Source organism: Ursus arctos, unplaced genomic scaffold (assembly GCF_023065955.2).
Source record: "Ursus arctos isolate Adak ecotype North America unplaced genomic scaffold, UrsArc2.0 scaffold_14, whole genome shotgun sequence".
In the NCBI taxonomy this organism is placed as follows: Eukaryota; Metazoa; Chordata; class Mammalia; order Carnivora; family Ursidae; genus Ursus; species Ursus arctos.
The window spans coordinates 38,880,640-39,318,968 of record NW_026622808.1 but is presented as its reverse complement, the minus strand read 5'-3'; the positions used below and the strand labels follow the sequence as shown (position 1 = coordinate 39,318,968).

Below are 438,329 nucleotides of genomic sequence, written 5' to 3'. Positions count from 1 at the left end.
ATTAAACAACACCTACTAAAGAATTCTTTGAGATGTTTCACACATATAATTCATTGAGATGTGTCCATATAATTTACAACAAAAGGACATATAATCTTGTAAATAGATTTGTTAATTATTAGCCTCCTAAAATTATATTTGATCTTCTCATAATTAGGTTTTTACGTGATACTCCTTGAAGTTCTGGTCTGTGGTCTATAATAAGAAAGAACCCAACAACCCAGATGATGCTGGTGCTTTACTTTTCAAAATTATCCCCATAGGTTAGTGGTTACCAAACTCATGCACACGCAAAAGTTATCTTGGGGCGGTTGTTAGGGTACAGATTCTTGAGCCCAGCTGGGAGTTTCTAATGCAGTAGGTCAGAGGTGGGGCTGGGAATCTCCCCAGATGAGTCCAAAGATTATCTTCAAAGCACATGTTGAAAATCTCTATCCAAAACAGAGAATAACCAGGGGCACCTGGATGGTTCTGTTGGTAGAGCACGTGACTCTTGATCTCAGGGTTGTGAGTTCAAGCCGCACATTGGACGTAGAGATCACTTAAAAATGAAATCTAGGGGTGCCCGGGTGACTCAGTCAGCTAAGCGTTCAACTCTTGATTTCAGATCAGGTCATGATCTCAGGGTCGTGAGATCAAGCCTCACATGGGGCTTGGTGCTGGGCAGTCTGTCTTCCTCTCCCTCTGTCCCTTCCCTCCTCTTTAAAAAACAAATAATAAATAAATAAATAAATAAATAAAACCTTTTTAAAAATGGAGAATAACCACTTCCCTTTCCCAAATAAGCTTGTATTTCAGAAAATGCAGAGTCATGTAAACATTTAGGAAAAGGGTTTTTGGTTCCAGTTGAGGATGGTGAGAGGGACACCATTTCCAGAATCACCTGAGAGCGCTTGGGGATCCTCCTACTCGCACATATCCCCTTAAAAACGCCACCAATCCGAAACAGAGGTATTCATATTCATAATGTATAATGCAAATAATTCTGGATCTGCCTAATAAATCACTCCTTAATGCGACCCACTTTAATAAATAACTCCGTTGTTTTCTAACATCCAGCTGAAATGAGTCAAATTCAAGAAATGAGTGCATTAATTGGTGTTTTGGGAACTTGAGTCCCTTCCACCTACTTTGAAACATTAGAATCAGCGGTAGAGTTGGGAGAAGGTTTGGACAATGGGAAGGTAGAATCAAAAGTTCTGAGTTGGGTGGGCAGCAAAGACCGCCTGATCTTCGTTGTGCTCCTGCACACGGCCCTCTGCCTTTGATCTTGATGTCAGTGTTGCTTTTGATCTTTGCCACAGCATCTCTTGAATGTAAATTTGTGGCCAAAACATGAATCCTTCGGCAAATTCTATAGCTTCTACTTTCTTAATCGTGAAAAGGATAAAATTTTATTTTTAGGATAATTGTACATGCCTTTATTTCCTTATGGTTGCCTTGATTCCTTTTTGGAAGATGAGGACGTTAATAAATCAATTTCTTTGACCAAGCCAAGAACTTTGAAACAAACAGCGTCGTTCACTTCTTTGGGAAGGTGGATAAAACCGTGGGCATGAGCTCATGGACATGGCATATGGAGCCAATCTAGCTGGCTTTGAATCCTGGCTGTACTTTTTACTAGTTCTGTGATTTTTGTCAAGGTATTCAACTTCTCTGTGTCTCCATTCCATCATGTGAAATACGGGGCTTAATATAGGGAAACTACGTGATAGGGTTGTAGAGATGATGATGAACTTTCAGAATAGTGCTGGGCACAATAAGCATTCAGTAAAAATGAGCTAAGTATCCTTTCCATTATTTACCGTTAAAAGTTTAGTTAAGTAATCTCTACAACCAACATGGGCCTTGAACTCACAACCCCGAGATTAAGAGTCACATGCTTGAGCCAGCCAGGCACCCCAAATATTAAATGTTTTAATGCCTTTTTAAAAGATGTGTTTATTTATTTCAGATAGAGAGTGTGCATGAGGGGGGAGGGCGCCCCGGGGAGGGCCCCCCTGGAGAGAGAAGCAGACTCCCTACTCCGGGCTCAATCTCACAATCCTGAGATCGTGACCTGAGTGGAAATCAAGAGTCGGAACCTTACCTGGCTGGGCCACCCAAGTGCCCTGCCCCTTTAATGCTTTTAAAGCAGCTTTCCTTTTCTTCATTTTTCCTCTTTATCATATCTAAAGAAACAATACTTTCTAAATCAGAAGACTGTGCTCATTATCCTAGAGAATCCAGATACTATTTTAAACAATATTCCCATTACCCTTGCTAGCATTTTTCACTTTGATTTAGGGGTTTTTGTGGCCAAAACAAAAAATTTTAAATCAACAAATATATATTGTGATTTTTCTGGAGAAATGGTGTAGGTACCAAAAAAGTAGAGGTTCTTACCCTGTTTTTATATTCTGGGGGTTTTGGGGGGGGAGTGGGGAAGGAGACATGCTAAGACTAAAAGACATCAGACCTTGATGACACTTTTAACCCCAAGGAATTCTGGGGAGCAACAGGCAAGTCAGAGAAGAGATTACTCTTAGAGAAGTCAGTGTGTCCCATGACTGGTTAATCATTAAAAATGTTTAATTTTCACAGAACCACAGAAGACAGTAAAAAAGAGTGTGAATTGATTAAGCCAGTACCGTTTATCCCAGGGCTAACTTTAAGTCTCAGGGTTAAATAGAAAGCACCTCCTTCCAAGAACACTAGGTGGTGCTCTGAATTTAGTTTTGGGACTCAAACTGCTTCAGGAAATGGCTGTCTTCGACCAGCTATTTATTAGGTAATGAACAAAATATTAAAAATCCCTGCCCTTGTGGAGCTACAATTTAGTGGGATGGTAGGAAGAAAAGCAGACAATAAAAAACAAACATAGTAAGTAGTATTAGGAGCACAGTATATTAGAAAGTGGTAAGTGCTGTGAAAAATAGAACAGCGAACATAGGGTGGGAGGCAGTTCTAATTTTAAACAGGCTCATCAGAGTGGGCTTCATTGAGAAAGTGAGATCGGAACAAAAACTTGAAGGAGTCACTGGAGTGAGTCACTGGGGAGAAAGTATTCCAGGAAGAGGAACCATCAGGGTAAGAGGCCTTAAGCCCTAAGGCAGAAGTGGCCCAGGCTGTTTTAAGAATTTCATAAAGCATCTTTTCATATGTCTGTTGGCCATCTGTATGCCTTCTTTGGGAAAATGTCCATTCAGATCCCCTGCCCATTTTGTATTTGGGCTTTCTGGGTTTTTTGGGTGTTAGGTGTGTAAGTTCTGTATATGTTTTGGATATTAACCCCTTAACAGAGAAATCACTTGCGGATATCTTCTCCCATTCTGTAGGTTGCCTTTCTGTTGTGTTGATGGTTTCCTTGGCTGTGCAAAGCTTTTTACTTTGGTGTGGAAGACATCCAGATGGCCAACAGACACATGAAAAGTTGCTCAACGTCAGTAATCATCAGGGACATGCAAATCAAAACCACAATGAGATATCTCCTCACACCTGTCAGAATGACTAGTTTCAAAAAGATAGCAAGTGTTGGTGAGGATGTAGAGAAAAGGGAACCCTCATGCACATTGGTGGGGATGTAAATTGGTGCAACCACTACACAAAACAGGATGGGGGTTCCTCAAAAAAATTAAAATTAATAAATACCATATGATCCAGTAATCACACTACTGGGACTCTAAGAAAGGTACATATGATAGCTATCTAAGATATCTAAGAAGGATATCAAAGAAAATAAAACACCAATTCAAAAAGATATATGCACCCCTATGTTCACTGCAGTATTATTTACAATAGCCAAGATATGGAAGCAACCTAAGTGTCCAATGATAGATGAATGGATAAAGAAGATGTGGTGTGTGTGTGTGTGTGTGTGTGTGTATAATAGTTAAAAAAGAATAAGCAATAAAAAAGAGTGGAGTCTTGCCATTTGTGACAACATAAATGGACTGAGAAGTTATAATGCTAAGTGAAATAACTTAGAGAAAGACCGATACCATATGATTTCATGATTTATTTATATATAGAATCTAAAAAAACAAACAGGGGCGCCTGGGTGGCACAGCGGTTGAGCGTCTGCCTTTGGCTCAGGGCGTGATCCCGGCGTTCTGGGATCGAGCCCCACGTCAGGCTCCTCCGCTATGAGCCTGCTTCTTCCTCTCCCACTCCCCCTGCTTGTGTTCCCTCTCTCGCTGGCTGTCTCTATCTCTGTCGAATAAATAAATAAAATCTTTAAAAAAAAAAAAATAAATAAAAAAATAAAAAATAAAAAAACAAACAAACAAGCAAAAAACCAAAACCCAGAAACAGACTCATAAATACAGAGAATAAACTGGAAGTTGCCAGAAGGGAGAAGGGTTGGGAGATGGGAGAAATAGGTGAAGGGGATTAAAAGATGCAAACTTTCAGTTATAAAATAAGTCACAGAGACGAAAAGTACAGCATAGGGAATACAGTCAATAATATTGTAATTACTTTGTATGGTGAGAGATGGTAACTACACTTTTTGTGATGAGCATCGTATAATGTATAGAATTGTCAAATCATTATGTTGTACACCTGAAATGAATATAACATTGTGTGCCACCCATACTTAATACAAATGAAAAAAAGAATTTCATAGAGACCAGGATGGCAGGACAGGAACAGCCTGGGGAGAGGGTTGAGGGGGAGGAAGGAGGAAGAGGAGGCCAGATCACATAAAGCCTTGTGGCTTATGTGAGGATTTTGACCGTTACCCTGATTTTGGATTAAAACACCTTTATACGGGTTGTGATTTGAAACAAATCACATTTGAAACAAATGTTGGGGAAACTGAATGAATTAGTGATATATCATAAATTATGCACAAATTAACATTGTCCTAAGTAAACTCCATATTTTTTGAGATATAGTGATTGAAAAGAAATTATATCAGTGATTTAGCTAAATCACATTCTGTATACAGGGTCAAAAGCAATGTCTTAATAACAGAAGACAGTGATTTCATGTAAAAACAACTATGATTTTTAACTCTTCCCTTCCTGAATAATTCAGTTCTCAAGCCGTTAGGTGGGGCCAAATGAAGTAGGAGTCTGGGCAAGGTAGGTGAGCTATAAGGGCCCCCAGAAGAGGGCGCCAGAGTCCAATCAGGGTAAGAAGGGCATCCCCCACAAAGGGGCACTCTTGTGTGGTGTGTCCAGAGCCTGTGCAAGGTGAGGAGTACATCTGTGTAGGTGGGTGTTAGAGCACAGGAGGGATAAAGAGGCTGTTTTGGTGGAGAGGCAGCTAGGGAAAGGACGTGAGGGCAAATGTGGGGTGAGGAGGGCATCTGCATGAGAGAGCAGTTTTGGAGTCCAGGTACGATGAGGAAGGCTTTTATGCAGGTTGGGAGCCTGGTGCAGGATTTCAGAAAGCAGGGAGCGAGGGGAATATCCATGGAGAAGGGCAGCTTCGTGCAGAGTCTCAGAGCCTGAGTGGGATGAAGAGAGCGCCCTCATAGAGAGTGGGTAAGTGTGGGGGGTCAGAACCCAAGCAGGGAGAGGGCCGCCTGGGTGGCGCAGTCGTTAAGCGCCTGCCTTCGGCTCAGGGCGTGATCCCAGCGTTCTGGGATCGAGCCCCACGTCAGGCTCTTCCGCTATGAGCCTGCCTCTTCCTCTCCCACTCCGCTGCTTGTGTTCCCTCTCTCGCTGGCTGTCTCTCTCTGTCAAATAAATAAATAAAATCTTTAAAAAAAAAAAAAAAAAAAAAACACCCAAGCAGGGAGAGAAGGGCTTTTGTGCATGAGGAAGTACCTAAGACAGGTTATGAGTGCTCTAGTGAAGTAAGGAAGGTCTCTATGTAGGAGGGCAGCCTGGCAGGAGATGTCAGAGGTCCCTCCCTCAGAGGGAGTAGGGCATCTCTTCAGAGAGTGGGTGATAACAGTGGAAGTTTGGTTACATAGGGGGATACATCAAATAAATATATTGAAGATAATGGAAACCAGGTTTCTCACTGTCGGAGAAGGGAATTACAAGTATGAAAAGGGAGAAAATTAGAATGAACTCTACGGTGCTAGTTTGGAATTACATGCATACCTTGATTTTTGTGCTTTGGTGTTTTTAAATTTAAATTCAATTAATTAACATATAGTATATTATTAGTTTCAGAGGCAGAGTTCAGTGATTCATCAGTCTTACATAACACCCAGTTCTCATTGCATCACATGTCCTTCTTAAAGCCTATCATCCAGTTACCCCATCCCCCCACCTTCCTCCTCTCCAGCAACCTTCAGTTTGTTTCCTATGATTAAGAGTCTCTTGTGGTTTGGGATGCCTGAGTGGCTCAGTTGGTTAAGTGCCTGCCTTCAGCTCAGGTCATGATCCTGGGGTCCTGAGATCAAGTCCCACATCCAGCTCTTTGCTCCGTGGGGAGCCTGTTTCTCCCTCTGCCTGCTCTGCCTGCTGCTCTCCCCTGCCCTTGTGTGTTCTCTCCCTCTAACAAATAAGTAAATAAAATCTTAAAAAAAATTTTTTTTAATTCTCTTATGGTTTATCTCCCTCTCTGATTTTGTCTTGTTTTATTTTTTCCTCTCTTCCCCTCTGATCCTCTGTTTTGTTTCCACCTATGAGTGAGATCATATGATAATTGTCTTTCTCTGATTGACTTATTTCGCTTAGCATAATACCCTTTAATTCCATCCATGTCGTTGCAAGTGGCAAGATTTCATTTTTTTGATGGCTGAGTAGTATTCCATTGCATATATGGACCACATCTTCTTTATCCATTCATCTGTCGATGGATATCTGGGGGTCCCTCCACAGTTCAGCTATTGTGGACATTGCTGCTATAAACATTCGGGGTGCCGGTGCCCCTTCAGATCACTACATTTGTATCTTTAGGGTAAATACCAGTAGTGCAATTGCTGGGTCGTAGGGTAGCTTTATTTTTAATGTTTTGAGAAATCTCCATACTGTGGGGAAGCATCTTGATCAAATACTCGAAGTTAAACATCACATGGGACAAATAAAAGTCATGTCTTGATAGCAAATAATGAAAAGAACTTAGCATCATTTCTGTGACATCCTGCCAAAGATGCTTAGCCTGAATCTAGTCACGAGGAAACACCAAACTAACCTTAAGTGAAGGACATTCCACAAAGTAGCTGACTAACCTTCCAAAGTGTCGAGGTCATGAAAAAGCAAGGAAATACTGAGCATCTTTTGCTGATTGAATGAGACAAAAGAGACACAACTGAAGGCAATGTGTGATTCTGAACTGTATCCTTTTACTGTAAAGTATGCTTTTTGGGACAATGGTGAAACCTGAATGGAGTTTGATGGTCAGATGATGGTGATAAATCAATGTTAATTTCCTGACTTAGATACTCTTCTTGTGCGTGTGTAGGAGAATGTCCTTGCTTGCAGGGAAAACACACTGAAGTATACAGGGGTGATAAAACATCACATCAGCCTCTACTGCCAACGAATGGAGAGAAAAAAGTTTGTACTGTACCTGCAACTTTTCTGTAGGTTTGAGATTGTTTCAAAATTAAATAGAAAATATTGAAAATGAAAAGTGGTAATGGTTATAATCATGAATAGACCAGTGACATGATGCATCACTAAATTGTTTATTTTTTTCCTTAAAATTTTTCAAATTCTAAAGAGAGATTATTAAGTAAATACATGTCACGGCTATAGAAGAGATTGTGGGTGAGGGATAAGACTGGGGACACTCAAAGTAAAATATCCCAGGGATCATTTCTGCTCTTTTCTGCCTCTGTCCCCCAAAGAGTATCTGCTTTAATGGGGACCCAAACACCTCTGCGAATTCTCAGGTAGTATCTATGTGGAAGGATTCATCAGTAACCTTGACAGCTACCTTGTTTGATTATAACCTTTGAGAAATATATATTTATTTTAAGACAATTCCACTAATATCTGAGTTGTTAAATTTCTGGAATAATGTTATTTCCGGTTGTCTTCTAGTACTAAAATTACCTCACTTATTTAGGTTATATACGTGACATATATAACAATAATGTTTACTATTATAGATAAAGTTAGCCCCTACAGTATTTTCATTTTATTTTTTTTAAAGATTTATTTATTTATTTGAGAGAGAGAGAGAGTGCTCACAAGCACGAGTTGGGAGAGGGGCAGAGAGAGAGGGAGAGAGAATTTCAAGCAGAATCCACACGGAGCACAGAACCCCAAGATCAATCCCACAACCCCAAGATCATGACCTGAGCCAAAATCAAGAGTTGGATGCTTAACTTGCTGTGCCACCTTGGGGCCCCTGTATTTTTAGAATGTTTATCACTTTACATTTCATGCTGCCAATTGTCATTAGTATTTTACCTTCTCATCCTGAGAACTGTATTTTAATTCTGAGATAGTTCAGTTCACTATATACTTGCTCATTTGTTTATATGATTAGAAATACAATTTGCAAGTTATAAACTCTCCTTCATCTATATTCCCTTCTTAGTTAATGGTGTCATTATCCAATTGGTCACCTAAGCTAGAAATATGGGAATCACATTAACTTCCTCCCTCCACCTCCCCTCAACACACAAAGACACACACACACACACACACACACGCAGACATCCCTACACCTGATTGGCCTTAAGTTCTGTTGCTTTTCCTGAAGCATCTCTGTCTCAAAACATTTCTGAAAAGCCTTCATAATAACTTTGATAATGGTAATAAATTACAGCAGTTTAATGTTTACTATGTATCAGGCCCTATTCCAAGGGCTTTGCAAGTTATCTCACTTGATCCTCAATTAGGTACTATAATTATCCCCATTTTACTATAGAGGAAACTGAGCACAGAGAAGCTAAATTACATGCCCAAGGTCACATAGCTAAAAAGAGGAGGTACTGGAATTTGGACCCATGTAGGCTGATATGAGAGCTGGGCCCTTACCCACTCTCAGTCCTGCTCAATCTAACACAAACAGATTTGGGAACTTTTCTGCTCTTGTGCATATATCTTTATTATATTATTATATTATATTATTATGTTGAAATCTTGTATTTATATATTGGTGTTCCTAGAAAACTAAGAATTTTATTATTTAGATTTGTAAAAGTAGAGAGGGGGGTGCCTGGCTGGCTCAGTCAGTAGAGCAAGCAACTCTTGATCTTAGGGTTGTGAGTTCAAGCCCCACATTGTGCGGAGAGATTATTTAAAAAAATAAAACTTTAAAAAAAAGCAAACAGTAGAGAGAATAATGAATCCATATTATTATATCTCTATTCATTAGACATAAATCCACATATACCCATCACTCCAATTCAACACTTAACCAACATCTTGCAACACTTGCTCTAATTTTCTCTTAGTTTTCTTGTTCTCCTGAAGTATCATAAAGCAAACCCCAGACATCTTGAAATTTTACCTATAAATACTAACGTAGAATCTTTTTTACAAGGATTTTTTTTTTATAGAACCATCTTCAGTCTCACACCTAACAAAGTTAATTAATTATCTTCTTGATCATCAGTTTCTTGAGGACAGAAACTATTTCAGCTCCTGGTTACCTAGTGTACCCTTGACATATGCCGGAGTTGAATAAATGCTTGTTGTGAGTCAAAAGGTCTTTTTTTTTTTTTTTAAGTTAATAAGAACCATGACATTCATGCTCCAGAAACAGTGATATAAGTAACCATGAGGTCTTCAGGTTCACCGACAGCTCTTACTTAATCTGCAGTGATTATTCACATTAAATGGCCCTAAACTGTTGACCTGAACCTCAGGGCCCTAAATCCAAAACTGTTTCATTTTTGAGTATTGTGTCTGGGGATAACCTGAGTCTGATTTAGCCAGCTCTGAGCTTTCTTTCCCACTGTCGATCTGGGGAGAACAGAAGGACAAGGACTAGACTGAGTGGGAGTGTTTATTGGTAAAGATTTCTTAGAAGGAAATATGGCAGCATCCACTAAAAAAATAATAGACTCTTCAAAGAAATTTTTCATGGAAATACTCCTGCATGTATGCTAAAATGTTAGTACAAGGTATTCATCGCTATAATGTTTATTATAGTTTAAAAAGTTGGAGACAATCCTAAGTGCCTATTATCAGGCATATAATTCAATAAATTATGGTTTATCCACCTGATGGAGTGCCGAGCAGCTGCTGGAGAATGAGGTAGAACTGTATGTGCTGACACTGTCACCGTCAATGTCAGGGAGACTCACTGCAGAATAATTCAGATGTCTGACTCCATGTGGATAAAAATATATGTGTGCACACTCGCCTATTGTATCAAGGTACTTCAAAAAGGCAGGAAGGAGGGGCGCCTGGGTGGCACAGCGGTTAAGCGTCTGCCTTCGGCTCAGGGCGTGATCCCAGCGTTCTGGGATCGAGCCCCACATCAGGCTCCTCTGCTGGGAGCCTGCTTCTTCCTCTCCCACTCCCCCTGCTTCTGTTCCCTCTCTCGCTGGCTGTCTCTATCTCTGTCAAATAAATAAATAAAATCTTAAAAAAAAAAAAAAAAGGCAGGAAGGAGAAGCATAAACAGTAGGTTGGGGAGTGAAAATGGGGTAGAATTGAAGGAGATAATCGTATCTTACTCTACGTACTGTCATATTGAATAGATCTTTGAAAAATAAAAATGCATTTGTGTTTCAGGTGACTTTATACGAAAATTTTAAAATCAAGGGCATGAGCTCAGCAGGGATTCCGCTTGAGATTCTCTCTCCCTCTGCCTCCCCTCCCTTCTCTCTTTTTCTCTTTCTAAAATAAATAAAATAAATAAATCTTTTAAAAAAAATAAAGTCAAGGGTGTGATATGTGCAAGGCACTATACTGAAAAGAATTTTAACTGATTTCAAAATGTAAAAAATAAGAAACTGTACTCTTTTGAGATTTGAGAACAAAGGCTGAGATATTTCTTCAATGTTATAAATGAAGTGAACATATTCAACAAACCTTTATTTAATATCTTCTGTGTGACAGGCACTGTGATGGGTGCTGGGAGAGAGAGAAATGTGTATGAAACCCTCCCAACTCTCCTGAAACACCGAGAAAGATATTATGTGACTCAAGTAACAACAGTGGCAGATGAGGGCCTTAGGAATGACCAGTGCCAGCTGTGAACTGTTTGCTCAACATGACTCAGGAGTGTTTTATTCTAAACTCACATTTTTAATTTTTCTTATTTAAGTAGAGTCGGTATACAATGTTATATTAGTTTCTGTGCACATAAGCTCTGATTTTTTTTTTTAAGATTTTATTTATTTATTTGACACAGAGAGAGACAGCCAGTGAGAGAGGGAACACAAGCAGGGGGAGTGGGAGAGGAAGAAGCAGGCTCCCAGCGGAGCAGGGAGCCTGACCAGGGCTCGATCCCAGGACCCTGGGATCATGCCCTGAGGTGAAGGCAGATGCTTAACGATTGAGCCACCAGGCACCCCATAAGCTCTGATTTTTAAAACAAATCCCCCATCTCCCTTCTTATTAAATTTTAGTCACGGAATGCCAAAACGTCTTCTAATTTGTGGATTACACTGGAGTGATACATAAGTAATTCATAAGAAACTGGGAGTACCTTAACACATTGAACAACAATAATCATAAACCCACAGCATTTACATTGCCTGTCCGGTTTACAAAGGTCACCTCTTCCTAGTCCCACCCATCCATCCACCTACCCATTTGTTCACTCATTCAACCAATATTTTATTGAATGTCTACTTTGTCACTGTGCTAGGAGACACTGAAGGTGTAAGAGCAAAAAATTATTTTATTTTAGAAAACATGTTTTAATGTTTAAAAAAATACAGCCTCAAATAGAACAGTATAATTCCTATGCAAAAGTAAGGGGCAAGCGTCATTAAAGCTTTGCTTATTGCATTTCACAGATCAGGGGCATAATAATTGTATGGCTGATCTGTAAAATTCTGCTAAAACACCTAAGACATTGAGCATTTTTCCTGATGTTAATGATTTGGGACTTAATTGAAATACACAATTCAAAAATAAATTGTTAGCAAATCCTGGGTAGATTTACAAATTACTAAAACAAAACAAAACATAAACCTCTCAATTTTTACTTCACCTCATACATATAGATGTTTAAAATGTAGACTATCCAATTTTGTGAGTCCTAGAGTCTTCTTTTCAATGTCAATGTGTCAGGCTTTTATTTCTTACATCAAAATAAGTGTTAAAAGATCCTGAGGATAGGGGCACCTGGGTGGTTCAGTCAGTTAAGTGTCTGACTCTTGATTTTGGCTCAGGTCATGATCTCACGGCTGTGAGATCAAGCCCTGCTTTGGGCTCTGTGCTGGGCATGGAGCCTGCTTAAGATTCTCTCTCTCCCTCTCCCTCTGCCGCTCCCCCCACCCCTTCTCTCTCTCTCTCTTACTCTTTCTCTCTCAAAAAAAAAAAAAAAAAAAAAAAACCACACACACACAAAAACAAAACAAAACAAAACTGATAGGGGTGCCTGAGTGGCTCAGTCCATTAAGCCTCTGTCTTACACTCAGGTCATGATCCCAGAGTCCCAGGATTGAGCCCCACACCAAGCTCCCTGCTCAGCAGGGAGTCTGCTTCTCACTCTGCCCCTCACCCTGCTCATGCTCTCTCTCTCTCTCAAATAAATAAATAAATAAATAAATAAATAAACAAATAAATAAATAACATATTTTTAAAAATAAATAAATAAATAAATAAATAAACAAAAAACTTGAGAGATATTGAGGATGTACCACATTCACTCAACCTTTTTCTTTATCAGTACCCTTTGATGTTTATATCATGAGATCGTTGATGAATGTATTATGGTGGTCATTAATTGATAAAACAGGGAATTCGGGGACAAAAATTTGAGTCAAGGGGCGCCTGGATGGCATAGCGGTTAAGCGTCTACCTTCGGCTCAGGGCGTGATCCTAGCGTTATGGGATCGAGCCCCACATCAGGCTCTTCCGCTATGAGCCTGCTTCTTCCTCTCCCACTCCCCCTGCTTGTGTTCCCTCTCTCGCTGGCTGTCTCTATCTCTGTCGAATAAATAAATAAAATCTTTAAAAAAAAAAAAAATTTGAGTCAAGGCTCTGCTGCTGGCTAGTTGGTGGCGATTTAAAACTGAACTCTCAGTTTCTTTTTTCTCAACCACAAAAGAGTAGAGGATTTGTGAGAAGATTAAATACAAATATTTTTAAATTCCTTAGAAGTTATAAAGCACTATAGATACTTTGTGTTTCTATTCATTATACCATTACTCTAAATAAAATAGCATTTATTAAAAACCAACAATAGACGTTATAGTAATGATGGAACACGGTTCTCCTGTCAGAAGCAAAACAAGGAAGTCTGTTTTCATCATCACTGTTTTCAGCATTGTTCTGTACTTCTAGACCAGTGTTGTCCAACAGAATTTTCTGCAGTGATGGAAAAGTTCTGTCTGTGCTGTCCAATATGGCAGCCACTGGCCACATGTGCCATCTAAATTTAAACAACTTACAATAAAATTAAATTTAAAATTCATTTCCTCAGTTGTACTAGTTACATTTCAAGTGCTCATTAGCCACACGTGTCTAGTAGCTACCATATTGCATAGCGCAGATACAGAACATTTACATCACCTTAGAAAATTCTACTGGATTAGAAATTATTTGGTCTACAATTATAATGTTTAATAACCACATATCCATCCACCAATTTATTTTATTTTTTAAGTAAATGCATTTTAAAGCAGATTGCAGACATATATATTTTGCCCCTAAATTCTTCATGCACATCATTAACTACAGTTCAATACTTATTTATGTTTTAATTAATAAAATTTTATATACAGTGAAGGGAACAAATCTTAGAGTACCAATCAATGAGTATTGACAAATGCCTACATCTGTGTAGCAAGATCTAGAACATTGCCATCACCCACCAAGTTTCCTGATTCTGGTTGCCATTTAGTCCCCACCTCCACCTCCACTTTCTGATTTTTTCAATACAAACTAATTTTGTCTCTTCTTAAACACCACATAAATGAAATCATACTGTAGATATTCTTTTGTATAAGGCTTCTTTGACTTAGCATAATGTGTTTACATTCCTCAAGGTCGTTTACATATATTGGTGAGTTATAAAGTCAATTGTACGGCTATTCATAGTTTGTTTACCCACTTTCCTGTTGATAGACACCTAGTTGCCAGTTTTGCATGTTATGAATAGAGTTTCTATGAATATTCTCATGCAAGTCTTTTTGTGGATGTATGTTTATATTTTTCTAAGAATGGAATCGCTGGGTCATAATAGGTATATGTTTAGTAGTTTGGGGCTAACATATGGAATTAAGTTGATTTTTGTGTATTTACCTTTATTCTATGGTTTTGCTAAATATATGATAAAATGTTGCTAATTTACTTGTTAGTTTTTTCTACCTTTACAAAGGACATTTCTGCCTCCATTTATGGTAATAACGAAGTAGCTGCTATTGCACCTACCCTCCCAAAGATACAAATTACAAACCCTGCATAAAATATCTTTAAAAAACTATCCAAAAGTACTGGAAAGTGGCCTCAAACAGGCATAAACTAAAGAAAAGAGGACATTTAGAAGAGATGAATAGCATTGGGTGAGTTTTCCATTTTTACGGCTTTATGTTGGAACGTAGACACCAGTCCACACCATGTGGGAGGATCCACAGTGCTGTTCAGGGCAAACACGGTAGCTAGGAAGTAACTTAAAATCCTAGGAAGGAAAGAGATAACAGAGAAAGGCCCCAAATGCCGCATATATATTCTGCCCAAATCTCTGGCTGATTTCTGAATTTGGCATGCATTTGGAAAGCACCAAACATCTCAGCTACTGAAATGATTGAACAAAAATTTCAACTGATGACTACCACAAAAGAGACAGAGTTTAGAAACGGTTTGAGCACAGCCTGATCAAACAAACAAACAAACAAACAAAAATCAACATTCTTCAGAAGACAAAATAGAATCCAGAGACTATAAATATCATTTACAGTGTCCAGGATACAATCCAAAATTACTAGACATACAACGAAACTGGAAAATGTGTCCCATATTCACAAGAAAATGCAATCAATGGAGACAGACCCAGGGGTGATAGAGATGTTGGAATTAGCTGACAAGTTTTTTTGTTTTTTGTTTTTAAAGACTTTATTTATTTATTTGACAGAGACAGCGAGAGAGGGAACACAAGCAAGGGGAGTAGGAGAGGGAGAAGCAGGCTTCCCGCCAAGCAGGGAGCCTGATGCAGGGCTCGATCCCAGGACCCTGGGATCATGACCTGAGCCAAAGGCAGACACCCAACAGCTGAGCCACCCAGGCGCCCCAGCTGACAAGTTTTGAAAGCAGTCAATGTAAATATGTTTGAGGACATACATAAAAATATGCTCATAATGAATGTACAGACAGTATACATCATTGGAGAAATAGTAACTACAAAAGAGAACCAAATGTAACTTCTATTGCTGAAAAATAAAATATCCGAAGTAAAAAATTCACTGGATAGGCCTAATAGTATATGGTATATAGAAGAGTCAGTGAACTTGCAGATATATCAACGAATATTATCTGATCTGAAGAACACACAGGAAAAAACATTAAAAATAAAATTAACAGACTCTTGGTAACCTGTAAGACAATATAAAAAAAAATCTGGCATGTGCGTAATTGGAATTTCAGAAGGAGAAATAGAAGATATGGTTAAAAAAAAAAAACCTTAAGATACTAGCACATAGAACATAGAAATATATAAAAAGGATAATACATTATGACTAAGTGAGGCTTTTCTCAGAAAGAAAAGGATTGTTTAACATTCAAATATCAATGTAATTCATCATTAATAGAAAAAAAAGAAGAAAATCATGTAATCACTTTAACATGCAGAAAAATACTCATTCGTGACTTTAAAAAATCAGCAAATTAGGTTTAGAAGAAACTTTCTCAATCTGATAGAAGGCATCTATAAAAACTGTCACTAACATCTTATTTATTTTTAAAGTTTATTTACTTAAATAATCTCTACACCCAATATATGAAAAACTCTTATTCTTAAAGAAACAACAATAGGGGCACCTGGGTGGCTCAGTAGGTTAAGTATCTGACTCTTGATTTTGGCTCAGGTCATGATCTCAGGGTTATGAGGTAGAGCCCTGCATAGGGCTCTGGCGCCACACTGGGCATGGAGTATGCTTAAGATTCTCTCCCTCTCCCTCTGCCCCTCCTCCCCTCCACTTGCGTGTGCCTGCACGCACTTTCTCTCTTTCTCAAAAACATGAAAGTAAAAAAAGAGACAACAACAAAATACCCTAATTTTAAAAAATGGGCTAAGGACATGATATGGTCTGAATGTGTGTGTCCCGCCAAAATTCCTATGTTGCAATCCTAATACCCTGTGTGATGGTATTAGGAGGTGAAGGCCTCTGGGAGATGATTAGGTCATGAGGGTGGAGCCCTCATGAATGGGATTAGTGTCTTATAAGAAATTCTGGAGAGTTCTCTAGCCCCTTCTGCCTTGTGAAGATAAGGAGAAGTCTGCCACCTGGAAGAGAGCCCTCACCCAACCATGCCAGTTCCCTGATCACAGACTTCCAGCCTCTAGAACTGTGAGAAATAAGTTTCTCTTGTTTACCAGCCCCTTAGTCTGTGGTATATTGTCAGAGCAGCCTGAACAGGCTAAGACAGACATAAACCATCATTCCACAAAAGATGGAACACATACTGGCCAATAAACATATAAAGAAATAAATTCCCAGCTTCACTTGAAGGAATGCAAAAAGAAACAATAAGATTCTTTCACCCAGTACGAACCAACCACTGTGTTTGGATGCTAGGGAGTGAACAAAACAGACATTATCCTACATGGAACACTACATCAAAAACTAGGGATGTACTGTATGGTGACTAACATAACGTAATAAAAAATTATTATTAAAAAAACAGACATTATCCTAGAGATAGGAAACAGACAAGAGAAAACAAACATAATAAACAGATATGTAATGCGGTAAGGCAAAAGGTAGTAAATGGAGAGGTTGACATTTTGTTTATCCCTCTCAGTGAGTTTATCACTCTCCGAAATCACCTTGTTCGTTACTGAGATCTAGCACTAGCATGGTGTCTGGCACAGAGTAAGTGCTCTATAAAATTTTGTTGAATGAATATATGAGAAAATGTTTCCCGACATTTGTAGAGAAATTCTTTCCTCCCTTTTGTTTTCATCTACCATCCATGTATATAATGGTATTATGTAAGTCCAGATAAAGTCAACTCAGACAGAGTAAAGCTATTGGAATGTCCTTTCTGATCAAGAAGAAATTGGGGGCTGGAATTGCGTCGGCATGCACCGTAGCATCATTGCCCCCTGCGCCTCGAAGCCCCCTGTGCCACTGATCTGTGGGGGTAAGGATCTCAGGATCTCCACCTCCTGCACTGATAAGCCAGCTTACCTGGCTCACCTATTTCCTTTTTTTCCCCATTCTTATCACCAGTGAACGTATGAGATAATTTACTCACTTATAATTACTGTTATAATTATTGTTTACTCCACACCCCCACCTCGCCCCATACCATTTTGAGTTTCATAAAGGCAAGGATCCTATTCCGTTATTTCTGGTACTGAGTAGATGTTCAACCAATAGTGGAAGGAAGGAAGGAAGGAAGGAAGGAAGGAAGGAAGGAAGGAAGGGAGGAAGGAAGGGAGGAAGGAAGGAATGAAAATCTCAAAGAGAGAAAGGGATCTGGGAAGGTCTTGAATTCTCACTTTTCCTCCAAATCTTCCCAGGGTAGGGTCGCCCCCTCCTTCGCACAGTCTGCATTCCAAGACACCAGAGGCAAAACCTCCCTGAGGCATAAATATGTACTAGTTTGCTCATTCTCAGAATGGCTTTACACCGATATTTACACACCCATCCTTCTGTGCGCCCGTTGTTGTTTTGTAGGTGAATCCTTTGTTCACTCCAGAGGTTGCTTAAGGAGGAACTTAGCTCCTATTTGTGACATCATGATAGGACAAAAGCAGATGAAGCCGAGCCCCACCCTGTAGAAGCTATTTCCTCTGTAAGTGGAGACTACTTTTCCTCTTCCCGGAAGAAAAATCTGGTAGTTGTTTAAAAACTGGATAAAGTTGAGCTCCTAAATTTATCATCAAGAAGGTACTGGGAAAAGGGGGCGGCAGAGAACAAGAGCAATGAAAAGTGTCACACGTTCTGAGGGAGAGTCTACTTCTAAATTTCCCCAGTTAGCAGCTATCTTTCTCTCCGACTTTCAAGTTTTCCTAGGGTGAGGAAATGAAAATATTCTGTTCCTGGTTATTTTTCACAAATCTTATTGTCTTCGTGAAAACTTCCCAGCCCCTCAAAAAATCAACAGAGGGAAAGCCTTCTTTCAAGAATACGGTAAATCATGTTCTTGTCTTTGAAACAACTGTGGTAGGAAGAGAAATTCTTCCCTTTAGTTTGAAGAGTCATGCGTTTAAGTTGCTTGGTGGTGGTTACATCTGATCTTCATATAGACTTGTATCGCTCTCATTTAAAAGAAAAGCTGAAAGAATGGAATTAGCTCATTAATTATTTAAAATACTTGGTGCAACTGTTCCTTATGAATTAATCCAGGCACTTGGAAGACAATTACACTCAGTGTTAATAACATGGCCAACCTTTTCCAGTATGCTGCACTCCAAATACTATTGTGTTTTCACTGACAACATTCACTATTACATATGCATATGAAAAACAGGCATTTTCATCGGAATTACCGTTAATAGCATTAAGAGATTATTATTTTTTCCAATTTCCTTGGAAGAAAATTCACTTAAATTAGATTATTTATTACTTGACTGCTCTCCTATCTAGCCTGTATGTTTTGGTAACTGGAGTCCATGAAAGTATAAACTTCAGAATAAAAGGCATGATTTTATACATTAATGATTTCAAATAAAAGAGGAGTGCTGGTTTGTGCATCACTTCTTTCGAGAAAGTTAAGTCTGTGTTCTGCTTAGGAGAGATAACACTTTTTGTCCCTGTAGGTGGCCCCCCTGGTGTAGCCATTAGTTGCTAATTACTTGCAAACAAATAAACAATTAACTCCTCAAGCTGCTGGCTGGGCGAGTGTTCATTGACATGCTAAAACTTTCTAAGACAGGATTTTAATTAGTGACGTTCTAAATCCAGCCCCCTTGTCTGCGGAGCTGTAAGGTGAACTGCAGGAAGATCCCAGCCCTGTACACATGGGGCAGAGCCAGCCAAGAGGCAGGGAGAGGCCAGAGCTGTCGTTCTGTGCAGCCCACTCGAGGATGGCCCCCAGTCTTCCGGAAGGTGCTCGGCTTGGGGAGAGCAAACCCTCGCCCTGCTCCTTTTCAATTGAGAGCATTTTAGGATTGGACCAGAAGAAAGACTGTGTTCCTTCAATGAAACCCCACAGGCCCTGGGCAGACCCCTGCGGCTCCTCAGGTACGCCACGACTTGGTTTTTTAAATTCTTTATTATTTTCATCGGCAGTGTTTATTTTGGCCTTTATTCCATGCTACACAGAGGTAGAGAAAAACAGCAATTTCATCGAATTATGTAACTGAAGTATTGGGGACTTTTAATGCCTCCAGCTGAGTTTTATAGGAAATAAAAAGAATATCAGCATTAGATCCAAGTAGGTATAAAGTTCATTCCCAGGAAATGCCAAGAACCTGCATTTATTTCACTAGGTCTCTTTTATCCGACACATCAGATATTCTGTGTTTTCGCTGAAAAATAAATGACATTCAGAGACCAAAATGTTCTCTAGCACCAAGGCAGCATCTTTATTTTTGTTAGCTTTTGAGTTTTTGGTTGATGAGAAGTCAGTTCTCTTGTGAAACCCCGAAGAATTCCACTAGGAAAATTAAAGACAAGTTCCTGGTATTACTTCTTCTAAAACTTTGTGAAATACAGGATTGGACACCTAAAATGGAGTTTATTTTTCTGTCGTTCGTTTGTTTTGTTTTGTTTTAGTCTCAGGAACTAATATATTTCTTCATTGCAGGGGTTTTCTAATTATTTTTCTGTTTTTAGGGAAAGATGTTAACCTATGTGTGCATATCCCGAGCCTTCCTAATGGGATCTCATTCCCTTGTACTGTGGATCACCCAATGCCAGAAGAAAGATTTTTGAAATGCGAAAATTACTTTTCAGCCTCAGAAAGACTGTCTTTGAAAAGAGAGCTGAGTTGGTATAGAGGCCGGAGACCCAGAACTGCTTTTACTCAAAACCAGGTGGGAAGTTTTTTCAACCAGTGATGATAATATAAAGGCTTTAACTGACACCCTATTGAGCGAAAGCCCAATCACTTTGGGATCTCAGTTTGGAAGCTTTGTTAATGAAATAATAGACTATATGGAATTGTTGTTTTTTTAAACAGTTTCTGGATAGTCGTTTTTTCAAAAGGCATACATTAATTGCCTAAGATCTAAATGCAATTATTTTGCTATATAGATTAAAGTCCATTTTATGATAACATACCAAATACCAACATTTTTTATAACTATTTCCTTATTCTTAGATTGAAGTGTTGGAAAATGTCTTTAGAGTTAACTGCTATCCTGGCATTGATATCAGAGAAGACTTAGCTCGAAAATTGAATCTAGAGGAAGACAGAATCCAGGTAATTTTCAAATTTAGTTGTTACTTGTGATGATTGAAATGTTAAGAATAATAAAATAATGTTTCTGAGATCTACTTTGTTTTTCCTTAATTTTAGATCTGGTTCCAAAATCGGCGTGCAAAGCTGAAAAGGTCCCATAGAGAATCACAGTTCCTAATGGCAAAAAAAAATTTCAACACAAATCTCCTGGAATAGATAGAAAATTAACACATGAGATGATCTTACAGGATATGAAGAATCAATAGAAATATCAAGTGTTAAAAATGTGGTGTTTTCTTTTCTGCATTTAATCTGTTGTCGTTTTTTTCCTAAAATATGTTGTAAATATTTACTGTTATAACACGGTACCTATTATACTTGGGCACTTTTAGTTACAATAAAGGCCTTTCCTATATATTTTAATAAAATTTTCAGAAAAAGCCAGCTATTTTTTAAGTGAGCAAATTTAACTTAATAAATTAGTTCTCTAAAATCAGCAAACCCATGACTGGGTGATTCCATAAGCTGGATTCCATTTACAAAATAATTCAAGTAATAATTTGAAGAATGGCACGAAGATATGATCTGTTTCAATTACTTTTCTTCAAGTGCATTTTGAAACATAATTATTAGTTTCTCTTGATTTCCGGCATAAAGCAGTGAAAATTTCTCGCCATCAATACAAATCCTTCTAGCATGCCAGTTTCAAGTTGTTGTTTTGTTTTGTTTAAGCAAAATCATTATGGCACAGTAGAGATAGAAAGACATCAATTGTCATATTCATTCTCCTGGTATTATATTGCAAAAAGATTCAAACTGCAAATAAATGCAAATTTTTAAAATATTTTCCTAGTTATTTAATGTTGTGCTTTACTTCCAGTCATTGCAGTAATAATGATCATCTGGCTTGTATCTATTTCTAGTTTAGTGATTTCCGATCAAGTGCATATTTTGTTATTACAATAAATCATTGACGCAGAAGGTAGGGTAAGTGACCTGCCCTTTGTACGGGCTGTGACATAGTTGCTGCGAATCATCAGCGTACTTTTTTGGGACAAGAACTATGTATTTTCCTTGCTTTTGCCATTGTACCTGCCAGTTAAAATGGGAACAGGTAAGATGCACAAGAAGGAAACCCTACCACTGGAAGTCTGGGTATTTGTTTTCTAGTTAATTAGTGGAACGCCCAAGTGGCTGTTCTTTTTGAAATGTTTGCTTGAGGACTTTGACTTGGTCTCCTGGAAACTGTATTTCAGCTGTGTGCATTGAGTTGAATTCTCCCTTCCCTTTTTTATCTTTCCTGTTCCTCTGTCCTCTTCTCTCCCAGTGAGGACCACAGTGGAAGGTTCTTACTGAATTATTGAATCTCTACCCACTTTCTACATTTTTGTTTGTTTGTTTGTGTGCATGAGAAAGATGAGAGGGAGTTTACATATTATCGCTGAGGATTAGCGACGTGACTCAGATATTAGAGCTTTTTAAAATCATTTAGGGAGAGAGAGCTCTGTGTCCCAGCCACTGGTCAGCAATAGATTGATTGTATTCTGTTCCACTATTGCTGAGATGGAGAGAGAGGAGGAAAAGAAAGACAGCAGGGCAGGAGCTGGAAAACCAGAGGCATTAAATGTTGTCCGAGGAAGTCTACTGTCAGACCGGGTCATTTTTCCAATATAAAGAGCTATGTCACAAATATAAAATTTGAAGCACTATTTATGAAATATATTAGTAAAAATTGGTCCACCAGGAGCTTTCTTTGCTCTTCATTAGTTGTCTGTGAAGTTAAGTTGGAGGACTGGAAGCCACCAGGAGCCGTTGGAGGGGAAAGTGTCACGTGATAGATAGGCTTTTTCACATAGTCTTTTATTTTTATCTCCAAGGTCATATTTACATATTGTGAACAATTCAAGTAGTATAGAAATAGAGGCAAGTCTCCCTCAAACCTCATCCTTCACGGAAAACCATCATTAAGCATTTTTATCGATGTTTTTGTATGTGAAAGCATGTACATGTGCACATGTATACCCACACGTGTATACGTTTGTTGGTTTTGATGTTATTTTCTTAAATGTCATCACATTTGACATCCTGTGCATCTTTCGGACATCTTGCCATGTCAGACATCTCGCTCTATTTCCTTCCTAACGTTTGCTTAGTTTAGGATAGGATTTTAGTCATGTACATAACAAGCTATTCTACAATATTAATATTTAAGTGTTTTTGAAGTAGTGCTTTTCACAAGTTTAGATTTTCAGAGAGGAATCATAGTTTATCTAGAATTTATCTGTAATTAAGCCTAACCTCTAAATTTCTGAGGAGTGGGAGGATTCTGTATAAAATGATAGACTTTGGGGAAAAAATGAAACAACATTACAAACACTGACCAACAACCAGTAATGCACTTAAATTTGTTTTTTAGTTATAAAAACTGATCATACCTATAAAAAGTATGGGGAGGAAAGAGGCATAGTAACTCTAGAATATCATTATCTTAGTATTTTCCAGGGACAATTTAACGTAACTGATTTATGCGAGTCTAAAATCCAATTTTATCTATAATTGAAATAAGTTGTGTTTACAACCGAAGTTATATATTTATAACTGAAATCATTTCTAATGGAAATGATGCATCTGTAACAACATTTTGAAGTCAGAAAAATTTAAATATACTAGAATTTGTAATATTAAAGAAGGAACTATCAAGGTAATATGCACATTCTTTTATATTTTCAACATAACGTCATTAAATATTGTAAAGTGAGTGTAATATATGAGAATATTCAAGAAACAAGATAATATTTAAGATCATTAGTGTATTTGCCCCAAAATCATTTCCAAAACTTAAAAGATAGAGGCTGATCTTGTCAAAGGAAATAACGAGCCAGTAACTTTTTTTTTTTTTTAAGCAATTACAACTGCTAGTAATTTGGAGTGAATATAATGATATTCAGGGGGAAAAACTGGACTTTAACTTTGAGGGAAAATCAAGCAAGATGGAATTGGAAATGAAAACCCAAGATAAAATTATCTTTCCCTCAAAACACACAGGCTCTAATCCACAGCTTATCTCTGCTCCTGGTAATTCCAAGCCTTTGTCTCCATTAATGCCCAGGACAAGGTGAACAGCAGTAACAAATCGAACTAATGCAGTCAAGCTAATACCTAGAGCGTCTCTATTATCTGACGACTGCCTAAATAAGGTTATTTGGTCTCCTGTAATGGCATTTGTCTCTTGTGAAGCCAGCCAGACAAAGCCCATGGCTAGAGAGTGCTGGTGGAAACAATGGCTGTGTGTGCTGGTGGTCAACTTTTGAGTTAATCAGTGTTAATAGCTGCTTTCACTCCCTGCATCTTATCACACATCACACAAATAGCATAAATCCCCCATTACCGAACCCAACACACAACATCAACCCGGGCCTTGTTTTTACTTCTAAAGGCAGGGAGCTGGGTGCTAGTCCCTTTCCTTGATGTGGAATACAAAGTATTGCTATCTTCATTTCACTGAGCCCCATGGGACTAAAAACCCTTTCTGTACCTTTGGCTAAATTTAAAGCTCATTTTAAATGTTCTTTCTCCTCCTGGGGCAACAGTCCACAGCAGCTGAGCCACCAAGGCAGCTCTGGATGGCTCCCACCACTCCACATCTCATTAGACTCACTCCTTCCCGCTTTCCTCTCTCTTGTTTTCTTATTCCCACCCTTTTCCCCAGCTAATGCCTTGGGCAACTTGTTGGTGTCAACAGACATTATTGAGTCCCACAGATGAAACTTCAGCCTAAACAGTTTATTGCTTACCTTCTGTCTGGTAAAGAGTTCCCAACATTTAGGAACGTCACATCTGTCTTCTTCCAGGCATCTTCGGATGGCCCACTGGTCATCTCCTCTATTTAGCATTTTATGACTGGGTGATTTCAGTGAAGCAAATGATACCATAGTTTATATCCTATTTGTCACAGTGTAAGCTTGCAAAGAACCATGCACCTATTATATCTGGCATTGGTCGAGAAATTGCCTAACACTGATTTGATAGGGCACAACCCCGATTTGATGGTGTGTGGAGACAGCAAACACTGCTCTCCTTGAGCTTTCTGGTTCAGTCAAATCAACAGTCAAAAAGTACTCATTGGAGGCGGCCTAGCAATGTAGTCAAGAGATTGGGCTAGAGTCTGGTCACCTGGATAAGGCTTAGACTAATGCCTGGCACCTATAAAACACTCATTATTATTATAATAATGTGCTGGGGAATATAGAAGTAAAGAAAGTTGCCTAGAACAGTGTTGTCATGTCTGGAACAACATGTGGCATATACTGGGTTCTCAATCAGCCGCCATAGAACAAACGAAAACAGTTCTTAGCTTCTCTAGAAGCTCACCCTATGGTGGAGGGAAAAGGCTGTTACCAGTTATTCAACAAATATTTGTTCAGTGTCTGCCATGAGCCAGTCACTCGGTGAGACTCTGGGGATGGAGTGGTGAACAAGTTAATCAAGGTTTCTGCTGTTTTGGGACTTACTATACCCAGTGTCTAGCAAAGTCATGGTAAATAGTTGACCTATAATAGATGGTGAATGAATGAATGAACGAGTGAGTGAATGAAATAGTAAGAAAATAACACACGGAAGCACACAATTAAGGTCTAAATTAATATGTGCAGATGGTTACGACTACTGTAAGCTATAGGAGAGGATAAATCAAAGACCAGCTCTCAACTTGTTGCCTCTACATGAATAGATCGGGGAAAAGGCTAAGCTTCATGTGGGCAGGAGCTGGGTGTTGGTAGGAAGGTGTTCCAGGGGAGGAACAACATGTGAGAAGACTCAGAAGGGGAAAGCCAGAATAGGAGACTCCCTATGGTGGTGGGTGCCTGTTGCAGGCCAAATTTGTGGGCATGCAACCCTGCAGCCACACAGGAGCCCTGGGCTCACACTGCTGCTGGCATTTTGAAATTCTTAATAATTTTTGACCAAGAGGCCCCACATTTTTAATTTAATTTAAGCCCCCCAAATTATGTAGCCAGACCTTCCTGTTAGGGGTGGTGGAAAACCTTTGACAAAGGCCAAGGAAGTAAAATGATGTGATGGGAAATAGCGAGCCATGTTTGACCAATAAAGTAGGGTTGCAGAATGGCTTAGGAAGACAGAAGCAGGATGCAGGGTCAAAGAAAAGCCTGGATTGAGGGGATCAACATACCTGCAGTTGTAGTATGTGTTTTTGACGTTGATGGCCTGGGTGAGGGTAGGGGCAAGGGAGATGGAAAGAAAAGTGGAGATTACTGAGACAGGAGGGAAATTTGGCAGGTTTTGGGGACTATGTGGGGAAAGGAGAGGACAGTGAATTAAAAGTGCTGCAAGCTTGGGGACATTTGAAAATTACTAAATATGCAAGAACTGGATTGTGTTTGGCCCCGCAACTTACACACTCAGGCAGGGGACTTTACTTACCTACTCCTATCTCTCTTCTGATGCTGTCATGAGGAAAGTTTTCCTTAGCAATTTGCAAGTTAATCCCTGCAGATAATAATTTTGCAAGTAGTAATCATCCTTACGAGTCATAACAGTAACCATGCTAACAAAATATTCTGATGGTCTACACGTCTTTGATTGCTAAATGGTTTTCCCACTTTGTTCTTTCAAATAGGGTTCCAAAGCTTTAAAACATTTGAAAATCGCTATCACTAGGAGATGTACATTAGAGAAAAACATTAGAACTATTTTAACAAGGCAGAGAATTTCTAAAAAATGGGATCCAAAATGATTATTCACATGTGTTTATGTTAGATGTAATAGACATATAAACTGAAATTTAGGGGAGATTTTAGTTTTTTGATGAATTATCTCAAAAATTCAAACCAGTGGTTGGGGTGCCTGGATGGCTCCATGGGTTGAGCATTGGACTCTTGATTTCCGCTCAGGTCATGATCTCAGGGTTATGATCTCAGGCTCATGAGATGGAGCCCCATGTTGGGCTCCGCATGGGGAGTGGAGCCTACTTAGGATTCTCTCTCTCTCCCTCGGCCCCTCCCCACCTCTAAAAAATTCAAAGCATGCTCAGGAAAATAAATAACAAAGCTTTTAAGTGCCTTTAAAGATGACATTGCTTTTTTGCACTATTACTACAAAAATGAAAATCTTTTCTTTTTCTATTTTTTTAAAAGATTTTATTTATTTATTTGAGAGAGAGAGCTCACACAAGTGGGGGGGGGCAGGGGCAGAGGGAGAAGCAGACTTCCCACTGAGCAGGGAGCCTGACATGTGGGGCTCAATCCCAGGATCCTGAGATCATGACCCAAGCCAAAGTCAGACTCTTACCCAAATGAGACACCCAGGCACCCCCAAAACGAAAATCTCTTTTTTTTTTTTTTTTAAGATTTTATTTATTTATTTGACAGAGATAGAGACAGCCAGCGAGAGAGGGAACACAAGCAGGGGGAGTAGGGGAGGAAGAAGCAGGCTTATAGCAGAGGAGCCTGATGTGGGGCTCGATCCCATAACGCCGGGATCACGCCCTGAGCCGAAGGCAGACGCTTAACCGCTGTGCCACCCAGGTGCCCCCAAAACGAAAATCTCTTAATCATTGCTTGTTTTACCTCATCCTGAGTAAAATCATTTTTAAAAATACTTTTGCTAATTTTGTAGATGAAAATTGGTTTCTCATTATTTCAACTTGATTTTTAAGATTTAACTTCTGGCATGTTAATTGATAACCTTATCTTCTCATTTGGTCAATCCTACTTCACCTATTTCTTTCTTGGCAGCCTGTGGTATGTCGAGTCATTGTTCACAACTTTTGTGCCCTCCGTATTTTAAAATCATACATCCATGTCCTTTGCCCTGTGGCTTTGCCGTACCACTCATTATTGAGGGCAGAGTATATCTGCCCATTCCACTGATGTTGGGTTTGGTCATGTGATTTCCTTAGCCAATAGAATGTGGACAGAAGTATGCTGTACCAGTTCCAGGAGGAGACCTCAAGGGACATTACATCCTTCCCCGTGCTTACATACGCTTCTGCTATTGCCAGAAGAACATACCCTGAATACCTACTGCCCCTTTAGGCTGGGCTCCAAAAATTGAGAAACATGAAACAGACCTGAACCCAAACAGCGGTCTGGAGCCAAGCCCAGCCAAACCTGCCTACGTTCTTCCAAATCCCAGGCCTGTGAGAGAATTTTTAACCACTGAGTTTGAAGGGTTATAAAAACAGCACCACTGGGGCTCCTGGGTAGGTCAGATGGTTAAGTGTCTGATTCTTGGTTTCAGCTCAGGTCATGATCTCAGGGTCATGGGGTTGAGCCCTGCATCAGGCTCTGTGCTTAGTGTGGAGTCTGTTGGAGATTATCTCCCTTTCTTTCTCCCTCTCCATCTGCTCCTCCCCCTGCTCACACTCTCTCTCCCTCTCAAATAAATAAATAAAAATATATTTTTAAAAGATTTTTATTTATTTATTTGACAGAGACAGCGAGAGAGGGCACACAAGCAGGGTGAGTAGGAGAGGGAGAAGCAGGCTTCCTGATGAGCAGGAAGCCCGACGTGGGGCTCGATCCCAGGACTCTGGGACCATGACCTGAGCTGAAGGCAGACACCTAGCGACCGAGCCACCCAGGCACCCCTAAAAAAAAAAACCCAACCCCATTGTAGCAATATAATCTTATAGTTTTTCTTATCGATTTGTATCAGTTCCTTATATGGTAAACATTTGATTATTATAGTTTGACTCAAAATTTCTTAACATTTATCTTTTAATTTTATGATTTTTGCATATAGAAATTAAAATTTTTACAGAAGGGGGAATGAACCACCAGAGACTATGGACTCTGGGAAACAAACTGAGGGCTTCAGAGGGGAGGGAGGTGGGGGATTGGGATAGGCCAGTGATGGGTATTAAGGAGGGCATGTATTGCATGGTGCACTGGGTATTATATGCAAACAATGAATCATGGAACACTACATCCAAAACTAAGGATGTACTGTATGGTGACTAACATAACATAATAAAAAAATTTTTTTTAATAAAATAAATTTTAAAAATTTAAAAAACACTATAGACAAATGGATGTATAACAATAAAAAAAAGAAATTAAAATTTTTAGACAGATCTCAATCTTTCCTTTATGGTTTTTTCTCCTGCTTCATCTGACAGCTTCCCATTCCTATGATCACCTATTATATATGTATAGTGTATTAATAGTTATTTCTATGATTTACAGATATTTATGACATTTTTTAGCCCATCAGTATCCTTTTGCATAATGAATAGAATGAATTGAATGAGCCTCCTCACTGAAGTCATAAAGATAAAAGATGATGCTACTAATAAAAACCGTAATTAATATCACCATTTATTAGGTACCTATCATGAGCTAAACGATATGACACCTCACATGAATTATCTCATTTAATTTTCACAACAGCTCTGCAAGTTGGATATAGCCAACCCACTTTAAGGGTAAGAAAACCTAATAAAAATTTTTATTTTTTTATAATGATGATTTATTATCCCCATTTTATAGATGAGTAAATTGAGGGATACAGAAAGACTAAAGAACTTGGTCAGGGCCACACAGCTAGGAATTACCTCAGCTATGGTTCAGGTCCAATTCCAGAATTGCCTTTTCCCACTAAGCCTTCCAGAAGACATAGCTACCAGTTCTAATGAAAATATCTAAAAGAGTACCCTGAACTTTTCTTTCCTTCTTTTCTTTTTTTTTTTTTTGAGGTAAAGGAGGTAAGAGTCTGAGTGTTTGATAACTAAAGTAATCAGTATCTCTTAAGTTCCAAGAATTCCTTAGAAATAACATTCTCTAAATATAAGTGGTATTTAGGCTAGGGAATATGTACATTCTTGTTTATACGAATATTAAACCTTACAATTAAGATTTAAGAAAATCACTAGATTTAAGTCTGTTACCCCTAAAATAGCGATCAGAAATTTGTAGAAGAAATCCAGATGTACTCATTCATCTAGAAGATGCCATTATTCCACTTACAATAATTCTTTTTTACACAACACTTGCTTATAGACTTTTTTTTTTAAAGATTCCATTTATTTATTCAACAGAGAGAGAGAGGCAGCCAGCGAGAGAGGGAACACAAGCAGGGGGAGTGGGAGAGGAAGAAGCAGGCTCCCAGCAGAGAAGCCTGATGTGGGTGGGATCACGCCCTGAACAGAAGGCAGACGCTTAACAACTGCGCCACCCAGGCGCCCCATGCTTATAGACTTTTAAAAATAATAGAATATTGAGTAAAACAGAAGCAAATTACAGAATATGCATCTTATGGCATCATTTATGTAAAAAACGAAAGTAAACTACGATGACCCTAAGCATGCTTAAATGCAGGGACAAGGATATATAATAAATTGTTGAAGCTGTAGCAAGTGGTTACTATGATATTAAGAGGAGGGTAAAGGAGGATTTTTACTTTTTGCTCTTTATGTGCTATATGTTGTAGAATAGTGCTGAAGAGTAGGGGCTTTATAGGCACATTGGGTTAAAATCGCCACCAGAAAGAGAAAGTCCAGAAAATGAAAATCAAACCACAATAAAATATCACCACACAACCACTAGGATAGATATAATTATAAAAAGATGGAAAATAACAAGTATTGACAAGGATGCAGAGAAATGGAAACCCTTAAATGTTGCCGGTGGAAATGCAAAATGAGACAGTCATATTGGATATCATTTGTCAGATACTCAAAAAATTAAACACAAAATTACCATATGACTCAGAAATTCTACTCATGGGTATAGACTCAACCGAAAACGTATGTCCATACAAAAACTTGTGCGTGAGTGTTTACAGCAACATTATTCATAATGCTAAAAAGTGGAAATAACCTAAATGATCATCAACTAATGAATGAACAAAATGTGGCACAGCCCTATAATGAACTATTATTTTTTTAACGATTTTATTTATTTATTTGACAGAGAGAGAGACAGCCAGCGAGAGAGGGAACACAAGCAGGGGGAGTGGGAGAGGAAGCAGCAGGCTCCCAGTGGAGGAGCCCGATGTGGGGCTCGATCCCATAACGCCGGGATCACACCCTGAGCCAAAGGCAGACGCTCAACCGCTGTGCCACCCAGGTGCCCCTATAATGAACTATTATTCAGCCATAAAAAAGAATGAAGGGTTGATACATTCTACAATATGGATGGGCCTTGAAAACAGCATGGTAAGTGAGATTGTATGATTCCAATTATACGAAATGTCCACAATAGGCAAAATCATAGAGACACAAAGTAGATTCGTGGTTACTAGGGGCTGGGTGCAGGGTTGAACAATGCTAATGGGAATGGGGTCTTCAGGGGGGTGAAGAAAATGTTCTGGAATTAGATGTGATACTGGTTGCACAACCTTGTGAATATACTAAAAACCACTGAATTGTACCCACTTTTAAAAAATGACTTTATAGTATGTGAATTGTATCTCAAATGTTTTTTTTTTAAGATTTTATTTATTTATTTGACAGAGATAGAGACAGCCAGCGAGAGAGGGAACACAAGCAGGTGGAGTGGGAGAGGAAGAAGCAGGCTCATAGTGGAGGAGCCTGATGTGGGGCTCGATCCCGCAATGCTGGGATCACGCCCTGAGCCGAAGGCAGACGCTTAACCGCTGTGCCACCTAGGCGCCCCTCAAATGTTTTTAAATAGGGAAAATCCACTTATGAGCGTGGAAAGAGTCTTGGTACATCAAAGCTGGATAGGGTACATCCCTATCCAGGGAAGGGACCAAAATATGTAGATGAGGAGCCGTTGGAAAGGCAATGCTCTTGGGAGAGAAGAGGGTAAAAAAGGAAGGAGAGGAGACTGTAAAAAGGAGCAGAAGGAAGAAACTTAAGGATTCTGCAGGACAATAGAAAAACAAGAACATCTATGTTAATTATGTTAATTTCCTTATTTCTGTGCCTGTAGTGTGGTTATATAAGAAAAAATATCTGTATGAAGGAAATACATGCTAAATGTTTGAGGTGATTAGGGTTACAAGTTGGCAACTTACTCTTTTTTTTTTTTTTTTTAAAGATTTTTTATTTATTTATTTGACAGAGATAGAGACAGCCAGCGAGAGAGGGAACACAAGCAGGGGGAGTGGGAGAGGAAGAAGCAGGCTCATAGCGGAGGAGCCTGATGTGGGGCTCGATCCCAGAACGCCGGGATCACGCCCTGAGCCGAAGGCAGACGCTTAACCGCTGTGCCACCCAGGCGCCCCGGCAACTTACTCTTAAATGACTCAGGGAAAAATGATTTTTGGACTATACTTGCAAATTTTCTGTAAATTTTATATTGTTTAAATAAGAAAAGAATCTTTGACCTGGAAATTTTTTAAGTTTCTATTAACTCTTGGTTGGAAAGGGGAAAGACAACCAAAATTACAGAATCTCTAAAGAATGATAATGAAACTATGTATCAGAGTCAATGAAATATATATAAAGCCCTCATGAGAGGAAAATCCATATTCCTACCCATATAAATCAATAAAAATGAAAGATTGCTAATAAATTAAATTCCAAACTCAAGAAATCAGAAAATAATTTCAGGGGGCGCCTGGGTGGCAGAGCGGTTAAGCGTCTGCCTTCGGCTCAGGGCGTGATCCCGGCGTTATGGGATCGAGCCCCACATCAGGCTCCTCCGCTGAAAGCCTACTTCTTCCTTTCCCACCCCCCCCGCCTGTGTTCCCTCTCTCGCTGGCTGTCTCTATCTCTGTCAAATAAATAAATAAAATATTTTTTAAAAAAAGAAAGAAAGAAAATAATTTCAGAATAAACAAACAATAACAACAAAGTACAGACATGGAAACAACGAAGTTTGGATAAAATCAGAAATTAATGGGTAGAGAACAGAAAAATTGTATGTTTGAATCAATCAAAAGCCTGATTTGTTTTCGGGAAAAAAATTAAGACAAGCCACTTGCTAACTTGAGCAAAAGAGGAAAAACACAAATATGCAAAATAAGAAATGAGAAGAGGAAATAGTAATGGTAATTTAAACAGAAGAACATTTAAATATCACAAGAGACTATTTGATAGACCTTTAAGCAAATACATTTAAAAACCTAGAAAAAATGGTGAATTAAAAAAACAACAGGGTTTACCAAATTTGATTCCTTTAAAGATAGAAATCTTAAATATATCAATTTCTGTAGAAGAAACAGAACATTATTCCACAGAAGAGAACCAATTCCAGATAGTTTCACGGCGGAATTCTACTAAACCTTCAAACACCAGGTAGTCACAATGCTACATAAATTATTGCAGAATGTAGCAAATGAAAGAAAATTTCCAAGTTATTTTTATACAGCAAGTACAACAGTGATACCTAAATCAAGTGAAGTTCATTTTTTTTAAAGATTTTTTTTTTTTAATTTGAGAGAGAGAGAAAGAGAGTGAGAGAGAGCAGGGGAAGGGGCAGAGGGAGAGAGAGAATCTTCAAGTAGACTCCTCACTGAGCCCCGATGTGGGGCTCGATCCTAGGACCCTGAGATCATGACCTGAGCCAAAATCAAGAGTCACTGCTTAACCAACTGAGCTACCCAGGCATCCCTGAAATTTATTTTTAAAAGATAATAAAAGAACGGGCCTCTGGGTGAGCTCAGTTGGTTAAGTGTCCAACTCAGGTCACGATCTCAGGGTCGTGAGATTGAGCCCCGTGGCTCTAAAAAACACAAATAAATAAAAAATAAAATAAAATGCCTTTTAAAAGATAAAAGAAAAGAAAATCACAAAACTATTACTGCTTATGAATATTAATACAAAAATATTAAATGAAACATTAGCAAACAGGATCCAACACCACATGAAGAAAATAATACACCATGACCAAGTAGGATTTATTCCAGGAATAAAAGATTGATTCAATCTTAGGAAATCTAATAATATAATACATCATATTAATAGATCTCAGAAGGAAAATCATAGGATTATCTCCATAGATCCTAAAAGGGCCTTTGTCAAAATTTCACATCTATTTAAAAAAAAGAAACACTCAAGAAAATAGAAATTGATGGATTTTTTTTTTTTAGAGCAAGAGAGAGAGAGATCGTGTGCAAGTGGGGGGGAGGGGCAGAGGGGGAGGGAGAGAGGGAATCTGAAGCAGGCCCCACACCCAGCACAGAGCCCCATGTGGGGCTCTATCTCACAACCCTGAGATCATGACCTGAGTCAAATTCAAGTGGCAGAGGCTTAACCAATCAAGCCACCCAAGCGCCTCATTGATGGGTGCTTTTTGAACATATTTTGTTTCACTGGGAAAAACTAAGACATTTCCACAAAGATGAGGGACAAGGCAAATGGATCCTTATCTGCACTCTCAAAAACACCAACAAGGTTCTTTGTGGAGCTAGAAAGTTAATGCTAAAGTATGTATGGAAAAATTAAAATGAACAATAGCAAGGGAAACACCGTAAGAGGAAATCTGCAAGAGCCCAACCAGACCTTAAGATAGTCTACAAAAACTGTGATTTAAAAAGTATATGGGGCCAGGCGCGTGGGTGGCTCAGTCAGCTGGGTGTCCCACTCTTGTTTCGGCTCAGGTTGTGATCTTAAAGGTATGAGGTCGAGCCCAGCATCCGGCTCCAAGTTCAGCAGGGAGTCTGCTTGAGATTCTCTCTCCCTCTGCCCCCCACCCTGCCCACTCTCTCTCTTTCCGTCTCTCAAAATAAATTAAATAAAATTTTTAAAAATTTTTTAAAATTTCTGATCCCAGGATATTGGGATGAGACCCACATCAGGCTTTCTGCTCAGCGGGGAGCCTGATTCTCCCTCTCCCTCTGCCTGCTGCTCCCCCTGCTTGTGCGCTCTCTCTCTCTGTCAAATATATAAATAAAACCTTAAAGAAAAGAAAATAAAAAATAAAAACTTTGTTCATGGTTAAAAAAATAAGCAAAGTACAAGATGAAAAACTAGGAGAAAGTATTTCCAGCATATATAATAAATGGCTAATAACCCTTAAATATTTGAAGATAAAAAAGACCAAAAATCTAGTAGGAAAAAAAATAAGCAAAAGATATGAACAAGAAATTAATCAAACAGACATTTTAAGGGGCACCTGGGTGGCTCAGTCAGTTTAGTGTCCAACTCTTGATTTCAGCTCAGGTCATGATCTTGGGGTCACAAGATTGAGCCCTGTGTTGGCTCTTCAGTGGGCATGGAGCCTACTTAGGTTTCTCTCTCTCCCTCTCCTGCCTCTCTCTCTTAAAAAAAAACAAAACATGCAAATTAAAATCACACCAAGAGCCCTCCACTTCCAGTTAAGATGGAGTGAGCACACTCTATTCTGTCTTCATTATCACAGTGAAAATAAGCCTTTACTCTGACCAGAGGAACCATGGTTCAAAGAGCACAGAGGGAATCTTCATTTCTTTTCTCTAATCTCCCTTTCTTCCCACTGCTTGGCTGCAGAAGCAGTGACAGCCATAGGAAGTACACAGCAAAGAGGAGACTAAAGCCCTGGCTGGCCAGAGGACTAGCAAAGGGATCCCCTATGAACTGGAGAATGTTGGGGAGATCATAGAAAGAAGGCTTCAGGAGGTAATCTCACAAACTTATGAACAAACTCCTGGACTTTCCCTGTGCTGCGTGTGCATCAGAAATCCTAAACCCAACACCAAAGCCTTTGAGAACTGAACAGGATGGGCAACGGTCTACATACCTGCTGGCCTGTGGGTGGCACACAGGCGAGGTAGATCTAAATAGCGCTGCAAGGGCAATGAAAATTAAGTTGACATTGGACACGCAGCCCACAGAAGGCAGATCAGAACTTGCAGTCTGTACCTAACCAGGTCAATTGCCTGGCTTAAAGAAAAAATTGTCCTTGGGGCGCCTGGGTGGCTCAGTCAGTTGGGCGTCCAACTCTTCATATCAGCTCAGGTGGTGACCTCAGGGTTGTAGGATCGAGTCCCGAGCTAGGCTCGGTGTGGCACATGGAGCCGGCTTGAGATTCTCTCTCCCTCTCACTCCGCCCCTCCCCCCTTAAAAAATTGTCCATGGGAATTAAACAAGACTCAGAGTATCATCACATAATATACAAATGGCCAGGATGCAGTCCAAAATTACTTGACATATAAAGAACCACAAAAGTCTGACCCATCATCATGGGTAAAGAAAATCAAAAAATACCAGCCCCAAGATGACTCAGATATTAGAAATACCTTACAGAATTCCCCCCCTTTTAAAAAAAATTGAGATATAATTGACATATAACATCATATTAATTTCAGACATACAGCATAATGATTCAATATATACATATTGTGAAATGATCACCACAATAAGTCTGGTTAATATCCACCACCGCATATAGCTGCAAATTATTTTTTTTCTCATGATGATAACTTTTAATATTTACTCTCAACAACTTTCAAATATGCAATAAAATATTAACAGCAGTCACCATGCTGTACATTACATCTGCAGGACATATTTTTTTTTATAGCTGGAAGTTTGTACCTTTTCACCATTTTCACCCATTTTGCCCACTTCCTACCCCTGCCTCTGGCAACCACCAATCTGTTCTCTGTATCTATGAGTTCAGTTCTTTTTTAAGATTCCACACATAAGTGAGACCCTTTGGTATTTGTCTTTCTCTGTCTGACTTATTCTACTTAGCATAATGCCTTCAAGGGCATTCTGCATTGTTGCAAATTTCCATCTTTTTTATGGATGAATAATATTCCATCGTATTTATAGTCCATATTTTCTTTGCCCATTCATCCATTGATAGACACTTAAGTGACTTCCATGTTTTGGCTATTGTAAGTAATGTTACAATGAACATGTGAGTGCATATATCTTTTAGAGTTAGTGTTTTTATTTCCTTTGGTCAAATACTCAGAAGTAGAATTGCTAGATCATATGATAGTTCTATTTTAAATTTTTGAGTAACCTCCATACTGTTTTCCCTGCTGCACCAATTCATATATCCACCAATAGTGCACAAGGGTTCCTTTTTCTCCACATCCTTGCCAACACCTGTTATTTCTTATCTTTTTGATAATAGCTATTATACCATGTATGAGGTGTGGTTTTGGTTTTGATGATTAGTGATGTTGAGCATCTTTTCATGTACCTGCTGGCCATCTGCATGTCTTTTTTGGAAAAATGTCTATTTAATTCCTTTGCCCATTTTTTAAAAAGATTTTATTTTTTAAAGTAATCTCATGGGGTTTGAATTTACATCTCCAAGATCAAGAGTCAGATCCTCCACCAACTGAGCCAGTCAGGCACCCCGTCTGCCCATTTTAAAATCATTGTTTTTTGCTATTGAGTTGTATGAGTTCTTTCTATATTTTGGGTATTAACCCTTTTAAAATATGTGATTTGCAAATATTTTCTCCCATGCAATAAATTGCCTTCACGTTTGTTGATGGTTTCCTTTGCTATGCAGAAGCTTTTTGGTATGATGTAGTCCCACTTGTTTATTTTTGCTTTTGTTGCCTTTTTTGGTGTCAAATCTAAAAATTCATCCCCAAGACTGATGTCAAGGAGCTTACCACCTATGTTTTCTTCTAGGAGTTTTATGGTTTCGGTTTCTTATAAAGTTAAATGTATATTTACCAAGTGACTCCGCAATCCCACTTCTAAGTATTTATCTATAAAACTGTACACAGAGGGACACCTGGGTGGCTCACTTGGTTGAGCGCCTGCCTTCAGCTCAGGTCGTGATCCTGGGGTCCTGGGATCAAGCTGAGTTGGGCTCCCTGCTCAGTGGGGAGTCTGCTTTTTGCTCTCCCTCTGCCCTTCCCCCTGCTTGTGCTCTCTCTCTGTCAAATAAATATAGGACCTTAAAAAAAAAAAAACTGTACGCAGATATTTGTAAAAAAAAATTTTTTTTAAGAAAGAGCAAGAGAGCACAGGAGAAGCAGACTCCCTGCTGAGTGGAGAGCCTGACACTGGGCTTAATAGATCCCAGGACCCTGAGATCATGACCCAAGCCAAAGTCAGACGCTTAACCAACTGAGCCACCCAGGTGCCCCAGAAGTTTTATTCATAATCAGCAAAAACCAAAAACAATCCAAATGTCTTTCATTAGATGAACAGATAAACAAACTGAGGGGCGTCCATACAGAGCAGTGCTGCCGGGACGTATAAAGAAACAAGCTACTGGTGCACACAACAATGTGAATGACTCTCAAAGCTAGTATGCTAGGGGAAAAACATCAATCTCAGAAGGTTCCACTGATACTACACTGGACAAGTCACAGTTATAGGAGTGGAATATGCATCAAGGGTGACTAGGGCTTATGGGTGAGGAAAGTGACTAAGAAGGGGCCACATACTTGGGAGTCATGGATATGTTCCAATCTTTACTGTGGTTACAAGAATCCTTACTGTGGTTACAAGAATTTAAAGTCATAGAACTGCACACCAAAATGATTTTATTATGTAGAAAATTTTGGGGGGGGGTGCCTGGCTGGCTCAATTGGAAGAGCTTGTGACTCTTAAAGACACATTTTCAGGGACACCTGGCTGGCTCAGTCGGTTGCACTTCAGACTCTTGATTTCTGTTCGGGTCATGATCTTGGGGTGCTGGGATCGAGCTCTGTGTCAGGCTCTGTGCTCAGTGGGGAGTCTGCTTGGGACTCTCTCCCCCTCTCCCTCTGCCACTCCTCCTGCTCGCTCTCTTGCGGGCTCTCTCTCTCTCAAATAAATAAACAAATCTTTAAACAAATTAAAAATAAAGACACATTTTCAGGGGCATCTGGCTGGCTCCATGGATAGGGAATGTAACTCTTGATCTCAGGGTTTTGAGTTTGAGCCCCACATTGGGAATACAGTTTACTTAAAAACATTTTTTTTGACACCACAAAAATCCTTATGCATAAGATTATTCACTGAAGCACTATTTGTAATTGCAAAATATTGAAAACAACCTCAATGCTCATACACAGGAAAGTGGTTTCGTAAACCACAGTACATGTACAAAGTGGAATACTACGCTACTGTAAAAAAAGACTGAACAGATAGGAGTTAAGATGGCGGAGGAGTAGGGGACCCCTTTTTCAGCCGGTCCCCTGAGTCGAGCTGGATAGGTACCAGACCAGCCTATATAACCACGGAATCAGCCTGAGACGCAGGATGATACATCTGGATCTCTACAAATGAACATCTCCAGCGCTGAGTATTGAGGTACCAAGAGGGGAGCTGTAAACCGTGCACGGATATCGGAAGATAAACGGAAGGGGGAGGGAGCCGCCGCGTTTGGGCGCCGGGAAGCGGCAGCCACCTGCACGGGGGAGCGGGCGGACACACAGAGGGCACCCGCGAGAGAGTGGACTGAGACCGGTGAGCCGTGAACGCGCGCCACCAGGCATCTCCCGGAACACCGGAATCCCGGTGTGCTCACGGGATCCAGACTGAGACCGGGAACTCCCGGAGCGCGCGCGGGGCGGCTGGCGGCTGGCGGGCCACCTGCACGGGGGAGCGGGCGGACTCGCGGTCGGCACCCGCGAAACAGCAGGCTGAGACCCTGAACCGGGTGCGCACGCCACCAGGCTTCTCACGAAACTCCGGAATCGATGTGTGCTCACCGGGCATAGACTGAGACCCGGAGACCCGGGAGCGCGCGGGGTGGCAGGTGGCTGGCGGCATTAGAAACACAAAGGACAGAGACAGGGCGGCCGGTGGCTGGCGGCATTAGAAACACAAAGGACAGAGACGCGCTGGCCCTGGAAGTGAGGGCAGGGTCGCCGAGTTGGTGCGCACATCCCGGGATGCCGCAGGGTTGAGCAGCACCAACAGTAACAGAGTTAAAGTGGCCAGAACATCAGTGGAGAACGGGCCGCAATCCCTCTGTTCTGCGACAATGCAGCCTCTGCTGCTCTGACCCTCAGAAGAGGCATAGCCGGCCGCCAGGGAAAGCCGCCAGAGAACAAAAGCCTGGAAATACCGGCTCAGAGAGTGCCCATCCCCATCCTCCCTCGCAGGGGACACGGAGACTCTACCCAAACAGGGTTGCCTGAGTATCGGCGCGGCAGGCCCCTCCCCCAGAACACAGAAGGCAGGCTGAAAAATCAAGAAGCCCACAACCGGAGGTGCCTGGGTGGCGCAGTCATTGAGCTCCTGTCTCCGGCTTAGGGCGTGATCCCGGCGTTCTGGAAAGGAGTCCTTCATCGGGCTCCTCCGCTGGGAGCCTGCTTCTTCCTCTCTCACTCCCCTGCTTCTGTTCCATTCTTGCTGTCTGTCTCCCTCTCTCAGATAAGTAAATAAATAAAATCTTTAAAGAAGAAGCCCACATCTCTAAGATCCCTATAAAACAAGGGGCACGGCCTGGGACCCAGTCAATAATTTTGGGCTCTGGAAACCCCGCAACCTCTCTTCATCAGAATGACAAGAAGGAGAAGCCCCCCCCAGCAAAGAAAAGACAGTGAGTCAGTGGCCTCTGCCACAGAAGTAACGGATATGGATGTAACCAAATTATCAGAAATGGAATTCAGAGTAACAATGGTCAAGATAATGAGTAGACTTGAGAAAAGTATTCAGGAAAATATTACTGAGAATATAGAATCCCTAAGGGCGGAAATGAGAGCGAATTTGACAGAAATTAAAAATTCTATGAGCCAAATGCAGGCAAAACTAGAGGCTCTGACGGCCAGGGTCACGGAAGCGGAGGAAAGGGTTAGTGAATTGGAGGATGGGTTAATAGAGGAAAAAATAAAAATAGAAGATGGTCTTAAAAAAATCCACGCCCACGAATGTTGGCTACGGGAGATTACTGACTCAACGAAACGATCCAATGTTAGAATCATCGGCATCCCCGAGGGGGTGGAGAAAAACAGAGGTCTAGAAGAGATATTTGAACAAATTGTAGCTGAAAACTTCCCTAATCTAGCAAGGGAAACAAAAATTCGTGTCCAAGAGGCAGAGAGGACCCCTCCCAAGCTCAACCATGACAGACCTACACCACGTCACGTCATAGTGCAATTCGCAAATATGAGATCCAAGGAAACAGTATTGAAAGCGGCCAGGGCAAAGAAATTTCTCACGTACCAAGGCAAAGGCATCAGAATTACATCAGACCTGTCTACACAGACCTGGAATGAGAGAAAGGGTTGGGGGAGCATTTTTAAAGCTCTTTCAGAGAAAAACATGCAGCCAAGGATCCTTTATCCAGCAAGGCTGTCATTCAGAATTGATGGAGAAATAAAGACATTTCAGAATCGACAGTCACTAGCCAATTTCGTAACCACGAAACCAGCCCTACAGGAGGTATTACGGGGGGTTCTATAAGAGTAAAAAGGCCCCAAGAGTGATACAAAACAGAAAGTCACAGCCAATACAAACAAAGACTTTACTGACAACATGGCAGAATTAAAAGCATATCTCTCAGTACTCAGCCTTAACATTAATGGTTTAAATTCTGGTTTCAAACGCCACAGGGTTGCAGATTGGATAAAAAGAAATGACCCATCCATTTGCTGTCTACAAGAGACTCATTTCGAACCCAAAGATGCATTCAGACTGAGAGTAAGGGGATGGAGTACCATCTTTCACGCAAATGGACCTCAAAAGAAAGCTGGGGTAGCAATTCTCATATCAGATAAATTGGATTTCAAACTACAGACTATAGTTAGAGATGCAGAAGGGCACTATATTATTCTTAAAGGAAGTATTCAACAAGTGGATATGACAATTATAAATATATATGCCCCCAACAGGGGAGCAGCAAGATACACAAGCCAACTCTTAACCAGAATAAAGAGACATATAAATAAAAATACATTAATAGTAGGGGACCTCAACACTCCACTCTCAGAAATAGACAGAACACCCTGGCAAAAACTAAGCAAAGAATCAAAGGCTTTGAATGCCATACTCGACGAGTTGGACCTCTTAGATATATATAGAACACTACACCCCAGAACCAAAGAATACTCATTCTATTCTAATGCCCATGGAACATTTTCAAGAATAGACCATGTTCTGGGACACAAAACAGGTCTCAGCCGATACCAAAAGATTGAAATTATCCCCTGCATATTCTCAGACCACAACGCTCTGAAATTGGAACTCAACCACAAGGAAAAATTTGGAAGAAACTCAAACACTTGGAGACTAAGAACCATCCTGCTCAGGAATGACTCGATAAACCAGGAAATCAAAAATCAAATTAAACAATTTATGGAGACCAATGAGAATGAAAATACAACAGTCCAAAACCTATGGGATACTGCAAAGGCAGTCCTAAGGGGGAAATACATAGCCATCCAAGCCTCACTCAAAAGAATAGAAAAATCTAAAATGCAGTTTTTATATTCTCACCTCAAGAAGCTGGAACAGCAACAGAGGGACAGGCCTAATCCACGCACAAGGAAGCAGTTGACCAAAATTAAAGCTGAAATCAATCAAGCAGAAACCAGAAGTACAGTAGAGCAGATCAACAGGACTAGAAGCTGGTTCTTGGAGAGAATCAATAAAATTGACAGACCACTGGCAAGACTTATCCAAAAGAAAAGAGAAAGGACCCAGATTATTAAAATTATGAATGAAAAAGGAGAGGTCACGACGAACACCATTGAAATTGGAAGGATTATTAGAAATTTTTATCAACAGCTATATGCCAATAAACTAAGCAATCTGGAAGAGATGGAATCCTTCCTGGAAACCTATAAACTACCAAGATTGAAAAAGGAAGAAATTGATTTCTTAAACAGGCCAATTAATTATGAAGAAATTGAGTCAGTGATAAACAACCTTCCAAATAACAAAACTCCAGGCCCGGACGGTTTTCCTGGGGAATTCTACCAAACATTCAAAGAAGAAATAATACCTATTCTCCTAAAGCTATTTCAAAAAATAGAAACAGAAGGAAAGCTACCAAACTCATTCTATGAGGCCAATATTACCTTGATCCCCAAACCAGGCAAAGACCCCCTCAAAAAGGAGAATTACAGACCGATTTCCCTAATGAATATGGACGCCAAAATCCTCAACAAGATACTTGCTAATAGAATCCAACAGTTCATTAAAAGGATTATCCACCACGATCAAGTGGGATTCATACCTGGGATGCAAGCGTGGTTCAATATTCGCAAATCAATCAGCGTGATACATCATATCAACAAGAAAAGACTCAAGAACCATATGATCCTCTCAATCGATGCCGAAAAAGCATTTGACAAAATACAGCATCCTTTCCTGATTAAAACCCTTCAGAGTGTAGGAATAGAAGGTACATTTCTCAATCTCATAAAAGCCATCTATGAAAAACCTACTGCAAATATTATTCTCAATGGGGAAAAGCTGGAAGCCTTTCCCTTAAGATCAGGAACACGACAAGGATGCCCACTCTCGCCACTATTATTCAACATAGTACTAGAAGTCCTTGCAACAGCAATCAGACAACAAAAAGGGATCAAAGGTATTCAAATCGGCAAAGAAGAAGTCAAAATGTCTCTCTTCGCAGACGACATGATACTCTATATGGAAAACCCAAAAGAAGCCACTCCCAAACTATTAGAAGTTATAGAGCAATTCAGTAACGTGGCGGGATACAAAATCAATGCTCAGAAATCAGTTGCATTTCTGTACACGAATAACGAGAACGAAGAAAGAGAAATCAGGGAATCCATCCCATTTACAATAGCACCAAAAACCATACGTTACCTTGGAATTAACTTAACCAGAGACGTAAAGGACCTTTATTCTAGAAACTATAAATCACTCTTAAAAGACATTGAGGAAGACATAAAAAGATGGAAAGATATTCCATGCTCATGGATCGGAAGAATTAACATAGTTAAAATGTCCATGCTACCCAGAGCAATCTACACTTTCAATGCTATCCCGATCAAAATACCGAGAACGTTTTTCAAAGAACTGGAACAAATAGTCCTTAAATTTGTATGGAACCAGAAAAGACCCCGAATCTCCAAGGAACTGTTGAAAAGGAAAAACAAAGCTGGGGGCATCACAATGCCGGATTTCGAGCTGTACTACAAAGCTGTGATCACAAAGACAGCATGGTACTGGCACAAAAACAGACACATAGACCAATGGAACAGAATAGAGAGCCCGGAAATGGACCCTCAGCTCTTTGGGCAACTAATATTTGATAAAGCAGGAAAAAACATCCGGTGGGAAAAAGACAGTCTCTTCAATAAATGGTGCTGGGAAAATTGGACAGCTACATGCAAAAGAATGAAACTTGACCACTATCTCACACCATACACAAAAATAAACTCCAAATGGATGAAAGACCTCGATGTGAGACAGGAATCCATCAAAATTCTAGAGGAGAACATAGGCAGCAACCTCTACGACATCGGCCAAAGCAACCTTTTTCATGACACATCCCCAAAGGCAAGAGAAACAAAAGATAAAATGAATTTATGGGACTTCATCAAGATTAAAAGTTTCTGCACATCCAAGGAAACAGTCAGAAAAACTAAGAGGCAGCCCACAGAATGGGAGAATATATTTGCAAATGACACTACAGATAAAGGACTGGTATCCAAGATCTACAAAGAACTTCTCAAACTCAATACACGAGAAACAAATAAACAAATCAAAAAATGGGCAGAAGATATGAACAGACACTTTTCCAATGAAGACATACAAATGGCTAACAGACACATGAAAAAATGTTCAAAATCATTAGCCATCAAGGAAATTCAAATCAAAACCACACTGAGATACCACCTTACGCCAGTTAGAATGGCAAAAATAGACAAGGCAAGAAACAACAATTGTTGGAGAGGATGTGGAGAAAGGGGATCCCTCCTACATTGTTGGTGGGAATGCAAGTTGGTACAGCCACTCTGGAAAACCGTGTGGAGGTCCCTTAAAAAGTTAAAAATTGAGCTACCCTATGATCCAGCCATTGCACTACTGGGTGTTTACCCCAAAGATACAGACGTAGTGAAGAGAAGAGCCATATGCACCCCAATGTTCATAGCAGCATTGTCCACAATAGCTAAATCGTGGAAGGAGCCGAGATGCCCTTCAACAGATGACTGGATTAAGAAGTTGTGGTCCATATATACAATGGAATATTACTCAGCAATCAGAAAGAATGAGTTCTCAACATTTGCTACAACATGGACGGCACTGGAGGAGATAATGCTTAGTGAAATAAGTCAAGCAGAGAAAGACAACTATCATATGATTTCTCTCATCTATGGAACATAAGAACTAGAATGATCAGTAGGGGAAGAAAGGGATAAAGAAAGGGGGGGTAATCAGAAGGGGGAATGAAACATGAGAGACTATGGACTATGAGAAACAAACTGGGGGCTACAGAGGGGAGGGGGGTGGGGGAATGGGATAGACCGGTGATGGGTAGTAAGGAGGGCACATATTGCATGGTGCACTGGGTGTTATACACAACTAATGAATCATCGAGCCTTACATCGAAAACCGGGGATGTACTGTATGGTGACTAACATAATATAATAAAAAATCATTATTAATAAAAAAAAAAAAAAAAAAAAAAAAAGACTGAACAACTCTATGAACTGATAAGAAGTGATGTCCGAGGTATATATTATTAAGGGAACAAAGAATAGTGCTAAAGAGTGTCTGTAGTGTGGGGGCACCTGGGTGGCACAGCGGTTAAGCATCTGCCTTTGGCTCAGGGCGTGATCCCGGCGTTATGGGATCGAGCCCCACATCAGGCTCCTCTGCTGGGAGCCTGCTTCTTCCTCTCCCACTCCCCCTGCTTGTGTTCCCTCTCTCGCTGGCTGTCTCTATCTCTGTCAAATAAATAAATAAAATCTTAAAAAAAAAAAAAAAGAGTGTCTGTAGTGTGGAATGAAGGAAAAATCAGAAAACATAGATGTCTCCACGTGTTTTTGAAAAGAGAAACACAGGAAGGATAAGCTAGGAAATGAGATTGGTTACCTTCAGGGGATAGGGGTGGGTGGAGGGGACAGAAAGCATAGGAACAGGGAGGAAGAGGTAGGAGTAGGGGTTACACTTTTCTGAGTATACATTACTCATAGTTTGCTTTCAGAACTGTATTCATGGTTTACATACTCAAATATTAATATCAACAAGGATGGAAGAAAGAAAATCCCTTAAATTTAAATAGAAGCAGAAACAATGAACTTCGTGTTATTTCAAATGAATAACATAAACATGGTGAAACAGGGAAAGGGTAACTTGCACACTGTGTTTTGATTATATCCCCTCAGACTAATGACAAAGAACTATAAACAAATACTGAACTCGAGTTAGCAGGCTTGCTTTTGTAGCGGTACAGATTCGCAATTCCGAAACTATCCTCTATGCATTGTAGGTTTGAGCAAGTCAGTAAGTATGCTGAGTTATAATGGGAGGCAGGTTTCTCACTGATGGGAAAGGGAGTTACAAATATGGGAAGGAGGGAGGCTGGAATGAACCCTGTGGCGTGGGACTAGACTTGGAAGTCATAGTGTGGATTCGTGGTGTGTGAGAGAAGAGCATTTGGTGGTAAGAGACTGTGACACTCCTGCCCACAAGAACAGCTTCTGAGAACCCTGAATGGTAGGACTGTGCCTGGCCCGTATTTATAGAAGCCCCACACCCTGTATGATTGTAACACTGCCCATCTACATTATGAGATTGGCCTCACTATTACATGACAAAGAGGATTTTCTGCCAATTGCACATTTTTTATTTGGAGACTTGGAATAATAATGGAAGGAACAGTCTAAGGCCCGTGCATTCGTCAGGTCTCTATCTGTTGCAAGAGAAGAAACTGAGCTCAAACAAATTGAAGCAATGAGGGGATTTATTAGCAACTATTGTGGAAAGATTAGGAGTGGGTCTAGCTTCAGGTCTGTCTGGATCTAGGAGCTTGAATGATGTCATTGGGGCTCTCTCTTTCTCTTTGTCACTCAGGCTCTCTCTGCTGGGTGGGCATGATGAAACTGGACAGCACGAGGCTCATCTCTGGCCAGCTCAGCAAGCCCAACAGAAAGAACACCTGCCCCCTAGATTCCGGCAAGAAGTCCCAGGGAGGACTGTGATTGGCCCAGCTCCTGGGGTGAGAGAGATGGGGCCACCTTGACTGGCAGCTCCCCAGAACCACGGGGAGCGAGGGAGGGGTTCCTGAAAGGAAACCTGGGAGAAGCCAACAAAAATTAATGACTCTCTATTGCTTTTCCTGCCACAGCCTCCTTGTAAAGTTCTGACTTCTGTTTATGCCCACCAGGTGGGACTAGGTAAATTCCTCAAAAACAATAAAAACAAAAGTACCTTAACCACTTTGTACCATGACAAGCTTCTCTGAGGGACCACAAGCCCTTGTGGGCAGGCGGGGCAGACCTGGGTGTATCTTCTTGTGGTGTCCTCCCCCACCTACCTATGCCTAACACACGAGCTTGCCCTAAGCATAAACTCCAAGAATGTTTGCTTAATGTTTCCAGAACCTTCCAAGCCCCCCCCTGTCGCCGCCCCCCTCCCACCCCGGCTACCTCATGTTTGTCCTACAGAGCCCTCCAGACTGCACCAGTTCTCAGGTAGTAAATGTCCAAGACAGAAGCCTGAATATAACTGCTTCGGAATTCTTCCTGGGTCAGTCTCCAAACTCCATGTCAGAGGAAGGGCTAATTTGATGTAGGTATTTTATGCTTAATTTACCAATAGATGAATAAGTAACAATCACCACTAAAAAATCTTAGCTAAAATTTTAGCCATCAGTACCTTTGGTAGAGGAACTTTTAGACACTAACATCCCATCCTTCTGTGAGCTGACACACCTAGGTCCTTTTTTTTTCTTAAAGATTTATTTTAGAGAGAGAGAGAGAGCATGCACATGAGGGTGCAGAGGGAGAGGGAGAGAATCTCAAGCAGAATCCCTGCTGAGCGTGGAGCCCAATGTGGGGCTCGATCTCACGACCCTGAGATCATGACCTGAGTCAAAAGACGCTCAACCAACTGAGCCCCCCAGGCACCCCCACACCTAGGTTCTTTTTGAAAAACATCTCAGCCCAGAGGATCCATGTGGCCTCACAGAGGTCTAAGAGAGAATAACTCCAGTTATCAGAAGCTTGTTCCTGAACTCTCTGCGCCCCTTGTCCCCCACCCTTGAATACTCATCAAAAGAACCAGTGCTTTAAAATAGGATCTCTCAAACATGAGTTTGCATGAGGATCACATAAAGTGCGTATTTAAAACACAGATTCCTGGCCCCTACCCCTGGAGACTCTGAGGAGCAAGGGCTGATGAGGAGCTGAGGGAAGATTTATCTGAACACAAGGAAAAACAAGTGCAAAGGCCCTGAGGCAGGAAAGAGGAGCGCTCCAGGAAATATCAACAAAGGGGGCAAAAGGTAAAGGGGTGGAAGAAGAACAAGCAAAGACCGCAACAGGCAGGGCCTTGAGGTTGAGACAAGGAGATTAGGTTTTTATCTCAGTGAGACTAGGAGCCCCTGAAGGTTTTAAATGGGTGGAAATACAGATCAGATCGTCACTTTAAGAAAATCGCTCTGACTCTTCTGTACAGAACGGATGATTAAAAGGCAAGAAGGAAGACAGGAGGACCAGACAGGAGGCTTCTGGAGGGCTGCAGTCCAGAAGGGATGATGGCATGGCAGGGGGTTGAATATGGAGCCAGACAGCAAGTGAGATGTGAGGATTCGGAATGCGAACCTCAGTCCTGGAGCATTTTATTGTTCCTGTTTGCATTTCCTTCTGTTCCAGTTATTTTATCCCTTCCTCACCTTTTGTTGTGGTCTCAAGATCAAAATGTTCTTTTTGTTATGAGAATGATACAGTCTCAATATTTAAAATGCAAACAATATAGGAAAGTAGAAAGAAGAAATCACTCATCAACAATCTCTCCCCCATGACAGGCTACTGTCCTTCCAGACATTCTGTACTTGAGAACACATACATTTTGCCCAGGTAGTATCACCTATGCACGCTGCTTTATAATATGCTGTGTCCACTGTATAAAGGATGTTTCCAGGTGTGTATGATATGCATTCGATGAGGGGAAGTTGAATCTCACTAAACCAGACTTCTTTGCTGTTTGTGCAAATTTCCTCAAAGAGAGACTTTCAAAAAGGTATAACTTTCAAGTCTATAAAATTAGAAAACACAAGTAATTTTCCTAAAAAGCAGGAGAGGGCCTAGGGGATTTAAAAATTAAAAACCAGAAAACATACTCCAAACAGAGGAGCTACAAAACAAGAGGAGTAATTTCCTCCCAGAAGGGAATATGACACCTAGACAAAATTACGTTGTTTATTTTGCATGGTCTTAACAGAAACTACACAAAAAACCGAGAGTGGTGGCAGGAAGTGCCTTTTTGTGTCTCTGGTGGGGATGGGGCTCCCCAAGTGAAGCCTCTGGATATCTCAGGATTAAGCCAAGAATCCTCAGAGCAGCTTGCCCAAACACTATTGTATTTGTGTCTCCTTCTTTGATTAGTGGCTTAGTCAGCTTTCTGGCTCATTATCATGGTAATCTTTTATTATTATTATTATTATTATTAAAGTAAGAAGGCTAAGGCTTTAGTTTTTTTATTTTCCCCCAGAGGAAAATAATTTAAATACAAGCTTGAAGGTATTATATATATACTCTTTGTCTTTCATAATATATTCAACAACCTTGATGTGGGAATGTTAATTTTTTTCTATCTCAGTCATCAAATGGTTTAAACAGAAAGCAAAAGCCTTGGGATACCTGGACTCTGTCCTTAGCCATTAGTTGCTTTCCTTGGGTTGAATATCCATCCTACAGCTCAGCAAAGAAAAAAATCAAAGTAGACAGTGTATATTGGGGTTTACGTTCAGTGATGTAATGTATTAGAGCAGAACTGGTCAAATATTAACTGCACGGGGCAGGGAGTGGGTATATGGTGTTCACTGTAAACCCAGGTCTTTAAGTTACGGTGTTACTTATATTACTTGCTTTTGTTAACAGACAGCAAGACTTCGCAGCAGACAACATTTAGGAAAGGATTCTTACATTTAATAGGAGAGGGAGAGGTGGAGACTGTCATTTCTGAAATTTTCTCTAGGAAGGACTGATACTGAGTGTTTGAGGGTGTCACCTGTCTCCCCCATAGGTTGTAGTCACTTTCTGAGGATTTTGAGACTTAATTAATGCAGTCAATGTTTTGTTTGTTCATTTTAGTTTTAAAATATATTACATAAATAACACATGAATACTGAAAAAGCAAACACACTGAAGATAAAAATTCCTTTTGAAACCCGCCCCCACCCCAAATCTCCAGTCTCCTCTGCCCCAGCCAGCCCCAGCCAAATGAAATCACTTTTTCAGTTTGATATACATTCTTCCAAACCTTTTCTTACAGATATATATATATATAAAATATGTGGTAGTGTTTTATTTCTTGATTTTTCATAAGTTGCATTATTCCATATTTATCATTCTATAACTAGCTTTCTCCCCACCCACTCGTCAACATGTCTTAGAGCTTTTATTCTAAGCTTCTCATAACTCGACCTTATTAAAACAAACAACCCTGCTGAATTGTATAGGGTGCCTGGTTAGCTATTCTGTGTATGTTTTTAGTTATTTCTCTATTGATAGACATTTGGGTTGTTTCTGATTATTTTTTTCTTTTCACCATTAAAAACAACACGACAGAAAACAAGTTTGTCCATATCAACCTATGTGCAAATATGACTTTTTTCTTGAGGTTAAATATTCGGTGGAATGGCCATGCAGAAGAAATTAGAAATTATTCATGTTTTGTTTTAATAGACATGACCAGTTTTCCCTACAACATGACTCTCAGTGGTCAACTCCAGCAAATACTTCTTTTTATTAAGCTTTGGAATGGGCTCATCCCAGGCTCCAAACAGAGCAGAGACAGGAAGGCTATGAGCCTGAGTCTTTGCCTTCTAAGACTCGTCTATGGGGGAGGAGAGTGCCTGGGTGACTTAGTCGGTTAAGCATCTGCCTTCTGCTTGGGTCCTGGTCTCAGCGTCCTGGGATCAAGCTCTGCGTTGGGCACCTTGCTCTCTTTCTCTCAGATAAATAAGATCTTTAAAAAATAAAAGCAAAACTCATCTATGGGCCCCCATATATCAACTGGCAAAAGAAAGGTTAAATCAGAAGCTAACAAAGATTAGTTATTTATGAAGGTGGATGGACAGAAATGGGACATAAAGAAGGAGGGAATGGGAACAGGTAGTAGGAACGAGGTGGCCACAACACTCCTCTGAGTATATGTAAGCCCCTTGATGCAGCTGTAACTCTTAGAACCAGTGTAATGGTTTACATACTCCCAGAATAAATAAATCATTCAAATCAACCAGGATGAGAAGAGAACCCAACATGGAACACCAAAAATAAGGAATCTAAGTGTATTACAAATAAAGAATATAACCACCCTGGCAGGGATAGGGAAGAAAACACCTAACCTAAGTAACTGAAAAAAATGACATTTTGGATACTATAAGACTAACTATGCTCTTTTCCTCCCTGGCTGCCATCATGAATGACACAATCACTATCTGGACCAGGAAGTTCATGACCAACTGACCCCTTGAGCGGAAACAGATAGTCATTGATGTCCTTCACCCCGGAAAGGCAACAGTACCTAAGACAGAAATTTGGGAAACTAGCCAAAATGTACAAGACCACACCAGATGCCATATTTGGATTTGGATTCAGAAGCCATTTTGGTGGTGGCTTTGGCATGATTTATGATTCCTTGGATTATGCAAAGAAAAATGAACCCAAACACAGACTTGCAAGACATGGCCGGTATGAGAAGAAAAAGACGTCAAGAAAACAGCAAAAGGAATGCAAGAACAGAATGAAGAAAGTCAGGGGGACTGCAAAAGCCACTGTTGGTGCTGGCAAAAAGCGAGCTGAAGATTGGACCCCAGAAGGAGTAAAGATGCTGCAGTGGTTTTATCTGTGGTGATCGTGCAGATTTTTCATGAGAGGATTAAGAAACTAAGAATGTTAATGTGTCTGGTTGAGAAAAAAAAGACGACTAACCATGGAAGGACTGTACACAGAGATTGTAGTTTAGTCAGTAAATTTGTTCCTCTCTGTGGGTCTCACAGGGGAATGAGTTAGCAATTCTGAAACTGTTTTATGTGCAGACTAGTCTGGGTCCAATTAGGAGACAGAAACCACAGTCATTTGAACAGGGAAAGTTTAATAAAAAGAATTGTAACTATAACAAGGGATCGGAGAAATGAGTGATTGGCTAGTAAGACTAAAGAATATAGGAATAGCGTATCTAAGGAGCAGCCACTGCCTAGGACTGAGAGACAACCCAAGGGAAAGACTCCCTCCTCCGGGGCAGAGATCTAGACCGAGTTGGAGAGGGCACGGCCATGGCTCACTGAATAGCAGAGAAGTCACTGCAGTGCCATACTATCAGAACTTGCCAGAAATCCACTCCCTAGGGTTCCAGGAAAACTGTTCACAGGGAGGTATCTCACTGGAGGCACTCTACTATGTAACTGCCTGAAAAGGCTGCCAGGGAAAGCGGCCAGGCACTGGTTCTCGGGTGCTGTGTACTGCAGGAGCCAGCAGCTAGAATCTGGTATCGGGGAAGCTGTCTACACTGCAGATGCTGGAGGAGTAGCCATCGTGCAGGAGCCTGCCTACCAGAAGGAACACACCAGACCAGGCTTCCTCCTTTCTCCTGCAATGATTCTCCATTGCCCTCTACTGACAAAATTCAACATGGCGCGAGCTGACTAAGGAAAATATTTAAATGAACCAGCTTTACTTTTGCATACCGGATAACGAAGGATGAATTTGGATTTGAGGGACAATAAACGGATCACTGGCAGAGTCCAACCCTTTGTCTACTTGCCTTCCATAGGCTCCCTTTTACACACGTTTGAACTCTCATATAACAAAACCTCTCTATAATTCCACCTAACAAGATACAGCTTTTTTTTTTTTTTTTAAAGATTTTATTTATTTATTTGACAGAGATAGAGACAGCCAGCGAGAGAGGGAACACAAGCAGAGGGAGTGGGAGAGGAAGAAGCAGGCTCATAGCAGAGGAGCCTGATGTGGGGCTCGATCCCATAACGCCGGGATCACGCCCTGAGCCGAAGGCAGATGCTTAACCGCTGTGCCACCCAGGCGCCCCAAGATACAGCTTTTTATCTTAGAAACGAAGACATTTTCATGCCCTCTGCCAAATGAGGAGGAAACAGTCCCACCGAGAGTTATTGTATCCATCACTGACTATGTTAATTAACCCTTAAATTCTGTCATAGTCCCACTGAATAGTCTGTTACCTAAAATCTAAGCTGTAAAGTTAGCTTCAGCAATTTGTATGCAAAATAAAAATGGGAAGAAGGAGAAAGAAGAAGAAAATGGTTAGCATTACAAATAAACACATATGTATGACAAGCAAATAAAATGTTTCTATAATTGGTCATAAGGCTGTAACTGATAGCTACGACTTTCTTCTTCACTACACAGTCATTATTTCCCTCACTCTCAGGCAAAACCTCAGCTCATTGGGGTGACCCAAGCCTTCATTCCCAGTGACTCTAGGTACTTAATTGTACCTGCTTTTCTTGGTTGCTTTAATTTTCCATTATCCTTTACTATTAGGCATGGAAGTCCTAAGAGGTGCCCTAGAGAACCCCTGAGTATATATGGATAAAGAAATAAATTTAGGTGTATGTATATATGTGTGCTAGTATACACGGAATGTATTTCCCAGCCCTGTTTGATGAGAGTGCCTAGACACAATGATGCCCCAGCGGCACACTGAGTGTTCAGATCTGGGTTTCAAAAGATGATTCTCCAATAAAAAGAACCAGAAATCCTTGAAGAAATTATTGAGTCTAGCTAGCACTAGGACAGAGAAAATACAAGATGAACCCACAAAATAAATATTAATTCGCCCATGTTTGTGAATTAAATAACTGAATAAATAAATTAATGGGGGAGAGGGGCCGGAGGATTTCAATTAACAAATGTAGAAGGAATAAGGGAAATAGAAAAATCAGGACGAGAACATCACAGTAATGATTGTTGCATGCAAGATCCACTCATGGATGCTAAAATTAGCTAGCAAAAGTTTGAGGGTAACAAGATATTTGCATCATCTAAAAGTATCCCCACTGGGCACCTGAGTGGCTAAGTCAGTTAAGCGTCTGCCTTCAGCTCAGGTCATGATCCCAGGATCCTAGGATCAAGCCCCACATTGGGCTCCCTGCTCAGCGGGAAGCCCACTTCACCCTCTCCCTTTGCCCCCCACTCATGCATGCTTTCTCTCTCTCGAGTGCTCTCTGTCTCAAATAAATAAATAAATAAATAAATAAATAAATAAAATCTTTTAAAAAATAAAAAAATAAAAGTATCACCACCAAGAAATTACAAAGAGAAGATAGTAACTTCACAGTGGAGACACCTGGCAGACACCATCTTAACCACGTGATCAAAAGTAAAGTAAGAGGGGCACCTGGTTGGCTCAGTCAGTACAGCATGTGATTCTGGCTCTCGGGGTCCTGAGTTCAGGCCCCACGTTGGGTGTAGAGCTTACCTAAAAAAAAGTAGGGACTCCTGGCTGGCTCATTCAGTTAAGCAGCTGCCTTCGGCTCTGGTCGTGATCCCAGGGTCCTCAAATTGAGTCCGATATAGGGCTCCTTGCTCAGCGGGGAGTCTGCTTCTCCCTCTGCCTGCTGCTCCCCCTGCTGTGCTCTCTCGCTCTCTCTCTCTCCATCAAATAAATAAAATCTTAAAAAAAAAAAAAAGTAAAATAAGACATAGTGACACCATGTACCCCCGAGATGATACACAACATCATTTCTCTGGCATTCTTACCAAAATCTCATAACTTGAATCCATTCTTGAAAAAACATCAGACAAATCCAGATTAAGGGACATTTTTGAATACTCTCCAAGTGTGTTAAGGTCATGAAAGACTGAAGAACTTTCAGAGATTAGAGACTAAGGAGACACGACAACTAAATAATGTAGGATTCTGGATGGATCCTGGACCAGAAATAGGACATTAGTGGACCAATGGTACAATGTGACAAGAAGGACACTGCAACTCTGTGGTCTTCCTCTCAAAAACCCATAACCCCATCTAGTCAGGAGAAAGACATCAGATTGCAATTGAGGAGCATCCTACAAAACACCCGATCAGTGCTCAAAACTGCCAAGGTCATCAAAACCAACAAAAGTCTGAGAAAAGAAAGGTCCCAGCCCAGAGGCTCCTCAGGAGGTGACACCAAAATAGAATGTGGTATCTTGGATGGGATCCTGGAACAGAGAAGTGGCATTACAGAAAAAAAGAAAGACATCTGACTAAAGTATGGGCTTTAGTTAATAATAATATATCAATATGGATTCATTTATTGTGGCAAATATACCATACTAATATAAAATGTTAACAGAAGGGGAAACTGGGTAGGTGTACATACACGCTCAGGATTATCTTTTCAGTTTTTCTGTGAATTTCAGACAATTCTAAAATCTAAACATTTATTTTTAAAAAAGGGACATTATCAGTAGGGAGAATGGTAAAATTCCAATAACGTCCGTAGATTACTCAGTAGTATTATATTAATGTCGTTTCTGGTTTCTATAATGCGGCTCTGGTTATGTAAGAGGTTACATAAGAGGTTAGGGGATGTTGGGTAGAGCGTATACAGGTCCTCTTTGAACTATTTTTGCTACTTTTCTGTAAATTTAAAAATATTTCAAAAACACTTTTTTTTTTTAAACGAGCTTGAAAAGCTGCCACTTTTTAAAAAAGGGACTCCAATCTATGGCCTTGCACACACTCTCAACGTTGGCCTCGCCACAGTATATGCATACTTTTAAAGGTACAAACTATGTCGAGAGTAGCCAATGTACATATGGCTCAATTTTATGGAAAGCAGTTTGGAAGTCATGAACAAAGCTGGAAGTACAACCAAGGCAATAAATAAGACCGCCTGGAGAGTCCCAGGGAAACATTGTGAGACATTACATAATGGCAGCCAACAGCAATGGAAGAATTTATTTTAGGTTTCCAGTTTAAATATATATATTTATGTGCACTGGGGAAGACCAGTGGAAGTCATCGTCTGACCTCTCCAGAGAACGGAGGGTGCACCATTGTCCCCAGACACTGGCTACCCCTGCCCCCCACACTCCCAGCCTATGCTAACCTGAAGGGATTTCCACCTCTGGGGCGGGGCTACGAAGCTGCTGCCTGGGAGAAGGAAGAGGTCTGTCCCGGTGGGTGCTTGCAGGCCCCTCAGGGCCTGTATGGCTTTGTTGCGGATGTGAGGCTGACTTCTCTTGCTCATGAACTTGGCTCGATGCCTTGCTCTGTGTCTGTTTTTGCAATCTGTCACTCCCTTGCTCCATCTCTATCGAAATTTAGCTCTAGAATTTCCTGCTTGAGGGCCTCAGGTTGGGAGACTAGAGTCAGGGCATACTGTGCTTTTTTTTTCCAACTGAGAGGCACTGGTTGGCCCATCCCTGCAGTGAGGGCATGCCCTACATGGCTCTGACACATGGGGTTGCTGCCTGCTGCTTCTAGGGGTGCAAGTTATTCAACTGTGAGGATCTTTCCCCACTGGCATTCATTCCAGAGGAGTAGAGAAGATATGTCTGCAACTGGAAAATGAGTGTCATGTGTTTCTTCCTTCCCTTCTGTCCTGTTTCCCCCAAGTGCCTTGGCAGCCCCTGCTCCCCCACCATTTGCCCTGAACTAGTTTCTGCTAAAATATAAACTGGGGAAGCTAGGGCCTGAGCAAATACTTTGAAACTCTTTTTCCCCTTGGCTTCTGTGATGGTTAGTTTTCTGTGTCAACTTAACTGGGTTAAGGGTTGCCCAGATAGCTGGTAAAACATTGTTTCTGGATATGTCTGTGAAGGTGTTTCCAGAAAAAAATAGCATTTTAATTGACCAAAGCAGATGGCCCTCCCCAGTGCAGGTGGGCATTACCCAACTGGTTGAGGCCCTAGTAGACCACAAAGGCAGAGGAAAGGCCAATTCTCTCTCTCTCTCTCTCTCTCTCTTTCTCTCTCTGCTTGAGCTGACACATCCATCTTCTCTTGCCCTCGGACCCTGGCAATCCCAGTCTCAGACTTTCTGATTCAATTTGGGACTTACATCATCAGCCCCCATTTCTCAGGCCTTTGGACTTGGACTGAATTACACCACCAGCTTTCCTGATTCTCCAGCTGGCAGACAGCAAACTGTGGGACTTCTTAGCCTCCATGACTGCATGAACCAATTCCCATAATAAATCTCCTCTTATATAAATCTCTATATATCCTATCGGTTCTGTTTCTCTGGAGAAGCCTAAGACCACTCCCTCTTAGTTCGCTTCCTGTCCCTCTGAACCCTCTTTTCATGGTTCATTATCTCTAGCTTCTTCTTATACCCCAGCCTTTAAAACAGAGTTGGAAGGGGAAGATTGGGGTTCATGATGCAGCATAGTCTCCAAATAGCTGTGTGTCATTCCGGCAAACCGGGAAACTTTTGTGAGCCTCAGATCCTTTACCTGTTAAGTGGAGCTCTCAGTGGCTGCCTGAAAGGCTCAGGAGGCTCAGCTAAGTGTGAGGTACTGCCCGGGAAAATGAGTTCCTTGAGGGCAGGGACCTCATGACCTTGAGCATGTTCTATTCCTATGCCTTGCACAGTGCCTGGCATATAGTAGGTACTCGATAAATGCTTGCTTAATAAACAGTTGAATCTAAACACGCTGGTCATTATGATTATTCATTTGTATATGTCACAAGCCATATATCATTTATGTTCAAGATGGTACTGGAAAAAATAAAAAGAAAAACAACAAATCTGATAGAAGAAGGTAAATGGAGAGCTAAAAAGTATAGGTGTAATAATTTGAGAAATAAAATGGCTGAGTTGCATGGTTGCTCCAGGTTGTTTATTGACCCTGTCTCATTGAGTGGCTTAGTGGGGGTCTCTTTCCTCTTGACATATGTGACCTGTCTGGGATCTTTCTAGACATTGATTACCCAGTTTGAATCCTAACCTGCTGACATAGTGTGCCCATTTCCTTAAGAATAATTTTAGGGGTGCCCGGGTGGCTCAGTACGTTAAGCGTCTGCCTTCAGTTCAGGTTATGATCTCAGGGTCCTGGGATCAAGCCCCACGTCGGGTCTCTCCACTTAGTGGGAAGCCTGCTTCTCCCTCTCCCTCTGCTCCCCCCCATCCCCATCCCCCTACTGCCTGCCCCCCACCCCTGCTCGCTGCTCCTGCTTTCTTTCCTCTGTCTCTCAAATCAATCAATCAATCAATCAATAAAATCTTTTAAAAAGAGAGAGAATAATTTTAGAGAAGTCTGGAAAAGCTAATTCCATTTTAAAATTTCACAAATTCATAAAAGGCATTTAGGAAAAAAGAAAAACTTGAGTAAAACTATTCCTTAGAGAGATAAGAGAAGGAATTACTTCCTTTAAGCAAGAATAGGATATTCTGCAAAAAGGACAATCACTAAATAGGAAAGAGCTGCTCTTGGGTATTAAGAAATATAATAATCAAAATAAAAATTATTTGATTTTGAAGATCTTGTTGAAGAAATGTTCTAAAGCATGGAATGAAGTGACTAGAGGTGGAAAATAGTCAATAATAACAAGAAAATTGAAGGATAAACTTAGCATACCTGTCATCCAACTCAGGATTTTCATAAAGAGTAAGCAGGGAGTGGAGGTGCTTGGGTGCCTCAGTCTGTTAAGCGTCTGCCTTTGGCTTGGGTCATGATCCCAGGGTCCTGGGATCAAGCCCCACATCGGGCTCCTTGCTCGTTGGGGAGCCTGCTTCTCGCTCCGCCTTCGCCTGCTGCTCCCCCTGCTTGTGCTCTCTCTCTGTCAAATAAATAAATAAATACAATCTTTAAAAAAAAAAAAAGATAGAGAGAGAGAAAGCAGAGGAAAAGGGGGGGGGGATAAAAAAGATATATGGAGGACATGTGTCTCCAAAGTAAAAGGCCAAGATGAAGGAAGAGACTCATCCCTGTGAACTTCCAGGACAACAGGAATGAAGAGAGCAGCTTAAAAGCTGAAAGAGAGAGAGAGAGGGAAGAGAGACTGACAAAGGACCAGAAATAGAAATACCATCAGCCTACTAAACCACAACCTCAGAGCTGAGAGATAGAAGAGCAATGTCTTCAACATTCCTGCAGAAAATCACATTCAACATAAAATTCACTACCTAGTCAAATTATCAATCTACTGTGATGTTTAATGAAGATATTTTTTAGACATTCAAGGTCTCACAAAATTTACCTTCAGACCTTTTCTCAAGAAGCTAATGAAGGATATGCCCCACTAAGTGAGTGAGAAACCCGGGGCACGTGGGTGGCTCAGGAGGTTAAGTAAGCATCCAACTCTTGATTTCAGCTGAGGTCATGACCTCAAGATCATGAGATCGAGACCCAGCTCTGACTCTGTTCCCTCTGTGAGGAGGTTGCTTGAGGTTCTCTCTCCCTCTGCCCCTCGCCCAGCTCGTGCATGCGCACTCTCTTTCTTTGTCTAAATAAATAAAATCTAAAAAAAACACAAAAAACCCAAACAAACAAAATGAGTGAGAAACTCCCAAAGATCCAGAAAATAGGATTCTAATGCCAGAGAAAGGGAAAGGGAAGGACAGCTGGGCAGCAGACCTCAAGAACATCCAACCCTGACTGGAGCAGGAGCCTGAGGACTCCAGGAGGACTTCTCCTGAAAAAAAAATCCTAAGAGAAAAGCTAATGCCTCTGACCATGTGGAGAGTTGTATGGGAAAATTTAACAAGGGTTATATTAAAAAAGTAAATACTAACTACACACACATACACACAAACCAAAAAAAGTTGGAACAAGAAAGGAAATATTATCATAAAACACTACTTGCCTTTAAGGTGAATAATGTTTCATAATTATTATCACAATAACATAAACACTGAATATTGGTTTAACCCAAATTGTAATTTATTAGTCAGGATTCCAAAAAATGAAACAACTCTCAAATGGGGTAATTTGAGGAGAATTTCTCACAAGAGACTTTGTGGGCAGGGCTGAAAAGAAACCACAAAGGAAGGTATGGTACCAGTATGAGGGGCTATTACCCACCCTCTCTCTCCCCTCAACACACAGACCTGAGGAGGCAAGGGGGTGGGAGCAGTTCTCAGAAACTGGAGAGAGTGCCTGACAGCAGAGACACGCAGCCCCCACCGCAACCTAACGGTGGTAATCGAGCGCAGAAATACCTTTACTCTCTCCCTCCCCGTTAACTGCCTGCCTGTGCCCCACGTTGACCCACCCCAGGCTGAAGACTGAGGGGCAGAAAGCATTGATGGGGTCTGTAAGGTTAGAAGCATTCTGGAAGGCAGAGGAAGACATCAGGACAAACCTTAGTGGTTGGATAGAGGAAGGGAATGAAAGATAACACAATTCTCTTGTGTTCTATCTTATCTATCACCTCTCATAAAGAGCAGGAAGTTAGGGGCGCCTGGGTGGCACAGCAGTTAAGCGCGTCTGCCTTCGGCTCAGGGCGTGATCCCTGTGTTATGGGATCGAGCCCCACATCAGGCTCCTCCGCTATGAGCCTGCTTCTTCCTCTCCCACTCCCCCTGCTTGTGTTCCCTCTCTCGCTGGCTGTCTCTATCTCTGTTGGAAAAAAAAAAAAAAAAAAAAAGGCAGGAAGTTAGGAGCTAGTGTCTAAATCGGTCAGTCCAGAAAGGCAAGATCAACATATGATTTAGAAATACGGCAGCAAATGTCAGAAAACAGCAAAGAGAGTTGAAACAGGGTGCTCTGGGGAGTGAGAGTGACAAGGGACAGGTCAGAGGACTACTGTTTTCTTTTCTTTTTTTTAAAGATTTTATTTATTTATTTGACAGAGAGACAGCCAGCGAGAGAGGGAACACAAGCAGGGGGAGTGGGAGAGGAAGAAGCAGGCTCCCAGCAGAGGAGCCTGATGTGGGGCTCGATCCCGGAATGCCAGGATCACACCCTGAGCCGAAGGCAGACGCTTATCGACTGAGCCACCCAGGTGCCCCTGCTGTTTTCTTTTTACATCTATTAGAACTAACAAGACTTTCAAAACTTTATATATGTATAACTTTGATTAAAGTCAAAAAATAATAATATCCAGTCTAATCGTGAGAAAAACATCAGACAAATCCCAACAGAGCGGCATCCTACAAAGTACCTAGGGGATGCTCTTCAAAATTGTCAGGGTCATCAAATACAAGGGAAGTTTGAGAACCATCAAAGCCAAAAGGACCCTGAGACATGGCAACCAAAGTTTATGTGGTATCCTGGATGGGATGCTGGAACGAAAAAAAGATATGAGGTAAAAACTAAAGAAACCTGAATAAAGTTTGGACTTTTGTGATGATAATGTATTAATATTGGTTTATTAATTGGAACAAATGTACTATGCTACTAATATAATATGTTAATAATAAAGGAAACTAGGGACGGGGTATATGGGAACACTATTATCTTCTCAATTTTTCTGTAAATCTTCTAAAAATAGTCTATTAAAAATAATAAGGGACTTTACAGTAGAAATAACCTTAAAAGACAAGAAAACTTTATGCATTTTATTCGCATTTAGAATTTTAGTAGGGTTAGATGTTTTTCCGGGCTTTTTAATGAGTTTTTGCATTCAAGACATTAAATCCCAGAATTTCAACAGTGTTCCTAGTTATTTATTCATTCGACAAGCGTCAAATGCCAGCTACACACAGGGTAGTACCCTGTGCTCAGCACTTGGGATACAAGGACCTTCTCAAAAAACCATCCTGCCATCTCTCAGAAGCTGCTAGGTACTCTTAGATGCAAACCAGAGCACAAAGTCCTACCCTCCTACCCCTGCAGGCCTCTTGGGCTCACCTTGTACCATGCCTCCACACCTCACTGCTCTCCAATCACACTGGCCTCTTTTGGTTCCTTGGTTCCCAATCCCCTCAGGACCTTTGCATATGCTACTCCCTCTGACTAGAAGACTCTTCTTGTCTTTGCTCCCCTCCCCTTTGCCCAGGTATCTCAGCTCAGATATCACTTCCTTAGAGACTTGTAATTATTCCCGGTCATGTAGTTGAGTAATGCCAGTGTCCTCCATGGAATGTTTGCTTGTTGGTTCTATGACAGCTGGGACAATGTTTTGTTGTGGACAGTATCTGTTCATACTGGTCCCCAGCTTCTAGCATAATGCCTGATGTCATGCAAGGACTGCATAGGTACTTGTTGAATGAATGAGTGAGTGAACGCACTAGCCGTCCTGTCTAGTGCAGATCCAAACCAGGATGTTAGCTCCTGAAGGAGGTAGAGTGCCCATCTCGCCTAGCTACTGACTGGGTTCCAGCTGCCCCTGGGCCTGGCTGCATCAACTCCTGGTCTACTGCTTGCAATAGTAACGTGCATAGCCATTTGCTTACTTCAGATACACAAAAACTCACTGAAGTCTGCATCCCATCATTCCTGTGTGGCCACCGAAAAAAACTGACATTCAGAGAGGCTAAGTGAATTGCTCAAAGCCACACGGTTATTGAAAGCCCATATTTGTTGCTGAAAGCCCAATTTCACCTAGTTTTCTTACCTCCTCCTGAACTCTACTTACTCTGGTAACAGCAAGCCCTTGCACCTGCACCGGGGGTTTTGTCCCAGGATGATGTGCTCTCCGGGCGGCGCCATCCGAGATTGTTCGAGCGTCTCCGACCTAGACCACGCGCGCCCCCTAGCGGTTACCGTGGAGCCTGGGCGCCCCGGTCCTCCTCTCCCCGGGGAAAAAATCGGAAGTGGCGGTGCACTCCTGAATTCGGTTTTGTGGCCGCAGAGCGCACCGCCCCCGGCAGTTTGGGGTGCGGCTCCGTGGATTCCGGGGCGTGGGGTTCGGTCATCCTCTCCAGGTCTAAAGCCCGCCCTCGTTCTGAGCCTCTGGGCAGTCTGGAAGGGGTCAAGACCTGTTTGGGAAGGCTGCGGGTCGCCCCAAGCAGAGACTGTGTAGGGGGGGAGGTGGGGGTTCCGGGGGGGGTGGGGGGGTGGGGAGTGTCAGATGAGTCTAGGGCTAAGTCTTGGCTTCCCGACTGTGAAGTGGACATCTACTTCGTGGGAGCCAAGACCTCCCGTGGCCAGACTGGCATCCCAGCAGACTTAGAGGGCTCTGACAGAGGCTGGGGGCTCTCAGGACCATGGTGCTCCCCCAGAGCTTTGGGAAAATTGCACCTCTCAGCCTGCTGGGAGCCTGGCGGGGGGGGGGGGGGCGGGCGGACACCCTTTGCTTTTAATGTCTTGATTAGTATATAAAACATACTACTTGAGCGTAATACCAAAAATAAATTAGAATTTTGGCCCACTGCTTCTAACCACTGCTTATTAAAATGGTCTTTAGCTCTTCTCTGCTAAAAAATATTTCAGGATACAAATTATTTCCATCATCATTTTATCCTTTCTTATGTTTCCAGGGATAATTTGACTCCTAACAAAATCCAGTCTTTTTTTTTTTTTTTAAAGATTTTATTTATTTATTATTAGAGAGAGGGACAGCCAGAGAGAGAGGGAACACAAGCAGGGGGAGTGGGAGAGGAAGAAGCAGGCTCCCAGCAGAGGAACCTGATATGGGGCTCGATCCCAGAACGCTGGGATCACGCCCTGAGCTGAAGGCAGACACTTAAGGACTGAGCCACCCCCAAAATCCAGTCTTTGTGTTAAGGGTTTTTCTTATCTGGTTAGATTCTACGTAAATTGGGGAAGTATATTTGCATTTTATCAACAGCTTATTTAAAGGTGATTTAATCTGTTTAATCCCCAGCTTCATTCCAGACAGGAATGGGGGCAGCAGCAGTTTCTTGCCCACTGATGTGTGCCAGGAAGAGAGCCAGGCACTGGGGGCAGAAAGGTGAATCAGTCAGGGATTGTGAGGGGGGCTGAAGTTGTGCCTGGGGCACAGGCAGTCTTGGCTGTGGTAGGTGAGCCCATGTATTGTATTTGAGGACGGCCTCATCCTCCTGTCACCTGGGCTCAGCCAGGGTCTGGAGCAAGGTGTGGTCTATGGAGGCCATGTAGGGGCCTGGCCCCCTCATTTTATCTCAGCTCTCAGTACAGAGGTTCACTTCCTACAGCTTCACAGATAATCTGAAGGGTCCAGGATAAAAAGAGGGGATGAGAGGCAAAGAATCAATGGAGAAGACCAGAATGGGGAGAATGTTGCCAAATGTCAGTTAATTACCTTTGACCAAATTTGACATCAAAGGTATGTGGTCCTCTCCCCAACACAACAGCCCCCCACCCCAACACACATGCTTAAGACCTCCTTAGAAGGTAAATAGGAGGGCCTCTCAGTCCCTGGTCCTGAGGGATGTGAGTCTCACAAGTTTTAGAATGGACACTTAGGTCTCTTCTTTCTTGTGTTCTCTGTAGTGCTTTGGTTGGAGCACTCTGAGCTCTGAAGCAGGTTTTCAGAGGCTGTCGCTTGCCAGGTTGGGCAGTGAGCTGTGTGGATGGGTGTGGAGACTGGAAAGGGAACAGGAGTGTTGCTCTGTCTTCCCTGGTCACTCAGTCACATGGTGATGTGAGGAAAACCCAAGAAGAAATGCTCTCCTTGCCAGCGCCCTCCTTAAGGCTCTCCCTTGGCCATAAACTCTAAGAACTGTTCCTTTTCTGAGAGTCCAGTACTGGAACAAAGAAGAAATGCAAATGGCCACTAAATACATGAGAACATGGTCCACCTCATTTTTAACCAGAAAAGCCAATTAAGGGGTGCCTGGGTGGCTCAGTTGGTTAAGTGACTGCTTTCGGCTCAGGTCATGATCCTGGAGTCCCAGGATCCAGCGAGTCCCCTTTCCAGCTCTCTGCTCAGCAGGGAGTCTGCTGCTCCCTCTGACCCTCCCCCCCCCATGCTCGCTCTCTCTCATTCTCTCTCTCTCAAAAAAAAAAAAAAAAGCCAATTAAAATTGCAGTAGATGGGGTGCCTGGCTAGTTCAGTTGGTGGAGCGTGATTCTTGATCTCAGGGTTGTGAGTTCAACCCCCTTGGTGGGTGTGGATCCTACTTAAAAAATATATATCATATATATAATATTTTAATATATTATTTAATTTAATATATATATATAATATATATATTAGAATGCAGTAATATTGAGAAGTTTGGCGATTTTAAATGTGTATATAATCCAACAATTCTGATTCTAGGAATATATCTTAAGAAAATAGTTGAATGGATGCATCAAGATAAATGTGTGAGGATATTTTTGAATCACTGATTATAAGAGAAGTCCCTCAGCAGGTGATTGGTTGGTAGATTATGAACCATATCTAGGCTGGAATGTCATATAGATTAAGGAGCTTAAAGAGCAGGCAGCTTTATATGGTTTCCATGGTGTTTCATCAACACCCATGTGGTCCTGGCCTTGTCTCAGCCCCTGGCACCCCTGATATTCATAGCCAAATCCCTAAGATCCCCTGCTATGGGAGTTGGGAATGATCCAGAGAGGAGCACCAAGAGTGCCAGGGAGGTGGGCGGAAGCCTGAATAGGAGCAGAGCATTGAACCAACAGCTTCCCAGCGGGGCAACATGCTGAGTGAGGTCTTTTCAGAGAAGGCTACTCTACAGGCAACTTTTGTGGATCCTGGTTCTTCTGGATGACCAAGGAAGTTGTGGTGCTTGCCCTCCCCGGGTCTGGCTGAATTCCTGAATATCCCGGCAGTGAGATGAAAAATAAAACATTTCTGTCCTGTGGTGCACATGGACGAACATCTTAGCATCTCGGTTTTGTGGTGGACACTGTTGTTTGGTGAACCCAGTATCCATCTCGCTTTCTCTGGCAACAAGGCCAGTGTTCTTTGGACAACTGTTATCTTCCACTTCCAGCCCCTGGGGTTCAGATGAATCTGGCTCTGCTCCCTGGTTCCAAAGTGGTCTTGTCAGAGCCCGTCTCCAGGACTTCTGTTAGCTTTACTGAGAAGAGTCTTCATTCTCCAGGGGGGTAGCATGAGAAACTGGATCCACCTCTACCTCTGCAGAGAGTTTAAGAACGAGGTATGGCCAGGGTCTGTGGAGTCATGAGGGAAAGTACAGGAACCCAGTGGTAGCAGCAGCTGAACTGTCACACACTTAGGCCTGGCAGACAAGGACCCTAGAAGGAGAGAGTCATGTAGAGGAAGATGCCTTGTTGGACAGAGAGTCTCCAAAGTTTACTGAGACAAGAAGAACAAGATGTGGTTGAGTGGGCAGTTCCACACAATCAAGTGGTGAAGGCAGAGTGGGAAGAGAGAATGTGGGGGGAGGAGGGGCCAGTATGGATTTTACTATAAAGGTCCGCTGAAAAAATTCCACCGCAGAGGATTTTCAATCAGAAGTCAGTGACCTGATTTACCTTTCTGGAGATCTCTCTGAATTCAAGTGGAGAGAAATGCATCGTATATTGGGACGAAAGCGGAAGGAGGCAATTCAGCTCTTAGGAAGCCTTTGAGGAGGACGGGGTAGCAGAGATGAGGGGCGGGGCCGAGGACAGTGAAATGGTGGGATTCAGGTGCACAGATACAAGTCAAAGTGGGAAGGGGCTCGTGCTGAAGTCATATGACCTTGGCTACTTGACTTCTCCGAGCCTCAGCTTCCTATCCATTGCACAATGTAAATCTGACAAGTGTACTGGTTAAGAGTACTGTTTTTGTCAGATCTGGATTTGAATCTCAGTAGGTACCAGCTGGATGACTTATGCAAGTAGCTTAATTATACAATGTAGCTTTTATTGAGCACTTGCTATGTGCTAACCAGTAGAATCCTCCCCAGACCAGCATACTTTTGTTTTTCCAGTTTACAGGGGGCAGGAACAGTAATATGGAGAGAATAAGTTACTTGTCGGAGGTCTCAGCCAGGATTTTTTCTAACCACCAAATTACCCTCACTTTTCTGCGCCGGAAATTGGGAGAATAATACTGACACTTCCCTGTGCGGTTGGGAAGATTCAAGAAGAGGCCTGGCAAGTAGTAGGTGTTGGTTAAATTATTTTTAAAACCATTATTATTATATTCTTTGTGTTTTCCTGAATTTTTCGCTGGGAGCAGGCATCACTTGGACAAATCCCTTGGATTAAAAAAAAGACCTGTCAGGTGAAGGGAAAAAAAACTGCAGCTCCCGGTTCCTCAGTGGAGATTCGGGGTGTGGCCATAGTTGGGGGGATGAGGGGGTGGGTTACAGGGCGGGGCGGGGCCAAGACGTATGGCTGGGCTGGAGGGGCGGGGCCAGAGCGCTAAAGTCGGGGCTGGGGGCGGGGCCCGGAGAGAAGGGGCAGGGCGCGGGCCGGCAGCGCATGCTCAGTGGTGCGGCCAGCTCCGCCGCCGCCGCCGCCGGCGCCACCGCCCACTTGGGGCTGGCCAGAGGCAGGCAGTCGGGGTGCAGAGTAGGGTAGGGCTGGGCGAGCGCACGGCCATGGCCCCGTGGCTGCAGCTCTGCTCCGTCTTTTTCACGGTCAACGCTTGCCTCAACGGCTCGCAGCTGGCCGTGGCCGCGGGCGGCTCCAGCAGAGCGCGGGGCGCGGACACCTGCGGCTGGAGGGTAAGGAGAAACTTCTTTTCGTCCCCAAAAGCGCGGCGGGCGCGGTGCGCACAGGTGCTTGCGGGCAGCCGAGCGGGTGCCGACGTGCCTGCCCTACGCGGAGTCTGCGGCAGGGCTGGGATCCCCGCTGCTCCCGCCCTTCTTCCCTCCCGGGGCGCGCGTCCGCCATCCCCGGCCGGGATGAAAGGGGCCGCCCGACCCCCGGCTTTGTGTTGCTAATGAGGCGCGGCCACTGGCCGGGGTCCGGCTCCCAGAGGGCGGGCGAGAGGGGCGTCCCGCGGCGGGCGGGAGAAGGGCGCCCCACCCTTTGTTTCCGGACCTGTACCTCCTTCGCCCCAAGGCTGGGATGCTCAGAGCTGTCCGAACTGGGGGCGCTTTGGAGCAGGAGTGGCCCTGTAGTCCACTCCTCCAGTCCACAACTCTGCAGAGTCCCGGGACTGCCGGAGTGGGGACCCGGAGCGCTGGGGAGGGATGCGCCCCCTCTCGTGGCTGCATTGTTCCTTCTAGGCTGGGCCGTCTTACCCCACTTTCACCCCACCCCCGATTCCTGACTTGCTGGGAAATTTTGCTCCCCGTTCAGCCCTTCGTCTGGCAAATGGTCTCGCGGATGACCTACACCCCCTCTCCCTGGCCCCAGCTTGACTTGCCGGTATTTTTCTAGGCCAAAGGCAGGCATGAGTTTGTCACCTCGGTCAGATGCTCCAGAGGAGACTGGAGAGGTGCACAGACTTAGCCTTGTGTTTGGAGCCTTCTCCCAGTAAACGAGCACTTTGATGCTGTCCGGGCGTAGGGTGGAGGGGGGGGGCGGTGTGCGCGGGGATGCTGCGGTCCCCAGTCCCCACCAGGGTTCCTGGGCTTGGGCGGCCCCAGGACCCGGAGACTGCATCTGTCTGCCGCGCACCTCCCACCCAAGCGGGAGGGTGGCCAGGCGTCAGAGCATTCAAGGCCTTTAGACTTGTGGAGGGCTTTGTGAGGGCTTTGCACTCAAGCAGCCACGGACGTGACCTTGGCTCTGCTCCTGGGCTCCAGTTTCTCCACCTGAAAAATGGGAATAAATGGGGATTTCCTAGTTATCCCAGCACTGTTGCGCTGAGAATTGGGTCCTTTACTTGGAATAAGGTTGACTCACCTCTTCTGGGATGTTCTGAATGGCCTCAGCACAGTCAAGGCCTAGGACCTGGCACCCTTTTAGAGTCGCAGGCTGGTGCTTTCAGCTCCCTTGTCCCACATTCAGAGAAACACAGTGCAGAAAACCAGGTATGAGCCAGGCAGCTGGGTTATCTTCAAACCTAATAGCCGCACTATAGAGAGCTATAACACACCCTCCCACCACCAATCCCATAGTGAATATAACTATTCCTGTTGGAGTAAAACATCACATTTTCTTACCCTGTCCCATTTTAGTAAAATACCACAATTACTATTTTTTAAGATACCAAGTTTTTCCCAGTTTTTAGATCAAAAAGTTTACCTTAAGGCTATCTCCTATTGACTTATTAATCTTGCTAAACTTTTTGGATCTAAGTGGATGTTTTGGCTTTTGAATAAAGAGCATCACATGCATTTTATTCTGAGTTTACATATGACAGCAAAGGTGGATCGGTCCAAGTTGCTATTTTTCTGCAGGTGGCTTCACGTATCAGTTCACAAAGCTTGTGAAGTTTTAATGCTTCAGGTATAATAGTGGCCCAAAGGAGCCAAGCTGATGGTTTTGTTCTCTATGCCTGTGGGAATGTGTTCATTTCCCCTGACTGTGCACCCCTACTCCGAATTAATGATGGCCCCTGCCCCAGAAGCCTCACACTCAGGCTGACCTCTTTTCTCCCACCACAACTCCTAGTTGGGGGTGACCTTCTCAACAGCTTTTACCTTGGTCTAACTAATTCTCTCCTTGGGTCCCTTCTTTGAATGAGCATGGAAGCCTCTGGGCCATCTCCCAGATTCTACATTCTTCCCAACCTGCTGCATGGCTCCTTCCCTCCTGGACTTCTTTTTGGTGCATCTGATGGAGCCATCCCCAACCCCTCTTGCCCACCTGCCTTGCGTACCTACCTTTCCAGCCTGTCCCTAACTTTGGTGCCCTCTGTGCTGTTGAGGCATGCTTTCTCTGCTCCTATGATGCCTTTTCCTTCCCCTGAGAACCTTGTGCTTTTCCTAAGACTCAGCTCAGGTGATACCACCTCCAGGAAGCCCTCCCTGAATGCCATTCCCTTTGCTTTGCCTTCTCACACAGGTCCTTGCGCTTTAGTTCTCACCACACTACGCTGTTAATATTTGCTCACAACTATGTCTTAGGACAGTTTTCTTTAGCCAGGCACTTAACCTCATCTTGGTGGCCTCAGAGCCTGTAAATCTTGACTGAGCCCAATTAGACCCTGTAGCCTTCCTACTAAGTCCTGTATTAGGTAATGATTTTAGTAAGTGGGTGGAGAGATGAGAGCACTGGTGTCCACTCCACAGCAGGCTTTTGCACATGCTGTTCCTGTCTGTGTTCCTTTTCTTTACACCTCAGCCTCCCTTCTCTGCTCCAGCAGCACTTCCTGCAGGAGGCCTTCCCTGCCAGCACTTCCCTACATTGGGTCTTCCAAATGTTGCTCTGTCAGAGGACTGGCCAGTGAGTGCTGGTGTACAGTGATTTGGGCCTTTGATTCATGTCAGAGTCCCCTACCAGGTGGTGGGTAGTCAGCTCATAGATGTTGGTCTCAGTTCTGAGGTTGCTTACAGTCTAGTTGGGGCCATGCAGACATGAAAGAAGGGTTGATTATGTGTGACTCAAACAGGAGACGCCTTCCCGTGGGTCTTGGTCACATGGAACCTGAGAGGGGGACAGCAGGGTGGAGACGTGAGCCCTGCAGGATTTGGGTGCTGCGGAGGAACTGAGCAAATGACCCCCTTGATCTCCAGGGAGCATTTGTTCCAGGAACTCTTGCCCCTGCAGCAGTGTGTGTTTTCCCAGGACTTGCAAGGTGACTGCAGCCAGCTAACCTTCAGCAGCTTTTCTAACACACCCTTTGGGGAGGCTCTCTGAGGAGCTGGCCTGGTTTAAGTGGTCAGATTTCACAACCTTCCTATTATTAGTGGGGCAATTAAGGGGCCGATACCATCTTGAACACAGCTCAGTGTTTTAGAAATGAGTTGTGGGCACACTTCCTTGACTACTTAAAAACAAAAATCTCTTAGGGCCCTTGCCAGGTAAAGTTGCTCTTGGAGTAATAAATACAGTTTTCCCAAAGAAATAACAATTTCTAAAGCTGGCATCCTCATTTACACTGGATCTCAACTGTTGCTTCTTGATAGTGGGATGGTTGTTTGTGATGGGTAACTTTCTATCAACTGCGCTGAGGTTTTTTCCCCTCTATAAATTGCACTGAGGTTTTTTTCCGTCATCTTGCTGTTTGTCCGAAATACACTGATGGAACAAAGAATTAGGCATCGGCTCCCACAGGTTTTTATTTTGTGGCGTTTCCTGCAGTGGAGAAGGACAGAACAAGAAACGCCTTCCTCCCTAAACGGGGTTCAGCTTCTCTGGTCTTTTATCTCTGAAACAAATGTCTACCCTGCAAAAAAAGCCTGCTCCTTCAGGAATTCAGGAAGCCAGAATGCTGGCATCGTCTTTACAATGAAGTGCAAGTTTCCCATTTAAGGCAAATACTTCATCTCAAAAGGTAGGAAGGAATAGGGTGGTACTTGGAAAAGAAGAAGTTCCAGCTGGTTGAAATTTAGGTCCTGATAAAAGTCCAATCCAAGAACTCTCCTTGGCTGTGGGCCCAGGCATGTTTATTTGATTCTGAATTGGATGCGTTTTCATTCACTTGCAGCTTATGGCTCCCTAGCCTGCATCTGGTTTGCCTGTCTTGTGGCCATGTCTTCCATGTTATATATGCTCTCGTGTCTCTTACAGAATTCTTGGTTAAAAAGTGACTCAGCCCTGGTTGACACATTTTTCAGAGAGACATTTTTATAAGAACCGTGGTGCTTTCCTCCAGCCTGTTTTGCCGTATTAATTGGGAATCCTTCTGGCCCGGGTCCATCTCTCTTGAACAGCCCTCCCTTCTCTCCCCTCCCCCATCCATCTCACTGACTCCCCGCCCCCCCCCCCCCCAGCCCCTGCAGTGCCTGGGGCATTGTGCTAGTTGTATTAACAAGGGGATACAGCTGGGTGAATGAGACCAGCAAGAAAGTACCGTCTGTGGACCCTTTCCCTCTGAACACAATTTCTCAAAGTAAAGTCTAGGGGCTTCCAGTATCAGGATTGTCTTGGGAGCTCGTTAAAATGCAGATTCAAGGCTAATGCGACCAGAATGGGAGTGAGATGGGGGTTCAGCAACTGGCATTTTAACAAATTCCTCTGATGCTCTCTCAGTGATGAGAGCCATTGCTTTAGGAGACAGGACTTCCCCCAGGCCAGAGAAGGGGGAGAGAAACCACACTCTAAGCATTTAAAATCAGAGTTTGACTTTAAATTACTTCCCTGTATTTAGAAAGGAAGTGGAGACTTTGTCAGAGCCCTGAACAGTGAAAGGGGTCAGGCTGGCTGAGGGGGATCCAAGGGAGCCAGCTGGGCAGGGCACCCTGATTTGGGAGGATGACTTTAGCCTGGGGTTGAAGGGGAGGCCAGGAGTAAAGGCGACCCTGACGCTTCCATGGGTTCCTCCCCAGAACAGCTGGGCTTGTCTGGAAAACAGTCTCAGGAAAGAGCAGGGAAGGATCCAAATCATATTCTCCGCAGTTCAAACCTTACCAGTGTCCCTACAAAGGAAAGAACTGCTAATGCTTTTGTAAGTCTTTATTTTAAGTTGAGTATTTTTCATGCTTCATTTGGCCTAAAATGTGTGTGTGTTTAAGCTTTTAGACCCTCTTTTCCCCTCATTGGTCCCTGAGCTTTTTCACATACCATGCCCAGCAGATGTCTGCTGCTGCTGAGGCCACCCCATCAGCAATTAATTCTACCTTTTCGTTTCTCACTGCCTCTTGTGTCTGCCTCTGATGGATGGGCTTTTAGGCTTCTGGAGGCTTGCCCCCCCCCCCATTTGTAAGAGTGTGGGGCTGAGGCTGGGGGCTCAGGTACCCCTAGAAGCTTGATAGCCTGGGGTGGGGAGACAGTGCCCTTGGAGGAGACCTTTCTCTTGCACTCTGCCCTGCCAGCTGAGACCTTTTATGTCTCATATCTCCCCCAAATTTGGAGGTCCCCTGCCCTCTGCAATCTCAGGGGGCCTGTCTGTGCTGGTGCCACAGGCCCCGTCTCCCAGTGGCTTGACTTGCTCGTCCGGTGGGAGGCAATGTCCTCCCGGGCAGTGTTTGTCTTGGCTGCTGGGACATTCTGAATGGTCCTGACACACGATTAGGTGACTGATGGCCCCACAACACATTGTCTTCTCCAGGGCCCGGGGCCCTTTGAAGCTCTTCCCTGTGGGAAGTAAAGAGACTATTTGCTCTATTAAAATGCCTTGGAATTTCCTCTGTTTAACCACAGGCCACTTCCTCTCTGCCACTCTAAACCCGGCAGGGCCACTGGCTGATTGAAAAGACACAAGCCCAGGAGAGAGCACATCCTATTGAAACAGATCGTCTTACTGCAAATTAAAGCTGGCAAATCTCTAAGAATAAACCAAATCTAAGGGGGGAAATCCTAGAGATGGCTCGTTATCTTGCTCAAAATTTAGCAGGTAGATGTAATTCACACTTGAAGTCCTGAGTGCATCATAGATTACTTCTTTAAAATTTTTTAAGAAGGGAAGTCGACATTATAACCAAATCAGTGTGTTCTGTCTACACTGGCAGGTTAAAGTCCTGCAATCAAGTGGATTTTTCATCGTGTGAGTTGGAAAGTCTTTATTATCTGGGAAGAGCGTGATATCTATTCATAGAAAACCATAACAGGCTTATTCTCTCCTTGCAGATTCTGTCTGCTGGTTTTATGGGCTCAGAAATCCCAAGTAAGAAGTGTGCAGCCTAAATAAAACCGAGAATATCTCTGGGGAGACTGTCCCTCACCCTTTCCCAAGCAGTAACTGGGAAAGTTTAATTAACAACAGCCAGGCGTGAAACTAAAAATTACCTAAGTAACAAACACCAAACATTTAAACCCTGTGTGTACCCTCTTTTTGTGATGGGGCCTAAAAAAGGAATAACTAGCTGGTTTCTAATGGAGACTAGTATTTTAACATTTACAACTTCATTGTTCAAAGCATCTGTGATAAAAAGGGCTTCCCTTTGCTTTGGTTCCTTGTTTGGAAATGTTGGGGGAAGGTGGATGTAGCTAATTAAGGCTACAACATTTAAAGGGGGGACTTAATAGGTACCAGCTGTCCTCAGCAAATCACTGGGTGGATGACAAAATAAAGATGTGATGTGAACACGCATGTAATTCTCTTCTAAAACGGAAGTTGGCCTATAAATTGTCTGATTTAATAGCATGAATGGAAACGACCTCCATTTCAAAAACTGTGCACTTTTAAGAAGCATTGGATTTATAGTGAACCTAATGGTAAAATGTCTTATTTACATAAAGCTAGTACCTTTAGAGTTGAAAGGGCAGTAGATAGCAAGTATTGTTGGACATTTAATAAATTGTAATTTCATTGTATGTTACTTCATTCCAAAACTGAACATTAATCACGAGGGTTTTTCATTAAAATTGCTACATTGTAGGGAAGGTTGCTTGAACTTATCAGGAATGTCCTATAAAATTGAAGCGGCAACTTTGAAAGGGAATGGAAATTGATAGCATTAATTAAATGTTTGGATGGATATTTACATTTCACACATTAAATGAATACTTCAGATGAATCCTTTTGAAATCATGAAGGATTAGGCTTTAAATATAATCTTTTTAGATTTAAAAATTTTATTTCCTTAAAAACTAGGAGTTTTTCCAAGTGTTCTGTTTTGTCAGTTTTGTAGAATGACACCCCTCCCCCCAACCCCCCCCCCATTGAATGGTAACCCTTTAAAATATGCTGGCTGCGGCCCCAGACTTCTGTTCTGAGATGGGGTAGAGGGAGGGTTTCCTTGGAACGAAGAAGTGCATTTTCCTGAGACAGGCCATATGGTTTAAAAACTCTTTGTGATTTTATTCTGTCCAGGTGATTTCTGGTTTCTCCTCTCCTGAAATGGCCCCCGTTTTACCAGAGGGAAATGCAATGTAATCCAGACCGATGCACAAGCAGTCAGCACTAACAAGTGTGAGCCCTGCTGAGTGACAGTTTGTCGCTGCCTTTCTCTGGAGTGGGCACGTTGGCTCTGGGTGGGGCACAGGCACTCACATGGTCAGGATTTATCGTGACTGCTCAAGATCTGAAGTTCGAGAAGACTAGTCTGGAGTGAGGACGTAAGACATGGTTTTTTGGGCAGTGACACTGTGTCAAGTCTTGGTGTGGTTTTGTAGTTTACTTTCCAGGGAAAAGACAAAGACGGTAGGACCAGGCCCTCTCCCCTGTCTGCAGTGGCTCCCCACCCAGCTGGGGCTGCAAGAAAAAGGCCCAGAGTCAGGGAGGTGCAGGAAGGATTCCAAGGTACAAGGAACTCTCTGTCCTCTCTCTACACCTCCCCACTCCTTCCAGAGAAACACGAACCACATTCCTGCTGCTCCTCAAACTAGAACATTCTGCCTATGCAGTTGCCAGTGTGAGAAGCAGCGTAATGATGTACCAGTGCCTGAGGTGCTGCTTGACACCTTTGGAAAGCTGGCTTTTTAGCCCTTGTCCCCACTGGTTCCCAGTAATTCTGGCTTCCTGGTCTGCCTTAGTTTCCCCTGCTTTGGAGGAGGCTCACCTTTCTCTATGAGGCTTCTCCACATCGTGCTCCCCCTCTCCTGGCCTCCCCATGTGAATTTCACCTGTGCCAGAAAGCCTGCATGCAGTAAAGTCAGACCCACCCCATCATGCCTCCAGATTTAGTGAGAATGCATCCAGCCTTTTGCAGTGATGATTGAAGAAGAGGAAACTTGATTCGTTTATGAAGAAGAAACTTAACTCGGATGGTTCAGAGGAAGCTTAGAAGAAGGGGTTGAATGGCCGAAGAAGGCGGCTCCCCTCTGTAGGTGGAACCAGGAGGTGGAGGGATCCTTTGAAAGAAAAGTGTGACACAAAGAATGAAGTGGCAAAGCTGAGGGAGGGTGGTTCTTTGCACGGGGTGGGGACAGAAGGCCGAGGATGTAGGTTGGGTTGTAGGTAGGCCTTGAATTTTGTCTGCGTGCACCTGTCACGAAGCATGAGGCTTGACGGGTCTCTCCAGCAGATGAATCGTTTGATAAGAGTGACCCTCAGTGGCCATTTCTCCATTCAGTGTGAATTTGGTGCTTTCTCTGTGCTGGGCCTGATTTCTGGAGCTTCAATTAAACATGGAGACAAGTTGGACGATGTAATAGCAACATGACCACCCTGTTTGAAATAGCAACCTGCCCTCTTTACCTCACTTTGTTTTTCTCCACAGACCTTTTCACCGTGAGACACCCATGGTGTTTTCTTTTTTTTTTTTTTTTTTTTTTTTTATTAATAATGATTTTTTATTATATTATGTTAGTCACCATACAGTACATCCCCGGTTTTCGATGTAAGGCTCGATGATTCATTAGTTGTGTATAACACCCAGTGCACCATGCAATATGTGCCCTCCTTACTACCCATCACCGGTCTATCCCATTCCCCCACCCCCCCCCATGGTGTTTTCTTGTCTATCTCTCGTCTGTTTCCCCCACTGCAGTGTCCACGGCCTGAGGCCAGAGCCCGTATCTATTTTGTTTCCTGCTGCATCAGGAGATCAGGGGTGGGCATATAGTAGGTTCTCCCTGAATGTTCCTTGAATGACCAAGTGCCCTGCAGGAAATCACAGTCAGTGATGAGAATGATGGTGGCACATATGGATGATCTCAGGGGTTCTCTCTGCTGAGGTGACCTGGAAGGTGAGCAGCTGTCATACAGATATCCTCTGAAGTCCTGTGGTTTCTTACATTTTCTTGACATTCGTGCATCACGTGGCATTAGGTGCTCCGAGTTAGCATAAAATATGTTCCACCTCGTCACATCATGGATTACTGGCACCAGTAAACTGCCGGGCTGCAGGATGGTCCAGGGGATGACTGAGGTGGTGATCGGGCCGGGATTGGATGGGGACCGCACCTTGTAAAGTGTTGGTTGCTTCAAGAGGAGCTGTCTGGACTGTGCAATTTACGCTGCACCGTGGATAAAAAAAATGTACAAAGTTACTATCCAGTGCTAACTGTGCTTCCTGGTTTTGGACTTGATGAAATGTCTCGTTTTGTTTCATCCCCTCTGGTTGTGAGCACGTTCCGTTTTCTGAAGTCACTAGATGGTCCATCCAGAATCAAAAATGCTCTCTGCCTTCTTTCCAGGGCTGTGGGTTTGCTGGCCAGCTGTAGTAATGAGTTTTTGCCCGGCTTTGATTTCCATGGCTTGCCTCCCTGTGGGAGGAACTAGATATTTCTGATCTTACCTCTGCTCATATTCAGATCCAGCCAAGCAGTCAGTGACTTCCCGGGCTTTTTTGTGGAAGACTGTGGGAAAGGTCCTGGTTGGCTGGCTATGAATTAATGAAATCCTTAGAAGGCTTCACTAAAGATAGCTCCTGTGGTTTAAAAAAAAATAGCATTGCCTTTTTAATTTGAGAAAGAGGTCATGGAGTTTTACCGAAATTAAGCAGAGAAAATGCAACATCTGGTTGTGCTGTCCAAAGGCTGCTTCAGGGCGGTGGGAGCCGTGGGTTCCCAGTGTCTGACTTGCCCAAGGTGACAGTCACCCAGGTCCCTCCTAAGGCTGCTTTGGACACACTGCCTCTCTCATTGTTCTCCTCCCTGGGTTTTGAAGTCCTCAAGAGACAGAAATTCTACCCCCACATCTTTACACTTGAGCACATTTCCCATTTACTGAGCTTTCTTCCTTTTACTTAAAGGGTCACATGTTTTTTTTTTGTTTTTTTTTTTTTTTTAAGTGCATAGTTTCGAGTTGGTCAAGACTAGTGTAATTATTGCTTTTATCTCATTAAAGAAAGATGAGGGTGGATAATGGGGGGAGACTTTGGGCGGAAGGCAGGGGGGTTTTAAAGAGCTGTTCTAAAAAGTTTTTAAATTAGTAGGCTTTCTGACATGAGAAAGAGAATGATAAATTGCAGGAGAAGAGTTTTAGGGAAAGGCGTGAAGCGGCTTTTCAAGGACCTATGACTTTTTAAAATCAGAAACACGAATGTCTTAAATGTCTGCTGTGTGCACATTCCCAACCCCCTTGCCCAGTTAGGTGAATAATGTCATATTATTATGTTTTTTACATCTTATTTTTATTCTAGACCTATGCTGTATTAAGACTTATGTAATTTTCCTTTAAAAAACACTAATAATATTTTGGGCATATATTTTCTGAAACTAAACAGGGAGGTGAAATTATTGCTGCGTAGCACACCCTGCCCCCCACCAGCCCAACAGGTGGCTGGTCCCTGGTACCTGGGCTTATCTTTACTATACTTTCTTGCCCATATTTTGGATTCTGAAAATTTTCAAGCCTATAGAAAAGTTGAAAGCACTGTAAAATGAGCACCTGTTTCCCCTTTGCTGGGAGTCACCAATTGCTTGCCCTGCCCACCTCAGTTGTCCTGCAGTACTTCGTGATTTCTTTCTGAATCACGTTCCAGGATTCAGACAAGGATCATTCTTAAATAGATCACTTTCTTTTTTTTTTTAAGATTTTATTTATTTATTTGAGAGAGAGCGAGCTCAAGCAGGGGAACAGCAGAGGGAGCTGCAGAGGGAGAGGGAGAAGCTGACTCCCTGCTGAGCAGGGAGCCCGATGCGGGGCTCCATCCCAGGACCCTGAGATCATGACCTGAGCCAAAGCAGACATTTAACCGACTGAGCCACCCAGGTGCCCTTTAAATAGATCACTTCTACAGAGACATCCTGTCTCTTTGGTCTCCTTTAAATGAGGACGGTCCTTCCACCCATTTCTTTGGTCCTTTATAAATACACATTCTGAAGATTCAGGGTCACTTGTGGTGTAGACGGTCCCACAATCTAGATTTCTGCTCGTTTCCTCACAACAAGGGTTAATATTTTGGCCAGATCCCTCCAAAGATGATATTGTGACGTTGTGTGTTAGGTATCAGTAGGTAACAAATATGAATACAGTTTCAGCGCTGAGCAAAATTTGGTTTTTCTACTTGAAACTGTTGCACATGGAGACCTTTCCAGTGGTTTCATCCAGTTCAGTCTTGTGTTGTCTTATTTAAAAAGGAGATGCTTTACATGAAGGCTTCCCTTTTACTTTACTGAGAATCCAAAGCACAGGGTGTCATGTGTGCTAGGCTGTAATATATCCTCTTCCCTTAAAGACTATTTGAAATCAGTTGTGCTCTCAACATTAGGACTGTGGTGTCTCAAGAATGTATAAGGTTTTTGCTATTCACATGAGCCTGTCGCAAGGCCTCTTAGGTGTCGCCCTCCACGACTGGGAACGAGTTCCTATTAAAACCTCTATTTGGCCCAGGCAGGTTTCCGGTTGAATGCATCCTCACACCAAAATTCAGTCATTACTTTCCTTTGTGCTAAGAAAACATTGAACTTTATTTCCAGGAAAGGCCACTTCACTCAAAACATGTCCTCGAAGTCAGTTGCCAGCCTTTTGGTTCTGTGATTGCCTGTTGCCTAAATTATTTTATTAGAGTCCCTTCCAGACAGACAGTTGCGTTAGCTTAACCTGAATTCCTGTCTTCTACCTAATTACGTGGCTTTTCTCTCCTTTGTCCTTACCCCCGATGTAAGGGCAGGTACAGTTAAAGACCTGTGAAGTGCATATGGATTATTTTTCAGAGTTAAGATAAAATGTCAGAAAGCAGCCCGCTGTTATTCTTACAGGGTACCAGGAAAATGGCCGAGACAAACCGTCCATCTTTTATTCATAAGTGCGGGGAGACAGGGAGGGCACAGGCGGGCCTCTGCGCCCGGCATTTGTTCAGCTTTCAGGGCTGGGCCCCCTCCCCTGCTGGCCGTGAAATGTCATGCCGAGATGTAATAGTGGGACATTCAGCATGCAGAGAATGGGCTGCAGAGGTTCACCTTTGCTTCTCATTTTCTTTTCTGGCACTGGGTCCCTGGTCCCCTCCTTGGCCTGACAGTGAAAGGCCAGAAAGCAGCAGTCTGGAGGCTGGCAGGGATGTGGGGCAGCCCAGCCCAGCCCAGCAGCCGGCTCCTCTGCTGGAATGTGCCGGACACAAAGGCCTGGCCCGGGTGTGCCTGGGGGGTGGTGGGGTGGTGGCGGGTTGCCTTTGCTTAGGCTGGTTTGCTCTGGTCGAGGGGGAGAGAGTTCTCGTTTCCATGGCTGTGCGGTTTCGGTGGGAGAGGAGGTGCAGAGTGCTTTTGATTTTCAGAAATCACTTGGGGCTCCCCATTTCTGTGCAGAGGGAGGCCCTGGGGCTGAGAGCTGCGGCTGCGAGACTCCTCGGGCTCTGACATGGTCTTTGGAGAAAGAGAAATCAGGCAGCATTTGCTAAGCAGGCCTAGAATTTGATTCAGAGCAATAGTTCTCAATTGGGGGTGATTTGTGGAATCCCTGGAGACATTTTTGGTTGTCACAACTGGGAAGGGGTTTGCTACTGGCGTTTTGTGGTTAGGGGCCAGGGATACTGCCAAACACCCTGAAATGCGAAAGCCAGCCCTCCCCAGTAAAGACTTATCTGGCCCAAAGTGTCAATAGTGCTGAGGTTGACAGACCCAGATTTAGGGGTCCCATTTTAGCATTTGAATTTCTCAGCTAACTTAGCCTCATAACACTTTTCAACTCCCTTTCTGTTTAACAGAAGCTGTTGGTTCTAGAAATCTGCATTCAGGAGGAATTTCCATTAAACTCTCCAAGACATATGATTAAACTATTGTGGTGCTCCTTGAAGATATGCCCTGAATGCAACTACTATTTTAAATGCAAAAGATGATTTTTTTTTTGCCATAATTTGATCAAAGTAGCATAACCTGTCCCTCTGTTTTTGTTACTCACTGATGGTCTGTGGATAACATTACATTTTTTCAGCATGAAACCCAACACTTCAAATCCCTAAAGCAGTCTCAAATTTATGGTTAATAAAAGCATTTATTGTACTGGATGTCATCTGTTATATCACTCTGGGGCTAGAAACTGGCAAGCAGTGGACAGGAAATATTTTCATTTCAAATCGCTTCAATCTTATGGTCTAGGGGCAAAAGTGTCTGATTTCAGGAAAGCCACGGTGAATAGCATAGTAATGAATGCATTTTTAGTTGATTAAGCAGGCATTCTCTCCCTTTCAAACAGTCTTCTCTCTTTGGCTTGGTGGGGCTAAATAAACACGTGATGTTACATGATAGCATTTCTTGTGTTGGCCATACTTTTCCTTTGATCATCTTAAACTTTTCAAAGTGTTTTCCAGGAATCCTCAGCAGAGCTGAAGAAGCTGGAAAGAATGGCTAAACTCAAGCGTTGACCCTCTTTGTAATTGTTTACTTTCTGAGCAGAGGCAAGGTTTTCTGAGATGATGTTGGCTCTTTCGAATTCCCCTTTAAAAATGGAATTTGGTACCTTGCCCTTGGGATCATGCATTTAGGAGGGAAACACGTTTTTTTTATTTATTTATTTATTTATTTATTTATTTATTTATTTATTTATTTATTTATTTAATGGCTGCAATGTTATTGTACTTTGAGTCCTGATATCCCACATCCATCAGGTAAACAGGGTGAGGAGAGTTCCATCCACAGGCAGCCCTGCATGGTGATGTTGTATCCAGCACGGGGGGCGGGGGTGGGGGTACCTTTCATCCTGGCTGCTCAGTGCCTTTGAAAGTATTCTCTAAATCATCACTTCCCAGTGAGCCTTGGAAGTAGGCAATTATTTCTGATGTGGTTCCTTTTTTGCCAGATGAGGATTCCATGGCACAAAGAGCCAGGAAGGGATTAGGATGGCAGGCCACATGATTCAGAGAGGCCTCTCTGTGCCAGAAACCAGAGTCACAGAGTTCTTACCCTACCAGTGCCCCCAGCAGCCGAGCCTGCCCAGCCTTCCGATCACCCACCCTGCGATGGACGTCTGCCATGTGCAGCAGAGCAGCTAATGGGGGTGGGAAGAGAGCAAGCCTAGATACCAGAGAGCACTTTGCAGATAATTAAATTAAACTAGGATTCGGCATTTACCCTCAGAAGTTCCCAAACCTGGCTGCATATCAGAATCACCTGAAGAACATGGCGGCTGTTGAGGGGGGAGGGGTATGTGGATTCCAGGCCTCCTCCCAGACCTGCTTAAGTGAGATTTCCAGGGGAAGGCCAGGAATCTGAGTTTTTTTTAGAAAGTTGCCAGATCAGTGGTTGCCAGGATTTTTGGGGTAGTTGCAGGGTTTGACTACAAAGGGGGGCAGTACAAGGGAATTTTGGGGAGATGGTGGAACTGTTTTGTATGCTGATTGTGGTAGTGGATACACAAATGTAGACATTGATACATGTATAAACTCATGGAAGTGTTCGTTTTACTGTGTCTTAAAAAAAATGCTGCCCAGGTGAAACTGAGCTGTCATCTTGGGGTCAGATGAGGTGACAGATGGTGCCTGGTGACAGCTGGGAAGATTGTCCAGCTGTGAGAGAATGTCACCTGGAATTGCAGAGGCAGGTGGGTAGGTGCTGAAACCTCTCGGCTCAGTGCTATCTAGTAGAACTTTCTGTGATGATGGACATGTTCTTCTCTGCACTGTGCTGTTCAGGAACTATTAACCACTTGTGGCTACTGAGCCCTTGAAATGTGGCTAGTGTAACTGAGGAACTGAATTTTAAATTTTACTCAAATTACATTTAAATAACTACACATGACTGGAGGCTACCATGTTGAACAGCTTGCTATTAGAGGCAGACCTTACCATACTGGGGGGCTTTGGCTCTGTGCCAGTTATACATGGAGCCCAGTGGTTCTTTATGTTTGAGGGACGAGAGTAAGTCATTCCAAGTGTAGGGCAAAACAGGAACGTGGACAGGATGTGTAGGTTGGTAAGGACAGAGAAAAGGAACCTTGCAATGAAGACTGATGTGGGATCTGCCCAGACAGAGGCCACTCTTGCTGAACGGAGGAATCTGCTTTTCTTTCTCTAGTGCAGATCAGATAGCACCGACCTGGGCCTAGTTCCTCCCAGGACTTCCCAAACTTGTTCTTGAAAGATGCAGCAGTTAGTTTGGACGCTCTTTAATTGTGCCTCTGTTCCCCTGAGATGATCAGTTATACAGGAAGCCATTGGAGGGCCCGAGGGAGCGATGTGTCAGCAAGTATCTGTGGCCTGGCTGGGGGTGTGCTGAGCCTCCCGGCCAACCCCGAGAGAGTGTGATGAAGAACCCTTGTGGGCATATCCTGCTCCTTTTCAGGGAATAGAGTCTATAAATCTGCATTTGGAGCATAAACCTGCATTTTTTTTTAAGATTTTATTTATTTGTTGGACAGAAAGAGACGCAGCAAGAGAGGGAACAGAAGGAGGGGGAGTGGGAGAGGAAGAAGCAGGCTCCAAGCAGAGCAGGGAGTGCAATGCGGGGCTCGATCCCAGGACCCCAGGATCACGCCCTGAGCCGAAGGCAGACGCTTAACGACTGAGCCACCCAGACGCCCCATAAACCTGCATATTGACTTATGTTCAGACACTCTTAAACTTCCCTCCTTTGTGGCCCATGTTATCTTAAATAGTGTTACATATTCAAATGTGTTATCAAAGAGCAAGATTCTGAGAGTGGCCTCTTATTAGTGCAAACCAAATGGTGACAGAAATAATGTTCCAATTTGTAGACAGATTAGGTTTTAAATAAATGTACTAAATGGCTAACAAATTTGATGAAGTATGGGCTTATAACTCAGGAGGTTTTGTTAATCTGATTTGAAAATAGGAATGCCTAGTGTGTCAACTGTACTTTGATTAAAAAAAAAAGTGCCTAAACCACGGAGGGCGAGGGGCTTAAAAATTAGTGGAGCTATTCCTTTATTTTTGTATGAAAACTTCACTTCTTTGGATCTAGAAGAGGAGGACATTCTGAATCATAGCATCTTGAAGCAGGGTTTCCTTGTGTTGCCTTTACGAATTGGTAACTTCAAGCTAATGCAAAAGAAAGGGGTGGGGCTGCTTAATGAACATTAAATGTGGTTCTTCCACTCTTGAACACACACGTGCATCTTGCTACAGGGTTGTAATCTCTGAATTTATTTTTTATGGTTATTTTTTTTGCTTCAATTTGTTTTCTTGTTTTTAGTTTCAGGTGTAAAATTTAGTGATCACCCAGTGCTCATCATGACCAGTACCCTCCTTCATCCCCATCACCTATTTCACCCATCCCCCCACCCACCTCCTCTCTGATAACCATCAGTTGTCTATCGCTAAGAGTCTATTTCTTGGTTTGCCTCGCCCCCCCACCATGTTTGATTGTTTTCCTAAATTCCACGTGAGTGAAATCATACGGTATTTTGTCTTTTTCTGACTTATTTCACTTAGCATTATACTCTAGCTCCATCCATGTCTTTGCAAATGGCAAGATTTCATTCTTTTTGATGGCTGAGTAATATTCCATCACACACACACACACACACACGTGCGCGCGCACACACACACACACACACAACACATCATCTTTATCCATTCATTAGTCGATGGACATTTGGGCTGTTTCCATAATTTGGCTATTGTTAATGCTGCTATAAACATTGTGTGCATGTATCCCTTCGAATTAGTTAAATTTGTTTTCTAGAGATATTTCTATGTATTGACATAGTTCACAGACATGCCACTTTTACTGGCCATATAATATTTTCATGTTTTGTATACCCCCTTTCTTGGCCCTTAAGGCCCATTGATGAAGCATTTGGGCTGTTTCCAACATATTGCTGTTATAAAGCTGCTTGAATATCTTCATGCAGATTGGTTTCCTGCCTGCCCCCTTTGCCATTTTGGTTTGTTGGCTTGGCACATATTCCCCCAAATGGGCTTACTGTGGCAAAAGTTTTGTAGGTCTTACTGCGTGTTTGTTTGCCAGTTCGCTCTATGTAATGATGAAGAATTGTGTTTTGGGAAGAGGGCAAATTTGGTCTTCAAATCCCAGCTCTCCTGTCTGCTCTCATTTACTATGACCTCGGGTAAATTTCTTCATCTGTAAAATGGGTTCATAAGAGTTTATCCTCCAGGATTGTTTTGAGACTTAAATAAGATACTGTCTTTAAAACATTTTGCTTTGCACCTGGCCACATAGCAAGTGCTTAGTCATTGGTGCTAGTCTATTATCAGAGGAATAAGTGAGCCCATTTTTCCACATCCTAGGACATATTGACATTTGTAATCCTTATTTATTCTTTGTTATTTTGGTTGTACCTTATACTTGTCTTATTCTGCATTTATTAGAGAAGGACTGAATCTTTCCACTTGATTTACCTTCTGAGTAAGTTGTATTGCGTTTAAGTCTGTTAGTTTTAAAGTGAGGTATGGATGAGATGTTGCTTAGTAGAGAGTATTAGGGAAGATGTTTCAGTAAATAAATGAGGGTTTTAAAATAAGAGTATTGATTCTTTTGGACTTAATAGCATAGTATGAAAATAGTTGAATTTAAGTATTATGGTGGAAATTCTATTTGTATCAGTAATTTGGCTAGTAAATCTTTTCTTCATTTATATATTTTCCAAGGTCAATTTTGGATCGATCACACATTTCCTCATAAAAAAATATATAAATTAATCCTGTTTTACTGGAGTTCTCACAAATTCTGATCTTGGGCTAGAAGCCACTGTTAGACTGTCCCATTTACGTCAGTGTGACCTGCAAGATGAGGGCATCCCAGGCCAGCTGAGTATGATTTGGAAGGGCACGTGACCCTGCTGACTCTGTTTACTTCCCTGTAAAATAGGACAGTCAGACTAGAACTCTTAAGAATCAGACGGTTATTTCTATTGAGATAACGTGAACCTTTCATTCAGAGGGAGTAGTTTCTCTATCCCATTCTATCTCCTTACTGAGCTTGGTTACTTTGGTTTCCACCTGGACTCCTGCCTCGTTCGCAGCCTGGTGTCTGCTTTTGATCTCTCTAGAGAAAAAGACACCACCCCTGTGGCCATGGTTGCCGATCTTTCTCTAATAACATGAACTAATTGTCTTTCACATAGGTTTTGAATTTTTAAAAAATTCTGACATAGGGCACTTGTGATGAGCCCCAGGCGTTGTATGAAGGGTTGAATCATTCTATCGTACACGTGAAACTAATATGACACTCCACTGTATGTTAACTAACTGGAATTTAAATAAAAACTTTAAAAAAAAAGAGCGGCAAACAAAAAAAGAAGAAGAAGAAGAAAATTCACACACAGATGACTTTATTTTTTACAAAATGTGCCGCATCAGCTCTGCTTGGTCATTGTCAGTTTGCCTGTGGGCTTTATCAGAGGTGCCCAAGGGGTGTCCATCTGCTTTCACCCTCTGCATTTCCCGTGCACTTGTCCGGCTTGTTCACATGGCCAGAGGCCCCTTTGCATCACTTGTTTTTTAACATTACACTACCGTTAATGATTGATTTCAACCCATTTAGTCTTCTGGGCCAGGAGCTTTTAGGGCCTAATCAATCACTGAATCCATAAACAAGGGCACTGCCTCAGACTCCCCATGAGCTCTGAATTACATCGGGGTGTTGACAGTCCTAGAGGCCTAGACCACTCTGTCAGTGACTGTCGGGGAAGGAGAGGATTTGTGGTAAGTGCTAGGTAGTAGCGGGGGCAGGGGAAAGGCAGCTGCAGATAAGAATTGATAAGAAATAGTTTATTTGGCAGATAATCTGCATGTGAGTAATTGCAGAGCTGAGAGATTAACTTTTTTTGTTGTTGTTTCCCTTGCACCCCCATTTGCACCAGGCTGTCTTATTAAGAGCACTAAAGAGGTTAGAATTTGTGACACATAGACACCCTAGCTCCTCACCCAGGGGTTGCTGTCCCCTGGGTTTCACTTGGGGTCCCGGAGCTGTCATCCTAGTGATTGTCATCTGCCCAGGTTGACTTGGTGTTGCTTTAGTGGGTCCCAGGTGAGGGTCCCCTGGATACTCCAAGAACATTTCTGGAAGAGCTCCATAAAAGCGGCCCCTTCTTCTCCACATAGGTGAGTCTGGGCCACCCTCCACAGAGGAGAGGACCTGGACTTACAATATATGGGTAGAGAGAGAAGATAAAGGCAGGGAGTGCTTTCAGAAGATAAGGTGAAGGCTCGCACTGGTGTCCTCTAATGTGCAGGAGAGGAGACAGGAATGCCCAACTGGCTGTCCAGAAGACTGGCACCTGCAGAGGGGACTGTGACACAGGCCAGACGAGTAAGGGACCGTGAGAGGCTGGGGAAGAGGTCCCCCATTCAGAGACCAGCAGGGCCTGTGGCTTGTGCGTACTAAGAAGGCTGACGGGATAAAGAGTCCTCTCTCAGGGGCCACATCCTCTAAAGTCCTGAGCTTAGATAGGAGTGATGACAGGTTGCTCTGGGAAGGGACGAAGTGTTTTTTTGTTTTGTTTTATTTTTAAGATATTTATTAGAGAGAGAGAGAAAGAGAGCACGAGCAGGCAGAGGGGCAGAGGCAGAGGCAGAGGGAGAAACAGACTCACTGCCCTGAGCAGGGAGCCAAATGCAGGGTCCGATCCCAGGACCCCAAGATCCTGACCTGAGCGGAAGGCAGATGCTTAACCTACTGAGCCCGGGGACTGGGTGGTTTTAAACCATCTGCAACAGGAGCAGAGCAAACAGTGTCTTCATCCTCCCTGGGAAGGTCTGAGATGTGCATGGTGCATGCAGCTTGTCCCCCTAAGTACCCTCACCCAGAGAAAGCTTGGTGGTGAACACCTTCCCCGAACCTTTGCCAACACCCCATGAATGGTGGTTCCTTTTCTGTGGCCTGTGGTTTGTGGTGCTCTGCCAGAGGAACGATGGGCACGGTGACCATTCTTTTGTGCTTGCAAGATCATTTGAGGGTCTCCCCAGGGCCACCAGCTGGTCATTCACTGAGGGTACTCCTGTGCTTCAGCAGCACAAGCCACACCACTGAGGTGAGGCTGAGAGGGGGCGAGGGGGGAGGTGGCCTCCTTGGAGTTCATTCTTTGCTGGGGCTCTTCCCTTTGTTCGCCCGGGATTGGCTGAAGCTTCAAGCTTGGCAGAAAGCTCTTGGCGGGGTGAACACATCTTGAAATGGGCTTCGTATCCAAATTGAAAAGGAGATAAACGGCAGGGACCATTTCTGCCGTTCTCATGTCCCTCCTGCCTCTGTGGGTACAGACGTATTTAACTCCAAGTAAGTGGCTGGAGAGGTGACACTGTTCTCATTTGGAAACACGACCCTGGCTACTTCCGAGAGGTGCCCCTTCACCCAGTCTTCACATAGTTAACCCAGGGGTGTCACTTCTGCCTGAATGTCACTTCCCCGGGCCCTCGGCCCCCATCTCAGTCACTGTTAGACCCTTCCTCACAGCCTAGCCCTGCCCTCCACACATTCTAGGGGCTCTATGAATAAGGGCTGGATTCCTCTGCCGAGTGCAGATACTCAGCTTACACACGGGAAGGCTCTTGGCTAAAGGGGTTTATGTGGGGGCGGCATTTTTGGGAGTGTGTGATGCCTGGAGGGTCTTCATGACTTGGCAGGTCTGCATGTAAGCACAGCCTGCAGCCTCCCGGCCTCCCTCCCGTAAGGTTCCTGGCAGCCTCCAGGGACGAAGACTGTTCATCCGGAACGTGTTCTTTGGACTTCTGGGGGGCAATAGGAGGGCGTCCCCAGGGCTGCCTCTCTGAGGGGGGGTCACCATTTTCACCCTCAGGGGGACTGAGGAGGGTGACTTGGCCTTTGCCAAGATTGCCCAGGAACAGTGGAGATGAGGTCTTTCCAGTCCTGAGACAGTTCCATGTCTTTGCAAACAAAACGCTTCAAGAAAGGGTGCCGCCTCCACCCCCACCCTGGTGGAAGGTGGCGGAAGGAAGCGGTGGTTGACAGCTGAGTTAAACAAACTTGAAGGTAGGTCACATTTCTGACATACCATCTTCCCCCGCCGTACCAGCAGCTGCCCTCTACTTTGAAAGGGGGCTTAGCTGCTCATATAAACTTTGGTTCGTGATAATGTAAACTATTATTAGGATTATCTTTTTATTCACAATATATGCCTGCCTCTCTGTCTCCCTTATTTATGCTCTTTTTGAAACACTCCTTTACCTTCAGTAGCCAGTGCCAGCATCAACAGCTCTGGGGAAAGCACAGGAACGCCTCAGAACAGACTGCCTCCTTCAATCTCTCTGGGTTGAAAAGGACTCTGGGAAGGAATCACTGAGCAGAGGAAGCTTCAAATCTCAGCAAAGCTTCCGGGTTAAAACTGGGATGTGGTGTTGACAAAACATTTCAGTTAAGAAAGAATTTTTTTTTTCTCTTTTTGGGGGGTGGGGGTGAAGATTTGTCCCAAGGGTGATGGTTTTATGTTTTAATACAAAAGTGCTTGATTCCTTTGGCTTTCTTTCGCTTTCAGAGGTTCTTTGGCTTTCAGAGTCTGTCCCCCGTTTCATCATCACCCGGTAGAACAATTTGCCATGCAGGACGTGCTGGAGGTGAGAGAAGGTCCAGAGGCTCTCACTGCCGCCAGCCGTGCCTGCCTCCCTGCAGCTTTGCGGGAGGCCACAGAGGTCCTGCCTCAGGTGCCCCTGTGTGGTTTGTCAGTGGAGGGCAGGTTAGGGTGTGAGCCAAGAAAAACTAATAACCTTTTCAATTTTTAATAAAATGTCTCTCCCACCCTTTGTTTTTCCCTTCACTCTTCCCTAAAAGAAAGAACAGGCTGACTTTTTAAGCACATCTGGACACTTTTTGTAAAGCTTTTACCCTGAATTCCCAGAAGGAATGTATGGGCTCCCATTTTTCTAAGCAAAAACTGAAATGCCTTCTTTGTTTATAAGTACTGTGCTTGCATATTTTAATAAAACTATAAAAAAAGAAATTGCTCTGATTTAAGGGTCCTTAGCTAGGGCAACACATTCTCCTTTATGCTTCTCTTGAAGTCTTTGAGAGGTGCTAAAAGTTTATGGCTGGTTATTTTTGGTGGGGGTGGGGAAGGGAGGAGTAGGGGATCCATGTGTCCCTTTTGAAATTACTTTTTCTTCTTTCTGTGGCTCTGCTGGGGGTAGGGGGCAAGGATGTTCATAGCCCCGGTCCGTCTGTTCTGTTCTACCCATGCATTGCCCTCATGGTGAATACCATATAGATACAATCAGATTATAACGTTCCAGATCTGAGAGCCCAAAGGTCTGCAATGGAACCCATCTTCCCTTCATCAGATAGCGTTTGTTTTCTTCTAAAAGAAGGAAATCTTCTAGAAGCTTGTTGTTGCTGAGAAAACGAGGCTAATCTTTCATTAATATTAGTCTATTAGATGTTGGCATGGGGTTCTTCTAGTAAGGGGAGAACTTCAAAAGAGCTTGAATGAGTATCAAACTTCTAAACACAGGATAAAGAGGCATTTGCCATGTTGGGGAACTTATAAGATGACATGGCTCTTTTCAAACTGGTGGTTGCAGGAGTTATTTTGTATGCCTTTAAAAATTATGTTTATGAAATGAGGTTGTACCTTCAGAAACATAGGAGTGTAGTGTGGTTAAGTTATGAGGGTTATGGCTCAGTTACCACCCAATAAATGTTCATTAGTGATAAGCATTTAAGTGGTGTGGTAGTTACTGCTTCTTAGAATATGATTTTCTCTAGACCTGTTCGGAGTATCGGGAAATAAACTGTAGAGGTGAAATCCTCTTCTCAGAGATGAAGCAAATTCCGACCGCACTTTGGCTTTATTCCTTTACTTTCAGGGAAGAAGGTTGTTAGCCCCGGAAGCCAAAATCGATCTACAAAGCCTGTCAATGCTAGTGGATATACGTCTGTCAAATGGCTACAAGTGTTGAATAATGTCCAAAACAGAACAGTCTGAAAATTAATATTTGTATATGTGGCTTTGTGGAAAAATTCACCATTTTCATGAGCTTTGGACAAATAGGGTTTGCCTGAACTGAAATTTAACTCGATAGCTTTGAGTCTTACCGATAATGTCCTAGCTTATCTTTTCAATTTTTTCTCTTTGAGTTCTGGGAAATTGTCGGTGATTTGGAATGCTGGCTATTAAACTAGTTGGTTGGTTGGAGTATTTGGTTAAAAAAAAATGACCTGATTTAGAACTAGTGGTTAATTGAGTGTTAGTCGCCTCTATATTTTTCAGATAGTATTGTTTTAAAACTTGCAAAAACATTTTACAAATTTAACCATGGCTGAAACTATAAAGCACTGAGCAGATCTTGGGAGGCACGGTGACTTGGGGTCCTATGTTCTCCCTCACGTGAGAGATTGGAGGCTTGTCCTGGGAGGATCCTGATGCTTTCTACTTTTATAGGAAACCAGGGGCTGAGTTGGGATAGCAGCAAAAGACTTGGGAATTGATGTGGAGGAGTGATTCTAAATGATCCATCAATATGAGGATTTTCTCGGGGATTTGTATCATCAGCAAGGTGGATTTTGTGTTGAAAATATCCATTTTGATATTTTTTTTACATGTAATCTATTCGATATTCTTTATTTTAATTCTGTTTCATTCTTCACTGCCTGATGGCTCTTCCGGGCCCCTCTACTTGACCAGTCTCACTTCTTCTATTGTTTCTTCCTTGTCATGTGCCCTGTGGGTAGTCCCAAAAAGCCCAGTTCCCGACCTTTTGCTTTTCTTTATTCCTTCTACTAATTAGCCCATCTGTCCTTAAGGTTCTGTGACATGACTTCACATATGACTTTCTGTCTTCTAATCCTACATTTCCAAAAAAAATGTGGTATTAAAAGAGACTCTCTAGTCACCTCACCTTCACTAAGTTTTTTTCCACATCCCCCTTAAAAAAGGAAAGGCTCTTCCTTTGCAGTGCTTTCGTTATTGCTCCAAAAATCACCAGTCTCCCAAATTCCCCAAATAGGAGCCCTCAAGGTACCTTGGACTATCCCGTCATCACCTTTGTAACACATTTGTGCCGAAGTCCCCCCCATTTGTCCTTTTTTTTTTTTTTTTAAAGATTTTATTTATTTGACAGAGAGGGAACACAAGCAAGGAGAGTGTGAGAGGGAGAAGCAGGCTTCCCGCTGAGCAGGGAGCCTGAGGCGGGACTCGATCCCAGGACCCTGGGATCATGGCCTGAGCGGAAGGCAGACGCTTAACGGCTGAGCCACCCAGGCGCCCCTCCCCCCCATCTGTTCTTAAAAATGCTCCTCAGACCCGATCTCTATCATCTTCCCCCCCATTGCCTCACATCTGGGCACCTGCCGTGGCTGCCTCTAGCGCCTACCCAGCTCAGCTCCAACTGGCCACCTTCCTAGTTCTTCCCGCCAATGTGCTATAGCAGTGTCTTATTACTGTTACTTTCCTCCTCAAAATGGTGCTCAAAAACGTGGTAAAAGAGACACAAGATAAAATTTTTAAGTGTTGGGGCGCCTGGGTGGCTCAGTCGTTAAGTGTCTGCCTTCGGCTCAGGCCGTGATCCCGGCGTTCTGGGATCGAGCCCCACATCAGGCTCCTCCGCTATGAGCCTGCTTCTTCCTCTCCCACTCCCCCTGCTTGTGTTCCCTCTCTCGCTGGCTGTCTCTCTCTCTGTCGAATGAATTAAAAAAAAAACAACAATTTTTTTTAAGTGTTAATTCAGTGGCATTAGGTACATTCACATTGTTGGGCAACCATCACTACCCTCCATCTCCAGAACTTTGACCTTCCTAACCTGCAACTCTGTGCCCGTTAAAGAGTAACCCCGCATTCTCCCCGCCCCCACCCACCCCTGCAGCCTCCAGATTCCATTTTTTGTCTCTGTGAATTTGACCACTCTAGGAACCTCATATCAGAGGAATCCTACAGTATCGGTCCTTTTGTGCCAATGCCATATTTTTCAAGATTGTATTTAGTGATTCTGGTCTTTAGAAATTTCGTTGAAGAGTTGGCAAAAGCCTTTGTTTCAGTCTTCTTCTCTCCTATGTAGTGAATGCTACCTGGGAGCATGGCACTGGTTTACCCCAGGTGTAGACAGAGTTGAGATGTGTGGGAGGGACTAGGGAAGATGAGAGGGGTTGCTGATGGAGACTCCCAGCTTAAGCCTCCACTCACCAAAAGTTAGTGACATTTTTTGTCATGGAGGGAAGATGGGGTGAAAATTGGAAGTGGATGGTGACCAGGCCTCCCCTTGCTCCTTCCTGAATGTCTTCCATCTGTATCAGGGGCAGGGAATCAGGCCCATCTTGGGTGTAATGAGACCCCACTTTGGTCTTCTCTGTTTTGTCCCCGGTGCCTCTGGTCTGCAGGCCCTGGGGTTTGCCTCGTCCCTCTGATGAAACTCTCTGGTCCTTTTGGTTTATCCTTTGAAGCTGCTGTTTTACTGCCTCTTTCTCCTCTACCTGGAGCCTAGCCCATTCCCACCTTGGCTTGGATCAGAGGCCCTTCCCCTGAACTCCTGCCTGCCAAATCAGGCTGGTGCTCACCTCCGTAAGGACCACGTTGTTCTGGTCTCTCCTGACTGCAGGATGCACCACATGCAAAAGCGAGCCCCAGCCCCTCTGGGGCCCGTTCTTTCAGGCCCATTGGGGTATTTCAGATAGAAGCCTGAGGGTATCTGTCACCTCCAGAACTGCTAGAGTAGTTGTTCTAAGGAGCAAGGTTCCACAGCTGCCTTGCGGTGTAGTGGCCATTTACTGAATGTTTGCCATGGGGGCGGTGTAGTTGGTTACATGTGCATTTGTGCGTGTTTGCTTGAAATAGTCTCCCCATTCACCACCTCAAAGCTCCCAGTGCCCTAGGGTCCAGCTAGGGACCTGTCTACTCTGTGAAGACACTTCTCTAGGGAGCCCCCTCTTCTCTGAAATTCTCTTACACTTGGAGCTCAATTGCATAACTAACTTAGCACATTCATTCTCTAAGGTATAACATCATTGTCTCCAATTTCATACCCGTTAGCTTTGTTTTCCAAAAGGTACTGTAAACTTTTGGAGGGGCCTTATTCTCAATCACTCGTAATGGCCTTCCCAGTGTAAAGTACGTTTCTAGCCTTTAAAACATCTGTTGATAAATTCTAGGGCATTATCTAAGGTTTTTCGTGAATAAGTGGGGAAGAGAGAACCTTGGGGTACTGTTCAGCATTGCTTTTAGATCGGGCAAAGTTTTTGAGGCAGAGATCATTCTTCTTCGATGCCCAGGCTACACATGTGTTATGATTTTAATCGCAAAATAGAATTTACAATTTTAGCCAATGAACGGTTTCATCTCCTCAGCTTTCTCTAGAATCTCCCCACGCTGGTGTTCTTCCAGCTGCCTTCCTCCGAAAAGTTGAGCTCTTAGGTTTTTATGCAGCTGTAATGTGATTACTGTGGAGCCCAGAGGATGTTGTCAGCCCTCATCTTGGGTTCGCCAGGGTTTCCTTTTTCATTTTACACAATTCTGTTATTTACATGAGACTAGCCAAGTAATCATAAAATCCCCTAAGTTCATGTAATTTTCAAGAACCTTCAGGATACGTTATAGTAATTTGGTTACCCAACAGAACAGTATTAAAGCACTCAGGATACCCACGTCAGCAGGCAGCTTACTGATGTATCACCAGGGACGCACTACACCGGGGTGCCTTCTAGATGCGTCTGTCCTGTTGCCTTTTCCATGTGTGCTACCAGTTGCAGAACAGGGGAAAGGGCCTTACTCCTTTTTAACAGGTGCTTTCCCTCGGTAGAGAATGATGGATAATTAGAGCCGGCAGGACCCTTAGAAAGAATTTGGCTCAGTGGTCCTAATTCTTACCTCATGAGGATCTTTTGTTATGTCTTCCATTGGCCCCACGTGCTTCTCCCAAAAGGCACTGCATTCATTATTAGCTGGTGAAGATTTATCAGAACAAGTGTTCTCTATATTAGGATCTAACTTCTGTCAAGCCATAGTGCATGTGATGCATGCAATAGAGTCCAGAAGAGTCTTCAAAGTGATGGAGAAGGAAGCATGTTGGCGGAGGGTTTTCTTTTTGTTTTCAATGGAGATATAATTAACATATAACAGTGTGTACGTTTAGGGTATATGATATGTTGATTTGATTACATTAAATGTATCAGTATGATTATCACTGAGCTTTAGTCAACACCTCTGTCAAGTTACATAATTATCATTTCTTCATTTAAGAACTACTCCCTTAGCAATTTCGAAGTATATAGTATTGTTGATGTTGACTGGGGAGGATTTTCATATTGTCTGTACTTAAATTTCCTTTGCCTTGAATTTGTTGTAGTTACAAAAGTAATAAAGCCCTAGAAAAGCCTACACTTTTTCCTAGAAACTTGAAAACCCACTCTTGGGGTTCTCTATTTGAGAACCAGGGAATGAATATCGCATCCCTCCAGGCAGACGGGAGCGTGGCAGATGCGTGACAGTGTCCGCCCAAGGCTCCTGCCCACCACGCCCTGGGCAGCCGTGCTGTCTGGGGCTTTTCCTCCTCAGCAGTCCTGTGAATTCACTGGCTCTGTGCCCCACGAAACAGGGCTACGCGCCTGAAGCCTGGCCTTGTGTCGACCCAGCTCCTTCTTAGATTGAAGTCATTTTAGCCAGAAACTTTGACCTCCCTTTTTTATTTTTGAAATAGTCACTGCTTTGATTTTTTTTTTTTTCTGGTAAGTCTGTGTTTCACCATAACCTCATGACAAAATGTTACAAGCTTCTAATTTATTTCCCCCGTGTTGCTTTGATGTTGTAAACATCTCTCCATGGGAAGCCTAGTGAAGGGGACAGGGTGCATTGATTTCTTCTATTGCCTGACCGAGAAAGTGCTGTGTGCCACTTAGCTTGTGTCAGCCGCGTTGGGGAGGAGCTGGAACCCAGCACCAGGACCACTTCATCAGGAAGTGTGCTCCTAACTGCTGTTCCATTGCCTTGTCTGTCTCACATGAATCTGCTTTCTCATTTCCCCCTCTATACCAATCCATGCCAGGAATCTTCAGAGAGGTATTATAGGGAGGCCTTCATTCCTGGGAAGTCTGTACTGCCTCCTTCACCCACGGGAAAGTTTATCTAAGTCTGAAATCAACCAAGACAGTGATTCTTCATTTTTACATCATTCTTCGCCCTCCTTCTCAGGATGACATTTTAGCTGTTCAAGGAATTTAAAACAAAGCTGATTATTTCTTGGCAAACACAATTATTTCCTGGCCTAAATCACCCAGTGATTTAATTGGTATGTCATTGTGTATGTGTGTGCTTTAAATGGGAATTCCATGTGGTATCATTGGGAAATTAGAGTCTTCTAGATTTATTGCTTATAGTTTAAGGGCAGACTGCTGGCTTCCATCCAATAAGCGGGGAGACATAAAAGTTGCAAAGACCATTAGTGTCTGAGTATATTCTTCCGATTGCCTGCTATTTTGAAATTAGCTTGGCAAAAGGTAAAAATCAGAACCAGTAGTGAAATACTTTCCTCTTTTGAAACTTGTAAAGTTCATCAAAATAAACTTGTGAGGGACTTGGCATCACAGAAGTGCTCATGTCCTTTCTGTCTTCCAACATCTTTTTGAAGATTTGAAGGAGTTTTGGTATGTCTAGAGTAGAAGTCAAAGCCATAGATTATTCTTCATTTAAAAAAATGGAGGCTTAGATATCCTCCACTGCAGCTCTTGGGAAATATTTGAAAACATATCCAAAACCTAACCCAATTTGTGTGTTGACCACAAACACCATAGACCACAAAGGCAACTGAGCAGGAGTGGGGGAAATCAGCTGTTCTCTCGATCTTCTGGATACCATGAGTATGGTTAAAAAAAAAAAAAGATATAGCCACATTTTTTAAATTTTTTAACTTGATTCGGTGAAACTGACTTGACTGCAGACATAACTGTTGTCACTTGGGGTCTGAAAGGTGCTCTGTGAGTCCCACTTAATGGGCTCCTGTGCATAACGGCAGAAATAGTTGTCTTTGACATTGCTACTTTATAAAGTTCGTGAGCCCCAACATCCTGAACAAAGTGTTCAGTTACTGAGTTGTAACAAATACTGCCCGTGAAGGATTATCGTTGAGGCATCAATACAGAGTCCTATTTAAAATTGAGGTCTTACTCCCAACCACCTCCCTCTGCCATTTGAATTTTGCTTTTAATCACCAATTTTGCTTTTTAATCACCAGTTTCCCTTGGATCACTGAACCACTCAGGGTGTCCTTCTACAGACCTGATGTTAAGCTGTTGAGCTATGGGTAAGGCAGGCTCAGGGGGGTCCCTGAGTGGATTGCATGGGTCCAGAAGGTTCTTGAAATACTGCGTGCACACTTGTGTTTGCTCACGTGGGCCACAGCTCTCACCAAATTCTCAGAGACCTCCGTGTCCCCACATAAGAAGCTGAGACCCTCTGTGAGATGGATGGAGGAGTAAATGAGAGGATTTTAGCAATGTTTGTCCTGGTGGTGAAAGTATTGCTGAGAGAGGGATGGTGACAGTGGTGTTGTATCTGTGTAGCCGCTCATGCTTTCTCCCCGGTTTCAGATGTGATCAGTGTTTGAAAGCTTGGGAATATCACTCAAACCTTCAGCGTACTCTTGCATTTTGAGACCATCTTGCACCTCAGCCCATGAGCACGTGTGAAGGAGTCCCCTGTGCTGACAGGGGTGCTGGACTGGGTGTTGCATGGCCTGGGACTCATGTCTGAGCACCTTCATCTTTGTTCCATGTTCACCTAGTTAATGCCAGGCAAGTGACACAGACCTGGTAAGCAGCAGGCCCTGTGGGAATGGCATGTTTGTAGGGGAGCGGCTATAGGAAATCATATTTGTCGACCTTTTGTGCAGAAAGGAAGCTCCGCTCACTCAACACAGAGGCTTGATACTGCTCTCAAGTAACCCAGATTCCCACCAGTCGGGCAGAACCAAAGCTGTTGAGATTTCAGTGTTTGGTGGGCTGGAGGAGTGGCTGAGGTGGGGAGGGGATGTGGAGAGGGGTAGAGGGGGCGGGAGGGGGGAGGAGAGGCTTGTTCACATGCTTGTTAACATTTGAGGGTCTTTGACAAAGGAAGTCTAATGCCCTGCCCCGGTCAGCCGGCGATTGCCCCCCCCCCCCCCGGGAGGCCCCGTTGTGCACAGGAAGTCAGACACTAATGATGTTAGCGAGGGGACAAAGGCACCCGGCCCGGGAAGGGCCTAATTGCTGTGTCCGGCTCCCAGGCAGCCGGCCGCAAGCTGGAGGGGGCTGGGCAGGATGCTCTAAGTGTTAACACCTGGAGCCGAGCTGCTGACTTTCTGGTGCTTTCTTTTTTTCTTCTTCTCTGTGGCTGGGTGCGCACACAAACAGACACACACACATTCACAAATCCCGGCTGCATCCCAGGGGGACATTTTGGGATGTGGTCTCAAAGAGACTAGATGGAAGTGGTTCAGGCTGGAGGTCACATTGAACCGGAGCTGTGCTGAGAACCGGTTTCGCACGAGCCCCCTTGATTTGTGCACGGGGTTTGGTGACTGCTGCTTCACATCCGCGCTGGCCGATTCCTTCCCTTACCCCCAGGAAATCGGGGAAAGGCCAGACCTTGCAGAAAGGCAGATACGTATTGAAAGAGGCACTGTTGCTTTGGCTTGAGACATTCTAGTTAGAACTGATGGGAGAATGTTCCTGGGGGAGAGATGAGGGTATTGACCATTGTTTTGAGCCACCTGGGGTCCTAGGGAGGTAGGACAGTGGCAGGATGAGGAGTGATTGGGAACACCTGCCAGCACCCAAGGGGGTTTGCATTTCTAGTAGTGTACAAAGCCACACCTGGAGGGGTTGGTTGGAGGAGCTGCACTCCAGGGAAGTGAAGGAACTCAGATGTACCCCCTCCTAAGTGGGGTCTCTAGATTCTTCATGTCTACACATGGCTTTGGACCTGGGACCTGTGAAGCCCTCAGTTTTCTCTGGAGTTCAGGGAATGCCCCCAAATTATGTAAGAATGTTTCTGGGGGAAATTGGGTAAGGAATCTTTCTCACGGGATTCTTCTTGGGTTCTAGAAACCTTTTCCCCTTAACGACAATTAAAAGTGAAGACCCCCTGCCTTGGCCAGTAGCCCTGCCGGGATGGCATTAGTGGCTCACTTGCTGCGATGGCAAGCGACAGAGCGGGAGCCTGGGGTCCCTCCAATAAGCCAGCGATGGGAGGCAGCTGTGTGTACAGGTTGACCCACTTGGATTTTTGCAGCTGGAGAAGGAGAGAGTTTAAAGGGGATGCTTGAAGCCTGTCTCCTTCCTAGAGGAAGGGGGAAAAGCCACAGATAACTTGAAAAGGGGTCTAATGTTGACTTGCTGCTTCCCAGTGTTATTTTAAGGAGGTTTTCCTCTCTGAGACCACCATGTGGACAGAAATAATAGGCTGACAGAAGGGGTCGTCTTGCTTTCGAGTGTAGCCTGTGATATTTCGATTAGCACTAAAACCTAAAAGGGCGGCCTTCCATAATTTCCAAATATGCGAAATCCACCTTGAAGGAAGCACATGTGTGGGGCACGCTGGGGACCTGCCTGGCTGGAGGAGGCTGGGTCCCCATGGCAACGTCACAATCCCCCATTTCTGCAGGCATTTGTGCTGCAAAAGCAGAATTCCAGATGTGATACAGTATTTGGAGACTCCGTCCCAGGACCTCAGAAACAGTATTTGAAGCGGTACAATTCAGTGCACGCTCTCTGTGTGGTCCTAAGGCTTTTTATTAGTAGTTTTGTTTTGATCCGAACATTTCCTCTGAGCTTAGGCATAACAATCATGTGTACAGCGTGAAGTTTTCCTCTATTGTCTAATCACTGTTTTGCTCTTGCAGGAAGATACTTTCTTGAGCTTCTGGAGTGACGTTTTTATAACTACCTTTAACAGCTAAGTGGGTGGAAGTTGGTAGCCGATTTGCTGGGTGGGTGTTTGGGTGGTTGGTTGCTTGCTTCCTCTTCGTACCCAGTAGTTACAGAAAACCAGTGAATCTGTGTCTGCGAAGTTGTCTGTGTGCTTTCGAAACTGCAGATGGGTTGACGGTTACCTTAAAGATGCCAGTTGTTTGCCATGCGGTTCTCATTTGAGTGGATGGGAGTGGTGTGTGCAGCCGAGGGGAAAGGTCTGGCTCTCTAGCCAGAGGCATGTTTTATAGCTTGCTTTTAACGTTTTGAGAATTGGAAAAATGGAACAATCCTGTCTATTTGTGAGTATCAGCCATGGGAGAACACACAGCCCAAGATCCTTAACAGACTTAATTGGAAAAAGTACTTGGGCTTTTGCTTTGTGAAAACCAAGAAGGCTGCAGAGCTTTGTTTTGTTTTGTTTTTAAACACAGGAGAAGAGTCAGCCGTGTGTATGTGTGTGTGTGTGTGTGTGTGTGTGTGTGTGTGTGTGTGTATCTCTAGGTTTTCACTGCATGTGTGTGTATATTCCAGTCTGAAGCAAGGAAAGGCATTTAAAAATATATTAAATTCACTCAGGCCAGTTAGAATAGTTGCTATTACAATATATAAGTATGTCAAATCTATACACTGTATACCTTAAACTTAGACAATGTTATATGTCAATTCTATCTCAATTTTTTTAAAAAGTTACTGTCTGAGAAACAGCTCCTATAAATGCCCTAACACATCTTTATCTTTAGTGAATGGGTTTTCTTGGGCATGAGGGTGGGGGAGTGGAGGAGGGGTAAAAAGGCGCTTAGATGGAAACTAGAGCTCTCAGTTTGATAAGCAGAACACATGGTAACTTGGCATAGGTTGGCTCCATGTTAGAACTCAGAAACAATTGTCCCTTCAGCTTTCCTTTGGGGAGCGTGAAATTAGGAACATGTGTGTGCTGATTAGCAACATGTCAGAGATGAATCATGATTACGGCTTTGGTCTAGTACACAGGCCATGCTTTGGAGTAGTGATTTCCTACCTCCTCGAGCAAATCTCTCTAATTAGCTTAAGATCTCTGGGTCTTTTTGGGCCGATGCAGTAATTGCTGGTGGGAACACACGGCTCTCCCCCAGAGCTTGTGTTCCCGACGAGGCATCCGAGCCCTCACCTCCCCAAATCAGACAGCTGGCACCCTTCGTTCCTGATGTTGGAAAGTGAGAGAGAACAGCTCCCGGGAATGTGGAGAAGAATATCTTGAATAGATCCAGACCAAGCCGGCTTTGTGATTTATTAGCCTTGTGTTTTGGGTTTGCCGGCATTCTCCTCAGCTTACATCACCTGGGGCTTCTCTGCTTTTTGCTGACTTCTTCCTCCCCACTCCATCCCCTCCACCTTTTTTTTTTTTTTTTTTTGAGTTAAAGGTTTGAACTGAAGTGGGATTGACTTCATTTATGAAACCATCTGAACCGAACCTGTGCAGAATAAATTGACCCCATGTTCTGCCTCTTGCCTTCACCTTGTCCACTGGTCAGAGACAAAAGTGTCAGTCCTGTTGTGCATTTTAAGCCTCACAGAGCTGTCTGCTATCTTTTACATCTCACTGACACACTGGAAACCCAAGGAGGAGGAAATGTTAGGGAAAACAGAAAGAGTATACTGGCCTTAGTTTTTTAAGTAGTTGCTCAATGTACCTTTAAACACCCGTTATCTCGGTTCTTTCCGATGGATGCTCTTGTTTAAATTTTCACCCAAACTCAGTTCACAAAAGCATTACTAGCTTTCTGAGAGGTCCTTCCTTAACTGATTTGGAAGCAGTCTTGTTTAGGCCTTACTGTTTGACCTGCCTTCCACTGGAAGGGGGGTACTATAATTAGCACAGTCCTTTTCAAAATGCATTTTTCCAAAATGGCAGCTAAGCTGTTTTGGAGCTGGATTGGAAATGTTGCTCTGGGAAGTTGGTGTCTTCAATGGGCTTAGAACCTCCAAAGGCCCCTCAGGAAATGGGCCTCGGATGGCTGCTCTTTGTGGGATCCCTGCCTGTGGCTGTCTTTGTGTCCAGGCCTTTGCTGCTTTGCCATATGGGTGGAGCATGGTATGGGTTTTGAATTTTATTCCTTTTGAGCACTTATGGGTTATCGTCCCCTCCCCCTTTCTGGAGTAAAAGATGTTTTCTCCATTATGTTCCCATTTGCTGCTTCCGTCCCTGCTCACCATAGAGTGTTCATTGCAGAGCCCCAGGCACCTGGGGCTTGCTTCGCGGCTAGCATTGGAACAAATTAAAAGCTGCCCGAAGTACAGCAAATGGGGGCGGTTAATTAACTAAGAATGTGACACCCTGAGGCCACAGCATTGGCATTTATAGATTTTAAGTAACAAGCAACAAACAAGTACTCTTAATTATAAGCTCATTAAATATCAAAATGGGTATAGTAGCTAAAAGCTTAGAATTGTTTACTGAAAAACAGCTTCCAAAGCCATTGACCAGCTTTGTAAGTTGCTTATCCATATTGTCTTAGTGTGAGTCCTGATTCCAAGCCATAAATCACCCTGTCACATGAAGCTAGGTCCTCTTGGGTTCTTGGTGTACATTACTTAACTTCATCATGAATTCATTTATTCAGTCAGGAAACTAATATTTATCAAAGGCTGACTATGGGCCAGGCCCAGGACTGTGGTGCAAGCTAGGGGGAGGATGAGGGCATAGGACGGCTACCCTGGTCCCTTTGACTTCAGTCTCTCCCCATCTGATCCCTCCTGAGCACTCACCAGAGATGGGGGTCACTGTTCCCACCAAGACTATTCCATGGTCTGGTGGTTAGTGCCCTTGTCACCTTGCCCTGACCTGTCCCTCCATCTGCCAGACCCCCCAGTTCTGGATGCTGACACCGATCAGATCTGGAGATGCCCCTTCCTGCGACCATTTCTACTTTACATCACCCCCACGCTGCACAGCTCTCTCCTTGCTTATTAGGGCAGGAATCTTCCCAGGAATGGTGCCATCACTCTTTCAGTGTGTCACGTGCTGTGCAGAGAGTTTGATATGTGTCATCTCACATAGTCCCACACTGAGCTTTTCCAGGAAGTTTTATTCAAACACTTTATAGAGCTCAGCGAAATGAGGCTCAGGAAAGTGTAGAAGCTTGTCTAAGGTCACACAGCTTGGGAGGGGGAGATTTGAACACACATCTGTACAGCTCCAAAGCCCATTCTGTTAACCACTCTTCTACTCCAGATATGTCCAAGGCTAGCCCACAGAAGCCTGTATCTTGGATGGCAGATTCTGCAGCAGCAGCTTTGATGGGTCAGTGTCCCATGTCTGCCTGCAGCCAGGGTGGGATAGAGCTGCAGTGACAAGTGATCAGTCAGTCTGCCCTGGGTGTGGGAAGGTGAAAGCGACAGTACATGGATGAGTGTGGCATAGATCCATTTCAACCACACTGCTACTGAAAGTATATGTATGTATTAGCTTTCAGTTGCTGCTGTAACACATTACCACGATTTAGTGACTGAGAACAGCACAAATTCACTATCTTGTAGTTGTTGAAGTCAGAATTTCAAAATGAGTCTTCTGTGAGGCTAAAATCAAGGTGTGGGCAGGGCTGGCTCCTTCCGGAGGCTCTAGGGGAGAACTGATTTTCCGCCTTTTCCAGCATCTAGAGACCAACTACATTCCTTGGCTCACTAGCCCCTTCTCTCTCCATCTTCAAATCCGGTAGTGTAGCATCTTTAAATCAGTGTTGGTCTCTCTGCCTTCTGCTTCTGTGGTCATTTCTCCCTCTCTGACCTTCCTGAATCCCACTTAGAAGGACCCTGGTGATTACATTGGGCTCATCAGGATAATCCAGAATAACTTCCCCATCTCAAGTTCCTTAAACTTAATCACATCTATGTAGTCCTTTTTGCTGTGTAAAGTAACACCGGTTCTGGGGATTGTGATGTGGACATGTTTTTTTTTGGGGGGGGGCTATTATTCTGTCTACCACACAGTGTAAAGAAAACAGTAGTGCTTTGTGGGCTAGCCTGGGCACACCATTTCCGATGGGGTTTCCGAGGGCTCGGAAGCAGCAGGTGCATTATTTGGGTGTGAACTGAGGACAGCCTGGTGGAGCATCTGTCCGATGCATGTGCTGAAGACCCGTGCACGGGACGACTTCCAAGAGTGAAAGGTCTTCCAGTGCACACGGGAGCTGGGCGTTGCCATGGAACTGAGCTCTGTGCTCTGTTGCCTCTGAGCTCAAGGACCAGGCTTGGTCACAGGGTCTTTTGGTCTCTGATTTTTTGTGGAATTAGAAGTACCATTTTGCATGTACATTGGCAGAAGTGCCATGCCGGTCAAGTTGTAGGGATGGACTATTATACCCCCTATCAAGTGAGTATGCAGGTGGGTCTTATGTGTCAGAAACACAGTGTGATGGAGCTACACTAAGCCGGAAAGCCTATGGAGGGAACAGGGCCTGGCTGATGGGAAGGGCATTCTGGGATATGGAAGTGCTCCAGAATACACACTGAGCAGTAATGCAGTGCCTGGAGGAGTCTGGCAGGTAGGGAGGGAAGTGCCTGAGAAGATAGGCAGGAGCCACATCAGGAATGTTCTACAATGGACAGGGAGCTGGGGATGGGCTTGGAACAGAGGAATGAGGGCAGATTTGCACATTAGGAGATCATCTTGGTGGCCAGAGCCCGTGAAGATTAGGACCCAAGTCTAGTTCACGGCCAACTGGCCAGCCTTGCAGGACCTGGGTGAAGGTGGAATGCTCTGTGGGTTGTGAATCAATGCTGTACACAAGCCTCACTGTCCTTTGAGGCCAGCTCACTGGACCCCCTTCTGAACAGCTCTGCATGCAGCATAGACCTTATTTGGAGGGATTTAGGTTCTTTTCTGCAGGAAAAGAACCTAAACCTAAACCTAAACCATGCACATGTCACTATGTTGGGCTTCTTTCCACAATACATTGCTCATTGCAAGTGCCCGGTAAATACCGGTTAAAAACATGCTGCTATGGGGCGCCTGGCTGGTTCGGTCTGAAGAGCCTATGACTTTTGATCTTGGGGTCGTGAGTTTGAGTCCCACATTAGGTGTAGAGTTTACTTAAAAATAAAAATCTTTAAAAGAAAAACATGCTGCAATAGAAATATAGGGAAAACAAGAACAAAGTGAAAAGCTGAGAGTCCTACAAGTAAGGTGACCGGTCACCCTGACTGGTCATTAGAGTCCTACATACTTGAGAGCGTGCTGTTTAAATGAAATGCATTTCCTTTTTGAAAAGCGCTCCCTCTACAGGGCTTCACGTGCTTCTCCTCAAACCCCTTTCCCAAGGGAAAGTTGTGCAAATTATCTTTTTAGGAAGATAATTGAGGAGGCTCGGACCATGTGGAGTGAAGCGACCACGCCCATGGTCACCAGCAGGAGGATGGAAGGATTAAGGTACTTACCTTGGCCTCCTTGCATTTTTTATTTCCTTCCACAAGCTCCCTTTTCTTCTCCCTTCTAGTCCAGTTATCCTTCCTTCTTTCAAGCTTCTGGGGTGTGCTGTCCTCCCCCTTGAGTCATCCTTTGTGAGGTGCTGCATGTGGCATTTCATAGGCTGTATGCTATCTTATGGCTGGCTCTTCACCCTAGCTACATACACCTTGGATGTCACACTGAGAGTTCTTGGAGGGTCAGGGTGTGATTTGAAATTCATCTATGTACTTTGCATGTGATCCACATACCCCGTTAGTCTCCTTTGAAGGAATGAGTTGCTTTGCTCCTGAGGACAGGGACTGTGGCTGTTTTGTTCACCACTCTACCTAGCATAATGTCTGGCTCATAATAGATGGTGAGTGATTTTATATCCTGGGGCTTTGTAAGGGAGGAGAAGGGTGTGATTTTGTGTGTCTTGGGCATTTCCTAGGGGTTGGGGGGAATGGCACTGTCTCCTGCTTGGTCATGTGACTCGGGTCTTGGCCTTCTGGTAGTTGGGCATCCTCTAGTGGCACACGAGAGGCCTTGTCCCTAAGGAATTATGGAGGCATTTAGGATTTTAATAAGAAAACCACCCTTTCCAAAGTGTTTCAGCTCAGGGGAGGAAATCCAGAATGAATCTTGTGTATGTGGGAAAGGGAGGATGGAAACAGGAAAGCTGGAGAAGGAAAGTGCATCAGGAAGAAGGGGAACCTCAGTAGATCATGGGCTAGTGCACCCTGTTGTTTTAGATTTCCTGTTAGGGCTTATTTCTCACTTGAATTAGAATTGGGGAGGGGGGTGTGCGTGCGCTCACGCGCACCCCTTTCTGCACAGCTGTGCCTTCCTAAGGTCCATGTTTATCTGAGCTCAGGGATACAGTTTCAGTGGGCATGCCTGGCGTCAGGACAAGAAGCGTGAACATGCCTCCAGCATATGGATGTGATGGGGTTGTGGCCCGAGACCCTGGGCTCTATCAGAAGTGTTCTGCACATTGTGTCTCAGTGTGACAATTGCCCATTAAATATCGGGCTGCCAGCATATGGTTTTCCCCAGCATCCCCTTTGTTGAGTGGAAACTTTAGCTGTGTGGTTAGAATATTTTCCCATCATTTAGCGTTTCAGAATTAACTGTTTTGGAGAATTTTGCAATTAATGCTGAATGGCACATTTGCAGATTATTACAGAAACAGTTAAACCAGAGTCGGCAGATCTGTAGCTGCTCTTTCCCATGATGGAAAAGTGGTGGGTTAGGAGAAGGCGGGGCAATGGGAGGATTCCGGTGCTCCCTCTGTGGATGCTGTAATTAAAGTGGGGAGTCTGGCGGAGTTGTTATCCCTGCTATTAAGAGTGCAGATGGCTAACGGCCACATCACCAAGAGTTAGAGTTAGCCCTTTTAAAGTCTTTTTTCTTTTTCTTTTATGACCCACCCTATATATTCCAAGCCATAGGTATGGATGCAGTGAAGAATTTTCTCATTAAAAGTAATGGCTTATTCCCACACTCATTCCCGGTCTTGGAATGAGAAACCTGTTTCCTTAGGCTTGAGGAATTGCCTATCTGTCGTGGCTTAATAGAGCTTTTGGACGAGAGTGTCTAGTAGGCGAATTTTATAACCAATCAGTGCTCAAAGCAGATCCAACTGGAAGGGCTCCAGCTGGCAGCTCATGGTCTCTCTCCCCATTTTACTGTTAATGAATTATTATTTAACCCCCAAACACAGAACAGCATGCTCCTATTGTCTTAGAGGAAGCGAGCGCTCATGATGCTCTTGGCCTGGCAGTTAGGAATCTCCTGGGCTGGAGGGAGGTTGGCAGCCAGTGGGGGAGAAGGGGCACAGGGCAGGTGGGAAGAGTGGTAGATATCGCTCAGCGACTGGCATGACCCTGGGTCTTTGCAATCTTGTGTGCATTTTGACTCTATGGGGATGTGCGCTGGAAAAGCAAAATTGGCTTCTCTCCTCATCATGTTCTCTTGTTTTCCCACAGGGAGTGGGGCCGGCCAGCAGGAACAGCGGGCTGCACAACATCACCTTCAGATATGACAGTAAGTAACTGGCTCCACCGCCAAAGAATGGAGCCCTTTCAGTGATCTAAACCTTACGTAGCCATGCTTCGTCAAGGACACTACAGATCCTGGGGTTGAGGAATTTTCTGAACCTGCTTGGGTTTATCAGTAGAGCTAAGGTGGCTCAGTCTCAATTAAGCTACTCAAGTATTTGGGAGCTTGAATAGGTCAAGTGTCCTCCATAGCGCTGGGAGAAGTTGTGTATGGAGACCTCCCCTGATGTCTTCAGGACATAACCATGTCCTTAAGAACAAAGGCAGATGCCTGTAGGGGCCCAGCAGGGGACCAATGAGGGAAGCTATTTAAGTGCAGGGATGCCAGGGAGCGGTAGGGACTGTGGACAGCCCAGACCACCCGGGTCTGGTCTGAAGGGAGCGCTGGCTTCTCCATTCCAGCTCCTCGTGGCCTTGCCCCTGAGTGTAGCCAGGTGTGATTTGCAAGAAGAAAGAGAAATTGGCTTTTTTTTTTTTTTTTTTTTTGGTTTGCACATTTTTTAATATTGGCATCTGTTTAAACATGTTCACAAGCACAGAGTGGGCCAAGCGAATGTGTGTCCCAGCTTGGCCTGGGGGTCTCCAGTTGGCCATCTCCGTGGGCCTGGGTTCCAACTCTGATGCCCTCCCTACCTGTCAGCCGTGAGCTGTGGTAGACCACTTGACTTCTCTAAACCTACGTTTTACGTCCTGTAAAAGAAAGATTAGTTTCTTCCTCAGCATCATGTTGAGGCTTAAATGAGGTAATGCTTTTAACTGCTCAACTCAGTTGGCCTGTGATGTGCACTCAGTAATTGATACCTGCCAATATTAGAAGTCATTCCAACCGAAATTGGAATACAGTGTCTTTCTGGCCCTTTCTCTCAAGGAAGTGTGGCTTTATCTGGCTGAATTGTTTCCTGAAGGCAGGGTGGGGTACTTTTTTATGATTAAGAATATAGAATTCCCCCTCAGCAGCTGCTTTCATGCTAAGAAGGTAATTATATAGAATTGTGAGCGTTTTAGCCTTATGAACCATAATTTATACGTAAAAATGTTAACAAGAGGGAGCTTGACTCCTGTTCGGTAACTCCTGACATTTGATTCATCTCTTGGAGAGGATTATGAATCCATGTCAGTAATAGGTGTGGGTCACAGGGAGGCCTCTGAAATGATTCCTGCTAAAGCAAGATTTTTGAGATCGTATATACAATCTAACAATTTTAAGATACAAATATGTGTGTCAAATTAATGCCCACAGTTGCTGACGTGAGTACCTTAAGTCAACCAATGGGGACTTAACATTTGAAACAGATATTTCATGTTAATGGTGTGTACACGCTCTGGGTAAATGTTACAATGCTAACGAAAGATTTGCAAGTCCAGGATACTTAATTCAGCTAAGTAAAGACATGTGTAAGAGATCTCTCTTTGAGCTACAGAGTTAATTTCTAATATATGCTCTTGGTCCTGGCAGATCTTGTATTACATTCAAGAGCTCAAAATTTTCTGGTCAGCTGCAAACAAGTATTTGCAGCTCTAATTTAATATGGGGTTTTGTGAAAGAGGATCTGTACCTGTAAAACTTAAAAGTATCTTATTGTTTTCTTCATGGAACTAAATATTTGGCCCACGTGCTTAATGCCTGTCTCTTAGTCATTATTTTCTTTCTTATTCTTCAGCATTTAATTAGAATTTAATTCGCAACTCGAATTGACTCCCGAGACATCTGAAGCTTGGTTGCATTTTGGCAGAATGTCATTTGGGCATAATTTTTTGGTAACCAGAATCCAAAATGTTAGAGTTCCTAATAATTGGATCCAGGTTTGTGTAAAAAAATTTATTCATTGTTTTCCATTGAAAAGGTATTTCTTTCTCTCTTCCACAAGGAAGTTTCTGTTGTTGCTCTGTTGACTGGTTACCAGTTCTGTTTGAAATAGCTAAGAACCAATTACCAAGTTGTCACCAAAAGCACGAAACTACAAAATCTTATTTTTCTACTCCTTTGCCATTTGATGTTACAAAGAAAGAAAATGTCTTGCCATTAAGTCAAAAGTGAATTTCATAGGTCTCCATGTCTCCTTTCGCGCTGCATTTCTCATTTCTTCCTCAGGCTCTGAGGGGGTAATGCCTGAGTAGGTTGTAATACATTTTCTTAATTCTTAGACTTTATATTTGCATAATTATATTTACAGAAACCGGGAGAATGCTAATTTTGGCATTAGAAATGAACAAAGGAGAAAAACCATGATTTGCTTTTATTCGCACATCTTTTCCTAAAAGCTATTTAAGTCAGAGGTTTCAATAAATGTTTGAACTTGGGGCACCTGGGTGGCTCAGTCGGTTAAGGGTATGACTTCGGCTTGGGTCATGACCTCAGGCTCCTGGGATCGAACCCCATGTCAGGCTTCCTGCTTAGTGGGGAGTCTGCTTCTCCCTTTACCCCTCCCCAGCTCATGCTCTCTCTCTCTCCAATAGATAAAGTCTAAAAAAAAAAAAAAGTTTGAACTTGACGAGTATGGTGGGATCTTGTCTTTTCTTTTTTTAAATTTTGGGAAGCTAGTTTCAGCCAGGATTTTCTGCGGGCTGACTACCTCTGATTCAGAACTTACTATAATCATCTCTGTGCTGAGGATGGAATGGCAAGAGCCATGCATGAGCTATCCAAGGCTGCTTTCTGTCTTGACCTGGGGCTGGTCAGCAGTGGAATCCGAAGCCACCCAGCTGGTCTCTTAGCTGCAAAACATTTCCTCATTTGTACAATGTGGGTGTCAAACCAGATGTTTAAAGAAAAATTTTTTTCTATCCTAAAATTCTCTTCTGCACCCAGAGAACACATGTTAAACGCTTTGAGAGTCAATTTTCATTAGAACTAGAATTTGGTTTTATTAATTATGAGCATCTTTTCAAAAGAAGTAGTGTTGAAATGTAGAGGTGGCTGCTTTTGGAGGAGATGGAGTTTATGGAACGGGGTCCCCCTTGTGCGGTGAAGGCAAGAAAGCTGGGCCCAAAGCAGTGTGGGAGCTGGGAGTTAGCAGAGTGGGAGGGGGGGCATTATAGTGCGTGTGTGTTGAACTTCAGTAAGAAATGTAAAAAGGAGGAATGTCATGTGCACATTAAAAGGCTTGCATGGATGTTTTTTACAAGTTGATAGTAGTTATCTCTGTGTGGTGGGAGGGCATGGATGACTTCTACATTTTTCTTATGTTCTTTTATAATTTTCAAATACCCAGGGAACGTTTTTAGTCATAAAAATGGGAAATGTGGGGGTACCTGGGTGGCACAGTTGATTAAGCATCTGCCTTCGGCTCAGGTCACGATCTTGGGTCCTGGGATGGAGCCCCACATCAGGCTCCCTGCTCAGTGGGGAGTCTGCTTCTCCCTCTCCCTCTGCCCCCCACCCCCACCCCTCATGCTCTCTCTCTCACACTCTCTCTCTCTCAAATAAATAAAATCTTAAAAAAAATGGGAAGTGTGTGGTGTGGTGTACAGCAGGAACAGTGCAGCAGACTCACTGAGTCTAGAAAATCCCCCTGACTGCTTCACCTTAAAGTAAAACACCCTGACTTCAGAGGCACCACGAGTCGGTTCGGACATCTGATGGAACTGAGGACTTTTTGCAGCAGATACCAATGAGAGTTTTCCATTTTAATCATTGAGAAATAAATGGAGATGAAGCAGTGTAAGAATCACGAGTTGGTATTTGCCAGGGACAGCTGGTGGTTCTCCCTGCATGAGAGGCCAGAACAGCCCCCGGCCTTTCTCTGGAGTCCTGTTCTGAGTCTGCCTGGAAGCTTCCGGTAGCTTTTTAGGATCCTGTAGACTTTGAAGGTGTCCTTAGCAATACCAGGTGTCACAGCTGCTCACGTGGTCGTGTCTGCATTGACAGCTGGCAGTTAATAATGTCCTCAGACAACATCAGAGAATTTGTCTTCATTTTTTGAGTAACGTGGAGCCCTTTTCATTAGGTTTGCATTGCGGGTGTCTTTGCTAACACATGGTGTTTGGGAACAGAAGTTTTACCTTTGAGTGAAGGTATTTGCTCATCACGAGGTCAGTAAGTCCCTTTTGTAGGTACTAATCCGATTGTTTAACAGTCTCGCTGTGAGCCACTCCCCGGTGATTCCCATCCTCATCCTGCTTCCTTTTCCTGCCTGCTCACCTGGCCTCCAGGTTTCTTCTAAAAGCAAGCCCCAGACTACTTAGCCATTTGTTTTGTTTCAGATCACTCTCTAATGCTGAAAACTGATTGAACTGATGTAAATAATTATTGATTTAGGTAAAGTGTCATAATAGTAAAACAGTCAATGCCAGACACACAGTCAGACTGTATATGTATGAACACGTACAGTCCCACAGTGCGTAATCCTCCTCGTGCTGTCCTAGCACTTAACTCGAAGGGTGGGCAGTGGGGTTGGTGCTATAAGTAAGTCCCTCTGCAGCATCTTACAGTTTTCCTGACAGTCAAACTTGGACGTCATATGTGGGCTTTTTCGGCACACGTCTTCAGACAGAATGGATTTGGCCACCTCCAGACGGCTCTGTGTGATTTGAGAAGATGAACCTGGACCTCAAAAAATAAATGTTTTAATCTAACTGTTCTTTGTTCTCCCAACCCTCTAGACTGTACCACCTACTTGAATCCAGTGGGGAAGCATGTGATTGCTGACGCCCAGAACATCACCATCAATCAGTACGCTTGCCATGACCAAGTGGCAGTCACCATTCTTTGGTCGCCAGGGGCTCTCGGTAAGTGGTCAAAATGGAGTCCACCATGTGGGCGGTGTGGGTAGTGACCAGTGCAGGGGTCCCAAGGTGACAACCTCCAGGAGCCAGGCAGGTCTTGACATAAGTGTAGCTTAGGTGTGCTTGGGCCCAGATACACCGCGTGCTTTGTTGCATTTACTTGCTGGGCGTGCAACAAGCTTGATGCTGGGCTTCATGGCTCATCTTTTATTCGCTTGGCTATTACTGAGAGAGAAGTGGGTTTGCAAAATAATAGTGTGTGGTGATAAATCACATTGAACCCTTGGCCCCTTGGTCTCAGCAATAGTCGGGGGATAGGTGACCTGTCCAAGGGTGTAATGGCCTCAGCATCCAGCATTGGCCATCTCTGCGCCCACAGGGATATCCTGGCACATGGTGTGAGTTTTCGGGAATATTCCAGTTTCCACAAAAACTCATAAAATCATTTTTTAAAAGAGTTTATTTACTTGTCAGAGAGAGAGCATGAGCAGGGGGAGGGTCAGAAGGAGACACAGACTCCCCACTGAGGGAGCCTGATGCAGGACTCGATCCCAGGACCCTGGGATCATGACCCGAGCCGAAGGCAGACTCTTAACTGACTGAGCCACCCAGGCGCCTCCATAAAATCAATTTTTAAATGTTGCCAACTCACTGAAGTTGTTTAAACAATGTGGGCTGAAAAAAGAAACAAAAGGAAGAAACAGAAAAAAGCAAACCCACATTATCTGGCCAGATTCAGGGTAGGGCAGAGTCTGCTTGTCCTCTTTAACAAGTTGATGACCTATCAGAGAGGATGGGATAACTGGATGTGGGACATGCGCAGGGCCCATTTGTTCAGATGGGCCTGGGTGTGAACCCAGATTCTACCTTTCACAAGAGGCTAGTCTAACTGTTGCTGGCCCGGCTTCCCCATCTGTAACATTCCCCCATCGGTAACATGCAGAGGACTGCCTCTTGGTTTATTATAAGATTTCCAGACACACACACACATGCAATATATTTCTAGAAGAGTTTTTTCCTTTTTTTAAGAATTTTTATTTAAGTAATCTCTACACCCAGTGTGGGGCTTGAACTCATGACCCTGAGATCAAGGGTTGCATGCTCCACTGACTAGGCCAGCCAGCTGCCCCTAGAAAGAGCTCTTAAAAAACAGTGGTGGCTATTGGGGCACCATGCTAGCTCAGTCAGTGGAGCATGTGACTCTTGATCTTGGGGTTGTAGGTTCAAGCCCCACATCGAGTATAGAGATTACTTTAAAATAAAATCTTTAAGAAAGAGCAAAACGGGGGAAAAAAAACAGTAGCTACTGTTATCATCATCAGAATCTGGTCCTAAACCTGCTCCTTTGACATTGCCACTGAATCTTAGAATTAAAAAAAAAAAAAAAAAAAAAAAAAAACCTGGCTAAGGGAAACCTACAATAAAAGCCTGGATTTCTTCATCTGAACAGGATAAATGTCAGAAAAATCAGACTGCAGGAGAGGTGAGTGCAGAGCGAGGGAGGATAGATCAGACCCGTGGGCCTGACTCACTTATCCATGTAAATACTGCTGGGTCTGAACACAGCAGGTTTTCCAAAAATAACATTATCTTAACATTTAAAGATAAAAACATTCTCTGTGGATGAACGGGAAGTGGTCATTCCATGTAAGGCTATACAGTGCAGGGGCTGGCCTGACAAATCGCAGTAAGGGATGTGAGCGTGTGGTTGCAAAACTAACAGGTGGACCAGTGAGGGCAGATTGTGGTGCTTTTCCTGCACGATGATTTGTGGGTGGACAGGTTCTGTCTGTTTCTGTGAGGTTCTTTCAGGTTCTATTAAGGAAACTCGTTGGAAGACAGAAAAACGTATGGGTTAAGAGCACAAGCTTACAGCCAGACGCTCCTGGGTTTGAATCGCACATCTGCTGTTTAATTCCTGTGTGATCCTGGGCAAGTCGGTCAGTGTCTCAATAGCTGTTTCCTCCTCTGTAAAATGGGGATGATATCTTCCTCCCGTGGGTGGTAGGAGGATTCATGAGTTGTAAATGATGGAAAGGAGCAAATACGTTGCATCATTGGAAGCTGTTCTATAAAGTTGCTACACATGTAACTACAAGGCTTTCAGAGTATTGTGATAAAGCTGTTACTGTGGTAGAAGATTTACACCTGCTGCTTCTACCCCACCCCCCGCCAGACTTGGCATAGTGATTTTTCAGGCTGGTCTTTTAAAAATAAGGACAGAACCACCCACTCCCACCTCAGCTGATGAATTTTTATGAAACTGTGAGATGTACAGCCTAAATCATATTAATCACCCAGCTTTTGTTAAACAGGAGCTCGAGGGACATGGCATGAATTAAATCTTAATATAAATAATATTTGTTCAACCTTTTTTTTTTTAGTCTCAGAAGGCACATTCCTGTGAGATCTGCTAACTGATCGCTGGTCAAAGACCTTCGATCTTATTAGCATGTCTGAATCTTGGGCTGTGGGTCAGCTGGCTCTCACCCCCACAGGAAGCTTTGTACTTGAAATGCAATGTGGCAGTCGTTGTCTGCCCATTCTACACTGTGACCCCTGAAAATGTGAAGCTCTCATTGTAACTCCTTTGCCCTGCTCACCGTGAAATATACATTTTTCATCAAATAATTACAGGATTGAAGACCTGTTCAAAGAAGATTTCCCTGTCCTTTGCTATCAATAATTTTCCCACCTGGTTAATTGCACTCTGTGTCATTACTTTTGCCCTGCGAGGGGAAGGGTTGAAATTGTCTCCTTGTGTAGTGTTCAGAAAGAATGTGAAATCGATACTGCGCCTGTTGAGGCCGGCTTTAGGGATCTCCAGCTGCAGTTGGACCGCTCCAGTTTCCATGGGATGCAGAGTGCTGGTACTGGCTCTTGTGATCAGCAGAGTTTAATCCTCAGGTGGCAGGAGGCTGGGCTGGTGCCTTTCAGCAGCGCGGTGGGCGTCTCGGGGCCTCTGAGGGCTGTATGAAGAGCACACACTGGGCAGCCCTTGGGTGTCTGCCTTTCAGCCCTGATTAGAGCAAGAACTGCTTTGTAATCACATAGGCATTCTAAACTATTTAATCTCAAGCCTAGGAACCCCTTGGGTGCAGACACACACTTTGTTGGGAATTTCGTGCATGACTCAGTGAACCATGCCAGCAAATATAGGACAAAAACTTAAAGCGGAAACATAGTTCGGGGGGAGTCCCTAGTCAGCTTTGGGAATTATCATCAGCTGAATACACCCTGTCGGAAGACCTAGAAATTATATATTCCACTGTAGACTTTTAGGCTCAATTGTGACTTGAGCCTAAATATTTGAACCCTAATGTCACAGAGGCAACAGGCATTTGTGAAATGGCTGGCTGGATTAGAGCTAATTAATTAGTCGTGATGGGACAGAGAAAATCACCTGGCCTGTCCCAGAGGAATGCAGGGCATGTGGTTTTTCCTTTCTGTAAAACTCGGATATTCTGGCCAAAGTTAGAATTCCTTTAACTCTTGTGTAGGTGGAAAGGACGGTAATCTTGCAGGAAGGAAAGTGTGTTCAAAGGTAATTAGGTCCCCTTTTCATAAAAGCTTTCTGCTTTGCTTAGGCATCGAATTCCTAAAAGGATTTCGAGTAATACTGGAGGAGCTGAAGTCGGAGGGAAGACGGTGCCAACAACTGATTCTAAAGGACCCAAAGCAGCTCAACAGTAGCTTCAAAAGAACTGTAAGTCACACGCAGAGAATGTGCTCCGGAAGACACGCCATTGTTCTGGGGGTCTGAATGGTCTATTGAATGTCTGTGAAAATGGAGAAGGAGGGGCTGTGGGGTCCACCCCTCCCACCAAGGTGGGCGAGAAATAGCTCGGCAACACCTCACACCCGCTCCACGTCCAGAGAATCCCTCCAGCACCTCTCACTGTGAACACACCTCTCGGGTTACACGTCCTGGAAGGTGGCTTTGTGCTCTCAGGGGTATGTGAGCTCTTCCCCACCAGCTTTGAGGTTCCGCGTCAACCAGCCTGGCTCCCTTGCCGAAGAGCAGGCAGCATTGCCGATCTGTTATTTCAGTTAAATGTGGTCCAGAAAATAGACCCCAGGTCTGGAAGAGTGTGTGGGGAGGACTGAAGGTCTGGTGTGTAGGTGGAGGGGTGGGTGATTTCTTCATGATATCGTGTCTGTTTTTATTCCCTTTTAGGGAATGGAATCTCAACCTTTCCTGAATATGAAATTTGAAACGGATTACTTCGTGAAGATTGTCCCTTTTCCTTCCATTAAAAATGAAAGCAATTACCACCCTTTTTTCTTCAGAACCCGTGGTGAGTATAGCCTGCTTGCCTGGTTCCCATGGGGAAACTGCTCCTGATTCTAGTGACTTTTCGAAGAAATGTATTCAAGAGTCCACCAAATACTGGTATGAAACCAGCATGGTGAGGAGAAAAGCAACCGGAAAAAGTATCCAGAAAAGCAATTCTTAGAATTAAGGTTTGGCCTAGGCAGAGTTCACCTAATCAGAGACACCCATACACCCATTGCCAACTTGTTCAAGAGTAGACATCATGCTTGATTTTTTTTTTTTTTTTTTTGGGTGCTGCTGCTGGCAGATATCCATATATTAAAACCATTTGAAAAAAAAAAAGGACTAAAAAGTAGGCAGAGCATGAAATAATTCCATCTTTTTCTACCTGTCATCAGGAAAGTGGCTTCTGTGATGGTCTATTTTCAGAATTACATTAAGACAGTTAATCAGTAACCCTGAGATTGCCTCTTTCTAGAAAGTTTTTTGTTTGTTTAACATCTATGTGTCAGGCCCTCTTCTAAATGCTTTCTAAATACCGAGTCAGTTTGCCCCCATACCAACCCTTCAAAGAATTTAATCTTCCCATCTCCACTTATTAGATGTGGAATCGCACACCCAGCAGTTAAAGAGTCTCTGGAGGGAGCTGGGATTTGAACCCAGAAGTCTGACTCTGGTGTCCACACTCTGCAGGCAACCGTGCTGAGTTCCCTTTGCCATCTGTTCTGCACGTGGTGTGGTGTGTCTTTCTTCAACCTGAATCCCTGCTTTCCGATTTGGTGCCCCGATATCTTGAAACCTGCAGCTGTTCCCTCTTGCCTTCCTGGTCAGGCTTTCCGTCTGGCATTCCGGGCCCCCAATGTGACAGCCCTTCCTACTCCTCGTTGCCGTCCTCCCCCTCTGTGATTTTTTTTCTCAACTCCAGAACTCATACTCTGGTTTTCTTTTTGCCTTTCTTTTCTTTCCTTCTCTCTCTTTTTTTTTTAATTGTATTTTCTGTGCAGCAAAGTTATTTTATAACAGTCTCATTTTCTTAATTAAAATACAATTCCATAGGGTAAAGACTATGTGCATTTTACGTCTCAATGCCTGACGCATACCAATTAGAGGATCCAAATATGTTTGTGAAAAGCTTGCCTTAATCAGAACTAGCGTAATTTAGGATTGATTTTTCCCAGCGGAATCAATGTGTCTCTTTGGGGGTGAGGCAGAGGCGGGAGACGCGGTTATCACTGTTTCGGTGCTCTGTGATCCTGATGCTGCCTTTGCTTTTCTTGGCGTTGTATGGACATTTGCCAGAGGGTTCTCCCTGGGCAAGCAGCGTGTTATCCTGGACTAGCTGTTTGGCCCCTCTCATTGTGGGTTTTTTTTTTTTTTTTTTAAGATTTTATTTATTTATTCGACAGAGACAGCCAGCGAGAGAGGGAACTCAAGCAGGGGAGTGGGAGAGGAAGAAGAGGGCTCCCAGCGGAGGAGCCTGATGTGGGGCTCGATCCTAGAACGCCGGGATCACGCCCTGAGCCTAAGGCAGACGCTCAACCGCTGTGCCACCCAGGCGCCCCTCTCATTGTGTTTTTATCACATTGAAGCTCTGCTTCAGTGGCTTCAATTGGCTTTGGTGCTACAACTTGGTAGATGTCTCGATGCCATTTTTAGACCCCATCCGAGGATTTGCTAGCAAAGGTCACAACAATCCCAAGACAGTTACCGGAATCACTCCAAAGTTCTCTTGTGCCTAAACAACCCTGTACAGTGGAGCAAGGGCTGGCTTTATTTCTGTTTACAGCTAAACCAGAGCCTCCATGTGGCAGTAGCCTGAACACGGTCCTGCTGGCCTTGGTTGCTGGCCTTGAAAACTCTGTCATGCTTGACAAGCTTCAAGAGTCTTCTTGACACTGTTTCCATTTATTTGGCATAAAATGAACTGCATTCGTATTTTTATATTGTACAATTTAAATGTTCATAAGATAGAACTACACTGCACGGAAAATCATTGCTGAATTGATGTATCTTACACTTTATACTACCCAGCACCGTGCATTTATATTTTATTGAACTAATGGATGAGGAAAATGTCCACCTGTACTAAAAGTAAAAATATGCGTCTTTCTTCATAGCCTGCGACCTGTTGCTACAGCCGGACAACCTGGCCTGTAAGCCCTGTAAGTATAGCTGTTCCTGTCTGTCAGGTCTTGCCCGCACGGTGGTGTCGGGGTGGCCTCTGGGTGCTCATCCTGGGTCCTTCCTCCTCGCAGTCTGGAAGCCTCGGAACCTGAACATCACTCAGCACGGTTTGGACATGCAGGTGTCTTTCGATCACGCGCCCCACACCTTCGGCTTCCGTTTCTTCTATCTTCACTATAAGCTCAAGCACGAAGGGCCTTTCAAGAGAAAGACCTGTAAACAGGTGAGCTGCTGTGTGTGCATTAAGGAATACTACACGTTTGTTTGTTAAGATTTTATGTATTTGAGATAGAGCACAGAGGGAGAGGGAGAGGGAGAAGTAGACTGCGTGCTGAGCAGAGAGCCCAATGTGGGGCTCCATTCCAGGACCCAGAGATCATGACCTGAGCCGAAGGCAGACGCTTAACCAACTGAGCCACCCATGTGCTCCTACTACATGTTTTAAAGTGACCCCTAGGCCCCTGGAATTTGGGTGGTTTGACATGAACACGAGGCTTTATCTCAGCAGTTGGTAGATATTCCAGAATGTTATGTCTCAGGGACAGCCCTCACTCTCCAGTTATCTAACTACACCCCAGCTATCCCAGTGGTGATGAAGCCTGGGAAGGGTATTACCAAGGAGCCAAAGAATTAAGTATTTCTAGTTCATTCTGCTCTGTTTTAAACTTGAATTGGGTGCTCACTGTGTGCCAGCCCCCAAGCTTTATGCTCATTGAATCCTTACAACTCTAAGCAACAGAGGCTGCTGTCACCCCACTTTACAGATGGGTGACCCGAGGCTCCATGAGGTCACCTGGCTCGCTCAAGGTCACACAGCTAGTCAGTGGAAAAACCACATCTAGGAGCCAAGCCACTAGGACTTCAGTGCCTTACTGATTGTACATATAGACCAAAAGTTAAGTAGAAACTCAGCAAGCAAGTTCTTAAATTGAGGGCAGTCAGCAAGAGGGGGAAATATCTTGTGGAAGTGCACAGGACTGCTAGGTGACCTCTAGAGAGCACCAAGAGAGGTTTTTGGTCATGATAGCAGAACCTAGCGCCTTCCTAGACATGCTTCTGTGTTGTTGAGTTGTGCTTTCCTGCGGGCTCTCACTTATGTCATTGACCTTCTGCTCAAATCAAAATTACGGCGCATAAAATATGCACAAACATGGGCATGTGATTTCTTTCCGCACCCTTTCAGTAAGTAAAGGGTATTCTAACTAGTTTCTTTGTCTGCAAATGAAATAGTCCTGCTGAGGGCACCACTAGCTATGTATAGACCATGATGGGGGTCCTGGGCTCTCCTGGGCGTTTTTATCGGGGTGAAGTTCAGAGCATGTGTAGCAGATAAACGTGGTTGCTTTCTGCTCTAATTGATGTATTCTGAACATGGTCAAGACTGGAGACAAGTCTCCTTCAGCTCTGGGGGGGAAAGAGAGGTCCAGATGACCCTTATCCAAGAAGAGAGTTTTAAAAGTGTTGTGGTGGTGTTTCTTTGCAGGAGCAAAATACAGAGACAACAAGCTGCCTCCTTCAAAATGTTTCTCCTGGGGATTATATAATTGAGGTATGTATAACTCAAGAAAGCCCTATTATTAATTCTACAGAATGAATCTATTTCATGAAGAATTCCAACTGTTTACAACACTAAAATTTCAAGCCATTGAGGGTGTGCACAGTTATATTTTTACATGGCCCTTAACATGCTTTTTAAAAAGTTTATATGTAATCAGTCTTTGATTTTTCTCATTCAGCATTTCAAATATTTCATATAAATATTTTTATGAAACCACATAGTCCACGTAACCATGATTTAGAATTCCTATGCAGTATTCCCTTGTAGGGGAGGAAGAAATTCTTTCCTCCCTGGGTTCTTCCAGCTGGTTTAGGAGTTAAATTGATATGAGAGCGATTAAGGGGAGAAAAAAAAACAGAGTCTTACTAAGGGTGCACAGAAGCCTAATAATGAAATTGGAACCCAAAGAAATGACAAAGGCAGGCACAATTTTTATGCTTTTTGGACAAAGAGATAATAAATTTGTGAGGAATTGATAGGATAAAGAAAATAGATGTTTGGGAGCTTTAATTAGTAAGGAATTCTAAGTGGAATTTAGGCTGAGATGATAAATTAGGAGCAAGGTTTTTTTCTACAAGATAATAAAAGGAACAAGGTTTGTTTCTACAGTTTTCTCGACTTTAAAGTCCCTATCTCAAAGGATGTCATTTTTACTTCTCAGGACAGTGAAGGGATTTGTCATAAGGGAGATCTATTTCCTGCTTTCAAGGGGACAGAGGGAGGGTCTGAGTGTCCTTGACACTACTTCTTTCTCCAGTAACTTCATTACAAAATATTTATCAGGCCATTGTAGTATGTACTGGGGCAAACTGCCCTGGTCCCCTACACTGTCCACAAAAATATGTTTTTAAAGATTTAGATTTAAAAACTTTTTATTTTTTTGAAGATTTTACTTATTTATTTGTCAGAGTGAGAGAGAGAGGCAGTCAGAGGGAGATGCAGGCTCCCCACTGAGCAAGGAGCCCAACTCGGGACTCGATCCCAGGACCCTGGGATCATTACCTGAGCCAAAGGCAGACCCTTAACAGACTGAGCCACCCAGGTGTCCCTAAAAACTTTTAGTAGTAAAACAGAAAGGAAAAGTTCTGCTTCTTATATCTGCCAATACTTCTCTAGGTCTCTGCTGACATTTTCTGTGTCAGTATCCATGAAGTTCTAAATACCACTGAAAACAAGCAAATGATATGTTTTTCTTCTATTATTTTAGATTATTTTTCCAGTATCAAACATACTACAAAAACAGGAATAAAATAAAAATAGAAAAGGAAATGAAAAATTTGTCCATAGCCCTGCTATTCAGAGACAATCAACGTGTCTTACCATTTTGGGAGAAACACTGGTTGTCTGATGTGGTAGCAGTATGTGGTTTTGAACGGACACAGCCTCCGAAAGCATTAATGGCGGCCAGTAAAATTAGTGGTAGGATGCCATTGTAACAGAAGATTGCTAGAATGTGGAACTCACTAGCTGAATTCATCAATGAATGAGCAATGTTTGATTCATAGAAGGTGATGAGGTTGAGACTTTTGAGTTGGTAAAGCAGAGATTTATCTGATTTACTGTCTAGTTTCAGCTCATAAATGATCATAGGCAGCAGCTCTCCTTCCTCTTACCCCCACTGTCCACAGATGGAAATATGAATGAAATCTGTTGAGATGTTATCACTTAAACAAAATAATGATACACCGTCCTCTGTTTTGCAGCTGCTGGATGACACTAATACAACCAGAAAAGTGATGCATTATGCCTTAAAGCCAGGTATGATTTTTTTTTTTTTTTTTCTGTGTGAAATGTTGGCTCTGGACTATAGCAAGCCGTGCTATTTGATACTTTCCGTCCTTCAAGGTTGACAAAATCAAAACACAGCATCTGAATTCCTCTCTTATAAAAGATGTTCCATCAGGGGCGCCTGGGTGGCTTTGTTGGTTGAGTACCCACTCTTGACTTCAGCTCCGGTCATGAACTCAGGGTCGTGAGATTGAGCCCTACATTGGGCTCTATGCCGAGCACAGGGAGTCTGCTTAAGATTCTCTATCTCCCCCTCCCCCTCACGGCCTCACTCTCTCTTTAAAAAAAAAATAAATGTTCCATCAAAGCTGACTTTTCCTCCATCCTAACGTTGATGCCTGGAAGACAGAGGCCACTGTGATTGGTGTGTGTGTGTGTGTGTGTGTGTAGCTGGGACTTAAATAATCACTTGTCCTGGGAAGAAAAGTGGAAGGTGAGGTTTCCTAGGGCAAAATTCTCCCTTACAAGTATCTACTGTCCCAGCGACTCTAACTGTTGCATTGTATTCTGCAACTCTCTAAAGGGAATCCTTTTATAATCACCAGGCCAGTACTAACTAGAGAAATGCAGTCAGGGGTCCCAGAACCTGTTACACAGCTTATGAGGGATGCCTGGCTGGCTCAGTCAGTGGAGTATGTGACTCTTGACCTTGGAGTTGTGAGTTCAAGCCCCACATTGGATGTAGAGATTACTTAAAAATAAAAAATCTTAAAAAAAGAAAAAAAGAAAAAAAAAAGGGAATTCTCTTTGAACTTGTGCTGCTTAAGTTTCAAGCCTTCTCTCTGACATTTCCCAGCGCATTCCCCGTGGGCTGGGCCCATCAGGGCTGTGGCCATCACCGTGCCGCTGGTTGTCATCTCGGCATTTGCGACCCTCTTCACCGTGATGTGCCGCAAGAAACAACAAGGTATCTCTTTGTGTGGTGTGTTCCCCCCAAGTTGGCAGGCCATGGGCCAACAGAGGGAGCCCTTGGGCCCTTGGTACCCCCCTCCCCCCGCCCGGAACCAAATGGGCATCTGAAAGGCCACATAGGTCCTCTAGTTCCTAGCATTAGGATGCTTGACTTTTAAACTCAGGAGCCATGAACATGAAGCCATATTCTATTCCCAAACTCAGGATAGTAAATTCACGAACATATATGAAGTCTAAAAGTACAAGTAAGGGTAGAGGTAGGGCTTGATTGCTTATAAAAGTTAGGTGTCAGGAGGGAACTTTCTGGGGAGCTTGGCAATGTTTTATATCTTGATCTGAGTGCTGGTTACACAGGTATATACTTAGGTAAACGCTTTACTGAGATGTACTCTCAAGATTTATGCACTTTACCTTTGTAAGTTATACCTCAATGAAAGGGTTTTCTTTTCTTTTTTTTTTTTTTTTTTCCTGAAGAAGGTCAGCTCTGTTAGTGCTTAATTGGTCTGGTAGGTACGCTTGGTTGCAAGACCTGCCTCTGGGGGCTCTCTGCTGCCCAGAGCGGTCCCAGCAGTTTTCTCGGCTTACCCGAGGTCACTTGCAGGTGAACAACCCATTTTGGCTATTTGTTGGTCCACTGGAGAAATCAGTTGTCCTGTTTCCAGTGGGGACCCAAGGGGCTGGGGACTGGGAGAATCAACAATTGTTTCTCGAAGATGGCATTAGGTCCTGAGTCTTAGGGCACAGGACAAAGCATTGCCCGTAGGCATCAACCCTATCTTCTTTTCCAATTTAGAAAATATATATTCACATTTAGATGAAGAGAGTTCTGAGTCCTCCTCGTACACCACGGCGCTCCCCAGGGAGAGGCTCCGGCCGAGGCCGAAGGTCTTCCTCTGCTATTCCAGCAAAGATGGCCAGAATCACATGAACGTTGTCCGGTGTTTTGCCTACTTCCTCCAGGACTTCTGCGGCTGTGAGGTGAGGAATCTGAAGTCTCTTCTCTTTCCCTGGGCAGGATATATGCTCCCGTGCTCTCACTGCTCTCTCCCTCCCTTCCAGGCCTCCTTGGGTGACACCTGCCCTCCCCCAGAGCCTAGCTCCCTTCCAAATTGGGGTCAGCCTCACACTCCTCCTTCAGTCTGTCCTGCCCATCCCCACCACTAAATGTTTCCTAACCCTGAGTCCTAACCCTGACACACTCCTGCTCAGAAGCCTTTCGTAGCCTACCTGGCAGGAAGTTTGATAAACATCAAGAGGTTGCATGGAGGGAAATGGCATGTGCCCTGGGAACATGCAATGGGAGTGGGGGCAGGTGGTCACTCAAGACATCTTGGTGAGCCTTGACGGGTCAAAGAGGGGATGGAAGATCAAGTGGGTTTAGACAATACTTTGGAGGAGTTTTGCTAAGAAGGGAGAACAATATGTCAAGGACTCAAATGGTCTGCTCTACTTTCTTGTCTGCTATCCTGAGTTAAGCTATGAATATGTAGCTTTTCTATAATGTCATAGTGCTAATTTTAGAGGGAAGTTTGAAGCTCTCCTGTAAGGTACAGTGTTTCCTACCAATGCAAGAACTGTACAGTGCCTGTGTAATGACTTACTCGTGCTTCGATACTGCCCGCTGGTAGACTTCTTAGTCTCTCCATGTGGCAAGGCTGCCCTCTAGTGTCTATAACACCTACTTACAAGGCTGACGCAGGAAGCTGGGGAGATGGGCAGATCCAAACGCACCCTGAAAAACCAACTGCGACCTCTAGCTGGTGTCACACAGTCTTCAGACACAGACGACCCGTGTGCTCTGCTTTGTAACTAACTAGCCTCGTGGGGAAAACGGCTTCCAATTTTGAGTGTAGCAGAAATCTTGGAAACAGAAAAAGATGACTCAAAAAATCTCACCCTGGAGAAAGAGGAACCACAGATAATATTTGGTGTATTTCCTTCCAGTTTTTTTACATCGATGAACTCATGCATATGGTTTTGCATTTGGGGTGGATTAGAATGATTTTTCTGTCTTGTCAGTTAATAACTTTTTACACTATTGAAAGTTCTATTTAAACTGCAGTTTTATTTTATTATTTTCTTAAGTTTTTGCTTAAGACCTGCCAGTTAACATACAGTATAATATTAGTTTCAGGTATACAATACGGTGATTCAACTTCCATACGTCACCCAGTATTCATCACGAGTGCGCTCCTTAATCCCCATCCCCTATTTCACCCTCCCCCCCCTCTGGTGACCATCAGTTTGTTCTCTATAGTTAAGAGTCTGTTTCTTGGTTTGCCTCTCCCCTTTTTCCCCCTAGGATAGTTTTTGTTTCTTAAATTCCACATATGAGTGAAATCATATGGTGTTTGTCTTTCTCTGACTGAGTTATTTTGCCTAGCATAATACTCTCTAGCTCCATCCATGTCATTGCAAATGGCAAGATTTCATTCTTTTTTTATAGCTGAATAATATTCCATTATATCTGCATACATACCACATCTTTATCCATTCATCTGTCAGTGGACATTTGGGCTCTTCCCATAATTTGACTATTGTTGATAATGCTGCTGTAAACATCAGGGTGATGTATCCCTTCCAATTAGTATTTTTGTATTCTTTGGTTAAATACCTAGTAATGCAATTGCTGGATTGTAGGGTAGTTCTGTTTTTAACTCTTTGAGGAACCTCCATACTGTTTTCCAGAGTGGCTACACCATGCAATTTTAGATAGCCACGGGAGCCATAATATCAATTCACTATAATTTAATTATTTCATATTGCTAACATCTCAGTAGTTCAGTTTTGCCTCATTTCTTATGATTTTCCAGAGCTAGAAGCCTGGAAATGGAATTTCTGGGTCAAAGATGGAAACATTTGAAAAATGCTTGGTATATACTCCCAGTTAGCCTTTAGAATGTATAATGCTAGTGAGAATTAAGGGAGTATAAGACAATTCAGGATTATTTTCAGCAAGTGGGTGGATCTTGGGGACCATCTTCCTTAGAGGCAAGAGGAAGACAAAGTCATTTCAGAACCCCCTTCCCCATAAAAGACTGTGGCTCCCATTCTGGCATAGCCACTGAGAATTCGTTTCTGAACTACAGAAGGAAAGAAGCTGATAAAACTGCCAAGAGACATTTTCAGCAGAATCAGATGAAAATGGTCTGAGAAGGTGAAGCCCTCTGAGGGGCACATGCATGCCCGGTTTTCTTCCGTTGTTGGTGGCCCTCCTTCCAACTCCCTCCCACCACCTCCTTGGGGTTAAAGGCCTTATATGGATACGACCCCCGTAGACTGCTGTGAGGTCACGGTGGGAGGTGCCGGTCACTCACAAGTGAGCTAACGGAGTGGCTGTGTTACTGCACTCCACCACCCTCCTCTCTGGTCATTGATGGACCAGTAAACAGCATGGCTGACCCTGGGGCTGTGAGAGTGGCCGAGGAGGTCTTCTTTGTCCACCACGTTCTCTGGATGTGAGTCAGCCAGCACTGCGGGCAACTCTGACATCCAGACCTCGGCCCCATTTCCTGCCTGCTTTGGTGTCCCTCACCCAAGCCCATCCATCATCACCTTCTAGCTTTGCCTTCAGGACCTGCTGCACTCATCACACAGACCGACCCCAGGGCGCCCATTTTCTCTGCTCACTAGCACACCCGGAGTCCCGTGAGGGCCTCACTGGGATATGCAGCTTCGGCAGGTTGCTAGAAGCTCTGTGCCTCCGTCTTTTCCCTCGTAGGGTGAGAGCGGTAATGGCTCCACATTAGCCTGAAACAAGGGCACGATGCAGAGGGTCTGGCGTGTGCCTGTCACCCACAGAACGCCAGCTGTTCCCAGATCCCGGCATCCCGGAGCCTGCATGCGGCAGTGCTGATAATGCTTAAAGGACATATGATGGGACTTTGTCCTAACACGCTTGTTTTTGTTACCCGACTCCCCAGGCTGTACAGGTGAGTGAGGTCCGTGTTGTCTTTCCAGGTGGCTCTGGACCTATGGGAGGACTTCAGCCTCTGCAGAGAAGGGCAGAGAGAATGGGTCATCCAGAAGATCCACGAGTCCCAGTTCATCATCGTGGTGTGTTCCAAAGGCATGAAGTACTTCGTGGACAAGAAGAACTATAAGCACAAAGGCGGCGGCCGGGGCTCGGGGAAAGGGGAGCTCTTCCTGGTGGCCGTGTCGGCCATCGCCGAAAAGCTCCGCCAGGCCAAGCAGAGCTCCTCGGCCCGGCTCAGCAAGTTCATCGCCGTGTACTTCGATTATTCCTGCGAGGGCGATGTTCCCGGCGTGCTGGACCTGAGCACGAAGTACAAGCTCATGGACAACCTTCCCCAGCTCTGCTCCCACCTACACTCCCGAGACCGCGGCCTCCCGGAGCCGGGGCAGTACCCCGGACAGGTGAGCAGAAGGAACTACTTCCGCAGCAAGTCAGGCCGGTCCCTTTACGTCGCTATTTGCAACATGCACCAGTTTATCGATGAGGAGCCCGACTGGTTTGAGAAGCAGTTCGTTCCCCTCCGTCCTCCCCCACTCCACTCCCGGGAGCCAGTGCTGGAGAAGTTTGACTCGGGCTTGGTGTTAAACGATGTCATGTGCAAACCAGGACCAGACGGCGATTTCGGCCTCAAGGCCGAGGCCGCGGTCCCGGGGGCGCTGGCTGACTCGCCCTTAGAGGGCACGCACTTGGGCCTGGACCAAGACGCAGAGGCAGGGCCTGGGCCGGGGGGCGGCTCGGTCCTGCGGCCCCTGCTGCACGCCGGGAAAGCCACCAGCCCCTCGGACATGCCTCGGGACTCGGGCATCTACGACTCGTCCGTGCCCTCCTCGGAGCTGTCCCTGCCCCTAATGGAAGGACTCTCGGCAGATCAGACAGAAACATCTTCGCTGACGGAGAGCGTGTCGTCCTCCTCCGGCCTGGGTAAGGCGCGGGGGGAGCCGAGAGTGCCTTTGGATTGGGTTCCTGATGCAGGCTGCAGCCTTTGTCCCTAATTCCCAAATCCATGAAAGTGTTTTTCTAATTTGGGTGCGGACTCATTGGCAATGAAGCTTGTGGGAAGTACCAAGACTCCATTGATAGTGTCGATTTATTCTAGGCAATGGGGATGTTCACATGTGTGAGCAGCAGGAATACTGAGGCTAAGTTAGGGTGAGCTGCCCGGCCCCCGCAAGGGGCGTTATGCAACAGGCAGTGAGTGCATTATATCACCTTCCTGAACTCCGCAGGCCTCTGGTTACCAAGACACAGCTTGCCCCAAGGATGAGGGTCTGTGGACCTAAATCTTTGTCGGGGTTGGTAGCGTCCGCCACCCCTCACCAATGCCAGTGCCTTAAAAGCCATATCTCTTAACGGTCCTGGGGTTGATGGACACAGTGTTCTCTCCATCCTAGCTCACTCAGCACAAGGCCAGGTGGGAGGGCTCTGGAGGGGAGCCCTGCTTCCCCCGGGGAGCCCCAGCAGGATGCCATCTGGGGCTGCTCCTTACACTGCCTGTGGCTAGCTGGAGTCATGCAAGCAAATGCTTGACCCTCAACTAAGGAAACCTGCCAAAAGGAGGAGAATGCTCTGTCTTGAGTTGGTTGGGAGGCCTGCCTCACTCGTAAAGCCCAGAGTCCAAACCCAGATTCAGCCACATTCTGGCCTGAGCCCCCAGCCTGGTGAAGCACAATGACGTGGGGCTCTGCCTGTCTTCTTTCCTTAGGTGAAGAGGACCCTCCTACCTTCCCCTCCAAGCTCCTCGCCTCTGGGGCATGCAAAGCAGAACCGGGTTGCTGCAGCTACACTGGTGAACTCCACGCGGTCGCCCCTTTGTAACAAAACGGAAGAAGAGTCTAAGCATTGCCACTTTAGCTGCCGCCTCTTTCTGGTCCCCCAGCTCTTCTCTCTGGTTGTGCAGTCCGCTTGGAGCTGAGGTTTCCGACAAGGATATTTGAAATGAAATTTGGGCCAGTACCTGCTCTCCTTGCCCCATCCCTCTACCTGGTATCTTGGCAAAGTCTCCAGTTTTCTAAAACCATGTGGATCTCTGAAAGCCGTGTCCATAAGGTCCGACAGCAGCTTGTCCCTTTACGTCAGACCTTGGATTAGAGCCAGTTCTGGGAGGTAGGGAGGAAACATGCACAGAGAAACAGGAACATACCTGCACTGATCATTCAGATTTTACGTATCTCTGCAAACTTTGCCTGTTTGCTGTTGGCTACTTTGATTTGAAATGCTTGGTGGGAGAAGCACTTTTAGTACCATTCTAGCCACAGAATTCAAGTGTCAGTCTATCTGGAATCCATGTTGTGACAGATGATGTTCTTATCCGGTTTGGGTGTAGAATTTACAGTGCTATGGATGTCAAAAAATCTCCAAGTCAAAGGTCAAGAAGGTAACTGAGTATATGATCACGTTTCATAAAATGAGTCTTTATGTGTTAGCAGGTGCCGTGGCTGGCTGAGGTGGGGGCTGCAGGGTCAGGTGACTATCCTGACAGGTTTTTTCTGACATAGGTTGGTCATTGTGCAGAAAGCACCAAAACTCAGGGCACAGGACCACCTCTTGGTTTGAGGAGGCATCGTGTGGGGCCCAGATCTGCCTGCCAGGTTTCCCTGGGTTCCATTTACTGTGGAATATCTCAGATGTTGCTGCCTGGAAGTTTATTTGTAAAAGACGAATACCCAACTGAGCTGTCTTACTGGAAGCTGGAGTCCATGCTTCAGTGGGCTTCTGAGCTAAAGCTGTGTCCAGAATATTAGGGGTGAGGATCAACTGAAATATGGCCGTGTGTGCAGGTGGCAGCCACTTAATTTGCTGAGCTGGTTTCGACTAATGATAAGTCTCATTTTAACAAGGCGAGAAGAAGGGAACTGTCACAAAGATGAGTGTGCTCTTCTTAGCACCTGAAGAAGACAGGAGACCTGAAATCATTGAATTCTTGAATCTTAAAGTACTCCTCTCCCCCTCCCCCCAACAACTCAGCCTGTGAATCACGTTTCACTGTGTGTTTCTGTTGTACTTACTCAATGAAAGGTTTGTCTCTTATGCTCTCTCCTACCAAAAATAGCTATTTAGAGCTTAGGGGGAAAGAATTTGCTTTAAAAAAGAAAAGGAAATGTTCTGTTTCTATGAATGATGTTTCTACAGAATTTCTGTTTCCAAAGGGAAATCAGTTGTTCAAATCCTGTTTGTCTATTAGGTATGTGGGTAACGATGCCTTGGTCTTCCTGTGGAAACCCTTTTCCCCATGTCCTTCAGGGGTTGTGAGCATCTTTCTCCACCTTTTCCATGGGTGCTGTTGGATTTTGGCACCCTGCTTTTACCCAGCACTCACACAGAGGACCCTGGGTTTCACTCCCTTAGAAGATAGAATCAATATTAAGGGAGCTACTCGGGAACATCTCAGGGAGGAGCGGGAGGTGGAATGGGGCATGACTTTTCCATCCAAGCACATGCTTTGCAGGTGGGGAAGGGAAGGTTTGCAGCCTTGCTGGAAAGAGATTTGTGTGCATTTCTGATGCACATGCCATGCTCCATGTTTGTAAAGGCAGCTGACCACTTCTTGGGAGAAGAACGTGCTTGTCTGTTCTCCGGCATCAAGTTTCCTGCAGCTGCTCTGAGAGGGAGACAAGTGAGCTGCAGAACTGTCTGCCCCATAAAACCAGGCATCTTGTTGGAGAAGAGATGTTCCATGTCACCGTGGAATCTGGGACACGTGCAGAGCTCCTGCCCACATGTGACTGTCCTGCCATTCTGCCGTCAGGATAAGTTCTGCAAGGGAGATTGGTCAGTCCATACTTGCTAACAGGAAGATTCACTTTGGAACATTATCAGAGAGTGAGGCCAAGAAATGGTGCATGCTCCAGAGGAACCACAAGGAGCCACTTTTAGAATATTCAGCTTTGCACATAAAATGAGGCATCTCTGAGAAAGCGACCCCCGGAACAGCATGGAGGACCGGGGCTGGGGGGAGCATTAACTGAGCTCCACTAGCGTGGGCAGACTACTTACTAAGTGAACTTGCTTCTTATGAAAATGCAAGGGAAAAAATGTGCTAGACCAAAAATCAGGTAAAGTTTTAGTTTGGATTTAGAGTTTGGATACCTATTTTTAAGTACTAATGTTTCTTATGTTCAACACAACAAATTCTAACACACCAAGTAGCAAAACCATAGTATGAATGCCTAAGTCAGACTAAGTTGAGATGCCCCACTTCATGGTTTTGCCTTGTTAGTTTCACTTTTTTTTTTTTTTTTTTTTGAACCCTCTCCATCTCGTGCTGGGAATGAGAACAGTTGCCTTGCGGATTAAAGCAAAACATCTGTTTTAAGCAGAGCTGCATTCTTTGACTGACATTGTCCCAGATAATGGAAACGATAAGACAATTCAGATAAAAGTTCTGCCTAATCACAGGCTTTTAGAAATTGGGGCTACAAGAATGAGAATACAGGGATGGTCTCCATGAAAAGCCATGATCCTGAGAATAAGGGGCTCATGTGGCTAAGTTAGCTGGTGTCTTCTGGGCAGGAGACCAGGGGTAGGTGCAAGGAACCAGGTAAGCAAGTCTTGAAGGTAGTTGAAGGTAGGGAACTAGTCGTTCATCTTAGCTCACCAGTGCCCTACAGAAAGGACTTAGCATCGGACATAGTCAGCTTTGCAGAGGGAGGGATCAGGGAGCTGGAAGCCCAGGTGAAGGCGTGCTTTTCTCCTCGAGGTTGGCCTCAGGCAACAAGAAGCACCTGGACAGACCCAGCCCAGCCACACTGGGGGCAGATCCTGGGCCTTGGAGGCACACATCTCCAGGAAGAATCAGAAGTCATTCAGGTCCAGGCCCAGGTGTCAGGTTGGGTGACCAACCAGGTAAGAGCATTTTGAGCCAAAAAGGAAATGGGGCCTTAAAGTCATGAGACAGGTTTTAGTTGACATATTAGTAATAACTGAAGACCGTCCCAGAGCACAAAGTTCAAAAATGTCTCTAGCAGCTATGACATCATTGGAATCCATGTGTAGTGATTTAAGTTCATGTATGTTTGTCCATCAGAGATTAGTCTTGCTACTTCATAGCTACAAATGTCTTTTTCTTTTTCTTTCTTTTTGTAACCAACCCCTCATCTCAGCTTCCCTGACTAAAGCACAATAAATAGGAAGACGGTCCTTCCAAAAATGCAGTTACATGATTTTCAGAACTTTCCCTTTTTTTGGAGTTGAGCATCTTTTAAAAGAAACAAAGGAAGAGAAAAGCTATGTTATTCCTGGAGAAGAAATGATACACCCTCCTCTTAAAGAAAACCCCACGATCCGCAACAGCCTCGACACTAATTTGGCTCTTCTAGGGGAGGAGTTAGTCTTTGTGTCCTCGTTGGAGAGAGGTGGACAATACCAGTGTGAAGGTTATTAGCCTCTTCTGTTTGCTGTTGTTTGTGAAGACTGCTGCTCTTATTTAACAGATGCCATGTCTTCAGCGGGTGCCAGTGCAGCAGGCCAGGAGTAATGATAAATAAGCCTTCTCAGCATCAGAGAGACCTTAGGGCGTTGTGGGGACTGTGGCAACCTGAAGTGCTTCCTGTCCCACCTGCAGGAAGGCTGCTATTCCAGTCAGTTATGGCCATGTAGCATTTACTGATTTTTCTATTTTTCAAGAGAAGCAGAGAATCTGGATTTTTTTTTTTTTTTTAATGTGGGGCTTGAACTCATGATCCCGAGATCAAGACCTGAGCTGATATCAAGAGTTAGATGCTTAACCCAACTGACCCACCCAGGCGTCCTGAGAATCTGGACTTTTATATGAAAAATTATAATTTTTTTAAGGTATTGACAACTAAGTAAATTTTTTTTTTCCAATTCAGGCTCAACAGAACACATGAGTGGGCCTGATTTGGCCCACTAGCTACCAGTCTGCCACCTCTGCCTTGTAAGATTTGAAGTGAAGAGCATTCATGGTAATTACAAATGCCTGGTATCACCAGAAAATGCTCTTGCTAAATGCAGCTGGTGGCTGGATTGCTTTTTCCCCACCTTGCTCCCCCAAAGAAGTTTGATATGATTGTGAATGTATTTGAAATGTTTTGATTGCTTCTTTGCGTTTCATGGTGCCTTAAGAGAAAAGCAAGCCCGTTACTAATTTTAAAATCAGATGTATAAGGGACACCTGACTAGCTCAGTTGGTAGAGCGTGCAAGTCTTGATCTCTAGGTTATAAGTTCAAGCCGCACGTTGGGTGTAGAGGTTACTTAAAAAATAAAACCTTAAGAAAACAAAAAGCAAAAAAAAATCAGATTTATGTTCTCCAATTTAAAAAACGTAGCACTTGCAACAGTTTTCATTTAAACTCCACAACCTGAAGGACGTATTTATAGTTTTAGTTCTTGGCTTAATAATTTTTTAAACGATGTACAATTCTGAGCTTAGGCCAAGACTTAATGAGAAAAGCAGGCATTGTGGGGAGTGAGGCAAGGAATCCCTGAGCGTCCACTAGCGCCAGGCCATTTGCATTGTCTTCTGTTCGAAATGATCTGTGAATCGACTCTGTTTTGGAGATGTGAAACAGTATATGGAGAAAAGCTTTTCCTGATACTGAGAGATGGGTTAGGAGTCCTCGTGGGGTGTTGGGTCATCCTTTCTATGTCACCTCCTTTCCAGGCTCGGTGGAAATAAACAAAAGGAAGTCTGACTGTAAGCCAATAGCTTAGATTCCAATTTCAGAGTTTGGGAGCTGGGAGAAAGTTTGGATTATCTAGCGTGTCTTCCCCCCGCTGGTGTCAGCCGGGGCTGAGGCTGACTTATTTCAGACATATGGCTATGGATGGGATTCTGGATTTTCAGGGAGGGAAATTCAGTAACCTACCCTGCTGATCAGATAGTTCTTTGTACGTCTTACAGAAATTCAAACCAGCCTTCTTTTGTTCTGCATGTCGTGGAAAAAGAACAGCTGGTTACCTTTCGTGTATTTGAAAACCACAGTGAAGTCATCTCCCTGGTGTTTTTATTTCAGTGGTAAATAATCCCACCTACTTAAACCATTCTTCATAGCTCTTGTTTTGCAAGGGCTTGATAATTTTCACTGCTGTTCTGTGTCTCGGCTTCACGCTCAGTTTGGTTGTGCAGACACAACATGGTGCCTTACTCGCATTGGTGCCTTGTGAAGGCCAAGCTCAGGATGGGGATGACAGGGAGATCCTCATGTGCCCGGCTTCTCTTACTACTTACAACTCTAATGGCACTTTTGGAAAGTGGTATATTGCCTGTATTCATTTCCAGGATCACTCCGCCACGTCCACCCCAGTCCCCAGCACCCAGCAATAGCCTGTTATGTTTTCCCCCCTCTTGCGGTCAGACACTTGGTGCTTATCCCTGACGTGTTTAATGTCATTCCTGAGCCTCTTCAAGATCCTCTTCAAGACCAGCTCTCACCTTCTGAGTGGCAGTTCCCCTCCCTCCCAATTTTAGATTCCATTTTTACATTTCTGTAGACATCACCTTTAATACATGACTCACAATATGATTAGATGGTTTGGACTTCAGTTTCACCACTGGCGAGATGGAGAGCAGTTGCTAAGGGCTAATTTGCAAAGAGAGCGAGGGAGGACCTCTTGGGAATTTTGGCCAGTTGCCTCCCCTCCTGTTCTTTGGTTCCTCCCTGAAAGTTGGCTGGGACCGCAGACTCCCCCAGGAGCTTTCCTGGGTTCTGCAGGGCTGGGGCCACGACTCTGAACTGACTCAGCACTGTGTTTTGCACAATCGGAAGTCTGACAGAAGCAAACCAGTTACGATCACGTCTGATGTTTATGTCAAAATTTCAGTCGAGAAGATTCAAAGAAGCATTCTTCTGTTTGTACACGATGCAAAGTCGGCTGCTCCATCCGTTAGACAAAAAAAATTACCGTCGGGTCACACTAATGTGTAACCGTTATTTAAAAGTTTTGGTTGTTTTTCCTCAAGAAAAAACATGGTGAGTCTGGACAGAGCAAAAACTTTTGTAAAAACCGCATGTGTTCATTTAGAGAGTAGGTAACTTCTATTTTCACTATTTTTTTTTTTTTTTAACTACAGAAGCTCCCTGTTCGTACGTTCTGGGGGGAAAGCCTGTGGAACATGAACGTGGTGGTGACTGTCATTGTCTTTGTTTCATCTTTAAGATCGTCCTCGGTGGGGTTTGGAGGAAGAGTGAGCACTGACAGACTGTAGCAGTGTGCTATATTTTTACATTGGAAACAATGTCTTATTTGATTTGTACATAACTGTAAATAGGGGACAGTAGGTCACAGCTGACATTTGCAAAATGTTGTTTTTGTACCTTAGGGATTTTCTGCACCAAATAAAATGTTTTAAGATTACAGCAGTTCATTATTTTGCATCATCTTTCCGTGTCCTGAGAGCTGGGTGCCTGGCACAGCTTTCTGAGGGCTCTGCGTCTGAGAGGACAGAGATTATCCAGGGTGAGGAGGCAAGGGTGGCCAGCGCGTCTTGCATGGGGAACCTGCTGTCGTGACCATTTGCCTTGCCGTCCGCCGGGCCGTTGTGTATTGCCTGTGCGGAGTCAGGAACAGGGATAGTCAGGAAAGTCGACTGTCAGAACAAATGGACCTTCTTCTCAGAAATTTGAAAAGAGGGGCACCTGAGTGGTTCCATCAATTGAGTGTCTGACTCTTGGTTTTGGCTCAGGTTGTGATCGCGGGGTCCTGGGATCGAGCCCCGAGGCGGGCTCCCTGCTCGGTGGGAAGCCTGCTTCTCCCTCTCCCTCCCCCTCCACCCTTCCCCCTGCCCCCTTTCTCTCTAAAATGAATAAATCTTAAAATTTGAAAAGAGCCACTGAAATGGGGGAGCCACAAATGTCCTGCCATCCAGTAAATTCCTTTTCATTCTTCTGATGGACATTCTCTCACCTCCTGCGTGCCAGTGTTCACAGTGCTTGGAGTCCGTTCTCAGCTCTGCTTCTGCTGCTGTGACCCTGCGGCTGCACTTCTGGGCCTCAGTTTCTCACCTCTAGAATGGACCAGGCAAAGGCCCTCCCTCACAGGGTGGTGAATGTAAAGTGCTTACTGGCACATAGTTAGGGCTCCAAACAGGGATCCAGGAGAGGACAGTGAGTGGTAAGAAACAGCAGGGACACAGAATACAGTCCTCCGGCCATTGCCCAGAAAGACTATGGTGGAAGTGCTGGGTCTTGGGAGCATTGGGTTTTCCTTGTTTGCTTCTCCTCTCCCCCTCTCCCCCCCCCGCCCGGAGTGGTTAAAAAACAGCTCTGAGTGAGGTGCTGCTGGCTGCCAAGAGGAGGAAATTCATGTTCTTGCTTCCAATCCTTGGCATAGCCATCATTTTCCTGTTCATATTCATTCAGGAGACTGCATGGTTTGCCCATTCGTTTCTTCTTTCTTGTGCTCTCTGCCATTTCTCCATATTTTTAAGAGCCAACCTTTGAGTGCCAAGTGCTTGACATGCCATTGTCCCACTTACTTTTATCTGCTATTCTGCTCTGTGGGTAATCTTACTGTCCCCATTTTACAGATGAGGACACTGAGGCTCAGAGAGGCTCTACCTTACTCCTGATCTCACAGCTCCGGGTAGCAAAGCTGGGATAGGAGCTGTGGCAAGCCCTGCCTAGGCTGCTCACATGTGCCCTTGGTAAAGGTCTGGCCATCCAGGTAGGTAGGGGTGGACTCGAAAGTGTCCATGTGGTCAAAGGCAATAGAGAGCTTTCCCATAACCGTGGTGGGTGGAAGGGAGGAAGTGAGGACAGACAACCATGGAATGCTCATTCCTGCTCTGAGTGCTTTTTGTGTCGTTCCTCACCACAACCCCACCCGCAAGGTACTATTAGCACCCCTATTTTTGAGATTCTGAGGCCTGGAAATCAGGTAGCTTTGCCAAGAGCACAAGCAAGCAATCGGCAGCGCGGAGATTCAGATGTCTGATGGGAGCATCTTCACTCCTAACAGTACGCTACACTGTCCCTCGATATAGTTTATAGGATGAAGAAAAGACCTGGGGTAGCAAGTTAGGGTGGCTTGGTTCCCTTATCAACCCAAATACTGAGAGCAGATTTGTTACACAGCTTAAGCAAACAGATCTAAACGGACTCGACTGGAAGGATATTAGGCAGATGCTGCAGTAAGTGTATTCTTTCCTATTAGTGGGGGGGGGGGATTCCTTTTTGGACAGCAGAGAAACCCTAATTTTTACCACACTGGTAGAAAACAGTCTGTTTTTACAGCTGCTTTGGGTTTTTGTTTGTCTTTTGTTATTTAGTTTTTTTTGTTTGTTTTTTTTTTAAATCTCTACACCCAACATGGGGCTCAAACTCATGGTCCCAAGATCCAGAGTTCATGCTCTACCAACCGAGCCAGGCGCTCCTGTTCAGGGTTCTCATAATTGCCAGCATCTGTGGGGCCTCGCCACTGGTTTTACTTTGTTTTAGAAATGCAAACTCGAAAGGTAGCAAAGACCAGCTTCTCTTGCAGGCTTTAATTAGAAGAATTTCATTTGCTTTAGTTGAATAAGAGACCACTGACGATAAGCTTAGCAGATGGAGGAGGGAGACGTAAAAATACATCTTTGCTGTCCTGGGCATCAGTGGGTCTTCAATAAATGTCTGTTTTCCACCCCTACCCCCAGCATACCCTGTCGTCACTGTCCATGGGAACAAAATCAGAAGTGGTCCGAGAATAGGGTAGGTAGAGGAGGCAGGGAAGGAGGGAAGGACACAAACATGAGGTAAGACCTTTTGCAATAAGATAAAATTCAAACAGAGTCTTTGGGATTAAGGGAAAGTAATGCAAGATCAGTGAGCTTGGCTCCGCAGCCTCTTTTTGGGGGATGTTGCACCAGTTTTCACATTTATAGATGACACAACCCTCTTACAACATCTCAGAGTCTAAAGTACGTAGTGGGGATACAGTAATGGGTAAGATGCAAACATGATCCCTTCCCTCCTGAGTCCACCTCTTTGTATATATGGGAGCGTGAGCAAGACACCTAATTGCTCAGAGCCTGTTTTTTCATCTGCAAGACAGGACTAATACCCACTGCATAGAGGCTCTTGTGAGGATCAAATGAGGTAGGGTTTATAAAGCATCCATGGCCATGCTTGGCAAGTGCCTGGCACTTGGTAAATAGTGACTTATTAATCATTCTGTGGAAGAGCAAGACTTGGGTTCTGTGGGGGTCAGATGGAGATGGGCGGGAGACAGTTTCCTGCTCATAGGAGCTTCAGCCCAGGGACTTTGTCAGGTGCTAAGATTAAGCATCTTATCCCCTAAGAGAAGAGAATGGATCCCTGCCTGGCTGTTTTGGTGTTAGTCCAGGAAGGAAGGGATGGGAGTGGGGGAGGAGCTCCTGGCAAAATTAGATTAAGACAGTAATGCTGGGGCTCTTGGTAGTTAAGCATAGGTAGCCTGTGCCGTCGGACTGAACTCTGAGATCTGCTCACGCTCCTTTCTTCTTGGTCACCTGTCAGCCCCAATAGAGACACATTTTCTAGACTTGTGGCTTCAAGGACCCTGTGCCAGGCAGATGGACACACCCTACTCTAGATGTGAACAAAAGCCGGGATTGTTTCTTTAACTATCGGTAAAAGGTTAGGGGAATTCTCTGCTTTTTAGCAGTTGATGGGGGCGGAGACAGAGAAGTGGTCCACCAGGATGGTTGGTCCTGCCTGGTGATTCCCCCTCTGGGTCAGAGACATTCCAGATAGTGGGCAGGTGTCAGTTTTCAGACAAACCATAGACGCTTCCCACCAGTCTGGGCAAGGAGAACTCACAGCAAAGAAGGGTGAGCACTCCCGGCTGCAGAATGCATACAGGCAGGTCCTGCCTTTGGTTTGTGAACCTGAAGTTAGATATACTTAATGACCCTGCCCATGTGTGTATAATTGTGCATTCTTATCGGCAAGAGTATTTTTTTTTATCATTGTGATTAAAATGGGGCTTTGATCTCAGGCACCCTGACCTTAGATCTGTGTGACCCTGGAAGGTGACTTGAGTTGGTTAAGACTTAGTTCCCACGTCTGGAAAACAGGTCATTGGTCGATACCTCCCAGGGCTGAATGTGAGGCCAAGTGGAGTTTGGGCACAGAGCCTGGCATGCGGTAAGCCCCTCTGCCTGGATGTTAACGGGGTGTGGCTATAAAAAGGGATCCTGTAAATGTCTCGCTCAGCCCTGGCTGGAGTGGCTGATGGGTAAATAACTTGTGAATTCCTATGTCTTGGAGGCCTTAGTTCCGAAGGGCGGCTGGCAATGGCCTCCATGAGAGATGCCTACTTGATCAGATGTCACTCCCTGCTTGAAACTGCCAGTGGCCTTGGAAGTGAACCCTGATGTTCTGACCTGGCCCTTTGCCAACCTCTTTTCTGTGTGTCCCTTATTTCTCTATGGCCATATCAGAATTTTTTGAGATCTCTCACTTCTGTGTTCCTGCCTTGGGGCCTTTGCTTACATCGTTTCTTCGGCCTGAAACAATCTCTCTCTCTGTCTTCACCCTCCTTTGCTGTCAAACCTTCCCTGACAGTCCTCCACCCCACTGTCCACTCTGGTCTAGGTCCTGACACCTGCTCTTAGGAGCACTTAGCTCAGCTTGTGTGATTATGTGATGGGCCCTCTTGCCCACAAGCATGGCTGCTCCTTGAGGGAGGGCTGTGTCATTTACAGAGTCCTTCCTTGGGGCCTGGGCTCAGATTCTACTTCTTGAGCCAGCTTGGGACCCCAGTCCTACCACTCAGCAGTCACTGGAGTTAAGACATTTCATCTTCCTGGGGCGCCTGGGTGGCACAGCGGTTAAGCGTCTGCCTTCGGCTCAGGGCGTGATCCCGGCGTTATGGGATCAAGCCCCACATCAGGCTCCTCCACTATGAGCCTGCTTCTTCCTCTCCCACTTCCCCTGCTTGTGTACCCTCTCTCGCTGGCTGTCTCTCTCTCTGTCAAATAAATAAAAAAATCTTAAAAAAAAAAAAAGACATTTCATCTTCCTGGTCCTCTATTTCCTCATCTGTTGGAGGGGGGTAAAGATGCATCTGCTTTATGGGGTTGTCGTGAGGATAAAAAGGGTAGAGGGCACAGCCTGGTGCCTGGCACATGCAGGTGCTCAAAACCATTAATATTTGTCTCTGATGTCATCATGAGTAAGTAAGCCCACTTCCCACTTGTAAATTTTAAATGGTTTCCTGGAGGAGTAAACCACATCTATTCCTTACTTTGCAAATTGAGATAAGGTCCCTGGTCATTTACCATGATCCCCAGGGCTGGGAGCCCCTTGAATGCCTTGCATTATCTCAAGGTTTCATTCCCCATGGGTACTAGATTCCCATAGACATGGGATTGGTCAGTGACATGGCATATATTAGAATCACCCTTGTGGGTTGGGTGACTGCGACTGTGCCAAGAACATGCCATTGCCTGACTACATGGCATCCCCCCAGTGGGGCTTTGGAGCTTAGGTGATGTCATTCATCCAGGCAGGACCCAGGTTAGATTTGAACTTGGGCATTTCCTACTCCAAAGCCGCTCTCTGTCTTTCCACGTGACTGCTCAGGCTTGCTTCTCCAGTTTTCCTCTAACCCAGATTATGAGGACAGAAAGGGTCTGTTTTCAAAGAACCCTTTTATTAGCCACTTGCAGAGCATTGCTTAGGTCTGAACAGTAAGACCAACACCTTAATCCTTCCACAGATGTCCCCATCTCCTGGGTGAGGACTGTACCAGGTTAGTGTTGCTTCATCAACTGGATACGCCATACCTTCCAAAGCCCTTCTCCCTCCCCAAGGGAGGGGGCATCTGTATGTCTGTAAGGTGCTGTTAGCAGAAGAGTTGAATGCCTTTCCCTGTAACTGCGCTTCCAGGTTTATCTTCAGGAAATAACCAGAAACGTGCGCCAAATGTATTGTGCACAGGTCTTCATGGCCAAGCATTATCTATCCTGGATACTGAGAAATGGGGGGCAGACCACGTACCAGTCAGACTGACTGTAAGAAGGCACGTTCATACAAGTGGCCCTTAACAATCGTGTTGCAGAAGAGTATTTCGTGACAAAGGGAAAAGACTCACAGTGGTGAAGGGAGAAATGAAGGACGCAGTTAACAGCGGTTGTCGCTCGGTGGTGTGCTTGTGGGTGCGTGTTATGCTAGTCTTTAAACCTGTCAGTATTTTCTACAGTTTTTAAGTTTCCTTTATTTATTTTTAGTAATCTCTACGCCCGATGTGCGGCTCCAATTCACCACCCTGAGCCAGCCAGGCGCCCCTCTACGTTGTTTTGCGATGACTGCTATTACATCATCAGAGTGTTTTCACTGTACAGTCACACACGACCGTCCGTGCTCACGGTACTGGGTGGGCCCTGGGAGGCCGGGGTGGTGGGGTGTCAGTGTCTCATCCTTGCCCTTGTCCTCCGTGGTGTCTCCACACATGGCCGCTTTCCCCAACTGTGCTACCCAGTGCCTCGCCGGGGCCCCCTGCTTTCCTGCCGTTGCCTGGCATTAGTCATATCACATCATCCGGCCTTTCTGCAGGCCGTGAGGGGCCCTCTTGCCGACACCTGGCTTTCCCAGTTGATGATTTAGTTGAGGTGACTTCCTTGGCCCCACTCCATCCTATTTTGCAGAGTTAGAGGAGATGGGGCTGAATTCAAGAACAGGCCCTCCTGAACTAACTATTTCAAGAAGAAAAATTGGCTCATCATCAATGTCTTCTGGCCTCTCGGCCAGTTTCCAAACTTGGTGGATCGAAACACACATTTCTTGCCATTCCTTCCCCACTCCACCCCCACACCAAAGGACTCCCTTTGGGTTTATCTTCTGTTCCTCCAAAGGCTCCTAAAGTAAGTGCAGGAGTCAGTTCTTTCCCCAGCCCCCCTCCACAGGGCCAAGCATGGTGGGGTGGGAGGGCATGGTTGCTGCCTATAAACCCTGTGGGATTACATTGATTTGTTTTCATCTACATATCCTACTTGCAGATCTGCTCTCGTTTCTGGAAACCTTGAATTATAAAACAGGACATCAAAGAGTTTAGTAATAATAATAATGCACATTGCCTTTGCTGTGTACAGGAGACTTTCCCTCACTACATCCGTTCCTCACTCAGCAGCAGTGGAATCCCATCACCTCTGCCTGAACCTTTCAATGGTCAAGGTCTGGTGTCTCACCCTGGCCATCAAGGCCTCTCTAGCCTTGTTCTTCCTGACCTGTTCCTCTCCATAGACTCCCAGAAGCATGCCCTGTGCTCTCCCACCTCTGGGCTTCCGCATTGCCTGTTCTCCCCCACCTCCTGCCTGGTTTCCCTGCCTGGTCAGGGCTCAGCTGAGGTCCACTTCCCACAGGAAGTCTCCCTCTGCCTGAATCTGGGCCAGCGCTTCCCCAGGTGTGTCTCTCTCCATATCCTGCTCCCTAACTGCCTGCTGAGGGGTCTGACTGTTCCTGCATCAGCTGTGAGCTCCATGGGGTCAGTGTGTCTTACTGAGATTCACTACTGCCCGCCAGAGCCCAGCAGTGTGTGGCATGTAGCAGATGCTCAAATAGGTGTTCAGTGGAATCTAATGGAAATAAAACTTTTATCTCTGACAAGGCTGCCTGGGTAGAACACCAGGTGTTGACTTGTGGGCCTGAAACTCCTGCTGAGCTCTGGGTTAATGGAGGCGTGGAAGTCCTTTATTATTACGTAATAAACATAGCTGGTAGAAATAGGGATCTTCTATAGTGTGGAGGAGGTAGGGGAGAGACCAGCAAAAGAGGTTTTGGGGAAAAGGCTGAGGATTAGGGGTCTGGATATAGGTTTTGCTCTCAGAAATGGAATACTGTGTAGGGTATGTGTTCCTTGAACAAGAAATGGGTGGGTCACGAGGCACTGGGTTTGGGGTCAAGTAGTCCCCTTCAACTTGTAGAGGAATGAAGTTGCAGCTGTTGAAATGAAAGTTGGTTTGCTCAAGATGCTTAGTTTCTGGCCCAAAAGGCAGGATGCAGGCCAGGAAGAGGCCACCCAGAACTAGGAGGCGTGTGCCTGCAACAAGACACGGGTTGCATGAAGAGTCTGAGCTATGCCAGATCAGTTCTGAACACCTCCTGCTGGTCATGGGGGCCTGGGCCGGGGAGATCTGCAACCCAGAGGCTGCTGTCAGGACAGGGGCCTCCCAAGGAGCCTCAACAGCCCCTGCTCCTGTGAATGTGGGGATGGTGGGGTGGTGGGGGATGGTGGGGTGGTGGTGGGGTGGTTTGCGGGGATGGGGGTGGTGGGGGTTGGAGACTGAAGAGGTCCACTTAGGCTGCTCTTGACTCTTACTGGAGGGTCAGCCTGGCAGGAGCCATAATTCTTGGGCTGATCCTCTTCCCTCCGACCTCAGGGCTGGCTTCACTTTTCCAGGCTTCAGTTTCTTTATCTGGGAAGTGGGCCCGCACAACTACACCTCACGAGGCTGTTGTGAGTGTTAAAAGTAGATCAGACACTTAAAACACACCCCCACGGGTGCCTGCGTGGTTCAGTCGGATTAGGATTAGCGTCTGCCTTTGGCTGGGACATGATCTCAGGGTCCTGGGATGGAACCCCAGGTAGGGCTCCCTGCTCGGCGGGAAGTCTGTTTGTCCCTCTCTCTCAAATAAATCAATAAAATCTTTTTAAAAAATGCACACTTGGCACTATGAAAGACACCACCAATGAATTTTCCATTTTCACCATCACGGTTTATACTTTCATAAGAGCCACACAGTGTAGGGCATTCTTTATTTCTGGTTGTATGGGGTCCTGAGGACCGTAGGCGTTTATCTGTTGAATGAATGAATGCAGAAAATAGTTTTATTTGGATTCGCATGTTTATTTCCGCACGATGACCCAGGCCACTGGCGGCCGCTGCTCTTTCAGGCTGGGCGTATGCTCACAAACCCGCGATTCCTGAGGATTTTCTGGGCGCGCGGGGATTCGTGCAGCTCACGTCTCGTCCTCATTTTCACCGCCACCGTCCAGGAAAGCGAGGCTTGGGCGAGACCCGACGCGCTGCAGGTCAGCCTAGGGCGGGGCGGGGCTCCACGCACAGGCTTCGGCCCTCGCGGGCTAGGGCAGTCCCTGCGTCGCCAGTCCCCTCCTGCTCCGATACTTGTCCCGCGAGCCTACCCCCGAGGGTTCGCAGCGCCTTCTCCGCGGCGAGAGCGGGGGCCGGGCTGAGCACCCCTTCCCCGGCCGGGTAAATTCTCTCCGCCAGAGTACGGATTGGGTAATAGGGGGATGCCCCGCGGCCCGGATCCTCTCCTCTGCGCTCCCTTCCTAGTCTTCCCAGGGACCCCGGCGGGGCGTGCGGAGGGGGAGTGCCCAGCAGCGGCCGGGCGTGACTGCGTCCGGGTCTCGCGCCACCCGGCTCAGGCGCCAGCGGGGGTCCCCCGCCCGCCTCACGCCCACGTGGCCGGCCCGGCCTCCCCGCCCCCGGCCCCGCCCCGCCCCGGGGAGCCGCCCCCGCAGCAGCCGCAGCCACGGCCGTAGCCGCGGTGCGCTCTCCAGCAGGCCGGGCCGAGCCAGCGCCGAGCGCCGAGGTGAGTGAGGGAGGCTGGCCGGGAAACCCGCCCCTCCACTAGACCCTCCCCGGCTGGACGCCCCCGCTAGACGCCCTGGGGCCCGGCACTTTCCGGGGCTGGCTTCTCCCCTGCCTTAACCTATTACCCGGAGCAGGACCCCTACCCCCCACCTCCGCGTCGCCCCCTCCCGTCCCGGTGCCCAAAGCGGGCTCTGCGCGTTCTCCGGCCCCGGGCATTTGGAGCGTACTTGGGCGCCTCGGCGCGAGCAGGTGGGCAGTGCCACCACCACCCCGGACCAGCCGCCGCTCGCGCCGGAGACCCTGACTTTGGTCCCTGGGAGCTCTTAAGCGAAAGTTCCCGGAGCCACTTCCGGGGAGGGAGGCGCCACCTGTCCTCTCCCTCGGTGTCTTCCCCAGCCTTGGTGGGGCGCCCACAGGTCAGCGTCGCGTCGGGCGCTGTTGGTAGTGGCTCGCAGGGCTGCCGGTCACTTCGCTGCGAGGAACCGGGCTTTGAGCGCGCAGGGCGGCGGCCGTGGTTCCGGGCCCGCCCGGGGCCCTTGTGCCGGCGGCTGCATCTTTTCAATTGCGCGGCTAGAGGATCTTGAGATAGAGGCGAGGGAGGCGGACCCCAGGGGGTTAGGGTGAATCTCGGTGCCTCAAAGCCAGAGACCGGTGAGCATTTTCTGAGTGTGGAAGTTGACCGAGCGGGGTGCAAATGGGTTCCTTTGGGCTTTGCCACGGGGAAGAGCTGCGCTTGCAGTCAGCCTCACCGTGGACTTGAACGTTGCTGAAACAGAGCAACTTGTTCCTGGAGGACCCTTTCTCCATTTAATGCCTGAACCAGGCTTGCTTCCAGCACTGGGCAGAGATGTGAGAACTGCCAAACGGTAGTTGTCCTGGACGCGCTGGCAGAAACTTATTTTAAAGCATTTCATGCTCAACACAAGGTTGGGGTGTGGAAGAGGAGAGCTTTTCTATGAATTTGTCTTAGCTGTCTAGTTTCAGGCAAGTTACTTCACCCATCTATGCCTCAGTTTTCTCCTCTGTAGAATGGGGGTGATAATAGTACAAATCCTAAAGGGTCGTGTAAGGTTAAAGTTCTTAAAATTGTGCCCGATACAGGGTAAGTTCTACTTATGTTAGTTGCTCTTGTTATTATTATGGCTGACATCTGTCTAACAGGGCATCTGCATGGCTAGCTCCCCAATGAGGTGGGTATTAGAAGACTCTTGCTCCTCCTTTTGCTAAGAACCCGAATTATTCACACAGTGGTCAGCACTGAAACAGGTGGGCTTGGCAGTAATGTTTCCTATGGTTAGGCAGCCTTTGCAAAATGTATCTCAGAATATAAGATTAGAGATGACCTTTGTCAAGGACATTGCTGGGAAATGGGGTCTCAGACCTTCTCTGGAAGCTCTGGGGTGTGACTGGATATTTGCCTCACTGAGGGGGAATTCCTCACTTGAATTCCTTCAGGCCTTGGGCCCCCTGATAGGCTGACACTGTCTCATTTCTGTGAGCGTGGGAGTGTAGTTAGGGGCCCAAAGTCCTGATCTTGTCCCCTCCTGTCACTAACCTCCAGGAGATTGTCCCCTCCATCAGTGGAGCCTGCACCAGTGTAGCTTCTTTCTTTTGGTGTTACTACCACAGGCAGGAGTTCTGAAACTCCAGGAAGCTCCTGAAATATATATGAGATTGGAAGTGTGGATGAGATATGCTTGGAGCATAGGTGGGTATTTTTCCAGAGTTCCCTTTTCATCATATTCTGCAGAGGGCCTGCGTGCCACAAAAGGGAACTCTGAACTGCTGGTGGGGAGATTCTTACCCCTTGTACAGGAGCAGGCCCAAGTTCCTATGGCGTTAAGATGCCAACATTACCTCTGTTGCCCAGAGGTGGAAGTGCACACATGCTGCTTTGTGCCCTTGCTCAGGGCACACCTTCCAGTGGAAAATTCAGGTCTGCCTTAACTTGAGAGAATCTGATCAAGAAGTCACTTGGGGAAAGGAGAAGGCAAGCTGAGGGAGTAGGGACTCTTGGCCTGTGGTGGGGCCATGAGGATGGGATGCAGTTCATGAAAATTTGAGCTCAGATTGTCAGGAGACTCCTCAGAGTCTTTGCACATGCTCTTCCTTCTGCTGAGCATACATTTCTGCCACTTCTTCTCAGGTCTGGCATGATCTTTCCCTTTAGCTTGGATGTCTCTTCTGTAGGAAAGATTCTCCTGACCACTCTGTCCAAAGCAGCCCCTCCCCCTATCGGTACCTGGCACACTCTCCTATTGTGGTTTATCCATGGAGCTTACCTGAGATGGCCATACTCGTCTGTCTGTTTATGGGTTTATTGTCTGCATCCACCCAGGAGAATGTAGACTTCAAGAGGGTAGAGATGTTGCCCTCTTTACCACTGAACTCTGGCCCCTTGCACACAGTAGTTCCTCAATAAATGTCCCTTAGTGACAGAATGAATGAGCATCCGCTGAGTGAAGTGTGGTGAGGCTGAAGAACTTTTTTTTCTCCGTAGTAAGTTCTACGCCCGACTCACAAGCCTGAGATGAAGAGTCGCATGCTGTACTGACTGAGCCAGCCAGGTGCCCTGGCCCTAGATATATTAAACAAAATTAATCCTTGGATACATTATCTTAATGGTTTGTGCAAATATCGTCTGATTCAGATCACTTTACACAGGTTGAACAGGTTGAAACTTGAGTGAAAATGAAATGCTTTTATATACGATTCTGATTAATTGAGTCAGTTCACGGTGCTGTGTGGGAGATCGCCAGTGCGGTGGGTGGAGTCGGGTCTGCTCTGGAGAGGTTTGGAGATAAGCTTTGCCTTTTTCCTCACTTGAGTGAACATTGTTGATTCGGTTACGAAAATGGGTATACTTTTTCTTAAAAAAAAAAAAAGAAGACTGTAGTTCTTTGGAGTCGTATCTCCACGTGTGCCTTCGCCCCTTAGCTCAGCTCATTTCCTCCATTTATTCAAGAATCACTTATGGAGAGAGGGCTCTGACAGTGGCTGCAGAGAAGTCAGGAAGACTGGCCGTGTTTGTGGCGTTTACATCCCCGTAGCAGAGATGGGTAATCGACAACTAGATCTGTAATGTGATATCGGGGAGTGTGGTCAGTGTAATGAGGAAGATGAAGCTGGGGAGGGGGATCCTGAGTGACTGCAATGGAGGCAGGATTGGTTTAGGTCAGGGATGGCTTCTCTGAGGAAACAGCATTCGAGCAGAAACCTAGATGAGTGAGGGATGAGGGTATCCGAGGGAAGACGGATCCATGCATGTGGACCCCAAGGTTGTGGTTGAATTCCTGGTTTGGCCAGTCGGCTCTTGAGCCCTGGACGTGGTCTGTTTCACTGGGGAAGGGGGAGGGAAAATGAGGCAGCGTGGGCAGAACCTCTCTCACCACCTCCTCAGATGCTAGCATGTGGCTGGAGTAAGATCTCGGCACTGTGTGTTCTCATGGTTGACCAGAAGGCTTGTGCCTTTCTTTCCAGAGGGACCTGGAGTGATGAAACTGCCACCCAGGCAAAGAGTAGAAGCCTCGGGGGTACTGCTGGAAGCATAACCCTACACATAGCAAGACTTGCTTCACCTCACCTGCCCTGGCCATGGGCCCCCTCCTCTTTTGTGTCATTTGGTTACAAGCACCTCATCACCGAGAGGGAACCACCTAGAGGGAAAGTAGTTACTTAGTGAAGCTTTGATGGAAAAAACTCAAGTGACGAAAATGTATAGGATCGTGGACCAGGAGATGCATGCTTCCCATTCTCTCCATTGAGGGGTTGATTGGTTGATCGTTTGACGTTACTTAACAAAGCATAAAGGAGGTATGACAGGGAGGCTTCTTGGAAAAAGTGACATCTAAGAAAAGAAAGGGATAGCTATAAGTCACTTCTGTTAGAGGGTGGGCGAGATGGAAGGAAGAAAGAACAGCATGTGCAAAGGTCCAGCTCTCAAATGATGCCAGATTCTCATCGGTTATAGCAGTGTGTGTGTGTGTGTGTGTGTGTAAGAGAGAGAGAGAGGGAGTGTGTGTTTGTGTGTGAGAGTGTGTGTGTGCGCGTGTGCATGCACGTGTCCATGTGTGCCCATGTATTGGAGTAGTCTGGAAAAGGAACTGATGTAGCAGCCCTCGGTAGGTGCCAGTTGATCTGAATGGCTGTGCCTTGTGCTACGGAGCTCTGCACTGACATCCTCATGTAGCATCTAGAACTGTCCTATGGCACAGGCCCTCTCACTACCCCCATTTTCCTGACCAAGAAAAGTGAGTGGGAAGTGGTGAATCACTTGCCAACTGTGTCTTTCCGGAGTTCTGTTCAGTTGTGTCAGGGAAGGTAGAGGGGAGAGGGATCTTCCCAGAAGATCGATTCAGTGATGTCAGGAGAGCTGGGTGCTTTTAAATGTCTCCGACAGGCCCCGCTTTGGTGTAGAGCCCCTGCGAATGTCCGCTCCGGGAGGACAGAGGCTGCTCCCCACCGACTGCTCAGTCCCTGGCACGGTGAGGATTTGTTGGGGGTTAAGTGGATGCTCCAGGGTCTCTGGTGGCCACGGAACAAGGCTGGAGGAGGCCATCGCCTTCTTTCCCAAGGTGTCTCCTGACTTTTCCAAGGTGGACCCGTGAGTCAGGGCAGAGCTGGACATGGGGCCCAAGTCAAATCAAATGCTCCAAGAAGAGAGGCTGGGGACCTTGGCCAGCGTTGAAGGACAAAGCAGATTGGTGCCTTGCCTGGCTCATCTACCTAAGACCAAACTAGTTATTGAACAGCTCAAGTTAGTTATTTGTCCCAACAGCCCCCCCTTTACTTCCGGCCAGCATATGATAACTTTATGGGTCAGGATTTGCTGCTCCTGGTGATAGACCCCCGAGCCCTAAATTCATCTTCGATTCTGAGCTCAATATTTTCCTGGAAGCTGGGCTGGTGAGCTAGTGTGGTGGCTGGCTTTAAGGCAAACTGATATGTCTGGAGGCGGTAGAAGGGGTGCTTGGGGTCCTGTGTTCCAGTCTCGGCTCCAGCATTGAGTTACTAGTGGAGTGACCTTGGGCAAAGTGCCTGACCTCTTCAAGCCTCAGTGTCCGTATCTTGCGTGGCGACAGTGCTTAACTGGACCTTATGGGTTTGCTGTAGAGATGAATGTGTGGAGTGTGTATCCCTGTCACAGCCCCTGTGCAGGAAGGGCTGGCTGTGGTCTTTATCTGGTGACCTAAAACGGACACAGGTCACTCTGTCACTGCATCGCGCTCAGAAAGGTTTGCTCAAACACACTGGGAGTTCTTTATTCGCGTTTGGAGACTTCACCAGGGGCGGGTGCTGTGCTTTTTGGAGACAATTGCATTCGGAGCCAAATCTGGATAATGGAATCGAGGGCAAGTGTATTGTGAGAAGGATGCCAGGTGTGAAATGGCATGAGACTCTCTGCCCACTGTGGTTCACCCTCCTGTGCCATGGCCTCTCCCAGGCCTCCCCTGCTACAATGGTGGCCTCTCTGTACCCGTGGCCCTCAGACCCTGGCTGCTTCAGTGGACTGTTCTGGTTCATCTTCCCCACACCAGACCCCGGGTCCCCTGCTGGACCCTCCAGTGGAGCTGAACCCAACAGCCCCCCAAGTACCCCAGAGGCTTTTCCACCTTCGCAGCGTTGTGCCTGCTGTTCCTACTACTTGGAACGCTCTTTCGCTCCTTGCAGAACCTCCCACACTCCCCAACTCCACTGGCCTCTTCCCTCTTTCCTTCCCTTTTGCCTAGAAAAAGAAATGCTCCTTTGCCCAAGAAACCTGCTTATATTCTTCACGTACACAAATGCAAACAAATCAGAAATTGTGGAGTAAAAACTGAACTTCCACCTCCCGCATCCCTGGCTTGCTTCCAGAGAGAACATTTATGATCAGTTAACTGTATCTTTCTGTTATGTTTTGATGTACAGGTGTGTGTACCTGTGACTGTCTTTAAAAACCAACAGAATGGGCTCATTTTTAAAAAGATTTTGTTTATTTGAGAGAGAGAGAGAGAGAGAGAGAGGGAGGAGGACCGGGGGGAGGGAGAAGGAGATCATCTCCAGCAGACTCTGTGCTGAATGTGGAGCCCCCTGCAGGGCTCGATCTCACGACCCTGAGATCATGACCTAAGCCAAAGCCAAGAGTCAGACGCCCAACCAACTGAGCCACCCAGGCACCTCTAACCGGCTCAGTTTGTATGTATTGTTCTCCAATGAATTTTTCCTCATTTAGCCCGATGTCCAGGGGTGCTTTCTCTGTCTATGCGCATCTCCCCTCTTTTTACACCCTCACCTCTCCCAAGGGAGGAGAGTACAAGTTTGTGTGGATGTATATTTTCAGTTCTCTCGGGTATATACCTACAGAGGGATTGCAGGTCGTACGGTGACTCTATACTTAACATTTTGAAGAACTGCCACACTGTTTCCAAAGTGGCAGTGCCACGTTGCAATCCCACCAGTAGTGTTTGAGAGTTTCAGTGATGCCACATCCTCACCAATGCTTGTTACTGGCCATCTTTTTATTATTGCTGTCCTAATGCGTGTGAAGCAGTAGCTTCTCGTGGTTTTGATTTTCATTTCCCTATGGCAGTGGTGTTGAACGTCTTTTTTTTTTTTAACATAATTTTTTTTAGTGCAGTTTTAGTTTTAGTTTTTCTTTTAATAATGAAATTGAGAAAGTACAGAGATTTCGTTTATACTTTCTGCTCCCACACATGCACAGCATCCCCCATTATCAGCATCACTCACCGGAATGGTACGTTGGGTACCAAGGATGAACCTACACGGACACATCGCGATCATCGGAGGCCCCTAGATTGCCTGAGGGTTCACTTCTGCTGTTGTGCCTTCAGTGGGTTTGAACAAATGTATAATGAGAGTTATACACACAATTGTAATATCATACAGAGTAGTTTCACCGCCCTGGGAATCCTCTGTGCCCTACCGATTCATCTCCGCCCTCTTGTCCCCTGCAACCACCATCTTTTTACTGTCTCCATAGTTTTGCCTTTTCCAGAATGTCATATAGTTAGGATCATACGGTACGTAGCAGTTGGTGTCTTTCACTTAGTAACATGCATTTGAAGTTCCTCTGTGTCTTTTCACAGCTTGATAGCTCTTTTTTTTTTTAAAGGTTTTATTTATTTATTTGTCAGAGAGAGGGCACAAGCAGAGGGAGGAGCAGAGGGAGAAGCAGACTCCCCGCTGAGCAAGGAGCCCGATGCGGGACTCGATTCCAGGACCCCGGGATCATGACCTGAGCCGAAGGCAGATGCTTAACTGACTGAGCCACCCAGGCGCCCCATAGCTCATTTCTTTTTAGTGCTGAGTAGTATTTGATTGTCTGGAGGTACCACAGTTTACCCAGTCACCTACTAAAGAACATTTCGGATGCTTCTAAGTTCTGGCAGTTACAAATAAAGCTGCTATAAACATCCATGTACAGGTTTTTGTGTGGACATAAGTTTTCATTTACTTAGGGTTAATACCAGGGAGTGTGATTGCTGGATTGTATGGTAAGAGTATGTTTAGTTTTGTGAGAAACCCATCAACCTGTCTTTCAAAGTGGCTGTACCATTTTGTATTCCCACCAGCAACAAATGAGAGAGTTTCTGTTGCTTTTTACATCCTTTGCTAGCGTTTGGTATGGTCAGTGTTATGGATTTTGGCCACTCTAATAGGCATGAGGTGGTATCCTATTGCTTTAATTTGCATTTCTCTGTTGACATATGATGTGGAGAATCTTTTCATATGTTTGCTTGTCATCTATATATCTTGTCCGGTGAAGTGTCTGTTAAGGTCTTTCCCATTTCCAATTCAGGTTGTTTACTTATTGTTGAGTTTTAAGAGCTCTTTATATGTTTTGGATAGCAGTTCTTTATCAAATGTATCTTTTGCAAGTATTTTTTTTTTTTTCTAGTCTCTGGTTCGTCTTCTAATTCTCTTAGAATTATCTATTACAGAGCAGAAGTTTTCAATTGTAGTGAAGTCCAGCTTATCAATTATTTCTTTCATAGATTGTGGGTTTGGTGTTATATCTAAAACGGCATCACCATACCCAAGGTTATCTAGGTTTTTTCCTATGTTATCTTCTAGGGGTTTTATTGTTTTGCATTTTATATTTATATATATTTGCAAAATATATTTATATTTTGAGATAATTTTTGTGATGAGTGTCAGGTCTGTGTTTAGATTCCTTATTTTGCATGTGGATGTCCAGTTGTTCCAGCCATTTGTTGATAAGATTGTCTTTGCTCCATTGTTTTGCCTTTGCTCCTTTGTCAGAGATCAGTTGATTGTATTCATGGGCGTCCATTTCTGGGCTCTCTGTTTTTTTTCCATTGATCTGTTTGTCTCTTATTTTGCTAATACCACACTGTCTTGATTATTGTAGCTTTGTAATAAGTCTTTTTTTTTTTTAAAGATTTTATTTATTTATTTGACAGAGTGAGAGAGCACAAGCAGGGGGAGCGGTAGAAGGAGGGGGAGAAGCAGGCTCCCTGCTGAGCAGGGTGCTCCATCCCAGGACCCTGGGATCATGACCTGAGCCGCAGGCAGACACTTAACCATCTGAGTCACCCAGGCACCCCTGCTTTGAAATAAGTCTTGAAGTCTGGTAGCAGCAGTCCTCCAACTTTGTTCTTCTTTAATATTGTGTTGGTTGAATATCTTTTCATGTGCTTATTGGCCATTTGTATATCTTCTTTGGAGAAGTATCTTTTCAGATCTTTTGCCAATTTTTAAAAATTGGGTTCTCTTTTTATTATTGATTTGTAAGGAAGGGTTCTTCATATATTCTAGATTCAGTCCCTTATGAGATATATGATTTTCAAATATTTCCTCCTATACTATGGGTTGTATTTTCATTTTCTTGGTTGTATTCTTTGAAGCCCAGGATTTTAAGTGTGATGAAGTCCAATTTATCTATTTTTTTTATGTTGCTTGTGCTTTTGGTATCATACTTAAAAAAAAATGTTTGCCTAATCCAAGCTTATGAAGATTTATGCCTCAATTTACTTCTAAGAGTTTTATAGTTTTCGTCCTTAGATTTAGGCCTTTGATCCATTTCGGGTTAATTTTTATATGTGGTGTGAGGTAGAGAGACAAGTTCATTCTTTTGCATGTAGATATCCTGTTGTCCCAGTTCCATTTGTTGAAAAGAATATTCTTCCCATTGAATTCTCTTGACAGCCTTGTTGAAAATCAACTAGCCATAAACATGCATGTTTATTCCTGCCTCTTAATTCTATTGCACTGATCTGTATTTCTATCTTTATGCCATGCTACTGTCTTGATTACTGTAGCTTTGTAGAAACTTCTGAAGTCGAGAAGTGTGAGTCTTCTAACTTTGTCCTTTTTCATGATTTTTTTGGCTGTTCTGGGTCCCCACATGAATTTTAGGATCAGCTTCTCAATTTTTGGCAAAAAAAGTAGCTGAGATTTTAATAGGGGCTGTGTTGAATCAGAAGGTCAGTGGGGAGTTTTGCTAGCTTAACAATAGTAAGTCCAGGTCCTGATGCATCACTTGCTCATTGATTGGCTGACCCTCAGCATTCCATCCTTCACCTTACAAAGACAAAAACCCAGGGACATCAGCGTCTCTTTTCCTTGTTGGAGAAAGTGACAAGTATAGTGTAGTGTCTAATCTAAGTCTGGAGACCTTGGATAAAACATTTAACTCCTGAATGTGCAAAATGGGAGTGCCTCTGGCACGGACTGAGCATAAGGCAGACCTGGCTTCTGTTTATCTGAGGGTATGATGGTGCTCCCTAGACATCCTCCCGTACTTCCCTGCCTCCATGCTTGAGAATCATGGTGAGAACTGCTCCCCCGCCCACAGCCCTGTAGGCACCAGGGAGTGGTGGAGGGTATTGAAGTGAGGGCTGCATTTTAACTTGTTTTATCTATTGAGCAGAGGTAGGATTTCATTTAAGGAAGAAGTGCTGCTGCTAACGCAATTTTTGCCTCCTTCCCCCAAACTGGCATCATGGTTTAAAGAATGGAATAAAAATAAGGAAGGAACACTATCCCATATTAGAAGATTAGTTTACACCTGTACCTGCACTTATGCGTTCCAGATGTCATGCTTTGGCGCAAGTCCACAATTGTATTCTTACAGAAGAAGAGATAAAAAGTGAAGCACCTACGTGTGTGTCAACGGGAATCTGGTTTTCCAAACTGAAGGAACAAGCCAGGGAACTACGTTGGGAAATGCAAATCCACTCTACCTCCGTGTGCTCCGCTGGGGCGAGGGGCTCCATTTTAAACAAAATGGTGCTACCGTGTGTGAGAGATAGGAGTTGTTGATCGCCGTTGTTCAAAAAAAAAAAAAAAAAAAAAAAAAAGCAATTTAAAAAAGTATTAATTTGGGCAGAGTTTCTAGTTTGTGTCTAGAGGGGAAAAATTGATATGCAATGGAAATTATTTTGACATCTTCAAAACCCAAGTTCCCGTGGTTTAGCAGGTTCCCTTCACCCAGTCTGTTAGATCCAGCAGTTCATAGGGATTTTATTTCCATTCTTTAGTGAGAGGGGTGTGTGCATGGACGTGCACATGGGAAGTTAGGGGAAAAACACAATGATATAACCCAGGCCCAGAACAAGGAAGCATGTTACGGAGCTGAAGTTCCAGTCTCAGAAGACCGAGCTTAGCTGCCCTTGTGTAACCTCTTTCTATGACACATCGCCCAAGGCAGTGCAGGGGATGGTTTCTCCCAGCATGGCTTTCATTTTACAAAAGTCCGGTGCAGTCTTGCAAACTCAAGTGGTTTTCTCAACAGATCACTCACATTTCATACGTCCTGGGCTGGGCAGGGCCTCACTAATCCTTGGCCAGCATTGTGAGTCAGAAAATGTTTAAATGACTGCCGAGGCCTTTGAGGAGAGAGAGTTGGCAAGTGAATTTGGGGAGGTGGAGTGACTCCGACACAGCACTGCGGTGTATGAGTGGCAGAGCTGATAGGAGGGCGAGCAACTCTGTTTTATTACACTAATAAAGTTATATTATCTTTCCGAATGAGATAATAATGATGATGCTACTAAATGCTATTGAGTACTTGCTATACGGTGGAGTCCGGCCTGTCCCGCCTGTGTTTGACTGTGACCCACTGTAGGAAATAAATCTAGATATCATCACCTGGTGTGTCCGTGTGTATGAGTTCAGGTGTGTGTGCACGCACGTGCATATCCGAAATGAAAGTTTGCTGAGACAATACTTACCTTATGTATCTTTAGTGTTCTCTGATCATTCTTTCCTACATTAGTGAATTTATGCTTTTTTTTTTTTTTAAATGATGGCTGTGAGACCCGCTAGGTTTATTTCACGAATAGGGCAAAACCTACTATTTGAAAAACACTGTGCTAGACAGTTTGCTGTGTGTTTTACATGTACTATTTCATTTAATCCTCACAAAAACCTCAGGGAGGGGGTATTATTATTCCCATTTTTGGATGGGGAAACAAAGGCACAGAGAGGTAACTTGCCCAGGGTCACACTATGAGTGAGTAATAGAGCTGGGATTGAACCCAGAAAAGCTAAGGCCTATTACAAGTTCATGTTGTGAACCCAGGTCATGTACCTGTCTCCTCTAAAATTAGGGAAGAAGGTATAACATACTATCCTTTAAAAACTATATATATTTATTTTTAAAGTAAACTCCACACACAGTGTGGGGCTTGAACTCACGACCCTGAGATCAAGAGTCACATACTACCAACTGAGCCAACCAGGTACCTCTTATTATCCCAATGAGTTGTTGCATATTGAAAAGGTAGCCACAAAATAGATACAAAATTAATACCACTTGTTTGACTTAAAGTTCCATTTAAAAACACATACATCTACCATGATGGCTTTGATCAATACATAGACAGATGTTATTCTTCCTTGGTTTCTGTATTTTGTGGGTTTTTTATTTTTTAAAAAGATTTAGTCACTTATTTTTAGAGAGAGAGAGAGAGACAGTGGGAGGGGCAGAGAGAGAGGGAGAGAGTGAGTCCCAAGCAGACTCCACACTGAGCAGGGAGTCCGACGGGGGGCTTGATCCCACAACCCTGAGATCATGACCTGAGCCGAAACCAAGAGTCAGACACTCAACCAACTGCACCACCCAGGCATCCCATGTAGGTTTTTTCTTTTTATCTTCTTAATCATCTGATGACTTGAAATTTCATGCAAGTACAGATAATAAGGGATAATTTCCGATGGAAAGTCAGTTGTTTTTGGAGGTGTATTAGTCAGGGATCTCCAGAGAAACAAAACCAACAAATTACAACAGGATATGTAATATATAAAATTATGTAATGCTTATTATATAATGTGTACATATATAATATATGAAATGTATGATGTTTAATGATATATGTTATATAATATGTATATTGTACAACAGCATGTATCCTCTCTCCTCTCTCTCTATATATGGAGAGAGAGAGAGAGAATATATATGTATATCACATATACCGAGCAAGAGAGGGAGAGAGAGATACATATTTATTTTAAGGAAGTGGCGATCCCCCTATGTGATTGTGGAGGCTTGGCAAGTTTAAAATCTGCAGAGCAGGCTGGCAGGCTAGAGACACAGAGAAGGCAGTTCAAGTCCAAGGGCAGTCTCGTGGCAGACTTCCTTCGTGCTAGGAGAGGTCAGTCTTTGTTCTATGAAGGCCTTTGGCTGATTAGATCAGGCCCACCCAAATTATGAAAAGCAATTTGTTTTACTCAAAGTCTACTGATTTAAATGTTAATGTCATCTAAAAAAAAAAATACCTGCACTTTCACAAAACTTCTAGAATAACGTTTGACCAAATATCTGGGCACTATGGTCTAGACAAGTTAACACAAAAAATTAAGCATAACAGGGAGTAAGATACTGTTTGGAGTTGTTCAGAAGAAAGGAAGAAGGCCGTGGAAAGCTTGAGTGTGATACTGTTACAAATAGGAGGACATTTCAGAAAGAACTCCCCCTCCCATGATTGATTGCCAAATAAGCCCGTCCCTGGTTCCCATGCAGTGAGAGGAGCACAGCATGGGTTGGCAGATGGGAGGGGGTGGCAGGTGCAGATTTTCTTGCTTTGAGTTGAATGGATTTTTCTTACATTTCTCTTTTAGACCAGAGACCTGGGAGTTCATGGCTCCAAGTCAATAGGGCCATTATGTGCAGCCAGCGGGGGCTTGTTCAGTGGGTTTCTCTGTAGGGGCTGTGTGCTGATGTAGCATTTGCAGCTCAGCCTAAACTTGGAGGACTCTGCTCCCTTCTCCTGTGCCACTGTGGGTCACTGGCCGCAGGAACTATCTGGGGCTGTTTGGGTGGGAACTCAGGTCGTCTACGAGAACATGGTAGCCAGACAATATTAAATTTATTATTTTTTTCATTTTCTCTAATTTTAATTCTCTATTTTTATTATTTCCCTATTTTTATTATTTATTTATAATTCACATACCACAAAACCGATTCTTTTGAAGTGTGTGACTTAGTAGTTTTTAGTATATTTGCAAGGTTGGACAGCCATGACAACTATCCAATTCCAAAACGTTTTCATCACCCCGAAATATAGCTTTCATTTTGGAAGTAATTTAAACGTTTGAGAACACTGCCTGCTGGATCATTTCTCCCAACGTAAAAAAAACACCACAATCAAAACCCTCTGTTCACCCTACTTCTCCCTCTAGTTATGCCCCCATTTCTCTTCAGTTTAGAGCAAAACTTCTTGAAAGAATTGTTTGGACTTGCTGACTCTACTTCTTTGCCTCCCTTCCCCTCTCACTTGTTAAAAAAAATTGTGGTAAAATACAGATAACATAAAGCTTACCATCATGACCGTTTTTAAGTGTCCAGTTCTAGTGTTAAGCATATTCACAATGTTACACAACAACCTCTGGAATTTCTTCGTCTTGCGTGATGGAAACTCTGTTCATGTCAACTCTCCATTTCTCCCTCCCCCCAGCTCCCGGTAACCACCACTCTGCTTTCTGTCTCTATGACTTTACCGACTCTAGATACCTCATACGAGTGGCATCAGTGCAAATAAGGCAGTGTTTGTCTTGTGTGTGTGCGTGGCTTATTTTGCCCCACATGATATCTTCAAGGTTCATGTATGTTGTAACAGGTGTCATTATTCCTTTCCTTTTTAAGGCTGAATTATGCTCTGTGGTACATGTATACCACGTTTTGTTTATCCATTCATCTGTTGAAGGACAGTTGGGTTGTCCCTGCCTTTCAGCTTTTGGAATAATGTCTCCTGTGCTCCTGGGAACCCATGATTCCCAGCCAGGTTTGGGTTTCCCTCACAAACATCTCTTGCTGATTGCTATGTTGTTCATCCCAATGGCATATTCTCTGGCCCTACCCCCACCCAGCCTGGCGACCAGCAGTGTTTGACACCGTTGGTCATTTTCTCTTCCTTGAAGCTCTTTCTGTACCTGACTTCCAGGGTACCTTACTCTCCTGGTCCCCTAACCACCTGCCAGTTAACAGCAACTCCATCCTTCTGATTGTTCAGACCCAAAGCCTGGGGTGTCATCTTTGACCCTTGTATCTCTTATCTCCACTCTTAATTTTTTTTTTTTAAGATTATTTATTTATTTATTTGACAGAGAGAGACAGTGAGAGAGGGAACACAAGCAAGGGGAATGGGAGGGGGAGAAGCAGGCTTCCCACCAAGCAGGTAGCCTGATGCGGGGCTCGATCCCAGGACCCTGGGATCATGACCTGAGCCGAAGGCAGACGCTTAACAGCTGAGCCACCCAGGCGCCCCCTTATCCCCACTCTTATCAGAAAATCCCACTGTGCATACTTTCAAAATATACCCAGAATGTGGCCAGTGTTCACCCATTGTCCAAGCTACACCCCCCTCTCATCTGAGTGACTATGGCGATCTCTTTGCTGGTCTCCCAGCCTCTGTCCTTACCTCCTTCCAGCTTGTTCTCAGTTCACAGCTAGAGGGACCCTTAGTGGGCAGATTACCATTCCTTTGCTCAAAACCCTCGAAGGGCTCCCATCTTAACAGCAGAAACTAATGTCCTCACAGTGGCCTACAGGACCCCCACAATCTGGCCGTGTTTCTTCTATTACCCCTTCCTTACTTTGCTCTTCCCCTCATTACCCCAGCCGGTCATCCTAGCCTCAATGCTCTCCTCTAATTGGACACCCCAGGACCTTTGCGCTTCCTGTTCCCTCTGCCGGGGATTTCTCTTCTCCTGACGTTGACATAATTTGGCCCTTCACTCCTTCAGCCTTTACTCAGATATCACCTTCCCTAACTGTCATGTCTAAACTACTGTCATTCTCCCCAATAACCCCCTCTCCCTTCCTTGATTTATTTTTGTCTCCTTACTCCTATCACTATCCCGCTTAGGGGATATTTTGCTTACTTATCTTGATTTTTGTCTGCTTCCCTCACTGGAATGTAAATTCCACGAGGACAGGGTTTCTTTCTGTTTTCTTCCCTGCCGTATCCCCAGCACCTCACCTGGCACCAAGTAGATACTCAGTAAATATTTATTGAACCAATAAATGAAAATCGGGAAAATAGAGATAAAAAGTCATTTATGATTCTTCTATTATGATACAACTCTTGCCTGTATTTTTTCTTGCATGAATTGTTCATATAAGTAAGTATATGTGTGTGTCTGTCTCCTGTCTTTTCCCACCGGGAATTCCTGTACAAACTTCTCCTTCTTCTTCTTCTTCTTTTTTTTTTTTTTAAGTTGCTAGGTAATCTTTAGGATTATTGCTTGTTAAACAGCTACAGAATGTTTCACTGAGTGGATGTATTTTATTTATTTAACCTTGTTTTGTTCAGTACTATTGGGCAGCTTCCAATCTGTTGCTATTGTAGATGACACCACAATGAACGTCTGTGTTGGGCGTTTGCCAAGCCTCCCTCCCTCTCCTTTGGAAGGAGTCTCCGTTCTCCTGAGCCTGGCTGGGGGCCATGGCCCAGGCTGGGCCCATCATGGTCTCCACCACCGACTGTGGTGACTGGCTTAGGGCCACATATAGGACCGGCCTGGCCAGGCCATGGGCTTCTCCCAGCTCACTCTAACTTGCTCAGAAGCGACAGAGAAGATTCTCAGAAGTACCCAGGTCCAGAGCAGTAAGGATAGGGCCCCAGAGTTGACGTGGTGACAGCGTGAGGGAAGGGTTGCTTGGGCACATTATCTTTGGATCCAGTCACTTGACTGAGCTGTTCCAGTCTCCTTCCAACGAATCTCCCTTTTCACCAGTCTAGATGGAGTTGGATTTCTCACTGCAAGGAGAGAGTCTAGACTAATTCAACCAGTGGAGTATCTCCCCCATTCCCTTTTTCAGTGGATCTTAGGCCAGAACAAGGACAGATGTTACAGACCTAAGTAAGGCATCGTTCAAGGCAGAAAAGGCATGTGGGCAGAGCAGCTCCATTTCTTTGTCATGACTGGAGAAACAGTGTAAAACTGTCATCTGTCTGGGTTCCGATGCTGGTACTGCCATCGGACAGGGGTAACCTCAGTTTCCTTGTCTGTAAAATGAGGATGAAAATAATCACACCCCACCTCAGGGAATTGTTTAGGGAGAAGGACTCAAACAGGTGCTTTGCACACCCCGTATTCATAGCATTATTCACAGTAGCTAAAAAGTGGAAACCGCCCCAGGTGTCTGTTGACAGAGGACTGGATAGACAGAATGTGGTGATTACGTACAATGGAGTATTACTAGCCATAGAAAGGGAGTTCTGACACCTGCTACAACAGGAGTGAAACTCGAACACATGCTGAGTGAAATAAGCCAGACACAAAAGAACAGATACTGTACGATTCCACTTATAAGAGATTCCTCGAATGACAGATTCTTGGAGACAGAAAATAGACCAAAGGTTACCAGGGCCAGGGGAGGGGAGAATGGGGAGCTGTTGTTCAGTGGGTGCAGAGCTTCTGCTTGGGATGATGAAAAAGTTTTGGCGGCAGATAGTGGTGATGGTTATTGTGAATGCGCTGAATGCCACTGAACTGTACACTTAAAAATGGCTAAAATGGTCAATTTTATGTTATGTATATTTTCCTATAATAAATTCAAAAAAGTGACGGAGGAGTTAGAGGGTATGAGATGGGTGTGAATATCACAGTGAGTCTCCTGGACTTTTTCTTCACAGGTTGAAGTTAAATCAAAATGGAGCACACAGCAAAAAAAAAACCAGCCACAGACCAAAAAGAGATGGTGGTGGTGAGGGGGTGGATAAACTACCCACAAGAGCCCAGAGGGTCCCTCTGAGATCTGCTGCTGCAGGCGGGGGTGTGGCCTGGCAGGAGCAGGTCACCCAGCCAGCCTGTGCACATGGAGTGTTCTTAGTGACTGCGGGCAGGCCAGCCCGGTCCCCGGGTCAGATGGGCCCAGGCCAGGACTGGAGCCCTTCTGAGTCACAGCTCAACCCCCAGAGAACAAAGGGATGTGGCAGGGAGCAGCTGGGCTGCGACTCAGAGGTCACCACTGCCCTGAGCCTCCTCCGGGTGCATGCCCTCCTGCAACTCCTTGATTCGGCTTCCCCCGGCGGGAGTGGAGGCAGGTGTACCCACTTCCCGTGCAGGCCAGTGGGAAGGCTCCCCAGCAGAAGCTAGAAGTTGTCCAGAGTAGTTTTGCAGCTCCTTTTGGGAAACACAAATCGCAGCAGCTGCACTGATGGAGCACTTGGTGTGTACCCGCCTGGCTCAGGGCTCTGCACACTTTGTCTCCTTTACGCCTCGGCCTCATCCCATCAGCTAGTCCTGTTGGCGCCGCTTGACAGAAGAGGCAGTGGGCTAATGGGGTGAAGCAGCTTGCCTAAGTTACCCCCGTCAGGCCGCAAAGGGCAGAGATTCAGGAGCCTGCGCTTGCAAGCGTGCCAGTACACATGTGCACACGTGCGCACACACACACACACACACACGCATGCACACACACTCATGGAAGGTTAGACTCCTACATGTGGGCTATCTCTAGGTCATAAGTCTAGTGAGAGAATTTTCATAATTTTTCCTTGTGCTTATGAAAAAAGAATACAGAGAATGTATTTTACAACAAAAAGGACATGGGAAACAATTGCCTTCTAGCATTTCAGGTCATTCTTACGGGTACCTTTGGGACGGAGAAAAGTAGATGATGTGAAGCCCTCACTGGGTACTGAGTGCCACTCACGGAGCCAGACTGGGACTATCGCAGTCACGACAGGTGTGTCCAGAGTTTGTAACACTGCATCGGCACTTCAAGAAGACCAGGCTCATTGGGAACAAGTTACCATAAATGTTACAATAGATAAAATAGGTGTAACATACATTGTCTGGAGAAGGAGCAAACTATGGTACTCATTTCCAAGGTGTGTAAAAGACATGCCTTGTTTTATGGAAAGAAATTTGCTCTTTTAAGATTTTTTTATGTGACAGAGATTATGGGAAGTATGTAACCATCCTTGTTTTACAGTCACTTCTTTTTTTTTTTTAGATTTTATTTATTTATTTGACAAAGAGAGAGACAGCCAGTGAGAGAGGGAACACAAGCAGGGGGAGTGGGAGAGGAAGAAGCAGGCTCCCAGCAGAGGAGCCTGACGTGGGCCTCGATCCCAGAACGCCGGGATCACGCCCTGAGCCAGAGGCAGACACTTAACGACTGTGCCACCCAGGCGCCCCTACAGTCACTTCTTGATGACAGCCCTGAAAAGTGAAAGACCGATGAACATGGGGAAAAGGAAATTCATTGTAGCCAGTAGGTTCAGTCTAGTCTCCTGAAATTTTATCAGAGTTGCTAACTTGGTGCCGAAACTGACTCATTTCCGTGGCCCCTCTCGATCTTTGCCTGGGAGGCCTGCGTTCATTCATTCGTCCGTGTGTGCATTGAGGAGTATGCTGGCTGGGGTTTACTTCACTGGGAGGGGTGTAGAGGAAAGAAGATTACGAATGAGTTCATCATTGAAGTTATATGATGGGTACACTTCTTTCTACTGCTGTATATGTTTGAACTTTGGCATTCAAAAAAGTTAAAATATATAATATTGAGCACTTATTTTGGGCCAGCCCATGTGCTAGGTGCTGGGGAAGCCTTGGTGGCCAAGACAAGCTCACACTGCCCTTCTGGAGTCAGTAGTGTCATTCAGGAAACAGATCTTAACCAAACTGTCACATGAATGCAAGTACAATTACAGCTGGTGTAAGTGCTGAGAAATCATGAGCAGAGACGCAAAAGTCTGCAGTGTAGACACCGTCCCACCCAGGGTTGGAGGAGGAACTGAGGGTCCTCAGCTTGAGATATCACCAAGGGGGCAGGGGTGTGTGTGTGTGTGCACACACGTGTGCACACGTATACCGGCATGTTCAAGGCTGAGAGCAGTCTGTGTGGGTCTTTGCCTGGCTGAACTGCAGTGTGATGGAAGGGTTTCAGAGCTGACTGAATGCGCTTCATCCTCTTAGAGAACTTGTGTGGTGCGTAGTCAAGGGCATAGCTGAGATGTAGCAAAATCCTCCAGTGGATTCCAGTTCTGCTTAGAAAAAAATCCAAACTTTTTCTTACCTTCACCTACACACTCTGCCACTCCCTGTCATGCCTTCTAGCAAGATCCTAATCTCTGTTCTTTCTCAGCCCTTGAATTTGCCATCCCTTCCATCCAGAATGCTCTGACGCCTTCTCCTCTCAGGGCCAGCTCCTTGGCAGACGTAGGTCTTGGCTCAGATGTTACAAGGGAGAACTCCCCTCAGTGCTTCTTCCTGTTTACTTTCTCTTCCCCCATGTTTTCTTGGTTCCTTCCCCAGGCCGAGAGCATGGCAATCACAGGGGCTATGTCTGGTCATATCCTGTGGCCTCCCTAACCTCCAGCCTGTAGATGCAGAGGGCGGGTGCCCAGCAGATCTGACAGCCAGGTGCTATCTGACATTGTCTTTATGCATGTTCCTACTTCACCATTTTGCATTTTGTTTTTTACCGTTTTGCTTTTTAGAAAGGATTTTGACCTACGTACAATTGTCAGAATGGACTGTGGGAATTTGTGGAAACTTCCCCTGAGATGTGAGTGCTTTGTATATGGTTTGTGTCCAGAAATTCTCTGAGACAATAGGGATGTGTACGTCTGAATTCTGTTGGGCTATAGGTGGCGAGATAGAATTAGATGCTTCTGCAGGATCCAGTAAAGGACAGGGCTGTCTGGGAAGCCACATATTCCTCTGGGGGTGACAACAATTGGTCCTTCTTGTGTCTGGTTTGTGGTCACAGCTGACGGAACTTAAAGTACATGCCAGCCTCCGCTGCCTCATACCATGTATATAAAAATAACTGGAGATGAGTTGAGGACCTAAATGTGGAAGACAAATCAGTGGAGCTTCTAGAAGATACTAGAGAAGAATGAAAATTAGGCTAGGCATAGATTTCTTGGACAACATCACAAAAAGCACCATCACAAAGGAAAGAAATTTATACATTAACCTTGATTAAAATTAAGAACTCTTTATCAAAAGACACTATGAGGAGAGTGAAGAAGAAATTGCAGTCTGGGAGATGTTTGAAATACTATGTCTGACAAAAGAGTCATCTCTAGAATAGAGAAAGAACTTCTGCCAACCAATAAGAAACAGACAATCCAATATAAAAGAGACAAAAGACTTGAGCAAACATGTCACCAAAAAGGATTCCAAATGACCAGTTAACATCGGGAAAGGTGCTTAACCTCAGGAGTCATCAGAAGAATTTAACCACAATGAGATACCACTGTGTATCCGCCCAGAAGGGCTAAATGAAAAAGACGGACAATGAAAGTGTGGTTAAAGATATGGAGTAGCTGGAAGCTTCAGACCCTGCTGGTAGGGATAGGAACTGGTACAGCCACGTTGGAAAACCATTTTGGCGGTGTCAACCACGGCTAGACATATGGCTCCCCGGGCCGCAGCTCTCCTAGATGTATACCCAAGAGAGATGAGTGCATGTGAATGCCCAAGGACTTGTACACAAATGATCATAGCAGCTTATTCGTAATTACCGAAACAGGGAAATAATCCAAATGTCCATGAGCAACCATACGGGTAAGCAAATCCTATATCCATGCAATGGAATATACCCTGCAATGAAAAAGAGCCTTTGGGTAGGGCATTGACGGGGAGGGGCGAGAGGAAACCTAGGGGGCTGGAAATGGTTTATATTTTGATTTGGTTGGTGATGACATGGGAGTATAAATATTCACAAACATGAGTGAGTTGTACACTGAAGATTTGTGTCATTTATGTATGTTGCAAACTATTTTATTTGTTGTTTGTCTGCAGACTAGTTTATTGATGTATACACTGGGGGGGAAATACATGATAGTCTTTGTCTAGAGTCTTCGGAGGAAGGCTGGGGAACTGAAACACTGCCAGAGGCCAGGGCAGGCTGGAGGGGGGCCTGGGTTCTCCCCGTGATGCTGCTTCTCCTGGGTATTTCTCCTCGTCCTCCCCCTCACGCTGCCGCAGGAGCGATACCCACCTCTGGTCCCTGGCATGAGCCTCACCTGGCAGGAAAGACCAGCGCTTGAGAGGGAAGGTGGGCCTCTCCTAATCGTGCTGCTTAAACGAGAGGTGCATTTTTCTGGTGCTCTCCTCAGAGTCCCTGTGCTGTCCCAACCTGGAAGAGGAGGGAACCTGCCCATAGGTTAGCTTTCCCCAAAGCCAAGGATTAAACAGTGATGGTGGCTGGTATTATAGGCTAGGTGGGAGAAGATCCAGTGAGGAAGCGGAACCTGCCCTTGTCTGCCGGGAACATCAGTCTGCACCCACACCCTGGGCTGATCCTTAGCGACAAATGAAAGTCTGTTCTGTCGATGACCTGGGGCAGCCCGGTGGCTGTGTTGGAACAGATCTCTGAGCTGAATGGCCCTCGGGGGCCCCAGGGCATGTGCTCTAGGGGGTCTGGCTCTGTGCTTGGGTGCTCTCACAGGTGTCTTTCTGACGGGAGAACATGCTTCATTTCCAGGCCTCCGGGCCAGCTGGTTGGGACAGCATAAGCCTCAGAAACCTGCATGCCTTTAAAAGTTTGGTGCAGGGGCACCTGGGTGGCACAGCGGTTAAGCGTCTGCCTTCGGCTCAGGGCGTGATCCCGGCGTTCTGGGATCGAGCCCCACATCAGGCTCTTCCGCTATGAGCCTGCTTCTTCCTCTCCCACTCCCCCTGCTTGTGTTTCCTCTCTCGCTGGCTGTCTCTATCTCTATCGAATAAATAAATAAAATCTTAAAAAAAAAAAAAAAGTTTGGTGCAAACTCATTTGATGACCAAACCTGACCCGAATGCATAGGAGGCTATGTATAGTATGTGGCAGAAATAGTCACGTGCACAGCTGCAGGGATATTTATGTCTTTGAATGTGACTTCTACACCTCACCCTGCTGGTTTTTCACATAACATAGTGTACACACTTCATATTCCCTTTCTGAGATGCAAATATTATGAATTCTAAACCACATCCAGCGGCAAGGGTGGGAAGAGGGATAGTGGACTCGCCTGCTGTAGTTTCTTCTTCAGTTGGCTGGTGGGGTCACTGTTTGTGTTTTGCTAGCATAGAAGGGTTACGGTGAGTATCCTTAATAGACTTGGGATTCCTGGATCAGTGGGCATGCATAGTTCACAGTTTGGTGGTTATCGGCAGATTGCCTTTCAAAGAGATGAGAGAAAATGACAACTCTACCAAGAGTGTGTGCATGCGAATTTGGTCGTATGACTCCCCTGCTTCCAAGAGCCTCTTCGGCTGCCCCCAGGCTTACGTCCTAGCTCCTTTCTGTGGTGTTCACAGCCTTCCTTTCCCAGTCTGGCCCTGGCCTGTCTGTCCAGTTGCTGATTGCCTGGCTTCTCTGCTACCACCACACCTGGGCCTCAGACCAGCTGCAGAGGCCCATGGCCCATCAGCAACACCCCCTTCCCCTACCACACACACCCCTACTGTGTCTGTAGGGGCTCAGCTGTGGGCAGGACAGAGCTGCCCCTGCTCTGTGGCCTTGCCTTTCTGGAGGAGGCTGGGGACCCGACTGAGTTCTGGTGTTCCTGGGAGGTTGGCTGAAGGCCTCTGAGCTGAAGGAGCTGGAATGAGAGGGATGGGAGGGGATACTCTGGAAGGCCCCGCGGCACACCTGGGAGGAAGATTTGTATCTCCACGCCCGTGAGGAGGCCTTGCAGAGGATTAAGCCAGGGAGTGACCTGGCTGATTGGGTTTGTATTTTAAATATCACAGGTCCTAGTGGAGGTGGTTCATGGTGTTAAAGGTCAAGTTCAAGAGAAGGGAGTAGAGGACAAAGGGCCAGGCCTGATTGTACATAAGGGGTAAGAAGAGAGAAAGGTCAAGGTCACCTCTCAGGTCTCTGGATTTACAGTGTGGGTGGACAGAGGTGTCCTTCGCTGAACCTGGGACTCAGGAGGGAGACGGAATGGTAATGAAAAGAGCAAGGGCTCTGGCTCCTGGAGTTCAAACCCCAACCCGGGCTTGCAGCGCCGGGACCTCGAGCAGGTCGTTGCCCCTGCTGCAAACCTTGTGCGGTCATCTGTCTGATGGGGATGAAGACAGCCCTCTTGCAGGGCTGTGGTGGATATTCACAGCGCTAACAGTAGTCAGGGGGCTGGTGTGCAGTGGGTGCTGGGGAAGATCTTCCCTCCCTTGTGCCATGAAGCCAAGTGCAGCCTCGCTCCTCGGTCAGAACCTCCTGCCTAGCTATCAATTTCCAGATCCTTCTCCGTGTCAGGCCTTGCTTTGGTTTTTCCACTGGATTTTGAGTCCCTCAGAATCCAGATCACAGGTGGTGGAGCCTGGTCAGCTCCATTTCTGAAAAGTTCCCCAGGTGAACCCAGCTGCTCCCCGAATGGCAGGAACTGTGTCTTACGGGTGACCCTGGGTAAATGCTCCTAGAGTCAACAGACGCATGAATGGATGAACCATCAACGAGATGGCCTTGACATCCAACAGTTAAACCCAGCAGTCTGGACTGATTCGGGGGCGGGGGTGGGGGCGTCCTTTAAAGTGCAGATTCCCAGGCCCAGCCTTGGAGACTGATTCAGAAGGCCTGAGCTCCGGCGAGCATGATTCTGTGAATGGACAATTCTATGCTTTGCTGAGTCAAGACACCTGTGGGTTCTGAGGGCTGTGGGTCCTCCTGGCTCTGACAGCCTATGACTCTATCATGGAAACGCAAGGCCCTTGTCCTCAGCCACATGCCCTGGCACATCCGGCCTGCTGGGTGAGGTGGATTTTCTGGGTGCCAGGTCACCAGGTGGAGTTTCTGGGTAGTGACAGCAGCTGCTCCCCTTCTACAATTAGTAGGAATTAAAACGTCCTGCTGTTTTGAATTCAAGTGTCCCTCTGCTGCCACCAAAACTTACATGAGGGCGAGCAAGTGTCTTTATTACAGCTGATGTCCCAACAACGTGGGAGCCTTTGCCTCCAGATTTGCTTAGGGCTGTGGTCTCATGCTCCCTTGCCAGCCCCTTGGGAGGGGAGTGATGGGGAACAGCTGTTCTCACCCCAGCAGAGAGCAGGGCTCAAATGCCAGGCTTTGCCCCCGGAAGCATCTGCCCCTTTCCTTTGTCCACTCCTCCCTGGACACAGGAGAGTGACTATCACCACATGGAAGGGTCTCCTTCATTCCTGTCTCCTTGCTGCCTGCAGATCTCCAGATGGGTTTTGTGGAAGGGGAAGTCTTATTCTTGACCTGTGTGAGGCTGCTGTGTGATAGAGGTCCCATTACAATGTCAGAGGGACCTTCCTGGTTCATTCTCGGCCGAGCAGTGAGTGAATGTTCGGTAGGCAGAGCCAGGCCACTGCTGGACATGTGACTTCGCTGGCCCGGCTCCAGGTTGCTCATTCCTGGCTGTCGTCTCTTGTGTGTGTTGTGGGTGTGTGCCTCTTGGAGGGGAAGGGTAGGGATCTGCAGTCCTGGAGGGGATCTTGCAAAGTCTGGGGGTCAGGGAGGACGGTGCTGGGTGGGCTGACCCTGTCTGGGCTGGCAGGAGGGGTGGAATGCTCCAAGGCTCCTCCATCCAGGGTGACCGTCACTCAGGTCACTGTCTTCTTTGTGACTGTGACTGAGGTGGCAATTTACTGCCTCCTGACATCTCCCTGCCTGTATAGTCTTGCCTTCTGGGTGGGTCTGGAATGGTTCCTCACCAGGTATTTTTATATTCTCTGGAAGGGCTTTCCCCCACTTCACTCCATCCTCCTGTTTGCTCAGCATCCCGGCTCCTGCAGCTGCATGTTCTGTCCCCTGGGCTCTTAGACCGAGCTGCCCTGGGCCACTTCATTCCAGCCAGGTCCCCTCCTGTACATCCGGCCCCCCAAGACCCACAGCACTGGCTGTGATGTGGGCTCTGGAGCTTACTCACCATGGGACCTCTGAAAAGTTGCTGACCTCTCCACGAGCCCCTCTGTTTTCTTGTCCTTTTGGTTTTTATGAAGGGGAAGGGCATGCTAAGCTTTGTGAAGCTCTGTGCTGAGCTTTTCCCTTGCACTGTTTCATTGAATCCCCACAAAGCCCCATGAGGTAGACACCATTATGACCCCTGTTTTACAGTTGGGGAAACTGAGGCACAGGAGTCCTTTCCAAGCTCTCATAGCTGCTAAGTGGCAAAGGTCAAATTACCCAAGGCTTCCGTTGGTTATCTATGTTGTGAATGTGTTTATAATTTGCAATACAGATGTTCTAGTAGTAAATGGGAGATCATGTTATTGCAGAATTATGGTATCGTGGAATCACATCTCTCTTGTGTTTAACTTATGGGAACTAAACTAGAAGCTCTTAGAAAAAAGAAACAAATGTTTAATCCTGCTGTTCCATTGAAGTGAGGGTATGTTCTGGAGCGTCGCCCAAACTGGCCCCACATCCCGCCTGCCCCAGCTCGCGTGGGGCAGCCCCATATGTGAGTCTGTCCTAACCACAGACTCAACTCGGAGTGCATTTGAACGCACGGCCACCTACTCTGGCTCTGGGCCATTCTGGGCTCCTTGAGGGAGGTGGAGCCCCTCTCCATAGGCACCTTCCTGAGGGGCTTTCCAGGGAAATTTTGGACTCTGCAGGATTTTCCCACTAACTTCAGAATTTTCCCTGCAGGGTTAGAAGGCTGCAATTAGTCCTCCCCTTTGCAGGGTTTTCTTAGCTGACACTTGGGGTCAGAGCACAGAGATGGAGCTAAGATTTAGCCAGAGAGTTTTATTTTATAGGGGAGTCGGGCTGCATATTTACTCAGGTGCCAGAGCCTCTGGGCTAATGGAAGTTTGGAGGCCTGGACCCAGGGGTGCACAGACCCAGCTGCTCAGTCCCTGTTGTTGCGTTCCACCTGCTGGAGCTTGACCCAGCTGCTGAAGCTGGAGTTCGTTTCCTGCTCTGTAACATGTGGATGCCAATGTGCATCTCATGGGGATCTTTTATGACTTAATGTGGGTACAGAGTAGGTCCTTGATAGGTCTTGTTCATCTCCTCCCCTAAATTAGAGCCCCATAGATTCCCATGAATCTTAAATTGGCTCCAAGTGGCTAGCTACGTACAATTCCATGAAACAGTATTTCTGGTTGGGCTTTTTTTTAAGAGAGCTCACCTTCCTTGCAGGTGTTTTGAAGCCCACTCTGGGCATGCTGTGTGCTGTACTGAGGCGTTTGTCCTTGTGGGTGATGAATGATGAGGCAAAGCGGACTGCTGTCCTCTGGCTGAGTTAGCAAGTGTGATGTGTGTCCGCTCTGTGAAGTTCATTTTAACAAATGCCCTGGTCGGCGAGGGAACAGGTCAGAAAATCTTCCCCTGCCCAAGGAATCCAGTTTTATCCCCAACTGGGAAAATTGCCCCAAGGCCTTTTTTGGGACCATTCTCTATGACTGTCATCTCCCATTTGGTCTTCTGTTTGGGAGAGGAAGGGCAGTGTGCGTGTGCCCTCATTTTCCCTTCCACTCACTAGCTCTGGGAGCCTGGCAAGTCACCTAAGCCCCTCTGTGTGTCCGTTTCTGCATCTGTGAGAAAGAGATAAGAGTCTTACAACATTTCTGGGAGGGTGAAATGGAATCAGAGCATTTGATGCCCTCTACGCAGTGCCCGGGACATAGGAAGACCACTGTCACTGTGGCCTGTGGTGAGGAGGACAGTGAGGGCCACGGTGACCCCTGGGCAGCCCATGCCTTCCTTCAGACGGCTCTGATGGGGCAGTGGCCAACCTCTATCAGGCGGCACGGACGGGAGACCCCGACTGCTCTGACCCCTGTGCCTTAGCCCTCCTACCGTTGGTCCTCCGTGAATGGCTATGCATACTCTCTGTCCATCAACGAAAATGTACCAAGTGTCCACTAAAGACATTATCGGAGAGACGTAGAGAGAGGCAGGCAGGTGGTAGAGGTTTTGTATGAAGCGAGGTTTTTCAAACTTTGTTGTTGTTGCGTTGGAACTATTTTATAGTATGACAACGTCCTCCGGCATAAGAATCCTATGGGAGAGGAGGTGCCCTGGTTGAAATCAGAACACCCTTTGGTCTAAGGACAGGCAGCCTGGACGGAACTTGACCACTGGTGGTATCCCCACGGAACCCTCGTTCTAGACCCTGGGATGTGATCTGGCACTGGGGAGACTGGAGGCTTGTGATGAGGCCCTGAGGATTGACCTCATCCCCTGTCCGCTCCTCCCGGAACAAGCTTGCCACGCCCACAAGCAGCCATGATCCAGACGGGGAGAACGGGAACGGTTACCTGCGGCGGTGGCGCGCTCAGCTCTGCCTCTCCGTGTAATTAAGGCACATGGAGAGCCAGCTGCCGAACCCGGAGGCCGCCTGGCACGAGGGCAAGAGTGGAGTTCAAATACTTGTTGGAGCAAGTATGAAAATGGCATCAGCCTCTGCCCCCGTTCATCGCTGGGGCACCTTGACTTTGTGTCTGGGGATGTGGCACCTGAGTCGCTGGGTCTCTAGGATACGCTTCCTTTGATAGAGTGACTTGAGGGCTTAGGTGAGTCCTGTGGGGTTTTTGCCTCTTGGAACCTCATTTTTCTGTGATCCTGGGGTGGCTGGCTCCCCATGATTATTTCCTCAGCTGTGTGGTGATGGCGTCCGTAATGTCCTGATTCTGCATCATCTTTCATTGGCGTGGAGGAGTGCGGTGAGCTGGCTTTGTGCGTTCGTTCAACAGCTGTTACACTTGTCACTGTGTTCGTGGTTGGGGTGTCGTGAAACCCAGCGTAGTTGGGGAGACACGTGCACACGTGGGTGGGAACTGGATGAGGGAGGAGTGTGGAGGGAGCTCTAGCGGGGCACTAGGGGGCTCTGGGAAAGCCTGAGGGCACACAAGTGGTTGAGTTTACAGAGTGTCTCTCAGTGGGTGGTTGTGGGGATCTCATTTGCAAATTCTTGCCCCAACAGCCCCCCCATGAGGTCCACAGAGTCTGGTCTCCAGCAAGGATGGAGTAGACCTATAAATAACAGTAGTTAATGCCAACCACTCATGAGTGCCTCTTCTTGGCTGAACCCTCAGCATAGATGACGTCATCTAACTTGGCAGTGCACAACCACCCGAGAAGAGGTGCTGTGGTGTTCTAGCCCTCCTCCTACTTCCCCCTACCCTCTTCTCACTCGTGAGACCTCAGTTTCCTCCCTGCCATTACTGACACTGTGCCCTTCACCCAGAGCAATCCTGGATTGTTGGCCTGGCAAGCTCTTATTCCTCCTTAAAAACTCAGCCCATGGGGCGCCTGGGTGGTGCAGTCGTTAAGCGTCTTCCTTCGGCTCAGGGCATGATCCCAGTGTTCTGGGATCGAGCCCCACATCAGGCTCCTCCGCTAGGAGCCTGCTTCTTCCTCTCCCACTCCCCCGCTTGTGTTCTCTCTGTCCCTGGCTGTCTCTCTCTGTCAAATAAATAAATAAAATCTTTAATTAAAAAAAAAAAAAACTCAGCCCAGGCAGTGCCTCCTCTGAGAAGACTTCCATGATTCCCTCAGGCTGATGTCGGTGCTGATCCGCTTGTAACTATACATCTCTCTATTACTGCAGTCTCACATTGTACTGTAATGATAAATTTTTTTTTATTAAAAGAAACTTTGAAAGAATTTTAATAACCCCCAAAATGCATAAACACTTTTTTTGTTTTTGTAAAAATGCGAGGGGTACCGATATACTGAAGCCCACCTTAACCTCCAGCCAGTCCCATGTTCCTCGTCAGAGGAAGCCATTTAAAAATAACGTCTTCTCAATAGTCTGCATGCTTCTGGGCACAGGCCCTTTCTTCTGTATCCACACAGACACTGGAGCCGATCTGTGAGAGGGCGAGGGTGAGTGGACGGCACTGGTGCCCCGCTTGGTACCTGACCATGGGGCGGGCCTTGAGGGGAGGGAGTGCTTGGGCTTGGGCCAGCCACGTGCTATTCAGGGGACCGCAGGGCGGCTCGTGTCATTATCTCTGGTTCCGTGTAGTGGCCTCAGCAGCCCTCCGGGGTGGTGGCCTTGGTACTAGCCAAGGCCTCTGGGTCACAATTCTTGGCCATCGAGGAGGTGAGGTCATCTAGGGCAGATGGCTTGGGACTTTGTGGTCACAGACTGAGTTTGTCCAATCATCCTTCAACTATGACGTTGGCTTTGACCTTGAGATTGGCAGGCACAAAAGCAAAAAAAGTATCCATCTGTCTCCCCATTCTGATAAAAGCCTAGAGGACAAATTCTGGCTGTTTTTTACCGATAAATGTTTATAAAGCCCCCTGAATGCCAAGCATGAGGCAGAGCAAGGAATATGCTAGCTTCTGCCAATCTCTCCAGAGGGTGTGTCCTCTTGAGATCTGAGGCTGAAAAGATCTTATTTGGTGAAGAGTCTTGATTTGTTATTTGTGTACTGGTGAAGGGTTTTATAACATATTAAAAAATATATATGTATGTATTTTTTGTGATCAAGCATGTCACAGTGCTTATTAAACACCAATAATACACCTAACTCTGGCTTTTGGGTGAGGCGTTAAGGAAGCAGAGTGGGATCTGGGTCAAAAGCATGGGCTCTGAAATCAGATTGGATGGGTTCAAATCCCTCCTTCCTGTGATGAGCTTTGGGACCCTCAGCAAGTTAAGTAGACATTCTGTGCCTCAGTTTCCTCCTATTCGAAAGAGGGATCATGATGGCACCCACTTCACTGGGTGGGAGAAGAGAAAATGAAATAATGCATGAGGAGCAGTGAACATGATATGAAGTATGGATATTAACAGCTCAACAAAGGCTGTTAATATTAATAGTAATTCTTAATTAGCATAAGAAGTTCATATCAGTAAGAATTGAACGTACAAGACCTGATTTCTGTTCTTGCGTTTGCAGTCTTTGGGGGGAGATTAGACTAAGGGACTCGATACTACTAACAGTTAGTATGTGACAGTAGCAAGTAAGTCCAAATGGTGTGGTTTGTATTGCAAGTCCTACAGGAGCTGGGGGGAGCCCCTGGGAGAAGATGGTGCTCCCCATGGACATATCAGAAGGGTAGAAGGATGGGGAAGGACCATGTGGCAGGTGTCAGGGAAACATTCCAGGCCAGTCAGGTGGGCAGTGATTGCCAGGGTAGGGGGTGTGGAGGGGCCAGCTGGGATCTGCTTCATCCAGAGTTGAAAGGACAGGTGCCTGTGGAGTGGAAATGGGATGAGAGAGGGAGAGAAGCTAATGCTTCTCTTCCTCGTCCTCCTTCTTAGTTATAAATGCATTTATTGTATTTTCATAACTATTGATCTGGAATTGTAGGATGCAAAGTTGGGGGATTTAGCATGGCTACATTGATGTATAGAAAACAAACTTGCAGCATCCTTATCTGTTGAGAGGATTACTGAGAACTTGGGTGGAGTGGGGGGAAACTTTAAGTAGATACAATTACTTGTTACAAAATTCCTAAAGCTTCTTTTTAAAGCATAACATACCCGCAGAAAAGGGCACAGATCATAATTTTGGCTTGATAGATTGTCACAAACTGAACACGCCTGTGTAAGCAGCACCTAGATTAAGAAACAGACCCTTGGTCAGCACCCCAGAAGCTGTACCCTCGTACCCTCCTCAGCCTCTGCTCCCCAACTACAACCGCTGTCCTGACTGCCAACAGCTTGGGGTAGTTTGACCTGGTTCTGGGCTTTCTGCAGATAGACTCATAGGGCAGACACTCTTCTGTTTGGTGTCTTGGGCTCAGTGTCTTCTCATGAAGAGCAGTCCTTGTTGCTGTAAGTAGCTATAGTTCATCTGTTCTCACTGCTGTGAATGACCACCCTCTATTTCCTTCATTCTACTGCTGATGAGCACTGGGGTCACTGCCAGTTTGGAGCTTGAGGTAGGTCAAGTAATGGCCCCTTGAAAGATGTCCATGACCTAATCCCCGGTCACAGGTAACATTCACTGGTAATACCTGTGGCTAAGTTACTCTACGTGGCAAAGAGACTTAGCAAATGTTAGTTAAGGATTGTGACACGGAGAGATGATCCCGAATTATCTGGATGGGACCATTGTAATAAGGATCCTTACAAGAGGGAAGAGGGAGGGTCAGGTTCAGAGAATGAGACATGGAAATCGAAGCAGAGGTGAGAGAAGAGATGCAAAGATGCTAGGTTGTTGGCTCTGAAATGGAGGAAGAGGCCATGAGCGGAGGAATGCAGGTGGTTTCCAGAAGCTGGAAAGGGCGAGGGAATGGATTGTCCTCTAGAGTTTCTAGAAGGAATGCAGCTCTGCTGACCCATTTTAGACCCATTTCTGACCTCCAGAGCTATAAGATGATAAATTTGTGTTGTTTTATGCCACTAAATTTGTGGTAATTTGTTATAACAGCAATAGGCACCTAAGAGATGGCTGTTATGCATAGTGCTACTGAGAACATTCTAGAAAATGTCTCTTGGTGCACATATGGATCTAGGAACAAGTGCAAGTATTCCTGTAGTCCTCAAAGGTGGTTAGACCCACTTGTGCTCCCACCAACAGCAGAGGTGAGAGCTGTGTTTGCTTTACGTCCTCACCAACGCTTGGTGCTTCCTGAGAAGAGAGATCTTCCAGTGAAGAATTAGCCAGGCTTGGTGTCTAAGGGACATAGTTGTGCCTTGCAGGAAGCTGGTGCTCAGCAAATGCTGGTCAATGCTGACCCAGCCAGCTGAGGAGAGGAATGAGGAAGTGGTGGTGCCAGAGTTTCTAGCTGGGGAGAAGTGGAATTCCTCTTCCATGGAAATGACTGGAATGGGAAATCCTGAGTCACCTTAGATTAATACAGAACTTTCCAGCTTCAGATATGAACACCACTTATCTTTGCAACTTTATGATCGAGCAAGGTGAGTGGCGGGTATCATGCAGTGGCGGAAAGCCTGTGCTGTTTAGCTGGCTGCTCAGAGTTTGAAAACTGCCCTCATGTAAGCGCTGTTCCTCAAGCTATTCACGTCCTTCAGAGCTCGGGTTTTGCCATCTGTTAAATGGGCCTGGTCCTGCCTTTCCTTTGGGGCCGTGGGTAGATGAGAAGCCTCTGTGTGTGAGCCCCGAGTTTGCTGCCTGCACACAGGTGCTGAATCAGAGGTATAACTGTGGTTATTAGGGACAATGGTATTAAGCTCATAAATTCCTTTTATAGAAGTTGGCAACCCTGGATTCAGAATGCTCAGAGTGTTCGGGGACTGAGTGACTGTCTTGGGGTGGGGGTTCTGAGAATATCACCCACTTGGTTGGCATCCAGGGTGGGTGAGGTCAGGCTCGTGGTCCACCCTCCTAGGGCTTTATAGAGACACCATCTCCCCACAGCCCCCCATTCCTGAAACTGCTTTAGAAACTATTCATTCATCATTTGTTCATTCATTCATTCAGCCGTCACCGAGCTTTACCATTCACATTATAATATACTGGTTAGGGGCACAGACTTCCAGATCAAATGCTTGGTTCAAGTATCGATTTTTAGCATTTTGTTGTCTGTATGGCATTTGACCAAATCTTAACTTCTTTGTGCCCAGTTTCCTGATTTGTAAAGTGAGGCAGTATCTGCCTTCCAGGGCTGATGTGAGAAATGGATTAAATAGTCCGTGACAGTGCCTGGCCTTGGGCATCTCTCAGGGCTGGGGTACAGAATAGGGTACTCTCAACCCTTGCCCCTTACCACAGGCAGAAGGTGGTGGTTTATTAGTGGTTGTCTACAGAGTACTTTCTCCGATACTGGGAGGGGAAACCTGGAACCCTGACCCGGAACTAGCTGGGGGTTCCTTTGAGGGCAGGCTCTGACCCCTCATAGTTGCTTGGGAAATGTGGCTTTGAGGAGAGTTGGCATAATTTGGGGCTGTAGGTGTCGAACCCCCTTGTAACAGTTACTGTGCTGTGGAAGGGCTTGTACACTGAGCAGATGTGGCTTCCAGGCTGAGCTGAGGTGAACTGAGGTGTTCACAGCTACAGAAGTGACTCTGGTGTGGGCTGCTTGCTTTCTCCCCTCTCCCTTCATAGTGGCAATGGTGGGGATGTGGTGGCCCCTCTGAGACTCCGAGACTGCGTCTCACTACCCTTCCATCTCTCCTCATTCCAGGATCCACATCTTCCCTTTTGCCCTATTCTGGGCCCCTCTGTAATGCACATGCCTTAGCTGATGAAGTTAGCTCTGATGGAAGCCAGAGCAGTGGTCCCAGACAGGGATCCAGATGCTAAAAATATCTCATGGTGTGCTCTTTGCAAGTTAAATAAAAGAGCAGCATTGGAGACTATGGCTGGGGATTCTCCCCAACACTGACTCTTTCCAGTGCCTTGGGGTACAGGAGTCCAAGGTATCCAGTCCTGCTCGCCTGGATTTGAGAGTTTATCCTAATGGTGCCTTTTTTAAAAAAGATTTTATTTTTTAAGTGATCTCTGCACCCAGAATGGTACTCGAGCTTACAACCCTGTGATCAATAGTTGCATGCTCTACCAAATGAGCCAGGCAGGTGCCCCCCTAATGGTGCTTTGATCCAGAAAAGGGCCAGACTCATGGTGGGGCAGATGGAGGAGAATAGGAGGGAGATTGGGCCAAGCAGATTTGGTCCTCAACAGGCTGATGCACCAGCATGGAAGATGATGGAAGATCATGGAAGATCAAAGGTATCCAAATTACCCTGCACCCTCTTTGCCTAGGAGGCACCATGTTGAAGACCAGTACTCCATCTCTCAATATGGTCTGCACAGCCAGTTGTTCCAGTGTTGAAACTGATGGCTGTTTCTTTCTTTGTTTGACACCCAATGAAGCAGCTGGTTTGGGTTTGGGACCATGCTGTAGAAAGAGAATCTGCTTTAATGCTAACCCCCCCCCCAAGTGGTGAGGAATGCAGTACCTGAGGCTGAGGACGGAAGCTCAGCGTCCCATCTCAGACTCACCTGGGGCAGAGGCTCAGGGGGTAGAAGAGAGAGTGGGCAGAATCCTCCACCCACTGAAATGTTCTCCTCTAGTTCTCTCTCTGTCTCATCCGTGTCTCTCCTAGTTTCTGTTGCTTTCAAGCGCATAGACTCCAATCCTTAAATGAAGGTATCATGTTCATTGGAATATTTTACCACTCCTGTAGTCATTTTGTGAAGCAAAGCCACAACTCACACTTGTGGATCCCAATGTTCCTCATTCTGCCAGGTGCCCTGCTCTTGACAGTCTTCACACTAGAAGGCACTCCATGCTCATTAACATCTTCGTCCATCTGACATTGACTGAGTACTCCTTAAATTACATGTGGTTTTACCAAAGTTGTGACCAAAATAGTTCGGCCTTACCTGTCTCCATAGACATAGTGCATCGTAAGCTCCAAGTAACCAAACTCACCCTCAAAAGGGCCCCAAAGGGAATATTTAATGATAGTGCCAACTGTGATGAGAGTTAACTAGACATAAAAATAGGATCAAATAAAAATAGTGACTTAAAGAAGAAAGCACTTTCTCTCTAAGGTAGTAGTTCCAAGGTGAGAGGGTGGTCATGCTCCACGCAGTCAATCACAGGCCCAGGTGCCTTCTATCTTGTTGCTCCATTATTTCCAAATGTGTGGTTATCATCTGCACAGTCCGAGCTGAGTTCTAGCCAGTGGGAGCCAGTGAGAAGGGTGGACAAGGTGTGCCAAGTCTTAAGGCCTAGATGGGGAAGTGGCACCTTTCCTCTCTCATTCCATTGGGAACTTAGATACCTGGCCACACCGACCTGCAAGGACACCGGGGAGACGTAGTCCCTGATAAAACTTGAATAACTATGGAAGAAAGGGAGAATGGATTTTAATGGACACTGGACTGCCTTTGACATTTTCCCCTTGTATGTATTTAATGCAACTGTTTGTGTGTTTATAACATAAATAGGCGCAGGTTATACATACTGGTTGTTTTGCTTTCAGAAAGAAGACCTAGCCAGCCATGCTGTATCTATGGACAGTTCCACAGTAATGAATCAGTGTGTCTTCAGAGGGATGGAAGAAAACAAGGAAAGGTAAAAATATCTTTAAAAAAGTAAAAATTCAAAAATTCTCACTTGTAACAATTAAATGCAATATAGGACTTCATCTAAGTCTGTATGCATCAGTGGAGGCCATCAAGAGTTGGAAATAGCAGAATTTCTTGTGTCCCCTTTTCCTCTCTTCAATTTCTGACACCAGAAGAGGATGCCTTTGTTAAGTAGATGAGATTTTTTTCTAAGACTTAGAAGGAAGAGTTGGTATAAATAGAACTAATGTGGTATAAAATTAAATATTTGATTCTAAAAGCTATGGATACTCATTCCTAGAAACTGTGGACACTTGCTCAGATGATTATGTCTACATGTGTTGGTGGCCAGTCCCTGAGAGAAGGCAAAGACAGCCCCTTAGCTTTTGGCAGCTACATCTTTCTTTTTCTTCCACCTCCTCTTTTTCTTCTTAAAAATAAATGTATTCATTTAATTTTATTATAATGCCCAAGAGATGCATAGATATATTTTTTCCTAGTTAAAAATAGGTGACACACCCTCCCCCAATTTCATTCCCAGCCTCCCCACTCCACACCTGCCTTTCCCAGAAGTAACTACTATGATCTACTTTTGTGCATTTCCTTCCAGAACTATTTCTAGGTGCTTCCATACAGAGAAAAAAAGCCATTCTTTCTTTCCTACTTTTTTTCCTTTCTGTTCTTTTGATACAGGCAGTCATACTATGCTTATTGCTCTATTTTGTAACCTTTTAAAAAAATTCAATGATATGTCTTAAAATGTTTTCAAGACAGTACATGAGAATCTTCCTTTTATCTGCTACAAAATGAATAGTGTATGCATGGTGTAAGAGTCCCACTGTTTATTGAGCCATGTTCTTGTAGGTGGTGGGTCCCATTGTTTGCCCTTACATAGTGCTGGGAGGCACTTTCTGGTATGTGCCTCCTGCACACATGGACAAATAGTTCTCTTAGGAAGTCACTAAGTAGTGGAATTGTTGTGTCATCCTGTGTATACATTTAAGATATTACTAAATATTGCCAAGTCATTCTCTAAAGAGCACTTGTCAACAGGGTGCCAAATCTCCTGTTAGCCTGCCCTCCAGCTGCACCTCAGCTCTTCATGCTCTTCCATTTTTGCTGGTCTGTTGGGTGGACAATGGTATCTCTCTATGGTTGTCATTTCCTCCCCCTTCTCTTTACTCTGGGGAAGTTCATCTCTTCAAGTCTTTCTGTTACCTAGTTTCATCTCCCAATGGCAGATGGTGAGCCTCTGTCCTCAGAGGGACCTAGGGACCTATCCCAAGGCCCAGGACATCTGGGCGGTCCTGGTCATATCTGGAAGTGGGCACCACTTCGTTGTCTCTTCTGAGAAGTATCCAAGCATGCTTCTCCAGGACAGTGTGTCACAGGATTACCTGCTTCCCTCTTGACTCCTGGTTTTGAAGAGCTTTTGGTTGGATTTTCCTACTTCAGGTGGTTCCATCCACCACCCGTCGTCACCAGCATCGTCACCATCATCAACGGAAACCATCTGAGAAGATGCTGTGTGTCAGGCTGTGTGGATCACGGGGCTGACGTATCTCATTTAATTCTCACATGGCCCTCTATGATAGGGAGTTGTGTTCTTACCCTCATTATGGCCATTAGGCAACATTAGGACAGAAGTTCTTCAAAACCAAGCCAAACAACAAAACCCTATCTTGCCTTGGAGCTCCAACTCCTAGCGTTGCTCTCACTTGCAGTGGCAAACAGACCCACATTGAGTTCTCCTTGAGGACGGAGCTGTGGGGCCATCACACCCATGTTTGCTGTTGCCTTGGCCACACTTGGTTGTTATTCCACATCCGTGGCCTAACCAGAGGAGAGGTGGGAGCTGAGAGTTCAGTTTTAGGTTTTGTCCCCAGGCGGCACGTGAACATAGGCCTCTGTGTATCATCAGCCCCTCTGTTCTGGGGTCCAGTTGGGGTGACCGCCTCAACTGAGTTTGTCCACAATGCTTCTCTGGAAAGGGGTTTTCTAGTGTGAGAAAACAAAATTCAACCAAGTAAATTTGAAGATCAAATTGACTTTTATTAAGCGATTCATCACCTGGGCAGGTAGAACCAAGCTCTGAGGAGATTTAGGGGTTAGGAAGGCTTTTATAGGAAGGAGGGTGGGGCAAGGAAGTTATTAGCAAAAGAAAAGATTGTTTCAGGCTAAGACACCTTTTTTGGGTTAGGGAGGGAAAGGCAGGGTTTTCATCTTGCAGATGATCTCATTAGTGCTGATGAGAAAATTTCAGGTTGACTTCGTAAAAGGTCACCTTCCTGGGTTAGGGTGAAACTGTAATGAAGTCTTGATTTGCTGTTGTGGGGGAGCAAATGACTCCAATTTGGGCTTGGTTTTTTTTTTTTTTTTTTTCTTTTTTTTTCCTTTTCTTTTCTTTTCTTTTCTTTTGTCTTAGAACTCACGACCCCAAGTTCGAGTCACACGACTGAGCCAGGCACCCCAGGCTTGTGTGTGTGTTTTTTTTGTTTTGTTTTGTTTTAACACCAGGTTGTGCATTATTTGTCATTGGAGTAAATCTGCTTTATTAGGATAAATACACCCACTGAGCTGTGGAAGGAAGTGTGTCACTTGCCCCCATAGGCCCAATCTACTCTAAAATGATAAGTTTAGATCTCATTGTAAAAGCAGGCAGTGTGCAATTCCAGAGGCCTTCCTGGAGTCCCCTCCCATGATGTTTCAGAGACGTGCAAATTTAGACCCAGATGATCCTAGGCTCATGATTATAATTTCTCGCTTCTTCATCAGTAGTTTTAAGCAGTCTGGCCTCGGGTGATGATGTGATTGTCCGAGTTCACACAGAGACAAGCCTCGGGCTCGGTCCCGGGTCTGGCTCTGGCTCTTTGTACGTACAATCACAGCTACCTCTTGTGTCGTTATTAGAACCCTAATCAGCGCATGTTCCAAAAATTGAGCTGATCAGCCAATAAGGCCTTGAAGGAAACGTACCCATTGATCCATCAGTTGATTATTCATTCAGTGGGCATTTATTGAATACTACCTGTGCGCCAGACACAGAAAGATGGGTAAGGTGAGTTCTTAGAGGATCCGGAGTCGGGGGTGGGGCAGGAGGTACACACTATGAGCAGTGGTTAGGTGGAAAAGTAATTCTTCATTGGTCAGTGGGGATAATAATAGGATCTCCTGCAGTGAGTTGTTGGGGCACGTCTTGAGTTAATCACAGTTAAGTATTTGTCATATAGTAAACACCCAATAAAGGTGGCTGTTTTCATGTTTATTTATTTTTATTCTTACATAGGGTGAGGAACCTAGGAAGATTTTTTATCAGGAAGCTGATAGGGCTAGACTTGTGTTTTATTTTCATTTTTAAAAAGATTTATTTATTTATTTATTTATTTATTTGAGAGCGAACGAGCAAGCAAGCACAAGTGCAGGGAGGGGCAGAGACAAAGGGAGAAGCAGACTCCCCACTGAGCAGGGAGCCTGAGGCGGGGCTCGGGCTCAATCCCAGGACCCTGAGGCTATGACCAACCGACTGAGCCACCCAGGCGCCCCGATTTGTGTTTTAGAAATGGTGATCAGTTGACACAAATTCTCATCCTCTGTTTATATTTTAGTGTCTGCCTCACTGACTGGGCTGTGAATTCTGGGGGGTCAGATCTTACCTGTTTTGCTCACTATCATTTCCCCAGGTGTGGCACACAGTAGGTGCTCACTAATGTTTCTGGACTGATGAGTGTAGGGGGTGGAGTAGTGACAACAGGTCGCTGAGGTGAGGTGATGTGACAAAGCCGGCCAGAGAGAAGGACTCAACTCTCCGGGGGCTCACCCTACTTTCCTGAGGAGAGTGGCTCCCTGGAGACCCTCCCCACAGACCACACTGCCCTCTGTGGGAACATGGTTTTGCTACAGTGCTTTGTGGGCGTTTTGTCTTTTAACCTTGTGACTTTACTGAGGAGACCGCTCCCTATAGCCTTTGTTGACTGAGCAGCCATGACTCACCACTTCTGGGTCTAGGGGCTGACTCACAAGAATGCAGGATTTCTAGAAGCTTAAGCCCCTGGGGAGTTCAGTTTTCTGCTGTCACCGGTGACTGTGGATGGGTATTGCTTCTCTGGGCCTCAGTTTCTCAGCTGTGCTGCAGTGGAGTTAGGCACGTGGAATTTCTGATGTTCAAAGAGGAAAATTTTGAGGGCAGAAGTCCTTACTCTTTTTGTAAATCCTTCCTGGAAATGGGCTGGTGACATGGGTGGATGGTTAGGACTTAGCCCATGCCAGAGAAATGGAAAGGTTTAAGTGTGTGTGTTTGTTTGTTCGTTCGTTCGTTCATTCATTCATTCATTCATTCATCCATTCATTCATCCACTCAGTCAGTCAGTCAGTCAGTCAGTTGGTGGGTCGGTCAGTCAGTATACCTTCACTGCTTAGCAGCCATAAGCACTTTGGAAAAATGCTCATATAAGGAATTATAAAGTCCTTTCACTCTCAGCTTGTACAAATGCATGTCTCTTTATGAAAATAAAGATCTTCCCTGGCTCACTCATGTATTTCAGTGTGTCTTGAGCATGTCCCTTGGGCCCGCTCTGCTTGACTTTACTCTCCTGGAAGGTGGGCCTTGCCTGGTGCAGGAATACCCACATCTGGCGCAGGGCCCAGCACACAGTAGGCTCTCAGCCCGTGAGCGGCTTTGGTGGCCTGAACTGGCCAGAAAACAGTAATTTGTAGATGGGGACATGAAGAACTGTATCCCCAACTGAGATTTGCCCCCAGAGTAGTGTTCGGTTTCGTGCTCAGGGGTAACTGATTTGTAGCATGGTTGAGAGCCCTCACCTGTAGACAGGTTAGGTTTGCTGCTTGTCGTTTGTCGTTCTCTTGATCCCCTTATCAGCTTCCATCTTGTCCTTAGGCTAGAGCTGTTTTGGTCACTGATTTTTATGAGCTCTTTGTTCACTGCCCACAGGCCTGTGTGGGGCCCGCTCCACTTCTCCACCCTCCAGAAATTCAGCTGCTGACCTTGAGAAGCTGGGAACCCAAAGGGAGAATGTAACCTCTCCTGACATGAGGCTCTAGCCTGAGCTCTTGGACTCACCAGCCCTGTGACTTTGGGCAAAGCACTTCACTCTCTTCATAGAGATCCTCTCAGTATTTCCCACAGTCTGCTCATTAGGATATGGTATCTTCCAAACATCAGTAGACTTTGCAGGGGAAAATGGGGCCTGTCGCCAAACTTGTTTGGGTATTTCTGACTTAAGCTCACTTAAATGTGGCCTTTCTCGCAGGATCCAACAGAGCCTATAAAAGGTCAGTGTGCATGGAGGGCCTCTCAGGAGAGGGTAGAGTGTGCGGCCCCCCACATTTGCTGTTGCATAGATCACACTGGGGACACGCTGGGCTGGGAAATCTCGAAGCTTCCTCCCAGAGCTTTAGTGATGTGCCAACATAGATGTTGGATTTGAATCGTTTAAGTGTTTTTTTTGGTTTGGTTTTTTGTTTGTTTTCATTAGGGACTTTAAAACAGTATGGGAGGCAAAAGGTGGAACGAGTCTTCCAATTCGTTTATAAGCCTTTTGGTGAGTGAGTTGAGAATAAGCGGTATCTTCTTAAGAATTTTATTCAGGCAGAAACTCTCCCGTGCAGACACTGTCCTCTTCCTGGCTGTGTGACCTTGGGTGTGTTTCTTTACTTCTCTCTCAGATTCCTCACTGGCTTCAAAGAAAGGGGTCGATTGATGGGTGAGTTTCCTTTCAAACCTAAAAATTTCCATATATTGTGTAAAACAACTGTTTAAAACCCCATGAGGGCGCATGGGGCCTGTGTGTCTTCTTCTCGCTGATTCCTCGGGGCAGGGCGTGGGATAAAGCAGTCATTAAATATTTGTTGAATAAATGTGAAAACAGAACAGGCTCCTTATTACATTCGTGTGCATAACCTCATAGACAGCTTACTGGGTTATTGTTAAAGTAATTTAATCGGTACACATGATCTTTTTTGAGACACATGAAGACCGCTTAAGGGAGATGATGTTATTTGACAGAGGAGGAACTGAGATTTTGAGAAACAAAGGGTTAGACCGTGGTCCTCTAGCAAGGACCGAAAAAGCCAGGACATAGACTCGAGTTCCTGAACCTCAAGTTCTGCTTTGTTACGGTTTTTTCACCAAACCAAGTGCTTATCTGTCCTTGTACTGGCCAAAGGCATTGATTAGGACAGGTCTTGGAAGATGGGCCATGAAGACACTGAAAAAGCCCCTCTGTTCTCTAGTGGCCCTGGCTAACCCTCTACATGGCAAATTATAACAATATCTGCTCATTCCTTAGGCACCCCTAAAAGGGCTTTTTATATACATTGGCTCCAGACATCACAGAGACTGAGCAAAAGACACATTGTTTGCCTCTATTTTGCAGATGAGGAAACAAGGTTTTAAGTACCTGACCTAACGTCACGGGTAATTATAGGGCTATAGGGCTCAGACTTAAACCTGTCTTTGACTGGCTCAGGGGAGAAAGCCTTTTCACCATCCCATCTGCTTCTCATATGATTGGGACCCTCGTCTTACCTTCTCTTTGCAGACAGGAACTCAGAGCCCCCCAACAGAGTGCTGTGGGGCTGGGAGGCACTGCTGTGTCTGCCCCAGGCATGGGACTGAGCTTCAGCCAGGACAGCCCATGAGGTGCAGAGGGTGGGCATTCTAATCATGGGAGCCCACTCAGACCGAAGGGCACTCGAATGGGCACAACACTCTGAGGTGGTACCGGGAAACCCAATTTATGGAAGTCATCCAACCCCCAGTCTATGGAAGGACGGGTCTTGGGTGAAAGGCAGCCTCGGTCCTGATGCTGAGCCCTTGCTGGTCGAGACCATGTGTGGCAGTCTCCCTCCTGGGGAATCAGATAGGCAGTTCCTTCCAGGCAAGAGTCTGGCCCTTTCCCTGGAGGTAAATCAACCTTTTCAACTCCAAGGGCGGAGAATCGAGTTTGGAGAGCCGGGGAGGCTGGGCGGGGTGTGTGTGTGTGTGTGTGTGTGTGTGTGTGTGTGTGTGGACCCCCAATGGTTGAAGTGCTCACCGGGCTCACAGAATTATCAAGATGCATTGACAAGGTACTGCTGTTGTCTGGGGTGTTCTGCTAGCACGTAGGTGGGGAGAGGCTTGAGGCGTTTGTTCTCTAGGTGGAAAGAGAGCATAGGACCTCAGGTGAAGACTTTCCCCAGGGCTGCGGCTGGGACTAGAGCTGAATGTGGCTTTTGTCCCACCTGTGTGCAGTCCAAGCACAAGCCAGCGTCTTCCGGGACAGGAACTGATGGAGGCTCGCTGTGTGCCCGGCGCTGTGCTGAGCTCGTGGGTGTCTACCGGGGACCAGCACAGGCAGGAGCCAGATCACCTCTAACAGAGTCCCTGCCCTGCGGTTCAGTTTAGGTTCTGTAAGGACAGGGAACGAAACAGGGAGCTGAAACAAGAGTGCGAGAAGGCATGTGTTTTAGAAAAATCACTTACGTTTTCTTGTTTTAGTTTTGTTTTGTTTTTTGTATATAGGAAAGCTATTGATTAATAATGTATTTTATTAATGTTGACTAATATAGTACAATTGTCTTACTGGTTCTAATAGTTTTTTAGAGCTTATTTAATTTTTTTGTGGGGAGGAATTTTTCTAGGCACATAATCACATCATCTGCAAGTTAATGGAATTTTGCTTCTTCCTTTCCAATTGGTAAAACTTTGTTTGTTTATTGGCCTGATTAGGATGGCAAATGTTTCCTGAATAATGTTTAACAATGGTGATATCTTGGGTCATTTTTACGTTATACTGACATCGGTAGGAGTCCTGGCTCTCAGTTTAAGCTGTCTATCTCTTAAGGAAGCTTCTCTCTATTCCTATTTTGTTAAGAGACTTTTTTTTTTTTTAAAGTCAAGAATAAATGTTGAAATTTAACAAGATTAGCATCTAAGGAGACATGTGTGTTTTTCCTCTTGATCCTGATAATGAGGTAAATTATATAAATAGATTTCCCTAATATTAACCCACCCTTACCTTCCTGGAGTGAGCCACATTTGGTTATGCTCTGTATCTCTTTTAATAAAAAAGTATTTCAAGCTACTTGCCATCATTTGAATTATTGCTCCGTGAAGAAGCAGTTGGTTTACCCTGCGGTTTAGAATAATGTCAACAGAGGATAGCTTTACTTCAGTTTGAGAAGTCAGAACTGGAGTGATGAACAAATCATTAATTTGTTAGGCCAGCAAACCGCTACTGAATGCTGATATGTGCAAAGCACTCTGGTTGGATGGCCTCCAGTGCCCCTTGTAGCTCAGAGTTCTTGAGATTCTATGCAACAGTTCCATTAGTCAGGATTTGTTGTTGTTGTTCCAAGTGACAGAAACGCAATTCAGCCTGGATTAAGGGGATATATGGTTCATATAAATGGACAGCCCAAGAGCAGCTAGCTTCAGGCATAGCTGGATCCAGGGGCTCAGTGTTATTAGGCCTTGCTCTTACTCTTTCCTTCTCTTGGCTCCATTTTCTTCTGTATTGGCTTCATTCCCAGGAAGGCTTCCTTTACATGATACTGCCCAGAAGCTCCAGGCTGACATTCTCCCACAGCCGTGGACTGGGAGTTTATCATTCCCACTTGTTCCAACAAGACTTTCCAAGTAGACTCATTTTTGTTCTGCTTGGGACACACGCTGTCTTCTGGACCTCGAGGGTTGGGGGATAAGATCAGCCTTATCTGAATCCTTGGACTGAGAGGGAGGATGACTGGGAAGGCCAAGTACTGTTACCCACAGACGGGCAATCAGATGCATGGTGGCAGAAACACCTGATGTCCGTGCCTTTGGGGCTGGCGATCCCCTTTCTTTTGTGGTCTTTGCTGTCCTTTTCCATAGGTAGGAGGGGAGGCTACAAGGGGCTGTGATTCCTGGTCTAACCCTAGGGCCCAGCAAGTCAGTGACAGAACCAGGATTCTAACTCCCTATCTGAAATTCTGGGCCTTCCTTGGTCCACTGAATTACACATAGAAACAGGAGTAGAGAGTTAAGGCAGCTGGGCACTTCGGGATTTGGTTGTTAAATGAAGGATTTCCCTGGGTCACCCTCACTGCTGACACACTCACCCTATGTCATCATTCTTCTTGGTGATTCTCTATTGTCCTCTTTCCAGAACAAACTTAGAAGGTGGACACTTTTTAAAGGGGTGTCCTTGATGGGATGTCAAGTATTTTATGTGGAGTGTGTATAGTAACAAAGTTTTAATTTGGCGAAGTCTTGCCCGGTCTGATTTGTCACCTCTTCAAATACTTTTTGTCTTTTAAGCTTTATTTTATATATGGTGTGTGTCAAATTAAGGGCAAAGCTCAGTGAGTTTCCTCAGCTCAGAGTACAGTACTTGTTCAAACATTCTTTACTAGCTTCTTCCCACCCTCCCTGCTTTGCCCCACCTCCTCCCTCTTCCCAGAAGAGCTGTGACTTTCTCACCACTGCCTGGCCTCAGGCTGTCCCTAAGAAAGAACTCTCTTCTGGGTGTACCGACCTGAGTCCAGGGACAGAGTTAGGAACCTGTTCCTGAAGACGTGTGCGAGGAGAGAGGAGGCAAGTGGAAGTTACCATCTATAGAGGACAAACACAGAGCCCTCCATGCTCTAGGTGGCTGCAAATGCATGCTGTCGATCGTGGTATTGGAAGTCCCTCTTGCTCTCTTGCTCCTCCTTCACAGACAAGGAAACTGAGGCCCCAAGAGAGGTAGGATCTGCCGAAGGTCATGGGCTGATGGAGGTTCAAGGCCAGACAGATGATCCATTGCTATAGGCCAGCCACCCACTGTGGTCTCACTCTCATTTCAGGATACTCTTGATTTTTTTTTCTTCCTGGAAAATCTTGAAACTCTGTGAAAGATGGTATATATAGTAAAAAGAATGTAGGTGCTAGTAACTGACATTCTTGGGTTCAAATCCCTGCTCTGTTTTATGACCTTGGGCAAGGGTGTTAATCTTCCTGAACCTCAGTGTCCTTATGTATAGATGGGGTCATATTAATACCAACCTCGTAGGGTAGCCCTGAGGTTTAAATGAGATGACAGGTGCTGTGTGCTCAGCACATTGTCCAGCACGTGTGATTTTTGTATATTTGAAAAGCCAGTTTGTAACATCTCTTGGGGGAGGGGAGGGTGAGAAGTGATGTAAAAGTAAGCTGACAAAATTATAACCTCCCCCCAAATATGAACACTCTAGCATGACTTTAATTTTACAGTTCTAAATTGGTTTAGTGATAATGATAGTGTGGTATTTAAGAACACAGGCTCTGGAGACGGACTGCTGGGATTCAAATCCTGACTGTTGTATGGTGTAACCTTGGGTACATTGCTTAACCTCTCTGGGCTGTAGTTTCCTTGAATGTAAAGGAAGGCAATAATAGGACCTGCCTTAGAGGGTAGCTCTGAGGACTGAATGAGATAATGGGTAAAACATACTTGCTTAGCCCAGTACCTTTGTTGATGTGCAGTAAATGTGACTTATTATTACTGCCAGTAAATTGATCTACATTTCTTTTTGGCCTTTAACACCTTGCTGGAAGTCGGCCTCGGTTTTCACAGTCTGCACTGTCTTTGTGCTGGCATGTCACCAAAAGCTCTCTCCTCACGTTTGTGTCAGTGGTAGAAGAGAAGAGTGACTGGGCGGTAGTAGCCTCTAGAAGTTACAGGAAGAGGTTGGCGCTTGCAGAAGAGTGAAGGGATCACTCTCCTGGGTTGAGCGTTTTTGTCTGTTGGGGACAATGTGTGGCTTTCACGGGTGACTCATCTGTGGGCAGAGTGACCACTCCATGGGAAATGCAGAATGGAGTTCAGCGGCACATGTGCTGGGAGGTGTCTGGGTCCGGAGCTGATGGGGGCAGGGGAGGGTTCATTTCTCTGAGGACCAAGGAGTCAACTCAGCGAGCCATGGGTCAGACTGAGCAACTGAAAGGATGGAAGAAAAGAAAAGGTGCTAGCTTGGCGGGCTCAGCTTTTTTTTTTAAATTTTGAAAAAATGTTCCTTTCAGCTCTGAATCGGCCCCTTGAGCTGCAAGGAGCAGTGGCAGTTAACCCACATTTAATTGGAAACTGGGTTAGGGGACATTGTCTCCCCCCCTCAGAGCATGTCCTGCATGTTGGACCCCTTCCAGTGGCTGGTACAGTAACAGCCATTGACACAGCCCTGGCTGCCTGGATGCTGGAATCAGCTGGGTGAATATACATCCCTCTCCTCCCACATCCGCCGACTCTCTCCTAATTGCATTTGCCAGCTCTGCAGAAAATGCAGACTTTCCCTTTGATTTTCTTAAAGATCCATCTCCTTTGTTTATCTTTGTCTATCTCTGCTGTTTGGAAAACACCTCAACACATCCTCATTGGTAGATTTTAATTTTCCTGTTCAGCGGAAGCTTTTCCTCTCCTGGGTGAAATTATGCAGGTTTCCTTTTGTCTGGTGACTCTCCCACAGTTCAGTGTGTGTTTGTGTGTGTGTGTGTGAGAGAGAGAGAGAGAGAGAGTGAGAGAGAGAAAGCTTCCCTCTCCCCCCCACCCCGCCCCCACCCCTGGGCCTCACTGTGCCTTGTTTTGGGGGCTGGGACCTGGTAGACAGTGATACAGTGACTCCCTTGTCTGCTGGGTTCCCACCAGCTGATGAGCAAGGTCATTTTCATACTCATGACACCTGCTTATCAAAACCGCCAGCTGCGCTCCACAAAGACGCCCCCTCCCCCACCCTGGAGAAAGAGGAGATAAGAATAGGCCAGGAAGAATAGGCCAGAGCTAGAAAGTGAAGGACACTGTCCCCTGACAGTTAAGGAGTGGATGGGCATTTGATTGGACAACTGGGCTCTGTAGGCTGTGGATTGACATAAATGTTCCACCATAACGGGTTGAATTGGAGGAAGTTTTTTAAATAAACAGTAAGATATTTGTGCACACGTTATGTGATTTGATCCCTTTTTTTGTTGTTCTGTGACCAACTTGACTTTTTAGAAGGCAGTGTTACATCATGCACCTGCCTCTTACCATTTGAAAGTGCTATGCTCTGTATCATGAAATACGTAAATTACATTGGCTAGCGGGGTTTCAGTGGAGGTAACAAATGGCTGAGAGACAGGATGTGGGAGCCAGTGTGTTACTCTTTTCCTGTCATGGGTGTGGGTGCCATCAGGGCTCCTCTGTCTGGATGGTCTGCTCTGAGCTTCCTGGTGGATCCTGAGGACTGGCCTCGGGCGGGAGATGGGGAGTTCCCTTCCCTGTGGTTTCTGGAGCTGTACATTGAAGGGTAGCTGCTTCGGTCTGTTGGAGTTGGCTATCTGGGGATTGGAAATCCAAAGAGCTCATCGTACCTAAAGCTGCTTGGGGATTGGTAGGACCAGACCTTTCTCATCACCGAACACGTTGCATCTTAAAAATGGAATAAGGGTGGTGAAATTTCTGGGGCTTTAGCTAGGGGTGGATCCAGGTTTCAGGAGTCTGAAACATAATCTGGCTTCTTCAAGAAAAATAATTCAAAAATATCCTTTTCCAAATTCTATTAAAGCGCAAGACTATATGGATACCTTTCTAAGAAGGGGCTTCTTCACCTATAGCATTAGCTCCCTGCTATATCCAGTTTGGGCTAAAGCAAAACAAGCAGAGACACATTGTGAGGAGAAACTGAAGTGGGACAGCAAGAGGTCCATCTTAGCCCAGACTGGAAAGGGGATGTAGTGTTTCCACGTGTCTGCCTACAGCTGTTCAACTCTTCCAAGTGGTGCTATAGTCATTTATGTGAATGAATGGGTGTGTCTGTTTCAATAAAACTTTATTTCCATAAACAGGCAGACCATAGTTTGTCAGCTTTTGGTCTAGACAATAATTCAAGGCTGTTTGGTAGATTTTTTTGCTAACGAAGTAATAAGTTAAAAATGCAAATTTTATACATTTTTGCTTTTGTTTTTTATTATTAACTATGTTGGTTCTAAAAACTTTGAAAAGTTTAGGAAAATATAAAGAGGAAATAAAATAGTCACGTGTAATTCTGCCACTCATCAATAAACACTGTTAATCAGTGAATATTGCAGGACATTTCCTTCTTGCATTAGTATGCATATGCATACGCGCTAATTATTTTAATTGAATTATTTAATTATTTGAATTCTTTAATTCAATTATTTAATTGAAATTATATTATCAGCTTGGTTTCTGGCTTTCTTCTAGAATATGGCAGTCCAGGTGGTGACGGAAGTGGTACAGTTTTGGAGGAGTATGCTGTTGTGCTTAAGGCTCTTACACACTGTGGCATCTGAGCTCTGGGTGTGAAAGCCAGTAATGTCTGAGCTGGGGGGCCTTGGGCAAATCACTTTAGTTCCTGTAAAATGGAGATATTCATCTTACCCACTTCCCATGATGGTTGTGAGGATTCAATAAGATCACCCACAAAGAGGGCTTAAGTCTTGACCAGGCATAGGTTGAGTGCTCAATAGATGTTGGACATTATTCTTATTACTGTTATGGTTGTGTTGTTGTAGGAATGGTAGAAGTTCCTGGGTTTTGAGGCAGGTCATGGAGCTGATGCCCTGCCCTGGAGACCCCAGCCCATCATCAACCCCTGGCATAGCATCAACCTACCTGGCATAGCTCGATAGGAGCAGTGACTGTCCCAGGCCCATCAAGTTCCCTTAGAATGCACTGTCACTCCAGCAAAGAGTCACATTCTCAGTGGGTCCACACGGGACTCAGGGGCAGTCTGTGCTCACCGCCCGAGACCCTGCCCCTCCCACCTAACCAGACTCCACTGCTTCTCCTTCTGCCCTGTCTCCTTTAGCCTCAGTGCGAGTCAGAGACTCCGCAAGCCTTGCAGGGGATGATGACGGAGCGAGACCTATGACCAAGCACTTGCCAAAAACAGGTCTCTTTAAGCTCCAGGAGAGCCCACTCAGGATTCGGGACTGATCATGCCCTTGTACAGGCGAGGGGACCAAAGTCCAAGGTCACACAGCAGGTAAATTCACGATCGTGTTGGGACACCGTTCTTCTTGACGTCAAACCTTCACCCGCCCCTTTGCTTTGGTTTGGATCCCGGTTTATCAGCCTCCGTACCACTGACATCGTGGACAGGACAGCTGTTCTGTACCTTGTAGGGTGTTCGGTGGTATCACCAGCCTGTACCCACTAGATGCCAGTAACACACCTTCCCCCAACTTGTGACAACCCAAAATACCTCCACACATTGCCGAATGTGGCCTGGGGGCAATGGAGGAGGCGCTGCTTGCTAGCATGTGGGTGGGGTCAGGAGTGCCTCAGTATCAAACGGGAACTGCTGCCGGGAGTGTGTCCAGGTGGGGACTCTTCAGGGAGTTCCCTTTTAAGGCAGGGAAAAGTGAGATTCCTGTTTGTGAGCTTGTGCTCAGAATCAGCGTGTCCATTAAGTTCCAGGTGGTTTAACTGTAACCTCCTGATGCCTCTATGACTCTTTTGTTCTGCTGCACTTGTGTTTCTTCATTCGGCGGCTGGCCTCCCTATTTTATTAAATATGGCACGCGGATCCCAGCGTCACCTTCCCTCGTTGACTTTCCGGGTTGCTTGCATGGTCATGACGGCTCCTGCACGTAGCAGTGCGCCCTGTCACCAGGGCTGGGGATAGAAACCTTGTCCCTGGTGCCGAATCCTGCTCTGAAGTTTCCTTTTGGTCACCTTCCTGGAGATCCTGTGTCCCCTGTTAGGACCCTCCTCGTTTGCTCATTTCCTTCTTCAAACTTTGCTGCTTCTCCTCTGTTCTTCCTAAGTTTGTTGGAGCGTGTGTAAATTAAGAGTGAGAGACAGTGAGCAAGGGCCCAAACATCTCTTCCTTGGAGTGAAGTATATTTTGTAAAACAGCCCATGTCTATTCCTCATGAGGACCCTTCCCATTATTCGGGCCTTTTCACAAATGCTGGGCTCCTTTGTTCCTCACGATGGTTGGGGCTCTTGGGAGTCAGGGCTCTGAGGGAACAGACCCTTTACTGTGAATGGGGCCAAAGACAAGGGGGGTAGTTTGGACACCTAAAGCTGGTGAGTAAGGTACAGATTGCAAATGGCCAAAATTAATCTTAAAAATCCTCCAAACTCCGCATAGCGAATAGCATGCATGGTTTTTGTGTCTAGCCCTCCACATTTCGATGTCAATATACATAGTTAGGACACAGCAAGGAGGGCACGCGCAAATAAATTCCACTGTGATATTTACCGTAAGACAGTACGGAGAGGAGCAGGTGTCACTGAATCCTGGGCATCGAAGCCTTGTGCTATGGTGCCCGCGCAGTGGACGAGCAGCAGGGAGCCCTGAGGGCAGAGGCTGGGCTCCGGAGACGGCTGCCTGGGACCTGGTTCCTCAGCTGCCCCTCGCTGCTGGTGATCTTATTCAAGTCTGTGGCCTTGGTGGCCTCAGTTTCCTCTCCTCCAAAGCAGTATGATAATAGCACCAGCACCTGGCAGAGAGGAAGAGCTTGCTAAGGGTTAGTTAGCTGTCATGCTGCTGCGATTGTCACTGTTGTTGTCATTACACCGCTGTTATTACCAATGAGATGTGATGGGTTTGAGAACAGAACTTGCATTCCCATTCCTCTTGGCTGAGGTGTTTCCTCTGAAGCGATGGGCCACCAAGTCCTCCCCCACTATGCCTGCCTTGCCTCATGCGGACACAACTGAGTTGGCCGAGCCTCTTCTCCCCGCACTCTCATCCTCCCGTCTTGTTGCAACGTGGCTCACTTGTTTGAACTCCTCCAGCAACTTGGCAGGCCCACAGGCAGCCCTGCACATGCTGGCCTGTCCAGAAGGATGACAAAATGCAGATGTGGTTCTGACCTCCTCAAAAACCCGCCCACCTCTGACCTCACTGTCCCAGCTCCCAAACATGTGTCCCTGGCTCCAGGGCTGAGGGACCTGGAGGAGGGGTAGGGGGCTCAACGAGACAGCCCACAAAGGTTAAAGGGTCAGAGGAGGACTTTTAAACCAGGTCTGGTAACGGTCAATTAGGAGAATTGCTGGCAGAGTGGGGCACAGGCCCCCCAACTTTGTGGATTTCCACTGAACGGATTATCTGTACTGATTATTTGTGAAATATTTTGACTTCGGAATTTATTCATGTGTCCTCCAGCTGAAATGAAAAGTGAGAAAGTTAAGCAATATGTTAAAGGGAAAGAAAATAAGCCAGACTTATGAACATGAGTCCCAAACGTAAATGTTCACAGGGCTGCCAGGGCTGACCATGAAAGCAGCGGCGTGGGCAGTTCGTTCCCTGTCCTGGGGACTGTTTCCTCTTTCCAGTTCCTGCCTCCTGTTGGGAATGCAAGCCCACTGTGACCAGATCTGCTGATTTCCCAAGAGAATCCAGGAATCAGGATCTTGATGTAAAATCTCCAGATTCTCATGAAAGCACTCCAGAGTTTGAAATGTTTGCAACTGATCAGCAAAACAATCTTTAAATTACATCTCTGGGCTGGAATTGAAGAGCCACCAGCTTGCAAGGGACTTAAGAAGTCATGCTGTGCTTTTGCCTGTGGGGTTTGCAGATGAGGAAACTGAGGTCCAGAGAGATGTGACTTATTCATGATTCCAGAGCTGGATTTGAATCCAGGTCTCTGGGGCTCCTATCCCAGGCCTCCCCCCCCAGTTTTACCCACACAGTGTAGTTTGGCTTCCATGAGGGCTGTTGGATGGAGTTTTATTGCAGGTGTCAGGGTCATCCAAACTGTGCTGGGGAGCTAGCAGAGTGGCGGCAGGAGGAAGGGGCCCCAGGAAGCATGAACGTGGTCTCCATTCTCCGTTGACTCCGGGACGCTTGCACGTATCCAGAAGAGGCTGTTCTTGGCAGAGCCACCTCCTCGGATTCATCATACTGAAAAGTGCATGGATTTAATTTTGCCGAAGTTTGAGCTGTTCTAGGAAAGTACATCCAGTGTGATTCAACAGAATTTTCTGCCCAAGAATCTATACAGTTTAAAATATTTTGGAGATCTTAGCCCAAAGCAGGCTAGGATAATCGCCATGATGTCAGGCCAAAGTCAGCCTTGTCCTTTGGCTAGAAAAGACCATGCTGCCTCTGGACCGTGGCACCAAACCCCAGCTGCCCTGCAGAGCAGCCCTGCTGGGATAAGGTGATGAGAAATTTGCATCTGTTAGATGGTTGGTGTGGCCAAATGACTGTCTGACCAAGGGGCTCAGAAATGAATGTTTCCTGTTCTGCAGGAGGGGAGGGGGCAGGATGGGAGAGAGGGTGGTGCATTGCCCGAGACTCAAGTGTGTACTCGTGTGCTGTTCAGTCTGCTCGTGAAAAGGAGAGTTTTATTTTTGCAAGTTACTGCAGCGTGAACCCCAAACACCAAAGCCAGTCTCTTGAAGGAAATTGATCAGGATCCAGGAGCAGCTGTCAGGCCGAGGGAGGGTGACTCACGAGCAGCAACGTTCCTGGAACACACCCGTCCCTGGCCAGCTAGGAAGAGGCTAAGCAAGGAGGTAAATGAGGGGTGGGGTGGGCGCTGTAGGCCTGGCCTCTATTTTCAAAAACAATGTGTGTTAAAGTCAAAGCATCCATCCCCTGTGACTGGCCAGGCTGTTTTAAAAATAGGAGTTTCTGCAGGCAGTGTTGGCTGCCTGCTTTTATCTGGAAGACCAAGGGGTCCCTTTCCAAGCCCGATCTTAGAATAAACAAACTTGGTTCTAGCTCGGGCTCAGCAGAAGGCGTGTGCCACTGCAGCTCTTTTGTGGCCGCCTTTCCTTAGGGCTATTGGAAGTGTTTCTGAAATCCGTCTGATCTGTGGCTCTCAGCAGCAGGAACAACTGGTTTTTCAGGCTGTTGAGAAAGATGGTCTGTGATTTATGTGGCTGAAGTATGGCGTAATTGACCCCCCACCTCCAGTCTCTAAAGTTCCAGAACAAACAGAATTCATGTGAATCAACAGTGTATTTATTAACTTTTGCAGATGATTAACATGCATGCAAAAGAGGCTGCACGTAACCCTATAGCTCTCTGGGTTTTCACACATGGAACACACCTTTGCATTCAGGTCAGGAAACACAGCAGGACCCGTGCCCCAGAATCATTGCCTGTGGCCGCCTCCCTGGGGGTGGGGGGCAGACCACGATCCTGACCTCTCACTTTGTGTGAATGGAACCCCCGGGATTGGGGTCAGTGGTTTTGAACTTCAGGTGTCCTAAGCAGGGTGGGTGATGCTGTGAAGCTGAGAGAACACTCAGCCAGGGAGGGTTGTTCTCTGAATGTCGGAAGGAAGATTCTTGTGGTGTTCATGGGCTGGGGTAAATGTGGGTTTGTTGGCTGGGGCAGAGATGGATGTGTGGGCGCCTCCTTGAGAGCAGGGGAGCACAAGAAGTTGCGACCACGTCTAGGTGGCCATCCAGGGTAGGCGGCACACTGAATTTGTGATTGCGTTGGTCATGTTGTGTGTGCCACCGATACGTGACTGTTTTCTTAAAGGCGTGATTGTTCAGGAAGTGTGAGACACCGAGAGCTGCCTGCTGGGGATGGAGTGGGGTCCTGAATGGGAGCCAGCGAGAAATGCCATGTGTCGTTACTGATAGAAATCTGATCATCCCCGGATGCCGCCTGTCAGCATGTGGGCTCCTGGCGCTCTTTTCTGATGGCCTGGATGGTGCCTGTTGGCAGTGGGGGCCGGAGGATGAGCTCCGCCTAATGAGTTCCTTGTCTCTTGGCCGAAGGTGTGGGGTTTCTTTGTGGGAAGCTGTGAGCCACTTTGATGGTTTGTGTAAAAACAAGAGAAAGCCGTCTTGTCCGTGTGGCTGTTCCACGTGTACTTCACACGGGGCCTTGACACCAACAGCTGGGAGCTCCCCCAGCAGGTGTGGACATAGCCGGGCTTCTCAGTGATTTGCGCTCACGTTACTTGAATGTGTTCCCCGGGGTGGTTTCTATATATACACTTGCTTTGTGAGGCTCAAGGCAGCAAAGAAAGCGGCAGATCCTATTAAGAGTGGTTCCTATTTATTCAGAATTCATTCAACATTTATTAAACACCAGCCATACACCAGGTGCTAGGGATGATTTTCTTGACAGTGACCGGGGTCCTTGGCCTTTACCGACGTACGGTGTTACAGGTAAGCGAGTGGTATATGTTGTGCATTTGTCTCTCCTGACGTGTGCTGCTGATGTCCTAACCAGGAATTTACCCCACACGAGATGATCTCTGTAAAGCATTTTGTGCACTAGAAAACGTTTGGCAAGTGAGCCCGAGGAGTTATTTTTATCCCACAGCCTTCCCTTTATGTGCCAAGTTACGGTATAAGGAGCAGGCCCTGTGCTGGGTACACTACTAACATTATTCTCGGCCTTTTACATATGAGGGAGCAGAGCCGTGTGGAGGTGAGGCCCTCATTCCTTTAAGGACTCAAGTTGCAGCTCCAGATCTTTACGCTTAGCTGCTGGACACGGACAAAGAAGGTCTTAGGCAGAGCTGATGGGACGGGAGGGGCAGACTGTCCAGCTCCTGGAATGCTCCATTGATTGGGAGACTTCCCCGTGACTCTGATTCATGCTAAGGCTTTTCTGTTGTGCAATAAACACAGTTCTCATTGGGAATGCTCCTTTTGCCCTTGTCCCATTTGACTGTGTGAAGGTGACAGGTGGCACTCAGGTGGGTTACAGCAGGCACTGACTGCTTAAGGTAGTGTTTGCTTCCCTGGGCCCTCATTCTGCTCTGCTGCTTCCTTTCTGTGGTCATGCCTCAATTTCCTCATCTGTCAAATGGGGGTGATGTTAGTCCCCATGACATGAGATTGTTACAATAATCAAGATGAAGTGCTTACCAGGTACTCACTGTCACTTCTCTTTAATTATTCCTGCATTTTCCCATCTCCCAAATTCTGAAGGCACCCTCAGCAAAAGTGAGTCTCTTTTGCCCAACAGTATAGCTTAAAATGTTGACTTTATATGGTCTACGTTTTGGGAAGGGCGGGGCTCCTTTATGGATTTTTTAAAAGATTTTATCTATCTATCTATATGGATTTTTAAAAAGATTTTATCTATCTATCTATCTATCTATCTATCAGAGAGAGAGCAAGTGAGCACACACGAGCCGGGGGGGGAGGAGCAGAGGGGGAAGGAGAGGGAGAGAGAATCTATCAAGCAGACTCTGCTGAGTGCAGAGCTGGATGCAGGGCTCGATCTCACGACCCCGAGATCATGACCTGAGCTGAAACCAAGAGTCGCATGCTCAACCGACCGAGCCATCCAGCCCCCCTCCTTTGTGGATTTGAAGAAGACATCCTGTAAGAGGGTGGTCCATTCCTTCTTTGTGCCCCCATTTATCCCAGGGACTGCGTGGACTGCACTATTACCTGGGTGCATGGTGAAGCCTCAGGTTCTCGGGCTGTCTGGGGTGAGATGTTGGGGAGGGTTGGTGCATGGAGGAGACAGTTCTTTGAAAGGGGATCTGTGGGTGGAAGATGATGCCGGCTCTTACATGAGAGTAGTTTGTTTACGTGCCTGGCCTTGGCCAGAGAAAGAGGACATGTCAGGCATCGGCTGTCTGATGGCACCGGGAGCCCAACCGAAGGGAATGGAAGCTAGACGCGGCTGGTAAATCCAGACGAGCCACTGCAGGGTTCCAGGGAGGAAGCTCGGAGGGTGTTGCCTTTCCCTTGCCAAGTTTTTGTCTCTTACAAATGCGGAAACATTATCAGGGTGGATCCATGAGAAAACGAGTCCCCTGACAAGTCCGTTAGTAAGCGGCTCCCGACTGTCATGATCTCCCTGGGTTTTGTAACCAGTTGTAGGTGACCAGGACATTCTTCTGGGATGGTCAGGGGCTCACATGTGTGGACCAAGCACTTTCCCCCAGTTCCCACAGCACTTTGTGGCCGGGGGTCTGTGGCCCTTACTCCGTCTAGTCTTTAAGAGCAGGTGGTGGCTTGTCTCTCTCTCTCTGGGTGAATGAACTTCTGGAGGGCACGGCCTGTGTGTGTGTGTGTGTGTGTGTGTGTGTGTACATGCGTGTGTCAGAGTTATCAACCGTGTTTGTCTGTTTCCTACAGCTGCTGTAACTCATGACCGCAGACGATGCTTTCAAACAACACACATTTACTGTTTTATAGTTCTGGAGGTCCAGGTCCAAAGTCTAAAATCCATCTCATTGGGCTCATGTCAAGGTGTCGGTAGGCCTGGATCCTTCTGGAGGCTCTGGGGCAGAATCTGTTTCTTTGCCTCTTCTGGTTTCTGGAGGCTGCAGCCTGCCCTCGTTGGATGATAGCTCCTTCCCTGTGTCTCCAACCTCTGATTCCCTCATGTCTCCTGCCTCCGCTCTGACCCTCCCCCTCCCTCTTAGGGGAGCCTGATGATGATGTCAGGCCCACCTGGATATTCCAGGATACTCTCCCCATCTCAAGTCCTTAACTTCATCACATCAGCAAAGTTCCTTGTGCCATGCAAGGTAATACACTCACAGGTCCTGGGAATTAGGACATGGGCATCTTTTGGGGGCCGTGTTTTAGCCTGCCACACTGACACATTCCCTGTAGTGCTAGGCTCACAAGTCCCAGCTCTGCCGCCCACCAGCTTTGTGATGTTGGCAAGTTACTGAACAGCTTGTGTGGCTCCCCATCTGATAATAGTACTTCGCCTTCTGAGACTTAATTGAAGTAATAGGTGTGAAGGGCTTAGAGGAGCGCCTGGCACAAAAGTAAATACATTCTGAGTATTTGCTGTTATCTTTGTTATTCTCTTATTCTTCTCAAGTACTCAGAAAGTGTTTGGGTACATGCTGTATTTTCCATTTTGGTTGTTCTGACTATCGACTCTTATAACTGAAAAATCTTGTCATTAGAGTAAATATATATTTATAAATATATACATATACGTGTATAGATATATTTATAATACATGTGTTATATAAATGCATATAAATATATATAAGTATATATTTAAGAATCTCACTTTGGGTTTTAGGATATAAGATTATAAGACTAACGCCTCTTGTGTGGGGGAATACTTTCTATTCCTTTATAGAATGATACATAAGTAGTACTGAGGGTAGGATGAGGTAATCTAGCACCTAATTAATCTGATTGGTTACAATTCAAGTCATTTATCACTTTGCTCTCCGCTTCGTGGGGCTTTTGTCCTTATGTTCCCACCATGGCTGCTCATCTCCTGCCCTCATGTCCATGTTCCAGCTGGGGAGGAAGAAGAAGGGAGGGCCAGCACTAAAGCAGGGAAGCCAAGGCCTTCGGGAATCCTCAGCAGATTTCTGTCTATATCTTTGACCAGAACCGAGGTGTGTGTCCTTCCATAGCTGCAGGGAGGTTTGGGAAGTTGAGAATGTTTAACTGCAGCGTGTTGGTTTCTTTTAGTAAGGACAAAGGGATGCATCAGCGTCTGTCATGATTCCCTAGAGAAACTCTGGCTGGTGGAGGTCCCCAAGAGCCAAACAAGAATGGTTGGGTGTTTATCACAACATTGTTTGTAACGGCAAAAAACTTTGAACACCGTAAATATCCATTAGTAGGAAAGTGCACAAATAAATTGCTATGATATCCATACAATCAAGTACTATAAAGCAGTTATGATCTGCATATATCAACATGGATAAGTCTCAAACATGTAAAATATCAAGCAGACAATTGCAGAAGGTTAAGTATAACACAGTATGATTCCACTTACATAAAGTTTACATGTAGAAAATAACTTGCTTCTAGTTACCCAGTAAGGAAAAAATATGCGCCAGGAGTGATCAGCATCACAGCCAGAAGGGAGGAAGTGGGGAGGAATGTTACCACGGAGGGGTGGTCAGTGAGCATCAGTTGTTACCTATGACCAGGGAAGGATCCAGGTTTTGTGGGGCCTGCCGCCTATACAATTGTGGGGGGATTCCCTTTTAAGAAAAAGAAAGCCCACCTTGGGCTTTACTGTAAATCAGCCTCAAACTGGCCTTTGCAAGAGTGTGGGTGGCTCAGTCAGTTAAGCATCTGCCTTCAGCTCTGGTCATGATCTCAGGGTCCCAGAATCGAGCCCCGTGTCGGGCTCTCTGCTCAGTGGGGAGTCTGTTTCTCCCTCTCCCTCTGCCTGCCACTCTGCCTACTTGTGCTCTGTCTCTCTGTCAAATAAATAAATAAAATCTTTTTTTTTTAAAGATTTTATTTATTTATTTGACAGAGATAGAGACAGCCAGTGAGAGAAGAAACACAAGCAGGGGGAGTGGGAGAGGAAGAAGCAGGCTCCCAGCAGAGGAGCCCGATGTGGGGCTCGATCCTATAACGCCGAGATAAAGCCCTGAGCCGAAGGCAGACGCTTAACCACTGTGCCACCCAGGCGCCCCTAAAATCTTAAAAAAAAGAAAAAGCATATGTGATACACCAAGCAGTCATTGCTAAGGTTATGTGGGAAGCTCTTTGTAGATGGACAATAATAACCTTCACAATCGCAAGAGCTGACATTTTTAGAGCCTTTATTATAGGCCAGGCCCTGCGCTAAGCATTTGGCAGGAATTTTTCCTTGACACTTCACAACCAGCTTATGATACAGATGCCACTTAACGGCCTCCTTTTATGGCCAAGAAAGCAGAGACTCAGAGGGGTTAAATCATTTGCCCAGTGCCACACAGCTAGTGCTTGGCAGAGTCGGGGTTCAAACTCATGGAGCAGAGCAGGACTTGCTTACTATGGACTGAACGTACCACACATAGTGATCTCTCCATTGTTGTTTATGCGTCTGTTGTGCTTCCTTCAGTAAAAACTCATTATTTTTAATTAAGTGGAGGAAGAGCAATGCGACCTGAAAATATTTCTTCCTATTACATGGAGGTTATTTTTGCAGTTAGTGTGTAATTGAGTAGTATTTCTCAAAGTAATTGATTTGATGAGTAGGCAAGGATGATTTGTAATAAGTTAAATGTCTTTGATTAAAAGACTTTTGATTAGGGCGCCTGGGTGGCTCAGTCGGTTAAGCATCTGCCCTCGGTTCAGGTCAGGATCTCAGGGTCCTGGGATCGAGTCCCTCCTAGGGCTCCCTGCTCAGTGGGGAGTCTGCTTCTCCCTCTCTCTCTCCCCCTCCCCCTGCTCATGCTCTCTCTCTCTCTCTCACGCTCTCTCTCTTCAATAAATAAAAATCTTTAAAGAAAAGACTTTGGATTTTTAAAAAAGCTCTTCAGAATCCTTATTGTACTTAATCTGTTGGCTGAGCTAATGGAAAGCACCAGGTGTAAATAATCAAGAAGTCAGTCCTAATGATTTCCTAGTAACAAAGCTGCATGAGAATCTCCCCATATGGCTGTACATTAGGCATCATGAGGCCCCAGACCCACATGCATAAACTGTATGTGGGTCTGTTTCATGGCATCTGCTAAGGATAGGACTCTGTGTGCTCATGGGCATAAACACGTGGATATAACTTCCGCTGGATCCCAGAATGATTAATCCCACAACGAGGAGGAAAGCATGAAGGCAAGCTGTGATCGAACTGGCCATTCCTTGAAAGAGTGTGAGTTAAAAGCCAAACCAAGAAAACCCACAGGACAGGCTCCCCAGTGCTCTGCTGGTATTTGGGGAAGAGGGCTTGAGGAAGGCCCTGGAAGGTCCCTGGGCCGCCGGGCTCGGCCTGGGGGTGTGGCTGTGGCTCCCCCAGTGGACTAGTAAGGCCATGAAAGAGCTTGTGGCCTCACAGAGCCCTCGACGTGGTCTTTGCTCCAGGGAGCCTCACAGCCAGGAAAGTGGGGAAGTGAACCAGCGTCCAGCCAGTGTTGCTCTTGGCTGCAGGGAGGGAAAGGAAAAAAGCCAGGATGACCAGGAGAGAAGGAGCTAAACGACCTTCCTGGTCACATTTAAGGGGTATTAATATTTGTATGTATTTGTAAATATTGAGTATACTGTTACCAAGTAACAGCCTTACCAAATGATTGAGTGGAAAGCCTCCTTCTGTTTGATTTCCCTGGTTTGGGCTTCATTTTTTTTGTGCAGAGAGTGTTTGGCCCCTTTTCTTTTGTTGTGGTTCTATGGGTTGAATAAAGGGGAGGTTGTTTTTCAATTGTCTGTGTGCAGGAAGCCTTGGCTGACTGTAAAAATTTGGCACTGAAAAGCGAGCTGCAGTTCGTGATGTTACTGATTAGGTGTTTGCATAAAGAACTCGAGAGCCCTAAGAACCACCCTGAGCACCATCCACTGTAGACCCAGGACATCAAAGGCAATGAAGACTTGCCCTCCTCATTTTGCAAATGGGGAAATAGAGGCCAGAAGAGCCTGCACGCCACATTGCTTACAACAGTTTGCAAGTTTGTCAGCAGCATGACTTTTTGAAAGCTGAAAGTTTGACAAGTTATAAGCGTCCTCTGGGAATTCTAGGTTGGAACATGGAGCCCCTGGATGGGTGAACATGTAAAACCCTTTGGGTTTCCTTATAATTGCAGGAGGAATGGCAAGTCAGGGCAGTGGAGTAAGGGGTGCAGAGGGGATACTGGGATCATTTATCCCTTGCTCCCCATCTCTTGCTGGGGCCGCTCATTTTACTCCCAGGCTGTCCCTCTCTGTTGAGCAGGGCAAAGGTATATGCGAATGGGGAAAAAGCCCCTGCAAACAGCTCCTGTGAGTTCTTGTGACAGCCTGTCCTGCTGGGTAGACTCTGGGTACTGCCAGCCCTGTTTATGGAGAGGCTGCCAAACCCCACTCTTGCCTGGTCCTTCTTGTTCAGACAAGTCTGCTGCTAGGCTGTCAGGGGGCAGAATTTGTTTTTGACATTTCTTCCCGCCCACCACGAGCTGCTCTTCCTCTGATAGCAGCCCCTTCCAAGAAGCCAGTGCCCCCAGCCCCATCCTCAAGGCCAGTTCTCTTCTAAGCCATGGATCAAGGAGAAATCACCAAACGGGGACCCTGTCCTTAAGGAACTCCCCCACAGGACATGCGGGTGGACTGAACTGAGAGTTGGGGGCTGAAGGGAGAGTGGTCTATCCTTAGGGAGGTCGTGGGGGTCAGGAAGTTTCTCAGAAAGGGTGGCATAGGGCTGGGTCTTCAGAGGCTCAGCTGGTTGGAGAGAACCAAGCATTACAGGCCTGGATGTTGCTAGTATGGGGGTGGGGGGGGCATCCTTCTGCAGGACTGGATGTGTGGTAGGGGGATGCTGGGGTGGGGATCCCAGGAACTAGGTCCAGGGGTAGGCGAGGTGGGGCGAGTGTAGTGGTTAGTCTACTGAGCTATACTTTTTATCTTGGATTTTATTTTCTAAGAGATATGAAACCTTTCAAAGATTTGGAATGGGATGCAGGGATGAGGAGGGACTGACCATATTTGAGATTTAACAGCTCCTTGATGGTCGAAGTGTGCAGGGGGAGCGAGGATGGGGGCTGGGTCAGGGAGGAAGGGTCTGAAACACAGTGGATGAAGAAATGGTGGCGGGGGTCTCTGGATTCCCTGGGGTCCAGAGTGGGTGTGGGGAAGATGGTGATGCCTTTCATTGTGAGTCTTTTCCTTACGTGGGGAGCCATAGTTCCTAGGGCACAGAACCGGGGCTAGGAACCACGATGAAGACAAAAGGTGCTCCCACTCGTGTATTCATAGAGGTCCCAGCATCTGCGTTCTCTCCTCTCATTCAAAATTCACTCAGCCTGAGCCCCATGCACCAGGGCCTTGCCCATTGCTAGCTCAGCTGATAAATTACTTCTCATCATGTGTGGGAGTTAATGGTTGGTGGGTATTAATATGTTACCCAGCCCTGGTAACCTATTTCCATTTTAAACAGGTCCTCAGAGCTCTTAGGTCAGCCCTGAAAGTTTCATCAGAATTTAACCAGAAAAAATTCAGATGTCCAATTTTAGCTTCAAGTGATGTATTCTTTTAAGTTTTCCTCTAGTGGAGTCTCAAATTGAGACTAGGTTTAAACAACAAAAAATTATATGCTAAGACATTTTACTCTCTTTTGCCCTCTAGTGGCAGACTCTTGAATGCCTCTTTTCAAGTCCAACCACTTCGGGATTCATTCATTCAAAAAATAATTATTGCATGTCTCGTATGGTCTAGATGTCTCAAAGATCCTCATGGTCTGATCTTATGATGGCCATTCAGTCTGTTCCTAAAGGATCAGCAAGGCATATGAAGTAAATTAAAATGAATTAATTACGTCTGGAAGATTTTATTTTATTTTTTTTAGCTTTTCACATTTCTCTTTGATACAGTGTATATAGTGTGTATCCAGGGGCTGAGAATTGATGCTGTGTGCGCCAGTCATATTTCCCGCTACATATCTCATTTTCTTTTATTATTCTGGCTTCAGAAGAATCTGGAATTACTGTGTGTTGTTACAGTTCTAATAAGAAAAATATTAAAAGTTTATCCATCAGTTGGCTCGGGTCATGATTTCAGGGTCCTGGGATTGAGCCCCATGTTGGGCTGCATGCTCAGAGCAGAGTCTGCTTGGGATTCTCTCTCTCTCTTCCTCTGCCCCTTCCCTGCTTGTGCTCTCTCTCTCTCTAAAATGAATCAATAAATCAATAAAATTTTTCTAAAAAAGATTACCCGTCAATGTTATTGGTAGTATCTTGAGACAAGTAGGGTACATAATACTGGGAACATGTGGACGCCTCTGTGAGGAGTGGTGAAAGGAATGGGGCTGATGAAGCTCTTTTCCCTTTCTGGCAAATAATTTTAGAGAAATACTCAGATTCCCCCACAAAGTAGAGTCTTTAAAAAAAAAAAAACCAAACATGTTGATGAATGAGCTGAAATCTTCTGTAAGTTACTGTTTGAATGCCTGAAGGGAAGCAGGTGAGTGCCCAGCACAGTGCCTGACATGACATCACTCCAGGAAGCGTGCCTGCCAGCCTTCATGACTAAAGCTCACAGAGTTATACCTTGCCTTCTAGCCGTGTTTTTGTCTGGTTGTTGTTTTGGCTTTACATTTTTATGCAGAAATTTTGCCCAAGCTTCACATCGCGTTGTATTGTTTAGTCAATAAAGCCTTGTGGTATTTTCAAAAATGGTGTCTGATAATCATAACAACTATGAAAATAACATGTTTATCTTGTGTCTTATAATCTGTAATGTGCTTTTATCCAAGATCATCGAGCCTTTTAATGAGATATGGATATTATCACATCCAGAGGAGGACCCTAGTCTCAGGCAGGTTAAGCAGCTTGTCCAAGGTCACGTAGGTAATTACCAGCCTCCAGCCAGGGTCTCTGCCCCCAGCGCTCGTGCCGTGTGCACTGTGAGAGAGAGAAACCCCTGTTCTCAGGAGGCTGATGTGAGACTTGAGTGTAGAGCGATGTTTTTGGTGACAATGTGCAGAGTTTACCATCCTATTACCATGTAGGCTTCTGTGAGCAGGTGTTTATGCCGCGTTGACTTGGTGAATGAGTGGACAGCGGAGGTGGACCAGGCCACAGAAGGCACTGGGATTGACAGAGGGCCTGGCACTGAGCTGTTGATGCCCAAAGGTCAAGATTTTTCTCTGTGCTGCATGATGAGGCTGGCGTCTGGGGGTGTCATCCCCCCAGAGAGGTCTTCTCCCCCTCGAGAATTGTGACTTTTCCAACTGTTTTTCTCCTGGCTCCTCTCTAGTTACTGGAGAAAGGTGACGTGGGGGTGCAATCACATAATCCAGGGAATGCAGTTTTCCATGTCCCACCCTAGGACGCCAATTCTGTGTTCCTAGGACACAGGTATTGCATGTGTCTGAGACAGACAGGAGGGACTCGACAGCCATGTCCTGATGTTGATAGAGCAGGTGTTGGTTGAAAGGTTCTGGTCACAGATGCTGGAGGCCACATACCTTTCTGTTTCTCCAGTGTGCCATACTCCCTACCACAGGGCCTCTGCACATGCTGTCACCTCTGCCTGGGATGCTTTTCCCCCTATCATTCTTCAGATCTCACAGATCTCATACAAAGGTCCACTTTTCTCTGAAAACCTTAACCATTGTACAAATAGATACTTAGCTTGGGTCAAGTATTGATTTAACTCACAAATGAGAAAACTAGAAGGATGAGGAAGAGATGACTGGTTTTAAGAAGTATTCAGGAGTGGGGTGCCTGGCGGGCTCAGGAGGTGGAGCATGCAACTCTCCATCTTGGGGTTGTGAGTTCAAGCCCCATGTTGGGTGTAGAGATGACTTAAAAATAAAATATTTTAAAAGAAAAGAAGTAATCAGGGAGATAGATGTGTGTAGACGTGTGTGTGTGTGTGTGTGTGTGTGTGTGTGTGTGTGTGTAATCATGGGAAAATGTGGAGAAAAGAATGTTGGGATAAGATGGCAAACTTAAAACTGGTTGAGGTCCCATAGGAAAATAACACTGTAACCTTTGGAATTCTCCCTTATACCTGACAGGAATTATTTGCAATTTATCAGTCTTGTACAAGTTAACATCCTAACTTTATAGAGTCTGGGCCCTCATCAGAAGTGAATAGTAAGTCAAACAGAATTACCTTCCTGGTAGGCAGGCTCAGGCTGTGGACTTTGAAAAGGCATGCTTTATTTCCTAGTTTTGGATAGTTATTTAAAATGGCGCTATATCTTGAGTGGCTAGCATAGTGCCTGACACAGAGGAGAAACCAGTGACTGTTGAATGAATGAACACATGGCGAGAAGGTTGGTTCCTCAGGCACACATGGGGCCAGGTGTTAAGTAGGGGGAATGCCATCCATTAGACGTTGAGTCTCCACCTTGCCACTGGAGAGTTTGGGGTCCGAATGCTAGCTGTGTGCAGATCTAGGGGAGGCTGGGGTAGTAGGGCAGTTACCCAAACAGGATTTGGGGCAATAAAAGGACATGTCAGAAATCCAGCAGTGAGAATAGGGTCTTAAGAACAAAGGAGAACTCAGAGATCAGGACAAAGGAAGGAAGGAAAGGAACTGGCACTTCTGGCATTATCTACACCATTCGATTCATTATAGGAAAGCCTTAGTCCATGTAGTCTGTCCCAAGTTTACCCCTCACCTGGCCTGTTAGGTGTTGTTATTATTCCTTTCTGGCCAAGGTCAGAGTGTCACACAAACAGCTGTGGAGTCAGGTGCACTTGGATTTGTATTCAGGCTCCACAGCTCATGAGCTGTGTAGACCATGGCAGGTTATTGACCTTCCCTCAGCCTGGTTTCCTTATTTATAACATTGGGACACAGTCTGAGCAAATACCAATGCCTCTGATACTCCAGACTTTGGGTTTTGTTGCATTCAGAGGTTTGAAGTCCATTAGCCAACAATCAAAATAGCTCTACTGTTTACTTGTGTCTTTCAAAGAAGATCCAAGGGGGATCCATTTTATACTCAAGAGCAGCCCTTTAAGGGACTCCTCTCTGTCCTCCTCATCCCTTTCTGTCTCCAGCTTACCCTTGCCTTGCAGACACCCTAAATCTTCCCCTCTGTTCCAGAAGACTTTTCTCTTCTTCCCCACTCCTGGTATTCCCTTTTCTCTCCATATACCTGCTTCTATGCCCTCTGATTAACTCAGTTTGCATAATGAAGGGAAGAAGATGGCAGATGGGGCAAAGTCCTTCCTTAACCGGTGGACAAGAAGCTGGGTAGCCTCCGCTTTTAAAGAGTTCTTGCCCTTGATTCGGAAAGAAGAGCACCTAATAGTGTGGTCATGAGGATTAATTTGAAAGGAGTATATGTCAAGCTTCTGGCAGTTAGTGGACCTTGAGTAAATGGCAGATGTATTGTTACAGACAAGGAAGCTCCTTGGCGAAGCTCACACAGCTGTGAAGTGATGAGCTGGGGTTGCAGCTCAGCCAGCGTGGCTCTGGTGCATAAAGTCCGAGTGAGCACCATGCCAGGTGGGTTAGAACTCACCCCTGGAGGTCAGGGTTGTTCCTAGGGAGTAGGGTGGGGACTGTGCTAGGGCTGGAGACCAAGGTCCGAAGAGTCCCAGCTGTCAGGCATAGCTTAGCGGAAAGCCAGATAAGCTGTGTTCTAGTCTTGAGTTGGGAGGGGTCTCGTGCCAAGTTTCCAAGATTGCAGAGCAGGCCATCAGAATTGGCTGGGTTTGGGGCGCCTGGGTGGCGCAGTTGTTAAGCGTCTGCCTTTGGCTCAGGGCGTGATCCCAGCCTTCTGGGTTCAAGCCCTGCATCAGGCTCCTCGGCTGGTAGCCTGCTTCTTCCTCTCCCACTTCCCCTGCTTGTGTTCCCTCTCTTGCTGGCTGTTTCTCTGTCAAATAAATAAATAAAATCTTTATTTAAAAAAAAAAAAAAGAATTGGCTGGGTTTGATCTAGATTGGCCCGTTCTCTTGGCTACCAGGATCTTGCTGTCCTTGTGTGCAGACCCACAGGGGTTTTCTGGGAGAAAGCAGACAGCTTTGACTCAGGGTGAGTGTGAAGTTTGGAGTCTGGTCAAGAGAATAGCCTCCGAGAATAGAAATGGGGCCGGTGCTGTGGGCCACCCGCAGACATTTGCTCAAGTTCCCCACGTTGCATGGATTCTCCGATGCAGAGCTCACGCTAAGCATTCCCAGGGCCACTTTTTAAGTGACATTCAAGTGCTCCAGCAAGAAAAACATAAGTGAGGAAGGAATGAAATGCTCTATGACCTTTCTCTTGGCTCTTCTTTTTTGAGGAAAAAAGCCTTTTTGTTTGCAGTTCAGATTAATTTTTTCAGGAAAGAACTACAGAAAATATTTGAGGCTTGCCTTAGGCATTGTTGCCCTCCCGGAGGCCTGGGAGGCAGATGAGATCGGCAGCTGAGCATTTCTCACGCCAGCCGGCAGAGGACACTCTTCACTCACATTCGGTGTTGTCCTTGGCAAGGTTCTCTTGTGGAGGCTGGAATCCTGCTCTCTGCTGGAAAAGTCAGTCTTGGGAAATGTTCACTGCCAGCTATTTCTAATTTAACTCTGAGTCCTCAAGGAGTGGACTTTTCCCTTTAGAGCCACAATATCTGTGCTGTTATTTTAACGGCACCATCTGCTCTTTTCCGAACATCCAAAAGTCAGAAGAGGGAGATGCATTCTCCAAGGCTCTTGGAGCACCTGTTCAGACAGAAACAGGCCAGAGGGCCACAAAGTGTTACATAAACACCAATTAATAAATTCTTGGCTCCAGATGAGCCCTGCATATCAGGCTTGTGATCGTCACACCTCTGTAGTCTAGACCCTTCCTCCCACTGGTACAAAAATGAAAGAGACATTTAAAAAAAAAAAAACCAAAAAACAAACCAGAGCATTCCCTGGCCAGCCTTAGAAGGGAACAACATTGGGACATACAGGGTACCATGCTTCCCATGGGAACATTCTAATTCCTTCCAGTGGATTCTTTGTTTTCCTCCAACATAGTTTTAATCCTGCGAACGCAGGATTCATAATCACGATAGGTAACATTTTCTGTGTTCTTACCATTTGCTGGGCACTGTGCTAAGTGCTCTTCTGAGTGTCTGCTTGTTGAACCCTCATAAAATATGAAGGGGCGAGGGAATTGCTGGGGCTTCTGAGGTTTTGTGAGGGTCAGACACTTGCTGAGGGTCACTTAGCTGCTGAGGGAAGATCCAGATTTGGCCCTGCACAGGTCTTGCCCAGACCTGCCCATCCCCCATTTGTTGAGTCCTAATTAAGCTGGACAACATGGGGCAGACGCAGGATGCGACGCCTCTCTGGCTAATTTTAGTTTTGAATGTGTTTTTTGATAACTTGAAAGCTGAAAGCAAGCAAGCAAGAAGGCAGGAGAGAGCCAGCCCTCGGGGAGCATGCATCAGTGAGTGGAGACCCTAAGGGGCCCTGCCTTCCTCAGAAGGTCCCTTCCTCAGAGGCCAGCAGGAGGGAGGTTGTAGGGACAGGGGGAGGTCGGTGGGTCTGGCTCCATTTCTTCCTTCCCTCCGATTTGAGCAACTCTGTTTCCACCAGGTTTATGTCTCGGGTTTTGAGTATGATCAGGTTTGACACATGGTTCTTGCTGCTGAAAAAACAGAGCAAAGCTTCGGGGTAGCTGCTCGGAGCCGAGGGCATGCCTGTAGCAGCATCCATCCATGTCCCCTGGGCCCCTTCCTCTTCCAGTTCTCTTCACACTGGCTTCTTCGCTTCTGCCTCCCTCCTGTGTCACACGCTTCCTTCCCTGGCTCCCGCTAAGCTTCCGCGTTGCAGGATAACCAGCCTTGGAGTCCAAGGTGGGCACCTGACCTGCTATCATGCTGCGTGCTCCCCTGGTGGCCTGGTTCCTCCTCGGTGAGCGGGGCTACTAACAGAATCTGCCCACCAAGGTGTTGGGTGGATTACATGAGATGATGGCACACTCGTTTTTAAACATCACTGAACAGATTCTGTGCAGGGAGAGGACAATAAGAAGGAACAAACCACTGATACACGCAGCACGACAGATGAATCTCCATGCTCTGTGCCAAGTGAAAAAGGCGTAAAAGCCTACTCGCTGTATGATCCCACTTAGGTGACATTTTGGAAAAGGCAAAACTATAGGAACAGAAAACAGATCAATGGTTGCCAGGAGCTGCAGTGGAAAGGAGGGTATGACTACAAAGGGGCAGCATGAGGGGACTTTTTCCTGGTGATGGAAGAGCTCTGTGTTTTCATTGTGGTGATTGTCATACACCAGTGAGTGTCAAAATGCACGTCTGCACATCAAAAAGTGAATTTGTATGTAAAAGCGTATTTTAAAAAATAAATTAATAAAACTAAATACAGGCTGCCAGGCAGGAACACAGAACACACTGTCATCGCTCTGCAGCTGGTTGGTCTTGCCCTGGTTTTACAGATGTGGAAACTGAGGCTCGGGACCCTGGGAAATGGTGGAGAGATGTCTTTCTCTTCTGTCTCTCTGCCTCGGCCCCTCCAGGTTCTGGGTGCTGTTCTGGGAGCTGAGGCTCAAGTCCTCAGGAGGATGGATTGGTCTCCACCCCCACAGAACTCACTTTCTAGAATTCTGGGAAACAGACGGGGAATAAGTAAGTCTAAGAGCAGTGTGGAAGGGAGGGTCAGGGTGCCCTGGGACCAGAGCATTGTCAGGGTAGAGCGCCTTAAAGAAGTGATGCTGAGGGCTGAGGCTCCGAAGGAGGGGAGGCCTCACACAGAGGTTTTGATGGGGAGGGGAGAGGGTGAGCTGTGGCCAGTGGGGCTGGACCAGGGGGAGGCTGGCAGCAGCTGGCATCTTTAAACAAATGAAAATTCATTCTGCGGGCATTGGGGAGCCTTTGCCATTTGAAGCAGGGCCAATCCCAGATCTGTCCATCTCCAAACAGCAGGCCTGGTCCACACCCCGCACTTCCTGCCTTGCTGTGGGAGCCTTAGAGTTGTGCGGGGACACCCCCAGTTTGTGCGTATGTGTTGCTTTTACATCTAATCCACTCTGCTGGTGACTCATGCATCCCTCACAGACTCCAGCGCCCGAATACAATCTGTTACTAAGTTGCGTCTGGCGGAGCCTGGGGGCATTTGTAACTGCACGGCACTTCATGACTGAGGCTCCTTGGGAAACCAGAAATAACTTTCCCTCTCCTGTCCCACTTGCCAGCCCATATCACCACCTGGGGTTATCTCGGTCCTTCACGTGGTTATTTGTTAAGGGTCTGCACTCCTCCACTACTTGCTCTCTCACCAGTATCTGGTACCTAGAACACTCAGGTAAGGTCTGTGAAATGCACGAGGAGGGGGAGACCAGGAAAGAGGAAAGCCAAAGAAGGTGGTTCTCAGCTCCGGATCCTCCCCTGTGCACACTCTTTCTCTCAGAATCAGTTTCCTTGTCTGCCTTTACAAAGTAGCTGGCCCTGAGCTCTTGCTGCCCGTCCTATGCATCTGGGGAATGCCCCTGGAGACGAGTCAAGGTGGCAGACCTGGCCCGGGGCTCCCAGGAGTGGTGACTCCGTTGCATTGTCAGAGCATGATGCCCTGCTATGAGGCACATGCTGTCCTGGCTGCCCCACAGCCAAGGACCGTACCAGAGTCATGGTGCTTTTCTAGGCTCATGTGTATTTGAATTTAAATTCAGGTATTTGTATTAGAAGATTTCCTTATGTTTCTTTGTTTTTCTTTGGAAGCATTCATAGGCCAGTGCTGAAAAAATTACCATCCTTTGCTCCAAAAGAAATAAATTTCCCATTGCATTTTGGATTTCCACAATCGGGAGGGTGAACTAATGTTGTTTTTGCTGATAGCAGGTGAAGCGGGGGTAACCGGTCACTACGGGGGCCATCGAGGAGTCTTGAAGGATCGGTTTCCATGTGGAAGGTCAGACTCACCTCCTGTGTTTTCTTTTCTTTCCCTCTTAATTCCACTCTAAGAGCCAAACTAATTCAAAATATTATCCTTTCCTCCATGGCCCCTTGGTGTTTCGAAATCTGTCAGAGTCTAGGGGAAGAATATTCACTTGGTTATAGTTCAATGTTGGCAGTTAAAAATGAACTTCATAAAACAGGAATGGAAAATACACAAGGGCTTTTTTAAACATTTCTAGGGGGGCCTGGGTGGCTCAGTTGGTTGAGTCCGACTCTTGCTTTCCGTTCAGGTCGTGTCCGACTTGCTTTGTGTTCAGGTCATGATCTTGGGGTCGTGGGATGGAACCCTGTGTCAGGCTCCAAGCTTAAATCTCAAAAAAATAAAGTTAAAAAGTAATACCACTATTGATATTATAATGCTTTTGTTATCTTTTTTTTTTATCATGTGAGTTTATTCATTATGTAACTCTATACTGTATTTTTAAATTTACTATTTTAATATAATCATTTGCCTATGACACTGGCACATTAGAAATCACAGCTAAGGGGCTCATCTCCCTCCCCACCCTGTCATGTACCCAACCACCTACCTATCATGTGTCTGTGTGCTCACTGACCGGCTGTCCCTTGGACAGCCCTCGGATTGGGGGCCTCCTCTGTGAGGAACAGCGTTAGGTTCTAGGAAAACAGTGATCAATGAGGCAGGCAGGATCCCTGCCCTGAGGGAGTATTGTTATGTAGTGGAACTGGAGCATGAAGAACCCAGAGGAAGATAGCGGATAATGGGTTCCATGGACGATACACGTGGGCTCGCAGGCCGCTGGCGTGGTGCTGGCCCAGTCTCTGTGGCTGTCCTGCACTGATGAAGCCTCTCCACATTGAGGAGCTGGTTTAACACTGGATTTAGAGTTTCTCCATGGAAAAGGCATCCAGCTGATGCCCAGGACTGGGGGACCCCTCTGTATGGGGTTCACAAAGGGCTTTATGTTCACATGTGTACCGGTCAGGTGTTGGAGTGGGACAGTCAGTCTGAGAAGGAGACGTTGAACCCGACCTGGCTTGCCGAGCTGCAGAAGGGCAGTGCTGCAAATGGAGCCTTCTCGGATGCTGGACATTAGGGGCTTATTTATGTGTGGCATCCCAGGCCGCTATTGGAGGCAGAGGGAGGTTTTCAGAGGGGGTTCCTGGAAAGCTTTATGACCACAGCAAAGTCTGAAAGGATGTCTGCCCAGGCCAGAGGTAACCAACTCTGCATGTGACAGGGACCAGGCAAGCACCTAAAACCAGTGGCTTGGGCAGTGCAAGGGTTAGAGGAGGGAGAGGGAGAGACCCCAAGACCCTACACCCACATGAAAGGGGCATCTGTCACTCAGCCCCAGCTAACCATTGTCATATGTGGGGACATGGGCCCTGTGTGACATTCAGCTGAAGCTGGATACCTGATTTTCAAATGAAATCCTCCAGTTTTTTCAATGTTGGAAGCAACCTCAAAAAAAAGGGGGGGTCACCTTGTGGGTCATAAAAATATATCAGCAGTCTGCCTGTTTATGACTTGCACCCAAAATTTAACTTCGAGGTTAAATTATGACTTTTGTTTACTTGTTCCATTTTTATTTTGTGTGCTTTTATAATGAGCATACAATATTTTTATAAGCAATAAAAAAGAAGGAAACATCTTTATAACCCAAAGGGCTACTTACCTTTTAATTCTTGTTCATGCTATCTGGACAGGTGGGGATGATCGGGTTGTCTGGATTATGGGGATGGCTGTTGGAGCTTCGGTTTAGGGAACAGGAAAGAAGACCCATATCCAGGCTGCTGACTGAGGGAACAGGTGGAAGCCTGGGTGCCTGTTATGTGCTGGGCACCATCCTCTGTGTTACTCTGTGTCCTCACTCATTCCATCATTCATGTCCTCACTCATTCATTCAGCAGGTATATGCTGAGCACCTATAGGTGTTGAGCACCGTTCTGCCCCCAGGATACAGCAGAGAACAAAGCAGACAAAAATCCCCACCCTGTGGGATTCTAGTGGGGGAAACCAACAAGAAATGAAAAGTAATAGGGTAGGTCTGATGGTGATAAACACTGTAGGAAACAGGCAGGGGTGGGGGAGAGCAAGGCTGGGGAGGGGGGCAGTTTCCAATAGGGTGGTCTGGGAGAGTCCTACAGAGAAGAGACCTGAGGGAAGGATTTCACTCCATTACACGTGTATTGCTTGTAGGTACTGTGTTAGGCACTGTGGAGGGTCTCCTGGGAACATTCCCATTTTGTGATATACTTCCTTTTACAAATTTAGAAACAAAAACTTAGTTTTTCGGTTGCGTGTGACAGAAATACAGTGCACGCTTGCTCAAATCTAAAAAATAAAAGGACTCAATTGTCAGATCCAGTGATAGTTCTGCCTTCAGGCATGGCTAGATCCAGATGGCTAATCTCTGTCTCCAGGAATCTATCTCTCTCCATCTCCCACTCTCTTTTCTCCAAATAAGCTTTCTTCTCAGATAGGCTCTCTGACCAAGATGCCTGCACAATTCCAAGTTCCCAGCCCATCAGCTCATATATTGCACTAGAGGACCGCATCTCTTTTCTTTAGCTCCAGCGAAAGTCTCAGGTTTTCCCTCTCATTCTTCCAGGCCAGGTCACATGCCCATCTTGGGAGCCTAAGGTCGGCCCTTCCTGAGTCTCAGGATTTAAGACCAGGGGAGGGGGTTCCTCAACAGAAGATCAGGGTGCCACTGGCAGAAGAAGGGGGACGAAATACTGGGCAGTAAGAAACAGTAGACGTCCACGTGGCAACACTTGCCAGGGCTGAAAAGAGCCTGCAAATGGGGATACCTTCCAAGTCCCCAGTCTGTCACCAACAGACCATGTGACCTTGAGCCAGCTCTTAGTTTTCCAGTGTCTAAATGAGGGTGTTAGACTGGCTGGGTTTTCTGAGGATCCTTCCAGCTCTTAATCTATTTGAGTTTTAGGCACATTAGTGGAAAACAGACACTATTTCATTAAATTATTGGGTTTGAAACAATACAGCCTTATGGATCCTGGTGAAACACATGGGTGTACCCCCCCCCCCCCCAACAACTAGCTCTTTTGATGAATTGCTGAGGAAGCTGTGGGGGGACATAAGACTTGCCGCTGCTCAAGCCATGTCCTCTCCTGGTGGCACCCACCTACAGCTTTGGCCACAAGCATGCAAGGAAGCTTCGTAAACTTTTTAGTCTGGTGGTGGGGAATGAACTCATTACCACGCATTTCATGCTCCAGAGGCCAGAATGGCAGATTATGGAAGATATGGAAGATTTACCCTGGCTTCACCTCCCAGCCTGAACTTGTGAGCAGGCCATAGTTTAAACAACACATGACTATCAACAGCTGTGGGGAAAAACCAGCTGTGTGAATGTCAGCATGAGTTTCCAAGACACCGATTAGATGTCTCAGTCCACAATTCTGTTTTAATGGTTATGTCTCATCTCTCCAGTTAGACAAATACCAGTGTATTTCCCTAGGAAGATAGGGAGGGATGACAGGGATTGCTCCTTGGTGACTGTGCTGGGGTGACTTACTGTTTCTGTTCATGAGATGTCTATGGGGCCAGTGTCTGTGCTACATGGTGGGGGACTTGGCTATGAGCAATGCAGTGCAGAGGGTGGGGGCAAGACCCCTGGGACCCAACTGATTTGCTTCAAAGCCCGGCAGCATTGTTGCTTCCTGGCTGTGTGACCTGGGGCGAGTTACTTGAGCTCTCTGAGCCTCAGTTTCCCCATCTGTAAAGCTGAACAATAATAGCACCAACTTTAGAGTGTCGTCATAATTAAATAGGAGAACACGTGTCAGGTTCTGGTCAGCCAGAATAATGACTAATGGTGGTGGTGGAGGTGGTCATTCCAGTGCCACCGTGGACGAACAGGAGAGCGGTGCCATATTTATAATGGCTGATGTGACAGGCCCAGACACTTCTGTGACAGACACTGTTCCAAACTCTTCTAAGTGCATTAGCTCAGCTAGATACATGATCATTCATGTGAGTGCAGGTGGGTACTGTTATCATTGTCGTTTTGCTGAGGAGGGAACTGAAGCACAGAGAGTTAAGTAACTTGCCCAAAGTCACACAGCCAGTGAGTGGTGGGTGAAGGATTTGAACCCAGGAAGGTGGCTCTAGCGTCCTTGTTCTAACCACTACACTTTACCGTCTCACTAAAATAATGAGAGCGACACAGAGCTTCCTTTGGGTCAGGAAATGCTCCAAGCACTCTCTGTAGATTGGCTCCTTTAACCCTCACAACCAGCCCTCTGAAGTGGTTGCTATTATTCTCCGCATTTTATGGATGAGGAAGTGGCTGTGCCCATCGAGAGGTAAGTGCACGGATGGAGTTCACATCCTGATTAGCTGGGTGATTTAAGACAGGGACGCGGATCTTGCTGAGCCTTGGGACTGCCGTGGGGTGACCGGGAACCGATGACAAGCACTGCGTGCAGACCTGGCCTGGAGCAGAGCTCCTCTGGAGGGTGGCTGTTGAACTGTTCGTGAGGGGACCTGGCTCCTGGACCCCGGCTCTGTTCCTTGTCTTGAGCTGCTCCTGGTAGCTGGAATGGGGCCGAAAGCTCTTTGGGAGGTGTGGCTTCTTAGGGGAAGAGGTGTTTGAAGAGATGTCCCTACCTCCAGCTAGGTCCTCTCTGGCCCCAGGGCACAGCTTGGCTCCCCTAGGGATCCTGCGTCTGGACATGAAGGGGACAGCTCTGCCTCCCCTGGAAGGCAAAGAGGCTATGAACCTGTCCCAGCCACTGGGGGACAAACCTCTCCTAGGTCTGGGTCTTGGTTTGCTTAGCTGCAAAATGGAGTGAGTGTGGGATGGAAGCATCCAATTAAAAGCACCAAATCCAGAAATCCCGTAGTTCCACGATGTAGAATAACAAGTCTTCTTGCCTGTGTTTTGCATAATGAGCATGTAGAACTTTGCATAATGAGCATGTAGAACTTTTCCGATGGCTAGCTGGTCCCTATTGTTGGCTGTTTGAGCTGAGCCTAGTTCCTCCCTCTGGAACAACACTGAAAGCTGTAACCTCGTCACTAAGCCCGTGTTTGTGGTTTATTTTGTCAGATTAATTATAGTAAAGGTGAAGTTCTGGGTCATTTTAATGTTCTTGGAAAATGCTGCCAAATTACCCTGTGGAAACGTTGTATCAGATTATACATTCACAATTGTGAGGCAAAATGTCTGTTTCTCCACATTGTTGCCCACAATGGAGTATTATCCTATAAAAATCACCAATTTAAAAGGCAAACGTACTCTTATTTAAATTTCCATTTTGCTAGTTACTAAGAAGGGTGAACACTTTTCATGTGTTTATTTATTTGGGTTTCTTCTTTTGTGAACTACCTGTGTTATTGCAAAGGATTTCAGCTTTTTTTTTTTTAAGCTGTTGCTTTTTGATTACTGAATTAACGTATGCATATCATAGAAGTTCAGACAGGGTATGAATGTGTGACATAGCAAGTGTGGGTTCCTTGGGTCAGTCCCAACTCTGAGAAATCAACACTGCCAACAGTGTGGACATTATTTTTTCAGAATTTTCTAAAAAATTTTGAATGCCATCATTTGGCCTTACAGATTTCTGAAGGTTCATACAAGGCTTCAGTATCTTTAAAAAAAAAATTTTTTTTTAAGATTTTTATTTATTTATTCGACAGAGATAGAGACAGCCAGCGAGAGAGGGAACACAAGCAGGGGGAGTGGGAGAGGAAGAAGCAGGCTCATAGCGGAGGAGCCTGACGTGGTGCTCGATCCCACAACGCCGGGATCATGCCCTGAGCCGAAGGCAGACGCTTAACCGCTGTGCCACCCAGGCACCCCAAGGCTTCAATATCTTAAAAGGTATTTTGCTCCTTGGCATTTTTTTAAAGATCTTATTTATTTATTTATTTATTTATTTATTTTATTTATTTATTTATTTATTTATTTATTTGAGAGAGAGAACACAGAGGAGAGTGAGAGACTACCCACTGAGCAAGGAGCCCCGATATGGGGCTCGATCTCAGGAACCTGAGATCATGACCTGAGCCAAAGTCAGATGCTCAACCGACTGAGCCACCCAGGTGCCCCTATTTATTTATTTTTTGAGAGAGAGAGAGCCTGCAAGTGCATGTGTGCAAGCCAGGGGAGAGGCAGAGGAAGTGGGAGAGGAGAATCCCAAGCAGTCGCCCCCCTGAGTGCAGAGCCCAACACAGGGCAGATCCCATGACCCCAGGATCACGACTGAAGCTGAAATCAGGAGTCAGACACTTAACCGACTGAGCCACCCAGGCGCTCCAGCTCCTTGGCATTTTTGTTGAATAAACTTAGTAGGCTTATTTTGATAAATCAATCTTTTTGGAGAAGCCGTGTTGCCCAGAGGGAAGAGTGCTGAATTTGGGGTTCCCACTGACCACTCTCATGTCTCCCTGGCTTAGCGGGGTGTGTGTAGACTATGCTGTCTGCTGGCTTTGTTCAGCCCTTGAGTCGGTGCCTCCGCGCTGTGGACAGAAGCACTTTTTGTTTTGAGTGTCAGGCTAGTGTATATAAAGGCAGCAGCGAGAGCATGAGGGGTCTGGTCTCCTGCTGGCACCAGCACCATTGAATTAACGACAATAGTTAATAATTGCCAGCATTTACTCTGTCTGTCCTTTACATGCTTGGCTCTACTTACATCTCACAACAGTTCTAGAAAGTGTAAAATCTAACATTATCCTTGTTTTTCATATTCTAAAACATGGGTTCCTAGAGGCCAAACCATTTGCTTTGCATCCCCAGGTAGCACGTGCCAGAGTCAGGACTTAGACAGCCCTGGCAGGTGTAGAGGCCCCTCGTGAGGTTAACTGCCCACTCCTCAGTTCTACACAGCCTCTCCATGAACCTCATCTCCCTCTCAGCCTTTATACATATTAGTCTGGTCCAAATGCAAGCAGGGGCTTGGGGAACCCCCAGCTGGTTCTCAGTCTTGTAGGTACTTGAGCAAGTTGGGAGCAGGTAAAAACGCCAGTTTCTATGGGGCTGCATCCCTGCATCAGGGCTCCGGGGAACTCAGGGAGAGCATCTTTGCCTGGACGACAATGGGCGGTTGCCATGGTGGCAGCTATGGCAACGCTGATGCAAGTACTGCCAGTTCCCTCTGGAGCCCAGCTGGTGAGCTGCCCTAGAGGATGGCTGGGGGTCGCTCTGTCCCACGCATCGGGACCATGGTTGATAGAAATATTTGATAAGTAGCACATATCTGATCAACGCGGTTAATTTTTTCCTTCTCCAGTTGGGTGGCTTTTGTGGATTAGGTGGCCAGAAAATCTTTTGGACAGTTCCGCAGGACTCAAGGGCCGAGAGCAGGCATCCAGGAATCGGGCTGTCTGGCTCTGACTTTTAGTAGCCGTGGAGCATTTCCAAGTCTAACCTCTCAGTGCTACAGCGTTCTTTTGTGATGGCCCTTAGTTTCTGGGCACCCATGAAAATTAAACGAACTAATCCACATAATAAGCACAGCACTAATAGCATTATTATTATTATTATTATTATTATTATTATTATTATTACTACTACTATTATTATTGAAATAATGATGTTACCCTGTCTTACTCAGAATATCTCTTACTCTGAGGAATTGTCTTGGTCAGAATTACTCTCTCACACCCAGGATTTTGGGGGGTGCCTTGCTGTTTGTCATAGTGATGAAATAATCTCAGTTTGAATGGTGCCCTTGGCATTACCTTTTCCTTTTTCTCCATATATGCTGACGTGGTCCCACCCCCACCACCATATTTCATGGACAGTTTGGGAATAAACATGTTTTTACGTGTGGCCCCAGTCACTGCCAAAAACAGCATTTATGGGGCTTCTAATTACCTTGGAAACTGTGGTAGGTCCTGTATCAGAAAGTCAATAAACTGCTTTAAGCGATGCTGGCTAATTTAAGAATTTTTGGTGTTTTTAACTGAGTTAGAATCAACAGAACATTTGTTAGAGGTGCCCGTTTCTGAATCCTAATTTTTAGGATTGCGATTTTCATTTTGGAGGTGTTAGGCCACCTACGTACTGATTTATTTATTAGCTGCTAATATATCATTTTATTTATTTATTTGAGAGAGAGAGAGAGAGAGCATAAGTGGGAGGGAGGGGCAAGGGGAGAGGGACAAGCAGACTCCCTGCCGAGCACGGAGCCTGACGCAGGGCTCAATCCCAGGACCCCGAGACCACGACCTGAGCTGAAGTCAGATGCTCAACTGACTGAACCACCCAGGCACCCCTGATCAATATATTATTGAATAAAGTGTGAAGACTTTCCTCTGACCTACCCTGGGTAAAAAAACCTTCGTAGAATGCCTGTTAGATAGAAACTAGGAAAGTATGGTGTCTGTAAATATAATTTTTGGGCTAAAGCTTTCCAGGATTTGAAAAACATGAATTTATCTTCTTCCTTTTTGTTTCTGATTTGTATACAGTCTGATAGAACAATTCCAAAGACTTCTCTTACTTTTCTTTTTTTTTTTAAAGATTTTATTTATTTGATAGAGAGAGAGAGAGAGAGTACAAGCAGGGGGAACGGCAGGCAGAGGGAGAAGCAGGCTCCTCGCTGAGCAAGGAGCCCAACGCAGGACTTGATCCCAGGACCCTGGGATCATGACCTGAGCCGAGGCAGACGCTTAACTGACTGAGCCACCAGGTGCCCCTCTTACTTTTCTTTTTAAGACAAAAATCGGAAAGAGAGTTCAGGGTGATTTTTAAAAAACACCTTCTAAGGGGTGCTTATTTGATTCAGATACCTTTGAAACATTAAGAAAACTCAGCCATTAAAATTTTTAAACTAAAATTACACTTTTATCAAAGTAACATGCACACAGTAAAAATATACCAGTGCATCTGCATGGATTTTTATTTGCTGATGTAGAAAAATCAACGCATAATACTAATCTCTGATCATCACTATTATTATTGTTATTTTTATTTTTTATTTTTTTAAAAGATTTTATTTATTTATTCGACAGGATAGAGACAGCCACCGAGAGAGGGAACACAAGCAGGGGGAGTGGGAGAGGAAGAAGCAGGCTCATAGCGGAGGAGCCTGATGTGGGGCTCGATCCCATAACGCCGGGATCACGCCCTGAGCCGAAGGCAGACGCTTAACCGCTGTGCCACCCAGGCGCCCCTATTATTGTTATTTTTTAAAGTCCAATTGAAAAACATAAATAAAAAAATAAAGTCCAGTTGCACTTTGTGTAAAGAGGAGCCGACCAGTAACATTGGCTCTGGGCCTAGCGCATAGTCAGCATTTCAGTTTCCATCTTTTCTCCGTTGTCACTGCTTCTGCAGTGGTTTTAACATCTGTTTCTCCGTTTTCTGGAGCCAGACCACCTGGGTTTCAATGCTGGCTCTGCCACCTACTGGCTGTGTGATTTTGGACAAGTCATCTAACCTCTCTGAGCCTCAGTGTCCTTATCTGTAAAGTGGGAATAATAAAAGTATTAACTTATAAAATTGTTTTGAGAGTTAAATGAATTAATATATATTAAGCACTTAGTGTCTTGCACATGATAAGCATTTTTTTTTAAGTAAACCCTTAAAACCATGACCTCCACAACAGAGAGATTGAGGATTCTCTTGGTCCATAAGTAAAAGGTCATCGGTGCTGGTAAGTTGCAATGACCATGACCCGATCCCACATCTGTGGAGTTGAGGGGCCAGAGGCTGTCATCAGTGGAGAGCTTCAGTTTTTCATTTCAGATAAAGGGGGAGTGCCTCTCAGTGTTGGCTCAGGGAAGGTTGGGTACGTACAAGGAGTCCTGGTTAGAAAAACACACACTCGGGAAAGAACAGGCTCTCCCCAGGCAAAACTTCAGAAAAACAACAATCTGCTGCTCCTTGATTAAAGGGTAGAAAACTAATTATCCTTTCCGGAGGGACGCGAGGCCTCTCTCTGCCGGCCTGTGACCCGGAGATGCAGGATGTGGATTTCCTTAGGATGTACAGAAGCCTTTCCCATTGAAAATGTGCCATAATTCAGATGGGTGCAGGTGGGGAGAGGGAGAATGAGCCCCTTGCTTTTAACGGTGACCCTTAAACATCTAGAAACATCCCTGCAGGTCAGCACTTTGAGAATATGAAACACCGATTTTCCTAAATTGGGTTTCCAAAAGACTGTGACAAAACATCCTTTTAAAAATATTCTCTAATTTCTGCTCATTAGACCAGCTTATAATTAGCTTGAACATTGAGATTTGGTGTTGCCAGTGAGAAGCCGTTCAATCCACCGATGATATAGATCTGAATGCCAATGAGGGGAGTAGCTGGAAAACACATTATGTCCGTCCTGAATAAATGCCAAGTAGTGTGAATTCTGGTTTCTTTAGTCATGGAAGGGAGTGAAACGTTCCATCTTGGGATGATTTGTGTATGAGTTTCCTCGCTGTCTTCCATACCATCCTCTTAGGAATGCAAAGTTCCCATTGACCTGTACTGTTTGACTGGAGATGTCAAGAATGTTCAAAAAAGTCTTGCAAATATTTATTGAGGATCTATCATGTGCCAGGTGTCCAGAGGGTGGGAATAAAACATCAAAAAGACCGATGGAGGGGGCGCTTGGGTGGCTAAGTCAGTTAAGCATCCGACTCTTAATTTCAACTCAGGTCATGATCTCAGGGTCATGAGATCAAGCCCCGCTTTGGGCTCTGTGTTCAGCGGGGAGTCCGCTTGAGATTCTCTCTTTCCCTCTCCTTCTCTCCCCCACCTCCGTGCTCACTTGCTCTCTCTCAAATAAATAAATAAATAAATAAATAAATAAATCTTTAAAAAAAAAAGCCAGATGAAGTGCTCACCCTTAGGGAGCTCACATTTTAATGACTTTAGTGGACTGGCCAGTACCTAAGATCTTTGTGAACTTAGATTTTCTACAGATGTTGTTTCTGGGTAATCTTGAAACAGGCCCGTCTCAGCTCTGTCCCCAGCTCCATTCACTTTATCTTGTCAATTCATCAGGGACCCCTGCTTTGCTGAATTCATTGAGCATTTCTCCATCCCCTACCTAATGATATAGTTGAGCACTCCCTCCCTGAAACACTTTCTTACCTGGCTTCTGGAATGCTCCTCTCCCTTGGTTCTCCCCTCACCAAAGTGGGGCTCCTCCTCAGTCTAAAGGCTGATGCCTCTTGCATATACTCTTGTATCCAGCTGCTCACTCTAATCTCCATTTGAGATGCATAGGAATACAGATGATCTGTCTGCTCTTGATTTTTGTCCCCCAGTCTGCTCCTCCCCATAGGTCTTCTCCATCTGCCAGTTGCTCAGGCTAAAATTATTAGAGCGTCTTTTACTTCTTTCTAATTTCACTAATTTCTAATTTTACTTCTTTCTAAATTCCCTCCATATCCAACCCACCGGCCAATCCTATTACCTTATCTTCAAATATGTGCATAATTGCACTACTGCTCACCACCACCACCATCTTGGTCCACATCCCTGCTGCCCCTCACCTGGGCTACTGCAGGACCTCCCTCACCACCTCCCTGCTCCTTGTCTTGCCCCTACAGTGTTCTCTCTACACAGCATTGAGAACAGTCCTTTTAAAACATAGGTCATGTTTCCTCTCTGCTCACAATCTTCCTGTGGCTTCCCATCTCATTCAGATTAAAATCCAAAACCTTGCCGGAGTCTGTAAGACCCTTACCATGTGGTTTCTGCTCCCCAAACTTCCCCAAGCCTCAGTTTCCAGCTTGAAAATGGGCGTGGTGAGACAGACTGCATAGGGTTGTTATGAGGAGTGAGTCAATAATCCCTGCACGGTGCTTTGTGTACTACCTGGCTCACACTGAGAGCTTAATAAATGTTAGCTCTAAATATTTGCTGAGGGTCTACTATGTGCCAGGCATCATTGAGGGAATACGGGATGCTGCAGAGTAAAACATAGTTCCGTTCTCTCAGAGCTTACGTGAGGAGGTGATCAATTCTATGGAGAAAAACAAAGCAGAGTAGGGAAATAGACAGATAGTAGGAGTAGCTGCTCTTTGTAGCATCTGGACTCACTGGTTTGCGATTTGCATTTGGTTTCAAGTTGGAAACTGAGGTTCGGGGAAGTTCTATAAGTTGCCAAGATCACTTGGTAGACTTGGGCGTGAACCAGGGTCTTGGAGACTGCAGAGTCCATGCTCTGACCACCTTGTGTGGCTGCTGTCTCTCTTCGGTGGGTTTACTTTGTTCTAGAAAGGTTTACGGTGGCTGTCCAACACATATAAATGTAAATGAGCAACCTGTGGCCCACCCTGGACTTGAAATATGCAAATAGGCAGGGGCATTGGTGTGTTTGTCGTGATGGGATGGTGTCTCTGAGTGTTCTGGTTTTCATTTCCTGAGGGCAGTTATGGCATGTTGTAGATATTTTCTCCTGGGTAAGGAGACAGCATGGGAACTACAGTGGGATTAAGAAGGTGAAAGTTATATGTAATCCAGAATGCATTTAAATGCCTTTGGGAAGGTGTCATGCTAGAGTCTGACCTGCCCTTGTGACCAGGGTCCCTTCCCTCTGGTGCTGTTCATTTGAACAATTCCTAGCTGAGGAACTATCTTGAATTTGAGGAACTTTTGTTCAGAAAGTGCCTATCTAGGGGTGCCTGGGTGGCTCAGTCGTTAAGTGTCTGCCTTCAGCCCAGGGCATGATCCCAGTGTTCTGGGATCGAGCCCCACATCAGGCTCCTCTGCTGGGAGCCTGCTTCGTCCTCTCCCACTCCCCCTGCTTGTGTTCCCTCTCTCGCTGGCTGTCTCTACCTCTGTCAAATAAATAAAGAAAATCTGTTAAAAAAAAAAAGTGCCTATCTAGTACCCAGCGAAGCCTGAGAGAGGGCTGGAAAAGAGGGAAAACTGAGATCCATGGCCCATGTCAGGCTTGCCTCAGGGTCCATGCACGGCCAGAGCTCAGAGGGCCCAAGGGATGGCCTCCACTGTAGAACTTGTTCTCCCTCTCTCAAGGGCGTGTGGTCGTATTCATGTTCTGTCAGTGTGTGTACAAGGGAATCCTGTTACTACCTCCATTTTACAGATGGGGAAAGTAGGGAACAGAGTAGGTAAGTCACTTGTCCTGTGTCACAGAACTAGTGAATGGCAGAGCTGGCTCCAAGCATCTGTACTCCTTTTTTTTTTTTTTTTTAAGTAGTCTCCATGTCTAGCGTGGAGCCCAGTGCAGGGCTTGAACTCACAACCCTGAGATCAAGACCTGAGCTGAGATCAAGAGTCGGACGCTTAATCGACTGAGCCACCCAGGCACCCAAGCATCTGCACTTTTAACCACTGCACCAACCGCTGCTTCGTGGCACCACGTAGGAAACGTTAACATTTACCACTGAGAGTTCTTTTTTTTTTTTTTTAAGATTTTATTTTTATTTATTTGACAAAGGTAGAGACAGCCAGCGAGAGAGGGAACGCAAGCAGGGGGAGTGGAAGAGGAAGAAGCAGGCTCCCAGCAGAGGAGCCTGATGTGGGGCTCCATCCCACAACGCCGGGATCACGCCCTGAGCCGAAGGCAGATGCTTAACCGCTGTGCCACCCAGGCGCCCCACCACTGAGAGTTCTTTTTCTGGAAGACTGCATTCATGAGAGTTGTTCTGAAGATAAAAGCCTTGCAGGGAGCTCCAGGGTGAAAGAGAAGTGCGGCAGAATGCCTCCTGAGGTGGGAGCGGAGGATGCAATAGGTGTTGCCGCAGAATCTCTGAGCACAGGGAGCCAGGGCCGGGAGTGAGAATGGCAGGAAGCGGAGAAAGCCAGAGTGTGGGAATTTTTATCATTGTTGAAGGATTCACATAAATATGTGTCTCCGAAACAGGGCATTGTAGGGCGGGTTTCTCACCAGTGCCGATAAAACTTCACATCTGTGCCGTTTTTGTCAGATCCCAGGCTGCACAATGTGCTTAAGCTCCTGGCTTTTATTTATACAAGTCCTGCTTCTGGTATAGTTAACAGTATTTTATTTTGCATTATTATTTCATGAGGATTTTTTCCCATTAGGTATATATCTTTTATTTTGCCTGAAAATTATCTTTATTCTCATTGTTTTTAAAATTTTTAAAAAAATTTTAAAGCAATGAACCATAGGGTTTTTTCCCCTTTTAAAAAAGTTTTTATTTAAATTCCAGTTAGTTAACATGCAGTGTAATACTTTTTTTTTTTTAATAATGATTTTTTATTATATTATGTTAGTCACCATACAGTACATCCCCGGTTTTCGATGTAAGGCTCGATGATTCATTAGTTGTGTATAACACCCAGTGCACCATGCAATATGTGCCCTCCTTACTACCCATCACCGGTCTATCCCATTCCCCCACCCCCCTCCCCTCTGTAGCCCTCAGTTTGTTTCTCATAGTCCATAGTCTCTCATGTTTCATTCCCCCTTCTGATTACCCCCCCTTTCTTTATCCCTTTCTTCCCCTACTGATCATTCTAGTTCCTATGTTCCATAGATGAGAGAAATCATATGATAGTTGTCTTTCTCTGCTTGACTTATTTCACTAAGCATTATCTCCTCCAGTGCCGTCCATGTTGTAGCAAATGTTGAGAACTCATTCTTTCTGATTGCTGAGTAATATTCCATTGTATATATGGACCACAACTTCTTAATCCAGTCATCTGTTGCAGGGCATCTCGGCTCCTTCCACGATTTAGCTATTGTGGACATTGCTGCTATGAACATTGGGGTGCATATGGCCCTTCTCTTCACTACGTCTGTATCTTTGGGGTAAACACCCAGTAGTGCAATGGCTGGATCATAGGGTAGCTCAATTTTTAACTTTTTAAGGGACCTCCACACTGTTTTCCAGAGTGGCTGTACCAACTTGCATTCCCACCAACAATGTAGGAGGGATCCCCTTTCTCCACATCCTCTCCAACAATTGTTGTTTCTTGCCTTGTCTATTTTTGCCATTCTAACTGGCGTAAGGTGGTATCTCAGTGTGGTTTTGATTTGAATTTCCTTGATGGCTAATGATTTTGAACATTTTTTCATGTGTCTGTTAGCCATTTGAACATACAGTGTAATACTAATTTCAGGTGAACAATGTAGTGATTGAACACTTCCATACGTCACCTGGTGTGCATCAGGACAAGTGCCTTCCTTCATCCCCATCACCTCTTTCACCCCCCACCCCCACCTCCCCTCTGGTCACCAGCAGTTTGTTATCTCTAGTTAAGAGTCTGTTTCTTGGTTTGCCTCTCTTCCCCCCACCCCACCTTTGCTCATTTGTTTTGTTTCTTAAGTTCTACATATGAGTGAAATTGTATGGTATTTGTCTGTCTCTGACTGACTTATTTCGCTTAGCGTGATGCTCTCTAACTCCACCCACGTTGTTGGAAATGGCAAGATTTCATTTTTTTTTATGGCGGACTAATATTCCATTGTGTGTGTGCGCGTGTGTATATGTATGTATGTGTATATATATGCACACATTGTGTATATATATATATGTGTATATATATACACATATATATATATATATTTGGGCTGTTCAAGTATATTCATCAGTCGATGGACACTTGGGCTGTTTCCGTAATTTGGCTATTGTAGATAATGCTGCTATAAACATCGGGGTGCGTGTATCCCTTTGAATTAGTATTTTTTATTCTTTGGGTAAAGAGACATGAAAAGATGCTCAACATCACTGATCATCAGGGAAATGCAAATCAAAACTACAATGAGATATCACTTTACTGCTGTCAGGATGGCTAAAATCAACAACACAAGAAACAACAGGTGTTGGTGAGGATGCGGAGAAAGGAGCACCCTCTTGCACTGTTGGTGGGAATGCAAACTGGTGCAGCCACTGTGGGAAAGAGTGTGGAGGTTTCTCAAAAAGCTAAAAATAGAACTACCCTGCAATCCAGCAATTGCACTACTAGGTATTTACCCAAAGAATACCCTCCCTATTAAAAAGTTGTGGTCAAACACACATCACATATTTACCATCTTACCATTTCAGGTGTACAATAATTAAGTACATACACAATGTTGTGTATCTGTCACCACTATCTAATTCCATGATGTTTTCATCACCACAAAGGAAATTGTGTACGCGTTAAACAGTCACTTCCCACGCGCTCTCTTTCCCCTAGCCCCTGGCCACTGCTAGTCTGCTTTTAGTCTCTATGAATTTGCCTCTTCTGGGTATTTCATTAAATGGAATCCTACACGATGTGCCCTTTTGTGTCTGGCTTCTTTCACTTTGCATAACATTTTCCAGGTTCTCCATGTCATAGCATGTGCAGTACTTGGTCCTTTTGAATAACATCCCATTGCAGGCATTATAACACCTTTTGCTTATCCGTTTTCATTTAGCAGTGGATGGAACTGAACACATACCTTTTTGGTGGTTACTAGAGTACCAGGTATTTTGCTACATGCTTGCTCCTGAGTCTATAAAGAGCCCTTACATATCAGTAACAAAAAAAGAACATCCCTTTTATAAATGAGTAAATGACCTGAACAAACATTTTACAAAATGCGAACTACAAATACAATCATTTCATGGGTTTAAAAAAATAATTGCAATCTCTTCTTTTTCGTTCATTCTGGAATTAGTTTGATTAGAGTAGTTCTATATTATTTAGGACCAGATTATAGACATCCCATTGTTTGGGATAATTTCCATTTGGGAAAAATTTCATTTGTTGCTCTATTCAAGTAAAGATGTGACCTGAAAATAACTTCCAGAGACAATTTTCCAGAGACTACATCCCTAAAGCCTTTGAGAAATACTTTTTTCTTCCAAATTTTTCTTTTCTTTTTTTTTTTTTAAAGATTTTATTTCTTTATTTGACAGAGACAGAGACAGCCAGCGAGAGAGGGAACACAAGCAGGGGGAGTGGGAGAGGAAGAAGTAGGCTCCCAGCGGAGCAGGGAACGTGATGTGGGGCTCGATCCCAGGACCCTGGGATCATGTCCTGAGCCGAAGGCAGACACTTAACTGAGCCACCCAGGTGCCCCATGTGTTGTTTTTCTATAACTGGGCTGTCCGGTATCTTAGACACATGCTACATACTGCTGCTGAGCACTTGAAACATGGCTAGTGCCAATTAAGATTGATGTAAGAGTAAAATACTCATTGGATTTTTAAGAATTAATTTAACAGAGAGAGAGAGAGCATGAGCGGGAGGGGGAAGGGGCAGAGGGACCGGGAGAGAGAGAATCTTCAGCAGGCTCCTTGCTCAGCCCAGAGCCAGATGCGGGGCTCGATCTCATGACCCCAAGATCATGACCTAAGCTGAAATCAAGAGTCCGACACTTAACCAAATGAGCTACCCAGGCACCCCAGCAAAAGACTCATTGGATTTTGAAGATGTGAAAAAATGTAAAATATCTCTAATATCTTTTTTCTATTACATATTGAACTGATAATAGTATCTGGATATATTGAGTTAAATAAACTATATGACTAAAACTAAACTTACCTGTTTCTGTTTACCGTTTTAATGCGACTAATAAAAAGTTTAAAATTACGTATGCAATATAATAAAAAATCATTATTAAAAAGAAAATAAATAAATAAAATTACGTATGCAGCTCGCATGATGTTGCTACTGGACAGTGCTGTTCTAGAAAACAACTGCGGAGGGATAGAAAATGGAGAAAAGAAGTCTGCATGGACACTTGCGACTTCTGTGCCTTCAGAAAGTGCCCCGTGAGCGAGGCTGCAGTGGGTCTGGACGCCTGCAGCAGCCTCCCAGCTGGTCTCTGCCTTCATTCTGGACCCCTCGGCCGTCTTCACTTCCCCCTAGCCAGTTGGGATCAAAATCGCATGTCATTCCCCACTCTGTAGCTTCCGTGGAGCCCCCTCAGCCCACGGCCAAGCCCCCAACCCAAGCCTTTAAGGTTCTGCCCTGTCCAGCTCCGGCCGCCTCTTCAGCCTCATCTCATGCCTGTCTGCCTCCTTCCCGGTCTGTCGAGGCCCTTCAGTAAACATGACCATGATTTTCATTGCACAATACATTTCCATCATAAAGATTGAAAAATACATAATGTAAAAGATGATGTCCACATCTGTGCTTCCCACCCCCCACCCTGGCTGCACACATCATCCATCACTGTCAACAGCTGGGCACATGCCCTTCCAGGGCCCTCACTCAGCGTACACATCTCATTGTGCACGTGCGTGAGCATGAGAGTGTGTGTGTGCGTGTGTGTAAACATAAATGGGTTTATGTGTTGTCCTGCTTCTTTTTCCACATACTGTATTTTATGGACTTTGCTGGTGAAGGCATTGTCTTTAATGGATGCCTCAGTATTTTACTATATGGCTGTGCCATAATTTATTCATTTGTTTATTACTGTTATTAATTATAAACTGTTTCACCCATATAGCAAAATATAGGCTATTATAACATTCATCTCTGTACCTACCATTTAGATTTAAGAAACATGATTTTGTCCTATTGGCTTCAGAATTTTTATGTGAATAGATGGGACATTACAGGTAGAGAGGAAGTCTCACGTGGGTCCCACTCCCGTCCCTTTTCCTTCTCAATCCCCAGAGAGAACCGGTCTGCTGTGGTTGATAAAACCTTTTCATCTGTAGTCTTAACTACGCATATGTGTGGCTATCAACAATAGAGTGTTATTTTGTGAGATTCTAAATAGGATTATATCATATGTCATGCATATCTCCTGCCACTTGGATGTCCTTTCTCTCTCTCTCTTTTTTTTTTTTTTTGGAGATTTTTCACTAGTATATTGTCCTACGGGGTCTTCCACTGCAAAAAATAAATAGAGCTTCATTTAAGCTATCCTTTATTGGCAGATGTTTAAGTTCTTAAGATGTTTAAGATGTTAAGTTTAGCTTCCAGTTTTTACAACATGACATCTCTCTTTTGCATCTTAACTCTTGACTCTTTTAACTTTAGCAGTCAGTTTGGCCAGTTTTGTCAATTTTGGTAATTTTTGCAAAGATCACCTTTATACCTCCTGCATTTTTTGCTTGCTTTTCCCATGGCCTGGCCTGTTGGTCCCTGTCTTATCACCTGCTTGAGTCCCTTATCTCTGTCAGGTCACAGGGAGGCCTCATTTCCTCTGGGAGGTCCTTCTGGCTCCCCAAGTGATTGAGCCCCTTTGGCACTCCCTACTACCACTCTTTTTTTTTTTTTTTAAGACTTACTATTCTCTCTCTCTCATTGTCCTTTTGTAAGTTTCACGAAAGCAGACACCAGATCTGTGTTGTTCACTAATGTAATGTAACTGTATCTCTAATGTCTGGTACTGTGTCTGCCCTATAAGGTGTTCTTTTTTTATTTTTTAAAGATTTTATTTATTTATTTGTCAGAGAGAGAGAGAGAGGGAGTGCACGAGAACACAAGCAGGGAGAACAGCAGAGGGAGAAGAAGCAGACTCCCCGCTGAGCAAGGAGCCTGATGTGGGGCTCGATCCCAGAGCGGCAGCCATGGCAGGAGTGAACAAAGCTGAGTATGGCCGTACGGACTATGGAAACATGTTACTGGGGGATGCCTTGGTGCTTTTGTTGTAACAGACGAGCCAGACTGCGGAGCTTTCTATTTGGCAAACTACCTCTTCACTGAGAGCTTCTCCACAAAGAATTGGGTCTTCACCGGGCTAACCACCTGCCAGTCCATCCTCGATCAGATATCACACACAGAACTAAGAAGCATTTACCTGAAAGAGACTGTCACTGTCTTAAGTAGTTCAAACAGAATAAAAATACCTGGCATGGGGCGTCTGGGTGGCTCAGTCAGTTGAGCGTCTGCCTCGTAATTTCGGCTCAGGTCGTGATCTCAGAGTTGTGGGATCGGGCCCCGTGTCAGGCTCCGTGCTCAGAGGGGACTGTCTTTCTCTCTCTCTCTAAAATTGAATGAAAAATTACCTGGCACAGGTGATACCATATTCTGCACTAATCTTTCTTATAAAATGTAGCTTTTTGGCTTTCTTAGTAATGCTACAATTGTCTCCATGGAAAGGGAGAAGTAAAACAAAAGAAATAAAAGGAACGTTTTGTTAGCATGCTGCCCTGAGTTGAGAATTAAGACATTAAAATATTTAAAACATAACGCAACATGCTGGCAAAGGTGGTACTCTTTGGAAGGGAAATAGAGTGGGGGACAGAAAATTAGGGAATGGAGGGGATCACTTTTCATGGTTACATTGTGTTCATATTTGTGGTCATGTTGTTGTCTAATACAAATATGGCAGGTTGAAGCCTTTGTTTTGTTTTACTTCTATTTTATCCAACGTGTAAGAATTAGTGCGAATTTCGCTGGCTGTCCAACATGAGCCTTACCGATGATAATGATAAGTAACATTCCTTCTTACTGTGTTAAAGAAGGAGTCTTCAGGATGCTCCTCCTTACGATGAATTGTAAGAGGTCAGTAGTAACCTAACACTACGTCACAATGCCCACATCATTCACCGCACCGCATCTGATCAAATAGGCATTTTATCATCTCACAGCATCGTAAGAGGAAGGGCGATACAGTACAATAAGGTATTTGAGAGAGGCCACATTCACATAACTTTTATTACTATATATAGTGTTACAATTCTTTTTTGGGGGAGTGGAGGGGGGAGAGGGAGAGAGAGAATCTTAAGCAGGCTCCATGCTGGGTGTGGCTGTCGTGTGGCTCAAGCCCATGACCTTGAGATCATGACCTGAGCTGAAATCAAAAGTCGTTCACTCAACCGATGGAACCATCCAGGGTTCCTCTGTTATAATTCTATCTTACTAGGCATTATTGTTGTCATCCCCTTACTCATTCATAAATTAAACTTAATTATAAGTGCGTACGTATAGGAGAAAACATAGCATGTATGGGGTTCAGTCATATCCATTGGTTCAGGGAGTCTTGAAATGTACCCTAAGAAAATTGAGCTACCCTATGATCCAGCAATTGCACTACTGGGTATTTACCCCAAAGATACAGACGTAGTGAAGAGAAGGGCCATATGCACCCCAATGTTCATAGCAGCATTGTCCACAATAGCTAAATCGTGGAAGGAGCCGAGATGCCCTGCAACAGATGACTGGATTAAGAAGATGTGGTCCATATATACAATGGAATATTACTCAGCCATAAAAAAGAACAATTTTTCAACATTTGCTGCAACATGGACGGGACTAGAGGAGATAATGCTAAGCGAAATAAGTCAAGCAGAGAAAGACAATTATATGGTTTCACTCATTTATGGAACATGAGAAGTAGGAAGATTGTTAGGAGAAGAAAGGGAAGAAGAAAGGGAGGGTAAACAGAAGAGGGAAGGAACCATGAGAGACTATAGACTCTGGGAAACAAACCAAGGGCTTCGGTGGGGGGGAGGGGGATGGGATAGGCTGGTGATGGGTATTAAGGAGGGCACGTATTGCATGGTGCACTGGGTGTTATATGCAAGTAATAAATCATGGAACTTAAAAAAATAAATTTAATAAAAAAAAATAATAAAGCTCTGCATACAATGTGGAGCTAGAACTCACAACCCCAAGATCAAGAGTCACCGACTGAGCCAGCCAGGTGCCCCTGAACATACCTTTCGTGCAGAAGGGGGCTACTGTAAAAGCTAATTTGAGCATCCATGAGTGCCAGATTCTCTGCCATTTTATATAGTATATTAATGCTTCAATTTTGTGAAGAGAGATTATTATCCCCATTTTACAGACAAGAAAATGGAGGCTCAGAGGGAGTAGAGAGTAGGTAGCCTGGTTGAAGTCCTGCAGCAAGAAAGGGAGGGAGCTGGGGCGCCTGGGTGGCTCAGTCATTAAGCATCTGCCTTTGGCCCAGGGCGTGATCCCAGGGTCCTGGGATCGAGCCCTGCATCGTCTCCCTGCTCCACTGGGAGCCTGGTTCTTCCTCTCCCACTCCCTCTGCTTGTGTTCCCTCTCTCACTGGCTGTGTCTCTCTCTGTCAAATAAATAAATAAATAAAATCTTAAAAAAAAAAAAAAAGACGGAGCCACTTTCGGAGCCCCAAGTGGGTCCTACCCCAGGCACTAGGCTCTTAGCCCCACACAGTGCATGGGCCGCGGAAGCTTCTGAAACCCATACTCTTAGGAGCTGCTCTGGAAATGGTCACTAATGCTCTTCCCAAGGGGTGGGAACAAGTTGTATTTGTTTTCCTGTGGTGGGAAATACATTCTGTTGCTAACCCTGACGCCTGGTGCTACTGTGTGAGTCCAGCCACACACACACCTGAATTTGCGATCATTCCCTAAATGCATCTTTGCTCCTCCCGTGGGCATTTCTCCATGTCTACCATAAGCTCTCTGGAGGGGGGAATGTTTATAACTCTTCTTCCCAACCTTCCCTATGGTTGTAACCTCCTTCCAGGCAGGAAGTGCTCCCTGCTGTCACAGTGGCTTCCCTCCTGCTGCAGGCCCACCCCTGGCTGCCCATGGATTCCTCCACAGAGGTGGAGCGTTACTGTTCCGCGTTGTCCTCCTGACATCTGCAGGACAGGCTGTGCTGCTTAACCATGCATGCGTGGGCGGGGTGTGGGTGCAAGCAGGGGCAGAGAAGGGGCAGACTCCCCGCTGAGCAGAGAGCCCAACACAGGCCCCCATCCCAGGACCCTGAGATTATAACCTGAGCCAGGTTATAAGTCAGGTACTTAACCGACTGAGCCACCCAGGGGCCCCTCCTGAAGCTGTCCTTTAAAGCCACCTGGGTGCTAGTGTTTGGCTGGGGAGAAGGAGGTTACTAGTAGGAGACTCTTATGATGCCAGAGTAGACTGTTAAAGGGGTTCCAGCTAATGTGATTGATCTGGAAGCCTGGCTGGTGATGTTCTACAAGGGCTGGGGGGAGCCTGTACTTAGGAACAGTCCTTCTTTTGGTAGGTTTCCTGGCAATTTCCCCAGTGGAGAAGGGTGTGTCCAAATTGCCTGAGAGTGCCCTGAATTGACAGATTTGCTTTGATCCTTTTTCTTTGCCTATGAAGTTTCTTATTGTGAGGCCCTGCTAAGCTGGTACCTTCCCACAAGGAACCCCCAGGCCATATTCTTCCAAAAGCATGCTATACCCTGTTTGGTGGGGCTTCTCTCTGTATGAGAGGGGCTACGTCCTCTGAATCTGGAGTCAGACACAAGTGGTTATGAATCCTACCTTGGCCACCTACCAGCTATGTGACTTTTGGCATGTGGCTTAACCTCTCTGAGTCCCAGTTTATCTCATCTGTAAAATGGGGGTAATGATAATATCCCCCATTATACCGTAATATTATATGAAAATATGTTATGATACAAAGTTATACTATTTATTTAAAAGTATATAATGCCGGGGCGCCTGGCTGGCTCAGTTGGTAGAGCATGTGACTCTTGATCTTGAGGTCAAGCCCCGCATTGGGTGTAGAGCTTACTTTAAATAAATAAAAGTATTTTAAAAAATATATATTGCCATTATAATGTGTTATGTATTATAAGTTTGTACATATATATTTCTATATAAAATATTCTATAGCACCATTATAACACTCCCCGTATTTCATGTACTAACAATATACTGTAACATAATAACCTATCTTACTGTGAGACTTCGATTATGTAGGCAAAGTGTTTAACACAGTCCCTGGCACACCATGTAACTTAATTGCTGTTAATTATTGTGATCATAGTTTTCTGTGGACCGCAAGATATAAAACAGGGGCCCATTTACTCACTGTGTTCTGCTTGCTGTACGTTGTTGCTTTGGAAGCAGTGAAGCTCATCAAATAATTAGGAAAGCAAAGCCCAATTATAACCCAGGAGAGGAGGGAACCGTATCCAGGGAGATGTTTTGTTAAACTCGTAAGTTTTTTTCTCGCAAGGGGGAAAGGCTTTTTAAGAAGAACTTAGACCAACATGTTACTTAATAGAGAAGTATTAAATCTAAATAACAACCCACGTGTTCTGTTTGTCTTGAGATATTATTATTAGCCTGGGTTTTTATTGTTGTACGTGTGGGTGGGGAGGAATTTGAGGCAGAAGTGGGGCTGGATATAAAGACACAGCTTTTGGTGAGTTGTCCCAGCTTTTCTGTGTCAGTCCTGTGCCCCTGGTCGAAGGCTGTTCTTGGAGCCAGAATTCTGTGTCGGTCCTGTGCCCCTGGTCGAAGGCTGTTGTTGGAGCCAGAATTTGGGAGGAGGGGAAGGGGCTCTGCACTGACATCTTTGAGAACTTAGCAGTGATGGAACTGGATTTAGAACCCCCATCCCATCTTGACTATACACTGGGTATCGTTCCTCCCATTTTGCACACAGGCGGTTTGAAAGCCCAAGAGAGAAAGTCTCAAGGTCAGGGTCACACAGCTAATAAAATGCCATGGGATCTGAGATCAGACAACTGAGACCAGAATCCTGATTTCACCTGTGTGCTGATAGCTGGCACTTAACATCCTTAGGTCTCTGTTTTCTTATCTGCTGAATGGGTACAGTGACAAACCCTGGCTTGCTTTGTGAGTCAGTGAGACTAACTCTGTGAAGTTTTAGCTTGCGCTGTTTTAAGGACTCAATACCTGTTAGCTGCTGCATTTTGCTTATTCATCTCTTTCCTGTGGGAGAGCCAATTAAGATTTTTACTCGAGCCTGCCTCAAGCCTGTGCAGCGGTCACTTCTGTCTGGCATTACTGCTCATTATGGCGGGGAAGTCAAAGTACAGGTGTGGCTATCATGTGAAAAACCGACAACTTAGTACCTCCTTGGTACATCGGTGACTAAAACCTCAGGGAAAGTCCAAGATGGACCTTTCTCAGGGATGCTTTTCAGTGAGGTGGTACTTGGAGCAAACATGAGATTTGAATTTCCATATTGACAGACTCCAACAGTTTTGGGAGGAGTAATTTATTACTCCATGGAAACATTGTAGAAGGTGTCCTTGGAGGTCTGTTGGAAGCTACAAACTTGGATTCACTCTCCAGGACAGAAATAAGGTGTTGCTGGTGTGTCTGGAGCTGCCCAGCCACACTGCTGCTGCTTTCCTTCGCCCTTCCGTGTACCCCCGTCTGGTGCTGACCCCGTCGGAGCCTGCCTCTGTCTCCTGTAAGGATACTGATGCACGTGGACACATTGATCGGTGAGGGAACCGGTTCTGGCTGGCGAGGCAGCGGCTCCGTGTCCTGTGGACCGTCCCTCTAAAAAGTCTGGAGCTCAGGTGTGGCCTCCACCAGGGAGAGTTCCAGGCTCGGCTGAAGCTGTAAACACCAGCTGATGATGTCCGTTTGGGAATTGCTTGTGTGTGAGCAACAAAGATCAAGATCGGGAGCTTGGTCTGGCTCCTTGATTGCAACCAGGTTGAATTTTAGATTCGATTTGATTTTTTAAGGGTCGGGGCTTGACTATTTCCAAGGGACTCTGGAGCTCTGGTCCTGGGGGGCTGGGAAGGAGTTCGGAGTGCATTTGGTTGTGAAGGACTGCGGGGCTGTAGAAGAGGCCAGCTGCCTCATCGGCCTGGGCCGTTTCTCCAGGCATCTCTCTTTCTGATAAACGACGTCTGAAGTTGGTGATTTCCTCTGAGCATCCAACCCATGAGTGACGAACACACTGTCTTGTCTTTTCTCCTCTTCTAGGCCTAGGCGGCAGCGGCAGAACAACTTCCCCATGTTCCCCTCCCCTAAAGCCTGGAATTTCAGAGGGGTAAGTGTTTTCCCGGGCGTGGTCCCCACTGTTCTACACCCTATTCTGGCTGCTCCAGAGACAGTGCTGTTGGGGTTGGCTCTACTAATCGGGCTTCACCCAAAAAAGCTGTGTTTCAGCACTTGGAGAAATCATGTTTGTATCAGCGGTTGTGGCTTAATTAAAAACGTTAAGTGGCTCAATTAAGTGCCTGCTGATGTCCGTTTGCCTGATAGGTCTTGGGCTCCTGGAAGCATCTGGTGAAGAAGCCAAGTCAGGGTTGAGGAGGGGGAGGCATTATACCTGTTTTCTGGGGGACCTGGAGGGATGGGTGCACAACGAAGAAAAAAGAAATCGGAAATGTACCATCTGTTAATATATAGATTTATGATTTCACGGGGAGCTTTGTTTTCCAGAAGGAGAAGTCTGGAAGCTCTAAACAGATTTTTAAGGGGAATCATAAAATCTCCCAATCATAAAGCTGTAGACCCGTGGAATTATAGTCAGATCTAACCTCCTCTTGATGCAAAGTTCTCTTCCTTAACATAATAATATTAATAGTAATAATAATAATAGTGTATAGAAGCCCTGCCGTGTGCGAAAATGAGTTCTAGCTCTGACCTTAAGAAAAAGACCCATGTGTGTGTAAAGAATGCTCAGAGCTCAGTTTTACCACCTGGCCTTTGCCTGAGCTGTTTCTTTTGCCTAGAACACAGCCCCTCTGTCCAGCACTGCACTCCTACACACACTGCAACTGGCCCACCCACTTCATCCCTTAGGTCTAAGCCTTGACATCACCTCCTGTGGGAAAGCTGTCTGAGCTCAGGCACCACCTGTGGACCCCTGCACTTTCTTCTCATTGTTGGGATGAGATAGTTGGTGCCTACGGAAATGTCATATTAGAAGCTCCAAGCATCAGATCTGTAGAGACCTTGTCATTCTCTCTTGTTCACTGCTGTATCCCTGGGCTTAGCACCTACGTACTTAATGACTTTGTTGAATGAAGAAACAAATCTTTCACATCCATCAGACGCAAAGTCCACTTCAGGCTGTGTTTCGAGCTCACGTCTTTGGTCTTTTCAGCACTGTTTTTTCTAGTGAGTTCACTGAGTTCCCCTTTAGTCTCCTACGTAGAGCTTAGTCATTTTCCCCAAGTGTGTTATTAAAAATAAATATAGATCACGGCTCTATTTCCAGTAAGTTTACAATATGCTTTTCACTGAGTACAAAGTGAAACGTGTTGACCTCTTAAATAGACGTGCATGTCTTACCGAATGTAAGTCATGTGTCTCCTAAGCTGTTTATGGTTTTGTGGATAAGATCCCCTTCCTCCAGGTGTCTTCAGTTGGATGATCATAACCATTAGGTGGAAAAAACCTTGTGTGGTCAAATAAACTTGGGGCACACTGAGAGCACCTAATTAAATATGTTCACCGCTGCGGGACTTCTCAGAGCCTTTGATGTGTTGCTATGCTTGGAGACTACATTAAGGTGAGTTGATGGCGTTGGTGGCATTTCCCAAAGTCATTGCTCATAAATTCTGGTTGACAAGATAGTTTGTACACACTTTGGAATAGTTGACATTTATTGTCGATTTTGAACTGTAGAGAAATTAGACCTTCTATGAGCAAATTGGTCTTTGTTGGAAGATATTTATTTTCTCTCTGTCTCTGGCCTCCCCTCAGGGTACCCTTCCTTCTGATTCAGCAGTGGTCACTAGCCAACTCTTGGGGTACATTGGGGTGACCAACTACCCAAGTTTACCAACCATTGTCCTGGTTTTAGCACTGGAAGTCCCAGGCAAACTGGGACAATTGATTACCATACTTATGGCCATAAGACCTTTTCAGCTGTTTTCCCTTGAAAAATGTTTTGTGAATTTTTGAGCACAACTCTGTCTTATAGAAATTGCTACTCAAAGGAACCTGTTAGATATACACTTGGTTAAAGTGACCCTTTGATAGCTTCATCCCTGCATGGTAACATTTGAAATTAGGGAATAGTTAAAATCGTTGGAGTAAGTAGAGTCAGTTAGGCGGTTAGGTCAGCTGTGGTGTTTATTTTGGTCCCTTGTCCGTGCTTTGATTTCTCCTGGCCCATGGGGCGTATTGGTAAAGTTAGACAAACTGACCTCAGGATATGCAAGAGGGAGATGGTCTGAGGCTTGATCAATTGCCACATTGGCCAAATTGATCTCTTTCTGTGTTGGAGCATAATCCTCCCTGACATAGAGAGGGTAGGAGGGAACGCTACCAAGTGGAAACACCCTTACTCCCAGCCAGGCCATGCTTTGTAACCATCATTATGGTAATTGGAACTGAAGAACACGAGGGACCCAGAATGCCAGGATGAAGACTTTTGAGGCATTATTAGCTGATACGTTTTCTGTAATGAAATGTGACTCCCAGGCCTGTTAGACTGAGCTGTGCATGCTGTCCTAGGGCAGGGCATGCTTTTTGTGAATGCTTTATTTTCTTCTTTATTGAGAAAGGAAGGTTTTAGAATCTGTGCTAGTAAATTTCCCGTATTTATATATGTGGCAGAGGAAATCGTTACAAGTATTCATAATTCCATTCCTCTTTGGCTTGTAAAGAATAAAGATCCTGTGTTAGTTCACTATATTCTAGGCATTGGTGGATTTTGGGGTTGGTGTGGGGAGAAGTGGTGGGAGAAGATGGATGGTAAAAGGCGAGAGGACAAGGAACCACATTACTCTAGATGAGAAGCCAAGAGGGACACATGTGAGGGTTCAGAAGGGAGCTGGAGCATGAAGGGAGGAGAGGGAGTGGTTGGCATCTTAATAAGGAGTCTGGAAAAAGAGAGAGATGTTTCAAAATAATTTTAAGGAAAGTCTTTCTGAGTGAGTTGTATTGTAACCCCCTCATTGTCTTCCCTGGAAACATTCACTGCAGATCTGCATTACTCCTCAGGGCATTAGTAGTAGGCTTTGTGGTTTTCCTTTTTTGGGGGGCTGCAGTTTTTGGCTGTAGTGAGGTTCAGGAAGAGCTGGTGACCCTTGGATGACACTCTGTCTACCTACCAAGTGATTTAGCCTTTTATAGGAGTTGTCCTTATTAAGTGCTGTTTGGGTCTCTTGATTCCCACTCTTGTCTAAGCAGACAGAGGCCCTTGGTGTTACCAACCCTCCTGACTCCCCCACCTTCCTGAACAAGACGTGGGGTCGTGCCCGTCTCTCACCAGACCCACGGGTGCTGCATATACGCTCATGGAAAGAAGCCAAGAGGAGGTTTTGGTTGGGGTAGTTACAGTGGGAACATCATGAGTAAAACCAGAACAGAATGACAGGAATAAGAAGGTGGGACCCTGTAGTACTGTTACTAAGTGCTTCCGTCAGGTGCTTACTGCACATCTGGTCCCCATCTGGTTGAGGCAGTGCTGAGCTCAGAATATCCTTCCTTGTTCAAATATTTGCTACAGCTCCTCCGGTTAGCTGAGAGAGAGAGAGAGACTGACTCAGGGAGGAAACTCACTCTAGAAGTGTGGAAATCTCAGGAGCGCAACTCCTACCACTGCCTATTAGTTAACTAGGAAGTACTTAGCAAGACCTGCTCCATACCAGGCATCGATTAGGTGTTAGAACTGACGTTTCCATTAAATAGCAAACAAATTTTTCATGGCTATTGCTTGTCTTGTCTCTTTCTCCAGTGCCTGGTCTTCATTCTTGCCTAGGCCATTTGGGAAGAAATTTCTAGACTCGAAGCTTTGGAAGAAACTTTGGACATTGTAGCCCCAACCTTTTAATTTTCAGATGTGGAAAACAAGGCCTAATGTATTAGGACTCTTGATTGCAAATAATAGAAACTCAATTAAAACTAGCTCAAGTGGAAAGGGAGATTGATTGGCTCATGTGACTGAGGGACATGGAGGTGGGTAGGCTTCAGGTGCAACAGTATCCAGGGATACTCCCTTTCAGCTTTGTTACTTTTGGGGTATTGGTCGTATCCTATGTACTACATGTGAACTGTTTTGGAGGGAGAAGATGACCACAAACAGCTGCTCATTTCCAGAGGAAAGAGAGAAGCTTTTGATTCCAGGGTCCACATATGAAATCCCAGTGAAGGGCTCTGATTGCCCTGGCTTGGGTCACGTGGCTGTGCCTTGGCCAATCACTGTCATCAAGAAGATGGACCAGCCTTGGTCACATGTTCCCTCTGAAGGAGTTAGGTGGATGGCGTTTTGTCAGGGCGCTCCACGAGAGCTCCTTGAGGTAAGGAAGGGTCATTTGCTCCAAGGAAGAGTTTGGTGCTGTTACCAGATCTCTCCCGGGTCTCTCCCAAGAGATCAGAACTAGAACCTGGTTTGTGCCTGCTTCACGCTGCCTTGACACATTCCAGGTCCTGTATTTGGAAGGAAGTGCACACACCTCAGTGTCGTTGAATGTTTCTTGAAGGTCAGACTGGAATGTTCTAAAATTCACAACTCAGTAGAGTGACGGTCTCTAAGACTCAAAACATATGCAGCCAGGCAAGGATTTATTGTGACCTCACTGTGTCCACCCTGCAACAAGGGTGGCACAGAGTTCTCTCTCTTGTAGCCTCACTCGGTACATTTATCTCCACTTCCTGGACATCAGCTCCGGGCAAGGCCATGGCAGTCCTGCATGGTAGATGCATTTATTCCCATATCAAGGATGAGGAAACGGAGCCCCACATGTGCTAGCTTGCCTAAAATCACAGCTGTAGTAAGTGACAGAGCCAACATTTGAACCCAGGACTCTCTGTCCCCAGGCCTTTAGAGCTATTGTCTCTTTATTTATTTTTAAAAGATTTTCTTTATTTATTTGAGAGAGAGAGCGCGCAAGCAGGGATGAGGGGCAGAGGGAGAAGCAGACTCTCCACTGAGCAGGGAGCCCACCGTAAGGCTTAATCCCAGGACCCCGAGATCATGACCTGAGCAGAAGGCAGACACTTAACTGACTGAGCCACCCAGGCATCTCACATATTGCCTCTTTAAAACAAGGCTGATGATGCATACTTTTCTTCAAAGGAAGTTAGACATGAAGATCTTTTTTTAAATGCTAGGGACAATGAGTATGCTATGGTAAACTTCATCACCCAGAATGCCTTTCAGTTCTCTTCTATTCCTTTGGACTTCATTTTTTTAAAGGCTTGGTCTTCCCTACTATATTTATGAAAAAAATAATTTGTTACCCTGTTTTGTATTTGTAATGATGAATACAATTATAACAGCTCCACTAATCCCAGGTAAGTAGCCCCTAGCATTCACTTAGGTTATACCGGGCACTGTGTTGAGGGCTTTATGTGTATATTACTTCCCAGAACAATCCCAAGAAATTGATGTTGTTTGAGCCTCATCCTCATTTCATAGATGAGGAAGTAGATTGTGTTAGTTTTCCATCACTGCGTAACAAATCACCACAACTTTAGCAGCTTGAAACACTAGCCACTCATTAGGTCACAGTTCTGTACGCCAGAAGTCTGGGCGTGGTGTGCCGGGTCCTCTGCTCAGGGTCTCACAAGACTGGAACCAAGGTGTCGGCCAGAGTGGAGTCTCATCTTCCAAGCTTATTCAGGTTATTGGGGGTGATTCAGTTTCTTGTGGTTTTACGACCGAAGTCCCCATTTCTTGGCAGATTGTCAGCAAGGGGTGGCTCTTAACTCCTAGAGGCCCCTCTCGGGTCCTTGCCATGTGGTATCCTCCATCTTTAAAGCCAGCAATAGAGAATCTGCCTCACATCACATATTGCTTATGCTTTGTATCGCTCTGACATGAAGAAGAGCCCAGTTCCTTTTAAGGGCTCACCGGATTAGATCACCACCCAGGTCATCTTCCTTTTGAAGATCTAAAAGCCAATGATTAGTAATCTAGTCGTGGGGGTGATTCTTCATCACATCCTCAGGTTCTGCCTGCACTCAGCGGAGGGGATTACACGTGTGTACACTAGGGGCTGGGGGTTCTGGGGGCCGTGCTAGAATTCTGCCCACTGAATAGAGGTTTAAAAGTGGAGCAGCTTGCTCAGGGTCACGTGACAGGCGAGTGGTGGAGCTGGGATTCTAACCTGAACTCAGCTCATTTCCAAAGCCCATGTTCCTTGCCAGCACCTTTTGGGAACTTCTCTTCAGTATGAAATTACTAACCTCCCCAATATACGAAGGACTCTTGCAAAGCAATAACAGAAATTTGAAAACCCAATAGGAAAATAGTTGAAGGGTATGAATAAACAGCACAGAAGAGAAAATATATATGAACAGTAAACAAAGTCAAGTTGTTCATTCTAACTCATACTTTAAAGATATTTTTAGGGGTGCCTGGGTAGCACAGTCGGTTAAGCATCCGACTCTTGGTTTCAGCTCATGTCATGATCTCAGAGTCGTGAGATCAAGCCCCACGTCAGGAAGTCTGCTTGGGATTCTCTCTCCCTCTGCTCCCCCTCCCCCCCAAGTAAATATAAATCTTAAAAAAATGAATTAAGTAAAATAAAAAATATTTTTAAATGACAAAATAAATAAAAACAATACTATAATAATGTATTTCATTTATTTAGCTCTTGTAATATGTTAGTTACTACTCTTAGGACTTTGCATGTCATCACACCTCCAACAACCCTATTAGATAGATCTTATTATTTTTTTCTTTTTTTAAAGATTTTATTTATTTATTTGACAGAGATAGAGACAGCCAGCGAGAGAGGGAACACAAGCAGGGGGAGTAGGAGAGGAAGAAGCAGGCTCAAAGCGGAGGAGCCTGATGTGGGGCTCGATCCCATAACGCTGGGATCACGCCCTGAGCCGAAGGCAGACGCTTAACTGCTGTGCCACCCAGGCGCCCCTAGATAGATATTATTATACCCAGTTTCTGGATGGGCAAACTGAGGCCCAGTATTTTAATTACCCATCTCCAAGGTCGCACAGCAATAAAGTGATAGACGCAGCTTTTGAACCCAGGAAGCCTGTGCTCTCAGCCGTGTGATTGTTGAAAGTGCAAATAATGCAGAAACATATAACATAAAACTGTATGTTTAGGATTAAACCAGTAGGTAAAGAAAAGCAAATAAAAATAACAAAAACGAAATTCCCCCAGAGAACATATTATTATATACGCAGAACAAAGTCTGAAGGAATCTCACTGTTTACGGACAGCCTGGGGGTGGCACCAGGGAACCATTGCTGTGGTAGTTATGTTCTTGGCAATGTCTGAATTTTTGAGAGAGAGCATATATTGCTTTTATAATTAGCAAAAACAACAAAACTTATAATAATTATACACAAACTCCTTCCACAAGCAAAATCTCCCACAAGCATGAGGAGGCTTATTTTAAATGCTTCTGGGGCTTAGAGAACCTCAGGGCGCATCACTGAAGATGTGTTCCGGCAAAACATCTGGGGGCTGATCGAATCTGGGTACATAAAAGAGGCAGGCACCCAGGGGGGCTGTTAGACATTCGCCCCCACCCTGTCTCACCATCCTCCTAACCGCCCCCCCCCCCCATAGTCAGGCTAGAGGCTGCCTCCGTGCCCTCACAGGGTGGGGAGTTTCCCTGTCCACTGCCTCTGGACAGCCCAATCTCTGAGTTTGGTGGACACTCCTTGGTAGTCACAGCACAAGCCTAAGTGGGGAAAAGGCACATGCTTTGAGGGTGCAGTGCCAGTTGGAAACTTCAGACAAGACACATTTCAGAGCGTCAGGTCCTTATTGGCAGACTGGGGAAGTAATGCCATTTCTCAAAAGTTGAGACTTAGTTATAATGGGTGTAAAGTGATCTGAATAATGCCTCCATGTAGTTAAGTGTGCAGAAAATATTAGCTCCTTGTAACTAGAGTTCTCTTACACCTGAAATGACTGTTTCCTAATTATGTGTGTTGAAGAGATGCCTTTTCTGTGTGAGGTGCCCCCGAAAAGGAAAAACTGACTGTCTCTGGTTTCCGCTTGGCCCCCTTGCCTCATTTCCTTTCAGGCAGTAGAGAAGCGAGCCCTCGAGCAGCGGCTGACACCTGTGAGGATAAGCCCCTGTCATCTTCAGGCTGCTGACACTGACAATATGTCAGACACACTGAAGCCCAGTTTTAGATTCAAAAGCTGTTTCTTTTTTTGGTGATATATGAGGTCTGTGGGGACATAGTGCCTTTCATGACAGTAGTGCAATTTTGAACTTTGGAGGCAGAATTTATAGATGCCTTTATTTTATGTGGTTATTCAGTTATTCCCTTTTGTGTTCTAGAATTATGAAGGGTAAAAGATAATTTTGACTTGATTTTCTGGGTTAAGAAATCTTAGTTGCAGGTGACAGAAACAACTCAAAGTGGCTTAAACTAGGAGAGTTTTAAAAATTACAGAATTAAATTAGGGACGACTGGGTGGCTCAGTCGGCTAAGCGTTTGCCTTCGGCTCAGGTCATGATCTTGGAGTCCTGGGATTGAGCCCTCCACTGGTCTCCTTGCTCAGTGAGGAAGCCTGCTTCGCCCTTTGCCTGCCACTCTCTGTGCTGTGCGCGCTCTCTCTCTCTGACAAATAAATAAAAAATTTTTAAAAGATTACAGAGGTCTGGGAGAGTATCTTTTGGAATGAAGTGGGGCCTTAGAAGCCACTGGAACTGGGCACCCGGAGCTCAGGGGGGTTTTGGATTCTCCCTGTTATTTGCTGCATTTTCTTTGCAGACTGACTTCTTCCATTTCTCTGTGCTGTGGAAATGCAATCCAACGCAGAGAAAGGCTTCTTTTCTCTCCAAACCAATATTACTAGGGAGGAATTTTGAATCATCCAGCGTAGGTCAGGTGGATACTCCTGGACCAATCAGCAGTAGCCACGGAGTGGGGTCCTGCTGTACCACTGTGTTGGCTCCTATGTTAACTACAGTGATACGGGGAAGAAGGAGAAGTTTCCAGAAGAAGGGGAGAGGCACTAGGCAGCTACTAACAATTCTTGTCTACGAAAGTCTTCTTCTCCTCCCATAATAAAGGATAGTCATCTTGATTCCCAGGGTCTGGCTCTAGGGTGGGCAAAACTAACACCTCTTCTTTCATGTTTGGTTAGAAGCAGTCCTTTTAGTTGTGTTGTTTTGTTTTGTTTCAACCATGACAGTCTAACCTGGGAATAGACTGCCCAGAAGACATAAAACATAATTGTCTTCTGGACTAATTGAAATAATAGCAGATCCTGGAAAATTGCATTCTGAAATGGCTTAAGGCTGTTTCTATAATATTGGAAACTATTGGAACTTAGTCTAGGGTTTTAAATAGAAATAGCCCAAATATCAGTCCTGTGTTGCTTTGTAGTTTGCAAAATTTATGACTTTTCATGGAGCTTTTTATTTTTCCTTTTATTTATTTTTATTTTAGCTTTTAGTACACAAACCGTATCAGGGCAATGATCTTGTCACCTTCAAAAGGCCCTGATGCTATTTGCAGATATGGGAAGGAGATGGTAATATTGAGAACCGTGGGGATACACCTATTTGGAAAATCCCTTTTCTGCAGCGGACCCTCCCCCCTCAGTTTTCCTTTTCCCCTCCCTGTTAGATTTTATTTTCTGTTTCCTGCTCATGTGAGAAGCTGGGGATGGGAATTAAGGCTTTTTGCATGGGCGGTAGGTAAAGGTCTTGTCACTAACTTTTCTTCTCTCCTATCGACTTCTTCCTCTTCACAGTCAATGGTCTATTTAATGGATTGAACTTGGTTTAGCTCATTGTGACTCTAACCCCCTCCCCCCCTTTCAAGTGCTCAAACCACACTGTCCATTAAACCAACACACAACGAAAAACAAGGGGTAAAAGCTGGAGGAAAGTAACGCAATGCAGAGAGAATGCAGGCAGGATGGAGAGCCCCCGAATCATGGGGTCCACAATGCCAGTATGTCCTTTCTCTCTCTGTTCTGCCTTGGCCTTTCCCACGGATGATGTGGTTGATGATGATGATGCAGAGTTGAAGTTTAAACAAGAGGCCCACAGACGGAAGGTACCCTGGGCCAATGAGACAGACTTCTTCATCACAAGACTCAGGAACAGGTATACCTGGCCAGCAGCTGCAGTTTGCCAATTAGCCAGATGAACAGCTGGCTAACATCTATTTTATTTGTGCTTTGGGGCAGAGAATGCATGGAGCCAGAATGGATAGCTCCCATGGGGTAGCCAAATTAAGGCCTTATGTATGTTAAGTGCTCAGATGTATTTAGTGCCTCTGTATATTTAGTACCTCGCCAGTCTCACCTCACCTCCTCGCCATGCATCACAAGCACTTAGTAACCGGCTGCTTTATGAGTATTAGGTTCTTTTGTTCCCTGCACCCTTTCCTATCTATGTTGACCATACATGTTCTACTTACTAACCACTTATTTATACTTAACCTAAAATATTTCTGTTTTTGAAGATGAATAAGTCTTATAAACCTACTCATCTTTAGTAACTGAAATAAATATTTTCTAAAAGCCTTGCTTATTCCATCTTGATTACATAAGGCCTGTTTTTAGGTGTGCTGCCCTCTATAAGCCTGATGCTGAAAATTCTTCTCTTACTTGGTTTCCGGGCACCCGACATTTGTCTTCCTCTACCCAGGCTCTCTCCTTCTGCCATTCAACTCTGGAAATCTCGATGAATACAACTCCTGGATCAGCCTTTTTTGCGCATGATTATTACTGCCGACTTCCACAAGGTGCTGGTATAAAACCAGGTAGATTAGATGCTGTAGCAGCAACGTGGACCACCAGTGCCCTGACCTGGTTAATGCGCGTTCAGGGAGGAGGAAGTGTTCTGTGCAGAATGCTGCTAATACACCCTGTGTTTTTGTACCCGCTGGGCTGATTTGACCTAACATCCCATTTAGAAAAAAAGGAGGAATGAGGCTGATTACTTTTTTAGGGACAGACGAGGATTTGTTTAAAATCATACCTCTGATTTGTGGAAGGTGCAATGGAGTGGTATCAGGTAAATGCATTTAATTAACACCGGTTCAACTAAACCTGTTCGTTGGAAAGGGGGGGGGTAGGGAGAGAACTTACGACTCAGTGTTAGATGGGATGGTGAGCCTGCTGTTCTGTTTGTCGATCCCAATGGGGAGATGGTAATCCTAGGTCTTGATGTGGGCTTTTTGTGTAACATGCTCCTTAAGAACCAGCAACAATTATCAGGGGCTAAACTGAAGCTATATGTACAGTATTTGTTCTAGCAGCGGAGTAGGAACTGGAGAGTATGGAATATAGAGAGAAGCGATGTCAGACTTTACCTGGTGCCTTCCTAAGGAGTTTCCATGATTATCGTTTTTTTTCTCCGTGTTATTTTTTCAACTTTGCATTATGAAAAATGTCAAACATATGGAAAGTTGAAATATGACGGCAATGAACACCCACTGGCTGGAATGAACAATCGCTAACATTTTGCTCTATGTATCTATTTATGTATCTGTCTATGTATGTATCTATCTGTAGCTGTTTATGCAGTTTGGATTTATTTTACTAAACCATTTCAACTGCAGATACCATTACCCTTCTCTTCCAAATACTTCAATGTATGTGTCCTGAGAATAAGGTTTTCCTACATTACTGTAACATCATTACCAAACCTGAGAAAATTACTAATAATTCCCCATTTCCTAAGATTCATTCCATATTCATTTTTCTGCTGTTGTCTTTTATGGTTGATTTCCCCCCAGCACCATTCAACAGCTATGCATGACATCTGGTTAGATTTTCTTTAATCTAACTGAGGACCACAACTTCATTTTGTTACTACGTTTTTTAGTCTTTTTTATTCTCAAATACTTCCCTCATCATGACCCCCCTTTTAAAAATGACATTGACTTTTTGAAAAGACCAGCCCAGTTGCTTATGAAATATGTCTCATATTTTAATTTATCTGATTGCTTCCTTATGATGACATTTAACTTATTCCTCTGCCCTTTTTTTTTTTTTAAAGATTTTATTTATTTATTCGACAGAGATAGAGACAGCCAGCGAGAGAGGGAACACAAGTAGGGGGCGTGGGAGAGGAAGAAGCAGGCTCATAGCGGAGGAGCCTGATGTGGGGCTCGATCCCATAACGCCGGGATCACGCCCTGAGCCGAAGGCAGACGCTTAACCGCTTTGCCACCCAGGCGCCCCTCCTCTGCCCTTTATATTTATAAAGTGATAAGTCTAAAGACTTGGTTTGTTTCAGGTTACACACTGGAAAACATCCTAAGGGATGCCAGCTGCTTGGCATTCAGGGGCACGTGAAGAGGCACGCAGCAGTAGTTGTTACGCTGACTTGCTAGACAGGGTAGATGCTGATGGGAGCCCAGTCTCTGAGTAAGGAGCAACCCCACTGTAGATTCCTTGATGGATATTTTTAATTAGTTAATTAATTAATTATTGGTCAATCCACCTTTCCTTATTTTTTAAAAAATTTTAATTTCAGTATCGCTAACATACTGTGTTAAATTAGTTTCGGGTATACAGTATAGTGATTCAGCACTTCCATACATCACGATAACGTACTCTTAATCCCCTTCACCCATTTACCCACCCATCCCCCCTTCCACCTCCCCTTTGGTAACCCTTAGTTTGTCCTTTGTGGATATTTTAGACAGAGCTCTTGGCAAAAACAAAACAAAACAAAAACCAAAAAAACAAAACCAAAACACAAAAAACCAAAACACAGGCACTTGTTCTACTACCTCAAGAAAAAGGATATTTAATGAGAGAATATGCAATTGCAGGAGCCCAGGATTTCTCTCTCTGGTCGGTTTCATTGTTCCTTTCTCTGCCTTCCCCTTCTGATGTGTACGTCCTGCTCCCAATGTCTTCTCCACGCATGTGGCACTTTGGGCTGGTCTGACCCAACTTGCTGGGATCTTTCAGCAGCTCGCTCTCCTACAGCCCACCGGGTAGTCTCAGGTGCCCCAACCCCAACTCCCTAAAAAAACTCTGATCACATCAGCTCATCTTTCTTGGGCTGGGCCTCACAAGTGGTGGGCAGGCTGCTGGCCAGTTCTTAGAAGGGCTTCCTCCTTCCTTGGTCCAGTCATGTGCAGCTAGAAAGTTAGGGTCAAGTGGATCTGCTCTTCACCAGTTTGGGCGAGGGACAGCCTTCACTGAGACTAGAGTCCTCACCTGAAAATGTATCTAGTTCATAGGGTTCTGATAAGGAGTAAATGAAATAATTCATATCAAGTATTTAACCCTGGGTCTATGACATAGTAAGTGCTCAATAAATTCCCCCCCTCCCCCCGCTATCACAGCTTTTATCTTATGTTCACTCAGCAGAAACTGTGGGGGGAAAGTGGGGCCAATTCCCTGGAAAGAAAATGTGGGGAAGATACCCCAAAACATTTTTAGGATAGTAGAAAAACTTCCCATTTATCTACTATTTTTCCACATTATAGGGTGATCATCTCAGGCCCTGGGTTGTGGGAGACTTGAGTCTGGACCATTTGTTCTTCGCATGTGTTGTGCCATTAAACAAAAAAAGACATACTTGATGTGTATGGAAATATGCACTGATTTAGAGGGAGGAAAGAAAATTTCTTATATAACAAGCTATTGAACGAATTTCAAATGTTGTCTGCATAAATTCTTGAACGTTCTACCGTATTTGTTCTGATAGGTATTGACTTAAAGTAATTCAAATCTTATGTATCTTGTGAAGTTTGGCAGTGGATTTAGTTCTGAATTTATTTTGCTAGCATCTCTCTGCACGGGCTGTCTCTCTGTCCTGTCACAGACTGGTACATCGAACTGGCTGTTCTTGGCTCCTTAACCACGGCACCTTAGTTGCCCAATGAAAATATCCAACAAATGCCTACATTCTTCTCATGTTTGTGGTTTTGATTGCATTTTTGTATGTGGGGAAAATTAGCATCTTGTTTTGAAGAATAAAAGATTATTTTGCTATGGGGTGAACATTTGAAATCGTTGACCTCAGCAGGTCAGTCTAAGGATTGGAAACAAACTGTTGCTTCTCACCTACAGCCTTAATCAGCCTTTTTAAAAGTGGTCGTTTGGAAAGCTAGTGGGAATGTGGTAGGACGGTGCTGTCACAGGTGTTCAGCGACATTGTTATTTGATCATCTTTCTGGAAAGCTGTTTGTGTCAAGAACGATAAACATATTTATGGCCGTTGGCCTAATACCTCCACTTTCAGGCATCTATCCTATAGAAGTCACCATCCTATAGAAGTCACCAGACATGTGGATTAAGATTTATGCACAAAAGTGTTCAGTGCAGCAGCGATCATTATAATGACAGGAAAAAGTGGAAAAAGTCTAAATGTCCAATAATGTGGGACAGTTGGTGTGAATTGTGTTTTATCCATATGAGCATGTATTATGCAGCCATAAGGGGATGTTGTGGAAGAATGTTAGTCAGTGAAAATGTTTATTATGTTTTTAAAAGCAGGAAATAAAATTGTATATACAGTAATGATCCTGCTGTAAAAAAATTAAACATGCCAAAATATTAATAATGGTTTCCTCCCAGTGCGTGAGTTTGAAGTGACATTTTTTGCTTTGTTTTATTTTGTTTTGGCTTTTCCAAGTTTCTGCAGGGTATGTGCGTACGTAATTTTCATCGAGAAGAAAAATTGAGGTGAGAAGACAGATATTTGAACTGTAATTTGGAAGTGGAGTTTTAGGTTTTTAGGTTTAAGAATAAAAATCATCCCGACAGGCAACAGGAATAAATCTAAGTCAGAAATTCAATGAATTGGCCTAAATCCCATGGTTACTTAAGAAGGAATTTTAAAATAAGGCATGTGTTTATGGAGGAGTTTCAAATGTGAGAACTGGACGAAGGTGAACTTGGAGGAATTTTGTCTTCCTTTTCTAATGTCAACAACAAATCCATAAATCTTACTTGGATATTTGAGAAGGGAGGAAAGCACCTTAATAAGAATGAACACTGTGTACTCAGCCAAGAAAGAAATCATCCCCCAAAGAGTTAATATTCCAAAGAATTAATGGGTAATTCAATTGCATCTGGCTAAGTTGGGGTACATTATTTTGATGGGTTCTGCATGAAAGCTTGGGAGAATACCTTAGAATCCCACTTTTGGAAAATTAGAGAAAAATGCTTAATATGGCCATCTGTGTATTCCTTCTCTTTGGTTTCATTTATTATTGAAACTCAGAGGACTACAGATTGCAAAGTTGGCTTAGTAATTTTGGGTTCAAAAAAATACTGGCTTTTAAAAAATACCCTTCACCCCCAAAGTATGTTTCCTGTCTTATGACCTGTGTAATTAAAATCGGAACATGTTTTTCTTGGGCCCAGCCTTAGCCAGGCATTAATACATTTGTCACCAAATTCTAAAACGTCGCAAGGAAGGAAAAAGCTTGAGTTTTAGACTGGGATAGTCCTTTCAAGCCTTCATTATTGGTACAAATGGCCAAGATTTGCTGTTCTTGAAACATAATAAAACCTGCTGCTATTCTAACAGTCTTGATGTCATGTCTTTTTTCCTTCTTTTTAAAATGTGCTCATCTCATTATCCAGAGTGACTAAGAGGCCCTACATATGTGCCACTAAAATACTTGTCCTCAGTTCACTCTTCCTTTTGTTCTGATACCCCTTGCTCAGGAAGTGACTTCTCCATCTTGTTTCATGAGTCATTCTGACGTGGTTCACCAAATTCCCTCCATTGACCATGCGTCCTACTCGAACATCATCCCTCTACTTTAATAAATGCTCATTTCCCTTCCTTGTCTACTTGCATTTTTTTTTCTATTTTAGGGTTTTGGTTTACAGGCTAATATTGCCTATTATATCTCTTATGTGTAATTTTATGTTATTTGGTAGCATGGAACTTCTTTAATATATTAAGAAATATTTCCACTACCCAACTCCAAGGGCAAATGTCAAAAAGTGCATAAAAGTGGACAAGTAGACAAGAACAGGGAAGAAAATCCATACTGTGTGGCCGTAAGCAATGTAAGCCAATTAATTTTGTTTTATGAGTTCTAGTTACTTATTCTAAAAACTGATATCTCCATGTGTATTTCTGGAAGAAGCAGGAAGTTGGCGTTCTCCCCTCAGCTGCCTTCTGTTTCTTACCCTTGATACTGGTTTTATTTTTACAAGAATTCAATCTCAAAAGTCTCTGGCTTGGCAATAAGAGGAGATAAAAACATTTTTACCTGTTGTTAGTTGTGTTTATTTCAACAAACTTATGCAACTATTGTTGCTTACAGTCACTGGGCTTATTTCTGCTGGCCTGGCAGGGTTTATGTTGGCAATGGTGAGCAGATGCTATCAGCAATTCATTGTGTACCGTTTGCATAACGGGACAGGGCAGCCAGCTCCAGCCAGTTTTTTAAAAAATGCATCAGATTAGTTGAATGATTTTATTAAGATGCCTGTCTGGTTGGGAAGTTGCAGTCTGTGACTGATGACGCCATGCTCAAGTACCTGAGGGCCCCCAGCCACAACTGATAGTCTGGGTTAGCAGGTTACTCAGTTTCTAGAACATGACTGCACCTGCAGTGGGCTGGCCACACTGCCCAATGGGGGACAGGCATCAGTGAATGAGAACACTGGCAAAGACAAGATGCTCGGCTGTGTTGTGCTTTGATGCCTCAGGTCCTTTGAACCTCAGAGGATCCAGGGCTATTCCAGAAACATCAGCCAAGGGAAGATCGGCTGGATTTTCCTTAGTTAATAGCATCTAAACAAAGTTTTCCTTCAGGAACAGTCATCCTGCTTACCACCATGAGATAACTTGGAATCCAGAACTTGAAAGATATCTAGCACTTGAGTTTATGTCTTTGCTCTTAGGATGAAGTCACCGCTCAACACGATGACTATAGAAACACAGGAAATACGAATTTTCTTTCAGTCTACTTCAGCACTCGCACGTCTCCTAGCGAGGGTTCTCAAAGTGTGGTCCATGGGGCAGTACAGTTCCTAGGAGCTTGTTAGCAATGCGGAATCTCAGGCCCCACCCCAGATTTCAGAACCTGCAACATATCAAGATGCTCAGCTGATGTGCGTGGCACGTGAAGGTTTGAGAAACACTTCGATTCTGAGGGCAGTCGAGATTCAGCTTGCCGATACCATCAGCTCAAGTAGAGGTTTCGCGTGAAAGTCTTTGATCAGGATTCGGGGTGATGGAAATTGTCATGCAATTTGTCCTCTGTCTCTACTAAAAGAAAGTAGAGCCATGGTGAGTTCCAGTTAACCAGTACCTGGGACTCTAGCCATTTCGTAAAAATCCTTCTGTGATTCAGACAAAATAAAAGAGGCCAGAGGCAGGGTTGAAAATTCTGGTGTTGCCACTGTCCTCGCTATACCCTCCTTCCGCACCTGGGAGTACCCAAATCATAGCATTCTTTGTCCATGGCTTTCCAGAACTCTTTTTCTAATGCAGATGATGTATTTTTTTCTCATAATGTGCCTTTCGCTAATCTAGTAGGTGTCCTTTGTTGTCGTGGGGAGCAGAGCCACCACACCCTGACATGTGACTCGTGGGCAAGACAGCAATGTGTGATGAAAGAGGAGGGGGGCCATCCCACCTCTGGGCACTGAAGCCCATGTGTTATGTAATGCATTTCCTGCCTTTAGTTATTTACCGGTCTTGCCCTGCCTGTCCACTGTCCTGGCTGCTGTTTGCTTTGTTCTGCAACAGAGGAATTCAGCCTCTCCAGTGTTTAAATCCCACTCAACCCTAGCCATTTCTCGGCATGGTTTTTCCTCAGGTGGCGGTTCGCTGGGGGCAGAGGCAGAGTTTCCAAACCCTGCTGTGGCTCAGTGCGTCAAGTATGTCTTCATATCGAGGGAGATTTGGGCAGAGGCTAAGCTGATTACAGGGCTCAAGTGAGGCCCTGAGCACGTTTCAGATTTGGAATGCAAATTGTTGTCTGCGGTAATTACAGTTTGCGCCATGGCCCTGCTCGGGCCCCCGTGGTCATTATCCTGGTGCCGAATAAGCAGCTTTGTTCTCTTAGAGTGGGAGGTAATGAGGGGGAAGAGGGGCGCTTGAGGGACATTTAAGGGCCCATCCCCAAGTCTGAGTGGGTGTAGGAGAGACCCAGATGTGTGTTTCAGTGCCACTACAGACAAACTCTGTGACCCGTGGGCCAGGAGCTCAACTCTCTGTGCCTCACTGACCTCCAGTCTTTGCCTCGGGGAAGGTTGCCCTGGTGATGAGATGGTGATGATGTAATGGGCACTCATCGCTGTGCCTGGCACATAGGAAGTGCTGACCAAGGGGGAGTTTCATGGTCTACCAGGTGCCATAAGGGCAGGGATCTGTGATAGGAAGATACACACCCTTCTTACAGGGTGGTTCCCATGCACACATCAGTTACCCCCTCTTCCTGCAGAGGGCCTGTGATGCATCCTTTTCATGCTTCGCACGTCTGCAGAATCGACAGGGGCTTAGAGTGCTGGCTCGGGTCAGACTTCCTGCAGGTCAGTCTAGCAGTGTGCCCTTTGGTGATTTGATTAACATCTCCAAGCCATGGGTTTTGTTGTTTGTAAAATGGACATCATAATTGTATGTGATTCACAGTGGTGTTGGGGAGATGATCTCCGAAAAATGCCTGTAAAGTTGAGTGCCAGGGTTTGGCTCAAAGTACGAAGGATGTACTATTGTTATCCCCTTTGCAGAGATAAGGAAATGAAGGTTTTAAGGGCTGAAGTGACTCTCCCAAGGCTGTGGCCCAGATGTGGTGGGGCCTGGACTCTGGCTCAGCAGATTGCCTGTAGGTTCCCTGTTAGTGTCACTGTCACTGTGCCTCACAGTGTTCAGAAATCACCACCCAAATACTGACCAGCCATCCGCTCCCAGGCCCCCACTCCTCAGACTCCTCATTTTTGTTGACAAATTCTTTCTTTCTTTTTTTTTTAATATTTATTTAATTATTTTAAAGATTGAGAGAGAGAGAGTTTGGCAGGGAGGAGCGGAGGGAGAGAGAGAAAATCCTGGGGCAGATTCCATGCTGAGCGCAGAGCCCGGCGTGGGACTCACTCTCATGACCCCAAGATCATGACCTGAGTGGAAAGCAAGAGCCATATGCTTAACTGACTGAGCCACCCAGGCGCCCTGACAAATTCTTTCTTGAATTGGGTTAAAGTAGATCATAGTAATATTATTATATTACTGTATTATATAATGGTATATATAGTATGTTATAGAATACTAAAATATAAATTTGTATTGCCTTGTGTGGTGGGTGCTCTTACTCTTATTATCTGCATTTAACAGATGATAAAATGGAGGTACAGAGAAGTAAATCGCCAGAGGTCACATGGTAAGCATAACACTGGAGTTTGAATTTAGGTTGTTTGGCTCAGACTTCCTATTCCTTTTTTTTTTTTTTTTAAGATCTTATTTATTTGACAGAGAGAGAGACAGCCAGCGAGAGAGGTAACACAAGCAGGGTGAGTGGGAGAGGAAGAAGCAGGCTCCCAGCGGAGGAGCCCGATGCAGGGCTCGATCCTAGGACCCTGAACCAAAGGCAGATGCTTAACGACTGAGCCACCCAGGCGCCCCCTAAGACTTCCTATTTTCCTAACCCCCAAGCTAAACTGCTTTCGTTGATTTCCAGTCTACTTTCCAGAGGCTATGCCCTTGCCTCCTTGACTGACCTCAGGGTTCTCAGACCTCCTTAGACGCAAACTTAGCATACCATTTCCTAGGGCCTGTCACCCCGTGCTTGGCCACACCTAGCCTCAGACGGTGGTTCTGGGGACTCCTCTCACAGCCCCCAGGTGCTTATTTAACACAGGAGGCCATCTGTGCCTCAACCTTATACATTCTTAAAAAAATAAAAATCAACCTTTCGTTTAATAATGACACAACCCAGAGGTGAGTTTCCTGTTATCACACTGGGAGAATCCAGGCAGAGGTGATGGGAGTTGTAAAGTCAAGTAGCAGGGGAATTCCTTCTTTTCTCCATAAATTACTGACACGAGAGCTCTGTGGAATTTCACATTATGGGAGAGAATGGCTGTGCTTAACTCCTCTTGAGAGAGGAAATTTATCTCACTTCTCATTCAGCAAGGAGAGGGAGTTGGGAAACAGAGAAATGGAATTTTGTTGTTGTTGTTAAATTCCTGGCTTTAGCTAATATACTTATGTATGTGTACTTTAACATAGGAAATAAGGTACTAAGACATATTGCCAGTATTGTATAGTCATGGCCACTGTTCTTGACAAAAACAATTCATATCTGGTCCTGTATCTGTTCTTGCTGAAAGTCTTGCTCTCGTTTCCCATTTTCCACAGGGAAGAGTTGGAATTTCTCCCTTGGCTGCAACCTTCTCTTCTCCCAGCGTAACCACCCCATCCCTCCCATGGCCCTTTGAACATCTCCCCACCTCTCCCCTTTGCTGTGGCTCCCCTCCCCTCAGCCTGGCAATGCCTACACATCCCTTATCAACTACTCCAATGGCTCTTCTCCTGGGGGGACCTGAGAATTGTCCCTGGGTGCTTCCTCAGTGTTCCTGGTATTCCAAGGCCATGGAACATGACAGGGTGAGCAGCAAACATTGTTTGGAGGTCTGAATTCCCTCTGGCCCATAAGCTCTCCTGTGGTATTTCTGTATGCCCAACACTTTGAGCACAGAGCTGGGCACTTTTCTGTTGAATGAAGGACCCCTGCTCCCTCTTTACACATGCCTGGCTACATTTCTTCCCTAAGCAGGGTCTGTGGATAATAGAGAGATTACCAGGTGATAGAGCTGGAACACCAGGCTATCGGCTCCATAAGAGTGGGGTCTGTCCTGTTGCTGCAGAGCCTACACTGTGGTTAATGTTCATTTAGTCACTGTCAGGCAACTGCCTGAATGAACACTGTGGTAATGAGCCCATGTTGCAGACCTCGATTCAAATCTCTATTCCATCACTGCCAAGCTTGGACAATTTCCTTAACCCCTCTGAGCCTGCGTCCTCATCTATAAACTAAGGATAATAAAAGTACCTATCTCATAATGGTCATAGAATTAAATGTTTAATGTCTGGTGCATAGCAAGCCCCCAGTCAATGGTGGTTGCTAAAGTTACTAATAGATAAATTAATCCCTGGATATATCCTGGAAAGAGAATCAACAGGGTATCATGATAGAGGATAAGATGGTGAGGTGGGGACTATGATCCTTTAGGCAGCTTAGTCAGGGAAAGCTTCCTGTAAGTTGGGACCAAACTATGAGAAAGATGCTGCTATACTGTGAAGATCTGGAGGAAAGAGTTTTCTGGAGAGCCAGTGCAAAGGCCCTGGGGGCTGGCGAGAGCTTACTGAGGAACAGAAAGTACGACTAGAGCTTGGGAGTTGGAAGGAGAATAGAACGAGATAAGGGCTTAGGAAGGAGACAGGGGCCAATTGATGCAGGGCCCTGTGGGCCAAGGGACAGTGTTTGAATTGAATTGGAAATGTGAAAGGAGCCATTCAGTCCTTATGCTCAGAATCGTTCTGCAGGATCGGGTTCTGGACTACTTCAGCTTTAGCCTGTCCTGTGTTCTGTGTGTATGAACTAGCCCCTAGCAATAAAACCCAGTGCTGATTGATGTAAGCAGAAGAGAAATTTATTACAGGATATAGGAAGCTCAGAGAATTTCGGAAGGATTAGGGAACCAGGAACAACCTCAAATTACACCACCAAACATTTCCTACAAGCACACCATTGCTGCCACTCCTGGGCGGGTGTAGATAGCACGGTTTGTGCCAACGAATGTGGCTGCTCAGTTGCCCTCCCTGCAGCCTCTGGAATCTGCGGCCACCTCCACAGGAATAGCATCTGTTCGCATGCCAGCTTTTGATGCCACGTCTGGGGTGGGAGTATCTGATTGGCTGAGCCTGGCTCAGGCTCTCCTGCCCTAGCTACAAGGGAGGCTGGGGAAGTAAGTGTGTGGCATCCTCTTCTCTTCGGTAGAATGTGGGCTCTCGTTCATGAGTTGGAACTTCCCTAAACCTAGAAAGACTGTTGAACTGCAGAGTATCCAGAAGGTTAAATGTCCCTCACGAGACACGTGGAGCAAGTGAGTCATGGAGTCCCTTGGCCTCAACAGTTTTCACCAATAGGTGGTAGCACTGTAAGAAAGACCAGACTGCCTTCCTCTAAGACAATGATTTAAGAAAAAGAGTGCCAAATTTGGAAGCAACTATTTCTCGGTCTGTTGAGAGGCTAAGAACTTTTTTTTTTTATTAGTTCAGTTTGTGCAGGTGTGTGGGGTAGCATGTTTCCCCCATGTTTATCACAGATTTGCATTCCTGTTGGAAATGCCTTAGCCATTGTCAGGCCTTATAATTGCTTCTCGTTATGGCCACGTGGGGCTTATTGTCCAAGATTTTGCTGCAAAGTTTATTGTTTATCTTACACCGTCTCCAGGAAGCTGCATGCGGAAATCTCTGAGCCTTACCAGGAAGTCTGACTTAAAGGGACAGCTTCCATGGCAGCACAGTAGCTGGGAGAAGGCTCTGAGCTTCCAGCCAGAATCCACTTCCCTCCGGGGGGCAACTGGAACCCTGTTCTGAGTATCCCCTGTTTGGTTTGCTGGTTTCCAGTGTTTGGGTGATTCCTTTCTGATTCTGATTTAAAGAAAAAAGTGGCCGTGTTTACTCTTCGAGTACACATGGATACACACCAACCAAAATAAAACAAAAACCACTTTCACTGTGGTGTAGGCAGAAGGAGTGCTCTGAGTCGCGGGATCACACACGCTTTTTCAATCTCTTGTTATTTTCTCGGGGGGTATTCTCATAGGAATCTTGAACTTTTTAGACAGACATAGGGATTTTAAGGAAGTCAGCATTATAACATTGAAAAAGTAAATGGTGGTGGTGGTGTGCCTGGGTGGCTCAATCGATTACGCATCCAACTCTTGATTTTGGCTCAGATCGTGATCTGAGGGTCGTGAGATTGAGCCCTGTGTTGGGCTCCGTGCTGGGCATGGAACCTGCTTAAGATTCTCTCTCCCTTTCCCTCTGCCCCTCCCCCCACCTCTCTCTCTCCCCCTCTCTTAAAAAAAAGAGTAAGTGGAACTTAAGCTTTAACCACCTTCACACTTTTGTTTTCTCTGTTGGAAGGAAGAAGGGAAACAGGAAGTTGCAAACTTCCATTGTCTTTTTCTTATCAGATATCTAGTTGACAGCTCTCATTCAAATCAGGGTAAAAATCAAATTATTTTGGATTTGGTACCAACTTTTCAACTTGCTGAGAGGAACGTTTTCTGCTTGAAAAAAAAAAAACCCAAGAGGTTATTACTGGGCTTTTTTTTTTTTTTTTTTGTCTTTAAAAAATATTTTATTATGGAAAAATTTAAACTTATGCAAAAATAGAAAAAATAGTATAATGACCCCAATGTTCCCATCATCCTTTGTTCTGCTTTTAAACACGTATCAGTTAGGCTCTTAGAGACCTCTCTACAACCTGTGAGAGATAATGGAATCATTATTCCTGTTTTACAGATGAGGAAACTCAGGGTCAAGGAAGTTAAGGGAGTTACCAGGTCATTCAACTAGTAAATGGCAGAGCCAGAGATCACAGTGCTGCTGTATCGATTGACTGTTCATTATTCCAGCCAGCCAGTTGTTCCCAGAAATTATCCTTAAGGAGATATCTGGATTCAAAATAATGATGAGAAACTATTTTATAAAAAAATGATTTCTGCTTTTGTTATGTATTTTTAACTCAGAAATTCAGTTTTTCAAGGGTTGTTCTTTGAAATGAGCAAATTACTGTTCAAAATCCTTCTGAGATATCCAGGTGTTAGGAATACCAACCCCCTTCATATTCACATTTTCCACTTCTAATCAATTTTGACAGGATAACGCCAAATAGTAACTCTCATTTCCAAGTAAGGAAGCTGTCTGGCTGATAGATATCAGCTAATCAGTTTTTAAACCTTTCTTTTTCCGAAGAATTGGGCAGAGGTCAGCAACCCACTGGAGTTTCACTTTGAACTGACAGCGTAACAAAGAGATCTTGACGGTCCTTTGAAAAAGCTGTACTCAGGGTGTCCGTGTTTCTGAGCAATAAATCGAATGGGCTTATTTACCAGCACCCCCGTCTCCTCCCTGTGGAAATGCTTCAGGCTATTCTTTCTGGGTTCATAAAAGAGGTGGAACCCTAGGGACCAGGCCCGGTGGCTGCTTCACAGCGCACCTCGGAAGGCAGCTTTGCTTATTTCTGATTCGCTTTTTAAAATAGCTGTCTGTGTGTCCGTTGCCAAAATAATGTGAGGAATTTGATTATAAAAGTTCAGATTTGTTTAGAGAGAAAAAATACAGTGCTCAAGCTATTGCTCGTAACAAAACCAGCAAGATAAGCACTCAAGATTAGCCATGATTAGGAATCTGTTGAGACTTCCATGTTCAAGCCTCATTTATTTTTAGTTCTTGTGTTGAAACCATAGATGAAGCCTTTTCTATTTATTCATTCTTGACCTTGGGCAGCCAGGTTTGCTCCCACATTCTTCTCATCATTTTGTAATCTTGTGGAGCTGGGATATTAAGCAGGGCTCTAGAAAAGCATCAGCATTTTCAAATGGTCCAGGTTCCTTGAGTTAAAACGTCTTGCATACAAGCAGCCCCGGCCTGGAATGGGGTCTGGACCCCCCATTTGTTGGTGATTCATGGTGAAGGGGGCAGAGTAGTTGTTCAAGTTTTGCTTGGATTAACCACACTTCCAGCGCTGAAGAGTAGCTATGAAGACATTTGATGAGAGTGCATGACCACAAGTAACTCCCAGGCTCGAAATACTTTGAAGCCCTTTTTATTTCTCACAGACTTGCCATGCATGATGCCTTCCTGCCAACCTAGTAACACCAATGAGTGTTACTGTGCCTCCCCTCTCCTCCACAACATAAATATTTGTTTTTTTCTCAGTCTTACTTGAATTTGACAGTAGCATCGAAAACCTAAGATCTGTGAAATAATGATTTTCTGTTACTGGAATCTTGGTTAAGTCGGTATGCAGTACACTATTTTAATTTGGCCCCTGCTGCCATCCGTTTTCATGAGATTGTTTCACCACCTAGTTTTCAATTCAGTTTGTGGAATTATTTTAAAATGTAAAGTCTCGTGGACACCTAGGTGGCTCAGTGGGTTAAGTGTCCCACTCTTGATTTCAGCTCAGGGCATGATCTCAGGGTGGTGGGATGGAGGCCCACATAGGACTCCATGCTCAGCTGGGAGTCTCCTTGAGGATTCTCTCTCTCCCTCTCCCTCTGCCCCTCCCCTCCACCCCATGCATGTGTGTTATTTCTCTCTCTCTCTCTTTAAAGATTTTATTTATTTATTCATTTATTTGAGAGAGAGAGAGCGAGCACAAGAGCAGGGTGAGGGGCAGAGGGAAAAGTAGACTCCCCGCTGAACAGGGAGTCTGATGCAGGACTCGATCCCAGGACCCTGAGATCTTGACCTGAGCCGAAGGCAGACGCTTAACCACCTGACCATACAGGTGCCCCCCCCCTTTTTTAAATAAACAAAAATGTAAGGCATCGAATGGAATATCGTCAAAGACCCTGAAATTCCCAGCCAACACTGAGCTTTTGTGAAATCTATGGCTTCTGGGGCACAAATAGTAAAGAGACTGAGGAACCAGACTAAAATTCACATGGAGAAAACCACCGTTAGTCACCAACTTTTAATGAAGTAATTCTACTGAAATCTCACCATTTTGTTTTATGTACATGAGCTTATCACCACCCTGATGAATATGTTTCTTATAATATTTTTGGTGAGAAAACTGCTTGAAACTTCTTAACAGAAAATACGGTGAAATGTATAGAATAATAGCACAGAAAACACATCCCTCTGAGTCCCAGGGCCAGAAGGAAGCATGGGGTGGTGCCTTGGCTAGGTCCACATGTTGGCACTAGTCTCTTCTGCATACACTAAGAACTTGCCAGCAGTATGGTTATTTAACCAGATGTGGGGAAACAGGGGCCAGTTTTTGCATTATAGGTGCCTTGTGGGTATTCCCCCATTATAAATATATAATGATTCAGCTCCACACACTTAGAGAAAAATATTATACTCTGAGAACCTACGCCCCCAGAATTTCATAGTTTTTTTTTTCTTTTTTTCTTTTTAGCGTTTCACTCTGATCTACGTAGAATTTATTTTGGACAGGGTGAAGTAGGACTTTGAAAGGAGGCTTTTCTTTCCAAGAAATGAATTATCCCATTTGTTAGCCATCCTTCTCTCCTCCCGTGGTTTGCAGTCCAATATTTGCCATATGTCAAATTCCAGAATACCCTGGGACAGGTTTCTGGCTGTCTGTTCCAGGGGCTCTATGCCTGTAGCGGGAGCTTGGAAGTCGGCCCACCCAGGCTCCACTCCCAAATCTGCCACCTCTAGGCCCTCTTGAGCAGGCTCCTGCCACCTGTTTGAGTCTCAGTTTTAAAAAAATCTGTATGGTAGAGATAACAACGAGGCTTATCTCAGGCTCCTTGGGAAGATCAAGTGAAAAACTGCATGGCAACTTCTGCTAACACATCAAAAATCTGCCATCACTGTTTATGGTTTTAGTAACTGTGGCTTCAGGATGTTTTAGCATCTGCACAGAGGTGCATTTTCATCGTGAATGATGTTCTCAATGGTGGCAGAGTTAAGAAAAAGTAACTGCAAGGCGACATTTCAAGCGCATCTCTCCTGTTTGCAGAAAGTACACAGGCCAGGGGCTGGCGAATTCACGTACTTCCCTACCATGGGATGCTCTGCCATATGGGTCTAAAATATGTATGATGTGGAGGGATGCTGTGGATTTCTTAAGTGAAAAAAGCAAGTGGTAGAATAATGTTACCGTCCATGTTTGAGAAATAAAAATAAAAAGTAAAATGTTGTACACAGCAACTTGTGTGTGTTGAGACAGAAGGAAATGTCTAGAAGGATTGCCAAACTGGTGGCCCTTGGGTCGTATCCAGCCAGCACCTGTGTTTGTGTGGCCTGGATAGCACTTTTGTAAATGGTGGATTCGTTGCCAGCATTTAAACATTGTGAGATTTTATATATAACCTGGAATTTCTAGCTTCTCTTGAAAAACTGAAATGTCTGGTGACCCTGGGCCATAGTCTCTTGGGACACCTGTAAGCTGGAACTCAGGGCCAGTACTCTCAGAGGTGCCCAGAGGCCCACCCAGGCTTTTCTTTCAGGTACCTGACCCCTGGCCCTGAAAGCATTTGGGTTTATAACCCCTTTATCTACAGCTGGCTTTGACATGGGTGCCTCTGGCACATGGGATTGGGGTGGAGAAAAGGGCCTTCGGGAAGACTCACTTATTACACTATATACTTCTGTATGGCTTGAATGTATTATAATGACACCATGTTACTTCTAAAATTTAAAAATTAGTAGAAAAACATATTTGAATACTTGGTTGTATCCTAAGTGCCATGTAGAGAAAACCCACATTCCTGTTCCTCTATAAACTTCCATTTTAAAGCTAAAAATGAACTTGAACTCTGCATGGCAGGAGCCTCTTATTATTGAAATGTTCCTTCAAGATGCCCTCTGCGTGCACCGGTTTCATTCTTGGAGTTCTCCCTTCTGGTCAAAGCAGGGATGTCAGGGGAGATGGCCATGCCCTGTTCCTTCCTTCCTTTTCTCCTGCCAGGGGTATCTGCTGGTTCTCCTGCCCGTGCTCCCTCCTTCACTGCTACCTGCCCTGGGACCCACTCAACTTCACCTCTTCCACCAAGTGCTACAGCCCACGGGTTTCGGTTCTTCTTTCTCGTTTGTAGTCAGCAACCAGAAGTCAGGCTTAATCATTCTTGGATTAGTTGACGTGAGTGTGCCCTCCCTCCCCAGAGAAGAAGTAAAGTCTAGTGATCAGTTTACATTTCCTTTGGGCCCTCATTGGGGTGATCCTGGCCTGGGCTGCTGGGGCCCATTCAGTGGCTGTTTGAAAATCCTCCAGGAGAGGAGTAGCTGGGCTTATGGAAACCTCCATTGGTCCTCGGGAGACTGACATTCTTCATTAGCTCAGCTGTCTCCAGAGCTGGCTCATCTCGGCCTGTTTATAGGCCTGTACAAATTCAGGCCCCTTTCTTTGCAGGAGGCTAGGATGAGAGGCTTCTTTAGGAATGCCTTCCCTCCCTCCCCAACCAGCCACCACCCTACCCTAGGATTGCTTTGTGGGGAGTCAGGTGTTTGGAAGTCCCAAGGATGAGCTGAAACCCACCTTTTGTGGGCACTGCTGTTTTCGACACACATCACCGAGTGTTTGCTTAGTGCCAGACCTGGTAGGTACCACATGTGGGCTTTGAGGTGCCCCAGATGGTTGCCTAAAAGAGCTGAGCCTCTTTCACAGTGTTTTCACTTCCTTCTTTCTCCAAACAGATAGGACCCCTTCAAGCTCTTTGAAGCAAGACCCGAGTCTGTCGGGGAGTAGTGCTTTCAAAGCATTTGCTTTTCTTCCAGAGTACCCTATGGGCCTGCACATCCCTGCTATTGCCCTTGCTAATTCTCCTGCCTAGAAAACCCCTCAGAATTCTACCCATGTGTCTCTTGCTCTAAGAAGCCTTCCCAGACTTTGTCCCCCTAAAAAAATGCATTGGCCAGGCTCGGTTATTTCTTGGCCGCCTCAATACTTTTTGCAAATCCCAGCAGCATTTATTTTGTTCTCTGGTCACCAGTGGTTCATCTTTGTGCTTCCAGAGCCGAGTGCCTTCTTCTGTGTTGTCTGCAGGGCAAAGACACTCTTCCAAGGCCCTATGTTAGGGGCCAGGTCACTGCCATGAGAGGATGGGGAGAGCCTGCTTACTCGTATGCTCTAGAGTCCAGTCTTGGAAGCTTGTTCTCTTTTTTACTCAGGGCTCAGACAAGTCAAGGCTCTTAAAAATCTGTGCATTTGTAAAACAGCCTTGGGAACTTTTGCCTAAATCTTTGCAGCGAAAAGTGGCAAATCAAATACTAGGGCCATTAGAAGACTAGAAACTAAAAATAAATAATTGAAATCTGCACTGGAAATATGTCTCCTTGGTTTTGAGACCCACCGCTACCATGCAGGGAGGGTGAGGGGGTTGAGTTTTTGTGGAGAGGGATTGAACAGGGCATGGTTTCCCCTGTAACCTTGTAGGTCTCTGAGAGACAATCTATCTCACCCAAAGAGCCTGGGTTTTGTAAAAGGCAGGCGACCCGGGCAAGGTGTTCATTCTGGCGAGATCCCATTTTGTAAAATGAGAAATGTCAGCCATGAGTTATTTCCCTAGTAACTTTGAGAAAAGGGGTAAGGCCTTTTGCGATCCAAGTCAAAAGCTGAAAGGGAGGTTTCCAGAGGCATCGATTTTGAAGGGGGCTCTGAAGAGGAGATTTGCCGAAGGAAAAAAAAAAGAAGTGGATGGGTGTGGTGTTCACCACCACTCTCGTTTGTGGAGTTGCTATGAACTTGGGATTCATCGACGGCTCTGTGTCCTGGGCAGGGCAGCTGGCTCTGTTGATTCCACTCTGAACAAAGTTCTCCCAGCGTCCCTTCTCTCTGTGTCTCATGCCAATGTCTGGGTTTGGGTCTGCAAAGCTCCAGACTCGAGGCCTGATGTCCTTGCAGTGAACTCTTTAGAGCTGCTGAGTGCCCGGCGTGGCTTTAGGTGGGGACCCAGTGCTCATTGTTCGTTTCCTCCAGGCTGGGGATTGCCAGCCAGACCCTGGATTTCTGGTGTGCCTCTGAATGCCCAAAGCCACAGTGCTCTGAAAAAGCAGCAGCAGGCGAGGAAACCACTGGAGGTGGGGAGCTCTTGGCTGGTGTGGTCTCAGCTTCTGACACTTGTAACTGATGGCCCCCTGTCACTTCCTGTCATGCAGCCCAAGTGGCGGGGAGGAGTTCCTTCAGGGAAACCATGCTCTGCTCGGCTCAGAGAATCCTGTGTGCAGGGCTCCGTCGCAGTTAGGGGCGGGGGACTCTGCGTGGATGAGGCCGGAGCGCCCCATGGTTTGGTGCTGCTTCTTTGTCCGGGCTCAGGTAAGCTCCCTGTGGCAGAGCCAGGGATGGACGGGCTCCACACTTCCACCCATGCCTGGCTGGGTGGTGCCAGGAGCTGAGGTGCGGGAGGGCGAAGCTGTCTTTCACCTCCCAAGCAAATAGGCAGGGAGCTGCTGTTAAAAACCCCTGGGACGATGGAGTGGGGACTTCTGTCTCACTTTAGTGTGAATCAGAAAAGAGCTGTGTGGTTGCGTTTAAGACCACAATGGTTGCTTGATTGGAGATGGTGAGTTAAGTGAGTGCCTAGCTGTCAGCGTTTCCTTTAGCATCTGTGATTGGAGGAGAGAGAGAGAGAGAGAATGTGTGTGTGTGTGTGTGTGTGTGTGTGTGTGTGTGTGTGTGTGTGTTGGGGGGAGCTCTTTGTTCCATGATGCTAGTATTTTAATTTTTATAAGAGATCTGTTTTCAGTTAATTGGGGGAAAAAAGAGTGAAAATAAGGATGCATCTGCCTTCTGGTTGTTTTCTGTTTGGGGAGTTTTTTAAAGTCACAAAGTGGATTTCCAAGATCTTTTCTTCTTCTTTGAGTTGAAAGATGGCTGCAGTCAATTTTGGAAGTTCATTCTTCTTGGAACAACTTTTTTGTAGGTTTCCTTTTAGTGAGTCCTGTGTTGTGAATGTGTTCATCATTGAGAAGATGAAGTCGGATATTATTATTAGGGGAGATTCAGACTCACTAGTGTTCTCATTAAGGTGCTTGGCTTGGTTATGTCTGAAGGAATGGCTGGAGATGTTACCTTTCCATGGGCTGAAGAATGGTTAGGAAGCCCAAAGGTAACTCCCTCTGTCCCTTTTGTTTGTGGGTGGGCGTTAAAGCTTTGAATAAGCCACCCCTATTTTCCAAAGAAAGTGTCCATTGCTTTTTCTATTCTTCTCACCAGAATTCTGAGATTGATTTTTGTAATGCTAATTCCAGCTCTCATACATGACCATTCTAGACGTACATTTATAATCTTTTCATGTGATTTGGATGGTTTTATGGTCTTTCTCCTTTCCCATCTGATTCATCCAGCTGTTTGCTCCCCTGATAAAGAATCATTTTTGAGTCTTTGAGATACAGAAATTGACAACATTTAAAATGACTTACTACAATTTAGTGATAGTTAATGCAACATAAAAAGTAATACAACACTAGCTAAGATTTATTAGATACTTGGCATGTGAGTAAGCACTTTACTCCCATTAGCTCATGAAATTCCTACAACTCTATAGAGTTGGCTGGCTATTATTACTATCCTTATTTCTCAGATAGTAAAACTGAGGTTTAGAAAAGATAAATTATTTTTCCAAGGTCACCTAGCTGCGGAGCAGTGGACCAGGCTTCAAGCTCAGGCAGAATGGATCCAGAAATGACATTCTTAGCTATTAGGTGCTACATGAGGATTTCAGTGATGGAGCCCTTACTATATCTCCTGTCACCTGCAACATCTTCAGTAATACTTTGCTTTCCTGTCCTTTGGCAAATCGGCCTGTTTTGCTAAGGTCCAATTAGTGGCTACCTAAGAGGTGTCTAGACAAATCATTACCTTCTCTGGACTCAGCTTCCCTACCTATCAAATGGAAGTTTCTCTAAACTCATTTTAGTTCTGATATGAACCTAAGATATGCAAATATCTTGTATAAAAAGTCAAACATAGTTCTCATATCTTTCCTATTTCAAGTTATATGAGTGCATTTAAATATACATTTCCCAAGGATATCCATTGGAACTCAAAATGTAATTGGCTAGGGGGCCGTCGACCTTTATTTTGCTCTTGAAAATACTACTGAATACGTTTTTATTTCTCGGTTCTGAGAGTCTCCAGAGAAAGGATCTGGAGGAATTGGGGCTGGGTGTGGGAGGTCAATTGGTAAATGGATGTGGTAGAGAGAAAGGGAGGGGAGGGGAGAAACCCTTTAAAGATCTCATAAATCCATCTTCTGAGATTTGGCCAAGGCAGTTCTGTATCAGTGGAGAAATGCTAGAGTATAATGATTAAGGGCATGGGTCTTAGGACCACAGAGATGTAGTTTTACGTCCCAGCTTTGCCTCTGACTAGCCATGCAATCCTAGGCATGTTACCAAATGTTTCTCAGTCTGTTTTCTGCTCTGCAAAAAATGGGGATAATAAATAGTGTCTACTTTATAGGATTGTCATGAGGAATAAATGAAATGACCCATAAGCATGCCTCGCCCAGAACCAGTACTCAGTAAACATGATCCACGTCCCTGGTCTTACTGACTGTAGACTGTTGGTGGGCACTGGAGACACGAATCCTGAATATGTAAGGACTTAGGCATGCCAGGGCTGTGAAACATCTACCCACAGAGATGAACCTGGCCCTGGTTTGATTTTGTTGAGGGAAGGAAGCATATTCCACGGAAGGTCAGTACTTCATTTTAAAGCTCCAATTCCAGCCATGTTTTTACAGCTTGCCCAGAACGCCAAGTGGGAGCCATGAAAGGGGAAGTTGATTCAAACCAGATTCTAAAAAGGCCTCTCTTGATAGAACACACAGAGGTATGACTCGGAGAGGGCGAGGTCCGGGTGGTGACCCCCCATGTCCACCCAGACAGAAACAATGGGTGACTTTAGGACCTAAATATAGACTATGTGGATGTCACTTAGGGAAAACCAGTTCCCGATGCTGACCAGGGTGGGCAGGTCTCTTAGGAAGAGCTCCGGAAGCAGCCCCTGTGTGCCAACCCTTGCTCTGTCAGCCCTGTTTTTCTGGACAATTCTGGCCATATTCTAGCTCTCCACATCTGTTGAGCCTCTGCCTCTGATTGGCAGCCTTATGTCCCCATCTCTTCCCTTCCTTGTGGCATTTCCCACCTCTCCCCTTTGTTTCTTGCAGACCCCACCCAGCACTCGCCAGAAACTCCAGGTGCTGTAGCCACAGTGTTTGCTTCTTGTAGAGCAAGGCTAGTAGCTCGCTGGGAGTCAGGAATTTGAGGCTCAAGGTCTCGGTTTTGCAGTTAACCTTGGGCAATGCTGAACTTCACTGTGTACCAGGTTCTCCAATGGAGACATTGCTCTTAAGAACCTGGATCCTGGAGCTTGACTGTCTGGGTCCAGATCCTCACTGCCACTTGACCTTGGGCAGGTTCTTTACCTCTTTGGGCCTCAGTTACCTCACCTGCAAAATGGAGATCATGGTAGTATCTGTCTCAGTTACCATGAGAGGTTTATAAAATAATACCTGTGAAACCCTTAAAACTGTTTATCTTGTGTCAGTGCTCAGAAATGGTAGCTATGATTGGGGCGCCTGGGTGGCTCAGTCGGTTAAGCATCCAACTCTTGGTTTCAGTTGCGGAGTCACTAAATGCTCTAATGTGTTTCCTAAAATACATTATAATAAATACATCCAGGTCTACTGCGTGTGGGCTGAAGTGATATTCTGTCTCCCCCCAGCCACTTCCTGTACTTTGGGGGACCACAGCGCCAGTGGCTCTGAGCATCTGAGACCGAGGTTGCTGCCTGCTACCAGTGTTCACAATGCTCATCCCACCAAAATGGACAGTCAGCCCGTCCTTTTCATTCACCAGGCAGGGCCTGAGAACCAGCTTTGTGCCTGTCTCTGTGTCAGGGGCCAAGATGCCCAAATTATGGGTCTTTGTAGCCTTTTCTATCTTCTTTGAATGGGACATTACCCGCCCAGAGAAAATGGGGTAGAGAGAGACAAGAAATAATCTAGTTGCTGAAATCCCCCCTTAACGAGAAGTAAGAGAAGCCAAGGCCATGCTCTTCCTGAAATCTCTGGATTGGGTCAAGGAGCTCTCAGTCAGCTTTTGCCGAGTAACAACCACTCCAGCTCAGTGGCAGACAACAAGCATCTGTTCTTACGTTCACAGCTGTGCGGGTTGATGCAGGCAGTCTGCCCCACATGGGTCCACTAGCTACCCATGTCTGTTCTTCCCCTGTGGAGGTCAAAAGTCCCAAGGAGGAAGCAGGAATATAGGATGTCCCTTAAGGCTTAGGCTCAGAATTGGTCCTCTGTCCCTTCCACCCATATTTCATCGGTTGGAGCAAGTAACAGGTCCAAACCATGGAAGTCAGGAGAGAGCATGAAAGTTTGCTGAAGAATAAATTAGTCCACTACAGAGATCATCACTATTTACTCACTCAGCCCACATCTATGTGGGGCGCTCTGCCATGTTGGAGGAGGATAAATATAGTCACAATAAATGACGAAGATGGTGAGGACATCTAGCCCAAGGCCTGGCATGCTGTAGGTCCTGAACAAGTATCTAGTGGATGACTATCTGTAGTGCCTCTGGAGTGCTAACTGGTGATCGGTATTTCATAGAGGTTATTGCCTTTTTATCCTGCAACCTCTGGTTGGGCAGGTGCAATCATCCCAGGTCAAACAAGCGGGATACTGTTTTGGCCTGCTGAATGCTTATAATCGAGATCATCCCTGATATGGGGAAAGAGGCAGGCTTTGCACCAGAAAGGCTCCGGATCGAATCCCTCATGCACCTGTTCCCATACACTTTGTGGACTGCCTTGGGTGCTAACTCTTTAAGTACCCATCACATACTAAGAATCTAGTTAGCATGATACCTGGCCTATCATAGATTCTCTAAATCCCTAGCCCTCTGCTTTTGGGGAGATCACATGCATTTTTGAGTATTCTCTTCAGAAAACTGCTCAGAGATGTGAAAATTTCTCTGCAGACCCAAGGCCCCAGGTAAAGAACTCCTCTGCAAGTATTCATTCCCGTCCATCGCCTTCCCCTTCTCTTTCCTCCCCTCTCTCAAGACCTTCATCCACTGGAAGAAATGTTTTTCCATATTTGTATGCCAGCATCAGGCTCAGGGTCTGGCTCATATTAATGAGTGTTTTTTAAGTGAGTGAGAGAAGGTGGATGAAGGGGTTAGTGATATCTTGTTTCATATGCATCAGGTCACAAAACTTTTGGACTAGATGAGATAGGAAATCTCATATAATCCAGCCCCGTTAACTTCATTTATTTTTATTAAAAAATTTATTACTGAAGTATAGTTGACGTACAATATTATATTAGTTTCAGTGCACAACATAGTGATTTGACAGTTCTGTTCATTACTCAGCACTCATCGTGATCACCGTAATCACCATCTGCCACCATACAAAGTTGTTACAAGATTATTGACTATATTCCCTATGCTATACTTTTCATCTCTGATTTAATTTGTAGCTGGGAGTTTGTACCTCTTAATCCCCTTCACCTATTTCACTTATCCCTCCACCTGCCTCCCCTCTGGCAGCCACCGGTTAGTTCTCTGTATTGAAGCTTTTTGTTTTTCAGATTCCACATATAAGTGACATCATATGTTATTTGTTTTTCTCTGTGTCGGTTTATTTCACTTAGTATAATACTCTCTAGCTCATCCAGGTTGTTGCAAATGGCAAGACTTCATTCTTTTTTATGGCTGAGTAATATTCCAGAGAGTGTGTGTGTGTGTGTGTGTGTGTGTGTGTGTGTGTACCACATCTTCTTTATCCATTCATCTATCGATGGACACTTGGGCTGCTTCCATATCTTGGCTATTGTAAATAATGCTGCTATAACCATGGGGGTGCATATCTCTTTTTGAATTAGTGTTTTAATTTTCTTTGGCAACCCCTTTATTTTATAGTTGATAAAACTGAGACCCAGAGAGGTTAGTTCACTTGCCCAAAGGCACACAGCTAATAATAATATTAATAATATTATTAATAATAATAAATTAATGTTTTCTTCCAACCAGGTAACTTATGCTCAGATACAATTAGGTCTCATTCCCTCAGTACCCGGTTAGAAAACAGTGTCATTCTCATCTATCAGAGTTATAGATCATGTTACAAAACTTGAGTTTTCTTGACTTTCATATCCAAAGTCAAAGACACAGATGACAGAAACATATATGCCATTGTCTCAACCATAGAACCATTGTGGTGTGAGCCCTTTAGGGCAGAGCCCTTGTCACCTCTTTCCCTGGTCTCGCCTTCCCACTGTATCCCTAAGTCATCACCCAGAACTATGTGTACAGACTACTGAGAATGCAGGAGGGTTGGGGCTGAGAGAGAGACTCTTGTCAAGCCAAGGGTGGAAGGCGGGTTAGGGTTGGTGCACAGGGGGAGTTTGTTCCTGCAGAGTCCTGGAAATCTTATTTGGAGCCATTCTTCTATTCTTAGTTTTGAAGGCACTTTGTTCTCTGTTGCATTGTTTTAACAGCCACCAGGAAATCAGTCCCTGCTCGGGGTCAGCGATGCCACTGGTTCCTGCCTGTGACCGCCCAGGTGGGAAGTGCACTGGTGTGTTTTAGAGCTGATCTTTCGTCATCGGGACCATCGTGCCCTTTCTTTTTTTGTTGCCCACCCTGTGTGTATGGGGCGGGGAAGGGCAAGGAGGAAGAAGAGAGTCCGATGAGTCTGTTTTTCTTTAGAGCAAGAGTGACTACACTTATTTCTGTGTTACAAAGAAAAATGGTAACATCCAAGTCTCAACGAGCACTGTGCCCTCTGGAGCATTGTTCTCCCAGAGAAAGAGAATGCGAGCCACATGCGTCATTTAAAATTTCCTAGGAGTCACATTGAAAGAAAAAGAAAGAGGCGAAATTCATTTTAATACTTTATCTAGCCCAGTATATCCAAATATTAGCATTTCAACATGTTATCCATATAAAAATTAAGAAGACATTTTACATTCTCTTTTTCATATGGAGTCTTTGAAATTCAGTGTGTATTACCCACTTAGAGCACATCTCAGTTCAGACGAGCCACATTTCAAGTGCTCAGTACCCACATGTGGCTCATGGTAGCCATTGGGCAGTGCGGGTCTGGAGCAGACTGTCCAGTAGAGCCTTTTACAATGCTGGTATCTACACTGCCTCCTATAGAGACTGTTGGACAGATGGCTGTGGAGCACTGGAAGTGCAGCTAATACAGCTAAGGAGCTGAGTTTTAAATTTTATTCAATGTTAATGAATTAAAATTATATCTACACGGCCACATATACTTAATGGCTATCCTATACGGACAGTACAACTCTAGGGATTTGATCTTGTTAGAGAAATATCAACCTAAACTTGAACAAGGTAGCATTTTTCATCTACTACATAGGCAGAGATTAACAAGTAGGTTAACACTGTTTGATGAGGGTAACAGGACCTTTCATGTATGGCCAGTGGGATGATAAATTAGAACAGTTTTTATGGAGGACGGTTTGGCCATATTTATCAAATTTCAAGTATATATGCCCTTGGGCCCAGCAGCTCCAGTCCTAGATGTTAATGCTATAGGGTCTATTATGCATGTGGACTGGTTTATGTAGAATGATATTTGCTGCAGCAAAAGATCAAACACCACACATATACCCTGTCAATGGAGGACTAGATAAATAAGTTATGGTACGTTTGGAAAATGTAATTGGCAACTATTTAAAAGACAAGGCCAATGTTTGACGGCATGGAAGGCTGTGTAAGATATGGCATGAAGCAAGTGTGAACAGTGTATATAGTATGTTACTGTTTGGGTAAAAGAGGTGATTTGCTTATTTATGTCTAAAGCAGCTCTGGAAGCAGGCAGAAGGAGCCTATCACTGTGGTTGCCTCCTGGGGGAGGGAGGGATAGCTGGGGTGGAAGAGATGTCTACTTATCACAGTAGAGTATATCTTTTTGGAATTTAATCTCACGCACTTGAATTATCTAGCCAAAAAATAAATAAGACACAAAAAGAGGAAACTCTAAGACAAGAGTGAATCATAGAAGGCTTCCTAGAGGAGGTGGTCTTTGGATTGACTTGTAAAAGATGCATAGGCGTCCTTATGGCAGGAGAAAGGCTGAGGCTCAGAGACATGAACAAGCAGGACAGATTCAGGCATCTGTATGTACCCGGTGGTGGGCAGAGTACTCAGTATATAAAATAGGGTGGTGTGGAGTTTGGACAGGCACTGGAATGGCCACATGGGAAGGGTTTTGTGAGCCGAGTTTGGACCACAGGCAGCCATTGACAGTTTGAAGGAAGCAGGAAAGGATGTGATTGTGTTTGTGTGGAAGACAACTTTGGGCAAAGTGTAGAATGATTTGAAACAGTGATTCCCAAAGTGTGATCTGTGGAGCCCTAGGAGTCCCCAAGACCTAGAAACGAACTACATCACTACAAAGCAGGTTTTCTTTATATGTGTCTACCAAAATAATAATCATAGCGGCTTGATTACAGAAGCAGATATGTGACTCAGCTGTCTCCTATGCAGCCAGACAGTAAAGAGACTTGTAAAAGTATAAAACAATGCTGCTCTTCTCACTGTGTTTTTGTTTTTGAAGAGATAGTTAATTTTCATTAAAATATGTGTGTGTTTTTTTTAAAGTAGGCACCATGCCCAGCATGGAACCCAATGTGGGGCTTGAACTCACAACCCTGAGATCAAAACCTAAGTTGAGATCAACAGTTGGACTCTTAACTGATTGAGCCACCCAGGCACCCCTAACTTTCATTACAGTATGTTGATTAGAGCAACAAGTAATACACTTACTACTTTTTAAAAGAATGGTTTCTTTTAATTTCTCAGTTTTCTTTTCTAATACTGTAAATATTGATAGATGTAGCCCACACAAACAAAAGTCCCTCGGGGCCCTCAGTAATTTTTAAAAGTGTAAAGGGGTCCTGAGACCAAAAAATCTGAGAAACACTGGTCTGAAAGCAAGGAGGCCTGGAGTGCTTATGATTCTGATTAGATCAGAGTAAACTCTAGGGAAACAAAAGTGCTCTCCAAATGTGAATCAGGTAGGGGGCATGAGCTAGCAGGGCCAGAGCATACATCTCAGAGCAGAGACATGGTCTGGGCAGGTATGCGTGAAAGAGGGAGCTTGCTTGATGGATCCGTTTTGACTGACAAGGCTGTTGGTACATGTCCCATCCTCCACTTCTGCACGAATAGATATTCCTGTTATTTCCAGTGCTTTCCTGGTATAAACATCCATGCACGGGTTGCTCTGTGCCCAGCACCTGCAGGAATTACTCTGGAGTGGCTCCCTGCAAGTGGAAGGCTGGGCAGGACGAAATGCACATCTCTAGCTTGACTAGATGCTGTCAAGTTGTTCTCCTGTCTGTGACCCTCCCTCCAACCTTATGTGAATCCCCATTTCTCCAACCCTTAGTGCTGTCAGATTTTTTAATTTTGCCAATCTGGTGGGTGAGAAATGGCATCTTGTTTTAACCCTAAGCCCACCATCAGTGCTACCCCCATTCCTCACCTCAGAGCATCAGTTACTAAAGTCTGAATTATAGACGACTCAGAAAGAGTCTTTGCCTCCAGGAAGCACACACACTTTTATGTGTGAATGTGTGAACACACAGAGGTAGTTTCTGTACTCTGGTTTTCTGGATAAGGAAAGAATAAAAAATTGGGGACCCCTACTCTTTATTTGAGATAGAAATCACCCAGTCAACCCTGCTTGCTCTTGTGGTGTTTGCTGTAATTTGGGGCCACATGGATCTGCCACAAAGGAAGAGAAATTGGTTTTTTCTGCACTTCCTAGGCTGGTATTTGGGGTAAAGCCCAATCTGAGGCATTAATCCAAGACCTGAGGCTTTGGGCAAACAAGTATAGTATCACATGTCCTCACCCGACTCAGGCCTCCCTGTGATCCTGAAACCAAGGCCTGCTTCTCTAGCCTGTGACCTATTCAGGTGCATAGGGTCCTTCCTGCATTCAGAAGGGCCCCCTATGTGGTTTAATGCTCTGCTGTAGCTGACCTGAAACTCAGTAATGTTCAGACGAGGGGCCCTGCATTTTCATTTTGCTCTGAGTTCTGCAAACATTATAGCCAGTCCCGCATGAAGCATCTTTGTGTCTCTCAGATTAAAAAGGGTGTGGAGCAACATGGGTAACACTGTTCTCACTCTGTGCAGGGCGTGACCCCACCGTGAACTCCAAAGCTCTTTTGGGTGAAATACTCATTTCCTTATTTCATGTATTTTGTTTCTTTTTTCTTTCTTTCTTTCTTTTTTTTTTACTTCTCTCTCTCTCTACATACACACGGACTCATATAAATATACATACATACTGTCCATCCTCACCATTCACAAATTCCATATTTGCCCACTTGCTAAATTATACTTGTAACCCCAAAATCAATACCCAGAGCACTTTTGTCATCATTCACAGACACGAATAGAGCAGCAAAAAATTTGAATGACTTGGGGCGCCTGGGTAGCGCAGTCATTAGGCGTCTGCCTTCCGCTCAGGGCGTGATCCCGGCGTTCCGGGATCGAGTCCCACATCGGACTCCTCTGCTGGGAGCCTGCTTCTTCCTCTCCCACTCCCCCTGCTGTGTTCTCTCTCTCGCTGGCTATCTATCTCTGTCAAACAAATAAATAAAAAATCTTAAAAAAAAAATTTGAATGACTTGATAGGCACCTTCTCACCTGAGGTCAGTCAAGGTTGCATTCTGCCTTCTTGTTCATGCTCTCATTCTGTAAACAAGTGTCTTTTTTGTGGTCTTTTTAGTACCATGTTTTTCATATTTTTGTGCTATTGTTGATATCATTATTTAAAATGCAATTTCTCTGAGAGTAGCAATGAAGTGTTGTCTAAGCACACGATGGCTGCAGGGTGCCTTGTAGAGAATATACGAGTTTTCAGTAGGCTTCCTTTTAGTACAAGTTATAGTGCTGTTGGCTGTGAGTTCAATGTCAGTGAATCAACAATGTATATCAAAGAAGGTGCCTACAACTAGAAACACACATAAAGCAAGATTATGTCTTGATTGGCTGATGAACGTGTTGTGACCAGAGGCTTGCAGAAACTTAGCCCTGCGTTCACTTGCTCACTGTTGGAGGAGACTTTATAGAACATAGCTGCTGCGAATAACCAGCATTGACTATTTATGTATGTTTGCCTTTTCCTCTCCTGTCCTCTCCCTTGCTCAGTCTCCTTCCATTTTTTTCTTCTCCTTACCTCTTGCATTTTCTGTTCTCTTCCATGGACCATTGCTGGCATTAGCTGTGGGTCCTCAAAAGGTGCCCGGGGAAGGTGCCTCCGTCCATTCACTCGCTACCCATTTGTGGGCCGCCTTCTTTGTGCAGTTCACTAGGCTATGCCGGGTCTGCACGCAGACCTTTTGTTTCAAGAATATTGCTTACAGATAGGATTGTAATCCGTGATTTTGAGGTAAGTTGAGAATCTCCTATGTATGTCTAGAAAATGTTTCCCACTCAGCATGCTCCTTGGCTCCATGTTGCCACATCCAGACAATGGCAGAAGGAAACTTTAGAGGTCACCTGGTCCAACTCCCTCATTTCACAGATAATGCAGCTGAGATCCAGGGAGGGAAAGTGAAATGCCTGAGGTCACAGAGCCTTAAAAAATAGAAAACAAGCAGCTAAAAATTTTTCCTCGTTCACTGTATTTTACTACTTATGCATCAGATATCTTTATGAGAAGGATAACATCAGTTATGATCTGGTAGCTTCTGATAAAAATTTATAAAATGGATTTCTGCAAATTGTGTGCGTCGTAATAAAGCCAGAGAAGATAGACAAATATACGCTTTTAAAACCCAGGTTTAAATTTTCTTTTTTTTCCACAGAAGCATTTCATATCTGCAGTGAAGGTGTCTAGATGCTTGCAACATAGAGGGCTTTTAAATTCCTCATTTGGGTGGTTTCCATCATCAAAATCTCTTTTATAAAACATTTAAAAGTGGGCACCACTTGGTCCTAATGAGATGTAGCATAAATTTGAGTGCCAGGACTGGCAGCAGAGAGGGGAGAGATCTCCCACAAAGGAGACCAGGAAACAGATCCAGCAGGCCTCCCTTCCTGTCTGTTCCCCAAACCTTAGCCTCCACCCCCTCCCCTCCCAAAAAGGGGAAGGAAGAAGGTTCAGTAAAGATAATGTGCCCATCCTCAAACAAAGTATGGCTAACCCTTTGGGTCCCAAGCACTCCCATTTCCTGTGGCTAAAGTTAGACCTATTAGATACGAATTTCATTTTTAATCCATGACTGGGCAGACAGAAGGCTACAGATCCTCTCCAGAAGGCACGGGAAAAAGGAGTCCCCTTGCAGTCATCCCCAGGGGGAGGGCATCATAGTGTTGCTTTTTCTGTGCTTGTCATGGGCAAAACACAAGGGACGGTTACTTTGTGTGACAATTACAAGGTGGATTTTCCATAAAGAAGGTGTTTCCTAAACCTCACTCATTTGTGGATCACCTTTTACCTTAGCCCTCCACAATGAAAAATACTTAGTAATTTTCTGCAAAACAACAGTTTTTTCTCTTATATTTACCTCTGGTGGGAAGTTTGTATTATTGTGATAAATGAAAAACCAGTATGTTTGCCATAAATAGAATGGAACTATTAAATAAGTAAATATGCACAAAACAATGTAACTAAATTCTAGCTATGTACTGTTACCCAAGCCTCTGTACCCAGAAGAGAAAGACTGAGGTTGGTAAGCTTAGGTGGGCATTCAAGGTGAGGTAGCCCAAGCCCAGCCTTTCTCTCTGATGGATTCAGACTGGTTAGTGAATTGAAAACATAATGACTTTTTTTTTTTTAAAGATTTTTATTTATTTGAGAGAGAGAAAGCACGAGCTGGGGGAGTGGCAGAGGAAGAATCAGGCTCCCCGCTGAGCAGAGAGCCCAATATGGGGCTCGATCCCAGGACGCTGGGCTCATGACCTGAGCCGAAGGCAGATGCTTACCTGGGTGAGCCACACAGATACCCCACGTTAATGACTTTCTTATTATGTGATCTGTTGTGAGTAAAGCCGACTCTCCAGGTGCCCCACCAATATCACCTACAGAGTCCCCTGTACCCACCTACGACTCTCTGTGTCCTTCTACCGAGGGGATTTCCAGCCAAGGGGGTTAACATTCTGAGGAGCCCTTAGTGGATTAAATACTTGCCCCAACTCATCCCTCAGTGGAAAATTATAAGCAATGTCCTACATAATTCTCTCAGTGGGTCCCCAGTGGTTTGAACTCTGGCTGCTCATGGCTGTAACCATCACCTGCTTGCTCCGTTAATGGCTTCCCTCCTTTCCGCGTCTCACTTCCCCAATCCCTATAGTTCTTTCTGGGGATTGGCTCCCACGTAAAAAGCTTATACCTAAATCTTTACCCTAGGATCTGCTTTGGGTGGAGTGCAAGCTCAGACAGCTGGTAAGCACTCTGCCTAACATGATCTTACAAACCACTGAGGTATCAGACCTATCTTTTGGGAAGCACTACCCCGAGGTATATACCCAAATGGTCTTAAGCAACGTATCACTTTTCTTTCTCTGAATTCAAAAATATATTGAAATTCTTCATGCTCGATTCTCTCTGGCATTCTCCCTAACATGTTGGTGGTACTCTTCTGATGAGTGACATCGGTCTCCATTTTTGCTATCCCTCCTTCAATATGGTATTACAATTTGCTAACAAACTTGGTGTTCCTGAATTTGCCTGTAAATTTAGTTCACTGTGTGGCATTCATCGGTTGTTTGCCAGTGGGAGACATCCAGTGACTAGAACAACACTGTGGGTCTTTGGCCTCTCAGGTAAACATTTACAGATGCATCAATGATAAGCCTGGCTGAAACACAGCAGGAAAGCGTTGTCAAGCTCAGGGAGCCATTTCTGGCAAGATTTTTCAACATCCTGAGGAGAACCAGGATTTCAAAATTAGGGAGATTAAAAAGATGCTTCTGCAGAATAGAGTTTCTGTTTTGACTTGGCCAAAAGGCAGGCCAAGAAGGCAGAACTGAAGTTCTAACAGGGAAAGAATTTCTTGTCTTCAGGGTTGGGCCCATGCCAGGGAGGTCCTGTCCCATGAAACCTAGGCTGTTCAGAGAGTGGTGAAGTCCAGGATGACCTATACCCCAGGATATATCAGAAGAGTCAGAAGCATCTGGAAGTGATAGGGGATGAGGACCTCCAAGGGAAAGGCAGGAGTAGGGCAAGCTTCCTGGACAGGGCTCTGCACTTTCTGAGTGCTCCACTCTGGGGGCAAGTAGAGTTTCCCAATAATTTTTTGTGTAATAGTTAAATGAATAGATGCTTGGCCATCAAACTTTGGGTTTTTAGGGATGGTGGCCTCAGAACCAGAAAGTGGTATCAGAATGAGTATCAATCACAGAAGAGTCCCTCTACATTCTTTCTTTTTCAGGACTGGCTACATAATTTGTGGGGTCCAGAGCAGAATGAAAATGCAAGGCCCTTGTTAAAAATTTTCTAAGAATTTCAAGATGGTGACAGCAAAGCATTAAACTCTGTGTGCCCTCACAGTGGAAGCTGCTAGAGGTGCCACAATGGGTGAAAATTGATCTGGTGTTTTCACTCATTGAACTCAGCTCTGAGGGAGGAGACAGACATTAATCAAGGAATCACACAAGTAAATGGTGACATTTTGATGGGTTAGTACAACAAAGAAGAAACACATGATGCTGAGAGGATATAAGTGGGAGATTTGATCTGGTTTGTAACCATCTTGGAATACTTCCTTGACAGGGTTGGCATTTGAAAGATGAGGAGTTAACTGTGAGAAAGGGGAAAGGGAAGAGGGCTCCAGGCATGAGGGAGCAGGGAAGAAGAGGAACTGGGATTATAGGAGGCCAGAGCTCAGAGCGGAGACAATGAGAATGGAGATAGGGAGGTGGGCCACAACCTGATTTTACACAGGGTCTTAGAGGAAATTAACAAGTCTTCAGAAATTCAGGACTTTTTTCATGGCTATCAATAACACAAAGGAGGAAGAATAAAATTATTCACCCTGTTTCCTTTTCAAATAAACTGAGAAGGAAAATTGCCTCAATTCCATGCAAACAATAGCCTGCATGGACACTGACCAATCAGAACATATGTCAGGTGCATGGGCACTGACCAATCAGAACAGGTGTCAGATATGGAACCACCACATGTGCATGGGCACTGACCAATCAGAACAGTTGTCGGGTATGTGAGCACCATAGGTGCCGGGCACTGACCCATTAGAACAAGCATCGGGTACTGTGTGGGGGACGTGTGAGAGAACTTGAACCTTCGATGATGAGAGGCCTTTAGAAACTTCTTCCTCAGGTTGCCTGGGTGGTTCAGTTGGATAAGCGTGGGACTCTTGGTTTCTGCTCAGGTCATGATCTCAGGTTGTGAGATAGAGCCCTGTGGCGGGGGGCGGGGGGTGGTGGTGGTGAGAGTGGCAGTCACACTCAATGGGGAGTTTGCTTAAGATTCTCTCTCCCTCTCCCCCTCCCCCTGTTCGTGCATGCTTGCTCTCTCTCTCTCAAATTAATTAATTAATTTAAAAAAAAAAAAAAAAGGAACTCTTGCTCCACATGTATCCCTTAGCTCCAATACCATCACTTAGGTTTCTTTCAAATGTCTGTCTTCTAAGAAGCTTCTTTGACATCTCTCTCTAGTGTCTCTGCCTCTAACCCGTTTCACAGGCTTTTGTGTTACCCTGGTTTACTTTCTTCGTAACTCTTGGTACACGAAAACTAGCTTGTTTGTTTGCTTACTGGTTTATTGTCTCTGTCCCCTACTTGATTCTCCGTCCCCAACTAGACCATATTGTTTCTGAGGGCAGGCACATTTTTCTCTTTTGTTAAGCAATGTGTCTAGCATGCATAGTGCCTACCACATAATATGTGCTCAATGAAGTCTTTGTTGAATGAATGACCCATACAGTGAAATTCTTTTATGTGAGTCTCTTGTTCCTGGGTTCTGTTGTCAGAATTGAATACTGTGGGCGCCTGGGTGGCACAGCAGTTAAGCGTCTGCCTTCAGCTCAGGGCGTGATCCCAGCGTTCTGGGATCGAGTCCCACATCAGGCTCCTCCGTTATGAGCCTGCTTCTTCCTCTCCCACTCCCCCTGCTTGTGTTCCCTCTCTCGCTGGCTGTCTCTGTCTCTGTCAAATAAATAAATAAAATCTTTAAAAAAAAAAAAAAGAATTGAATACTGTGGGCCTGAGAATCAAAAATGAAATTTTATGGATGGACTTCTTGGTGTTTTAATTTTCCTGACAGGAAATTCTGTGACCTTATATTTGCCTTTTTGTGGGCAAGTGTATTCACTTGTTCCCATGTATCAGTCCACAAACATTTGTTGAACCTTTTCTGTGTGTTGGGTTACACCTTAGAAATGTCTAGGGAAGTTCTGGGCATGAAAGAATTCTATTCTTTGCAAAACACTGATTTTCTGGGAAATAGATTAAATGCTGGATAAATATGCTTTGATTCTGCGAAATCCAGACCTTGGTTTCAGACTTCAGGATAAAAGTGATTGGGATGGGCTTTGAAGCAAAAATTCAGGATTAGAAAATTTAGCACAGAGTACTTCCCCCACTCCCTGCAACTCATTTGTGGCTCACCACAACTTTTGCTTTTTACTCAAAACTTGACAGGACTTGATAGTGCCATGAAGGAGGGGTGCCCTGAATACCTGCATGTCCCTGGCATTTGGGGGCCCTTTGCCTCCCTCCTGTAATTTGGGGTCGTGGTGAGGCCCTCCTCCACTTTCAAAGACAGCTGCAGAAGGAAAATGTCCCTCTAATCACAGTCGACACCTTTCCAGATATCTCATCAGAAATGGTAACTGGCTTTCATATTATTGTCCTGATGGCTTCTCTGCAGACTTTTGCCAAGAGCATTATTCTCAAGTTAGTCAAGACTACTCTGAAAACTGGAGCTGATGAACTCTAGTAGGTCTGGATGAGAGGTCTTTGGTACATGGACAATCTTTGGCTTTTCCCAAGGCTCCAGGTGCCTCTGGAGGCAGTATTCAGAAGAGCTAGATTAAGAGAGATTGTTGGCATATTCAAGTACATTGTTTCGAGGGGAGGGATGTGTGTATACACACACACACACACACACACACACACACATATATAGAAGCTATATATGTACACATTTGTATAATACATAAATGTAAATTATTTTTCTGTCCCTATTTGATATTGAGTTACAGACATGTCCCTTTGGCCCCAAATACTTCAGTGTAAGAACAAGAGCAGCCTCTCATACAGTGTAATTATCAAAAGCAGGAAATTTAATATTGACAGAATATATTAACTAATCCATTCATTTTTAAAATTTGCCAATGGTCACAATATTTTATAGCTATTATTTTTCCTGGTCCAGAATCCAGTTCGGGGTCATGCATTGCATTTATTGTTTTGTATTCTTTAGCCTCCTTTAGTCTGGAACAGTCCCCCAGCCTTTCTTGGTATTTCTGATTTTGAGAGTTTTAAAGAGTGGAGGCCAGTTGTGTTATATGGTTTCCCTCAATGTGGGTTTATTAAATATTTCTTCATATGATTGGATTCAGATTACGCATTTAAAAAATATCCAGAGTTATGGGAGGATACTTTTTTTAGGCTGTGCATTTTTCACAGGAATATTTATAGGAGTGATATGGTGTCTTTCTCAGTGCAACACATCAGGGGATTTGTGATATCAGTTTGTCCCAGTATTGGTGATGTTAGTTTTGATTACTTAGTTCAAGTGGCATCTTGTAAGTTTCTCCATTGTGAAATTATGATTGTTCCCTTTTTAGGTAACAAGTAAATAGAAACTATTGGAGCGTTCTGTTTGTCATGAAATGTTTACCTACTAGTTTTAGCATCTATTGGTGCCCCATCATCTCATCTATTAGTGTTGCAACTGTGCAGAAATTTCCCTTCTCCATCACTTATTCATTCAATTATTTATGTCACCGTGGGCTCATGATTCCTATTTTATTTGGTGGGTGATGGTCCATTACTATCATCATTCACCTGATGCTGAGATTGTCTCAGACGTGGCTGGTGAGAGCCCTGCAACCTGGTGACTCTATCCATCATTCTTAGAGCACTTCATTACTTCCTGAAACAAAAAGATGTTCCAGGTTCTTCTTGTATTTTCCCTGCCCTAGCCCTGGAATCTGCCTTTTCTCCAAGTTCCCCTGGGTCCTTTTAGTGAAGAATGGTATTTAGAAACCAAGATGTGGGTGCTGGGTGTGTTCATAGCTGCTAGGGTGTCAATGCTTTTACACCTCTCAGTAGATAGAAGTAGGGAAAAAAATACAAGTGTGTGTGTGTGTCTGTGTGTGTGTGTGTGTGTGTGTGTGTGTAACCATGAATTCATTCTGATGCCTCCAATTCCAGCCTACCTACATGTATCTATTTAAAAAAAAAGTTTTAGGTGTGTCATCTTTCTTTAGTACGGAGATACATAAGGGAGGAAACAGCTATCACTGAAAAGGCAGTTGTCTCAGTATCCAGATAACTTATAATGACATTAATAAATGACATATACACATGCTTAGCTCTGTCTCCAGTTTCATGTGCTTCCTTACAGAAAAAAATTTAATGCATATATCAGGTTGTATGTATTTATGTATGTACATGAGAGTAAGTATTTTTTCTCTTTCAATTTTAAGAATTTGACAGAGCAGGAAAAATCCTGTGCATACTATTTATTATTATTCTATTATTATCATTTTGGTAACTCAATACATCCTGGAGGTCCTTCCATATATTGTGTGGTTCTACACTATTCTTTCTAATAACATTGTGTTTTTTATTATACAGATGGACTAGTTTTATTTAACCAGTCTCTTTTGGTGGACATTTTGTTTCCAGTATCTTGCTGTTATAAACAGTACTACAGCAAACATCCTTGTGCATGGATCTTGGTAAAAGTATAGGGAAGCCCCCTGATAGAGTCTTACCAGGACTCCTCTCTGCTGGAGTAGAACTGTGGGTGGACCATGCAGCCAGGAGAAGGAGGAGCTGTGACTGTCTCTGGCTTCTGGACACTTCCCAACCTCTGATCAGAGGGGAAGTGGACTCAGCCCTTTGTGTGTCTTGTACGAGGGAAGATCGATGTGAAGGTCGCTTGATTTTAAATTTCTTCCCAGACTTATCTTTAAAATCTCATGTAAATTGACGTTCTGTGCTTGTTAAAATATATAAATAATGGCTGGCATGGCTTCCTGAAAAGTCAAGTTGATGGACTGTGTTTATTCTGTGGCTTCACCTACCTCCTAGTACACTTCCAGTGTTAGAAGCACAGAGCTATATTCAGCTTATCTTCTGCTCGGTCCCACAGAAACAGACCCGGATACAAGTGCAAGTAGTTTATTTGGGAAGTGATTTCCAGAAGCACCGGTGAGGGAGCAGGGAAAAGAGACAGGGAAGGGAAGGAAGCTGATGCAGGAAGTAATCAGGAACAGTTAGCTCTGTGGACAGCTGGGGCTCAATCCTGCTGGGGGCTTTTGGGACACTACGTAGGACAGTGGTTCTCAAACTTTGCTGCACGTTAGAATTACCTGGGGGGCTTTTGAAACTCCTGATGCTCACCCTGGATGGTGGGAGCCAGGCACGAGAGCTTTTTAAACCTTGAGGTGGTTCCAATATATAATCAAGACTGAGGCCACACCTCAGAGTCGTCCCTGCAAACTTTAGGAAGCTGGGCTATTTACGTATCAACTCCGGTACATCACAGGTTGAGGGCTGCTCTGGTTGGCATTAAATCCCCAGCATTTCTGGCCTGTAGAAAGCCCAGGAATGCAGGGGAATAGTGGCTGCCTGGGGATGTGGGCCAGCTGTACTGGCTACACAGTTAGCCGAATCTGATATAAAATCTCTTTTGTGCATGTACAGGGCAGCCTTGATGAGCCATTTAAACTCTTTAAGCCTCAGCTTCCTCATGTGTAATCATTTCTTCATACTGCTGTAAAGATTGGATGTCACTTATGGAAAGTACCCAGCATTTGGTGGATTCTTTTTTTTTTTTTTTTTTTTTACTTATTTATTTGACAGAAACAGAGAGCAAGAGCACAACAAGCAGGGGGAGTGGCAGGCAGAGGGAGAAGCAGTCTCCCCACTGAACAGGGAGCCTGACTCAGGACTCAATCCCAGAACCCTGGATTCATGACCTGAGCGGAAGGCAGATGCTTAACCGACCGAGCCACCCAGGTGCCCCCATACAGTGGATTCTTAATAGACAGTTGTCATTATAAACCCAGCAAAGGGAAGGAGAGAGGGAGTTCTAATCTGATAGGCAGTACCTCATGGTTCTGCCAGGGAAACTTTTCTCTATCTAAAAGGCTGTTCTGATGAGTTGTCAGGATTTACAGAGCATCTTAGCAAGTGCAGCCATTTCTCCAAGTGGTCTTCCTCTCTGCTGTGTGTGGCAAGGTGCCCCAGGAGCAGATAGTCCAGGGACCAGTGGCTAAAGGGAAGCCTTGCTCTCCCTCTGGTTAAATGCCTGCCTGTTAGCATTTGGGGACCTACTTGAGAATGCATGGAATGTATCTGGGGGCTTTCTAGATAGGGAAAGGCAGGAACACAAATGAGTAAGGAATGGAGAACTCTCCTTGTAAAATCAGGCTCCCAGTATTACCGTGGACCATAAGCATATTTGACTCTGACTTGTATTGTTGGAGTATCTAAGTTGATCGGTTACATAGAGTGATTGTCTAGAAATTAAGCAATTATTTGGACGTTCCCTAAACTATATTAATAATATTTTTGTTGATAAGGGCTTCAAACCATTCCATATGCAAAGAATTTTAATAAATGGGAGTTCATTATGCTGTTTAAAATAAATGAAAAAACACATAAAAGAGGGCCAGGGATTGTAATGTGTTATGAACCAAGGACTTAAGTGATTAGTCCAATTCGGTGCACCTGAGATCCAGTAGAAAAAATATAAAATAATTTTAGTAATTATTAGAAGGTCAAGAAAAAAAGTGCTCTGGTTAATTCAATTTTGTGGTTCTTGTCACATCCTATTGTTGAAGTCATCTTTGTGAATGACAACCTTTTCTCCCACATTAAATTGATGCCTATAATGAAGTTTTTCTAGGATTATCTTTCTGGAAAATATACTCACCAGCCCTCTGCACCAGTAGACAAGTTTTCTGTTTTCTTTCCTTCTCCTCTGGCCTTGAGTGTTTTGGAGGGAAAAGTGGTCTGTGTTTCAGGAATGACAGTGACTCTGGCTGCCGGTTGCTTAGCAGGGCTAGTGGTGGCAGTGACACGCTGGCTGGCTCTCCCCTCCTCCCATCTGTCTGGTTGAACATGTTTTTCTTCCCACGGGAGAGAAGGACCTTTCTTTGGCCGAGACAACTTCATCTCTGCTTCCAAACAAGCTATGGGCCAGGTGTTCCATGGCCAAAATCAATAATTGGGGCTTTTCCTAGTTTGCCAAAAGCAAGCGAATGGGTAGACTTTTATACATTTTACGTATTTTCTCTGTGATTTTTTTTTTTCCTTTGGTGCCTGCTCTCCCTTGCTGTTACGGCTGCAGTGGCTTCGACTACTGCTGAATTAATACTTGAGCAGTTCCTGTGTGCCAGGCCCTGTGCTCAGCCCTTTACCCACATTGACCTAGTCCACTCTCACAGTCACTTTTGCATTCCCATTTGATAGATGAGGAAATTCAGGTGTGGAGAGGGGAAATGATGCGCTAAAGTTTCTACAACAAATGAAAGGCGTGACTAGGGTGTGAAGCCACCACGTCTGACTTTAGCACCCACTTAACATCTTCAGACTACAGTTAACGGCATCCGCGTGCAAAATTACATTTCGTGTGAGTTAAGATTTATTTACCCGTAGCTCAGAGAGCACCCTGATTTCCAGGTTTGCTACCCTATGAGCACATTAAAGAGTCTAGAAAAAAAGGCTCAAGGTTCTTGGGTGCTGGAGAAGGGTGTTTTAAAAATAAGGAGGAAACCCCCCAGCTAGCATATTAAAAATGGAGGAGGGGTCCCTCTGTCTGGCTCACCGCTGGAGCTTCAGGCAGGAGGGAAACAGACTGCGGATCCTTTCCCTGCTCAAACGTGAGTTTAGTGCGTCCAGCTCCAGCTAAGAGCAAGTACAAGAACACAAAATCCTTTGCTAATCGCTCCCCCAAGAAGGCACAGATGAAAGGGAGGCATTAAAGCCTCTGAAACCACCAAAGCTGTTTGCCAGCAAAGAGATAAATCAAAAAGGTTTGAGATCTGGTTTGAATTTAATAATTACAAACGACTAATCAGGGGCCATTTGCTGTCAGGTCGGGAGCTGCACTCCCTCCATCAGTGCGTTTTTGCTACTCTGGTCACTTGGTTATTAAATAGAAAAACCCTGTGATTAAATCACAGGGCTGTTCCAACACTAATCAATTCAATCTCAGCCATTTAAAATGAAGTCAGTCCTTGCATTTGCCCTGTCTCTGAGAGGAGTGGGAACACTGCAAACGTGACTGGAGGTATCCGGAGAGCATCCATGTAGACCCCCGTGGGATGTGGGCAGTTCGAGGAGGGTCAGGCTGTGTCCTAGCTCAGTCACCCACCGTCCTGCGGGATCCCCATCTCTGGTGCCCACCCTGCCCACCCTGCCCACCTCGCAATGTCAAACAACAACAACAAAACAGCAGTGACAGCAGTCGTAATAGTAATTAGGGTGACAGCCACAGTAGCAATAATAATGACCATGGTTTAATCTTTCGCCATCTGCCTGGCCCTGTTCAAAATATTTTATCTCCTTTACTCCTTGGAATGACCCTGTGATGGAGAAATCAAAGCTTATAGAAGCGTTTTATAGACATTTACGGATCCCCACATTTGGAAACTGCCTGGCCCATAGTAGGTCCTCAGGAAATAACTGTTGAATGAATGAAAGGATAAAGAAGTGACTTTATCACACCAAACGGCAAATGGTGGAGCTGGTTTTGAACTCAGGTCTGTCTCATTTATGCTCCTAATCTCCATCGGGTATGTAGGTAAATGCCTTGTGAGCCTTTTTATATTGTTTTAAAACACTTATTGTTTTAAATAATTGTTTAAGTTTATTTTTTATTTTTTAACACATTAAGTAGAGCACATATTGTTTTTATTTTTTTAATAATAATTTTTATTATGTTATTTTAGTCACCATACAGTACATCCTTAGTTTTTGATGTAGTGTTCCATGATTCATTATTTGCGTATAACACCCAGTGCTCCATGCAATATGTGCCCTCCTTAATACCCATCACCGACCTATCCCAATCCCCCACCCCCCTCCCCTCTGAAGCCCTCAGTTTGTTTCCCAGAGTCCATAGTCTTTTTAAACAATATAAAAAGAGAAATAGCATTGTGTGGCAGAAAGGTCAGTGGTTTGGGAATGAGGCTGGCCCAGAGAGAAATCCCTCTTAGCATTTACGAATTTTGTGACCTTGAGTGAGCTCTAGTGTCCCTCAGTGTAAAACGAACACAGCAATACTTATTTAAACTGGGTTAAAGAGAAGCTTAACTGGAAAGATCCTTTAAACTGCGAGCACAGTGCTTAGCTCATAGCAGGTGCCCAGTTCTGGCATCTACTTCCCTTCACTTGTGTATTAGAAAGCACCCAGTGATTCTCCTTGGATTCTAAGGCTTAACACCTCAAAGGATCCCAAGATTTGAGCCTAGAGAGAATGGAAGCTGAGCCCAGTAAGGATAAGATATTCAGGCTTGGACCAACTCCTCCTCTTTTTCCTCCTCCACTTCCTCCTCCTCCTCCTTCTTTTTTAAGATTTATTTATTTATTTATCTATGTTTCGAAGGAGAGAGAGGGGAAAGAGTGTGCACATTGGGAGGGGCAGAGGAAGAGGGAGAGAAGCAGACTCTCCACTGAGCCCAGAGCCCTATGCAGGGCTCAATCCTATGACCCTGAGATCATGACCTGAGCCGAAATCAAGAGTCAGGCACTTAACCAACTGAGCCATCCCGGCGCCCCTTGGACCAGCTCTTCTGAACATTGATCAGCTAAGGATAGGGTCAGTGCTCTCCACAGAGAGCTTACCCAGAACACCAGAAAAGTAGTTGTTGCTGGACCATTTATAAATGAGATTGAGTGGTCTGCCTTGTGCTATTAGGAGGTAGTCAAGCCTAAAAAAAATGGCCATTGAGTGGCCTGAGGAGCGGTGATGCTTCTTGAAGGTGGGTTGGAAGGAGCACAGGTGAAGATCTAAGGTCGACATAGCGGGATGGTGTTACCAGTAGTGAGTCTCAGGCAGAGTCCACTCGATCCATCCAGACATACCCATATTTCTATCAGACCTCACATCCAAATATACAAAGGGCTTTGCTCTGTTGCAAATTAACAAAGGGGCCTGCTGCTTGTTTTTTGATTTGAGAAGCATGAAAGAGTTTTTCCAGCACCCAAGCACCTCTAGAAAGTGCCTTATCAAATATGTAACCTACAGGGCTAAGGAATCAAATAGTACATTCACACCCTCTGTAACTGCCTTTCCTGCCTGCGTCAGATAAGCACCCAGCTGTTCAGACAAAGGGTTCAGCTGTCCATTAAGTTCACGTACAATTTGGTTCTGTTGACTATTCCCTTTCAGTTGAGGTGTTATCATGCTTGGATTCCTTGCTCCTGAAGCACAGAGACTGAGTCCCCATGCCATTGCTGAGGGTAGTGCCTGGATAGATGCCCTGATCATGGGTGTGCCTCACCTTTGAACAAATCTGACATTCCTTCTCACAGGAGGAGTGGAAGTCACCAGTGTCAGGCTTGGACCAATGTTTGAATAGCCATGATTTCTTTTAACATGTCCATATATTTTAAGGAAAATAAATGCCCTCACTGGTGAGGAAAAAAAAAAAAAACCTCTCCTATTTTAAAAGCAAGAGTTGTAGCTTAAATGTGCAGGTTTTGAGTCTCCAAGGAAATCTGAGGTTGAAGAATGTCAGCTTTCAGTGATCGTTGCTTTTGAGGTTTTGATTTAATTTTGGCAGCCAGGTGGTTAGCGGAAGGGAAGGGTGTCACCTCAAAAACACTGGTCTCCTTTATTCATTCTTTCTTTTAGTCACTCATTCAGAAATTATTCATTGACCCACTGCACAGGGCACTGGGGTTTAAAGTCATGTGCTCAAATCAGCGTAGACTACAGCACCCAAGGCGCTTTGTTTTCATGGTTGAAAGGGAAGTGGACTGTGTATTCGCTTCAGTAAATTTAACGAGAATAACAGGGTGGGTCCATGGCTCCTCCAGTCGGCTAATGAGAACGTGTGAGGCCAAGTGTGTAAATGCAGACAGTTCGCACAGTGCCCTTCCTGCCTAGGAGCCGCACCCCCCACCCATAAACCTGCCCATGGTTTCCAGGCACAGGGGAAGTAAAATGGTGACTTGGCTCATCTGTAGCCCACCTGATAGCAGGCAGTGATAGTTTTAAAACTAGAAAACTTTATGTTACCTCAGAATGTTACCTAGGTGTACTGTCTTCAAAGCCAATTCTTGTTTTTTTTTTTTTCTTTTTTAGAGAGGGAGTGGGGTGGGACAGAGGGAGAGAGAGAGAATCTTAAGCAGGCTCCATACCCAGCGCAGAGCCAGATGTAGGGCTCGATCTCACAATCCTGAGATCATGACCTGAGCTGAAATCAAGTCGGACACTTAAGCGACTGAGTCAACCAGGTGCCCCAAGGCCAGTTCTTTAGTAGAATAAGTTATAAAGGTGTTTCCTCCCAAACTCCTTGTGCTCAACATATAGAGACCATCTCTATATGATGTGCCCTTCCAGACTCGGGGACAGAACAGTGCAGTGGGGAAACACATAGCTTGGAGCCCAATGAATCCAGGCTCTGCCCCTTGCTAATTATAGAACTTTGGGCAAGTCCTTGCCCCTCTCTGAGCCTCCATCTCCTCCTCTGCAAAGTGGAAATTATACTTGTCCCTGCCCACCTCCTGAAGTGGTAGTAAGGATCGAATCAGATCATGCATATGAAGATTTAGTTCTGTGATCGGCATGTAGTGAGTGTTTAAGAGGCTAAAGCTGACTGTTGTCATTATCAATCGTTTTGGTTAAGTTCAAAATGAGTGCAGTGTCCTGCCACGCCCTCTGCTTTCTGAGATGCTCATTTGTCTGTCTCTCCAGGATTTAAATTTCCCACTGATGATTTCTTCCGTGAACTGTTCTTTAGATCATTGTCATGAGCTCAGCTCTCCAATAGTTTAGAAATTCCTGGTGGAATTTAGAAGCTCCCGGGTGGGGTGTGCAGCACATGCATGGGACCTGCACACCCTTCATCACCTGAGTTGACTGGGCTGACCAGTCTGTGGAAGGGGTGCCCATTTGGTCCCCTCCAGTCCCTCCACCTGTGCCCCTCTTGAGTTTGGGTAATTGGTGAAGACGACAAGATTCTCCAAGGGAGCAGGACCAAGGGCATCCACAAAACAATCAAATACTATTGTACGGGGTGTCAGCCACGCATCAGATACTGCACCAGGGTCTGAAATACGACCTGGACAGATGAAGTCCCACCTTCATGGGCTTATGTCTGATGAGAAGGTCAACCAAAAACCAGAAAACAAAATATTAAATAAAATTATCATTCTAAACTGGGTCTCCTTTGCTAGTCTCCGTCTCAGCATTTCATCTGACTCATTCACAGCAGAGATCATAATCGGTACTTATTTTGTTTTCTTTTTACTCCCAATTAGTAGGCAAGGAGCATGACTGGCTCATTCACTGCTGTCTCCCCAGACCCACAGCAGGGCTTTGCACATCACAAGTGCTCGGTGAGCATAAAGCAAGTGAACAAATGAATACGTGATACTTTGTGAAATTTTTGCTTCGGGCCCAGAATTTAACCATCAGGCTCCTTCTTTGTTGCTGGCAGTGGTCAGTTACCAGCCCCTGTAACAGAAATTGAAAAGAAAATCCATGTTGATAATCCATTCAGCTTTCATTTTGTAAAATGTGTGGGTTTCTTAAGGAGATCATTCTATCCCAGATTAACTGGCCATGGCTTAATTAAAAAGGCTGCTGGAGGACATTTGTCTTCTGGATTTGACACTTGAGGCATGTGGAAGTGTCTGGGGTGAGGGGTGCTCTGGAGACTAGGTTCCAGTGCTGGGAAATGTGTTGGGTTGGTCTGGAGAGGGCTGCATGCCTATGAGGAAAAAAACTCTTATTAACCCCTCTCCTTCACCAGGGTGGGCTTCTTGGAATAACAGGTTTACCATTAATGTGTTGCACTGACAAAATTGCTGAACTCTCGGAATGGAATTGTAGCGCCACGAAGTTCTATAATCTGACAGTACTGGGTAGCAGCACAGATCTGTGTGGTTTACAGTTTGGGTAACACATGATAGGAACTGCCATTTATTGTGCACCTACTGTATATCAGGCCTCTTTGCAGCTGCCATATGCATATCATCTGTGATCCCCACAACAGCCTGACCCGGTAGGCATTATTTCCACATTACAGATAACATCCCAGAGTCTCAGCCCCTCATGGCATTTCCCAAGATCCCAGGTGTAACACTGTAGCCTCACAAGGAAAAAGCAGCCAGACTCAGGAAGCGCAGGGGCCGTCCTGGGCAGCAGCTGTCCCCCTCTCTTACCCCCACACATGTTACTGATTGATTGAAGCATTCTGCCACTTGCTGTGCTATGTAGTCCTTCTCAATACAGCCCTCCAAGCAGATGCTACCAGACATTCCGGAGAGCAAACGAGTTGTAACCTATTTGCCAAGTATGCTTTCAGTGATGTGCGTGAAGAGTTCTGCCCCAGGAATTAGAATCCTGGATTCTGTAGCCATGTGACTTTGAACAAATTGTGTATCTCCCCTGACTTCAGTTTATTTGCCCTAGAATGGAAATTATCCCTTGCCCTACTTGCCTCAAAAGGTCCTTATAAATATTAACCAATGAATTGGCTTCACTGACACCACAGTGCTGTTTTTAACTAGAGGATGAATCAGCGAGGGTCAGGTTCCTGTGCAAACATGGAACATCCTCACAAATGGCCAGTGGCTACCAGCATCTTCTCAAGACTCCCCTGAAAAACCCCGGAATAGAGTTCGTTAATGCAGATTCTCAAGCACCATCCCAGATGGCTGATTCAATGTCCTGGTTCCTGGCATTCATCTCTACATCATTCCACTGATCAAGTGGAATAATATATAGGATCTAGAACTCTACCACTCTGGATAGAACCATATGCACCTGTGGGGTTCTGAAGATCTAGGTTGCTGGCTATGGAACAAGAGGCCCCAGTCCCCTCCCAATATCTTTGGCAAACTCTTACTCACCTTCTGGCCTATTCAAATGTCTCCTCCTCTGAGAAGACCTCCCCAACTCCTCACCGAGGCCAAACCACTCCTCACTGTGCTTCCAGAGTCTTCCAACCCATGCTTTGAGCACCCACTGTGTACCCGGCACTCTGCTGAGTTCTAAAATGCATGACCATATTTTCTCCTCTCCCTTTGAGAGTAGAAGCTAATGTCAGCACCCCCACCTTAAGAGTTGAGAAGGGGTAACTCAGAAAAGTGATGTGACTTTCCTAGGATGTTTGGCTTTTACTGCATTATAGTTCATTCCTTCAGAGTCCGTCCCTCTACAAGAATGTGAGTTCTTCAGCTATGGGTGCTGCTAGTCTTTGCAGTCCCAGGAGCAAATGAAAGGCCAGCCTCATGGTAGATGCTCAAGAAATCTTCCTTGAACCAAAGCAAAGAAATAATAGAACAATTATAGTGAGATAGACAAGGGTGGCTCTGGTCGCTTTCCACTCTCTGTCTTTCCTGCTCAGGGTATGATAGAGGAGGAGAAAGAGGATTTAGGGATTGAAGAGGTCTTTAGGGATTGAAGACTCCAGATGTCTCTGGACTCCAGGGGAACTGCATGCCAGTGATTCTGGTCCTTTTGTAGGTTTCTGCCAAGATCAGGAGACATAGCAAGTCACAAATTAGGGACTCAGCTTGCCTGGTTGGTTGAGCTGGGAGGTAGAAGAGAGGTGAATGTATCTTTGATGAGTTTTATTATGGTTTGTAGATGGAATTGATTTCTTTTTATAAAGAAGAAAATATATTTTCCACATCTAACCTGGCAGACTTCCTTGGTCATAAGGTCATTTCAAATTCAATTTTCTCCCATTCAAGTAATGATTTTTCTTGGTGTTTATGGCTGTAAAATAGAAAGGTTAGACATGATGTCTAAGGTTTGTTCCAGCATTCTGGTTCTGTGATTATATCAGGACCCTGGATGAAGTTTAGAACAAATTTCAAAGGAGCTCTAAAAATGAAACATCTTTAAGTGAATTCAGTTTTCTTTCCAGTTTAGTTTCTTCTCCCAAGTTAGCCAGAATCTGAACTTTGTATCTAAATTTCTGAGTCTTGAAATATAGAGACACTTAGGAAAAAAGGAAATGCAGAAAGAAAGAATTGTAGCAGCAGGAATAAGCACAATAATGTAAACCAATTACCTTAGAGTTTAAAAGCTTCCCGTGATTTCTGAGGCTTTCTTAGAATTGTTCATTTACATAGATTGGTTAAAGTTTTGGGGAAAACATGATAGAAACGACAAGGATTGCATATGCCGTTCAATTGGTTGCTTTTATTTTCTTTCCTTAATCAAAGCCATAATCCCGGTCTACATTTGAACTTTATCATTTGTTTTGCAGCGAAAACGCAAGCAGAGCACCCAAGATGAGGATGCTGTTAGCCTTTGCAGTCTCGACATAAGTGTAAGTACAGTGCTTCCTATTGCCTCTGCCATGAGAACACCTCTCATCTCTGAATCTATTTGTTAACATGCTGTGTGCTTTAAGGGGGCTTCCAGCTTCTGACAATGGAAGTTGTGACCTGGGGAAAGCTCTTTTAAACATTTCATTTGACTGGAGAAAGTTGGGTGGCCAACTTAAGCTTGCAAGTCAAGTTGTTTATTGCTCATGTTCTTTCTCTCAAAAAATGAATTATGACATCAGTGCATCTGAGTACAATTTAGATAAATGCCACTGTGCCATTTTAGAGACTGGTTCCAGAAGATGGTCAGATGTTTGTCCCCCTTTCAGGGAAGTTAGTGAATTGGCCCAACTCAGGCAGCCAGTGCCCAAAGGCTGGGAGAAGTCTCCAGCAGCATGGCAGAGTGGGTGACTTTGGATTTAACAGATCTTCGCTTGAATCAAGATTCTACACTTACCATTAATGTGACCCCTTTCCTTGTCTCTGTTTTTTCATCTGGAAAATAGAGATGAAAAGACTTCACCTAACAGGATTGTTGTAAGGATCAAATAAAACAATACAAGTGAGAATACTGAGCACATTTCCTGGGACATACTAGGGACCCACCAAATATGAGCCTTGTAGTTTTCTTGAAAAGCAGAAGTTTACAAAAGATGTTTAATGACATGGTAGTCGAGTGCTGGTGATTATATAGGTAAAGAGCTTTCTTGAATTTGGGGGTCTATGTCCTGGCTGCTTAATTCCAGCACCTTTCTTTGTATGGCCTCTTTGTCTCCCCAGTGACATCACTGGGAAGCCAACCTGGGCCTCTGATGCACTCATTACCAAAGGGCTGGGGGGTGGATATTCAGTCCTCTTGGGCTCCCCGCGTCCATTCATCTTGTGTACTTCCTTAGAGCGCACTCATTGTGCATGGTGGATCCATCCGACTTTAGTCCCTGGTCTTTCTCCTCCGCAGAAACCACGGACGCCATTGTTGTGAGATGAGAAGGCTTCTGTGCTAAGAGTTAAGAGCTGAGTCATGGTCCTCGCTCTTCCTGTAGCTAACAGAGCAACCTTGGCCTCAGTTTCCTCATTTGTGAAAAAAAAAGAGTCCTCTAAAACCATTGTGAAAATTTGAAACTTTGTTGAACATGGATCATGGGTTTCTCATCTGACAACATTTATTTACCAGTATAAACAATGTTTTTAGTTATTTTTAATTATTGCAGAATTTTGTGTGGCGCAAATTGTCATAATGGAGCGAGCCTGAGCTGGCATCTAATTAATGTACTTGGGCATCTTTTTTTCACCATATGGTGTTTGTTCCAGTCTTTAGACCATCAAATTGATGGAGTTGTACCAGTTTACTTGGATACCATGGTAACAGGACAAAAAAATGATGTTCTTCTAGGTTTTACTTTACTCACTGAATATTTTATTATTGACAGGTAAAGTCTATGAAACTTCCCTTAGCCGCAACAAGTTTTTTGTGTGTGTTTGAATGTTTTTAATTTTGTGGTAATTATTAGGATCATTGACTTGCCGAATTCAGAGAGCTCTTAGCCATCATATAGTTCTATCCTCTCACTTTGAAAATGAAGGGTAGAAGCCCAGGGAGATGTAGTGATTCAGGCAAGACTTTAAGATCACATCTCATCATACATATTTCTTCAACTACATTTTATTTATTATATTTATTTTTCAGGAACACACGTCTCTAGAAGTTTTTTTTTTTTTTAAAGATTTTATTTATTTATTCGATAGAGACAGAGACAGCCATCGAGAGAGGGAGCACAAGCAGGGGGAGTGGGAGAGGAAGAAGCAGGCTCCCAGCAGAGGAGCCTGATGTGGGGCTCGATCCCATAACGCGGGATCACGCCCTGAGCCGAAGGCAGACGCTTAACCGCTGTGCCACCCAGGCGCCCCTCTAGAAGTTTTTTTAATCAAAAATCCATGAACCTCTCATATGAAAGGATTATTTGCAATTACGAATTGTGATTTGGTTTTTGTGCTGATTAGTATCAATAACCTCTCCTTCTCTTAAGATCACTTAAGTCTCATGTAATCAGCCATCTGACTTCTTTTCTCTTGGTGCAGCTGCAAAGGATATTTCTCTCTCTCTCTTTTTTTAACTATCTCATATCATGTTTTGTCACAATAGAGAAACTTGTATAGAAAAGAAATCTACCTTTATGCTTAGGGATTCAGCTATGGCCAGATTCCTTTCTAATTTGCCTGGCATTTTTCCTGAATCTTGGTAGACAGATTCTAGAACCTCAGCAGAGTTTCCTCCAAATATTGTCACAAGGTATTATAATAATTGTAAAAGTTAGAAAGATCCTAGTCTCCTAGAAGCTGTTGGAAGACATGAAAACTGGCATGTTCCAGGTTTACTGACAATCCCAGTCATATGGGAATGACAGGATGTGTGACAGATCCAGCCAGGGCCTCAGGAGAAGTGGTACTGATTTTCAGTGTCTCACAGCTGAGGTCCATTGAATTGAAGTGGTGGGAGGAGCCACTCATGAGAAGATGTTTTGCCATGAAGGCTGAGTCCCATAAATGAATTGTTCTAACAAATAAATGGCCTATGTAGGCTACTTAAAGATGCTTTAAAATGGTGATATCCAGTAGTCACCAGTCCCTTAACTAAACAGCAGCATTTCTGAAGAGTGGCTTGAGTCTGTTTCTGTGTGTTGTGGAAAGTATCTGAAAAGAAGGTGGGTTCCGACAGATGACTCATATGGGAGGATGTGAGGGCTTGGGAAAGTAATATTAGTAACTCTCAATTTTGATTCCATTTAAGAAGTGGAAAGATATTCATCAGATGTGCGCTTTCAATAAGAAGTTACTAGATGAAGGGATGGGGTTCTTTGGGGATCATGGTCAAGTTTCCACTGTGTTCCAACCCAGCGTTGCATGCACATTGAGCTCTTGGTATGTACGTGCTGCTAGATTAGTTTTTAAATACAAGAAAACAGTGAACCCTCCTAATGTGTAGTAGAATTTAACACATACAGCCCTTTCAAAGAAATATATCTGTGATGTAGAGTTGGGAGATGTTAACCCAGACGAAGTCTTCCCCCTTTGATTAAAACGTATGTGTATGCCCCTCAGGGCGTGTGAGTGATGGTAACAACAAACATTCCTACTGACATTTTGCTTTAGTTTAAAGCCTCAGATGACGATTCTGATAGGTAACTGGAGGGAGTTTTCCTTCTAACCTCCTACTGAACTTGGGCTTAGAGACCAAATAGAAGTGCGTAAGCTAAGAAAAGAGCTTATTCTTACAGACAGGGATCTTCCATTGTTTAAGGGGTCATGGACTCTTTTGGGAATCTGGGCTTCAGAAAATTTTACAAGGTTGATGTGTGATTTCATGGGCCCTAGGGAGCTCAGCCAAGACCCATGTTAAGAGTTCCTTTTTGAAAAGGGAATCGGAAGGGTCTTAAGGCCTAGTGACGTATCTCCGAAGAGTTACTCTCCCACCCTCCACCCCCAGCACTTGGTGAAAAATAAATGGTGATGGAATGTCCATGCTAGTTGACGCTATAATCGTTCTCTGATTTTTCCCACCACTTTACCCAAGCCACTGGCTGAGCCCCCAGCTTCCTGGCAGGATAGAACGCAAAATATTCCAGAAAAAAAAAAAAAAAAAGGCAACCTATACTTTTGAGAACAAATTGCAGAGTGGAGAATGCTCCTAACAGCCGCCTACAAATCTCTTCTCACGTCAGAGGATGCGAGTGGGATGGTTTCAGGGACATTGCTTCCCCCACAGCACTTTTCTGGTTTAACTTCTAACGGGGGAGAGATGCCTAAGTGAAGAGCCGGGGTTCATCGTGTCCCAGGAAACAGGGTGGTGGAGGAGCCAGGTGTGCCACTGACGGAGGGCACTGCTTAGCACCAAGCATCCTCTCTTAAAAACCAAGTGAGTTCTGAGGTGGGCATAAAAATAGTTTCCAGTGATAAAGACAGTGTAAAAGATGAAAAGGAATACACGTTCTTTGTAGAAAATTTGGACATTGTGAGGGGGCGCCTGGGTGGCACAGCAGTTGAGCGTCTGCCTTCGGCTCAGGGCGTGATCCCGGAGTTATGGGATCGAGCCCCACATCAGGCTCTTCCGCTATGAGCCTGCTTCTTCCACTCCCACTCCCCCTGCTTGTGTTCCCTCTCTCGCTGGCTGTCTCTATCTCTGTCAAATAAATAAATAAAAAATCTTAAAAAAAAATTTGGACATTGTGAGCAGGAGAGGTCATTAATAATCCCACCTCCAAGCAGTAGCTACATTTTGATGTATTACCTTCTTGGCATTATACGCACACTTTAAAATTTTTCACCACGAATATTGCAGACATACAAAATGGCATTGAGGATAACGTAAAAAGCAGCTACCAATGCAACTGAGGAAACGTGCCCTTAACAGCAAAGGAGAACCCCTTGCTCTGCTGAGTTTAATGTTTATTGTTGCCTTGCCTGTCTGCAAACTGGCCCTAAGTAGCATGTATACGTAAGTTTATACAAGCACAAATTTTTAAAAATTAGGATCATAGCACATACTAATTTATTCCTGAATTTTTCATTTACTACATTGAGATCATGTCACCACATCCTAAAACATTCTTTAAGAATGTTATTTTTAATAACCATACAGTACTTTGTCAAATGGACGCACCAATTTTTTTAACCAAAACTTCATTGGATATTTAGATAGATTATAACTTTTCACTATTATACATAACACTGGCAGGCATTCAAGAATATCTGTGTCATCTTATATCAGGAGGATAAAATGGATAAAATATGAAATTCCTGGCTGGAAGGGTACAAATATTTTAAAACTCGTGAACAGGTCTGTACCCCTTCTGGAAGTGAGAGGTGGCAATACAGTTCAGAGCAGGTGAATCTTGTTCAGAAACTCGGAGTAGAGATTGTTCTCAGGTTGCTCTGGCCCATTCCTCTTTCGGCTGTGTTGCTGGTCCCTTGCTGAGTCTGTGACTTCATATGGGGCATTTGCTTATACCGCCTCTTTGGGAAGAGCCCCTCCTGTCACCCCTGGCGGGGCCCAGGCCCCCCTCGTGACCGGTGAGGTTGGAGCTGGTCAAGGTAGAGCTAGTGGTGGGGCAGTCCTTCCCTGCTGAAGGGGCTTCCCATGGGAGCAGGTGGCTGAACCATGACTGGGGTGGTATAAGATCCATTTAATCCACAGATGTTATCATATGCTTTTGAAGATGAAGAAAAGTTGAGCCTCAGAGAGAGAAGCAATTTGCTCAAAGTCCCAGCTATGGTAGATTCAAGCCCAGGATGGTTGGATTCCACAGCTTCCCCACCCTGCCTCCAGGCTGGGAGGAAAATGAAAGCATTTGGCTCTGTGGCTTCCGGCAGGAGATGATGTATAGGACATTCAGCTCTTATTGGCAAACCACCTTTGAGGTTTATGACATTTTTGTTACCCGTGCTTTCTGATGACTAACCCTGTTATATGGATGCTCAAAGCACGAGAATAGGCATAAAAAGGGGACAGAGCTTTCTTGTCTCGATTAACCTAAATGACGTTTCATTGCTAGGATAGGTCAAGGCAGACATGGAATAGAAGCAGGGATTATTTTATCTCTACTCAGCAGAGTCCAGATAATTAAAAAAGATACCGTTTCTGTGGTTTGGTTTCTTATGGTCTGTTCTGGCACTTGCTAACTGGGGAGAGAGATTGACCTTGCCTTGGCCAGCATGGGGCCTTGATGAATTACCTGGGAGAGTCTAATAAGGCTCTTATGGCCGAGGAGACCAGGCCTGTACTGAGATTGGGTCTTCATTAACATATGCTTATATTTAACCTGTTGGCCTGTGTTCTATTTTGGATTTATGATCTTCTGTCATTGCCTATGAAATTGCTTGGGCCTGATGTAGTGGAGACCCTATGTTGCGTCCAAGGTGGTGCTACCATCTCTGATGGCAAATGTGCTCATTATTGACACTAGACACATTCCGTCTAGCCTTCGGCCTAATTGATTAGGTGGTGGGTTGTAAAAATCACTGTGATCCTTACTCTTTGATCTACCTCTTGAAATGTACAGTGACAATGAAATTCTAAGGTGCTTCAGGACACGCTCTCAGAAGGTGATGATGTAACAAAGTGTCAGTCATCATTTACTACTCCCTTCAAAGTGACGTTGATGGGACCCATGTTAAATGAGACTTCTCATGCTCTGAGAATACCTGTTTGTTTGAATTTGTCATGAGAACCACACACTTTGGGAGCTTAGAGGCCGAACACCGCTCTGCACTTCAGTTTCCTCACCTGTAAACTGAAATCAAAACAGTGTCCCACCTTAGGGGTGTGAAGATTAAAATGAGTTAGTTCACGTAAAGGACTTAGGACCCGGCCCAGAGTGAGGACAAAAATACTAGCTGTTATTCTGTTGATTTCATAATACAAAATAGACTTTGTGGTTAAATTTGAAGATATTTGTTCTTGGCCCAAGTGATCCATAAATAGAACTGATTGCAAAATTTTTAAAAAATACCAGTCTATGAAGAGACATATCCAAGGAGTTTTATTACAGCAATTTTTTTTATAATAGCCAAAAGCTGGAAACAGCATGAATATCCAAATTCTCTAGAGACTTATATTATAAAATATATGTGTAAAACACAATGACAGAGCACATAAAATATAAATTATGTTCCTAGATGTTTTTATATGTTTGTTCACGTAAAGGAATAAGCATGTCCTCAAGGAGCATGCACTGCATCGTGGGAAGTGGCTTTTTGGAGGATGGAATTATGAGAAGGGGAGCTTCAGTTCCTGGGTTCTTAACCTTTGGCATCTTGGGAAACTTATGAACTCCCCTTCCCCCTAGAAGGCCATCTCTATGTGCCTAAAATTATAGTTATATTGAAATGCAGTTATCAAAATATTTAAATTTCAAATTTGTGGTAAGAGTTACACATGTGCTTCTTGATTAATGCTTTAAGTAACAAGATCTGGCAACAAGTCTAATAACTAATACAGCTTCTACAGGGTGATATTTTGAAATACCTGCTTCAACTATTCTGTGGTTTGAAAATATAATGATTCTATGGTGACAAAGTCATGGGTCTGCTAATGCTTCTGCAATCTGTGGCCTTCATATATACTGGAAGAAAATGCTAGATTTCAGTTGTTAATGAAACTAAAGATGTATTTTTTTTTCCATCCAAGTTCACAGATGCCCTGAATTTTGTCCATGCACTTCTTGGGGGGCTGAGAATTCTAAATTAGGAATTCTTGGTTAAGACACTCGATCTACTGTGATAGGTCTTTTGCATTGTATTACTTTTGTAATTCAAATGACTGAAATAAAAAATGCAACAAATATAATTAATTTTAACCTGTTGGTATGTGAAGTTGTTAGTGTTTTAAAGGAGAGAATATAAAATGTTGTATAGAAGTAAGGGGCTGGAATAATGATGATAATGTTTTTAAGAAAACCTTGCAATAACCATTAAATCAATTCTCAACAGTTGTATTTAGGTTTTTCTTTGATATCTCATTACCTTTTTGAAATAGATTAATTGAGGGATGCCTGGGTGGCTCAGTCAGTTGAGCGTCAGACTCTTGATTTCCACTCTGATCGGGATCTCAGGGTCATGAGATCAAGCCCTACCTGGGGCTTGTGCTCAGTGGGGAGTCTGCTTGCGATTCTTTCCCTCTGCCCCTCCTCCGCCTGCTCAGGTGCACTTGTACGCACCTGTGCTTGCTCTCTCTCTCTCTCTCTCTCTCTCAAATAAATAAATCTTTAAAAAAAGAAATAGATTGAGTCACCCCAATATTTTAGTAGGAGATCTTTTCTGCTTCTTCTCTTATGAGAAAAATTAGTTTTAGGGTAGAAAAATGTTTTTATTTGTTAGAGATGCATTCTGACATATTTAGGGCTAAAATGTCATGATATTTGTAATTTCCTTTGTACCTCTTTAGCATAAAATATGAAGTGAATATTTTAAAGAGAAAAATCGTTTTATTTTTAATACATAAGTAATTCTGCACACAGTTTTCATCATTAAAAAAAAATCAAACAGCGATAGAACTAACAGTCCCCTGATGATGCCCTGGTTTCATGTGTCTCCTCAGGTATAATCTTGGTTATCAGTTTAGTCTCCTTCCAGGTATTTAGACCTAGTTAGACATATAGATAGAGATATAAAAATTAGCTTGTGGCAGCTTTTTACAGACATAAGTGTTGCCATTTTTTGTTTTATTTTGCAATTTGTGGGTTTTTTTTTTCCTTTTTAATAGTCTTTATTGTTTAGAGCAGTTTTAGTTTCATAGCAAAATTGAGCAGACAGTGCAGAGAGTTTCCATACACCCTCCCACCCTACACGGGCAGAGTCCTCTCCCCCATCATCATCTTCCACCAGAGTGGTACCGTTGTTTTAATCAATGAACCTACACTGACACATGATTATTACCCAAAGTCCATAGTTTACATTAGACTTCACTGGATGTTGTACATTCTGTAGCTTTTGACAAATGTGTGATGCCAGATACCCACCGTGATAGCATCTTACAGAACAGTGCCACTGCCCTGAAAATCCTCTGTGCTCTGCCTGTTCATCCCTCCCTCCCCCAACCCCTGGCAACCAAGGATCTTTTTACTGTCTCCGTAGCTTTGCCTTTTCCAGAATGTCATACATACAGCATGTAGCCTTTTCAGACTGGCTTCTTTCACTTAGTAATAAGAATTTTAGTTTCCTCCGTGTCTTTTTTGCGGCTTGAGAACTCACTTCTTTTTTATCACTGCAATTATATTTCATTGTATGGATGTACCACGGTTTATCCATTCACTCAGTGAAGGATAGGTCTTATTTTTTTAAATGCTGCTTATTATTGCATAAAGTAAATGGATCCTAGTTTACTTTAATATGATTCTCTGTGATTTTAACATGATTCTCCATGGAGGGGCACTTTTGATGTCCAGTATTTTCCAGTTACAAAGACCATCTCATACTCCAGAGCAAGCAGTGAGGTAAATACAAAAAAGTGCCTGTGGACACTTGCTATTTTAATGTTAGTATGAATAAGGTTAAATTACTGTTTTTGTGGTTCAGATTCCATCCATGGACACCAAAGAAAAGCAAATAGATAAAAACCATACTGTTATCAAATGCAGATCTGAACGGGCTATGAGAATTGGAGAAGGAAAGTTCTTTTGTCTCCATGATGTGTGCATGATTTAGGTAAAAGTATGTGCAACTTCTAAGTTTATATATCCAGAAGCATATTCCTTCTGAGTCACCCACGGTTAAAAAGAAAGAAAAGGAAGGAAGGAAAAGAGGAAGGAAGGAAAGAAAAGAAAGAAGGAAAGATGGAAAGGAGGAAGAAAAGGAAGGAAGGGAGGGAGAAGGGGAAGGGAAACTGTAGTTCTGAATTCAAAGAGTAAATTTGTGATGTTGACAAAGTTTACATCTCAACTGCCTTTAAAATTTTTCAGTTAATCAGTAGCTCTATTTTGACCGAGTTTATTTGTGGTAAAAAGTCACTAGAAAATAATTGTTCATAAATACTTTTGCTTATGATTTTTTTCCCCTAAGATATAACCTAGGTCTCTGTCCACCTAAAAATTATGTAAATAGTCTTGGTTAGGAAGTTCCATCCGGGCTTCCGTTCCCAGCTAATTGAGTTTTTCCCCAAATGACTTCATAATTGCATCAGGCTTCCTCTTTGATCTGGTTATATATTCCAGGTTTTAATAGCAGAAACTGTTTTTCTTCCTTCTTATTTTCTCAGTTGTGTCTGTTGCTCATTTTCTGTGAAGAAAAGGTGGTATGTTGACTTGTTCCCTTGATGTTGACTGTGCATAAACTTTTTATATCATCTGATTAATACTTACGTTCTTGGGTAACTTCTGAAAAATACCAGAAGAATCAAGGGTCCAGGAGAAATCTCATGCTTTGTGTGTCTTCCTCCACCCTGCTATCTTGTTTGACACTGCTGGGTGTAGATAATTTTATGGGGAGCGTTGACTCCATATGAGCAAGTAGTTTCTCTGCAAACAACTCTCAAGGTTAGTATTGATGGTGAAGCATTTGAAACTGAACCATGGGCTTATCTTCAGTCATCAAAATGCCAGCTTGGAGTTAGCTCCTTAGAAGTCATGCAGGGAACTGAAGGTGTTTATTGTGTTTTTTTCCCTGCGCAGACTGATTTTTCCTCTTATAGTTCTATAAATGAGATTTCTTTTACTCCCCACACACCTCACAATGCCAATTTACAAAATTGGAGTCTTCTACTGAAGACTAAAATCAGTACATCTAAGCTATTTTCTTCACCTTTGTTTGGCGGAGGAAGGTGATTGATTTGCTGGCCAGATCTATATAAATTCTATCAAGGAAATATTTGTCACTGTAGAGTTAATGAGTTTATCTGTTCATTCTTTAGTGCATTCATTAAATCATTGATGACTAATTCAGTCAACTGGCATTTATGGAACTTTACCCTGTGTCAGGCACAAGGACACTGCAGGAACGAAGACTTAAGACTTTTTGTCAACAGACAAGGGGGATTGCTCTTGATTTTGTTACAAGTTAACCAAGCCCAGGGAAGACACATCTTAGCTGTACCTGGGATTGGTTTTCTCCTTCCTATAAGGGAGTAATTCCAGATTGTTGGTTGGTTTTGAAAGAAAGAAATTTTGCTATAAATTCCACTGCTACTAACATTTTTCTCCCTTAGAGGATCCTTGAAACTGATTTACTTTCTTTTAGCTGGTCAACGCGAAGGTTCATCTGGGGAAATGCTTCACCTCATTTTATGCAAAAGCCAGACTTGAGAAATTATACTGTATGGCGGGTGGGCTTTCCTTTGTGTTCTTCTTAGAGTTAAGGTATTTAGGTCTGAGAGCACTGGGTTTCAGAGCAAGATCTCTGGAAGTTTTAGACCCGGAAGGGACCTTAGAGATTATTTAGTTGAATACATTTCATTTTGTAGATATGAAAATTGAAGCTGAGACAGGAAGTCAAGTGCCCTGCTTGAGATGACCAAGGAAGAGTAAAAGTCTCTTGGGACTCATGTTCTGGATTGTACCTGAAATCCAGGAACATGCAGAAGCTAAGAGTTCTGGTTTTGGTGTTTTGAATTCTGGCCTCACCACTTCCTAGCTGTGTGACCTTGGGCAGCATATTCAACCTCTCTGTGTTACTTTCCTTGGCTAGAAAATGCAGATGGTAATTGAGTTGTTCTAAGGGCTCAGTAAGATCATACAGCAGGGCTTTGGCACAAGTGAGCACTTCGTTACTGCTGAAGTTGTAAAATAATCCAGGAGCATGGGACGAGACACAGACAGAGATATTGTCTGTTTTAGGCACTACTGTCATTCTGGTGCCCAAGAAAGTACCTGGTATGTATATATCCAACCCTCAGAAAGATTTGTTGAATGAATTTTTTTCAAATGTAAATTTGGTAATTCTCATAAAAGATAAATGATACCAGGAAGGCAGAAATACGGATACTGTTTATGTGTTGCTTAAAACAAAGGCCCTTTTGGGGGGAACAAGTTTGATTTTAAATGAATTATTATTTGTAAATAATAATTAATAGAAGTATTTAACGAAATGTCTCAGCTGTTGATTGCATTCTACAAAGCTTGACTCAGAGCTAAGCAGTCACGAACAATGGGTGACTGGCTGATAACACCACCGCGAGCTCTGCCTCATCGTGGAGCCAGAACCACACCATTATCATGTCCAGTTGGACCACTTTTATCAGGCTCCGTTCATATCCGTAGTGGCTGGATGATTCCAGAAACCTCCCACCAGGTCTCCTTGCTTCTGCCCTTGACCCTCTGTTGTCCACTCTCAACACAGCAGCTAGAGAGTTTCTTTTAAGCCTAAGTTACACACTGTCTCGCTCATGTCTCCCTCCTGACTCAGGGGCATCACTGCATCTTCCTAGTGGCCCTTGAGGCCGAGCACGATCAGGTCATGAGGCTTCTCCTGCACCCCATCACCTACCACTCTCCCTTCCCCTGTGCTCTCCACACCCTGGCCCTCTTTTTCTTCTCCACTCACACCCCAGGGCCTTGGCAAAGCCGATTCTCTCTATGGAAAGCTCTTTTTTATTCCCATGTGACATACTTCCTCATCGTCCTTCAGGTATCTGCTCAGAGGTCCTTAGACGGGCTTTTTCTGTCCCCCATTCCCCACCCCACCCTCCCAAGCACTCCCTACTCTTCCCACCTAACTTTATTTTTTTCTTCATTGTATTGCCACATGATTTTTTTTTATTTGTTAGTATCTTCTCACTGGGATATAACTTTTCTTTCATTTTCTGCCTTATTCCTAACATCTGGAATGGTGTCTGGCACCAAGTGTGTCCAGTTCACATTCACGGGATAACTGAATGAGCGGCCACTTCATTGTTCATGTTTCACGCTGTCCTTGCGAGGTTACCGTAAACATGACTTGGATTTATCTTGGCAACATTTGAAGAATGTCTGTCTTCCTCTGTACACATTTTTGCATACTCTCATCTTGAAGAAAAGTGAGAAAACAAGAGGAAAAACCAAGGCCAACCTACCTGAAGAGACCTTGTGGTATACAAAGCAAGATAAGGGAACGTAGAGCCAGGGCTTTATGAGCTAATGAGAGAAATCAGCCTGAAGATAAGAGGACATAAGCAATATGGAACGTACACATGATTTCTGCAGATAGGGAATCGTGAATGCCCGCGCTCCCATGTCTAACTCTCTCAGGATAATGGTCAGAACGGAAATTTTCCGTTAAAATGAAAAACATTCCCCTTTGAAGTCTCAATTCCTTTCCATTTGACTGGCATTTACTGAGCACAGAGCGCTGCTCCTTGTGCCCACCATGAGGTCATGGAAAGAGAGGAACTTGTAAGGCGTTGTCACTAAGCTCATCTCTGGTTGATCCAAGTTAATGGGAAGGAGTGTATTCTAGGACATTTAACAACAGCGGAGTGCCAGTACATGATTCATATCTCTCCCTGGAATGCGTTCTAGGAATTGCATTGAAATATGAGCGTGCCTTGCATTCCTGAGCATTCTCAGTCCTGCGGAGAAAATAAGGGAGCCGCTTTGGAGAGACCCAATTTTGTAGGAACTAGAAGTGTGCCAGGTTCTTCCAGCTGGACCTGGGTGGAATTCCACCCCCCTCGCCCTCTGGGGTGAGTGGAGGAGCCCCACCTGGGAAAGTGCTGCAGGGTACCTGCCATGCCGACCCCCCACCCTTAGCTTCCCCTTACCTTGTGTTTGGCTTATCTTACTTGGAGAAGGTGAATAGGTTGTGGTTTAAAATGGTTTTTGTTGATTATAAGACAGTGGGTAACTGAATAAGAGGTACTAAATGGACCCCCCCCCCCACAAATGGACGTGATGATCTACTCAGTTTAATCATGTTAGTAATTTAAAAGAAAGACACGCTTATTTTTATTTGCAAATAACCCAAATGACAGAAGACCCACCTAGAGTTGACAGAGATGACTGCCCTTTGAACAATGTATCCATTCTCGCGGATGGCACCTCAGCCACTGTCCAGATGTTAGAGCCGCGGGAATTGACGAAATTCCTAGAGGAGAGAGAAGAGAGAAAACACCTTAACATGGTTTGGTTTTCACAAATTTGAATGTTACGTTTAGCTGAAACATATTTACCTTTAAAAAATTGTAAATTGTCTTCCTTTAAAGTCAGCGTTTCATGTTGTTTTGCCTTCACAGGGAAAAGGGGTTTTGCTTATGCTTTTGCGTCTGAAGCGCCACACCATCTGTGTTCTCTGACACGTGCCTGCTTTAAGTTCCGCTGTGTTCCTCGATGAGGGCCTCCCTCCGTAATACAACCGGCCACTGAGACTGAGATTTAATTTAAATTGTCAGATTGCAGAAGATAGGCCATGTGCTTGTTGTCCCCGCGGGAAAGTGGAGGAGTGTCTGAAATGAGAAATGAGCCTGCTGCTGGCGGTGGTCACGAAGAATGTGTCTGAAAACAGGGATGGTATGAAGGGAGGGTTATCTCTGTGTGTTATATAACGAAGGACTTGATTGATGGGGTCTTGAGAAACTATAGTAAGGAACAAAATTGCCATTGGGACCCCAGAGGTTTTGCTCAGTTTAGGAATTTCCATTTGATGGAAGGTCTCATGTTGTTAGCAGAAGAGTGACATTTGATTGAGTAGACATTGAAATGTTCCTATATTTTATTTGATGTGGTCTTGAAGAAGAAAGCTTGCTTCTGAGAAAAGGGTATCTATCCAGTCATTTCCCTCTCTCCTAGAAAGATCGATGGGAAGCAGCATTGAGCATTGAATAGCTTCCCAAGGTACAAGTGACTCAGAGGACATTTCTAGACTCTAAATCCTCGAGGACCTTATGTGTATTTTTTAATTCTTTTTCTCATTAATTCATTTTTTTAAAAGATTTTATTTACTTGACAGAGAGAGAGACAGCGAGAGAGGGAACACAAGCAGGCCGAGTGGGAAAGGGAGAAGCAGGCTTCCTGCTGAGCAGGGAGCCTGATGCGGGGCTTGATCCCAGAACCCTGGGATCATGACCTGAGCCAAAGGCAGACGCTTAACGACGGAGCCACCCAGGCGCCCCCATTAATTCTTTTATTCATATTCATATTGACTGAGCATCGCTATGCTCACACTGTGTTGATAGAAGATAAAATGGTGACAAGAGAGGCCAGTTTCTGGTAATTTACGGCCTAGTCGAGGAGGCAGACATAAATTAATTACAATAACAAGAATATAATAACAAGTGGAAATAAAAGCTTTGAACGTGAGAGAGGCATGTTGCTGTGAGGGCATTTAATCAAGGACCTTGACATAGTCATGAAAGGTCAAGAAAGGCTTCTCTGAGGAAGTGAGATCTGAAAGAAGGGAGAGGGTTAACTAGATTAAAGGTGAGAGTGAGAGTTGCAGCCTGGAAACAGCATGTGCAAAGGTCCTGTGGTAGGGTGGAGCATGCCACTTTAAAGGCAAATGTGTCTGGGAGGTGGTAGATGGTAAGATTAGAGCAATTGGCAGAAACCAGACCATGCAGAGCCTCAAAGAACATGTTCAAGACTTAGATTGTTATCCTAAGAACAGTAAGGAGTCACTAGCAGGGGCCGGGGGCGGTTTAAACAATGGCATGGTGTGTGTTTCAAGAAGATTCTTCCCGTTGCTGAGTGGAGAATGTCTCAGAGGAAGCCAAGGTTCGATGTAAGACTTAGCTGGCTGTGGAGCAGATGGGTTTGAGGAACAAGTGTAGAACTTTCTATCTTTACTGCCTCATCTGGGATAGGTGTTTCTCAGCATGGATTAGAAGACTAGGGTTTTATTTTGACTTCTGTCATTGGGTAGCTATCTGACCTTGTACCTGTTGCTTCATGTCTCTGGGCATCAGTTTCCACATCTGTAAAGTAAAGCAGTCAAATTACATCCTTTCCAGTGACCCAGTTCCCCAGATCCGTGATGTTTTGGGTACCATGGGTTTTTCAGGTAGATGATTAGAAGGTAAATACATTAGATGTTGGTTAATAATGGGAGACCAGCCTCTTAAGTTTGCTCATGTGACCACCCTGCTTCAAGTCCTTCTCTCCACTCCTTGGATGGTGGAAGAAGACATCAGCAGTCAAGGACACTGAAGCATGCTTTTCCATTTCTCATTATGGCAAACAGAAGATTGTTCTTTAATTAGGATACTGTCTTAGTTCAGGCTGCTATAACAAAATACCTTAGTCTGAGTGCCTTAAACAACAGAAATTTACCTCTTACAGTCCTGGAGACTGGGAAATTCAAGATCAGGATGCCGGAACATTTGGTCCCTGGTGAGACCTCTCTGACTGGCTTGCAAATAACCACCATCTCACCTTCTCTCTGTGTCCTCAGATGTCTGGAAGAGAGACAGGAGCGCTTGTAAGGGCATTAATCTCATCCTGGGGGCCCCATCCTCATGACTTCATCCAAACCTAATTGCCTTCCAAAGGGCCACCTCCAAATTACCACTACAATGGGGGTTAAGGCTTCGACTGTATGCATGTTAGGGGGACACAAATATTCAGTCCATAACAGATGCCTTTTTGAAATACACCAGATGTGATTCATTAGAAAAATAAAACAAAACCCTTTACACGAGTGGGAGTGAAAGCAGGGATTCTAATGAAGCAGCCCCATGAACACAGCCCCCGTGGAGTGGAAAAAAGCAAGAGGAGTTTTTGCTAAGGGGGTTCATTTGACTTTGTGCCCTATGATTTTGGAATCCTTTGTCAGCAGTTGTAACAGGCGCGCTCAGCTGCAACCACAAACATTTTCCAAAGGAGGAGTGTTGATAACATTTTCATTGACCTAAAAACAAATCTAATGAGAGGGCCAAAGGAAAGACAGGAGGTGTAATTTGCTGGGTAGCGTCGGTCAGCTGCCCGCAGCAGCCTCATCCTGTGTGAGTCTTTAAATGAACGCACATTGCCACAGAGATCCCTGGAGGCGGCACAACTCAGCTTTGGCCCCGCAGACGACACAAATTCAGACAAAGCAGCACTGTTGACCTTCAGACTGCAAGCGGACTGCTTTCTTCGTGCCATGTCGCCCAGTGAAATAATCCCCCATAAAAGCTTTTTGTTGAGCCATTGGAATAAGAGCCAGGATTTGGGAAGGGGTATTTCCCCACCCTCTGAAAACGTGGTTTGATATCGGCTCAACAAAAGCTGTTCCACGGATCTGAGTTCAAAGTGGGCACAGAGCGTTTGTGGAGTAGAGGGTTTCTTGTGTGATGCTTTGGTCACTCTGGGGGGTGGGAGGTGGGGGTTGACATCTCTCACACTTAAAGGACACACTGCCTGTGCTCCCCATTCCAGGCCCCCTCACTATGTCTTTGCATCTGTGCCATTCCTTGTAAACTCCTGAAAGGTGGATGGGCAAGGAGGGCCAGGGAGTCACCTTTCCTTTTGCTCCCTCATTTCAAGCTGTGGATAAGAATCTCTGTTTTTGACTCGGTAGCAGATTGGCCAGAGGTCATTTTTTTTAGTGTACTCTGTTGCCGTGTGTGGGTTTTGGGGGCCACTCGAGAACTGTTATAAGCCAGTGGAAGTAGAGCCGCTGCTTTTTAGATGGGGACGCATTTGAGAGAGAAAGAGTAAAGAAGAAATGAGAAAAAAAAAAGCCAGAGGTAGGGTAGAAGGTTTCAATGACCCTTAGAAGAGAAAGAGGAGCAAGAGCCCGAGTCAGGCACATTCTCCAGTTTTGGGGAGAGAGGGAGTGCTGTCTGGCAGGAACTTCTGGGCCCAGCACAAACTTGGCAGTGGTGGACTCTATTCCCGGCTCCCTGCGGGGCTCTGAGCAGCCCCTCTTCCGAGGGCCCTGCAAGAATCTAGGCTTCCCCAACCCCACCCTCCAGCCCCTAGGCGTTACAAGCACAGGCTCCTTTTAAGAAGCGGGTGGCCCATTGCCCCCTCTGCAAATGAATCAAGAGAGGAAAGCCCGGGTCTGGGACTCCTGCTTTTACCCTCTTCTGGTCTCCGGTGTCCTTGCTTGCCCTGCTAGGAGGAGGGTTTCCTTTGGCATGTTTTTACGTGGGCAGTTGAGGTTTTAGATTTTGAGTATTTGAGGGCTCACACTGGTTTTGTTCCAACCCTAGATGTCAGAACTGGGCCCATGTCCCTTGCAGCCCCTGGGGGACTGCAGATCGCCTGGGGACATCCCTTCACTCCTGCAGGGTGAGATGGCCCCTAAGACTCCTCTACGCCCTACCCTCCCTCCAAAGTGCATGATTAAGGTCCCAGGCAGAAGGCACCAGGGAGGCCGGTCCCACCACACCACTGATCACAACTTACTGAAGGCTCGCTGTTCGCTGGTGCCTTGCACTGTGTCGGGCAGCTCCTCTAGTCGGCAGAACCAGCCCGGTGCGTAGTTACCATCAGGCCCATCTTACAGGAAACGGGCAAATGCGGTTTCTTTCCTCTGAGCTTCACTGACTCGCACAGGGGTCTTTCCTGGCTATGACCTCCTGTCCTGTCCCTGCAGCGGAGGGCCACAGGGGCTTTATTGCTGCAGCCGTGGCCTTTCCCATCCCCAACCAAGGGAGCGCTCATAAAGACAGATCTGTTCTTTAGCAGTTTCTCAGCAAGAAAAGCACAGGAAATGACCTTAGTGCATTTTTTTTTCTTTTGCCTTACCCCCCAACAGCTATTAGGCTACTTTTTAAAAAACATACATCAGATCATGTTACACCCCTTGGTCAAACCTTCTAGCAATTTCCATGGGGTCTATACATTTAGATTGAGGGGGGGGAAAGCACATCTTTATTTTCACTAACTTCCAACTGAAAATTACATTTCCTTTTGTTACAAATGAGAGCAGCAAACCATAGCAGTACCCGTGACTTTGTCACCAAAAGAGTGCCCTGATATTTTCTTTTTACATTACACTGATTGCATACATCTCTAAATATCTTGTATGTCCATGATTACTGAAAATGACAGTAGTGAGGAGACCCATCACAAGATCTTGTTATTTAAAGCATGAGCAAAGAAATCATTTGTACCATGTGATAAATTAATTATCTAATATGTTGATAACTATTTTAATATAATGGGTTTCCTTCATCAGAAGTGTACCAGAGCAGGTGTTATGGGAATGTTGGGAGCAGTTGCCATATTTCAGGCAATAAGGGGATGCATTGGCTAAAGAATTAAAAAACAATAAGAAGATGACTTCAAGTCTGCTTTTTATTATCACTATATGCTGGCAACTCTAAACAATGTAATTGATAAAATATTCCTCCGTGCCAAGATAAACCACTTCCATTATCCCCCTGCCCTGGTACCCCCAACTATGATCTTCATAGTCCTAAATTTTTTTGAAGATTTTATTTTAGAGACAGGCAGGGACAGGGGAGGGACAGTGGGGAGGAGCAGAGGGAGAGGGACAAGCAGACGCCCACTGAGCCCAGAGCCCAGCACAGCTCGATCTCATGACCCTGAGATCATGACCTGAGCTGAAATCAAGAGTCTGATGTTTAACCATCTGAGCCACCCAGGTGCTCCTTCATAATCCTAATTTTTTTTTTTTTTGGTTTCTGTTTTGTTTTGTTTTGTTCTTTGTCATTTAAAAACACTTTGTAAGGAGGTGTCCATAGGCTTTAGCATGCTGCCCATGAGGTTCTTGGCACAAAAACAATGAAGAATCCCTGCTTTAGAGTGAAATACAGATCCAGCTTCCTTGGCCTGCAGGGCCTGATATGCCTGGGCTCCTGCCTACCTGCCAACCTCATTCCCTCCACCATCCCCCTCTCTTGGCACCTTCTAGTAAACCAGAATGACCTGGTGTTCCTCAAACATGCCAGGTTCATTCCTGTCTTCCTTCTCCCGCCAGATCTGGCTCACATCTTGCTCTGATCTCAGCCTTTTATTCTGCGTCCTTGTAGAGGCCTTGCCTCATGTCAGCCCTGATAATCCTATCCAGAGGAGGCCCTCCCCTCCCCCAGTGTTTCCTCTTGGCAGTTAGAGCTAGTCACCGAAAGGTAAGTCCACAAGCACATACAGGGACCCTGATTGTCAGTGGTGCTCCCTGCTGTGGCCCCAGCCCCAAGCACCTTGACAGACACTGGCGGAGTGTCCTCTGAGCTGAGTTTGCTTCTCTTGAACTCTCCATGGTAGCAGCCAGTTAATCATATTTATTTAGTCACTAGGCTTAAAACAATTAAAATGGTCGTTTCCAAACCTAGTGAAATGTCTTCAGCGACAAAAATGCATGTGGATATAGTGAATAGGTTATGTAAGTGACCCTGAAAGAAAAAAAAGAAACCTGTCAAATGTAATTTATAGGTCAGAAAAAGGCACCAGATTTCCCCTCCCGCCTTCTTTGGTGGCAGATCAATTTGGAAAAAGCAGCAGAAATCTGACTCACAGAACCTTAGACAGCAAAGGTGCTGTGTCTCACAGAGTAAGTACAGAGGTAGACCGGACCCCGGTTGACTGACTCAGTTACTTTACTCAAAGCAAACACCAGGCCTTCCCATCTCCCCAGATCCTCCATACACTTCAGACTGGTGATTTTCATGGTTGCAAGATGACTGCCCATAGCTATGGAAGCAATGTGCTCCCATTTTCTAGAAAATAAGTCCTTCCTTTAAGTATGTTTGGCATGTGAAGTCATACGCTCATCCCTGTGCCAGTAACAGCTCCCAGAGGAATGCTAGGCAGTTCGACTCAGATGATACAGTGGGCATGCAGTAAATATTTGCAGAAAACAGGGGTTCCATAGGAAGGAGAAAGAGGGATAGCTATTAAAAAGGCAACCCACTGGGGCGCCTGGGTGGCACAGCGGTTAAGCGTCTGCCTTCGGCTCAGGGCGTGATCCCGGCGTTCTGGGATCGAGCCCCACATCAGGCTCCTCTGCTATGAGCCTGCTTCTTCCTCTCCCACTCCCCCTGCTTGTGTTCCCTCTCTCGCTGGCTATCTGTGTCAAATAAATAAATAAAATCTTTTAAAAAAAAAAAGGCAACCCACAGTGTCCATGATAGGTGTAGCTCTTTAAGAAAACAAATTTCTAGGGCACCTGGGGTGCTCAAGTGTTTGAGCATCTGACTCTTGGTTTCAGCTGGGGTCGTGGTGTCAGGGTTGTGGGATTGAGCCCCACACTGGGCTTTGCGCACGGCGAGGAGTCTGCTTGGGGTTCTCTCTCCCTCTGTCCCTCCCCCTGCTTGCACACATACTCTCTCACTCTCTCTCTCTCTCAAATGAATAAATCTTTTTTAAAAAATCAAAACTCTTTTTGTTTTATTGTTGAAGAATAACTATTTAGAATGGGTTCCAATGGGAATAGATTGAATCTTTTTGTTTTTTATTTTTTCAAATACATAAGTCATTTTTCTTCTAGAAAAGAATTTTTTTTTTAATTATTGCGTTCATCTCGGCCTTGTTATCAGTCATGTGATCTGGCAGCTGAAGAATTATGGGCCATGGCTGCAGACTTGGCTGCTTATGTAACAGGCTTTGCTCTCCATGGTTAGTTTTAAGGGAGAATGTGTGCCAGGGATTTGGAAAAGCTCTAATATAAATTTTCAAATAAATGACATTGCTTAGACCTTACTTAGATTATGAAGAAGCAAGTCAATTGATCTTGGAAGGCAGAGCAAAGCGTCTAACCGAGCTCCATAAACCTCTCTCTCTCTCTCTCTTTTTAATTCCAGTTTTATTACAACAGAAGCATCAACTACAATTGTGATGGAACCTTTGAAATTAAAAAAAAAAACTCTCAAAGTGGAATAGAATTTTGGTTTGCTTTGGGAAAATTATAAAACACAAGACACAAGTAAAGAGGGGATCTATGTTTATATAATCTATATGTGTAAATGCACAGAGAAAGGTCTGGAAGAAGAGCCACCTACATGCACTTCAGCAGAGAAGGGAGCTCTTTAGGGGTGGAGGTGCAGGGGGAGGGGGCCTGAGGGGACTCAAGTCATGTCTGTAAGGAGGATGCGTATTTATGAATCGTTGGTGTAATAAAACACTAATAAAAGAGTTTATCAGCAATAAAGAGACAAGTGAAATCACAGTATTAGGTTTGATAACTTAAGAATCCTTTAGTTCCACGTTGGTATGTGAAGGCTTGGGGAAAGAGCTAGGAAAGAGGTTGAGTCTTCTAAAAATGTTGAGTCAATGTCCTTCCAGACAGATATTAGACATAGGTCTTTCATTTTCATTTTCTTTTTCTTCCTCTTTCCCTATTATCTCCATACTTTTTTTTTTTTCCTCCCTGAATTATGTGTATTTCGTGTGGCTTGGTGCCTTTCAATGGTGCTACTTCCCGGGATGGGCTAGTTGTGGATTCAGATCGCCCAGCCACCCCACCCCCACCCTGCTGGCAGACATCTCCCATAGACACTGGCTCAGCACCCCCAGCCCTACCTCTCCCTCCCCAGCATTGGCCTCTGCTGCTTTGCAGGCCCTCTGACCTCCCCCACCTCCAAACTGGGTGAAATGACCTAACTGGAAAGAGAAAAGAAGCCCTCTGAAAGCCAAGTAGTGGGGTTGAAAAATGGTGCTTGTCTTTTTGGAGGTGTGGCTTTAGAAGTTAAATTTCCTTGCGTTTTTGGGTTGGGGATAGGTACTTGGAATGCCTTTACTGATGGCAGCTCTCATCCATCATCTGTGCCGTGTGTGTCTCAAATGTGGGAGAGCTGTGATTCAGTCTTGCAGCTGTTTCCCCTTCACAGTCTAGTTCTGTGGTGCAGTCACTCAGGGGGCAGGCCGCCCAGAGTACTTGTTTTCATATCAGTAAAATCCGTGTATTGCTACCAGGGTGAGACATTCTGAAAGTCAGAAAACACGTGTTTGGATTCCTGTTCCTCCACTTTCTTGGGAAAGTCATTTTATCTTCTGCATAAAAATGGCAACAGTAATATTGCCTGACAGCCTCAAGTCTTTCTCGCTACAGTGAAACCCCTTTGGTGACGGCAGGTACCTCTCCATCCTGCCCCTCACCTCCATCTCTCTCCTCTCCACTATCCTCAGCTCCATTTGCTCCTAGATCCACTCCGGTCTTGATTCCTCCCTTAGTCCTCATCTGACCCGATAGCCAGACATCATATGGTGTTGGCCAACCAGGTGTTGCCATGGCTACATCTAATGGCTTTTTTTTTTTTTTTTTTTCCATCCTGACCTCTGCCGCATGGTATGGCTGACCGTTCCTGATCCAGTTCTCCCTTCTGTGTGGCTTCCATGACCTACACTCTCCTGTTTCAGCCACCACTTTCTGGCCACTCCACCTTGGATTCTTTCACACGTTCCTCTTCCTGTGGCCATCACTTAAATGGAAATGTCCACTGGGGTCCTGAGTGAGGCCTCCTCGTCAGCTGCATCTGAATGTCTCTCCCAGAATTCACCCTTTACTTGTTTAAAGTACAGCTCCTGCCTTGCCCCCACCACCAAACCCACTGCCCCTCAAGGTATTTGTGTTCCCCTGAATAGCACTTCTCTGTTGGCAAAGCCAGAAACCTGGGTGGCATGATGGCCTGGTTCCTTCCCCTTGTTTCCCACACTGAATCTGTATCACCAAGTCTCAACTTGCCCGCCTCCTAAGTATCTCTGGAATCCTCTGGTTTTCTCCAGCCCCGATGCCTCTTCCTTTGCTGAAGGCATTTCCTCTTTGGCCTGCATTCCTGCTGCCTTCTTCCTCCCCCTCACATCTATTCCCTACAGAAAGCCAGAGGGACCTTCCTAAAACACAAGTTGGACTGTTGCTCTGCTGCTTTACCCTTTTTGGTGCCTCTTCCTATTCCCTCTAGAGAAAGCCCAAGGAGAAGGGCTCCTTCTCAACGTGACTTGCAAGCCCCAGCCCTGCCTGCCCCCTGTGTCTTTTACCATTTCTTTTCTCTCTTGAAACAGACCAGATTTCCCTCACCATAGCCCCTTCCACCTGCTGCTCCTTCTGCTGGAATCTCCTTTCCTTCATCCTCACCCTGGCCTGGTTGTCCTTTGGGTCTCCACTTTCTCATAACCTCCACTGAGAAGCTCTCCCTGGTCCTCAGTCAGGTGCCACTTCTAGAGGCTTCCATAGGAGTCTGTGTTTCCACCGGTTATGTCAGTGCCTGCCGTGCCTGGCATAACCCTTGGAAGTACGTGCTTCTCAAGTAGTCAACCAAGAAAGGAAAAATGAGGATTCATGGTGTGTGAAAGGGGCTCTGTAATTTTAAAGCATTCCTTAATTTCACTTCTTAACAAAACAGTCTAAAATAAAAATGTAGCAAGAAAACCTTGGATCTCCCATAATGATAACTCAGTTGTATTGTTGAGGGTGGAAGATATGGTCTTTCTTCCTCACAATCACCAGATCTGTTTGTTGGTGGACTTCTGTTGCTGGACTTCTGTTGCTGTCGTCTTCCCTGAATTTCCCTCTGACGATGCTGTGTGTGGTCTGTTCGGTTACCTCCGCACCCTGTGCTCAGGGAGTAGACAGAAGTGCTGCACTGAAAGAAGTAAGAAACAAGGTTCATCGTATGTACAGATTTCCGTCTTTAGGTCAGATCCAGTGTTTAAAAATCTGCCATTTCTGGGAGGTCCTGTATTCTTAAACACAAAACCCCTTCAACTTCAAATAGAGACTCAACTGATGCACCCTGGCTGTTCTTAGCTCAGGCTTTCACTATTTTTTTAAAGGCAGTGCAGGATCCATATGCCCATTGAGCAGCCAGCCTTCCTCTTTGAGAAGTAATAATTCCAGTGAATCAAGGCAGTGGTGGAGAGGATAAAGTAGACATGCAGGCCCGGGATTTGATGAATGGGGCAGCCCAGCCTGAAGGTGGAAAGATTACCAGCTGCATGCTTCACATTTTCTTCTTTAGGTTGACCATTAAGAATGGCATAGTATACAAGTGGGTTTTTCACAGCATGTGAATCAGCTTGTGACAATTCTGTAGGGCTTTTTCCTTTAATTCTGTGAAACAAAAGAGAACTAGCCATGACCTTGATCTGCAGAAGTAAGGAGAAAGGGGCTGAGTCCTGTGGCTTTCTGCTGCTACATTTAAGAAAATAGCAATTTCGGTCTTGTGTGTGTGTGTGTGTGTGTGTGTGTGTGTGTGTGTGTGTGACCTTCAAAGGGGACATTGGCATGTAGGAGGTCAGGTGACTTGCCAGGCTGTGCCTTTTGGGCTCCGGTCACTGGTGGTCAGTGTGATGGGCCCAGAGGTTCCATTCTTTCAGGTCTCCAATATCTCTGGGCTCTGATTCACTCGAAGAAACTACAAGAGGAAGAATCAGGTGAACTCTTACTTAGATTCTCCCTCCCGTGAGATACAGCACTCCATATATGAAGACAGCAGTGAATAATGGAATAGGATTAGAACCTGCAGGGGCCACAGTGCACTTGGAGGCCCTCAGCCTGGGGGAGGCCCAGGAGGAAGCTTCTTGTTTCTACACTAGGGCATTTTTGTTGCATGTGACCCACACCACTGCTTTGTGGGGGCTTTCCCTGCCCAAGGAGGAGCCCTAACGGAAGGCTTAGGGTTGGGAAATGTTGGGGGGAGCAGAGTAAGTCAGATGGTGTAGGGAGACTCCTAGGACTTCAGGGCTGACTGTGTGCTCCCAGGGTCTGTGACCTGGGACTGTGTGCTCTGAGGGTTGGGTGACAGTGGGCGCAGTGGCCGAGTCGACGAGGCTGGACTCCACTTGGAACCTTTGAAGGTCTGTGCCCCCAACGTGTGCTGTGACCCAATTAGCCTAACAATAATGAATCATTGCTAAGAAACAGATTTTATAGATAAACGATAGACTGATGTTGATATTTATATAATATATCAAGAGGATAAGATCTGAAGTGACTTGAAGACAGGTTTATCTCTGGGGATAGCTTTGGGTAATTTTAATTTTCTTCTTTTTGCTTGTCTGGATCTTATACCTTTTCTGCAGAAATCATGTGTTACTTATACACTAAAAGAAAAGAAACCCATAACATAGGTTTTTGTTTGTTTTTTTTAAGAAGAGAGAGTATTGAGGGCACCTGGGTGGCTTGGTTGGTTAAATGTCCGACTCTTGGTTTCGGCTCAGGTCATGATCTCGGGGTCGAGAGATCGAGCCTCACATTGGCTCCACGCTCAGTGCACACAGTCTGCTTAAGATTCTGTCTCTCTCTCTCCCTCTGCCCCTCACTCCACTCACATGCTCTGTCTCTCTCTCAAATGGATAAACCGATCTTTAAAAGAGAGAGAGAGAAAAGAAAAGAGAGTGTTGGAGGAAGACTGAGAAGGGAAACCCTGTAGAAGATTCTCGAAATAGTCCAGGTGAGGACTGATAAGGGCTCAGAGGAGGACAGGAGAGGAGAGGATTTTCAAGTGGAATCCATAGTGCATGGAAACAGGCAGGGGGAGGGAGGGCCATAGTAAAGACTCAGCCTCGTGTCAGTAACTAGAGCAGAGATCGGCGGAGGAGGAAGAGGAGAGGGGAGCCCAGCAGCCATGAAGGAACTGGGGACATGAGAGACATAGCACCCTCTCCAGCACACAGCTAGGGCTCTCCAGTGGAATCCGAGGGCATCTCCCCACTGAAAGGCAGCCTGGTGAACAAGCCAATAGGTGAACCTGGGAGCCAGACCACCTGGCTTTGGGTCTTCACACCATCACTTACTAATGTAGGACCTTAAAACAAGTTACAAGACCTCTCTTGTGCCTTGGTTTCCCCATTTGTAAATGGGGCTAATGGTAATATCTGCCTCATAAGGTTGTTATGGGATTAAATAAGTTAGTATTTGTCAGGTGGTCACCACAGTGCGTGGCATCTGTAAGCTCTATATAATGATTGATAAATAGACATGAGACTGGAGTTTGAGCCTTGAGGGCCTGGAATGTGTGTGTAACCGGCCTGTCCTCAAGCACCTCCGTAGTGCTAGGCAGGTAGACTGTTAGCAGTCTGCCTGGGGTTGTCAAGTAAATACACATGGCAGTTAGGTTTTAAATAATTTTTTTGACTGTACCGTGGGTTGGTTTCCTCTGCCTGGGGGAGGAAAAATCAACTCATTTCAAGTTCTAAATAACCAAGTTTACAAAGAAATGTCGGTAACACCCCGATTTCATCAGACTGCCTGTATTTTCAAAAATTCCAGGAGCTGCAGTGCCTTGTACCTACATATGATGGATGATGTGGGAAAGCATCAATTAAACAAATAGGGCTTAAAAACATTGTTGATAAGTGTCTGGGAGTGCATTACTGTGGGGGGGGGAGGCACTGCTTGAAGCTCGGAAAATGCACAAAGCAACTTTATTTTGGATCTTGAGCCAAAATCAGTAAAATCTAAAGCACGGGACTGCCTTTTGGAAGGCACGCTTCCAAAAGGCCCTTTCAGCTGTCAGGTCCGGCCGGAGTGTGAAGGCAGCCCTCTGGAGGGGGAAGCCGGCGAAGATGCAGGCGCGGTATTTTTAGAAGGCATTGTTCTCTGAATTCTAGAAACAGCCAACCTAGACGAAAATGTGTTTTTAGACACATTCTTCCACTCTTTGTGCTACTTTAAGATCGGTATCTAGAAATAGAAAACAAAGTGTGTTTTCTTTGTCTGGTAATTAAATTTCTTGTTGTTTCACCCAGAGGTGGGGAGGGACCACCTATTTTGGGTTACTAGAGTTGATAAAACATCATCTTTAAGGCGCAACAGGCTATGGACATCATGGGAGGGAAGTGATATCGGTGTGAGAGTTTTCTGGCTGAGGTCATGGTACATGAATAATGAAAGCAGCTAGCATTTCTAGGGCTGTTATGGTGTGACTTAACATGTATATATATTCTCCTTTCATCCTTTCAACAACCCTGAGAAGTTGCTACTGTTACTGTCCCCACTTTACAAACGAAAAAAATGAGACCGAAAGAGGTTAAGGACAGTTGATCAAGGCCATAGCGCTCCATTACTGTTGGATGAATCTGGGCATTAACACTAAGCCACATTGTATGTATCTATGGAAAAAACTCCTCAAGTGTGTGCTATTTTTATTTTAAATAAACCAGAGTTCTGGCTTCTCATGCAAACTTGTAAAGATGAATTATGTAAGTTTCTGGTGGAAAAAAAAAACTTTCTGATTCTGTAGGTACAGGATACTTAGGTGCTATTTTGTAAGCCCCCGTGAACATACAGAAGGACATTGCATCACAATAGGCTGGCGCTCACATCTGCAGGAGGTGAATGAGGCTTGATTCACTGCAATTAAGATAAAAATACAGTTCTTTTAGTGGTTTTACTAAATAAAGATCTGGATACCTACTGATAATAATTAGTATGCAGTTCAGCCTTTTTAAAAAGTCACATGCACATCAAGTGTATTAAGACGTCTTACTGGGAGAGGTGAATGGAGACTGTGTGTATGTGGGAGTGTGTTCTCTGCCCTCCCGCAGGTAACTTTGTTGCCTGATAACAATAATACACTACCTTTTGTTGAGCTCTACATTTTTTTCACAAATAATACCAGGTCCTTTGCATATATTTCATTATCACTTAAGTCTCACAAAAGCCCTCCAAGAAAAGGGGGTATCGCAGCCATTGTATGCTTGAGAAAACTGAGGCTCTGAAGAGTTAAGTGAACTGCCCAAAGTCACAGAGCTACCAAATGACATGGCTCTGAATTAACTCCCCAACTATTTTATTTTTGTTTACTGCAGAAATTCTCAAGCCCCAGGTCCTGGTTTACCAAGCTCCAACAGTCATCCATAGTTTACCGTTTTTCTTTTACCTATGCCCCCATCCATATACTCTTTATTTCTTTATTTTGGCATCTTAAGGCAAATCTCAAACATCATATCATTTAATCTGTAAATAAAACCTAAAGGTAGTTTCAATGTCACAACGTTAGCAGGTTTTGCTTTAAGCTACTTCCTCTGCTCTCGGCTTGCTTTGCTCTACAATGAACTTTTCTCTAGTTCATGGTACTTAGTGTGGTTGTGAAGTCCCTGTCTCTGTGATCGCTTCCTGTGCCTCATAAACTCCAAGGGGACAGTGGCCCGAGCCATTCTCCCCAACTCCCACCCCACCCCCACGCTCTGCACTCAGTCGGTGGGGCCAGAGCTCTTAAAGACTTCTCAACTTTTTAAAAAATCAGGAGTTCACAATTTTCAAGCAATCCTAGGGCAACAGAAAGTCTTTGAAGGACGAGGTGACAAAAGGCTCCTTCTGAGCCCCAAGCTCACTGCTTCTACCTTGAAAGCATCTTACATGGAAACACAGTTGGCCAATAACCGCCTGAAGGTACGAAATGAGGCTGAATTCTGGTTTGAGTTTGTAAGTTGGATTCTCAGAATGTGCCTTAATTTAAGTAGGGTTGAATTGCAGAAGAAACTGCTTTCGTGCAATAAATTCTGGGGAGTTGGGAAGACCAGTTCCCCCCCAAATTGAAATTCTCCTGGTGAATCTTTCTGTCTCTGGTTTTTGACTTGGTGGGAATAGTGAAAGATTGGAATGTGGAATCAGGAAACCTGTGTTCTCCTCCTCCGCTCTGCCTTTAATTCACTGTGTGACCTTAGGCAAGTCACTTAAGCTCTCTGAGCCTCTGTTTCTTAACCCATCCATTCTTTAAATACAAATGAGTGCCTACTATGGGCTAGGCACTGAGCATCAAATAAGGTGGTGTATTTGAAAATAATTTGTAAATAAATAATTTGTAAATAATTATTCGTGTCTTCCTTGTGACAGTGCAAGTGCCTTTGGAAGGGACGCTTTGAATAGTCATCTGTCCTTATGAATGATTCTTAGCTTCTTAGCGCTTCGACGGGGAGGAGAAAGAGACAGGATATGGGCTCGCTATAGATACGTTTGATCAAAGACTGGATGGGGGGAGGGTTGACCGAATGGGGAAAAGGTCGTAAAGTTAGTGCACAAGCAAGCTCTGCTATAAAACAGCGCTGTGTAGTTTCCGGCGCACAGAAGAGCATTCAAAGCAGCAAAACCAGCAAATCAAACAGCATCCACGGAGGCTGAGCCCATTCACAGCAATTTCTTTACGTGTCCCTTTTGAATCAACAATAGCTGGGCCTGGAAGTTCTCTGGTCATTTTTGCCCTCTCTTGCTAACTCCGGTTAACTGTTGCTAAACAGGCTACACGCTTTCAGTTTCAACACATCTCCGGAAGCCCTGAGACCATTACAAGGTCTCTTCTTTCAACTCCTATTTCCTGCAGCTCCATGTTTCTAATCTCTACGTTTCTGCACAGTTTATGTTGGTGTCCTCAGGCTCCCTTGAGGTATGAAGTGGAGTAAAACATACCAAATGAAAGGTATAAACAAAAGTCCCTTAGATTGCAGTGAAGAAGGAATTATGGACCCAAGCGGGAATTTTAGACTACTAAACAGATGGTGTGTTTATATTGTTAGATGCTAAACGTTACTATATAATGGGCAGATTATTGGCCTGGGAAAGCCTGGGCTCCTTGTCACAAGTGCAAGGTGCCAGAACCAACGCCACTGAGATGACACAGAGATCCTTAGAACAGTGGAGTGTGATGCTGCGTTTTTATCTCCGCATCCTAGTGGCAACCTGAGGCAGCTGCTGCCTGGCAAACCCTGTGCTCGGCACTGGGGAAGTGAAAATGAATGAGATACAGTCTTTGCCGTTGAGAAATCACAACTTCAGTGCGGTGGGATATGCTTTCTACCACATGCCTTTATTCATTTCTTTATTCACTCAACAAACCTGGACTTGGAGCCTTGCTAAGGAGTTTGGTTTTAATTCTCCAGGCAGGGATGGTTTTGGAAGAATATGATCTGATTGGAATGGTCTTTCCAGAAGGTCAAGGACAGAGTAGGTCTGTGAAGTTGGGGCCTGGCAGCTGGTAAATCAATTAGGAAGTCAGGGAAATCTCCCAGGGAGATCATCTGCTCCTGAAGTTCTATTATATGTTAAAATGTATGTTGTTCTCTTTCACTGTGAACAAAAAAGGAAAAATTGATGAACAAAAACCCCCACAAAATATAGCACCTGCTTTTGGAATAAGGCTCATTTCAAGTATCATCAAACAGACCCAATACTGCTATAGATTTTTGCTGTCTCATTACTGCTGAGACCAGGCTTTATATGATTTCTCCTCTTGGTTCGGATGCAGACACGGAAGCAAATGTGATGTATTAGTTATCTATAACAATATCACCACAAATTGAGCCCCTTATAACAACATAAATTTATCATCTTACAGTTTTTGTGGATCAGGAGTTCGGCATGGCTTAGCTGGGTCCTCTAATTCCATGGCTGGAATCAAGGTGTCAGCCAGGGCTGTGGTCTCATCTGAGTTTTGACTAGGGAAGATCTTTTCCTAACAAATCACATGGTTGGGGTTCCTGGGTGGCTCAGTCAGTTAAGCATCTGCCTTCGGCCCAGGTTGTGATCCTGGGGTCCTGAGATCGAGTCCCACATCGGGCTTCTTGCTCAGCGGAAAGCCTGCTTCTCCCTCTGCCTGCCACTCCCTCTGCTTGTGCTCCTTCTCTCTCTCCAACAAAGAAATAAAATCTTTAAAAAAAAACAAAACACAAAAACCTCACATGGTTGTTGGCAGCATTCAGTTCCTTGTGGCTATAGAACTGAAGACTTCACAAGGGCATGAACACAAGAAGAAGGCAGGAATCACAGAAGCCACCCAAGAGGCTGTCTGCCATATGTGATGTTCAGGGACTTGGTAGAGGTGATAGAGGAGGTGACAAGGTAAAGAGACCAGAGCCTACAGAGCTCCCAGGCAACATTGCTGTTGCCAGAAAACCACCTTCTGTTTTCCTCTTACTCCATGTCATATTGGGAAGTTGATCCAGAGTCCCGAGTCCTTCAGGCTGATGATTTTAGCCCTACTACATGATTGAGGCAAAACCTGTTTCATTATCTGTTGGCTGGAATCCTGGTGGCAGCATCCATTTGTATTGCTTTTATTTTCCTATTTCTTTTTTGTTTTGCTTTATTTCATTAAATATTATCCTCTTTGCCTGAAAGACTTTGCTCCTTTTAGTTGTTTTAAATTTTAATTTGTTTAGCTCAATTAATTTGAATAATAGTCATTTGAAGGCAATTAACAAGGGCAGGCAAGCTTCCCGACAATATACTTAGAAGGTTTCAGGTAGCAATTTCAAGCATTCTGTTTATTAACTTATTGATAAATCATTTTAAAAAGAAGCTCAATGGCTCTTAGAAAATCCTGGCTCCATGATGGATCTATCTGCCTTGAGCATATCTCTATCTCAATTTCCCTGCCTGTAAATTCACAGGGTGCAATATCCATATTAACAAGATGTTCCAAAGGGAACTAATAAGTTTTTAACATAAACTAGAAATCTTACGCAATAGAAATTGATTTGCATTCTGCACTGTTGAGCAGAACTGTGCCATGAAGCTTAAAATAATTGTCATGCATTAAGTGTTTACCATGTGTCAGTTTCTCTGCTTGCTGTTTTCATTTCCTTTTCTTACACAGTCTTGACAGTGACCTTGAAAGGCAAATAGTAATATCTTCATTTTGTAGGTGATGAGTCTGAGATTCAGAAACATTGTTTAACAGGTCTAAGGCCACATAGCTGTGAATTGGGATCCTGCCTGACTCCATAGCCTGTTAACATGTCGTTGCACCAGGATTTATGAAACTAAGGTCGATCCCTCACTCAGATTGTGACCCATTTCTTATTTTTACTGAAGTCTGGGGCAGTTTTCTAGAACCCAGAAAGGACAGAACTGAAAGGGGAGTTTCTTGTGTGTCATTGCTCTCTAAGAAAAAGTGCTCTGGAAAAGCCAAAGTTGAATTGCATGATATTTTCACCTTTTAAAATATATATCCATACTATGGAATACAATACAGCAATTTAAAAAAAAAAAGGAAAAGAAAGAGAAAAAGTGACGTAAGCCTAAGATGAAAAGATTGTCAAGATATAATGTTAGATTTCAAGAAGCAAGTTGCTAAATAAATAAATAAGAAGAATAAAAAGCAAGTTGCAGAAATTTGAGTATGATGCCGTTTGTGTGCTAAACTAAATCACATAAAAAGCAATTATTTAGGTGGAAGAGAGACGGATTTGTAAACCGCAGAGGGAGGTTCTGCCTAACTGAGACCGCTGCTGAGCAGAGACGCTGGATGAAGCCACCGTCACCATGTCTGACCAGGAGGCAAAACCTTCAGCTGAGAACTTGGGGGATAAGAAGGCAGGAGAATACATTAAACTCAAAGTCATTGGGCAGGATATCAGTGAAATTCACTTCAAAGTGAAATGACAACACAGCTCAAGAAACTCAAAGAATCCCTCTCAAAGACAGGGCCTTCCAATGAATTCACCCAGGTTTCTCTGCGGAGGTCAGAGAATCACTGATAATCACACTCCAAAAGAACTGGGAATGGAAGAAGAAGACGTGGTTGAAGTTTTGCAGGAATAAATGGGGTCATTCAACAATTTAGATACTCTTTTTATTTTTTTTTTCTTTACCCTCAATCCTCTTTTATTTTTAAAAAAAAGTTCTCGGGGCAACCTCGGTGGCACAGCCAGTTAAGCGTCCAACTCTTGGTTTAGGCTCAGGTCTGATCTCAGGGTTGTGAGATCGAGCCCCATGTCAGGTGTAGACCCTGCTTAGGATTCTCTCTGTCTCCCTCTCCCTCTGCTCCACCCCACTCCCCACACTCTCTCTCTCTCTCTCTCTTTCTCTCTCTCAAATAAATAAATAAATAAAATCATTCTTTTGTAATGTGGTGTTCAAAATGGAATTGAAAACTGGCACCCCCTCTCTCTAAAACAAATGGTAATTTGAATTCTAGTACCCATTATCCATTATCACTTGTTTTTGTTGTGCTGATTTTTGGTGATGAAACCTCAGCCCCCTTGGGGCACCTGGGTGGCTCAGTGGGTTGAGTGTCTGACTCGATTTCAGCTCAGGTCATGATCTCAGCGTTGGGAGATCAAGCTCGATATCGGGTACAGAGCCTGCTTGGGATTCTCTCTCTCCCTTTCCATCTGTCGCTCCCCATGCACTCTCTCTCTCTCTCTCTAAAAAAAAAAAAAAAAAAAAAAAAAGCCTCAGTCCCCTTCATATTGCCCTCTCCTTTTTAAAAATTACATGTGTGCACAGAGAGGCCACCATTTCCAGGATTTTGCGTTTTCAGGCTTGTGATAAATAAGATCTACCAGTGGGAGTGATTGCTTCACTCCTGGACTATGACTTTCAGTGGGAGATGAAAGTTTTTCAGAGAACTGAACTGTGAAAAAATGGCCTTTCCTTAACTTGAAGCTACTTTTAAAATTTGTGCGTCTGGACCAAAAGAAGAGAACTATCAGGCCGAAGTCGAGATGACAGAGATGGTGAGAATAATGACTAACTCCAAAGATGGCTTCACTGAAGAGAAAGCATTTTAAGATAAAAGAAAAGTCTTGTCAGAAGAGCCAAGAAAAGTTGTAATTTTCATTAACAGTTAATGAAGTTATTAATGCAGAAGTGTATTCAACAGAACACTGCTCTTTTTTATTTCATTTGTACTTTTTAGCCTAGGATATGGGTTTCAAATGGACATTGTACCAGTTTCATTAAAATAAACAAAATATTTGTAGAAACCCTAAAAAAGCAATTATTTATTTTTCAAAGATACACAAATGTATTGAAAGTAACTGGAAAGGATTTCACCATAACTTCATTAAAATGATACCCTCTGAGGATGGGGTCTGGTATTGGCTCCAGTGGCCATCTGGGACAGCTCTAGTTTAATCTTTAGCAGTTTATGTTTTTACAAGGAGGAAGTATTCATGTGTTACATGTGCAATTAGAAGTTACTTTAAAAATACATATATATATATATATATATATATATTGTACTTTAAAAATACATATATATATATTGTACTTTAAAAATACATATATATATATATATATATATTGGGTGCCTGGGTGGCACAGTCATTAAGTGTCTTGCCTTTGGCTCAGGGCGTGATCCCAGCGTTCTGGGATCGAGCCCCACATCAGGCTCCTCCGCTAGGAGCCTGCTTCTTCCTCTCCCACTCCCCCTGCTTGTGTTCCTTCTCTCGCTGGCTGTCTCTGTCAAATAAATAAAATAAAATCTTTAAAAAAAATACACATATATAACACAAAGTCAGGCTACCTCTTAGAGAGCCACAGCCAAAAGTTACAGAGTCACTTCAACAATAAAGAGAAAGGATAAACTAAAAATACCATGTCACCAAGAGGACTTTTCCCCCCAGATGTTTCTCAGTCAGCTGGAGCTTTGATGTCTGGCCTTTGTTTGAACAGGGTGCTTGATCAAGAGTCAGCTATGGCCACCCTAGAGAGAGTTCTGTGATGAGCCATGTTGGGGAGACAGGGATGAGTGGGCAGGTCTGTTTCCTTCTAGATGTCTCTGCTCTCAATCACTTCATCTTATGTTGGGTAATCTCCCAGGACCAGATGAATGTGTGTGTTAGGGGTGGGGGGAGGTGAGGGGGTTAGTTGATGGAGAAGAGAAGGGTAAGAAAAGAAACTCTTCTTTGAAGGTAAAAGCATTGGATTCTGGGCATCTGCAAGGAATCACTTAATGTCTGGGCTGATTAAGTCAGCTGGGTGCCAGTCTAATGAGACTGGTATGGAGTCCATCCTTTGGTGGGCCAGATCACTTGATTCCTTAGAAGAAATGGCATGAGAATTCTTGACTATTTTTCTAGCTCTTGCAAAGTATGTAACTGATGCTAAATTAGCCAGATCCTTGGCAGTAAGATCCAAGTTAGATCTGCTAGTTGAATCATTTTTTTCTAATCTACATTAAAATAAACACATATGTAACTATTAAACCAAAAATGTATGTATCCATGTGCATCTTAAAATCTCACATGCCTGGTTGGCTCAGTTGTTTCAGTGTCTGATTCAGTCTCAGCTCAGGTCTTGATCTCGGGGTTGTGAGTTCAAACCCTGCATTGGGCTTCACGCCCAGTGTGGCACCTACTTAAAAAAAATAAATAAATAAAAATCTCACGTTCTAATCATGGTACATGGGCCATGTTTAGGGAAACATTGTCAGAAGTGGGATGAGCTTTGGGGAGGATCTGGGTTCAAATATTGCCTCCCCAACAAACTTAATAACCTGAGGACTTAACCTTCTTAGTCTTGAATTTCCTCACTTCCAGGTAGGCTTATTAGTGGTTCCTACCTTGTAGGGCAATTGTAAGGATTATCTGAGCTAATGTCTATAAAACATAATGTGTAGTGCTTACAAATTATTAGCCAAAAAGAAAAAGAAAAGAAAAAGGTCTTTGCAAATAGTAAACAAATGCTGAGATCTTGATTAAATATAACATCTGTAATAGATGTTGTCATTCTTTGGTGATGGTTCAGTGCTCAATTTCTTGTTTTGGAAATTTGTATGTGTGTATGGAGGGGGGGGCTCTTCCCCTAAACGGTTCCCTTTTGATCCTTTTTAAATTAACATTTTGGCTATAATGCATGGAATTACCTATTTCAAATCAATCTGATGGCTGAAAAAGGCAGAATCAAAGTGATTACATAGCTATTCTGAAATGCACAGAATCATACCCAAGAATTTTTCTAATTAAATGGTCTTTGTGGGGGTGAAGTCTCTAGTAGGAAACTATGTAACTAAAGCCTTAGAAACATCTCATCAGGTTGTGGGTGCCTGTGTTTAAATTTTGTATCACATACATCTGCTCTGGCTCTAGTGCTTGCTAGTTAACTTTGTACTTTTAGAAAAGTGAAGTTTCCTCCGCTACTTAGCTTTTAAGTGACTGCCTTGATGGACAAAGTGGGAGAGTGGGAGCCAGGAAGAGTTGATGGCAGCTAATTGGGTAAGTTGTGCCTCAGTGGAGGCCATCGAAGATCTCACATAACGGAACAAAGGAGTGTGGTGCGGCTGAGAAGGTGATCTGGTTCCGGAAGCCTGCGCATTAGGACCCTCCCAAGTTCTCCTTGTCGCTTCTTTAGAGCCTCTGCCTGATGAGCTAGTGGGGGTGACTGAGCTTTCCCTACTGCTGCTACCGTAGGCAAAGACTCAAGCCAGGTCCATCTTTCTCAGTCTTGCAATTGAGATACCAAGTGCTGTAACTAGGATCTTAATTTGCCATTTTGTTTTACCCTGAACTTGATTAGTTCAGATGAGGAACTGGAGGTACTCATGTATTGGAGGTGAAGAAAAGGGTTTTCAGCAGTTTTGCAGCCTGGAGTGCTAATTTGAGCATTCTTCGTATCACGTAGATGCATTCTGGGGCTGAAGGGTTTCTTTGGCATTGTGTAACTGTGTGCATGTTAATAACAGGAACCTTTCCGTTGCATCTCACTGTTTTTGAAAATCTTTCCTATCTCCGTAAATCTTCCTCCCCATGAACTTTGATAAAGCAACATCCCAGAAATTCTTAAAAAAAGAAAACATTTTAGTCTTTATCTGATGAAATGAGCGAAAGAATACTTTTTTTAAAATTTTGAATAGATCGTATTAGTTTTATAATATATCAGCAAGTGAGTTTCCAATGTACTCCTGGCTGCAGTTTTTGCCTTTTAAGATAGGATTTGTCTTCTCAGTTTTAAAATTAGGTGCAGTAAAGAAATTCCAGGGAACATGAGTCAGGGCAGAGCTGGGCTTCCATCCTGGTGTCTCAGACTTTTATTGACGCTTATGAAGCTTTCTGTACTAAGTCCCTCTGCAAATGCACACGTCTAATCTCATGTGAAAAACAAATGTATAAACAGTGAACAGGGGATGTGTGTTGTAATGGAGATGCTTTAAAAGGAGATATTTGATGGGAGCATAGTTGGAGCCTCAACCTTCTAATCTGTAAAATGTGCAAACTGGATGACATCTCTGCTCCTTTCCAACTTTCAAACTACGAGCCTGTGGGAACACAGACCATGTCTTGTCCTAGAACATTTGTTTTGCATGATCACTGAGTAGTAAATACACCATCAGACACGGTAAATATTTATGGCCCCCTGAAGCGGAGTGTTTTTTCCTGTTGCTGACCATTGTTGGCCGGCTCAAAGCACAGCATAGGTTTTTCATTAGAATGTAGTGGAGAAAGTCTCCATTGCTCCTTTGCAGAATGTCTGGGATGATCTTAAAAAGTAGCCTCTATGCCTCAAAGTGCTAAAAATATTTACCTAACAACAAGGTGGGCTGCTGGAGCTGCATCTCATTCCGCATTTCCTCTTAGCAACTTGAGGGAGAACGTAGAGGATGACATACTGCCAAGATGAGATAATGCCTGGGATGTGGTGGTTGAGGTCATCCCCATGGGGCTTCCTGTCAGATGAAGCTCTTCCCGTCCTGAGAGCACTGGGATCCTGTGGCGTTCTACCACTTTCTTTTCCAGACTTTGCAAACCTGAGGACCAGGATCACTTTCTTAATACTCTGTTATGGGAAATCACTCCTTTTCCCAGAGTGGTGAATGGGTAAACGTGATGTTTTGCTGTGAGCTATCAGATTCTAAAGGAAGATAGCCATCTAGGGTGAAAGGGCCTGTGCAGTAGTGCATCGATGCACGCAGGTCCAATCAGTAAAACCTTAGTTTCCAGACCCCTTGAGATTTGGGGAGAGGGTGCAGGGGGTAGAAAATACATTTAAATAACCAAGCCCTTATTCCTTGTGTTGTTGCTGTATATTTTGAGTAAACTTTGATTTTGGAATAGTTTTAGATTTACGGAAAAGTTGCAAATCTGGTAGAGTTCCTGTACGCCCTTCCCTCACCTTCCCCTAATGTTAATATTTTGTATAACTACATTTGTCAAAATCAAGAAAGTCCTATTGATACAGTATTCCTAATGAAACCATGATCTATTTGGATTTTACCACACATTTTCCTTTAAAAATCCAAATTAAAAAAAAAAAACACTAAGTCATACACATACACCTATACACGCACCAATATATAAATAGATATAAAATCCTACTTTTAAAATATAGGTATGCAAGGACACACATTTATCTCATTATATGATAGGTACCGTGTTCTCCTGTCTATTGAGACAGATTTTACAAACTACCATTTGCCACTGTGGGATGAGCATCAGTCACTAGCCTTTGCTATATTGCATTGGCCTCTTAATGCTTTAGGGCTGGTTGGCTCCGGGAATCAGTGCTTTTTTGAGTCCTCAGGTCCGCTTGCCATGGTTTTTCTAGACCTTCTCACATTACCAAGCAGCCAGCTGCTACTCTTCTCTGCCGTCAGCATTTTTTTTTTGTCTGTGGCAGACCTTCTCACATCTACACTTCAGCTGCTAACTGTTAGTTCAGATTTCATAACCATGCAGTAGGGCTTCTCAGAATTATGGAAGGAAGACTACCTATAAATGAGGTTCCTGGGCCATATCAGGATGTGAATTTTATGACTTTTTTTTTTAAAGATTTTATTTATTTATTTGACAGAGAGAGAGACAGAGAGGGAACACAAGCAGGGGGAGTGGGAGAGGAAGAAGCAGGCCTCCTGCTGAGTGGGGAGCCTGAAGACCTGGGATCACACCCTGGGCAGAAGGCGGATGCTTAATGACTGAGCCACCTAGGCGCCCCTGACTTTTTTTTTAAGCCTTTTTACTACCTTATTTTCCAGTTTTTGACCAGATTTTGATAAATAACAATGCAAAGGTTAGTGATAATTTAAGTAATAGAATCCAGATTTTAATAGCTAAAAATATGGGAATGAATATCTGTCTTATGAGAGATTTTTAGCAAAAGAAGCTCACCCTAGTATTATGTTCTTCCAGTGTATTTAAATTGTCATTTTAACTGTGTAAACATTAGCCTATGTGAGATTTTAAATTATTTTCCCCCATGGTGTTGTTTTACAGGCTTTATAATAATATTTGTGTGTTGTAGAAAAATTGGGAAATAAAGACAAGTTTATTTTCTACATCATTATTTTGAAAGGCGACACAATATTCCATTTTATGGCTATATTTAGCACATGTAGAATAACATTTAAGTTGTTTCCATTTTTTAAGATATAAATAGTCCTGCGATAAGTAGTCTTTGCAGCTACAGTTTTGCACACATTCAAAAGGCTGTCTTCCCAGGAGTGAAATTATTAAGCAAGAATGTACACTTCGATGCATCTTGATGGCAATTCCCACATTTAGCAGAGTGTTAGAAATATGAGCTTTTCTACCTGCTGAAGGAAACTATAGCCTGAGGTTCTAGAGTAGAGTTGTTTGCGTTGCTTTTTGCACAGGAGCAAAGGAAACAGCCCCGCCTGGACCATTCTGGTAGTGTGTTCACACTGGGGGGATTTCAGACAGATAGAACTAAGCCTTTTCAGGTGACTTACTGACTCCTGGGAGGAAACTGTTTGTCAAGACCTGTTGCAATTTGTTGTGACCTCATCTGTTGGGGGTGATGGCCTTGGAACCTAGGGTTTACGAGGGGCAAGCTCCCCCCCACCCCCCACCCCGCAGCATTTCCTTGCCCTACAGCTTCAAGCAGCTTCATGCCTTAGCCTCTTTAATGAATAGTCATCCTCTTCGATTCCCATTGGTAGGGACCATCCTCATGTTTTCTGTCGGGCGGACTGTTAGGCAAAACTTCTTGGCAAGTTTTCTAGCCAATTAAAAGTGGAAGACTAATTCCATTAAGCGGTCAATTCCTGTTAGCTCAGCTGGTGGGATTGTGGTGCTAATGCTGGACCAGGAGGCAAGGGTTTGATCCCCCAGGACCCTCTTCTCTGGGTGTAGTAGCATAGTAAGAGGCTATACTCTTCTCTCAGTATAGTAGCAGAGTAAGAAAATGGATTCGTTGCTTGCTTCCTCTCCTTCCTTTTAAATAAAGTCTCTTGATTAGATAGTCTAATTAAGACTGATGTGATAGGCATCAGCATTCTTTTTTTATTATTGTTATTTGTATTTCAAAATGTTTTTAATTTTTAATTTTTAAGTATTTATTTATTTATTTTACGGACATATCATTGATACACCATATCACATTAGTTCCAGGTGTACAAAATAGTGATTCAGCAAGTGTATACATTATGCTATGCCCGCCCGAAGTGTAGCTACCATCTGTCACCATACAAAACTATTACATAGCATTGACTATATTCCCCTATGCTGTACCTTTATCCCTGTGACTTGTTCATTCTATAACTGGAAGCCTGTATCTCTCAGTTCCCTTCACCACGTCATCACTGTTCTTTTTAATCAACAATTTAGTGCCATTCTTTTTCAAAAGCTCAAAATAAATTTTCTGAACATTCTGATTCTGATCCTGACTCTTCACTTTCTTTAGGAAATCATTTGTTTATCAAATAAATCATACTTTCTGCAGACCCTGCATCTCTGAAAGCACGAGTTCATGCGGAATATTTGGAGGATGGGCCATCAGGGAGAGAGTGAAATAAAAACGATGTAATTTAGACTAATCGTTGGTCTTGTCTCATCGGGTTGTCTTTCATAAGTATCTTCAGAACCAGTGTGGATCATTCAGAATAGGACGAAATAAGAAGCAAAAGTTCCAGGTGAGCAGGGTATAGGTTGAAATCCCGTTTGCCTCTCCAGGCACAAGATTTTGTCGGGCCCACGTAGGGACTCTGGGTGAGTGAGTGAATGAATCACTAAATGAATGTGTGACACAGTTCATGAGAGTAATCCCGTGGTGGGATTTAGAATGTTTCAGAACTCTCTCTTAATTAAAAATGTCAACTGTCTCCTCACCACCCCCCAAATAGTAATAGATTGACGGTAGTGTAACATTTCTGCATGCAAAAAAGTATGAAGGAATCCTAAAAAAAATCCCATCCTAAAGAAGTCTTCTTTCCTTAAAGGGAATAGTAGATGGCCTTTATTCCTTTAGAAGCTCTTCATCAACTATTGATCAAAAACAAGCATCTGGTTTTCAATCTATTTCTTCCTAAAATTGCTAACTGTATGCAGTCACGAGGAGTGGACTTTTAAGCGTGGGGGATTGGAAGATGGGGGGTGGGGGTTGGAGGCAAGGAAAAGTAGTAAAATGGCTTACACTAATCAGATGCAAACATGATACCTTTGCCTGCTGAACTGTGTCAAGAGGGAATTTTTGCTGCAGAAACTCTCACACTAAACACCAGCAGTTTTCCTAAGAGAAGTGATTTTTCTCTCTTTGGGGAAATTGAGGAAACCCAGGGTTAAGTCATTCCTTCTCCGTATGAGAAATCTTTCTCGCACAGGAAGTCCCTGTGGAGGTGCATGATTCAGCCTCTTTACTCTCTTTTTCCTGGAGGTCAAGAGTGAACTGAGGGGGTGACTCAGCCACAGGGCACTTTATCAGGCCCTATTTTAGCCATCCGGCCTGGGCTCTCTGGACCTTACAGGTCCTCTTCTGTCTGTGCGAAAAGCGGGGAGAGGGGTGTGTGTTTAAGCCTTTCTGCTAAAGGCTCAGTAGTTCTTTCAAGGGAGCAATATGGTCTTTCTATGCGCTTAGGCCTTTGGAAGTGGAAATAGCAATTAATTAAACAATGAATTACATTTTACTCTGAATTAATGCTTTTATTTATGAATTAATGCTTTTATTTACTATTTAGCATTGTCTTATAATGGTTTCATTTCAATGCATGCAAGATGGGCATGCATCTGTTTTGAGAAAGCCTAATATTAAAATCATAAATGCAGAACTATTGATAACTTAGGGAATTTATATTCAAAATACTTTTAGTTAAGGATTCACTACTGTTAGTCTTTAAGGAAAAAGCACCCTAATGCACTTATTTTACAAATTTTATTTCTTTATTATACTAGTATTACATGGGTGTTGTGGAAAATTACAAAATAAAGACAAACTTAAAGAAAGATGATTTTGTCATGATCGTACTACCCAGAGTCACTCTCCATATTTTGGCATACAGCTCTCCTGAATGTGTAATTACGTGCACACGCAAACAGGGGGACATGATGTGCAGATGGTGTTTTGTGGCTTTCTTGTTCTTACACATGAACATTGTTCTTGTTCATACATATCTGTACCTTATTATTCTTATTAATATCTATATAATACCAAATTGTTCAACTGGGACCTAACTTTATTTAATTAATCCACTATTCTTGGACATATTAGCCTGCTTCCAGTTTTTCTTACTTATAAACTCAACTTTTTGTGATAATGATAGCCCAGTGCTGTGTGGAGCATTTTCCCATGTAACATCTCCCTTTTTATTTAATTCAGGTAAACTTCATATAACATAAAATTAGCTATTTTAAAGCCTATATGGGCACCTGGATGGCTCAGTTGGTAGAGCTTGTGGCTCTTACCTCAGGGTCATGAGTTCAAGCCCCATATTGGGTGTAGAAATCATTTAAAAACTCAAATAAAATGTGGTTTCTGTAACTCCGGAGAGCGATTTTGCAGTAATAATAAGTGAGACTGGGAATCTGCGTTTCTGATAAGTTCCCTGGGTGGTTTGGATGTGTAGCCAGTTCGCGGGCACACTCTAAAAAAATAAATTAAGTGTACAATTCTGTGGCATTTAATACACTCACAATGTTAGTGAAACCCTTGCTTCTATCTAGTTCCAAAACATTTTCCTCGCTCTAAAGAGAAACCCCATACCTGTTAAGCAGTCACTTCCTCTCACCCTCTCCCCAGCCCATAGGAATCAAGCATTGATCTACTTTCTATCTGTGGGTTTGCCTATAAGTGGAATTACACAACTTAGGACTTTTTGTGTAACATCTGTTTTAACCCTCACAAACCCTGTGGGGTAAGACCCAGGGAGGTTGAGCGTCTTGCCAGGGATTCCAGTCCTTCAGGACGAGGACTTGAACACTGCTCTCTCTGGTCCTGAGGCCCCATCCTGTGCCACTGTCCCAGGCTCTCACCCTCTGGTCCATAGACTCTGTAGTATAAAGTGCTCCCTCCTTTCGTCGCCTGTTGACTTTAGCATCACAATTAGGTGATTGGTCCTTTTCCTCTGCTTCTCAGTTGTAAAATGGGAAAGCTTAATACAGTGGTTCTCCCATTTTAACATCAGTCAGCACCCCACTGAGGCCTTGCAGAGCTTCTGACTCAGGTCTGGAAGGAGGTCTAAGAATCTGCTTTCCTAACAAGTTCCCGGGTGATGCTTATGCTGCTGCTCCCAGGACCACATCCTGGAAGCCACTGGTCTGACAGATACGAGGCAGAAGAATCACTTCATTAGACTACCTCCCGGTCAGAATGCTTGTGATGGCCTGAAGAACATTGAATATTTAGAAAAATTGAACAGCTATCCAGCTTGGCCAATGTGCAGGTGCGAATTACACGGGAGGCTGAGGAGTCTCCTGAAGTGTGATCCAAACTTGCATTTGCATTTCCAAATGTATGTTTAAAAAGAACCTGAACATCTGGTGAGGTTGTAAATGTGCATATCCTGTGATCTTGCTTTATACATGTTTGAGCTTCGGAGAACCAATCTCAGGAATGCAGAAGGAAGTGTGTCAGGGAAATGAAAGGCAATGGTTTTTGTAACAGGGGAAAAAAAAAAAAAGAAAAGAAAAGAAAACGAAGAAAAGCAAACTATCCATAAATAAGAGAACAGATAAAATACAGTGTAAGGGATGCTAGATACAGTTAAGCTTTTAACTAGATCTATATAAAACAACATGAGGGAGCTCAAAAACAATACTAAGTAGGGAAAATATTTAGATTTACACTCACAAACTAATGCTACCCAATATTTTGGGTGCCTGGAATATATACACTGGTAAAAAGTGATAAATTGTCTTCAAAGAAGGTATACAAATAGCCAATAGGCACATGAAAAAGTGCTCAGTATCAGTTGTCATTAGGGAAATGCAAATCAAAACCACAATCATATACTACTACATGCCTACTAGGATGGCTATCATAAAAAAGGAAAAAAATTGAAAATACAGGTGTTGGGAAGGATGTGGAAAAATGGAACCCTCATGCACTGGTGGTGGGAATGTAAAATGGTACAGTCACTGTAAGTGGCAGTTCCCCAGAAAGTTAAATACAGACCTAACATAGGACTCAGTAATTTCACTCTTAGGTATATACCCCAAAGAATTGAAAACGTGGACTCAAATACTTGTACACAAATGTTCATAGCAGCTTTATTCGTAATAGCCAAAAACTGTAAACAACTCAAATTTCCATCAAGTGATGAATGGACAGAGAAAATGTGATGTATCCAAACAATGGACTATTATTCAACCAGGAAAAGGAGTGTATCCTGATACATGCTCCAACATGGATGAACCTCAGAAACACTATGCTAAGTCCAAAAAGCCAGATACAGGAAGAAGATGACATAAACCATGATCTCATTTATATGAAATGACCAGCACAGGCAAATCCATAAAGACAGAAGCTTAGTGGTTGCCAGGGACTGGGAGGAGAGGAGATTTGGGGCTTTTTTTGGGGTGGATGTTAGAAATTTTCTGGAATTATATTGTGGTGGTTGCATAATATTGTTAATATACTAATCTGAGTATACTAATCTGAGTACTAACACTGAGTTGTATATTTTAAATGAGTTAAAATAATGAATTTTATCTCAGTAAAAAAAAATTTGTATTGATAAGTGGACTGGCAAGATAGACAACCTAACCCGTAACAGTAGTTGCCACTGGAGTGGCTAGAGGTGGGATATGGGACTGAGGTGGTAGGAAAAGGAGATGTTAGGTATGTTAGTAGTGTTTTGTTTCTTTTGCATATAAAGAGAAAATACTGGAAGCAACTTTAACAAAGCATTGAGCTCTTAATTCTGGATGATGGGAATGTCAGCATTTACTATATATTGCCTATAGCATTTGCTATGATTTTTTGAATTTCTAAAAAATATATGTATATTTACATATATTTCTTATAAATATATAAATATACCAGATGCAAAATACCCCGAGCACGCGAGCTCAGCCTGAGGAGAGCTGCCTTCTTGTCCATCTCAAACCTCTGCCCTCCTCCTAAGATCCCACTGGATCCTGGCCCTCTAGTTGGTAAACTCTTTCCATACGGCCTCCACTGGCCCTTCTTGACCAAAAGCATCATTACACCTCCTGATTTAGGAGAAATGTCAAGGTTCTTGATTCCCCAGTGACTCATCAGCAGATATTTACCGTCCTGACTCCTCCCTGAGCCTGGACAAAAATCCTCTTTCCTGTTGGAGAATCCCCTGCCACCAGGCTCACCCAAAGATTAAGTTAGATCCAGAAAAAACCAGAAGAGTATCCATTCTGTTCCTATGGATATGATGATGGCTAATATGGAACTATAGAGAAGACCTAGACTTTTCCTAAAACACACTCTGTTCTGGGAAGAGATCGTCATGTCTATTTACCAGGCCTTATAGTAAGTGAAAATGAGAAAACAAAACAAACTGAATGATAGATGAAACTGCAGACTTCTTTCCAAGCAGTCTAATGCAGGTATCATCGAACTGCAGCTAGATCTGGCCTACTCTCTGTTTTAAAGATTGATTGATTGATTGATTGATTGATTGATTTGAGAGACAGGGAGAGAGAGCACACCTGTGTGCCCACATGTGCGAGTGCATACATGTGGCTGAGTGTGGAGGGAGGGGCAGAGGGAGAGAATCTTCAGACTCCTGTCTGAGCACAAGCCCAATATGGGGCTCAATCTCATGACCCTGAGACCCAACCAAAACTAAGAGTCAATCACTTAACCAACTGAGCCACCCAGGTGCCCTTGGCCTTCTGTCTGTTTTTATAAATAAAGTTTTATTGAAACACAACCACATTTTTACTTATTGTCTGTGTTTTTGTACTGCATCAACAGAATGGAGTAGCTACATCATGGCCCACAGAGCCTAAAATAATTATTATCTGCCCTTTACAGGAAAGTTTGCCAGCTCCTGGTCTAGTGGTTAGAAACATGGGCTCTTAACTCCAAATACTCTTAGAAGGTAGTTAAGAGACAAGATCTTTCCATCTTCTTATCTTAAAGTGAGGATGACACTGAAATGCAGAGAAATGGGGTGAAGAGTCAGGGTCTCAGAGCCAATTATTGCCTGAGGGTTAAGAGTGTGGGTTCTGGAATTAACTGCCACTTACTGGATTTATGGCCTTGGGTGTGTCACTGGAGGTTACAAAGCCTCGTTTCTTAAACAGTGTTCTTGAGAAGAGTAAGTGAGATAGCTCAGTTATTTCATCAGTAAATGTTTATTGGGCTCCATTCAGTGCCAAGCACTGTTTGAGGTGCTAATGATACAGCAGCAAATGTGAAGGACAGAGTTGTAACCTAGATGGTCTATAACAGTAAATTGGTCTTGCAGTGATTGGGCAGGGGGACAGGGTGAGAGATGGGGGTTAGAGATCTATTACAGCTAAGAGTTCAGGGAGGCCCCTCTGAGGAGGGGTCTTTTCAGCTGATGCCTCAATGACAAAAAAGAGACGGTCCGGCAAAAGATTTGGGGGCAGAGGAAACAGCCAGTACAAACATCCTGGCTAGCAATGAGGCTGCTTGGTCAGGAAGGAAAGGAGGCTGTGCTACAGCCTTGTGGGTGAGGAGGAGAGAAGCGAGAGGATGAGGTCTGACAGGTCAGCAGGCCCAGATCCCATGGGGCCTCATCAGTTGGGGCAAAGAACTGGGATTTCTGTGTTAAGTGCAGTGGAAACCACTAGAGGGTGAGTGCTATAATCTAAGTATTCAGGTGATCCTTCTGGTAGCTGTAATGTGATGGGATTCTATAGACAAGGTTTGCAGCAGAGAAAGCAGTTAGCAGGCTACTGCAAGGTCCAGGTGAGAGAGGAAGACAACTTGGGCTGCAACTGTGGCAGGCAAGGTGGAGAGAAGAAGATGGATGCAGTGAAACTAATGGAACTTGCTGGAAGATCAGACTTCATGTGATAATGTATGGGAAATGTTTAGCATGGGGCCAGGGACAGTGGATCATCATCCATCACTGTCATTAGCACCACCCCCACCTCCTCCTCCACCATCACCACCACCGTTATCATCTTGAGGAACGGTGTAGCGTTATGGTTAAGAGTATAGACTCAAGCCGCCATTGCTTGGGTTCAAGCCCCAGCTATGCCACTTAGAAACTCTGTGACGGTGGGCAAATTACACATCCTCTCTGTGTTTCAGTTACCTTCCCTGTAAAATGGGGGGATCATAGTACCTTTCTTCTGGGACATTGTAGAGTACCATAATGTACTTAGCAGATAATAAACCCTAAACACTGTTGGTATTATTTGGAGGCTGGCAGATGATCTATTTGGTAGATTTGGTGAATATTGCTAAAATCCTTGCATTCAGATATCATCCTTAGAGGTCAAAAACAAATCCTTCTTAAAAATGTGTTTGTATACAATTCAAGTTATACATGATCACTGGGAGAGAAGACACACACATGAGAAAAGGAAAAACAGACATAATGGAGTTGGGGTGAAATGTAGATGGGGTTAACATGATTCTTACACCATTTTTAGCTTTGAAATTTCATCTAAACAGAAAGTGCCCCAGGACACCTGGGCAGCTCATTTGGTTAAGCATCTGCCGTCAGCTCAGGTCATGATCCCGGGGTCCTGGGTTCGAGTCCCACATTGGGGTCTTGGTCAGCAGGGAGCCTACTTCTCCCTCTGCCTGCAGCTCCTCCTGCTTGTGCACTCCCTCTCTCTCTCTCTCTCTGACAAATGAACAAATAAAATCTTTAAGAAAAAGAAAACAAAAACCAAAAACCAAAAGACAAATCCTTCTTTATGTAACCCATTGATTGTTGACGCTGATGGGAGGGCTCTCTCCTCGACCTCTGAAATGCTGCCGTTTGAGAGAGCCAAGACAGCCCCACTGTTTGTTAGAACATTTTAGCTGCAGGCTTTTCAATCAGCATTCCAAAGATGAAAAGGCAGCAAAAATGGACTGGGATTTCCACAGAAAAGAGTGTCGGAGTTCTGTGCCTGCTCTGAAAAGCCATGTCTATGTGGGGCTTGGCAGGCTTGTCATTGAGATGGCATTACTTCTTACAGGGAGGCTGGGAAGGGCATCTCATAGACCCTCATTTCAGCTGGAGGGCCTCAGAGGTAGCAAGAACTTTCTGAGTGTTCCAGCTATGAGCTTTGAACAACCTGAGCCAAATATGGGGGCATTGTTGTCCCAGTCACATATCAGATGGGCAGGCTGCTGGAACCAGGGGACCAGCTTCTGGGAGGTGAGAAAAGCACCTGGTTTTAGACTCACCTGGAGCCTAGACGAACTGTGCCCCATAAAAGTTGTGCCCTATGAAAGGCTGTCCCAAAGACATAGATGTATGTGTTCCCCTCCACCCATAACCACAGAAGGGATCTCATCAACCTTTTTGAGCAATCAGAAGAACAATCAGTAGCAACATGTGGTAAGATCTGCTAAAACCCAGATCTTTCTCCCTCCCACTCAGAAGCAAGCTCCCACAGATGGCAAGTTTTACTTCTGGGCCAGAGTCCATTCCTTTCCCCGAGGGCTGGGATCTTTAGAACTTCGGGGGCTCCTGATATCGTTTCCTGCAACTGCTTAGTTAGACAGCTTGTTTCTTAGCTTTAAATTATAGAGAAACAGAATGGCATAGCAAAACAAACACCCAGCTTTCAAAGCCAATCAGAGCTGGAGCTAAACCTTAGTTTTATCACTTGGTATCTGCCGCCTGAAGCAAGTCATTTAACCCCTCTGAGTCTCAGTGTCTTCATCTGAAAAGGGGGAGATAGTAATAAACACAACTGTATTTGTAACACAGGATCTTACTAAGTTATATACTGTGTTGATGTTTTGTTACTTTACATGGACCTTACATCTGAGATCTCCAGGTTAGGTTATGTTCTTAATTTTATTTATTTATTTTTTATGTTGTTAATTTTAAAATCTCTACTGGAATACTAACAGCACACATTTATTGAGCTCTTACTATGTGACTGTCGCTGAGCACATTCACAACGTGTTTGATCCTTGGAATGGCACTGCAAGGTGGGTGCTATTATAATCCCCTTTTACAGATGAGAAAAATGAGGCGCACACAGGTAAACTAGCATGCCCAAGTCACAGACTAGAAAGTGGCAGAGCTGGGGTTTGAACCTCGGCCACCAAGTCCTTAACTCACTCTACTAGCCCTTAAAACATTCATGCATGGTAAGTGGCTTTGCTCCTCATGAATGTTTTCACACTAGTCAGACACACAGTCATACAGAGATGGTCATTGGTCCTTTGCTTCTTGATTTCTAGGAGGTCTCATATTATGGAGATGAGAGCTTTCTGATATGATTTGCAGATATTTTCCCCCAGTTTTCCTTTTGACTTTGCTCATGATGCCCTTGTCATTTTGTTTGCCACATAGCAGGGTTTTCTATTTTGTAATATTTTATGATAAAAAGATCTATTAATGTTTTCTTCTGGACTTTGAGTCAGATATCTTGCCCATCTTCTTCTAGCACTTTTATGTTTTCATATTTACATTTAAATCTTTGATCCATATGAAGTTTATCCTGGTGTACAAGGTAAAATACAGGTTTAAAAAAACTTGAAAACACACTTCAAAACAAATTACCCTATCCAAATGTGGTCAGAGTTTGTGTATCTGGAGTAATATCTTTTTTTTTTTTTTTTAAGAATAAAAGTAGGCTTGTTGGTGTCACAAGTGATAAGTGGGAAATCGTTCACAATTCTAATTAAACCTCCAGCCTGGAGCTTGAGTAGGGGTTTTCCTGGGTTGTTCAAGTGCAGGTGGTGGGGGAATCTCAAGATAGGACAGTCAGACAAATGGAACTTCTGGAGGTAGCTCTGGATACTCATGAGACCTCTGACTCCTTATGCCATCAGTTTCCAAAGGCTCACCTGTGAAACATCCTTAACATTTTCCTACTTTTTTCTCTTTGGTATTGTTATAAAATGATTTGTCAGCTATCCTAGTCTTGATTTTGGCAAAAAGTGTTAACTTTATCAGTGGGTTGTCACATTTGTCTTCTGGCTTCAAGGAACTTACAATCTCATTGAGGGAAGCAAGAGTTAGATATTAAAATAATTTCTGTATAATGCACGGGAGTAAAGACCTTTTCATGTGTATTTGAATCAAAACTCTTTCAGTTGCAAGTGCCAGAAACACAACTGAAATTCCTTTAAGCAGAAAGGGAATTTATGCTGATGTAATGGAAAAGTCCAGTAGTTACTGGCTTCAGGCATGGCTGGATCTAGGTGCTAATTTTCCTCAGAAAGTCCTCTCTCTCTCTTCACCTCTCAGCTTGTATTTTTCTGTGTTGCCTCCATTCTCCAATATGTTCTCCTCTCCTGGTGGAAACATGGCCACCAACATCTCTAAGCTTATTCCCTTCTAATTTATAGGTGCTTTCTTGCCCAGTTCTTCCTGCAAAAACCCCAAGCCTGGTTCTCATGCCCTTTCCTGAACAAATCCCTGTGACCAGAAAGAGGGGGTCGCTGATTGGCCGGTCCTGAGTCGCATGTATTCCCAAGGGGACTGACAGTGGACTCTGTCCCATTAAAACAACAGACGCTGAGAGGGGGGCAGTTTCCCCAGAGAAAATGGAGGAACTGTTATTAGAAGAGGGAGGAACCGATGCTGAGTGAGTCAAAGCCCCAGAGTGCCCTGCAACACCAGCTTCTTGTCCTGAGAGCCCTTAAAAAATCAACTCCAGGTGCCAACAACATAAGCAATGAAAGTCATGATTGGAGCAGTCTTGTTAAACCCATAGAAGTGAAGGCTTTCTGGGTTGCTGTCTTGTGATAATCAAGAGCAATAGCCTTTGTCAGTGTTCAACAGCGTGACTAAATAAAACTAAACAAATAAGGGGCTCCTGGGTGGCACAGCGGTTAAGCGTCTGCCTTCAGCTCAGGGCGTGATCCCGGCGTTATGGGATCGAGCCCCACATCAGGCTCCTCTGCTAGGAGCCTGCTTCTTCTTCTCCCACTCCCCCTGCTTGTGTTCCCTCTCTCACTGGCTGTCTCTATCTCTGTCAAATAAATAAATAAAATCTTTAAAAAAAAAAAACCTAAACAAATAGAAAATGTTGCTGCCTATTACTGGTGATGGGTTTCTGAGATTCTTTTTTCTTTTTAAGATTTATTTATCTGTCAGAGTGAGAGAACAGGTGGGGGGTCAGAGGGAGAGGGAGAAGCAGGCTCCCCGCTGAGCAGGGAGCCCGATGTGAGGCTCGATCCCAGGACTCTGGGATCATGACCTGAGCCAAAGGCAGATGCTTAACTGACTGAGCCACCCAGATGCCCCCATTTCTGAGATTCTAATGGAATTTGTTGGGAAAGCTACCATTGTGTCATCAGCATATATTAAATACCAAAATCCAGCAGAGGAGAACATATGGGAAGATTGTTTCCCTTCCTCCACCACTGACTATAGTTTGGAAAAAGAACAAGGTCTTGAATTGGGTAAGATTCTTAGTTTGGTGTTTTTGCAAATAACACTTACTCATTCCACACCTGAATATTCTATAGATTATGAAGAATGTGGCATAAAGTGCAGGGGTCTTTGTAAATGAAGCCATCTGGGTACTTTGTTGGCTGTGTGTCATGCCTCCCATGCATTCCCCATTTTATATGTGAGGAAACTGAGGCTCAGAAGGATCCCCTCACCCAGTGTCCCAGAGCAATGAATAGTAGAATCAGGATTCAGATTCAGGCAGCTGGACTCCAGCATATGAGTTCCTAACACTGCTCAGTAATTAGCTGGCTGTGTAATCCTGACCTTGTCACCTCACAATTCCTTTTTGCAGGTGAACCATTGCGTTGTTAGAAGAATCTTTAAACAGTGATGCCACTAAAGTGTTTTACTCTGAGAATCCTGGTATATAATTAGCTCTTAATAACGATAGATTTCTCCAATCGCTTTCCTCCCACCTTTTCCAGAAAACATCCGCAGTTGCTAAAACAGACCGAATAGCATTCCATTCTTTTCATTTTATCTTTAGGAAGGAAGGCAAGTAGCCAGGATGTTGACCAAGTTGGCCATCAGCTCTGAATTTTACAAGTGTCGATAATCTTTAAAAATAGTCCCATCTGAGATCTGGTAATTATATACCTGTGTCTAAAGGATTCTAAGGCTGAGCTTTTAAGCAAATGTGGGTTTGAATCATAGTCCTGCCATTGTGACCTCAAAGAAATTGTGGAGCCTGAGCCCCAGTTTCTTCATCTATGAAGGGGTCATCAGTAGGTCTGAGCTCACAGGGCTGTCATGGGGATTAAAGGAGATGAAATGTACAAAGTGCTCAGCACAGTACTGCCCCTAAGAAGTGCTCAGGAAAGGCCAGCTGCCAGTCATATAATCACTGATTATTACAATTAGTTTATTATTTCTTGTCCTCACCCCTCCCCCTCCAAAGTAAACTCCAGCACCACAAGATCTCCATTTTTATCACTGACATTTAATAGTTAAACATCCTTTTCTTTGCAGTGGTTTGCAAAGCACCTTGCAATTTCCTCTCTTCCTAATTCCTGGAATTCTGTTTGTTTGAACTTGAATTGTTTAAAGCTCTCTGTTCAGCAAACTCTCCTTTGTGTTTTTTCCTCTGATGTCCAGAGGCTTTGAAACAGTAGCTTTTCCATAATCTCCCACAAAAGTTGCACTAACTCCCTGAAGGGTTCGTGGCTTTAGCTCAGTCCTCTCTTCCAGCTGGCTGGCTGGCTCCTTCTGTTTTCATTCTTTCCGGGAGATCGTTTCTCTTTGTTTAGCTCTTTAAAGGGGAATCTCTTGCAGGCCTTTCTCTGAAACATGCTTGCCTCCTCTATTCAAGATTAAGCTGTTATCTTGGTGACAGGTACTGACGAATACCACATAGAATCGTACATGGTCACGTGGCTTGGCTCACAGATGAGTGCCTTTTTCAGGTGATAATGAACCCCCTGGCAGTTGCAGAAGCTTTGTCATAAAAAGTTGATTATTTATGGCAACCCTGGTTCTGGCAGTTAAAATAACCTGGGAACTAGTTAGTTGTTCTTTCTCCTCCCCAAGGAACATCTCTGGAATTCATTTATGGCAGAAGAAACACACAAGGGCACGTATCAGGTTTTTAATCAGAATAACCTCCCCTCTGTAAGGGCATTTATAGATTCCAGAGCATTTCCATGTACATCATCTCACAGTGAACTTGTCCCTGGGTGCTGGTCAGATAAGTCCGTCCAGGGGAGGTGAGGGGGAGGAGGAGAGGGAATCCAGGATGCTGAGCCATGGTATGGGATTTTGAGGCGATTAGCAGTCCCTTAGACGCACTTAGGATGTGCCTGGACTGAGCCGTGATAAGAAGGAGAACCTCATCTCCTGCTTTCTGGTGCTTTTCTCAGTCATGCTAATAACAAATGACCTGTGAGAGGATTTCACAAGACTCAGGGAACCTTGATCATAAAACAATCCTTTATAGATTCATTTAAGCTGTCTTTTTTCCCCCCTCTTGTGGTATGTGTAAGACATCCATCTTACATTGTAACATTTTACTCAGCATCTGCTGCAAGGGGAAACTATGGGATAATGCTTGCTTCCTGATCAAAGTAGGTGAATTCCTAGCAGAGGTCATTGGAAAGATATTTGAGGGAGGAGAGGAATATTTCTTTCTTTAGTTTTGGTAGACTTCCAAAGAAGAAGGGAAAAAAACTGATTTGAAGAAACTGATGGTTTACAATATTTATGGCAACATCACTACCAAATGCCCTGGTTCTACCCGCAGTTGTGACACACCTCAATTCAGTGATCGCCCCTGCAATTTTTTTCATTATAAAAAGAACATAACCACATGACCCGTAGTTGATACAAGCATGATTTTCATTGTGTGTGTTTTTCCTGCACATGTAAACATACTGCAGAGGTGCTCTGATAAATGGCTTTCAAACTGCTTTTTTTTTAATCTAGCATTTTTCATGTTGCTTGACTTGAATAGTATACTTCTTACTGTTTACCGTGGATGTCCTGTAATTTAATTAACATCTCCTGTTGTGCAGCATTTGGGTTTCAAGGCAACTTAGCACAGGATTGGAAAATGTGGGCCCTGAAGCCGACCTGACGCACATTTCCTGCTCTGCCACTTCTTAGCTGTGCCAACTTGGGGACTTGCCGGGAGAATGCATATACTCTCCTGGAAGGGTTGTTTGGATGTATTTAAACATTTCGTATAGTTCCTGGCACGTAGTGCATGTTCCATATTCAATAGCTAGTCTTATTATTTCTACTTCGTCACTGTTAAATTGACAGTACACTGAAAATATTTTCTTTTGGATGATTTTCATTTGGTAAATTCACCCACGGAGGAAGACTGGGCTGAGACATTTGCATGTTTCTGTCGGTGTATATCGACATCTCTCGATATCATGGTCGTTTTCACTGTCATCAACAATTCTGAGGATGCCATTTCACGATACCCTCACCAGCACTGGAAACTATCATTTGCTAAGTTGGACAATTTAGTATGTTAGACATGATGCCTTGTGATGTGCCCACATGAGAAAAGCAGAGAGAATAGTATAATTAGCACCTCCACTCACCCAGCATCCAACATCCACAATGGTGGACCTCTTCCCAGTCTCACCACACCAGGTTTTCAGCATCCTATCATTTCAGTCGTCAGAACTTCGGAGTAGGTCTCTACCTGATAAGAACTTTTTATTTATTTATTTTTTTTTTATTTTTTACGTAATTCCCACACCTTATCACACTTAACAAGACTAACAAGAACTCCTTCACATCATCTAATATTCGGTCCAAAGTCAGATTTTCCCAATTCAAATTTGCCTTTGGACTGCATCTTAGGTGATATGAAAGGGATTTGTGTTAATTTGTCTCAGAGAGGTTGTGTGTGGGGCGCCAGGGGGGCTCAGCCGGTTAAGCTACCCACTCTTGATTTCGGCTCAGGTCATGATCTCAGGGTTGTGAGATGGAGCCTAGCATTGGACTCCAGGCTGAGGTTGGAGTCTGCTTAAGATTCTCTCTCTCCCTCTGCCCCTCCCCTCCGATTCCCTCTCGTGCACACAGCTCTCTCTCTCTCTCCCTCTCTCTCTCTCTCTCTCTCTCTCAAAAACAAACAAACAAACAAAAAGAGATCCTATTTGAGAAAAAAAAGAGGGGGAGGTGCTAGCTGGCTCAGTCAATAGAGCGTGAGACTCTGGATCAAAGAGGTCCTATCTGAATCAGGATCCCGACATGGTTCACCTATTTCTTATGACTGTTACTCTGTAAAACTTCCCCCTCCCCGTGTTTTCCCCCATGCTATTGATTGGTTGGAGAAACCAGGTCATTGATCATGTGGAATGTTTTCTATCCTTGTTTCGGTGATTGCTTTGTCAGGGTGCGGCTTAGCTTTTCTTTCCCTCCTGCTTTCAGTAAACTGGTAGGTGGATCTGGAAGTTTGATAAACACCATCCCTAATTTTAATGGGGTATTTTGAGGGGACACCCCCCCCACAGTCTTTCCCTGAGTAGAGTCTTATGCAATTATTACTGGCCTCCCCTGGCAGTAGGAGAACCGTACAAAGATTCTGTTGATCCTTCGCTAGTTGGAAGAAGTTTAATATGGAAATAGGTGATTATATTAGCTTAAAAATACTCTAGTCATAGTTAGTCATTGCTCTGGAAGTCATACTTTCTTTGTTACAGTGTCCTAAAAACAGATCCAGAGGTAGGTGTAGACAGGCCCTACCCTCCAGTTCTAGGCGGGGAAGTAATCAGAAAAGGTACGTCCTTGTAGTCTGTTAAGTAATTTCAGAAGCTGCCACTGACAGAACGTGGTTGATGAGTGGTAGCAATAAGAGTCGTTAGAAATCCAAAGAAGGAACCATCTCCTGTGGGCTGGCAGGATCTGAGAGGGCTTCTGAGAAGAAAACCTTAGTCTAGGATTTTCACAACTGGTGATGTTCGAAAGGCAGTGAAAGATAAGGGAGGGGTTATTCTGGACTCGAGTTCAAAGACACAGAAGACTTTTCCAGTGTCAGCCAACCCATCCACTCATGTTGACAGCCTTCCGTACTTGTCTTCTGAGACTTTTTCTGTCCTTTGTTCTTTAATTTATTCAACAAATATTTATGGAGCACCTGTTACATGCCAGTCTTTTTTGTGGCATGGGGACATGGCTCATGAGGCAACCTGCCTTCCAGGAAGGAACATTAGCTGGGAGTCAGAAGACCTGAGCTTACTCTGAAATCTTGTTTTTAGAATAAAAGTACAAAAGGAACGCCTGGAGGTTAATGTGACTCCGGGTATATCCAGAGGGAGACCCCAACAGGTTTGACTGAGGTTATAGCACACTGTCACCTTTCCTGGGAAGAAAAGCCTCTGCTACGTGAATAAAATGTATAATATACATATACATACATATATATAATGTATGTATTATATATACAAATTATATAAAAATAAATTTATATATAAATCCAACTAGTTGAATGATATATATAATTTATTATATAGTATGTATTATATGTATTATATGTATGTATATCTTAAATTTTTTAATTCTTTTACCTTCTTTACTCTCTTGTCTTTTTTGTGGAGGCGCTTTATCCTTTGAGCTCTAAAGCTAAGCTGGAAACTCATGAAACAGTATTTGTCACTGCTCTGGGCAGGGATACAAATGAAAACAAGAATTCTTTAGCTCTCAGACAGCTCACCTTTGTTCAGGTTCCAAGCGCGTAGGATAGAGGGAGAGGGAAGGCTTACCTGCGGTTATCCCGCGGGAAGAGGTGTGCTTGTTCACATGCACAAGAACTCATCTTGAGATCAAAAATGGCTTATGATAGAGTGGGTGGCTGGGAACAAAGGAAAGAAATTGTTAGCATTTTTGGACATATTCATTCGTCTGCAGCAGCTCAACCTCTATCCATTTGATCCAGGTCTGTTTTCCTTTGAATTCAATTCTGCCAGCATCTACTGAGTGCTTGCCGTGTGCACTAGTGGTCATTTCAAGAGGAGGGATTTAGCTTCCTTCCCCATTACCTCCACCTGCCCCACCCCAGAGCACCCCGAGGAAGCTTACAAGCTGAGTATGTTCGTTGTGGTTGCTATGCAAAACACAGTTTCAAACGAACCCCCTGCCATTCCACCCCCCATGATTCCTGTTAGTCCCTCTCTTCCCCTTTCTCTTTCCCTATCACGTAATATTCAGTAGAATTTCATTATCTTCAAGACGAAAGGGAATTGAGGAATCACACAGTTCTGGGTTTGTTAGCAGTGTGTTCCACTCCTTCCCCCAACCAGGAAATCAGGACAGAGGACCACTCCACTCACATCTCGGCTCTTTTGTCCCTAAACTTCTGGGTGTAAAATGTCAGTGGCTAATGTTCCACAAACTTGGATTGAAAAACTCTAATCCAGTACATTCAGTTTGATCGAAACAGGATCCAGGAAAGTTAAATAATTTGTCCACAGCTGCTGGGAGTCTGTGGGTAAACGGGGACTGAAACCCAAGGCTGCTTGAGCTCACACACATGTGCTGCCTGTAAAGCCACCTGCCCATGTTGTGGACAAGGATTGCGGCCTGTGGCTTTGGGGTACACTGAGGCCAACGACCTTACATCTTTGGGGAGGGGGTGCAGCTGAGTGGTTAAGACCTTTAGTGTCCTGAGCAGACTAAGTTCTGGTGTGGGTATTTAGTAGCTGTGTGACCTTGAGCAAGTTACTTAGCCTTTCTGAGCCTCTATACCCTCATCATGAAACAGAAAATACCCTTTTCAGCCGGTTATAAGGACTCAGTAAGATAATACATATCACATGCTTGTCACAGGGCTGGCATAAAGCAAATTTTCTAGTGTTTCAGCACACACATGTGAACTCCCTGGATCACAATGGTTCCTTTTTGTTCTATCTGAAGTTAACTCACATCTGTCTGTGTTACTCCATTTTTTTGGAAAGAAAAGCCAATAAGGAATTTTTGATCTGAGGATGTGGCAAACATGTACTCTACTCTTAGAAATTATTTAAACTACTTTGTTTCAATGCTGTTTTTTCAATTGTTTGGTTGGTCCCTGGGCTTTATGGAGATGCTTTCCTCCTCCGGACTTACCTCCCAACTCTCTTTGGGACCATAATAAACCTAGCTACTGTTTACAAAATTACTACTATGTGTTAGCCTCTTACCTGGCTTCTCTCTAATCTTCACCTCCACCCTTTGAAGTGGTGCTATTATATACTAATTGCAGATGAGGGCATTGAGGCTCTGAGAGATTGAGTAACTTGTTTGATTGTTGAAGATTGTTGAAGACTGGAAGATGAAGGAATACACTTGTGCGACCTGCAGTTGTCTGGATGTGAGATCACATCTGGGGTGACTCTAGCGCTTGGGATTTACAGCTGTCAGGGACCTGAGTGGCCATCCAACCCCTTGTTGACCAGCAGGAGAAACTGGTGAGCAAAGAAGTCATAGGACTTGACGAAAGTTGGTGTAGGAGTTCAGAGCTTAGAATTGAACCTAGGTTTCCTGACTCTTGTTTGATGTTCTTTCAATCATATCATATAGGCTTGAATCCTTGGCCCTTAGTGTCATAGTCTCCGGTATCAGAACACCTGCTAAGTTGCAAATGGCCTGAAAATAATTAATGTTACACTTCATGATAGGAACTGAAGGTTCTGGAAGCAAAGTACTTGCATTTGAACTCCAGGTCTGCCATTTACCAGCTCTGTGACTTTGGGCAAGTTGAACTCCCTGTACCTCAGTTTCCCCTTTTATAGAAGGACCCACCTCACTGATTGTTGTGAGGATCACCTGAGATATGTCCCATAAAGTCAAAGCACAGTACCTGGCAGAGAGAAAACTCTCAGTGAACATTAGCTAAGGGCGTATTTGCTGAGTTCCTGGCACTTGCCAGGCATCTTTCAGCACTGGGGCTAGAACCCTGAACAAAAGAGTCATGGGTTTTGTCCTTATGGAGCTTACAGTCAAGGAAGGGGGAGACACAGATGTTAGAGAATAATGAAGCTTATGATTTGTACAATAAATCTAGTTCCATTTATCTATAGGGCACTGTTTAGAATTTGCTGCAATGTATCTTTCTCTTTAGTTTTGATTTTTATAAATGTGTGACTTCAGTGTCAATATCTTGCATCAGAAGCTTGGTCCAGTGTACACAGAGCCCTCAGCCCTGAAGCCCCTGGTGCTGAGCACCACATGCCAACAGCCATCTGTGTGTTGCATCGAGAACAGAACTGGCTGCAGTCCTTCCACTTGGACGTAAGCAGCCTACCAGAAGGGCAGAAAGGAAGTTATGACTGGGGAAAATCCACGAGGCAGCAAGACTTGGTCACTGAAGGAACAGACAGCTCTCCTAGTCATAACAGGCCTGTAGGAAGAGGACACAGTAGGAACCAAATGTTGTCATACAGATAACACAAGGGCCATGTGGTCCAGTACCTATTTTTAAGTAACAGTGATATATTTCAGGCCTGTTCCATCCCATGTATAATGTAGCTTCCTTTCCCTTTCAATGTCTTTTTGCTCATAGTTCATCTTATTGCTGTTTAGATCTCGCTTTCTTGGCCGTTTGATATTAAAGGAATCTGTATTCCTCGTTGCATTTCCTGGCAAATGAGGACATCAAGCTGAATTTTCAGATGAGCTTGTATAAAGTATTACCATACTGAACTAACCCAGAATGTGGGCTGCCTACAGCAAACATGCTGATTTTAGATAAGGATGCTTTCGTCAGTAGGTGATAATATCAGTTTTAGTTTCTTTCCTGAAATAAAATAACATAAAACTGAGGCAGTACTTCATGGACACTTCAGTCTTTGGTGTTTTATAGAATTACAGAAGGTAAGTATCTGTGTTTAAATCACCTTATTTTACAGTTCAAGAAACTGGGCCTTCATGAGTGTAGTTGACTTGTCCAAGGTCACAGAGCAAATTGAGAGGTAGAACCAGGATTGGACCCCACATCTTCAAATGTAGGTCAGTTCGCTTTTTCCTGTGTCACTGCTTTTATATTTGCACAATGATTAAATCAATATTTGAAATCATGGATTTAAATTAAAGAATTATTAACCCCTCTCGAAGCAAGAAGGCTGGAAAAGATCCCCAAATCCCATCTTTTCCTTTTTTTAAAAAAAGATTTTATTTATCTATTTATTAGAGAGAGAGAGAGCACACAGCAAGGGGAGGGGCAGAGGGAGAGGGAGACACAGACTCCCCACGGATCAGGGAGCCCGAGATCATGACCCGAGCTGAAGGCAGACATTTAACTGACTGAATCACCCAGGCACCCCAGCCCCCTCATCTTTTCCTTTCTAATTCATTGAGGAAAAAAGAGAGTAGGAATGGTTAATAACAATATGGATTATGTGCTTACCTTGTGCCTAGAACGCTGACATATGTATTATCTCATTAAGCCATTCATATATTTTGTCTCATTAAAGCCTTGAAACTCTCATAGCCTCATTTTACAGATGATTACACAGAGGTTTGGCATGGTTAAATAAACTGTCCAAAGTCCTGTAGTTAGCAAGTGGAAAACTTAGTACTTTCATCTAGGCCTCTTATTCTAGAGCTTGCATTTTCCTATGTTCTACCGGGAACTGAAGGATGAGGTGTTCAATATTCCGTAAAGTTGTACTGTCAAGCCAGGGTAGAAGGGAAATTTCGTATTCTTCAAAAATTAACATTACAATGTAATGTGTGTATAATTATTTTTCAGTTTACTGGAGCAGTCTGTAAGTATGTTTTTTTTTTCCCCTCATTTTGTAACTGTGCACCTTTCATATTGAAAGTTTCTTTAGGGAATGGAAATTAATTTGGAAGGCTCCATTACTCCCACTTCCAGCTGGTGCAGATGCTTGGCCTCCCCTGGACAGGTAGGAGGGAGGGCGCTGGCCTCTCTCTGCTGAGCTCGTAAACTGAAGTGTCTAAATTCAGGAGTGATGCCAGGTGGGGTGGGGGTGAGGAAGGGAGGAAAGGGATGTGGTGTTTGGAGCCCATAACTCAGGAAACGTGATGGCACCTAATTTCAGAGTGGCATGAGGCAAGCGTTTAGGAAAAGAATAATGAGCTATTGTTGTGGGCTTTTTTTCTTTAATGGGTGGGTTGTTTTTATAAAGTTTTATGAACAGGAAACTGAAGCAAAATGCTGATCCTTTTGGTTTTTGAGCCCGGCCAGCATCATTTTCATTTTTATTTTTGAGTGTTGGTGACAGGCACTTCCTTTAACACTTCTGGGGGTAAAGTGTAACAAGACACCCCAAACCACATTTTATAACAGCAGAATCCAAAAGAAGAGTTGTTTCAGATCTTCACGATAACAGCATGGGACAGAATATGATCCCTCCCAACTCAGAGAAAGATACCTCTTTCAGAAGCCAAGATTGTCTGCAGAAAGTTTTCCCTTTAAAAAATTCTAGAAAATTTGCCCAACATGTGGAAAATCTCTCACATGCGTTGCAATGGGTCTTACTGTGGCAAAGAAAATACTGATGAAATTCCCCTCCTTCCCTTGATCATAGAAACCCAGCCTATCCAGCCATTGTTTCCCCTGATGTATGACCTCATCTTAAAGAAGATGTTCCTATCTGTTGCGCATTTTGGTTGCACTGGACTGATGTTTCAGGCACCTGCTGCCAACTTCAGAGATGTTAAAAGCTGTTTTGTTCCTTCAGGGCGTTTATTCATTGCTTACCTTGTAAAAGTTATGTCTTCTTGCATTTTCCTGGCATCAGAGCAATCCTTGTACCTACCCATTGCGTTTGGTTTTTCTGAGCCTGCAGACGGTGCTGGGTTACTGAAGTTCAAGGAGGAAGCCATGTGATGTTGGCTTTACAATTTTAATTCTCTCTTACCTTCCTCCCTCCCTTCCTCCTACTCCCTGACAGATGAATTTTGTTTCCTGTGTACTGTGCCTAAACTAGAATGAGCTCTCAAAGCATCTCTTGTAAGACTCTAGGTGAGGACGCCCAGACGGGGAGAGTGGCATCCTTCCTTGACGGAGCAGCCAGCAGAGAAATTTCCTTCTTCTCCCATTGGCTTCCTTGGATAAAAAGTCCTTGCGTCTGTAATTTCACATCAGCCTGAGAACTTTAGATTAGCACCGTGTTTAATCTTGCAGAAACACGAGGCAAAAGCCTCCCCTCCCCCTTCAAAGTCAGCCCCTCATGAGAGGCCCAACTCAAGAGAACAAAGTTTCAATATAAATAACACGAGGTATGAGCGTGGCAAGTTGAAAAGAAAAAAATATATATAGGGAGTTTAACCTGGAATCAAAAACCTAGAGAAGGAAAAGGAAGAAAGTGCCTCTGGAGGGCAAGGAAAGGACGAGTGAGCATGTTACAAGGCACCTCTGAAAACAGACTCTTTAATATCCTTTGTCACCAGTTTCAGTCTCCCTGGCAAGTCCACCTGGTTCCAGAATTAGTGTAAATTGTCGGGTCTGTGTAAAAAGCTAGAGGGAACTGAAAGCTGTCAGTAACATCCAAGAGGGCCTCATAGCCTTATACTGCAGGAACCCTCTCTCAAAGTGGTTTTGGTGCATTTTGGATTCTTCAAAAAGCATGTCTACCCATGTCTACTTCTCAAAAAAGAAAAAAATGTTAACAGCCCACTGTAGTGTTCTGCATATGATTTCTTAGTCCCCTCACAGAGACTTTAACTATGCTGTGTTCCTTACTGCACAAACTCTTTCTGGATTCACCTCTTCCATGACGTGTTCTTTGATTAGACCCACTTCGATGTAATGTTCATTGTAACAAATATGGCTGCTTCTACCATGTGCCAGCATGAGAGAAGGAGCTGGAGCCCCTGTTGAGCGAGATAAGTATGGTCCTTGTGTCTTTGTCAGGTGGTGGTGGCACCTCGAGTCCATCATTATAAGCTGGATGGGTGTTGGGGAAAGAGAGGTCTTCAGTGTTTGGGGGGGGGGGGTACACAAAGCAAGGGTTCCCCTAGCCTGGGGATCAAGGACAGCCTTGAATGAGAGGAATTATTTGGTAGGAAGCCGTCTGATGCTTGCTGTTGTCATGCCAAAGAACTAAATGATTAAAAAAAAGAAGAAGAAGAAGAAAAGAAAAAGAAGTGATCTGGCAGCAATTAAAGGTTGGTAAACCAGAAGCCTGTACTTTTGTTCAGCCTTCTGTTGCCAAGGCTTTTGGTTCAGTCAGAATAGTGAGCCCATGAGACCTGAGTTGCTGAACTTGGTTTTGGATGTGAGGTGGAAAAAATTCAAACAGAGCAGAGCTCACCTCCCACTTAACCAAAGCACCCAGTTGACCCTATACCCTCTGTCCCCTCCGTAGTGTGTCAGATACCTATGACAATGAGGAACAATTTTAGCACATGGGCTGCTTTCTAGCACACGCCAACCGACTTCTGCTCCCACCACACAAGTGAGACACATGCTTGCCTGGAGTCCCCAAGTCTGCTTCTGCTCATTGAACTCGTTCTCTAATTAAGGTCTTCTACACCCACCACTCCCCTCCCTGTGCCCCGCACCCCCCAGCCCCTGATCTCTTTCAAGTAAACATCTCAAGCCAACTGCCCTCCTCCCATTCTCTACTGCTACAGCTAATTTTTTAAAAATGTAAATGCAGTCATGTCCCCTGGCTATGAAGATAAGCATGTTTTTAATTGAAACTCTGGATACCAGATTGTAAATCAAGTTCTAAGAGCCAGAACATGTCTCCGGGTGGGTGGCTTAGTTGGTAGTTTACTTTGGAGTGTGAACTTGGATATTTCTCATTGTATACCTGTTGCACCCATATGTACAGAACAGGCTATCCAGCATATAATAGTTCCCCAGTACTAAGCAGCTCTCCATGCCCACTCTGGATTTTGATGCTATAACCGTTGGGCTAATTACCCCGGGTACCTCCGGCCTGAGAATCTGTGGTTTAGAGTATTCCTGGAGTGGGAGGTAGGCAGGTTCATTTTTGGGCTGGCTGATAATTCTAACTCACAACACCATGTTACTCAAACAAATGTTCTCTGAGGGTGTTTATCAAAAATTCAAATACCTAGGGTCCACTGCTGACTATTCCAATTCAGCAGACCCAAAGTGGGGCCCAGAGGTATGGATTTGATAAGCTTCTCAGTTGGTTTCACTACAGGTGGTCTCTGGAATTATTGTCCCTGAATTCCCAGAAGTCATGTTTCTATAAATATGTGGGTTTTCAAATCCCAGCCAGATGATATGAATACTGCTGCCATTGAAATGCACATTTCCCCCAAATTTCAATTTTTCTAGAATTGAGATGTAGCTTATAATTGATCACATGTTATTATTTAATTGGCAACATTTTTTTCTTTCTTGGTAATAAAATAATAGCATATATTACAGTCTTTGGCATCTTAGGCTTGATGAGATATGGTCCTTTGATTGCTGAGTTTGTAGTTGATGAAAGAGAAAACACTTCTACTATCCAGAGCTAGAATTTACATATTTTAGATATTTGAGTTCCTCCATGCAATGGTTAGTGTAGAAAACCTATATAACATAACATTAGCTGTAGTCTGAGGGGAATAAATACTTTTGGAGTGTAGCAAACTTATTGAATTCTTGGTCAAAAGATATGAAATACTCTCAAACAAATGGAGACTCTCCATAAATTTCAAAGACCTCCTAGTAGTATACGGGAAATGTTCTGAAGGCTGGCTTATGTTCTATAAGCTAAATAAGCCTGCTGATAGTAATCAGCTCAAACTGGAGAAAGTCAGGGTTCTTATTGCAAAATCTTGAGTGAAGACAGGTTTCTAATAGTACACACCGTGTGGCCAGAAATACCGTGTATCAAAAGGACAGTAAATCAAATCCTCTGGAGTTTTTATGCCATCACTGAGTTTGAATTTCTGCCCCCCAAAACAATTAAATATGGCGGCAAATGTTTTCCTGGGAAACACCAAGTTTTGAAACATTTCTTTCTCCTCCCCAATTTCTTCTTAAAGTATTACCTTTCATTGAAACTTTCATTTTCACTGGTCTTTTGAAGTGCATTTTCATATCTGAAGAGTTTAAGATGGTTTTCTATCCCCTGCCCTTTCTTCCTGTACTTCTTGTTCTCTTGTCCTTTTGTGTTTTACGAAATCTGTTATTCTGTTAAGGGTCAGGTTTGGGCAACAGGGAAAGATTCTAGGCATGTCAATAATTCTGAGGCTACCTGGCACTGAAGCATTTTTTTTTTCCTTTCCCCCACCATGCCCACACTGCCATTTGACATCAATCAGTGGTTAAGGTCTGAAGCAAGAATATCCTTGAGGTCAAAACCAACAGATTATCCTGGCTCTGATGCTGTATTTTAGTTCTACTCTCTGTTTAATGCAGGGTTTCTCAACACCAGCATTATTGGCATTTTGAACCTGTTAATTCTTTATTGTGGGGGCTGTCCTGTGCCTTATAGGATGTCTGCCATTATCCTGGGCCTCTATCCATTAAATGTCACTAGGACCCTCCCCCAGTGACAATCAAAGTTGTATTCAGACATTGCCAAATGTTACGGGGAGGAGGGGACAAAATTGCCCCCAGTTAAGAATCACTGCTGTAATGAACTAGAGACTAGGGAATGTACCTGTCTGTGGTTTATCAGGGCAAAACAAATATCCATTTTTTTTAAACATAGAGTTTTGATTATTTTTGCATTATAGCTGTAATCCACAGGATTAGCTCAATCTGAGAAAGAGAAAGATTCTATTACTTAACCGGTTTTTCAGACTTGTTTCAAAAAATGAGATCTTTATTTCCCAGAGGGCTTTAGAGGGGAGGGGGTGGGGGATTGGGATAGGCCAGTGATGGGTATTAAGGAGGGCACGTATTGCATGGTGCACTGGGTGTTACACGCAAGTAATGAATCATGGAACTTTACATCAAAAACTAGGGATGTACTGTATGGTGACTAACATAACATAATAAAAAATTATTATAAAAAATTTAAAAAATTAGATCTTTGAGTGCATGAATGGAGTCTTCCTGCTTTAGAATATCCAGGGATATATTTTCATAAATCTAGCCTGGAGCCAGTGGATGTAACCCGGGGGGGGGGGAGAGTAATAATACTGGTATGATTTTAGATATTATCAGTGTTTCGTTTGTGCCATTTTTACCCCTCTGGCAGGAAACCACAGTCCTGATCTCTTAGAATTCACCGCCAGAACTTTTTCAGGCTTTTGACTCCCCTCTCCCATCAAGACTGAAGTGACAGAGAGGAGGGGGAGCTCGGTCATTAACTGGGAATGTTGCCCAAATGGAAGGGGAGGGGAGGTGTTGGTACACATGTGTATACAACATGTACCTACACGACTGTGTGAGATTAGCAAGAGTAGAAGGGATAGCTCCAGCTGCCAAGGGAGCAGATGGAGGTGCACGTGTTTGAAGGTTGGGCTTTAGGGGATTGGCTACTGTCACCTGAGCTCCTTCTGCAAATGCACACACACCTCGCTGCCGAGGTTATAGTTGAAAGGCCGTGTTTTAAAGTCAACCGTATTTTTTGAGCAGGTGTGTATTACACACCTTCCTGGCATAGAGGTTCAGGAATAGGTAGGGAAGAAAGGGGAGAAATGTAGCTAATTGAGTACCTGCTCTGTAATAAACACGCATATTTGATGGGTGGATGGATGGATGGATGAACAAATGAATAGGCCTTTACGAAAAAAAAGAACCCAGTAACACTGATGTTAAGTGCAATGGTAACAAAACAAGGCATCGTGCTATTGGCTGAGAACACTGCCACAACCACTTTAACTTCTGAAGTTTTAGCCTCATGCTGGGCCTGTTCTGCTCACTGCCACCGCAGTGGGATTTGAGGAGTTGATTGATGGTCTCTCAGCCATGTCTGGCTGTCTGCTCTTCTGAAAGGAGCTTATAACCAGTGGTGGGCTTGTGTGTGGAGGCCCACCACTCCACCAGCAGCACAAATGAGCCCTGCTCGGCCCAGGCGAGAATGCAGGCCCTGCTCTTGGCACCGTTCCTGGAAATGCAGAACAGGCTTCTTTATTCCAGTCTCCAGGCTTCTGGCTAGCAAGGAACACTGCCCGGCTGTGAAGCATTTTATAGGATTATAACGGGTTGTGCTGAAGGCAGGTTCTGAAAGGCACTTTGTGCCATTGCTTTGAGTGAAGCTGACTGTTAGAGCAGTGTTGTTCCTAAGCTCATAAACACACACACAGGCAGGATGGGGAATGCCGGGCTCCTGGGGCCCACACCGCTGGGCAGCATGGCAGTCGGCCTGGCTTCCCTCAATTGTGACACCAGCCTCAGGGGTGTGCTTGGGAACCCTCGTGTAGAGCAGCCTGCCTCCTGACAAACTCTTTGGTCACAGAACCTCTGGTTGGAATCCAGGCAGAATATCCAAACCCCGAATCTGCTAATGTTGGAGCAGCGCGTCACACACAGCGGAGCTTCTGAAGTCAGGGCACAAGGTGGACATTGCCTGAGGTCAAAATACCCTTGAAATCCTTTAAATGTCTCAAGGACCACATACTTGGCTTGTGTATACCCCAAATTGCCAGCTTCATTTACAGGCCTTATTGCACCAAAAATATATCTCTTTAAACACCCGAACCCTATTTATGGTGATGAGACATTCACGCTATGAGAAGCTTAGAAGCATCAGACCACCCAAGGGAACTCCAGATTCCCATCTTTCCTTTCACACTCATCTTGGGGCTTATGCTTTTGTTTTTTTTCTTCAGTACTGTTTAAATGGTTACTCATCATTAGCAATCTCCCTCTAACTAGCATGTATAGCAGAAAACACAGAAGTTTCCTGCACATGTGTTATGTTGCCATGTATATTGATTGATTTTTATTGTTCCAAATCTTTTGAGGAGGGGCAAAAAAAAATGTTATGAGAGAAAGTAGATATGGCAGGCTTCTCATCAACCAATATAACTATTCTTTGCTCCGCAAGAGTTGTACTTAAACTCGAGGTTAAAGTCCCCTCTTTTCCATAGGGTTTATTTATTACCTCGCTGCACTTAGGGTATGTCAGACTTCCGCCCAGTCCTGAGGATCCCGTAGTGAGAATACCAGTTGTAGTTTGCTAGAGTCATTCTTTTCTTCACCTAGTGCTGGAAGTACACTTCCCAGCCGGAGGATAAGGTCCAGTGAGCTCCACCAGGGATCAGAGCCTGTCCCCAAAGAGGCTGTTGCTAGCCAGAGTCATCTTGTTGAGATAGTGGGCCTATGGGGCCAGAAGAGCAGGAAGAAGAAGGGAATGAAGAGCAGCTCCAGGTGCTTCAGCTCATATCCTCGGCAGTGAGGGGAGCCCTGAGTGAGGCATGTCACTGCCTCTCCTGGCCCTCCTTTGGCTGCAGAATTAATCAGGGGCTGCTTTAGTTGGGTGCGCTTGGAGAGAAGGTTCCCTTCATGTCCCCACCAAGCTTGGTCAAGCTTATAGGGAGCATCCATGTAAGCTCCCCATCAGCACAGCTTGGGTTAACAAGATAAAGTTGTGTTTGGGAATACAAGTAGGAAAAATCAGTGGTCCAGAGGCATCTTTCTCACCCCAAAACTCTTCTTTAGTCATCTTCCCACTGCTTTAGGGTGTGTGTGTTTGTGTGTGTGTGTGTGTGTGTGTGTGTGTGTAGATTTATATATAATTTACTTATATATAAATATATATATTTTAAGATTTATTTATGTATTTGGGGGGGGGCAGGGGGCAGAAGGAAGGAAGAGCAAATCCTCAAGCAGACTCCCCGTTGAGCATGGAGTCCGACTCAGGGCTTGATCCCAGGACCCTGAGAACCTGACCTGAGCCAAAATCAAGAGTCGGATGCTTAATGGACTGAGCCACCCAGGCGCCCCAGGGTATTTACATAAGGGGAAAAAAGCTCAGGTGCTTTCTTCCATTTCAACTGGAACCCACTAATTCAAGAGTTTCCTTTACGTGTGTGGCAAAAACAGGGCTAGCAAAACTGGCCAGATAGATTCTCCCTTTTCTGAAGGCAGTTTGTGGACTAGCTGGACAGGAAAGTAGGTGAATTTAGTGCCAGGGTGTGGGTTTGGTACTTGGGGTGAAAGAGCTATATATCATGAGGTTTCCTGCCTAGAAAGCGGAAACTGGATTCTGGCCTTAGCTGGAAGCAGAGAATACTGAAACAGGGTCTAGATATTTCCATTCCCATTACCTCGCATACACCTAAGAAGTCAAAACAAAAGACATCATCTCTCCAGACCACCACCTGCTGTGGTCATGACTTTGATAAGGGGCGGGGGGGGGGGGGGGAGTTCAACAGTGCAGTCCACAAAATAACTTTTGAGACAATGATCATTTTAATATTTAAAAAAATAACTTCTAAGTTACCAAATAACACATATATTTTTCTTGTAAAAAATTTTAGGAACAATAGCTATAAATTTAAAGTCTCCTTTGCTACTTTTAATCCTTTAATCCCAGTTGTACACCCTGGCACTGATTGCCTCCCTTTAGCCCCAAAGGGACTCATAAGTTTGCTGTACATCCTTCTGGTTGGTTTTCAATGGTATGTACTTACATGTTGCTATAGAAAATACATGGTATTATGTAGACGTGTTTTCAACATAAATGGTAAGATACTGTACTTACTCTGCAATTATTCTCTAACTGAATTTAATACATTGGAGGGGCGCCTGGGTGGCTCAGTCATTAAGCGTCTGCCTTCGGCTCAGGGCGTGATTGGGATCAAGCCCCACATCAGGCTCCTCCGCTGGGAGCCTGCTTCTTCCTCTCCCACTGCCCCTGCTTGTGTTCCCTCTCTCGCTGGCTGTCTCTCTCTCTCTCTCTGTCAAATAAATAAATAAAATCTTTAAAAAAAAAATACATTGGAGATCTTTCCATGCCACAGCACTAGACCCCTTCTTTTTGACTGCTGTTGAGTTGGGTTCTGTAAGAAGGAAAATTGATTTAAGCCCTCCCTGTTAATAAACATTACAGTTGTTTCCAGTTTGGGGTTTTGTTTGTTTGTTTACTGTCCCAGACTGGGCTGCAGCAAATGATCTTAGAATTGCCTATCAGACATTTACAGTGTATTTCTCCAGTAAGACTTGGTACAGCCAGCCGGCTCACGCTGCGCAGCTTCATCCTGACAGACCCTGTCAGATTGCCCTTCTGAGTGGCTGGCTGCCTCTAACCAGCCTCTTCATATTTAAAAATGTGTTCAGAGGAAGGCGCTCAAAGGAAGTCTCTGGAAATGATAGAAATATATTTCCTGATTGTGGAGGTGGTTACATGAGTGTTTACATTTGTCAACACTCAACTAACTGTACACTTAAAATGGGCACATCTTACTGTTTATAGATTATACTCCAGTGACGTTCATTAAAAAAAAAAAATGTGTGAGGGGAGGCTGGCTGGGAAGAAGGCAAAATAGCATACCGCCTCTTCTTAGTGTGGGCATTTAAAACGCTTTCTTTTCCTCCGCGGGGGCACCTCTCTCCCCGCCGCCCAGCTTCGCCCCAGCCTCGGTTCTACCCGCCCCCTCTTCCACCCCGGGAGTGCCAGAGAGTCACTGGGAGGGTGGCCCCGGGCATCCGGCCCGCTGGAAGGAGGGTCCCACGCCAGCTTCGCCCCTCGCGACGCTGAGGGGGTTTCCGCGGGGCGGTACCTGGGCGCTTCGGGGACGCGTCGGGGCAGGGCCGAGCCGGCGCTCCGCCCCACCCCCTGGCCCCGCCCCAGCTGGGCGGTCCCGGCCTAGGCTCCTCCCCCCTTTCAGCCGGAGAGCTGAGTCGGTCCCGCCAGGCAAGAAGCCGGCTGTCAGTCTCCGTACCGGCGCTGCCGCCCGGCACCGTGGAGCTGGGGCCCCCTTTCGCCAGGGAGTTTTGTGGTCGCCTCGGGTCAGCGGTGACATCCCAAAGAGCAGGCCCGGCAGCCACCATGGTGGCCAAGGATTACCCCTTCTACCTCACGGTCAAGAGGGCGAACTGCAGCCTGGAGGTTCCCCCGGCCAGCAGTCCGGCCAAGGACACGGAGGTAGGGCCTCCACCTGGACCTCTCCGGGTCCGTCTGTTTGTCCCTCCGTCTCGCTCCATCTCTCACTCTCTCGGCTTCCTCTCTGTGTCAGTCTCTCAATGCTTGCATCTCTCATTCAGTGTGTTCCCCCCACTCTCTCTCTCTTCCTCTCTCCTTTCCTCTAACTTTCCCTCTTTCTCCCTCTCTCTCCCTCTCTCTTCTCTCTTTCTCCCTCCCTCTCCCCATTTCTCACACACACACTCTCTCCTATCATGTCTCACTCTCTGTCTCTGCCTCCCTTCTTCTGCCCCTTCTCTGTGGATTATCATGAACCTCCTCCCCTGTCCCTGCCCCTCTTCCTCTTGACCAGGGAGCAGCTGCCTCGTTGCCCTGGCCTCTCTTGCATCCTTCAGGGCTCTCAGACTGTCAGTCTTTTGTCTAGACCTGGTGGAGGGACTTTCTCTTACTGTATCCTTAGCAGATGTCAGGGAAGAGCTACCTTTTAAGCTTGGGTTTCCTCTTGCCTGGGTTGGGGAGGAAGAGGAGGCCTTTGGGGGCCATCTCACCTGTCAGGTTTGACCTTGCAGCTGTTTGGCAGCAAAGACAGGAGCTGGCACCTCTGTTTGTCATCTGTGGCCAGTGGGGTCATTCAGCTGGGGGTCTGGGGGCTAAATGTAATCTGAGTGTCTTGCACGTGGATCCTGAAAATGAATTAAACTCCTTGGGGCAATGGGAAGCTGTCTTGGAACACTGGAAATATTTCCCTTTCTGGGAACTTTCCAGTGCCTTGAGGGCAATGTGAGAGAGCCCTCCTGGCTTGTGTTTAATCTTGCCTTTTATTTCTGTGTGTTATATCTCTGGCAAAGAGCTCACTGGTCTTAAAGGTTGCATTCAGCTAGAAGAGAAAGCATCCTTCTCAGTCCTTGAGGGTCTTAGGGAATATAGTTGCTTCCACTAGTTCACAGCTTTGCTGTGGCCAAGCTGTAGCGGAACCCACAGGACCCAGCTCATCACTGCTGCTCATGTGTGTATCTGAGAGACTGTCACTCTGTCCAACCATGACTGGGGAAAGTCTAGAGGCAGATGTGCATCCGACCTTGGTGCAGCAGTCTTGAGGGTTCCACCCACCCACCACCCCTGGGTCTTCTTAGCTGTGTGCACTTGGCTCACTGAATTATGTATATTCGGGAGGACAGCATCAAAGATTCATTGCCTCTAACAAGAGCTGCTCTAAGCTGACAAGACTCCAAACAGTCTCCGGTTGTAATCAGCTTTCTGTAAGCTGAGCACAACTAACTTTTCACCCCCACCCCCACCCCACACTCCAGCTCAGTTGTATACTTTCACAAAGAGTTTTTGTTCCCAGCAGCTGTGGAAGTGTAATGGCCTTAATGGTGTTTGGACTCTTATTTAAGTTTTGACAAGATAGCACCAGCATAGGATTCAGGTTATTCAGGCTTGGAATGGATATAATGATTTTTCAATAGGAACATCATAATTTAATGAATGTAGGAGCAGTGACGCTGTATCCTCTCAAACTCCTTTTGGAAGGAAGCAAAGCATAACCAAGTTGAATTAATAAATTGAAATGGATCAAAGGAAGAATAGTGAGAATAGCTCTGAACTCTAACTAGTCCTTTCTTGCTCTCCCTTAGTCCTATGTTTTCTGAGTAGTTTGGCTGAGGTAAAACTCATCTGCTTGATCTTTTCTTATTCTTATACTTAGAATAGAAATGTATCTGTATTATCACAAATTTGATGAAAGAAATGTATCACCAAATGCCAAATATTAATTTTCTTCATGGTAGCGAGATCCAAATTAAAATATGTGACTTATTTTCCTTTTATGGGGATGTCGTGGTATGGGAGTAAGGATGGGGGAGGAACAATTTTTGAAATAGTAAATATTTTTCAGGTATCCCCATTGAGTGTTTTGTGTGTATGTGTGCAGTTTAAATCAGAGAAGTATCATGTATGCTTTATACATCTTGAAGCAGAAATGTCTAGTCCAGCGCATCTCCTAGCTTCATTTCCTGATAATGACAAATAGGCAAAGTTGGAAAAGGAAACTGAAGTGAGTGTAGGGGGTAGTTTTCTGGTTTCATTGTCTGTACAAAAGACAGGCCAACCCTTGTAGGCCTTACTTCTCCATAAGCAATTAACTAAAATATATTTTCTACCAGCAGGTGTCATCAGTATTTGTAAGTGGTTAAAGAACAGCATACCCTGATAGGCCTTTTGAAAAACATGATTATACACATGTTTATAAAGTAGGCACTGACTGTTAATTCCTATGAAAGTAGTTTTTTAAGATCAATCATTTTTTTCCCAAAAAGAAGGTGGTTATAAAGAGAAGGACTGGCTTATCCAAAGTACTTTTTGGCTTTCAAAGCCAGTTGCAGCAAAGCACCTGTGCCCTTTAGACATATAATGGCTGTTCCTTCGGGATTTGCTTCGGGGAGGAACGCTGCATGGGCAAGTGCCTTCTAGCATGGTTCCTGTGTTTGCAGCAGGCGTGCTGGGGAAAGCTACTTAAGGAAAGACTTGTGGGGAAGGGGCTGGTATGCCGTGATGTGCATTTGATACACTTGAGTTAAAAATGCGCAACAACAAACATTCTCTTAAATGCAAATGACTAAAGTTCTACTCGAGATTTAAGCGCTTTGTAATTTTCTTAATTTCAGTGATGATATATTTTTAAAATTATTTTCTTTAAAATATTTAATTTTTTTAAATTTTTTATTATGTTATGTTAGTCACCATACAGTACATCCTTAGTTTTTGATGTAGTGTTCCATGATTCATTGTTTGTGTATAACACCCAGTGCTCCATGCAGTATGTGCCCTCCTTAACACCCATCACTTGCCTATCCCAATCCCCCACCCCCCTCCAGTCTGAAGCCCTCAGTTTGTTTCCCAGAGTCCATAGTCTCATGGTTCATTCCCCCTTCTGTTTACCCCCCCCTTCATTCTTCCCTTCCTTCTCCTACCGATCTCCCTGCTATTTCTTATGTTCCATAAGTGAGTGAAACCATATGACATAAAATATTGATTTTAAACATGGAAAGTATTCTACATGGATTATGATATTAATATAATACTGCTTCCTAATCTGGTATTTCTTTATGGCATAGATGTATGAGTTGGCTTGCAAGTGTTTAGTACCCAAAACCAGCTAGATCCTTCTAGCTCTAATCATCAACTATGGAATCCAAGGAGCTTAGTCCATTTTAGTCCATGGCTTTCAACTTTCACAGAGAAACATTGTATCACATGAGCATGGTTAAGCTTGCTTCTTCTGATCACTGGTGTAACTTCACTTAATTTCCATTAGTTTTCTTATATATTGGGTGCTTATTCCCATGCCAGGAGGGACTTGTCCTTCAAGGCACGTTAATTGCTCTGAACACCTGATCAAGTCACTAGAAGGAAACCTGTTAGCTCTTAATGAATTACACTGATTATAAGTTAAAAGTCACTGTTTCTACATGGGGAGGTTTGCTTTTAAAGAAAGAAGGCTCAGCGGTGCCTGGGTGGCTCAGTTGGTTAAGTATCTGACTCTTGATTTCGGCTCAGGTCATGATCTCAGGGTCATGAGATTGATGCTGCATTGGGCTCTGCACTCAGCATGGAGTCTGCTTGGGAGTCTCTCTCTCTACCCCCCCACCTTCCTCCCACCCAATAAATAAATAAAAGCTTAAAAAAAAAAAGCTCAAATGAGTGGATATGTTGGCTAAGGATGCTGGAGTCTGGTAAGAAGGTTTTAAAAGTTTGGGGTCCATTTCATTTTTAGTGAAAATACAAAGAGATGTTTCCATTATTTTCTTTCTAAGAATATATCTGACAATTTGATGGACAGCTCACTTTTGGTTTTAAGGTTCCGTATCTCAGATGTTGGTCAGACTTAGGCCAGATTTAGTTAGCACTATTTGTAATCATTGCCTCTGTCTCTCAAAAGTATATGATCTGATTTTGACTCCTCCAGTGGCCTTGTGTGGCCCTTGGAAGGACATGTACCTAGAAATGACAGATCTCTATTCCTTTCTAAGTGCCACGTTTAGTGTCTCACTTGAGACCCTAAGCATGTTGTAGGGTTAACAGAAAGCACATATTTTTCTCCTTACTTTATGAATAAAGACACTAACGGGAGGTGACTTGCAGAAAGCCATGAAGAAAATCAGCAGCTGAACCAAGATCCAATGCCAGGTTTCCTGACTGATTTAGTCCAGCATTTCATACCAGCGTACTTTGTGGCACGTAAGGGTGTTTACCTCTGTGAAGAAAAAGGGAGCAGAATGAACACTTAACAGACGTGTGAGATGCTTTAAAATATTTTCTTTTAAATATATAATCATGAGTACTTTATGTAACTGGGGAAGTACTTTTAAAGCTTCAGCTTTAAAGCGTAAGGTGAACCCTGTGCCCCTGCCATAATTTATGCCCCAGTAAGTCCACATGCGGACTTGAAAATTGTATGCACCTGGGGCTGCACTCCTTGCATGCCAGCTGGAGAGCTAAAGGAGTCAAATGGTTTCCAGTTAATTTATACATTTCTTGGAATCTGTATCATGTGGTGTTGAACTGAAAGTATATACATCTAACTGCATGGAAATAGTTCTGAGGAGTTATTGCAGTTAGAATCCTGGTATTTCTTCAAGTGACCAAATAAGTAGACTCTATGAATCATGTGACTTCGGGTCTTGCTGGGAGGGGAGCAACATGGAGTTACCCAGGTAAAGGCCATCGCTTGCTGATAGGATCTGGTTATGGTCATCCAGCCCATGATTCTGAGGCTTCTTGAGGGTCTTAGGGGTCTTGAGCCTCCAGGATAGGATGTACCTGAACTAGGAATTGGTCTATTAAAGGAAAACATGTTGACTGTACACATGTACATTTGAGGATGTTCAAGGTATCAACTCTGGACTGAGTCCTAATGCCATCTCCACCATCTGCTTAGTGGTGTCACCTTGGACAAACTACTCTGCCTCTCTGAGCCCTGTTTTCCTCAGTGGTAAAATGGGGATGATGAGAGTTCTACCTCCTAGGATCATAGTGAGGGGCAATGAGACAATTCATGTACAGTGCTTAGTCCAGTGCTTGGCACATAGTAAGTGTGTAATAAATAGCATCATCATCTTCAAGACTTCTGCATCTTGAAAAGATTCCCCAAACAATTTTAATTAATGATCACTATCCTAAATTTTCTGAGTGCTGTTTTATGCCCAGCAGGGCATTAAGGGCCTTACTGTAGGTCCTCTCTTTATCCCCACAACAATCCTATGAGGTTGGTGTACTTGTTCCTTTTTGTAGAAGAAGAAACTGAGGCTCAGAGCTGGGCAGTAGCCTTTCCAGGATGGTTGAGCTACTAGGTGGAGGAGCCAAGATTCACACCCCACTCTGACCCTGAAGTCTATACTTTCCCAACCACATCACATTGCGTCTAAATGACTAAATCACCGGTCTCCTCACCACATAACACATGAAGGATGAACACGCGTGCTGGAGCAAATAGCCTCACAGTCAAAAGCCTACTTTTTCCCGAGTGTCAGGATGGGAGACCCTGCCATTACCCAGTGCTTCTGGCAGCCCACTTCATAGAATGGCTACAACCCAAAGGAGTGGGAATTGCAAGCCACCATTTGGAGGGTTTGGGTAACTTCCGTTCTGTGTTTCTCAACACCAAAGAGCTGGTCTTTGGCAGAATTCCGCATGCTCAGCTCTGTGGAGGTGACACCGTTAGTTCTGCAATTAGTCATTTTGCTTATCTACATTAACCACCAGGCTTCCACCTAAGCCAATAACTGGAAGGCCCTGACTTCCATCTGGATACTTGCAAATTGTGTCATTTTCTCAAGACACTCTGCAGTTGCCTGTAAAATCCTGGACTGGTGCCACTGTTTTCATAACAACTGAATGAAAATAAATTACTGATCATAGCCTAATTTTGCAAAGCCCTGTGCACATGTAATTGTTATTAATGGCATGTGTATATCTAGAAGGGCTACTTCATTTGTGATGTATGCATGCCGTTACCTTCCATAATTTATCAGCGTTGGCAATGTGTACAGGTCACACACAAAATGAGGAAATTGCTGTGATTGCATTGCCATTTATTTTTGTATTGACTCATGAACTGTCAAGAATGAAGGCCAGCGGTTTCTAATGCCTTCCATTTTTTATGAATTGACACCCGTTATTAGCTTAGAAGAGGCTATGTCACATGTTAATCAAGAAAGGCTCCTGGACCTTCGACTGGCTAGGAAAGGAGTGGTTCTTTTTAAGTCTTGAAACATTTGTGTCTGGACCTTCTGTGTTTGAGCCATTGTGTTCTTTTGTGAGAAGGCAGACCCGATTATTACTAAACTTCAATTAATTGGAGCAGAACCAGAAATCTTTAACGGTAAATTCACTGGATTTTTTTTTTTCCTTCTCTGGCTCTTAAGATGAGGAGGCAAGGAGTAGCAAAACAGTCTTTTTTTCCGGGGATTTATGAAACAAACAAAACTAGCCTCCAGGAAATGACCCAGGGTCATTGCATTTGAGAACCTTAGAGTAGGAAAGGCCTGTTGAGAATATGGAGCCCAGTGCTAACCCGCTGCTGGATCCATTTGATCTCTGCTTAAACATCTCCAGAAACAGAGAGCTCATTACTTTTTGAGCCTGTACATTCTGTCTTTGTTCAGTGTAGATCATGAAAAAAATCCTCTCTTAATTGTAACATTGCTTTCTGCAACTGAATATTATACAGTAATACTTTCTCATGTGTTATCTCCTTAAATATTTGAAAACTGCTTTCTCTTCCCGTCTGCTCCCACACTGCACACACACATGCACATGTATGTGCATGCGTGCACACACACACACACACACACACACTTCCCCCAGGTGCTTGTTTCTCTTGGCTAGACATCCTGGTTCCTCTAACTTTTCCAAATGGGACATACTGTCCAATCTCTTTCTCTTCCTTGCTTGTTTCCACCGGACATCCTCAGCGTGCTTGGAAATCTTGAGTATTGATCAGCCCACAGGCACACTGTATAATGCTATAACAACAAACAAGGTGACCGTTATGTGCTTCCTTAGGCAAGAGATGTAAACTAATATATTGAAAAAGGTTTTTGAAATAGAGATGACAGACTGAAGATTAACATTTATCATAGAAGTAACTTATACAGATATAAAAGAACCTTCCAAGATGTCCATTGATAAATGGGCTAAAAGACACGAATAGGTAGTTCACACACAAGAGGAACTGTGAAAGTAAACATTATTTAAATGTTCACTCTAATAGAAATTATAGAAAGGAAAAAGGTAATAATAGGTGCTGTTTCATACCTAATTGACATCACAAATATTTTAAAGGCATGGTGGAACCCAGTCCTGGGGGTGTTGCAGGGAAATGACATGCATCTGTGGGGAATGAGGGTACTCGTCAGTGTGTGTTAAAACAGCAAAAAAAGGTTCAAATCTCTGGACCCGGTATCCCAGCTCTTAGGGGGAAAAATGCTGTGTGTCTGGAGTTGTTCATAATAATATTATTGCGATAATGATCATGTTGTATGCTTGTGCGTTTTATAGGTCTCAAAGCATTTTTCTCACCTGAGTGTAATTATCACCATTTTAAAGGTGAGGATCCTAAGAATCAGAGAAATTCAGTCATTTTCCCAGGATCACACCACTGAACATGGCAGAGCTGAAGCTTGAAGTCTGGTTGTCTGATTTCAGTTCAGCATCCTTTTCTATTTATAACAGACAGAAAAGCCAACAACCTCTCTGACCTACAATGAGGGGATGACTCCATATACCGTGGCCTCTGGCCCAGGGAGCGTGGCATCATTCGAGCCATTATACACTAGCCAACAGAAATACCGTAATGTTCTCGTAAAAAATAAGAAGGAAAGAAGTTGAGCATAATTGCACACATGATATAACCCCTTTCAATGTCTACGTAAGTACATGGGATATAGGGAAGTCAGAGAAGGGATGTTTTAGCATCCCCTGTCCCTCTCTCACTGCACTCCCTAAATTCACAGCAGTGCCGCCCTGTGTTCAAATAGCAGGTAGGTGTTTTCACATGTATGATCTCCTTTGAACCTTGCACTGGCTGAGGGTGCTGAGCAAGGCAAGGACTGTCCTCTGTTTGTCAACCGAAGAAACAGAGATTCAGAGAGATTAGGAGGAGGCAGGGCCAAATCGTTGGGCCCTCCTTGCCCAGCCTTGACCTCTTGGCACACCGCGGTGTTGGCTTAACCCAGTCGTGTTCCTGAGTGAAGTTGGTAAGCAGCGCTGTTTTGGGGGGTGTTCAAAGTGAACCACATTAAACTTAGAACACTGCATGTAGAGACCTCACCTGGGAGCCAGTGGACTGGTGGGCCCATCCCGTGGCCTGCATTCCAGATTGAAGTGCAAAGCTTGCTTTATATTTGATGTGTGATCACTATTAAACAAGAAGTCCACACAAAATGGATAGACAGAAACTTCTGTACATGTAGATGACATCCCTTAAGATGATCTCTTCCTGACCTCTACAGACCTAATGTTTGCAGCAGAGGCGATAATTAAAGGTTAAGGAGAAATAGAGCATTTCCCCGGAGGGAACGGTTTCCGTAGATACCAGGAGAAGTTGGCAACCTGAGTGAAATAAAACTGAGAGCCTATGTCAGGACCTTGAAAAAAATCTATAAAGTTAAATGTTTAGCCAGTATAGCCATTGTCGGATTTGGAAGTTTGGAGTCTTCCTGAGGGAAGAAGCCACAGAAGGGAAAAGGGAAGCAGCCAGTGGGTGGAAAGCAAAGGAGCTACAGGCCTGATGATATCCCAGGGAGACAAGTGATAAGTCTTTCCTCTGTGTGCTCTCTGGCCCCAGCACAAGGCCAGTGCAAGCATCCCTCTCAAGTGTCTTATCTTATATTGAAATGCTAACATTTCATAATCCCCAAGTGACGCAGGCATGTCAAGAACAACCCCAGGCAAATACAGAGACGATAATTAAAGGTCACTGGTAAAGACTCTTCTTATGTCTGACTTCGCGCAGGTGGGGGAGGGATGCAGGTGGCTTATCAATATCCTGTTAGGTTTTAGGGTCTTGTTCATTCTCACAGACCTTCAGCCATCCTCTTTGCTGGTTGGTGGTTTCCTTGGGTGCTTCTGGGTGTGGTCTTGCAGAAGCGGTCTGAAACCACTGTGAAGGAAACAGACTGTTACAAGAGGAAAAAAATTGATGGTAACTTAAGTGTCAGCCACAGATACACAGTGAAAAGTCACCTTGCACTTCAGCTGTTTGATGGTGACTTAAATTGGACAGCTTAAAAGAGAGCTCATCGGAAGACAGGCCTGTTTTTCTCTTGTTCGGTTCTGAATGCTCTATGTCTGCTCTCTAAGGGCCCAGGAGAGTGAGCTTTGTTCTGGCTCAGCATCAAGCAATGGGGACTTGCTTTGGAGGACTCTTCAACGCTTAAATCTGAATTTAGCATTTATTTCTAAGCTGGTTCTTACAAGAGTCTCCCTCCTAGCTCGGAAGAGGACACAAGTCCTCCCAGGCTCAGGGGACCTTGGAGTCTTTGTTTCTGGAGTGAGAAAACTGGCCTAGATCATGTTTTTCCCAGAAGGTGGGTTTCATACCATTTGTGGTAGCGTGAATGATACCAGGGACAAGGGGATACAGAGATAAGACACAATAATTTTGAATCACTCTCTCTTTTCAATTCTCTTCCTGTCCTTCTGGTCCTTCTGATCATGCCGAGGCGAAAGTCTTAGTTTGGAGCTAGTGTGTCTTTAACACCTTTCTATCACTTGCTAGTTCCCCTTTTCAACAAAGCTCCAGCCTCAGGCTTAGAAGCTTCAGGCAGGCAACAGTATCTAATAAGAATTTAACAATAGGGTTCATATTTGCAAGTTAGTTTCTATTTATGGCAGATGCAGTGTTTGTTTTTACAGTATGGTTTCTTAAGTAAAAGATGAGTAATTTAAGGAAACATTAACTGTGTAATAGTTGAGGTGGTATATACATTGGCAAAAAAATTTTCAACAATGGTAGCAAGAGTTTGGAAACAGCATTCCATGTGTTCTGAGGGTCTTCTAGAGCCAGAGCTCTGCAGCAAGCAATAGGTTCCCAAGTTTGGGTGCAGCTGCTTATACACTAAACCTTAAATCTGGACTTCGAACATAGGACCCAGATTTCCGATATTAATATTTATAAACAGATAAAGATGGGCTTTAATGCGTCATCGAAAATTATCCTGGACTAGATGTTAGCAATTTTTTTTTAAAAATTGGATTTCTGTTCTAAGAACAAAAATCTTTTTTTTTTCTTTTCAAAGCTTCAAAGTTCACAAGTTCCAGCTGAAATCATTTAACCCATCCTCTTCCTTTTCCCCTTCACCCTGAGGGAAGGATTGGGCAAGATTGTATTTTAATTTGGGGCAGACCCAGAGTGCAGTGGTTAGGAACTCGGATTTGCGGGGTAGACTGAGCCAAGTCTGAATCTCAAGTTGGCCGCTTGTGAGCCAGGAGACCTTGGACAGTGACTCATCCTCTAAAGCCTCAGTTTCCTTATCTGTAAATGAGAATTTCCAAGGGAACTGTGAAAACAAATGAGCTTGCAGAGGGCTTCCACAGAGCAAGTGTTCCGCAGATCATTAGCAACAACAGCATTGTCTATTTTCAGTGTACATCAGTTGAGTGGAAGCTGCGGCTGACCATCCCTATCAAGGGGTCTGCTGGGAGGTCACTCTTTCCTTTGTAGGAAATACCCACCCAATTTCCCAGGGATTCGAGTTGGCACTGGCCATTATTTTTTTAAAAAACAAAAGATGTTCCAGGCACACTGGCAAGATTCACGTTCATTCCTGCCAGGCAGGATGAAAAAAAAAATCTAGTATGGTTTTCTGATGTTCCCAGAATGACTTTCAAGCAGGGAGTGGGGTGTGAGCTTAGGGTAGAGAGGGACCCTGGTCATGGGAGATGAAGAACATGTCATCCCTCCCCAAGGCTGGCTCCCATCTGACACACATCATCTGGCAATCTTAATCAAGCTCCCACCGCAGGGACCGACCCCGTGCAGGTAAGGAGGATTAGGTTGCTTTGAGAGTTCTTCCTGCCCTATTCATTAGCAGCGTGCTTTAATTATAAATAGATCCTTTGTTAGAAATGTGGGGAAATTCCATAGCATGATGGATACAACCTGGTGAAGAGCTGAACAACTAAAAATGACCCCTAATGCTCTTTGACTGTCAGTAAGTATGGAGTCCAGACTCTACCTAACAATTTCTCCTGAGTTTAAAAGAGAAAGGCATGCTTTCTGTCCTCAAGGAACTTGTACTTGAGTTGGACTGAATCATTCAGAACCCTAACAAACAGAGAGTGATTGTCAATCAGTGGAAAAAGGGATGGGGAAGCAGGCGGTCTCACTGGGGATTTTGACAGACTGAGAGGGGGGCAGTACTGGGAGGTGGTCATCCAGTGAGCCCGCCGATGCTGGACGCTCCCACACCATTCCCAGGTGTGCCTTACCAGAGGGCAGTGTCCACCGGGGGTACATGAGCAGGGCGCCTGGGCACCTGGCTGGGCACTCTAAGATGCTGGGGGGGAAGGAGGGGGGCAAACAGGAGGGGCTGCTGATTCCAGAGTAACAGGGGCTTGAATGTGCAGTGAACAGTTTCAACTTTTCCACTTCCTGCCTCAGTCTCCATTGTCCCACCTCTACCCTCCTGATTTCCCACAGGGCTTAGGAAAGGAGCAGGGTTGTGGTTCAGATTGCAAGTCTTGCCGAGGAGCAGCCTTGGGCGCAGTCCTGCCTCTGCCACTGGTTGTGTCACCTTAGGAAAGGTTATTAACCCCTCTGAGCCTCAGTTGCCTGTTTTGTGAAATGGGTATATTAATAGTACTAACTTAAGAGAAATCAAGGAGATCGTGCATAGAGAGCACTTTGGCACAGCCTGGCATGAAGTCATTGTCAGTCTTGTTGCTATTATGTTATAAGAGGAAGTTGTGTATCCCGGGCAGCCAGTGTGGGGGTAGCAGCGAAGGCTTTCAAGTTAGGTAGATTTGAATTTGAATTTCAGCTCTTACTGGGTATGACTTGGGGCAAGTCACATTACTTTACTGAACACCTGCTTCCTCTTTTATAAAATGAGGTGATGGGGTTGCTGTATGGTATAGATGAGTGTGTGCCAACACCTGGCACGGGGGGGTGTGACTCCGTGGCTCTTGGTGCCTCCTCCTCCCCACCTAGGGGTCCCCCATTGTCTAGCACTTCCTTCTCTATTTGACAGTCAGAAGAGATGAGTCACACCTGGGTCAGGTGTGGGACGACTTCTCTGTTTCTAGAAAAATGCTAGAATCTGTGAGTAGGTAGGGAACGTGGCAGCATGTATTTAATAACAATTCTGGAGGCTTCGCGGGGTTAGTGGCCCCTGACACCTCTCTTTGCAGCCGTGTTTTATAAATTGAGGAGCATCCCCAGAGCCTCGCTCCTAGATGGTGGGATAGAGGAGCAAGCACCTGGGCAGTGAGACTTTCCCTCCATCCTTGGAGAGTACTTAGAGAAACTTTTCCGGGGAAATCTTGCCAGGATAGACCCCACGTGGTCTTCCAAAGGAACTCTCCCATCTGTGGATGGCCTGAGCTGAAGACTCATGGGAACTTCACCCCTTTCTGCCACAATAAATAACATTTTTTCTCTTACCACAAAACTGCCTTTGTCTTTTCTGGAAACTCTTGCTGGCATCACTTACCACTGAATCTCCAGTGGCCAAACCAACATTTTTTATAAAACCAAACAGTCAAATCACAGGTTTGTATCTACTTCTGTTCTTTTAAGTCAACTGTATTGTCTATTCATTTTCTGTCTTGTGACTTTGTGATTGAAATGAGCTGTAGGTGACGTGGGGAGCAGCGCAGGTCTCAGACTTCTGCCTGCTTTGTCGTGCACGATACATTCTTTTTCAAATTCGCAGTCTCCTGAATTTTAATATACTGTAGATAATGATACATCTGGTTGCATATTAATTGCTCAGAGTTAGAAATAACACATAATCACTGTGTTTCAAGGTTGCAAATGCACAGCACTGAGAGCCAGTGTTTGTTATGAGTCTTTGGAAAAATCCATTGTTAGTGGGCATTTTTTTGATTCCTGTCATTAAAAATGTGCTACAGAATGAAAACTGTCTCAAAGAAAGTTAGTCTTGTGTTCTCTGCGTGTGCATACACACACATGCACACACACACGCACACACACACACGCACACACACACACACACACACACACACACGTCTCCCAAGGGATAACATTATGAAGCTATTCATGTGCTCAGTTGGGGTGTGTTTGGGGGCAACAGAAAGGCCGTATGAATCCATTATAGATTCCCTACCTCATAGCTTCCTGAACAGCATGCTTTGTACCTTATTTTTCTACATACCATTGCTCAGTGGGTGGTAAGATGTCAGCTGAAAGCTGAAAACAGGAAAGTTTAAAATTTATTTTATTTTATTCCCAATTCAATCATTCCCTTATGGCTGTGCCACTGGTAGCTTTTTCCATGTTGAATAATCAGATTTCAGTATATTCTGTTCTCAGTTGAGAGCAGACTGTTCTGAAGCCCCCAAATGCAGTGTTCCCTGCTTCTAACTGGAGGTATGTGCTGCTGAGGATGCCCGTGAACCCAATGATCTGAAGGGATAGATTGTGCTAGGAAGGACAGCTGGGGCGGACGAGTGTGGCAAATGTAGTTTATGATTCTCTCCAGAGGCCACATTTCTGCAAGTCTCGTCCGCTCAAATATTGTTCTTGTCAAAAACAGAAGCTGACTGGGCCTCGAGAGAAGGGGGTCCATGTTCTCATCCTGCTGACCCCGTGCCCTTGGTCAGATGTCCCTGTAGGTTTTACCCAGCAGGTGTATGTGGGATCCCTGGTCCCAGCCTAGTCTTCAGTCCGATGGCAGACCTGGTTGTCAGCTTTGCTTGCCTTAGACATGTTTGATTATCCCAAGTTCAGCTGGAACAGTCTGTCCTTCCTTTAGGACATTGAGATTAAGATCTGAGCATCTTTTTTTATTTCTGTACTTTTTTCCCCCATTTCTGGGAAATGAAGATAATGCTAAGCTTCAAAGGACAATAGGTGGATGAAAAAGAGAAAGGACATGCCGGTGGGTCTGTCTGGTCCCTTCTGGAAGCCCAAGGTAACTTGTTATTTGGGGAAGAAATTCCACCTTGCTCATCTGAGATGGATTGAACATCCAGAGTTCCTATCAATGCCTAATCCCAGATAGTACTGGGATCCGGCAAGATTGGTGACCAGCTCCTCTAGCCCATAATTTAGCGATTTGGGGTTGGGTAGGAGGGTTTTGATGCAGACCTCAAAACCCACTTGGATTCCCTTCCCCAACTCACGTTCTTATCTTGGGATTTCATGGCTGACATTTTCCTCTCCTCCGACGTAGCCTTGGATCCTGCCAAACCACTCCCAGTTTTGCTCTATCCAGCCAGAGCTTGACAAACAGATGATAAAGCTGCAGGAAGAAAGGCAAGGCAAGAATGTAGAATCAAAATATGTGGTCTCATAACCTGAGGCATAGTGGCAGGAGCATGTCGTTGGTGAGACTGTGGTGTGGCAGGTGACATGGAGTTCCAGCTTCATCCTTGGGAGGCCCAGGGAAAAATCTAGTGCTGAAGGAAATGGATGAGGGCAGGAGAGCAGGCTCAGGGAGAGACCACACCTGTCTTTGGGCATTAGAAGTAAGGGCAATAATCTGATATTTACAGGAGGCAACTTAATGGGGCAGGCTTATACCAAGCACATTACACACATGATTTCATGACATCTTCCCAATAACTCTGTGAGGGGGTAGGAGAGTCACCCCCACTTCACAGGGGAGGAGACCAAGCCCATGGAGGTCACATTGTTGATCCTGAGGTCATAGGGCATTGAGCTCTGGCCAGGAAGATTGGCTCATATTTTATCCTTAAATCCTTTGCAAAGAATCAACACATTCCTTGGACCAGTGTGATAAGAACTTTGTCACTTGCTGCAGAGACTTTCAGCTTATTCCTAAACTCTGGGGAAGCCTCAGCAAATATCCTTAAAGTACCCTTGAGGTCTGTACACGGCAGTTCCCAAACCCCGAAGTGGGGGTGGAATCCCCAGTGGCATTTTTCTCCCCCTTCCCCTTCAACTCAGCCCAAGGGGAAGCCAGGGATTCCCTTTTATAGAGAAAAACAAATGCAGAATTTATATCCCACCCAAGGGTTTCCAAGAAGTCAATAGGAAATGACTGCCTGCGAAACCCCAGAACCACAGGGGAGGCCTTCCTCTGGTCCCTGTGCCTGTGATCAGGCCACCCCTGCCACCTCCGGCTACCTAGTTAACATTCTGCAACCAGGGGTGTGTACTGGGACCCCACTTTCTAGACTTACAGATAGGTGTGGCATGGTGGGCACATCATTTCTGTGGCATTCTTGTGAAAAATGCATAACCTGAATCTAACTATGAGAAAATATCTTCTGGGCCCAGAGCTGGCCTTCCCTTAAGGGCCACAGAGGCATGACTCTGAGACTTTTTCAGGAGGTCGAACTCTTGAAGTGCGTTAGCCCCGAGCATCTGGCCCTGTCTGCCTCAAGAAAGTAAGAGTTTTGCTTGACATTCGGAAGGCAGCTGTGGACCCAGGGACCGCAGAGAGAGCTAAATAGTTGGTTTCCTCTTTCTCTGAAGGTCTGGAGTGCCATGTCTGGGCATGACCAAAATGAGTTTCAGGCGATGGGCTGGCGTTGGCTAAAAGGAACTTAACTGGGGTGTGCGTGTACATTTCTCCTCTGCCCAAGGTTAATAGTAACATCCTGTGTAAGAGAACTTGAATGTGGTCTTCTACTAAACTCCAGTATTTTAGGGCTATTTATTAGATGTGTTTAATCTTGGGCCAATTTAACCAGTAGCAGACTAATAAAATAACAAATTTGGGCTTGCTGCCAGGACAAATGTTGACTTACCCTTATAATGTTGACTGAAACGAATAACTTTGAAAGTAATTGAGGAGTGAAACATTTGCCAAAAATACAGTGTCTGAGACAGTGGTTCTGTTTTATTTTACTGGCACTGCTAAGAGATTATGTTCATAACCCAGGCTGCTGCTGCCTGCTTCAACTCTGAGAGAGTCCCATATTTTACTGAATTATTTCCCAAGGTTCATTTTTTTTTCATCCCATCACCATCATTCAGCAAAAATGAATTTCCCCATGGCAGACAAGTAGGTCAGGTTATTTTTCCAGGGTAGGGGCACAAATTCAATGATAATCAGAAGAATAAAGATAATAAGTTGCTTGACGTCTGCCCTCAGAAACAAAATGGTTTGCCCTGAACATTAGCCCTCTCAGAGTTTGTAGTAAGATTAATTGCTTCTGCAGGGTATATGGGCTGAAATCCATCTCCCTCACCCCACACCCCTCCTTCCCTTCATTTTGCCATTTAGTTTATATGAACATCAGGGAGCTATAGTGTTTTGCCAGCATGTGTTTTAGACTTGAAGGGAACAGGGAGGCCTGGAGGAAATGAAGCCGGGATGACCACAGAAGTTGTCATAAAGTGTGATTTTCTTTCGAGCCTCATTTTTTATTTGCTTTTTATGGGAGGCTCCGTTTGGGGCAGGGACTGAGCAGCCTTTCAGAGGCTCGTGCCAGCATTGTCTTAGCTCAGTCACATGTCCCCCTTAATCAAGGCTTCCCAAAAGCAGCCACCTCACAGGCCAACTCTGGCCAGATGCCGTCGGGGCTGACTAGCGCAGGCCTAGAAGACTTGACATTCAGGGAATAAATATCATCTCTCCAACCTTCACATGTTCAGTTTTGTGGCCCCGAGAGCTGATGGTTTAATTTGTGGCTTTGCCCAGACCATCTTGTGACATCTCTATCATCATCTGCTGTTTAGCATTTCCATGAGAGGAGGCTGGAGAAATTGTTGGATTCTCAACATAGCAATCCAATATCCTGTCTGCAGCTTGGCCATGAGACTGAACTAACTCAGAGTGGTCTGTGAATTTTATTTATCCAGGCTCTCCTTACTCTTCATTAGCAAGCAGAAGTACAAAAATAAATAAATAAATAAATAAATAAATAAATAAATAAATAAATAACCCCACACAGCTTTTTTTTTTTTTTTTAAAGAAATTGAGATGTTTTTCTTATAGCATCTGATATGGAGAGAGTTGAGCCATTTCATCAAAGAGGAGATCAAATCTCCCTTGGATGCGCAGGGCAAGGCAACCAGACCCACAGCTGGAGAGAATAAGCACAAGGGTGTGGCCTCCATCTTTGAGATTAGCCAAGACAAAGGTATCAGGGATCCCTCCAGGAGCTGTTCCTGGTGGTTTGTCAAAATCCACAAAGTCTGTAGCCCTTTTGTTGAAACCGTGGATAAGCATCTCTAAAGGAAAATTATAGTTCTGAGTTTGAAGACCTTTTGCTCGCCTTGTGGGTTAGAAACCAATAATTCTGAAATGCATTTGGCCTAATCAATGAAGCCAGGTTTCCGTTGGAATTTGGGCTTCGTTATTTGCCTTTCAGCTTCTGGTAACAGATGACACCAGGTCAGTTAACTCTGTGCCAGGGAAAAGAGAACAGGAAAAAAAAAACAAAAACACTTAATGGAAATTTTAGAGTTAGATACCATTATTTCATTATTGTCTTTTTCTATTTATAAGAAAATAAGATGAAGAGTCTCTTGCAGGCTCCAAAGAAGCTCCCCTTCGTGTTCCTATAGCCCCGGTCCTCTTGCTCAGACAGCTCTATGAAGGCCTCCTCATTGCTGCCTCCCTGTCCTGCATGCCCCTGTGGTCCACAGTGCTCCTCTCCTTGCCCGCTCCAGCCAACAACACTGACTGTCTTGGGTACTTGGCCTGGATCAGCCTTCTGGTTCTCCCTGTTCAGCCAGGAGACATACCCCCTAGGGTGACAGATGTACAATTTGGTGAGGCTAATTTTGCAAATGCTGTATAAACACACAGATTTAAAAGGATGCACATAGTCAAAACGTATGTCTTCCCATATATGTATTAATTACAAAGGGAATCGTAAATTTATAGGGAGAAATCCAGCAGATAACACCTGTATTGGTTTCCTAGGGTACCTGTAACAAAGTACCACAAGCTGGGTGCCTTAGAACAACAGAAATTTGTTTCTCACTGTTCTGGAGATCAGAGGTCTGCAGTCAAGGTATGGGCCTCAGAAACCTGCAAGGGAATCCTTCCTTGCCTCTTCCTAGCTTCTGGTATTTGTTGTCAATCCTTGGTGTTCTTTGGCTTATAGATACATCACTCCAGGTGCTGCCTCCGTCATTATATTGCCTTCTCCCTTTGTGTCTTTAAATGTCCTTTCTATGAGGACACAAGTGATTGGATTTAGGATACACTCTAATCTACTGTGACCTCATCCTAACTTGATTGTATCTGCAAAGATCCTATTTTCAAATAAGGTCACTTTCACAGGTTTGGGGGCAGAACCTCAACGTGTCTTTTTAGGGGTATACAGTTCAACCCATACCACCACTTTAACCAGATAGTAAGTAAATAATACGACAATATTACCCTGACAAGTCACTTCTGTTGTATTCTTGCCAAAAATGCATGACCTTTTTTTTTTAAGATTTACTTACTTTTAGAGAGAGAGAGAATGGGGGGGCAGAGGGAAAGAGAATCCTCAAACAGACTCCCCGCTGAGCGCAGAGCCCACTCCCCCAAGATCATGACCCAAGTGGAAATCAAGAGTCAGACCCTTACCCAACTGAGCCACCCAGGTGCCCAAAAAATGCATAATCTTATTTTAATCATGAGAAAACCTCAGATCTAAATAGAGAGACATTTAGCAAAATAACTGACCAGTACTCTTCAAAAGTGTCAATGTCATGAAAGACCAGGGAACTATCACAGATTGGAGGAGACTACAGAGATATGACTGTGAAATATAATGTGAGATTCTAGTTTGGATCCTGAAAGAGAAAAGGGACATTAGTGGGGAAACAGGTGAAATCCTAGTAAATCCTTTAATAGTTTAGTTAATAATCTTGTAACAATGTTAGATCTTAACATCGGGGAAATAGGGTACAGAGTGCATGGGAACATTCTGTACTATTCTTGCAACTCTTCTATAAATCTAAAATTATTTCAAGATCAATTTCTTTAAAAAAGAGAATGCACACATGGAATGATTAGATAAATTCACCTGTTCTTAGTGGCAAAGGGGAAGGGGAGGAGGAATAATCTAGTAAAAACATACCAGTTGTGAGTTCAGTTTTAGGCTCTGTTTGTGAAAAGCTTGCTTTTCACAAGGCACTGTGCCGTGTGCTCATTATCATCCCTTGAGAGGAATAGTGTAGCTGAGGTGTATGGTCCAGGATAAGAGCCCCATCTTGCCTCTGCCACCTGAGATGGGTGACCTGTGTAACTACTTATGCTCACTGAGCCTCAGCTTTCTCATCTGTGAAATGAGAATAATGGTATTAGCTCTTTCATTGGATGTTCTGAAGATGCCACAAGCAGATCCATGTAAAGAGGTCAGCCCAGTGCCTGACACAGATTATAAACTCTTATGGAATTAAATGATCGCTTTTAGCCACAATTCCCACTACTGCACTATGAGAGGATTCTTTCCTCGTTTTTCAGTTGAAGAAACTTGTAGGTAAGTAAATTGCTTGAGATCACCCAGCTAGAATGTATGAGAGCCAGACTCGGACGGACGGATGGATGGATGGATGGATGGATGGATAGATAGATTTTTTTTTAATGAGGCTCATTTTTAGTCATTTAGTTAGAAAACCATTAGCTGGGAAGGAGATCTGCGGGAATATCTTGTCTTTGAGGGACAAGATACAAAGCAGGCTGTCAGGTCCCCCAGAGGGGAGGAGAGGAGCCACTTGAAGTAAAGCTATGGCTTGGAGGAGGCACAAGCAAGAGTAGAAAAAAAAAAAAAAAAAACTGGCCAGCAAGTCAGTGAGAAACCCAAAAAGGGTGGGAAGTCCTTGACAATTGAAGGTGTCAAAAGAAGTGAGAACACCGTAATATTTGTGGTGACCTAGAAGTTCTGAAGGGTGACAATCTTGGGCATAAACCATAAGACAGCGTGAACCAGCCTTTGGGCCTAAGGATGTGGGTAGTAAAGTCAAGTCAAGACAGTCATGGAGTCATGAGCTTTACATTTATTTGCCTGAAGAGAGGCAGAGTGGGAGTGAGGCCCTGGCAAGGATGAAAGGTCTTCGTCTTCTTAGTAGAAGATGGTGCTGTTGCAGGAATGGAGAGAAAAACATGAATTTGGGGAGGTAGAATCAGGGAAAGGAAAGCACACTCATAAAATAAATACAGCAGAACAGAAGTGTCCCCTCCCTGGGCAGTCTGACCTTGAATGGCTCCTATTCTCTCTGTTTCTACCTCAGAGTGGAACTCCACCAGATTGTTTTAGGTCGAAGAGTCCAGTGATTGGCAGCCTGTTGATGGGTTTCTTGACGAGAGAGCAAACAAAAAAACCAGTCAATAGAATAGAGCAGACTTCAGGGAGTCTGGCGGCTGGGTCAGTGCCTCTCCGTGGGGTTGCTCATCTTTAAGTTTGAACGTTTCAAAGTAGCTTTCCCAGCTTTTTGATTTCCCAACCACACAGACTCTTCCCTCTTCTGGCCTATGTTAGTTGCAAGTTACTGAAATTCACGAATGGGATTTTTTTCTTTCATTTTTACCAGGTTTCTTCTAATTACGTTCAGTTCTAGATGATGTCTGTCATCTGTCCCTTTCAGTATTCTTTCTCACTAGATCCTCACTAACAGCTAAAGTACCAATCTGTGATGGCATCTGTCTGCTCACTGATACATTTGCAAAATGGTTCTCTGTCCATTAAAATAAACCTTTGTATTATCTAGTGTCTGACTGTATACTACAGGCAGGACTATATACTGATATCCCTTTGGCCAGCCCCCCTGCTTTGACAGTTACCAACCTGTGATCAGCCTTGTTCCTACACATCATGGCTCCCGCTCCCTGTATTACTATGAAGCAGATCTCAGGAACCCTATCATTTTGTTTGTTCCTTATTTGTATACATCAGTGGTCAGGGAAAGTTTGTGTCACGCTTGGGCTGATTTAATTGGAAAGTTAAGACAATAAAATGTAGTAGGATAGGGTTTACTCACATAAAGATAAGTCAGATATCTCCCCTGCTTACCAGGGGAGGACCCTGCATACCCAGCTCCAGAAAGAATAAGCAAAGCAAGCCCATGCCAGTTCCAGAGCTTGAAGACTAAGTGTGCCTTGGGAAGGTGCTATACCTGGGAGACTTTGAGTATGCCACAGCAGAAAAGCTGAGGCTGAGGATGGCTGATGCAGGAAATGATCCCTATAAAGCCAGCAGTAGCATAGAGCAGTGGTTTGCAAACTATGGCCCATGGGCCAAATATAGCCCACCTCCTATGGTCTTCAAGCAAAGAATGGTTTCTATTTTTAATGGTTGAAAAAAGCAAAACAAAAATATTTTGTGACATGTAAAAACTCTGGAATTCAGATTTCAGAACATAATCACATTCATTTATTTACATGCTGTTTAAGGCTGATGGCAGAGATGAGCAGTCATGACAGAGCCTAGATGCCCACAAAGCCTAAAACATTTACCATCTGGCCTCTTACACAAAGCCGTAAGGCATGGGCTCTGGAGCCAACCTGCCTATGTGTAAATCCTGGCCACCTTTTTTGAGCGACTTTAAGCACATTGCTCTTCCTCTGCCTCAGTATCTCCATCTGTAAAATATGGATCATCATAGTATCTACCTTGCACGGGTATTAGGAGGAATAAATTAGTAGACATCTGTAAAGCATTGAGAGGAGTCCCTGCACGAAATATGAGCTCATTATTATTATTTCATAATGCGAGAGCTTCTCAACCACTCTGAGATTGTAACTTCTGTTTAACGTGAGGATGATGAAAGCCTCCTAGAAGGCTACTGGGTGTTCTCAGCACACCTCCTCCCTCCACAGAGATGGAGCCCTGCCTAAGGCTTCCCTGGTGTCCTCAAACATTTGAAAAACTTTTCCGACTCCATCAACCCATTGGCAGAAGCATCTGCTGGCACAGTTGATGCTCACCTCTCCCTTGCTCCTAGCCAAGTGTATAACAGCCAAGAGAGGTGTTGCCCTGCAGTAGAGTGGTCAGTCCTGCACTGGTGAATGCTTTTCTGGTCCCTCTTGGGCTGGGTCTGTGGCTGAGTGAAAGTAGTCTCATGGCAACTACAAACACAATGAGGAGGACCCTCCAATTGCTCCCAGTGCCAGTCTAGCTGCAAAAATGAAATGAAGGGAGAATGAGTGATGGTTTCCTGTATGCCATGTCTATTAGAATGGAATCATTTTTGAAGGAATTAACAGTTGTGCTAGATCATATTGATATGATAGGCACTTTCTTACATGCATGTAATCTGCTTTGGTTTTTTACCTGTTGGGAGGTAAGAATGAGGAGAGGGAAAGAAAACCATTGTCTCCCCTAGCAAAGGAGTATTAAAATCTACTTAATAAAATCTCACATTAGGGGCATTTGGGTGGCTCAGTCGGTTAAGTGTCTGTCTTTGGCTCGGGTCATGATCCCGGGTTCCTGGGATCAAGCCCTGCGTCAGGCACCCTGCTTGGTGGGGAGTCTGCTTCTCTCTCTTGCAAATAAATAAATAAAATATTTAAAAAATAAAAATAAAAACTCACATTAAAAATAAAATATATGGAATACTTTATTCCCCTTTGTTTGTAATTCAAGCACAAAAGATGTTTTAAATTGCCGTGCCAATTTATTTATGAAAATATGTGACCTCCGTGCCTCTTTATTGTCTCCTTCCCTTCCTGCCACCCCTCCCTTCTTTTTTTTCCCCTTTCCTTGTCCTCTGAAAATATAACAAGAAAATATTTGTTTAAAGTCAATATTCATTCATTACGAAAATTCATAGCAAACTTAGCATAGAGTGGAACTTTTTCTACTTGATAAAGGGTATCTCTTCCAGGCTCTCAGCAAACACAATTCATAATGATGAACTCTTCATAATAATCACTTTAGAATCAAGAATTACACTAGTGTACCTGCTCTCTCAGCCTGTAATCAATAATATACAGGTGGTCCTAGCTAGTGCAATAAGACAAGAAAAACAAAAAACCTATAAGGCCTAGAAAAGATGAAACAAATTTTTGTTATGCAGACAATACTGCCTACACGCAATACTCAATGCCTTTATCTTTTTTCTGTTTTTTAGCCACTTTAGTGAGGTGCCTCCTGCCCTGTCTTAAAATTGCATGGCGGGGGTGGTACCTGTACTTGAAACAGGATATCTTGTGTCTGGGTTTAGCATTGACCTTGCCCAGCTTGGTCTGGCAGCTGAGTTGTTGGACTAGAAACTTCTGGAGGTTATATTCTGTCATCTATCTGTAAAGCCCAAAAGCATCCTTGGAATTGCATTTGCTAGTTTTCAATAGAGCTATTTAACTAGAATCTGGAAACATTTTCCCCGAGGGCTCTTTTTAGATAGCAGTAAAATGTAGCTGGAGACATACTGAGTAAATGGAAAAGAAAAATCAAATTAGGCCAAGCATTTTTTTAATCTCCTAGTCTCACTGAAGCCCTCAAGGAGAACACCATAATTCATACTTTGCTCATGTGGGTTAGGCATAAAGCTTCCTCCATAGATGCAATAACCTGTAAATGTTCTGGTTTTGAAATTGCACCTGCCTGCTTTGCTGGATCACAGCACTAAATCATGCAGCAGTGGTTTCTGGTTCAGTTGTTCGTTACTTGGGAATGTCAGATTGCCAGAGAGCAGCCTGATGTTTACTTCCAAATGGGCAATGCCTTAGGAAAGGAGTTTTAATTACAATCTCATGTAATGAGAGGGCAGGCATTTGCACTGTGCATACATCTTGTAGCTGTGTAAACACCCATCGACTGGGTCATATAAAATGGGCAGCAAAGTCAGCAGAACCTTAGAAAGGATGACACAGCAAGTGGAACAGAACTGAATCTTCCCCCATCCTGCCAAGCGTGCAGTGCTCCCTGCCCCTTTTTAAAGCACGAGAACCCAATTGGCGTCTGCCCTTCAGCTTCCCCATTCTGATACAGAATCTGTGATCCAGCACCTTTAGCCATTAAAAAACAGCGATCTGGGAGTCTCTGGGCTCTGAGGTGTCTGCAGGATCATCCGAGACCAAGTCCTGCTACCCCATGAAATCCCTCCCCTCCTTATTTGCTGCAATGCCGTTTGTACCACCAAGGGTGGGGATATTACAACTCTGGCATTTCCAGCCCAAAGCAGGAGCTATTTAGAGAAATACAGGGAATGCTCAAGAGGGTGTGTTTGTGTGTATACGTGTGTGTGTGTGTGTGTGTTTAGTATGCTGGTGATGCAGCTCTGACGTAAAAAATATTTTAAAAATCCTCCTCTGGGCACAGATGCTCAGGAGCCAGGCAGTGGACAGGGAGCATCCTGAAGGACATTGTCACCTGGAAGCAGAAGGGCTATTGGATCTTTCTCTTAAGCACTTCAATAATAATAATGGAATGTCTCTCATATTGAGAGATTCATCCCTTGCATTTTGGAGCTGAGCCTTCCCAGTGTTCGGAGAGTTTCCTACTGTCTGTTCCGCTCAGCATGCCAAGAAGCTGGAGAGGTCCCCGGCAGCCCGGATTCATTCTCTGTCTTGGAAAAGTATTTCACTGCTTCAAGAAATCATGAAGTCAATCCTGGCAACATTGTGGAATTGTTTTGCACTTTTTTTTTCTTTAGTCTTTTGATTTTTCTGTTTAAGTGCCAGAAAGATTGGGTCTATTTCCGAGAGGGCTTCTGACATCTGAGATTGGCAAGGGCACAAAATGACATGAGCATTTCTCGGCAGAATTCCAAAGTCAGGCAAGATTTTTCCAAGCACCTACTACGTTCGAAACACCTTGCGGAGATGTCCTGGAGAATCTGAAGTTCTGGCTTACCCCTCAAAACTTTGAAAGTAATGGCTGAAAAGGAAAGATGAACATCTTGAGGCTTCCTCTGGAAATGGTTGAGGTTCGCCACAGCAATTGGCAAGTTTGGCTTTCTCCATCAAAATTTGCTGTCTTCATGTGCTGTCCAGCATCTACTGCAGGTCAGATGGAGCTTAGGAAGGCAAGGGTAACTGTCCTCTTTGTCTTTGTAAAATGTTTCGTCTGTCATGTCCCTCTTGCCCACAGCCTGTTGTTTTTATGTAGTTCTCATCTGCAGAGACATTGGAATGGGTAGGTTCCCTCTCACCCATCAGCTTGGTTTGGGGTAACTTGCAGATTTGCAAATGTTTTATGTGGAGGGGATTTTCAAAACTCGTGGCTCTGTGAATTAGAAAAACGGATGCGCACTGTAGGATTTTCTCTCTGTACATTTTCTCTTGCTGGTTGTTATTTATAAGTATTCATCGGTGCATTTCAAATATACTGTAGATAGAAAGATGCTTTTTAAAGAGAAGAACTTCCTTTAAAATTTTTTTTTAATTTAGTGAACTGAAAAAACAAACGTTCCTTGTGCTTTAGAAAAGCCCCATTGCATAAAAACAAATTGGAGAGTGGCTTCAGGCAAGGTGGAGAAAAGGTTTTTAAAAAAATGAAACCAGAAGTATCAAAACACAACTGCCTGACAAGGTCATTGGATGGGAAATCCGAGGCAGCTTTTCTCTATAGGAGGCACTGGGGAGAATGATTCTAAGTAGAAACTTCTGAATTAAAAGCTGGCAGATACTGAGGGTGAAGGGTAGGGAGCAGACCCTACCCATTTGCTGTCTGCCCAGAGGCTGCTTCTGTTGATGTCCCCTGCCATTTCCCCTTCGGGCTCCTGAGCCAAGTCATCTCCACACAGCTGGAGTGAGACGGGGCACTGTTTATATTCCATAGATCGGTAGGAGCGGCTGGTGGAGTGGGACTGGATGGAGGGTGGAGTTATGTTTTCTGTGATTAACCTTGACATTTTCCTTCCTTTTTTTTTTTTTTTTTTAAACCCTATAGGAGCCTAGTAATAAACGGGTCAAACCCCTTTCCAGAGTCACATCACTAGCAAACCTCATCCCACCCGTGAAGGCCACCCCGTTAAAGCGCTTCAGCCAAACCCTGCAGGTAAGAAGGACACGGTGGGCTTGTGTTTGCAGAAAACCATGTTGTGCAGGGGAAGTTTTTGCTGCTTTCCCCAGAACCTCCCCCTGCAATCTGAATCAAGGCTAATTTCAGCAGAAGAGAGCAAATGAGGGAACTGAAAGGAAGAAAGATGTGTTTTCAAGTTGTAAACTGGGGTCAGATGGAGCCCTTTGAAGGCTGACTTGAGGAATCATCTCTGTTGGGTCTTTCCTCAGAGTCCTGTACCCCATCCATATGCACGCTCACAGGCTTGATCCTAAAGTATCTATGGGCTTCCTAAGAAAACCAGCGGGTGACGTGAGCTGGAGGGTAGGAGAGCCTAATGCTTAGACCAGGGTCTGTAGACTACAGCATGTGGAGAAAAATTCAGCCTGCCCCCTGTTTTCTTATGGTGCACAAGCTGAGAGTGGTTTTTCCTTTTTAAATAACGGGGGCAAAAGTCAAAAGAGGAACAGTATTTACTGACACGTGAAAAGTATATGAAATTCAAATTTTTCAGCATCTGTAAGTAAAGATTTATTGGAAAACAGGCATCTGAATATTTATGTACCATCTGTGGTCGCTTTTGGGCTGTAGTGGCACAGCCGAGGAGCTGTGGTGGACACCGTATTGCACACAAGGCCCCAAATATTTACTATCTGGCCCCTTTACAGAAAATGTTTCCTGACTCCTGGCTTAGACCAAAGGCCCTGTGGTGGAAGTATCTCAGTTCTGACCTTGGCTCTGTCACTCAGACACTTTGTTACCCTGGGCAGGTGACTTAATGTCTCTAGGTCTTGCTTTTATTCCGAGTGGGTAAATTGGGGGTGATGCCACCAGCTTCTTTAGAATGGAATCATTGTAAAGATTTATAAGATAGTGCATTTAAAGTACTTGTACTGGGATGCCTGGGTGGCTCAGTGGGTTAAGCGTCTGCCTTCGGCTCAGGTCATGATTCCAGGGTCCTGGAATCAAGTTCCGCATCGGGCCCCTTACTCAGCGGGGAGCCTGCTTCTCCCTCTGCCTGCTGCTCCCCCTGTTTGTGCACTCTCTCTCTGCCAAATAAATAAATAAAATCTTTTAAAAAAATAAAGCCCTTAGTATTTATAAAATAGTGCATTTAAAGGGCTATATTGCTAACAAAACTATACTAAGCCTTTTGTTAGCAATCACTAACTTACTAATTAGCTGGCTAAGTGGTAGATATTAGTTACTATAATAATTCTTTGGTAAACAAGTGGCTGTAGTTGTTCTTAAACTCCCAGTAAAGTTTATCTTTTAAGGTGAATATTGAGATTTGTCCAAGGTCTTGGACCAAATTTGATAATCATAAAAATCCTCTTGCAGACTAAAGCCAACAGAAGCCATGCCATGAAAAGGTTTACCTTGTTTAGCTGAGAAGTGGTCTTGAGTCTGCCATTCCTAACTTGTCTTGAATACTTTTGCTTAGCAGTATTTTTATCTTGGCTTTCCGGGTTATTAAGAAAATCGTGGACCAGAACTCCAGGCATGTCCTATGCTATGAAAATCTATTTTAGGTCTCCCTTACCCCCTCCTGCCATTGCTTCCGCACCATTCAGCCAACATGCCATGATTCTGCATAGCCCAGGCTGTTCTCCCCATATCCCTGTGGATGCTTTTCTTCTTCGGGGCTTATTCCCTGCCCTGTGCATTCCTGTTAGCTCTCCTCAGTTTCTTCTCAATGAATACCTCACCTAATTAGCTATAGGTTTGGCTCTGTTTCTCTCAGTGCTTGGGCCTGTGGGCCCTTGCTTATCCCCTGATCCCCTTAGTGGGAGAATGGAGAAGGAAAAGAAATAAGGTCATCTGGGGGAGCCAGATGAAGGGCTTTGAAGCTAGTGAAGAAAAATGTGTTTACCTTCTCTCCCCCATGACCAGTCCCTCAGCCCTCTGGCCAAGTTCATCACAGGCTTCCCCTGGAAGATTCATCACCGCCCTAGTCCTGCACATCTGGTCTTTCGCTGAGTTCTGCTTTTTGAAGATTCCTTAGCCTGTCTGCTGCCACTTCACCCTTTCCTTTCCATCCCAGTGGCTGGGGCTCGAGTTCGCTCTATAGTTATTTCCTCCCTTGACTAGGAGACCTCCGTGTTGCCGGCCATGTCTTCCCATTGGCTCTCCTAGGGCAGTCAAACCTCTTCCCTGGGAAGGTCCTCACTCATTCTGTAAGCATTGATGGGCCCTCATCACGCACGAGGCTCTACATCCTGCCCTCGTGTTGCTTACATCCTGGACATAGTTGCCTTCTGGTAGATTCATGGCCGTATTTGGCCCTCAAATTGTTTTTGTTTGGCTGTATAGTGTTTTGAGCTAACATTTAAAAATCCAAACAATCTGTATAAGAATTTGTAATTCCAGGGGCACCTGGGTGGCTCGGTCAGTTGAGCCTCTCAGTCTTAATTTCAGCTCAGGTCATGATCTCAGGGTTGTGGGATCGAGCCCCACATTGGGCTCTGCACTGAACATGGAGCTTGCTTGGGATTCTCTCTCTCCCTCTGCCTCTCCCCCTGCTCATACGCTCTCTATAAATAAAAGAAAAAAAAAGAAAATTAAAAAAAAAAAAGAATTTAGAGTTCTGGCTTCTTTTAAAGACTTGAAAGGCTTGGCAGTGCTGGGCCTGTGTTGCCACAAGGTAGTAATGAGCTGGACCTGGTTAGCCAGCCAATTGTCACCTATAAATGTCCCCATCTCTCCCGATTGTCCTTCCAACACCTGACCCCTTGACTCACTGTCATTACTTTGCCTGGCCTGTAGACTCCATGTTTATGCTCCTCGGTCTGGGGCAGCTTAGTCTATGCCTCCCAGCACAGCTCAGACCTGACTGTGTGTTGCTATAAGAGCCTCCATTGTTGTACCTTCAAAACCTTTCCTTTGGCTTCCCAGGCAACCTTTATTCCTCCTCTCCCATCTCTGCTCTACACAGATTCTACACAGGGAAGCCTGCAGGAAAAATTTGGTCACCAATTGAAAATTTGCATTGACTGAGAGAACTGGGACAGAAAGAAATCAAGCCATGTCTGAAATCCAGCAGACTGAGGCCAAACAAGGATGAGAAAGCCAGTCCCGAGGGAGGGATCTGACATGTGGAAATTGGTTTCTAAAACCTCAAAGATTTTTTTTTTGGCAAAATAATTTTTTAATTTACTTTTTCAAATATCATGATAAATAGCTAACTCCAGCCTCTATTTTTTGGGTCAGAAACAAGCCAGCAGAAGCAGAATGGTTATTCATAACAGCTGTGCACATGGACACAGAGAGAACGTGAACAGTGTCCTTATGTTGTGTGTGTCCTTGGGGGGTCAGTGAATGGAAATGTGCCCCTGTGTGTAGAGTTAGACAGCCATGTTTGCAGATGATCTGCAAAGCGCAGAGAATGCTCTCTCACCCCCCAGATGTCTCCCTGTTGGTCACCTTTGTGCATGCAATACATGTTTTGCAGAATTATTTCCAGCCTGCATCTCAGTAACTGCCCCATGACTTTATTGCTTCCCTCTCCAGCTAGAATGGGCTAGGGTGCTAATGTCATCTGAAGAGCAGCGAGGAGGGGAAGCAGGAGGCCCTGAAGGGTACTCCATGGGCCGTCTTCACATCTTCTTCCATTTTGTGGACAGCGGTCTTGGCACCTGTTCCAAAAGGGGAGGAACAAAGAATAAGGAGAATGGGGTAGGGGCTGCCCCACACCTCTCAGCATTCATTCTTCACTCATAGGTGTTTATTATATATGCCTCTTCCTCTTCCAAAAACAACTCGAGGCTATAATCGAGCAGCTTGGTTCTCTGTCACAGTATCCCTTGTCCCTGGTGCCTGGTCTCATGGAGACATATATATCCTTTTCAGTGTCCAGTTATCTCTGCGGTCGAGTTCCTTCTATTATAGAAGAAGAGAGGACTTAGGCCCAAACACCCAAACACAATACTTTAATCAATAATGGAGCACTTAGCAGCCCTTCCTCTGGCTCCTCAGGAGAAGCCCCCGTTAGCCCAGAAGGATATCAGGACAGCTCAGGGCTAGCAGCTTTGCCAAAAAGGTTAAAACCCCAGCCACAAATGTGAGTGGTTCTTGCAGCAATGGTTCAGCAAGACACTGCAGAACTTGTTCTCTCATGCCTCCCCTGTGCCCCATATAGACTGGGGGCTCGGGCCTCAGCACAAAGACAGCATTTGTGGAAGCCGGAGAGGGACAGCCGTCTGCCTGGCCTTCTGTCTCTGTCTGACCGGGAAGTTAGTGCTGCTGATAGACTGGAGCACAGATCCCTGTGGGCCTAGAAATCTCCTCACTGGCCTGCCTGAGAGGAAAATGCAGTCCAACTCTGAAAGGGGCCTGCGTGTACCCCTCCTGTGTAGTGAGGACCGTGAGCTCGCCTGTGTGCACCCCTCCCGTGCAGTGAGGACAGTGAGCTCGCCGTGGGCGGGTCGCTGAGCCCTGCCTCTCCCGCCACGGCTCTGCACAGCTGGTAGACGCATTTGAGCTGGGGCCAGTGCTAGGGCCCGTGGGTGCTATGGAATCCTGTGTTCATAGCACTGTGGTTGAGCCCTGCGTTCTCTCTGAACATGAGCTTCATTTCTTTTCCATTGTAAAAATGTGGGTTCATTATGGAAAAATACAGAAAAGGAGAAAGAGAAAAGATTCCACTGCAAAACAACCCCTGTTAATATTTTAATAATTCCCTTCCAGTGTTATTCTAGGTATATCTACATAACTTGCATACTCTGAGCCTCATCTGGGGTTGCTCACAGTGTACCCAGCCTTATCTTTGTGTGATCTGTTCACTCTTGGATTGAAATCTCCCACGGGGACCGTGCATGGTCAGTTTCTCTTGGCATTTCTATTGGTCTTGGCCTCACATATTTCCAAGCTAGGCAGTTAGGCATGTAAAGGTTCCTCTCATCACTGTTACAGCCTCTTGGGGGGAATTGCACCATTCCTTAAGGTTCAATAACCCTCTCATTTCTTTTAAGGCTTTTTGTCTTGAGTTATGTCTCTTATTTTTTGTACTTTGCAGTTTGCCTGGTTTCTTCCATCTCTTTTATTTGCATCCTCTGTCATTTAGCTGGATCAGAATTTTGTTATGGCTTAAGCGAAGCATTATATCACTTTTCCAAGTTGTTCTTGGAAAATATGATCTTAATGGGCCAAGTATATATTATTCCAATGTGTTGATGTGACTTATTTTATATAACCAGTCTCCTATTGATGGTTATTTAGGCTGTGAATATTTTTTATATTATCGAATAACTCTGTATTGAATGTCTTTTGAAGACATTTGTTCTATTTTTTTAAAAGTACCTTCCGATTGTGCTTTCTTTTCTGATTATAGAGCATCTTTTTAAAATTGAAAAATAGAAACACAGAAAAGGGAGTAAAAGTCACTTGTAACCCCATCTCCCCATCACTAAAAATCTTATATTAACATTTTCATGTACACTCAGACAATCTTCTCTTTTACAATATACCTGCATGTGTTTTTTTAAACAAAATCATAATCATATGTATATACTATTCTATATGCATATATTGTTTTATATATATATATATATATATATATACACTATCTGTTAACATGTTTTTGTCTTAACAGTATAAAATGAACTTATAGTATGAGAATACACTTTCATGTCATTAAGTATTTTTCACAAACCCAATTCTTAATGAATTCATATAGTATTTCATCAAAAGGATATACCAGGTATTGGTTTTTCACTCTTCTTTTGTTGAACATTTAAGTTATTTCCATTTTTCTACCATTATAGATGATACTGCTTTAAACATCCTGATTGCAAATCTCCTGTGTGTCTGTATTCCTTCCTTTCCTTTGATGATATGACCGGAAGTGGAATTCTGGTCAAATGATGTAAACTCAAGGCATCTGATGTCACTAGAGTCAGACCTCTCTTCCTGGTGTGTACCTGTCTTGGGCAGAATTGCTCCTCCATGTTCTCACATCCTAATTCTAAACTCATAGTCACATTTTCCCCTCTCTTTTGCCACCGTTTTTCCCCCTGCTGGGACATTTTCACAGGATGGCCCTTCCCGGGGGCCCCTTGACTTTCCACACAGAACAAGGTTGTCTCTTACTTTTCTTGGTATGCCTAGCACTACATGTGACTTAGGGCAAGCTCAGAAGCTGACAGTTACTGTTATTATTGCATTTATTACTAGAAAAGCTGGCCATTGCTCTTCCTGGGGGCTCTCCAGGAGCTAGGAGTGGGTGCCCACCTAGTAATATTATATAATAACTGGACTCCTTCACAACAGTGTATCAGCCCTCTTCCACTTGTATCCCCTTGGGGAGGACTGTTGTGGCTTGGGAAGGGTTCACAGTCTCTCACTGCTCCATTCCCGGGCCCTTAGATCTGCAAAGTATTTCATTTCACCGAGATGCAGCAGAAAATAGGATATATTAGTGTTCTCCACTTATTATTCATTTTATCTACTGTGTTATTTGTTCTGTTCTAGACTTGTTGGGGAAGGTAATCAGTACACAAAAGGAGACAGGGCCTACTCTAGAGAAGGATAAAATCTACTTTTTAAACTTGTCTGAGATATATCAGCAAGTAGGAAAAAAAGGAAATTTAAAACCATTATATCCCAATTAATAATATGCATCCATAATAATATATGGATAGGAAACTAGGAATATCATCAAATTCTTAATAGTGGTTATCTCTTGGGAATAAAAGTATAAGAGACTTTGACAGTTCTTTTGTTTTCTGTCTTATGTTCTTTTTTTCCTGTTACATAAGAATTACAAATCAGTAGAGAATGAATAAACAGGCTGGGTCTATTGACTTTTATTTTTTACATTACATATTTCTATCATGCTTGAATTTTTAAAATATATATTATCTTTGCAACCAAATAAAAACGTATAAGACCTTAAAATCTTATATGATAAAATATACTAGCAAGAGGGAGCCTAGTAATGGCTGGGTTGTGGGGGGCTGTGGGGACAGGTAAAAGGAAGGCTACCTGGCAAGGGTGGAAGGATTTGTGTTGGGTGGTCCTGGAATGGCTCAGAGCTGCTGAGGGGAAGGGAAGGAAGGCGTTTCAGGTTTGAGGAAGGAGCATGAGAAGACTGATGCCATGTAGTCTGAGAATTAAGTAGAAAGATTACCAAGCCCGTGTGCTTAATTCCCACGTGCTCAAAACCATGATTTTCTTCTCCAGGGACCTCAAACTTAGTCTCTTGATCCAACGTCATACACTTTCTATAATTGACAAAAAGTCTTTGATCCTAAGTTATTTGGCAGAAATGGAAATAAGCTTGGGGGGGGGGGGCGGGGGGAGGAAGCAACCAGAAATTACATGCCTTGCAGTCTGGAAGGTAAAGGTGTAGCTAGGAAGTGACCTGTATTCCACATCAAGAGAAACTCCTTACTTTCTGTCGATCTTTACTATTCCTGGAGTAATAGTTAGACCACTGTCATAAGTGACTATTGTCATTTAAAGCTTCTCTTTTTTAATTTAGTAATAACAACTTCCAGTAGCTGAATATTTACAATGGGCCAGGTTCTGTGAAAACTACTTTACATTCAGGGCTTCATTTCATCTTTTCCATAACCATGCAAGGTAGGATTTAGCACCCCTTTATACGGGTGAAACTCAAGGTTGAAAAATGTGCCCTAAGTTACACAGCCAGTAAGTGTTGGAGCTGGGATCCTGGAGGGTTCTCACAGCGGCCTCTCCTGGAGTTAGCTTCTGCAAAAAAGTCAGCAGGTCGTAATAAAGCCTGTAGTGTGCCAGGATCTAAAAATGATGGCCAGACTTTTCGGTCTGAAGGATCACACCTCACTGTTCTTCCTTACTCTTTGTTTGCCTGTGTGGCAGGGAGAGTCATCATTTCCATTTCAGCTCGTGGAATATCATATCATGAACAGTATTGTGCAAAAGCCATTTCATGGTGCTAATGAAGAGGTTGGGCTGCTGTCCCAGGCCTCTGGAAGGCGTTCTAAATTTTGGTTAGCACTAAGAAAATTGTACAATATTTTCCCCACACCTGAACCAAATATTTTCTTCGGCTTTTCATTCATTCTACTCAGAATTTCTCTCAGCTACAGAAAGACTTCTCCTTGCCCTGGGTCTATGGAGTTTGATATTTTTTTTTTAACTGTAAATTGATTGGGTACCTTTTTACCACTTTTTAAATGTACATTAATCTGAACCAAATCCAAATATGATTTTATGTTTATAGCACCACTTCAAACTCCGTATTCATGGTCTTGTACATTTGTCTATTGATTTCATTTTCTCTTAGTTTATCTCTTATGGAAAATCTGAAAAATAAATGTAGAAAAGTATGGAGATGAAAATAAAAACATTCACAGACCACCATCTAGGGGTAACATCTACCCACATTGTATTTTAAAGAAGGATCTTCCTTTTCTTACTTAACTGTACATGTAAGACTTTCCCATTATCATTAAGCTTTTCTTAAAAGAATGTTTTTAAGAAACATATAATATTCCATTTTATGATTACACTGTAATTTATTTAACTATTCCCTATTGGTCACTTTAGGCTGTTTCTAGATCTTTTGCTTTTATAAACAACACTGTGCTGCTGAAGGTTTTCTCCTATCAGTTATCCTAATGGAAGTCCCCAAGGAGCCATTTGGTCCAAGTAATTCAAATATGTGTCTGCTGTTTGCTAATGAATGAAAACATATATAAACCAGCACTAATGGTGGCAGTGCAGCCAATGGTATAATAACACTGATAGGTAACTTCCATTGCCTATTACCCACAAAACAGGCACTTGGCTAAGCCCTGGACATATTTTATCTTATGTAATCCTCACTGTGACTTTGTGAGGTACTCATTACTATGCCCTTTTACAGATGAGGAAACTGAGGGGCTGCCCAGGTTGCTCATTCTGTTAAGCGTCTGACTCTTGGTTTCAGCTTGGGTCATGATCTTGGGGTCCTGAGATGGAACCCCATGTCAGGCTCGCACTGGGCATGGAATCTGCTTAAGATTCTCTCTCCCCCTCTGCCCCTCCCCCAACTTGTGCACATGTGCTCTCTAAATTAATTAATTAATTAATTAAAATCTTTTAAGAAACCACACACAGAGATAAGGAAACTGATATCCAGAAAGATTAACTTCCCCAAGGTCCCTCAGCTACTGAGATGACTTCAAACCATGTCTGTTTTACTTCAAAGCCTTTGTTCTTAACCCAAATCCATGTTTTATAGTCAAAAGACTAGACTCAGTTCCTGTTGCCACACTTACCGTGGGCCAGTCACTAAATCTCCTGGTGCTCAGATTTCTCATCTATTAAAAAGGGCAAAAATGTAAGAACCTGTCCAGTTGCCTCTCCCAAGACTAGCTCGAGGGTCAAAAGTAATGGATGCCGGGGCGCCTGGGTGGCACAGCGGTTAAGCGTCTGCCTTTGGCTCAGGGCGTGATCCCGGCGTTATGGGATCGAGCCCCACATCAGGCTCCTCCGCTGTGAGCCTGCTTCTTCCTCTCCCACTCCCCCTGCTTGTGTTCCCTCTCTCGCTGGCTGTCTCTGTCTCTGTCGAATAAATAAATAAAATCTTTAAAAAAAAAAAAAAAAGTAATGGATGCCACAGAACTGAGAAGTGGTATTTCTTGATTTAAGTTAATTGCTTTAATCAAGACTTACCTGAGAGACTCCCCCAAAATGCTCCTCAAGAACATTTTGCAATCCCAGCCATAACTACTGTACATTTTGGTTTAACCCATTGTAGTGACAACATAGAAACCCATTTTCGTCTGACAGTCCCACCCAAACCTCCAATCCATTTAATAATAAACCATCTGCTACAGAATAGCAGTGGTAAGTGCAGAGAATTTCCCTAGCTTGAACTCTCTTTATTGGAGCGTGTTATCTTTAGCTGTAGAGAACCTTCTGTTTTTGGAAAAGGGCGAGGGAGCACCCCGCTGAACAGGCAGCATTAACAAATTAAATCTGTTCCATCATGTCTCACCTGCTGGGTTTACATTTCCTCCGACACATGTAAAGGGTCCCTCTTTTCCCACCTGACAGACAGTCCCCTTTGCACCTGCAGCATCTTTTCCACGTACCCAGCTCAGGCATAAACACAAGCACCCATTTCCTAGTTCTGCAGTATCTGTGCCTGTTATGGCTATTGTTATTTTAGCTTCCAGTCATTATGAGCTTTAGGTTTTTGACTCATTGGCTAAGCTGGATTCCCTCACGGAAACTCTTGCTTGTCCTGGAACATTTTTCATTCCCCACACCCAGAGTGATCTATGTACATGTTTCTGTTTTTATGCTACCCCTCCCGAGGCTGGGTCTCTTCTAGTCACCGTGGATTAGTGTTTCTCACCCCAGGGGGCATTCAGCAATGGTGGTGTTTTGGTTGTCACAACTGGGATGGGGGCACTACTGGCATCTAAGGGTTAGTGATAAGGATACTGCTAAACATCCTGCAAGATACAGGACAGCCCCTCACAACGAAGAATTTTCTGGTCCAAAATGTTACTGGTGGCAAGGTTTAGAATCTCTGTCATGCACTGAGAAGTAGCCCAAAAGTCATTTATCTCGGCACATGCATCCTGCCACACTCTGAATCTTACACTAGGGGAAGCAGGATAGGATATTGGTTAAAATTGTCAGCAGGGGCCAGGGGTTGGAGGGGGGTAATGAAATAGACCAGACCTGTATTGTCATTCTGAGTTCATCATTGACCTGGGTTTAAATTCTGGAGGACCATTCCTTAGCTGCATGACCTTCAGCCAAGTGTCACCCTTTCTGAGCCTCTGGTTTCCTCCTCTGTAAAACAGGGCTAGCAATCCTTACTTCTTGCTTATACAAGGTTCTAAAGCTCCCCTCACCATGCCCAGCACATACAAGCATGCTATTCTTCATTAAGCAAGATTGTTGAGGTCCTACTATGTAGCCAGTTGCTAATAAGCCCATCAGTGAACAGAACAAATAGATATCCTTGCCTTCCAGGAGTTTACCCTCTATTGGGAGGAAACAGACATGTCAGAAACCAGTAAATGATATCACACAGCGCATGGTAAAAATAGAGGAAAATAGAGAAGGGGGATGGGCACTGAAAGGGACATAGCTGCTCTCCTCCCTCAAGAGGCATGCTCTTCTTTGGGGTTTTTCTCCTAGCAGTAGTCACATGTTTCTTCCCCAGCACCAATCCTCTCATCTAATTGTGCCCAGTTGTACTGAGGCCTGGTAGACATGTAGGTCATGGTGTATGGTCTTGAAAACCTGTCTATGGCTTGGGCCTGGTTGGCTGTGAGCTGTCCCCGGGGCTGGCCAGCTGCCGAACGCATACCTGACCAGCATTCTTTATTGCATTTTGGGGACTCTTCTTTTCAGCATCCTTCCCCTTTCTAAATGGAGTTAAAAATAAAATGTTTCTTTTAATCCAGCCTAACTAAAGAGGTGAATCTGCAGTTTGATTGGTCAAAGAGCCACTCAGTCATTATTCCTAAAAAATAAGTAAATGCATTCCCTCTCCATAACTAGATTTAAACTCTTAGAAGACTGGGGCCCATATCACTGAAACCTCCCCCTAATGCATGATTTGCATATAACTAGCAGGTATACAGCCCTCATGATAGAAAGAGATCAGGTTTTAGAGCAAAACAGATCTGGTTTTGAATCCTGCCTGAGCAAGTGCCTTAGACTCTCTGAGCCTCAGTTTCCTCATCAGTAAAGTGGGAATAAACCCCCACCATGCAAGTGGTTATGAGAATCAGAGGATTCATCAGAAGTGCTAAGCGTGGGCAGGCACATAAAGGCCCCTCTGTGATGTACATGGTGAACTTTGCCCAGTCCCTTCCCCCTTTGTTCCCAAGCCCAGCACTCACTAAGGAAGCACAAAACAAGGAATTCTTTTTTTTTTTTTTTAATGATTTTTTATTATATTATGTTAGTCACCATACAGTACATCCCCGGTTTCCGATGTAAGGCTCGATGATTCATTAGCTGTGTATAACACCCAGTGCACCATGCAATACGTGCCCTCCTTACTACCCATCACCGGTCTATCCCATTCCCCCACCCCCCTCCCCTCTGAAGTCCTCAGTTTGTTTCTCAGAGTCCATAGTCTCTCATGTTTCATTCCCCCTTCTGATTACCCCCCCTTTCTTTATCCCTTTCTTCCCCTACCGATCATCTTAGTTCTTATGTTCCATAGATGAGAGAAATCATATGATAGTTGTCTTTCTCTGCTTGACTTATTTAACAATAGAGCTCACCTAGTATAGCTCACCTCTCTCTTTTTTTCCCCCAAACTGCAACAGAAAAATATCTCCAGCTCTCTGGGAAATTTTTCAAGAAATATGTAAAAATATGCTCAGTCTTACGTTCAAAACATGAAGCTGAAGTTAAGGTATACAGCTGACCCTTGAACAATGCAAGGGTTAGGGACACTGTCTGACACCCCCCACACTCTGCAGAGAGATGAAAATCCATATATAACTTTTGACTCTCCCAAAACTTAAGTACTTAATAGCCTGCTGTTGACCAGAAGCCTTACCAATAACATAAGTAACTGATTAACACATTTTTTGTATAAGCATTATATACTGTATTCTTACAATAACGTAAGCTGGCAAAAAGAAAATGTTATTAAAATCATAAGGAAGAGAAAATACATTTACAGTCCTGTGCTATATTTATTGAAAAAAAATCTGCCTGTAGGTGGACCCTCAAAGTTCAAACCCATGTTGTTTAAGGATCAGCTGTAGTTGTTTTCTCTATTAGATTAGTGATAATATCCTGTTGATGAGAGTGTGGAAAAAGATAATTCATGTACCTTTCTGGGGACAATAAAGTTCAAACAGACTGGAGGTTAGTTTGGCAAACTTGGCAATGCATGTCAAAGGCTAAAATGCAGATATTTCTTAGACCAAGGAATTCTACTTAAGGAATCTGCCTTGTAAAAATAGCACAAATACATAAAGGATGTTCACTGAAGCACTTTTTGTAATAGCCAGACACTGGAAACGATTTTAATGTCCATCGGTGGGAGGTTGATTAAATCCATGTGGTCCATCTGGACCATGGGATACTAACTCTTGCACTCATTAAAAAGAAAGAGTGATTCTGGGGTGATGGAAATGTTTTGAAACTACACAGAGGTGGTGTTTGCACAACATTGTGAGTGTACTAAAGGCCACTGAATTGTTCACAAAAAATGGTTAATTTATATTACGTGAAATTTACCCCCATAAATTATTATTTTTTTAGAAGAATGAGTCTTATATGCTAATATGGAGAGACATATTGTTGAGTGAGAAGAGAAAACATTCTGTATTCTGTAATTGTTGGCAAATGCATTTAAAAGGTCTGGAAAGATCTAGAACAGACTTAACAGTAGTTACTTCTAGAAAGTAGACTCGGGAAAATGAGGGGATTTGTACTTAGTTTTATATACTTCTGTAATGTATGAAAAATGTTTATACTTTTGTAATGTATGTAAATTTAAAGTTAGCATGAGGTACTTGAGAATGGGTGGTGGGGAGGGGGGAGTTTGAAGTTGGTCAGGGGTTGAAACTGTTACAAGGTGGGCGGTTGATTCTCTCCAGTGAAAGTGGAACATGTCTTTCATTTTGAATCTTATTTTTGTGTTTTCCTCTCTTTCTGCTCTTTAATTCCCGCCCAGCTGTAATCAGAACCGAAAACTGAGATCAGGGAGTAACATGATGACTCACTAGTTTTGACCTTTCCGTTCCTGTGGCTAATTGATTCTGAGTGCCAACGATCTGCAGGCATTAGTCTGGTCACTGTTTATAAGGGCCTGTTTTCAAGACATCACAAGGATTTGCAAGATACCATTAGTAAACCGCGTATTTGGTGCAAGTCCTTTCTTGACCAGCATCAGGGGCTGGTCCAATGATCATGAGCTCACTAATAAGCCCAGGGGCTCTTGGAAGCCTGAGGAACTCCTGTTGCTACTTGCAAACAGCTAACTTCCTGCTTCAAGAGGGTTGTGAGAATACCTCGAAGCCCCTTGGAAGTTTCTTTTTACATTTTTCATTTATTCATTTTTTCTAAAATTATAAAAAATGTATAAACTAGGATTTAAAAAATCACCTATCATGTCATCAGGCAAAAACAATAGAATTTTCTGGTGTTCCTTTCATATCTTTGCTCATGTGCTTTTTTTCATAACTAGAAACAGTATTCATATACAGATTTTAGTTCTGATTTTAACTTACATGGAAGGGATTTTTAGCTGTTCAAATGGTCTCAGAATTGTCTAATTGGCTGGATAATATACCATCAGGCAGATGAATTAAAACTTTTTTAACAATGCCCTTATGTTGAATAGCTCCCTTAAAATTTTCTTTGCTTTCTTAAGTTTTATTGTTGAATCTCAAAATATTTGGAAGCTGCTTTAGAATATCTGAGTGATGACAGCTCATATGTCACATGCAAAATCAGTTCTTGCCCTGAGGAAGTTTATAGGTCAGAGCAGGTGACCAATAAGTGTAATAAGATGTGATCATTGCTATATCAGATATGTCCAAATTGCTCTGGGAAAGTGGTGAAGGATTCTTAGAGGAGGAGTTTGAGTTATATCCTGAGGACACTTAAGAGTTAGCCAGCTAGTAAATGAAAGAAAAGCTTCCCAGGAAAAGAAGACGACTTGAAGGAAGTACAGAGGGATGGCAAAGCATGATGCATTTAGAAAATGGCAGATTGCCTAGTAGGGCTGGAGAATAGAGGGCTCATGGGTGAGTGGCAGGAAGTGATTCTAGGTGTATAGACTGTGGTCAGATTACAAGAGGCCTTCTGTGCCAAACTGAGGAGTTGGAACTTCTGAAGGCCATAGACATGTGGCCACAGCCATGTCTTACTAAATTAGAATGTGGTTTTGAGCACAGCAACACCTTATTGCTTTGGCAAAGTTCCCAATAAGAGTGTTGAAATCTTCCAGGATGAAGGTTAAAGATGATGCACTTAGCTTTCTTCTTGATCATTTGTACTTGTCATGAGAAGGCACCGTGATAGCATGTTTCAGCCTCAAGAGTGGGCTTTGGAGAGTCAGACCACCCCAAAGTCCACCAGGGCCTCTTTGGAAAATAAGAAAATACCTCAGGGACAGGCATCATTTGCTGTCAAGGCGGAATTTAATACACATATTAGTTGGTACTTTTCAAATTAACAGAATCCCAACTGAGGTTAATGTAAACGGAAGGGGTTTAATCTAAATCTAAGAGTGGCTTTTCCTGGCGTCACGCACAGTGGGATCCAGGGGTTTAAACAGTGTGGGTAAAGCTTGCTTGCTCCCTCCCTCTGTCAGTCCCTCTCCCTCTATCCTTCATTCTGTGTGTCCCTTTATTTTCCTTGATAGCAAATGGACTTAGCTGCATGACCAGAGAGAGCTGCTGCAAGAAATTCTTGCTTATTTTATCTCTTGAGTTCACAGTACCAAAGGAATAAAGACCCTGCCACTCTTTCTCCCATAAACCACTTAGCACATTTCTGAGAATCAGGTGCCTGTCCCTGAACCAGGGTGGAGGACTGCTCTGACTGGTCAGGTCTGGGGCATCCCACCCAAACTGTGTACCAAGTGGGATAGCCAAGGATGGCGGGCTTCTGTTCCTTGATGGAGGAGGAAGATGGGACTACTAGCCAGGTGTAAAGGCCATCCACTGCTGTTAACCTTCGTTCTTCTGAAGAAGGGGGTGTCCACTGGAAAGAAGCGGAGCCTGTGGCTTCTCTGAGAGCTGTCTTTGTGCATGTTTCTGTACGGTGTCCCAGTCTCACAGAACGGATACTCCCAGCACCTGTGTGAACGCAGCCCCTTTGCCCAATTTCCCTTAGCACGTAGACTCAAGAAAACACCCCGCTTCCCAAAAGGGAAGGCCTTGTGGCATTGTCCTCTCTTTCTTGTGAATATCTGATTTATGTTCTGTCAGTGACAGGAAGCCGTTCTAACAATCCACCCAAGTCCTGCCACGGCCCCCGTGATGGTTTGTTTTCCTCATTGTTTAGCGTTCCATCAGCTTCCGCAGCGAGAGCCGCCCTGACATCCTCGCCCCCCGACCCTGGTCCAGAAATGCCGCCCCCTCAAGCACGAAGCGGAGGGACAGCAAGCTGTGGAGTGAGACCTTCGATGTGTGCGTCAATCAGATGCTTCCGTCCAAGGAAATCAAACGTCAGGAGGTAGGCTCGGGACCCAGGAGTTGGCCCTGTGTCTGGAACAAGGTGCACCACAGGCGAGAGCCAAACTGCGTCTACACCGCAGGCTCCCAATCAGTTCTTCGTTGCATTTCTAGGAGGACTTGACGGGGATGTCACGCCTTGTAAGGAACCAAGAACCCAGCCTCCAGCTGGGTGGGTGGCCCCTGCTTTAAAAAGAAACTGATGTGAAAATCTGAATTTACAAAGAAAATGAATCAGGAAGTGTCTGTTTAGGGTCCTGGAGCTCACAAAAATAATCACTTGAGTTATATTTTAATAGCAACTTCTAGAATATTTTAAAATATTCAGCTTCTGAAACTTTGATTCGGTTTTGTGGAGAATGTGTCTATGGAATGCAGTTCCTTTCATGACCTGTAAGTTTTCTGTATCAAGAGTTCTAAATGACTATGGTCATCTTACCCTTTATGGAAAGCTTGTCACTGCCAGGCTATGCCAAAGCACATCTAGCACATCGCCTAGTGAAACCCTTGGAATGTCTATTTTTGTGGAAAACCTGACATTGGCAAAAGGAATACTTGAAAACTTTCTAGGTTTGGGCTCCACGATTCCTTTCTAGGAATCTATCTGCCAGACACACTTATACACAGATGAAAGGATATATATGTAAGGTTTTCATCACAGTAATGTTTATAATAGCGCTGGAAAGAGCCTGAACATCTATCGCCAGGGACTGGCTAAATAATGAATATCTATAAGATATACCTGAAATACAGTGTAGCCTTAACTAGAAGTGTTGATACGCATGTATGGCTAAGTGGATAAGGCAAGGCACAAAATTGGGTATATCATGTCCTTTTACCATCTGTGTGAAAGCACAAAGAAAAATGAACATATGTGTGTAGGTGCACGTATTTGCTTGTAGAATCATAAAATATTTCTGGAAGGATTTGCAAGGAACTGGTAACATTGTTGCCTCCTGGGAGGGAACTGGGTGGCTGAGTAGAGGTAAAAAGGAAAGTTTTCACCATGTACCTCTTTGTGCACTCTAAATTTTGAACTGTGTTAATGTATTACCTATTAAAAAGAAACAATAAAGTATTTTAAAATAATACATGCACTGAAAAAAATCTGCGAAGAAATGTGGCAAAACCCTAAGAATAGTTAACTAGATGGTATTATGGGTACGTTAAAATTTTCCACTTTACACTTTTTTTGTGTTTTCCCAAGTGTTACCAGTATACATATATAACTTGTACAATCTGATAGTGGGAAGGAAGGAAGGAGGGAGGGATTGATTCTGCAGATTGGGAGATTATTAAGGTATAGTGAATACAAGCTCACTCATCTAGAAAGTTACAGAGCTGGGATTTGAACCCAGGTCCTGTCCTACTCCAGAGCCTGGTCTTCATGGTGACACTGTGCTGTCTCACAACAGATATCTGACGGTGGTGTTTCCCGGTATGGGGTTCTGTGGTTTTCCTCTCCTGGGGACCACATTTGGTCAGTGGGACCACATTTGGTCAGTCAGACCATCAGACCTATGTAAGTGAGCTCTAGTAAAACAGATGTACAAGGAAATCTGAGGAGGTCTAAGTAAAGTCTAGTTAACTGTATTGTGCAACCCATTTCCTGGTTTCGATAATGCTCTGTAGTTCTGGAAGATGCCACTATTGGGGGAAGATGAGTAGAAGGGGCACAGGACCTCGGTGTTCTATGTTTACTTCTCCTGTGAGTCTGTAATTATTTCAAAATAAAAGGTTCAACAAAACAGAATACAAGGAGGGCATGATGTGGAAGCTTTACTGGGCCTTGGGGGAGGTTACCATGCACTAGCCTCCAACACAGTATTCTTCCTCCACCTGCTTTAGCTGAGAGCAAACTCATTGTCTTACATTCCATCCACCCCAGAGATGGAGGGTGCTCTCCAGGGCTGCTCATTCCTTCCCTTTAGTCTGAAAGAAATGTAGTAGTCCCCAAACTATCACTCCTATTAAAGGACTAATCATAGAGTCCTTTAACAATTAATGTTTGCCAACAGTTTAGACTCCCAGATGAGTGAAAGGAGTATTCTGCACATATAGCTCTTAAATTATAATGGCTTAATAGAGCCAAATTAGAAACGGTCTATTTACACACTCTTGCACACAGCTGGCTCCTATAATTTTATTTATTGTACCGTGTAGGGCTGAGAAGTAATTTAGAATGAATTAACATCACCAGACATTTAGAGTGATAAAATATTAGATTCTTCCTACAATTCCAGCCTCAAGACAAGTGGCTGATAAGAATAAAGCTTTCTGCTGAGATTCACCTTCTGTTGAGTAGAACAAAAACAAATTGTGACGGCCCAGTTCATTATACAGCCATGCCCATCCCTGAGAACAGACCCCGAAATCGTTTATGACGGTTGCTGTGCACATGAGAGACGCAGAATCCAACTGTCATTATTTTACCTAAAATAGTTTCCTCTTGTTTGGATGCACCCAAGTTCTGTAACATGAAAGATGACTTACTGGGTTGGAAACATATGTGGAACCCCTTTCTCCCACAAACGGGTGAGTACGTTATACAGAAGTTTTGCAAAATTCTTCCTTTATAGGTTTTAGCTACTTAGATGCATTTGCTGCAGGTTAATTTAACTTTTTAAAGAATCCTTTAAAAATTCTTAAGAAATGGGTAGATCTGGGTTTTTGAACAACAGAACCAGCACTGTTTGAATTTGGTCTCATAAATGGAGTGTTCCATGAATGTGTTTTCTCTTTGCTTGCAGGCAATCTTTGAGCTTTCCCAAGGAGAAGAAGACTTGATAGAGGACTTGAAATTGGCAAAAAAGGTAAATTTGAATCCAGTGGTCATTTGGGCCACCTCCTTTTTTTTTTTTCTTATGAGTAATTTCACAATTCTAAGATTGTGTCTTAGGAGCACTCTTTTTATGACTAAAACAGGTTATCAACAATTGAGAAGAATCCACACAAACCAAGTAGGGGGGAAAATGGCTCAAAACAAGAAAGTTCTCTAGACCTGGTACCTATAGGGGTTCTCCTGTGCACATCTCTAATGCATCTCAAAGAATACTTGAGTTTAATCAGGAAGTGTTCATAGAGGCCCGGCTTTCCATATATTTCATTGTCTCGCATGCGGAGCCTCCTTACCCATGGGAGAGAGCGTGCAGATGTCTGAAACTGGAACAGTGTCTTAGAAATAAAGCCACTTGAATCTCCTAAGTAGAGAAAGTGCTTAAGTGAGGCAATTGCATACCGTCATGTGAATTAGGTCTTTTATATAGAAACTTGTGTTTTAATTACATTGTGTGCAGAAAGGGAAAGGAGACCCATGCCTTGTAGCCTGTGTTATCTGGACAATACACTTTCCTCAAAACCTTTCCATTCCAGGGGATCACTGGAATGAAGGGGGTGGGTCACTCCCCCCAACCAAAGGCTGAAATCCAGACTCCTTCATCTGATATACCCAGCCTCCTTTAAAGAATCACAGGGTTGGAAAGATGCCTCCCTTCTTTTAAGTGGCCTTAGTCCAGATTCCTGCTGATATGAAGTCCCATCTGTAGCATTCCCAGGAGATGGCCATCTACACTTTGCCTAGAACACAGCCAGGAAACTGAGTTTTTAGGCAAGGCTGGAGGAGGTGGAAGACGGAGATGACAAAGAAGGCATTTAACTCTGTGAGACATCTTGCTGGTCAGCTGTTCAGCTCTTCCTTCCTGTATCAAGATTCCCCAAAGCTAAGCACCTTAAGGATATTTTACTGCCGTCCTTTTGCTTATGGTAGTTCTACCTTCCTAGAAACTCTTCCTTTCCTTTCAACCACCCATATCCAACCATTCTCCAGGAACTAGCTCAAATCTCAATTCATTCTTCGCCAGTATTTACTGCCCCCTTCTCCATGTCAGGCAGCTCTTCTTAAATCTCCCTTGACCACTCCAGCTTTACTTCTTTCACCCTCTAAGCACTTATGATTTGATCAGTTTTTACGGCTATGTGACATCTCTCCTGTTTTTAGTCTTGAGCTTTTTAAAACATGTATCTAATTATCCACATGTTTTTCTTACCTTCTGCTTGCCTTTATAAATCTTCTTGGAGGCAGGGACTGTGCCCTCTGAGTCTTTGTGCTCTATTACAGTGACCTGGGTATAACTGTGTGTTCTTGTTTAATTATCATGAGTAAGAGATGATAAGATTGACAGAGATTTTGGCCTCTTGGCTTCAGAGCAGTCGTAAAGGATGCCATCAATTTTTCTTTCTTCCTTTACTTAAATATGGACCAATTGAAAAAGAACCTGCTGCTAGTAGCTAATTCTGTATAAATTAAGAGTTTTTCAAGCTGCAAGATCTTCAATCACATTAAATTTTAAAACATTATACAAATCAGATCGGCTCTGTACTCACCCTTGCCTAGATGTATGATATACTAGAATAAAGAACCTTTTTAAAAATCTCCTTGGGTTTATCAACAACCACAAACGGCTCAAGGCAATGCTGGATTCTCATCTGCTCCGGCCACACCCAGCTGCTGTCTCCATAGCATTAGGGAAGAAGTTGTTGGGGGAGAGCCAACTATTTTGTTATTATGTGGGGCCTCGAGGACACTGATGCCATTTACATTAACCACTTGCTTCCTCTGATTTTAAGTGTTTGCTTGCCTCTCTCGCCCTTCTTGTGCAGGCCTATCATGACCCCATGCTGAAACTCTCCATAATGACAGAACAAGAGTTGAATCAAATTTTTGGAACACTGGACTCTCTCATTCCTCTACACGAAGGTATAATTTTGTTCCCAGAATGAGTCATGACTTGTAGCCTTGATTGAGTCGTCCTACAGCAAGTCATGATTATGTAATAATGTGATTAACCCAGAATCTACTTCCAGTCCTGTTCATATTTGAATGCCTAACAAAATAAGCATTTTGTTTGTTTTTTGTTTTTTTGTTTTTTTGTTTTTACCAGAGCTCCTTAGTCAACTTCGAGATGCTCGGAAGCCTGATGGCTCCACTGAACATGTCGGTCCCATCCTCGTGGGCTGGGTAAGAAAAGTTCTCTAGTCTTGATTGAGAATGAATTTCAATAACATAGGTAGAGTTTCATTTTAGCTAGACTTTTTGTAGTGGCAAATGGTAGCTTGACATCATAAATAGCAAATTCCTAGCAAAATTTATCTTATCTAGGCTTTATCTCCTCAATGCACGGAAACAATTATTTTTCTTAATACAAATTTGCAGCATTTAAAGATAACATGGCCTTTTTGCAATAAAATAAGTAAAGGCACATATGAAATGGTTACTAGTTTTACATCAAATGAAGTAAAACTAGTTAATATTCAGCTGAGGCCAATTACTAATAATATAATTATTATCATTTCTATTTCAGTAAATATTCACAGACATATTCTTATCCATCACCAAAAAAGGTGCTTTTATTCAGGCTCCAGAAAAACTCTCATGGTAAAATGTAGTTTCATACATAAGGTAATACTAAATGTTGTTAATGTTTGGCGTATATCTGATTCTGAGTCACTTCATAGGAAGGCTTGGTATTATGCTGACCTTCAGCCCAAATAACTCATTTCCTTTCCTAATTAAACAAAGAAATCAGTTGTGACCTTAGATTAGGGGTTCTAAATTTATTGTCTTGGGGCTGAATTTGTGTTTTTTGGGTCCATAATGTGCTCGTTCGTTTGTTAATGTACTTTAGAGCAGGCATGCACTTTCTATTTTGCCACAGTCCCCACCATTCCCTATTACTTCATCTCTGTTTCCTTTGAGTCCTTGCCTGTACCATCCCAGCTCCAGGTGGTTTTCATTTGTTATGAAGCAGGTAATAAAAGCAGATTACATTGATGACTTCTTCCAGGCAGGATTAGCTCTCTCATCTCTCTGATCCACACAGTCTTCCAGAAAAATAGGCAGGAAGTGCCACAGCAGCCAGCATTAGAGTCATTCCACTGTTTGGGGAATGTTGTGAAAGTTATAAATCCTACTATCACCATGTGAGTTCTCTTGATCCAGTTACATTTGTAGTTATATTTTAACCTTCCTAGGCTCTCCAGTTCCTGTGTTTTGATGTTGCTCTCTTATCCTAACTTCTGCTTCTCAATTATTGCCTTGATCAAGAAAATTTGAGGGTTTCATGACTTAGATAGCTTTAGTTCCCAAGTCACTTTTAGCATGAGGCCGAAATGCCCCAAGGGCATCTGAAAGGCAAGCAATGTTCTAAGATGAATAATTTAGAAAATGTGCCTTAATATTTCAGAAGAGATCATTCATCTCATATTTTTGACTTTCATTTTATTATAAGATGTGGTAGATGTTTTAACTTCTTTAGCCTTCAAAGAAATTTCTCTAAAGAGAGCAAGCCAGCTGGAGACAGAGAAGGTGTAATGAGAAGAGAGATTCTGCCTCAATATTTCTTAAACTTCCTGAGTCTCTGGGCTGCTTTGATGGGTGTGGGGGAAGGGGCCAGTGAGGCCCCGCTCCAGAATTAGCACGATGCCTGCTCTGTGTTTGACGAGATGGCCGTATAGAATGACGTGGTTTCCTTCGACATCATACACAAATTGTCAGTTCATGCCAGAAGCAAAAGTGGAGGCATTTGCCTTGTTATTAATTTTTTTCTGAAATAAATGCTTGCCGCTCTTATTAGGAAATTGGCTTGATCTGGGGGTGGCTTTTGCAGGCCTTTTCTATACATACTCAAAGGAAATGTGACCACTTCCACTGCTATCTGAACCCTTCAGACATCAAATGGGGACTTACAGCTTGAAGAGCAGCCTAAAATTAAACAACTGGCCCATTGTGACCAGACCTCATGAGAAACGGGCCTTATTTATCAGGCCTGATGAGCTGTTAAATGTTTTCCCACTTTTAACTGCAGATGTGTCCGTGCGAGTGGGAACTGTAAACCAAGGGGTACATCTGTTTGAGTTCTGGTCTTTTTAACAGAACAAAATAAACATCTGAGGGGACTTTGAATGGGAAAAGTCAGAGCCCATTCAACCCATGAAAAATTGATTTATTCGCAGCCCTCACCCACCAAAACCCCTCCCAGGGAAAAAAGGTGAGAAAAAAAAAAAAACAACCCTTTTAAACAAGTGAGCCTCCCAAGTGGGACAGGCCTGGCTAGTCCTTTTGACCTTAGAATGAATCAATTACTTGTACTTTGAAGGCCTAAAGCAGAGTGTTGGTTTCCTCAGGGAGCCAACCAGGGTACCGTCTCCCGGAGCGGTAGGCCTGATCCCATACACATCCCCTGTTGGACAGAAACAACTTCCCAAGCGACTTATCTTCATGCTAATGTTTTTTCAGTAACAAATTTATATAACTTAATTTATATAATTTAATAAATTTAAATAATTTACAAGCTCTCCAAGGCAGCAAGTTCTTATGTTAATTTGGGTTCTAATTAAATTTTAATTCTATAGAGAGAGGCAGGGTACATGGCAGCAAAAAAATAGATTTGTTCTGTCACTTTTCACAGTGTTAGGGAGATAAAAAGAATTTCTGAAGAAAGTCAAAGAGTTTCCTTTATAAATTCTTGATAGTCTATTTAAAGAGATGTCGAGGAGTTCAGAGCTTTGGGGGGAAGGGTGGGGGAGAAAAGGCTGCAGACTGGTTTTGTCTCTAGCTGAGCAAGTAGTTTTGCTTCTCTAAACCACAGTTTCTTCAATGAAAGTATCCTAGGGATAAATAATAATAAAAAAATAATTTTTTACTAATTATATTACTTTTGCTTTAATAGCTAGTACTTACAGATTCTTACCCAGAAGCCAAGCTCTTTTTTTGTCTGCCTTGTCTCATTAAAAGACAGGAGTACTTTAGTATGTGCATTTTGTAAGTGGGGAAACTGAGGCTCAGAAGGGTCACCTGGCTAGTAACTGTCCAGGTTAGGCTTTGAGCATGATTATCCCTGGTTCCAGAGTCTGCCCGCTTAACCACTCTATTATCACCTCTCACATTTTCTGTAAGTGAATGTGTATGTATTTGGGAACCAAGATGTGTATATTCTTCCTTCCCTATCAAGTTATCACTTGTAGCCCTTTCTAGCCAGTGGGGTTGAACCAGATAGCCTTTCAGGTCATGCCCAGGAAATGAGCACCCTGTCAGGTGTGAACAGGACCAGAGCTGGATCGGGTTGCCATGGCAGCAGAGGCAGCCAGATCAGAGAGTAATGGCCCATTGGGCGGTGAGCAGCAGTGTGGTCAGCTTCCTCACTAGTTTACTTCTAATAGTTAGTGCTGATTTGTTTCTCCATAATGAAAACATTGGGCATTTCCAGGTCTTTTTAAAAGGCGAGGAAGTGGAAATGAAATTAAGAGGGCCTGAAGCTCTTTTTAATTAACTCTGAAAATCTTGAATTACAAGCCACAATACCACATCTGGGGTGTGTGTGTGTGTGTAAGTAGCAATTATCATTACTTTCAAATATAAGGTTGAGGAAAGAATTTCTGTAGCTCTTTTTAACACAAAGAAAGGGTTTTGTGTGTGTGTGTGTTTTGTTGGGTTTTTTGGTTTGTTTGTTGTTGTTTGTTTTTTTATGCCATGTAAGGAAGGTAGACCTTTCCAAAGAATGTTAAACTCGACAGTGAACTTAAACATTACTTCCTTGGTATCTTTTTTGGTTTCAGTTGCTGAGAAAATAATTTCAATAAGAGGTTTAAAAGAAGCCACAGAATATTACACTTTGACCCATTGTTCAGATGCTATCACAATTTATTTCTAAGCCATGTTGCCAGACCATCAAATATTACCTAATCTGGAAACCATTAAACATTCATTTATTTGTTCTTTCGGAATATAAACTTTGGATGTCTGTGGATGGTAGGCCCGATGCAAAGTATCGAGGATGCAGAAATTAAAGACGCTCTTGCCACTGTCTTGCTCTGAATCCTCCACAGGGCAGGTGCTGTGGTAAATGTGGCTCCTTAGTCCAAGGGCGAGAAGCAAACACAACAGGGCCATTGGCTGCTTTTTATTGCCTCCGGTACCTTTCCGGAAGCTGACAGCCCATGCGTTAGGTTGCTGAGCCTTCCACTAATAGGAAGGAGTGGAAAAGGGAGATGAACAGCCTTCTCCCTGGATCTCTGACTCTGTGTTTGCACAATGTGACTGATGGGACATGTCAGGAAAATTAGTATTTTGCTAGAAGGAAGATAGTGGAAGTGAAGTGTTCCAAAGTCTTTAGGCTTAAATGTTCTTTGCATGGTGCTGTGATGTTAACCATGAATCTAACTTAAAAGATTTTTCTAAATGCTTCCTGCATCTAATTTTTTACTAATTATGCTTTTGCTTTAACTTCTTGGACTTCTTTATAATTGGCCCACCTTGGAATCCGGTAACCTTCAGCTAACAGAGAGATGCTTGCACAAGGCCATGCAAAGGGCTGGGCCATGGAGTCTGACCCCTTGCTTTCTTTTTATGCCACTAACTCTTCCAGATGAATTTCTTATGAATAATTTTAAAATAAATCCTGTTTGTTTGTTTTTAAAGATAGGAAGCTTTCCCCTCACCAGACACTTTTGGAAGTTCAGGAAAATTTTGAGCTGTGTGCATATACAGTCTTTTCTGGTTCTTTTGTTTCTAGCTTAGATTGGCAGAAACGCAGAAAAATTATGATGGGGTCTTAACAGTCAAAGTAGATGTGCAACTAAGAAAATAACTTCGTGCAAACAAGCCAAAGCCTAAAAACTGTCCATTGCCTGCGATTTTGCAGATTGCACTAGTCTGTCTCCTCCAGCTGTGCAGATAAAGGAATGTTGGCCAGGTCTGGAGACCAGTTAGGTTTGTTCAGTCCGCACAAGTGATATTTGCTTGTAGCTTTAGAGCACAATTAGTGCCACACTCCAACCCCATTTTGATGTTGCTTTCCTAGCTGCCTTGTCTCAGCTCCTACGACAGCTACTGCAGCAATCAAGTCGCCGCCAAAGCTCTGCTGGACCACAAAAAACAAGACCACCGAGTCCAGGATTTCCTCCAGCGATGTTTAGAGTCCCCCTTTAGCCGCAAGCTAGACCTCTGGAATTTTCTTGATATTCCAAGGAGCCGTCTAGTGAAATACCCTCTGCTTCTTCGGGAAATCTTGAGGCACACCCCAAATGATAATCCAGATCAGCAGCACCTGGAGGAAGCTGTAAGTTCGTGTTTCTTTGCCTTTACCTTGTTTTCTGCCTTGCGTCTAGGAGATTGGGTGTGTGGCTGGATGAAGGGTCTCTGGGTACACGGGACCCAGGGCTCCTGGCTTCCAGGCTTGGTGCTACCATCCATCATGTTTTGATTTTGCAAGTCACTTCTCTCTCTGCCTCACTCTCCCAACCTATAAAATGCAGTGTTTATATGAAATGCACCCAAAGGTCACTTTGATTTCTAGAAGTTCTTGATTCTGTGTGGGTAACTCTGTAATCTGTAATTACAATTCATAATAAACTGTAATCTGTTTGCTACAACGGTTGTGAGGGTTAAGATCTCTGGAGATTTTAAATTGAATATCTGTTTAGTTAGCCAATGGGAATTGCCTCTTAACTTAGCCCCTGAGCCCATTTGTGAAGTTGACACCCATTTCAGATCCAGCTTTCCTCCACCTCTGATTGCAGTGAGGGACCGACCTGGTCCAAAGTCCTGCTCACCAGAAAATGAACAGAGAGAGATTCTTTCCTAGCAGCAATAGAAAACCAGGAAAAATGGATCCATCTCATGAGAATATTGTGAACAGTGAGTGTTGTGTCTGGAGAGCTTGGTTCTGATTGGGGTGCTCTGGGGGACAGAGCAGAGGTGATGGCAGACCACGAGGAGCCAGTGGCCTGAGCAAAGCTATGGAGGAATGACAACACAGGAAATGACTGGGGAATACCGGGGGTCAGTCAGCCTGGGATTGAGGATATTCTGAGGAAGCAGCAGGAGAGAAGGCAGAGGATGGGGGTTCAGATCTGGTTAAAAAGGGTTGTGGGGTTTTTTTTAGATTTTATTTATTTATTCGAGAGAGAGGGAATGTGCACGACAGAGAGACAGAGCACAAGCGGGGTGAGGGGCAGAGGGAGAAGCAGACTCCCCACTGAGCAGGGAGCCCGGTGTGGGGCTCTATCCTGGGACTCCAGGATCATGACCTGAGCCAAAGGCAAACACTCAACTGACTGAGCCACGCAGGTGCCCCTATGGAGAGGGTTTTAAATATTAATTTGAGATGTTTTTCGTTTGTTGTGTTTTGTTTGTTTTTTGATTTCTAAGTAGCTGCATTCAGGGTTCAAATCCCAGCTCCGTCGCTGACAAGCTGTGGAACCTTGGACACATTAGTCTCCTTGTCTGTAGGACAGGGGACAGGGAGGCAAGCTGAGAGGCTGCTGCAGTGGTCTAGGCATGCAGTCATGGAAACCTCCTGAGGGAAGAGCCGTGGAGATGGAGGCTCAGAGACCACTTCAAAGGGCTCGTTCCCTGACTGCATCTGGAACAGAAAGAGGATATGCATAGGTGACTTGAAAATCAGAAGCTATGAAATCTGTGAGCAAAATGCCTATCTCCTCCCTGAGAGGGCTTTAATAATAATTAGTAGTAATCACAACAATAATAATGCTAGCAATACCTGCTGACATTTCTTGAGTACCTAGTAAATCAGCTTTATGTAATCACCGTATAAGTTATTATCTCACTTAATCTTTATAATAACCTAGGCAATAGCCGTCCTTGTTAGGACCATATTGCAGATGAGGCGTGGAGGGCTGAAATAACTTGCCTGGGTCCAGAGCCAGCACGTGATGAAGCTGATGTCTGAAATCTCTCGGTGTAAACTGCAAATCCTGTGCCCGTTTCACTTCTTTATGATCCTATACCATGGAGCTGAAAGCCTGGCTGCTTCTTTGAGCCCCTGTTGCCTATAGAATTGCAGAAAGCTGTCTGGCCCCCAGGCTTTGTAGAGAATCTTCACTGGTGCAGAGCTGGGCCAGGTGTCTCCTTGTAGGGATAGAGAAGATGGAGGAAAGATGCTCTTGACTGATTGCAAACACACCCAGACCAGGTCCCCAATCCAGCATGGATAGGCGACACAGGCACTGGGGATGAGGCCCATCCCACTTCATCAAGTCTGTTTTTTACTACCGGGAAGCATGTGGTAGAGTTGCCTCCTGTCCATATTTCATCCCAGCAAGTGTGTGGTCTGCAGGAATGAAAACAACAGGGAGCTCAAGCTAGTCTAAATAATTACTTTTTTGAAGCACGTGAGCCTGCTCTGAGTTTTACTGTTAAGATTTCTTCTTTTTAATATGCAGCAGGAAAGAATAATGCTCTGTTTCTAAAATCACCCAGTGAGCTAAAGTTTGGATTTAACAACAGATAAGAAGACGGTTGTTTGCAATATGAAAGGATGTACCAGTTTCCCTAGTGCATAAAATGTGATGTCATTTTTAGAAGTTGAATCTGCACCTAGTTATTCAGCAGATTTGTGTGGGAAGCATGGCAGACCTGCCTTTGAAAATGTCTTCAAAGCAAGTCTTCTAAATGCCCATTTACACAATAGCAGCACAGCAATGTCGGGTTTTTTTTTTCCTTCTTTTCAAAATCCTCTGGGCATTAACCCAGATGAACAGAAATATTTAGCCCTGTACTCTTGGGTACATTGTGAATGCTTGATAAACATAAAACCCATAGTACCAATGTAGCTTGAATTACATGTTCCGTGAATAGATTTTCCACGTTTGAAAAGGGGAAAATCAGAGAACCTAAGTAAATTGCTTCTACACCAAGTGTCCAGTTCTATAATTAGACCTAAAAAAGGTCTTGCTTTTACAGCAATGCATAAACTACCACATCTTTATTAGAATTTCTTAACAGTGTTTTGGAGGGTTGATAGAAATTTTCCCCCAAAGAGAACATTTTTAAATAGAACTTTGGATATGTAGATATTCCAGAGGTCTGGTTGTTGAACATTTTAAATTCTAAGGATTGTTTCAGCCAACAAATGATCTGGCAGACCATCTCTTCCCTCCGCCCGCCACTGTTCCCCAACTCCTTAAAAAAAAAAAATCACTGGAATCAATGAGAAGAACAGTCCTGCTGTTCCTGCAGAGCTGCTGCTATTCTTGGTTCATGTCACAAGCCTACGAATAGATGACATTACCGCACAAGGAACTAGACGGGGCTTTTAGATTGTACTTTGAGGATGATGATTGCGGCATGTGTGGGCTTAACCCCTTTTTGCCAGGTAATTGTCATCATCTTGCTTTACTGGTCCTTTCCCTTCAGTTTGAACGCTGATGAGAGATGCAACAATAAATTGAACTTAAATGCATAACCACCATGACTGTTTGCTATTGGCAATCTGCTATATACACTTTCATTCCTCCCTGCGATTCTGCAAAATAAATTCCTCTCAAGAACCAAGGCAGGGGGCACCTGGGTGGCTCAGTCGGTGCAGCGTCCGACTCCTGGTTCCGGCTCAGACCACGATCTCATGGGTCTTGAGGTCAAGCCCAGGCTGAGCTCTGCGCTCCGCAGGGAGTCTGCTTGAGATTCTCTCCTTCTGCCCCTCCCCCGACTTGCACGCACTCCCTCTCTCTCTCTCTCAAATACATAAATCTTAAAAAAAAAAAGTGCAGAGATTAGATGCTTATAGTGTAGAGGTAGATAAAACTACAAAGCAATATTTAATAAATGGAAGCAGACCCAGAAGTGCTATTATAATGTCCGCAAAGAATGTGGAATATGCTGATTGTTTCTATTGTTTAGTCTTTATATTTTTTCAAACACCAGAGAAAGAAGTAGCATCAGACAGTAGTCATAGCTGCCTGGGGAACCACTGTGGTGTTTGAGTTTATTAATCTTCATGTGATACGCCAGCTGTTCAGTCCCTGAGTTCAATTAGGAAGTGAACACATATTTATGCCTATAGTACATCATTTTTCTGGTCTCCTGGATACTTGCAGGAAACTCAGAAAAATTGGCTCAAGACCCAGTTAATTCCAGGTAAACCCAGTAATAGTAAACTAACTCTAAGAAGAGCCACAGCAATTAATGCTAAGACCTTGAAAAGCAAGGAAAAAGTATGGATTCCACTACATATTAAAAATGTAGTAAGGTAAAAGTTTAAGGTAGACGTAAAAGAATTCGTCAGATACCTCCCATATGTTTTAAAGCTTCTTGAGGGCAGGGACCCTGTCTCATCTCTTTGATGATACCATCTAGTTTGACACTGAACAGATAGATGCCCAACAAGCATTAACTGAGCTAATTTGAAGGATGAATCATAGCTTCAGTATGTTTTGTGAAGTTTCTTTTTCTTTTTTGGGGGGGCGTGGTTAAAAGTAACAATAAATAATCAGGTATGTCTGAAACCCGAGAGCGGGAAAAAAGAAAAAGAGAAAGTTTGTGTACCGAAGTGTTCTATTTATTATTTGTTTTATGTTAGTAAAACTCAGATCAATTTCATAGGACTTATATTTAATGTCACGTTGACATTAAAGGCCAAAAAGATTATTTTATGATACAAAAAGCCTGTGTTTTTTAAAAAGATATATTTATTATCAAAGGAGTGCTACCGCCAAAATTTGGGAAATAGAGAAAAGAATAAATGAGCTTTGAAACTCAGAATAGCTACAAAAATATATAGATTACGCATCTGTTCATAGGGTACAGTCACCAGACATCACTTCAGAGCTGTAAGATCTTCTGTCAGACTTGCTTGGAAATGCCAGAGTTCTAACTGGGTGGAAGTTTTTATCCAGTTGGCTTTGAGCAGAAGGTATCATTTCACTAGAATGTGAAAAATAATCACGTAACAATCTTAGAATTCACTGCCAGTTTAACACATTACAAGATCTGGTAAGTTCTCACTGAGTAAAGGCTTCTTTTAAAACTTTGCTTTTCAGAGATTGGTTTGTTCTTCCATTAAGTAAATGTAACCAAGAAGAGGCCTTATTACCATTTCTCATCTGTTAAGGTCTTTCCTGCTAATACCACCATGAGTCCTGGGCTGCAAGGGTGGTTCAGTATTCACAAATCAATCAACATGATACACCACATTAATAAAAAAGGATAAGAACCATATGATCATTTCAATAGGTGGAGCAAAAGCATTTGACAAAGTACAACATCCATTCATGATAAAACCCTCAACAAAGTAGGTTTAGAGGGAGCATACCTCAAAATCATAAAGGCCATATATGAAAAACACACAGTGAATATCATCCTCAATGGGGAAAAGCTGAGAGCATTTCCTCTACTGTCAGGAACAAGACGGGGATGTCCACTCTCATCACTGTTATTTAACATAGAACTGGAAGTCCTAGTCACAGCAATCAGACAACAAAAAGAAATAAAAGGCATTCATATCAGCAAGTAAGAAGTCACACTTTCCCTATTTGCAGATGACATGATACTCTATGTAGAAAACCCAAAAAACTCCACCAAAAAATTGCTAGAACTGATAAACGAATTCAGTAAATTCTCAGGATAAGATCAACATATAGAAATCAGTTGCATTTCTATACACCAATAATGAAGCAGCAGAAAGAGAAATTAAGAAATCAATCCCATTTACAATTGTACCAAAAACAGTAAGATACCTAAGAACAAATCTGACCAAAGAGATGAAAGACTCATGTTCTGAAAACTTTGAAACACCAATGAAAAAATTGAAAATGACACACATAAATGGGAAGACATCCCATGCTCATAGGTTAGAAGAACGAATACTATTAAAATGTCTATACTACCAAAGCAGTCTATACATTTAATGCAGTCCCTATCAAAATACCAACAGCATTTTTCACAGAGCTAGAACAACAATCCCAAACAACAATCCCAAAACTTGTATGCAACCACAAAAGACCCCGAATAGCCAAAGCAAACTTGAAAAAGAAAAAGCAAAGCTGGAGGCATCGCAATGCAGACTTCAAGTTGTATTACAAAGCTGTAGTAATCAAGACAGTATGGTACTGGCACAAAAAGAGGACATAGATCAATGGAACAGAGTGGGAAACCCAGAAATGAACCCACATTTCTATGATCAGTTAATCTTCAACAAAGCAGGAAAGAATATCCAGTGGAAAAAAGACATCTCTTTAACAAATGGTGTTGGGAAAACTGGACAGCAACATACAAAAGAATGAAACTGGACCACTTTCTTACACCATACACAAAAGTAAATTCAAAATGGATGAAATGCGACACAGGGAACCATCAAAATCCTAGAGGAGAACACAGGCAGTAACCGCTTTGACAATGGCTATAACAACTTGTTTCTAGATATATCTCCTGAGGCCAGGGAAATAGAAGCAAAAATTAAATATTGGGACTTCATCAAAGTAAAAAGCTTCTGTACAGTGAAGGAAACAACAAAACTAAAAGGCAACCTACAGAATGGGAGAAGATATTTGCAAATGACATATCTGAAAAAGGGTTAGTATCAAAAATATATAAAGAACTTACAAAACTCAATGCCCAAAAAATGAATAATCCAAATAAAAAATGGGCAGAAGACATGAATAGACATTTTTCCAAAGAAGACATACAGACAGCCAGTAGACACAAGAAAAGATGCTCAATGTCACTGATCATCAGGGAACTACAAACCAAAACGACAATGAGATACCACCTCACTCCTGTCAGAATGGCTAAAATCAACAACACAAGAAACAATAGGTGTTGGCGAGGATGTGAAGAAAGGGGAACCCTCTTGTACTGTTGGTGGGAGTGCAAACTGGTGCAGCCACTGTGGAAAACAGTATGGAGGTTCCTCAAAAAGTTAAAAATAGACCTACCTTATGATCCAACAATTGAACTACTAGGTATTTACCGAAAGAATAAAAATGCTAATTCAAAGGGATACATACACCTGATGTTTACAGCAGCAATATCTACAATAGCCAACTTACGGAAACAGCCCTTGTCCATTGACTGATGAATGGATAGAGAATGTGTGTGTGTGTGTGTGTGTGTGTGTGTGTGTGTGTGTGTGTATTAGCCATAAAGAATGAAATCTTACCATTTGCAATGACATGGATGGAGCTAGAGAGTATTATGCTAGGCAAAATCAGTCAGTCAGAGAAAGACAGATAACCATATGATCTCACTCATATGTGGAATTTAAGAAACAAAACAAACAAAGGGGAAAAAAAGAGGGAGGGAGAGAGAGAGAGAGAGACAGAGGCAAACCAAGAAACAGACTCTTAAGGACAGAGAACAAACTGGTGGTTACCAGAGGGGGGTGGGGAATGTGTGAAATAGATGATGGGGATTAAGGAGGGCACTTGTGATGAGCACTGGGTGTTGTTATGGAAGTGTTGAATCGTTTGTACACCTGAAACTACTATTACACTCCATGTTAACTAACTGGAATTTAAATAAATACTTAAAAAATACTACTACTGCATGAAAGCTGGAACTGCTGGTCTTTTCACTCTTAGAGGACAGAGGACCCTGCTGCGGAAGTCATCATTTTGCCTTTGGCTGGTGTCCTTGAGTTTTTACTCAACAAATTTCTTGTTCCTTTGTTTTTTAGTATTTTACATCTTTTAGACATGTTATCCATGTGATAGAACAAAAACACATCAGAATAAATGCCCACTAATTGTGTCTGAGTGCTGTACTCTTATTGCTTTGTTTTGTTTCATTTTGTATTAACAATAGTGTATCCACCCTCGATCTGAAATCCCTCCACCCCAACATATTCACATGTGCTATAGGCATGAGGGCGAGTGTATGTGTATAGGCAAACAGTTCCCATCATTACACCTCGTGTCTTTTCTTTCCATTTCTAGTTCTCCGTCCTTTTTAAATCATTTATGTTTTATCACAAAAGCTATCCAAACCATTTCTTCACACCCAATTTGCAAATGTTGGTTGTAGGTTAGATTGAGTACATGTAGAGAAACCTTCAAACTGGGTTCAAACCCCCTAAGATGATCCCTTTTTGGGACTACTACATTCTGCTTTGTTTTCTCTCCTTGCGTAAAGTTTTTATATGCCTATCATTGTTAACATTGTAAGCATGTTTGAAGAAATGTGCAACATAGAGTTATGAGTCCTGCACATCAAAAGCTATACCTTATATCTCTTCCTCTCAGACAAAATTATGCATCAACATCAGTTTTATATATAATACAAATATCTGTATGTGTATGCAAATATACATGTGTGTGTATGTATATTTATGTGTATATGATTAGATGGACACAATATATTCAAAACATGTATTTATTTTTGCCTTTTCCCAAGGCAGCCAGTTAGATAACCGAATCTCAGAATTAGATGCAAGTCTGTCGTGGTGACCTTCTAGGCTGAGCCCCGGGACCTACTGGTGTGGATGGTTTGTTTACTTTCCCCATACTTTCTTCTTTGTTTCCATAGATAAACATCATTCAGGGAATTGTGGCAGAAATCAACACCAAGACTGGGGAATCTGAGTGCCGCTATTATAAAGAGCGGCTTCTTTACTTGGAAGAAGGCCAGAAAGACTCTCTCATCGACAACTCGAGAGTGCTGTGTTGTCATGGAGAACTGAAGAACAATCGAGGCGTGGTGAGTGGCTACTCTCCCTCGGTGGTCTCCTCCCCAGACTCCCCCAACGCTTAATCCATCTGATGTCCACCCTCCTGTTACTCTGCCTTACCTACCCAGGCTCACATTCTTCAGACAAAAATTGCTTTCCAGTAGCTTATGTATCGTAGGATCCCATATGTATAAGGATATATATAATTATATACATTGTGTGTATATATATTTACATATTATAATTTATATATAAATAATATGTATTATGTGTTTCTAACTTGTAATTCATATATATGTTTATATTACACAAAATATATATTACATATATATTTTAAAATTTCACAACTAGTATTTATTCAGGAAGAATTTTGAGAACCAGCAGAGGGTTGCAAACTCTGTGTTTCATTTGATCATGACCTTCAGGAACAAATACAGAATAGTTAACATCTCCTCCGGCTTTGATATTAGAAAACAAGGGGTGATTTTAGCAGGATGTTAAAAATATATGATCTTAGAAAAACAGCTCCTAAGTTGAAACTCTTAACTTTATGAGAAATTCTTTGCATTTTTTATGGGTTGGTACCCACCCACAGACTGCCATTTTAAAACCAGTTTTTGCATATCTAACTCTGCCCAATTTCCCGGCTTTTATTCCTGAGTAGATATTGAAATTGTTCCTCCTCTCCTATCATAGCAACTTGGATGGATCTCCCTGGAGTACTTAGTACAATGGATTGTAATTATCCACCATATGTCTCTCAGGATCTTCCATTATGCTATGCTCTTTTAGGGTAGAGACCATGTCTTGTTAATCCCCAGCACCTGTTATGGGAACCTGGCATGGGGACCTGGCATGTACTAACACTCAGTAATGTTAGGTGAATGAGCGAGTGAATGAATGAATGAATGTTTGTATAAAGGAAGGATGGATTTGAATTTTATAAGAGTTCAAAATTCATTTAACCTACGAGGCTATTTTTTTTGTGTAGCCAGTAGAAATTAATGCTAATATGTCTATTCTATATTATAATTTATACATATACATACAAATGTATATATAATGTATCGATTTTATTATATACAATATATATTGAAATTCCATGTTGGGAAGGCCACTGAAAAAGAGAATCTCCTCTTTTATTATATTTCATCTTCAGTATCTAGTCAACTCTTAGAATGAAAGGCAAAACTAGGTTAAAGAGTTCTTAATAAAGCTTTGATGATTCAAGGGACAACATTTTGACCTGGACTTTGGAGTGTCATTTGTGAGCAGGCTTGGAAATGTTATTTGAAATCATTGAGTGTATGTCATAGCACCCATTATCAGAGCTGCTGGGGATCCAACCAGCAGAGGTATTGAGACTGGTCACTGGCCGACGCTTGAAGAAGTGTTTCTGTCTGACTACAGTGTTACTGCTTGCTAGAAAGCTGCATTCTGGTTCTTTCTGATTTTCAGAAAATGCTGTTGGACTTCTAATGTCTGATATTCGGCAGAAGCCCTGTGGGACGTGGTTGGGAAGATATATCACTGCTTGGGATGAGGCCCATTCTCTTTCTGTCCCTCAATCAAGGACTGAGATTCTCTGGGTGGATTTAAAGAGGAACTCTAGTTCATATTTCAAGCAGATAGATTTTTGAAAACAAAGATAGTAGTTGGGGTGGGAGGTTGGTTTTAGTTATTTGTTTTTCCCAGTAAAATTATAGAAGTCTTTATGAACAAAGTCCTGTGTCAGAAGAAAAGCTCAATAGTTTGAGGGCTAAAAGGAGTTGAGACTAAGAAGGGAAATTCTCAGTGAACATTCATAAATAAGGGATGTTTTTAAAAGGTTTCTCAGACAATCTGAGTTCAAATTGTGTACCATGGCTAGAGCATTGATTGAAGTAGAAATAGTGTTTAAAAAAAAAAAACAACTAATGTTTAGTATATAAAACAATGATCAACCCCTTCCTTCCCCATCCCCAAAGAAAAGTCTTTAACATTTTTTCTATATCCCCCCTCAAAAAAAAAAAAAAAAAAAAGAAAGAAAAGAAAAGAAAAGAAAAACCCTTAACTTGGTTATTTTTTTTGCTTTACTCTGTTTAAATGCACTTTTGATAAACTCTCACTCCTCAATCTCCTCCCACCCAGTACAAAATTATCAGTTTTATTTCCATCAGCCAACATTTGGTTGAGCTTTAATTTCTACGTGTGTGTGTGTGTGTGTGTGTGTGTGTGTGTGTCAGAGTGGACGTAGGAGGGGATCCACCAGTTTCTTTTCTCCCAAATATAAAATTGATAATGCTGAATGTGCTTCCCCTGCCCCAAATCGAGATTCTAATGTGAGTTTCCACCTCTTTGAGACCCCTGGGTTCACATTCCCAAATATCCCCACTGGAAAACCAGAACCAGCTGCAGAAGTTGTAGATCTTTTCACTTCAATTCGTCAGCATTTCCAAACTGTGAGAAGAGTCTAGCACTTAGAATTGAGTGGAGCCAGTTTACCCCAGCTCCACCCAGCGAAATTGCTTTCATGATGTGGTTTGAGACAAGCCTTTATTTTTGAGATTTTCTTTTCACCCGCAACACACACATCAGTCATCAGCCTTTCAAGCACAACCTCTTCAGAGAACTGAGTTTCTGAGGAACACAACCGAGAAGGACCAGTTCTTTGATCATCTTTCTTTGTGGCTATGACAGCACACTCTGGTTCCCTTGGGAGTGGGCAGTGTTCTGAGATGGAGTGCTGGATGGAGCTGATACTCAGCTCTGTGGCTTAAGGAACAAGTGTTTTTGTGGGTTTGGGAAGCAAAGATTAATATTAGGCTTTGATATGTCAGTCGTATCCTTTATAGACTATTGTTCATTATGACCTCTTAGGATTATATATATATATATCCCTTTATTCTATTCCCCCTTCTCATTTTTTTTCTTGTGGAAGCTGGAGGCTGTGTGTGTCTGCACAGGTTATGCAATATGGTGGTGTCCCTGGAGCCAGCAGCCTGGGCTACAGATGTCTGTAGGCAGAAAGGCCTTCTCCGTGGGGGCCCCAGGGAGGCAGTCCTCCAGGAAAGGCACTAGATGCATCTGGAAATACCTCCAAGATGCCCACCTTCTGTTCTGGAGGTAGATCTGAGCCTAGAAGTTCGTAATACAGTGTGAACCTGGTACCTGGGTACCTCTTATCCACAGAAGTCCACTAATCAACTTCTTATTAGACTGTTGCTTAGGGAAATCCTGTGGATTCTTTTCTTCTAGAAACTGCATGTTTTCCTGTTCCAAGAAGTGCTTGTGATCACTCGAGCTGTCACCCACAACGAGCAGCTCTGCTACCAGCTGTACCGGCAGCCGATCCCTGTAAAGGACCTTCTGCTGGAAGACCTGCAGGACGGAGAAGTGAGGCTGGGCGGCTCTCTGCGCGGGGCATTTAGCAACAATGAGAGAAGTATGGATGGCAGTTGGTTTTGACCTGTCAAATGGTTTTGGTTGTGGTGGTTCAGAGGGAGTGGCTGGCTGGTGGAAAGAGAAGTAGCGTGGCCTTGGTGTCACACTACATTCCAATGCTGTCTCATTACTCACTGCTTGTGTAACCTTGTGCAACCTCTGTGAGCCTCAGTTTCCCATCTGCAAAATGGGCATGTATGCATACTTTATAGGGTTGTTATAAGGATTAAGATACTGCAAGTGAACCGTCTGCACGTAACAGGTGCTCCTTATGTTCCCTCTCTCTGTCTCCTTCCATTGGATGAAAGCATGCTTAATACCAGAGAGCCCTTATGTCGATACCAGTTGCTTCCCGGTGGCTCTTGTTGAGCCAGGGGAATCGTCCCTAAAGAGGATTACGAATGGTCACCTGGGTTGAGGATTCATCTGTAATTACTCTAATGGGCTTCTCTAACTTGAGACTTAATAAACAAATTAACCAAGAGAGCTACGATGGCAGTGTTTACTGAGTATCTTGTATGTGTCGTTCCAGCTCCTAGCAGTATACACTGGTAAACTAAGCAGTCAAATTCCTTGCCCCTACGGAGCTTACACTGTGATAGAGGAGATAAATGGTGAATAAATATTCAGGTGCTCTTAAGAGAACTAAAACCCAGAATGGGATAGATCGGGATAACAGTTGGAGGTTTGCTTTAGAGGAAACGATCAGAGAAGTCTTCCTTGAGAAAGTGACGTTCAAGCCTCTTGGGTTAACAGTGGCGCCATATTGTCAACGTAATTCATAGGTACTGCCTCTGACCTACTCATCAGTCCCTCCGCCCTGGTGGTGGTGGTGGTAACTTTTATCTCTTGAATACGGACCATGTGCCAGGTGTTGTATGTGCATGATCACCTTTGACCCTCATAATAATCTTATAAGATAGGTCCTCTTCGTTTCTCCCATTTTACAAATAAGGACACTGAGCCATACAGAGGTTAAGGCGCTTGCCCAGGAGCAAAGCGTGGAGCCTGAATTTACCTGAAGTGCTGGTTCCCAGACCGATGGCTGCAGGGATGATGCGAGGGGACTGAACACACGCTCCTCTGTGAACCAAGCGTCGCCCGCGGCATGCAGGGCCGGTTATGGCCAGTTACACTAAATAAAATGTCTCCCAAGTTGTGCACTACCATTTTTTTAAATACACGTAGCTCCTATGGAGGTAATGGAAGTGTATTTTTATTTTATTTTTATGTATTTTATTTTTATTTTAAGTGTATTTTTATTTTATTCTAAAGCGTATACTACTTCTGTGGAGGTAATGAAAGTGTATCTGAATCCTTGCGTATCTTCTCAATCATTCAGGTACTATATGTACAAGTACTGTTATCACGTGGACGATCGTGGGCATGTTTTGATATTACACAGAGCTGCTTAAACATGAAAAGGCTGTAACTTGGGGCAGTGGTTGAAATTCCAGACTATCAGGCCCAACTTAGACCTATTGAATCTGAGTCTTTTTTTTTTTAAGATTTTTTTAAATAATTTTTATTTTGTTATATTAGTCACCATACAGTACATCCCCAGTTTTTGATGCAATGTTCCATGATTCATTATTTGCATATAACACCCAGTGCTCCATGCAATATGTGCCCTCCTTAATACCCATCGCCGGCCTATCCCAATCCCCCACCCCCCTCCGCTCTGAGTCTCTTAACAGTAGGGTCTGGGCATGTATGTTTTTAACAAGCTCACAGGGGACTGTAATATGTACCCAGGTATTACCATTTGCCAGCCTCAAGGGAAACCGAGAGCTGCGCCACTGTCAAATCCGGTTGCTGGATGGTGGCTACAGGGTGGAGCTGAACCATATACCTGGACCAGTAGGACACATTTTGTTATGACATGTGCCCTAGGTACAGGGGGTTAATGTCATTACATTTGTTATCTTTGGCCTGGGAAATACCTGTCCATTGACTGTTTTTATATCTATTTTTCATTTCTAGTTAAAAACTTCTTCAGAGTAAGTTTCAAAAACGGTTCCCAAAGTCAGACCCACTCACTACAAGCCAACGACACCTTCAACAAACAGCAGTGGCTCAACTGCATTCGTCAAGCCAAAGAAACAGTTCTGTGTGCTGCCGGGCAGGCTGGGGTGCTGGACTCCGAGGGACCGTTCCTAAATCCCACCACCGGGAGCCAGGAGCCACAGGGAGAAACAAAACTTGAGCAGATGGACCAATCGGACAGTGAGTCAGACTGTAGTATGGACACGAGCGAGGTCAGCCTCGACTGTGAGCGCATGGAACAGACAGACTCTTCCTGTGGGAACAGCAGGCACATCGAAAGCAACGTCTGACAGAGGCGTGTGTACTTCCTAGAAGTAGCCCTGTGTCTTACCTGTACAGTATTTGCATTCCACACATGGAACGGTTTGGAGAAGCACTTTTTAATACTTTTGTGACCGTGTTGAACCCCGTCTCTTGTATCTGTATCTGTGTCCCTAGTACTGTAACTGCCAATCTGTGTAAGCTGGGGTCTGCGGCAACTCTTACCCTGTGTTGCATTTCACAAGTGTCTGGATGGATGGAGAGGTACTTGAACAAGTTACTTTCACTTGTCCTGCTGGATTTTAAAAAATAGAAAAGAATCTCTAAACTACTGTTACATGTAGATTGCTTAAAAAGAAATCCTCCCGTGTTTCTCTAGTGCTTTTCTAGCTCTTTGACATGATAGCTGAAGGCATGGGACTTACAGGGCCTGGCAAACAGGACAGGAGGAAGTCTCTTATGTATCGTGATGGTATTTGCAGGAAAACGGGAAAAGATCAATCCTTGCAAGTGAATTTGGTTCAATGTTATCCAACCAGAAGGCATGAAAACATCCCTGGGGATTCTGGACGCTTAATTGTGCAAAGGAAGAAGCATTGTGTTGACCTTGCAGTGTCATCCAGTGCAAATCGGATGCAATAATCTATTAGGATGTGGAATAGTGTCTGACCTGAAAAGGACCAGCATGAAAGCAGCTGCACGCTCTGAATCTTGAACTGAAATGCAGTTGCACCAGGGGGTGTCTGTCGTAGTTGCTGGCTTGCCTTAGAGAGCCATTTCTAGCCTGAGACACCAGAATAGAACTCGAAAGGCCTGGGAATACCTGACAGGCTAATAAGAAGGCCCATCATCATTGTGTTTCATGTGCCAAGGCCTACTCATATTTTGGAGCATTGAGGAGACCGCAGGTGAGTCAGTGGCTCTGTTTCCAGAAACGTGAGAAGACTTTGGAAGAAGTGCTTCATCATAACCTTAGGCAGGAAACAGTAAGAGAAAAGCAAGGTCCAGTGCCCTTCTGGGAAAGGCCAGAGCCTTGGGTTTTCCTGCTCTGCTTTTGGGTCTCTGGCTCTGTTCTGTGATCAGAGTCATAATTATATTCTCCATAGGCCAATTTTAATTAACTCTATGATTAATTAGGATCAGTTAGCCAAACTAGTAACCTCTTTGTCTAGCCTTGATTTATGATGCAGGGTGGACTGCCGACCTTTAAAAAAAGTTACCTGAATACACAGAAAAGCTCCCTGTGAGTGTAAATATTAAGGATGACCTGTGCAAAATTATTCCCACACCAGCACTAGTAGTAATGATTCTAAATTATTGCCAAAAAGTTTTTTTTTTAAATCTTCTGTGTCTTTCGAGTTTACAGAAAGCAGTAAATGCTATGTTATCATTTTATTATATACATCTAACATGTGCATTCAAAGAAGCCATGTGACAAGATGTATCAATATAAAAACAAGGTAATATTACTTATTTTTCAAAAATGAAAAAATATTGTGGTCAATTTTACCCTGTAAAACATATTTCTGTATTTATAGATTTTAAACATGGTGAATTTTTTTTTCTATTACGAGTTTATTTAAAATTGCTTTGTTTCTCAAATTGTTACTGATTTAGCAAGTGAGTGAACTGCTGCAGATTGCAGATAGAAGCAGACATAAGCTGAGAACCGATGTTTGATGGTGGGGGAAAGAGTGAATCATTCTCTGCAGGAGCCATCGGCCACTTTGGCCAGTGTGTTGAGACAAGAGGTCTGTTAAGTGCTGGCCTATGGGAAGAAAGTGAATGTTTTGGTGAAATGAATGTTTTGTATAATGGCCTTAAACTTTTCTGGAAGCATTTCAAATAAATTACATTAAAATGTCATCCTCTCTGTGTACAGTATGTGCCCAACAAATGTCAAGTTTCAGCTATATTCCTGGGAGGTTCTTCCTGGAATTTTTGCTTGTTGTGCCCAAATACAAGCTTTAAAATAGGGTGCAGGTTGAAATAAATGCTTCAGTTTGATCTATCAAAACTTTCGCAGAACTCCTGTTTCTAAGAGCTATTGTTTCAAGCATTCTCTACTCACTCACTCATTCATTTATTCATGTTATAACCACTGTATCTTGAATCTGTACTGTGTGTAAAGTCATAATTGTGATAGGAAAAGAGTGTTGAATCTTACTGCTAGAATAGATGACTGTTGAGAAACTTGAGGCCAAATAGTAGAAGGTAAATTCCACTTTAAAATTCTTACAGGCCACTTTTTCTTTAATTAAAGTAGTTAGTTTTGGGGCGCCTGGGTGGCT

At 44.1% G+C, this 438,329-nt stretch overlaps 4 protein-coding genes and 2 pseudogenes across 13 annotated transcripts; 5 read left to right on the top strand and 1 right to left on the bottom strand.

Annotated features, from left to right (window-relative positions):
• The first annotated feature begins 19,108 nt into the window (after positions 1-19,108).
• On the top strand, positions 19,109-21,167 carry HESX1 (HESX homeobox 1). Its single transcript, XM_026500366.4, has 4 exons — positions 19,109-19,375; positions 19,970-20,169; positions 20,457-20,558; positions 20,655-21,167. Exons 1-4 carry the CDS (start codon positions 19,153-19,155, stop codon positions 20,751-20,753), a joined length of 624 nt encoding a protein of 207 aa, XP_026356151.3. The 5' UTR covers positions 19,109-19,152; the 3' UTR covers positions 20,754-21,167.
• Positions 21,168-50,921: 29,754 nt separating this feature from the next.
• Positions 50,922-52,151, top strand: LOC113256541 (40S ribosomal protein S24-like; annotated as a pseudogene).
• Positions 52,152-66,738: 14,587 nt separating this feature from the next.
• On the top strand, positions 66,739-134,036 carry IL17RD (interleukin 17 receptor D). 2 transcript variants are annotated; one of them, XM_044384937.3, is made up of 13 exons: positions 66,739-66,930; positions 106,232-106,289; positions 110,906-111,031; positions 114,616-114,734; positions 115,206-115,326; positions 117,422-117,466; positions 117,560-117,711; positions 118,972-119,037; positions 120,750-120,804; positions 121,631-121,741; positions 122,561-122,724; positions 125,707-126,643; positions 127,425-134,036. In XM_044384937.3, the coding sequence occupies exons 1-13, from the start codon at positions 66,805-66,807 to the stop codon at positions 127,535-127,537; spliced, it is 2,193 nt and encodes a 730-aa protein (XP_044240872.2). In that variant the 5' UTR covers positions 66,739-66,804; the 3' UTR covers positions 127,538-134,036. The 2 variants fall into 2 exon arrangements, with proteins under 2 accessions (XP_044240872.2, XP_026356861.2); XM_026501076.4 differs by having other exon boundaries at positions 122,540-122,724.
• A 9,078-nt stretch (positions 134,037-143,114) lies between these two features.
• On the top strand, positions 143,115-437,904 carry ARHGEF3 (Rho guanine nucleotide exchange factor 3). Of its 9 annotated transcripts, XM_026501066.4 has the most exons (13): positions 143,115-143,197; positions 178,431-178,522; positions 239,147-239,213; positions 298,385-298,447; positions 395,598-395,705; positions 411,681-411,851; positions 414,601-414,663; positions 416,510-416,606; positions 416,791-416,867; positions 421,708-421,965; positions 430,167-430,337; positions 433,546-433,732; positions 435,715-437,904. In XM_026501066.4, exons 2-13 carry the CDS (start codon positions 178,461-178,463, stop codon positions 436,065-436,067), a joined length of 1,677 nt encoding a protein of 558 aa, XP_026356851.1. In that variant the 5' UTR covers positions 143,115-143,197; positions 178,431-178,460; the 3' UTR covers positions 436,068-437,904. The 9 variants fall into 9 exon arrangements, with proteins under 9 accessions (XP_026356851.1, XP_057167793.1, XP_044240871.1 ...); XM_057311810.1 differs by lacking the exon at positions 178,431-178,522 and having other exon boundaries at positions 143,162-143,197; XM_044384936.3 differs by lacking the exons at positions 143,115-143,197; positions 178,431-178,522 and adding an exon at positions 295,422-295,499 and having other exon boundaries at positions 239,170-239,213.
• Positions 147,392-147,826, bottom strand: SPATA12 (spermatogenesis associated 12). Its single transcript, XM_044385146.1, is given in 3 exon segments — positions 147,392-147,555; positions 147,558-147,682; positions 147,684-147,826. Coding segments are annotated over 3 exon segments (432 nt in total).
• LOC125283731 (small ubiquitin-related modifier 1-like) lies at positions 330,894-331,349 on the top strand (annotated as a pseudogene).
• Positions 437,905-438,329: the final 425 nt, after the last annotated feature.

What these genes read in the sequence shown, in the direction of transcription:
- ARHGEF3 (XM_026501064.4), top strand. Translation starts at nt 268,847, where the DNA reads ATGGCCCCCTGTCACTTCCTGTCATGCAGCCCAAGTGGCGGGGAGGAG. An exon ending in GTCCCATCCTCGTGGGCTGG is followed by an intron (nt 416,868 to 421,707) that starts GTAAGAAAAGTT and finishes TTGCTTTCCTAG; the next exon opens with CTGCCTTGTCTCAGCTCCTA. An exon ending in ATTTAGCAACAATGAGAGAA is followed by an intron (nt 433,733 to 435,714) that starts GTATGGATGGCA and finishes TTTCATTTCTAG; the next exon opens with TTAAAAACTTCTTCAGAGTA.
- HESX1 (XM_026500366.4), top strand. Translation starts at nt 19,153, where the DNA reads ATGGGGCAGAGCCAGCCAAGAGGCAGGGAGAGGCCAGAGCTGTCGTTC. An exon ending in AGACCCCTGCGGCTCCTCAG is followed by an intron (nt 19,376 to 19,969) that starts GTACGCCACGAC and finishes TTCTGTTTTTAG; the next exon opens with GGAAAGATGTTAACCTATGT. An exon ending in CTGCTTTTACTCAAAACCAG is followed by an intron (nt 20,170 to 20,456) that starts GTGGGAAGTTTT and finishes CCTTATTCTTAG; the next exon opens with ATTGAAGTGTTGGAAAATGT.
- IL17RD (XM_026501076.4), top strand. Translation starts at nt 66,805, where the DNA reads ATGGCCCCGTGGCTGCAGCTCTGCTCCGTCTTTTTCACGGTCAACGCT. An exon ending in CTGGGGATTATATAATTGAG is followed by an intron (nt 119,038 to 120,749) that starts GTATGTATAACT and finishes TCTGTTTTGCAG; the next exon opens with CTGCTGGATGACACTAATAC. An exon ending in AGGACTTCTGCGGCTGTGAG is followed by an intron (nt 122,725 to 125,706) that starts GTGAGGAATCTG and finishes TTGTCTTTCCAG; the next exon opens with GTGGCTCTGGACCTATGGGA.